The 576,716-nt window shown below is 43.8% G+C and overlaps 6 protein-coding genes and 1 long non-coding RNA gene across 20 annotated transcripts in view; 3 read left to right on the plus strand and 4 right to left on the minus strand.

Annotated features, from left to right (window-relative positions):
- Window positions 1-32,507: 32,507 nt before the first annotated feature.
- On the minus strand, window positions 32,508-271,203 carry DISC1 (DISC1 scaffold protein). Of its 5 annotated transcripts, none has more exons than XM_041128466.1 (15): window positions 270,934-271,194; window positions 250,225-251,213; window positions 246,561-246,630; window positions 209,925-210,075; window positions 206,453-206,582; window positions 202,177-202,412; window positions 185,733-185,787; window positions 181,085-181,187; window positions 169,986-170,174; window positions 112,148-112,208; window positions 89,812-90,055; window positions 83,947-83,991; window positions 73,876-73,993; window positions 65,635-65,799; window positions 32,508-32,547 (listed from the first exon to the last, which is right to left on the minus strand). In XM_041128466.1, the coding sequence occupies exons 1-14, from the start codon at window positions 271,025-271,027 to the stop codon at window positions 65,651-65,653; spliced, it is 2,634 nt and encodes an 877-aa protein (XP_040984400.1). In that variant the 5' UTR covers window positions 271,028-271,194; the 3' UTR covers window positions 32,508-32,547; window positions 65,635-65,650. The 5 variants fall into 5 exon arrangements, 4 of the variants coding, with proteins under 4 accessions (XP_040984400.1, XP_029891425.1, XP_029891424.1 ...); XM_030035565.2 differs by lacking the exon at window positions 32,508-32,547 and adding an exon at window positions 49,639-49,705; XM_030035564.2 differs by lacking the exon at window positions 32,508-32,547 and having other exon boundaries at window positions 64,972-65,799; window positions 270,934-271,193.
- Window positions 271,204-295,499: 24,296 nt separating this feature from the next.
- Window positions 295,500-320,330, minus strand: TSNAX (translin associated factor X). Of its 2 annotated transcripts, none has more exons than XM_030035248.2 (6): window positions 320,234-320,330; window positions 318,484-318,591; window positions 315,364-315,478; window positions 313,566-313,696; window positions 298,977-299,104; window positions 295,500-297,334 (listed from the first exon to the last, which is right to left on the minus strand). In XM_030035248.2, exons 1-6 carry the CDS (start codon window positions 320,247-320,249, stop codon window positions 296,960-296,962), a joined length of 873 nt encoding a protein of 290 aa, XP_029891108.1. In that variant the 5' UTR covers window positions 320,250-320,330; the 3' UTR covers window positions 295,500-296,959. The 2 variants fall into 2 exon arrangements, with proteins under 2 accessions (XP_029891108.1, XP_040984311.1); XM_041128377.1 differs by lacking the exon at window positions 320,234-320,330 and adding an exon at window positions 320,141-320,216.
- Window positions 320,331-352,396: 32,066 nt separating this feature from the next.
- Window positions 352,397-396,647, plus strand: EGLN1 (egl-9 family hypoxia inducible factor 1). Of its 7 annotated transcripts, none has more exons than XR_003926245.2 (6): window positions 352,397-353,569; window positions 380,620-380,739; window positions 383,074-383,210; window positions 384,657-384,724; window positions 386,399-386,822; window positions 388,476-389,177. XR_003926245.2 is itself a non-coding variant. In XM_030034589.2 (5 exons), exons 1-5 carry the CDS (start codon window positions 352,622-352,624, stop codon window positions 386,461-386,463), a joined length of 1,338 nt encoding a protein of 445 aa, XP_029890449.1. In that variant the 5' UTR covers window positions 352,397-352,621; the 3' UTR covers window positions 386,464-389,177. The 7 variants fall into 7 exon arrangements, 4 of the variants coding, with proteins under 4 accessions (XP_029890449.1, XP_040984200.1, XP_040984201.1 ...); XR_005933803.1 differs by having other exon boundaries at window positions 386,399-386,701; XR_005933804.1 differs by having other exon boundaries at window positions 384,625-384,724; window positions 386,399-389,177.
- Window positions 396,648-400,418: 3,771 nt separating this feature from the next.
- On the minus strand, window positions 400,419-409,786 carry SPRTN (SprT-like N-terminal domain). Of its 2 annotated transcripts, none has more exons than XM_030034588.2 (5): window positions 409,468-409,778; window positions 407,972-408,071; window positions 407,056-407,184; window positions 403,161-403,428; window positions 400,419-402,856 (listed from the first exon to the last, which is right to left on the minus strand). In XM_030034588.2, the coding sequence occupies exons 1-5, from the start codon at window positions 409,746-409,748 to the stop codon at window positions 402,126-402,128; spliced, it is 1,509 nt and encodes a 502-aa protein (XP_029890448.1). In that variant the 5' UTR covers window positions 409,749-409,778; the 3' UTR covers window positions 400,419-402,125. The 2 variants fall into 2 exon arrangements, 1 of the variants encoding a protein (XP_029890448.1); XR_003926244.2 differs by lacking the exons at window positions 400,419-402,856; window positions 403,161-403,428 and adding exons at window positions 404,791-404,947; window positions 405,218-405,673 and having other exon boundaries at window positions 409,468-409,786.
- Window positions 409,787-410,071: 285 nt separating this feature from the next.
- Window positions 410,072-416,249, plus strand: EXOC8 (exocyst complex component 8). Its single transcript, XM_030035685.2, has 2 exons — window positions 410,072-411,655; window positions 412,536-416,249. Exons 1-2 carry the CDS (start codon window positions 410,135-410,137, stop codon window positions 413,142-413,144), a joined length of 2,130 nt encoding a protein of 709 aa, XP_029891545.1. The 5' UTR covers window positions 410,072-410,134; the 3' UTR covers window positions 413,145-416,249.
- Window positions 416,250-441,531: 25,282 nt separating this feature from the next.
- RHOU (ras homolog family member U) lies at window positions 441,532-449,235 on the plus strand. 2 transcript variants are annotated; one of them, XM_030035764.1, is made up of 4 exons: window positions 441,639-441,694; window positions 441,741-442,250; window positions 443,050-443,108; window positions 446,211-449,235. In XM_030035764.1, the coding sequence occupies exons 2-4, from the start codon at window positions 441,917-441,919 to the stop codon at window positions 446,664-446,666; spliced, it is 849 nt and encodes a 282-aa protein (XP_029891624.1). In that variant the 5' UTR covers window positions 441,639-441,694; window positions 441,741-441,916; the 3' UTR covers window positions 446,667-449,235. The 2 variants fall into 2 exon arrangements, with proteins under 2 accessions (XP_029891623.1, XP_029891624.1); XM_030035763.1 differs by having other exon boundaries at window positions 441,532-442,250.
- Window positions 449,236-561,956: 112,721 nt separating this feature from the next.
- The window catches only part of LOC115350330, a 16,637-nt gene continuing 1,877 nt past the window's right edge, over window positions 561,957-576,716 (minus strand). Inside the window, exons 2-4 of the long non-coding RNA XR_003926388.1 lie at window positions 574,774-575,022; window positions 574,523-574,621; window positions 561,957-562,143 (exon numbers count right to left, since the gene is read on the minus strand). This is a non-coding gene — a long non-coding RNA (uncharacterized LOC115350330). The remainder of the gene's footprint in view (window positions 562,144-574,522; window positions 574,622-574,773; window positions 575,023-576,716) is intronic.

The following is a 576,716-nucleotide window of genomic DNA, read 5'->3' on the forward strand; positions in this document are numbered from 1 at the left end:
GCTGGAGATGAATCAACCTGGTTTGATAGAAATGGCTGTCAAGATCACACCCAAACTGGCTGTTAAAAACCACTTTTGGCAAACTCCATTCCCTGCCACTGAACTCCAGTCTCCCAGAGGCAATGCTGCTACCCTTTGCTAGGAAAATCGTTTCTTCCTAGCCCACCCCTAAATCTCTGGCCTGGAAGTCTCTAGGTCGACTGCACAAAGGCAGTGGGAGACCATTTCGCCAGGTCACTGCACCATGACCCCTCTCCTGCTCCCACCCCAGCCCCTCTGGGTGCCCCTGGCCCCAGAAAGAGCTGTTCTTCTTCTGACAGTGCCCTTTGCATCCAGGTGAGCAGGGGGAACACCCCTTCAGGCAATATGAAAAAAGTGGCCATGCCTGCACATTGTAAAAAAAAAGGTATTTTCCAGTGTTACCAATGCTGATATTAAGTAATGTGTTCTCTTACAAACTCTTCCCTTTGGTCTTTTTTTTACCTTTGTTTGATGATGTGTTTTATCGCCTGAACCCCGTCCTACCTCAAGAAATTGTTCCTCAGTAATTCTTTCAAGAGTCATCAATGTAATTCACAGATGACCTTCCAGAGGTCAGGAATAAGCCTCAAATACATTCAACGACTGTTTCACCATGAGTCCAGTAATTCATGGTCTTAGTTCCTCCTTGGTTCCCTTCTGTGGTGGGTTGACCCTGGCTGGATGCCAGGTACCCACCAAAGCCACTTTATCACTCCCCTCCTCAGCTGGGCAGGGGAGAGAAAATATAATGAAAGGCTTGTGGGTCGAGATAAGGACAGGGAGAGATCACTCAGCAATACCATCACAGGCAAAACACACTTGACTTGGGTAAAAAAAATAATTTAATTTATTGCCAATCAAATCAGAGTAGGGTAATGAGAAATAAAACCAATTCTTAAAACACCTTCCCCCCACCCCTCCCTTCTTCCCGGGCTTGACTTTACTCCTGATTTTCTCTACCTTCTCCCTGCTAGTGGCACAGGGAGAAGGGGAATGGGGGTTGCGGTCAGTTTGTCACATGTTGTCTCTGCTGCTCCTTCCTCCTCGGGGGGAGAACTCCTCACGCTCTTGCCCTGCTCCAGCGTGGGGTCCCTCCCACGGGAGACAGTCCTCCACAAACTTCTCCAACGTGGGTCCTTCCCACGGGCTGCAGTTCTTCATGAACTGCTCCAGCGTGAGTCCCTTCCACAGCGTGCAGTCCTTCAGGAGCACACTGCTCCAGCGTGGGTCCCCCACGGGGTCACAACTCCTGCCAGAAAACCTGCTCCAGCGTGGGCTCCTCTCTTGATGGGGCCACAAGTCCTGCCAGGAGCCTGCTCCAGCGCGGGCTTCCCACGGGGTCACAGCCTCCTTCGGGAACCCACCTGCTCCGGCGTGGGGTCCTCCCCGGGCTGCAGGTGGATATCTGCTCCACCGTGGGCCTCCATGGACTGCAGGGGGACAGCCTGCCTCACCGTGGTCTTCCCCACGGGCTGCAGGGGAATCTCTGCTCCGGCGCCTGGAGCACCTCCTCCCCCTCCTTCTGCACTGACCTGGGGGTCTGCAGGGTTGTTTCTCTTACACGCTCTCACTCCTCTCTTTGGCTGCCGTTTCTGTGCCCCCTGCAACTTTTTTTCCTTCTTAAATATGTTATCATAGAGGCGCTACCACTATCGCTGATGGGCTTGGCCTTGGCCAGTGGTGGGTCTGTCTTGGAGCTGGCTGGCATGGGCTCTGTTGGACATGGGAAACTTTTGGCATCTTCTCACAGAAGCCACCCCTGTAGCCCCCCAGCTACCAAAACCTTGCCACACAAACCCAATACACCTTCATTACTTCCTCACCACTCCAGTGCAAGGTTGAAATCCAGTTGCTTTGCACATGCACTGCATAGATGTGTTGCCAATGACTGTGAACTGGACCTTAGGGAAGATGGAGATCACAGACCCACAGGATGCACCATCACCAGAGAGGCTCACATGTGGGCCAAGCAGCTCTGACAATGTAATAAATGGCTGAGACAGTCAGACAATGTAATTGTTTGTGCTAAGGAACTGTGTAGACATTGATGAAAAACAATCTGCAAAATTTGTGTTCTGCATATCTCTAGGAGCACTCCTGTCTTTCTGCAGCATTAGAAGCCAGCCCTCCATGTTCAGACAGAAGGAGACCAAGGACGGGATGTTTCTGATGCTGCAATCTCAGACCCACGTCACCCACATTTGATATTTGTTGTGGCCGCTCCCAAAACACATCTGTTTTTCAAGTACATTTCATTCAAGCAGCTTTCTGAAAATTAAAATGTCTATGCAGAGGTTTCAGCTTACCCTAGCAAACTCCCTTTGCACAGAGATGCTTCAGTTCTGTGTCTCTGCATGTCCGTCTGTGCCTCTCCAGTGTAAATGTGTCCCTCTGGCTCTGACCCCAAGGTTTAGCTGCAACAGCACCAGGCAATCTTTTCTGTGCAGTTTCACAAAGAAGCGGTGCTTAAGTATTCCTGTGGGCAGCTGATGAATTTGGGGGTATTGCATGGTAAAAATGTTTGTGTTTTATAAAGAGCACAAAGAAGCCTTAAGGAATATCCTCGCAGGAATTTTTGCTGATGCAGTTTGTTTTGTTGCTTCCTAATTGGAAGGAGGCCTTGTTATCAGCATTTGTGCCCAATTGCACAGATTGTTTACCTGCTGTGAGGGAGCCACAGCTCTCTGTATTTTAAGTCAGAGCTGCTAATACCATTATTTTCTGAGGACACAGCCAACAAAAATATCAAAGCTGCCTGAGGTTAACATGATGCTACCTCCCCTCAGCTTTGGCCTTCAGCTATAAGAAGCTTTGTGGTTACTCAGGGAAAATCTCCCAGTTCTTGAGAGTTTAAACTTTAGTTTAAGTGGATATAGAGGACAGATTTACGCTACTAAGGGTTATTTCAAGAGTGATGATAGTTTCAAGAGCAGAGTCCCATCCTTGCTTCCCAAGCCCTTCTGAGAACCTCTGCTTAAACCCCAGCTGACTTTATCTGAGAAGCAGTTGCGAAGAGCTTGAGACACCAGCCAGTACACACCAGTATCGATAAGTGGGACTGACAAAAATGGGATTCTGTTTCCAGATGTTCCTCAACATCTTCAGCATGGTCCAGCGAGGCCAGGAGCCCTCTGACCTGAGGTTGGGTGGAACGTGGTCAAAGAAAAGAAGTCCCTGCCCTGGAGGACGGGTGGATCTTGGACCACGAGGCAATGAGGAATGAAGGTCAGTGAATCACTGCATTTCCTTGGCACCACTCGGCTTTAATAGGAATGGCCCCTTACAAGGAATGAAAGAAGATATTTTTTGATATAGAAAGACAGGGAAGAAGGAAGCTGATATTGTCAACAATTGAAACTAAGAGAAACTGGAAACTCTCTTGTTTAAAGGGTATCTTCTCAGAAACCTTTGTTTAATTTAACATGAATGCAATAATCAGTCCTTTTTTTAAATGGATTGTTCTCAATAAATTTATGATCTTTTCCCCGAAGCACCCAGGAACATGCCTGTATTTACATATTCAATGCTTATACATAAAATGGGAAATATATGTTTACTAACCCATTACATTACACTTGCAGAGTGAGGTTTTGGGTTGTTTTTTTTTATTTTATCAGGCTGATTGCAGCCTTTTTTGTTTAATTGAGTATATGTGTGTTGTCTACATCTGTGATGGCAGAGCCCCAAAATGGGATGTGAAATAGGGAAGAGGCTGGAATTCACCAAAGACCCCCACTTATTCGCATGCTTCTGTCTGAAACAGGTGGATCTGGAGGGAGTTATTTTGAGCTTAAGTTAATGCTGACCTCAGCTGAAATAATTTGCCCTCTTGCTCTTCCTCCAATACAGAGTCAAGAGGGAGTTGTCTGACTGCTGCGTGTGATTGTACACATCTGTCAACAGAATCAGAGATCCGAATGCAAAATGTAGCACTCAGGAACACCGTGTGGGTTTCCGACACTCCCTGAAGGACGCGAGGACCATAAACCAGTGAATGGATTACAATAAGGCATAAATAGAGCATTTTTATCTGTGACAGATGTAATCCTGCTCCAGCACTGCTTATGTTATTTAAAGGAAAATGGTCTCTGTTTCAGAACACTTCTCTGAATTTCGAATGAGAAAATAAGTTGTAAGTGTTTTTCCATGAGAATAATTTTAAGCCTTGTTTGGAAGTGGCTTGGCAGCATTGTTTTGAAGGGGACTAGCCATTACCTTCCCCATAAGCACAAGACCAGGAAAGGGACCACAGGCTTTCACATAGCTTGCCACCCCAAGCAGGGAAAGGCTTGCTTTGCTGCCCTGGCTTGCCATTCAAAGCCTGCAGCACCGCAAGCCAGCCAGGCTGTAAGAGAGGAATAATGTCCCAAAGCCAAGAAGCAGGTGTGAGACATGCTTCTCGCTTGCGCAGACATATGCTACAAAATGTTGCAACCTTTCCCGCATATCTTAATATATAGTCATTAGGCAGGACAGAGTGGAGAGTGCACATATGGAAAATGTCTCTTATTTGGAGACAGGAGCATGTACTTTCCCTTTGATGCTAGCATGTGCAAGGAAATACTGATACGCCGACTCCAAACTGCCGATCGCAACCTGATAAGGAGACAACCTTGAAGAAGGCAGGAATTTTACCGGGTTTTAGGCTAGAAACATTTTTTAATTAATTATTCCCAGAAGCGGCACAGCAGGATTCTGGATGACCACATCTGGATTTCAGTGCACCAGTGAGTCCTACCAGGGAAATAAATTGAAAGACAAAGACTCGGAGTTAAAGCTGTGCTAAGTTCAGGTAATGTGGGCATACAACATTGAGTCAACTCACTCCTTGGGACAACCTCCGACGTACTCACAGCTTTTGAGTCAGGAATGGAAATGTGCATGTCAAATAGCTGGGCAAGGGAGTGTAGCTGAGTAGAATATTCATATCAATAAATGGCCGGATTCCAACACTTTTGAAGTCCTGGATTATTTTAGTTTTCCCTAAAAGTAGATCCTGATGAACTCCAATGAAATCTAAGATATTCTAGACTCTTTAGCCAGCCAAGAGGCAATCACAGACACTGACTTACCATGGGAAACAAACCCACAGAGTAGATGGTGGCTGGGGTTTAAGGAACTGTTGCGTCGTGTTACCAGGCAAAATCTGGTAGAATTCAGGCAGGACAAAAAAATTCTGTCACTGAAAAGACTAATTAAAAGAACCATATTGGTAAAAGACTGGTTATCTGCAGATTTTTGAAATATTCAGGCATTAAGTGAGATTAAGAATGATGTGTCTATTAGCACTGAGATGAAATTAGGAAGTTTAAAATTTTGACCGAACTTCCAAAAAAAAAAAAAAGCAACCCACAAGTCCAGGCAATGTGGTCTGTGAAGTAGCTTCTCATGGGAAGGGGGGAAGTTTAATTTCTTGGGACATTAAAAAACTAGCCAAAACTAGGAAATGAGTTGCAGAAAATGGATGTACATTGTCGTGGAGATGAATTAGATTAACTGCATGTTACAACAGGCATTTTTTCATCTCTGTCTCTATTCATCTTTAGCTACAGAGACTTATCATACTGGTATAACAATCCAGTGATTTTGTAGACTTGATCTTTTGACACGGACACATAAATATACCTCAACAAATGCCTCTCTTTCTCTCGGCCATTGTAGCTTAGATTGTTATCCAGATCACACCGTGTGCTGCTGTTCTGCTCCCAGCTGGGGAGATGATGGGTGACTTCCAGGTCAAATAAATTCACTGGGGTCCAACAGCAAAAATAACACACTGACGCAAATCCGTGCGCACTTATTCAGCTGCCATTGAGTCCCTGCTCAGGATCAGTCCCATTGCTTGTACTGCCCTTTCTGAATGTGTGCATGCAGGGACAGAGACATGGGCACTGGAGCCACGCAGCCTCTAGCTGTCACGTTTCTCCCCCTATTTTCTTAGCCTTTCACTTCCCCTGCTCAGACCCCAGATGTGAAATCTTGGGCTTTCCCTCAGTGGTGCCCGGAAAAGCAGAGAAGATATTACTGAGGAAGCATGTAGCTCTTCTACTCTCCAAGGGGGCAACGGAGACAGAGGTGTATGGCTCCTTCCGTTTGCATGTTCCAGAGTAAGGACAACTTGCAAAAGAGGGAGTTTTCCTCATGTCTATTTATTAAAGATTAGATTTGTGCAGCATAAGCTATAATTTATGCATCTTCTTGGTGGTGTTACTTAGGTGTTACTGACTGTGAAGCTTTGATACCTAGCGCAATTGTGAAATTTCCACAATGAAACAGGTAAACCTTGCCATACTCGTCAACTGCACAAGCTACTTCCCAGAGTGTATCTTTAGCAAGTGACACGCCAGTGGCTTGTAGGACAAGGAATTTGCTGGAGAAGTTTGTGGATGACTTTGAAAACTGGAGAAATATGAGGGTACAGTTGTTGCTTCAAAGGCAGCTCCCAAGCAAGCAGTAAAGGAAGACGTGTGGCACATACTGGTCATGGAGAACAGTCTCTCCCTGCCACCCATCCAGAGTAAAGTACACTTGCGTGTCTGTCCTTAGAAAGCCAGCCCATACCTGGTTTTCTCCACTGTGAGTCAATGCACTGAACTCATCCCGTAACTCTCTGTTGTTTATAGTACTGGTACATCTTGCCAGTCCTTGCCAGGGAGGAAAGGCTTACCAGACTGGCCACAGTTTGTTAATGGCATGAACCTTTTGATTAGTTCCAAGCATGAGGGCATATTCAGTACAGCCAAGACAAGCTGCAAAATTCTTCTGCTTCTTCTATGACCTGTCATCACCTGCCTTCTAGCCAAGATGTGGCTTGAAAGAATCAGTGGGTAAACAGCATGTGGAACAAATTATATCTGGAAAGAGAAGAAATCTGAAGTAGTACTTTGCTGGCTTTTGTGCAGGGATCTTCTTGCTGGTCTCTGCAGGCAGTTGGTGGACAAGGACTTTTCTTTTATTGATATTGCCCTGTGCTCTTTGTTTTTATCTCCCAACTGTACCTGCTAGTAAGCAAGTGGTGATTTTAGCACACATGGCGTGAAATCAGGTTTTGCAGGGGCAATAAACATTCACCTCTCAGAAGGAAAAATCCAAGCCCGTGCCAAGTTTCCTTTAGTTTGTTTTCTGTTTGTTGCCATGTGGTTATATGTAACCTGTGTATGTAACACAGTTACATGTAACACAGTAGGGATTGAACTGTTTTCAATCCTACGGGTGGAAATAATATGACTGACTTACACTCATATATTTAAGTAAGTAAATTATCTACCCATATTACAAATGACACAAACAAGCTTTTAAAATCAAATCTCTTTTCCTCTGACTGATGTTTCTTTCTTTTATTTTATGAGTGTTGAGAGGGCTTTTTTCAGCTTGGCCAGTTAAGATGGAGTTGTTTTCTTTCCTGCTTTTCTAGTTCCGGTATGCCAGAGAAAAGAGCTGGCTTTGATTTCAAACAATGTAGAAGAACATTTCAGTTCAGAGTTATAGCAACAGAACTTTAACTGGCATAGTTTTGTTAAATGCTATACATTAAGATCATAGCGTAGTCTGTAAAATCCACTTTAAAACCACTTAAACTATTTAGACTGCTCAGCAGTGGCAGTACAATGGGAAAGAGGAAAAGAAAAAAACCAACTGTGTCTGATTTCCCTTGCCCCTCTGTGGAGGGAATGGCAGTCATGAAGTTTCCCATCACTGCCCCACTATCGGGCAACGCTTCCTTCCCCGCTCCAGGCGCAGCATGCCAGGGCAGGGGTCCCTGCCGTCCCCCCGGTGCCCCGCTCCACGGCAGGGAGCACTGCTGAGACCGCAGGTTGTCAGGGACCCAGCGGATGCCGGGGTAGGTAGGAGGGATGGGATGGAGGACCTGCGTAGGCTGGGATGAGGGACTCGGAGGGAAGCGCTGAGCTGCATGCGGCATGTGTTGCTCAGGAGGACAAGGCTGGTGGGCAGAAGGGTGTAGCCCTGGCCCTGCACCCAAAGGGCTGTGGGGGGGGGCTCGAGGGAAGCACGCCTGGTGCAGGAGGAAGGAAGGGGCGAGGGGAGAGGGCTTCCCTCCACCACTGTGCAGGTGCTGCGCCTCCTGCTTCTCATTTTGTCTGCACGGCTGTTTGGGGCCAAATCCTGAGTGGCGGCAGTGGTTTTCCACAGAGCTGGGATGGGAGCTTGGTCCTCTGCGCTTAGCTATCTTTCCCCCTCTCCATGCACTTGCACTGCCCTAGCCACATGCTCATCTACAAAGAAAGTCAATTAAGTTGCTCAAGAAAGGTGAAGATGCTCGGCTAAGATGAAGTGCTGGTCTTCTCGTGATTCAGCTTCTTCCTTGCCTGGTTAGGATCGCAGCAGGAGAGTGACTTGCTCAGCCCCGCTCAGCGGTATGTCTGCAATTGTTCCTTAACCTCCATCTACCTCCAGGACCACGGGACCAACTAATGTTGGATCCCTGGGGAGAACTTGCCCTGTGCAGCTTTGTCCTTTTAACCTTTTAATGCTCTTCCAGTTTAAGCTGTTTGTGGCAAGACCCAGGCTTAAACTGCTGAACGCAGATGTCACAAATTGCCTTTCAATATGCTCTGGTGATGCCTGGAGCTGCTGACAAGGCCTGAAAGGGTGAGTTTTAAAAGCAGGTTTTCGTTTGGACAAGCTTTAAACTGCTTTCTCCTAGTTCAGCATCTGGTCCCCCATGAGTGATGAACCGGCTAGTACAAAGGCAAAATGAAAGTGCTTTTTCCCAAAGGATGGTCTCATGGCCTGTGAAACTCTTTGCCAAAAGATGAAAGTAAATGTTACAAAGAAACAGGGAATTCTGAAGAAGGTGGGAAGTCTCCTTCCACGGCAATTTTCAGAGAGATGAAGAAGAAATGTGGAGCAGGGCAGTTTGTAATTGCCTTCCAGGGGATTACTGCTGTATCCCTCCTAAGCAGTCCATGTAGGGGACTGCCAGATACGGGGACCTGGGCAAGATGGGTGCTCCCTCAAGTTGGTTATGACAGTTCCTGTCTCCTGAGGGACCTGTGATGGCTCAGTCAGGAGAGAGGCAGCCTTCAGAACACCACCTGGAAAAGGCACTGCTCCTGCAGCACTACCCGCACCAAAACCAACAAACCAAAAACACGTTTAGGAAAAAATGTGCCTCTTTGGTGCTCACCACGAGAGTGGCAGAGAACTGAATGGAAAAATCCTCCCTCCAGCACTGCAACACATTCCTCGCAAGGACTGCCACAAAAATTCTCCATCAAATCCTCTGGGCTTTAACGCAATGAAGACATGGGCCAAAAATGCTTGGGGGCAATTACATCTTTATTTGTTTATTATCTTCTTTATAAGTATGTTCATCTGGGTGTTAATGTCCATGATTGGATACTCAGGTTGTATTCCTCTTTTAATTATGGAAATGTCTGAATCTTATTTTACAAATAATGTTTTTCTTTCTTCCTCCCCTTATCGTCCTTTCACCCTAATTTCTGGAGATGCCTGGAGTCACTGGTCTGCAGTTAGTGACTGGAAGATTCTACTGTGCTAAATATATTTGATATTTAATTTTTATATCAATATTGTTATTTGGTATAAATCAGCTAGGCATGATTCTAGTGCAGATGTCTAGTTATTTGCCATTTTTTTTCCCCAAATGCACCAATTTTGTTGATTCCCTCACCATCAATCGCAGACTAGTCCAGACTGGGAACACCTTGGTGGCAGGGCTGGGTTGGAAGGGATAAGTTTTTCCCTGCCTGCTCCTGCTGGTTCACTGAGGCTGTGCCTGTGCCACCAGACCCCAGCTTGGTTCCAAACACGATGGAGAAGTGGGAATGGAGGATACGTCCACCAGCCTGCCACCTTCCAGTGTTGGCATGGCCTGTGCCGACTTGGGAGAAACGACATCACAACACACCTGTGACTCAAGAATTTGGGGCCTGCTGGAGGGATTATACTTAACAATTTGGGGTCATGCAGATCTAGGACTGGGAGTGGGACACAAAGTTATACATCTGTCCATGCCCAGCAGAAAGATGTAAACCCCCTCCGCAGTTACAAATTCCCCAAGATGCTGGGGGGAAGACTTGGCTGCTTGCCTGCTCGGTTTTTGGAAAGGAGACCCTCTACTCGCCCTCTGAGGCAGTGAACCACGAGCCCCCGGGGCAGGGAGAGGGAGGGCACCCCGGCACCCGCACCCTGCACAGCAGCTCACAGCTGCACCCAGGCACCAGAAAGCACTGCAAACTTGAAAGCAAAGAGCTCAGCTACGGAGTTCGGAGCAAAGGAGAAGTTGGGGATAAAAGGAGCTGAACGGAGAATACCTCCACATTTGGGTAGGCTACTGAGCAGAGGAAGGGAGCTGCAGGCTAGCAAAGGCATTGAAGCAAAAGGATGTCAGCGACAAAGTGCATAAATGCATCGGCACAAGCAAGGCAGGTCTCCTTGTCCCTGATGAAACCAGACCTCTATCCTGATCGGACACAGCTCTGTACCTACTTTCTGACGGCTGCTCACGGGCTGCATGTTTATTTATCTTTTAAATTCAAAATCTCTATGATAAACACCGGGTAGCACACAACACTGTTTACCGTCGCTTCTCCTGTGAGCAGATTTCTTAATTGTCTCGAGTGATGACTGTATATTGCACTAACGCTCCCAGTCCCCATGAGACCTCACGCTTGCCTGGCTTTCCTGCAGGGGTTTTCTCAGAGCAGATGGTTTTGCTCTCAGAGGCTGCATTTTTTCTAGCAGGAGGAACTGTTATGGCCCAGCAGCTGAGCAGTCCCCAAGGCAGGTGTGGGACCGTCTCTGGAAAGAGCCTTCTGGCAGGAGCGGGGATGGATCATAGCTGGGGCTGCTGCCTACCAAGAGACCAAAGGCCCACAGGACAGAAACAAAGCACAGCAGGCTGGGCACAACCTGTTCCTGCAACAGCACATCTGAACCTTCAGCTTATTTTAAACAATATTTTGCAATAACAAAAAAACTTGATGAGTTCTCACTCCGTCTGAGCACTTTGCGTTCCTATCTTTAACAACAGTGCTAGCTAATCAGGCAATTTTTATGTATGACAATGAATAACCCTTTCCCGTAATCATTTTCTGCGCTCCTGGGGCACTTTGCTTTGTTATATTGGACAGCACTTAGAGACGCGATTATCCCCAGTCTGCAAATGAGGAAGATGAGGTACAGAAAAGTTATGTGACCAGGTCAAGACCCAATCACATTCACAGAAATAGGTAAGGAAGACCAGAAAATCCAGACAGCTGTATAAGATTGCTTGTTCTCTTTTCATGGCGCCAACACTAGTTCATTCCCTGGCACAGTGCACTGGATAGGGGCATTTATTACTGGTAAGGTTCGTCATCTGTCCTTAATTGTTCCTTATAAACTGAGCACTAACAGAGATCTACCAGTCTTGAGAAGGCACTGTGCAAATAATTATTTAACCTATTACCAATGGTTATGGTCATTTGGGTGCTTACTTACACATTTGTACATCTGACATGAACTCTGCATATGGAAACAGCTTTGTGAACACACAAAGCAGCTGCTTTTGAAGTGTCATATTTTAAAGCATTTTTTTAAAAAGCAAATGTCAAAGGAATGCCCCCTCAAGCCCCTAAAAAATTCAAGTGTACATATTTTGACTAATGTCTTGCCAAAGTTTGTTTTTAATTGGCATTTTTAACATTTAATTACCATATATAAGTGCAGAAATGCAAGTCAAACCACAAAAATCCCCCTATTTTATTTCACACTCATAATAAGTTACAGTAAAATTGTCAAATGCATATATTTTTTAACAAACTTGAAAACCCTCTGTCTTGAGCAGGGACAGTTACATTTTTGCATCAAGGCCACTCTGCAATAATGCCATTTCTCCAAAACCCGCCTATTCTTAGACTAGGGGAAGAACTTAGTAAGATGCTATTTCTCAAAAATAGTAACAATATGGGCTCAGTAAAGCAGCAGGGGTAACCACGAGGGTTTCCAGCAAAAAGATCTGACTTGTATGTGGCAAAGCGTTTCCACCAATGTTTTGGAGACAAAGTTTTGGGAATGAGTTCAACCTCTGAGTTCCACAAACTCCAAACTTGAAATGCCTTTGGGTGCTGACCATTACGATGCTCCTGGGACTCATTTCAGGAGTGCCAAACGCACCTCATCTTTGCTGGCACACTGGGAATTAGAGATGCTTTCTGAAGGTTGGGCTGGCAGCATCTCAAAAATCAGTTGCCTGCTAATGAGTTGCCACCTTTGACAAATTGATCGTGAATTTTTTAAGTCCTTTCAATTATGAAGCTGTCACCCACCTGATCCTGTCGCTGCCTACAACATGCCTTTCCACTAACTTTAATGGCCTTTGGAGTGGGTCCCGAGGGAGTGCGTTCTGGACCTTCATACAAACCTGCCCTCAGGGACGGAAAGGCACAGCCAGTCTGTGCGCACATTAGAGGTTTAACACTTTGGTGACCTGAAGGCAAAGCTTGCTATGGAAGACTCCATCCTGTGGCTCTGTGGTAAAGGGTGTACGGAGTGGAGGGCAGTGGGATGCCATTGAGGGTTAAACCGATATCCTGAGAAACAACAGAGTGAGAAATTGTGAGCCACGGCCTTTAAAGATGCAATGATATATGGTAACCTAAATCCACCTAAGTCAACAGCCACCAAAGATGTTGTGAAGTGGCTTCTCTCTGACTCCTCCATAGCCTCCCACCCTTTCTCTTCAGTGAGCAGAGTGAAAGCTTCACACAAATGTGGGCTTTAAACCAGTTGTGATGAGCGGTGCTCGGCAGCCGCACACGGTTACCCCACCACGAGGAGGAAAAAAACCCTGTTATAGATGGCAGGCGGCACCATGGCTGTAAGCGCGGTGGCATACGGCACGTGCAGATGGGAAGGTAGTAGCCTTGGTGGCATGCTTGCCTTGGAGTGGTGGCTTGGCCTCCTGCCTGAGACAAGGGTATAAAAAGAGGCATCTTTTCCTCAGGGCCTTGCTAGCAGTGGACTAAAACCTGCTCCGAGCACCAGCACATTTATTTTTTTCCCCAAGGCTTTAAATGTTTGTTTATTGTCATGTTATGCTGCATAAGAAGAAGTGTAGTCCTCTGGCAACAGGACAAAAACATCGTGGGTGACAGATAAGGAAGCTTGCCTGCTTCATACCTCCCCATCCTTTCCAGACAGATGAGCGTGTCTCTAACCCTGTCTCACTCTTACCATGCACGCAGGAGACAGGGCCAAGGCAGCTTTGCTGAAAGGCGCTGCACGTAGCCTGCGAGAAGAGAGGATTTTTCCTCTTGCTCTGCAGCGTCCTCGCTGAGACGGGTGAGAAACGGGTTTGAGCCACGGGGTCTGACAGAGGTTGCAGCAATTCCTTCCCCTCGCTTCTGAGATGCAGATGCCCAGCGTGTAACGCAGCACGCCGGACGGTGAGCAGACCCTCCCCAGGGTGGGGGTCCCCGAAGGACTCGCTTGCAGCCACCCTGTCCAGCCTTCCTCTGCCGGCTGTCATTTAGCGTGACACCTCGACATTGCCAGCGCTTGTCTTGCATCCGTAGTCTTGTGATAGCTGATGATTTAATGAGAGCATAGCTGTGGAAACAAATGGTTACCTGAACAGTTGAAGGCTATTTTTTTTTTTTTCCCAACAAACACATTTCTGATTTTCACAGGGGAAAAAAACAACCAAACCACTAACAAACCGAGTTTGAAAAGAATGCAACCTTTTGTTTTGTTTTGTGTTTTTTTAAGCCAGTCTAATTGTTTGGGGGAGAGAAAAGGCTGGGTGCCAAGGCAGTTGTAGGGTCAGGAGGAATGCAGCTAGAGAGAAAAACCCCTCAGGCTTCTGAGGAGAACTTCAGGGATTTTGAGAAACAAGCCCGTTTCTCATTAACTGCCTTTGCACACTGGTTTTATTTATGCTACAGCTATGTTTGTTGATTCATTGGCTATCTTGTCTGGCCAACTGCTTAATCTCAACCTATCAAATGTGGGTTTGTGGAGTTGTAGCAGCAGATGGATACCACTGGTCCAGTAAATCTTTTTTACAGTGTTTCTCTTTGTTTATAGTGTGAAGGAAGGGACTCTGAAGGAATCCAGGAAGCCAGAGATTTCAAAGACTTTGCAGATCACTCATGGAACAGACTCACTACAAATCTGACTGCAGCCAGTGGGTTACCCACCGTAGCTCCCGCGGCGGCTTATCTTGGGAGATGCACCGCAGGCGGAGGGTTGTGCTGCTGAGCTGCTGGACATCTGTGTTGCATCAGGAGGGATGAAAAAGAACAAGCACAGTACAGACAGGTTGTCCAGACTACCTGCTCTGTTTGATTGAGACCTTTGTCATTAGATCAAAACCAGTTTGCTTAGACGTGATTTTTTTTACCTCTAAACCTTTTTAGAGTCTGGCTGGAGGTATTCACTTATTGCCCTGCATCCACCATCCATTTCTTTGAGATTTATGCAAAAAAGGCATCAGTGAATAGATAAAGATATATAGATAGACAAATGAGAGCTGATTGCAATTGCTTTAGTATATTTTTTTCACTCTTCAGACTTTTTAAAAAAGGATTTTAAAAAACAAGGAAAGTAAATCAAGCTCTGCAGGGGAACTGAAATCTCACAGTGGAAGCTAGCAGCATCAGTCTTGACTCGAACAAAATGCACTGTAACAACTCCCAGAACAGCCAGAGGAGACAAGAGCTGGAATACTCCCCTCTTTGCACCCAGGTTCATTCCAGATCCATGACTCCAGCTCCTCAGTCACTGGTGTAGCGTGCCCCTGGGACCATCAGTACAGGAGATGGCTTCATTCTGTATCTGGTCCTGGCCCTAATAGCCAAGAACCTGAGGTACAAAAAGAAGAAATCTTGTGGCTTGGAAATCCCAGTTCTACAAAGATAAACACAATTTCTGGATGAGGTGCATATGATCCTAATTCGAGTTAGGATATGCACAGGGACTGAACTTGTCTCTTTCAATACAAAAGCTGAAGTCAGTATGGCCAAAGCTAAAGGCATTGGTCTTCTCACTTAGAGGCAGTAACAGTCTGTAGACACACTGGGATACCTCCAGCTAATCCCATGCAGACTGGCACATCCACGACACAGACAGCTACGAGGCTGGGTCCCAAAAGCAGAGTAAGCTGTTAGGAGCTCCCCTGGTCAACAGCAACATGAGCACCTTTGCAGGACGTTTCAGCACGTCCCAGCCGCTCGCGGGAGCTGACAAGTTCTCTGCGGCTGCACGGGCTGCGCCTGCCGTGGGCGATGGGCTGGTGGAAGGCGATTGCAAAATGGCAGAAGCTGTTCAGAGGCCAAACACTCTTTCTAAGTCAGTTTTCTGCTTATAAGCAGGTCACACAAATTCCACCTCAACATGCCCTCCCTCCAAGAACCCAGGAGGCTCATTTTAGAGAGATTAATGAGTGCTTTTATAAGTTGCTGAGCTTGTCTTAGTGTGTCCTCGAGCTGGCCACGTCCTTTTATTTTGTTTGAACCGAGGCAGGTTACTTCCTCCACCTGTGCTTGCTGAAAGCAACCTCGAGGTGTCCGACAGTACCACCGTCGGGCTGTGTTCGTCATTCCCCAATGCAGCAGACACTGTGATACATTTTCTGTCAGGTGAAATTTAGAGGCACATTAACCTGCTTGACAGGAACGGTGAGTCACAAACAGCTCCTGAGGAGAAATGTCCACACTGTGGAAAATGTTTCAGGGTTTTTATGGCTGCAGTTTGATACATCTACTAATTATATTTGCAGTCTCACGGATACCCCACCCCCAAAAAACCCAAAGCATAAAAATACATAACCTTCCTAGAAACACAGCTGACTCTCTGCCTGAGTTTTTCTAGACATTTCTGTCTTCTTTAAATAACCACAAGCAAAATCAGCTATGAGACTCTCTCTTCATGCCCACTATTCTGCTACTAATTTCAGAGGTTTTTGATCTACATCATGAGGGCTGGTGGTGGCCAATGCATCTGCTCCAGAGTCAAATGAAGAGTCAAGAAGAAATTACCTTTCCCTGACTGTACTTGCATATGCCCGTTTGTCCCGCAGAGTTTCCAGCGCTGTTGGTGCTAGCCGTGGAGCTCTATGTGTTGTTGTCTGGGGCTGTGCAGGGGACTGGCCTGGAAGCTTTGCTGTGAGCAGCAATGCAGAGCAGGAGGGGAGAGGATGCAGCACCCTGGGGTCCTGGCCGTGGCACAGTGCAAGGACTCCTGTACCGTTTTTCATCGAGGTCCAGCTCTTTCCCAGTTGGTACACAAGTGAGGCATCGGCACTCAAGCAATTTCTGCCGGGCTTCCCTGGAGACAGGCCACTTCCAGTGAGATCTGAGTGAAGCCTGCGAGTGATTTTAGCCCACCAGGCAGCTTGAGAAGAGCAATTGGTACTGGTTATCTCTAGTCATTTGCTTTAGGAAGAGGAGTCATTCCTAGCTGGTGGTGATGGCTATTGTCAGAAATGTTTGAAACCAGGGTTAATAGTGCCGCTGGTATCTTTAACTTGAAAGTGGCCATAGCTGGAAAGAAATCTTTCTGTGAAAATGTTGGTTTTGCTCGTTCAGTTTCATCTTCTAGCTAGCAGCGTAGCCGAGCCACATTAATCACTTCTTCCCTTCTCTCTCTCTCTCTTACTCAATGTACTAGTATGGCTCTCGTCACACTTGTATCTGAGTGCCTCTCCCCCAAAGGAATTTAAGAGTAAAAATAACTCCCTATCTCCTTTCCCAGGCTGGAGAACTGCCTCCAGTTTATAGTTTCCTAAAAGAGTGTTGCTCATACTTTATCCCAAAAGAGCTCTTTTCCTTGGCAGGAGTATGTGATGGGAAAGTTACATCAAACAACAGCTGAAGGTAAACAGAATAGGGAGAAATCCTAGGACCTGGGACTGGTCCTAGACATATAACAGGAATGTGATTTCTGTTATGTTTGTGTAATCTTAAATTACACCACAAAAGGTGCAAAGGAAATAGATATTTACCTGCAGTAGTGTACCTATTTAATTCAAGTGCAGGATGTTTTGGGATGCATTAGTTAATGCTGTAGGCCACTATAAAGATGTAAAATGCTATGTGTGTTCTAAGTATTATTATTATTAAGCTGAATTGAATAATGTAGTAAAGATGCTGCAGAGTAATTAAAAAGAAACAATTTCTTCCAGTTGTTTGGGGGAACAAGCACAAAAAAGATTAATGCCTCTTATAAAGAATTAGCAAACCGTTAACTGCACTTGCTGTAGGGAGATAAGTGTTTTTTTCCTGGCAAAAGACCTTTTTCTAGATAGCCCCATCCATTAGACACTTCCAATTAAATCGAACAACATGTTCCTTTTTACAGATGCTTTATTGCTTGATACTGATGCTAACAATTTATATGAAAAGAATTGTCAATCCTAGGTACTTGAAAGTAGTGCCATTATAAAGGAAGATATTTGGCTATAAAGCCACCTGGTGAGATCTTGAACAGGAAGATTAGAAGGCATTCCCAGCTACACTTCCATTGTAAGGAAGCACACTTAGATCAATTTATATCACCACTTTTCTACCTTTACAGCCCTTTGTGCCTTGTCACCTGGCTTCCCAGGAAGCAATGCAGGTCTTGATGCTAATCCTGTGTATGATCCCATGTATCCCAAAATTACAAGCTTCCATTGGCATCAGTAGTATATGGGGGGGGGGATAGGATAAAAAGCTTAATTTGTCTAGCCAGTATTCTGTACTAGCAATGACACATTCTTCAGAGGAAGCTGCACAGAACTGTATGTTGGGTGTTTGAAACAATATCTTCAGAGTGGCCGAAGAGACAGGCCCCTAGCTTGGATTTTCAGATGCTCCTTGGTGCCTAACTCCATCGACTGCAGCAAGCAGTCAGACCTTAACAGAACAATTAACAAATGCTTTTGATCACCCATGTACAAAAAGGGCCAAAGAACCTTAGAGTGCTTGTTTAGAGCAAAACATAGCTGTGCTATTACATACTATTTTATCTGTAATAGAAATCCTATTTAGAAAAACATTTGCCCTTGCGTATACTCCTACTTGCCAAGAGAAAGCTTACAGCACATGGAAGAAGAATTTTCCTTAGACTTCTCTGATATGTAAATGACTGGTAAGTGGCAACATGCATTGTTTATAAGGCAGCCAAATCCCCAGGTGACTCAAATTTGAAGGATGCATCTGAGCCGACTGATGTGTGTAAGAGTGCATCTGAAATCAAAGAGCTCATCCTGGAGAGCTTTGCAATGTGTCCCTTTCGGGGAAGGCAGGGAGGCCCCCGCATTGTTCTCTGGGAGTTCACAGCAAGCTCGGGAAATTGAATTAAGCCTCTGAAAGCAATCTTTAGCCTGTTATATCTGAGTGGCTGAACTCTCTGTGAGGTCACATACAGAAAGAAGTTATTTTGCATTAGCAAAGCAGATTAGATTTTCATATTTTACTCTTTGTTGTGACCTTGGCTATGCATAAAATGACAGCCAGGTGAGACCTCACTGGGGCTGGCTCCTTAGGGAGAAATGGAAAGAAGTGTGTGATAAAACTCCTGACTCCACCATTATCTGGGAGAAGACGCTCACAACCAGCACTCCCCCATTCCTCCGAGGTGTGGCTGCAGGCCAGAGTTCTCTTAACCCCCTTCCTTGCTTAGATCACTTATAAAATCAGCATAACACAACAGGATTTCAGAGTGGACTTGAGCCTTAATTAATGTTCTTTCAATGTCCTTGATAAAATGAGGTTTTGGTATTTGCTGCTGAACTGGCTTGATGCAATAAATAACAGATACATTCAAGAGTAAAGTATAATCTGGAAACTCTCCTCAGGACTTGTCTACAAAAAAAGCATTAGCATTTTATTGCACCAGCAGAGAAAGCAGAGCAGCCCCAGAGTACAAGGGCGGCTAGACTGGCATGAAATTATTAGTATACCTATTCCTCAACAGCAGCTTTTACTGAGGCTCTTAGCACCATGCATCTCTCTTGGAGAATTTTACCCCTCTGCCAGCTCCAGCCATGTTCTGCATAACCCAGGCCAGTGAAGGGAGCCCTGGCAGCTGGATCAGGCACCAACTCCAATGGTGGGACTTCACTCTGCACTGAACCACTGGGAATTGCTTTTTTTCATATATCTTCATGTCACAAGTATTCCATGCATCTGATCCTGCACCAGCAATTAAGCCAAAATTCCCACTAAGATCAGAAATAATTTTGCTTTAGCAAGAATGCGTGTTTGTCTAGTGTTTCTGTGTATGAGCATTCCTTAAATGCATTACTATTTGACTCCATACAATTAAGCACACTTGCTAGTTAATAAAAACTGACTCCCCAAACCATATACTTCTTTAGTTTAGGAATGCTCTGGTGTCATTAAGTGCTGGGGGACTTGGCTGACATCCAGTGTCCCTCATTTGGGGCAGAGTCTTAAAAAACCACCCCATTTAAAGTGAAGTTGACTGAACTGCTTCAGCATATTTCATTGGACATTCAGGGGGGGGGTTCATCTCACCTAACATTACATAATGAAGAGACACAGGATCCACTAAGCGAAGTGCCTAGGGCACATCAAGAGCCTGAGAGGCCTGTGTCTCTCTATTGACAATAGAAAAAAATCTAAAAGACTAGCTCAGACCAGGGTGTCTGGTTTTTAGACAGCTTAAGTTACCATACTCAGGATGTAAGAAAAATACTGTGTGGTTTCACAGTCTAAACCCCTGCTAGGTTGAAGCAACCTGCCATCTCTCGCTCCCTACCCTGACTGATCCTTCCCCAAAATGAAGAGGAATCCTTACTCTCCCCGCCCCCCCCCCCCTTTTTTTCCTTCATTCTTTACTTGTAAGATTATTTTTAAAGTACCTGATGTGTCTGGATATACAGCCCCCCCAAATGCTACTGCTATCACTAAGGGCAGTGGCAAGATGAATCTAGGGCTGTTTAAGCCTATCATGAAACTGCACCATCTGTTTGAAGCAGTTTCATTTTGCCTAAAGCTTGTTTATGCAGGAAGATTTTATTAGTTACATTGGTAAAAAAAGTAGAGTTAAATAATATAGTTTACATCAGACTGGACTTTTTGTGTGAACATTCTTGTTCAGGAATAATAGTGGTAGTTTTTCATTTATCCTAAATTGATTCTAAGACATTGTTGACTAAACTGCAGGAGAACAAAGAAAGGGAAAAAAAAAACCCCAAGCACCACAAACAAAACATTTTCTTCTCTCCAAAGAAATAAATTCACACTAGGAATTATTCCAGTAAAACTAAATCAGTTTGAATTCATACCTTTGTTTATGCCACTATAAGTTTTCCGCGTAGACAACCCCATATAGGGAAGTTACATTTTACATTATAATGAGGTTACAATGTGCTAATCCCCTTGGACTGAGGCAATTATCACCTGCCTGCTAGGTGTTAAATGCTGCATTACAAGGGGATTATTTTCTCTTTTGTTCTGACTGAGGCCTGGTCTACCCACAAATTCACACTGGTTAAACTAATTCAGGAGGGAGTTTGCATTTTGCCTCCTCTGAATCAGTTATGTATTGCATTAATAAAACTGGACTCAATGACAATTCCCCTGATAAGTTGCAATTCAAAGTAGTAAAATTATTATTTCTGTGCTTCCTGGCCATTTACCATTATTCTCTAGCCTCAGTTATTTGATTTTATTTGTAGCACATTTTATTTTATAGTTGCGCATTTTCTCCTCCACAGCTTAGCTTCAAACCTTACATTGAAGCACAGCTAAATGCCATAAATGAGGTGAATTTAGGACTTTTTCAGTCCCTGGAATGACACACAGCAAATGTAGGTGCCACGAGAAGTAGGTCAGCAATTGCCCTTTTTTTTTGCCTTCTCACTCAGTGCAATAAAATAGTGCCAGGGGACAGTTGGCTGTCAGAGGTGCAGTCTTTTGAACAAGCTATAAACACCTAGCCATTTGTAGAGCTCTTCCAGCTCCCACGTCAATCTTCACAGCAGTGATGAAAGGTTGCTGCCTTGACTGTCCTGGGTGAGTTCCAGTTACATTATTACAGTTTACATGTCTCAGTTTCCTTATAACTTATTTGTATGAAGCACTGATCACAAACCTTTTGTGTAGAGATGCATCCAGTTTAGAGGCATCTGCCTACCACTTCAGAGCAGATTGTGGTTTCGTGATGGTTGAGTGAGCTGTACCGTGCACACATCGCACACAAACACACATCGCTTCTCATCTACAGTCTCACTGAAGACAGACAAGGAGAGAAATACCCACTCCAGTGTGTGCCTCAGATCTTGTATCCCGAGCTGGCCCTTTGCTGCTTACTTCAAAGCTGAAAAATGGGTTTTGGCACGAGCCATTGCTCCCTGTTCTGCTGGGTGTGTTCATAACGCTGCCGGGCACAGCCCAGACCCACTGCTCCGGGACACATCTCCTCCCACCTTTCTCTCTACACTTCCTCATGGGATGCAGGACAGACAATATTTCTGTAGCCAGGCAATTCGTGTCTGTGTACAGTTCTGTTGGACTCGCCCAATGTTTTGAGAACATTGTCTTATTCGGATGAAAGACACCATGTAGTACCAACGTCCCCATCATTTGTTACTTGTAATGTATCAAGAGACTCCTTGGAGACCAATTATATCGTGCCTATTGTTTCAGGAACTTGGAAAAATTTATGCAAATTATCTCAAATAAAAATAGAATTTATTTGGCTGTGTAAATGCTCTTCACGGGTCTGAGTCCTGCAGACACTGTCAAGAAGAAAGTTGATGCCAGAAATCTTTGTAAAACCATCTTGAAACCCACTTCATTTTCTTACTGGTAAGCTCAGTCCCACACTTATGGCAATCCGTGTAAGACCAGCACATTTAAAAACAATGTCTGACCTCATGTAAATCATGACCTCATGACCTCATGTAAAGTATTCAGCATTTACCTCACAGATTCCTACTGATTTCATGGTGCGTACAACCCAGGGATGCTACAGCTGCTGTTTTTCCCCATTGGATAAACGATACGGTAAGACTCACCAAGACTTCCTGATACTGCCGCTCTACGTGATGACACAAAGCAAAGGCCAACCCAACTTAGACAGCAGATTAAGATGAGTTTGCAGTTGGTTTGTACCGTAGGAGTACTGCAAGCCTCCCACACTGGCTTGTCTACCATCCTGAGCTGTGGCACAACAAAATTGGGTACACACAAAACCCCAAACAAGCTCCAATACCTGTGAAGCCCTGAAGGGTGCAGGCCCATTCAGAGGGAATGCAGACAATGTTTTGAACAGGTGTTGTCACTTTTAGCAAAGGTCTAAAAGAAGAGGGAGAAGGGACTCTGGCTGAACTCTCTCAGTCATCTCCTTCCAGTGTAGCTGCATCATGAAATAAGGCAAAAAGTGCGGCCAGGACTGGATGTCACCATAGTAAGTGTTTATCTACAGTAGGTGTCTGTGAGCATGCAGCAAAAAGACTGGCCCCATCTCCTGCTTTGCCCGTGGCAGAGTCCCAGCGAACCACTACTGCTGCTGCTTCTGTGGAGGAGAAGGTGGGAAGCGGGGAGAGGAGTTGCCAGCGCTGAGAAGGGTTACTCAGTTATCTTTGCAAGCCCCCCAAATTCTTATGATGGAAGTCATTCGGCCTTTCCTTCCTAGGAGGGCACAAGTAGTCCATACCCTGCCCCTGGGGAGAAACCTGAGCCACCTCTGGCCCCGGGTGAACAGCAAAGGGAAACGCTCCATCTAAACTAGCTGTTGACTGAGCTGAAGTCAGTGAAGGCATGTGGCTACATACAGCTGAGAATTGCCAATCCATCTGGATGTTTCCTCCACCTGCACACTTCACGATCACTATTATTTAATTAGGAGCTGAGCATCTGCAGGTTTCTCACTTACAAAATAAGAAGGAACGATTATTATTTCTTCAGCAACTGTCTTGTTACTCGAGTCACATCTGGTCTAAATCTAGTAGGAAGCCAAAACTGGAACTGTCAGCACTGCTGAAGGATTTTTCCTTCTGCTGATTGATGATAGCAAATGTAATCCTGATGAGATCCCTGCCTTTTGTCTCACAATAAAACTCAGAGTCCTATATATCATGTGTGGCTTCCCTGAAGTGCTGCCCACTTGTGCCACTTTAATGAGGAATGCATTAGAGATGTTCGTCTTTGGCAACCAAACACTTACCAAAATCCTTAACTCCAATAGATGGGAGGGAAGGGAGAACGTCGAATAGGAAAGTCATAGAGCCAGCTGTGATGGAGGTGGGAGGGAACAGCATCTCTAAGTGATTCACACCCCACTACTTCAGGTCTTTGATGGCTTCCCTCCTGCCTGCTCTACCTGTGCCACCACCCTCGGAAATCAGGCTGGCTCCTGGTGCTCCTGGCGGGAAAAAACGTAAGAGTGTGCTGGGCAGTGGCTATTGCTGGGGCAGCCCTTTGAACAAGGCCAGTCATTGTCCTCATCCTGCCCATTTCCCCAGTGGCAGGAGGAGCAATAAGACTGGTTTTATAGATCCCTACATGCCTGGGGAGCCTTTGGTCAGTGCTGACTCTGCTCCCTCCCTATGTTCCCTGCTTGCCCCAGCCATGCCTTAGAGCTGCTCCTAGACTAACTGGAGAACATCACTGGAGCAAATTCTGCTGACCATGGGCTATAGTTAAGCACTTTTCCCTCTGGTTAAGAGCAAGGCAGCTCATTGGCATACTCCTTTGCTAACAATCCCTTCAGATGGCTGGAATTCCTGGCCAACCATTGATAAATTCATGTCAGTCTGCACATGACTTGATCTCCCCAAAGGTCATCATTTTCAAAATGGTTTTGGTTGCCTCTGAATGCCTGGCTTGTGGCACCCGCGCTCTGATTTGCAGGGACAATCTTTAACTTCAGTTCTTGCAAACTTCGTGCAGACTTTTGAGCCTCCAGCACTACTCAGAGTCAGGCCATCGTGCCTGAAATTGGGACTGCACAGCTGACGGTACCCCAAAGGAAGGAGTAGGCATTCATGGAAATGTGGCTATAAGTGTGCAATGAGCCTTTGTTCAGGCATGTGAGAACAACGCTGCAGAAATCCTTGAATGCACAGGTTCTGCCTCTGCGGTGGAGTCTCAGACACTGAGTGCTGATCATCAGCTCATACCAAAAGGTATTTGAACCTAGTAAGTTTATTTATTGTTCAGGGAAAACTCATCCTTGCCCTTTTTCCTTCAAAACTTGTAATGATTCAGTGTTCTGTGACTGTAAACCTTCATCTTCTCAGGGTCATAACTCTCTGTGCTGCTGCAATATTATTGAAAGAAGCAGTTTTCCTTGCTCATGTCATCTCTTGTGTACTTAGGTCTGGCTGAGGTGGCTTGCAGTTGGACAACAAGGTAAATGATACAGCACTAAAACAAGGAGGTCACATTTAGCTGTTGAGGTAGAAAATGATCTGCTTTCAGACTGAAAATACATTTTTTTTTTCTTCAATATTGGCCATTACAAAACAAGGCACACTGGGGCAGAACCATAACTGCAATTCATATAAATGTCTACAGTGATGAAATTCCCTTCAGTCAGACAGCAAAGAAGAAAGATGAAATCCTAGGCTGCAGGTGCCCCCAAATAGTTGAATGAACAACTGGTTTGCATTAAATTTCGAAGGCCTGTTACATCACAGTAGGTCTGAATTCAGATCTTTTTTCCCATGTTATAATTCCTTCTGAAGTGCCACCCAAATGCCTACATCTCAAGCCCTTTTGCAAGAAGACAGCCCCTAGCCAGGAGGACGTAGATAGTCTCTAAGGACCCAGTTTCTCAGAGGTATTGGTTCTTCTGCAGTTGTCACAGGAGCAATGCCATGGACCCTCTCCAATTTTTGCCACAGAAACTGGGAGCTCCATTGTGGTGGCCAGCCCTGATCTTCTCAGGCTCTGGTTCAACCCTGTCTGTTCTGCACCATTGCACAGCATTTGGATCTGCTCTAGGCTTAAAAACAGAGAAGCCCAGAGAATGAATGGGGAACTGGCAAGAGATATGGCACTGTTATCACCTTCTCTGGGACTCGCAGCATTCAGGAGTGCTCCCCTTCAGACATGCCTGGAGGTTTTCTTTTGTGCCTGCTTTCCAAGAGGTCCTTCTTCCCTGGTGAGCCCTGAGAAAGCAGATCTTGGAGGGGCCAGCGCGGCTTCTGTGAGCCTGATCTTCCTTCTCTTCCTGAAAGGGCTGTGTTGGGAAGCAGGGCGCCCGTACCAGGACCCTTGCTCTGTAGGTCGCTCTGGGTAAGTTTAACTGTTAGATGAAATTTAAGGGAAAACTATTTGCAATAATAGAATAGCTTACAAACAGATAAAGTAATAAAAATCCCACTGTCAAGATTGTACTTACTGGTAAAGATCCTTTGTGGATCTCGGCCATTTTATCTTTTTCTTTTATCTTATGTTAGGCCCCAGAATCTGCCTTTATTGACACAAGATGGAGTTTCTTTGCCAGAGATGGCTGTCGCCACTACTCTCTCCCCTGTCACTCCCCATTTGCACAAGGGAGGGAAGGGTAGAGGGCAAAAGCTAAGACTGGTTTTCTATGCCATCCAAATCTCAAATACCCCAGTTTTCACATAGCTTACTTGAGAAAACTTTCTTCTCAATACCTGTGATCAGTTTCTGGACTCCACATGGCATCATATAAAGAGTTACCTTACTTCTGTCTTCCCTTCTCCTCAAGATCCTTTGATTAACATTTTTGATCTATACCCTAATTAGCAAAATCCTAGCTCTGGAATACTTGTCTTTGTCACTGTCTTCTGAAGACAAACAAAACTCTATGCCTGTGTAACAATGCCCAGGCTTCTCGCTAGACTTATAACCATTGTTTTTCAGTGACTATCTTGTAAAAAAACAATGTGATACTACACATGATGTTGAGCAGTGCCAAACACTACTCCCTACATTTTACAGAGATGCTTTTGACAGACACTGTCACAGATACTATGTGAAAAGCCATCTCAACTTACACCACAGGTAGGAAAGAAGCAGCCATCTCATTGTCTGCAAATGGATTTTTAAACAAGATGTTACCTCTGGCATTGCATTTAGGCAAGAACTGGTTTTCACATGAATAAGAATTACTAACAAGATGGCAGAAATTAAAATCTATTCATACTTTTTCAAGAGTGAGATGTGCAGTCACTGCAGTCCTCCGTTCCACGCTCTGACACCTTCTCTCCTTCTCTTGAATAATCTAATAATAACTGGTTTCCACTCCAAAAAGCCCTCTGCATTAATCATTTGGTCTGTCGAGATCTCAGCTCAATTATTGTCAGCCTGTATCTCTGCAACTAGGAAATTACATTAAAAGTTACTCCAAAGTGATGTCAGAGTGCAGGAGTTGAATGGAGAAGGGGAAGCTGGGCTTCACTGTGTAACAACAAAGCATCCTCTCCAGGACACTGCTGAGCTGGTATACAGTACCGTTTCCAAGGGAAAAAAAAAAATTAATGCAATCAATTTACTTCACGTTTTGCCTTGTCTCAAAAATTATTGAGTCATTAATCTTAGCAATGTCATGGTGTTGTCATTCACTGGATTCAATTAAATAGGAGCTCACCATTAGAAATCTGTGTGTTCTTCACATGCAGTGCTACCCTTCTTGACCATAATGAGTGGAGCTACCCTTGTTGAATTAGGGGGCATTTAAAGGAAAGGAGCTGATGAAGACGAATAGGGTAAACTGCTTCAGTATACTGCATCTTGTACACACCTAACCCTGCTAGTACAGGGCCAAATTCTTCTTGTATAGGCATAGGCATTAAATGGAAATGCAAGTTCACAAGCTTCATTTCAGGGCCCCTAACTCTTGTGCTCTTCCATTCTCTCCTTTCTGTTTTCACTGAGCTAATGCAGAGTTTCTGGACCAAGAGGCCGAGGGCTTTTGTGCAGCAGAGCACCCAGCTGCCTTCCTCGGAAAACTGTGCTGTAAATTGGCTTTGTGCTCTTGTGTTGTAGCAGCCACTGGTGAAACAGCACAGTATTGCAATGCAGAGAAGTGTTCACCAAAGGAGCTGAGTGCTGATGGTCTGAAGGAAAACTGGCAGGTCTGAAGAGAAATTGGAAAAAACAACATGTGTCAAGAGGTTAATTGAGCTGAAGCTAATTTACACTGCATGAGCAAGCAAAAGTTTCTGTGATGCCAGACAGGAGTGGAATTAACATGGGAATATCAATGAAACTGCAGTACATTAGATCAATAGATCGTCAGGAAAAAAAAAAAACAAAACTGATCATGTCTAAGGGAACTGCCAGAATAAAAAGTCACACAGGAGACTTGAGTTTGACCAGCAGGTTGAAATTATGTCGTTGGGAATGCTACAAAAGATGGCACCCAGACTCTGATCTGCGGGGAAAGCATTGCTCCTGACCATGAGGGAACGCTTGGGGGGGATCTTAGGGTTACCTCTATTTCACACGAGAGCCGTGCCAGGAATCCCAGGCTACCATCGACTGGTCTTGGGCCACCTTATGGTACAGGCTGCAGGTTATTAGCAATAACAAAGGTTAGCTTGATTCCCTAAGGATGTATAGCTGGAAGATACCAGGGCTGCACCTAAAGTAATTAGTCTGCCTGTCAGCAGAACTAATCAGCTATAGCAATAGTGATAGCGTAATGATAGACGATAGGACTTCTGGTTTTGGAGCTAGTGTGGATGGGTGTTTGTGCTCTGCCTGCCATTTTGCAGCACTTGTGCCATCTCACACGCACCAAACTTGGCCTTAACTCCTTATGCTTGGAAGTGCTATATACAAAATGTGTGCTGGATACCATATGGGACACTTTCTGACCTGTTTCCTGAAATTACTAATACGAAATAGGGTCACCACATGTATTGGCTGTACTTCTGTAGTGTCATGGGGCTACACAGAGTCAGTGGTAGGCACACATGGTAAAAGAGGGTTCTGGCATTGACTCTGAAGATCTCCCTTCAAAAGAGACAGAAGTGGAGGAAGGGACAGAGCACACAGGTACACGCATGGAGCACACCATGACCATGTAAACATGGGACACAGTCAATGACTACAAAGTGATTCAACTCAATGCGTGATGTTAATGTACCTAAATAACGGGGTGTAGAGTATGTTGAATCCTCAGGTGAGTAGACTCATTCAGATGTGTATTACATTTTCACTGCAGCATAATCCTCTTTAGAGGATGACTTTATTCCCAGATGAAGGCATCTACATAGGAGTTTAATGCACTTTAACTTGTGCTTATTGACTTTGTACCATTAACTGACTTGCTTTCACTATCCCGAATGCACCTGTGACAGACCAGTTTGTAGCACTGCAGCTCTAATCTTCACAAATATCTAAAGACCCACCTGCCTTTGGTGTTACAGACCAAAGGGATGAGGGCAGGTTACTGCTCACACTGTGCTCCTGTGAACAAGCGGTACGACTTCAGAGTCGCAAAGGCAGTGGTGGTCGTGTTGTTACTGATACTGCCCCAGTCCTGTGTTGGGAAAGGAGCACCAGGACTTGACGAGCTTTGTTCTATCCCTGATCAGGTGTAACCATTGGAGCGGTACCCAAGAAGTGATGTAGGTGTCTTCATCTCTGGTCATTTCCCAGCCTCCTAGGCCAGATGCAGCTTCTTTCAGAGGGCACATCAGGTTCTGGTCTAGCCCTGTATCAGTTACTCAGTGCATGCTTTGCATATTCAAAGTGTTTCAACAGGATTTCTAATGACTCAGGGCACTGATTATTGGTCATGAAGTAAACAGTTGTAGTGGCTTAACTCCTTACAATTTCCCATCAGTTGATTAATGACCTTTCTTGTAGATAACTCCTTCATCAGAAGAGAGTAAGTGCCTGCCTTTACAATATCTCGGTTCATGCCTTCTTTCTTAGCACAAGCCAGGCTTCAGTAGAAGCATCACTGAATTTTGACCATCAGAAGGAAGGCTGGTACTCACCAGGAAGAGAGTCTTGCAGGGAGCTCTGTACTCTGAAGTCTTTGCTTTATTAAGAGGAGGAGTGCTTGCCTGGTGAAGCACAAATAAGTTTTAAGAGCATGTGGAGCTAATATTGCTTAACTCGTGCTTCATGAAATTGTTAAGGTGAAATTGGAAAAGTCAGTGAAAATCCTCATGGACTGCTCCCTCAACATATACACTCTTGTACCAACTTCCTTCTCCTTTTTTTCCATGCGCTTGTGGTAATTTCATTACCTTTCTCACTTCTTCTTCTTGGCTATTTATGGGGACTCTTTCAAAACTGGCAACTCTTGCAAAGTCTTCTGCTTATGGGGGTTTTTTTTGCTATGGGGTGATTAATTGTTTGACAGAGGGTTTTTTTCTATTTTAATAGGAGGAAAAAGTATTTACAGTGAGAATAGCAGGGGGAAAAGCATGCAAGCATCAGGGAATGATTCTGAGGCAAAGGCAGAAAAAGAAAAAACAAACACCAAATGTAGTTAAAGGAAAGTGCAGCCATAACTCGCAGTACAAACTGTAGGGAGATGAAAGGACATTTTGCTGAGGGACAAAAGCGGTCTTTATTCACAGAGACGTGTTTATTTGTAGTTCATAATTCTGAGCAGATTTTTCAAGTAATTGAAAATACTAAGTCCTGTATGTTGTTGTTTTTATCACCTTACATATTTTTTCTGCTCTCTGCTCTTTTATCATTGATAAAATACCTTTGACTAGGAGAATAACTAGAAGGAAAAAAGCAACAAATGGCCACAGCTTAAAAATGAACATGTGTTTTAGTTTACATACTTGCACCTTCCCTTGCACTTCCGATAGGTTCTCAGTTCGCAATGCATTTTCCACGGGCAACTTTTACCCTTGTCGAAGTAGCCTTTGTGTTCTCACAGTGTATGGCAGGAAACAGCTGGTATTTCTGTATGTGTAACCATTTCAGTTAGCTAGTTTAGTTTGACTATGAAGGTGCTAACAGCAGTGGGGAGCTACCTCTGTCCTGCCCTGGGCCCACTGCGATACTTCAGGTGACGAAGCCAGCGGTCCGTGCTAAGCGAAGGGTGTCATCCCACCCCAGCGTGCCGTGGACAGGCTCGTCCCACACCGCCTTTACCAGGAGAAGTGGCTGGGGTGATGTTGGCCGCTGCCCCTGACCCCCTCGGGACCCCCTCTGAGGTGCGGAGCTGGGAGATGGAGTGGGCAAGCTGGGGTGGGGAGGAGGAGGAAGGGAGAGCTGGCACCGAGCAAAGACGGGGCCGGCGAGGGGAACCGGAGCAGAGCTGGGGAGGGGAGGGATGGCCCCACAGATGAGGAGGGGGCAGCGGGAAGGAGGGAGGCTTGGCAGGACCTGGGGAGAGGGGAGACTGGGACTGAGGAAAGGCAGCAGCCTGGGCAAAGGCACTGGCACAAGGAGAAGCCCAGGGAGCAGAAACTGGGATAGGATGGAATGGGAGGGAAAGTGGATTTGATGGAGGGGGCAAGACTGGGGAAGAGGAAGAAGCCTCATCTGCTGCAGAAATCGGTGCGTACAGGGTGAATTGGGTGTTGAAGTACAGGAAATTAAAAGCTTATCCCAAGGTTGAAGCAACTGATCACTGCCCTGAAAAATCCAATTTTGTCCTTACAATCATCAAAGAGATCCTATGTCACGCTTGACATGCCACTTAAACCAAATTTGGCATTGGTGATCACTGATACTGTGTTTCTTTTTCTATTTTTTGGTGCCTGACTTGGGATGCTGGAGCTCTCCCAGCTGCGGAGGCTGACAATGGACAATGTTAGTGAGTGTGTTTCGTGCTCTAAACTGCCAAATACGCCCAAATCATCACACCCTATTTGCTTCAAACAAGGTGCTGAAATCAATGCTACCTTTTGACCTCATCCTTTCTACACTGCAGCAGAGGCTGGCACGCTGTCTCAGCCACCGTACGAAGGAATAGGGGTGTTATGGGGCTCGCCAGGAAGGCTGCACTGAGAAAAGCACCTTGGGAATTGTTGGACCAACATTTGAGATGGATTCAAAGATTGTAATGCTCAACTGGAAGACAGCCAGATGAGGAAACACCCAGCTTTCTGAGAAGGGTTTGCATAGTGTGCAGAAAAGTAGGTTTCATTTGCAGAAGGCTGTATTTGAAACAGAAAATATTGAATATCTGCCCATCAAGGGAGCACAATCCACCAGGTATAGTCACTGCAATAGGCTGTGCGATAAGAAAAGAGATGTGGGCAAGGTGATTTCAGACATGATGCATTCCCAATTACCTAATTTTTGAGCATATAATTTCGCAACCTTAATAACGCTTTTCAGTGCTGCTTTTCCCTGTAATGACTGGCATTTGGGAAATTTTCAGCACCTGACTAGGACAAAAGCAGAATATATTCAGCCTCACTCAGCAGGACTCTTGAAAATAGTGAGACTTCAGACAAACAACGCCTCTGTTGACCACAATTAGGCATTTATCACCTTTAGGATGGAATGAGGTTAAAAGCACCAGTATTGCTGAATTCCATGTTAAATAATCTAACCTCCTAAAGAAATTCTTCTTATTAATGACACTCTAACAGGCTTTAAGCTGCAAAGAATGCTGATGGAAAATGAAGTCCAAAGCTGACATCTTTGGGGACAAAGCAAAACCCAATCCAAAGCATCATCTTACGGAAAAGCAAACGTTTCTCTCCAGATCCTTTTCTCCTGTGACCTTTGGCGTTTGGCATTAGACATGGAATTTCTTCAGAAAGCTGTATCTGCCTCACAGCAGGGAGAAAGCAAGCGACTGGTAGGTGGGAAACCTCAGCTATGCAACTAAGGTAACAAATTCTAGTTGGAACACTGTAAATCAGGATAATTTTTTTTTAAAAAGTAGTTGGGTCAGAGAATTTGTGATCTTCTCCAGCCATTTTTTTCTCTGTACAGCATGGGATGGCCAGCTAACTAGATTTTGTGGCATCTATGTACACGATTCCTATTAAGTGCACAAAAAGGAAAAGTGAAGACCCAGCCAATGTGGCAGCAGCATGAATGTGTTTCAAAATACTCATTATAGGCAAAGTCAACAAAAGCTGAAAACCCATTACAAAAAAGTCAAGTCAGGGGAAAAAATTGCCCTGTGCGCTGAGGCCACATACTAAAGTGACAATATTACAACCAGAAAGTAAATAAAACGAAGCCCAGCAGTAAGGTAAAGCAGCCGGTTGTCGTGACTATGGTACGGTACAGACAGGGAGAGAAAACTGGTCTCTCACTGTACATCCCGCAGCAAGAATCACAGTGCCACCTCTACATCAAGCAGCTTCCCAGGAGCCAAGGGGGAGTGTGGTGAGGCATGTATGAGAAGCCCCCAGATTTGTAGGTGACTGGGGTTATTTCTGAGCTCCTCACTGGAGCACGTAGCTGCTGCAGTTGGGCATTTGCCACCCTGTTCCCTCCTGAGCTCCCATTCCAAGAGTGAGCGTTTCAGTTTCAGCCAGTCATAAAATGAGAATGATCCAGCACCGCTTTTAATTTTTTTTATTTTGAACCATTTATATTTATAGTTTGCGAATAACAGGGAAAACCAGGGATGCTACCATGGCAAACAAAGCAATCGAAACACTCTGCTCATCCTTCCAACCTAGAGGAAAATAAATATTATGGCATTTAGTGAAGAAGCAACACAGTTGTAATAATGAAGTACTTGTTTTTAAGGCAATGATTGAAAATAACAGGTTCACAAGCAAAATAGGTGGGACCAAACACATTAGGCACGCAAACCTAGTAACAGTAATTAAGGCTATGTTCCTGGGACAAAGAGTGTGACTAATACAGATGCCATGCAATTTTTTCAAACAATAGCAAATTGTTAAAAGGCCTTTAAGTGGAGTAATACAGCACACCAGTGATCCCGTCTTTTATTTGTTTCCTGGCAAACTGGATTAAGTTTAATAGATATGAAAGACTGCAAGCAGCTACATGATCTTCCTCTACGGTTATGTAAGCAGATTTTGACTTTGCAGTAACCTGTGTGCTTCAGCAGAGAATAAGCAAAACTCAGCTTTGATTCCAGTTAGAAAGAAAGGGAAAAAAACCCTGCAAAACTGGTGATGAATGTTTCCATATTAGCCCCCTTTGAAATGTAGAGGCCTGGGGCCAGATCCTGAGCTCCTACTGAGGGAGGTTGCTGCACTGGCTCCAGCTGAACTCTCAGTTTTCTAAAGGGTGCAGACCTGGCTGGGAGTTTTGCAGCCCATGCCTTTTTTTTTAAACTGCCTTCGAAGCTCTAAAGAAAAGCAAAAGCAACAGCCATACAGCCCTTCTCCCTGCCTTTTTAGGTGCTCCACTTTTAGTATGAGCAGTGCGACATATGAATAGTGAAGGTCAAAGAAATGAATTTCTTTTTTTAAAAGTCGGTGGAAAGCTGCTGGTCGCCCATGTGAGGTCTTGTGTCAGGAAGCGCCACCGTCTCTGAAGCTGGGGCACAGGGGAATATTTTATTTTTGAAGGGCATATTTTTAGTGAGGCTGAGTCAGAGTGTGACTTGCTCTTGAAAAAAAATGAGATGGAAAAATGGAAAGATGCTCCTGTATTAGCTGCTAACACATTTGGTTCCCCTGCTACAGACGTATGACTGCCTAGACAGGCACTTGCATTTGAACAGCACCTACAAGTTGCAGCCAGGAGCAGAAGCTGGCGTTCTGGACATCAGGCCGTGGTCAGTGTCCCAGTGTTCCACTGCCCCTCAAGGAATTGCCAGGGAAGCTCTGTGTTTCCTGAGGGTAAATTTTCCCTCTGCAGATTCTTCAAGAAAACTTCCCCTGTTTATGCTCTCATTCAAATGCATCAGGCTAGAAAGACCTAGGCTTGCTCCATAAATTATCAATCAATCAGGACAATTTAAATTTCTTTCTTAGAGAAACAAAACCAAGAGTCTGTTTCAACCTTAAATGTTTCTGACTCACATATTCTGTATTCAGTGCACTGGCTCTCAAAATATAAACAGCTGTTCCGCGGAGTCATATCAGAGAGAGATTTGACTGTTCCCATTTTTTTCTTAGCTAATTTCTAATAAAATGCCCTAAAGTCATGGGCCATAGAACTTCTGATTAATATGTACAGAATAGTTTGCCTCAGTGCCATAAAGAAACCAAAATAAATTACTGAACAACTAAATTAACACTGTAGCTCTTAGCTAAATAAGTAAATGCAATTCTTGATTAACATGGGAACTTCAACATCTCGTCCCAACTGCCATAACAACCACCAACACCTGCAATGTTGCAATGTAGTGTTGTGCCCAGTTTCTATAGCGGGGGCCCACTCTGTGACCTGGCTAGGGAAAGTCTCCCAGTAGAAAAAAAATCACAATTGACAAATAAAGAAAGGCTTTCTCCCTCCTTAGCAGCCTCGGAGAGGAGAGGGGAAGCTGGCAACAGGCTCGCTACTGTCATGAGTGAGCATAATGTAAATACCTCGACAGGCAGAATCTGAGATTTTGACAGATGTAACGTAGCTGCAAAGCAAGTAATAACCGAGTGTTAAACCCCCGTAGGGAGGGCACAGTGCATCTCTGCTGGCACTCTCCTTATCCTCTCTCCCCCACCCCTCCTTTGTAAGATCTTCTTTGTATTTTTTTAGCTCTTTCTTCCACCTCCTTTCCCCTTTCTTCCTTTTGTGCCCCCCCCCCGCCATTCTCCCCTCTTGGGATCTGGCAGTTTGGGCCCTGCCATTCTTCACGGTTCATTGGTTGTGTTTTGCAGGGCTTCATTCCTCCACCTCAAACAAAGATTGCGAGGAGAGCAGAGGCTATATAGAAAGGAGGTTACATCAGGCACGTTGTAGACAGCGCTGAAATGTGTTTGTAACCTTGCCAGATGGATGGACAGCCCCTGTGCAACAGGGGCTCTCCAAAGCAGATTCAAAGTCATACATACTGGAGGGTGGGGAGGGGAGGGGGACGGAGAGGCGGGATGTCAAATTTCCATATATTTCCATAAGCTTACTGTCATTTCTGCCTAGCATGTCACTAGCAGCGTATTACAAGGCTTTCCTGCGCTAGTCCTGCCTATTAAAAGCTTACCCTGACCTAGATGCTTCATTTCCCCTCCAAAACAAATGCATACTGTGGAATGATTGTAGATGCTGCCTGGAGCTGGTAGGAAGCATCCCTTGTCATGGTTTGCTTGTTTGTGCTTGTTGCAGTTGCTGTTCTACGCCATGCAAAACAATTAAGCAACTATAAACAGGGATATCCGAGTCACCCTTTGAGTGTATTGAGGATTTGATTTAACATCATCCAGGTACAAAGGCGTGTTGTGCAAACGGGCAGATGCTCCTCACACCGGCGAGTCTTACAGGTGTTACAGTCTGCATCACTGCAGTGCCTGCGGCTGCAGCCCGAAACGGAAACCCGCGGGGCCAAGCTCCATCCAGAGGGCAACAGGGAAGAGCCTGGACTGGGGAGCTTACATTGTAAACACATCTGAACAAGTGGCAGCACTAAAAATAGCAAAGAAGAGCATTCAACGCTGCTTATAAGAGGGGTTTACAGCAATGGCCAGTCCTTGATACTCCCCTTCTGTCAAAGCCACAGGGAAAAAGAAGCCTCACAGGTACCTCATCCCAAATGTGGTCTATCTTGGGCACGGCGGGCAGCCCAAGCCCAGCCTTCCATCTCGCCACCACCATCAGCTCTGCTCTATTGAAAACCAAAGTGAGAGATGAGCAGTGCCCTGCCTGCCCCAGCAGCTGAGGCTTGTGAGGGACAGACAGAAATCTCCTTTTCCTCCTGCTGAGTCCATGACACTAGTCGTCCTGGAGAGGACAGGTCTCCTCTGTCCTGAGAAGCCAATGTCAGCAACGCTTCCCATCACCGCAGTGACTCACAGCCCCTCCACTGGCCTTTCAGGATGGAGATTAGGGAACCAGTTTTTCTAATTCTCATCCCCCAGAACAATATAAGGCGTGTCCTAAATCACACCCGCCAACCTTGGACCCTACAGGCTCTTATGTCGACTGAGCCCTTACTGAGTTGTGATGCCCAGAGGGAGGTGGTTTAGCCTGTTAGTTGAAGTTCTCCCTGCAAGTGGAAAGGCTCTGCCAGACTCTCAGACCCCAAATGCCGCCCTTAACTGGAGAGATGCATCGGGAGAATCCAGCCTCACAATGTTTGTGCCCAAGCAGGGCAAGACATTTTTGGAGGAATTCATGGCTTAGAAAGATTTTAGCACTGCTTAACTATCCAAAAATAGTATTATATCATGCCTGCCTAGTATCCACTTTAAAATCAAGTCCTAGTCCAACTCCCTTAATTTAGCTACTTACAAAAGCTAAACTACTTTGGGATAGTTATTCCTATATTTTGTCTTATGCCAGTGACAACTATATGTGAGTGCATGCGTGTGCGTTTTCAGTTTAGCCAACGTCAGCCAATTCTTTATTTTAGAGGGAAATAAATCATTTCTTTCCTCCCCATTCCATTGCCTACCTTTGTGCTCCTACCACTGCTCCCTGATTCAGCAGCTGAAGGCCAGAAAACTTTCACAGAACTCACAGAATCCTCAAAAATTAACAAAAGGAGCCCAAAGACAACGCGTTTGGTGGCTCGAGAGGGTTCAGCTGGGCCTCCAAGCCCAAGTTTTGCTGCTGTGCCTGGCACCACAGACTCCAGCGTGCTCTGGCACGCAGCAAGCTGCTTAGCTGTTAGACCACTTCAAGGAGCTTAAAATAGGGACCTTCCCTTGGAAGCAAAGGCGGTGACTGAGAGTGAGCAAGAGCGTAACCATTTGTCCCCAGTTTTGCTCTGGATTTCCATTGCTTTTCTGAAGGCATTTCTCTTCTCCTTGGCACTCTGTAAAACAGGGAGTATCAGGCCCCTCAAATGTCTTCAGATGCCGCTGAGACATTTGTCACCGAACCTTAAAGCTGTTGTTTAATCACTTCGCTCACAGCCAGATTCCTCCTTTTGCTTATAGAAATTTCTGCAGTCTGGTATGTGTTTTCAGGCAAGATCAAGCTGTTTTCCAGCAAAAAGGTCTTTTCAAATCCACAGTCATGTCTTACTTGAACTCCAGCTGGGCTCCTTTCTGAGTGCAACTTGTCATGGTTTACAACACAGCGTCTCTTTCCGTAGCTGTTGTTTTACTGTTCACATTTGAAGCTGACTCTGAGATTCTGCCATCCTGTGCCCACATCATCTCCTGGTAGGAAGCGCTGGGAAATGAGGGCTGCCACCATGCCATGCTCAGTCTGGTGTAATGCAGGTAATGCATAAAGATGTTATGTTGTATTATATTATGTTATGTTTCGTTATGTTATGTTACGTCATAAGCAGAATGCTGCAGCCATCTGTGCAGAGCTACATCCAGCAATTGTATGATGCCATGCCTGATAGACAGCTGGTTTACCCAAATATATGGTGAACACTTGACAGTCTACTAAGGTAAGTTACTGTGTAACCACTGCTTCCTACCCCCCATTCATTGGTTCCCTGCCAGCAATGAATAAATGTAACATTTCCGGGAATTACCATTTTTGAGAAATTTTTTTACTTCACGGCTCAACATTGTCTGATTTTGCAAGTTAAATGATCGGCCCAGGATCTCTCTTAACCTACTGTCATAAATGTGACATGCCTAATCTTTCTTTCTTGTTTTTGTTTTTTTTTTTCCTCCTGCCACTTAAAATAAGAAAATTCAACCAAAATAACTGCCTAGGAAAGGTTAAGTTAAGAAGCTTTCAAGCATGGTTTAAATGATCTTTTTTTCCTGTTCCTAATTTCTAAATAATAATTAAAAAACCCCTTCACCCTATCTCAGGTGGTATCAAGTGTAGAAGTAGACTGTCATATTAATGCTTACAAGAAATGCTGTCTAGGAAATGACAATTCTTTCTAGGATGGCTCACGTGTGAACATTACAGTGTTCAGAATAAACAAATGTAGACACGATAGCCTAGGTACATCCCAAATATGAATATAGCAGTGTCAGCAACCGATCTAGTATTTAGGGGCTGCGCACAGTCCATTTTCACTGAACACAGAAACAGTCTGCAGAAAACTCTTTGGTCAATTATCTACTATTGCCCCGTTTGGCTGCATGCACAAGGGGGAATAAAACAGAAAAAAAATAATTCTGAATACAAACCGGTTAGATATCAATGCAGTTACAGGACATGTAGGATGACTGCTACCGGTAGCTAATTTCAGAGCTCACAGATAACACAATCTGTTCTTTTACTTATGGCTGCTATCCAGCAATAGTGGTAAGTATGGCTGGATGGAAAAGGATACGATAGCAAAAAAAATCTACAAAGTTTACACTATGTCTGGCAGTGTCAGCCGACAAAAAGGACCCAGTAGAGCGGGCCACAGCCAGGTTAACTGCAGGGTGCTGGGGGAGGGCTGCCCAGCACCCACCCACTGCTACCTCCCACCGCCTGGACCGGTCCGGTCAGCCTGGGGTGACAATGCAAGGAGCAACATCTCCTTCCATCAGCAAGCAGATCCACACCTCATACGAGAGGATTTTTTTTTTTTTTCCCCCAAATGTCAGTGAATCCTGCTTGGAAAAAATCATGGGGTCTACCAATTTGTTCCTTAGGTAAAGATTTAAATCTCACGTTTAGTTATGTGTACAGACAAATGGGTCACTAGAGAGGGAAACTAAATGGGTTACAAAGGCCCATAGTTGGGAGATCTCAGCTGAAATCACTGGGATTTAGGCACCTATTCTCTTTGGAGGTGATGAACCGAAGTACATCCCGCATCTCCCACAGTTAAAAGAATTCCAAAACAGGAACAGGGCTAGAAAGCTTAATTTCTAAAACCAGCAGTGTACCCCGTTAAAAATCTCGTGTTGCATTTCATTCAGTGGCTGCTCCACAAATACTCCCAGCAGCTGTTGCAGCGTCTTGGTTGGGATTCCTCTCACCTAACTTTAGTCTTCCCAAGTGAAGCCTCCAATCTGAATTTGATCCCTTGGCCTCCCCCGCAGCCGGGCAGCTCCCCCAGATGGCAATTCAGAACTCCAAAAATTTAGTAAGGGGGATTTCTGTGGCTCTGTCGTTGAATTTACTTTAATCAACTGGTTTATAAAGTTCTGCGCTGAGAAAACACCCTTTAACCCATTAAAAATCACTGCATTCTGTTACACGGAACATAAGGCACAGGGAAACCTAGATGTAAAATAAAACAATTGTGTTTAATCTTTAAGATTTCAACTGCTCCTGTAAATCAGAAGCTGGAAACCAGCAGGGAGCTGGCTGGGGATGGCCCCTGAGAGCAGAATGCTGAACTCCTGAGAACTCCTGGGGACCCAGAACAGAAATTAATTAATGGCTTTGGCCTCGTTTTTTTCTGCAAGAGGTGGCAGAGCAGGATGCTTTAATTTCAACAGTGTTACTTTTGAATTGAGGGTGACAAAACCTGAGATATCACCCCAGCTAGGGCTGCAGTCTTCAGCGTTACAGTAAAAAGGCCTTTCCTGGGGAAAGGGGAGCAAAGGAGGAGCGAGGGGATTACTCTCTGGAGCTCACCGCAGCCCCCCAGCACGCAGAAGCTGCTCTGGGACAGCCATGAGAGCTGACACAGCTTCCAGGGAGGCTGTAAGGCAATGCAGCCACTTCCCCAAGGAGCGGTGGCGAAGTCCTCGCTGCTACAGCTTTCTCGCATTAGCAGACTCTACTTAAAAGCAGCTCATCCCTCCAGGTAAAATACAGACCTTCCCAAAACAGCGAGCTCCTTCAGCTCTAGGTAAAAAGCAGTATCTAGAACATGCAGAATTGAATCCTTGGTTAGTCAGAGGCATAAAAAAAAAAATGGGATTAAGACAAGCACCAAGACTTTTGGTAGAGTGATAAACTGAGCTACTAACCTGGGCTGCTACTGTTGTCCTCTTTCTAGAATGTTTTTGGGGGGTTTTGTTGGTTGGTTTTTTTTGTTTTTTTTTTTAATTCCCTGTGCATAGGGGGTGGGGGCATTTCTGCTCATTCAGGCCACCTGAAGGAGGTAATTTAATTTGCCGGTGTGGTAGCCAAAGCTGTAATTAATCTCATGACTTGCCAGCACTGGAGCCTCCATTGGTGATGAGTGCTCAACAGCTGTAGCTAATGATGAGGTGCCTCTGCAAGGGTCCTTTGGCCACAAAGCCCAGAGTCAGGAGGTCAGTCCTGCTGAGCAGTGGGGTGGGTTCTCATTGCCTTTGGGTGGCTGATGGTGAAGCTGTGTCTGCTGTAGTTGCTGAGAGCAACAGAAGCAATTTTCTGGAGTGAGCTTCATAGACCTCTGCTAAAAATTACTGGTGAGTGTTGATTTCTACCTGCTAAGCCCTCATGCGGCAGCTTGGCTATAATTAGCAGAAAAGAACATGGTAGGAGCTGACTGCTGAAAGTGTGTCTCCTTTTTGATTACATCTGAGCATCCCTTTAGCTGTCTGATTGGCAGGGTCCTTTCAAAAGTGTTGTTTTCAGAGGAGTTAATTGTATCTTTGCATGTTGAAGCTCTGATGCTCTGATATTTGAAGTTGGCAGTAGAGTTAAATCTGAGAGTCATCTTTCATGGTCAGGCTTTTCTTGACCCTGCTGAGGTCTGAGCACCCATCGCCTTTGCTAGGAGGGGCTGGTCCCAGCCATGCTGAAATGCATCTGTGGGAAGAGCTGTTCTTGCTTTGGCCTGAGGTGACTTCTTTCTCCTCTGAAAAGAGAACTGCTCCTTTTGATCTGTTTTTTAATCTCAGCTTTTAGATCTGTTTCATGTGAAGAGCCTGTGTCCTCGTGGGACACGGTATTTCCCTTTCCTCAAACCCTGGTTCTTAAGGACTCTCCAGCTGGTGCTTCTTCCAGAAACCAGCTTTGTCCCTGTTGGCATGGAGGGGGTCTCAATCCATTTCTCAGAAAGTGAAATTGTTCCCTCATACCTGGGGGTCTGCCCACGTAAATCATGTGAGCCCCCACGGGTTGGCCCAGGGCCGTGCGGCAGAAGGATATTTCCAGAAAGGCTTTAATTTGGGGAAGAGGAGGCATCGAGCTGCTGGTGTGTGACCGCTGCCGCAGCTGTGCTGTGCGTATCTTGGCTTTGTGCTGTGGCTTCTACTCTGTTGGTAATTGAATTGAAATCAAAACATAACTGTATTGCTCTGATGCTCTGGCTGCTAAATAGCAGTATTGTGAATAAATCAGAGTTACTTCAGAGAATCGCTTTAATGTGGGGAAAATTGCAGCAATCAGGGGATAAAGTTAGATTTGAGAGTATCTGGTAAAGGAGCTGATTGGCATTCAAAGGAAAACTGCTTTTGTTCAGTCTTTCTGTAAGTGGGGGTAAGCATCGTCCAGAGGAATTAGTAGTGCTTGAGGGCCTGGGTAACTCCTCGTTCCTGCTTTGCCCCTGATTTTTACCCTGTCGCTTTATGTAGACAATTTTGCTTTCTGCCATTTTTTTCCTAGTTTTAAGAGCACTCACTTCCTTGGTTCTTAGTGCTGTGTGAGGCTGCTCGTTTCACTGTATAAAGAGCTACATGAGCAATAAAGTGCCTCCCTCTCCCTGACACCAAACTAGCCAGGCTGAAGGACAGGGAACAGGATGGGTCGACAGCCAAAACTGCAGGGCAATGGTTGGAAGGACCTGGTGGGATTTCAAACAATTAAACCCTTGAGATAAGGTTATGTCTTGCCTTCTACAGTGACAAATGATGCCACGGTTCAGTATCGCTGCTATTCAGTGCTCCTTCGTGTTGATCTCGTGTGCATCCCGTTGTCTTTGCTGTCATTCCCATAGTGCATCTTTGCCATCTGCCGCAGCCTTTAAAGAGACCATGTTCTACAAGCCTTGAACAAAGGAATTAGCCTACCGGGAGAAGGGGTAAGGGGGGGGGGGGGGGGGGGGGGAAGATAGACCAATCTCAAAAATAAAAACCACAAGGAAACTTGTGCTACAGGCATGATAGGTTGGGCTGGGCAGGGAGGGGTGTTGGCTCTCCAGGTTTCCAGCAACGATGATGGGCAACTGATGAGCATTTAATGATGAAGCCTGAGTGTCAAGGGGCTCATGTACCAAACTTTCTGGCTTCAGGCTGCCACAGCCATGCAAATGGTGAACAGGAAGGCTGATTGGAGAGGTACCTGACCTGGGCTTTTAAAACCAGATTATCTTCTAGGTATTCTGTTTAAGATGTTAGTTTTTCAGGGAAGTTGAGTGTCTGTGACTTTAACATAATTGAATTTGTCAGGTTTTAGAACCTCTGGAAACTTTCACTCTAAGTCCATGGGTCAATGATTTTTTTTTTTTAATTTATTAAACCCATGGATATTTTTCTTTCTCCCCAGTTTGAAATGGGCACAAAGACTTTCCACGTAGCATGAATTGGCACAGGGAAAGAAGTCAAGGCTCAGTCATGCCATCGCGGGCTTTCACATTTTAATGAGCTGTAGTAAATGGCCCCGTGAACAGATAATAAAAATACAATCTGTTTTTCTAACCGCTTTCATGATGGCAGAAAAAACAACCTTCAACTTGCCCATTTGAAAATGTTTTTTCTCAGCTGAGCATATGCAAATTAGGATTTTGCAGATTTTATCAAGAATTATTCTAGTTTTACCTGGAACTGCCTTTGACTACTCTATAGTCACATTAGCATTGCAAGTCAAAAATAAGGTCTGTGACTAGATATTCCCCCCGCCAAAAATCATACAATGTCACTTTTTTTTTAAAGTAGAGATAATAGATATCTGAGACAACTTGATTTATGCATTCATTAACAAACATACGCATGAACTAATATTTGGTTTAATTTCTGATGCAGTCTTAGTTGGCTCTATGCAAGTTGTCCAAAAGAACCTTTCCATGTGTGCATGTGCAAGTTTATTTCAGTTTTGTGATGGAAAGGATGGCCTGTAGTTTGAGTTCCTGCTGTGGTATGCTGGCACTAATCTGATTCAATCTAGATCAGGACAAATGAATCTATTGTTTCTGATCTGTAGGTCAAATCTATTACCTCTTATAATTGCCTGTATGACAACTTCTGTGTAAAAGGCCTTTATGCTTCACAGGCTGGTTAAAGACACTTAGAATAGATTTTTATTTATTTATTTTATTTATTTTTCTTTCTTAAACCAAGAACTTCAATCTGTTCTTGGGATCTGGCTATCCATGACACTAAGGCATTTCTTTATCTGCCTGTAGATATTAACCTCTTTGTACTGGAGCATTATATGCTTTGAAATATGCAACATTGTCCTCAGTGCTAGTCTTCGAGATATAAGGCAAAGGTCTAAGGCAAAAGCAGCAATTACTCGAGCGCTATATGGGACCACCTACAGAATTCCTTTCTCCAGGATATTCTTAGCATTCCCCTCGTGTGAGTAAAGGGGGGTGTGGGGGGGAAGCATATAGGGAAGTTCTGCCTTATCAGATTTCCTGTACAACTACAAAGTAATGTGACAAGTAATTTCCAGCACTCTTCTTCTAGATCAGCAGTTTCAGAAGTCTTTCCAAAACACCTTGGTTATAATAGTAGCTGTACAGCTTGGGTGTCTGCCTCTGCTGTTTCAAAATCTCCTGCCTATCAATACAGCCGTTTCCCTATGCAAAGCTGCCAAACTGGTTTCATCCTGCCTGCGGAGTTCACTTATTTCAATTTACAAAGCCAGGCGTGAGCTGGAAGAATCTCTGAATTTGTGTGGTGTGAAACTCCCTCTCGAGTTTCATAAGCAAGATGAATACGTTTGGACTGAAATACAGTGGGAATAACAGGCTGGGGCACTTTCTTGCCTGTCTATGATAAGTTATTTCCTCATGAGATGCAAGGTATTTTGCATAAATCTGGTGATCTCTCACACTTTGTTACCCAGGACATGGTTTACAAGCAATCTGGAATTGTCTTGTCAGCACCACAGAAGGCTCTTTGGTTTTTGTTTTGGCAGTTTCCATGGCTCCGAGTTACTCACAAGAGGTTCTCTGTGAACTTCTACATCCCAACTCAATGGTGTGCGTCAGGTTCCAGGCGGGTTGCCATCCTGCAGGGTATTTCAGGTTGTCCAAAACCCCTGAAAAACATTGAAGTGTATCAACAGCCTAGAGACCCATGTGATTTTCAGGGGTGTAGAAAGAGCAAGACTAAAGTCTCTCTGATTTGGGGACCTCCTGAATTTGAACCTGATTCTCCGCTACTCCAAGGAAGTGCACAATCGCTTGTCTACTAGCTATGGTGGGAAGCACAGGTGGTTTCTTAATTGCTGGGGTGTTTTGTTGTTTTGTTTTGCTTTCCTTTCCTTGAGTAAGACTAACAAAGCATGATTTTCTCAAGAGGGATACAAAAGGAAGGTGTCTTTTCATAGGATAGGAAAAATATTTCCTGCCCAGCTCCAATAGCAATGTTCTGTTAGTTCGGACAGTATTTCAGGTAAGCAGCGTCTCTGCGTGGTTAGGAAACTTCTAGGAAAAAATATTTCCCCTTGAAAACATCTGTTTCCAGTATTTTCTGGCTCCTGTTCAAGTCCAGAACTAGTCAAAGATGGTCTCTCATCTATGTCCACCCCCTACTCTCGCAGGACCCAGGGGGAGGCAGAAGGTGCACAGCACAGGAAGGGAAGGCTTTGTCGTTCATATTTGTGGTTAACCAAGCTTGAAAGGCGGCTCAGCCTCAGTCTGAGCTGAACTTTGTTTTGGCCAGTGGCTCTTGTTCTGTCAACTCTAATTCCCTCATCCAAATTCATCAAAGCGATTTATAGGAGCGCATACCTAGGTGCTCTTGTCGGTGGAGAAGAGAAAGCTATCAACTCTCTCAAAGATGATAGGAACTTGGCTTTTGCCTCTGGGTGAGAGCAGCAAGTACCAGCAAAGCAGAAAGCTCTCTGAAAGGGCAATGAGTAACAGGGAGGAGCAGGGATGACTTGGCACTTGGAGCGTGTCATTGCCTCTGTCCCAGCCTCCTCTGTAGCTTCTCAACATGCTGGTTTGCTGCTCGATGCTCCTGCGCCGCTACGGGGACAGCGTGCTGCAGCACAGGCTGGCCGGGGGGTGCTCTGGCTCGGCTGGATCGCTCCAGCCAGGTGGGGAAGTTTTTGTAGATGTTCATGTATGCAGGCTGGTTCAAGCAGGTGTTGGCATCCTATAAACCTGCAAACAAATCCTGTGCCTTGGTGCTTAGCTGCTGGGGAGCCTCCTTAATAGAAAGCCCTGTTGCTCACAGCATTACCCCAAGGAAACATATTTTTGTTGCTGATTTATTCCCCCCCTACTTGGAGCTTAGCCGTGCTAGCTTTCCCCCAGATAGCAATTCCTAGTGTACAGCAAAGATGAATATGGAACACAATAAATGTCATTAAAAAGAAGTTGGAGCCTTTGCTGATCTAAGCTGAAGCATTAGATGACAGATGAAAGCCATTAAAGCTAGGCCAGCTTACATCTGTATTACCAGTGAAATTCAAAATGCTACCTGCTGCCCCTCATTCTGTATAAATTGTCATATGCATGTACCTTGTAAATGGCAATACTACTGGTGGTGTACCTTTTGGTCTTGTTTTTTGTTGTTTGTTCTTAATTGTTCACTGCAAGCTTCTCTGCAGTCGTCAGAGCACAGACATCTGCACAGAGTTACCTCTTTGCCTGCTGGTCCTGGCAAAGAAGGATGAAGCCTCTCTCCTCCTCACCTAGCAAAGTTTTCTACCTAAGCTGCACTGTGAAGTACGGGGTGAGCAGGAAGCCCCAGGTTATGCCAGGTTGTGCTGGAGAAACAGCTGGGAAGGGCAAGTGCGTGGGGGAAGTGTTTAGATAGCAGAGATGGTTTTAGCTATGGGAGCTGAGACTCTGCATGTGCTGAAGTGGCAGTGTGATCCTCGGGTTTGTTAGAGGAAAACCCGTGATAGATATCCCAGACTCTTTGCTTAATGTTTGGGCTTTCCTGTCCAGGCTTCTTTATTTCAGGCTAAAGTAAATGAAAAAAGCGAGCATAAGTGCCACTGGGGTCCTATAACCACAACCCTGAGCAAATTGTGATGCTCCAGAGCAGAAATGCCCAATGGTGAAAAGTGAACCTGTGGACAGAAGCAGAGGGAAGAGCATGTCCAGTGGCCTGTCCCAGCAGCCTGTGCTGAGTGCTGGGCCCATACCCAGGTGGGGGGACAGGACCACAACAAGAACTTCCTAACAGGTGGGTTATCAAAGCCCAAGAACATCAGTTGGATTGGCTCACAGCCCTGGCCTCCAGAGGGCTGCTGTGTGCCATCATGGCCTTTTGGCAAGGGAGCACTCTGGTTTCAGTTTTTGTTCCTCTTCCCCTGTCCTTCTTCGCTAGCTGCTCTCCTGCCTTCAGGACTCCACAGCCACCTCCCAGTGACGATGGCACGGCGATGTGCAGAACAGTGTCCCCTCTCCTAGAAAGGGAAATCTCATCCCTCTGGCACGTAGTGCTGGATGAGTTAATTCCTGGGTGGAGCATGTTTGCGGGGTGTACTTGAGTGTTCCTCTGAGCTGGTGACAAAGGAAACCAAACAGGAGGTGCTAACAAAGGAGGGAGGGTTTGTCTGCAGCAGGAAACTTTGAGAACTAAGAATTTGGGAGATGAAAAGTCATCTCTGGCTGACTTGCTTGCTGTAACTCACATCAATCTCTGGCAGTTGTGTGTTTATAGATCTTATGTCCCCTTCCTGTTTATATCAGGTTCACCTGAGCTTTGCACCTTGCATGTGAAAGGATCTTCCAAGGTTGATGCCCTCTGAAATTCAAGCTTTAAGCTACTCTGTTTGTTTGGGTTTTTTCACGAGAAAAAAAGTATTTACACAACAGTGTCTTTTGGTGGGTTTCTAGTGTGCAATTTCAAAACCATGCCTTTGTTACTCATAGCTGCTGCTCTACGGTAGCAAAAACATGTAGTACATTGAAATTGTGTACATACTACCTCAGGTTTGAAGTGGTAGAGAGAGGTATGTTCAATGAAATAGTGTTCCACAGGAGGGACTTAACCATCCAACCTCCTTAGGAAGATATAATGCTATGGCTTTTGAAGGGATGTGGGTCCTCTCAAGTTTTGTACCTAGCTTTTCCTGTAAGAACAGCCAGGTTCAACTTCTCATCTGGACAATGTATGAAAATTAACATATTGGTCTCATCTTGACTTTGGGTTTGAAGATCTGTCTTGTATCCAGTTGTAAAAGCCTTTGAAAGCCTGCAGTTGTAGGTGCTGTGACGACTGGCTGAAAGCATGCCACAAACTTGTGAGGAAAGGCAGCAGATGCTGAGCGTGCGGTTTGTGTGCAGCCAAGGGGGCTGCAATGCACCAAGGGAAATTAATTTGTTGCAGATGCTCTATCTGTGACTGAGCCAATGGAGGAAGGGGGAGAGGGCCATATTGCCTCTGACCTGCGTGCCACAAATGCACTTTTTTTTTCTCCCCACCAGCTGCATTTGCTGTGTATGGTTGGGGTGGATGGGAGTGCTCGCTTGAAACCTACTACTATTCTGTATAGTAAAGAATTAGGCATCCCCTGCATCCTTTCTGCTATCCCCCCTCTATCTGCCCCGATATCTATAGGAGCAATACAGACTACTCAGAGTTGAATGTAGAGCTGAATAAGGGAGAATCTTGCTGGAGTCCTTGAGGCCATATAGCAAGCATGTACTTTGCTAATCTTGGATGGGCTTTGATGTCAGCATTTCAAAAAAGCTCCAAAGGATCCCTTTCCACCGTAACTATAATAAAAGAGAAAATATAGGAGATGACTCTTAAGACGTAACAAAAGCCTGTAATTGAAGTTCTTTTCCAGGTGTTGCATGCAAGTGCAACAATACCTGGAAATCCAAACCAAAGGGACTCGAAGTCAGAGGAAAAGGTTGCAGGCACTTACAGGATTTTGCCATCATTAATTCATTGAGTATCTTCTATGAAATAGTTCCTTAAAAATGGAAATGTTTTCAGCGTGACACTGGATGGTCAAAAATGGAAGCTTGCACTCCACTTGACTCTGCTCTTTCCCAGTCTTTCTGGGGCATGACTTTTCCTGGGACTGCCAAGCCTTTTTCTGCCCCCCAGTCATTTTGTTCCTCCCTGCACTGTTGATCTCCTGAGCCCTGATCCAGGCTGTTGCTAAATTGAACAAACTTGATTCAAAGTATGTATGTAAGCACTTGACCTGAAGGATTCTGATCTTCACAGGTCATAGCACCTGCAGCTTCCACAGAAACTGGTGGGAAGCTGGAGCACTCCTTGGAAAACTGGCACAGCCTCTTTGGTCCCTTGAAGCTAAACAGAAGGAGACAATAGAGGAGAACCATAGCTATTGTCCATTTAAGGGACAGAATCTCAGATGCTAGTGAGATGTAGCTGAGAAAAATCTAATCACGGGTTTTTACTCCTGTTTGGAGGAGGGGGGAGCGCTTTTCCTATTCTCTTCTATTTTGTCTGTGCAATCCCACTTCCATGAATAAAAGATAAGCAGTCTTTACTCCAGCCCCCTGAGCATGCTGTTATGTTTGGCAGCCAGGGGTGTGGAGGGTAAGGGGCTGCCATGCAGGACAAAGGAGGTCCTGCTCTTTCACTTGAAATACCACTGTCTGAGTGGGGTTTGTTCTGTGGGTTTCTGTTGTTGTCTGTGCAGAATTTGGGAGGTGGTAGCAGCCCAGACATTGGTGCGCTCTCTGGTGCTCCTAGGTCTATAAATGCTACCTGCTTCACCGTGCTGTCGGGCAGAAGTGTTAAGCTCGTCATCATGGGAAAAACTACGCTGTTCTGGTTTAAATGGAGCTATATGATTGTCCCCACCTAGCTACCTGGAAAATTGGCATCTGACACCTGCTTTTCAAAACAGCAAAGCCCTGTCTCAAAGGGGAAAGCAAACATTTTTCAGGTGTTGGAAGACAGCGAATAGATGCGAGTCTTGAACTGGAAAAGGAGCAGCTCTTCAGAGACCAGAAGCATTTTCTGTTTGGTTTGCCCTGAATGGCTTGGAGGAATGGTAACTAATGAGCCAGTACTCAGATGTGGTCCTCGCTGATAATGCAGCATCAGCTGTTTGGGACCTGGCTGCTCAGTGAAGTAAGGCAGGCTGTTTGGTTTCTGTCCCAAATGCACGTGTTCACATCGGGAAGCAAAATCAGAACTCGTGCTAATTAGCGTGGCAGTTGGCCATCTGCGTGCAAAAGGAGGGCGAGCAGGTCCTGAGCACGTGGGCTGGGAGAGGATAGACCCCGAGCCGGGGACGCTGCCTCTGCTGCTGACTGGACTGAAAGCAGTGGAGAAGTCAGGCTGGCACTGAATTTGCTTTAAAGGCCATTGAGGCTTGCTGGAGATATGATTCATCAAGTGAGAAGTGAAGCCCTGACTCCAGACTGGGGAGGCCAGTAGAGACTGGGAAGGGGTAAACTCTCCCCAGCTGGGAGCGTATGTTGTAGCTTGTTGAAACTAAGACCTTTCTGCCTGCAGAAAATGCCAGGGGTTCAGAAAAAGTTTTGTTCCTGTCCGGCATGCCTCGAGAGCTCTTTTCTGAGTTGAGGTTTTAGGGCTACTGGTATCTGTGCAACAGGGCTGCAGCTCTGCTACCCCTACCTCCGAGTTGTGAGTCTGTGCTAAAGAAACAGGGAATAAGGCCAGTCGTTACTGGCTCCATGCCTTTATTTTGGGTGAAGCTCACTGCAAGTGAGGTGTTTATTAGCTGGAGGGGAAGGTGGGAACACTATCTGCAACTACATCCATTGGAGAATGGAGAGGAGCTTTAGAGCTGAGCAAGTAACATTTGTGGTTTACCTATTTCCAGTGAATGTATGGTGTTCCTTCCATAGGTGCAACTCTGCCTCTTCTCCTAAAATCCATCTGGGAAAATAAGTGAATCATTTCTCATCAGGCTACAAGAATTTCAAAACTCCTCTCCAGGGTTCCTTCAACACTCTTCTGTGTACATCTTAATTTCCTATAACAGTCTTAATCTGCTTCCCATGGGAGCCTTGTTATCGACTTCAACTGGAAAAAGGATTGTTTCTCTCCCTCATTATAATTGCTATTAACTGGCATAGTTCTTGTCTGTCTCCATCACAGGAGCCATTAACATAATAGGTCAGAGAAAGCGAGCTCTGCCTGTGCCCCTCGAAGGCGTCCCCGCAGCGTGTTGGCTGTGCGAGAGGGAGCTGGCCTAGCTCCCCATCCGCTCCGGGACCACCACGACCTGGGGCTGTCAGAAAGGGCATCCTTCGCCAGCATTTAAACCCCCACGCGCGTGCCTGGGAGAGTGATACAGGTGACAGGCTGGAAACTTCCCCTGACTGCTGTTCTTTAATTGCCTGATCCTGAAGCAGCCTCTGGGGTGAACCGGCGTTCGGTAGCTTGTTACCTGCATGGCCTCTGTAGGCTTCTTGCAGAGCCAGTGGGTAAAAGAGATGCTGAATTGCCCTTGGAGTTTGCCTTTCTCATCTGCCTTCCTAGAGTAACTAGGCACTGGAGCTAGGGCGAGCTGCTAATTTAAACAATGCTCTCCCTCCTGCAGTGGCCTGACAGAGCACGCTGAAGTCTCATTTTCCTCTCCAGCACTAGGAATGCCCAAATACCAGACCAGGGCTCAAGCGGAGGGACTGGAAACAGATTTGGTGGAGAAAATACAAGGATAGTGGAGTCCCATGTGCTTGTGCTAGGAGCAAGTTGCAGGTCCTACAAGGAAGATCCTGGGCTATCTGTGGCACCTGAAAACCCTGCAGGGGTTTTACCTACTTAAACTAGATGCACGTAGGGCGGGAGGCAGGTGTAGCACAGGCTTGTCCAGGTCTTGGACTGGCGTGTGGAAGGTGTTTCAGATGATGGTGCCCTCCAGGGAGATCCGTTCCTTCTGGAAAAGCAGCCCCTTTCCTCTCTCTCTGTAGAAGAGGAGGGGGATGCTCATTCTTCTGTGCCCATGCTCTCGTGTTTGCAGTGCCTCTAGCTAGCCCTTGCACAAGACATTTGAGATGGGAGGGCAGGGCAGGACAAACAGACGGTCCTTCTGTCCTGTACAGCCTGCTGGCATGGGCCAGCTACAACCCCTTTTGTGATCGTAGCAGTCCCAAGGTCTAGGTCTTGCCAGGTATATCCACACATGGCACTTAGCCTGAGAGGAGCACGGTCTCTGTGCTAGGTCTGGGACAGGCCCGTAGTTAAAATCTGACTGGTGTTACAGACCTCACTGCCTGACGCCTGCCCTGAATGTTTTCTTGTGGCCATACAGACTAAAAGGGATGTGGAAGAAGAGATAAGAAAAATAAGCTTCTGTGCTGGGCAGCATACAGTCTTCAATCCTGACAGATCAAAAGCATCAAACTTCAGTCTGGATAAAGGATGACTTGGTGATGTGCTTTTGGGAGAAAAAAAAAATCAGAAAATGAGATTAGAGAAGTACTTGTAGTTTTGCACATGGCCAGTATGCAGAGCTTGCTAAAAGCCATAAAGATCTGTAATTACATTTGTATGGATTATACTAATCCATGAATTTGTAACCCATGGGACCTGGCCATGTTGGGCTAGAGAAACACAGAATTATCAGACGCTGCTTTGTGATGTGCTAGTACACGTCTTGTGGCTTTTTTTCTTAACCCCCACAGGACCTTTCTAGTAAGGTGCTGCTGCCCTCCCACAGTTTGGGTTCTGGTTGATAGTGACAATTTTTCTCTGCCCTTTTGGGAGCATACCTCAATTGTACATTTAGAAGGCAGGAAAACCTCACCACCTTTTAAACTTGCCTTAAGGGACAGCATAATCAGGGGTTTATTTAAATATAATCCAGGAATTTACCTTTGTGTTCTTATTTTCTTACTGTGGTGGTGGTTATGCAAATGCAGGCAATCTTAAAATCACAGATCACAGTTTACATTGCTCACCTTTGAGAATAAACTCATCCTAGCTTCATCTATTTGACTTCTAATGTTTCTCGTTCTCTGGCTTAACACTGCAATTTCAGGGTCCCAGTCCCCACGGGGGATGGCTCAGCTCAGGCTACTTGCTGGCATTTCACCGTTTGAATCCTAGCTGTCCCTCTTAGCTTTGGCAATTTGGCAATTGCTCGGATATCCCTCAAGGTACCATTTTAAAAAATATTTTATCTGACATAACTTGTTCATGCCTCTGCTGGGACAGAGGGAATGCTATTTCATATGCTCATCCAAGCCTTCAAAAACTACAGAAGCTATTGAGGAATGTGACTACTTCAATACTCACCTGCAACCTGTACTCAAAGGAGTTTTTGGCCAAGTTGGAACACCTTACATGTCATTAAATGGGACTGAAAAATATCACATTCCCGTGGGTTCTGCAACCATAACTTGTTGGACCCTAGACCTATTCACTGTGTTTTCTTTAAATATGTACAAAAACAGGCAAGGCAAACAAGTTGTGCTGTGGAGTAGCCCAACCTGCAGAGTCTTTATGAAAAGTTACATGTTTGTAGGAATCCATGTTAGGGGAGAAAACACATAAAATGCATCATCTTCCAGCTACTGGGGGCAGGGAAATAAGCAATATAGTCATGGAGGGGCAGCAGGGCTCACAAGTGCCATTTTGGGAAGTGTTGGAACAGCAGTAAATGAATTTCTGAACTCTAGTGTGCTTGTGAACTGCTAACCTGATGTGACTGCTTCCTGGCACATAAAGCACTTTAAAAAATGCTTCAACATGTGATGCTGCCATCTGCTATGAGACGGAGGCAACTTCATAGTGGCTAATAACAGGGTTTCTCTCGGCAAGCTTCGTGTGTTCCTCTGCAAATGTGGATGGGCCCTCAATACCCTCCCCAGGCTCCCCAAAGGTCCTTTGTCAGGAGACCAGAAGTCAGGAGCTGATTCAGAGCATGGCCAGCCTTTGTCCCAGACGCTAGCTGTGGTAAATTGCCATTAATTTTGGTGCCACTGGGATGCAGTAGGTCTAGTGACAGGTACGGGAGGAGGGGAGAGACAGATGTACCCCCACTGGCTCACCCATCGGCCACCCAGCACAGGGGTGCAGGCAGACAACTCTGCCTGCTTGGCTTAGCAGAACCATGGCTGGACCTGTCTGGTGCTTAACGGCCTCCTAACAACCACGCTTCCTAATTCAGGGTATGTGGACTGAGGGGTGTTAGAGTGGACACTGGTCTTTTGGTCCTGGCTTGCTCCAAGGTAGTTAATATTCTTTATCCTGACAAAGTTTAGAAGTACCTTCTCAAAATAAAACATTCCCTCTCTTTTTGTTACACAGTACTGGGCAGAAGGTTGTGTCTCAATATTATCTCTCCGCTGCTGACCAAGAGTTAGGAGAAGTACTGAAACTTCATTAAGAAGTCTGCAAGCTGGAAATAGAGAGGTGGGCAATATGGCCTTGAGGGTGGGGAATGGGGAGAAGGTGAGGAGAAATATCATGTTCATGTAGAGCATTTGATATTTAAAACTGAGTAGCAATTGCAGAGTAAACCGATATCTGTTGTTCAAAATGGCGAGTGAAATGCTGCTTTGCCAGCACTCCTGGGGATGTGCATCCTGCTCCCTGGTTCAGCGGGGCTCGATGGAGCTGTTACTCCTTGTCTGCAGACTATTTGGCATCACCACCCGTGACATGGCTACTGAGTCAAAACAGGCTCATAGGGTCTGTGACTCTCTCAGAGCTACTTTTAAACTGATTAAGCCCCATCTGACACAGATACGGACATGCCAGAGCTCTCGTACGAAACATGTCTGATGTGTTAAAGCGTGACCTGGCTCAATAAGATGTCTGGGATACACCGGTGAGTGATTTCTGAGGCAGATACAGACTTTCCCTTGGTTCTGCCCTGTCCCTTTGCATCTCCCGACACAGAGCACCCTGTCACCACACGCACAGCAGCTCTTCAGCATCAGGGTGATGCGGAACGGGGTGAGCTGCGGTGCAGCAGGCGGCGTGGCCATCCAGCGTGTGCCCGGCTGCTGCCTGAAGCTTCCCTGGTGCAAGAACCACAGCATTTAGGTGTTAAATAAGAAAATGTAGACCGACTTTTACTAGCTAATTAGTGTCAGAATTGGTTAATTAGCCTGTGTCACGATGAAAGCAGGGTCTTGTATGTGCAGGTAGGAATAAGTAGTACTAAAGGGCTGAAAGGTGGGGAAGGAGGAAACGACCCTGTGGATTAACTGGGGATATTGTGCCCTCTAAGGAGGGAAGTGCAGGGTCTGCCAGCCGGTCCCGATTATCTTGCCCTTACCTAGATAATCTCTGCCCCGATTGCTGCATGAAACGTGGTACATCGGTCTGTGAGCTGACGTTTGCTAATCTCTGCATTTGCTTCTCTGTCTCGGTGGGTCAGTGGTGGGACAATCCCTCCCTTCCCCTCTCGGTGTGAAGGTGATGAGAGCCAGCGGTGGGAATGGCCAGCTCCATACTCCTGCCCCCGAGCGGGTGGCACGGAGGGTTTCTTTGCTGCCTTGGTCTGGGCTGCTGCTTGGCAAGCGCACGTTATTAATTATATCAACTGGGCTAGAGGATATGGAGGGAGTGAGAAAAGTGTCTCCAATGTGGCGTGCAGAATAGAAATGAGCGGTAGGTGGAAGAAACCCTTTCAGCAGGAGCTCCCTGTGCCCGTGCAGACCAGGCAAATGGTGGGGAACCATTGTTTCTTTGGATTAGCTCCACACTTGGGCACAGGTTTTTATGTCTTGGTCGGTGAACCTGGGTGAAGGAGGCTGTTTGGCTATTTTATGCTAGGTTTGCAGGACTGCAAATCCTGTGAGGGAGAAAGAAGTTACTGTCCTTGGTTTGGCATAAAGCACAAAATTTGTTCCACAAAAAATAGTCTGGCATGAATAATACTGCTAACTCCAGGTGTGTGAGGAGATGGTGGTTGAACTCCTTACATCATCTTCTCTTTCCACTAAAGCAGCTGGGGTTTTGTTCTTTTTTAAAATGTTTTATTTTAATTATTATTAATCCACATAACACAAGGAATGGGACATATACCATCTTCTGCACTGACTTGCTGTTGACATAGTGATGCTAGTGACTTATGCTGTGGACCAGTATGGGCAGGCATTACATGTGAATACGTAACCACCTCTGTCATGATCAGGCTGCTGAGAAGATGGGTCTGTACCACCCCTTTGTGGCTGTCCATACTTACTTAGAGAGATGGCTAAAGACAGATCCTGGTTTTGGAAAAATAAATACCTTGTTCTTCCCAAATGATCTTTAGCATTGCTGACTTACTTACATTTTATTCCCTAATTGTGGCTAAAAATGAGGACTATGTCCTTCCTTTTCCTTTTTAACCAGTTGTGCAGCGTCATTATGTTAGAATGACTCCCACGCCCTTTACAAAAGGGACTTTGTTTCAGCTGGGGGAAAATGTTCACAACATTTTTTGTATGAGAGGTAAAATAAAAAAAAAAAGGTAGTATTTTCCTTAGCGAAGCCAATGATGGCAGTGCTGCCATCTTGAAACGCATGATGGACTCTGAGGTCTCACAAGCCCTTACATAGAGGGACCCATGAAATAAGCTATGTTAAATTGTGCCCTTTGAAAGGACCTGCCTCGCATCTCTGGCCTCACTGGATGAAAAGTGTCAGACTTGTGGGTAATTTGTAGAAATTCTGCAGAGCCTGGCCTGAGTCTATTTTCTGTTTATTGCAAGAAGAGCAAGTTCCTATCACCCTCTGAAAGTTTCACATCTGTCCCTGAGCTGGAGAAGCCAGGCTTGTCCTTTACTTCCGCAATGTCTACCTTCTGGTGCAAAGTTTCAGTGACCAATGTTGTCATTCCTGTTATTTTATGAGCAAGAAACAGATGAACAAAGAGAGGACTGTCTTATATTGGTTTCAAAGGGGAGAGACACACAAGGAGCCCAAGCAGGGTTCAGACACTGGGGGGATGTGGTTGCAGACATCAGAGCTCTTTATCTTGTTGTCACCTTAGGTCAAGCGTTCCTTAAGCAGTTCAGTTGTTACTCCAAAAGGGCCAGTAAATTGTTGCCTGTGCTTAAATCTTATGTTTGGGTCAGTGCTGCTTGTAAAGATGCAATTCAGAAATGAAATGCACTTACTGGCTGCCATTACAAGAATCCTGTGTGAATATCTATCTAATCTCAGGTTTCCCAAATGTTTTAAGAGCAGAATTTGGGAGCCATGTCAGTGGCATGCCTCTTGCCTCAGTTTTGCCTCTTGCCTGGTATCACTTTGTGACTCTCCTTGGAGAACTCTGCATGATCCTGCACACTGTAATGCTCCTTCCAGCAAAACCTCTTAAAGGATTACTTTGAGTTGTGATTAAAAGTGGCAGGGAACACTTGGCAGATTTGAAACTCTCAACAAAGCAGTGCAGTTTGTTTCCTGGGCTTTTTTTGGCTCTTATTTATGTTTGAAAGCTGTCAGTTGCCTATGGTGCCTGGAAGGGCACGTGGGGTTTGGTTCAAGACTCAATGTTTAGCCTAGGAGAGGCTGGGCTGGGAATGTGTGTATTGAGATGCAGGAGAAGCTTTCCCTTTGACAGCCATTGATATAAATTCTTGTACAGTGTCCCCTGCTAGAGAGGCTGTACATCTGCAAGGGGAAACTGAAGAAGGAGGCAAGGTCTCCAGAGAGCATCAGCAGGTGGAAAGAGCAGCTGAAAATCAGCATCAGGCTCTTGGGGAGTGGCAGAGGCTGTGGGAAGTGGAGCTGCTTGCTGGACTCACCCGTGAGCGGTGCCTGCTGACACTCAATCCAGGTCCCTCCCAGACACAGAGCAATGTTGTTCCTCCACGTGAGCAATAGTAGTTGTCAAGTCCTTCTTTTACCCCAAAATAGCATGGGGGAAGTTGTTGCACCTCTTGGTGAGACTTGATGCTAGCACCGTAACCTCTTGGCTGATGGCTGGGGTTTGAAGTACTGGCGTTTGATGTTGTACTTGAGGCTCCTGCTGGGGCAACTTGTTCAACTCTGGGTGAGAATTAAGCTGCAGAAGGACTTGACCTCTAATGGGTGCTGAATTTTGCAGTTTGTGTAATCACACAGAGTGTCTTTTCCTACATCATGTGCTTGATGGAGGATGTCTTATGAGCTTAATTTCCTCTTCATCAACCCAGGGTTACATAAATCCCTACCTAACTACAGGTGACCATGATGCTTTTTCAATTACTTCAAACCTCGTTGAAGCACTGTAGATGTTTTCAAAATCAAACTGGTGTCCAAAGTCAGAAGAGATGTAGAACAAAAAAAGGGCCTGATGAACATCCTGTGCCAGGTGCACAGTGTGCCCTTGTGTAGGGGGTTCCCACAGACTGACCAGGAGACCTGACTGCCAACCGGTGAGTGTTGAGTTTGGCAAGAATAGAGAGGCACGTGGATTTCATCCTAGCATTAGAAAAGCAAGACTGACTACAAGTCTCGGCTTGGACAGCCTTGATAGCATGCAATGGTTTTTATAGTAAGGGCATTGGTAAAATCTACTAGGGACTCAGGTTTACATCCTCAAAATCATCGATGTGCTCAAAAGCCCTGAAGGGCAGGGACCTCTGCCCTTTCATCTCCATTCAGTGAGGGCAGCACTACTGATTATTAGGGGATAGCTTAGAGTTGCCTGTCAGGTATGAGAGGTTCACTTCTCCTGTTTCTCTGAAGACTTTCACAACTAGTAACAGCTACGCAGTAGCCACACAGGATTGATACATTAACTCTAGCGGAGGCTGGCACAGTGAGGTGCAGAAAGCCTGTGATCACACAGCCAAGCTTCAGTAGGGTCAGGTGGAGAACCAGACTATCCTTGACTCTTGAATTTGGTTTTGCTGTATCTCCAGGCAGATGAGTTTGCTTTGCCCTTGCAAAGATGGGGAAAGAAGGTTTGTGAATGTATTACTGCAGCTGATAAACACCCGTGAGAGCCTGAGCTCAGTAGCTCAGTGTTTTAGCAGGGATGGGGAGATTTGTAGATGCTTCAGGTGTTTGGTTAGAGACAAGCGGCTCTGCTCTGTGCCTGGCTGGCCTCAACCTCTGAAGAGGCAGATGTGTGCGAGACTCGGCTGAAAGCACCTTTCTCCGGGCTGACCGCCGAGGATCGTTAATCCCTGATGGTGATGCCTGCCTCCCCTAAGCATCAGCCTCTCGGCAGGCTTGAACCCAAAGGAGTCAGGGTGAAGCACTGGGGCTCCGTTTATTCCCTCGGACCGAGCGTGTGTGCGAGGAAGCGTGTGTGTGCCGGTGCAGGGGTGAGGACTGCCACAACCACCCGTGTCTTGGAGCTGAGGTGCCAGCCCACGGCAGAGGCAGGATGCTGTGCAGGGAGATCAAAGAGGAGACCTGAAATGAAAAGATGACTAGCAGCGGGGCAGGGCGGTGGGGGGAAATCCTTGAATTCCAGTTTGAAGTTTGCTCCTTTCTTTTAAATCTGTGCACAGTTTAGGACACGCGCGAGCCATATGTTAAAGGGATGAATGTGGAACACGTGTCTGCCTGAGCCTTTACCCAGGAGTGGACTGACAGGAGGGGAAGGATAAGCACCCTGGGAGCTCCTGAGCATGAGACATCAGCCACTTTGCTTAGGTTGCTGTAGAGGACTGTCTGTACACAGGAGTTGGGATTATTTTCTCCTATTGATTCAACTGCTAGGGTTAATGCCACCTCCCATAATAAATGGTCCAGTAACAATTAACAGTTTTAGAGGCAAAAGCTGAAGCTTACCAGTATCTTTTCTGAAAGATAAGCAGGCTCTGTTACCAATTTATAGGGAAAGTGAATAAAGAAATCCCTGAATGACTGTCCCCCTGGCCTCAATATACCTTCTGGGAAGAACTTTCTAAAGCCTGAGAACTAAGGCTGCAGAAAGAGAGACATTAACCAGGCCTGGTGATTTATTTATCTTTCAGGAGACAACATTGCTGCTTCATTTTATTTTTTTTTTCCACCACAGATCTTCTTTATTTTAATAGGATTATTAAGCATTGACATTCAAGTAGACCCAATCAATACATTTCCAATTCAGGATAATAAAAACTACACACAGTAGAAAGAAGGAAATAAAGATGGCGATGCCTTACTGTTCCCATGTCATAACCAGGGAGTATTACTGTGCTGGGAGAGCTGCTGTGTGTTGCTGCCTTCTGTTCATGATGCTAGGGAGAAGTTTCAAGGAGAGTTGGGGGTTTGGTACAGCTGTAGCACGTATTCACTCAAAGAATTTGGGGCACTTGATGGGAAGACAAAGAAGAAATGTTTCCCGTCAGAATTAATGGAGAGAGACTGGCTTCACTTGCTACAGCTCATTATAGAAAATTACCAATGACAAATCATGTATGGCTGTGAGAGGCAGGATGCTCTTTTCACCTTCTCCTTCTCATTTAATGACAAGTGGCAATAGGTTGATCAAATGCCAGCACCATGAGCCAAGACAAGCAGTGCCTGATGGCTACAGTGCTGGTTGGGTTTCTTTGGGTTTTCTTCTTTTGCAGAGGATGATGTGCAGCGCTGCGAATGGCTGCGCTACCTCTTAGGCTGGAGCGCGGCCTGAGCCCCTCGGCCACCGAGTCCGGTGCCGGCATTGCCCCGTCCTGCCTGGTGCTGCGCTGTGAAACGTGTCCCCAACCCCGTTTAACCTGCCTGCCCCTGGCAGGGAGGAAATTTGGCTCGAAACCCTAGGCTCCTGTTACAATTTTGTAATAGCTTCAGTCTTGGCATCCCAGGAAAGATTTACAATAAGCCCTTCCTTAACGTTTGGTTTCACTTGGCCTTTTGAGCTAAGGTCAAGATCAGAGAGTAGGTAAATAGGCTTTTCCAGCTTGCAGACACCCAGCTGCCCTGTCCTCCAACTCTACCTCTGCAGCTAAACAACAGTTTATCAAATAATTTCTTCTTTCTGTGCCTTTTTTTTTTTTTTTAAGCCATTAAGGAAAATTCCTATATTTAAGGTAAAGCACTGTGACTATTCCGCAGTGCCATGTGTGTCATGCAGGCTATACGAACCTGCATTGTGGTGTTTTTTGAATCAAGTGCATTACATCTGGGATGCAGGAGGGCTTTCTTTATAATTTCTGACAAAAAAATCCCAAGCTTGCTTTAACTTTGAGAGACAGTTTCTTGCTCCACTGGTCAATTACTCTCCTTGCTAGAAAGTCTTTTTGTTTGTTTGGTTGGTTGGTTTTTTGTTTTTGTTGTGGAGGGTTCTGCTAGATGAAACAGCCAGTAGGCATTGGAAATCTTTCCCCATGTAAATACTAAAGGGTGTGAGCACTCACCAAAAGGTCTCGGTCTTTATCTGGCGAAGTTATTTGTCCCGAGCTTTGCTGGTCTTCTGTTGTAAGGAAGTTAGTTTTTCCTAATCTCCAACTGTTCTTGCACCTCTTTTCCTGAAACCTTGTCCGCTTTTACTTTGTGGGGACAGCAGAGCTCATGTTATTGAAAGTAAAGGAGTAAACTGTGATCCAAACTCATCGGGCAATAGCTAAGAACAAATAGTTCTCATTGCTTGACCTTACTGTATTTGCACCAGGAGAAATTAAAAAAACCTGGTCCTTTTAAATTTCAAGTCATGGGGGATGCATGAGGAACTTTCTGAAAATAAAAAAAAAAAACAAACAAACAACAATAAAAAATAAAGCAAAAACAATAGGAAAAGAAAATTTTTACGTTTCTGAAAGAGCACAGAAATAGTAAGATGGCTGCGTCCCTATCACCAGCTCAGCCCCGAAGGAGTGGAACAGGTTGACCCTGGTATCTCTAACTCAATCCCTGTGATGCGGACTCCCAGCAGAGTCCCGGAGGACCTCCTGTGTGCAGAGCTGTGCCTGCCTCCAGGCTGCTGCTTCCGAGTCTTGCACTGGGGCTGCTCCTACAGGGAAGCCTGAGAGCGGGCACAAAGCTCTAGGTTTTGGGATTGAGCTGATACACTTAAAATCTTGAGCCTACTTGGCAAGTAAACCCAGAGGGGCTTCCTTTGGTGTTTCATAGTCTCGTTGCCAGAAAAGTAATAAAGTTGCGGTTGTTTTCTTCCCCTTGTAAATTGGATTGTCAGTGTGGAAAGGTCTCTTAATTTTCCATTTCTCCAGTGAGATCTATCATGTGTCTCCTAGCTGTGACTCTGCTTATTTTAATATTCTCCCTCTTTCTCCACTTAGTATTCCTGTACGGCTGCTTATTATTATAAACTATTTGTTCAGCTTTCCAGGCGATTATAAGAACAAATAGCCTAGTGATGTATTGACTTTGTGTGCGTCTTTGACAATGCCCCGACACCCCCTTCCCTAAGACACTGTTCTTCCAGACAAGAAAACAAGGAGAGAGCGGCTGAATGCCATGCATGTGAAGAACTTGGATATTTCCTTAGTCACTCAACCCCAGATGTTCTTTTCCCAGGCCTCATATTCAAGCCTTCATTAGGAATTTGAGAGAAATGCTTTACTGTGGCTGCTGGCTTGGCTGCTTTTCAGGTTCAGAAAGAATCTCCTATATTCACAGGCCCTTTTTTCTTTTTCTTTTTTTTAATATCTCTGTAGAAGCTTGTATTATCTTCCTCAACAGTGCAGAAAAATATCCACATGTGCATAATATTTTAGAGCTTCTTTGTAGCATGTTAATCTCTGAGACTAAAAAAAATCTCTTGGTCCCAGTCTCATTTTTAATAGGATAGCAAACTAAGAGGATACATGAGGATTATTCTAATCTCACCCTGGAGCTCCCTCCAGCACTACTGCCTATCTGGGACCCATTATTGAACTGCCTTCTCCAGTGCTCTAGAAAAGATGTGCTTATCTTGATTTAACAAGTAATGATAGCAAAAGCAAAAGCCTGAGCTGTCATGCTTTAGAAAGAACGGATTAGCTAATTGATTGCAAAAAGAAATATTAGACTGGAGCTAAACACCCTTTGGGGTGCCGTCCCCTCCTCGCTTTCTTCTTTAGTCCCTCAAGAATATGGCTATACACTGGGGGATATGTGTGCATTAAACACAACCAACTACTCCTCCAAAGCACATGCAACGGACTGCTCGAGGTGAGCTGCTGCCTCATTTTGCAGCTCTCCTTGTGTAGTCCATTGCATGTGCTTTGGAAGAGCAGTGAAGCTGGTGAAGGGTCTAGAGCACAAGTCTCATGAGGAGCGGCTGAGGGAACTGGGGTTGTTTAGCCTGGAGAGAAGGAGGCTGAGGGGAGACCTCATCCCTCTCTACAACTACCTGAAAGGAGGTTGTAGTGAGGTGGGGGTTGGTCTCTTCTCCCAAGTAACGAGCGATAGGACAAGAGGACATGGCCTTAAGTTGCACCAGGGGAGATTTAGACTAGATATTAGGAAAAATTTCTTCACCAAAAGGGTTATTGAGCATTGGAACGGGCTGCCCACAGAAGAGGTTGAGTCACCATCCCTGGAGGTATTTAAAAGACGTGTGCACGTGCTGCTTAAGGACATGGTTTAGTGGTGGACTTGGCAGGGTTAGATTAACAGTTGGACTTGATCTTAAAGGTCTTTTCCAACCTAAATGATTCTACAATTCTATTGCTGTGGCAGAAGTTTCTGCACACGCAGCCTGTATGCCTCTCTATGTACTGTTCAAACCTTTGAGGGCTGGGGTCTTAAGGAGAGCACATGTCCCAGGCAGGAAAGGGGCTTATTTCTGGTGAGATTAATGTTTGCAGGTGGTGGGAGACCAGTCCACCTGGAAGTGACACAGTCCTAGCAAGCATGTGTGAAACTGGTCCTTGGGACACCACAGGCCCTCTCCTACCTCTTACCATGGCAATGACAGTGTGTGAGAGCATGACTTTGACCTCAGATATTGCTGTAGCCAGTGCACAGTCATACTTCCCATCCCTCCATCCTTCTCCATGGGTGAGGAACTGAGGGAGGGCAGGCAGGGAGGATTGGGTTGCACAGCAAGACTGGCTGAGTCAAGCCAAGACTCAAGCACAGGTTTTACTTGTCTGTATAGCTCACTGCATGGTGTTTTTCTCTCTTTCACACTGAAAATAGCTACATTTTGCTGTGAGACATTAATCTTGAATGCATCTTTAGACTGTTTCCAGAAGGCATCACAGAATTTCCCAAGCAGAGGAATCACAGCAAAGTAATAGTCACACACCTGGTTTCTCCTTTCCTTCCCTCCCCATCCACCCCCTGCCCCAGGATGAAATTCATAAAATCTTGTACACTGCACAGAATGCAAACAGACATACTTTTCTTTATTTGAAAGTTTTCTATCCGCAGATAAAAGGCAGCTGATACATTGCATAGTACACTCTCTTTTTTTTTTTTTTTTTTTCAGTATATTCGTTATTCAGCATGTCTGAGAAAAGGAATGATTACTGGCTGTAACTTCCCACAACAAACAGTGAAGTTAATGGAATAATAAATTAAAGTAGTAGTAGTCCACATTATGTATAGAATAAATGCTAACAGATACAAATATGACATGAATGATGACTGATTCAGTTTCCCTTCTCCTCAGGAGTTCAGTGTCTTTATTAGAGTGGTTGCATAAGCTGAGTTTTTATTAAAATGCAGCAGGGCTCTGAAGCTGTGAAATACAAAAGCCGCACAGGTTTTTTTAATTGAATGGGAACATCTTCAAGAACTCTTGCTATCTTCAAGAACTCTTGCTAGTGAGAATGAGGGTGCTGGTCGCCTGTCCCTGCAATGGTTGGTTACCATCCCTGTTGTTAAGCCCTTGCTGCTGCACAGTGGCAGGCTTCATGCTTCAGCTGTGGCTGATCCTGGCTCTAAGGCACTTATAGGGCTCACCAACTATTTACGTTGCAGGGACTATTTATTCAAAGGACAAAATTCCACCCAGCCCTCAGTGTGTGGGAGAAAGGGGTCATGCAACCTTAGTGTACTGGCCATCATCTCTGGGAGTGTCCTCATCATCCTCTATAAATGCTCATTCCTGGAACCTCAGTGGTGTGTTAACTCACAAGGAGCTTCTACAGGTCTTGAGGAAACAGCTGGAAGAGATCTACCTTGTCAGTGTGCTTTCTCTGCTGTTTACCTGACCTCACGTGCGTTTCCGTGAGTGCTTTCTGGCAGCCAGGCTACGTGTGCCCAGCCGGGGTTTCCCAGGGCAGCCAGTCCTGTGCATGGGGGCAACGTCAGGGTGCTGCAGGCTGCCGTCCGTGCTCGTCGGGCCGCCTTGAGCTGGAGACGAATGCCTTGCTCAGCCGTCCAGAGGAGTTTCAGAAAGTGCCAGGGCTACTATGGGGAGGTAGGTATTGAACAGGGATGATCCAGAAAAGCTTGGAGAAAGAAACTTGTCAAACAGAGCAGCAAGGGATCTCCATTGGAGACTGGGGATGGGAACAGAGTAGTGGAGGTCATGCAAGGTGAAGATCCAAGAGTCTTTACTGCAATATGGCCCACGTATTGCACAATGAGAAGAGTCAATCATGTTCAGAATTACAGGGTTGTAATTCCACCCTGAGGATTTGATGACTACAGAAACCACCTGAGCTCTGCTCCCCTGGTTTGACAACCGTATACTCCTGGATGCAATTATTATCCTGTTCCATGTCTCAGCTGCCTGGCACTTTTTTTTTCCTCCCTCCTTATGGACTTAACATTGAGGTAGAAGCATTTAAAGAAGTATTAAAACACGCAAAGAAAATGAACACAATCGTAGTGGGCTAGTAGTCCAATGACCTTCAAAATTTGTGAAATTTTTGCAATGTGGCTATAAAATGAGTAATTGAAGTAGCAGAAAAAAAGTAATTCTAAAAATGTCAGAAAAATAGTATAAAAAAGTACAGTACCAAGTTGCAAGACATTTTCTTTATCAAGAAAAATCAAATTTTTTTTTTTTAAATTTTCCCTCTGCAACAAATGGCAGAAGCACAATTTTTTGTGACATCAGCAATATAGTGGTATCCAAGTAAGAGTACAGAATGAATTCCTAAAGGCATTAACTGTTTTGAACAATGATCTAAATATAGGTCATTTGTATTAGTTGGCTTCAGTTAAGCATTGCTTTTATTTCCTATAAAAATACATGTTTAAGTATGTGTATATACACATATGTGTCTATTGCAAAGAAATCTGCATTCCTTCTGAAGTTTATAAGGAAGATCAAAGCAATATAATAGTAGTAATAAACTTTACAAGGAGACTTAAATGACTTATTGTTCATACAATATTTAAATATAAGGAACACAAATCACCAACAGTAAATTTTTTTGTGCTTTACAACCCCTGTAACACTAAAGCAAGTTTATATTAATACCTAAATGAAGCAAGTTAAACTACTGCTATAGGGGCTGCTGTTAGTTACCTCCACTGTATTCAATACCACAGAGTAAATGAGGTCCAAATTTCAGTTGAAAGAGCTTGGTTAGCTTGAATGTCATCCTATTGATTTAATTATTGGCAGGAATGTGAAAGTACATTCAGTGTAAGAAAGCTGTTAAAGCCAGAGAAAAAAAAAAGAGTTCTTATTACTCTTACAGCTATTTTTCAAGAAATACTAGATGTTCCAGCTTTAACGCTACATTTTTAAATCAGGGGGAAAAAAAATAATCCAGGAGTAAAGAAGACAGATACTGTTTACCAGTCTTCAAGGAGAACATTTCACTGACATTAAAGGCAACTTTGCGGACTCACTTGAAATGTATCAATTTGTAATCTACACACTTACAGGGGCTGCTCTGCTCTGAAAGCTGTTTCCCAATCTGTGCCAAAACATGTGAGGCTGTGTAGAATGCTTCTGATGATAGACCTCCAGGCTCTGGTTCTCCATAATTGATTTAGTTATTAGTTATGCAGGGGGAGAAGAGATCCCTGAGGCTTGGTAAAACAGTATTCAGTTACTAAAAGCAGCCCTTAGTGAATTAATGTCATCCTACCAGCTCTTTCTGCTCATTATTCCTTCAAGTCTTGTTTTCCGGGACACCAGCTGTCACAGAGGAAGTCTCCAGCCTTTTCTTCTCCTGCCTCCCCGGCTGGCTGAAGTTGCACCAGCACGGTCTGGAGTGTCTCCTTCACCACCTGGATCTCCCTCTGCAGAGACTGTGCAAGCTTTATTAAGGAATAAATCTATAGGTGATTGGCAGTCCCTTTTCTCTTTCCAAGTTATTAAATAAATTCTTGTTCTGCTGCTCACAACAGATGGCCATGGCTATTTAATTGTAGCTTCAAGTTCTTCCAAATTGTTTGGATTAAATATTAATACATTTCTCACACTTGCTTTCAAAAAAAAAAAAAAAAAAAAAATCCAGGCAAACTGAAGTTCTCAAGTAGCATTATTTAGCACTTTCAAAAAGGGAGGGGATGGGCAATGCTTGGATACTGTTCTCATGGGAGGAAAGGAGATGAAGAAATTGTACCGTGGAGGCAGCAGCACTAGCTGTGAGTTCCTGGCTGGCTGGAGGGTGGATTTTTAAGCCAGAGACACAGGCCTGGGTAGATCAGACCCTGGGTGAAGGCAGCAGGAGCAGTCAGACATAAGCCAAGAGACCACAGCTTGTGCGGCATTAGCGAGCTCAGGAACGTGTGCTATGCAAGGCGGGGTGGGAATCCAGGTAAGTAGCAAAATTAGCTTACAGCAGAGAAAGTGTTTCTGCTCTACTTACCTCCAGAAGGCTTTAATCTTAGCTGAATTCTCAGTATAATTATAGCGCAGAAGACACAAATATAAAGCTGTACCTGGCTCCACAGCAAATGCTTTGAACACATTGAAAAGCAAAGAAATTAGCAGTAGCAAGGTTGTGCTGTCGTGCATTAAAAGGAAAAAGGCCACCTGAAAAGCCATCAGTAAAAATACTTCATTTGGTTGAGAAAGGAGAGTTTTCCACCTTTTATTTGCCATTATCTAGTTCAGATTTCCTCCAAGGCACCGAGGAAGAAAATGATGGCTAACAGCTCAGTCTCTTAAAAGAAAGACCTTCCACTTCCCAGCCCCACACAGAGAGAGGGAAGGTGTCAGGTGGGGGCAACAAGAACACGAGGGGTGCAGCAGCGAACAGACTGGCAGGTGGAGGGAGGTAGGACATGCATGGAGATAGCGGCAACTGCCGCCGAGATGTGCACAGGTTTTTAAGCAGCTGGGCATCCTAAGCAGTACAGCTTTTTGTTCTGATGACTAGTCTCTCCCGGGAATAAGTACAGTTTATACTATCAATACATTGGCCTTTCTCCTGATAATCTTACGGCAGTGAGGCTATCTGTTGTTGCATCAAGCGCAAAGACTAGGTGTAGCTCAATGAGACACCCAACCTTATCTTTTCTTCCACAGCTTGCACTACATAGAGAGGAAAGCAAGCACAAGACAAGCCAAAGCCTGCTGAAGCTCTAAACCAATGACCAAGTCTATGTGACCAAGCCCTAGAGCCCACCCCATCCCCACTGAGGCCTCCTGTACAGGTATGGCTGGAGGGCAAGGACCCCAAAAGGGTCAAGGGAGAGAGAAGTAAGTTCATCTCTAGCAGTAAGTCAGTCATCAAATGATGCCTGAGAGCCAGAAACTCACTTCAAGGGAAATGAAATAGGCTGACACTGAAACAACTCAATTTCGAAAATACAGCGCATAGGAAGGATAACACACAAGGACAGGCTTTATTCTTTATAGAGCTCATCCATTATGAAATGTTGTTTTACTCAACCCCAATGTCAATGCAATGTCAAGGAACAAAGACATCCTCAGGTTATGTGACTGTAAAAAGTGAGCTGCTACTTTTGAAAAATCGTGACTAGAGAGGACCATGGGAAAGCTATACAAATCACCGCTATTTCAGGCAGCCACAGTAATGCCTTTGAAAAGCCTTTTGGCTGCTTTTTATGCTGTTATTAGTTCCTCAAAATTTCATCTTTGTGTATTTACGTACGTTTACTATGACGTTTTAATATGTTCACTGGGAGTATTCACGTATGCTTCCAATGTCTGGACAGCTCTATTAATCTAAAGGGGTTCTGTCTCTGATTACAAGTAATAGCAGTACACACAAAACTTCTCCAATCCTAGGATCTCAAAGCACTGTACAAGGACAAATTAATTATGCTTTGCATCCTCTCTGAAGTAAGAAACATTATTATCGTCTTATAAACAGTCCTGGACTGTCCACTACTCTGCAATTTAATTATGATGCTCTGCTGAAAACCTAACTGGTCAAAGAAAAATTCTTCAGTTTATGAACACCATGAAGCTTCTAAAATTTAATTACTTCTGATGCACAGTCTCTGACTACATGCTGTTATTTGTAATATCCTAAGCGATTACAAAATTCTTTTCAGGTAGAGAGAAAAAGCAAAATTGAAATGTTTTGCTGCCAGTGGATCAGAAATCTTGAAGGATGGACGAAATTGAAAGAGACAGGGAAAGAAACTCTTAACCAACAGAAAGACGGAGCAACAAGAAAGATAACAGCATAATCTACCTACATTGAGTTTCAATAACCTCATAAATAATACCACAACCAGCTATAGACCAGTAACTGTCAAACAAGCCTTTATGACTAGGCAAAATATATGGTATAAGGCTGAGCATGGACTCTCTATCCATATACAGAGGTTATGTCCTGATAAACAGCTTCACCCTTTTTAAAAAATACAATAACTTAGTTTTGCATGGGTCCACAGGCAAATGTGTCCTTCATGCTTAAATTCTCTATCCAGTGCTGCAAATACTGAGCCAGTATCAAAGGCAGGAGCCAAAACAAGTTTCAACTAGGAACATTTTCTGGTCCTGCTGTCTTCCTGTGAAAAACTGGCAAAATCTCTCCACTGTCTCATAAGCAGTAAATTAAAGTACTTGGGAACAGCTTCACACAAACACAATCCATATTCTGCAACAATGCTGCAGCTCTAATGTTGTCTTGGTTGAAGCGTTTCACCTATTTGACTTCCTCTCTTTAAAAAACTTGAGCATCGTGAGTCCCTGATCTACAAGCAGATAAAAAGCAGACCTAACTACTGTAGGCTTACTTAATTTTTGGAAAAAATGGGCCCGTCAGTGTATCTTCTGTTCTCTCAGCACAGATGTTTAAGGAAAAGAGACAAAAGATATTGATAGATATTACAGATATTACATTGTAATGTAATTGTATGTAATTACATAATATTGTAGATATTACAAACCAGTTGCCTTCCTATAGGAAAGGTTAGAAACTAAGAGTATATGGTAGAGACAAAAGGCCTTGGAAGGACAGTCAAGGACTACTGCAGAGCTGAGGTAAGGGCCCATGGGATTTTGGAGAATAACAGCACTTTTGGACATCTGAAGAGGAAATTAAGCCTTGAAGAACAGAAATAATCAGAAAGAGAGTTTTTTTAACCTGGTTAACTATTCTGCTTGTTTCTAACAGCTGAACATTACAGTGGCTGGAGACAGAAGCTCAGCTAGATGTTCCATCACGTTACTGCACGTCTCCTAACCCCAGGCACCAGTACACACGGGGGGCCAGCCAGCTGGAAGGCAGCTCTGCAGAGAAGAGATCATGGTGGACAGCAAGCTGAACACGAGCCAGCAATGCATCTTGTGGCAAAGGTGGCCAACAGCTTCCCGGGCTGGATTAAGAAAAGCACTGCCAGTATGTGAAGGGAGCTGACCCTTCCACTCTACTCGGCACTGGTGAGGTCCCATCTGGAGCGCAGGGTCCAGTTCTGGGCCGCCCAGTACAAGATAGATATGAACTTACTGGAGCCAGTCCAGCACAGGGCTGGTTTAATGGACTGGAGCATCCATCATATGAGGAGATGCTGAGAGAACTAGGACTGTTCAACCTGGAGAAGAGAAGGCTCAAGGGATCTTACCAATATGTATAAATAGCTGAAGGGTAGGAATGAAGAAGGAGCCAGACTCTTCTCACTAGCATCCACTGACAGAACAAGAAGCAACAGGCAAAAATTCCGAAATAATAGGAAATTGAATCTGAACAGAAGAAAACTTTTTTTTTTTACTGTGAGGGTGGTCAAACACTGGAACATGTTGCACAGAGACATTGTGGAGTCTCCATCCTTGCAGATATTCAAAGCCTGACTGGACATGATCCTGGACAACCTGCTCTAGGTGCCCCTGCTTGAGCAGGGAGTTGAACCAACTAAACGATTCTGTTACTGTGTGTGCTATGTACCAAAGGACCGGTGAAGAGGCAAGACAATTCAATGTTTATTTGGAATGACCTAGCTTTTGGCCTTTTAGAAGTGCACTTTTGGGAGTGAAGGAAAGACACTGAGCAAGTCCCTACTGCTCCTGTATGAGGCCTGTGTGGTCTCACAGAGCAAAATGGCCTTTGGAAGTCCATCACTTACTTCTCCTTACAAAATACAGGGGTGCTTGTGGTACTGAAACCAGATTAGAAATTTCCCATTTCTCCCCTCCATTACTGTCTCCCTCCTTCACATCCATGAATGTGTTTCTACAAACTAACATAATACTCCTCCCATGTAAAAACCAAAATACTCCCCCCAAAACCCAAAAAACCCCAACAGAATGACTGCAACATTTTGAAAAATGGATTACTTTAGTGGCCTGGATAGTAGCTGTCTCCAAATCACTTGTTCCAGCAGAAAATGGAAGGCAAAGAACCTGCAGCACGTGGGTGGAAATACACCGACCTACCTCAATCACGGCACGAACAATGTAAGTGAAACCATGTTCTGGGAAGGGCTCAACCTCCTGTCACCCAAAATCAAATCACCATTGCCACCTCTCTCTCTTGTGGGATCCCAAAAGTTTCTTACACGTTCACCCATGGTGAGATTCCCCACTGAGGTACAGTCGGGGCTAAATTCTACACTCCTGATTCTGTTGAAAACCTATACTGGTATAAAGCAAAACTTGTATGAGAGCCTGCCATATGATAAAGGTGAAGGATTAGCAAAGTGACCTGCAATGCCTAATGAATGTTTAGACACAAAATTCTATTTCCATAATAACTGTTTAAAATGCCCATTTTAGGGCAAGGAACGGAGATTGCTTTTATAATAATAGTCCAGCCAGGTTTTCTTCCAACAAAAGCGTTTTCACCAGGAGGAACTATTACATGCATTCAACTTGTCTATCAAAATGTAAATGCTAATTAAGAATAAAAATGACTGTGAAATTGCAATATAGGCTCCACTTAATTTTACTGGGAATTCCAGGCCTTTACTGTCAGGAAAGTAACACCTCTCATCAGCTCTGCAGACATCAGAATGAGTCACCTCTCATCCTTTGGTTTCCCCAATTAATGATGTGGACTGTTTTCATACACTTGCCAATGATTAACCATAATTTAATGTTTTGTGGGTTTATTTGGTTATACTACCTAGAATTTTGCAAATATGTCATAGTGCTACAGAGGAGCTCTTCCCCTCCCCCTATTGTTTGATGCATTTTATACAAAAGTACTGTTTAGTATTTTCTGTGAAAGGCTTCAATAATAAATGAGAATCCCAGGTGGGTCTGTGCCTCTACTCAGGACCAAGAAATATCATTGGATTTCTCCTTTTTTCAGGTCGTGCTGGCAATTACAACAAGCAGCATTTAAGTGTGCTATACCGTCAAAACATAGAATGAAAAACAATGACATCTGGGGTTTTTCTTCTAATACAAACTTAATTATTAATCAAAGCTATGACACACACTAAACATTGGCAAATGGTTTGAGAGCATCAGGAATTTATTTTTCTCAGTGGAGTCTTTAAAAGTCTTTTAATATCGCAAGACAGGACTAATTTACATCTGTGCAGCCCCTAGTTACATTGTTGACCTAATACAGTTTGTAACACTTGTGTAAGGCCATTTTGGGGGGGATGAGGGGAGTTTGAAAGATTTATCCTGCTTTTATTACAATTCCAGATCTGTAAGCTCCTGCTCTCAGAGATCTACAGATTTTTAATGAAGACTGCATAATTGTCCAATATTTGGGATATTGGGAAAAGAAACTGTTTTATTTAAAACCAAACTTCTGTGCAAATAGACTGATCATAAATTCTTCTACTGAGGCTAATTATTGGCACCAATCTCACTGCTAGTTCCTGCAATATAGGCAAGTTACCAATGAGTGAAAGTTTATTTTACAGGCACTGAGCAGTTTTTATTTAAAAAAAAAAAACAATCTACAGGTCTGTAGCACTGTGATAGCTATTTTTCTTATTCCTTTTTGAAGTATAGCACAGCGATTATACATGTACCAGATGGTAACATTTTATGCACATTGATCCGGACTACCTCTGAAATAGCAACTGAATGTTAATGAGGGGTAGCTGAATTGCTGAACTGCTTCTCTGTATGTCCCTATGTTTTAAACATGGTTTCTTATTTTGTGACTGATGGTCTTGCTAGGACCAGGATATCACACAGTGTGCATTGCTGTATTTAGATAACGTGAGCTGAATTTCACCGATAGAGGAAATCAGATCTATATCAGACAATGGTGGCTTAGAACGAGACTAATCTACAACTCTTCTCAAACTTTCAATGATTAGATTTTATTTTTTCAACTAACTCTTCCAGTTTCAACAGCTACAAAGAAAAACGCATGCTCCGTAGAAAATACAAATACTACTATTTTACATACTTGTAGTGTATTTTCTTCAGGAATCAAAAAAGCAGGTTTTGGGCTTATTTCACCTTACCTAGTAAACTGTAATTATGATCAGATCTGACTGTTTCGTTTGAATATGAACTTAAGTCCACTGCAAAGAACCCTTAACTCCAACCCTCAGCGCTCTTCGATTAGGGTCAATGAGAAAAGCTCATTTGAGAGCAGATATACATAAGGGAGGAAGGAACTGGATGCTCTGCACACACACAAGACACACACATCCATATAGCTCTGAAAAGAATGCTTACAAACAGCATCGGGGAGCACAACTGCAACTGAGCACTCACGCTGTAAATATAATGAAGAGAATATTGCAAACTGGCCTGCAGTAAATACAAGAAAATAATCTTTCTGTACACTGAAATGCTTAGGAAAGAAAGATTTGAAGTAGTAACAAATTAGTGACTGGATTCCTTCCCTCTGATGCAACCCGCCCCAGCACCTTCCCTCCCACCCCCCCTTAAAGTTTATCATTCTTTAAAGAAACCAAGTTTCTAGAATAGGAATTTTGCAATAAGCTGGCAGTAGATGCCCATTTACCTAAAACACTGTGGTATTTCCACACACTCCATTTATTATGCTTCCTCTAAACCCTCTCCTGCAGCACTGCCTGCCTCAGCTTAGGAGGGAACTGAATCTCACCAACACCACCATCACCTCAACTCACCTTCAGGTGTCTGTAAGGGCTCCTCTGCTAATCTCTCCAACCTGAATTTATTCATTTTTCTTCATTATCCCCTTGCCTGCCACCTCTTCTCCACTAAAACCTAACCAGCTAAGTACTCTCACCTTCCTTAGCCTCACTGGTTTTTATTCTCTTTTCCCTTTCTTAGAAGAACAAAAATCTCTTTTACGGTAAGTTTTTCTATGAAAGTTACAAATGAAACAATACTTTGTGCTCTTAAATTTTGAAAAATGTCCACAGATGTAGGCCTAACGAATGCCTCATAAAGGTTAAGCAATCTTCAATCAGATACTGAATGACAGATGAAGCACAGAAAGAGATAAGGGTGATGTAAGACATCATCTCATCTGGTCACTTGCACTGGAGTGTTAGAGGCAGATTAAATTGCATAGGATGCCACACGATGCATCTGCGGCCCATTTTTTTAAAAGGGAAAAAAAACCAAACTACATGTGACAATATACACAGCCTGAGTCAACGATGTAGCTTTTAATTTAGCTAAATCATGTCGGGAAATGCAGGTGCATGGATGCTTGTATCCATGCAGCTTTTGGTGCACTAGGTATTTACTTATATGAGCATTACAAACAAAAGGATTTTAACAGGAGAATAAAGGCTTTTCAGTGCCTAATCTCAATTTACAAAGAACTAACTTCTGTTTAAATCAATTAAAGCTGGATCAGACGACAGTGAAAATGCACTGTAGGAAAACTTGCTACAACAAAAACGCCCACTTCAGCAAGACAATCAATTCTCCCCTTCTTAGTGTACTTAATCTACATTAAGAACTAGCACTCCATGTGAATCTGAAAGGCGAGTATTTCACATACGTACTTACATAGATTGATACATATCTATAGCTATATCAAAAAGGATATGAATAACTCCTTCATCAACTCTGCAGGCGGAAGTTTGCAATTGATCTTCCAGATGCACCAATTTCTCACTTATGGCTTCGCATTTTTCTCCCAACTCTGCAGAAAATATGAAGAACTCCTACAGGAAGTTGAAAAAGGAAAGAAAGCATGTTTGCTTCTGACTGCACTTTTCTACATCAAATTTGCATCAAATTAAGGGGAAAATAAAATATTAGTAAGGGGATATGATACTTTGCAGTGCTAAGACATTGCCTGAAGACAAATTCCCGTTAGAGAGAGAAAAAAAAATTGTTACTATACAATAAATCGGTGATTTATATGAAATGGAATGAACCTGTGGTCTCAGTCTATTTCCCAGCAGAAAAAAAGTCATGATCTCACTTTCAGCAGAGGATTAAAGGGGTGTGGAGACTGAACTGCTTTCCCTCTTCCCTGTTGTCTCACCACAGCAGGGGAGGGAAATCTCACTCTGACTACACCATTTAGGTTCCTAAATTTCAAGCTGTTCATGTAAATATGATTTACGCTTTTAGGCCATTTAAATATTTCAAGCAACATCACTTTTGGTATCTCTTATAAACACAAAATGTACTTACTTTTTTGAGGAAAAATCTGGCCAGAAAGGGACTTTGCTCAACTGGTCAGAGAACATGCATCAAAGTCTTCAAGATTACAAGATGAAACTACACTTTTTTACTGTGTTATCCTGAAACAAGACTAAATTTTCAAAAATAATGCTTCTCTACTTAGAGCTTATACAGACACTTTTTCTATTTTAAACTGAGTATTTTAAACTAGTTGCAAGGTCTTTCCGTCTGCTTTCAGATATACTGCACGAGAGTAATTTGTATCTTTTACATTTTGTGTTGAGTATTTATTTGAGAAACGACCCAAATTAGCAGCAAATACAAGACGGGGAGGGCAAAAAAAAATCAACTATTTTGTGCAGCACTGGGACAAGCCTCTTGTCTCCCTCCCAAGGCATCATAGTGCTGTCTACAGTGAATGACAGGGGTTATCTGTAAGGAAAAGATTATGGTGCCAAGATGAAGTTCTGCTGGAGCCACGTTGAAAAAAACTGGACTTCATCAGCTGGAATCCAGAAAACTAGATTTTCTCTACATCTAGTCTAAGCACTCATCCATAAAGCCAGCTGCACATGTGGCCATATACAATCTTCAGAAAGTTTTTCTCCTTTAAAAACGTACTCGGAGTCCTCTGCACTGATCTGTTGCTATAATAGCAGCCATCAGTGGCCGCTCAAGAGAAATCAAGCCTTCAATCAAAGGCCTTGCAAAGAAATCGTGCTAATACTTGTTGGAGCGTTGCCCATTGTGAAACAATCTGATTTTTTGGTAAACACATCTACCAGACCTCAGTTCTGTCCCATCGTCACCCTTTGGATCACACAGCGAATACACAGAGTCAAATGTCAGAAGAGCTCTGCTGGCTGGCACATCCTCTGTTACAGCGCAGAGCTTTGACCTTTCTGCTTTCCTAGGTCTTCTGCCAGACGTGGCTATCCAGCAGATCGCTCGGGTACGCGACCAGCTGCAGCTCGAACGCGGGACAGGCGAGTTGGGTAAGAGAGGTTACGCTGCGAACACCCGCAGCTTAGACACAGAGAAGCACAACCCGAGAACCAGCTGGCTGAGTCCCTGGCTCTGTGCGCGAGAGCTGAGCTGCCATCTTCGGAGTCATTACCAAACATCAGAATCTACAGCAGCACTCCACACGATTTATAGACGTAAAGATGACCCATTGTTTTTCAAATGAGAACAGGGGAGGAGAAGGTACACGTTCTCCCTACGGCTACTAGGAATATCCTTTTCTCAAGACCAGGGACAGAAGATGAGGAACAAATCTTCCATCCAGCTGCTAAATCATCATTCAGTACACCAGCAGGACTCCATATGCTGTTAGGGAGTGGGATAACCCAGGCAATTTATATCAATAGAAAGCTTTTAGGGAATCATTCTGTGACACGCATGCAAGAACAGATGACAGTTGTCTAAAAGAACTTAGGTCTCAGGCTAGAAGAGTCAGTTAATTGCAAAAACCTAGTACTCTGAAAGCACATCCACAATTATGACCATTTAGAAAAAGCTCCACCTCAGAACACTGGTTTTTCTCTAAGAGTTAATTACACATAAGACCATCAGATCTTCACGTAACCATCATCTCAAACGCAAGAAAAACAAGACAAAAACCAATCATTGCTATACAATTGTTGAACAGTTAATTTAGGAAAAACAGCTTTTAATTAATTCACAAACTCCTAACTATTGCTCTGACAGACAAAAGCTGTAAGTGGAGTTTTCAAACCAGACTCTTTCTACAGACTGCCTTTGACAAAATGAATAGTCCTATACAGATCCTGAAGAACTAGTATTTTATAGTGACACATAAAAAACACATTCTTGCTCTTATAACATCAAGCTATTGAATACTTTAGTCTGATCCAGTCACTGCTTTTATCAAGAACTAGTACTATATAAGATTTTGGATCACATTCATGCTGTCAAGAAGGATGACACTTCTAGTCCTGATTTGAAACCATCAGCTACTACAGGCAGCAAATGAAAAAAAGTACATGTTACAGTACACTCCTGAATACCTGTGCCATTAAGTATATTTAAATCTAAGAAGTGTTATAAAGATACACATTACAGTAGCCTATCCCTTTCTTTTTTAGGGTAATGTTGATGACAGGAACATTTATCCAGATAATCAGTCACCCAATTAGCACTATCATCAGTTGCTGTAAGAGATCCGTTTCCTCCACTTTAAAACTGCCCTCACCTTTCCTGTCTCGTATACACAAATACAGGGAATTCACTGGACAGCTAATCTAAACGAGAAGCACACTGGCTGGGTTTGTCTAGCCCTGCTGTGAAAATCCACAGTGGAAAATTTTTCCCTCTTCACTGTGTCGGTGAACGTACAGGGCAAAACAGGCCTTTTAGACCCACCCCCTCGCTCAGCTTCGGGTGGGTTGAAAGATGCTGGAGACAGCATTTAGATACCCAGTTGGCAAAACAGGCTCCAAGTTGCAAGTGTGGCTTAGCTCTAACATGCACAGATCGTGAAAACCCAAGAGAAAATATAACTATAGCCTGAAATCCACTGTCGCAGTGCAGCTGGATGACTACACTTATTGGGGTACTGCTACATAATCTGATTTCATGTTTGACATTTTCTTTTCCCTTTTAAAATAAAACTTTACAGCCAAGTAAAGTCAAGTCCCAGGAAGGGTGGAAGGAAGGAACCCAGAGAACAAGTCCCCGAGACCCTAGGACTTCAGGTGAATGAATGCTCATTCTGTAGCAAAGGCATCTCACGGTGCTTTGCATCAGCACCAATCTGTATTTTGGGGTTCTAAGCTTTGGCTAGTAGCTTCCACGCCACTGCAATTCCAGGCAAGGACTTCGTTGGTGTATTGGTCTCGCACTAAACTTGCTTAGAAACAAGGGACTATCGTTTTTAACTCACTGGCTTTAGTTCTTCTGTCAACTGAATGCTTAGATTCTTGCTTAAAGTAAAATGTCCATTCTATCTCATGTGAAAAAATACAGTGTATTCTTCCCGAATGAACACATTTTGAGCACATAATGAATTGTCTAAAAACGTGACAAAAATCCCGTTTACTTTGGAAATTAAGATAAATGAGCAATGAGTACTAGGAAAATGTGCTCAATGCAGAATTATTACAACAATATGGGAAGGCAAGGAAATCTGAGTAAGTAAAAATTGGATCAAACTTGTTTAGGTCTTTAAACACTTGAAACCCATTTAATCATGGTTGCACTATGGTAAGTAAAATAGCTCCATAAGGTAGAACTTATATTCTATTAATTTTAAACTCCTAATAGGTATTTTGCAGCTTAATTCCTCTTTAACACAGCAATAATAGCTTATGGAAAAACTATTTTTGCACCTGCATGACACAGCTGCATCTTTAGTTGAAAGGAGAATTTCCTCCATAGTTTAGACAAGCATCATCTCTCAGGAACTTACTTGGAGGAGTCACGTGAAAAATGCAGGAGGGTCATCACATAAATTATGATTTTCCAGAACATATGTATATATGGCCTTTCTTATTTTGGATTGGAAAGATGTGGCCATGCAGAGAACTCTAACTTTAGTTTAACATCAAGAAGAGTTATAAATGAAATAGAAAAAAATATACTGCTCTCAAAAATATACAAGAATAATTCCAAATATTCAACCAATTCCACAGCTTCTGCCCTTAGGACCTCATTTGAAAAAAGTTCGATAACCCAGAGAAGTACATAAGAAAGATTTCTCTCTGTGCCTTTCATGCCTAGTAACGTCACTGGTAACATTTTTATTTGACATTTGTCTATGTAGGCAGGGAAACCGCTGTCAGTGACACACAAACTATTCATAACAGCTCCCAGTTGGAAAGTGGCACTTTACACTGATCAACAGCATCTCTGAGAGAAGAGTGGACTCTGCCTCCAGCTCAACATATTAATAAAATACAACTCATCCGAGCTTGTAGGTTATGTCAATGCTACAAGCTACTGTAAGTCTTAAGACTTCTTTGGTTATTTTTGCACTAACAGCACTTTTAGGAAGCAGCTAGGAGAGATTGCAGGAGTCAGGAAAGAGCTGAGATGCAATATTGCTTTATGGATTTTTCTGTGAACAGGGGATGTAGCTGGCTGGGATTTTTTTTTTCCCTCTAAATCCTTAAGCAGGTGAAAACAGCACAAATGTGGGTGTGATTTGCTATTTTTTTAAGGTGAAATTCTTCTGCCTTCTCAGGCAAAGTAGAAATTGTCATTCTCTCCCAGAGATGTGAGAGTCTGAGGCAAGAAACAGGAAGAACAGACAACGTTTCAGCTGATACACAGCTGGAGCATCAGCATATTGAATTAAGAGCAGAGGGAATGGCTTCCACTTTAGTCTTCTGCATTTCATTTTACCCTTTTACAAGTCATTTTAGTCACCTATGAGCAACAGCTCTTCGACAGCATTACTCAAGGAAAATGTTTGATCAGCTTTTCCAGTGCAAACACCTTCTGTGCTCTCTTGGATCTAGTTCAGCAATTTTATATAGAAGAATCAGTATTGTAGTAGCTAGATTAATCTAAGTCTATTAGGGATTAGAGTCTCTATTAGAGTCTTTGGTGGCTGTGCTGAGAAGCAGGATTCCCAGATATATCCTTAAAATTCATTCTTCCTACAGAGGAACTTCTGTAAAAAGGCGTTGCCTTACTTCCAACTAGCAATATCATAACCCCAACAAGATAAAAGCCTTAGAAGACCTTCTGCTGAACATCAAAGCCAGATTTCTTTCACTGGTACTAAATCCTCTCTCCTATAATAGTTAAAATAATTTAAAATAACATAAATAACAACCACGATGCAGACAGATACTTCACATTATGGTACAAGGTTTAGAACAGCGACTTATTGTTGGCTGAAGTGCTGCACGCTTACCCTCACCCCTTGCAGAAGTTAATGGAAACTGTGAGCACTTGAAACTCCAGAATGTCAGGCCAGGGCACCTCTTAAATCATTTCTAGAAACAAAATGCAACCATCCATCTATTTCTCCTGCTTGAGCAGATGCTTCAGTCACATGCAGGCTAAGCGCACATGCCCTCAGATAATGAGCTACACGGCCACAAAGTGTCCAAAGTGGAGGTGGAGGAAGCATTTGTCCCCGCTCTGCATCCCAGATTTCCTGCCCCGTGTGCATCATCCTGGGCAGGTGCTGTAGACGAGGAAGGCAAAGTGGCCACTGCGAACAGGCCTGATCTCTTACTCTGAAAATAATGCCTGTTACTCATGACCAACACCATCCCAGCATCATGGCAAGGCTGACCAGGAACCAACCAGGGACCACCAAAGCCCGCTCTGTGACTTGCAGTGCGATCAAGCCCACTGTGACTGCCCTACGCAGCTCTTAGCAGCTGACAGGGATTTTGTGGTTCTGGTTGCAGGGCAGAGCCTGCTTCCAGGGCTAAACTGCCCTTGCAGTGAGCAAGTTTTCCTGCTGCAAACTTCCCTTCCTACAAACCGGGATGGTTACATTTCTTTTTACCCTTATATAGCACACAATGATAACTAATAGTTGTCATCTTTGTCATTATTTTTTATGTGATTGAAGACTTTGATTTTCAACCAGACCAGGATTTCTAAATCTTTTGTTTCTATTCTTTTCCTTCTTTTCCTTCAGCGCATTCCTGTCTTCTACAGAGTGAGGTGCCCACACCAGTGCCGTAGTCCTCTGGAGGCTTTGACATTCTCAGCTAAGCACAGTAATTATTTCTGTCTTACAACTGACATTCTCATTAATGAGGCTGCAAATGACATTTGCCCTTTCTTGCAAGAGGATGAAGGTAATGAATCCCACTCTATTTGTAGTCCACTATAACCCTAGATTCTGGTTCTGCAGTATTGTCATCTTAGCTGCTATTTACCAGCTGTATACATAAATTCGACTTTTTTTCTTCCTCAAATGTAATTTGCACCTGTCTTTTAACATATCCCATCTTATTGATTTCAGGCTATTCTTTCAATCTATCAAGAGCATTTGGAATTCTAATCCTAATTGAAATTATGTTGACTGGCACATAAACTCCTGGCCTACCTCCTTTTTAAAGGCAAATACCAAGTCTGCCTTTTACTGATCCCCTGGGACTTCAAGCTTCCTCTAGGAGTTTTCAAAGAAGCTTGTTAATGGTTTGGAGATTGTTTTTCTTGGCTCCTATGCACTCAGAAGAAATTTCATCAGTCTAGCCTGACTTGAGTATATCTTACTTGCCTTAGGATCCTTTACTGTGTTTGTCTCTTGCTACCTTGTAGTGAATACTAAGAGCACTACATATATAGACATAGTTTATCATTCTTAGAAAAACCAAAAGCAAAGAAAATAAGGAAGAAAAAAAAAAATTTCTGCCCTCTGCTCTCATTTCATTATTTTCTTGTTCACCTTTCTTATTAGAAGACACACCCGCTTTCTTTCACCTGTCCCTTACGTACAGCTTATCCCTGAACTCCCTTGCCATTTTACATATCTTTTGTTTACAACAGCTTAGTGCATTCAGTGGTCTTGCTGGTTCACTCTTCCACTGTACAGTACCCTTTTAGGCTCATCCTTAGGAATATTTTTGTCATTTCCTTTTCAAAATTCTTTTGGGCCACTGAAGAGCTGCTGGCAGATATGTAGTCTGTTACTGTGTTTGCTCTTTTCTGCACCAAAAGAAGATGATGCTGTACGATCAACATGATGTCTTCTGGAGGGTACCAAAGATCTTCCGCTGATTCCTCCTCCTAAACAGTTTGTCCCACAGAAACTCACCTGTTGCTTCCCTGGTTTTGTTAAGGTGAGCTCTTCTTTCACAGAGGTGGTTATCTGCCTTTTGTCAGAAAAGGGATTAAGGTTGTTTCCCAATTACTTTTGCCCTTATCGCCTTCCACTTACAGATTGCTAGCTTGTTCCATCAGCCTGTTCATGTATATTTAGGAGACTGCAGCACTACAACACGCTCCTCAGTTTCTCATATGCAATAATTCAGGCATAAAGCTTTCCAGACAGCTGTTTTGCAACTGTGACCTACCTCCTCCCCACCATCACACGCTTTCCCCACATTCCCTTTGCTTGCACTGATCCCCCTCCCTCCTCCGCAGGGATACACCACCACATGGGAGCGTTAAATGACTCATCAAAATTACAGCCCGATGTTGGCAATTCTTCCCCTCATGTATCTTCCATTACAGCTATGGAGGAGTGTCCTTGGAAAAGCATCTACACAGGAATAGAGCTTTCCATTGCCTTCCAGCACCCTGCTGTGGTCTGGGTGGCAGCAGTCTTCCCATTCGCATCTCTAGTAGTAGACTGAAGACCTTCCCTGAGTGCAGACTTCCTAAAATGAGTGCACACTACTGCACTGGCTCATTTAATTAAACTGGGACAATTCCAGTTCCTGCTGTGGGAGGATGAGGCTATTTACTGACTTACCAATAAAAATTCACAGTGGGCCAGGACTTGGAAAAGAAACAAAAGCACCAAACTGTTTTCTAGTGTCCACACCCTGCTGTGCGAGGAGTCAGCATAGCTGGGTATCATTTATAGGTGGTTCCGAGTATTGTTCACTCCCATCTCTGCTCCCGAGTCACTAAGATGCAGCAATCTGGAATGACTAACAGGCAGCGGGGAGACTGACAAGAGTGGATTAGGGGACCAGTGCGTCAAAGGAACATTTAGGCAAAGCCTTGACGTGGTACAGGGTGCTGACAGTTTCATAGAGCTCTTATAGAGCTGTCTACAAGTCAACATCAATCCAGCTGTGGCAGCGTGGTAGAGCCTGGCTTTCTAGCAAATTTCCATTTCCTCTATTTGTATTGTTGCTCTCTATTCTCTTTATGCACTTTTTTCCCTCAAAACTTCAAAAGGGCCAAGTTCCTCTGGTTGTGAGGACTCTAAGATAGTAAGCTCTTGGTGAATACTTCTAGAGCGGTAGCCCTCTATGCCTGTGAGCTCTGGTGCATTTGTAAACCCAGCACACACATCACACTCACGTGCTCTGGGCACATCTCCTGTTAAGCAAAAGAGCAACTTCTTCAGTCAAGGGCTGGGCTGTACGACAGCTTTCAGTGCAGGTCACTGCTGGACACAAGCATGCAGATGTACTCTCATCTGCTTTGGTTCAGACCACCCGCAATTTTTAGTTTCCAGCAAACATTCTGCTGTCTTGGCAGCTATCACTACCAACGTGCCCTCAGTATTTTGCCCTACTGGCAGCAGGGCTTTTTGCTACTTTTATCCCGTGGGACTACCTGCCCCTATTTCATGTCATCTGTGGACACAAGCACCTGCGTTTTTGCTTTAATTCACAACAAAGTTCACTGATAAAGGCTATTTGCATTTTCTGCAAAGTTCACCTTCACTCTCAAGGCTTCCTCTTTTTATTTATGCTGAACTCACACACAGCCAAGCAGTCCACCCTAGGCGTGCTCTCATGTCACCGTCTCCTTGTACACAAGGTCAACTATCTTGAGTTTGGTCTTGCAGGTAGACTATCTTTCCTGGAGCATTCCAGCTGCTCCACAGTCTTTGAATTCATTGGTGAGAATCCAAAGAAATGCCTCATCTGAATAGTTATCCCAAATTGCAATTTTTTAAAATTTATTTATTCAATATTTGCTTGGCTGAGCACTTGTCATTTGTACTTGACAGGTGGCATGTATGCTATTATGGAAGGTGAACTGGCGGTTACTTACCCGTGTAATTAATTTGCTTGCTGGACACAATGCCTGGATGCTAAATTTCCTCAATATGTAAGTTGCAACCCAAGGCATACCCATATAAAAATGGACCAGACTGAATTAGTACAGCTCTTAGAACCAGTATAACTTTCCTTACACATATATTACCTAAACTCTTAGTTTGTATGTAGACAGATTATTGTATGTAAGCAGGTTTTTCTCATCATTTACTCTCATAGGAAATGCATCTCATGTTACTCAATTATCCTAGACTTTCTTAATTATATAGACTAGAATCCAACATCTTTTTATTTATGAAAATAGTGTAAAATGACAAACACCCAGTATTTTTAGTCAGGTGAAATTCCTACTACCCTGTATTCTGCTGCAATATGCTTTTATACTTCAAAAGTAAATTCAAAGGTATTTTTAGTGGTACACAAGGAAACAAGTAAAGCATCGTGATTTTATTCCATTCCTAAGCATCACTACAGTGCTACAGTGAGGTTGGCTAAGTATTATTGGTCCTACTTTTCCCTAACATATTCATCCTGTTGTTGGTATGTATTAAAAGCACTACCACAGGATTTAGCTATAAACTCCCTGAAATACACAGCAATTTTGCCATTATCTTCAATGGGGAAAAAGAAAAAAAAAAAAGAACAGGCCCACTCCAGTTGTGCCTTTGTGGCTTTTCTAAGTGCTCACACACTCTCTAGCAATTTTTACCCAAAGGTAATACTATAAAAACAAGTGTCATTAGTTCTAATGGAGACCCAGAAAAGTCTGTACCGTATCACCACTTTAATATTGCCTAGAAAACACTTACCTCAGATAAATGACCCTCCGCTCCAAATGAAATGTCTTCCATAACCTGTTAGAGATAAATTATTAAGTATACAGTAGATACATGCTATATAAACAGTAAGATTTCAATGGAACTTATAAAAACCATATAGCACATAAAAAAGTTATACAAGCTGAACTATTACATCATTTTGTTTCACATGCATGAAACATTTCAATTGCATTTATATTGAAGCAGTGGCAGCCACCCAATATTTAAAGCTAAATTTGAATACATTTTATTAAAGCCTGTCTTTGGCTTCCCAGTTAAAACCCACAAGGAGTACTGCCTCTGAAACTGAAGGACTAAGTATAGATTGAAAGAAACTTTTCTATTAAGTTCTTATGGATCTATACACCATTCAAGAGTCTACAGAAGTTTTTTTGGCACAAACCCTGGAAGTGATTTTGGGCAAGAGAAATGAGAAACCCCACTGATGTTTTGTATTGGTAACACGTGCTAACTATAGTCGGTTCCTCTTTCAAAACTTGCTTCATCTGTAAAGCCTATAAGAAATTAGCCAGCATTTCATTGATTAGCTGAGGAGCAAAGAAATTTAATGTTAATATTATTAGAAAATCATTAATACTTATCACACATAACAGTATTGATAATCTTTAATAAACTGAGATAGGGATATTGCTTTGGTAGGGCAATACTTAGTATCACAGGTATGTACATATATATGTAATAAAGTGCAAAATCATTACTCTGCCATAAGATCATTATTATTACTGGGTACTATTTTCAGTAATCTATCTGAAAAGAGGTTGCTCAGATTTCTTTTAACTGTAATATTAGTCTTCTGATTAGATTTTTACTGCAAAATACATGTTAGCATTGAGCTTACTGAGATGCTACGATCTCCAGCTAAAGAGTTAGCATTTTTATCAGTAGATACTACACAACAATATCACACGCAGCTAAGGGGCATCTTACTGCACAACAACGTGTGTGACTGTATGACGATGATCTGATCATTACATATAAGCCAGCTGCCTGTTGCTGCAGAAATCCTTTCCAGCTTGGATTAATACAAAAACCACTCAAACACTGACTTTCACTGACGCTTAATGCTGACATTTAAAACAAAGATTAAATTTAAAGTTTCCAAATTATTTTTGAAGCTCTACAAATACAATGTTTAATTAAAACTCAAATGAATGCACAGTTTATTTAGCTTTCTAAAGGCTTTGTCCTTTACCCATTGCACATTTGCTCCCTGGACCGCAGGCTATCTCAATGCACAGTAATGAGTTACAGTCTGCTGACAGAGGCTTTCTTGGTGCTTGCTACCACTAAATTCTGAAAAATGTTGTGTCATATCCTGTGATGACTTCTTTTTAATGACAGACACCACATTAAATATTAATTATTTTTTTTTCATGATTGTCCACTTAGTATCACTTAGAACATTCAGTATCTTAAAAAAAGTGAATCAAATGAAGGCTTTGCAATTATAGAACATCTACCCAACACCAGAGTGCTCTACCGAAGACCCCGAAACATCATCCCAGATGGCAAAACTGAAGTATGCAGAGGTGAGGAAAAGACAGCAGTCCTTACACTTTCCCCCCGCTCTCTGCTTCTTTTATGGTGAAAAAGTGAGAAATGATCTACAAAGAATTCTGATGGGCTAACTACCAAAAACGCTGACTTACAAAAGATAACACTACTGAATTTTGGTTTTTACCTTGTAACTTTAATCACCTCAATTTTCTTGAAATCTAGTAGGTGTTTCTTTCCTTCATAGTGATTAAGAGGGAGCACTGCACAGCATGCCAGATAGCAGAAGAAGAAGAAAAAAGGATAGGTCAGGAACTCAAGCCTGCAGGTGCACACATACTCATGTTCATCAAGATACTTGGTGTTAGGGAGGTCCCAGCACACACACACACCTCTGTTTATTAGTTATCATCGGTGTTTCTGGTGTTATAAAAAGGTTTTGCTTACACATACATTACCAACAAGCAAAAAATAAAGCAAGATATCATAAGGAGTGGAACAAGCAGGCGTTAATGTCTGAAGAGAAATGAAATGTTACTATTGTGTATTTTAGCAATCACCCAGATATGTATCTAACTATGCAATAATGATCGTAGCACCTTCCACCTCACTCATATGTCACTTGGGCAAAAAACTTGCAGTCAGTTTAAAAGTATGGAACATTTCTGGGATGAAAACTAGAACCCATCTTTAATTCCTCAGAGACCTGGGAGAAAATCAAGCTTAGTTAGTCACAAAAAGACAAACTGTAACTGCAATGATGGGGCACCCTAATTTCACCACAATAGCTACCAGCTGGAGAGTACAGGCTTACATGAAAATTCAAGAATCTATATTAAATACATTAGACAACAAGCTGACCTTCACATGACTGAGGCTAGTAATACTGTCTATAATTTTGCTTCAGCATTTTTGTAAAATACTATAATCTAATGAGTTATCTGTAATTGAAAGGAGTACATCTTAAATTTTAAGTAACTCAGTGTTCCACAGGATGATTTTTGCTGGCCTCACTTTATTTAGTTACGTCCACAAAATTGGTAATGATGTTTCAACAAGCTGAGCTGCCAAAGCATGCGATTGTCTTCCCTGGTTAACAGTCAGTGTTATAAAGGAAACCTGATTTACCAGATTATTTTGGGATGCCACAGTCGACCACATAGACAAACCAGGGGGGGGAAAAAAAATCTGTACTGTCTTAGAAAACACAGTTATGAAGACTATAAAATAACTGTTGACAGTTAATAAACCTGTGCTCACACACAATGGTAAAATATCTGAACTTTCAAAGAATTTATACCTGACATATTTTATACCGGAACATGTCATATTTTATGATCTAGTGAGGATATTTAATTAAAAATGAAAAACAGCCCCTCTGCAAAGCAGTATCTGAGGATCTAAGTGAAGGGTTCTTTCCATTTGTCTATTTTGCTCTTCGTATTATTGTTATGTTTCTTATTTGTTTCTTTGTTTTCTAATGAAACCTATACAGTAAGACACAGTTATATGCAAGAAAGCCGTATTTATAGTATACATCAACAAAACCAATATCCACTCCACAGTAATACTTAGCCAGATATGACATGATAAATAACTGGAGAGCTTCATTTATAGCATTTCACCATAAAGTAAATCAATCACGTGGGAATGAAATGTACCTTCCAAGGCATATATGCACATATGCTGTTATTACCCTTTGCTATCCTGTTTTGAAGCAAATAATTCAGTAACCTCTAAACACAAAGAATACCACTCTTTCCTTCTGCTTCAGTGACCAACAGCACGCTCTTGAAATTCCCCAATGGGGAACAGAGGTGACACAGTTGAAGAGAATAGTCATCCTAGAAACACAGCAACCACATCAAGCTACTCCTCTCACAGGGACACCACAGCCTTGTTAAATAATATCAAACCAAGTATTTTGACAAATACCTAATAGAGAAGCATGTATCCCCACTTGCTGATAAATGGCTACAAAAAGGTTCACTACTAATGGACAACAGTAAGTTTTTCCATGAAAGGCATACGAATGGCTAAATTTAGAGACTAAAAGCCACACCACTATTATTTTTTTTTTTTTGCCACAAACATTAAATCATTTTTAAATAAAAAAAATACAATGGTATATAACAGAGCACTTAAATGCTACAGAAGTGGTTTGTCTTTCAACTAAGTCCATTTACAAATCAAGACATTCTCCCTTGCACTTCAACATGTTCAAAACTGGAAGTTAGCATGATTTCTAAGTGATGTGTCAGGTTTTTTGTTTGGTTTTATATTCTGCCTTGTGATGAACTGCTAGGAGATGTTAGGGAATGTTATGCTATAGCTCTTCTCTAAAAGTTGAGATACTGCCTGTCACTCCTACTGAGATCCTACTGGCTTCACTACCTAAAATGTACTTGTTTGGGTAAAACTTCTATGCCCCACAACAAGGGAAAAAATATCCCAGCTTCCAAAATAATAAAAGCAAGCAGAACCAGAACAGATTCTATATGTTGGGGTTTTTTATGGTTGCTATGGGTTGAGGTCATCACCGATGTGTAATTTTGCCCGAATGGTCAAAGCGGCAGGCAGCACTGAAGCAGAAGGCGGCTTGTCGAGTAAGCCGTGATAAAACGTCGCTGTGTTGCTCAGCTCCTAAAAGTTGGAAAATGAATGAACGTTCTTATTCTAACAAAACTGCTTCTTTTTTTCTTTCAAGTTTGTCAGTCCTAGGAGCTGTGTGGGAATTGATGCAGGAATACATCCCTCCACAGGTCCTTCACTGATGTGTATTTTCACGTTGATATTTACACATCAGCTTCTGAATTGATTTTGGCACATTCTCAAAATGGAGTTTATTCAGGATACCAGGATAGGCCAGGTCCCAGGCAAAGGCATTTATACCACAAAGTTTAAGCACCTGGATGAAGAGCTGAAGTTAGGGGGTTAGTCTCCTTAAGTTCCCACTATGGTTGATGGAAACAGAGAGGAAATTATCAAAAAGCAAGTTCAAAAGGAGGAGCTTAATGGAAGCCCTGCAAATATGCTTTCCTCTTCCATTAAACATACAGGGAACCTGTCCCTCTCCAGTCCTGTTCCTCTCCGCAGAACTAGAGGTCACCTCACTTCAGCTGCCTACATGTCAGTCCAGGATAGCAATGCTGATCTCCAGGGAAACGATCTGGACTTCCAGGGGTGAAATAGGTGATCATCTACAGCACAAATCTCAAGAGTGCTACAGAAACAGTCACAAAACCCCAAACCTTCAACTGCACTTTTAAAAGGGGAGCATAGCTTTCCATAACCAACAGAACCCCTTGTATTACTTCAGTGGACTCATCAGGAATACGGTAAGGCGGCGGGGGGGTGTCAAAGCCACAGCTGACCATTGGCAATAAAAATGCTCTCTATGTGGAGTCAGTTTGTAAATCGTTTTCCCTAGGAAAGGCTGCAAGTACCATTGGAGCCCAACTTAAAACCAGAATTTTACTAACAAAGAGGAGATTTTACAGCAAGGTAAGGGCCTGCTTTCCACTAAGTCTCAGCCTGTATAAATGCAGAATTAGGCATCAGCTTTCAAGGTAACGCACAGTTCAATGGCTCTTAACATCAGGTGCAATTAGGCACACTTTTAATTTTTGTCAACCAAATTCCAAGGTAATAGAACTGACAACTCATGTTGGAGGGTCTTTTTGTCACAGTAGTGCTGTTGGGTGATGAAGCTTTTTAACAGCTTGTTTACCTTGGCAGCACAGTTAAAGGATTATTAGGTAGCTGTACACTTTTCAAGCAAGGATGGCATTCCAGAGCAGAACATGAAAACTTAAAAGAAATTTGTCAAACCTTTCAAGGCTCATGAATTTTTTCCTCATTTTAATATTTGTTGGATGCTGGAAGCCTACCGGCATCTGAGCTAGGAAGCCTTTGACCATTTCACTAGGGGAGGAAAAGTTACTCTCTCCCCACTTCAGCTAAAGCTGATCAGCTGGATCCAGACAGATCCAGGCTAAAAAGTCAGCACAACTAACTCAGAGTGAAACTCATCAGTGACATGAGGAACAGCTGATAAATTGTGTTAAATACTTACTAATTTTCCCTTTAAATCCTGATGTACATTCTGTATTTATTGCTTGACTAATTTCCACATTTTAAAAAGACTGATGGTGAAAGGAAAAAGGGTTGAAGGGCTTCTGAGAAGCTAATAAGCGATTTTATTCCTGTCCCGGATTGGAGGCCAGATGTTAAGTTCATACTTAACCTGCCCTGCTGACCCATCACCCAGATTCAACTCCTCCTCTCAAAAGGAAAACCGGCAGTATCGCTTGAGATGCAGCTGTAGAATATTCCAGATACCTCTTTTAGCTCGCTGTGTTTGGAGCAGGGAACAGTGCTCCGCTCTGTGCCCTTTGGAAAGTGACCTTCTCTTCTTTTTTCAGAATCAGATGGGCCATCAGCAGTCATCTCCAGCTCATCCATTTGGTTCTCCTCTTCCTCAAAAACACAGCAACTGGTTTCTTTCAGTTGAAACCCTCGGATCAACAGCTGACAGGCTTCCAAGTCAGCTTCCCACACTCTTTGGAGCAGCTGGCTCCCACAGCTGAAATAAAAGCCAAAAGAAAAAAAACTTGCATTTCAGAGAGAATAGTTGCTATTTCAAGTAACTTTTGGGGTGACCGATTATTATTAGATAGGAAAATCAGAACAACGGAAAAACAGCAGCAGCTCAAATACTTCCACAGAGATAACACAAGCTATTTCAAATTGAAAAGCAGTAAAATTATGGCCGTATTACAAAGCTGATGCCATAAAAAAACCCCTTTGTGCTAAGATGTTGCTTCCAACTGTATGGCGTACACTGGCTACACATGACCTTCTGATCAGACGCAAGTCCAGGAGTCTTGCAATCACAACCAGACTTTCCTTCATGCTATTGAATATACATGCCTGTCACCCTAAAAGCAGTCATGTGGTTTTCCTGAATTTGATGTAGAAGATCATGTATGAACACACTATTTACTGCATTAAATCAGCTCTAATTTTTGGAAAATAGGTACACTAAATTTCTTGTTACACTGAAACGTGCTTGCTTCAAGTCTGGCGAATCAGATTAAACTATAATACTCTTCCTTTCCTTTGGTCTTATACTTTTGAGGGTTGTCCTTATCTCTCACTAATGTGCTTTGGTTTTTTTCTACTTTGTTATCCAACAAAAAAAAAACAACCCCAAAGTATCAGGAAATTCAAAATATCAAACTTCTTCATAGTTTTAATCCACTGATCATCTCTCAGAGATGTCCATGTACGTTACAAATACTGCTCCTGAGATCCATCCAATAGATATTTTCACCTGAAGTAAATAGGAATTCTAGGCATAGACAGTTTTTCAGAACAAGACACTGAATACTAACATCACACTGCTTGTAAGAGATGCGGTCACATCTCCATTTAATACATGTTGTCCCTAAGGAATCAAAAGATTAGGTTGCCTGCTAGAATATAGCAGATCAGTGGCAGAGCCTGGGATGGGACTCAGAAGTGCCGATTCCCATGACAATACACACTTCCAGATTTGAATGCTAATATCTATAACCGCAATATTTTTTTCACAATGCTTTTCAAATTATATCATTTACTATATAATCAGAAGCAATTATAAATGACTAAAAGAAGGAAAATAACTGATTTTAACTTTTCTGACTAAATTAAATACCAGCTTATCTTTTATTCTAAACGAAGGATAAAGGAGCTGCTCTGCTCACAATGAATTCATTAATCTAACAAAGGTACGTTTTTAACTCTACAAGATGCCAAGCTGTAAAATTCACACAGCAGTATTTTGAGACTGAGAGCAAAATTAAGCTCCAGAAGGTGAGCTATTTCATCTGTGCTTAGAGTCAGTATATGTGTTTACTGAAGCCAGAATGCAGCATGAGGTCCACAAATTGGTCTCCCCCAAGAAGTTCAGATTATCACTAATTAGAAAGGGAAAAAATCTTCACTGGATTACACTTCTGTGTTCCATCAAGGTAGTATTGCACTTACCAAGCCAGAAAAATAAAATAACCCCCACTGTTTCTCTGCTTGTCAGTCACATCATCATGGTCAAAACACTTCCCTGCAGATATACATAAGCCCATTTGCTTGCTTTTTGAAAAGGTTTGTTTGCAGCTATATACAGCTTATTATTAAAGGCTCAGAAAATACACTAGAGACCTAAATCATAATTTCCAGTGGATAGCTTGTTTTGGCTATTCAATTTAATGAAGAGCTCTATTGACAAAACTACAGCAGATATAGTGATGTATGTAGCATTCACAGTGGAGATGATGAACAGCATATATAAAAATACAGCGTAATGGTGCCTGGGCTGCAGTTATTTGGCCACAACTCAGCACATCAGTCAACATGCTTTTGATTGTGTCTAACTTTTACACCCATTTTAGTAATGAGCAATTACTGAACATACTGCTAATAGCTTACTTTTATTTTAAGGATGTCTTTGTTTTATCATTATATCTGTAAAACTCTGATACAGCTTGAACTAAGATACTAAGATGTTACGCTGAACTTTTCAACTGAAATCAGTGAACGCACGTATACTTGGGTACTCTGAACATACCTAAGCCCAAGGGCTTTACCTCTTTTAGTCTGTATTTTGAAATTTAGTGCCTAGAAGCATTTTTCAAACACACTTTTTGAATGAAAATTACTTGAAAGCTGCAAATATCTGACACAGAAGCAGATACCAAATTATTATTAAAAACTATCTTGTCCCCAACATGCAAAAATCTTTAGCTTTTCTATCAGGTGTAAAATCAAGCTCAACTGAATTTCAGAGTTTGGTTTAATCATGTTCAATCCACACTAAAAGTGCATTTGCAGTCTCCATGAAGCCAAAAGTATGTGGATCCCTGTACTGAACACAGTGAGTGTTTTCAGGTATGCAACTTTTCAAAATGATGGATCGAGATTGGATCAGATTTTCTATTATTCCTATACTTATAAACATTTTATGATGTATCAACTTCCAGGTGTCACACACCTGTTTGTACATTACTATCAAAGTGGCATATGTGGCAAGTTCAATGGAGGTGCTAGGAACAATTTGCTGGAATCCACAACAAATCACAACCCATCAACCATTTATATAGAACCAGCAACAACAAAGCATACCTTAATCACCTACTGATTGTGAACTTCCAAGCGCCAGAGTGCTCACAGTCCAAAGTGCCAGGCTTTGTACAAACACCAAACGGATTACAACAATGGCCCTTTTCTCAGAAAGACTTTTTAAGTTTAAAACAAGCAACAAGAGCTAGGATACAGACAAGGATGTTCGAAGAAACACTGAGACAACAGTGGACTGAAGATGGCATGTTAGATACAGTAGAATAGTTTAATTAGTTACATCAGTAACTTATTAGTCTAATCACTGTCAAGCACACTGAGGTATCACAGTGACTGAGCATTTTAAGGACTTGCAGGAGGCCAATGAAACAGGTCAGTGGATATCCAAGATCTCCCTGTCTCCATAAAGGAATCATTTAAGAAAGGCAAAAGATGCTCGTATAAAAACACACTAGGCAAGTGATTGATACCAATGTAGTTTAACATCTGCAGATGGAAGTCAGTCTTTTGATGTTTTAAAAAAAAAAGAAAAAAAAGAAGAAAAAAAAAAGGCTGAGTAGGTGGTAAAAGATTGTGAGCAGCCTTGACACTGTAGTAGTAGTTATGTAGTAGTTACTTTTGATGTGACAGGACAGAGGGAACCAATGGAGAAAAGCAAACAAAGTTAAATGATCAGAAACACAGAATTAAAAATAAAAAAAAAAAAAAAAAAAGAAGAAGAAGAAGAGAGAGAGAAAGAACAGTCATCGCAGTGGCAACAGCACTTTGAATGGATGAGAGTAGGGCAAGACTGCTTTTGTCAAGTCACGGCCAGGGAAATGGATGTTGAAGTAAGTGAGATGTAAGACTCAACTCAAGTAATTTTTTAGCTGGATGGATAGCTGGGACAGGTCTTATCTCAAGGATACTACGCAGAAAGAGCCTACAAGAGCAGACCTAATTTGACTTGAAGAATGGCTCAGACATCCACAGCAACACAAAGGACGCACCAGGGAGAATTCTGGATTAGGTCAAGTTGATTATGATGAAAGAGCTGTCAGAGAAACGGACCTGTTTATGGACAGGAAGAAATGAATGTGGAACAGAGAGGTTTATCCTTGAGTTCTCTTCATAAAGTGGCAATTGAAATTGTAATTGCAGATGCCTTTACCAAGTCTTAAGTAATTTTCTAGGAAACAACACCAGAGACCAGAGGGTACAAGGAAACTAGAGGATAGCTTCAATCTACACATAACATTGGGTGAAATGCATGTTGAGAGTCATATCCAGCAAGGATTCTCTCTCTCTTCCTTGAAGTCCAAAGAACTTTGCTCCTCTGTCTTTTCACAAGATTCCCAGAGTTACCAATGGCGACTCTCTATGTGGCTCTCAGCACAACATTATTCTAAAGCTATTTATAGTGCTAACTGGAACTACGAGAACATGACTTTCCTATTGAGGGCTCTGCATACATACAAAAAAAGGCACATTCAGTTCCTGAACACTATAGCCTAAATGAAAACATGCCCGTGTAAAAATAGCCAAAAGATTTTATATTAAACCCTATTTAAAAAAAAACAAAACAAAACAAAGTCCCCCAAAATCTCCTCAAAAGCAAATCAAATCAACACAGGGAGATGTCACTACTTGTAAATCTCATCATCTCTAGTTTTTAGGAATGCCGCTTAGTAAATGAATTGTTAAAAGTGGTTTATAACACCCTGAGGTCAACACTGTGTTGATAGATGTTGCTTATTTTAAGGGAAATCCTTGTAAGAAGCCACATCTTGAAAGCCAAGAGAGTGAGACTGAAGCTAAAAGGCTACATAGTAAGACATTTATTTAGAAACTGCATAAACAAAAGCTAATTTATGAGGAGACATTAACCATCACTAAGAAGAAATACTCTAGACAACTTCCTTCTACTAGGTGAGCCACACTAAGGTGCAGATTCAGGAAAGCGTGTACTTACCTTTTCCCAGTACCTGGCACATATGTTAACACTGCATTCACTAACCCTAACAGCAGTTTTCTCTGACACGAAAGCAAATGAAATGCAAAATAGTCTGGCAGAGACAACAGAGATTTTCATTACAACAATTAAAATGATTGGAAAGTTTTGAGGCTTGCAGAAAAAGGCAATGTGAATCAAAAGACTTTGCTGTATATCCCCATTCTTTGTTGATCTATTGTACAATCTAGGGAAAGTTTCTCTGTATTTTGGTCACTCACTTCTATTTATATTTTGCACCCCAGGGAAGGAACTTGCTCTTCTTACTCTACATTTAGTTACTTCTTTGTTGTCTTTTCTTAAGGCAACAGCCATGCAGTGAACAAAGGAGACAAGTAAAAGAAAGTATTCAGTAACAATACCTAGAGGAAGGCAGGCAACCATATTGCTTTACTGTTAGCAGAAATTCACCCCTCTGGTTTGGTTTATCATATTAATTCACAGTCATGCATTAATAACCCTTCTTATATTTAAGAAGTATTTACTACTTCAGGAATATGTTTTGCTTCTCTCCTTTATAAACAAAGGTCTCCAGCCTGATCAGTTCTTGATCTTTAACCATAGCTGTTATATTTTAAGATGCCTACAACCAATCTGTTGAACAAACCAAGGACTACAATGTTCCTATCAGTGGGTCACATGAGGCTCTAAGGAGAGGGAGGCACATAAATAACCCTGTTTTCCCCGTCTGGCTGGTGTGCAAGAGCAGACTAATAATGGAGAAGATACAGCTGGGGCTCATCAGATCATGGCTCTCAGCTGATGAACACAAAAGAGAGAAGAAAGAAGGTGCAGGAAAAGGGACTCTGCCCAAACAGCAAAACTTTTTCTTTTCCTTGGCATGCGCATTAGAAAGTCACCTTTTCTAAACATCTGAAATCAAAACCTTTTGGCTTTTTCTTGCAAGTCTCCCTAATCCTATAAACCCCTTCATACAACCTCAATTTCACAATTCAATTCCTTGCATTGTGTCTCTTCTCTACAATCTCCTCGGGAGCTCAAAATCTCATGAATTGACTTCATATTGTTCCAATCACGTGGTTGTCCCCCAGTGCGTGAGACATTCTTCCTACTCCCTTCAAAGCTCACCGACAACACTTGTTGGCTGATCCGCACTGTTATTGCACTTCTCCATGTAAAAACAAGACTCACTCCCAGAGGGTCAGGAGAGTCCACACTCCCCTGTCAGATGACGACCTGGTCCAACACCTACCTTGGAGACTAGCCAGAACTCCTAGGCAAAGTCTGAAGCTTGCAGTACTTTTCTCTGGCACAAGCAATTTACTTCTCTGACCTTGCCTTCTCCCTTACAAAACATACAATAATATCTAGAAAACAACAAGTAGTTGACCATCTTTAAATGTGATGTTTGACCTACTGGAGAATACTCTGGACCAGAACACAAGAGCCCAAGAAAGCAATCCTCACAATCCCCATCTAACTCCTAGACTCCTACATCTTCAACACCAAAAAATTTTGCTCTGGGCTGACTTTTCTAATATCTAAACCTTATGAGCCACAGATGAGTCCTCTGCACAACAGTCCTATCCAAAAGACATCCAGCACACCCAGACAGGACACAATAGTGCAACACAGAGATGTGGATGCTACTTTCACACAGCTGGAAGAATGGGTGGTAGCAGTGGCTCTACTGTCTACAGCACCTCAGTAGCAGAAATGAATGTGCAGAAAGGGACAGATTTGAGGGGACAGGTGAGCAGAGCCCCCAGCCCAGCCCTCAGTGTGGTGGCTATGGCATCATCCTCTCCTCTACCCAGGGACGTAGCAGGGCAGAGTATACCTAGAGGTGCAGTAGGCAGAGTACCCGGAGCCAGGTCTCCTGTGTCTTTGTTGAGTGATCTAACCTCTATGATATTGCTAGGGAACACCCACCGTAGTCTTTTCAATTGTGTTGGGATTAGAAGCTAGCACTTCTTGGTTTTGCGAGCAAAAAGAAGAGCAAGAGTTCAAGCCCCTCCTTGCCCACATCTGCCAAATTTCAGACGAGTCCTAGTGGAGAACCCCAAATAGCTCATCTGAGATACTTAACACTGTAGACGCCCTAGGCACAGTATAAAAGAAATATTTACAGAATGGAACTGAAGTCTAACAAAACCACTTTGGAAGGAAAAATGCCACGCTGAAATGCAACCACTCAAACACTGCACAACCTCCTTCAGACTGCTGCTGCCTTGCTTCTTTCACACCTCTCCTTGCCCGTCTGAACTTTCACTCCAGGGACAGTGTATTTCTGCAGCTCTGGCTGCAGGGACAACCTCCACAGGTCTTTATACTCCTTTCAGCTGAAAACTTAACTCTTTTCTTTCTGCCTCTATTTTCTCCCCCCTCTCTGTGCTATTACCTAGCAGGTAACACTGCCATTTTATTACTTGCAGTAGCTCCAGGTAGCGTCTTTAGACAAAGATCCTATGAAAGACCGTACACAGAATAAGCATATGCTGCACTATAGAATTAACTAGCTGAGAACATCTAAATTACACGTTATGTTTATATGTATTATTGTCGTGGTTTAACCCCAGTCAGCAACTAAGGACCACGCAGCCGCTCACTCACAATTATGTTCTATTTGTAAACAATTCTAATTGTATTGTTTTATCCTTGTGTGGAGAACTTTATAGTACATGAAGATGGATGTGAAGATATACTTATATGAAGGAAATAAGCCTTTTTAACTCGTATAAATACTTCCCTTTTAACATAATGGGAGTGACATTGAAGCAAAATCAACGTACCATGTAACTACTACATATTTCACAGTGCTACAAAATGAGGGACAGAGTTTTCAAATGTGCATACCAAATTGTCAAAGCAGGGTAAACAAAGGGGAGCTGCGAGTGTAGGCAGTTCCCTGCTTTGGATTTATAGCTGAATGATTTCTATCAGGAGCTGAGATACATTACTGAGAATACAGCCTTTAGTGCAGAAGGCAAGACAAACCGTGCATTAGGAGGGAGGGCTGGAAGCAAACCACTGCCCAGGACCAACTGCAAGCGGGACCAGCATATCTGATCTCCTTCCAGAATTTCATTTTTCTCTCTAGTTTCATAAGTTTTGCTTTAATGAAGCATTATGTTTTACAGCAATAACTGTATGTTAACAAAGTGATGAACCAGACATAAGTTGTACCCTCTCCCATAAATTCCACTCTCCCCCACCGCAAAGAAAAACCAAAATATTTCTCACATGAAGAGTCATTACATTCTCACATTAATATTTTAAATCAGTTTGGGGCCTTTTGTACATATGCATAATGAGGTTACACCACCAATTCTATAAATTGTATAATTAAGAAAAAATGGATAAACGCATTCTATTACGATGGATGGATTTTTAAGATTCCTAAGGAATTTTCTCAGACCTTTCAAATGCTATTAATTTGAACTGACTTCACAAAACATTTCTTAAAAAACCTCCTTCCCATTAAGACATTCAGAATTTTTCACAGAAAGGGGCTCCTAACAAGAAGTAAGAAATAATATTCATGTAAAAATACATGGCCACTCACAGTCATTTCAGCAAACAGAAGAACATAAACACCTGACAGTATTTTCTGCTAAATGTTTTAAAAAAATTAAGCCTATCAGCTACACTCATTATCCCCAAATTCTTCCTCCACTTAGTAAAACATTATCTACGGCATCCTGGATACTGAAGGATTAGAATCTAAACAGAAATCTAAAAACAATCTGCTAAGAATCATGGTATCTTTCCCTTGCCATAGGAAAAAAACCCCTGATATCAGCATCTTAAGGACAGAACTACCACCTTGTATTTTAGGTGAAACACATGTATTTTATGTCTGCTTTTTCCTTCCTGAAAGGCCTGTTCAAAACAAGGAAGAACAACAATTTTTCTAGTGCTTAAAACCAATAATGGACATTTGATTAGTGTTATTAAAAAACAAGATACCACACAATACCGAACAATATTTTTGTCATTTTCTTTTCAATCCTCCAGCCATTTATTTTACCCAGCACAAAACTTTAATCACGGCCTGTCATCTTTCTATCAATATTCAATGTCACTGTGTTATACTTAAATTATCTCCACTGGAAACACAAAATGATAGACTGCTGCAGCTGATGGTTTTCACTTTGATTCTTAACGCACGGTGGATGCGGGAATGGGAGCGACATGTCGAATGCAGGAAATTAAGTAATTTACAAGCGAAGAAGGAAGGCACCTTGTAGTAAGAATTTACTACTCAATTTTGTCTCTACATTTACTGTACAGTTTATTTTTACTATATTACCTAATCTATAATGTAAAAATTTACTACCTGCTTTCAGGGCTATTTATTTCTCTTTAAATAAAGGAATAGAGTAATGGTCCTCTGCCCCTACCTCCACTGAAACATCTATTATAAATAATCTATTCTAAGAGTAAAAAAACCTTAACTTTGATAGATGAGGAGAAAGCTACCAGGGAATTCTTCTTATTAAGCAGTCCACATAAAGCCAGCTTCTCAACCCTAGCTTATCATTCACCTTATTCATAATCTGATAAAGCACCTTCAAGTTTGGTACTAACTCTGATAACTCTGTCTGCCTCCTGCTTGTCTTTGGCTCCTGCAATAACAGCGAAGGCCCACAACATCATTAAACAGTTGGGTTGGGGTGGGGTTTTTTGACTGGATGGGAATTGCTGGAATGAGATTTTTTTTCCTGCACTACTTAATATTTTATCCCAAATCAGATTTAAAGGAGAGGCATGAATTAGGCCCTGATTTGGAAAGCATGCCTCTCAGGATCTATGTAGTCATCTAAGCTCTGTTCAAATAGTTAAGCTGCTGCACAAGCCTCAATACTTTCATGAGCTTGAACCCCACAAAGGATTTAACTTCTAGTGAATTCCACTGAAACTGAAGCAGTTCAGCAGCTTTCAAAGTCACAACCAGTTCTAATCCAAGAAAATACATTTGTTTCCAAAAGTATGTCACAGGAGGAAAGCACAGCGTTTGCATTGAGGCTGCATTCTCAGCTGCCACAAATCCGCACTGCTGCAACAGCAGCAATGGCTATTTATATGAAGAGAAGAATGCATTCTTATCGCAAAGCAATTAGAATAATGAGCCTGATCTCTTATTGTCTCTGATCACGAGTGTTAGGAAGCATATAGAAGGAATTTACAATTCTCCTATCATTTTTATTCACCTCTGTTCTCCGATACAAAAGTCAACGGTTTATAATATATTCCCTTCTCTGAAAGGATAACAGATTTAGACTCTCAGAGTCAAGTGAGTTTGGGAATGTGAATCATCCTGTGTACTACTGACCGAGCAGGAATTAAGCATACATAACGATTAAAAACAGCAGGACAAAGAAATGCCCTTTTAGAAGAGATACAATTAGGAGAGATGATATATTGTCATCATGTGGGAACGTACCTTGAAATTCAACCTTTGTAACCAGGAAGACACACCTGGAAAAATGTGAGTGTTGGCCAAATAATGATGTCAATAGACGTGTGCTTACGGAGTTCCTCTGAAACGTCCAAGGGCATGATACGAGCTGCTGTAGCTGCAGGGTCAAATAAGGTCAGGAGCCAAATCCCGTTCTGGCTCAAAAAGAGCAAGAGAGAAAGGGCAGGGTCTACAAATCCACTCTGGTTGGACCTTGTTAGCTACAACAAACCCTGTGCTGCTGCTGACAGCACACTAAATTGCTGGGGCCTGCGTGTCTTCCCAAACTGGCAGAGTACGTTCCCAGCAGTAACTACATTAAGTAACGAATGCATCCAAATGCTAGTGGGAAAGACTGTCCCAGTTGCAGGCAAGATAGAGCTATCCTACGTCTTCATAGTCATGGTATGCATGTGGTGATACTTCATTTATTTTCTACTTGTTTAATTATCATGATGCTTGTATCTAATCAGCCAGTCAGGACTTTGTGCAAAGTATCGTCCAAACCCAGGACAGGAGGATTTAGCAGCACTGCTGGATGGCAGGCAGATGACATCAGATGCCCATCCTCATCTTCCTTGATTGCTCTACATCCACTACTACTGTTGAAGGCAATCCTGCTCAAGAGACCCGACAAAGCTTCAGAGAAATGCACAAACTGGTTTCAAGTCGTGTCTTCAGGGACGCACTCAAAAACAGTAGCAGTAGGAAAACACACATCCACCTCTGAACAATTTTCTTGGCAAGTTCAGAAGGGATCAGGTCTTTCTCACTACGTTAATTCACTTACATGCAGCCACCAAGGGGACCTGGTAAGAGAGCAAAAGCTTAACGCCACAGACGGAGAGGTGACAAACAGCTTTGTGCATCCCTCTTCCTCTCACATAGTCACATCTCCGCAACTGAGATCGGGTGAGGTTTGCATAACATCAGCTCACAGAGAAGACAACAGCAGGGCAGAGCCGGGCAAGGCACAGATAATGCTGATGAGCAAAGAGAAGCACTTTGAAGGTTTTACAGCCATGATGCACTCACCTTTTTCTCAGTAAAAACAAAAGATTGGGAAAAGTCCCACAAAATTACTGGAAACAGACTTCTGCATAAGCGGACATCTTTTTATCAATTTTTCAAACTCAGTCCCTAGCTTCTAAAGTGCCTCTCACCTGACACAATGCTCTTGCTAAACACCTGCAAATAATGCTACCACCTCCTGTTGCACATTTTCTCCATTATCTGGATGGGATAATGAAACCACTGTCCTTTAGCTTGACAGAGTATCCAAAGGTAACTCCTCAGCAGCTATAGCACACTGCAAATGCATCCTTAAGTTAACAGTCTTGGACCTTATCTTCAAACACCCTATGAAAATCCTAGGATGAGGTCAGCGGCTGAACACTCTTTCTGAAGTACAACGGAGCTGTGAAATAGAAGTATCTCACAGCCAAAGCATTTTTGCATAGGAAATGGAAAACTATTAAAAGCAAATCACCAAAGCTCATTGTATCAACCTTCCCTTCATTAATGCAACCATACATTAGCATAGATATCTACAAGAAAAATTGTGCAGACTTCCAGGTCAAAAAGCAACGCAACCTACTCCCGGGGAAGAGGAAGCCAGTGTGACTGGTGTCAATCACGTTAGACATTCGCCATTAACAAAATGGGATCCTCTCTGCATTCACAAGTATCACTGATTAACAAACAAAAGAGTTGATGAATATGAATTTCAAACTCCTAATAAAATTCATGTAATCCCATCACTTAGAGAGAGATAAGAAAACAGGGAAGAGCACAAGTGATTGGAAAAAAAAAATTATAAGGAAAACATTACTTCTGCTCCAAAACAGGGAAATCTCAGCACACAAAAGAAGCAGAGTGATGTAGAATTACTTATTCTTGATGAGGCAAGAGTTCGCAGTGGAGAGGACTACCGTGACATTAATGAGTTTCAGCGAAGTGTTGAACTCGAGCTTTGCAGGCATGACTGACCAGCACCAGAACAATGCAGCGTAAGAAAAAGGCATACAGAATAAGAAAAGATCCTAACAAAATACACAATTACTAACCAGCTAGAGAGGCTGTGAACTTTCAGCACATTTTCTTTTTAAGCAAGGGCAATACTTTCTGTTTTTAGAAGGGGAGACCCAGCCTTGCCCTCTTGATGATTTTTGCTATGCTAAGTATAAAATGAATGGAAGACAAAGAGCCTGGAGGGAAGGGGGAGGCGGGCAAGCTTTTCCATGAATGAGCAGCAAAATCCCCTGTCACCTTGTCTTTGCCAATGCTGCGCACTAACTACTGAAGTTAGTTCAGTAACTCTGAAAAAGCCCTAGCCTGGATGAAACCTGAGTTAATACGGACAGCGAGTTGCTAAAGGCTGTGTGACCATGTGCTTTGCTTTTTCTAAAGCTTTAAGAGACACTGGAAACTGGTTCCAAATCTGACCTTTTTTCTTTTTCTAAAAAGATCCAGTTTCAATGCTGAGATTAGATTTAAAAAGAAAAGAGCTTTCCCCTACTTCTCATAAAACAGTACAGTTGTGTGCCACAGTTCCCTCACCTCCCAATTAAAAAGGAAAAAAAAAAGAAATCAATATTTGTGACCTAGCATCCCTGAACAGGCAAAATGCCAAAAAAGAAAAATAGACAACAACAATTGCTAAGCTTGTAATTCTTGTGCCCTTCTTCACTTCTTACTGTCTCATATAGAAGCCAAACAGTCATTAAAAAATGTTCAGGGCACAATATATACCAAATATATATTGGTGCAATACTAACTCTCTACTAGGACTTAAAATGGAAAAGTAAATTTTGTGTTATGTCCCCTTCCACCAGACAACATCCCTCCCTTGACACAGAAATCTCCCTCCATGCCTTCAGCCAGCTGATGGTCCCTCAGCAATTAAAACAAAGTCCTCCTCTTGCAGCAAGCATTCATTTTATCACTGAGGACTCAGAAGATCCTTGCTACTGTCACAAAAGACATGGTGGGTTCCATCAGTGCAATTATCTCCTATCTTGTGGAGGCCACTGACAGAAGCAATAGGGGTTTTTTGTTTGGGAATTTTTTTTTTTTAACATTTTCTCCCTTGGTGGAAGAAGCAGATTGCATTCTTTGCACTCCTCCATTTTTACTGCTCATGCAATGTGCATTTCATCTATAGGTGGGTATAAATCTTAGTTCTGCCAGTGCTGAAAGACACAAGTTACAGGTTAGGAACCAAGAGTTGCATCCTGACACAAGACGTGAGTTTGTCTATCAAAGGATCTCCACTAGCACATGGCACCAGATTACCCTGAAGATGGAAATGCACATTATGCTGCAGCGACATGACTACAAACTCTTATCTGCTGCACTTCCAGAGAGATTATTTCAGTTTCCACCCCCTGTGGGCATTAGCTACACTTCCCACATCCAGAAACAAAAGGAACAGCAAAGATTCTCACCTTTCCTCCAGACCCAGTTAATCTAGGCTAATCCATTTCCATGAAGCAATACCATCAAACTTCTTGTGAGATTATTTAAATTTACTAAGAGCTTCCAAGATACTATACTCTGTCAGGACATTGCAGACATTTTCAAATATATTGCAAGTGATCGTGAAGACAATAAAAACACTTAATGAGAGCCTGCACTGTGGTCACGCAGTCTAAGATATCTTGAAAAATAATCTGCTGTGTTTTAAAGGTGAGAATAGGTTTTCTGTGAATCAAGTGCTTTCTTATATTCCTACTATCCAACTTTCCCCCCCATGATATACAGAGAGGAGATACACAAAAAAAGGTGTGCTAAGGAATAAAGTTGGAAAAAAAAGAAAGAAGGTAAGAATAAAATTTAAGAAGTGGAAATGTGACAAGTGGAAAGGAGACAGAGAAGCCACAATAAAGACCAGGAGGAGAATCAGAAATAGCCTTTCCACAGCAAAGTAAGCGCTATGACATAAGTTGCTGTTCTCAGGCTGGAAAGGAGTATCAGCAAAACATGAGCCTTTAAGAAACAATAATCCTGTTTTCATGACAGTCTGTCATGTAGACTGAAGAATAAGGTAACTGCAACAAAGCAAATGTATTGTCCACAAGGAGAATTGATTCTCCAAAGTCAAGCCTTTGATTGTCCCCATGTGGGTTTGGTGACACTACAATGCTTTTTCAATGTTACCGAACCCAGACAAGTTTTTTGTTGGCAGTGGTGGTTGAAAGCTTTTTGGGAACCCCTCAGTATGGTAAAACTACACAATATGTTCAAAAGAGACTGTTTTACTCTCAAGAACAGCAAACCACAGTTGAGACAGAATGCCTTCAGATGTCACAGAAGCGTGCAAAAATTTCTTCCAGCTTTGTGAATCTGCTAAGTTATTTACCATATTCACTCTCAGTGGCATCAACTTCTAACCACATTCCCAATTTTTAGTATTTAAGGTAATGACACCAGGCCTAGTCCCGCAGCCCTTTGTTGCAAGGGCAGGCAACGCAAGTGATTACGCTGACATCCAAAGGCACTTTTTCAGGGAGATAAGGATTACTCATAAGCAACAGCTTCAAGTCACAGGCAAACACCACATTTTGGGAAACTACAGAATCATGTCATATTTAAAAAAAAAAAAAAAAGAAAATAAATATCCCATACAGATAGGAACAGAAGTCATAACCAGATCAGAAAGGGACCTACACATCCACAAGGACGCTCAGCCCTTTTGATGTGCTCTAAGACCATCTTAGACCAGCTTTAAGACCATCCCTTCGGTGCGCTGTGCTATTGAGAGCATTCATACCCAGCTCTGCTCCCAAAAACATTTCTGAAACAGTATGCTATAAAGGAGACCCAAGACACGTGGTATGTAAACTAACAGGAAAAATAATAGGGAAGAGTATAACTGTTTTAAGACTATTCATTTTCAAGTAAACTGGAATGTGATGTGCTGGCAATTAATCCTGACTTGTCCTATGGCATGGAACTCTCAGGAAATTGGAGGTCTCGTCTGAAGGAATGGAGCTCAGTGAAGACTACATATTCAAATGCATTGAAACCACTGCCTGCATGAGAAAACCACAAATTTCCGATGCAGGATGCACACATGCACTAGCAGCCTGAGCAACCAGGTTGCAGCCACATTTGTTCTGAACTAGTCAAGTGACATTTGATTGAATCCCTTAAGAAAAAAAAAAAAAAATCACAGATGTATGAAAACAGGTAAAACATGCCTTGGGCTCGACTTCTGCTTCTTCTGTAAATACAAGTTGTCCTGAACACGCACAATCCCCTTCACACTTCAGAGAACAAGGAGCTGCGCAGATGAGCACACCTTACATGAGGGGAAGACTCCACTACGCTTCCTGCACTATGCATCCATGAGTTGAAAAAAAGCCACCATTAACATGAAAACAACCATTGTTGAACAGAAAATGAACCAAGACAAATACCGAAAGAGAGCCAATTAAAGAAGAAAGGTTTTGCATACATTTGCAAAGCTACCAGGTGCTGTAACATTCAACAATGGCAAAGCACAATCATTGCAATATTATGTCTTACTAGCAGGCATATTTATTTGTTTCCCCATTCTTGCAGAATAACACAGAAAATAGCTCAATAAAACACTTTTGTGTAATTGTCACCAGTTATTCTTGAACAATATTATTCCCCCCAAATAATTTCATGATTCCTATCTGGGAATTAGAAAAAGCAACTAAAAAGCCCCAGTTTTGTGATGAATGGAAGTCACAGCATAATCTTTTGAGGCCTGGAGAACAGTACAATCACATTAAATTCCCTCAGCTCAAGAAATGTCATCTTTACATCGGCTGGTACAAAAAAAATTGTTTCCAGCCTGAGGCAGTTATGATAAGGGATTTAGAAGCCATCACCATGTGGGCCATGAGATATAAAGGAATGCATCACCGCATATAAAGTGTCTGCTGCTCACAATTTTGGAGCTAATGTTCTCACAGCTGTGTATGACTTAGACCAGCTGGGAAGAAGAAAGGGACTAAATGAGTCACTAGAAGGATCTAGTATTTTGTCTAACCTGCATTTAACACTCCTGCAGCAGAACTGTTAGTAAGCAAAATGAGATCAGATCATTATCCAGCAAGGGACAGGGCTGCGTGCTCTCTTGGAAGCGCAACAGAAAGCACATACTCTTGGGGGGAGGTAGGCAAAGATGGCATTTCAGTCCTATCCGTGCACTCCTAAGATAGCACCGGCAGCTGAAACAGCCCTCAGGGCAACTGAGGCGGGTCGCAGGTTACACAAAATTACCGCAGGCCATCTGGCACTTCCAAGCATGCCTGCGCTGCCGGGTGTAGGAGAGGGAAAAAGCTTTTGGAAAGCCTTGCTCAGCAGCGTTAGCACAGCAGTTCTCCTCTAGCAGACATCAGGCTTTCTACGCAATGACATACAGGACACTAACAGCCCGAGATGAAATCTCACCCTTGCAGAAGGTAAGGGTCTGTAGACGGCCGGAGATGGGCTTTGTCATTAAAATGCTTGATATTTTTGCAAGCTTGTACTTGTACGCTTGGATACCACCGGCTGCGCTTCAACAGCCCAGCATCAGACTTCAAACAGGGCTCTGGGTGGGTGCAGGAGGCTAAAAAGCTCCAGCTGGACACAGGGACCTCACCTCACTGCAGAAAATCATTACAGTCTTGAAAAACATTTAAATGCCTAATTGTTTAATTAGCGATGAAGGCAGCTCCTTCTGGGGTTTCTGCTGCCTCAGGGTTCAATTCTCCACGACAGGTCTGGCTCTCACATTCTGAGTGCGTGCAGAAAGATGAGCAATGGTCCCAAGATCTTTGGTTTCTCCTGATGTTTTATTTGCTCTCTGCCTCCTTCCCCCTCAAAGATGTATTCTCACTTGTGAGATGCTCCTTCATTGAATATCGTATCTATCATTAATTGCTCAGGCTATGGTTCCAGGCATAACTTTCATGTTAACATGCAATGCCACTCAGGAAATACTTGGGATGCCAAAAAACCCAGTTCTTAGGGCAAATGTCAAATCATTCACAGCATACAAAAAGGAAATCTTCAGATGACACACTCTTCTAACAATTCCGCCACATTTACTCCATCTGCTTAAGAGTGCAAACTTTCACAGATTATCAGTTTCTAATAAGTTTCACAGGGGCAATGTATTCCAAATACGTTTCTATGGATATCTAGCAGATGGACACTTGAAAAATGAAAGCATTGTTATTTCATCCTGAATCTCATGAAGCTGATTTGCACCATTAATTTAATCTTAGTTTTCTTTGGTATAAAGAAATTAAAAAAAAGAAAAAGTATAGAAAGAAAGTTGTGGGTTTTTGTTTTGGTTTTGTTTTGTTTTTTTTAAATAAAATGGCTTATTTCCTTCTACTACTGCAAGAATAGCACAGCAGTGTCTCCAAAGATAAGGCTGAGCTGAAAGAACCAAAGCCTTTTGCTGCATGTTTCAGTGATGTAACCGAATTCTTGTTTTTGCACAGCACTTTATAAGATAACTGTATTTACTGTGGAACATTTACTAGCTTCTGCAAGGGCAATGGTCTGAAAAATAATTTTTTATTTTTTCTAAATTTTACCTTGTTACACACATTTGTTTTCGTTTCTCCAGCTATCAAATACAGTTCTCACACAGATCAATCTTTCTATGCACACGCATTCTCACAACCCTTTGTGCAATGGAAGGGAAACAGACTGAAGCTAGGACAGAGATTTAATGAGATACAGGGCGCATGTAAAATGTGACAGACACCTAATTGGTCACATCACATGACTTTCACTGAGTTACGTAAGAGCTAGCAAATAACTCTGAAGATGATGAGTTTTCATGCAGAAATACATATCAAAGGCTTCTTACCCATTTAAAAGGCAGGTGATTTTTTTTGGTATCTTCAAAAACCAGTGAATATTTACAAATCCCAAGTCTAGACTTGAATTCCCACACCTAAGTACCTAAACAAACGTAACTTGGTACTCTCCATCTCCATTGATTGCAAAGGTGTTTATTGGTACCCCACACATTTTGCAAAATCTGTTCACTTTTAAGTATTGATTTAGGAGACAGCTTTTAAGCACAAAATCCCAACCCAAATCTTCTGCTCTTATGGCTTTATAGAGCACTCTTTCCTGGGCTCAATTCATGACCCTCAACCATTTACATGACTTAAGCTCACTTATGGCAGAACTTGGTGGTTCTTGAAGAGTTGGATTGGCGAAGCCTGCTTTAGTCATGGTAATGATATAAAGCCCCAGCAAAGCCTTCACTTGGAGTGGAAAGTAGTAAGATGAAGAAATACACTTTCTCTGGAAAAACAAGGGTCCCACAAGAAGATGCTCAGCTGACTTTCAATGACCTAGATCAGACAACTGGAGTAAACTTCTCCTGTACGATCCCTCTTAAATGGCTCAAGCGATGAGCTGAAGTTATCTAAGCAAAACTTCTTGCACTTCAGATATTCATACAGACAGATGTCTTCACTGAACACAGTTTCAGTATCCTAACTCTGACCACCTTTGCACATCTCCTGTTCACTAACAAAAGGTAAGCAATTTGCAAGGTCTACCATGGAAGCGATGGCAATGGTATTTACACTCTCAAAAGAGCAGCTAGTGATTTAATGTATGAACTGTAGGAGTGGCTCGATGTATATTGGTGACTGGAAAAGAGACAGCCTGGAGGATTATTAAACAAGCTATTTATTTATTCTTTTCTTGAAGGATACTGTCCTCAACAACTGTCAATCCGCTGCTCAGAATACCAGCTGTATTTTAAAAGGAAAAACCAATGTCAAGTAATCTGTATACTTAATGGGTGGTTAGCCCTCTTGGGGGTGAAATTATTACATACTGAACACATTTGCGTTTTTGTCAGTGCATATTTTCACTTTTTTTTCTGTAGGTGCAAGGCTATTAAAAAAGTACTTAGTTCTTAATCGAACAGATTAACATTCTATTAAGCTACTTGAGAACAGATGCATTCTGTAGGCTGCAGTCAAAAGTACTGCATTTGTTTAAAATAACAAACAGAAAGACACTCCAGTGAATAAGTGAGGGTCCCCCCCCCAAAAAAAGGAACAAAAACAAACAAACAAAAAAATACTAGAGGAATATATTCCAAACATTTCTTAAGAAAATAAAGAAAAGAGAAAAGGAGAGGGGAATTTTTTTTTTAATTGATAAAATTGATACTTGTTTAACTTTAATCTTCATTAAAGCTGTTTTGGTCTGAGTTTTCATTAATTCTCTTCTATTATAGAAGTGGTCAAAAATTACATTTCTAATAGTTCTACCTTATTTTGAAGCTATATCTTAAATTGAAGGGCGTTGAATCTAGGCTGTTTCTATTTGAAACATTACCAAGCAAAATGATATGTTTCATCTGGAGAAAAACTTTAGAAGCTTATTTGAATTCATGCTGCACAGACTTGATCCTCTATTGGTTTCAAAGGCATCCAAAAAAGTGCACCCATGAGCCAAATGCAAATTTTACCTCTGTCTACAATGCAAACTTAAAACAGTCTTTAAACTTTCCTTAGAGAGCCTTTCTTTAGGTTATGATATATCAGGTGTAATGTGAGCATCTATATGAAGACCCAAAAAAAGAGAAACAGTCTCTCAAGTTATTTTTTTTTTTTTTCTTCCCTCTGAAGGAAAAGTCTCTTGGGCTCTTGCTTACTTTTTTAATTACTCAAGCTGTAAAGCAGGTGGAGTTAATTACTTGAAGACTAAAGAACCTTTAAAAAACAAGTATCTATAACCACTTTATTAGCATACGTACAAAAGAATTTTGAAGATGTAGTATCTTAAGGACTTCTTTCTGGTAAAACCATTAGAGATTTTCTCTTCCCACCAATATTAAAAGAAATTCTTGGACCTTAATTACTTGGAATAAGCTATTTTTAGAATAATACCATTTGTACATATTGCAAAACTGTTACTGTTTCAGGACTGAATCTTTGCCATCTGGGGGCTTGGCCAGCACTGTGGGGGAGGAGGTTTTTGTTGGGTTTATTTGGTGAGTTTTAGGGGGTTTTGTTGTTGTCGGAGTATTCGGCGGGGGGGGGGGGGGGAATTGGTTGGTTGGTTGGTTTTGGGAGTTTGTTTGTTGGTGGGGGTTGTTTGGGGTTTTTTGCTTGTTTTAATTCTTAAGGGCAGGAAGGGAAATTCTAGAAGCTTGGCAACACCGCCACAGTCTGTGAGAGACAGAGAGGCTGATGGCAAGCTCTGAAGTGCATGTTAAATGCACCAGTACGGCTGCAGTGATATTACTTGAACTTCATGAATTTGTGTCCTCAGCATAGGCTGGGAAGAACACTTACCTCAACAGCAAAACTTTGAAGCTTGTAGCCTGGTTGCAATAGAGAAGCCAGACTGAAACAGGCCCAGATCTATGTGGTACTGAGGAAGGCAATCCTTGCATACAAAAGCAACAAATTATATTATAATATTCGATAACTCGTAAATTTGCTAAGGGAAATTTGAAATGGTCAACTACTATTCATAAAAAAATGCTTCTAAAATATAAAGCAGTGCCAAAAAGAGGGTTTAACTTCTAATCCCTCCCCTGGAATGATACTCCCCACAGAATCAGGATGAATACCAGCAGTTCAGCATAGAAATTTCTCCCACAAATAGAAGGAAGAGGGGAAAAAAGCACGCTGCAAGCTCATTAACAACACATATCAAGACACATAAAAATGTGTTGCAATTTAAGATACTGATGCAGAAAAGTCCAGGGAGACAACCCAAAAATTATACAAAAAGGCATAAATAAATTAAAACAAGCCACAACTGCAAATTCTATCTGATAAATTCTCAGAAGGAGAAAAAAAGTCTATACAGTTTTTCGAATTATTTAATTGTTAAAGACAAATTTACTTCTTTCTGGGAGCCTGATATGTGAGTTAAATCCATACAGCCTAGAAGCATCAATACATGTTGTTATACTTTATATTTTATTTTTAATAAAGAGTATGGTTTTCAAAAAGACAACCCACAGAAAGTTCTTAAGACTTGTCTTACACTTAGAGATTGGAGTATATGTAGTATAAATGTTATTAAGGGCGGGGTTAGGCAGGACACAGACACACAGCTTGATCTTTGAGGCCTGTTTCCATCATTTTTCACTCGGCTCTCGAAATTATTTTTAAATTTAAGAGTTATGCAAAATAAATGCTTCTGTATTCAAAAGTATGAGTGAGCAAATCTAAAGATCTAGAACCTTCTCCTTATCAATACAGCAAAAAATAACGGCAACAAGTTCATTAATTATACCTGCTCAATAATAGAAAAGGAAGTGGCGCTAATTTGGTGGGTTGCATTTTATTAAGACACAAACTCCAGTTACTTCCTATGAAATCTTTTTCCAGTACACATATACTTGTTCAAGGTAAAGTCCACTATAATCGAAGATTCCAATACAACAACGGAGCAACATTTACTAACCATATTTCAAGGAACAGCCTAAAACTTGAGGGTGATCTAGAGCCCCCTTCACAGAGCAAGAGAAGGAAATATAATGCTAGCATTTGGTTAAAAAAAGAAAAAAAAGGACACAAAAATAAGTATATTCTGCATTAGGATTCAGTTCTTAAAATATCTCCATTGTTGTCTCGGTTTCTATTTGCTTTCCACAAAGCCCCAAAATGGCATTCTTTTAAAACTGTTATATAAACAGTCATTACTTGTTAAAGATGCCTAGAATTCTGGTAAGGGATCCCCTGGCTCTGCTCAGCGTTGGGTTTTGCATAGGAACAGAGGGGTGATTTTCAACCAGCTGTCACATCCCCAATACTTCAGGGCTTCTAGGTGTTCAAGAGCTCACACCACCACAGGCGGAGCGGGAGCAACGCACACACCAAGCGCACGTGTGCTCCCTTTTCTCTGACCATACCACCACTGCTCCACCAGAGCAGTCCTATACCCTAGAGAATGTACCAATTCTTTCTTTTACCTGCATCCATTGGCAGGCTGGTGGCAAAGCTGCTGAAAATAGCCGTGAACAGAAGTCTTAACAGTAACACTTAAGGGATTTCCAACTCTGAACTATTTTTTATATTATTCTAATGCAAGTTCCAAAACATTCCCTAACACTTTTGTGCACGTCAATCCTTCATTAACAAGCATTTTTAAGCTTTCAAAGGTTTCCATGATATCATCCTTACCTATGTAGTTTATCCTCCAGCATCTCCATGTACTTTTCAGCATTTTCTTTTACACTGGTCACTGCAAAATAAAATTCAAAGTTAGGTAATGGTGTAACTGTACAGTTTTGTATTATTTTTTTTAAAACTCATCTCTTACCTACAGATTTTGCATCTATCGGGTAGAAACAAGAATTCCATTAATCTTTTCCACATTCACATTACAGTGTGGGTGTCTTCTCCCTTTTCTTCTTGAAAGTCTATTGTATCTGTATTACATTAATATGTCTAGTAATTAATGCATTAACCTCTTGCTTGTGCCAGAAAAATGGTGAGAGTAACAAAGGCACAGTTTGTAGGTTTCCTCTTGACAAAAACAAACAAAAAAACCAACAAAACCCAAAAACCCCCACAAAACCCCCAACCAAAACAAAACGCAAAACACAACAAAAAAAAAAACACAGAAAAAAAAAAAAAAAAAAAAGAAAACCCACACAGCTAGGTCCTCCCCTTTATCTTCAGGAGAAGCAAGCAAGCCTAACTAAATCAGTCCACACATAAGAGTCTTTTAAAACATTATGAATCTTGTATCAAATATCTTCTGATAGAACTGAAACACCACAAACCAAAAAGAATCACCACTCAAGATTGTTATGAGATTTGGGTTTGGGGGTTTTTTTGGTAGTTTGATGTTTTGGGGTTTTTTGTTTGTTTTTAAACTTGGGACCTAGATATTGCCTGCATATGAGTCCCCACAACTTGTTCACTCAGAAGAAACTCCAATAAACTACTTACCATAACACACAATAATAAAGCAATTATTTTGGATGACCCCTGGTACTCCATCATGAGTATGAATGGGGGAAAAGGTAAATTCCCTCCAGGAAAATGAAGGCTTTTAGACAATAATATTTTTCACATTATGAGAACTCTTTTTTTCCCCTCCCTAACAGCTGCATGCCAACACCAAGTCTAGTAGGACTGTAAATCAGTTGGTCATTTTTAAACTCTTAACTCATTGAACATCAATTAAATATATATTTTATAGGAAGATGCATTCTACAGAGCATCACTGTTTTTATGGGCAAAGCTTTACTACGTGGATCAGGTACCCTGTGAATTTACCCATCCACCTTCCCCTATCTGCCCTACAATACAATGCCTCCAAGCACAGCTTACACATATCAAGTGCTTCACATATTTCTCACCTTCCCCTGTTATTTTTTGTATTCTTTTTTCTTCACAAAGTAGAATGTAACACGCTAAAGCCTAATCTGAAAACTCAGTGTTAACCAAATCAGCTGAAGTTGTGTTCACACACACATACACACACACAGGAGTTCACCAACTGAAACCACTTAGGTAACACCATTAGCAGCAAGCATCAGGGTCAATGTAACATCGACTGTCTGCTGAAGGTGGTGTTCACCTGGTCATACAGCAGTCACGCATCACTGAAGCAGTCTGCATCCCAATAGCAAATATAGGACGCATTTTGCAAAGTTGATGTACTTCTGGGGGTTTTTTTTAATTTTTATTTTATAAGAATGTTTATCGGATTAGCAAAAAAACCCCCCAAAACCAAGAAAAAAAACCACCCACCAAAAAAAAAGTCAAATCCAAACCAAAAAAAACCCCAAACCCACCACAACCCTGGTACTCTGGAAAGCACCACAAATTTGTTCATAACATCTTTAATCCAGTCTCACTGTAAGAACAGGTTCCGCAACACAACATCTTGAGCCAGCAGGATTCTGGAAGATTATATTGTACATAGACAACTGCATTTGTTTGTACATTCACTGACCCATCTCGCCATTAGAAGAGTGCTGGTGAATGTTATGCAAAAGGTTATATAAGGATTTTTGCAATGGTACTGGAGATTAAATAAGTTTCCTTAGCTTGTAGCAGTTTTATAGCAACTACAGGGCTTAGGAGAAGTTCCCGGTTTCCTTACCATGCTTTTATTCCTACACTTCCTGCGGAACTGCGGAGAGCCTGCAAGACTGCAAGTCTTCCTTTAATGACACACTACAGCTTTATATAAACTACCACCACTTTTTCCAAACTCCCTATCCGTCAATTCCCAATGCACTGACCTGAGGTTCAGCACACACTTTGATAGCAGACAGTTTAAAGGTGTATGGCTGCCGTACTTCCCCTTCTCTTGCCATTGTCGTAACATCCTTCAACGTGAGCTGTTACAACTCAGGGGGGCTTATTCTTTTGGATAATGAAGTCAGCAGATATTATTAATTTTTGGAGAGGGATGAGAAGAGGTGGAGAATCTGTTTCACACTCACTTTGTTTCTAACCGATATAGTGACTTCTTATGTTACATGAAAGATAAACCTTGCTTTCAATTTCTCCTGCTGTGCTTGTCACTTTTTAATTGGGTATGATCTGATAGAGTAATTCGCACTTTCACAGTTCAGTCCTGCCCCTACATGCAATTTTACAATGCCCTTGAAGCACACAGCTTAATATATCAGCATTATTCAATGACAAAACGTAATGGACAAGAATACACCACTAGTCAAAAGTAGGTCAGTAAAAAGCTAACACTCATTTGGAAATCACCTCACATCACTAAACCCTACTCTCTCCTGTCAAATGTTTTAACTACATTAAAAGAAATGCAAACTTTGCTGCTGAAAAAGAAAGCTCCCCAGACTAGCTTTGTCTCCTTGCCTTCTTCTGCATGTAATTGGAAGAGCTGTGACCTGCAGATTTTGCTGGAAGGAAAACACCGCTTAGAAATCCGACGGAGGTTACTTCCCTCCTAACAAACTGCAAGCAGCACTGCAACAAACACAGAAATACTTTCAGCCTTTTAGATCACCCATTTGAAATAGAAGACAAGCAACAAATTAGCAGATTTTTTGTTCTAATTTAATGAACCTATTCACCATCACTTCAAAGAAAAAAAATGCAAACAGGAAGCTGTGCGTGCCTTCAATCTAGCTAAGAAAGTACCAGATGACAGAGGAAAAAAAAGTAATAGTAATTTATGAGATTCTTTTTTGCATAAACATGCCGAATGGTTTATTTTTACATTTAAGTGAATGGGATTGCTTTTTTCATCAGTTCTCTGGGGATTTACATGCTTAGCTCATATTGGCCTTGAGGGGAGTTATTAAAATAAAGAAGTATAAATACTCACAGAAGATCAGACACCAGGGTATTTGCTAAGATTAAAAATAGACTTTTCTTGTGAAGCCTTAATTGAAGAAAAGTGATTCAGCATTTCTTTCGCTTATTTTATCATACATTTTTCTTCCTCCCTACAGCAGCAGACAAAGTCCAGTCTTGGAATCAGTCCTGGTGAGATGGAGCTGAGGGGCAGCGGTGAGCTCCTGTAGTGGCCTTTTAGTCATTACAGAGCGCAGATCTGCCATTTTAGAAGCTGCATAAATATCTCCCAATAATTAACGTACATAGTGTTCTTTTAAAATAACATCACGTCTTGTTTCTCATCTGAAAGCAGCCCCACTGGGGTAATGCTATTCCTATTACTTACAAATATTATTTGAGCCTGCACATGCAGGCATATCATCATTTTTATCCTTCAGTCTTGGTCCCCACAAATTGAGCTTACAGAGACCTACTGACCATGACATACACTTTGGATTCTATGATCAATATTTTCAAAAATTTTCTAAAACTGAGTATCTGACTGGAGACACCTTGAACCCGGTGTCCATATGTAAGCTCCAGATGCAGATGCTTGGCACCTCAGAAGAATAAGTCTTTAAAATTTAATTAGGTGCCTCAAAAAATTGGTAGCCAATATCACAGCACTTTTTAAGTGCTAGCCTACAGGTCTGTAGCTCTCTACCAGACAACTGATCCACACCTTGAGTCTCAGAAATACAAAGTCCAAAGTTAATTTTTTGCCTTCCATTCTAAAAGGCATTATTTCTTTGTTTTTCCTGGGTTGGGTTTGGTTGGGGTTTTTTTTGGGGGGGGGGCAGTGTGCAGGGAGAGTGGGGGTGAATAGTGACACACATTTTTACACCAAATTAAAGGTTGGAACAGACACAATGGCTGCTAGCAGATCTAGACCCAGCATGAAAAGAACTGCCAGACATCACCTGCCTGCACGACAAACCTGAAGCCTACACAATTAGCCTTTCCAATCCACAAGCATTACATTCCTTCTCAAATACTTTATTCGTCAGGTAGAGCAAAACTCCCACTAGCTTCAATGAGATTTTTGCCCGACTTAAGGATCTAGGATGAGATTTGGCTCTTAAAGATATAAAAATAGAAGTGACTGCATGGACATGCATTGATCCTCCTGGGGTAAACTCTGCGGGCAGAATTCAGTGTGAACAAGGTTGACAGGTTGCTTGTCTTGTCACTATTCTACTTTTTAAATGTAGAAATTATTATTAATGCAATGAGAAAAGCAAAAGCAGAACATGATTAGTTGAAAATATCTGATTTTTTCTGTCGTGGAAGATGCGCTGCATTAATGTGTGAAGCTGGGGTCTGAAAAAAATGCAGAATGGCTTCAATATATTTAAAGGTTAACTTGAAAAGCCAGTCAAACTTCAGAGATGACATCGCAGCTGCTCAGCTACATGTCAGGATGATGTATCAAGCCCCAGTAACAAGATATTGAATCACAGAATGGTAAAGAATTTTGCATCTTGCAGACAGACAGGGCAAAATCCCGAAGAACAAGCTCTGCGTAAAGAACAACAGCCTCTCTCCAGTGCATTATTCCCAGTGAACTCAAGTAGAAAGAACAGAAAAGGCCAGCATTAAAGAGAGGAAAACAGGTGCCTTGATGAAAACATGCAAATACTCCAAAAAAGCTAAGATTCTGGGTTAAGTCAATCAACCAAATTCTATGCTGGTTCACTGACTGTCTTCCAGTAACCAAGTAAATACTGAGATACGTAGTTACTACTACCTGTTTCTTCCAGCAGTTGCAGTTTGTTCTACGGAATGTGCTAATCCTCTAAATATCATTGCACAACAGCACAAAATTAGCCTGAGGAAATTACTGCCACCAGCAATAAGGTGGCCAAACTTTAGGAGAGGTCTAAATGGATTGGCTATTCCGTGACTAGGAAGACTACATAAAGGTGAACTGGCAAGACAAAAATTGGTACCGAACATCTATGAAACAAAAGCCACACATTGAAAGACATAACCCAATCTTACTCGATGGAGTTGAAGATACTATCTCTGCCTGATTAGAGATGATTCCACAACTCAGCCACAAGGTTTTTTCCTCCTTCTGAAAACAGCTGGCCTGGAGAATAGGATAGTGTCCCACCACACAAACGAAAGCTGTGCTCTGCGGTGACACGCCACCAACGGGTAGTTCAAGCACAGCAGTTCTGCTGGGACCGAGTTGTGTGAATGCAGCAGGGCTGCACTATGCAGGGCTGCTGGACAGCCTCAATCCCTCTTGATGGAAGAGAATCTGCAGCGACTGCTGGGTGATTTGGTAATGTTGATCTTATAATCCCATCCCACAAGAAGACAGGGGCCTTTTGGGGGTCTATTGTCAAAAGCCATTCCACTGCTTTCACAGGTCTCAGATGGATACAGTATGTTGCATCTTGTCCACATGAAGATTTCCACCATCAGCTTCCATTGCGTCTCCAGCACTAGATGGTCAACTGCTTTGATACTGTAGGGCAACCCTTCTGATATATAGAAACAAACAATTAAAGGTTCTAGCTTGAGCACCACCACCTTAAAATACTTTGCTCACTCTTACATTTAAAATCTTATCGTATACTGCCACTTCATACCCTCAACCTTTGTAAAAATATGGGAAGCAATAAACATATATGAAGAGCAATAAAGAAATACAAAATTGGCAGAACATAGGACAGCATAGCATTTTCCCACTTATGCTGCACAGAAACAGGAAAAGAGAAAAAGTACAGAGCGAACAACTCATCTTCCTCAGGAAGTTCCCTTTGGGGTTGTTGATGCAGAAGGTCTACTGTTAACTTTCTCTCAAACCTGTGGGTACATCCTGAACAGGAGGAAGCATACAGACTAACCTCTAGACATGCTGGGAGTGGGTTGGGTACCGCAACACCCAAGACAACCAGCTTCCTCTCCTTACGAGACCCAGAAAGGCCAAGTACCAGCTCATTTGGCGAGATGGCAGCGTTTTACACATAGCAGAAGCAGGCAAAGAACATGCTCCATCTGCTTGTGTGTCTGCCTACAAGGCTCTCAACATATTTACAGCTGGCTTAATTTGTAGGCCTTGATACAACAATGAATTTGAGCCTGCAATGAGTCAAGTGAGACCTTGCCTTTGATGTAAAAAATTACAGCTAAACATATATAGTATACAGAAAATAGCTATTTTAACAGAGAAGCCACATCCTGCCCTCAAGTTAGATGTCAGGGCAGATACAAGGTATAGAAAATCTCAGCATGAACAGAAGTTTGACAAAGAAATAAAAACCAGAAAACTGGATCTTATAAAGAGAAATTCTAGGAGGTGCCAGCAGCTCTGCCTATAACAACTTACAATTCTGTCTCTCTGGGTATGGCATAAAAGCTTTGCAGAGCAGAAAGGGAGGCAAGGAGGGGGGAACCACCCTGCATAAAAAGGTACATTTGAAAACCAGACATTCCCAGAATTCATCTCCTGAACCTTCTTCATTGTATGTGGTACTTTTCATCCAAAGAGACAGGTGACCCTTCAAGTTCTGTGATGATTAAATTGCCTAAATTGAAGAGAATTACCATACTTTCACAGGGTTTCTAAGCTTCTTTCAGATTTCTGTAAAATCTGGCAAGCCTGACACACAGTGGTTCCTCCCGTTCTACATGCGGGAGACAGCAGGGGGAAGGAGGCAAATTACTTTCTGAATACTTTCAGTAAATACTCTACCTTTTAAAAAAATCAGCTAAAAATTTACAAATTGTTTTATTATGCAGTATCAAAGCAAGGGTACTGCTTCTAAATTAAAGGGGCGGTAGGCAAAATGTTGGCCCAGCAGTGACCAGAGCACTGAAGTTGCATGACAACAGACCTGCCTTGATACCTTAAGAGGCTATATAAAGCGTAGGGAGGGTTATAAAGTGATTAGTGCAAGACCACCCACCTGTCCAGCCACAGGTCGGGGAACAGCCTCCAGGCCTTCCAACTTAAACTTCTCTCCTGCACGTACCAACTCTGTACCAACTCTATTCTAACCACAGACCAGGTGCAGACCCCCTATCACAGGCTTTGGTTACTTTTCCACAAAGAATTCAAAAGCTACAAATGTTTGGGGTGCACCAAATGGAGCTTTAAATTAGCTGCAGACCTGGAGAAAACCATTCCTACCTCTTCACACGCTCGGTACTGGATGGCAACATTCTCACTGCAAGGAAATCTGAATTTAAACTCTCTCCGCTTTACACTGCTGAGATAAATAAGCCAACTTCCCCCAGAAAGATTTTCTTCATTACAGACAGGTTTTACTTTATTTAAAATGAGTTATGATGTGGAACCACGCACAATTTTTTAGCTCCAGAGTGACTGCCTAGCACCACTTCTGGAGAGGTGCTGGAGATCCGCACCGAGAACATCCTCCAGGGATGGAGGCTCCTGAATTCTCCTACAGGCAAGGCACAGGCTGAGTTTTACTCTCCCATCCCATCACATGGATGGGACCCTCCTGCTTTGCTAGCTTCTCTGCAGCCACCCAAGTCACTGTTTATGTAGAACATTGCACAATAATTTATCAATGTACCTTAGCATTGAAAGCATCATATCCTTTCCAAAAACCATGAGGAAAGTTTCCTTTCACTTTCCATTCCTATTTCCCTTCCATTGTTCACTGAGCAACTGGGGAGAAATGAAGGGGAAGGTGGAGGGAGAGAGAGCGAGCAAGCTGCTTACATTTTCTTCACATTTCCTCTTACCTGGTTTTCTCCTCTGCCTGTTCACAACCTATTACTTCAATCCTCTGTTGACCATCTGTTCAGCACCCCCACCCTCCAAAAAAAAAATTTTCTTTTTTCTCATTTCTCCCCTCAAAGCAAAGCCTGAACATCAAGGAGAGCCATGTGTCCAGCTTGCCTTCTGTGGATTGTCAGCAGTCACAAGAGATCATCTGGAAACCATTACACAAACTAACAAGGCAACCAGACTCGACATGTGCATAGGCACCAAAAGAGTTCAAACTTGTTATTCGAATTGCCACAAGTTTTTCCTGAAGTAAGATTTATTTTAACACTGTTAGATAAAACAAAAAGACTCAGAATGAGCCATTTATATAGCTATCCAAGCCAAACAACAGAGAACAATCAGGCTTTATATAGGGGCTAAGCTCCTTGACAATAACTGACAACACCTAATGCCTATATTATGAAAAGGAGGAACAGTTCAAAATTTTTTTTGTCTGAGCAGACAAACTCTAAGACAAGTGAAATCGCATTTCAGTTTTTGGCTTAACAAGATACCTTATGGCTAACAGGGATGATCCACAGACCATCAGACATATGTCACAGCCGTTCAGCAACATCAAGGCTTCTAAAATATACAGTAGCTGGTTTAAGTTCTCCCACATGGGCTGTTCTGCTGAACTTTCAATTACTCAGTATTAAACTGAGTGGTTTAGTCCCTGAATTGCAACCAAAAAATTATATTAAATGAGTAACCCACTTTGGCTTTTTAATTTAAGGTCACAAAGGAAAGACAGTCAAAGATTTCTTTGAATGACTCTAACCCGTTCAGAATTTTTTTTCCAAAAGAACTCTGCAAAATTTCATGCTAGTCTTAATATTGCTAATTATCTTTTCTCCAGCTCAACATGTTGGCTAGTCAGGCTATACAAATTACCAAGAACCCAGGCACTCACAGAAAGTCAGCCCTCAGCCGGAGGATAAAATATATTTTGCTCCCAAATGCTGCCATAGAATCTGGCTACTAAAAGAGATGAAAGGGAGAGCCGAGTACAAGCATAAGAGCTTTGAAAAGCAACAACAACAACAACAAGTGTTAAAAAAAGGCCAATGTTACCACTGACAAAGGAAAATGACAAACACTTATCTTCCCTCCAGTAGAACAAATGGCTGCTAAGACATCAGTCCTTCAGAGTATTTTAAAAAAAAAAAAAAAAAAAGCAAAGCAGAGCTCAAAGGTATATACTGAAGGTTAGAAGTAATCAAATTGCAATAGCAACGAGAAAGAGGAATATTCAGCACTGCAAGCTATTTTTTAACAACCTTGAAATGACATCAAATAAAGCAGTGACTTCCTGTACCAATGCTTACAAATGATAACTGCAAATAGCACTAACTTGCGTTTTTTGCACTGCTGCTCTCTCCAAGGATCTAGAACAGGTCTTCAAACTACAGAGAAGCAGCAATTTCTTTTTTGAAAAATAGCTGACAATGAGCAGCGATACAGAGAAGCAAAGTGTCCCACATAGTCCGATACACTGCTGTTTTCAGAAACCCTTTGTAAAGTACTTGGCCGCTGTTGGCTATACCAGGCAGCTTTTCTGCAATGCAATTACAGGGCTTCTAAACGAGAAAAAATGTGAAGCTGCCCAGCAGAGAGTCTGAGCAGACCCTGTTCTGTAGCCATTCCAGGCACAAGGAGTAAAGCAGACAGCCTTAATATATCACTTTCCTTGATCCCTAATAATCTTTGCCCTGGCCACCGCCTCCTCCTCCTCCTGGCATTATGCAAGCTGCACACAACTGCTTATGAGTTTCATTAAACCCATGAGTAATATTTCGCTATACCAGACATATCAATGTAAACGTGATGCTTCTGACCATAAACATGCAGTGACGCCTTAAAAGCCTCTCCGTTACTAACACACAAAGCTGGAGCAGAGATTTACAAAATGTAATTGGGAAAATTACAGCAGCTGAGCAAAACAGATGTAGCTCCAAGAATGTATGTGCACTAAGTGCTCACACTAATCCTAAGCACCCAAAAGGGCAGTCACAGACACAAGTGCACACTGTTGAGTGGGCAGACATTTTCTGAACCACTTTCAAGACAGGACCATTAATTTAATTGGCTGACTTAAAAATATTGCTTATACTAGAAAATCTTTGTTAGCTTTCTTATTAACTTTCTAGTGCAAAACTCTACTACACTAAAGCTATTGAAAGCGACAGCTTTAATCTCTCTAAGTTAAGGTGGTCCCAATGAAGGCATAAGATTTCCCATAAGATGATAAAGTACATTTTATGAGTTGCACACACCACTTTCAACTGCACAATAATCAAGGGATTCCAATGACATTCCAATGGAAAACAAAACCTACTACGGTGCAGATTACCATGTGATTTCCACCTATGCTACTCTATATTTCATATAATTTTTTCCTTGATACTCTCTTCTGTCACCAGAGCCAGATATAAATCTGCATCTTCCCCTTATCTGGATAAACTATAAAATATTTGAGCTCCCTGTAACCTTTTTTTTGGCAAAAAGAGACTTAATTCATACTTTGCTTAGAGAGATGATGAAAAAAGCAGCCTTATTACTAGTTCAAAATCTCTTTCTAGATTGAAGCAGACAGTTTCAGCATCAATAGAAAATCTTTTATTTGAATTAAACCCTAAGACCTCTGTTTGAGTAACGTCCATAAAAGAAGGGAATTAAAGACCTTGCCCTTCGCATGAAGTCTCAGCATTGCTACACTCTAAGTAGGATGAGTGGATTCATTCTTCAAAGCAGCACAATGCTTTAACGCAGTGGCTTTTTTTTTATCTCTCCCCACTGGAAATAACCATTTCTGGTGGAGCTGACACTTTTTCTTGACTTTTGACTATGATTTTCTTTTTTGTACATTTTGTTTGCCATATTACCCTAGCTGTCTCCCTCCCTGACTCTTAAGTCTACATTGTGTGTGTCTCATTTTCTCCTCCATTCTTCTTTTTTTCCTTCCCACTCCTCTGTCTTTCAAATTCCTCTTTTTCAGTTCTTGTCAGCTTTGCTCTTTCACTTAAGCTGTAAATCATTCATTACCACAGGGAATTTTACTTCTAGTTTTGTTCTCCATACCAAACTTGCAGTGCTTAAGTTACTGCCAGAAAAGAAAACTTTTAGCACAATCTAATAAGGACTCCCAAGTTGGTAGTTTGTGGACGCTTTACCGGTCATTCTGGTGATGTTGAAATAACTTCCCAATGGCTGATGTAGACTCTTTCTACAGTAGCTTAATTTACCATTTTCTAATAGCAAATGTTCTTTAGGTATGAATTTACATGTTTACTTGATCTAATCTTCATGACCCAAATTATTTTTCAAGTGGCACCTTGAAAGTTTTAATTTCTTACATTTTGAAGACATGAGCCAGAAGGCCAACTCTGGTAAAAGTCAAGGTCCAAATCTTCAGGACATCCCCAAACCCATAGCAACAGCACCAACAGTATTAAAAGGCTGCTCCAAAATGTACAAGATTAGGATTTTATGCCTCCTCTCTCAACCTTCTCTTCTCACTAAGGTGCAAGAGCAGCAACAACTCTTACTTCTTTGGCCACTCTCAGGAGAAACTAATCAGCCCTTCAGACAACATCCACCCATTTCTCATCATTCCTTCATGGAAAAGGTGGCCAGGTAGATGGAATTGTCTCCAAGCCACCAGCTGGACCACACCAAATTTGGGCTGTGATGCCTAGGGAATGAAATTTTCCACCAGTACCACAGCCTGAACATAGAGAGGATGACTTGGGTTTCCTGCTCAGATATCCAGTCTAATTATCAGGCAGTTAACAGTATAAGACAGACAGGCTGCCCAGGAACAGACTGGAGTAGTGCCAGAAAGAGAAGTGGATGGAGTTAAAGAGAGGGGAAAAAAAAAAAGTCATAATGAAGAACAGGTTGGAAAGTGCTGCTGGAAGAACTAGGCCCAAGGGGAACTCCGTTGGTCTGAGCTGGTCTGCAGCTGATGACCACCTTACAGCCCACTCTGTTTAAGTTTGAATAGAGCCAAGTGCTACAGAGCACCAGATTGGACAATATTTTTTTTAATTGAGCTGCTGCCTCTCTGCTTGGCTGACTGACCGATATATCAGTTAACAGAGAGGTTTGCCTATCTTCCCCTTGCCTCCCCCCGCCAATTTAATTTTAAAGGTTTGGCCAAAATCCCCACAGTCTAATAGAAGTGGACTTGTACCAGCCTGTATGTTTATGCAAAGTTGAGGAATATTCAACAGTTTTCTGAACTTTAAGGTCTCCCATAGATTTTGCTGCTCACACCAGGTCAAGCTGTAGAAATGAGAAATGCTCACACAGCAATAGTTCCACAGTGTTGGACTGCAAGAGGCATTTTCAAAGTGCTGTTTGTGCATTTCAGCCATGAAACTTCCAGTGGTATCAGTAGGAGTCACACAGCTAAATCCCCAAGCAACGCTTTTGGAAGATGACTTCTATTTAAAGGAGGATTAGAAGAAAATACTTCTTACACCATTTTCCATGTAACATTATCAGTCTTAAATTCAGAGAAATATGGAATCATTTGGGGGAAATACATGATTCACTGGGTATCAATTTTTCCATCCAATTAGGTTGGGCAGCTATGCTGAGTGTTTAACATATACCCATGCTTCCCCCTCCCTTTCCACAGAGTGTCTATATTAAACACAAGTTAAGACTTCTGGGTTTTCAACTTTGTTGATTTTACATTCCTTTTGGGATTTAAAGTACTATTTTGTTTAATTATTTTTCCTCTACTCATCCACAGTATTGAATGACAGTAATAATGAGCTCAGAATCATCGTACAAATCCCAGTAGGAACCATTCATAGTTTGCTAATAGGACATTATATTTGCATTACCAAGTTCAGTTCAAAGCACGTTGTGTAAATTAGCTCTGAGGGTTACTACCACGAATCTAAAACCAGAACATCAGGTCAATTAGCACAGCTCTAAAGCACATTAGTTTGGGTGAAAACATAAGGGGTATGATTAAAATTCTAGGAAATCCTCTCCCTCCTTGGGCTAAGTGCCTCTCAAAAGAAGTCTGGTTTCACTTCTGGGAGAAACCAGAATGCCTCAGCTCACAGCAGTGTGCTCTGATGCCAATGATCCCGATACCCGATAAGCAATACTGGCCTGTTCTAAAGAAGGGGCAAAATTAACTTGCGAGAGGTGTGGAAATTCTCAGAACCCCATAGAGACACTTTCTTCCCCATCCAAATTAAAAGAACAGGTGAGTATGAGGAAGACTTGGAGGATCTGGGAATTTAACATAGAATATATTGCTTACATGAAAATGCAACTAACACAGAAAAGCTATTTAGTTTCTACCACAGAGATAAACTTAGCACCACCAAGCCCACAGCCACAGACCAAGAAGTCACAGTTTAGTAACGATGAGAGGAGGCCCACAACAAATTAAGGCAGGGAGTTCCCAGTAACAAGTACTGTAGGACTACTTACCTTTTGGGCAAACAGCATACATATATATATATACACACACACAGAGCTATGGAAGTAGTTAGTGAACTTAATGAACTTCAGAGACCGCATACAGCATCTTTGGATCAAACTGCTGGAACAGAAGCATACAGACGTAACAGGAGAAGGGGTATCCTAGTGAAGTTCTGCCTCAGGACTACAACTCTGATGAAGCCAAAGGATGTCACAGAAAAATAAAAGAGAGGGCCAAAGCATATTCTTTTGGTCAAGTCAGTTGATTGGTCTAAACCCTCTAGTCAATTCAGGTCAGTCTTATCAAGCCATCGAGTCAGCACAATACATGGGCTATACCTCTGCCCAGCCAAAGATGATCTTAAGATTCATTCCTTGGATCATTTTGTAGTTAGCTTCTGAAATTTTAGCTAAACAACTGCCTTATAAAGCTGCTTATTCTGTAAATGCTAATCCATAATACATCACTATCCTCTGCAGAAACATACTTGAAATAACAGCTAGGTGACTTCAAAAATGATGTATTCTTAAACCAAATTATGGGATTTCAGATGACACAAAAGAAATCAGTCAATGGACAGGTTTCATAGTCAACTACATAAAAATGGTCATTCCTCATACACTAAGATAGATATAGCTGTGACACAGAGAAGGATTTCATCATTAATATTTATAATTCCTTTCTCTGTACCACACACACACATGTTTGGCAACTGCCTAATGGATCTACAGGGGCTGAACTCACCAAAACTTCTGACAAGCCCTGGAAGAAATGACTGTGATCTATGCAGATCCAGGTAGAAAGGTATTTAAAAAAAAAAAAAAAAAAAAAAAAGAAAAAAAAAAGAGAGAGATACTGGAAAATTAATTTGGATGTTTGAGCCAAGCACCTCTGTGAAATGCTTCCAGGTCCATTGTCCTAGTTTCAGCTGGGATAGAGTTAACTGTCTTCCTAGTAGCTGGTACGGTGTTATGTTTTGAGTTCAGTATGTGAAGAATGTTGATAACACTGATGTTTTCAGTTGCTGCTAGTAGTGTTTAGACTAATGTCAAGGATTTTTCAGCTTCTCATGCCCAGCCAGCGAGAAAGCTGGAGGGGCACAAGAAGTTGGCACAGGACACAGCCAGGGCAGCTGACCCCAAACTGGCCAACAGGGTATTCCATACCGTGTGACGTCCCATCCAGTATAGGAACTGGGAAGTAGGGGGGGGAATCGCCGCTCGGGGACTAGCTGGGTGCCGGTCGGCAGGTGGTGAGCAATTGCACTGCGCATCATTTGTACATTCCAATCCTTTTATTATTGCTGTTGTCATTTTATTAGTGTCATCATTATCATTATTCGTTTCTTCTTTTCTGTTCTATTAAACTGTTCTTATCTCAACCCGTGGGTTTTGCTTCTTTTTTCCCGATTTTCTCCCCCATCCCACTGGGTGGGGGGGAGTGAGTGAGCGGCTGCGTGGTGCTTAGCTGCTGGCTGGGGTTAAACCACGACATCCATGAACGTGACAGCTTAATAGCTGTAGCCTCCTGGTGGATGAAGTGGTGAGAATGAAAGGATTTGCCTGTATGAGACACTGGGCCTGCTTTCTGGGAAAAAAAGCAGCACACAGATACATAACAGATTCCACCCTACCTGCAACGCAAACTGATGTGTGAAACAGAAAATAGGCTTTTAGTGAATTATAAATAGCTGGCAAGCACTTATGAATACTCAGCTGGGTGAAAAATGCTTTATATGGAAGACAGTAACACATGAAAGATCAGAAGCCATACGTAAATTGAAAGAAAATGAATGTATTGTCAGAATACAAACAAACAAAAGGTGTATTTCAGAAAGTAAGCACTATAAGATGCTTAGTATTGCATGAAAACTCAGCAGCAAAAAACAGATGAGCTAGAGTGCCCACTGAAGTAAAAGCTATTTGGTATAATAAGTGCTTCTGAAACCAGGTAGAGTAACACAAATCAATAGACTGCTTATTGCATCTACCTATTTAGTAGCACAGGAAGGCTTAGATTAGCCTTAGAAGGATTAGATTTCAAGCACAAATGAATTTGCAGAGGCTGGGAAGCAACATATTACTGCAAGATTCAATAGGATCTACCGTAAGAAAATTCTGTCTTTAAAGGATTATTCAGCTGAATTTGAATTCTCCAAATTTTTTGAAATCAACTCATGAATTTTTTCTTTCCTTGTTTCAATTACAGCTGTTCATTTCAATTTGCTGTTCTTTTCCATCAGGTTCTTGATGGCTAGTGTTTCTTCCATCACATTTTATATCCATTAAAGAGGCAGAGAAACTGCCAAATATTTGGGGGGGGGGGAGGGGGGGAGGGAGAGATTTTCTGTCATTCTGCATTTCTATATCCCCACAGAAACATCAGCTAGAAGTTTCTCTTTAACATATACAGATGCACAAATGTATGGGAATTTGTGTCAGAGTTTTCTTCAAGATGCATCCCCTCAGGGTCAGGGCAAACACAGAGGGGGAACACAGCTTCTCTGCTTTCTCTGTGTTTCACATGAGACTGTCAGTCTGCTATCACTTTCCTAATGAGTGGTGTAACTATTGTTCTTAATTGTGTATTATTCCAATTTTCAGAATTTTTAAATTACCCAAAGAGAAAGGAGATGTCCAAAGGGGAACCATTCCCTAAGAAAATGCATTTGAGTAGCAGCAATTAAATACTCACTTTCTAAAAAGCTGTGAGGGAGAGTTGCTTAATAATGATTCATTTCAAATGATCCCAGAGAACCTCAGATTTTTTTTAATAGCTTCATTTTCCTTGGTCTTCCCCAGAAGATATTTAAACAGGGCAAAACACTGCAATCAGCAGCAGGAAGCGAGCACTGTTTCACTAAAACAAAGTGGAGCATGTCAGCAAAGGAAAATACAGCTGCCTAACCTTGATATCAGGCATTGCATGTTTGCTCAAAATATATTCTTGTGGGAAGTTCTGTGACATTTGGACAGCTACGATTCTCGGAAAAGCATCAACATATTGATGTTTTCATAAACCTTTTTAACAGAGTTTTGAACACTTGTTCTCCCACCAAATCAGACGATCTGTGAGTTATTGGCCAGCTGAACCAGTCAAATAGACAACAGGGGGCCAGGTACGGTCATTTCAGAAAAATCTGACACTTCAACTCCTGCTACCCGAAGTTACCACCTCTTCCTCCTGGGCTTCTTAACAATTTCTTAAAATCCACTCTCTACGGTTTGAGGAGCTCTCCTCAAAACTTCTTCCATCTTGCCTTCAGTTACTACTGTAGTCATCCATTTTCTACCTGGAAAACAGGAATTTCTCGTTCATGAAGGTTCAGGACCGGGAGCACACATACTGTGTAGCAGCCAGCCCAGGGGATGGTCTCCAGCTCCGAGCACCCTGGCAGGACTTGAGCCCTACAGAGAGTGAACAGTGCCACCTTCTGACCCACTGCCCTGAGCTCCAGGGCCATGCCAGCCTTCTCCTGCAGGCAGCCAGGATTCATCTCCTGCCTCCCTTAGCTAAGAAATTAGCAACAAAGGCATTAAGTGACATTGGATTTCTTGTATTTGATTTGTACCGGTTTGAGACTTCATCAGTTCTGAAAGGTGTTAATGTAATCTGCTTTCTACCAGGCCATGAGCAATACAACACAGATAAAACTCATCCCATTTATAACAAAAATAAAAGCCATTATCCTACTTTGTCAATTATTTGAAGAATATTTGTTGTTTTGACCTAAGCCGTCCAAGAAACAGACGCTGCAGTTTCAGCGTTTACCTATAGTGCATCTTTTATTTACAGTGATTTCTAGGAAAGGAATGCTACTCTCAAGTACATTTTTGATGGACTTCAGTTTGCCCTGAGGGCAATTTCATCCTTAGAAACAACACAATATTGCAAAGGTTCTTTAGACAGGGAAAAAACATACAGGCAACCTAATAGGCTATAAATCCTTTCCACAAACTTCTACTGGTTTTTTAAGACTCTTAAATTATCTCTGGTGCTGTGGATTGGGTAATCATGGCATTGCAGATGTGGAGGAAGGGACCAGATGGACAGCAGAGGGAAAAAAAAAAAAAAATCCTTCACTGTTCAAAAAAGTCTATTTCAGGAAAAAACTTCTTACAAAAAGCACAGAGGCAGCAATGTACTTTGGCTACCGCGATGGGAATTTTAGCTGATGGGAACCACAACTATTTCAGATCAAGGAGCTTCAGAGTAAAGTGACAGCTTGTATGTCTGGACTGTATTTAAGGGCAAATCTCAGCCTCTTGTAAATGTGCTTTGTCCAATGCAACTGCTGAAACAAAGCGAGGATTCTCATTTTTGCCTAACACAGTGAGTAAATGAAACATCTCCTGGACTGGCCAAGATAGTTAATAGAAGACCTCTTTGGGAATTATCTCCTGGAAAAAGAGAGCAGCTCTGAGGCTACTCAGGCTTCTACCCAGGATAAGATGATCCCTACCCAGCAGCCTTCAGATGACGGCTGCATGTTACCTCCTCCACGAGGAAGTTCCTGTACCAAGGAACTGCTCAACATCCTACCTTTAAATGAACACCATTTGCTGCTGGATCCCCAAAACTGAGTGATGTTCTTCAACGGAGAGAAGAACAGTTTCACCATTTCATGGTTACATGAACAGACCCAGAAGACATGGGTACTGTGTCAGCATCAGCTGAGAGAATCTGAGGCGGAGACAGGAGCTGAATCCAAGCATCCAACCGCTCAGTTTGTTGCTCCAAAGTGCACGCTGCTTCAACAGACCCACAGCCTAAGTCTATTAACGCATAACCAAAATTAAGGGTATTTCTGGTGTTTCATTTCTAAAAGCATTACCGAGGTGAAACCAAATCCCACCCCATAGCTGTCAAAGAGGATAAGCTGCATCCTGCCAATGCACATTTCACCGCAGGTGATGGGCCGGAACATGGTGTCACCTGAAGGACCAGAATGATTCAGAATCTCAGGGGGGATATCCTCAATACCAGAAATAGTCGGCATTCAGGGAGATTGCTTTCCAGCTTCCTGCACAGGGATACACCACCCCTCACCAAAGGAGACCCGAGACATGCCGACAGTTCGTGGAGGGCAGGGCACCCTTGGTGGCAGATCTGTCGACCGACCGTGATTGACAATGCCTATCAAGGGGGCCCTCAAACTCTCCTCAGAGGGAGACTGTAACTTGCAGAGGTCAAAGCAAAAAGTTAATCGGCTGGTACATGCCACAGAAACAAACTCTCACTCCTCTCATCCTCTCAGCAGGGCTCTGCTTTCTGACCTGCTTTTTTTCCTCATTTTCCACTTCTATTCACCCTTCTTCAAAAGACTGTTAACAAAGGTATTTCATCTATCTGCAGTCACAGCTTTAAGTATCTGCATCAACTGCCTGTGTTCCTATAGTGTTAGTGTCAGCATTCACCTTCACCCAAAAACCACACGCAGAACAGTTGCAGCTAAGGTGGGCTCGTAGGGAAGGCAGCCCTTGGGGAAGGAGGCATGTCAAGGCATATCATAGCTGAGAAACTGCTGCAGAGAGAGGGGTTAGGAGGTACCAGGGTGCTTCATTTTCAATCTGATAGATAGCTGTTGGAAGAGAAGGGGGAAGACAGCAAAACAGAAATCGGAAGATCTCCTGGCACAAAACAAACTTCCCTGTCTGTTCTGCATGGACATTAAGGTATCCGTGTCTTTGAAAGAACAGCCGATATAAATAATTTCAGCAATATCCTGGTTTAGCTGCATTACTTAATATACTTCCAGCTCAACACTACTACCCCCTCACATACTTAAATGGCCGACACATATAAAGGCCAATCTCAGCGTGAGCAGCTATTTCTAGTGCTGCATCAGCACAACTCATCACAGGCAAGTTGTTTTCCATAGGGCATAACAGAGAACACCTAATCCAAGCACAAGTCAAATGATATTTCAATTCAACACTTTTGTTTAGATTTCTTCCTATTGTTATCATTTTTCACATTTCCCTTTATAATTTTAATGGAAATTCTTCCGCCCCCCAAGAACAATGTTTTCAGACTTTTTAGTAGAACTAGTCAAAAAGTTAAAAGAAAACCCTCAAAAAGCCCCTTGAAAAACTTATTTTTGTTCTGATCCGCTTTAGCTAAGTTGAAATATTTATTGATTTATCAGTGGAATGAAGAGATAAAAACAGGATGTCCTCAAGAATCAACACAAAACACAAAGAGCAAGGGGGACCCACCTTAGCAGAAGCAAGTGTCTTCACAACTGAGTTATTTTAAAAACACCAAAATCTTTCAAAAAACCCACAAACCAAGTTTGAGATACAAGTTTCAAGCACTTCTATGTTATCTAGGTGTGATATTCCTTATAAGAGACAGAAAGCTCCCTCTTTCCAGAGAAGGCATGTGCACACTTGGAGAAATGAAGAAAAAAAAATCACCTATCCCATTACTCACCCTGACATTCATTTTTAGGAAGTTCAGTTACGAATTCCCTCATTGACAGTGTTCCACTTTGAATCACTTTTCCTGGTCATCTGCTGAGATCAGTACCTCTCAGCACTTCCAGCTCTTGGAGGGCAAAACTACAACTCCAAAACCTCCATTTAATTGCTCTTCCTGAGCAATTAAATCTTTTCTCCAATAATAACAGATTTTGAGTTCAACAACCTCCCATAGCATTCAGTGATGTTACTAAAGCTCTGCTTCAAAACAGCCCCAAAATATCAGCCTACTGCATAAAAATAATGACAATTAAAGACAGCATCCTTTTCAAATTGTTGTCAGAACAAGGAGCAAAACTCTGAATTTCTAAAGAAACAAAATCTTTTCATTCCAGGATTTAAAAAGACTCTCTCATCTCTTCCATGAAGATTGTATCAGATTTGACATTGAGAACACCAGAACAAATTACCGATGGTGTGAGGCATTGCAGGTTGAATCAAAGAGTTCAAATAGATAGTGCTCACAGCACTGCCACTGGAAAAAAGCAGCAAAAAATCTCTTTGCCTCAATCACAGCTCCTTTGTCCACCTGCATAAAACTCCCAGACAGAGTCTGGAACCCTACTGCTTCAACTCCTGATGAGCATTCATGGTTCACAGTAGGTAAATGGCACAAGAAGATATAACAAGGATAGAGCAAGGGGTCAGAGGGTTGAACTCCTCCTAACGACAACCTGTATGGAAGGGGAAGTCAAATGCAAAATGTAGTGGTTCTGGGGCTCAACTGGGATACACGGACTTGGCTCAAATGAGATAGCAAAGCTATGGCAATAGTTCTCTTGTGTAATACCCTTCACACTACTCTCATACAAGTAATCATAGATGGATTTATTTTTATAATAATTTTAAGTAGGAAGTCACTGTTTTCTTTACTGAATAACACTGTTCTCTGATGAAACTTAAAAATGTATGTCTCAGTAGCATTAATCTGTTTTTTTTGAAAGAACAGCACTGTTGTATTAATACTACCTTTATTTCTTACAGATTTGTTATATATTAAGCAATAAAACACAAAACGTGAAGATAAAATTATGCTAGTGCAGTTCAAATATAAATTATTTTTCCATTTAAATGTCTTAGAAGCATCCAGAAAAAGCACAAAACAGAAAAAATTTCAGGTCAAGTGAGGATAACTATCCTTCTTGCTGATAAACAAGCCTTTGCACATATTGCCTCAGAACGCATTTTATCTAGTTAACACAAACAGCTTTGATATGGGAATTAGGGACAAAAATCATTGCTTGCTAATCTCTTGATTGTTTTCAACTGAGATAAACTAAAAACTGTGACTGGCAGTTTCAAAACACTACCATTTACTTGCAGAAAACATCCATTTCCATCTATAAATACTCCTGAAGTTGCACTTAAGCAAAGAAGTATTTGATAAAACTTCTAAGAGACCACATTTTAAAGAAAAAAAATAGTTTTTGGGGTACAGACACGCACACAAATAATATCACGGTAATGATTCAAAAGCAACGCTACTTCAAAGAAGCCAGATTATTCTTCAAGAAAATAAGCAGTTTATCAATCAGATTTTCTCTTCCTAATCAAGTCATTCACTGTTCTGGGCACTATTAACAGATCAAGTTAGCTCAGCAGTAGAGGTACCTCAGTCTGAATTAAATATTTTTGTGAGTTCAAGTCACCTGGTCTGGACTCAGGCTACTCTAGCCCATTGGAACACGGGAAAGAGCTTCCAGAAAAGAAACTTCATCAATCCTAAAACAGCACTTCAGGGATTTCAGGTTGTAAGGAAACGGCAGCTTCCTCTGCATAGTCCTAGAGCCACGAGATTGGGATAAGCACGGTGCTAACCCATGTGCTTTCTGACACCATATGCAATGTTGACCTTGTTCGGCCTCAAGGTTTCTGGCTGGAGATGGGGAGGCCAGAAAATGGAATTTGCATCTTTGTAACCAACTGACCATGATAACAAGACAGTGTGAAGGACAGCATACATCTCCCACCGGGATGAACTATTTCAGTAGCCTGCAGTCAGACGCCAAGGTGAGCTGGTTGGTTTTGCTAATCTCAGACACACCAACTGCTCTGAGCACTGCCAGTAGCTACTGTCCTCAGTCCGTCACCAGCGTAAGGCTAACGGATCACCATGGTACCTTCACATCTAGGGCACAGGAAAAAGAAAAGGAGAGGCCTGACTTATGTACCTCTGGAAGGCAAAGAAAGTGAATGAAATGTGACCATACCTGCTACACCTGGTGAGGAGCCACCTGACTTCACACAGGCTTTTATAACATGTCAGTGATTGCCCCTGGGCTGCTGGACAACATCCACCACCCCACCAGGCACCAGCCCAGCTGCATCTCTTTGGATTTTTTCCCTTTTTTCCCCTTCCCTGCCCCTCTCCCCCCTTTCTTTTTTTAAAGCCAACACTGGTATTAGAACAAACCTAAGACACAAGAACACGTTCTGGGACACATGGGTGACCAACTCCTACTGTTTGTCCAACCACACCTTCACAAGGAGCTCACGCTGTAAGAGAGGACTGCAGCTGAGTTGCAGAGAGAGCCCGGTCCATCCTTACAGGTCAGGGGGGATTTTGGGGATGGGGGTGAACGTCAGCAACTTTCCCTGTCTGCCAACTTCTCCCAGGAGCTGACTGTACTGTCACATCCAACAAAGCCACCCAGGGTCAGACCAGAAAAACAGGGAGACACGCAAGCGGTGCTACATCAGGAGGCAGAGAACAGCTGAAATTGCTCTAGGGACCATTTTCTGGAGAAATGTAATCAGATCAATGAAGCCGTAGGAAGTTTGTGAGTTTACCAGTAGCAAATGTTAGGGGAAAACCAGAGCAGAAAGTACCCTGACAGAAAGGGAACCAGCCTGGCTGTGAGATGAGGCCAAGCAGCACGAACCGACCACCCGAGGGAGCAGAAGGAGAAAGAAAACCAAAGAGAAGAATAACGAGAGCTTTATTTCTGCAGTCACAGTTGTGACTGCAAATGATTAGGCCAGCCCAGTGCTTCGAAGCACAAGCATAATATTGCGACCAAGCGTTCTCCAATCACACCATTTGGAAATGAAACAGGGTTTGCTTTAATGCCACCATTTAGTACCGGCACAAAAATGCTACACTTTTACAAAGTAAAAAATGGGTCCTGACAGAAGAAAAGATGGAAGAAACCAAGACGGGCAGCATATAGATGAAGTCATTTTGTTGTAAAACATTGACTGCCTGGAAATCTGTACAACTGTATTTTTGAAATATAAAGTCAAAGTCAGTATTGAAAGAAAATGAGAATTTCCAATTCACTGTTTTAGAGCCCTCAGAATCCTCTAGTCCAAGTGAAGATACAAAATGTGAACTCATTCTAGCTATGTTACAGAAAAATCAATGAATGCATTTTGGACCATTCACTGTATAGTATAAGAATCTAAGTAGAAAGTAAAACTGAACAAAAGAAATAAACCCACCAACATCAGCATGCAACATCTCAGAGTTAAGCAAAGACCTTCCTGCTGCAACTGAAATTTAACAATCTCTCTCCCCTCTACTGGTGATCCTCATACTAAAAAAGAACTGCCTCAGTTTATCGATGTATAAGGATGCTTGGGAGGTTTTTACCTACACCCTACACTTCTCAGTTACTCAGTTCTTCTGAATCCTAATATTGGCTGAAGGAGATCCAATTACTATAAAATTCAAATTTATTTCTTTGTAATTATACAGGCCATAAAATCCATTGCTTTAAGGCACACTTTTACACATGCACGAGTGAAGTGCCATCAGTTCACCTTCTTTATAGTTCTTTTTCCTTAGTTACAGTTGTGGTGTCGCTGGCCAAGCTACAAAAGCTGAATTTTCACTAAATTCTAAGACAATTCTCATTTCTTCTGGAAAAGAGCTCTATAGCTCTATAGTTTTAGTCCAGTTATAGTGATTATTATGCAAATCCCTCAACTCCGCATGGTTACCCAGCCTTAGAACTCATTACAGATTCATTAGAAACACAGTTGCTCCATCTTCTCTTTCAGATACTTTGAAATTTAATAATTACTATGAACTAGGGGATAATGCTGCAATATGAACATTATACTCATCACAAAGCTTTTGTGCTGGTGCACAGGATTCCTTCATGATTAATTTGTTATTAATCATACTTTAGATTATAGTCACTGTTGTGTTTTTTAAAAAAAAAAAACACTGAAAAAATTCCTTATTTGAAAAAACAGCCTGCATCATCTTCCAAGTATTTCCCACTCTGCTCACACATTTTACCAAAAATATTAAGAGACAAGCAGGGACAGACAGCTTGAAATGGGGCAACATCAGCAGCTGTGGTAGTTACTTCTCTCGGGGGTACAGATGCTGAGGTGAAGGAAGCAACCAGGATTACAGGACTGACAGGATGAAATGCAATACTAGAACATCATCCCTTGATTTACAGAGGTAAGAATTATGTACTAGCCTAAACAAACAGGAAGTACCTCCAAGATATTTAAGCACAAAAACAAACTGCAAAGACATCTCAAAAGTATAAAAAGTTATAATTCAGGTGCTTTGATGATGTTTAAACCTGAAGAAGTTCCAAGTTTCATTATTTGTTAGGTTATTACTGACTATTAACCTTACTGCATGCAGCAATAGTTAAATCTCAAAAGTAAATAAGGAGTGGGTGATTCAAACGTTCACAGTACAACTGGTGACTTGATATAGTCTCTAAAAAGGGAGGGGATTTTAATTAGGCAAAATTGACAGTGATGAACAACAAAGATGAAAAACAGATTCCTGCTGTGGATATGAATTCTGCTTAACTAATCAATGTAATCAAATGCTTAAAAAGTCTTCACACTGGAGATGCATGCAGCAATTTCCCAGGAGAGCAGCAGGGAAATTTCCCCTTAACATAAGTGAAACACCAAAAGGTTTAAAAAAAAAAAAAAAAAAAAAAAAAAAAGTAGTGTGTTACTATTCTTTACTTCACTGTCACCAGGGCAGGCAAATACAATGATGGGCTTCACCTACCACATAGTCTGAACCCCCACAACAGCTTCATCTGTTACAATCCCTTTTGTTGTTCCAGATAAATGAAGAAGATATCACAAAAGGTACCGAAAACCATTATCACAGCAAACTGGAGAAGAATAAAAGCAACCATGGCAAGTTCACTGCAGAATGCTGACGGCAACCCAGGCTTGGAGATTATATAATGAACTTCTGCAAAACTTCACAGCAAGGCTGTTTTTCAGGCAATACAAATATGCTGAAGGCTGGGGAAAAAAGGAAGAGGGAGGAAAGCAGGATGATTCATTCAGCGCTTTTTGAGAGAGAGAAGTAGCCTGTACTTGCTCGCTGAAGGATAATTCAAAACCCATCTATCCCAAGCTGTGCAATGAGGGAGTGAAAGCAAAAAAAAAAAAAACCAAACAAAAAACAAAAAACCAAAACCCTACCATTGCTAAGAGTGAGAGAACTAAGGATGAAAATAAAGCATTTAAAAAGAAAACCAAGATATACATACATACAAATAGCTATTCTTTTTTTTCTCTTGTGGAAAAAACAAGGGAGGGTCTGCAAAAAATTGCTTGGTGCATGGTCAATGCATTCATATCCATACATGCTGCAGCAATAAGCACCCCAAAAGTAGTTCTCTCGGTAACTTGGCGAAGCATGTTTTTGCATTAACAGTTCAATTCTAATCTCCTCCTCCTCTAATTTCCCCAAAGAGATGCAATAAAGCAACTTCATCTGAAATATGCCATCTAGAACAACAACTAAAAAGGGTACACTAAAACCAAACTAAAATCACAGTGAGGAGGCTGATCTGACCATTAAATGTAAAGCATGAGAAGATAATTGATACATCCATTTTGAAGTGATAACAAAGCAGTCACCAGGGTATTAGAAGTCACTTGACTGCCCAACTACTATAACAGTAAAAGACCTATCAGATGTGAAACAAACATTTCAGTGAGATCTCCCTGATGTTGTTTCTCTTTGGGAGTGATTGGTCCGAACACATTTCCCTAAGCCATATACTGAGTAGCTAAAACTAGCAGCACAAGTCTTCAAGTTATAGTTGGGGGAAAAAAAAAAAAGCACGTGAAAAAATTTAAGTATGAATCCCTCTTCCATAAAATCTAATACAGACTTCAAAGTTTAACAGGAAGCTTGACCTATTTAGAAACAATCTCCTACAGATCATGACAACAAGAGATGACAAGAGATCATTTTATAAGTTCCGATTTTTAATTTCTTATGGAATTAACTGACTGCAATTGGTCATTTACCTTCTGAAGTTGCCATCCTTCACTTATAATGGTATTGATATTTCTACCACACCACTCTTCAGTATCACAGACTGGAATGCAACAAAGGAATAAGCAACAGAGATCAGCAAACTTCAATAGAACCATAAGATCCATTTTGCCACAAATCTCATTTCAGTTATCAAAAATAAAAGAATTATACAGTTTGCCTCTTCTGGAACACTAAAAAATCATTATATGACAATTCAAATGGTACAATAATAAAGGAGGAAGAAAAAAAAAATTACACGCTGATTTTTGATACAACGCTAACAACCTTTTCAGACTTGGAAAGCTTCTGAAGTATCAGTTGTCATCATCCCGAAAAGTGATGTTGTAATTATCCCAAATCCCCAAAGTCCCTATTTCTTAATTATAAGAACTGCCTGCTTGCCCGGAGGAACAAATGAGAAAGCAGGGAGAGAAGGGACTGATACTGGAAGGGAGCCTCAAAGTCATTCCAACCGAGTGTTTAAAAAAGTTATTTAAAAGGGACAGGACTGAAGCGTAACAATTAAAGGCATGAAAACCAAAGTTAGGATTTTCCACAGGATGCCTTATTCTCATTTCAAGTGACATAGGTACTAGGGAGTCTAACCTCCACCAACATCCAAATAGATACTCAGAAGTGCCAAAATTGTTCAGCATATATGACTTCAGCTTCCAAACCATACTGGACCTTTTGAAAGCCATGACCTCTTTACTCAGTCACTAAGATATGCTTTTGTAAGATCTCCCTAACCAGAACAAAACTCTCCTCAGTATAGGAGATAATGTGGTTGTGGTTAAGACAAACCTCCACCTCCACCATTACAGCTAAGTTTTTTTGCCATGTAGTTTAACTGGGTTTATTGAGAACACAGTAACTTTAATTCCCAAGAGAGGTAAAGACAAGCCTTGTGCAGTATGTCCTGATATCAAAGTCCTGTGTCTTATGTTAAAAGTGTCCTCTTTACAGGGGATGTTTTTCTACATTATAATTTTAATTTATTCCATAATTTCTGCAGTAATTTGTAGATAGGACATTAGAGTAGTCACATAAGAAATACAATGCTATCTCAGCAAAAATGACAGCACTGACTCACAGTTGGCAAGAATGGAATAGATTCAAAAGTAATTTACTGGTCCTTTGTACCGTAAGTTTTGGTGATGTTTCAGTAGAGATTAATGGGTGAAGGTTTTGCTTTAAAAATGAATTCAAAAAATATTTTCAAGAAAAAGTCTAGGGGAAACTGAATTTTTGCAAATGTATTCTCTATGTTATTACTTTTCCTTTCTAGTATTTGTTTGATGTTTTACAAACATTTAAGTGTTAAACTAGAAGTAATTAAGGACTTAGGAAACCTGTAGCACTGAAACTTTGCAGAAAGCCTTCTATGCAAGTGATTTGACACAGTACGCTGTTAGGTCTTTCTAACCAAGAGGAGTCAGTTCATAGCAAAATATAAAAAGGACTCATTTTAAACATTTTCCTCTCCGCTAAAATGTAACCTACTCCAGAAGCTCTCTGAGGACACTGAATATATCATTCTGGTAATTTGTTGGTGGTCTAAACCACTCAACATGCCTCCGAGTTCACTAACCTTTGAGTTCCACCATCAGCTAAAGCCTCCTGGGTTTAGTATCCCTGTTTTGGCAAGAGCACAATGCTTGACTTCTATCTCAGGTATCAGTCTAGTCAAAATGTTCCACTGCTCATTAGAAAGGAAAAAGACATCACCAGGAAATATTACTGTCTTTCCTCTTGGCTAGAGACAAAGAGGACTGCCAGTAAACCTGGGCTCCCTTTCCTTCCCTGGCAGTCTGGATATTCTCCGAAAAAGTGAAAATCTGTCAGTCTCTATCCCTCCAGGTGATAAGAGAAAGGAAATACTGCTTATACTTTAAAGGACAACCAGCCTTGCTTGGGGTTTTGGAAAAAATTAAAAAACAAACAAACAAACAAACAAAAAAACCCCAAAAAACCCCAAAATCACTTTGTCCTGACTCCAGGAGAGGGCTGCAGGCTATGAACTCAAATGGAAAGAAACATCTCCCTGAAGGTCTGGGTTAAATACCTAAGAGACACGAGGCTGGGTACTCATCTCTCTCCTTAGCCTTTCTTACTGGCTAGCTCTAAGCAGTTGCTGCAGATCCCTATCCAAGGCACTGATTCTTCCCAAGCACTGTATAGGATGTCCATATGCATGACAGTCTGCTGCACCACACGCCGGAGGGTCTAGCATCTAGAAGCAAGCAATCAGCCTTGCAGCATCCAGTTTTTTCAGATCGAGTCCTCAATAGCTTACTAAAGACCAGTAGGAAAAGCCCCGTTAGGTTGTCTGTGAGAGACATTAAGAGTGCGTTTGCCTGGCACACACTAAGGGCAAAGTCAAACTAAATGATCTAACAGTCTCTCCTGGCCTCAGCCCTGTGTAAAAGGATCTTTATCTCAGAGGGGCTGAGAGACTAATTAATTTGTGCTTTAAAAAACCCTTCAGAAACTTGGAAGAATGATGCTACTCTGCTTGCAAAGCATTCATTCTTCTTTGGTTAATTTAATTCAGACTCCTTTTCCCTTAGCATATATCAGTGTATCCCCCAGTAAGATACACTGAATAAAGCACAGAAGTAGAAGACGCTTTGCAGTTCAAGACTGATGACTGCATATATTGCTTCAACATGTTGTTTTTATATTCTGTATATGCTAGGCAGACTGAAAAGCTAAGGAATAAATTAAAACTTTAGACTGTAACAAGGCAAGCAGTTTTGCCCTTTGTTCCTCTCTGTTGTCCTCAACATGCCAGAAGGTTGGGAACAATACGTGCCTACTCATCTGTGGCAGATTATGATCACCTACAACAAAAAAAGATCTAGGTACAGCTGGGAGGCTTAATTTCCTTTTGTATTATCAGGAGAACCAGGCTTGCTCCAAATCAGGGTAAAATAAAACATTGGGAGCATCCTACCATGCCTCCTGCTCAAAACCAGGATCTGCCTCCAACTAGGTACTCGAGGGAGAGTACTAAACACTGAAGAACAACTCTCCAGATACTGGGATACTAACCCAGACACTGGGAACAAACTATCCCAAAGCAGTGCTAACAAGGACCATGGCTTGCCAGTCTGGGGACCCGTCAGACACTCTCCACCAACACTTACGTGCTGAAGTGAATGGTACGAGGACAGTTTATCCTGCCAGTCACCCAAGACCACAGCCCTTGCACAAGAATGCAGGGACCAAAGATACAAATCCCACTGCAGCATATACACAACTGGAGAGCAAGCAAAACTACCACGTTTTTTCTCTGGGACAGTTTTAATCTTGGATTATAACTAGAACAAAGCCTTGCTTTAAATCAGTCTTAATCCACACTTCTTTTTAGCTAATCTTCAAAAGACATGATTCTCTTTGGATAGCAGTCATTAAAACAGGTTCATCCACAACTAAATCATGCCGTATGTCAGAATATATACTGTATGTTCTGAGAGCACGACATAAACACTATTTAAACAGTTATAACCTACCAGTTGTATCTTTACATTTATTATCTTCATATTTATTTAATTAGAAAATAGTAAGCTAAGTTTCTGTAGTGATTTTAATATATTTATGCCAAGCTCAGCTTGAATGAAAGTGAGCTCTTTTTAAAAGGCACAAAAAGAACACAGCAAAATGGTATTAATTCACTAAATAAATTACTTTCAATGACTTGTGTACATATGAAGGAAGCTAGGTTTATCCAAAATTGTATTTTAGATTGATCAAAAGGAAACATTGCCTCAAATTAGGGCATGAACACAACCAGTTCTGGGTACCAAATTCTTACACGATTATGGCCCTGGCAGACCTGTGTGTCCAAACACAGCTTTTATTCGCAGATTAGAAGAGGGGAAACAAGTTTCTTACTAGTTTAACACAGTCAGTTTCTCGGTGTTCAATAAACCAGCCACTAAAGTGAATCAGTCAAACAAACTGATCTCACAGCTCCTGCAGGAGAGGCAAGAAAGATATGGTGATGTCAAAGCTTCAAACAAACTGGGATCCCAGGTGCTTGGAGTCCAAACTCCCCTTCAGATCAGCGGCTGCATTTCCCTGTTAAAATTTTAACTGGACATAGTTCTGTTCTGTGCACGAGCAGCTAAATATGAAAAAGGTATTTAACATGTCATAGCAAGCTTAGTCCTTTACCGCTTCATAATAATATCAAATCCAATTTCAGACTATTTGTTTCCACCTTCAGTTCTAAATCCACCCTGATTTATTTGTCGGGGGTCTGTAGCTGGCGGCTGGGATCAGCAGCCTGATGTAGCGCTGCGCTGCACGGGGCACTGGCCTGGAGCACACAGCCAGGACAGCCTGCACTTCCCGGCCTCTGCTCCCTCCCCATCGCCCTTCTGTCCTCTGCTATCTTCTGCTACACAGACGATACGAACCACAGCTGCAAATCCCTCAATGCACCTCCAAATCATGAGGGTTTATTGCAGGAGCACTCTTTCTTTATCCCTCCCAAGGCCTCATATCCTGATTGCAACCCGCCCCCCCCCCCCTTCCCAGTGTAAGGATTTTTTTATTTTAATCACAAGCAAATAAGGCACACCTACAGAGCACTGGTTCTTCTAGCTGCCACTTCCCCAGGGACATCTCCACTGCCAATATATTCCATTTAGTGTTAATAAACCATAATGAGTCAGCAGAAATCACTCCTATCCCAACCATTCCCCCCTCCGCGAGGGTGCCAGCAGATGTTCAAAGGAGAGATCAGCAGCAGGGCACTGCCAATCACCACAGTGTTATTTTAACCTCACTTGTCTGTTCAGCTTTTAACTGTCTACGTTATAGAGGGGATAAAAGAAACAAATCTTTTTGGTGAATATAGTTCACTCCTGCAGAGATAAAAATCTAGCCGATCGCATTCACACTTGCATGGAAAAAACATAAATAATACCACTTTACCACCTGAAATGATACAAAGCCATTGTCATTTGAATCAATTGGTCTCCTGTTTGCTACACAATATAGCACAATAAAGCTCAAGGGGTTTTGTCCACATTTGCAGATGCATCAATTCCCGGAGCAGAGAGCTGAAAGTCCCCCTCCGTAGAGCTCTGGTGCAGGCACGTATGAAATAGTGCATTCAGCTCTGGACACCTCATTACCAGAAAGATAACACATTAGACAGAGTTATTAGAGAAGCAACAAAAATGGTAAGTGGAGATTGAAGAGATTGATTACATCAAGACATTAAAAGTTAACCGCATAAAGGTTGGCTAAGGAACAACTTTCCAGGGGACACAGTAACAGCTGGTAAATATTTGAAGGATACGTATGCCAATAAGGAAAACAGATTATTTAGGATGGCAAAAACTAGATACAATTAGGAATAACAAGATGAAATTAAGAAAGGTCTGACTCTCGAGGAAAAAAAGAAGGGTAATAGAAGGCAGGCTTTGAGAAGTCGATCGCCTGGATGACTTAATAGTTCTTTTGTATCTCTACCTCCTGTAACTCCATGATAATAATGATGGAGCGAAAGAAAGGACTCAAAGTATGAAATCCAATTAATTCTTTGCCAGTAGGCAAACCATCTTTATCAGATATTTTGGCTTAGCAATAAGCTTAAGCTTGGCATGATAGATCCTACCTGTCAGTTATTCAGATGTAGCTTTTTGTAAAGTCTTCGGGGAAGCCAAGAGTATTTTTATACTTTCATTAAAACACAGACTACATCCATCAAAAGAGGAAGTTATATTAAAAAGATCTGTGGCATTTTCAGACTAATCTGTGCATTTGACCAGTGCCGTATTTAGCATTATCTAATCTGTTTTGTGCATCTAACAGACTGCAAACCCTTTGGGGCAGAAATCCCATCCTCCTCTTTCTTTACATTACACAGCACTGAGTGTGTTGACAGCGCTCAACAAATAATAGCCAGTTCCAAGGGAGGGAAGAAGTCTGTGCTAGTACACACTGTGCAGTGTTATTTTCTAGGAGTGAACCCTTACATCAGTAACGGAGCTGGGAGTCTTCATGTACATTCCAGTAGAAAAATAACTCCTACTTCTCTCAGGAAGAAAAAGAACTTTACAAACACAGAAAATGCCTCAGAACACTCAAAAAAAAAAAAAAAATCTATCATTTGGATAGGTACAGAAATTGGCGGGAAGCAGTGACAGAGAGGATACAAATTATTTAGAAAAGGAAGAAAAATTAAATCATGAGACTAAAATTTAGCACTGGTGAAGAAGGACCCTCTTTAGAGACACATACAAACAGCTTGTATGCATCGTGATACCATCTTTAAAAGCATGGTCAGACATCACTTCTCAAATAACAATCCATCTCTAGGGGTACATTTAAAACACCCCGTGTCAGTGTACTTCTCTATTTCCCAAGCAAATGTTTCATCCAGAGCTCACACTGTTTATTGACACTACTTTGGCTCATGCGAAACTCTTGTAGAAGCAGGTCCCGTCTGAGGAGCCAACGAGTCTGCTTTCCATTTTAGTATCTGCCAAAGTTAATTTTTGAAAGAGCATATAGGGACATACATAGTTATATATTGACATGTTGCCCTTTAAGGTGTTCTGAATTAAAACATAACAAGCCACAGACTATTTATAAGATCAGTGGGAGCAAGTTATTGCTGGCAGCCTGCATGGCACACCTGGATACTCCTCCAACAAACTCCTCCATTTAATATTTAATATTTTATCTGCATATTAATATACTACAGACTCCTCATGGTTATAAACTCTAGCTTGGAATCATGTACCACTAACAATTCTACTCTCCATCATCTTGAACATTTGTTTTTGGGCAGAGATGCTGCCTGTGCTGCTCTTAGATGAACTTTCTTCTGAGAAGCAATGCCAGTGCCAAACGAAATAGTGATGGCCAAGGAAGGGACAGGTTTTACAGAGATGCTTTGTTTTTTTAAATGATCCTAGTTAAGCGTATGAAGCATCTGTTGTATACTGCTCCCTGCATGCAAAATGGATATTCAGGAAAGTAATTTACATTAAAGTAGTACAGTGAGGGAGATGAACACTCCCTACCTCGTTTGCCACAGCCTTCAAATGCTGTGTGCATTTACAGAGTTGCTAACTTCAGAAACATTTGCACTGTAGCTTCTCTTTCCAAGGATAACATTAGCTAGAAGAATTTAAAATACATATTCAGAAAATTGCATTTCACTGGCTCAGTTTCGTAATCCTTAATACTTGATCAAATGAAACCCAGGTTTTGATGGAAAACTTGGGACTTTTTCAGTTCACAGAAATGTATTTTTCCTGTCAAATTTTCATTTAGTATGAGAACTACACTTTTAAAAAAAAATATTGCAAGACTTTACTGAGATGGAAAAATACATCTTTTACTCACTTTTCATTAAACAATTAATGATCCAAGATTAAAAAAAAAAAAGAACTGCCTAAAAAGATATTGGAAGCAACATATAGAAAATAAGATGTAAATCTTATTTTTATAATCACTTATGTCATTAAACAGCCTAAATTCTAGGCCAAGTCAATGGGACTTCAGCACTTGGGATAATTTACTCCACCGGACAAGCCAAGCGAAGGGAGACTCTCGAGACACACAACAGCATCCCAAGCTAGCTTGCTGCCAGCTTCACCACCTCAGCTGTCAAGTAGCACTTGCAGGCAGATAAATTTTTTGGAACTCCTAGAAGTCAGGGCAAAAAGAACCGCGATGACAGATAGATTTTGTAATACTGGTGAGAAACAAGCTCTAAATAAAGGAGGATAAGAGAATTTTTGTAATCTCAAGTGACTTTAAGTATTTTTAATAGTATTTGTCCAATATTAGCTAGAAATTCCATCTACAGTGGTTACGTGGCTGCCAGAAAAATGAGAAACCGAGCTGAAGATGAACAACTTCTGACCTTACATTCAGTTTTGTCAAACCTAATTGAACCTTTCACATTGCCCTGCAACTGACTTGGACATTTGTGGTAACAACCACTCAGAAAGCTACAGACTAGCTGATCTTCTAAATAATTTAGACTAAAAAGGGAACTTAAAGCCACCCTTCCAACATCATTTTAAATATTTACCTACACTGCTGTCATCTTTTGGGAGGTTTTGGGGGGCATTTCTTTCCCTAGCTTTTTAAAATACTTTTTTAGGGTGCCTTAAACACATGCCAATTGCGCTGAAACCAAAAATTTTTAGCATACTGCTACCACAGAGACAAGTAAGGGCATAACAGCAACAAACCCCATCAAACAAATCCAAGATTGGGATTGCATTGGAAAGCCTATCCTTGCAAGATTCCCAAAGCAATTTTTTTGTTTCTTTCTTTAGAAATCAGTTAAAGACCCAAAAAGGATCATCAGTGTCTGAATGATGATTATCAGGGGAAAGAAGGGACAAAAAAATGCAGGGAGGGAAGATGGGTGAAGGAAAAGAGAAGTGACAGCAATTGCATAAGGTGTTAGATACTACAGACAACATACAACTGAAAAGTTCTCCCTATGAAGGCCATTATTATGTTGTTGCTTTCAATTCATGACCTTTAGAATTAAACAGTGCTCGGGGCGCTCTGGTTTGGAGCTCAAAGGACAGCCCTGCGCCCACCACACTGGAATGGTCTGAAAACCAATGTGCAGCAGCTGCATTTAACACAAACTCAATTTTAGCACGAGGGAACCTATGCCAAAACCTACTCATCGTAGAAGGATGTAGTGACCAGCAGCGTGGAAAAAAGAGATGCTCTCTCTTCTGCTGTTGGTATATACATGTTCTTGCAAAAATTAGAAGACAATTCAGAGAGAGGGAAAGCAATGAGCCCTACACAGTGCCTGCAAAACCTCCACTAACACTACTGTTTTGACAGCCCCACAGACCCTCTGCACACAATTTAGCTCTTCCAAGTTCTGAGCTATCACACCACCTTCACAATTAAAGTGCCAAAAAGCCAAAAATTACTTAAGGTTTCAGTGGACTCCTCTGGGCAAAACTAGTGAATACTAATAAGCTTTTTCAACAAGATTTTGCAGCTCTTCAAACTTATCATGAAGATCAAACCATCATTTTTAGCTTGACTATATCTTTACAATTTAATGTCTTGTATGCACATATTACATTACATGCCAAGATAGTTTATAAGACACATTAGTTATTGGGCATAAGCTCTAGACACTCCATAAACTCCTCCCCAAAAGCATTTTTGTCATAAAATCTTTCAAGAGGAGAAGTTTAATTATATTCTGAATTCCAGAGATCTCTGTAAATTGTTTCACGGCTTTAATCTCATCCATATCTGACAGCAAAAGCAGTAACACAACTCTTGGAATGACTTTTATAAATCTTTACACAAAACTAACCATTTGGGCAAACTATGAAAGAGTGCCATCTTCACAGCAGCTTCCACAGGAAATTTTGCTTTGCATCATGGTCCTGAGGAATCAAACCCAGCTGAAATGGGGACCGTAACACAGTAACCTGCTTACTAAGGGTTTTCACAAGAGACTACCAACCTCTTTTTGCATCACCCTCTAATGTTTCCATCCCATTCATACCCAACTCCCTCATTTCACCCTGACACTAGAAGTTCCCATCATCTCCACACAAATCCATAGTCAAGTGTTTCAGGGGGTCACACTGTAATTGAGGGTTAATTTTTTTCCTAAACTGATCTTCACAAATTGTTCTCAGTTTTGCTCACAGCACAACATTCAAAATTGAAATACAGAAGGACAAATCATCATTTCTTTGATCCTGGTAGAAATCTTGCCGTTTGTCACAGGTCCATAAGCACACCTACACAACCTCCCCCCACCAAAGCGCCTGTTTCCCTTGGGAAAGGGAAGTTAGAAACAGCCAAATCTGTAGAATTAGGTTCTGGGGAAAACACACCCAAACAACCAAACAGTTTTGCATGCTATTGCTGCATCAACAATTGGACTCTGAACAGACAAAACTACTTGCATATATACAGGCAGGGATGTGGATGTACACTTTCCAGTAGCCACACATAACACCACAAATTTGGCTTCATATTCCTACCCTTGTCCAGTCTCAGCGTGAACTGGAGATGCTAGGGCACAGCAGGGTAGGCATTTTGGACACGCTAGATTAACTGTATGCATGCACGCACATCAAACAAGTACACTTATAGCGGCCTTTTAAGGACAATCGCCCAAATCTATTTCTTTCCACCTAGATAACCTTTCTGGATGGAAGAAGACAAAGATGTGTCCCAGCATACATAGACCAAACAAATTGTACTGAGCAAAACAGAGCTGTACTCAAAATTCAACAACAAAAAGGCTTGATGAGAAGTCCTTTATAGAAGAGACTTAAATAACTCATGACATGTCACACAAACCCATGAGAAGAGAAATTGCAGACTGCAAGGCTTTGGGCTTAAAAAACACAGGGGCTCCAGATCCTGCCCACCATTTTGAAATTCTCTGACACGGTATTTCCAGGATAGTTGGGTGATGATGACTTAACTTTCAAGAGCTATTTTCATTCTTTCCTTAGCTGTCATTTTAATTGTGCATAAAAGGGGTTCAGAAACCTGCATTCATTAAAGTGCCCACATTTCATCTTAGAGCAGGTGTACTTCTCCAAAGAACAAGAGAGAAGTCCAGAGAGAAATGCAATCCAACTGCAAGTCCAATGGCAGGTTTTCCTGTCTTCCATACAGTAGAATTAGTAAAGTGAACTCATAAAAAAATAAAAGGAAAAAACCTCACCTCAGTCTGGTCAACTATGAAATTCACTTTTTCCTCTTCTTGGTAAACAAATGGCTAAACTCTAGCACTGAAAGGAAAATAGCTGCATACCTCAACATAACAAATCATATTCTGAAACAGTAATTCACCTGCAACATTTGTATTGATTCTCACAGATAATAATATCTTCCTCTAAAACATATTTCATGTTGTCTTCACTCCATTGATCAGGAATGTTTTATAAATGTTTCCATCAGTCTGATAAGGCTTTTAGCTACACATGTGCATCCTGCAATTTTGTTGAGCTCCAAAAAAACACAAAGGTAGTGCATGCTAAGTAAAAAGAATCCATTTTTTTTTACAGGCTGTTTCCTTCTATATGTCCACTACATTGCTAAGAACATGCTACACTAGATTTACCAGCAACAATCAGCTGTTTGTGTCTTCTACAAGAGAGTAACTGTATCGAAAAGGAAGGTTTTTCCCAATGCATATTTTATATGTTTGGCACATTACTGATATTTTTAGGTTCCCTGTTGATACAGATCCAGATATTTTTTCATCCTAGCACACTGTGGCTGAGTTCTAGTTCAGACTGACAGATAATTCATTAACTTTTACTGACATAGTAAGTCTGACACTGTATCAGCACGGTGTGTTGCATGGGCATATCAAGATACAGGTGAGCAATAACACTCATGAAAATTGGAACTGCATTTATAACACAGATCCTAAAATCAAAAGTTTGCGTTAAGGTAAGTAATCAAGAGACAGACGCTTGAGGGCTATTAAAATCATTAACAACGTATGTCGTCTTAATGGATTACAAAGATGTTAAGTCTGACACTCTAAAGTCAGCATACATACACACCACAACATAAGCATTAGTACTCACAGTTACAGCATCTCCCTGATCCCATTTCGCTATTCCAATGAACCTAAATCCTGACTTGCAGGGAACAAGCCTAAGAGAGAATTCAAGTACCATGCTTATAATGCAGTGCTAGCTCTCACATCCAATTCCCATCAAGGTATAAAATACCACGACAGGTTGAGCTGTAGCTGTAGGAAAGTGGACTACGACCAACAACTCATTTTACCTAGACTACCAACAACTCAGAAATCTGCCGTGAACAGATCCATCCTGAAGATGGAAATAAAGACATAGAAGGACCTGCCTTTCACTAGGAATTACCTGAAGCATTCAGCTGGCCTTCTGAAACGAAGCATGGTTGTTACAAACCAAATAAACTCTCTTAGCAAGCTCAAATCCCACAAGCAACAAAGGAAAAGGCTGCTTTACTTCTGTCAGTAAAAATTATCATGGACAGGAAGCTAATTTTATGCATGCAGTGGTTACACAGAAACAAATCTACAGCAGTGTCAATGCACCTGCCTTGTTTCCTCCCTGCACTGATGTTTGAGGAGATTCATCCTTTATGAAAAAGCACTTTATGCAGCTCAATCACTCATCACTATACAGAGATTTTAAAATTTGGCTTCACTACATGTCGCAGCATCACCAGCACTGACCAACGATAATAATTCAGTTTCAAAGCGGCATTCTGGTATTTTGAAGTTAGGTCAGGCAATGCCCAGACTCATCTGGTCACTGTCTCAAGAAACATTAATTTTCTCAAAGTGTCTGTTTACAAGCGAGAAGATGAATCCACCACCCCCAGGAAATCTGGTGCAGAGACAAGGAGGGCTAGAGGCTCAGCATGACCTCTCTACTCCATCTCCTCACTCTGTGAAGAAATCAGTATCCAAGATTGCTCTGAATCAAGCCATGCATGGACCTGAACATGGATATCCCATTTCCCGGACAACTGTCTTTAGTATCTGTTTTGCATCCTTTGCTTGAGGAAGTTTTAGTCAGAAGTCTCAGCAAAATATTCTGCCATGCTCCAACAAATCAAAAAAGTTAGCAAAGTTTTTACAACAAGTCTTCTCACCAGTTCTACTTATTACACAGCCTGTACCATGCACTTTTCTGTTCAGCATCTAAAAGAAAAAATGCCTCGCACTTCTCAGTACTCTGTTTTTGAATAGGTATATAGGAAATGTAGAATATCATTATCCCATTCACAGCAGCAGCAGTAGCACAAAATACATGTGGTATGCTCCCTCTGTGCTCCTGTGATAATTTTAAGAGTCTATTATTAGTGTGATTAACAAGGTTCAGCTCAGTTGTATCACTTTAGCAGCACACACAAGGTCTGTGAGCATACCTGTTTGTGACACTTGCCCACCGACTATGTAAGTTGGTCTTTTCCTCTTTCAGAATTAACTCTTCGCCTGTAAGTGCTACTTGAACAAAATTTTGAGTTTGCGAGGCATCCTCCTCCATGTGAAACAGCTCCAGCTCTTCCCTACTACACTAGTGCTTTAAAAATTTACCATCAGGAAAGGTGCCGACATAATATCCTAATTTAAATGGTTATTTTCCCCCTTGTTAAATCCTCAAGCATTTTGAATACAGCACCAGGGTATAATAGAATGTGAATAAGTAATGAAAGATAAAGAAGTGGATTTAAATAAAATATCCCCTATTACCATTCTTAATTCTTATCTATTGTTAAGACGACAGCCATCTGGAATATTACAGCAAGGTGTGCATTCAAGAAGACCCCAGACAGAACAAAATGCATTTCAAAAACCCAGAATAACAATCGTAAATCAGGTTTTTAAGAGGACATCTCGCTACCAAGAAATCCTGCAACTGTGTCAATTTATCTTATTCCAGCCTGCATTTTGCTGGACGCAAGGCTGGCGATCCGAAGGTGAGGGTAGGATTCTGCGGGACGCTGCTGTGGAGGGGTGTCCGGTAAGAGGGGTTCCCCTCCCGCAGCCCACTCGCAACCGTGCGGGACGCGTCTCTCGCAGCAATGCCGCCCTCTCGTGCTGCCAGGACGGCAGAGGAGACGCTCGGCCTCCGAAAAGCTATCATTACTTTAATTGCAGATTAATTACAGCCTTTCACCAAGGTCAAAAGGAACATTTGGAGGCAGCATAAATGGTATTATGTGGAAAATACATAATGTTAAAAAGCTCTTTTTTTTTTTTTTTTTTTTCAAATGTACAATTTGACATTTGGTGCCTTAATGAGTACAGAGCTTGCCTCTCAGTGTAAAACCCTGCAGTAAGGCACATCTCTCGTGTACAAAAACAGTGGCCCTTTTACCCACACACCAGATAAAATTCAGCAAATGTAAGGCTTTTCTCTAAATTAAATAATTCTTGAAAATACTTTCTATTGAAATTAATTCTTTCCCAAATGATACTGGCCAATAACGTTATGCTACCTGTAATTATATTTATGTGGTATTTGTAAGAACATCAAACTTTTAAATGGATCCAATTCAGAAGTAATGGAAACAGCAGTGCAGAGTGGCTGTTGAGTGCAAGCAATAAATCATATAAATTGCATAATTACAACTTCCCATGGCTCCAGAGACAGTTTGCACTAGGAAAAGCAATGAACGATAAAGCAGGATGAGTTTTCTAAGCCCTAAAAGGAGAAAGCTCTAGCATGGCAGTCAGGACACAGAGGTTATAGCACAGTCACTCCTCCAGAGTACGTTCAGCTACTGGGGACCCACCACCCCCCTCCAGCCTTGCCCTGTCCTGCGGGTCAGGGGAGCCGGAGAGGTGGATTCAAATCCTAGACACAGGAGAAACTGAATCCAGATACTGCACACTGAGATCGCAACCTAACCATTGGGCCACTGATCTCCCACCTCTTCTTTAAGGGAAAAAAAAAAAAAAAAAAAAAAAAAAAAAGGAATTCACCTGATTCTGGAGGTTTGCAAGGGGAGGAGACTTAAGCTTTGCTTTAGGCTGAAGGAAACATTTCATGCATTATTAAATCAAGAGCTTCTTCCAATCTACAATACATTCTCTTCAAACATATCCTCGGTTTTCGTGCCTCCTCCCAGCCCCTGCTTAAATTCTTCCACTGAAGCTTTTTTTTTCTCCCCTCCCTCAATTTTCCAGTTCATTAGACAAAATGAAAAATAAATTATTTGCAGTATCCAAATCACAGCTACCCCCTCAGGACAATGGGGGAAGAGCCCCTTCCCTTTTTCTTCTTCATTGTAGCTGATTTACTACCAGTCACAACTGAGGGGAGCCAGTACTATACCCTGCCAGGCAGGGAAGTGCCTTCTCACTGCTCTCTGATAACGCAGGCACAGCGTAAGTGGCAAAATAAGAACTGGCATAAAGCTTCTCGTAATACTTAGTTAAACTGGCGTAGCTGATGATACAAGACTCCAGTGTATGCTACAACAGTTTAACTTAATGTTACTCTCTCTCTGCTAGCAAATTGCTCCCGTTTTCCAACCAATTTACGGCCCACATACCTACTCTGCTGTTATAACTGTTTACAGTAAATCAGATTTGCCTGTGATTGTTGAAGCAGTAACTCTCAGCAAAGGGGACAGCAAGAACATATTACAATCTAATAAAATAAATGATGGCAGACTAAGCTCTCTTTTAAAGAATGCCTTATCAAAACCTACAGAGATTGTCATTTCATGGAGGCGGGGGGGGGTGGTTGCCGAAGCTGGGAAGAGTTAAAGAGCTTTCTGTCACTCACACATAGTGTGCTAAAAATAACAAAAATAATGTGTGAAGAAAGCTATCACCTACAGTAGGAATGGGGAACAAAAGCTAAATGAGTTTTGCTCGTGCTAGTGACCTTTGACTGTTAGACAGTCAGATAACTTTTCCTACCTAACCTCTTATTTCAGAGTTATTCTTGGACAGCAACTCCTCTATTACTACGCTTTTTACCTATTTTATAACATTAAAAGCTCACAACACTCAGACTCAAACTATTCCCTGAAGAATACCCTATGTACTGAAGCAGAATTCTTCATTAAACAATAATTTTAAGTAGGTTGTTTCCAGAAATATATCTTTTTGCCTTTTTAAACTTTACAGCTAATGTAATTTCCAGAAATATCCTGGGTATACAACTTTATCACCAGTTCTACCGTTCAGCAGCAAAACACCATGGAGGAAAAGAAAGAAAGAAATAATAATTCCAAAGCCAAGTCATCTTGGGCTCCCCAGTGCTTAACGTAGCAGAACTACCCCTCTGTGGGGACATCACACTCTGCCTTGAGAGCTTAGTACTTCATCACAGCTCAACGTGGTCCTTTTTCTAAAGGGGAACTGAAAGAACAGATGGAAACCTGGAAAACACTGCTGAAGGAAACACATACTTGTGATGTGCAGTGGCACAACTAAGCCAGGGTTACCCAGCCACAAACCCTTCAAGCACCACACTGAATGGGGATAACGGGCAGGGTAAGAAAAATAGCAGGTTTGTGATACGGAAAGTGCACAACAGCGTACATCCACCCCAGAGCTGCGCAGAGTGTTGTCTCTAGCCTGGTTATCATTAGCAAGAGCAGACCACCTTATAGCAAGGGAGAGCAGTATTTTGAGTGAAGGCATTTCATCCCAGCATCCACCTGTTCTGGGACAGGAAAAGGACCTGGCAGTATCGAGCACTACTTAACTAAACAGAGATGGGTCTTCTTCTGCTTTGAGGATTTCAGATACATTGCTGCTGGGAGCGGGGAGTGAAATACTGTCAGTTAGTCCCTGCTGGTTTACACTGCACAAATAGTAAAATGCAGCCCTGTCCTGGTTTTGGCTGGGATAGAGTTAATTTTCTTTCTAGTAGCTGGTATAGCGTTATGTTTTGGGTTCAGTACCAGAAGAATGTTGATAACACACTGATGTTTTCAGTTGTTGCTCAGTAGTGTTTAGACTAAGTCAAGGATTTTTCAAGCAAGAAGGCTGGAGGGGCACAAGGAGTTGGAAGGGGACACAGCCAGGACAGCTGACCCAAACTGGCCAAAGGGGTATTCCATACCATGGGATGTCATGTCCAGAATATAAACTGGGGGTAGTTGGCCAGGGGGGCAGATCACTGCTCAGGAACTAACTGGGCATCAGTCAGTGAGTAGTGAGCAATTGCGTTGTGCATCACCTGCTTTGTATATTCCAATTCTTTTATTATTATTATTATTGTCATTTTATTATTGTTATCATCACCATCATTATTTTCTCCCTTTCTGTCCTACTAAACTGACTTTATCTCGACCCACAAGTTTTACTTTTTTTCCCCAATTCTCTCCCCCATCCCACTGGGTGGGGGAAGTGAGTGAGCAGCTGCATGGTGCTTAGTTATCAGCTGGGGTTAAACCATGACAAGCCTAAAGAAATTTCTTGGGATAACGAGAAGAAGGTATGTACACAGGCAAAAGCAGCAGAAATAGCTTCCCATTTGGCTTATTCTCTTCCACTAAACTTCTAGGCTGGAAAAATACTTGTCAGCAAGTATTGGCAATTTTTAGAGCAACCATCGAACTACCAAGTCCATGAATCATGCAAGTAGAATGAAGAATCTTTCTATAATTCATGTTTGCTACATGTGGACTGAAACAAGGAATGAGCCTGACGTGTTTTTTAAAAAGAAGTAATGTTAAGCATCAAATGTGGAAAGCCTGGTTAAACTGGGGAAAAATAAAGATAACAACAAAAATAATTTACAGAACAGAAAATGAAATTAACAGCAAAGTCTGTCCATGCAGCTTACTTCAGGAACCATTTGCATCAGAAAAACCTATTAGAAATGAGAGATTAGCCTAATAAATTAAATGAAATTATTTTGCACATACATGGATACAAATTAAAAGACTACAGAAAATGCAGAAAGTTTGAACAGAGATGAGGAAAGATAAAAGATAAATAAAAGAAAAATACATGTCAACTGGACTTAGGAAGGTGAAGGCTTACAAAGAAAGTCAACCTGTAACAAAAGTAGGAAGAACAATTAAGGAAAAAAAAAAGGAAAAGTTGTCAACAACTTAATGCCCAGATTTTAGAGCTAAAAACTTTTTTTCTGCTGCAGAGATGCATAGCATTTATCAGAGATGGAGAAGTATTAAAGCACATGCTTTGCAGAATACTTAATGCTAGAAAGAGGGTACAAAATATACACAGAAATGCCAAAGACTACAAACTCTGGGGGTTCAGAACTTTTAACATAACTCCCAAAACCCAAGAGAATTTTAAAAGATACAGATTTGCTTACTACTTTATATTTCTTTGAAAGGCACAAAAGGATGCCTGGTACCCTACACCTAGGGGGATGCCACAGAAGCAGAACTAATAAATGTATACCCTGACGGTTCTCAGCTGCAGTTCAGCATTTTAGCACTGTGACAAAGTATTCTAACACAGGAAAAGATCCTGGTGCCCTAGTACTTTATCCTGCAAAACTGTGAATATGTCTTCCATTTATACCAGTGAATATTGGTTTTCAAGGTCAGGCAGACAGCTTGTAAAATACTCTACGCTTTTAGAGTGTTCTGTGTTTTCCTGCAGTCTCCATTTCCCTAACCAATCCACTCATACGCTACATAAGTAACCTCAGCAGGGGTCACCATGAGAGGCAAAATGCAAGCAGCATAAGAATGAGGTAACACCTACATACTGTGCCTTTGAGGAATTAAACAAGTCAGGGAAGACTTGGACATGGCAGCTTCTTTTAAGAATAAATAAATCAGGTAGAGAGAGTGGTCTTGGTGAATTGTGCACTGCCCTGGAAAAGGTGTGAAATTGTGCTCCATGTGATTAGGAGCTCAAATGAACAGAACTTCAATGCATTATTGAATTGTAAGAAAACAATTTCATATAGTGTAAAGTGGACAAGAAAATAAAGCATGCAGAGATTGAAAGAAGTATTGGGAGCTGGTAAATTAAAAATGAAAGAAAAAAGGGGGAAGGAAGAGAACCAGGAGCTACTGCAGAACCCAGTGAATTGTAACACCAATAGAAATCGTTAATAACATTCTGCATTGGGCTTCATTCGTCTAAAACAATAACAAAATAGAAATAGCTTCTCTAGTTATCATTACATTGATAAAACAACAGTTCCAGAATGCAAGCTTAACAGAGATTATTGCATTCACTGATCCTGGGCATCTGCAAAACACAGGCAGTAAGATTTCTCTGAATTCATTCCAGCTGGAACTAGGTATAAAAAACCCAAACAGTTACTGGGAATTTACAACAATCTTCACTGAACTCTGGCAAAAGCTAATTGTCCTGTCAGCTAAAAGGTGAATGACTCATTTTTTAATCTAAAGTTGTCAAGCTTCAATTGCTAGCCATTAGAAGTGATCACTTCTGCTTTTGTCTATCTACCATAATGATCTTTCCACTATGAAGTTCTGGTCTCTGAGCAGGCAGTTACAGGCTGTCACCAAATGATCTCAGACTTCTGTTCATTAAGCTGAGCAGACGCACTAAGCACCTTGAGCCTTCCATGACTACACCTGTCTCCCAAACCTTTAATCTCCCACAAGTGCTCTACAAATTCTCTTCAATTTTTGAAAGTAGTGACTTCATTCCATCATTAAGCACCATCTATGACATTCCGAGAGACACGAAACAGAAATGTTAAAAAAAATTACAAGTCCTATCTTTTGTCGACATTAGGGAAACAGCTACTTGCAATGCAAAAAAAAAAAAAAAAAAAAAAACCAAAAAAAACCAAACAGTTTTTCTGTAATTAAAAAAAAAAATGAGAAAGACTAGTTCAAACGACAAACTAAAATGTCTCTTTTTCTTCCAACTGCTGTCCAAACCAATTCTGTGATCAGTGCAAATATACTCACATTTCACTCAAGACAAACTCCAGGCAGTGGAGAATGCTCTTACCTAGCAGAACAAGAATACAATACTGTCTCAGGCTGCTTGCAACAGCACAACAAAGAGAGCTCATACCTGCAACTGGTTTTAACCAGCCTCACTGGTAAAAACTATTCAGATACATAGGCTTTATTTTTCAGTTTCCTCTGGTCTATGACCCATACTGCAGACAGGTTGTAGGCAAAATGGTTTTGAGTATTAGCCAATTCACTCATGAAGCATCTTCAGGCTACGACACTGACACACCATACGTGCTTTTTTGGGCTGGCGAAAGACTAAGCCAAACACTTGCAGAAACTGTCAAAAGCTCTGTTCAGCACCAGAAAGTTGCAAGAATAGTTGCATCCCTCTCTAGAGTTTTGTTATATTCAAGTTTTCCCAAGACTGTCATTGCTTAGCACGTAACCAGAAAGCACATGGAGAAACAAAGAGCTAAGCTAACAAAGATTCACATCCACACCTTTGTCAATGCGATCTAAGGTGCCAAAAAGGACAATACCATTTTGTACATTTCAGCCGGTGTCTAAGGCTTATTTAGAGAGCATCTCTCCCACTGGAATAATATTCTCCCACCTAAGAATGTGGCTGACCACTTCATGAGCTAATGAATAACGGTATGTTACACTGGTACTTACACAGCTTTTTTCACAGGTACTGAATAGAAGGAATAAACTCTATACCGGGGTTTTAACGTTTTTCTCCTGGGACATGCAAATTTTTATTTTGATCACTAGATGAGAATTAACAAGAACATTTATATACCTGAAAATACAAGAGCAGTACATTTCATTCAGGTCATTCTTGTACTGCAGTAACAAGAATAAATGCTACAGATGATTCTGTTGGAAATGCCACATTGCAAATGCTCCAACTTGTAAAAAAATTATTTTTCTCCTAACTACAGAGAAACATGGTCCTAAAATAAAAAATTCATTGCAAAAGTCAAAGGGTTGTAAGTTCACTGAACTAAAATCAAAGCAATTAGCTTTTAGCTTAAAAACTACAGAATAAAATACCTGTTTCTTCTGTAACAAGAGAGGCTTACCAACTGCAAAACGTATCAGTTCGTGATAAAACTGAAGGATTTCCTAGTTAAAAGAATTTCTGACCAAATTCTGCTCGCTCTTATGTGGACAGCACTTCCATCAAAGTAAGAGGACCTGCATGCAAGCAGCTCAGATCAGAAATGGATGCTGCAGCTTCAACATAGCAGAACATCAGAGCCTGAACTTGGTTGAAACTGGAGGCAAAACTCTAACTGATAGAAATGGATCACAACTTCTGCCCCTGTATGTTTTCAAAATTCTCTCTCAAACAAAACATACAAAATCAAGAATACAAGAGATCTGCAATTCCTGCTGTTTTCTGCAGGATTTAACAAATTCGAAAGGTTCTTAAAGTCAAGCCCACAGGAGACACGGCTCATGCTTATTTCCTTTTCTCTGGCACAGAGCACAGATAATTTTTTGCTGCACAGTGTTTTAGAATACAGGAACTGGGAAAAAAATTAGTAGAGAAAATATTACTATGACTTCTGATCTAGATGTAGGATTGTTTATCTGCACAAAAATACACATAGTTTCAGCCTGTCATTTCCAGCTCGCATTGCTAATTATATTTCAATGCACCTCACTAGATAAGAGGTATAATCCAGCCAAAAGCGTATAAAGGTTGTAGCCCAAATTATGCAATGTGTCTTCCAGCTGATAATTCCAACAGGTAATGAACTGTTTAATCTTATGCAGCTTGGCAAACACTGCCTGTTTATCTTTACTCAAGCCTTCAACATGCACATCAAATCAAACATATCTTCTGCAAATACGATGACTGAATCTTCTTTTCAGTTAGCATCATTCAAAGTTTTATATGACAATATTTTTGTATAAAGAAATAAACCAGGGTTCAAACACAACAACAACAAAAATAATAGTCTTTCAAATAGCCAGTTTGATGTATTTCTTACATTGCTTACATGATCTCAACCTATCGGTTGATATCTGGCAGGTAATCAGAAATACTACTAATCACTAGCACCTGCCACACATGGACCACAGATTCTGTGCAATTATAGGTGACAAAATCCCTGGTCTTATACTATTGCCTGCTACTACCATCTCCGGTGCTCGAGCATTCAGTCCGCGCACCACGGACCTCACAACATGATTGTAACAGAAGCAGTTGTTGCCTCCACTCCTCACACAAGGAAACCGTGGCACAAATCAACTGAAACATGGCAAACTCCCTGTTCCTGCTCCAGTGACAAGAGAAATCAAACTGAAGGATACAGAGTTCCAGCTCCTGACTCCAGGCATTAGCAGTTCCTTGGTTTTCTGCCTTTTACTCCGGTTTATGTCTCCAAGGTCAGAGGGAAGATGACACTTCTTGGATCAAAACTTTCAATTCCTGAACAGGAGATACAAGGTACTTAACTCTGCTCTAAATAATAAGATTTCCATTGCCTCAGAGTAATCAGTTGGGATTTAATGGAAGTACAGAAAAAGACAAAAAGCTTAGACAAAAAACTCAAGAATTGTAAATACATTTTCTCTGGGGAATCATAGTCAGAACAAATAATCTCTCTTCCTTCCATTTAAATTCTCTGTATTTCCACTTTTGTATCTTAGTAAAAGGTGCAAATTGGAAGAGGTTTTCTATTGTAGAGCCTTCTTTAGGATAATGCATGCAGCATTAACATAATTTGGGGGACATTATTTCTAGCTATTCTAGAAAGGATTACAATTTCAGTGTTTTTATTCTGTTTTCATTATCAGGTATTATACCTTCCCCCATCTTTCGATAAATATTTTCCATTACTCCAGATTTGGTTATATTTCTGCATATCTGTGGGTATAAAGCCTACAGCATGCTTGGAACCCTGTGGTGAATCAAGCAACAAACTATATAGCAGATAGTCATTTCATTTATTTTAGTATATAATTATTAAGTGAAAAGTCAGTCGTCCCTATTTCACAACATCTTAATTACAGAAACCTTCATTTAGCTTTTATCTTTACTACTGTATTTGCGAACACCTCAAAGAAAACCTTAAACCAATAACAACAAGAAAGAATGAGGCAGAAAGATCTAACTACTCTATCTGACAACCAACAGGAACAAAAACTAGAAAAAAAAAAAAACAAACCTGTATTTCATGAGGCACATCTTGTATTCCAAATGGAATGGTATCCCAGGGGTTTCTTTTGCTTAGATGTTTGTACCCCTAGATGCTGTATCTGAAAACTGCCAGTCAATACCAAAGTAAAGATGAAAGGTAATGCCTCAGAAAATTACCTGACTTTTCATTCAGTCACTGAGGTGAATTCACCATCAATGTAAGGAGGTACAATTCTTTACAAATTGCACGCATTTATGCAAGCACAGAATTAGTCTTGTAAGCTGTAACTTGACAACACTACCAAAACTCTTGAATGAAAACTTTTGGGTGGAAATGTATTAATGTGCTAAGATTTTGAAACAAAATACATACATCTGAAAAAATACCTGTAACTAAAAAGTCAAACAGTATCTTTACTCTCTGGTTCTGCTGCAGTATAGTCCTGTCCCAGGACACCATTTTTACATCAGTGATCCCAGATGACCCAAAACAATATTTTCTTGCTTACAGATAAAAAAATAAATAAATAAAATCCAAACCATTAACTGAATGTAAAATGCTGTAGTATTTTTATCTTCAATCTGCAGAAAGTCTGAATCTCTGGAAGGATAACTGCCTGAGATTGGTTTCACTGAAGTGCTACTTGAAAACAAACTGATGCTATTTCTCAAATATCCTATCCATCTCTACCCTCATCCTCAAAAGAAAGTAAATGAGGCAAAGCATCCTAAATAGCCCTTTGCACATTTTTGGGACCTGAAAAATATCATGCCACATTAACGTAACTTGAACAACATACAAAAAAAAATCAAGAAAACAAAGCAAAACCCTGCTGTATGACACTGAGAATAAAAACCAAACCAAATATAATGTAAAGAAACCTGTGAATGCTAGGCCAACTGTTTACTGACTTTTTCAATAAAACTTCAGGTTTTTAAGAGGCCAAACACTGTCTTCATACTTCCAACCTGTTAATGTTTCAGGATCAAGTTGTCAAATACATGCTGTAATCCTATCCAACAAGTCCAGACCAAATACATACAGGCAGTACCTCTGTGAAATGGCAAAACAAACAGAACCACAAAACCAATTACCTGAGTGTCTCGGTTACCTTATCTGTGAGACAAGGACAGCAGTATTTACCTTTCTTTGAAAAATAATTCGATCCTATCTGTTAAGTGTAACTAGGTATGTCAGCAGTTTTCCTGGTCTTCTCCTGAGCACCCCACTGTCCTCAGACAGGCTCCACCTTTCTGCCTGCCTCTGAGCAGCTCCAGTCAGGTCAGACACAACTTTATCTTTCTGCCAAAACTGGATTTATCTTAATACAACATGTAGAAATGGCAGCTGTACACCATCAGGAAAAAGACAGCTTCACAAAGAAATAAAACAGAAAGTTCAGTAGCATGACAAGTACTATCTGGTCAAACTCTAGAAGTGGCAAACCTTAAAGAATGTTTGTTGGTTATCACCAGGGCTAGTATTGTGGTAACACAGTTAGAATTGCATAAGGGAACCTGTTCCATCTGTCCGATGAACAGAAGACACTATTTTTTCTTTCTTTTTTAATCCTAGCTTTCTGGCATCTTAGCATCTCATTCCTTCTGAAACTAGCTACACTCATCAAAAAAAAAAAAAAAATTGTGAAAGTTCAATCTGAGCCCGGTATCTCAGAAGATGCAGCTGCAGAATTAGAATCTAATGATTAAAATTGGTGGTATACACTTCCAAATTTATTCCAAATTCACTCATCTGTGTTGCTTCATATTTATCCTGTTGCAGCTGAACTAAAAAGCAGAGTACTGCAGAAACCTCGAGCAGAGATGGCAAACCAAGAATAATTCGATATTACACACACCCCAAAAGTTTCAGGCATGTGTATATAGCTGGCAATAGCATTTCAGATGTAAAGGAAGAAGTTTGCAGGCATACCATCAGAACTTTCCACTTGCTTGTTTATATGTGCACCTGCACATTTACGGGGTTGAGGTTGCCCATTTCTCATTGCAGCAGAAGGCTGTTCAGTAAACACTTTTCACCATTGGATTGCACTTCCACGATTCCAACAGAGCCACTCTATGTTTCTGTGGCACTACAACTTAGGAAACCTTGATGTCTTTACTGCTTATCCTAGTTAAAGGTGAGATCATTTTCCCTGAAGAGAGCCAGCATAAAACCAAGCTCTATTTCTTGCACCTAGTACATAACCACCTCTATGACTGCAAAACCAGTACCTGGTCATTTCAGGAGTTACTATTCTGTGTGTAATTAGGTCATACTGCTGTCTAAAAGGAAAGAGTATTACACAGGTATATAAAACATATCAATAAAGTTAATAGTATCAGATCTCAGAAGAAAGAGAGAGAAGAGAAGCTCACCTTTGAGCATCAACAGAGAAATGGCCTGATCAAAAGACACCCATAGATATCACTGGGCTTTGAACCAAGCTGCTGTGTCAGTTCAAGTTGCCTGAACACGTATTTCATATTTCTGGCATTACAGATATTTGCATCTAATTATACAGAATGGCCAGATTAAATTTAATACCTCCATTGCATTTATATAAACTAAACCTCTATCCTTGAAGTGAAAACCATAAAGTATTTTACATATTTAAATGAACACCACCAGACAAGATGACCTTTATAATCACCATTATAAGAAACACAATTACAAGTGAGTCAAAACATACGGCAAACTTAATTATGCTAAAACAGACTGGTTTCCAATTTTTTCAATCCTGACAAAAATTGATGTCTAAAAAAATGTATTACATGTTTTAGTTATAGGAAATGCTTAGCAGAACTTACTCTTCATATGTTACTAAATTATACAGATATTTATCAAAAAAGGCAATTCCATAACACAAAAAAACCCTTAACTACTCACAATTAAAGATTATTTAAGGGAAATGATGTTACTAAAAAAAAGGTTTTACTTATTTTATATAGATTTTGTGGAAGCATGACACAGAAAGAAAACCATTAGTCTGAATTTGATCCTCAAAGGTTGATAACAATCCAAAATGCAGTGACTACCATTACAGAATTATAAGACCAAAAGATGTATATGGGTATACTTAACCTGAAAGATCCCAAGTGCTTTAAAAAATGACCCAAGAAAATGAGAATCATGCTCACAATCAATGAAATGCAGACAAGCACACAATATGCATAACAGTACAAGTCCAAGCAAATGCAGAAATACCAATTTTTCAAACGAAACAGCGGAGAGAATACTGATGAGCAGAGTGCAATTACTCATGCTGTATTTGGCCATGACAACACAAAAGAAGCTCTGAAAGGTTGGGCTTCTTGGGGTTTTTGTTGTTGTTTTGTCCTTTTCTTTTCTTACGTTGACCTGGCTTTTATATGCTGCCTGACGGAAGGCTGCTGAGTGCTACTTTGGAGCATCAGTTGAATGTCAGCTCAGGATAAAGGCTGCTACCAGCTGCAGTGCCAGTCCCGTTCCTGCATCACCACTGAGGGTTTTATACTTTCTGTGAAAACTAAACAGAGTGAACGCTGGCTAAATCTGACAAGATCACTGTTTAAATAGAGATGGCCATAGACATAGGCGATAAGCCATTCCATTTCACCACTCACTTGAATGACAACAAGCATTTCATATCGCTATGACATGCAGAACGTAATGACCTTGCACAAATTAGAAGTGGACATACAATGAGACTCAGAACAGCTTCTTCCTCATGGAAGCCCATCTGTTACACGCTATGTGGTTCTCCTTTAATGATTTATTTAAACAGAAGCAATCAAAAGGTTCAGCTTTTCAGTTTAGAATCAGATAATCACTCAGACACAGGATGAACTGTGGAAACAATATGGAAAGCCCATTTGGTGCAGAAAAACCGGCACTGAGGAAAAAAATTAAAACCACCATCCGAAAAATCAGTAAAGCAAAACGTGCAGTTGCTTTTGTCGTGTCATACACAGATATTGAATTGATATTTTTTGAAATAATTAGAAGTGGTATAAAGTTTTTAATGATCTTTAAACATTTTCAAAAAGCATTACAAAAATCAGTTAGGAAGAGAAATAGAGAAGCTTTTGTATAACAGCTATTATTAAAAACAAATATTTAAACTAAAAAAAAAGAAAGGTTTCCTAGTGGGAAGCACACTGCATGTACTTCTATTATAAGACTTTCAGTGTTGAGTCTGTCAGAATAAAAATGTGTCTTTAAAAGAGAACAAAAATGCTTTGCAGTAAATGGTCATTAACAGTTTGGTAAATCACATCCTATACAATTCTATATGAAGCACAGAACCTGTTTTTCATAAATATTTCAGTATGCAAAGCCAGTATTACTTTAAGCAGCACCAGTAGTGGTTTCTGCTGTCCACATGACACTAAGCTTCAGACTAATTAATTGCATCCTCCATAACGGCCAAAAATGCAGCTTTTTGAGCAATGGCTGTAAAAAGCCTAGGAGAATTTTTGTTACTCTTTGAAGCACATTCTGAACACATTTTATTCTTAAGTAGCTAAATCAAAACATACATTTTTAACAAAAGCAAATTAAAAAATGGACTTGGATAGGCTTCGCTTCTGTTAGAGGACAAAAAGCTACGAGATTCTGTGAAAGCGTGCAGAATATGTGCATTGAACAAGAGGAAGAAAAACTGAGTGTGAAAGAAAATTCCAGCTTCCTGAAAACCCCCTTTACTACATCTAATTCATTATTTAATAAATATATCTGTTCAGTTCCAGAAAGCCTCACTCTGCAAGAAGGCTGGTAAGAGTTTCAGGACTTACAGAAGCAATTTCTAAGACAATAAAACTCAGTGATGTCAATCAGAGTTGAGCAGTAGAGACTGAAGTATCAGCCTCCAAACAATAGTTTTTTAAAAAAGGGTTAAAAAGCTATTTTGATGTGCATGATAGCCTTTATTTTATATTTCCTCTAGAAATTAATTCAGTATAGAAATTCTACTTAAGATGACTTGGCAAGCACAACCCAGCAATTAGATCGCAAAATACAGTCCCCCTAGTTTTGTGCATACATGCATTATTTACCAGGACATGCTTTCCCAAAAGTGTAATAGGGGCAGAAAATGGCTGAGTGCAGCCACAAGAGGAATTCAGCAAATGAGGCAGGAAAACCTGCCCGTCAGTACTGGTAATGAGGAAACCAAGACAAGAGGGTAGGTTTCATTTCCAGCCCTGGGTTTCAAATGCCAATCAACCCAAGCCGGGATTTATAAGCGCAATCCAGCAGTTTGGCAGACAGGCGAGTAATTAAGCTTCACTTGTCTGGAACACGGGTTTGGTTGTTGTGGGCTGCAAAGCAGTTCTCTTCCTTGCCATAACAGGACCTTCTGACTTTATAAGGCAGATCCACTCAACAGTAAAGCACAAAACCTTCAGCGATTTTCCCAGAACCATTACGTCTTAGGCTATAGCAATACCTGCAGTCTAGAAGAATGTAAAGCTCACACAGAGCATCACTTGATTTCCAATCTGTTTATTGCAAGTGATTAATTCAATCATGATTGATGCTACAGCAATCAGGAAACTTGGTTTCAGCACCATTTCAGGTAAAATTACATGACCTCTGTGTCCCTGACTTTCCTATCTGTAAAATGGCAATAACAGTTGATCACTTTTATAGAAGTGTTTTGATGCCCTCAGAAGAAAGATACTGTTTAAAGGGCAAATCAGTACTATTCATCCTAAAATGCTAATAAATAGCATTACTTGTCGATGCTTCTATTATCCAATGGGAAAAACATTTTTGAGCATCTCTAAAAATACGAAAGGATTTTTGTCAAATCTCCTTTACAGGGAGCACTGACAGCTCTCAGCACAGTAAGCCAAGCCTGATTTTTGCACTACATCTGCAATATCTTTTATACTTGGGCAGCTGGCACAAAGTGAGAAAATTCATTAACATGCTAATGACGTGTCCTATTTAAAATTCCAGCTCTGATTATTGTGTGATTAAGTCTCTTCCCTTGACGTCTGCTTCCTTATATTCTGCATTACTGTGAGAAATCAACAATTATTAATGAAGTAAAGAATAGGTGATCAATTTATACACAAGAGAAAGACAAACATACACACGTATTTTAGCATTTCCATTTCTTTGTTCAATGTTTTCCAGACAAAGCGGTATTATCTTCAGTTAAAAAAAAAAAAAAAAAAAATCAAACTAAATTTTCGGGAAGTTCACAGGCACAAAAGATAACAGTTCAAGTGCCAGATGATGTAGAAATAGCCATGTGTAGGAATACCTGCACAGAAGGCTTAAAGGTGATATATTAAAAAAAGAGGGAGGGCTCCTGATGCAGAGAAAGAAGAAGATTATTCCTTGGAAACAAACATGAAAGCAAGAATGAGGAGACAACAGCTCCAGTCAATATAGTTACCTTTCCTGGAGAAAAATGATGCATCTCCTTTCTACACTGAAAGACATATAAACCCACTAACATTTAAACTAGCATAAACTTCAAAGATGAGAAGACTACGGGACCTCTTTCTCTACGTTACTTTTGATAATCTACGTTTAGTTTATGGATGGATGCCTATTTCATAAAGAGTTGAGCCAAAGTGTAGCACAACCACGCCGCAAGGAGGAATCACAGGTACATCCCTACCGCACACCGGGACACGGATCAGCCAGCCTAGACCAGATCATTTTTGCTGTTTAAGTTAGCATGGCTAATTTGCCCTGAAGGGCTCCCTAATGAACTCTGGGTAGACAGATAGTAAAAAAAGCTGGAAGACAGTAACATCCTCAGTTAGTAGAGTTAGATGGAGAAAGGAGTTCTCTCCCTGGCTTGTAGCTGTAGAGGGAGAAGTCAAACTAACCAGGAATGGGCTCCACCAACCAATGGGACCAACCACTCACACAAATTTAACCCACAGCACAGAGCAGCTGAGCCCAAGCTGCACTACTAGCTCAAGCAGCAGAAGCATTTTAGGAGCCATTTTCCTGCCAGACTACCCTCTCCCAGAATCACAGTGTCACCACCAGCAGCAGGTCAACACGTTCCCCATCACGAGCCCCACACTGTGCTGCATCATCCCTTATGCCAATGCTGGCACTCCCACCATGATCTGGTGAGTCTCACGGGTGTGCTAACACCCTGCTCACATCAGGTTTCTGGTCAGCACTGGGCTGGCATATGGGATGGGGCAAGTACAGAAGGAAAAGGCAAAACTACTCATCTCAGCAGCAACATGGATTTTACTGGCTTAAATGAACCACACAGCCTGAGGCCGTGCAGTAAGTCAGGTCGGCTACCCCGACACAAATCGCACCCATCACAGCGCAGACAAAGCCAACACAATTATCTCCAGTTCTTTTGAACAACAGCAAAAACAAATGGTATCAAAATTGCATTCCAATTGTTTATGCTTTATTCCCCAAACATGAAAGTACTGTACAAAATAACAACTGGTTCATAAAAGCAGATGCCATCTTAAAGATACAATCTATTTACTATTTTCCATAGAGTATCAGAGGGCTTTTACTCAATTAAACCCATTGGTATCATCTAACTAAGAGCTAGTGTTCTCAAACCTAAATGAGTTTCCATTTGTTAAAGGAGAAAATGGTGTAGCTTACATGCCAAGGGGGCAGCAACAAAGAAGAGGGAAGATCTCAGACTTCAGTTTACGTATATCTGACTAGTATGTGCTTGATAGAGTTTTATTTTATACACGGGTAAATTTCTCCCTGCGCCTACAGAATCACAATAAATTAGAAGAACAACCCACATAGTAAACACCCAGTATTTTGCAATTTATTGTCGTAAATTGTAGGACAGGAGAGGTCAGACCAAGAAGATGCCTCGTTACAGCTACCTAAATGCAAAGGGGACAAAAAGAATCCATGAACTACAACCAATTCTGTTGCTTCAGCAAGACTCTTGCACAGCTTTTGTTTGAAACCCTCCTGAAGAAAAATACAAATGAAAAGTGCATGTGTATTATAGGAAGTTTAATTGTCCTAGAAACAAAAGGAACAACAAAATGGACAGATGGGAAAGTCAGAACCCCCTTCAATTCACTTGCAAATCCAAGCAATGAGGAAGCATGGCATGATGTGGGGTTGAATCACACAGCTTAGGTAACAATGCACTACTTTGAGGAAATAATTTTTTAAATTTTTAACCATCCAGTTTCTAAGAAAGTTCTTATCTAGTAGAGTGTGTGTGTATGTACATTCATCTATGCATCTTTAAAATATTCTCTTAGACGTATTCCATTAGCCTACAAAACTTTTTGTTTCTACAATAGCTCTTGCCTGTCCACTTGCCTATGAGGAAACTTCATATACTTTTAAAACAGAGGCACTTTCCTCTCTTCAACCAACCTACTGCTCATAAGATCCTGAAAAAGGAAAGACATTTCAAACCCCTAGAGCTTTAAAGTAGCTCTCAGATTTATACTTAGCTGTTTAGAGGTAACTATAGTAACTGTACATTGTAGTCAATTAAATGTTATTCAGCCTTTTCATTTAATCAGGCAGTAGGGCCACTTTATCTGCTTAACTTCAGGAGAGGGTACAGCAGATAAGAGGATAAGCCAAGTCTCAGAATCAGTAGCTTCCCCAGTAATTGCATAGAACTTCCCCAATTCCACTGTAACACTACAACCCAAGCACGCTACTTAACAGTTCTATGTGAGCTGTTTGGCAAGCTGTTTAACCCCCATCTCAAGCAGAAATTTACAAAGAGAACTCTTGCCTTCAGAACCAGGCACCCCTTGTACCTCATGCGTTCAGACTCATCACGAAATATGTTATATATATACACTAAATATTTAGTTATATATACTAATATGGTTCTACTGTCACAGCCAAGTGCATCTACTGCTTCCACATAAAAGTCTACATATGTTTCTCTGTATTTGAATAACTGCACAGTATCATCATCATTATTATTACAAAAATAGGCCTAGAAAAGAAAGTTTTTGAGAAGTGGGCTAAGATAGATCTCCAAAAGCTGTATATTGCTGGGATAACCATTCTCTCCGTCAACTTCCCCCACCTCCAGTGGAAACAGCCGAGAGCATATTCAGCATGTTGTTTATCTAGGTCCTGGCCAAACTTTCCTCAGAAAAATTGGTATGTTTTGTGAAATGCAGGAAGGTTCATCAAACCCAGTAGACTTCTAGGTGCTCACGACTGAGCAAAAGCTGTAACAGCCTGTGAACTACTTACCAAAAGCAGTCTCTCCTTGTTCAAGTTCTTCTTTCAGTCTGGTGTAATCATCTTTAATTCTCTCTAATTTTCGGACATTTCTGGCACTCAGAACCAACAGTTCTTTGAGAAGTCCTTCCAGCCCCTCCTTCTCAGATGTTAATGATCTTATTTCTTCTGTCAGATCCTTCGCAGTACTGAAATTACTTCCTGCATGTTTTGTGGGAGCAGGGGGAAGAGGGAGGAAAGAGACAATGAAGCAGACACTTGCAACATCAGTAGGTTACACAGCAAACAAGGGAAATTAAGCAACTGTACTTCCCAACATCAACTGAAAGACCAATTTTGGAGGGGGCGGGGGGAGAAACTGCTTTGCAAGCATCCGTTTTATTAACACACTACGAAAAGAATCATAACTGTAGCACATTTAAACTTACACACACAGAAATAGTTTTTTTATTATTGATAAAATTTACATTTTTTGAGAAAACCTTTTCCTGAGTCCACACTTCAGAAAACACCATACTGTAATTCACTGATCATTGCCAAGTCTGTCAGACCATTTTCGTGTTTTGGAGGATACTTCGACTCACAGTATTTTTGAGATAGATACTATCAATCTGCTAGACCCTGAAGTATTTCCTCCTGCAACAAAGCAGCACTATGCCGTTGTTCATAACAAGCACCAGAAGGCTGTTTATAAATGACTTGTTGCATTTCTTAAGTTACATGCACCCTGTGCAAAGACCATCAGGAGATGTTCTTCTGAGACAACATATTTAAAAGTCAAAACTCTCCAGTTCTGGCTCTCCCTGAAGCATGAAACCTGAGACCGGCAGAATACCTCAGTATCACCAGCTCACACTGCTCTGGAATTTTTAAAAATGTTTGGCTCCTTTGGACAGGGATCCAGAGTCAAAAGTTCAATTCCCAATCCGTTTACAGCGTAGCCTAGTAACATTTGCCCGCTTAACCTTTCTGAAAACCATTTTTATAAGGACTTGGAGAGGAACGTTTCCTTACTTCACAGAGAAGTCTTAAATACAAATACATGATGACAGTGAGATGCTCACCTATTAAATGATTTTTAAATAGCAGCAGAGTAACTATTACAATGCTACATTTATACAGCTGTACCTGTATCTCTTCAATGATTCAGCTACTTGGCTGGGGGAAAAAAACAAAACAAAACAAAACAAGCAAAACAGAATCCCACAAACACCTACAAAACCCCCCACTGTAATCTAAAGAATACTTGACAAAAATAATTTCCATGTAGATTTGCAATACAAGACAAAAGATCTCTAGCACAAGATTTAAACTCTAGCATCATCCTAACTTAAGAAAAATGTGGTGGTATGACCTAATAAGTAAAGGCATCTAGTAAGTAAAGGCACTTAGAAAATTTAGCTTTGAAGCAAATATTAATGTAAAGCACATCCAGTCACACATATAAGATGTCTCATCAGCTTCTGAAGTATATGCAATGACTTTAGACTCCTGAAATAATTTTATAATACCACCAGCATTATTCAGATATAAAGGTGTCCTTTGGCTCTTCTTTCAGGAATATAATAAACTGTTGCTTATTCACAACAGATCAATTAAAAAGTTTATTTTAGAAATTTTGGTGTCTTTCATTTAGTCCTAAGGCTACGGTAGTTTCAGTCAACCCCTCTTCCTTGCTTAAAGCTGACTTTGTTTTGTTTTGGTTTTAGAAGTTTAAAACTCCCCTATTTCTAATTCTCAGCTAAAACTCTGTTTGCCAGTTCTATCTCACAAAGAATTATTCAATTAAATAACTATAAACATGCTTTACAAATAGCAAGATCTTACGGCTTACCAGTGCATTTATTAGGAAACAACAGCACAAATTTTATTATCTTAACCTGTCACGTGTTTCCAAATGGGGAAAACACGGCAGCAAGATAAGCTAGACAAAATCACCGGAAAAATGGCAGACATTCAGATGCTTCTAAGGCAACAAGACTTAAAATTAAACTGTGCACCTTTACTTCACCTGAACTCATCCCAAGCATCAACGCACAAGAACCTTAATAAAACATAAAAGCAAGAGATTCTTCATTAGAATCTGGAGCCTGCTCTTACATTTCAGAAGACAGCAAGGAAAAAGGTATGATATTACATATGAAAGTTTTATATATATTGAATGGATCTTAATCCCCAGAGGGGAAGTTCATATCAAAACTGAAGCTATGAGGAAATGGCATCAGATATACATACCCAAAAGCCAAAACTGCCTCACGCAGCTCCCCGACAGCAGAAATGTCTGGAAGTCTGCAGTGAAAATTCAGAAGAGCATATACAAACTCGTGCACCACAAGTGCCATCAGTGACCTCAATCATAGCAACCAAAATAGCTGCTTTCAAAATGCCATAAGAAGGTTGATTTAAAAATTAATATATAATCCCTAGCTGCCAGCATTAAAAAACATGCCCTCCTGGGTTTTTTTGTTTGTTAAGAGACAAAGTCACACTGGATGCTGTAGAAACATTCTGAAGACATGTGTCAAAATATTTTATTCTACTAATATCCTGAAAATGTTAAATTTCCTCTTTTTGATGATAAAATAATTATTTTGCCTAAGTAAACACAATAACTGTTACTTTGTCAACCAGTCAGAGCTATGTTTTATATAGCCATACAGCTGGGAGAGTTCTAGTTGGGTGACACTAGATAAATAAAGTCAGTCCTGACTCTTCCCAGGAAACTCAAAAAATCGCTGAAGCTAATAGGACTGCTCACTCAGTAAATCTGTACAGAGACATCAAAACTAAAGAATTAATACTCTAAGACCAAAGCTGAGCTTCTGGTCTAAACCAAGAAACAAGACAGGGATTCTGTGGGAGGGACTGAAGGGTGAAATGCCACTTTTCCCATCCTTCCTGCTGTCTCGCAGTGACACTTACTAGCGATGTGCAGTTTAACCACTGCATACATGTTCATATAAACACACTGGGCACAAACTGGCACACCAAATGGGGAAACCCACAAGTTCAGAAAACTGTATATAAATGCCCAGGCTAGAAAGTCTGTTGCTCTATCAGAGCTTAAATCTATTCCATTTTAACTTGAATAAATACATGGAACCAACAGTGCTTGGATAAAATGGGGGGGGGGGGGGGGGGGAATAACCACATGAAGTAAAGTTGGGATTATAATAAAATCTGAAATCATTTCACATGAACTTGGCTGAACTCATTATACTTCTGCAAGTACAACACCGGAAAGTCATATTTTCACTTTCCAGCTAATTCAAAGTATCCAGTGCTTTGAACAGATTGAATAACATGCTTGCAGTACACTATCATAAGGAGATGAGTATGTACACTTAACTTTGAGAGGCTGAACCTTACCGTTATCTCAAAAGACAGCAACAAAAACCTAGTTTAAACTTCCTCCTTAATCTTGCCCTCTGGGGCACTCTCCTCACATACATCCTTCATCCCCCGCTCTCTACAGATAGTGACATCAGGTAAGCTCCAACAGCTTGATGTGAAGGCCAAAAATACCAGCCAAATCAAGCAAAACAACCCCAATTGTAAAAATGAAAAAAAAAAAAAAATAACCCCAGGCACAAAGTAATTCTATAATTGCTTTTACGTACTGTAAACACAAATATTAACTTTACCTTATTTTCCTCTCCTCCCAAAATTTTACTTTTATGGCTATATACTACAGCTAAATAGTGCTCTGCATATCAAGTATATTTTCTCTATACATAGCTACACGCCACAAACTCATGTCCATTATAACAGCTCATTGTCAGATTTTACTATATTGGGCAGATTGTTATCCATTTAGTAGCCTCAAAGTAACATATCGTTATTTTGATACAATTTGCCAGCAACAAATTGACTAAAAATATGGTTTGAAATCTGTCCCATTTTGTAAAAACCAACAAATGTGTTATTATTTAAGCTTTGTTAAATATTTCCCCTTCAAAAGACAAGACAAAGTTAATGGCCCACAACTTTTTTACTCCCACTTTTTCTCACATTTATGCCAGAAATTACATACACTCATAGTTTCCATTATTCATGCTTGAAGGAGAGAGGTACATCCCATCCCTACTGAAACTATGTTCATTGCAGTACGAGCAAAGGAGCAATTTTTGCATAACAGTAAAGCAGACATACTGGACATTGGCTTGAATATAGGAAATAATGGACTGGTCATTATTTATCATTATCTATAAAGCTAATTCTTCATAGACTAACACTACCTTAATAATACATAAGAAAGTGAAAATTTACATTTTAGCTTAGGGTATTTGCCACCATGGTATTTATCAATAGCACTGGAATTCAAGGCTAAAAATCCTCTACCTTGTCATTAATGAGACTACAAACTGATTCCAACACCAGAAAAGACATTGAAGAAAATAAATATCATTCAGCTGCTCACAAAGAAAAGAGAAAAAGCTAAAAACATGACAGAAATGTAAGATTTTGGAAGCACTGCCAGTGTGTTTGCACCTCTGAAAAAACAAATAGCAAATGAGGGACAGTCTACCATCTCCTGAAACATTTTACAGAATTCCAGCATATTTGAATCACAATTACTTTTTAAGCATTAACATGTGCCAACACTTTTATCAAGCATCATGCAACTGAATGATTGATGTGATCCTGAAAGATGAAGTAAGAAAATCCACCTAGAAGCAGGCGAAAGACTCCACAGACATACATTTGGAGGAGGAATTCTCTGCCACAGAAAGCGTCTTGCACCCGGACTGAATCAGTCACCACAGAGCAACCCAGGAATCAAAAAAAAAAAAAGGGGGGGGGGGGGGGGGCAAAAAACACAACAAGAATAAAATTTTAAATCAGTAATAACAATTCAGAGGCTCAAGTGAATATTATCAATGAGTAAAGGCACAAGAACCCTGAAGAAAAAGGCAGAGGTTTGGAAGATAGCGATACTGAGACAGAACCTGTTCCAAGGGGCAATAGCTATTGCTGACTGCCGGGCCACCAGATGCTCTCAAGTGCCTGCACTGGCGGTGTGACAAGTCTAGCCCAGGAGCACATTAGTCCCAGCAATTTACTATATGCATTAGCCAATAAATGGTTGCTGCAAGTCACATATCATTCTCTTTCAGCATGGTAAAGGATGCCCAACTGAAAGCGACTCCAAGGCTGAAGAGTCACCCGATAGCACAGACATGTACACGCAGGCTTCCCTACATAATCAGTTCCCCCTCCCTCATAGCTCCCATTCACCTTATGCCTTTCAATCTCTGGTTCTTTTAGATCTCCCCTCTCTCCTGCCTTTGCCTTCACTCACTACCGCTACCAGGGGAGCAGAAGGGACATGCCAAGAATAGGGAAACAGCCCAGACCTATTCTCCATGATCTTGAGGGCTACATCAACCCCCTTTTTACCAAGCAGGCCAGGAAAGAAAACCAGAGAAGGCTCAGCGAGAGAAACTTTCGTGCCACCTCGGTTTAGGCACCAAAAGTGCAAGGACCGAGGTTCAGAGGTTTGTCACCGTGGCTCCCTGGACAGTCAGTGGAAAGAGGGACATCACTGCGCCCTTCCACAGACGGCACAGGGGTTTTCTCGCGTCCCCTCCAGACCACAGCACAGCCTTTCCGTGGGGCAAGAGCACCTTCCCTTCATAGTTCTCCCCATCTAACATTTCTCCTTTGAGCACAAAACCCCAGAAAAAGAACTGCCAAAGAGATTACTAGACCTTCTCTCCCACTCCAGGGGTAGCAGCTTAGGTAACAGGAGAGAAAAAGAGTAAGTTGTTACATGACTGACTGACTTCCGCAACAGAAGCAATGATTTTCTGCTGTCTGATCACATATCAATGCTGGAATTTCAGCTACAACAAATTATCCTTGAAGTTCACTGAAAGCCAGTAACATCCAGCAGTCTCATTTGGAAATGAGATAAAAGACAAATAGCATAGCTGTCCAAGGTCTGCGTGACTGTTTGAGAGTTGCTTTGGGGGGCTCACTGGCATTATTTTTTAAATGAGTTAATAGGCTTGCCAAAAAGTACATCACTTGCACAGATACACGGTGGCAAATTTTACTTCATGGAGCATACAGTGACTGTTGTGGGAAGACATGCTAATACACAGCATTGTATGCTGGAGCCAGACACTGCGATACAGGCACAAAGAAGGATTAATCTCAATATGCCTCTGAGCCATCAACCCAGACCGCTGCTGGAAGCAAAAAATCTGAAAGCGGGGAACCAGCTATGTCATCTGACAAGACACAGACCTCTATCAGACTCCAATTCATCAAAAAACTAAGCCTTCATGAGAAGGCACAAAGAGGCATTGGTATTTTTGCCTCTACGACTAGTCGAGTTCTCCAGCTGTTACCAAACAACGGTTCTCAGAAACAGGGAAGGTAAAAAAAAACAGAAGCACCATTGCCTTCCAGTGAAAGACAAATTAAGAGCTGTATGCAGCGTGTCTGGTGAAAATCTCAACATCACGTCAAGAACTTTACGCTCATACTTATTTCTGCATGAAATGACAGAATACAGCACAGGCATGAAAACAGGACACCCACATTACCAAAACACAGAGGTGTATGGCTGAAACGTCCTTCGGCCTGCACTGGCATCTTCCAGCCTGACCGCTCTGTCCCCTCTCCAACATACTCATTCCCAACAGGAATGCTCAGCACCAAAGCTGGAAGGGTGGGGGCTTTTTTCTTACAGTTGCTTTCTGAGCCATGCAGAACTTGTCCTAAATGAGCATGGAAGAGCAGGCAAAGAGGCAACGGTCCTAGCATTAAGTTTTGTGAAAATATGGTAGCTAGTATTTATGCCATACTATTTATAAACTATACTTCTACATTGACATAAGGAAAAAGCCTTTTTCTTTGTACTGCTGGAAATCATCCCACAACAGTATTTCCAAGCAGCCCCCACTTGCAGGTATTTAATGAAATAGAGATAGTGCTAATTATAGGGTGATGACACATGATCTCTCACTGGTATAGACAGTTTTAAGATCAGAATTTTTTTTTAACTACTTTAAAGTGACCTCATTCTAATTTCTGTGTTTGGATCTAATTTGTATTTGCAAAGACATAAGGAAAACTAATGACATGCATCTCATAGATAACTACATAATGAAGTCAGTATTTCATTCACATCTGCTTAGCTCCCTGCTAGCCACTTTCTGGCTACCTACTCCCACGTTATTATGCATTCTCAAGGGGGGGGGGGGGGGGGGGATGGATCACATAGAGTCTATGAAGACATTGTAAAATATATCAAACTTCTTTTATTCAAATACAGGAAACAGATGAAACGATGACTAAAAATTCATTTTCGTTTAACATCCTCCCTCCGATTCCCAAATTATTTTCTCACTAGAGGAAAAAGGAGAAACACCATATATCACATATGATTTGCTCTCCTGCAAAACAACCCAAAGTAGGAAAATAAATTTTAATAATATTTCTACAGTTAGATTCACACTTGCTTACACATCGTCCTATTTGAATTTTCTCACTGGTTTAGGATTATTTCATCTGCAATTTATTCCCCCCAAAAATTTCATGCTAAATAGACACACAATGCTAACAGAAACAACAGAGTATCATGTATTGCAACAGTCTTTCCATAACTGATGGCAAAATTTTTATAAGAATGTTAAGAGCTATTGTAAGAAGCAACTGTTAACAATAATCACATGCAGGCTTCTAAGCACTGACATTAAGGTGTTTTGTTTTAATAAACAAAAAAAAACCTACCAGATGCTAAACCAAAAAATTTCATTGGTAAGTATTTACAAATGCATATGTCAACAGTAACATCTCATGCAATCAGGAGTACTTGTTAGCTGTAATTAGCTAAAGCTACTGACTTAAAAACCATGAACAATATAATAAGATTCTACTAATTAAGTCTGGAGAAAAATTCTGGACTAGCATCTCAGGAGTATTAACTGCAAGTTATTTATCACAACAGGCAAATGCCAATCAGAAGTAAGGGAGTTGTTGATATAAAGGATCTGGATTGTAACTGTTGACAGAAATACTTCTTGAACATTTAAGTAAGGGCTTTAATTAAATCTACTGTATTTATTCTATGGCCTTCAATAATCTAAAGATTCACAAACCTTCTTTTTTTTCTCCTCCAAGTTTAATTTTACACTTCTTCCAAGGACAAAATAATAGGGAGGAGAGACATTTACATATGTAGCATCGTCTCTTTACAGTATCATTTATTATACAGTCTTAAAATCCAAGGTATTGTACTAACAGAACTAATAGAATTGTTATGCTTGCATTGCATTTATTGTGGTATTTTCCTCTCAAAACAAAATCAGCTACATTCTTACATTTTCTGGTGTAAATACACCAATACTGTAAATCAATGTGTTTGTAACAGAAAGTACAGTTCACGTGGAAGATCAATGTTGTCTGAAGCTATCAAGGTAGTCATTAAAGACTGAGGTATATATCATGCTTTCAAAGTCATCACATCATTAAGTCATCACATGTAAGCTCTGAAAATTAATGTATCCCTTAGTAACTATATTCTTAAGCTCACCTAACTTAACTTTTGGGATACATGAATCCATATGTGTACAACTGCATTCAGTTACATTTTTGCCTTGACACTGTTCCCAAATCACTTAACTCTGCTTCCTCAAGGAAAATGCTATGTTAAATGAAAATGATGAACACCTGTTTAGAGAAAAACAGTTGTTCTCAGTGTCCATTAGTACTGTTGGTTGAGGAAATTGTTTGAATGAATGATAAAACTGCTACAGTAAAAAAGCAGAAATAACAGACATTTATCCCTGCCTGATGCTTCCAGACTAAGTGAAAACCTCTAACTATGACCACCAAACTTTATTATTACTGCATATTTATATATAGACTATAATTCCCTCTGAATTTCATGTTGTTCACTAACATTCTGTTAGCTGCCTGACAGTTCAGAGGATATGTACATACAGTATCTCGCTTAAATCTTAACCAGTGTTTAAAAGGTTAAGACCTAGTTCTTAACTATGCCTTATTTAAGAGATGTCATTCATTTATGCCTAACACAGGAATATACAGAAACTGAATAATTCAGCCTTCTCTATATTAGCCACTGCTCACTGTTTTCGCCTTGTTAAGGAAAAAAAAAAAAAAAAAAAGGCAGCTATTTTTATCTCTTTCTTCCTCTTTCCTCTTCTGCATTTACCAAATCCTTTCTTTCTGACTTGCTTCTCTGCTAGCTGCAATTCATTCTGCATCCTGGCTTTTCCAATTTTATTACTTCATGCTCTAAAACTAAAATATTTCCATTTTTTTCAGAATTTTTTTTTTACTTTCAGGTCTTCAGAGCGCTAATTTTTTTGCTTCCTTTATTTCCGCTGTATCCTCTGCATACTGCTCTGCATTTAACATAAACAAGTGCCATCACATCAACTAAATGTATGCATATCTTATAATGAGGTAAAGAAATTACAGTATCTACTGTCACCAAATTACCTTTCATCCTTGATTTTCAACCAGTTCCCTCCAGAATTTTGCCTTAGTAACAACTTAGGATTGTACCATTCACAGTCATTAAAATTCCCTGAAGTAAGAGTTTTTCAGAGTAAGCATAAAAAAAGAAACAGTGCTTCTCGTTAGTACTAAGAAATAGCACCGATACTTCTTAAAAAGCATAGAAAGGCAATCATAGTCGCAATACTGTGAAAACAGTTTACAGGAACATCAGCATTAAATTGTCTTTTGAATTCATTCCTGAAACAAGCAACCTCTTAAGAGCTAACAAGTATAAAATATTGTTATGAATGTTTTGGAAATCATCCTCAAGTTGTCATTTACTCTTTCAAACTGTCAGACTGAGATACATCTTTTCTGGCCAACTGCTTCCTGCTAGCAGCATGAAGCAGTTGCATGTCCAGTTTACGGGCTATTTTGTTCAAGAAAGTCATAAAATGGCTGGGGAAAACTTTGACCCCATTTCTGAAAGCGAGAAAATTACCTGCATTCAAACAGCCCGCGGGCAGAGAAGAATGATTGCTCAGCTTACCTCTTGCAGGTAGACACAGAGAAATAGAGAGGGTTTCCATTTCAAAAAGGTGTTATGAGAAGCAATGAAATCGAGCATGCTCAGCACCAACACAAGATCTTCATTTCCTTTAGGATTCTGGTCAAGCCTGATGCTACCCACTTCTGGCAAACAAACCATGTGACACTGCACAAGGTTTCATTTTAAAATAATTCGTGTGTGCCGGTACTAGATTCTTGTATCTAATTGACAAGGTAAATCACCAACAGATAGCCACAACATGTCACCTTGACACGTATTAAAAACCCTCTAGCCTTCCCTTACACAGTGTAACACTGGAAAACTCCTGACACCTAAGTCTACATTCCCTCCCATTCAGCTTCCTCTCTGAGGCAGGTGTCTAGCAAAGAGACATCTACTTACACATCAGCAAACAATCTGCTGAATTAGAAAGCTCACCTCTTCAAACTTAAGAGACAGAACTGTGCTTTGCCTTTTTTCCTGAGTGAACAGTGCAGTAATCCCAAGTAAGTGGCACATAAAGCTGTTATGTATCAGACTCTGTAATCACATTCCAATGTTTTACTGGTTGTAAATAACATGCATGAGTGCTCCAAGGACCAAATTGCTCTTTTGCTGCCAACATTAGTTGTTTAATGATCTGAACAGCAGAAGCTGCCAATTATTGTATTCCATTTTAAAGTGTCATTTAAAGCCACACTTGTAATTATTATACCTTTGTTGTAAATTTATGCTCTTAGCTACAGAGCTCTAGGCATATAACTTGTAAGGTCCAGGAACAGCTATTGATAATTATTTTTCAATTTCACCTATGGAAAAATATCATGTTCTTTGCAAGTTTACATACTGCCTACCACACAGCATCCACTTCGCCAGTAGTTCCCAACCGTGGAGAGGGGCCTGAAGTACCTTACACAGGGGCATGACACAGCCTGGTTCTGCCAGACTTGCCATTACTTCAAGAGATCTAGACAAGTGCACATCAATGACTTTTCCTAAGAAGTCGCACCTATGAAAAGGTCAACAAGTGCTCTAACACATCACTCACCAATGTTAGTCCTTCCCATCACTTAAAACTTACCTGAAACAGCTAGCATTTTGGCTTCAAGTAGAGCTGGTAGTTGAGTCTCAATATCACTCACTTTCCTCCTCAAAGTACTGCAGAGTTTCTGACTCGTACAAACCTAGATTGAGGCAGACAGCCATGATATATATTTCATTCATGTAAAAGTATAAGGCAATTTAAATGGGGCTTCAAATGTTCTTGGTTTACAGACACGACATAACATCCTACAGCAAGGTGAAGAGGCTTAATAAAAAGTGATGTCTTTACAGAAACACCCAATGTGAATCAAAATTTCCAGGCTTTGCTGCACATTCTATTATAAAAATAGGGACTGGTATTGGTATTAGCATTAGCTACCTGCATGAGAGAGGGCAAGTCTCACTACTAGATACTGAGGCTGCACATAGGTCATCTTATGAATTCTGTACAATTTCAGCATTAACAGTGATGCCTGGAGTGGAACGTAAATAAGCCGATAAGTGTGGAGTTTAAGATGTCATAACACAGAATGTACAGCAATTTTTATACAAAATATACTGTGCTGCACATCTTAACTGAAAAAAGGCAAAGCAGCCATCATTAATTCTCTGCACAGGTAACAAATGAGGCTACACCAGCTCAATACTGCACTTTGTTTCACAATCAGGGGACACAGCTGATAGGGGTTCAGGTTTCTGACTTCTCCTCTCTCTCTGTTTTTATCTTTTTAACTGGAAGTTCCTTCAGCAATGAACCAGGACTAGTATTAAAAACAAGGAGAGAGACTGGAAAAAAAAGAAAGTTCAACTGTTTCTGTATTTAAGGGTACGTTACCACCTCAAAAGGACCTTATGCAGCATACGCAATTCATACAACTCCCACATATTCAAAAATATTGGTTCTTACTCCATATTGCATCATTCGTGAAGGAAAGCAAAATGAACAAACAGAAATATCCCTCGTTGAGCTAAGGCAAATGTCTTGTTCTGAAGGCAGACACCAAACACTTGCTTAAAATTGTAACTGACACTTGAGAAAACATTGCATTCATTGGAATCAAGGATAAAGCAATAGTCAAGAGAGGCACAGGCCAGTTGTGAAGAGATGAGATGTGAAATGAAATCTCCAGAGTTTCCCTGCCCTCCTTGACTTCCACCCCCCCCCTCAAAAACAAGTGTATATACCATGCTTATTAACAGAAGCACAGCTATCACTTCACTTTTTAAAAGCAAAAGCCTTACAGCTCTAACAACTTATCTGTTTGTACAGTTAAAGTATAATAATTCAGATATGACACTAACTGTAAATCCTTTTAAATGGATAATACCATCTTGCTTTAGCTGAGAGCATCTGTTAACCATAAATGGGTCATATTTTTTCTTGAGTCAACAGAACTATCCTCCAAGCAGTAACTGTTGCTATCTAAAGACTTCAGAGTCTTCCTTTTAATTTAAAAACACATATATCTCATCACTTCTGCACCTATTATATTTTTTCAATTCCCAGATATCTCACTTTGTTTCAATACCCCCTTCTAAGTGACTTGCCTACTAATTCACTTAAAATGTTTTAAAAAACCCAAACCTGTCAGAGGTGAATAAACGTGCCCAAAGAACCCAAAGGCCATTTCTGTCTCACATCTCCAAAATAAATCTGAAAGTTTTTAATGACTTCTTTCTAAGCAGCACTCTCTCTTTAGGGGTACTGAATGGCTCAGTGAATTGCAATTAGATGGGGAATCTTTCAGCTCCAGGAAAACTGCACGAATATATCCCATGCTGGTAGTAACTTAAAGTCATTACCAGTAGACAGCTGTTTGGCAATTATGCAAAATAAGCTGGGAGGTTTAATCAGTTTCTAGTGAACACTGTCCACTTTGTAAGCACTACTGTCAGAACGAAGCTCACTGGCACTCTTTATTAATGGACCAAATGCAGGGACCAGAGGCTGAAAGGCAGTTCCTCTAACTCACAGAGACGATTATTCTGGAACATACTGGTAAGTATATTACCAAGCTTCTGCTTGTATCTATGTCACGTGTATTCTATAGATAAATGAACAACATTAATCTTCAGAGCTATCATATGGCATAGCGCGACAGAACCAAATGAGCAACTGGGAGAGGCAAAATAATATAACATCCTCTAAACTAATAGCACTGCTTCTACGTTACATCAGTTCTACCCTGCAAGCTCCAATTCTTTTCATTTTTCCTAATTATTTTATCTTAACAACAGCTACCATTACTCATTACAGTAGCTTATTCAGCCACTGAGGAAAGGTTATTTCTTAACTGACAAAGATTATGAACATTCACAAAGCCTGCGTCCTTCTTTGCTCCTGGGGAACGCACCATCCTCCCCTAACCAGTTTGACGGCAAGCACCTGTGGCCCCAGCAATGCCCTTTCCCTATTTGCAGTGACCAGCTCTGCTGCAGCCCATGGACCGGAGTCTTAAAAAAAAAAAAACAAACCTCCCTTTCATTTGGCTGTAAAGAACTTCCCTGAAACTATTACTGTATCTATCTAAAAATCCTCTTCAGTGGTTTGTGGGAGTTTTTAAAGCAGACTTTCAAAAAAAAAAAAAAAACAAAACCAAACCGACTCTTGCTTAGGAATATACCTTACAAATCTCTGTTCAGACACATAAACACTACTCAAAAAAGCAGTCTATCTGAAACCAGTAGGATGCTGGTTAGCAAAGATGTGGAATCAAGATGAAAAGCAGCAAAACATCAAAAGCAAATTTGCCCATTGTCATCCTCTTCCATCTTGCCAGCGTATGATGTTAATCTAAAGCAGCAGAAACAGGCACAAGGACACTGACTAAAACACTGAAATTTACTCTTCCTCCAACCATCTCAAAAAAAAAAAAGTTTTGAGTAACCTTCACATTTCTTTACAACAGCACCTTGGAAAGGATAGAGAAATTCTCTTTACACTGCCTGAAGAAAAGGACAGCCCACCTGGATCTCCCATACAGCACAATCTTGCCATTAGCAAAAGCAGATATTAATTTCTGAAGGAAGGTGGTGGATAAGGGAGATTGTTCCCTTCATTAAGGGGCTAATCTTAGCTTTTGCAGCCTCAGCTGAAAACAACATAGATGAGACAGAAAAGGCCGTATAAACACTATGGGCACAGGGGGAAAGAAAAGACCTTTGACAAAGTAGTGTTTTCCCCATACAATGAAAAGGTTTAAAAGACCAGCTCTATTCAGTTTGAGGAGAAAATAATAGGATGAGTCAATCTGAATAAATAAAATAATAAATGATTTGGAGGAGTCTCATTACGTGCTTCTTATTTATCTTCTCTAATAAATAAAAGCCATCACATATAAATGGAATGAAATTAAAATAATATTTTATCTATTGAATTTTTAAAGAAACGAACAGACTGTGGATTTCTACCTCACAGACTTCTCAATTGTTACCCAATGTTTCAGCTCTTATTGAAAAAGTCTCTAGATAATATGGTTATAAAATGAAACTCCAAAAGGCACACATTTTCAGGGGAGAAGGCAAAAATCTGTAACCTACGTTTTTGGCTTGCAGATAGCTTGAAACAACACATCACTCTGAGGTACCGAATGTCTCATTCACTTTAGTAGCTGAGCTGTAGGTCAGTTACAATCTTTTCCTTGATACTTTATTCATAATCATTTAAAAAATACAGGGGGGGGGAGCATCATGTTATAATGGTCTATACTAATTTTTCCCAAGATGTGTGCATAAGCAAGGAATAGATCAGAATGAGCTCAAAAATAAAGTAGGAGAGAAGGAGGGAGCGGTATTGAGATGCAGTCTTTAAATGGTCTTTTTAACAGTGCATGCTAAAAGTGTTGGTCAAGATAACTAGGAAGAATAGATTACAAAGGATAAAGTTTTCACTAATTTTGCTGAGTGATATTAGAGAAAAAACATGAAAAATAAACTTATTTCAGAGTAAAAATTCATTACTGATCAAAACCCAGAAATATTTTCCACTCCCTGTTCTATATAAACCTATATGAATTGGCTACAATAAGTAGACCTTTTCTTCTAGAGCAAAGATGCTCCGTGGCTCACTGAGCCATTCTGAAATAAAAAGAAAACTTTAGTATTCTCTTTCTTGGAAGGAGGCCATAAGAAATTATAAAATTAAAGGAAAAGTATTAACATCTCTGGTTAGAAACAAAAGGTATGCTAAATATGCCACATCACTTCTCTTTGCATTTTTCAAGGGGGATGAGAATTAGATTGCTAGTTTATTATTAGTGAAAGGACAGAGAAAAGAAGTACTTCATTTATGCCCTTCCTTCACACCAACAAAACCAGTCAGCTAGGAAAGTAAGAGGCTCTGTATTAAGAGTGGAAACATTCATCTGTGACCAGAGGTCACTTTCATCTCAAGAAGCTGGAGTCTGTTCCTAAATGGAGACCAGGAGAAGACTGATCACTAGTAAACATAAGCCAAGAAACAATAGATTACTCCATCTGCTTCCTTAAGCATAATCTCTGTGGCCTGTCCAAATATAAGTTAGGGGGTTTTTTTTGGAGTGTATGGTTAAAAATATTTACACGCAAAATCTGTTTTGAAGAAACACCACAAAACCAACATTCTAAAATACAGACAATTTATTAAGATGCAAGCTATTACTGCTTCTCTAAATATTCTGAAGAACTGAAAACTGACGTGTACTTACTTTGGCAGTAGTTTCTTTAATGGACATGCTGAATGATTGTTCTTTTTCCTGAAGGCTAGAAGGGATTAAAATAAAATAAAATAAAGTTGACCTTCTCTGCTCATCACGGTCTGCTACACAAGACATGTTTTCATATGGAAGCACATAGGCTTTAAAATGACTCATACTAACACAAAAGAGCCCATACCAAGATAAAATCTGTATATTTGGTTTCAGTGTTGCTAGTGACTAACCAACATTTTTTCCACCCAATTTCTACCCACTTAATCCAGTTTGTTTGCAAAACAGTTCGTATGCTAGCTTTACAGTTCTTAATTAATGAGTTTACACACATTTTACTTACCATCTGAAACACAATTATTATTATTTGTGTAACCATATTATCTTAGAAGTTCCCAGCAGCATCCAGGACTGGTGCTTTGCTAGGCTACCATCCAAACACCTAACACAAAGGCATTTCTGACACAAAGAGTTTGCAGTTAACTATCCTCTTATAACCCAGTTTCCAACTCTGCCAGGAAAACCTCACCTGCAGTCTCCTGTTCTCATGGTAATTTTATATGAAATATCACTATTCGGTTTGTTTAGTTTAATAAAAACCTACAAAATATTTGTACCAAATTGATTCAACAGTGGGCTGAAATTAAGGCATTGTCCATGCTTACATGAACAAATTCAAGGTTTCCTTCCACATATAAAACCAGGTAGGGTTACGACTTTGATATTACGGAACATAACATAAACCTGTGCCTTTGGTGCTTGTGAATAAATTCACAAGTTACATTTTTAACATAAAGTTCAAAAATCCAAGTCAAATCAAACATTAGGAGTTCACATAGAGATTATTTTTGCAACTTTAATACTTCCCTCCCTCCTACTTAGCAGGCGTACACTTTTATACAGTGTTCAACTACTTTATCACACGCTATTTTCTTTTCCATCAGACACCTCAATTCAGTGTACATGACAGTCAGCACTCCCCACAAGCAGCATTTCAATTCTTCCTTTTAGCTGCATTATAAAAATTGTACTTCTTTCATGACCTACTGCTGATATTCTTCCCAAATAAAGAGCTATTAATTTATTTCTGAGCTTTTCTTTAGTGTTCAGCACTGAAGTATCCAAACATTTTAGAAACATCACTGGATTTATTTCGATGATAATCTCACAAGATAAGGCAGCATTGTATTCATTTTACAGGTGGAAGAAACACAAGTCACTGTTATTCAGAAAGCATGTTAAGACTGAGTGCCCATTTCAACACTCACACAGTCCCTGCCGCCTACCTCTAGGCATTTCAGTTTTCTTTTGAGAACTTGCTCCTTCGTATTTTCCAAGCACAGCACTTCCTGAGTTCTGTTTCGAAAGTCCACATTTATGTAAATCCGACCCCAAAGCACAGGACGAAATTGGACTTGCGCTCAGTTACTGACCACCTACAGAAAGGCTGGCTGGACCAGCTCACCCAGCTGCACAAAGGAGTGAGACAGTCTCAGAGGCAGAATTCAGCTGTCCAGCGTATCATTTAATCGTGTTAATGAGACAGCTATTTGCATTGCTTTCCCTAATACCCTGCTTCAGGGAGCACACACCTTTTCAATCTACAGCCCAGCAAAGCCAGTCACCTCATTACCACCACATCACACAGGGGTCCCTCCAGCTCCAGATGAGGCAGTCCTCTCAGAAATAGCTCATGACAGTGTAAGTCAACACCTGTGTAAGGCAATAAACAGAAATGCAGCTGGCTAGCTACGTAGAAGTGGTTTAACAACATTTACCACATAGCAGTCTCCAATTTCTCCCTTTTCTACAGTGATATATGGGCAAAACACGAAATACTACATGTGTAATGATGCCGTTATCAGCCTGTGGGCATACCAGAGGGAATGAACTATTTAGTCATTTCTCTTCTCAGGCTTTGGATCTCCCAGTGACTTTCAGCATCTCCCACAATCGGCATCTGAGCTGGTCAGGTTATGTAAAAAGGAGCTGGGCTTTGTGTACAGATGTCAACAGGGAGCAGCAAGGCTGCGGTGTGTAATTGAATGAATAATGGGTGACTGACCCAATTGTTCTGAAACTGCCTTATAAAATTCAACTCTAAAGACCCAGGCAATAATAAAATGTAAAGTGCAGTTATAGCCAGAAGAACAACAGTATAAAGATGGCACCTCTATTTAACAAATCTGTTCCATGTGCCTTTCCTCTTATCTGTTTACTTTCCTTGCAGAAAGCCCCCCCAGGTTCATGTTTCACTCCTCTGCAGAACTCACACAGCTAACAGAGATCAATTTTTAATTTCTTTTTAAACCATACATCCAAACCAGCATTACAAACTAAGACCCAGTTGTAGACTCCGTATTGCTAACAAGGATGCAGAAGCCCATGTGGACTTTCAGGTCCAGGTGCTGAGTGGGAAAAAAACACCCTCTCTTTATACCCAGATTTCTTTTTTATGAGTATCTATCAAGTCACTGAAAAATAAGTAAGGAATCACACACTGCCATTTCAATGACAGCGGAACTATAGTTTTAAGAGAATCTTACATTAATCTGACACATATCAATAAAGAATATCATTAGTAAATCATCATTTTGATTCAAGCTAGTGATAGCCGCATTAACCACAGACTTGAATCTAAAGAATCCTTTTGTTACAGTTGCAGCATTCCTGCAGACTCTTATAAGTGTATTTGTATTATTTATGGTATGAATTTCACAGGAGTACCCTGTTTTGAATCCTTGTTAGCCTTCAGAGGGATACCATAGGAATCCCTTATCCCTTTTAGAGATTAGCCCATCATACAATTCACATGCAGCAATCAAAACCATGTACAAACCAGCCATAGTTACCAACTACGAACAGCTTTTAACTAAGTTTATTCCTGGGTTGTTTTCTTCTACCACAAAACACCATCACAAGCTTTCCAATTAACTGACAAGCTAATGACCCGCAAGAGAAACCAGGCAGTCAATACCGATTCATTCTACCAACAAAGGGCTTTAACAGCCATGATCTGTTACATGTGACTTGAACCAGAAAGAGTATTTTCTTTTACCACCATCCCTGGAGCATCATATTTCATTTTAAGAGGGGTATTCTGTCTGCTTAAAAGTTGCTTTACTTATTACTACCAGGAAAAATGACTTTTAAAAGACCTCCTTGGAATAACACTGAATTCTTACCTGGGAAGACGTCCATAGTTTTGACTCATTGCTATTCTTCTCTGGCAGAACAGCTAATCAAGAATTTGACTGCTTGTCCTCACAGTCTCTGCAATCTATTATAGGGACCATTTAGAAGTTACTTCTCAAATTCAGTATAAGCTAACTCCATCACAGAGAAAGCAAAGTTCTTGACCCAGCTGATGGAAGAACTAGAATAAGACAGGAATTCAATTAACTCAAATTTAACTGACTGAATGCAGGAAAAGAAAGGTTTTTAACACTTGAAGAACTGACAGCAATCTATACATCATGTGTAATTTCTTCATGCACACAGATGGCCACGTAGGCCTATCATTTAAATAGCTTGCAATGGATTTACACACATTAGGATCCATAACAAGGAGAGAAGAAAAGGAATGTAGACTTGCTACACCCTAGGGCCTCATTGTATACACACTAGACTAGAACAGGAAAGCAGGAGCTGAGGATTTACCCTTTCTGGATGATGAACGAAGTAATACTTTGGCAAAACACGGACTTCAGCTAGAGAACTGCAGGAGGATGTGGGAATGCCGCTATTCAGTAGCTGAGGCTGACGTGGCATGTAATAACAGACTAAGGGAAAAATTTTAAGATCCAAATACTTCAAGCAATCCAGTGCCTTTTAAATATCTCATTTTAGTGACCTTAAAGAAAAACAGGTACTGAGTATGTTGAATTGTAATAACACAGTTGGAACCTGCTGAGACGATGATGTTCATAATCAGGAATGGTGTGCTGGCAAAATAAAGAAAGCCAATTTAACGCAATAGGGGACAGAAGGAAGACTGGGAATTGAGTGGTCTGGTTCACACATTCCTCGCTCTATCCCAGGCTTCCCACATGACCACAGAGGACATTAAAAGTCATGATATAAACAGATAATGTTTAAAAAGCCTTTTAAAGAATATTCTGAGAAGTTACAATTTACATGCAGGAATTACAGATACTATGGAAGTGGCTTTGTTCAGAGGAAGGCTGACTAGCACAATACTGGGAAGAATGGCTTTCTACTAAAGGAAGGCATGTTTCTGAATGTCTTTCCTTCCACTTTGCTAGTATACTTCCCTTTGCATACCAGGCTATTGTGTATTTGTTTTGGTTCCTAAGAAAAAATTCGAAGAATGAGAATGGGCAAAAGGCAAGTCATGCTGTTCTCTACATTCAAGATATATAAATATACATACCGCTTAAACAGAAACAGTTCCTGTATTAATGACAATATATATATACAGTGAGAAAAAAACCGTAGTGAGAATGCAGTTTCTGTAACTGCACAACAGAACATACTGCACACATGGTACCAGTTTAAAATAAATAAATAAATCCTGTACTGGAAATTCTTATTTTCATACAGAAACTAAGCAGCCATCTCTGATCTCTGCCTGAAGAGACTGAAAGACAAAAGGATGCCCTTTAACAGCAAATATTCTTCCTTACATTACTGTTACCGAAAAGACCGTTCTAGATCCTGTTATTTCACTATTGCCACACCACAATACAGCGCTTAAGCAAAAAGCACTTTCATTTCTTTAAAACTAAGCACAAGTCAGAACAATTTAAAATTACCCGTATTTGAATTTCTAATTCAAGAGCAACAGCCTAGAAGCCTATACTCAGATTGTATGCATATGAGAAAGCACGATGGGCTGAACCCTCAATTCACATGAATATGTATTCCCTCCTAGATAAAATTATTATTAAAGAGTATTTTCTTGACTATCAGCAAATTTAAACAGTTCACACTATGTCTGAATTTGGCCCAGAGTAATGAGAGTGCCTGCAAAGGATAACCTCATTCTAACGGTCACAGCCTGCAGAGAGCATGACTTTTCCAACTTCAAGTCTTCTAACACGATTCCTTCTCTGATTCTGAAGTCACAAGAAGCTGTACTCTCTTAGAAGATGAAAATATATAAACCAAGCCCTACACTTGTAATCTTGCATTTAACAGCAAACAGAAGCTGACCTTCCAAAAAAGCCTTTGTCCAGTCCTTTGCAAAAGAAATCGGAAGTGCTACTCGGGGAACATTCGGTGGAAACATCTGCTACAGTCTACATCAAGGCAAAAACCCAACAAAAATCCACCAAAAATCTTAAGTCTAGGGACTTGACTGGGCCTTTAAGGAAGAAATCCACAATACAAAATCAAATCAAACAATCAATAACTTTCCTGTACTTTTACAGTTCCCTTGATGTGCATATCCCAGAAATCTTTGAAGACAAATCAGAAAAAAAAGCTTTTGAACAAAACTATACTTAACAAGAGGCAACTTTAAGCTATATACGTACAACTAGGTCTAAAAGAAAAAATATGAAAACATACCTGTACCCAAAGTTTTCTTGAGTAAAATCAACAGATTCATTATTACAGATACCACATGCAGTTTTTTACCAGGACAAGACCTACAAGTGCATTGGTTGTCCTACACTTCTGCTCAATTAAGAACACTCAGAGCTAGATTGCATTAAATGCACTAAGGTGAAACAGCACTTTGTTTTCTTTTTGAACTCTCCACCATAAAGTCTGATTCTACCTAATCAAGGAAGACACTGGATAACAAGATTTTCATTGTGTGTGATCTGTTCATAAGGCTGGCTGGGCTACATATCTGGGTATTACCATACCAGGAAAGAAATTTTTCAGTCAAGCACGTAAGTTCCTTTTCATCTTCGTGCAATGATCCATGGGATTTTAAACAATGAGATTTTCCACAGTAGCATATCTCCGTGTTGGGAAGCAAAATCATCCTTTAAACATAAGTCAGGGTTTTCCAGACAAACTCTGATTTTTCCTTAGATAATGCAGCCCACAGAAAAATAAAAGACAACAGAGCTGGTTAAACAATGATAAAAACCACAAAATTTCTGCTGAATTGATGTGGTGAAAATCCAATTTCTCTATCTAAACCTATCAGTGCTCTTGAGGCATGGACTTTGACAGTAAATAGAAGGAGAAAAAAGTTGTGTTTAATTCATACTGAAAATTAAATTTGTGACACTTGCAAGGACTAGTCACCTGAATTAGAAGTAAAATGCAGCGTCACCTTGGAAAGCTTCCAATCTCAAAAATTAATCTGATCTAAGACAAAAATTATCAAGAGATGTACTTTAAGGTACAGGAGCATTGGACCTTCTGCACATTTCAATCTGCAGAGTTCTCCAAGGAAAATGAATGAGAAGCCAAAATTATGCACCTAGCTCTGAACCATAAGAGAGCTGATTTTGCTCCAGCAATTTGCTCTTCTTCTAGCTATCATTTGCAGAGCAGTATTTCTTCATTGTTGCTTTACATCAAGGATTGCTTCAACACATGTGCTCCTCCACTCAGAATTTATCAAGAGACAGAACTAGAAGTATACTTTCCCAGTATCTCAGCTTACCAATAAGGTTTCCCATTGACTCATGGGTTGCTGGGTGACTGCACTTTTCTTTGTCAGCTCTCGAAGAGTTACACCTATACAAAGTGGACTATAACAACACATCATCCTGCCCAGAAGCTCTTACATAGCTCACAAGAACTCTAAACTGAGATGACCCTTATTTGCTACAGTGCTGCCAGACACCAGCCCCAATTATGGGAGGCTTGCAGAAAAATCAGGGCATTAGATGACACTTCACAATTTTTTGTAAGAATTATTAATAAGATTTTTTTTTTTTTTTAATGCTTGTAATAGGAGGACAGAGTCAGCACCTCAGCCTGCATAGCATGGTAGCTGGTTTTTTTAGATAAAATCATTCCAACAGAAACAACCAGCTCACAGTCACTTGAAGATGCCGCTGGCATCTTTAATGATGATTCCAAGCTGAATTTGCATTGCCATGTATTGAGAAATCTTCTGGTCCTGTAACACACCGTTCAGACAGCCAAACCAGCCGTCTGTTCCAACCAACCATTCGCGTGGTGCTGTATTTCCCACCACTCTTCACTCAGCTGCTGCCGCAGAGCAGTTGCGGCAGTTGTTGCTCCAGCTGCTACCTGAAACAGGAGCATCAGACTGAAAACAAAGGCACAAACAGCTATCTGCAGCAGCAGTTCATCACATCCAAACACTTTCCCCAGATTTTCCGATGTGTCAAGAGATCCCCATTCTTCTGCTGCCTCTGTCTGGAGTGCACAAAAACTAGAGCTTGCCTACAGCAGCTGCAATTATTCTCTTAAGAATAACATCCATTGTACTTCACTGACTGAAAGGGTCTGTCCCTGGATATTGTTAGCTGTTTCTCTTTATTATATACAAACGAATTCAGTATCATACATTGATTGGGACAGCTGGTCATTTTTTCCCTAAAGAGAAATAAATCCCATCATATGCATACCCAGAGGAATCGGCACATATGTGGCCTGGATTTATAGGCTGCTACATCCCACTGAATGCTGTTCAAACAAGCAGGGGGAACCAGATGCTCAGCAAGGAAAACCAGATTCCTCATTACACTGCACATGTGAGGGTACTCAGGCGGGTGGTACTCATCTTTCTGCTGGGACTTTTTCCTTCTATAATGCTGCCTGGAAGGACAAAAAACTGCCTCCAAGATTGCTCAAAAATACTTCAGGTTGCTAGCAGTGACTCCATCCTCCAAGTTGGAAGACTTGCTCTCTGCCTTCCCTGCCGTGTTTCCAACTCCTCCTGTTCTTCCCAAGGAAGGCCAGTGCCTATGGTGTGGGAGCAGACTTTGCAGAAGCCCTTTTTCCTCCCTACAGCTGGGGTCCCCACTGGCCCCCATGGGATCAGAGTCACTACAAACTGCTGAGCCACAGAACAAAGGACTCTGCTTGGACACAGGCAACTCAATGAAGAAGTCCTCTGCCACAATTTCAAACTCTGGCAGCTCTTGTCCGATGACTTTTGTTTGCACCTTTGCAGGAAGCAAATTCACTTCATGTGCTGAAGCACTGACGTTGTATGGCATGCCAGGCTTTCAGTACACAGTTTCTTCTAGAGTTGCTCCCACAAGTGAGAAAAAAAAAGAAACAAAGCCACTTGCCCAAGGAGTCTACCCTTCAATCCTAGGCAGAGAACAAAGGAATGAAATTAATCCTAGGTAGACAAAATGGAGAGGAAAACACCTATCTATCCACAAAAGGAAAGCTGAGCCTCCTAATCAGTCAGACCACAAAGGAAGAGGCAGACCTTCCTTCACCTATGACTTGTCTTGGCCTCTCACAAAAGCCTGCAGCCAACTTCTCTGAGAAAGCCGAGGTGATGGCCTCCTCAAAACACAAACCCAGCCATGGGACTAGCTGAAAATGAGACGATCCTATTATCAAAGCTCGGGTTGGGTTTTGACACTTGACACGAAATTTAGAGTTTCCCCTCAAAAAGCCCCTTGTGGCAGAGGAAGCTGGCTGTGTGTCCAGTCGCTCCTAGGGCAGGAGGTCTGGGGAATTTCCAGGGCAGAGTCCTCCCCAGGTGCTGAAGAACATCCTCTCTGGCTCTGCTCCTCTGCCACAAGCCTGCTGCTGCAGGTTTTATGAAGCTGTAGCACACAGAATAAAATGGATCAATGGATCATTACACAAAAGAACCACAATTTAAAAAACAGGGCACCATACCATCTTCATTATACCTAGCTATAGTAGCAGCAGTGGCATTGGCTATATTTTAAGAACCCCATAATTGTATTTTGGTTCACCTCATGTAGCATAGACAGAGACATGTTTCCTACCACAGAAAACAGTTTTAAAATTCTGTGTTAAGCTTTAAAAAAAAATAAAATCATAACAGCATGAAAGCACCCTAAGTGAAGGCAGTAAGGCAAATACTCAAAGTGACCTGTGCATCGTCCTCGTGTCATGGAAGATGATTTATCACTGACTGAAATTAAGTCAACATGAACAGGCCTGGGGGATAACTGAAGCTGTCAGAAGGCTTGAAGACTCCCATGCCCAGAGCTTATGACTGGGACAGAACTGAACAACAGGGAGAGCAGTTTCTGGGGCTGTGTAGCACTTCTTCACCTGGTATATTTCATATGCAAACACTATTTTTCAATTCCTGCACACCTGCAAAGCTAGAATAACTGAACTAGTGAGGTGAATGAGAGCTCTCCCTTTTTTACTCCTATTACTTGGTGATGAAGCCCTAGCTGTGGTGGCCACTACACAAGTTACCTGGTTTTCTCTATGCATCTGACAGCTCAAGGCACTCATTTCATCATGCATATTTATAAGAGGGAAACAAAGGGAGAAAAGCTCTCTTCTCTCACCTATTTTACGTACTTGCATTCCTTTTTAATATCATGCTTTCCCTGGACTTTTGATATTTTACAGCAATACCACGTGGACAGATAGTGTGGTGTGGGTGTGAGAGAGAGAGAGATTTTTAAGAAGGGGAAAAAGAAGAAAGATTGCTATACAAAGCAAGGAACAGTGCAGAGGAAGGAGCCCAGAAGCTTTATCCTCTCACACAGCACAGGAGCAAGAATCTTACACAGATCAGACACACACTCAAATGCACATGCTTACACCCCCATCGGTGAAATGTAACTGTATCTGGGAAGGCAAGCGGCTATCAGGTAATGACAACTGATGGCAGGAGGGGGAAAGTCTGGTCAGAACGGCAGAAAGCCTTTCTGCCAAGGGAGCACCACGGGGTTGCCGACATCCTCCCAGGGCAGAGACATTATGATGCACCACCTGAAAAATCACGCAAGTGAAAGACTCAGAAGTAAATTAAGTTGCATGAGAAGGTGAAAGCAACAGCGACTTGCTGAAAATAGCTCTGTGTATTAGCTGGTCCTGGGACTGGCTAAACTGCCCCAGCACCAAATGAGGCCAGAAGTTACATAATGATGCAATGTGCCTAGAGGTCTACTAAACAGTTGGGGTCTTCATGGTCCAACTCATAACACAGCATAGGAGTCTCTCCTGAAAATATTCAGGAAGATCTTTAAAACAAAAAAAAGTTTACAGTGCTTTGCCTCTAACCTACTGTCTCGGTTTCAGCTGGGATAGAGTTAATTTTCTTTCTAGTAGCTGGTATAGTGTTATGTTTTGGGTTCAGTACCAGAAGAATGTTGATAACACACTGATGTTTTCAGTTGTTGCTCAGTAGTGTTTAGACTAAGTCAAGGATTTTTCAAGCAAGAAGGCTGGAGGGGCACAAGGAGTTGGGAGGGGACACAGCCAGGACAGCTGACCCAAACTGGCCAAAGGGGTATTCCATACCATGGGATGTCATGCCCAGAATATAAACTGGAGGGAGTGGGGCTGGGGGGTGGAAAATCACTGCTCAGGAACTAACTGGGCATCGGTTGGCAAGTGGTGAGCAATTGCATTGTGCATTGTTTGTTTTGTATATTCCAATTAATTTTATTATTATTATTGCCTGTTTATTATTATTATCATAATTATTATTTTCTTCCTTTCTGTCCTATTAAACTGTCTTTATCTCAACCCATGACTTTGACTTCCCCCCCGATTCTCTCCCCCATCCCACTGGGTGGGGGGAAGTGAGTGAGCGGCTGCGTGGTGCTTAGCTGCTGGCTGGGGTTAAACCACGACACCTACCTATCAACATCACTTTCTACTTGTAACTAAGCACTACTAAAGTTGTGAAATCAGGAAGAAGTGCAGACAACAGAAAAAGCTCCAAACCACCCAAAAACCCAAGAAGTAAACCCAGAAGTAAAGACTCTGAGAGTATCTGGCATTAAAAGTACAATTCAGTTCTCTGCTGTCCCACACACAGGCCCAGCAGTCAGGACTATTAGCAGCCTGTGTGTGCACTGTAGTAGAAACTTTTTGATGCTATAAAGCCATTTCATCCCTCTGCTCTTTGTGTTTGTGCTACCCTTCTATTCCCAGAGGATATTTTTGATATGTATGCATTTTCACAGAAACAGCCAAAGAAAACCTCAAACCACATATTCAAAAAGGACCTTCCTGGATAGACTGCATGTTATCTAGCAAACAACAGATGATATCTTTTTGAAAGGATAGGGTGCAATTCGTTTTGCTTCTTCTAAATGCAATTCTTTAAAGCTAAGATTTTTGTTGAAAGGCTGATGTGAATAAACGTGGCTGCATTCAGACTTCCTCAGTAATTTCATGTAGCTTGCTAAGTGCTGATTTGACTAGAAATTTCATGTGGACATATACTTTGAAGAACAACAAAACATGTACAAAGCAGCCTCTCCTAATGACAGAACATGACAGCCCATCCAAAATGCCACTTTTCCCAAGTTAATATGTGACACTATGTATAAGTCTTTTTTTTCCAACTTTTCCTAAGTAAACCAACTTCTCTAAAAATACCCACCTTTTTTGCCTTTATCAGGCTTTAGCCTCAACTGAAGTTGCTGAATGCTTTGAGTATATTCCAACTAATAAGGTTTTCAACCCCCTGAGCATTTGTATTTCACTTTGAATTAATCTTTATCAGATGAGCTCCAGGCATCACTAAAGCAGAGTGAACTGATTGCATAAAACTTCAAGCTCGGTTCCTTGCACCACTGGCCATGACAGTACTATAATAACTAATATACAGAATAGAGAATTTCCCTATCTTCAGAAGATCCCACACACCCACTGTGGAAAAATTCCTACTAATTAAAAATTGTTCCATGGGAAGGGTGGAAGAAGAGGTGAAATATTAAAATATTTTGAAAGATATTTAATTGAATTTCTTTCTTTCAACCAGCATTCAGTGCCCAGACAATAGTCCAGATGGAACTGTGCAATTTATTTTAATGATGACATGCTGTACAGTCACATGCATCTGTAGATATGGATAAAACCAAAAGAGAAAATGCTAAATGAAACGACATATGAACAGAAGTGTAACAGACTTCTCCAGTTTTCATTGTGAAATGAAAAGAAACAAAAAAGGAAACAACAGGTACTAAAGAGAGTAAGTCAAATAATTAACATGGTCTTCTTTTATAATTAGAAGATTCAAGTTACACTAGTTAAAAAGATGTATTTCTGAAACAGTGTCCTCTTCAGTAGAGGATACAGAAATTATATATTTTGTCACCTTTTGCAGTCTCCAGGAGAAAGTACTTCACATTGAAACACTCAGACCTACTTAACTCCAATTTTAATATGTTGTCTTTATTTAAAACACAGACATGTCGTGGTGCACACAACACCAGCTGCTCCCACCTTTTAAACACATCTCCTCACAACCCCACGCAAGCAAACTGAGCTTTTGCACTGCGATTTCCTCGTTTTGTAATAATGATTACACCCTTTAGTTTACCAAGAGCAATTAGGCATGTTTGAGCAAAACGGCCACATTCTGTGGTCTCAACCTCGATGAGAATCCCTGTCAAAACACAAGCTAACATATTTGTTTGCACATTAACTGGCCAGGTTTTAACCTCTGCTTCCAACAGCCTGCAAGAAAGGGCCCAGGGTAACGTGTCTAACATTTCTTAATTCTTCAAACTCAAAGCATGCTATAGTTACTGACAAAGGCTTTTTGTTTTCAAAAAGTCCACCACATACCAAAGATAAACAAGACAAAACAAAGGATTATTAATCTTCCTGAAAATAACAACGTTTGACAAGAAAAATAAGCTTAGAAACAATGCTCAGCCCAATGTTACATTGACTTGCTCTCTTGCTTCTGCACACTTCTATCTGGGCAATTTTTCTTCATTTAGGACGTTCTCTCATGTTCCCTGAAGTTTGCTTTAATAAGTTGCTATTTAATAGCATTTAGACCAAGAAAAGCAAAATAATTTGTATTCTATAGTGAGCTGCAAGCCACTCAATATGATTCATTATAGCACAGATTGTCTTAAGAGATGCTTCACATCAGCCCTGTGTTATTCCAGTGCTGAATGCAATTCATGTATCCAACAAATAATTATGCAAAAGCACATTATAGCAGTACTTTACTGACTAGCACAATGCAGTTAGAATAAATACATAGTATCTTCCAACTCAATAGCCAGGAGCTTGTAATTTACAGCCCATCGATACTGAACAACTTTCTACATACACACTGATCTTTAGTATATGTGCATGAGTAATAGCTTTATTTCTCACACAGATAGCCCTAACTTTAGAAGACTTTTTTTGTCTGCAATGATTCATAAAATAAAATGTACATTTCCAGAAAAATCTCTTTCACATTACATATCCCAAGACTTTGGAATTTAAAACTAATATGCTGAACTGGCTTCATCAAGTATTTTAACCTGTAACCTACTATACAATTGCCTTTCACAAGAAGTACTAATTTAGGATAAGCCAATGCAAGTTGCAATGATGGAAGTTCTGGCTAGATATGAGATGAAAAAAAGAGTTCACAGCAAGGGTGGTGAAATGTAGGATGCCTAGCAAGGCTGCAAAATCTCCATCCCTGGAGACAGGCAAAACTCGGACAGATGGGGCCCTGAGTGACCTGATGTCACTTGGAAATTGTGGCCCTGCTTCAAGCAGGAATTTGAGAAGATGACTTCCTAAATTATTCTATAATTGTATGAAAATGTGGGGGATGCCCATAGGCACACAGGAGGTATATCCACACCAGATACCTCACTATTTGCTTGCTGCTTTTTCATCTTACAGAAAGACAGAACAGAACACAACTGGATGCAGACATAAGATCACTGTACCTGAGGTATGATGGACGGCACAGCTTTAAAAGGAAGACACCCATCACTTTGTTCAGTTAAACAGTGAGCTTAACTCTCACTGTTAGATAACTGCAACCATTGCAGGAGCATTTTCTTTCCCTCAGCCCTTCTGGATATATAGCCTGCCCTGAAAGCAAGAAGCAGCAGAGAACCCATGCTGTAAATGTACCTGCTGACCATCACGCAAGCGCAGCTCTGGGATGCTTTCAGCTACCTAAAGTAGCAAGTGGTTTGGGGGAAAGAGATTCAAGAATCAAAGGCAAGGATGAGGCCACATGATAAAGTCAAGTGGTTGAGTCACACAGCTGGACTGGAGATTTCCGCCTGTGCTCCCAAGACAGCTTGTGCATTTTTCAATAGAGCAGCAGGCACAGCATACACAACACTTGGGCAGATTTTGAATGGGATGTACTAGACCAAGAAGCCACATCATGTAGAAAAAACACCTACAAGACATTTTTAATTCAGAGAGAGCCACCATCTCCTGCAGAGAGGACAGAAGCTGCTGAATAGACAGTGAGTGGTACCTTGCTTCTTTGAAAGACTGCACCAGCCAGGTTGTGACACGTTCCTACCAGCTCATTTTGCTTTTAAGTTGGGAAGAAGAGGAGGAAAAAAAAAAAATCTAGCACTTCATTGATAGACAGTTGCCAACTCCCTCAACAGCTATGACCACCAGGTTTGTGTCTCACCTCAGCTGAATGCTATAACCATTAATCCTCTCCACTTTCACCCTCCCAGAGTCAGGTCTCCTCTTGCCTGTTAGTCTTCTGGCCTTTTGCCAGATTTCTGATTTTGCATTCCTGGCTACATTAAGGCTTAGCTTAAGAACTGTGATGGATCACACTCCCTGCCAGGACACTGAAATCCTTAGCAGGTAAGAGCTTGCTCTGAAGCTGTAGGTTCAGATCCAGTCAGGCTGCAGAGGACCTAAATGGAGAGCTTCCACATTCTGAACCAAGGATCCTAAGCTTCCACATGACCATGCCATAGGTGGGCATCTACATCATTGCCATTAGTTCTGGTCAGTAAAGGCTTTGGGGTTTGACAAGAGCACCCAACTGTAACCTGATATAGGAGATTTAAACCATTCCTTATGGCTGTCACAGATGCCTGCCTAAGCGTGCTTACTTGCACAGCCCAAACCAGCATTTATCTGTTCCCACTTGCAATAGGGGAACTTCAGCTATGGTAAAGAGAGCAGAAGCACCTGATCATTGGCCCTGGTGACACAAAGTTGATCAACAAACAAAAATAAACCAGAAAAGTTCCATTCAAGGCATCTTTTAAAAATGAACAGAAAGGAAAGAAATTAATTCTAAATCTTCATTAAAGTTCTGAACCCACTTCAAATAATGAATGCCTGTTTTCCCTGACATGACTGTGTTATTCATGGTGCTAGTGAGCAAAGAACTCAGAGCAAGTTCCTCCTGAACCAGTACTGTTTTAACTCATCTTTAAATAATTTCCAAAGAGTTAAGTGCAACTCAAATGTCACATCAGCAGTGTGAGAGAAAAAAAAAAAAATCTAAATATTCTTTCGTAAGCAAATCCAAAACTAAGAGAAAATTCAAATCAAAGCACAGGTTCTCAGACAGACTGCTTGAGACCTTTTATTCCTCAGTCTCAGAAACACAGGTATAAGATACCATTAAAACAAACTAAACTTAATTCAAGATACTATTTCCCATAACCTAATTTAAAATTTTAAACAAACCTCAAAAGAGAGGAATATGTCCTCTACAAAATGTTCTGCTGACTTTAAAAAAAAAAATCTGTATAAATTAGCACACATGAGCAGCAATTTCTCATGAATGTTAATATAACCAAACTAAATCCAATAAACATGAAGGGAGAAAAAAAAATTTGCAAGCAACATAGTTATTGCTTATCTGGAAGAAATGCAAGTTAGGATAAACAGGAATTTTATTTTGTCCTGGTGACACAGCAACAGTAATACTTTCAAAGTTCCATCATCAACGTCCCACTGACTGCCAGTACAGTTCAGGCCCTCAGCACTTCTATTGCTTTTGTAAATAAAGATGAGGTTATTTCCAAAATGTTACCAAGAGTAGCTACTTTTCCATTTAAAGGAATCATATGCTGCGCATTTAACTGTAGGTGTCCCAAAAGTCTTCACGCTGCATCCCTTCCCCCACTACCTTGAGTCCACTATCTGAGCCTCACACTCATCACATCAGAATTTATTATGACTGGAAGTTCACTGAAGCAAGAAGCATCTCAAATATTTATTTGGATGGTGCCTAGTACACATTTTCAGGCTGTGAGAAATATGTTGTAATTACTGCATTAGCAAGCTGGGGAAAAAATTCCACCAGTTAACAAGAAACAGTTTAAAGTGATGATTGGTATTAACAGTTGATGGATACATGTGCTTTCTGTAGGTGGCACTTTACCATAAAAAATATTGAGTGCAAGACGTTCAAATAACTACAAAGTCTTCCTTCTTGAGGAAGTATATTAATATTAGACCTTCAACATCTGTTCTTAGAAAATTTTCAAGTGTCTGAATCCAGCTAATTAGCTGGCACAATTATGAAGAAAACAACTGACAGCCAATTCAACAGTACATTGGGGAAGATACAAGACTCTACATCACTGACAACATATTGAAATTTAAATACCTCTTTATTGTCCCTGGAAGATCCAGACTGAATGGAATTTGATAGGAAGATGCTAAAGTGTCATCCACAGCCTTGCTTATTTCCTCTAGTTCTTTCAAAGAAATGCAGCTAAGTAAAGCAGTCAGTTCACAGTCCTGTGACTGAATAACCCTATCTTGTTCTTCAATTTCTCTTCTTAGCTGTTGATCTTTTGCTTCTAATATGGCCAGTCTTGCTCGGAGGTCTTCAATTTCTTTCTGCACAGAACAGAAACCTGAATTTACTATGAACCCTGTCAAAGAAACCCCTCTGCCCCTAGAAAAATGCAGTACAAGCCTCAGAAGCAGCATGAATTAAGGTTGTCCAGTTTAGCACATTAAATGACAAGACATTCTTTTGTTGACACACAAAAATTCTTAGGTCCGTTGTATTTAGAAACTCTAGTGCTTACACAGTCTGAAGCTTCCCACCTCCATTTCAACACCAAATTTCAGGTTCCTCTTCCAACACCAACCATCAGTCACCTTTTACCTTCAAAATACACGGGTACTTCCCAAGTTAAAAACTTTCCCAAAAAACCCAAAATCTCAGTTCAACCATGACAACAGAATCTTGCTACAGACTGGCACCTAAAGTCATCAGTCATCTATCTGTCTGCCTGCAGAATATCCCTGCAATGGTTCCTCTAGGCTTCCAATCCAACATCAGGCACAGAATGCAAGTGGTGAATCACTGACTGTCTGGCCAGTCCTTTTGATTATTAATATTTAATTAAAAGCACAAAATCCCTCCCTCGACTGAAAATGACCAGAGCTTCAACCTCAGTTGAACTCATCTTGCCAGAAGTTTAAACCCTGTGCACTATGATACTGAAGTTTCTTGCAAGAGTACGTTCTAATTTTTCCTTGAAAACCCAACAGATACTTGCACCCAAGGAAGGAGCACTTCATGAAGGAGTCTGGGTTGCTCAGTTAAGAGTTATTTAATATATGACCCTTGGCTCATTTGTCCCAGAAATTGAAAAGTGAGTAAAAAAACCAAATAAAACAAAAAAACCCCAACAAAACCAAACAAACAAACAACACCCCCCCCCCCCCCCAAAAAAACCAAAAGACCACCACCCCCAAAATCAAAGGAAAACTACTCGCTATCAAAGTAGCTGAATGCCATACTGGAGAACTTGATTCTATTCCTACATTTCTTACAGTCTCTGTGAAACTTTGCAAGCCACTTAAACTATTATCTCCACACAGAGCCACAGACTGAATGTTCACTATTTTCCATACAACCAACAAGAGGGGTCTCTGAAGTGCTATCTATAGACTCTCAACAGAAATCAAGGTTCACAATTCCATGCTCTGACCATATTCAGTCCAGGTACAAAGAAAAATGAAACAAACAAACAAACAAAAAAAAAACCCCAAAAAACCAACCAACCAACCAAAAAAAAGCCACCAAACCAAACAAAAACCAAAACAAAACCACCACACCAAACCACCAACCCTTTTTCAGGTAAATAACTAGGCATTACAAAACTGATGTTAGATACGACCATATAGCTTTTTATGGCAATTCACTTCTTCATTTCTATCTGTAAAATCACAATAAGAATAACTCTTCACCAAAGCGATGAAACAGAGATGAAATTAAGTGGTTTTGAATCACTCAGATGCCATGTTGATTAATGCTGTAAAAAGAGCCCATTCACAAATTAATAAATCTGAATCCAAAAGAGGATTTGAGTGGCATACAGTAAAAACGTTCTGGGACCAAATACTGAGTAATGGAGATAAAATGGTATTCTGAGTACCTGAACAAGCACTTTCCATCTTCAGCTATCTTTCAGGACAAAAAAGGCATGCTCATATAATTAAAGACACTCATAAAACATACATACTATGCACAGATAACTGACTTTGGCATTTCTTTGCTTTTTGAGTGCTTCACGTTGAAACCTGAACATTCTTTTAATGTTTCCATGTAATTTAAGTGTTTAGTTCACTAATACTCATTTTGCCAACAAACATACTTTCAGGTTTGCTGCACTGCAACAAGCTCCCTGAGTATCACTTAAAACAAGAAGAAACAGTCCTTGCATGTTAAAAGGTTGACTGGCTCAAAAAAAAATCAACTTATATCAGCATTGCACTCTAGATTCATCAATTATTTTCCTCCTTTTTTGGTTTTAGATTTAGCGACAAGAGAACAGAATGGCCCATGTTTCAACCCACAGGCATTTGTCAAGGACAGAAAGGTCAGCAGGCCAAAAACATCAGTTTTGTTTCTTTCAGTCTCAAATTAGGCTTTTAGTGCATACAAAGGACAATTATGTCTCTGTGTTACTGGTTTGGGAATACTGCCAAAATCTTAATAGGCTCTACTTAATACAAAGACCTTCATATTCTGTGAAAACGTAGTAATTGCAATCACTGCAATAAGCAACCTACAAGGGAACAGAAAGGGAGATGAACAGAATTTCGTTTTACAAACACACTTTTAGTACTGAAATGTTTTTACAACATAAATAGATACCAGAAGCACACAATCTGCATTCACAGAGAGAAAGCTGTTCTGCTCGGGAATAGTTCACAGGCATTCTTGGGAGAATGGCAAATTTAGCCAGTAAACTGGAATTCTCCCGCGTTCTTTTCCAGAAATGCCAAGAAGCCTTTAATATGCTCTTGGTCAGCCTCCAGGGACAGATAAAAAGGCCTTAAAGTCTCAGCATGGAGCAGCAGATGATATTCGGCTCACTAAACATAAGTTGGAGTTTTACTTTGTGGATCTGAGTTTGAACTGAGATTTCTAACGCAACAGCTAATCAGTACTAACTGTAAACTTCCAGCTTCACTTATGGGCTGGTGTTCTCCATGAAGTACAGATTGCAGTAGAAACATTAAAATGTAAATTTTAGATACTGTCACAGGCTCTCAAAACCCTGAAGACAAATGCAGAACCAACAGGAGAGAGGGTAGAAGGAAAAGGAAAGTAAAGTAGGGCTGAGGAAAAAACCAACCAACCAAAGAAATCCACCTGATTTCAGACCAGGTGAGATTTTGGGCAGGAGCAATCCTTAAGGGATGCTGGGAGCCACCAAACACCACACATGTCAGCATTCTCCAGAACCTCGAATTCACAATAATTTTGACTAAATGGTTATAAATAGCATGCCTGTACAACAATGTGGCTCATTTGTCCCTAGTATAACTACATACGAATAAAGATTCACCTGGAGCAAGTATAAAAACATTAGCTGGCATGGAGTCTTAAGTACAGCAGTTTTCAGCTGAATATCTTGAGGTGGCTGGCTGGATGTCTAGATTATCAAAAATAGTTTTCTGGACACTGATAATGTTGAACTACACTATGTCTCCTCTTATATGTTGATGAAATAAATCTAAACAATACAAAGGTGATTACTAGATGAAGAAATGTCTTTTCTATCCTAAGTGTGGTTTTGCAATGGCCATCTAAGATGCTTTTCTCTTTCTTTCTGGGTTTTATATATATATATATATTTGTGTGTACACAAACACACAGATGATTAAACTATCAGATCCAAAGGAAGAAAAGTATCAAAAATAATGAGATTCCAAGACAAGACCAAAAAAAAAAAAAAAAAGAAAACTAGACCTACTAGCTAAGATGTCATATTGCCAAGTGTGATCACCAAGGTTTAGACTGAGGTGGAACAAAGACTTGTACTAGACAGTAAACTTAGATTTTTGAAGGACAGTGAAAAGAAAGAGCTAAATTTTGCTTAAAAGGCTTGCAGATTTAAAATTGCACAAAAGCCATCTTAAAAACATTCTATTTGCCAAATTACCACGTTGTGACATCACAAGTCAGTGTAAAGTTACTGTTGGCAAATGCTGACTGCTCCATGATGATTCCTTCACCCTTATGAAATGCATCAATCATCTTTCAGGAACAAAAGCTGGTATATCACATATTTATAGTCAGTTCTAACCATAAGCAGATGAAAACCTTTTGTCTTCAAATAAAAATTTCTGAAGATCAGTGAAATATTAAAAAGGCAAATCAGAACATAAAGAGCACACTTAAAAAGATAACGAGGAAAGTTAAAGCATGCACACAAACCACAGCGCCTTCCAATTCTGCTTCTCCATAATGAGATTAACACAAGTCCTGTGGCTGCCATCTCCAATCATCACTTAGATTATCAACTGGACTACAGCCAAGGCTCTAATTGCTGCACAGAAGCAAAGTCACTATTACAATAAATTTATTTAATTGTGTGACAGCTTACAAGCTCTTCCCCATGCAGCACTGTTACCTGTAACCATTTCTTTTCTTGAAAAAGTTGGTTTCGTTTTGTGGCCGAAACCTGCATCCTCTCCTGGTAAGTGGATCTCAAAAGCTTATATTCATTTTCATGCCACAACTGGGTTTCTTCACATCTAACCCTTTGAAAAAAAAATGACAAAAGCTAAAAATTAGCATTATTGCTGAGTATTGACATCTCAAAGATTAAATAGATCAGAATGCTATGCGTTACCTTCAGAGTCATAACACTCCATCACCAGAATGATTACATCTTAAACGGATACAGTTAGAGAACAAGAGATTTTTCCTTGGCATATCTTCCTTTATTATCTCAAACATTTACACTGTTTTTACAACACGCTGAAGAAGGAAAAAGGAAAACTTGTATAGCTTCAGGCTTCCCCCAGCTTTTTCATATTGCAGAAATTTATCCATCACTGCCTTGAAAGAGACAAAACTAAAGCATGTAATTTCTATCAATACAGAGAAAAATCTCTCCGAGACAGAAGTTTAGAAACTTGCCAAAGCCATTTTTGCAGCTTCTGTCAGCTTTTGGAGACTACATTAGAGATCATCTGGAGTGTTTGCTCCACGATGCCAAATTTTACTTCTCTTGCACAGCAAGTTCTTTCAAAATTGCAGTCAGTGGGATTCCTCACAGTGGTCAGTACGACCCTCGGCTGTAAATCTTTGCCTGACTGGACCCCAATGTAATCAGTGCATTACATTAAGCGTCAGCACTATAATCAGCCTCTCAAAACGCATCTGCAAACCTATTTTGTCTTGCATGTTCCTGCATAAGGGCATGCGCACTTGCAAGGCCAATTGCATTTCTGTGTCCATCTCTAGAGACAAGTGCGTGCATTTCCACATGAAAGGTACAGATACGTTTCAGTATCTTGTTTAAAAAAATACTCTGTCTCAAACAAAGAATGTTTTTGAAGCATTGTTTCCCATCATAATCCTGCAAAGCAAATACATCCATGCCACATACCAAACATGCATCACAAGTCTGTTTTAAGCATAATTAATCACGCAATTATGATCTCCATGCACAGCTGTTTAACAAGTGTGTAGAACAAGAGGTTTCTGTCTCTTCTGCAGAACCATCAGAAGACACATGCTTTACTACCTCTCTATGGGCTGCAGAATGTACTGAAAAAGCAAAATAAAACCCTGGCACTAAAAAAAACCGGCATTGATACTTATACAAAATAGACATAATGACAGTATAACTGTATTTCTGTAATAACAAAAGAGATCAAAGAGACACCCATATTATAAACTGCTAGGCCATCACTGTGTATGTGCCCTATGATCATTATAGATTGCTGTGGCTACAGCCGACCACACCTCCCAGCAGCTCTGAAGCCGCCTTCTTTTAGTAAGAGCTCCATCTTTCCAAGAGCTGTATGCAATAGAAATTTCTGAGTGGATGGTCAAAATTTAGGAAACATTCCACGATGAACATAGGTTATTCCCAGAACCTCCCTAGAAATCCCATGTACATCTGCCTACTTGGTAGTGAGGAAACAGAAACAAGATCTCTCTGATCTCACCAAACCTGGGTGATTGCACAAACATGGTATTGTTCCCAAGCTAAACATAACCAAACCTGGCTCCTACCACCTGCCCCCAATATCCTATGTCAACACTGAATGCATTCACCTAAAAACTCATCTCATAATTTAATCAAGTAAAACAAAAACGGGGCATGAATTTCAGTCTCATGTATTAAACAAATAACCTGCCATACACACTTTTAATTTAAAGAGTTCTTTATTTGCAAAAAGATGAGACTGGCTTAACTACAGTAAAACTGCAATGATCTGGTCTTCTGGGGCTAGTCTGATAATCTGTTTAATTTTCCAGGTGAAAAAAGAAATCTTGGGTATATTGGTTTTGTTCCGATTCAAAAGGAAAATAAAAAGTGAAGCTTACAAATTTTCCTTGGAGAAGTGGTCATGTTTTCCACCCTGTTCTATCTAAAAATACTGTTGGAACAGAAAAAATTTTAAAACACCCCTATTAAAGACAAAGGGTACACTTCTGCATCAACAAGAGAGTTGGACCACAGACAAAGCAGTATGAAAGGCTACAAGAATCAAGCGAGAAGAAGAAAGGGTGTCACAACAACAGTCAAACTCAAGCTCAAAGAAAGCATTGTGCACAAGACAGAAAAGTGAAGAGGATATTCATCTGACCCTGAAGAGTGGCACTGCTCTCAGACCTGTGCAAAGAGAAGAGTTACAAATATAATCATCCAAAGAACAGGAACACTTTCATAGTGTATATATTATATATAAATGATATATATTTTATATACAAAAATATATCATATATACATTATATAGGAAAAAAAATAAGCAGACTATGTATTTCAAGGATGCTTTAGTGACTGAATTTCTATAACACCAAAGACAATACCACCTCTAAAGCCAAAATCATTATTACAAATTAATGCATAGAGCAAACATCTCTTAATGATAAAATACAGAATGTTGTATCCTAATCTTTAAGGAACAGTAAAACAGCTTCTTAGGGCCTCAGAAGGTAGGAGGAAACAGCTCTGAGGGAGTGCAGTTTGTTTTAAACCTGCCTCATTACTAAATACTAGGAACAGAGGCTAAAAATACCCTTAAAAGTTTCAAATTTCACAGTAAAATCCTATTATCTGTACTGATTTTCTCTAGTTTTCATGTATATCAAAAATTACATCCAAACATATTGACTAGCACACTGCAGCCTTTATACGTACAAGCTCCCAGAAAAACGAAAGGTTTTTTCTTCTTTCATTTGTGCTACTGTATTTGAGAACAGCTCTCAATACCTATGAAGAATCCTCTTCTAACAACAGTAACCAGCAGCATAGCTGAAGAAAGACCTAGAAACAGAGACAACTTTTTCCTCCTAAGCTAACTACCTCCCTTGGGTCATCCAACGCATCTTGCATTCCCCCAATCTTTGAAGTCGTTATCCCTTCAAGAGAAGGCTGAGAATTTATTTTTGCAACTTTGTACAGTGCTGAGCACATTACTGCCACCTAACAAGTGATGCATAAAAGGAAGCTCCCAAAGATCTATTCATACCAAAAAAGAATCTGTTTTTACTTTACATTTAAATATCCTTTCATTGCCTATAAAGGAGCATCAGAATTAACTCTGTGGGGAACCGTTGCTCAAGCTGCCTTGCTGTTGTATGCTCAAGCTGCCATGTCAAGGATTCGATCCCATTCCCACTCAACGTCAGTGAGAAAAGTTCCATTTAATTCACCAGTTCATCATGATCAATGTTTTTCAGGGCAATTCTGAGAGTTGTAGAAAGAAAAAAAAGGGGGGCGGGGGTGGATTTTCATAAACAAGCTCCAGATTGATATGTTAGAAGGTCCTTAAAACTCTTTAATAAAAAGTTATTCATAAATTTTATTCCACATTTTGAGAAAAACAGAAGCATCGTTTTACATAAAGAATCAACAAACTTACCGATGATCGGCAGCCCAGCGCAATGCTGCTTGAACTTGCATAATAAATCTATCCAAAAAACTGCTAACTGAAGGATGCCTTGAAGGAAGCTGAAATTTTAAAGAATTTTTCTCTTTCTCCAGTTCTTCCAGTTTCCGTCTAAATTTATCAGCTAGAAATTAAATTTAAAAAAAAAAAAAAAAAGTTACTTAACAGTGATAAAGAGGTTCCACTTTACCTGAAGAAGAAAAAAGGTCAACCAACAGGAAGTAGAATGCACCTCACAAACGGTTCTTCTCCTTTTGATAAAATACATCGCTCTGTTTTGCTCAAGGATTAATTACTACAACGGAAAACATGAGATGACCAGGACACTAAGCTACTTTCTTCTACAACAAGAACAAAACTGCAGGCTTCCCAGCACTTTCACAGAGTTTTAATTTGGTAAGGCTCCAAAGAATTGGTTCAAAGTTATCAGTGCTCTTTTCCTACAGTAACAACTCAGAATTAGATTCTAAGAAAACTCCTACTCTTCACTGCTCCAATTTTAAAACAACCTTACATGGCAGTTACGCATTTAAAATCTGACCTTTTAAAAAACTGCATTGTTATTAGGTCAAGACCTGAAGAATCACATATGATACCTCAGCAATATATTTCAGCAGAAAATGCACATGCAATTAGAGCAATTAAACAATTATCACATTCTGGGCTCTCCTGAATTATGCTTACTTTATCATCCAGCAGAAAGTTTTACTTTCAACTTTAAATAAAAATAACAGTGGTCCTTAAGAGATTGCTTTGTCTCTACCATAACTCTATAAATTTCTTAGACTAAACACTTCTCTATATAAGTTAGTTCTTATTTGTTTTCTGTCTCTGCGTGAAAAACAAAGCAACATAGTTCCAATTACAAATTATTATTTCTGGTACATGTATTTTCTACAGTGCCAGTACACTAGCAAAATCACGTACATGACAGATAACAAGCCAGAACAGCTTTGATTAGTCAAATCAGAGGGTTTTGAGCTAGGCCACAAATGGAAAACCTTTACAGTTCAGTACTTTCCTCATGACCTCACTGCCTACAATTTTGTGTGATTAGTGTTCCTTCCCTTCTAACATTTTCAATGCATGTTACTATCAGAGTAACATCCATCTGTGCATGCTTTTTACTGCTTATTCTCTTTCTTTACCCTCAAAGGGGTTTTAAGAAGAGGGGTTGTTTACGTTTGCTGGTTTAGTGAAATGATCCATTTTTACAACAATCTATCATTAGTACTGATCTCCCTTCTGTGCCGATGGGGTGGAATGAAGACACAGAACGTACTAATGAGACTAGATCTCCCTGGGCCAGCAGACTGTTCTGGGGTAAACTCATGTTGTTGTTATTATTAGGGTGCAAAACGCTGCCAGAAAGCTCTAGCTGAAATGACCACCACCCAAGTTACCACAGGGTCCAGGCCTTGCCCCCAACAACCACGTGCACATGTGTGCATACTCTTCCTGCAAAGCAGAAACACCTTTTCAGCAGTGGAGGTGAACCACATCTGTGGTGTGTTCCTCAGGGACCACACCTGAGTAGGTTTGTCCTATCCCTATCACCACAAGGAAATTAGAATTTGGGCCCAGATGAGACTCCCCAGCCCATACTGTGACCAGAAAAACGGATCAGCATTTGCATGTCGCATGGAATTTCAAACACAGACATCAAAAATATCACTGTTACAAACAGAAAAGTAAGGGTTGGATTGTGACCAATGACCGCCGAACACCAAAACATGTGGAAATACCTCCTTTTACTCAAACCGTTCACCATTGGGCTTCCTGTGTTACCCGAGCAGGAGTCGTGGCAACCCTCTACAGCCATTTTAACGATGTTGTCCTTGTTCTTTGACATCATTATGCTCACACTATGTTTGTGTGTCCAGTTGTTTCATTGTTCTACTCCTACCCATCCTGGCCCTAGAAACAGGCTATTTTGGGAAGGAAAACAGATGAGGGCATCCACATGCCAATTCATTCTCTCTCTCTATTAATTCTTGGCTGCATCCTGCTTTATATATTCCAGCCTACACAGTATTCAATTAGTTTCTACTAACAGACGTTTCTAAATAATTTGTTCCACTGGCATTTTATAAGTACTATTCCTGGCTATATCTGCTTGTTATCTCTCAGCACTAAATGATTTTTTATCCTTTCAGCATTGCAGTTAGGGGTTACATCTCAAGAGACTCCAACACCACCGAGCTAAACTCTGCATCACTCGGCTTTTAGGCTCCTCTCCTGGAAAGGAGACCCCGTGGTTTGACCTGGCTGATGTCTTCAGTGCATGGAGAGACTAAGGAACCTCAGTGCCAGCTACAGAGCGGGCAACCACACAAACAAGGCTCATCTCAGTCCGGCTTTCAGCACTGCAGCTCAAGAGAGATCTGGATCAAGCAGAAGTAATGGGAATGATCAGAAGTCTAGCAAATAGGACATGTGAAAAAGAGGGCAATAAGCAGGGTTCCTCAATCTAGTGGAGATAAAGACCAAAAGGAGTAGCTTCCAGTACCATTACATACCAGGCAGCTGCAAAGAAAGCAGTAATACAGTGGTATTCACCTCTCCTCAGAACTTGAGTCCTCAGTAACAAACCTGAGCTGCAGTAAAGGAGATGAGGAAAGACATTAGATATAGTAAAGCACTAAAACAATCTGCTTGGGACAGGCAGGAAATCTCCACCAGTGCTGGTTTTCAGGTCAGACAAACATCTCTCAGGAATAGCTCTGGCATAGTTTTTAAGGTCAAGGCCAGCAAGATCAAATGTGTTCTCCTGAGATCACTTCCCACCATATTTCCTAGGATTTTTCAGCCAAGAAGCAGACACAGAAGGCCTTTGCTATTTGTAAGCCATCAGACTCAAGGACACCACTTTCTTTTACCCTCATTTTAGTCTTTTAAATACGTTTTTCTAACACAGAAAAGACCTTCACAGAATCCCAGAGCTCACCAACGGACTAAGACACCAAAAGAAACCACACACACTCAGATACCTACATCACACACAAAGGCTTAACACTTCATTGCTCTGTCCGATACTTCGCCTCAAAATAAGTCATTTAAACACACAGCTTACACGAAAAAGAAAACCCCATTTGATGAACTTCTGAAATGAAGGAACTTTCATGCATTCAACACATACTGTTTCACAGACAAGCACTTGGAATAAGGCTTAATTCTCTTTACCAGCCTTTTATCTTACTGTATTCTGATGCTAGCTTGCTGCCTTGCGGCAGTCCTACAGATACCCTAGATGAAGCTTCTACTTCAGTGCAAACAGCAAAAGTTAACCCTTAAATTACCCTCCCTCCCAATCTGCTACTGCCTAGTGCACTTCAGACATCCCACTCAATTTATAGCCAACCCAGAGTAAAGGCCTGGAAGATGCTAGCTGCTGTTCTCAATTAAACAGAACACAGTCAGAGAAGTACATTGTCTCCAAAGATTGTATTTTGTAACAGCTTTGAGCAAACAAAGCAATTTTCATATTTTTAATTGACCATATGAGAACATCTGGCTACCTCTCTACTTTTTACATATTCTGATATTGGTTTTATTCCCTTGAGCACAAGGTTCACTTTATCAGAACTATTTATCATCATTTAAAAAACATTTAAGAAAATCATCACAGTAAGGGTAGAACCTTATTTGCTACATAGTGCATATATTTATGTTTATTTCTATCTGTTCTTTGCCAATAGGTGGGAAGATGAGCAATCACGCTATTCTACAAATTGCTGGACACTATGAAAGTGTTTCTTCAGCTAGTTCAACTAGAGAAGGCTAGTCAATCCTGCCCCACAGTCCTGTAAACAACCCCCTCCCCTCTTTCCCTCACTTCCCCCAAAATCTGAAGGACCTAAAACAGGATTTGTGTACGGTTTACAGGCGTAAATCATACACTGCAGCCCTAAAATCTTTTTCATACCTGCTAGATACTTCCAGAGCCAGATAACCTCCCCAGCATTCACTTTCTTAAAAACTTAAAGCTTCCAAGATGACTGAAGTGGTTTTGTATACTCAGCATCAAAGACATTGTTACCTATTTTGTAAGAACTAAAGTCCCAGGTTCAGATCCAAAGACCCCTCTAGCAGCCTGTCTCCAACCATGCACAGCAGCAGGCCTTTATAGAGAGGAGACTAAGAACCAAGGTGCAAAGTGTCCCTTTACCTTGATACTGTTCCTAAACCTCTAATGTCTGTCAGCTGAAAGACTTCCTGAGCAAGTCAATACTCCTAGATCACTTCACTGCTTTGAGGGGAAAAGGAGGAGAGGGAAAAAAAAAAAAAAAAAAAAAAAAAAAAAAAAAATCTACATCTATCCACCAGAAACTTCTTTTCTCAGGCTATCTATGGTTTTGGTCTCCAAAATATACTATAACAGAGAATTTCAAAATGGAATTATGAATTATTTAAACACGTACCCCTTTTGGTAATTTTAAACCTAAAGTCTGATGATCTTACTAGGCGTTTCCTTTCTTTTTTTTTTTTTTTTAATTGTAAATAAAACATTCCTTCTTCTCCTTCCCTGCACATTAATAACTTAGGCATTGTCATGTTAAAACTGCACCACTCATTTTCCAGGACCAAGAGACTTATATTAGCTAAAGCAATGCTACAAAGGCTAGAAAGCGAGAAGTCTAATACAGAGCTTGAATACGTGACTGAAATGCAGCTGGAGAACAGACTAGTAAGCAAGGTGTCTATGGCCCAATTACTAGCATTAGCCTCCTGCAAAATTACTTGCAGGAGAACATGCAGACCAATTAATATCCAAATATGACACATAAAGACACATACTGTCATAAGAACTGAAGGCATTACAAGCAACTGGAGTATGCATGTGCTCTTAAGTTAAGGATAAAATAATTAACCATTTAACAGTACCAAAAAGATACACAGTAGAAGACATTCAATTCCTTGCAAGTCCTAACACACTGGATATGCATGAAAGGGAGCTTCAGATTACATTTGGATAGTTGAGCAGCTAGCCCTTACCATGTGCTGTCTGGTCACTGGTAGAGAGCAAACCCTTTTCTACCTTCTATTCAGACCTGCATATGGAAACCAGTAAAATAAACCCAGTGCAGAGTCAAACTGTACACCCGGGCAAGGCTGGCTGCAAGAAGGCATGGAGCTGGGACAGACACTGGAAGAGCCCACAGAAGCGACAGGAGCAGCAGCTGTACCCCAGAGCTACACCTACCCTACTGACTATGTGGACTAAAAGGAGCACATCTGCAGAGCAAAACAGTTCAGTACTAAGGCCCCAACATCAGCAGTTCAGAGGTTCTTTCTTCAGACTAGGTTTAGTGTAGTCCCATGGATCAAAGGCCAGTTAGTAGTTGGAAGCCCTCAGGCACATCTTCAGACTTTGTTCCACCTGAAAGAAGACCAGTCCATGCACTCCAAGACTGCTCCACAATGCAAAACAAAGCATTGTAAATGGGACAATTGGGAGATTCCCTTCAAAGGCTCACACACCTACACTGAACTAAAACGCTACTTGGGCCAGGGTCCTTGGAATACTTCCAGCAGTCGGTGGAAAAAGTAGCTCCTGGAAAGACCAGTAAACAGAGGCTAAAGCTTTCCAGACAAGGCTATAACCCCCTGGGTACCACAGCCAAATGTTTCTGTTCAGTTCGTAAAAGACTAGAGCATAATGGCTGCTAGAGCAACACATAAATGAAATTACCCTGCTTACCCACCACTACATTTTTTCCATTCCAACCAAAAAGGCAACTTTGTGAAATTCAGCACTCCAGCTGTGCTTCTGAACTATCAAGACTACCTTGAGGAACAGCTGAGCAAACCAAACTCCTGGCTGTTGAGCACACCCTTCGGAGTTGGAAGCAACTGCTACAGAATTCACCCCAAAGCAGGAGGACCAAAATCTGTAGAGTGCTACAACTCCATAATTCTTTGTTTTGTGTGTATTCCTCAGTTATTGACACTCTTAGTCCAGGTGAAAAAACCTTTCTAATTCCTGCTTTACCCTACTGAGATGCTAGATTGACATTTGCCTCCAATTCTGCTGCTATTTAAAGTTAAAAGACTAGTAACCTGAAGAGTACAAGAGAATAGGTTTCCTGCATTCCCAGCCAGACTCATGGCATCAGAGCAGCCAAAAGCACAGCAATGACCTGATGTCACATTTGATGCCACAAGCTTCTCCTGCTGCAGGTAAAATCAGCTGTCTACCATCTCTCCACTCCTTTTTCCTTCCCAGCAACGAGACACTAGTATACATAAATCGGGTCAGGGAGGAAAGGGAAGGAAACCTGGTACTTGAAGTAGTCCCTGCGAGAAAAGCAATGGAGAACAGCATCTAAAGGATTTCTTACAAGGACTGCTCAAGCAGGCTCTCTGCCTCCCAGCAACCTCTGCATTTCCCCCCATCAGTCCATAACAGTTACAAGCCAGGAAATTGCTGCCTCCTTAAAACATATATAACACATCAGAGTTTAATGTACTGAATATCAGTGTTGCAGCAGAGTTGGGAAGTCTGAAACCTTTAAAAAATACCAGAACAGACACATTTCAGCTGTTCTACTTCTTATAAAAAGAAGCTCGACACATTAGCAGATATTGATTTCCCCTCTCTAATTCATATTGAATTTAAGAGCATTCATTTAGGCTTTGAACAAAATGCTAAGTTCTCAGAAGTTTCACAGATGCTTCTCCCAAAGCTCAACACCAAGTTTCCCACTTACAGTTTACATCTTAACACTGTCTATGCTGTATGTAAAACTTCTTCCCAGAAAGGTGCTAGTGCAAGCCTAGTGTAGACTTTCAGCATAAATTTTGACCAGTGCCCCTATTTCACAGAACATCCATAGCAGCAACACCGCTCACAGATTGTGACTTAGATCTGTAACGTGTTCTCTGTCTCTTAGTAATAACGGTTAAAAGGAGCGGTGACTTACGGGCACAAGCCGTAGGACTCAGTGGGATTTGTGAGGATGTAGGTACAGTTACTTTTAACGTCAGCAGGAAGATGAGCAAGCAGCCACAAAGCCAGAAAGGTTCTTCCAGCACGACTCTGGGAAAGGAGGGGGAGAGCCCAGCGGGAAATGTCAGAGTCCTGACTTGGGTGATTAATCTCTTAAGTTACTTGGCCAGTGTTAGAAAAATTTTGCTTGTCCATGCTTCTTTCTCGTTATCACCTGAAATGATATAGGCTGAACTATCCTCATGGCTGTTCTTTCCGAGCTGAGTTTAAGGCACAACAGGACTATCTGGATAAAGCTACATCACAATTTCCTGTAACATGACTATCCTGCAAGCAAAGTAGTTATTATTTGCCACTATCCTCTCACAGAGGAGCTTCCAATGGAGGCCAGAACCCAATTGTTTTAGACTCCGACAACAGGGAAAAAAAAAAAAAAATCCTTCTCCAATAAATTTCCAATCAACAAAACAAATGACAGCCAAAAAGACAAATGGAGAGGACAAAGCATCAGACACACAGTATGGGTGAAAATGATGCACGATACTTTCAGTGTATCAGAAGCAGTTTAATCACCACTGCCTTCATCTGATACTTCTGAAAAACACTAAGTTTTTATAGTATTTTGAACAGCAACATTTTTAATAAGAGCTTTGTAAGTATTTCACATTGCAGCATAAACTAGCCACTTCCATAATTTTCTAAATGCTGGAGTAATTACATTTGTTAAAGTGCCTGACACTCATAACAGCTGCTGAAATAGTGGATGGTTTTCTGTTTGTGACAACCCCTTATTCATCTTTGTAATTGAACTAAAACAAAGGTACAGTTCTATACAGTGTCTATCCCAAATAGTCCTTATCTTCAGATTTGCTGCATTTGTAAATTCTTTCAAACGGCACAAGAGTTTTAATGCATAGGCATTTTTGGAGACATCATTTCTGTTTTAGTCAAGTCACAATACAAAATAAACTGTGCCCTGTTGACTGTTTTCTTTTCATATTCTTTTGTAAACATCAAGTTTCCAATGAAACCACTGAGATAGCTTCATTTCCAATATGACTTTACAGTAAAAATAATTTACAATAACATCGAAAGATACATTAAAGGAAAAAACAAGCTGATTGCTGGTGCACTTTATATATCAACGTTATTTTGTAAGCAGTGCTGACAGTACTGTCACTACATATGAAATTGTACAGAAATAAAGAAAAACATGTACCACTGATTCCAGGCTGAATCTGCATTTTTTAAAAAGTAAGGCTATGCAGCACAATGGCACAGATCCCTATTCTGAATTAAATTCTACTCTTAAAAAGATCCCTCAAGACAAGGAAGCTAGCAGAAATCAATGCAAAGCTCCTCAGCTTGCAATACAGCTCCTTCTTTTATTGGAGATGGTAAAGGAAGAGCTTTGGTAAAGGTTTCCAATCAGCACAGTCCACATACATGAACAACTGTCGGCTATATATTAATGTTGACTGAGGATGATTCAATCCCAGTTCACTATGTCCCTTTCCTTGCTCCAGGAATCTCTAAGCCAACATCTGCCTTTCTTCACTACCTCTGAATAAATGCCACAGGTTGATTAGAAGACAGGCCAGTCAATTAACAGTGAAACAACGCAATACTCTACAACTAATTGCATCATATTGTGAGAAACCAGTCATTTTTATAAAGCAAGTTCTAAATACTCTAACAAGAAATTTAAAAATCTGATAGACTATATCTGGGCTTTTACATCAAGGATTTTATGACTAGAGACACAGTCGGATTATGTTGAGATTTTTTTGTACCAGGCTCTACTTAAGCACATATTGTGAATCTAAAGTGTTTTGTTCCAGCTGTCAAACAAAGAAAAGGCTCCTTTGTTATTGCCTAACCTGAATATATTGAGAATACCATCCTAAAGCACACCGTTTTTTGTTGTTGTGATAGAAGTCCAAACTAGTATAGACAATATAAGAAATGCTGCACAAAGGTGGTTCTTCATACTTTTAAAAGCCATGCTGTAAAAATGCACAGCAAAGCAGCACAAAGTCTAGGCTAAGAAACACCAATGAGTAGGTGTGGAGTTGCTTTAAGTTGAAGTTTGAAAGACAATAGCACAGATTTTAAAATATGGCGTATATTAAATTGTGCAATGTTCCCCAAGGACTATAATACATGAAGAAATCAGCTTGCAGTCCTGCTTAAGCCACCACCTACAGATCATCACCACCAAAATGCAATTAGACAATATTATCTTCCTTCTGTGGCAAGGCACACTGATGAAAAGGTATCAAATATTCTTTCTTACAGAATGGATATTATACACAGAGAACTACAAAGAGAGTACAAATATGTGCACATAACCCCAAACCGATTGCTCTGAAAACTGCAGTGGGGAACTCTACAAGGAAACTTGAAGCTTTGCTCTAGAAACAAAAGGTGAGAAAGAAGATAAAGGAAGTCTTTGTGGTAGCTGAACTGAAAACAGTACATCCATTCATTATGAATGAGTACCTGAATGCCAGAATTATGCTTTTGGTTAAAGAAAACCTTTTTTCTTCCTGCATTCCCTCTCCTGAGTTCCCACAATAGTGCTCAATGTGTTCTTGTATTCCAGGTCTCCGCTCTCACACGTAGTAGCCTACATAATCTCAAATATATACATCTAATTTGGTCTTTCACTGTTCCTTCTTTATCCCTCTTCAAGAGTTAAAACTTAACCCTTGAATTAATCTGATACCTTTCCCAAGCACTCTGGATCAGTAGATGCAAAACCAAAAACAGTTTAAAAACTACTAAAGATACTAGCTTAGTTCAGCCTAGCCATGTTTCCAATTTCCACCATCCACCACTGTTCTAGCACCCAGAAGTTACGCTGTTCTACTTCATCCAGAAAAAGCCATATTCTAAGCAAGCAAGCAATAAGAGAGAACAGTTTACAACATTTGTAATTCATTCTTAGACTATTTTGCCTGCCGTAAGTCAAAAATCAATTCACAAACTTTAAAATTTCATAGAATCATAGAATGGTTTCGGTTGGAAGGGACCTTTAAAGGTCATCTAGTCCAAGCCCCCCTGCAGTGAGCAGGGACATCTTCAACTAGATCAGGTTGCTCAGAGCCTCATCCAGCCTGAGCTTGAATGTTTCCAGGGATGGAGCATCCACCACCTCTCTGGGCAACCTGTGCCAGTATTTCACCACACTCATCATAAAAAATTTCTTCCTTATATCTGCCAGATCCAATAATTTCCACCAGCTCAAGGAAACTGAATTCAATGGCAAAGGAAATCGCTTAAACACAGAATAGTTGCTGACTGTTAATATCTGGTGACTTATTTCCTGCCCTTCCCTTTGAACTTGGCTCACGAACCAATTCCCTCTCCTCAGCAACTCACAGGCACCTTTACACCCCAGTTTCTCCCCACTCTGTTTCTCTGCCCCTTCATCCTCTTCCCTTCCTACGCCTTCCATTTCAGCTAGCATCTGCTTCTTCTGTCTCCTTTCTTTCCTGAAATTGATTTGGGTTCCTGGATTTCTGCTGGACTTCAGATTACACTGCCAGATTTACACGGAGGCCTCCATCAAAACTCCTTTTTCCCCCACCATACTCCAGACTATGAACAAAGGTTAGAATAAAGTTAACTTTTGGTGGGGCACAGAGATACAAAACCAGACAAAATAAAGCTTTCTAACTATTTGACCTACACATGCTGTTTATTTGGCTTATATATACAAACACAGAGCTCTTGCCTGTTTCTTAACCACCATCTTCAACATTGCTTTCCCAAGACTGCTTTTGATACCAAAGCATACACAGGGTAAACAGAAAACAATTTAAATAATTTTGGGCAGTCACAACTGTAGTTGGATCCTGCAACTGAGGGCGAGGGGGGGAAGACTATCAAATGAAAAAGCTGTAAACCCCCCCCCCCCCTTTTTTTTCCCCTGGAAACTGTATCTCAAGCATACTTTGTCCAATTGATCCCCAATTTCAAAACATTCAATATTTCGTGACATTCCCAAAATGGCACCAAATTCTGTAAAAAATTCAGAAAGTTTGCAGGGTTCAGAGCACCGTGCAAAGTAAAACTCTCTACAGAAACGGGCTGTCACGCTGAGCTGGAACAAAGCTGCATCTCACTGCAATAACCTCAGAGGAGGCACTTCCCCTGCTATCAAGTCATACTTCGTGTCAGCAGCTTCGCAGCAGTGTAATGTATTACACTGCAAGTCACCACCTTCTGCCAAAGCACTGCCTTGAAACAAAGACTACTCCTGCTCCCTATGCGCATGTTACAGCCCTTGCACTACCTACTTACTGCCACGAACTGTTCCGCTGCATGAAAATGAGAAGACCTTCCCTTAACTGGCACAGAAACCCAAGGAAGACAAACTACCCCAAGCAGTCTTTACCTTTAACTATTTTCTAAGTCTTCCAAAACAGATACTTAGCCATTACGTTGCTGAGTGGTTATGTTTTCACAATGTCCTACAAACACAGTGTTCTAAGAGTATCTCAAAATTCTGTTCCCCCACCCCCACCCATCCATCAGCATTTGTACAGAATTTCTTGTGGAATCATCAACAGCTTAAGAGTATTATAGGAAGAAAAAACAACAATGAAGAGTTGTTTGATTTCCCTATAGGGAGCTCACAAAACAATCTATCAGTCTGCTCTGCATTGGAAAGACTGAAATGAACACATGAAAGGAATTAACATACAATACCTCACCAACATAGGTATATTTTTATTGCTGGTTCCCATAAGGCTCTCAAATCACTGAATGCTAACCAAAACATCACAGGACCTGTAAATTTTAAGCATAATGTTAGGGGAAAAAAAAAAAACAAAACAATAGGAGTAGTTACAGGCATAATCAAGACAACCCATCTAGAAAGAGTAACTTTTCTTAGTCCACACTTTCTTTTTATGCATCTACACAAACCTACATTTTCAGGCAAAAAAAAAGCAGTAGGAATATACAGCATGGTTTCATGGAAAGGGTTCTGCCCATGGCTGTGCCAGGTGGCTTCAAGTCAAGCTTTGCCTAGTCTCTCATGAGCACCAATTCTACAGGGCTGCATAACACAATCTTAAATGAATAACCCCATTTCTTTCAGCTTCTAGGTCCTCTGTCTGTAAAAATGTAGATAGTAACAATTGCTCCATAGGGGCCTCGTTAGGCATAATTAACACCTGTGTGAGATCTTCAGATAAAAGAACTGCTGTAATTACACAACCTGAACTGCTTCTTGCATAAGAAACCTTGTATTATCCCTTTCATAATTTGACCTTTTCTTAAAAGTTAGTGCCCTTTTGTTCTTTTACAGGACTCCGTTCCCTATAAAAGATTATTACCTCCTGGAGTCACCTTTTTATTTTCTAATTTCAAAAGCAGATAAAGCCCAGCCCCACCTTCCTATTTGAACAAAAGGGATCTTGGAGTTTTGCTTTGGGGTTTTTTTTGTTGTTTTTTTTTTTTTTAAATCATTGTCCCCCTACCTTCTTCCCTTACACACACACACACACTTTATTTTTTTCATGTTTATGATATTCTTTTGATCCTGCCTCTGCAGCTGTCCCCACTGTCCCAGCACAGAGCTCCTGGAAGTGCTTCAGGCGTAAGTATTACCTCCGGAGCACACAAGGCAGCAGACAGGGCTGCACACGGGAGGATGCTGACAAAGATCGGTGGGGAGAAGACGACCAAAAGGCTCTTTAGACAAATCCCATAACCCTTTAACTCCACTTGGGTCCCCATTCAGCAAAGCAGTTACAAATGAGACAACATCCCATTGAGCACCAACCACAGCCAGAGGCCCAGCTGGACTGCATTCACACAGGAACAGCAGAGCCCACCCAACGACAGCCACCGCAAAGCAGCTTGACCACCTCCAGCTTGCAACTCCACAGAAGAGCCTCTCGCATGTCTAACCTGAGTGGAGCACAGCAGTGCCAAGGCACCTTCGCTGGTCTCCATGCTTCACACTACTAGACTTTAAAATTTTACATGCAGGCTCACTGCATTGTTCCAGCCTGAGCCCATGAAGTTTCACTGCCTCCAGCAGCCTCTCCACCTGCTCATCAGAGCTCCTCAGGCTGGAAATTAAAGCTGCCAGACCAGTATCTGCGCTGACTGAGAGCCAGGTGAGAATGGGAGCCAGGAGGGAAGGGGAAAGAGGAGCAGAGTAGAACCCTGATGGGACTTGGCCTGCAAAGGCAAGGGCAGGAACACCGGCTAGAATCCAAGCTCAGGGAGAGAGGTTTGGCTATTGCCATGCTCTCCAGAAGGGGTTCAGAAAAGCTGGTGCTCCAGAAAGGACGAGGGATTTGCCATTTTAATATAAACCCTCATACAAAAGACAGGACGTCTTTCAAGTGTGATCCTGTTCTAGGCCCCAGAATTGTAGCTCATCAGACACAGGTTCTGCTTCCAGCCCTGCATCTGAGCTTTCTACACATCCGCAAGCATATAAAATAAACACATTAAAGCCTACTATCTTCTGCAGCGTGTGTTAGCTACAAATGAAAACACTGCAAGAAATAAGTTTTTATTAACATACAGCTTCACAATAACTAATCTCCACTTTCTTCATGAGTTACAATTAAATAGTATTGCTACAGCAGTGAATCTTGCTATGAATTTCACTCTATGCCAGTACACCTACAACACCTGTTTTACCATAGCAAAATAAACATTTCTATCCAGCCTCCCACCTTGACTCTGTCCAGCAGCATCCCCCTCTATTGAAATTGTTAGAGCAGATTGTCTTTGAAATAACAAGTAAGGATTATAGTAACATTAACAGCAACCTCTATAAACATCTTTTTTTTTTTTTCCTTCCAAAATACCTCTTGCAAATGCACAAAAGATAGCTGAGCTGCTTTCCCCTCCCACACCCATTCAGCTCCTCTTTACCTCAACTGGACAGCTTGAGAAGAACTGTGGTAAAATACATAGATCAGACAGATGGTATTTGCTGCTCTTTTATCAATGCTGCTGCTCAGTAGTTTTAAAAAGCCATGATAATTCATTACTTGAATAGTCTCAGATAGATCCCAGGTTCCACTACAAATTTGTCTTATCCATTTTGTAAGTGGAATTATTTTATTTACAGGAAGTATCAGAACCTTCAGTGAGGGCAGAAAGAGATACTGGATTATACAAGACACCTGAAATAACTGACTATTGTTCTTTGGTTTTAAATTTCTCCTCAAAAAGCACAGTCCTCTCCCTGCTTTATTTCGACAGATCTGGAGAGCAGCTGACCTCTGCGCTTCCTGGCTGGAGCAGTGGGGCAGGGACAGTTTGGCCTGCCTTTACAGTTCTCTTTACGCTATCCACCCTCACCTTAACATGTGCTCATAGCTCCCCATTCCTCCCCACAACCAGAACTTCTCTCTTCCCAGAATTATATCTGACCATTATTTCTTTAATATATTAATAAATAACCAAAGAAGCTATATATCAATCTCTGGGTGGAGTGTGTATATATAATACACACACACACACACACACACACACACACACACACATCCTCCCACCCTCTTGGGAGACGTCTTCCTTGTCGTATACTGAAAACTGTTTATCTGACTTTTATTCCTCTTCCTTTTATGGACAGAGGTGTTAAGACAACGGGCAAGGTTAAAACATAGAAAACCACTGTTATTTGGTTACAGAACAACAAAGAGAGGAAAAAGAGTTAAAACAATAGATTTTACTCTGAAATACCACTTTGATGACTGTTTTGCTAGAATCTCAGTTAACCAGTGTTCAAACTGCTATTTAGGCAGCAGTCATTTCTAAGCAAGTTGTTCCTTAGTGATAGAAGATATACAAATAACTTTTATCATGTTATTTACTAGAGGCTCCACATTTCAACACATACCTTCTTCCAAACAATAAGTTCCTGTCAAGTTAGTGTTCCATCAAATCTGTCAGTTGCAACTCATTTGGTGCTACAGGACAAGCCGACACATTGCATAAAGGTCAAGTGGAAAAATGTCCCTTCCACTACATCAATATCATAAATTGGTAAAGGTCACTCCATCCAATAATTGCTACTACAGAAAATAACTTTGTTGTAATCTACATGATGGGGGAGGGGGGGAGGAGTTCAAGTCCTTCATTTTTTTCCAAGACATGACAAACTAACATTACTGACATTTTCTTGCAGCCTATACAGTCTAATGAGAACAGCTTAACCTACAGGCTCTGTAGGTTTCACAAGTACATCAATTATAATATACAAAGTTACATGAGGACAACTTTTCTGTAAAAACATGAAAATTAAAATGTCAGCATTTATTAATAGTAACACCTTACAACTCTGAGGTTCCAATCATGATAGGAACTCAGTGGGCTTCACAGTCTTTAATTAAATCTCCAAAGACTGTAGTATGGCAAGTGATGATATGCCCATTTTATGGACAGTTCATCTGAAGCAGACTGAATTATCTGGCCTACAGTTAAAATAGCAAAAAGCAAATGTAGTCTAAAACAAAAAGCCAAACTAAAACAAAAAAAACCATAACACACACCACAACACCCAAAAAACCACAAAAAACCCAAAAGGAAATCTGTTGTGGGTTGGTTTTTTTTTTTTTTTTTTTTTCTCCTTTTAGCTCCCTATTCCTGTATAATAATTCAATCTCTCTCACCAAAACTTTTTTTTGCTTCTCCAGAAAGCATCACTCTATTGTTTGGAACATCAGTGTGTTGTAAAATGTAAAATTAATGTATACAAATACAGAAGTTAGCATTAGGCCACTTCAATGCTGGAGCTGAAATCCTAAGGCTAAGTAAGCAACAGCCCGACTTACACAGACACATGACCCTCGGTCACCCAAGGAACTCTGGGTTGTGTTGTGCAGTGATGGAAAAGAAGGGGAAGGAAGATGTTTGGGTTCACCTCATCTCACTACGTCAATCCAAAACCAATTCATATACAACTAAGTGTACTCTCAGTTTCCATTATTAATGAAAGATTAAAAATTGAACACTAGCGCATAAGATTCAGATCCTGTATCATCAAGACAAGTTTGGAAGAAATTCTGCAGTTACTGGGAACAGTAGTAGAAATATTTTACACACTAGACTCTAAAAGAAAAAAAAAGAATAAAAAGCAATGACCTTTCTCACCATAGCGTGCAATCAATGCTCTCTGATTGTAAGCACTGGGCTTCTGGATTTGCTGCAAAGCTGCTTAGGTCTTACTAGACTTCCCAGATGCCAGCTGAATATAACCAAAAACTGTGTGCATCCTAAGCAAGCTTTAGATTAAATCAAGAAGAAACAACCTTTCGTTAAGGAAAGTTAACCAGAGATGGCTGCAACTCTGTCCCTAAGATACAAAATAAACATTAGCTACCTGAATGTCTCCAGAATGAGGCTAATAGAAATCATAACATCATAGACATTAATAACAGAATCAGGCCATCCTGTCAATAAGTACCATAAGAAATACAGGACAGGTATCTGAAGCCACATACCTCTCTTTCAAAGCATTATTGCTGCATTAAAAAAAAAAGATCTGACATAGCATAGTAACATATAGCTCCTTTCATAGGTTTTCCTTTCCACACGGAAGGGGAGGCTGGAAGCTGGCCAAGGGACAGGGTGGCATTCTTCACAGACCTCTTCACTGCCACTTCAGCTGCCACATGCAAGAATGGGAGTGATGTTTGTTTTACCGTCTGGCACGTTTCCTACGTGTGTCAAATTCAACTAGTTATTCAAAGATACTCAATAACATCACTACCAAGTCCTCAGAAAGCCAGAATGGAATTGTAGATTTCTTCAGTGACGAGCACTATGAATGATGGCAGCATCACAATGTTAGGTTGCAAACAGTGAAGCATATCCAGAAGGAAACTAAATTAATCTCAAAGATCTTCGTTATCTAGCTGTTCAGTAACAAGCAGGAAATACCATTTTGAAGTCTTTTCCTTTTAGGTTACAAAGCACTGTGTTTGACAAATGCACCTTGAGATGTGGATGCTTTAAAAATACAATATAACCCCCTCCCCAATCCTGGAGAACGTTATTTACGTTTACTTGGAAACTTAATCAAATCAATGCATTACTGTGCAAATAAAATTTGCCCTTGGCCAGTTGTCTGCTACCTGAGGAGGTGAAAGCTTAAAAATCCATATTTAATAATCTAAAGAACCTGATATCCACTGAAGTCAGCAGGATTCTCACGTGTGTAACCTGTTTGCAGGCTGGAGTAGTTGTACGAGCCTAAATTGCAGAAGAAAAACGTTTGGGTTTTTGTTGTTGTTGGTTTTTTTTATTTTTTTTTATTTTTTTTTTTTTATAAAGGACTGGAAAGAAAAGTTTACAGACGATACCTTACACCTTTCCAAGCACAATCCAGCAGCCCGTAAGTACATACCACAAACCATGGGCATATTACACCAGCAGAAGAAACAAAGAGTCTTAAGTGACAAGAATTGCCAGACTAGATCAAGACTCGGGTCCATCCAGCACAGGATCGTGCCTGCAGCAGTGATGACTGGATGTTTCAACATTTCAAAGGATGGAGAGAAAGGCCTACAGGGGCAGCCTGCCAGCTTCTGCAACGCTGCACACGCTTCTGGTGCCGGGAAATCCTACGGGTTTCTTCAGGAGGCTCCAGGAATTACCAGGCTGCAATATCCTATACTTAACACAATTATGCTAAGAACAACATTAAGAAATAAGCCCTCAAAATTCTATTGTGCTAAGTTTCCAAAACATTTTCCAGAAATACTTTTTTAAACAGATTAAGCAGAACATGCAATCAGGTACAATGTGTCAAATACATGAAATGGTATAATAAAAAAAATGCAACAAAGTATTTGCTTAAAGTTTTAAAGAAAGTAAAAGTCTGATTGTTATTCTTTCAGAAAACTCCTATAGAATATTTCCCTCTGTACAACTACCTTGTCTCCTACATTACATCCCTGTGACTGAGCTTCACTGATGATCAAAAGCCTTTTTTACTTTTTCAAATAAATTCTACAGAAGTCCTCCCTGACGCTGCTAAATTTGCACTATCATCATTCTAATTTATATTCTCTTTCTTCCTCCACTGTTATTAGGCAAGAGAATTAACATGAAACTACCAAAAAGTTAGCAATAAAATCTTTTATAAGTAGCAAAAATATCTCTTGTCCAATTCAGACATTCGTGGTCACTCCATCCAGTTTCACAAATCTTCCTTTGGGAACCAAACAAACCATTATTTGTCCTTATACTTAACCTGATCCTTGAAATTACTTGTTTTCTAAGGAAAGGATTAAGATATTTAGATGTTAAGATATACTCTAGCACTGCAGCTTCTTCCCCTTTCCTTGCTTGGCTTTATTTTCTTCACATATAAACAAGACTTTGGCTTATTTACCTAAATCCGTTAACAATGAGCCCGAGCTGTGAAACGAGTACAGATCTCCTCAAATTCTGGTGAAAAGGATTGGAACGGGATTAAAATCTTGTTGGTGGTTGGCCATGAGGCTCTTATCAGGGCAGAGTGTGAAGCTCACCCAATATGGTTAGAGCAAGGGGCGATTCCAGCTGAACTCCAGACCTGCAGGCTGCCAGCACACCTGCAGTCACATCAGGACTATGGAAGCAATCAGACCACCAGCAGCTTTAGCTCCAGGCAGTGACTTGGAAAGGAAGAAACAAAGATATGTGTGAGCTTTAGGAGCCAGGTCAGCAGCGATGTCCCATGATGGCTCAATACAGGTGCTCCACTCCCAATACTAAAGGTAGCCTGGGAATTTCCTGGAGATACTGGGGGCAGGAAGAGTGACTGCACAGGACTAATAGAAACAGAGAAGGAAGAAGGAAAGAACAGAACAGTGATGCAAATGATTAAGAAGGTGCAAATGTTGCCAGCTGCAGTAGAAAGTATGACAGAAAGCATAAAAGACAATGACTTCGCCCAGGCAGTGGGCAGAGAGGTTTCAAGGAATGCGCTCTGAGGTGAGAGGTTAGGCTGGGAAATAACAGAAAGCAGCAAGAAAGCTAGAAGAAAACTAGAAGAAAAGTAGAGTATTTGAGGCCATCCTCCACCACCTCTTGGGAAAAAGAAAAATCAAAAAGTATACCATTCAATGTAAATATTTGCTTTAAAAAAAAAAACAAAAAAAAACAAAAAAACAAAAAAACACCCACAACAACAACAAAAAAAACCCAATCCCACTGTTCTTCCAAAATGAGAACCTCTGACAAGACCAAGCACAAAAGGTATAGGCAAAGAGCAAGCCAGAAGTACAATCCTGTTCTCTCACTTCCAACAGACCAGGACAGCAAAGGGTAAGTTTAACCCAACCTCTTCGCATTACACCTTCCTGTCAGAATTCTCCTGTGATCACACATAGAAGCCTGAAGCCTCAGGAAGGGACAAGGAACTTCATTAGGAGCCGAAGATGGCCTTGCAAAATCTGACCCAAACCATTCACAGCCAGCAGAAAAACAATACACAGAAACACACACTGGCACCACCCAAATCCTTTTTACTAGTTTCCAGAGGGCACAGATTCAAACCACCAGCATCTAGTTTCAATGCAAGTAGATATACTGCGTGAGGCTCCCTTCCATACTAAAAGCACAGTGGCTTGACCTCCAGCTCCTTTCATACATGCACTGTTGTTCCTCAGGTTCCTGGGGGCTGCTGCAAATAAAGGAATGCAGGGAAACACCACCTGCTAAGAAAAGGTCAATAGCTTTCCAGTCTAGTGAAAGAAAATTAACTCACTGAGAGAAAGCAACAAGGAAGATGCACCTCATCATCATGCCCCTAATCTTGACTTGATTACAGGGAGGCAGCAAAGTAACTATTTTGCACCAGCTCGGAGCCTGCAGCCCAGAGAACAGCTACAACCACAGAAACGCAGTACAGCAGCAGGCTGATAATATCCACTACCACTCCCAGGAGACTACAATTAGCAGGTGAGGAGCAAATTCAAGCCCTGCTCACCAGGTGACAAGCAGGAACAGCAGCAGCAGAGGCTAACAAAGCCTGCTGGCTGAATAAATACATAAGAAGGGCACAGGGGAGGAAGAACCTGTAACTCAGGGGAGGAGACAAAGAGACACTTGGCAAGCACCTTCCTAAAACACAAAGTGGAGGGGAGAAAAGTTACTGCTAGGAGTTACCCTAATGTTTTAAGATGAGGGCTTGGGAACAGAGGACATCAGAGTGGGAGACATAGGAAAGCAAGCTTGCCTTACAGTCACCAAAGTTCCTCATATTGTCCTGTGCACGCAGGATGCACTCTTCTTCGTGCACAATTCCCATGCCTGAAAGACCTAAAATCTTCATTTTTAAAATAGCGTCTGCTGGGGCGGAATTTGCATAGTAGGAGCCCTGGCAGCTCCTCATGGCCAAAGTTAAGGAGGTAAAGAAATAGCCATTTGTTAGCCCTTTCGCCAGAAAGGAACCCCAAGCAGTGTATTTCTGAATGAACAAGTGCAAAATCCCAGAGTACAGAATCCACCCCGGGACAGCAGTTCTGATGGATCCATATTTCCCACTGGGGCTACCGTGGTAATTAACACTCCCTTTTTCATTATGGTCATTCCCACAGATTTCAGTAGCAAGCAGCTGCCTATGCTTGGAAGCAGCCAAGCAATAAGGAAGAAAGAGGCCATTTAAATCTCAATTGAAAAACAAGCACGGCAAGAGCATCACCTGCACAAAGACCATGCACAGGCAGTACTGCACTGAACACATCATAATACTGCTAAACATATCCCGAATGTACAAGATGTTTCTCAAACAGGTATTCGAGGCCAAATGGGCCTCCTCACTGACAGGAGGAAGCAGGACAGTCATGAATTTTGTGAGAGTTGGCAGTGACGAAATACTCATTCAATGTTTTGACCTTACCCTGAGCTCCCAAGAACATTCTGACTAGAAATAAGCATTGCCACAGCTTCATCCTAACCTTCAAAAGAAATCTACAGCAGTTAGATAATCTTAGCTGAGCAGAATATTAACATCAAGAAAGATCCAGCCTCTCTGTATCTCTCTTCTGCAAGTTGGTTTGGGTTGTTGCTTTAAACCCCTTTGCATAGAAAGGGCAACTGGGATTTCTTGTGACCTTTAGCCGGCCCTGGTATCTTCTGTCTACTCGCTTGGAAGCTGAGATGATAGGTTTGTGTGCTATCCATCGCTTCAAAAAGACCTCCAACTGTCAAAAGTCAATTGGCCTGCAGATGAGAATTGAAAAAAAAAAAAAAAAATCTAGTATTTCACACTGTTTTCTTGATTTTTCCAAAGGTTATCCAGTGTACTTTGGTATAGGTAGCCTTTCTAGTTGCCTACCAGGGCTGTATAAACGCTTTCTTTGCTTTTCTGAGGGTACTTCAAGAAATTCTGCACCACAGGTAACATTTAGCAATATTTCTTTTAGGCAGGCATTAGAGATATTAGGAACAATGTGTACTGTTGCATTACATGACAGATAAATCTTGAATATTAAAAATGGACTTTGGTAATTTTAGGCAGACAGACAGTGTATCTTTGTAATGGATGGGGGAAAAGAAATTAAGATCATATAAAAAGCATGAGACAGAACACGTTCCTTAAAACTAATAGGCATCAACTATACATACCTGAACAACCAACCATCCAAACAACAACTCTTTAGATCTTACTACAAACAAAGAAATATGAGCCCCACAAGCATCTGCCTTACATGAGAAATTAAAAAACCCACATCTATCTTGGCTAAGAACACCACAGCTTCTAGGATCCCTGCTGCAGCAGTGGGGAAGGTACACAAGCCACCAACCTGCCCACATCTGTTATAGAAAGAAATAACTTGGGTAAGCATAGAGAAGGCTAGGCAGCACACTGAACTCTGGAGTGGGGAATTGGGACCACAAAAGTTCACTTTTCTAACAGAAATAGACAAAAGGCTGCCTCTCAGGAAAGCTTTTAGGAGCAAGAAGGGTAAGCTTCTCTGAAGAACTAATTTTCCATCCCTCCTAACTTCTGAAATAAAAATTGATTTTGTAGGCAACCATTCAGTTCGTTATTAGTTGCTCTTAACAGCATTCACTCTGAACGACAATTAAAGGCACTTCGCAAGGAAGCTTCTATTAAGCAATTACACCCTATAAAATTAAAGCAGTGAAAAAAGGGCTTCTAGACAAATTAAAGCAGACTCAGCACGTGAGGCAGACTTGGCCTCTACCTCCAGAGAGACAGGAGACACAATGCTGTTGCTTGCACACAAGGGAGGCCGGGAAACGTGGCTGACACCACTAATAGCACTGTCCCTACAGGAGCATACATGGAGGTACAAGAAACCTCTTGCCACAGGCTTGTTGAAGTCAAAGTCCAAGTTTGCTTCCTTAAAGCTACAACCCAGGGGATACTTGTCCAGCAGAACCAGGCCTGCTCCATTATCCCCCCAAATGACTCCAGCTCTTACATGACCTACGCCTTCTGCAGCCATCACGTAACTGAGCTCTGGCTTGGGTAGGAACCAAATTCATTTTTTTTCCTCATCTGAGCAAAAGCAGCATTTTTCAGGACACTTCAGCAAGCTGAAAAACCTCCCTTTCACGTTTTTTGACATAACAAATAATTTTTTCCTGCATTCAACAAAGAAGTGTGCCACAAGACAAGAAAGTAAGTCAAAAACAGCTCAGCTGCTTTGCTGCCCACACTGCTTCTGAGTAACTCCCGTCTGTTTATGCTGTGGAGGCATTAGCTATTCACACACAGACATGCAGCCTTGCCTTCTCCTTGCTTGATTTAAAAGGAAAGGGCTTTTTTCCTTTTTTTTTTTTTTTTTTGCCAAGAGAAGTAAATAGCAATGAAATAGTTTTGCTGAGCATATAAGGCTGCCCCTAAATATTCAGACCGAATGGGTCAGTCAATACAACACCTATAGGTAAGCAGAACCTAAGTATTTTGAAAGCAGGAGGAGGGAAGAGAGAAACACCTCTCGTATACAGTAACAGGCAGGTTCAACCAACAAGCAAAGCAGCACATAAGTGAAAAAAATTAACACATTTGATAATAGCACAAATACAGTGCGTGGCATGAGGAATGAAGATTATTTGATCCTCTGCCAGATTTCTCTCCTCCTTCTTATTTGGAACTGCATGATTATTTTTTAAAGTGTCAAAAAGAAGAAATATAAGAGTCATGTAAATGAAAAAACAGCATCCTACTAGATCCTGTGTATTCCTCATTACAAGTCCTGGGAGTTACAGGTGGAAAAGAAGCACTCGAGACAGGAAACATAAAACTGCATAAAACTCAGAAGACTTATCTACGGGGAGACATGAACAGACTTGTGATGGCAGAACAATTAATATCAGAAAGCTATTCTAGTAGCAATGCTTCTGCAGGCACAGTGCTCTGAAACAGAATTATATTTTAATTCTGGAATAATTCTACTTCAGATTTTCCCCCCGCCCCCCAAAGATTTCTCATTCTTTCTCCTTCTCAGCATCTTCAGCGTTTCTTTCCCTGGAAGACCTTATCATTTTATACAACATTATGAAAAAATTTAAATTTTTTTTTTTTTTTTTTTTTTTTTTTTTAAAACACTCATACATCTTGACTCTTCTTGCCCACGCTGCAAGGCAGGTGACATAGCATGACTGGAACCTCTTGATTCAGAACGCCTCGCTATTTTCATTCTTGTTATTAGTTAGATGGCACCAGAATAACCAGCTGTTGAAGCCTGCCTGTGACTGGGGCGATTTCAGCTCTTGCTCGCAAGTGTTGTTTTCCAACAAGGAAAGGTCATAATTAAAATATTTCAAACCAACACCTCCTGCACTTCAGTGTGAATTTGGGTTTGATTTTAATTACTGCTGTGCACTTAAAATAGCTGAGATTTTTGTTTTGTTCCTTTTGTTTGTTCTTTGAAAGGAGAGGACAGCAGATTCCCTATGAACTTGTGCAACAAAGCATGACATTTGGCCTATGAATATAGAGTAGCAGATACTGCTTGTACATGTTTGGAGAAGGTCAGGATCAGTGTAGCACCCTTAAGTCACTAGCACTACTTTCATAAACCTGTAAATACAAGACTTCAGTAGAATTACTAATGCGCTATTTAGCTTTCTGCTTCCAGTTCCCCAGTTTGACTCTTGTTCAGATTGAGGATTGAGAAATTGTTCCCCTTGAATGGTGTTTGATAGATGAGGATTTTTCAGCAATAAACCCCACTAGTAGGCTTTGCACTACATTACAGCGTACAGCAGGAACCTTTTCCCTCTGCATTCCTATATGCCCATCGTTAAGAGAGTCATTTAATTTCAGATGACTCCCACTGAGCAAGTTCTCGCTGTCACTCAGGATTCATACTGAAAAGAGCAGAGCTTCAGCCCATCGCACAGCAGCAGCCAAAAGTCATTCCATTATACCACCAGCGTATCTGACAGTACTAGGAGTCACCCATACCCTTGAGACTGAGCAGGTGAAGGTCAAAACATGAAAAAAAAAAAAAACCCACCCAAACCACTTTCTTTAGTAAAACATTTGAATGTCATTTTGGGGGCAGAACCACACCCTCAGCTATTTCAGCTCTAACAAATAGGAAGTCACATACATCCCAGTGTGCAGGCCTGATTCATTGCAGTCTTCAAGCTTCTTGAACTCTTCTTCACCTCCACAAAATCCAACTGTACTGATTATTTCCTACAACTCAACATCATCCCTTCCCTTCCTGAAGCCTAGCTGTGACATCTCCTTGTAATTTAGACCTCATTTAGAGATGGAAATAAGTTGCCACCCCCATCCAGTGGTAAGCTATATATAGGACTTCACTCCATCCATAGATTTAATGTTAAACCATGCTTCCTGGCTAAAGAATTTCCTCCCCTCCCATAATCTTGAGACACTCAAATCCTGCCATCTCCTCCAGTGCACACATGTCCACAGACATATAACTCTCATCCAGACGCTCTCTCCTCTCTTTTTTAACGAGGGCATTAATACTCAAATCTACCCCAAGTTTGCTCAACGCCAGGCCCAACCAAAGCATGAGCAAACCACTCAATGCAGTGCCATAGCCAACAAATATAGATTGAGAAGACCGTGCATTGATAGACAGTTTGTAAGATTATTCAGAAGAAACCAAACATGGTTTAAGTTGTATTGCAAGACCCTACTGCCTCTGCCACTTCTCTCCATTACTTTAGCATTCCATCAGCAATCGTTTAATATCCTGCTCCGCAAGCTGCCATCAATCTCAGATGAAATGGCTCTGGTGAGCAGACAACAAAACAATTTTTTCTCCTAAGAACTGATGTAATGAAGGGGGAAGCATGCATGGAGCTGAACACATACAATTCAAGTTCACTGGAACTGTATATATGATATGGAAGATGGAGATGCATAATGGGAACATCAGTATGGTCAGCTGAAAGAAATGCTGGCTTTTTGGAAAAGATTGCCATTCTTAAAGCTCTCATCTGCTTCACCTGAGACTGAAGGCTTTATGCAAGTCTTCTACTGGAAACATTCTTGTTCCCTCCTCCTGAACAGTTACATTTTCATGACCTTTCTGAAATGATTCAGAATAAAGCCAATTAAGGGTGAAGGACAGAAAAGTGCAATGCTGGGTACGCTGTCTCGCAGTTGAAGCAGAAGAGAACTCTCAGAACAGCAATCCATTCCAGAAAGCAAGCATCTCCTCTACCCAATGAGGCTGATGGTCCTCTTTCTGCAACTCTATCTGCCATATCACCTACAGTGACCCTGTGAATTTATACTGTATGTCAAAAGCCCCCCTTATATTAATTTTTATGGGGGAAAAAAAAAAAATGTTTTGCTATCCATCACATTGCTAAATGACAAACTGTTTGGGAATACATCCTCAGTGGATAACACAGTACTGTCTGTACATATTTAGAGGGTTGCCTTGCATTTTTCCTGAAAAATTAATTACCTATTACTGAAATTTTTATATCAAGCCATAAACACAGGAGAACCAGACATGGAGAGGAAGGTTTCATTGGTAAAATACAAAAATAGTGAACCACCTTTAACATTTCCTTTACTAAAAAAAAAAACCACCACAGCATTTCATATGCATTTGACAACACAAGAAAAATTCACTTGAAGGTTGTATTGTCCGGGGGTTCTTTAACCATACTTTACTTTAAAACTGTAAAACTCTTAGGACTAAAAATAATTTACTCCATAGATGAAATAGAATTAAGTTCAAAAATGAGGCTGATATTCACACCCCTAATCGTATGCTTTTTTCTGATGCCACGATTCATTTCAAAAGATGTACAATTCTAAAAGTGACAGATCATTGGTGTGACTGCATGGCTGATCCTCACCTCTGTAAGAAAAACTAAAGATGAAAAAGTCACACCATTGAGTGATACCACCTTTTCCACTTGTGCTTTCAGAAGAAATCCAGCAGCCAAATCATGTACTCTTAATCTACAAATGTTTTCATTTTAGTTTTTCAAATTTAAACAGTCTTACTACTAAACAATTAACTTTATCTTTAAAAAGTGTTTTCCAAGACACCTGCTAGCGGAAAACAATAGTTTCCCCAATACTTGCTATACCCAAGAACTTTGCTAATGATAATTCATGTAGAAGTCTCAAAATATTTTTAATTCCAGCAACATTTCTTTTACTGGTTTTGGTATGCATAATGGGAAATTCAAAACTGCTTGCTTTTGAATTTCCAGTTTTCTAATACATAATCAGTGTTTCTCTTTCATAAAAAGAAACCCTTCCTAGTTAGTGATTTTAGTTATCTACACGTTGTCTTGGTTATTCAGATGTAATGAAGCAGGTAAAACTTGTACCTTACTTGATATTATTGACTACTGCAAAGTACCAAGCTGACATTTTTAGAGAAGCAACTGTCATATTCTCACTGTGAAGTTCCAAGGATAAGCATGGAGACTACCATTTTGTAAAGCAAAGCTAGAACTGGCTTTTCCCCCTCACATACATCACAATACCACACCATTGCTTATAATGCATTTTACCACAATACCATGAAATAGGTAGCACAAGGCTTGTCCTGCTAACTACTCAGCCAGGGCAACTAGTTAAGTTGGAACAATACAAAAAACTTTCAGGTATACAAGCCCTTCCTCAAGCTGGTGTGTCCAAAAGCTTGTCTGATTATGGTCAGACTCCTAAAGATATTTCCCCATGACAAACCTTGTCTGGAAGTCACAATGGCCCTGCAAAATACCACCCTGAGAAATCAGTGTATTTAACTCCAGAAAGTCAACACCTGTGCCTATAGTTCAAAACTAATCTTATCTGACTGCCTCACAAAAGGAAAAAACAAAGAAAAACTTCCCACATCTTTTGCACAACTGAAATCCTACAGGTAGACAAAAATGTTGTAAGACACATTTTTTCAAGAGTGCTTATTAACTACTGAAGTTGTACTGTTATGCACTTCAAATTCAAGCCTCTGTCTCCTGAGTGCTTTCACTGAGTATGCCTCAGGTACACCGGCTTTTCAGTTAGTACCTCCTTGCAATGTGCCTTTTGAAAGTTTCTTCAGGCTGAAGCAGAAACTTGTTTCCAACAAGACTGTCTGAAATTTAGATATTGCAATTCTAGACCTTAGGTCAGCTGCACCTATTCCAAGTTTAGGGTTGGATATCAGGACAGCATAGAAATATTTCAAGTACAGCACATCATGGAAAAAAATAAAACTGATAGAGACCCACTCACTTAGAAGCAGGTCTTATTATTGAGATTATTATCCAAGGCACTCCAGTCTGCAACACTGTCCCTGACACTTTGGTGCGATGCAACAGATGCTTCGTATGGTGCCATGGCACTTATAAAACCAAACTGGTTTTGCTCTTTGCTTCCACTGACACAGCTTCTCAAGAAGTTGAATGAACCCTGGAGAGCTTCTAGCAACGCAAACATTAAAGCCTTTTCTCCAAGATGCTACTTCTCCAGTAAGCTATCATTAGAAGGGAGACATACAGAGGCACTTGGGAATGCCAGAGGCGTGCATGAATGAACACCCACAAATAAGTCAGATGAACAGTACATTCTGCAATGACCTAATCAAAAAGGCTGTACATCTTTATTTGTGTTTGGTTCCAACATCATGTCTGAATTATGCCTCTGATTCGCAGCACCTCGCTTTGCTTTTTTTCAACTTTACCATACATCAAACCAATCCAACTCATTAATTTTGTCTACTTTTCCATGCTTTAAAATCTCAGTGAGCATGGAGATGACCCAATCACTTCCCACTCCTCAAATTAAAACCTACCAGGAATCCTGACTAGTATTAGACTGGTAGGATGGTGTCACAGCATTAGTTTAAAACTCACATTACCTGGCATCACTTTGGATGCTTCCACTGTCAGCATTTCCTACAGACTCAGTAACTGTCTCTCCAAAGCATGTTATTGTATAAGAGTGCTAGGTATTTGAAATTTCCCTTCTTCACCTTTTTGATTAAGGCACATTGCCACAACCCTATCACTGTCCTAAGAGGACTAAAGTTGTCCATAAAACAGCACATTTGCTACTTTTACCTTCCATGGGCTAAGGATAAGAAAAGAACGCACAAAAGTTTGCATAGGCCAAAAGCAAGGCACGGAAGCATCAGGGAGGGCAGACGTGCCTGCAGAGCTATGAACACATGCCAGCATGGGCAGTGGGGTCTGGGCACGTGGACAAGGAGGACATGAGGGAAACCTCAGGAGAAAGGAGAAGTTAATTGACTTGAGGCAATCCCACTTTGCAGAGGAGTTTGGCAAACGATGGAAAGTCTGCAGGGATCTCCAATAAAAGCATCCGATTAAGGAATTCGACCAGACACCACCCAGCAATCAGCAAGGAGCATTAGCAGTTCCCTACAGAGGACTCACACTGGAAGACTTTCATGTTCGCTTTCAAATGGTAGTCACAGTCATTCACCATCTTTTTAATCCCCAATTACACAGAAGTTACATTACCATGCCATCTAGAAGTTTCTGTCCATGTCCAGTCATTTATTAAGCAGACAATAATTAAAAAGAGCAGGTGTCCCCCCAATCCCTTAAAATGTTTATATCCTAAGTGTAAGGCAAGGGCAGCAAAATTAATTTCTAGTTGTTGGTTGAATTAATAGTCATACTGTCTCCAGTGGTCACATTGCAAATGAAAGAATTTTCTTATCTGGAGTTAATACTTCTAAAGAGCAAGGGAAAGATAAGCCTGTCTGAATATAACATTGGGCTGCATGATTTTGCAAGTGCAAAGTAAGCAGATGGGCTGAGTAGCAGGAGAGCCGTGTCACTCACTCAGTGGGTACTGTCCAGATAGCACATCAACACTTCTCCCAAGTTACACCCATCAGAGCTCTATGCTTCAAACTGCAATTCAGCATGTAAGCTCTTAAATTATCCATAATTGCTTATTTTGTTCGGATTTTTTCATGGCTTGTTTGTTTGTAAAAGACTAGCCAGGCTGTCTGGGAACAGCTTGGCTGCATCATGGACTGAGAAATAGAGCCCAACTACCATAGGAGGAGTAGCCCGCAGTGTCAGTTTTAGACAGCAGATGGCCGGGAGTAGAGAAAGCTTCCAAGCACATGGTATGCCAAAACTTCAGCAATTTTCTTTTTGTCAGGCAGCTTTCAGAAACACAAGATGTAGCTGAACCTCTTCATGCCGGCCAAGATTAAAATAAGAGAGCATAGCAGAATCCCACAAAATACTACCACTTCCTAAAAATATTTAGGCTGCACAGTCTAAGCGAGATACTGCATGACTACAGCAGCTTCCTCTCCAATATTGGCTAAGGAATTAAAGATACAGAAAACATGACTGCTTTGCAATGTGTGGGCATAAGCAGACCAACAGCAAGATCCTGTTCTACCTCAAAAGACATACCTTGAAGTGATGGAAACTGAACAACTGGGCTAAAATGAGGATTCACATCAGAAGCGTTTCAAGAAGTTGCTGAAGATGTAATGCTGCTACACATGTAATAAGTAAACACAACAAGCAAAAGTAGCCAGAAATGTATACCAGACCTCCCTCTGATAAACATTAGCCATTACTATATTCTTTCACTATTAAAAAAAAAAAGCCTGACAGTTTTCCAGCTGTCTACCTGACAGTGAGATAAGGAGTTTCATACCTTTAAATTGTGACTGGCTCAACTCCGGTCCCAATTTTGTGATAACAAAAAAAAGAAAAATAAAATAAAATCAATAGCAACTGGATAAGCCCAACATCAACCACATAAAAAGGAACAGTGACATCATTACTGCTGCTAGTAGACAGAATCCAAGACTAAGCATTTGAACAGCAGCATCTTGGCCCACAGTTTCAGCTAGCAGCAAACAATAAATGGATATGGACAAAAAGAGTTCTATCTTTTCATTTCAGACTTCTGTCTTGGAGAAACACAGATGAGGTGAAAGAGTTGCAAGGCTTGTGCCTTTCTTGTGTCCTTTCTTGTTTTGTTGCAAGGAAAATTAAGTCTAATTCATACTTCACATAAGCACTGACTTCCTTAACCACCCAAACCCTTTCGTGGAGGTATTTGAGTTTGTCAGAGAAAGACAAGATTAACAAGATCCATGCAAGGAAGAGCTGGTTTTGAGAATTTATGCAAGCCCTTCCCCCTGTCGTCTTAATAGCTTTACTGGAAAGTTATAAAAATGACAAATGAAACCCAAAGAGACTTACCCACGCATTTCAGAAAGCTTCTACAAGCTTGTGATGGAACAAGGGTCTGACAGTACAGCATAACAGAAAGCCCTATTTGTCCCATCCACCCCAAAACCATTTCCAACTTAATGGCCTGCAACTGCAAGTTACAAGCTCACAGTAAGTCTGCTGCATTACAGAAGCTCTGCTCTTCCAGCATCCACCGCCTTTTATTTAATCGGTAGCCTCAGATATAGAGCTTCACTCAATATACAGCTAGGTTGAAGGATTTTACTTCCACAGGTATGTGCCATCCTGAAACAAGTACAATCCAAAGTAACATGTTCTTTGAGAGTTATTTCCAGATATAGCTTCTCTCAAATTCACTGTCCTTCCTCAGAAAGAAGCTAACTTGCCTTCATTTCTGCGTCCTGTTATGACAACCATCTGTCAAGCAAGCATTTTAGTTCAAGATAATAGAAGTACAGTAAAGCAGGGATTCTATCCAACCCTCACCTGCAAATAGCTCTTCCAGAAAAGAAAAAACAAAAAACCAAAAAACCCAAAACACACCACCCACCTGCTTGAAGATCAGATTGGTTCAAATGTTTAAGAGCTATGACTAGAAATAACACTTTAAACTGGAAAAATATTTTTCCAGTTTAAACTACAAAAAGAAATTTGCGAGGACCAAACAACTATACATCTGGCCAGGAGTTTGGGGTTATTGCATAATTCAGCATTTGCAAGTACCACCATAAGAAGTGGGCAAGACCTCCCTCTGAATACCATTTAACAAATTACATTTTCAACCCAGACATTACTTAACATTATACTCTATTGTTTTCCCTCTCTGCTGTTGCCTTAAAACAAATAGCTGGTTCAAGTCAGCAACAGCACCTCTTCTAGTGTAAACGTATGGGAGGCTAACTGCTGCAAAGTCTTCCCTTTCCCTCCCTACACTTTTTCCACTGATCGCATGTGTGAAATGAGACTCCAAATCCTACACAGCACAGGGTTCTGTCCTTGATGCCCTGCAGATCCTGAGACATGGAAAGGACAGTTGGTACGAGGAGGTCTCTAAGAGCACAAACAGAAAAAAGAAAACAACATACAAACACTTTTTCTGCAGAGCACACAGTGCGCAAGTCCATGGCAGCTCACCAATTTATATAGCTCAAACTTTGAGACCTCAACTAAAATAACTGAAGGCTCACATGATGAGGCTCATAAATGTATCTACAGCATGAATTTTCATTGCCGAGATAGGATAGGTTTTGCCACAACAAGAGGAAATGTTTCTGTATTCTAACTGCCATATTGGACTGATGAGGAGTCGCTCTGATCTACTCAATGACCTTCACTGGAGAACCCTAACTCTGAATATAGTTTGATTGCACAGGGAAGTTACCATTCCCTACCAGTTGCCAGCAGTGAATCCGTACACTCACATTCCTGCATACAAGAATTAAAAAAAAAAAAAAAAAAAAAAAAAAAAAAAAAAAAAAAAAAATTAAAAAAACCCACCAAACCAGTAGTTACTCAGAAGTAAGTTTCTGCAGAGCAAGACTGCATTTGAACCAGTAGTGGAGTTCAGCAGCAAGACTCAGTGCTGACACTTAGTTACCAATCCATTTGCCCCCTGCACCAGGCAAGGTTGAGGAGTTCGAGAAACAAAGAACAGGAGAAGGGTTTTTAAATGTTTGGGCAACAAATCTGTACTGAGCAAAATACACTTGCTTCCACTGCAAGCACAACTCCCACAGATGCAAAACTATGCTTTTGGGGGTTTTTTTGGGTTGTTTTTTTTGGTTTTTTTTTGTTTTTTTTTTACCTCCTGCATTCAGCAGTGTGTTTAACCTTGGAGCTGTCAAGCTCCATCATGAATAATGAGCCATGACAACACTCCAAGTGATCCTTGGAGAACAGACCAATTTTTACTATATGCTATGCAAGGCAAAACACTGTTAGCATATTCCCATGGTACTGTACCTGCTTTGAAAATATACAGTAATGTGGCCATCAAGAGGAAACCACAAGTAAATACAGAAAAAAATAAGCTACTTGCTGATATTTCATCACCTACAAACACAGAACAAGCAATAAAACCTCCTAATGATTCCTATTTAAAAATAAACCAGGACGGAGAAGGAGATTTGTCTCGCTGAATATGCATTTCACACAAATGTTTCACAGCAGAGGAACATCTGCATTTGAAACAACCCGTGGTGGCTATAGTATGAAAAGAGACCAGCCTGCAGGTCTCGCGGCACCGTGCTTGGTGACCTCTAGCAGACGAGCACGAACGTGGGACAGGAGGGCAGCCTCTGCCCCAAGCAGCCCCCCGACACTCTCGGAACATATCTCCCCCCCATACACATAGCACTGCCAGAAAGTGTAGGAAGAAACCGAGTTGCTTGAATGATCAGCTGAAGCTCTTCTACACCGACACCCTAACCATGCCAAGGCAGGTCATTAAGAAGAAACAGCACAGGTAAACAAGCAATGGCAAGAGCCATTTCTGCTGTGCACCTCCCAAGCTCAAGGGGAGAAAGGGAGCAAATAGATTCATCTAAAGAAAGGAAAAACTAGGACGAAACAATCTGAAGATTTAAACAGGCATTCACTTCTCTCCAAAACAACAATGGAGGGTTGTGGTTTCAAATATCCCTTTAAAAAAAAAAAAAGTCACAACCTGTTCAGGAAATAAATGCTAATTCATTAACATGAACCTGGAAAACACACGTTCTCTAACAGACCCAAGCAACAAGCATCTGTTCTGTGTTTCTGCAAAGGGGGAAAAATAAATACATCCTTATTCCTGACCTGTTTGCAACAAGGTATTTGTTCATGGCTTTGTAGTTGGAAAAACTTGCCTTATTTCTGTGCCATTTCTTAGTCTTGTTGCCACGACCAAAACTACAGTGCATCACTTTCCCTGCTCTGTAGGGGCACCACTGTACTTACGGTTCTGTTTCAAAAGTTACTATAAGCTATGGGAGCTTTCAAAAAGCTCTGGAGAGCAGGAAAGAAGCCATGTCAGTAGATGCTTGCCTTTCCTTAAGTTGCTAAGTTTGCAGTGCCAGACAGCAGAAACCAGTCCTGAGCACTTTGAGGAGTTTTAAGTGCTAACACATCTCCCTCCCACTGAACTGCTGTTAAAAACTGAGCCCTCTCCTGCAAGATTGGATGGCTCTTGAGAGCCGAAGTCAGAAAATCTCTTGAGTTCTTGTCTACAGTTGAAGCTGGAGCAGAGCCTCCACCACTGAAGCGATAACATAGTTACACACAAGAATGTATTTAATGACAATTTAGTTTTCCATTTGGGGGTATAGCCACCCATATCCCTCTTCCACCTGGTGTCCTTTCCCCCTACTCACCTCTTCCACGCACAGGGCATTTTGCAGCTACTCACATCATACTAGATCTCCCCTACCCCTGCAGCACTCCCAAATCAGCAAGACCTGTGCTATCACCACACACAGCACTACCACAATCTCCATTTCAAAACAGTTCTCTTAACAGAGGACTCGCTATACTCAAAGAAGTCCCCCAAATTACAGGGACAGTAATTGTCTTTTAGCATTATAGTTAAAATGTCCTCAGCCCTCTGCATACATCATGTCAGTTTCTCCCACTCCCTGATAATCCATTTCCATTTATGCCCTACATTACAGCTCTGCACATTTAGCAATTCCATTCCCTGCTAGCAATATTTGGCAATAAGATCCCTTTAAAGAAGGCTAATTACAGATTTCACTTGAACAGAAATTGGTACCGGGCCAATCTGTAAGCTCTTTAATAAGCTTTCAAACTTCACTTCACGCCAGGCAAGACTTTGTTCTCCACCAGGAGCAGCGACGTAGCTCTAAAAGCAAAGGCGGAAAGCTTGCCACTACAAGAGGAGGAGGGAAGGTCACAGCTCTAACTCTTCTTGCAGCACTGCACCTTCTCCATGCGAGTCTTTCCCCGGAGATACGCTGCCCATGTTTCACAAAAAAACTAAGGAAGCCAGTTCGGCTACCATGAAAATAATGAGAAGTAGTCACAAAAAAACCCCAGCTGACAGTTGTATTAGAAGAGGAGCAAAAACCAGTATGACAGAAAGTGGGTCAAGGACTCAGAAATTAGGAATTAATAAAATTAAGGATGCATGGTCATGTGCATGCATGGAGCATAGCATTTTCTGAAAACACGTGTTCGAAGATGGAGTTCCAGTTTTCAAAGGGATGGAGGAACCCAAGGCAAAGTGTCTCAAGCACCTCAGCGTCTAGTCCCATATCAGGGCAAATGTTTTCTGCCTGTATATGCCAGACTTAGCACAGAAAACAGAAATCTCACCTGTGGATGCTCCTCTCCACCTTTGTACCGCTGCCACTTTTGCTCTCTGTAAGCTGTGCCCACAACACCTGGTGAAATTACATTTCAGCCAGACCATTTTTCTGAGGGGAATTAACGCAAGACTCTGCAAACCACCCTCTGTGCTACCTGCCTGATACCCTTTTCGGTTTCCACCCTAGTTAATTGATAAAATGATGGTCAACAGAAAAATGGTCCTGTTTTGAAGATACAAGACTAGCACCCAGGAAAACTACACAAGAGCTTTCTGTGCAAGGTTAGACGAGTCATCATTTTCCACTGTGGTCAACAACTACGTGGCATCACATGCAGATGTCACACCTGATATACTAAAGTACTGCTGTTGGAATGGCTGACTGCCCAGAGAATCCCAGCTGGAATCTGTGGGAACCACACACACTGAGTACACAGCTGTCAGAAGTCTCTAACTGGGAACTCAACACACAGGCACTTAAAAAAGACGACTTATGAGTGTTACACATGTAAAGCATACACATCAATAATGTCTATCTGACAGAGATTAAACCCATGAATATCTACAACATCCTCAGCTTTTAACATACCTAAAGGGTTCCCCCACTGGGAGATGCCACCCTAAAAGAATGACTTGTGACAGTAGCAGACTTCTCCTATATATAGACAAGCCTATAAGAGGCCAACAGAACCACTCTTGCAAAAGGGCTACATACCTACTCCCCAGACACTATTAAAACACATTTTAATCGTCTTCTGGGGACACCTTTGGGGGCACAGAAACAGAGCCACAGTACAACTGCAAAGCTTCACACATTAACTTTGAAAGGGAAACCACAAGTCTGACGTTCCCCGACCCGTAAAAGCTGTGAATAAAAACGTGGCAGGAAAGGAACTATCTTTTTCCAGCCTTATTCTCTGAAGTACCCATGCAGATTTTCCTGAAACGTTTGCAGGGCTTCCCGACTGAAGACAGATCTAGTGGGAAGAATTTAATCTAGAACCTCAAGACTATCAAAATATGAGTACCTGAACACAGACTACCATCACAGGAAACAATAAGAAACCAGAGATGTGTGTTAATAGATGCTCTAATCATTAACACGCACACACACAGAGCTTATCAGAAGTGCCAAGGCATTTCAAAGGAAAAGCATTATTCAAATACAGATATTTGGCAGCAGCTGTATCATTACCATATTCTCTAGCTGGTTTTGATTAAACTCAGTGGACATCAAGTTAATCCCACAGGACAGTATCATTCACTTTTATAATAGCTACTGAGCTCATTTCTGTGTTTGAGCCCTGCTGTAGTGTCATGACTAAATGTGGCAAGCAACAAATCACACCCTCTCAGCAGCCAGTGCCTGTCCTTTCTCCTTTCAAAGCTTTCATTCATTTCTGCATTTTTTAAAGTCATGCTGCTCAAAACAGCTGATCCAGATGGTGGATATTTGGATTTCAACTTTCCCACATGGTGATGTGGCTCAAGAAAATAAAAACTGTTGCTACCTGCTGCTGACCTACTTCTTTCTCTAATTTGTTTCCTGCCATACAACAGAATAAACAATGCAGTTCATTGAACTAGTCTTCCACACCTACCCACCACTATGTAGTGAATAAAAAATAAAATTAATAGAGGAAGGAGGGGGAAGAAAGGGGGGGGGGGGGGGGGAAGCAGTATGATCCAGCAGGGGGTAGGGGGGAGCAACTCTCACCTCTATCATAGTCATCTTCTTCTATTGCTTTTTCCTGAAGCCTCTGAAGCCGTAAGATCAAGGATTTTATCTATGCAAAGAGAAAAAAGTTAATTATGAAGAAGTTGCATTTAAAAATATTTAGACTATTAACCTCCACATAATAAAAATTTAATAGATTATTACATTGCTAGAATGGTCTGATTTTGAGAGTGAAACCAAATATTAATTAAGTGGACAGACCTATTTGGAACCCAGCTGAACTGCAGCTACTTGAACGACACTCGGCTTTAGTCCAAACACATACAAACAAACTATTTCTTGAAAAGCAAAAGAGATCACGTGATCATAGGATATTTTTCACCCTTTGAATAAATCAAAGTAAGGATTATTAGAGGATTCTGTCAGCATGACATCTATTTCTGATCACATTGTACTCAACAGGGTGTTCTTGAGCCCATTCTAACAATTTTTTGCCTACATGAGTTTTGCACAGAACAAATCCAGAATTTCCATATGCAAACCACATTTTCTTCTGTAAGTAAAAAGAGAAATACAGTATGAATATTTTGGAACAGGTATACTTATGTTATGGCATAGAAAATTGTGTTCATATGCAGTCAATGAAGGTTCATTAAAATATAATTTAGGCTTATCTGCATAATGTTGACGTTTGCATTTTCAGAAATGTTCACACTGCAAATGCTAGATGGGGAAAAAAAGAAAAACACCAATACCTATTCTACATACAGAGTGCCTTTTCACACCAAAAAAGAAACTCTTACCGTAATAAAGTTTTATTTCTAAAGTTACTGCTTCTCTTTCTTAACATGAAGGGTCTGGACCAAAGTTCTAAATTTACTAAAAAATTGTAAGGCTAGGTGTGCATTCAAAGGCTATTACAAGTTTTTACTGTTAGAAGAATTTGGTTAGAAGGTAGGCAGTCCCCTCCTCATTGCCATGCCAGCCACAGCCTAACATGGCTACAGTTACAAGACTGAAAAGTGTTTTCTTCTTATTAAATTTATACATGACCTGTACCAAACAAGCTGTTATCAGCACTGAAAAAGGTAAGCCTGAAAAAAGCAGCAGCATGTATTCTCATAGCCCAAAGCCTGAAAGTGCTTGACAAAGCATTTTCTAACACAAGAAAATGCATACTTTAGACATCCTGCATTTATAAAAGATCTTGCTCCTCCCTGAAACTCTTTCATATTTAAATCCCTACATTTAAATTCTAAATTGCATAGAGAAAAATAGGTACAGCCAGTCAACAACTTAATAGAAACACTCAGTTATCATGACTATACAATCAACACACGTATTAGGCAAGACATCTAAATTAATGGCATCCCTTCTAAACATGGTATGTGAAAGCAGACTAGTCAGAAAAGAACTAAAAAAAATAAAGCCAGAAAAGAATAAAAAAAATGCTTGATTAATAGTAGGCTATAGGATGCCCCAGAGGGGAAAAAAAAAAAAAAACACAAACCAAAACCACACCCAAACAACATTGTGTATACTCCCTTTTCCTCAAGGTTTTATTTTATTTTGTTTTTCACATCCTGAAACTCCAATCTTTTTTCTCTGAGGCTGGTAAGGAATGTGTAACATATTGAAGGGAGGAGCTCTGAATCCTCACCATAAATTATTTTCTGTATTTTATGCCATACTTTTGATAGAGTTTTAAAGAAGCCTGCAGTAGGAATGATTCAAATGACACTTTTTTCATATATATGATGTATAACAACCATCTATACTGAGAATACAGCTTTGCTGCTGTTTGCAGTGTTTACTCCATCATGCGGCCACAGTGGCAGGTCATTTAAAGTCTGCTTGGGTACCACAGCCGAGGCATGCCCACGGCAAACTGACTGATGCTGTCACAGTAAAGTGCTTTCTATTTGCAGGCTGGTAAGATGCTTGGAGCTCAACTAATCAAAGAGCTGCTTCAGCGTGGCATGTCCTACATCTGTACCATGTGATGACCACTTTTTTTTTTTTAATAAGTACAGAAAAAGCATAATTTTAACAACTTTGGTATTGTCTCCTGTTGTTGACTACAGTTGCCTTTGTTCCCTCCTGAAAAGTTTGAGACTTGCTCATTATCATTACAATAGGAAGGTGCTTCAAATTAAACATCCACACTGGCTAACCAAGGGCAAAGACATCTGAGAGCACAAATTCCCAATTCTCCATTCAATGAATTAATGAATACAGAAATTAAAGATAGCAATTTTTCTTCTGTGCCTATCAAATAAGCATACTGAAAAGACAGAAAAATAATTTCTTATTTTGATTATGTTATATATTCCCAAATTTGCAGCAAATTAATTTCCCAAACCATCCCAGACCATCGGCACATTGTCATTCCAGGCATGAAGCCAAATAAACTGCTCCATGTCATTGTGTGTCAAGTCTGTAAATTAGAAAACCTAGTTTGAGTCCTACATGCATCCTCTATGAAAAGTAAGTATTAGAGAGCACCGTAAGCCCAGGTCAGATGTCATGGAAAGTAAAGTAAGAATAAAAGTTTCTCAACCTTCTGTCTTACCCAGACAGCAGGTTGTGCAAAGTCTCCCCAGAGCAGGTTGCTTCAGCAGGCCTAAAGACAGTACAGTGCATCTCAGCAGGTACGTCTGAGCTGAGAAGTCACAAGAACCTGGGTTTCTGAAAGGCATCCCAGAAACTCAGGGCACTAGTGAGACACTAAAAAAAAAAACAAACCAAAAAACCAACACAAAACCAAAAACCAACCCACACCAAAAACACCCCACCACCACACCAGAAAAACCCCACCAGCCACTTAGTACACCTTGAACAAATTTGTGAAATCCATCATGTCGACATTAATCTCTGGATTACTGCTTCCTGCATGCACAATAAAGCCAGTATTTGGCTCCTTATTGCAGGTAAGCTCAAAATGGTTTCCCTCCGATGCCCACCCCACCATCCCAAAAACTGTATAACAAAACGTAGCTGATCCTTCTTAAAGTTTCCCCATCCCTTTCCCATGAAGAACACAGTGAATGAGAATGCCTGTATATGTAGTAGGTATACATAGTGCAAAAAGAAAGACTCCTGACTCAACAGCCCACTACTCCTCTGGGGTGGAAGTAAAAAAAAAAGTTCAATTCCCAGTTGGAGTCAGAGCAGGGACTTGACCCCCATTTTTCTTCATGCAGGGAAAGTACCCATCTATTAGATTACAGACTACTCTCATACAGGTGCCTCACTCCAAGAAATTTTTGGCTAAACTTATACATTTCCAATTACAAAGTTTAGCGTTGTTAAATCATGGTGCTTCAAGAAAAAGAGTTCTTACCACCCCCAAATTTTGTACTACATATACTCCAAACTGCAGACAAAACAGCCACCTGTGAAAGAAAATGGTATTTATTGAATTCAGAAACTGTATGATGTATTAGAAATCAGAGGATCACAGATTCAGCAGAACATAGGAATAGGGTACTGCAACAACATCACCTTTTTTTAAAGAACCAAAAAGAAAATGAAACTGGTTTTCTCACTTTTATCATGCAGAGTGCTACTGTAAACCTCTATGAACAAATGCTGCAAAAGCCATTAATATCCCAATTCCTACATCAACTTTGACTTAGGCACTATAAATGCAAATGATGTGAGGGCCAGGGGGAGGAATCAAAGATGAAGTGAGATTACTAACCTTTAATGTACTGCGGTTGCCAAGCAGGCAGTCCTGTAGCACTGGTTCATATTTTTTCATCAAAGTATCCCAGTTATGGTCACTAACAGTAAAGCTACTTTCATAGCCTGAGGTGACAGAAGAGCCAGCAGATGCTGCATCCGAGGAATCTGTAGAATATGAAAATGTTGCATCTGTATCCGAGAGAGAGACGGTCTCACAGTCCTGTAGTTTATCATTTGCTGTGGTCTCATTTTCGTACTCCAAATCCTCACTGGGCCTGGAGAAGCAATGCAAAGCTCCCAAGTGCTCACAAGTTCGTGCCATCTCTTCTGGCTTATGCAGATTTCCTGTGGTGCTGGGATGCAGAACATACTCAGCTTCCTTGACAGTTGACTTGCCTTCAGCATCACTTACTCCAGAGGCCGAGTTCAGGGAAAGCTGTATGAAGCTGAAACTTGAACTGAAGCTATCGTGTGCACCAACAGAACGAGAAACAACATCTCTGTTCTGATATTCACAGTTGTTATTCACTTCTGTCTGATCCAAAGCATACATGTTCAGGGGCTTGCTCACTTTAGCATTGTGGCTTTTCTGCCGTGTACAGCACACAGCAGAAACACCTCCTTTGCTTGTTGCTGCAGCAGGGTAAACAGCTATCACTGCGTTTTCTGACCGTGGACTCTTGCAACATGAAAGATTTTTGCAGCATCCTGACATTTTTCCAGTAGTGGCCAATGTTGTTACCCCATTAGCAGGAGCTATGGCACTACTCGCTGCACTACAGCGTAAGAATTCAAAGTTACTTTGGCATGGTCTGCGTAGAGAGCAGTTCTCAAAGTCTCCCCAGTGCTGCCTGCCATTTTTGAGCTCCTCTGGGCTGAAGGATTTGCAGGCACCCAGGGACTGAAACTCTATCTGTCGCTGAGCTTCTGGCCTCATGTATCCAGGTCTTTTTGCCACCTTCTTTTTACGAAGAGAGCCTGCAGGCATTAAGTGCTCCTGACCATCTGGGGGAGGGGAAAAAAAAGTCATTACAGTGTTTCTGCAGTTTTCTAGGCTTAACATATTGTAGCATCTGAAAATAATTGTTTCAGGAATTTCAAACAGCACATTGCTTTCCATTTCAACAAAAGACAGACACTGACCATACTGCAGACAGAGAAGAAAAGGTGTTGCTGGAGAAGGCTGTGTGTATTCAGTCACTTTCTAAAGAGTTTGCACCTGCTTTTAAGTGAACTCGCTAACATAATCACATCCGCCAGGACAGAAACCTGGGTAGGATGAATCACATCATCTTCCCTATTCATAGCACCACTCTGTGCTGCTTCGTTCTCAATTTGCTTAGCAGCATGCTAAAGCACAGACCTTGTTTAAGTCTCTCTGATCCAGAATGATTTTCACTTACAAGCATGTCTAGAATAGGACTGAATCTGCATCGAAAAGATGAGAACTATACTCGCAAAGAAATTTCGTGCATGATCTGTTGTTGCTCACGTCCAGTTTCTTGTGTTCATATCCATGTTTTATTAGTATGAGCAAGTGATTCAGACTCTGCTTCCAGAACAGACGTGACTCTGTAACACTCTGTGGCTGCAGATGTCAGTCTAATGAGATATTTTATAAGTTGTCATTTAGATTTGCTGTACTACCTATTGTCCAAAATGTAAAGTGAAAGGAAAAGTTTTGCATGCAGGACCATCAGTCCCAGAAAACTATTGCCACCATATGCTTGGTATCGTTACAGCAGTATTAATACCATTAAGAAAGGGCCTCTGCTCAATAGCTCAATTTCCCCACATATACCTTACTTACATAGATGAAAAGATAAATTTGCTGTTTGCAGAGCAGAATAGAAAGAACAAAGATATAAACCTCAACGAACATTAAAAGTGACAGATAAGAATGTGGTATCTTGCCTGTTTTCTGTACATTTCTATAAAAAACATATATGGGTGAAAGATTACATGGTGACTACTTTCAGTTTCTTATGGATTTACTGCTAGTCAAAACGTATTCCATTCGTCTGTCCTGCACACAATCAGTGGGAATACAAGCTCTGCGCCATCATCCATTTTGTAACACAAAAACATATTGACCAGACCTATTTGCCAGAATCACGCTTCAAAGGGATCTAGTGACTAGCTGAATTATGCCCTCAATTAGCTGCCCTCTACTCACTGAAACAGAATCAATTGCCAGAATCTCAGGTGTTACAAATATTGTCATCACCCACACAGAGCTCTTCCAAAAACACAAGTTTGAGATTTTTTTTTTCTTTACATGCAATATATTTAACATTCATCTCTAATCACAACCCTTTGTCAATTTTTACACTGACAGATGCGCACATAATCTAAACTCCTCAGCAACTCCTAACACAGGTCTCATACACACCTTACTACAATGACATCCTATACAAAAATTTAAGCATTAGACCTGAAACTTCCCAGGAGACGTTTCCCAACATTCACTACACTCTCTCCAAATAACCTTCAACAAAAGCAATTTATACTTTTTCCACATACTAGAATAGTGGCACATGTCACCATGGGACTACAGTTAAGCTTCTGTATTCTGCTTCCTATCACCATAAATTAGAATACCCCGGCTGTCTCTTACATTCTCTTTTGTCAGAGGAAAAAGCATCACTCAAATCAGAAATAAAAAAGGTCACCGAGTCCATCAGCCTGTCTACTATAAAAAGACAGAGAAATGCTGTATTGGGAGTAATTTAATAGAAGTCTTAACAAATAGGAACCGCTCTTGGAGTAAGGGAACAAAAATTGAACAAAATGTTCTTTAGAATTTAATTCTTTTAGTTTATATACAAAATAACAGCCTAAATTTGCCTTCAGCAGAAGAAATCAGTCATGCAGAAAAAAGTCATTCTACGACTGGATATACTTATCGCCGTTTACAAAGGCTAGTCACAGGCCTCATCTGTGAAAATGGAAAAGGTTCTTTGGTTTAATTAAAATCAGTTTAAAATTGATCTTACTAAATCACTATGAATTTCTAAAGCAGACAGATAATTACAGCCCTTTAAACACCAAATTTAAACTAAGCTAATATAAGCAAGGTTTCAATCAGCCAAAGTGTTAGATATTTGCACCAAATGAACTGGATACAATTCTAAAAATTGTTGGAGCCAAAGTGGTACAATTCCAGTATCCTGAACTAGCCCACACAAAACCCACGCATCTCTGCGCTCCTCCCAACATTTGCAGGTAACCTTCTAGACAGGTTTACCATTCAGCTCCTTTATGGACTCCAGGTCTGCCTCCTGGTGAGGCCAGCAGCAAAAGTCCCTCACCTGGCTACCAGAGCAGCACCACTGCCTGAATTAGACTAAAAATTATAGTCCAACAGCCACGAGCCATTCAGAGGATGCTACAAGGAAAGGGCTGCAGGTCCTTAGTCCCAGCGTAGCTGCACCTGAGCAGAAGGCAGAGGAGGAGTGCACGGACACAGAGCTGGGACAGCACCTCAACGTGAACATCCATGCCTGCCTTCCCCAAAGGACAAGGGAGGGAGGCGGCCACAGCTTGTCCTCCAGCTCCAGCTAGAGAGCAGTCACAGTGCCCTCAGCCATCACAAAATCCAGCCAGGATGTTACCATGGCTTTGGGTATACTGTTTGTGCACTGTTTACCCTTCTGCCATGTCCCTTTTCTGAAGATTAGAACGTTTTCAGTTGTTTGTCATCACATATCTGAAATTTAGCTACAAACACTTTGTTTGTCTGCATAGCTTTCCAACCATAGCTTGCTTTGTCGGCACATCAGATACAGAAACTACATCGAACCAATTCAGCTAGATTGTTAAAAAAAGACAGGCCTCAAATTTTTCTTACAATTCCCTCAGTTTCAAGCACATCAAATAACTGATGGCAATTAACTACAAGACTATCAAAACGGTACCTTGGAATACTGTGAAACAGCTGAAGGTAATTAAAAAAACCCTACATTAAAGTGTGTCATGCATTGTATGAGACATGCACTTATAAAAAGAGAAAAGTCACAAATGGAAGAAGGGCCTTTCAATTGTAATATTACAAATCAACATTTAAAAAATACGTTACAATCCTAGAAGACAATGCAACGTATATTCTAACGTCAGATTATGTGCAAATTGCTTCAAATCCAAATTATGAAAGCCCAGAAATAACTTAATTATAACAGCTCTTTCACCGCAACAATCTTTCCTGATGACCAGCATTTCATAAAAACTAACTGCTCAGAGCCAGAACACGGGTGGGGGGAAGAGTCTGTTGCTGTAAGCAAGGCATGACCATAAATGCTGTTCACATCCCAGGTGCACCAGTAAGATGAACAAGTAAAGGAGAGGTGAAGCCAAAGAGCATTTCCCATTGATGGAAAGAGCACATTCTCTTGTACCAGTCTGATGCTAAAGGACAGCAGAACAGTCATCAAATTTATTTTAGATAATCAGTCTTTGTTTTCAGCCACAAAAGTGGCAGCTCAATTTTTTGATCAAATGCTCTAGTAGCCTCTGTGGACAGACAGGTGTAACTACCTTACACTTTTGTAAAGTCCACTAGGATTTTATAGATAGGTTACAGAAACTCTGAAGCAATTACCTACCCACCCCTGCTTTAAACACATAACACAAAGTGCTTGCAAGCTCATTAAGTTCTCCCTGAAAGTAACTGAGAAATTATATATGCAGTTTTAAAGAGAGCATGACTATCCAAATATGCCTATATTACACACAGTTGATTTTTATTAGAATAACAAATTCACCTTCAGAGCATTTGTGGGTGGTAACTGTGGAGCAGAGGAAAAGATACTTGGTCATATTCAAAGCCAACTATCAAAGCACTTCTCTAAGCAATTTCTGTAGTGCTGCTTCTATTAAGGAAACCTTAAACACCCGCCTTAAACTGTATGCAAACAAAGTGAGATGAAAATACTTATTATTTACAGACACACACAAATGTTTAACCTATCAGTAACAAAAATGAACCATTCTCAGGGATTAACCAATCTGACAGGATAATAACCATTCCTGTTCAGCTCCTAGGTCATAAAAATATGTAAAATGTTGCAGCTTCCTAATCAGTTATATTTTGACTCATTTGCTGAATTTCAAAGATACCACTGAATATTCAAAATAAGATGACACTGATCTCAATACAGCCTATGTTAAAACAAACCAGCACTTTCAAAGAAAGTTACTTTTGAATAAAGATTTTTATAACTCTCAAAATGCAAAGGTCTCATTTAGCTTTTTCATCTTACTTATTGAATGTTAACTATACTTTGATTTACCTAGCATTTTATAAAGTATATCTATAGAAGACAAGCAATGGCTGAGCTACATTATATTTGATACCATTTACAAATTATTTCCTCGCCAAGGGTTCCTGTGATTTCTAAGGTCACAGGCTGGGTTCAGTTATTCAACTGTTAAATTTTCAAGACATCACGTATAAAATATTCCCTGAAGTCATTAAATGCATATTAGTTTCTATTCTTCATTAAAAAAACACTTCAAAGAGTTGTGCATTTTAGAAATTCAAGTGGTCTTCCTTAGCCAGTGTTTAAATAATTGTATTTTTATTGACACACTCCCATAATGCATGTCATTGAATTGTTACATTTGAGCCACTTACCTTCTTAATGCAATTGCTCATTTTAAGCCATCTGATGAAATTCCAGCACCTCTCTCTACAGTAGGAATCACATTAGCTGATACCAGTTTCAATACACCCATCAACTTTCCCCCCCCTCAAGGAAAAAAAAAAAAAAAAAAAAGTGTTTTAAACCTGGTTTTGCCTTAACACTAAGAAAGAAAAAAAAAATCTGTTAAAAAGCTGGTAAATATCAAACACTTCCCATGTCAGTAACAATCACCTATTTAGTCAGGGGAAATAAGAGAAGCACCCCTTTCCTTAATTACATACTATAATTGTGTTCAATACTACTAACACTTTAAAAACACATCTGCATCCATCAGTATTCAGCAGTGCAGTGACCATGCACAAAAGCAGGGTTTTTTCTCAAGCAAGTGCCTTGATGAATCAGGGCCTAAGCGCCTTGCTGTGACAAAAAGAACAGAAATATGCCTTTCTGATCTGATCAAATTTTAAAATATAGTTAAGTATCCAGCTTGCAAAAGCATGCAGTTGCACCGTGAGGGCCTATTCAATAACGAATCAACACCCTATGGCTAGCAACCCGAGACCCAAGGCTTGGCTATTATAGAAAACTGCATTCCTCCAAGCTGAATGAAAATTATACCACCCAACTTCTCCACTGCAGCATTACAAGGAAACTCATTGTGTTGGCCAGAAAAGCAAGTGGTCAAATTCACTCTAGAACAGCTAGGTGACTCTGTGCTGTCTCAATAAAACAGGACCACTTACATAGCATAATACTGTCAAAAAAATGACATTTCTGCTCTTTTCATACTTGTTTTCATGCAGGCAGCTACCGCTACAGAAGTTCCAAGCAAAAACAAAGCCAGGGAAGCCCAAGACCTTTGCAATAAACTTCAGCATAATCCTGTTACAGACACTCCTCACACATCTCGCTCTCCGGCTGTTACTACATCTCACATTCAGAATTCATCTCTGGTTGACAAGCCTTAACCCAATCAGTCTCCAAACCTCCTTATACAGCTCACTCATATATTTCTCCTAACTCACTGCAATCAGCCTAGGCTAGCTGGAACTGCCAAACTCACTTAATCAACTGCCTAACATAACAGTTACCTTTACGGGGCCCCCAGTCATCACTTACCCTACACCCAGCTCTGCGATCCATCCCATGGACCGACCACCTGATGGACAGTAAAACACCCTGGGGGAGAACACAAGCAGGTCTGGGAAAACAAGCCAGTAGCAGCACTGGGCACCTTCAGCACAGTCAATAACAGAAGACAAATAACTTCCCCAGAAATATCCAGCCCTATTTTTTTTAAAACCTGTGAGTATAATTCTTTTTAACATACAATCAAATAATTGAGAATAATTTATCCACTTTCCAAAGAGGCAGGAGTACACACAAGTTGCAAGTCTGCAGAGAACACTCACAATAGAGAGCCAATGCTTATTTCGGGAGTTTTGTTTTTAAGGTTTGTTGTTTTTCTTCCTGAGGGAAAAAACTTTTGTTCCCCATTTCAGTGCAAAAGTCTGTAGAAGCAGTCCGTGCAAATGTCTCAAGTGGAGAGAACGCTCTGGTTCTTTCAGTCAAAATCTGAAAACAGTTTTAAATATTACACAGAAATAGGGAAGCAAGGATTTTTTTTATAGAAACTGTGAAGTTTGGTTAGGTCCTAAATTAATTTGCAAACAACACTTAATGGGTTTGCAGTCAAATCCCATAAAAGTATTTTACCAAACATGCATGTAACTATGAAATTAGTACACAGCAGTCCTTTTCAAGAATGGTCTATTTAACACACCACACTTCTCTTTCATCACTCTGTCTATGGAGTGACAGTGTGGATTCCCACTACTTCTGCTCAGTCAGATCATCTACAGCAACACTCTAATATAAAAACTCATCGGGGGGGAGGGGAGGGAGGAATAAAGAAAAAAGAAAAAAAAGAAAGAGTGAAGTGTGAGAGCACATTGACAGCAGTCAATTTCTAATTCAAGCACAGTTTGAGTGCTCCAGCTTGGAGATTTGAATTTTTAATTTCACCAAGGGAGTGGGTTCCAAATTAAGCATCTGATGCACAGTCAGTCTGAAACCAAAATCGAGTTTACTGAAATAGAAAGTAATTTTCTCTTAACAGCTCAGTAGTGATCACATATAATGAAAATAAAACAACGTGGCAGTTCCTATATTGCCAAGGGTGAGAAGTCAGAATGCTTTTAGCTTTACAATTTAATATCAAAGTCCCAGGACAAATGCTCCTCCTTTGCCTGCTGAAGGAAGTTTACCTTACAGCCCCAGTCAGGCTGTCAGGAGGCGATGTCAGTGCTGTCTATACAACAATGGAGATGAAATGGAGCTCCAGACATCAGGAAAGCTGAGCAGTAGCTTCCCACAGAAAGCACAGGACCTAAGGATACAACTTAAATACAAGATACTGCAAAAGCCAGGCACGTACACAAACTGCAGTTACGGCAATGCATGGGACACTGAGCCCCCACCTGTAGCAAGGAGGCAGGCAAGCGAGCAGCACGGGTCCCTCACCCTGCTCCCCCGAAAAGAAAATCTCAGAGCTTTGCATGAACCCCTGCAATTCCTTCTGCTCCCACAAAATTTCTGTACTCGGGCATCCTCTGCTCTTTGCAGCAGCAATTGCATAGATTGTGCTTTTGCTGGCTGACAGTAAATCACCGCTCCGAGTGGCAAGATGAAGATCTTCAGCTGAACCCACAAGGCAGACTGCAGCACTACTCTCCTATCCTCAACAGTTACACAGCCAACTTCAGTTAATGCGAGTCCTTGCTAAAGGCCAGCAGATTACTCAGCACCATCAGTCTGTAGATGTTACAACTTTTGAGTGGTCAACAACCCTTTGTGCTCCAGCAAGCCAAGTGCAGTTCCTTTAGAGACCTACACTGGTAAGCAGGAAAGATGCAAATTATATCCCTTTTGAGATCTTGGGCAAGACTATGGCTCGACCTTTACAACCCTTACCCAAAGCTGTAGACAGACAAAACAGAAGTCGGAAGCTTATTTTATTGGGCCTGAGAACACAAAAGTGAAGACATCAGCTATATACTTTTCCTCTAGCATGGAGGAAAAAAGTAGATGGTTCAGGTGAAATTCTGAGATTATCTGATGAACAAGCTATGGATGAAGTACTATAGCAGGTATTGCTGAAACTGCAGCAGAATACTAACCACGGGCAAGAACACTTCTCTTCTAGCAGTAAGCACAGCTCCTTCTAAATAAGGCGGGACACAGGTCACTGCCTAGAGCAAGTTAGATATCTAAAAAAAAAAAAAACCCAACAGCAAAAAAATTAACATTCCAGGAAAGAATATAGTTTATCTCTAGAAGGTAACTGCATTGAATTACAGAATTTAGCAGATGTGCCAGCACAGAGCAACGATGGCAATCGACACGGAGGATGAGAAGACCTCAAGAAAGGGCCGGAGAGCACTCAAAGGCAGCACCCACCAGCGCTAGACAGCTAGAAGCCCATACCTCCCCAGATAAGAGCCCTGGCATTAGAGGCCAAACTTGGTATTTCCTACCCACGTCACCAGGTATTGCAGGAACACTGCCTCCATAGCCAGACTCCCAGAGTGACAACTCATATGAGATCTAAGCGACTGCCTACTCAGCTGCAGGCAGGAGCTGAGAGTTACCCCATGCACCTCACACCCACCACGTCTGGAGACTAAAAACTCAACAGGACCAAAGCCCTGTCTTCATGCACATTGGAAAGCCCACTAGCAGCAGACAAGGATGAGGGGATACAGTCAAGCAGCAGCCAGTCAGAACCCAGGCTGAGGGAGGACATCATCAACACCAACAGATCTACTTTGATTGGCATTCACTCATTTTTGTCTCCATCCCAACTCTGCTGATACCAATGCTCCGCATGTTTTCCAGCACTCCCATCAAAGCCTGCCTTCTTTTCCAGCAACTTCCATTGCATTTCTCTTCTTGGACCCCAATTAGTTCTCACAAACCAATTGCTCATATCTCTTCAAGTAAGTGAGAAAGACAGTTGAACCAGAAATCTTTCCAATTGCTGCTCTGGACCTTTGACCAAACTCTGCATGGGTCACAGTGAATGCTACACAGTCCTGAGCGATAACCACCCACAAAGCTCCCAAACAATGTTCAAAGCCATACAGAGATACTCTCTTTCCCAATATCACTCCTCCAAACCACCTCTTTGGTCCTTTTCAGTTTATCCTTTTTGTCACAACCGCGACACGCACAAGCCTCCCCCAGCCCCCTAACAGCACTCCCCTCACAAGAGCAAACAGGCATGTCTCAACTTACTTACCTCCAAAAATCCTCCTCACATGAGCTTCCAGGCCCTCCAGCTCCCCAGTCCCCCCAGACCACCCCATCGCTTCCCAGGCGGAGAGCCTTCCTGCCTCACACTCCCCATCAGCAGGGCTCAGAAATTTCTAGGCTTCTCCAGGTGCATTTAAAGGGAGCCCAATCCCACTTCAGCTGTGTCCACCAATTTCATCCCTTGCCTCCAGGTGCTCAGCCTTTTGGCTACCAGGACTTCAACCAGTTCTCAGGGCTCCTGTTACCTCTTTCACAGCACACACATAGTTTGTATGAGCATCTAAACCAAACCCCACTGTAACAGCACACTGGCTCCATTCATCCCCTTTGAGATCATCTCAATGAAAACACTCTTGTAAGAGCTTCTTTCCCGCGACTGTAAATCACTGCTATTCACGTCTAGGAAACCAAGACAATTACCTGCCACAATTTACTCTGACAGTCTCCCTGGGCTAACATATATTAGCTAATAATACAGGTTACGCTTATTAACATATGCCTATGATGCTCGACAAAAGCACAGATTTTTGCCAGAGGTTTTTTTAACTTATTTCTGTCACATGCTATTTGTAATTCAGTTAAGTATTCCTACCTAAGTACAAGGCCATAGGATCTGCCACCTTTCATTGAACCTTACCTGTCTGCTTTTATTACCCAAGTAAATTAAAGCACAGTATTAATCTTCAAAGAAATCGTACCCTTACATGAGATAGCTTGCAGATGTTTCTTGGGTACCAAGGACTCTGTGTGATACTGTAATGAAACAAGTCTTAAGCAAAATACTTCAAGTTAAAAAATAATGAGAAGTAAACTCAAAAATCAGACTGACCTTTCAAAAATATTCTCTATATTAAAAGAAGATTGTCTTGAACAAGCCGATGAAGCAGTTTCTCAGGTCAACATATTTTGCATTCAGCTTAGCATTTTAAACGGATAAAAAAGGTGCAGATTGTACCATATGGTGTTAAACATGCATACCTGAAAAGATCCGCTTCGGTAACAAAAAGCTTGGCAGAGAAAAACTTTGAGCATCATTCAAATTGTTTTCCAGAATATATATATAGATCATTAACTCATTATTTCCAATACTTTTTTTTTTCCTAATTTATTACTTGCTTTAGAAAACCTGAATTCAGAATCCAGGATTAGCAGGGTCCTGTGCAAGGTAGCTCATATTTGCCTATCCCTTTCAGTTGTATGGGACAGGCCCCTAGGCAGTACTAGTGTAGTAGCAGCAGGGGATTTCTTCTCCTGCTTCTTTCAGGTTTACGCACAACACTCCTGACAAGTATTATTATTAAAAAGCAGCAGACAGAACTGCTGTAGCTCCCTTTCAAGGAAAGCAATGCATTTTCAGAGACATTTGATCTCATCAGTCCTGAGGTACAGCAGTAATCTGACACATTAGTTTATAGTTAAACCAGACCACGGGAAAAGCTACTCAACTTACCCAAGTTGCAAAGCACACCCAAGACAGAACTAAGGACTTACACAGGACTCCTGAAAGACAGCTAGAAAAAAAAAGCATTTTCACTATAAGAATACACCTAAGGCATTGTACCTTTAGAACTCCTGTCTTCATTGAAAAGATTGGAGATTTTAAAAGCAGCATTTAGATAGAATTTTATCTTAATATTCTCAAAACTATCAAACCTTGGAGTCACAGGTCCCCGAGGCAGATCCTGCAATAATGCTATTCCATGTGGGATTCTGTACAGTGAAGTTTCATTGGAAAATTCAGGTTTAGCTTACATTATCACCAAAAATTTGAAGCAAACACAAACACTATATTTAGACGACAACTTATCTATAACATGACTTGTGTCTGCCTATGTTTTTGTACTCCAAATCTAAACAAGTCTATACTAATCCACAGATCTGATACAGTAAAGTATATTTTTCAAATATCTGTGTCAAGGAAGTCTACTAGGATAGTCCATAAACGGAACTAGTTCATTGACAGGCTCGTTTAATTCCCAAGTGAAACAGTGCTACATTTAAGCTGGAAGCCTTTTAAATCCTCTCCCGACTAGGGGGAAAGGAAAACTCACAGTATTTTGAAGGTACTTGCAAAAGTTTCAGAACCTAAAAAGCATCCTCTCCCTCTAACCATCAGTGAGCAGGAACATCTTGCATGAATAGCCTTACAGAAACAAAGAGGTGCCAATAAAACTGAGAGAGATACTCAGAATACACATGGATTTTCATTACTGTACAATAAAAGCATCATAGTGCTTTACTGAACAAAAACATATGAAATGTCTTAAATTTAAATTACCTTAAAGTCTGAGTCATAAGCCAGGACTTCTGTACCACAGAAAGCCACGAAGGCAGAACTAAGGACATCTTTAAGGTTAGAATGCCCTCTTTGGGTATAAAGATATACTTGCAGCAACAGTAAATTTCAGCAAATACAGTGCTATTTTATGCTACAGGAAGGAAAGTAAATCAAAGAATGCCAAGTGTGCTACTCTAAAACCCTTAAAGATGTTATAAATGGCATCTGATTACCCTCTACTAGCAACAACATTGCCAAGATGCTACATACCAATAGTGAGGATAACAGCAATCTATACATAGCAGCGCACAGGGGTAGGACAAGAAAGAGATGGGCATAACTTAAAACAAGAGGGGTTCAGACTGGGTACAGAGAAAAACTTTTTCACCCTGAGGGCAGTCAAGCAGTGGAGCAGGCTGCCCAGAGAGGTTGTGCAGTCCTTGGAGGTTTTCAGGACCCAACAGGATAAAGCCCTGAGCAACCTGGTACAACCTCAGTCAGCCCTGCTTTGAGCAGGGAGTTGGACCAGAGACCTCTTGAGGTGCCCTCCAACCCGAACTATCCTATCATACCTCTAAGCTTCAAATATATGTCTCAGGATTTGCAGTATTCCACTAGTTATCTATACACACAACAAAAGTTCAAGAGTTTCACCTGTGAAGATGCAGCCAACTTTGCAAGAAAGCAATTTATCCAATTTAACTCTGCAAAGGAGTCACAGGGAAGTTAGTAAACAATAGTTTCATCACATCCTGGAAGCTGGAAGCTGCTGACTTTCTATGAACAAAATTAAGAATAAAGTTCAGCACTTGAAATAAATAGGTTCTCAACCAGCATCCACACGCACACAGAAAAATCACAAGTTTCAATGATGGTCAGTGCCTTAAGCAAGACACACACACAATCAGGCATAACAACAGAGGAACTCCTATTGTTCCGCAGCAGCAGACCTTTAGTAGTTAGCTGGTGATTAAATGATGCTCATGAGCATCACTTAAATGTCACTTTGATCTACTGCAGTTATTTCACAAAATGTTTATTACTGAGGCTTTTTTATTGGCTGTACAAACATTGGAGAGCATTTCTCTCAAGGCATTATTCAGTTTGCCATATTAAAAATTATTTTGATACCTTTTCCTAGGCTGCTTGCCAATTGGAGGACAAGATGGAGCCATCTGCGAGACTATAACTGTCTGAAGACACTTGCTTTTCAAAAACATAATCCCTTAAATGGTGCCAAGGGCATTACAAACACACACACACACACAAAAAAAAATGTAACATCACCTCTGAACAGCTGCAACAAAACCTGCCTCTCACACAAATTTCCTGGCAAAGGAACAAGGAAGACCACCTCTGCCCAGAGAATACTACCTCTACCCTATCCAGTCCATGAAGTCCAACTATAACATGGGCGTGGAAAAAGGCAAACCTGAATACTCTGCCACACAGCTGTATCAGGCAGTCATAACCACGCCATGGATGTCTATGTTCTATATAACTGAGTGCACAAATACAGTTATTTCTATATCTCCTCTTCTCAGTTTTATTTAGAATTTGAGGGATTTCTGGGGCTGGTCTCCTTCTTCCACTACTTTGCAATGTTAGTGCTTAAAATACATACACAGGCTGCTACAAAGAATTCCTTAGAATAGCCTTAAGCTGTCCTCTGCATTGTGTTTACCCGCTCTGTTTGGGGTTTTATTATTATTACTACTATTATTATTCCCTACTTAGCTCCCTGCATTGTAATCCTCCTTTTAAAAACTTCTCTTATATTTTACATCATGATTTTCAAGTCATTAGAGAAGCTAACATATAGAACAATTGCTTCTAAGAAGAGACCTGGAAGAAAGACAGCAACCCCATGTACTTCTCATATGGCTTGCACTGAACAGTCATACTGGCCTTTCAATATTAAAACCACAGCCAATCTAAACCTGCTAGGGCCACACTTAATGCCTAGGCAAAGCACACAGAGTTTCACTAAGACCTGGAAGCCCAGAAAGCAGTAACATAAGAAGTGTGTGTCCAGATCCAGCAGAAAGGTCTGGACCCTCATTAAAAAATTCAGTGCCACACCAAGCTCACCAAAAACACAGCAAAAGTGTTGCTACAAACCATTATCGCTAGTTATAACAAAGCTACATTATTTTAAAATTATATGAAATTAATATATGAATTTATATACACAGTCTATTCAACCCAAAGATTAAAAACCTTACCAACTGCACTCTAAGGGATAAACAGAAGGCCCTGAAGAACACCAGGGCAAGCCAGCAGATTTCACAAAGGGCAATGAGAAGTCCTATGGATTGTTCTTCCCAAAACGGCAACACTGGTTATTAGTTCCCAGTCCTACCTCATACAGAAAAAGACAGTAACAAATGTACTTCTGAAAAACTAAGCATCATAACTATACTTAAGGCAGGCAGAGAAAACCTCCTTGGCTAACATGAAACAGTTCCTAATTTGACCCTGGAGCAGATGATCCCATGGAAAATTCTGTCATTGGCAAAAGCTGGCGCCCTAGCAGGAAAATTCTCAATCTGCTAAAAGAACAAATACTCTACTGCTAGTGCTTCCTGCATACAAAGGAAGAGGCGGGAGCTGGTCTTTTTTTACCTTACAGCATCCTGAGACCCCCTGACAAAGCAGGATTTTTCCTCCGTCCCGTCCCATCTTCATTCTCACAGGAAGCAGCCAGCCAGCACTGATGCACCGCTCAGAGGGAACCATTAACTGGAGCAGCTCTTCTCACGACCAAGTCTGTACAAGACCCTGGCTGACCACAAGCATGGGAACACTACAGCAGCTGTCTCACCACGACCACGTTCAGGTTTCCCAGGGAAAGGGGAAACGCAATACCTGTTGATTATTAACTAGTTTGGGAGCAAAACCTCACAGAGCATCAGCTGTGCTGCTGCTGCACTCCAGGAAATGGCAACCAGGCCCTTCTCACACAATTTCAATGAGGGTCTCCTCAAGATTTTCACTGCTCTAAGCAACTAAAAATGTACTGCTCTCCTAAACGAGGGCTCCAGCAGGACAGGAGCAAAGTTTCGTCACGATGCCCTACCAAAACAGTGCTGCCCCACCACAGTGGCAGCATAGCCTGGGACCATCCAGGGTGTCTGAGAGCATCTCATGCCCCTGAGACCCCACGACACTGCTGATGCACAGATGTTGGCAGCCCTTCTGTGTCACAGCAACCACAAAGACGTTAAAATCAAGGAAATTTTGCTACAGCAATGTAAAACACCACCAAACTCAGCAGTTTTCTGTCCCTCTCTCCCAAGACTGGTGTGCCTATTGCTCTCCAAGAGCAGAGCTGGGAACGCAACAAATGCACAGCTCAGCTCCCGCTGATCACAGCCTAAGCTGTTAGTGCAAATACTGACAGGTTAATGCACTGCTCAATAAATGGGAATAGCCAAGCCCCAGCAAACAGCTGTGCTGCCCATTGCCCCCATCACCTGGGTCCCCATGGGCCATTAGCAACAGGAAGCACCTGGACCTTAGCCCAGCACATGAAATTCAACCTCCTCCCCACCTCACTAACCATCCCTGGCCAAAACCCTAACAGAGAAGGGAAGGCTATTGTCCCCAAAGCCATGCTCTCCAACAACAGGGGAAAACAAGCCCTTCCTGATATGACCAGCTTAGCCCTCACAACAAAAAGTCAGATATTTTACAGGGCTGAGGCTGCCTGGATTTACCACACTGAACAGGCTCAGTGATGCTCCTTCCCTGGAACCTCAGGGTATTTCCCTGAAGTAAAATATTTGTGTGTGTGGGAAGGGGAACAACCAGAACCACAAGAATTAGATAGCCATAACATAAGAAAAAAAGCCTGTGGCTATAAGCATTTGGCCTTGCAAGTAGTCTCCACCAGCACCATTCCAGGTGCTTGTGTATCTGCAGTAGTGATAATCCATAAAACTAAGCTGACACGTCAGTGGAAAGGATGCTTACCATCTTATCATTAAAGACAGGAAACAAAATACTTTCAGTATCCCGCTAAAACAGCAAGAAAGCAGTTTACTAGCAGGAAAAAAACTGTCCTTCCACTTCCCAAGCTCTCCGGAGACTTTATGGCTTTCCAAAAACAAAACAAAAAGACCCTAAGAATGGTTTCCTTCAATGCTCAAAACATACTTTTCACACCCAAAGGCCTGACTGCCAATTTAAACTCAAAGTGCTGCCAGATAGATGAGCTGAGCTAGGGACTACACTGCTTACCCCATCAATCAGCAAAGTCATCAAGCCACTGTCAAACTTCATTATCTACAGGCACATTGAAATCATCACTATAATTTGATTTTAATTTTCCATTATTATTGTTATTATGCAGAATTTAGCAAGGTCTTGAAAAGCTATACCAATGCCGCGTGCCTCACCTTACACAGATCTGAAGAGCTGCAAAATAATTCAGAAAAATCTAATGATAGTAACTCCCAGTTCCTGCCTCTCTCACAGATACTAACCCTTTCATTCTTACTCAATTTTACAATACTCACTATCAACCTCTTGACTTTTTGCTCCACAGGTAGCCTCAAAGTCACTCTACCAAGAGGTTTTCCTATGTAATGGTTTCCTGCTCCACTGACCTCTCAGCCCAGCAAAAGAAACCAGAGAAAAGGTTGAAAACCTTTCAACCAGAGCCCACTAAACCCTGCCGAACAACCAACTCTTCTGCCATTGCAGAGAACAGGGAAAGTTCACACACTTCACATTCATTCTGCTCTTAGTTTCAAGCAGCCACTTCTCCCGCACAGCTCTTTTCCAAGGAGATTTTATCACCTGAGCATACATACACTGCATTTAGCAAATTACTGTTACATTTGCAGTTCTGACTGGGGTGCTGTTTGAGCTGATCTATAAATACAGGTAATGCATACTCCTTTGAAATGAAAGGAGCTAGCTAAGCACTATTAAGAAAATGCATTTTCCACTTTACATCCCTAATTCTGAGTACACAGCTGTTTATGTAGTAAATATTTACCTTTCAAGGTAAAATCTATTTTTTATTTTTTACACTTCTTGTTGTTACAAATAAACATATTGACAGAAGGCAAAAAGAGCTGAATAACTAGACAATTTACTCTGAACTAACACACCTATTTGTAAGGCAGCAAGAGAGGAAGGAAAGGGAGGAGGGGGGCTGAGAGAGAACAGAAAGTGCCACCGATCGTACTCATTAGGCAGCAGGGTCCCAATTAGTAATTTTTCACACAGAGATAATAAGGGATGTGCTGGAAGGAAGCGTGGCTATAAGATGAAGGAGGGTCTGAAACTGAGAAAGCAGCATGGTACAGTATGTACAAAGGGGAGGCAGAATCCAAATTCTGCGTGCCCCAAAGGAATCACACTGAACAAAGAAACCCTACTTCAGGCAAGCACATGATCTCACCCCTCTGCCTGCAGACTTCAGATTAGTCATTAAGCCACTTTACATTCTCGGCATCAATAAATAAGGAAGTAACTCCATGTCAATAGCTAATTCAATTTCCATACAGAAAACTCATGTTTAACAAACAAAGTATGTCGATAGCGGATCTCAGCTTCCACTGCAGCAGTACCTAGGAGACTCAATACAGAAATGTTTCTCCCTGAAAGCATTTTTCAGGTGAACAGTTAATGGAATCTGTGCCTATATGCTAAAAGGAAAGAAAAAAAGAGAATCAAATGTAGTGTTAAATAGTTAACATTACACAGAATTAAGTAAACACCTCCAAATAACGATACTACCGTGCTTAACACGGGCACAGTAGCCTTTGTTCAGTGCCAGAGGGCCAAGTTTTTCCTCGTGTGACTGCTGATTTACAAAGGGCACATTCATCCCAAATACATAAAGGTTTTGCAGCAGTTTTCCTTCAAGAATATTGAGTAGTATTACAACATACCCTGGGCTCAATCCTAATCTAAGTGACACAGCATGAAAGGGCTGCTCTCTGGAAAAAGACACAAGATGCTAAGGATGAACTTGGAAATCACTATGGCAACTCTGCAGGTTCCTTTCTGTTCACCTTCAAGGCCGATACTCCAGTGGAGGTAAGAAAACCCCTTTCCACAGGAGTAGTTAATATGCATTATGGCCAAAACCAGAAAAGGTCGCAGTCTGTCTGCTGCTCAATTAGAAAGAAGGTTTGCTCAAGGAAACCCAATGCTAAAATGAAAAAAATCATAACTCCCAAGGAGTGCTCAGGAGGTGTTACACACTCCAGTAAATCTCATTTGAAAGGTCAGGTGGTTCAGTAGCTGTCGGAGGCCCAAGTTATGGTGAGCAAAAAAAGCCTAACCAAGTGTGCCTAATTTGTGAACAAAGTCAGAATTAACCTTTAGGGTTTTTGCTTTTGTGAGTACAAAACATTGTTTGCAGTGCTTTCTGTCTTCCTGTTCGTCACAATTAATTTATCCTGGTGCTAATAAATCCTCTTTTCTTACATGGCCCCACTACAATTCCAGCAGCAGCAGCTTAGGCCCAAACTTTTGACTTCACTTTACTAAAGAGAACAAAGGCTGATTTATCTAAATTTAAAGAGGGAGGAAGCCAGCGGCAACACAATACTTGCCTCTGACCGCTCTTCAGAGTGTTGCTGCACTGTAATCATCAGTATCATGTATGGGAACATGTTATTTCCACTGCCCAATCTCAAAGAACTATACAGAAAACTGGTAACTTTGATAGTATAAGCACTGTGAAGTAAGAAAAAAGACATAGTTGGACATGGTCTTAGTCTCAACCGTACAAAATACTGTTCATAAGCATTTGGGGGTTCATTTACATTCCCTCGACCCACTGTGACCACAACATTTTAAGTAACCACAAACCTCTAAACTCAGCTTTTTTCTTATTAAATTGAATATTTATTTTAAACATCCCTACTTTTCAGTTTCAGAAGTGCCTAAAAGCCCTATCAATAGTAAAAATCTACTGTAGCTTCAAGTGGAAGACCAGTGTCAGTGCCTTCCTAGAAAGAACCACAACAACTTTAACTTCAGCAATGAGATGTGGGAATACCCGTACAACATAATTAAATGGACTTTAGTATTTAAACAACAAGAAAACTTTAATAAAGTAGAACTTCTCCCCTTTTCATGAGTTGCTGTAAGGCCAATTGCAAATTAGCAAGTAAATGAACAAATACGAAAGGACGAAACCAGAGATAATGCGTGCCAGTGTACTTTGTTCATTTCTTTAAAAACTCTCATTTACTTTTAATTACAAGTAGCGCTTGCTGGTGTATGTTCTGCAGCATATTTTGTAAAAGCCTTTATGATAAAAGTACTTCACTGCAGAGCTCTTAAATCATTATTCAGAAGCATAGCAAAAAGTTAGTCAAGCACTTGTACACAAAGATTAGCGTGGATTACCAAAAAATGAATGAGCTGTTTTCTATTACACCGTTGGCAAGGACAACTGAAGTGTTTGCAAAAAGTCTTGCTGGACTAACGGAGCTTGATGAACTGCATATCCCAAACAACCCAAAAGGCACTGGACGCACCCAGTGAGCAACATGCCTTGCTTGCCCAGCTCGCCTAGGAAAGGTGAAATATTTTTTTCCCAAATTTCCCCACAGCTCCAGCCTTTCACCAGCACCAGTGTCAGTAATGTCAGCAGCCCTAGCTCGGGCCAGCTGATAGCTGCTGCTCTGAGGGAGGAGAAGGAGGGCAGGTCATCCACACTAGAGATCACGGTCTTATAAAACTCAGTTATTCATAAAAGTATAAATGCACGGCTTCTCCGTTAAGATGGCAGTTTCCTTTTTCTTCCTTTAAGCCAAGTATGGAGATACTCTATGGGTGACTTTTCTAAGTCTTTTCTAAGACTTTTCTTCCCTCTTTGCAGTTGGTTATTTTTAAAAAAATAAACAAATTATACATCTTTGTATCATAATAACTGCTTTCACGCTGGCTGAAGTGAAATTAAAGGATGTTTTGAGTTAAAAAAAAATAACAGTGATGTTACTTCAATGTTGTAACATCGTTTCTTTAGACTACATTTACTGTGAAATAAATGCTAACATCACTGGGGACTTAAAAAAAAAAAAAAATTTAAAAATCTTAAAACTTTCAGACTGCGAAATGAGAGATGGCTACTTTTCCACCTAAAAAACCCCTACGTTCCCCCGTACTCAACACGGCTCCCCCCATCAAGAGCTGCCGGCCCTCCCAGCCCAAAGGCAGCGCCCAGCCGAGCCGCCCGCCCCCCTCCAACGGGAGAAGCGCTACCGGCCCCGGCCCCGTCAGGGCTCAGCTTCGTTCCCCCACGCCCCCTGCTCGTTCCCGGGCTTCGCTCGGCGCCTCGCACCCGTTCCGGCTCTCCAGCCGGGCACCTGCACCGGCGGCGTGAGGAGGGGAGAGGGAAGGGGGGTAACGGCGGGTGAAACCCGCCGTTACCCCCCTTCCCTCTCCCCTCCTCACGCCGCCGGACCGGCCCGCCCTCCCCCTCAGCAGCCGCTGGGCCCTCAGGCCGCCCCCCGCTCACCTGAGCTCGGCGCCGCCACCGCCGCCGCCGCCTCCCCCCCGCCGCCGCGGCGCCGCCTCTCGGTACCGCCCGGCCGGGGCTGCGGTCGCCACATCCCGTCCTTGCCCCCCCCCCCCCGCCCTCGTTCTTTTCGACCCCTTACCGGGGCGGAAAGCGGCGGTGGCGCCGGCCACTCCCAGCCGGGGGCGGGCCGCAGACGGCTCCGCCGCCCTGGGGAAGGAGAGGGCCGCGGGCGGGCCCGGCGTTGGAGGGAGTTGTTCAGGGCCGTTCTCAACGCGGAGGCCCCGGGCGTGGAGCCGTGCACGGCGCCCAGAGAGCAAGGGTCCTTCAGGTCAAGGCGCGTCCCTGCCCGTGCAGCGGTCTCGGGCTGTCCGGTCTCCGTTCCCCCGGCTCCGCAGGATAGAGGCGTTGAGTTAGGAGGGAAGAGGAGGCCGCTACGGTCCCGCTCTCCATCTGCATCAGCCTGAAGGGACCAGCGCCCCAGAGGAGCCGCCTCTGCCACACGTACAGAGGCCTACGGCCTCCATTTCGCACGTCTTGGGGAGCTGCAGTCCCAGCATCACAGGGATATGGCTTATACCAAACATACATACCGAATCCACTGTTGGGAAACGATCTGTTTTCAAATTTAGCCGTACAGTGCGTTGCTTGGGTCTTACAGCCACCGTGTGACTGTTCACGGGCCCTACTCTGGCACTGTGTTGTGTGTCAGATACTCAATGAATTCAGCAAGGCACGCGTACGATTAGAAAGTATGGTATTCATTGGCTTTAAGCAGCCAATGCTCTGCATGTATTTTCATTACTTTTGTACGGCTTCAAATCTCTTGATGTCAAACACAGAGCTTTTTCATTTTGTTGCAAGGTGCTATCATTTATATGTATGTACGGGGTTTTGGCTGGGATAGAGCCAATTTTCGTAGCAGCTCGTATAGAGCTCTGGTTTGGATTTGTGACCAGTGTTGATAACACAGGGATGTTTTCGTTACTGCTGAGCAACGCTCACACAGAGTCGAGGCCTTTTCTGCTTCTCACCCCACCCCACCAGCGAGGAGGCTGGGGGGGCACAACAAGCTGGGACAGGACACAGCTGGGACAGCTGACCCCAACTGACCCAAGGGATATTCCAGACTGTATGTTCATATGACATCATACCCAGCAGTAAAGGTTGGGGGAAAGAAAGAGGAAGGGGAGGACATTCAGAGCGATGGCGTTTGTCTTCCCAAGTAACCGTTATACGTGACGGAGCCCTGCTTTCCTGGGAATGGCTGAACACCTGCCTGCCAATGGGAAGTAGCAAATGAATTCCATATTTTGCTTTGCTTGCGCACGCAGTTTTTGCTTTACCTATTAAACTGTCTATAGCTCAATCCATGAGTTTTCTCACTTTTACCTTTCTGATTCTCTCCCCCATCCCACGAGAGGCAGGGAGTGAGCGAGCAGCTGCGTGGGGATTAGCTGCCTACTGGCGTTAACCCACAACAATATACAGCAAATAATTTCAGGTCCTTTTTCTAAGATCACTGTACCTTTCCTGAGGCCGTCCCCTTGAACTTACATGTCATTGCAACAACATGAATTTCTGCTAAAATCCCCTCCCCTGTTTTGTGTTTTAGATAATTTTAGTCCTCCATTATTTCCCGTGTATCTTCCCATCCCTAGTTAACACATGCATCACCTTTTGCTATCCCTAGTATTTCTCTACTGACAGTCAATTTTATTTCTATTGATACCCATAATTACGAGCCTTATACAAGCTTATGACTGTCCACTGACTACAGCTTTTTATTAACTTTGCTAAAGTAGTACCTGCTTCAATCATGGATCGTCATATCCACTGTATTAGCCATGTACATGAAATCAGCATTTTTTCAAAATTACCTACATCCATCCTAGTCTTCAAGAATGCTTCTGCCTTCTCAGATGCAGCAAACGCTATTATAAGTCAAAAATACCATCCTGGGCACGGGGAAGTTCTCATAACATTGAGAAAAGTTGCTAAAAATAAGCCCAGGTTTATCTAACAACTGACAGCTTACCAATATTCTCTGGTTTCAGTCCATTTATTAAGAAATACAGGACATGCTAAGGGAGTTTTGACCTCCTATTCCAGTCTGTGCCCTTCCTGACTTGTGAGGGAAGACAGTGAGCAGCTGTGCCTCACATGCCAAAAATAGCCATGCATCCTTCTTCCTTCAGCCTTGCTGTAGGGCGTCTGATTCAGATGATGTCAGTGCTAGCTCCCATCAGTCAGAGAGAAATTTGTTGTAAAAGGGCAGCTGTACTGGTGCAGACAAAGGGCCCATCTAGCGCAGCCTTGCCTCCAACTCAAACCCAGGGCAGTTGCCTCAGCAAGAGTAGGAACGAGGCAGCACGCAACACTTCCCCTTCGGACTGTCCCACCAATGTCTGCTCAGGGCTTTCCTCAGCTCGGTTCAGTTTGTCGCGCCGGTAACCTGCAGCGGCTCTCACGCTCTCCAGGCGCTCGCCCAGCCTCTCCTTGAGCCCGCTTCAGCCTTTGCCCCACGCAGCACCCACGGGTGAGGGGTTCCCCGGGTCTCACCCACTGCGGGAGGCACCAGCCTCTGGTGCTCGCTCTGAGCCTGGCTACGGCCAGCTGCCTTTGAAAGCTGCCAGATTTTTTGTGCTTGAAGAAACTGAGATTTTCCAAACGTGTCCGTGCCTCTGATGATTTCCGTATGCGTTATCACATGATGTGATCCTTTTTCCAAACTGCGCGGTGCTAAGCTACTCAGACTGACCGTGTGCAGAAGCTGCTCCAAACCTTTGATTATCTTTGTTGTCCCTCTCTGAATTTTTTCTATTGCTGCTTTTTGGGATGAGGCGGCTAAGGAAGGGTGCAGCTTAGCTATGAATTTCTACAGTGGCATTTTCATGTTTCCCGTTGTGTTCTGTGTTCCTCTACCAATAGTCTGCAACATCTGATTGTGGTTTTCTGACTGCTGCCACACACACTTAGCTGGTATTTTCTGATACGTAACTAATCCCACAGTTTCCTTCTCAGTGGCAGTGATCATCTCAGAGCTTTTCATCTTATATGAGAGGCTGGGATTGTTCTTACTGGTAGGTGTCGATTCAATTTATACACAGTGAATTTCATCTGTTCTTTGATTGTTCAGTCATTCAGCCTCATAAGGTCCTTCTGCAGCTCTTTGCAGCCAGCCCTTGTTCATGCTACCTCAAATAACTTAGTGTCAGCAGCAGACTTTTTTCAGCTGCTATATATGTTGAACAGCAGAGGTTCCAGAGATGCTAATCAGTCCAAAGCTACCAAAAGGTAACTATTCTCTAAACTAATATTCAAAAGAAGCACAGCATGATCTGTACTCGGAAAGAAGCCCTGTTAATGGATTCTTTGCACTTGCTCTGAGTCTGTTCGAAGAGTTAAAGTTTATCCCAAATTTCAACACTTCTCCTTCAGGTGACTTTGCCTTACCTCATGTGTACTCACATCAATGTGTATATTTAACAAAAAAGTCCCACCACAACAGAATACTCAGCAGACTGTAATTCATTACCTCAGTAGATAATCAGCAGTGTGTGTGTGAATATCTGTATGTGTGTATATACATAGAGAGAGAGAGAGAGAGAGAATGTGGCAATCTGTTCCTTTATCAAGAGAGGAGCTCCTTTTGGACAATCACCCTCATTCAAATGTCAGACCATTGGGAAGGAGTTGGAGGGAGATGGCAGATAGTTTCTAAAGAGGACTTTAAGCTTACCTGGAGAAAAGGTAGACTTCTGAAGCAAATACTAGTGGGTGAGAATAGTATTCTTGGGTTTTAATGCTGTTTGAATTGTGCCCTTCATGGAAGGTCCGATCCAAATGACATGGTGAGACATCCAGAGCTTACAAAGAAATCTAACCACCTACAGTTTGCCCTAATGCACTTTTGAGCAGTACTGAGGTGTTTAGTGACATGGATGGTGGAAGGAATTACACAGAAGAGCATACGTAGCAGCAGATACTGTATGGCTATCTTCTATTTTAGATTAGACAGGAGGGAGCTGGAGTGTTTTACTAGTTCTTAATTTCCAATTTTCATTAGGATGGCATATACAGGCACAGCTGCCAAAAGAAATGGTCCTGCCTGCTCCCTCCACTGCTTCTCCAGTTGTGCCTTCTTTCCCTTCCCCCATGCTACTGCCCACTTTGTGCTGGCAAGAGCATTTCTCTGGCTCTGCAGTAAACTGGGAACAGATGTGGATTTAAACCTTTTTTTTTTTTCCCACCAAAAACTTTTCTCCAGTTGAAAGCGACTGTGAAACTACAGCATTACATGCTGCATCAGAAATCCCACCAAATTTTAACAATCCCTCCTGTGTACTGAAGGCAGTGCTGCTGCCTCTTTCCTTCTCAAACAACTTCCTGGACCCTTGTGCCAGCTCAGAATTGCTCCCTCTGTTTTCCACTCCTCGTCTTGGCCTCTCTGCTTCTCATTGTCTACACATAGCTGCTTCTTTGTGTGGTACCTTCGCTTCCAATTGACATCAGTGTATGAGAGCTCTCCCCCCTGCACCTGCTGCCGTAGTGAACAGATTTCCTGTAGCTCTGTCCCTTACGACCTCTGGTTCGTCTCATAGCTCAGCTGCAAACTCTGCTTTTCTTCTTCTTGCATTCATCTTTGTTTTTTACTCTCTACCCCATCACTGCTACACCAGAGACCTTTTCTATTTCAGTAGTAAATAACGTATTCACCAAAACATGCCGCTGAAGGGAAGCCAACCCTACTTGCAAATTCAAGTCAAACTCAGAAAAAAAAAAAAGGCTTTGCCTAGCATAAAAATGAGGAAAGCCCAGACATGTTAGACTTACTCATTTTGATCTCTCCAGGATCAAGACCTTGATCTTTTTAAGCTAGGCTCACATGTGGCATTGCAGCATCTATCACAGAGCGGAAGAGTAAATAACCATCATGCTCATGTCCTCATGTTCTAATACGGATTTTCTCAAGCTATTCTTCTCATCATCTCTCCTTCATTTTGAAAACCATTTACATGGCACCTTTTGAAGCATGGCTTCAGCATGGAGTAGGGAAGCTGCAATGAGGTGGGAGGCCAGGAAGGGGTGGCCAGGGCAGAGCAGCAGCATGGGCTGGCACAGACCAGAGTGAGATGGAGGCTGCGCCCATGGGGAGGTAGGGCACCCAGCCAAGCTGCCATATCTCACCAGAAGGCTCCGGACAAGGGACGACGATCACCATGGCTGGCCAGGAGGCTGGGAGATGGCAGCTCAGCTCCGTGGTTTGCTGTGGCCACAGGCTCCCGCTCCCCGCATTGCTGCCCTCTGCAGAAGCCAGAACCTGGCTGATACTTTTCTATTGCCTGGTCCTGCTGGAGCCACAACCTCTGAGCTGCTTCCTTTTCACCTGCACACCCTCACAGCTCCACTCACCACCTTTTCTTTCCCCTCGGTAACATCTTTTGCAGGGAAAACTAACACGTTCTTCCACTTTTCCTTCATTTTCATTTTTAATGTCCAAAACCAGAAGAACTCCTTTCACTTTCAGTGGTGAAGTTCATCCCCAAAGGATTGTTTTCCATCAAAAAACAGTAAAAGTAAGAGCATTTTGGGTTAATCTGCAAAGAACTTTTAAGTATATATATTTTTTAGCTCATCCACAGAACTGAAGCAAAATTTTTTTGCACAGCTTTAATCAGTGCTTAGTTTAGATATACTAATGCCGTATCCAAAATGAGATGTTCTAAATTTGATTGTGCTTTAGTTAACTCTGTGGGTACTTACAATAACTCTGGAACATGCTTTGTGATGTGATTAGCGTAAAGGTAATCTTCATAATAGATAAATAAATAAAAAAAATCAGAGTGCATAATGCAAAAGGTAAAAGGCCCAGTCCCAGTTATTAAACCACAGAACTCGTAGAGACTTCAGCTAAGTCAGGATTTTGTTAAAAAAAAATTAAACAACTTTTTAAAACAAATTCGTGCAAATCTGAAAGAAACCGATGAGACTTTAATGTGATTGTTGTTACAGGGGAATACATTTCACTTTCTGGAATTATCTTTTTCATTGCTCATCTGCAGCTGTAATGGAGCAGCTAGTTGACTTTACTGGCATCATTTTTCAGTCCTGTTCCAAAGACTGTGACTCAACTGGTGTCAGGGTAGACTTCAAAACAAGAGTAAAGCTGATAGCTCATTACCACTCAGTTCAAAATATTTATGGGATTAAGAATCTTACATTATAGATAAATCAAAAATGTTTGAAGTCCTAATCCAGTGGATATACAAATCAAAAGAGTTAAGCCTTTGGATGTTTATTTTGACTGAATGCCTTCCTATAAACTTGAATTAGCCCAAGAAAAGAGTTAATTTCCCTAGAGACACCTGATCACTAGCAAACAAGATGAGGGTTCATATTGCTGATCTCCAGGCTTTAAAAAATGGATTTTAGGGACCTTTACTGATAGTAGTGTGGACCAGCTGTAATTCTATGTCAGTAGATCAACTAAGAACGAAACCGGGAGAAATGGAAGCAGGAGCACTGGTGGTTTAAAAAGCAGAACAAGCATATTTTTCTCAGCAACTGTCCTTTTGACCATACTAACCCCCCCAAATCCCAAACTGCCTCAAATTTATTTGTCTCACACTCTTCAGTATCTACTGCTTGTCACAAATTGGGATTTAAACATTACAGAACAGCCACTAAGTAAACAACCTTTCCTGCATTCACCTTTTTACATCTGGATACAGAATTATTTTCTACTGAACTATCATTATTACGGGGGGGAGGGGAGTTTCACAGCACAAGTGTAGTTGGATTTGAACTTGTCATTATTTGGCTGTAGCATTCATTTTAACAGACCTTACCGCTTTAACACGTCATCTTACCCATAAGATGCATAAGATGATCATTGTATACGTCCATTGTATACATCCGTTTTCCTGTGTGCATCACACAGAGGGGAAGGGCTGCGGTCTGGGTAGTCACAGTGACCCTGGCACAGGGTCCCTCACAAACACCTCTTGCCTTCACGGAGCTGTGGCAATAGCTCGTCCCATCCTGCAGCAGTGGGACACGGCTGCTCTTGCTGGCTTTCCCACACTCCTCTCAGTCCCCGGTGAACCGCACCAGTGCTATGGAATGACCTGCTGGTGCCGTCACGCAGACAAAAAGGCTGGCTGAGGAATGATCCTGTGACTTGCCCGCAGCTGGTCAACCTGGTGCTGGCATGCCCCGCCAGCGAACATGTTAGCTTTGGCAACGAGTTCCTGACGCCTTTATTTTTCCCCACTTTCAAGCCAATATACCTTATATGTGTAGGAGCATTTAAATGATGTACTAAGCAGAAATACAAGATATCGAAAGTGCAAATATGTAAAGCTTGCTCCCTGCATGCCAGAAATCTAAGGGGGGCTAGAACAGGACTGCAGTCCGGGGATTGAAAGCCCAGTGCATTGGAGGATGAGGTCTGGCTTCAAATTCAACTTGATCCACGTACGTCTGTGCCGAGACTGTCCTTGGAGTTTAAATCAGGAACTGCAGTTTATTCCCTGATTACGTGAGACTATTGCAGGGTTTTTTTCCTGCTCTGTTAAAACAACTCCTCTGTTACCTGCGCAGCTTGCAGAGCAGCTGGGGGAACTCGCTGGCATGGGAAGACTGAAGGGCTTAGTGCAGGGAGTGCACACCGTGCCTAACTCTGAGCTTGTGGCATATCCAGCAGACTCTCTGACATAGGACTGAGCAGGGCCTCGAGAGTTTATCTCATCCTTCCCTCTGCCCAAAGGAGGAGTCACACATCTGGCATCGAACATGCTGTAAGTGACCGTGTTTAGGTGATTGAATCCCACCCTGGGGTTTTACCCCGATAGAAGTGTTTATACCCTAGGTGATGAAGGCTGATACCTTCTCCCTTTGAAAAAACTAAATAAAGTGACCTCTCCAGCAGTTGATGAAAGGCCATTTTTTCCCATTCTTGAATTATTTCTGTGACTCTTTGATGTGCCAGCAGAAAATCCTTCAGTGCTCTTTTTCAGTGGGAACACTCCAGCAGGACACATATTCCAGCAATGGTTTCATGTGGGGCTTTTTATCGCTACCCACTTCTCACCAACTGTGTATCCAAAGACAGTCAACACCTTTTCTCCCGTCACAGTGGGAGCTCCTACTGAGTTGCTTCTCTATTCTGACCTCTCCAAAGTATTTCAGTCACTGCTCACCCTCTGAAACTCAACTCCTGTAAGTACAGCCTCTACTCCTGCTTTTTAGATATCTAATTTAGCTAGGTATCGTAGGACTCTACTGAGACATCACTTGCTTGGATGGCCTCTCTACTGAGCCATCCTGGCCACTCTAGGTGACTCTTCATCATTATTTGCCACCTGGCCAGTGTTTGCACTATCCAATTTCTCAGCAGAAATGTTATGTTTACTCTCAGATCTTGATAAAAACGTTGAACAGCAATACAACTTACACTGCTCTGGGCAGACTTCACTACAGTAACTCCCATTCCTTAAGAGTTCTCCTTGGACGACTGTACCTTTTCAATCCACCAGGTCTCGTACCATCGAATATTTTGATCTTACATAGTTCTACCTTTTCTTTTTTTAAAAATCAGGCTGTTGTGTGATACTTGTTCAAACAACTGACAGAAAACTCTTACATGTATGATGGTCCATATCCACTAAACTTGTGCTGTCATCAATAATGAATGCTGAGGCCTGACAAGGCTTGTTTTCATTAATGCCTTCCACACTTACTACATCAGCGTCTTCAGTTCACAACAGATTGGGTTTTTACCAGTAATTAAATTATTTTTAGTGAGTTTTCCCAGGGCAGAGGTTAAGGCAACCTGCCTAGAGTTCCCTGAGGCTAGTGTCCCTTACGGAGAAGGAGCCTGTCATTTAGCACAGCCTGACCTTCTGGGGTTGTGCATGGACCCAATAGTCACCTAACCCCAACACTGGCAGAGACTTCCTTGGCCAAGACGTGTGACTGGGGATGGAGCAGGCAGCTCAGGCCAACCCGTTTCTTAATATTCATGACATCCTCCCAAGTTACCGAAGGACTGGAAAGCACCTGAGATATCTTCGTAAATCCCGAGTACCGTCCTCTTGCTTTCTCATTCTTTGTCGTCATGGGCAGATGGAACAGCTACGTTGAGTAGCGGGCCTGACCCATCACTAAGATTTGTCTCTGCCTAGGATTTCTAAAACACACCCTTATTAATCTTCCTAATCGCTGGCTTCACATCCTCACTACGGCAGTGCTTGCCTGAGAATGTGCGGATGGGCAATGTAGCAGGCATCCAGGCATTTCTGAGCCAACAGGAAAAAACATGCTGTCTTCTGTGACCTTGACGCACCTTGCTTGTTCACAGGTATTTTTTTGACTGTGCTAAGCCAAGAGCCTGTCCTGCTAGTGGTACTGTTGTTTCTGCCTGATTAGAATCATAAAGGAAATATTTCTCTGGTCAGTGATACAAACTACACGTAACAGTTCTGGGAAACCTGGTTGTCAAAAATAGATTTACTTTTTAAGAAATAAACTATATGAATTAAAAATCCTCCTCATTTTATTCTCCAATGCAGGAAATGCCATGGGATGACACAAAGATTTTCATTTGTTAATGCCTGGAAAGAGGAAAGCTGGTTCCATTTCAGACACCATCAGATAATACCTTTGCCAGAGGATGTTATTACAGTTTTAAGCTAAATATATAATACAAATAACCTGTCTTCTGCTGTACAAAAAATATCTCCTGGCTGGAAGCAATTATTGTGAGATAATACATGGAAGTGTGCCAGCTGGGCTTGTTAGGTTTTCTAACTCTACATTTATAATTTACGTTAGTGCATAGGACTACCTCCTAGCACAGCGAAGGCTCTATTGCTCTATTTATGAACCTACTTTAGGTATCAGTGGTAAAATTATAGGGCTGAAGTAAACCATGCAGTGAACTAATCTGAACCAAATCCTTAGAAGAGCTTAATTTCCATTCAGGAAATAAGCACCACCTTTGAGTGGACCACATTCAATACAAGTGAATTATTATTCCAATTATTTGGCCAGCTTTACAACTTGCCAGTGGCTCAATGCCAGCATTTTACTTAATAGGCTAATAAAAATTTGATTGTCAAAGCCACCAGGTCAGCTGCACACAGAATGGCAGTCGGGGGGGCAGAGAGCGAGCTGTAGCAGCCACCACCACAACGGCCACCTTGGTCAGACACAAGGCCAAGGAATTACACTTTTCTATTACGTTATGTTCTGCAGTCAGTAATAAAATTAACCAAAAATACTCCCAAGAGCTCTCTGGGCCAAAGAAAGTGTGGACGTGGACCCCGTTTTCCCTCCGCCAGTGACCCGCAGGGAAGGGTCAAGTGTGGGAAAGAGTGTCCCACCGAGACTGCCCTGGGGACAAGGGACCTTCGTGGGAAGAGCGGTCATCCCTCCTGCACCCACAAGTATTTTAAAGAGAAGGGAGGGCAGAGATGCACAGGGAAGAGGAGGGAGCATGCAACTTCGATAAATTTTTGCATTCCTGGATCAGCAAGCAATAAAAGCCATGATCCAAGCTGGAGGTAAAATGCTAGGAAAGCCACTGGCAAAATCTCACAGGCGGATTGTAGGACCAGATTTCTACATGATAAATAGAACTTTACTATATAGCAGCAACCTCAGTGTACAACGGAGTATGCCTATGGAGAAACACTGGGAGGGTTGTTATAATGTTGCCTGTATTTTCTTGGTCTGATCACAGAGAACTGGAAAAATCTCTTTGGGAACAAATGTCTGGATGGAGATAAGTGCATTTGCAGTTCATGGTTCCTGTGTGATTTGTTATGGAAAAGGCTAAACATGGCTCCATTCAAAATGTTGAAGTTAGCCCCTGGGAGACATTCTCCCAGCAAAACAAAAGCCATGGGAACTGTGCAGATGCCTGCATTTAAATGGTTGGGTGAGAATGAAAGTTTTGCTTCCCTTTTCACTTTTATTTCCTTATTCCTTACATGATACTTATTTTTAGAGTGAAAAAGGAACAGGAGCAAAAATGCATACTTGGCTTATTGAAGTCAGACCAAATGCGTTGTCTGTAGCACAGAGATGGGACTTTGGGGTGGGGGAAAGCTGTTGCAAGGCTCTGCCAGCAAGTCTGCTGCTGTGCTGCAGGCACGACTTGTGCTGACCGTCGGGGTTCTGGGCAAAAGTCTGGCACCTGGGAGGGCAACATCAGTTAGAGGGAAGATGCTCTGATTTGTGCTCCTCATCCATCTGGCACGTGCCAAAAGACTGTGCGAAAGCAGGATTTGTACTAAGTAACTTTTGGCCGCCGATTCAAAGCTCGCAAGTTAGGATATTCTTCTGTCTTACTGGCAGGCCATGGCAGGAGATTGGTCTTCGCAAGGTCTTTCAACAGCCTTTAAAACTGAGTCACCTTCTGGAGGCTTCCGTCTCTCCCCATTGACTACAGAGGGAGCCAAGGAAGGTCACCTTCCCAAGCTGGGGGAGGTCGCTCTGGGCCGTACAAATGGCCACGCAAACAGAGCTGCTGTGATTCAGCCCCCGGGAAAAAGATCAGAAAGGGAGAAAGCGGCACATATGGCTTGGCAGAAAGCAAGAGGGAAAGGCAAGAGAAATAGGGAAGCTAAAAGGAGAAAAGGGCAAGAAGTGGAAAGAAATGAAGATGAGTGGTAAGAGGGAAAGCAACCGCCAAAGGGAAATAACAAAGAGACTATGGGGGGAAAAGTGTCTGAGAGATCAAGCAGAGGGAAGTCAAAAGCAGACAAGTGAGAAGCCTGAGCATCACGTGGAGAAGCCCTCGTCCCCAGACCCCGACAAAGGAGCAGCTGCTGCCGGAGTCACCGGCTCGGCCACCCCCGGGGGCTGGAGGGAGCCCTGCGTGAAGGACACTGCGGCTTGCTCCATCCCAGCCGCTCCACCAACGGCCCCTTCTGCCATTCCTCTTAACAGCAGAAATTTAGCACTTGGTAGTCAGCAGCCAGAGGATAAAATAGTCTTTTCCTCATGACAGATGTACAGCACTCTTTAATGGACACAGGGCAGGGTTTCTGGTGTGTCGTACCAGCTGGAGGAATTTTTCAGTTTTCTGTTCTCATTCTCTTTTAGGTGTGAAAAAGTTGGCAAATTATTCAGGGCTTTTTCCTTGCTCTGCTGCCAAAATTGTCACAGCATGACCAAGGCAAGGTAAGCACAGAGAAGCCTCCAAACATATTCTGTGGGTGCTGGGAAACTCTGGGAACACTTTTGCTTTAATTGTTAAATGTCTTTTGTATCTACCGTGTACTTGGAAAGTTACACAAATGTGTATGTTATGCAAATCCGGTGATTAAAAAATCACTCACTAGTTCGTAACAGTGAATATACTGCTGACTGGTAAAATTAAATATGGTTAATAGAAAAGAATGTGGGAGACATTAGCCAGTGTAATTGCTTTAATAGCCTCTATTATCTTTAATGGAGTTTTTACAAATAAGCACACATGTACATACACAGAAGATACCAAATTAAGAATAAAACTCTAGTAGCGCCAAGCCACAACTTAACTATTAAAACCATTGATAAAAGGACTGCACTTGCAGCTGGATTACAAAGTACCGTAAAACATGATGAGATGCATTTTTCTCTTTGAGAAGCCTTCCTGATCATCGTTTAATACTGCGAGGAAGTGTTGCCTGAAGGGTGAGCCAGCACATCTGGGATGCGAGCATACGGACTGCGGTCGCATGGCTCTGCAGTGTAACGTGCCACAGAGCTACGATGAGCGGCCGAGGGAGGGAGAGAGGAAATTCTCACAATTGCCTATTTCCCCACACCGCATTAAGCGGCTGAGTGATCACAGGCCACAACTGAAATCCAGGAGTGAGTCACAGAGTTCAAAACAAGAGCATCCACTAATTGTTTCATGGAAGAGGCTCGGGGAAGTCTGAGGAAGGATTTTTGTAGGATATTCTTTTACTCATTGTGAGCTTTGTAGTCTTTTGTAGCAAAGCCAGCCGTTCTGATCTGAGAGTTTATTCTACGACTCATAGCCCAGGGAAGGCTGTGTTGTTCCAGGGCAGGGCAGCCCTCACGGGCAGCGTTTTCTCCTGTGAGCCTGGAATAGCTTTGAAGCTGTCCAGAAGGAGCTCTCAGACACCATCTGATGGCAAACGGGAGGAGGGGATAAATGGCTTTATTCCCAGTCTGGCTGTCCCATCAGCTCTGTGCAAATGTTTTGGTCAGTTTGGTTAAGATTTGTTCACCTACATTTCAGGTGTTCAGGAAGATGATACTGTAATTATCACTTGACGAATATCTCTACCCCCAAGCCTCCGGACTTGGGTAAGATGTCTCAGTGATCAGCCCCCGAGCCTTGCTCGGTGGGTCTGGGGAGCCAGTTACAAGATGGGGAAGAGCTCCTGGATTCTAGTGGAGGTTTTCTTTATGGGGGCTGGATGTTACACCCTGGGTGATGAAAGGGAATGAGCGCGGGTCTGGGAGGCACATGGATCCAGGGTCCTGCTTTGCCGTGGTCTGTATCCTTATCCTACGTGCACAGCGAAGAGTCAGCTCCCTTTCCTTCACATAAGGACAATTCATCAGTGCTGCCGTGATGCTGATACACCCCACTCACGGGCACTGAGGGTGTACGTGAGTGCAGTCGCAGGCTCGGGGGTTGCACGAGCACCTGGGGACACGCTGCAGCTTAGAAGGAGGGACCAAAGGGCAATCGTCCACTGGCAGATCACTCTGGCGAGGGGGGCAGTGAAAATGGGGGTGACTTCCACGGTGCTTATTGCCACAGGCTTACAAGCAGACTGCAAGTTTATGGCTGTGGGACTGCCCTGTGGCTGTGCTTTCGCCCTTCCCTACCCCTGGCTGACCACCACCCCCAGCAAGCTGCTGTGGTTGGGTCACACATAACCCATTGCTTTTACAGTGCTGATTCCCTTGATCTCTTTGGCCTATGTCTTGGACAGAGAATCAGTTTGTTACTCCTTCTGGGTAACCCAGCTCCTCCAGAAATGCTCTAACCCCTGATTTGCCTGATTTGTGTCTTGTCCATCTCCTGCACCTTCACCTCTACATGTGCTCCAGGTTATTGGGATCCAATTTCCAGGATCCAGGAATGCAGAAAACAGTCCAGGACATGTGCTAGCGGTATAGAAACCTCTTTGCCAAAAATTCATCTTGGTGCACACTGGGTTACCATGTACTCATTTCTCTAGGTAATTCAGATTCTTGGTCTCCAGTCGCTGTCCTGCTGGTAGCCCTGAGATTTTCCTTCCTCCTGTTCTCTCTGTCCACTGAGTCATGAAGTCTCCTCTCATTCCTGGCACCAACTTTCTGCTTCTGGTTCCATAAACCTGCCTGAGACAGAAAGGGATCACAGCCTACCTACTGGACTGTTGTTTTCTGAGCTAAGGCTTGTTCACAAGCTGGGTGCTGGTCTCTTCTGTCAGGTGGCTGGAGATAGGACGAGAGGAAATGGCCTCAAATTGTGGCAAGGGAGGTTTAGGTTGGATATTAGGAAAAATTTCTTTACTGACAGGGTTGTCAGGTATTGCAACAGGCTGCCCAGGGAAGTGGTTGAATCACCATCCCTGGAGGTATTCAAAAAGCACATAGACAAGGCACTTCAGAACATGGTTTAGTGGGCATGGATGATGGTTGGACTTGATGACCTTGAAGGTCTTTTCCAACCTAAATGATTCTATGATTCAGTATCTCAGTAGGCTTCTTTGCAAATCAAAGGTAACCAAAGCTCAGTGACTCATTGGTCTGGAGTCATGTTCTTTTCAAATTTCAGACCCAACCTGGAGACAACGGAGAAAGCAGATGAATAAAAATGGGATTTGCCAGGTGCCCACCAAAGCTGTTCTATCACTCTCCCCCTCCTCAGCTGGACAGGGGAGAGAAAATATAACGAAGGGCTTGTGGGTTGAGATAAGGACAGGAGAGATCACTCAACCAATTACCGTCATGGGCAAAACAGACTCAACTTAGGGAAAATTACCTCAATTTATTACCAATCAACCAGAGTGGGGTAATGAGAAATAAACCCAAATCTCAAAACACCTTCCCTCCACCCCTCCCTTCTTCCTGGGCACAACTTTACTCCTGGATTCTCTACCTAGCACCCCCCAGCAGCACAGGGGGACGGGGAATGGGGGTTACGGTCAGTTCATCACACGTTATTTCTGCTGTTTCATCCTCTTCAGGGGCAGGACTCCTCACACTCTTCCCCTGCTCCAGCGTGGGGTCCCTCCCACGGGAGACAGTCCTCCACGAACTTCTCCAACATGGGTCCTTCCCACGCGCTGCAGTTCTTCATGAACTGCTCCAGCGTGGGTCCCTTCCACAGCGTGCAGTCCTCCAGGCACAGACTGCTCCAGCGTGGGTCCCCCACGGGGTCACAAGTCCTGCCAGAAAACCTGCTCCATGGGCTCCTCTCTCCAGAGATCTGCAGGTCCTGCCAGGAGCCTGCTCCAGCGCGGGCTTCCCACGGGGTCACAGCCTCCTTCAGGAACCCACCTGCTCCGGCGTGGGGTCCTCCCCGGGCTGCAGGTGGATATCTGCTCCACCGTGGACCTCCCTGGACTGCAGGGGGACAGCCTGCCTCACCGTGGTCTTCCCCACGGGCTGCAGGGGAATCTCTGCTCCGGCGCCTGGAGCACCTCCTCCCCCTCCTTCTGCACTGACCTGGGGGTCTGCAGGGCTGTTTCACACCTTCTCACTCCTCTCCGGCTGCAATTGCAGTTGTGCAGCAACTTTTCCCCCTTTTTAAATCTGTTCTCCCAGAGGTGTTACCACCGTCACTGATGGGTTTGGTCTTGGCCAGCAGCAGGTCCCTCCTGGAGCCGGCTGGTATTGGCTCTGTCGGACATGGGGGAAGCTTCCAGCAGCTTCTCACAGAAGCCACCCCTGTAGCCCAACCCCCCCCCAAAACCTTGCCACGCAAAGCCAATACATTAGGGAAAAGACCTGTGAAGGCAGATTCACTTGGCAGAAGCTCAGCTGGCTGGTTCAGAGGCAGGCAGGAAAGACTTTATGCAGATACAGTGGTTTCTTCCCATTGACATGATAAGGGCACAAAAGATTCAATAACCAAGGGCTAATCTCGCCCTTGCTCTTATCTGAATGAAGGAATTCAACAGTGGCTGCTTCTGGACCTGTCCTCCACTCAGGTCTCACTTGTGGGGGCAGGTCCCTGCTGTTGGCAGGAGCTGGGCTTATTTGCATTTTTCTTCTATCTGGATTTTTATAAAAAATGAAGACAAACTTTTTTCCATTGCCAAAAATGTGGAAAATTTAGCAGGCTGGGAAGTGAACAAAAATTAGAAAATCTTGCCAAAAAATGGAAATTTTCCAGGTTTTACACTTGGATTTAATCCAAAATCCATTTGGAGTAAAAGTACTTGCCAAATTATTATCAGAAAAGAGAGAGTTAGCAAAGAGATCTACCAGGATTCAGAAGGAGCCCAAGTTAGTGGAAAATTATCACATTTGGGGACCATTTACTAGAATAGTAACACTTACGATCTTTCATTTAAAACAACAGCTTGGTCTCAGCTGTCTAAAAAAGCTCATTGCATTACTGCCAAGTCATTAGCTTACAAAGCTCCAGGCCCTGTCTACACACAAGCCTGCCATCAGTTTAACTAAAATCACTATTTAATCCATTTAGAGCAATCAGCACAACCCTTTTTGGGGGGGTAACCAAATTAACCTAAATCAATACAAGCCTGTTACAGAGACAAACAATTTAAGGACATCGACATCAAAACCTGCGTTAGCTCAAGCGGTGCGAGTTTTGTGGCGAGGCGAGAGCTCGGGGCGAGCCCGGGGGATGCTGCGACGGTCCCGTTTGCGCCACAGAGCTGTGCCCGAAGCACGTCCAGCAGTAGCTTTGCGTCGAGGTGCCCGAGTGATCTCTCCTGCGCGTTGCTACACGCGTAGGCTGGATCCCCGCCGCTTCCCGGGGCCGTGCTCTGCGCGAGAAACCCAACCGGTTTGCTGGGGGAGCTTGAGGTGAAAGGCGTTAAGACATAGCTGGCTCTGGTAGAAAGCATTTGGCTTCGATGACCCAGGAAACCTTGTTTAAACTCTGTTCTCCTGTGCTGAAACGCACGAGAGCCTAAGGATGGCCACAGCAGTCTATGCCAGCATCCTCCCTCCCCGTGTTTGTGGGTGCCTCCGCACCAGGGAGACCTCCTGCGTCACCCCCCCGGGAAGGAGAAGGCAAACGCCAGCGGCAGGAGCTGGCCCAGAGCGCGGGCTCTTTTCCCCTGGGGTGTTGCACGGTCCCGGTTGCCGTGGCCGTGCTCAGCTGCTGCGGGGGCTGCCCGAAGCCGTGCAGCGCTCGCCCACGGTGGGACAGGGGGGCAAAGCTCCCAGAAAGGTGAATCTCCAGCCCAATGCAGCGCTCGCCTGAAAGGAGCCTGGGCCCAAAAGGGGCTCAGGGGCTTCCTCAGCTCGGTTCAGTTTGTCGCGCCGGTAACCTGCAGCGGCTCTCACGCTCTCCAGGCGCTCGCCCAGCCTCTCCTTGAGCCCGCTTCAGCCTTTGCCCCACGCAGCACCCACGGGTGAGGGGTTCCCCGGGTCTCACCCACTGCGGGAGGCACCAGCCTCTGGTGCTCGCTCTGAGCCTGGCTACGGCCAGCTGCAGCCGATGGTCTCTAATTCTTCTCTTGGCAGAGACAGTGAACGGTTGCTCCAAACCCACCTTCTTTATGTCACACGTAACTCTGTAGACCTCTGTTATACCCTCCCTAATGTCATTTTTTTCCAGGCTGAAGGATTCCAGCCCACTGGACTTCCATAGTTTCCTTTCACAGAGAAACAATTCCCTACTTTTGGTCATCCTTTCTGCCCTTCTCCGGACCTTTCCCTGTTCTGCTATATCCTTTTTGAGATAAGGGATCAGAGTCACACTCAAAAGCAGGTGACCCAGAGATTCATATAGTGACATCTATACAGCATATCCTCGTCTTTATTTCTAGTCCTTTCCTAATAATTCCTAACATTTGACTGGCTTTTTTGCTTGCTGACAAGCATTGAGTTGATATTTTCATGGAAAAAATCCCAATATTTTGATCTCAAAGGGGCTACACAGAGATTATTTTTCCCTATGTGTATGGCACCACATCTATCTACACTCAATCTGTTTCCCCATACTGTCACTCTGCAGTCTCGTAATGCTCCTCTGCATTTTTTCAGTCAACTGTTGTCTTTACTACAGCAGATATCTCATCGTGAGAAAACTCTCAGCTCCTTTTCCGTGTCTTTACAGGTATGCTCCGTGTGTGCGCACAGGGCAGCGGGGAGGAAAGTGCACGGGAAATAAGGCAGAAACACAAGTATGTACTTATATACCAGTTGTCCTATTTTCAGGTGCTGCATCAGCAAACCCCCATGGTAACACCCTACAGCAAAATGCGATTCCCAAAAGCAAAGGAGTCCAGAATCAGAAAAGCAGCAGGGCCACAGGCAGGCCAGGGAAGTTCTGCTGAAGTGCAGAGACACCTTCACCCGTCTCCGGGTTTTCCTGCTGCATCGCGTTCAGCTCAGAGCTCCTGATGACTTCAGGGAGAGCTCTGACCTGAGGCAGAGCTGCGGGATGTAGCTGCTGAGTTTCGGCAGGTGAGGGATGCCACTAACTTCCCTGCCAGAGCTAGGGATATCAAAGTGTTTTTTCTGAAGACACCAGCTGGAATCTCAGCTGAGTTTATCCAAAAGACTGAGAGGACTCCAACTCTCTCCGACTTTTATACACGGTGCAAGTTGGGTCCTATACATTCAGAGGTTCGTACGAAATCTCAGACTTCGTTAAGCTGTGGTGGAAAAAAGACGGAAATCCCCCTGAAACCTATGATCTTCCACTGGCGAAGGAACTGTTCTAAAACAAACTAGCATCTCCTTCCTCCTGTGGCTGTCATCCAGCAAGCAGTTCATGTTAATGGGGTATCTGGCCCCCAGCTAAGCTACAAAAAGCCAAAGATCCTCAGATACGACTGACAATATAACGTAAAACAGGGCTAATTTTGTATTGCAGAGTGCCTGGGTAGCAATAGATGTCTGCAGCCCTGTGTCCAGACACACCAGCCTTGCCCGACCGTTTCCAGTGTGCCAGCCCACCACCCCGGAGCTGGGTGTAGGACAAGCAGGAACCGTGGGTGTAAGAACAGGAGATGTGCGCTGTTCAATGGCTTTCAGTCCCAGGGCAGGTATCGTGCGGAAGGTACTCAGTAAGGAATGGGCCCTGTAGGAGAAGGACCCTTAAATTACCCTTGAACGACCTTTAGAAGAACAAATAAATCTCCATAGTGGCAGTGCCACCATTTCTAAGTCTATTGATGCAATTTTATGACTGTTACCGGTGCCTTTCCGCTGAGGCAATCCAAGTAACAGCTCCGGTTGTGTTATCCCCCTTAAAAGCCCACTGCGGTGTTCCGTCATCCCTCTGCTGTGGTGCATGCCAGGTCTCCCCCAGCCCGGGGCAGCCCGGAGCAGCACAGGGCAAGGGAGAGCTGACGGACCAGGACGAGGAGAGGGACCGACTCACCTTTCGCGTCAACTGGGCAACGTGCCGGGGCTCAAACACCAACCCCAGCCCCGTTCCGTTCACAGAGCGCGGCAGAGCTGCTACGGACACAAAGTCTCGTGGGTTTGAAGGCACTTGTGCTTTCTACCTGAGGGTTTTCTGCGGCAACCACGGTCACGGCAGGGAAGTACACAGGCACATTCACACATGCAGAAGCATTTGATTTTATACCAGGAGTTCAAGAGCTGAAAAAGACTTGCATTTTCTTGTACGGGTAGCATGATTATAATATAAATTAAGGAATTTAGGACTGCAGTCTACGAATCCTTATTAGCACTGGTACTCCTTAAAAGTGCTAGTTCAAATAAGAGTATTTGTATAATCCACAAGTCTGCGAGAACACGTCTAGTCAAAGTTTCTCATGGCTTTTTATTTGTCTTCAAAACACCGTACACACATATGATGAGATATAAAATCGACATATGCTATTCCCCGGTGCTCCCAAAATTTCCAAATAGTAGAAGGAGCCGAGTATCATTTACTACTATCAGAGGCCTACCTAAGTCTAAAAATGAAGCTTACACCGCACCGCTAATTGTGTTTATAAGAACTTACAGAGAAAACAAGAAGTAACTTGTAACTCAAAAACCCTAAAAAGCTTGTTTTGAGTATTTCTAGAGCTGGACACTAGGTGGCAGAACAAATATATGTTCTCTAATAATTGACAAATATGCATCCTTTTAGTAAGAAGGCAGGCCCAGAAAAGTTAAAGTATAGCATATATCTAAAATAAATTGAAAGCTTATAGCTGCCCTGCTTTTCCTGATCAGTTCTTGTAGAGCACAGGCCCTCTAAAGGTTGTGTTTAAACCTTTTATGTTCTTTACAACAAGCGTTACAATTTAGTCACAAACTCCGATCTCTCGCCACAAATGCCCATGGCCCTCCTTTCCCCATACAACATATTTTCAAAGTAGGACCCAGGCAAACTCTACCCCAACATTTAATAGACAACAGAAGTTTTTACAGAGGTAAGAATCTCAAACAAGCTCAAGTGATTTAGGAACATTGGTGTAACTGCAAGTTGGTAGGACACTGCAGAGGTAGCTCAAATGAAGACATAAGAATCTAAATTATTTGCTAATTATCACTTTGCTCCTGCAAAGCAACATTTCCTCAACAGCCTATCAACTAGGAGCCACCGTGAGTAAAGGCTGAGCTGAAAAGGCTGGAAAAAAGGTCTGGGAAGAAGGGAAAGGAAATATTTTGTACCACGAGGTGTCAGCACGCAGCCGACCCGGCTGCCTGCACCCTGCCGGCACTCAGTAAATGGGGAAAGGATTAGAAAAACTGGTACTCTTACATTTGCTATTTGATCTTGCACTGCTCCATCTGACTCATTTTCCTTCACAGCCCTGGCATCTCCTGTCTGTCACCTCTCCCTTTAGGGGTGATGTACGCAAAGCAAAACATACCTACCAACAGTCCTTGCTGCAAGGAGAGAAACGACCCCCACTCCCTCCTAAAATGAGACTGCCAGTGCTTAATAATATTCCTGTGATATCGAAACACCCAGGACTGCCTCTTCAAGTGCATCCTTCGCCCATCTGGCTCCTGTCCCCAAGCATGCAAAAGCTCATTTTAACAAAAACCTGGGCTACTTCCAGATGAGTTTTGTCAGCTCTTCTTGGTTGGGCCTTCAGAGGAGAGGACCTTGAGGACGAATTAAATAGAAGGACCCTTCTGGATTAAAAGGGACTTGCAAGCCTGCAAGGAAGCACAGGGCTGTGGGAGAAGTGCCCGAAGAAAGATGATGTCCTATGAAACCTGCACTGCACCAGTAGCCAAGAAAGAGTTTACGATGGGCTCAAGAAGTCATCTGACCTGTCGTGGCAGCGGAGGAGCAGAGCATATACAACAGCTTCTTTCTCTGGGAGGAACAAACATCTGCGTGACAGGAAAACACCACCACTAGGGGAAAAAAGAAAAAAAAAAAGAGGATGAACGCCCATGTCACTGGTCTGCAAAATCCAATAGTGGAGGCTCAGAGTTCAGCCGCCCTGGGTGGCCGGAGGGACACCCGAGCCAGCCGGCCCGGCCTGTGGGAGGAGCTGAGAAAGGAGCCATCACATCGCTCTTGGCCAGCGTTCAGGGAGGCACCGACTGGCTCCAGAAGAAGTCATAGGCAAGTCTCTTCTGCTACAGTTCTGCAAACAGGCCTTTCACAGGGATAACGGGTCAGGTAAACAGAGGTAGAGTTGGTGGGCGCTAATACTCCTGAAAGACAAACTTCCTCAGAACCGGAGAAGAAACTTCTTTCATGTTTGTAGGCAATTTACCTTGGCTCGTGATGATTGCAAACCACAGAATAACTAAGGTTTGCACACCTGCGAAAGCGACACGAGATGTGCCCGCCCATCCATCCCGACACACGGCACCACGGCTGCCGTGGGACGCACGCACCGGACCTCTCCCCTCACAGCCAGAGCACTGTTTCCCCACGTGGAGGTGCAAGTAGACAAAACTACCTAAGAAACCAATTCCTCTTCCTGCACGGAGACGTTTTACACCAGGATTCCAGCTAAACACGGAAAGGACCGAACCACCGGATGGACACGGGCAATGGCTCAAAAGAACGGTGCAGCCTAAGAACGGATAAGTAAAGAAAGGGAAGAAACTGAGAGGGGGTTGAAGCAGCAGTGACAGCGAAACGGGCACGTAAACAGCACACAAGGGGAAAACAGTGGTCACCGTAAGCATTCCTTTACGTTAAAAACTGTATCTAACCATGTCTCTAACAGCTGCAAATGGTGGTAGTTCACACATCGAGGTTTGTGGCTACCAATACGGGAGTGACGGGAACGTGCAGGGGAAGTCGGGCGGTATGGGAACCGAGGGCTTGTTGATTTGTGCCAGCACGGCTGGAAGCCCGCAAACCCTGCTCAGTCCAGGGCCCGCAGGTTCTCAGCTGCTCAGAAAATCAAGTTCCCCTGATTTACGACCCAAGGACAGAGAGATGCTTTGGGGACCTTGTGGTCCTTTTAAATTCAGTTCCTACGACCAGCTCCAAGTCTTTTTTATAGCTGAGTCACCTGGTTTCGAAGTGTTGTTTCCAGCTCCTGGCAGGGCTGTCTTCCTGTCCCACGTCCTCCCCAGTCCCACCCTACTCACATGCGCACCCGCTGTCCCGCTCTTCCTCCATGCCGTCCCGCTCCTCGCCACTCTTCCCCTCTTTGTCTCTACCTCACTTCCTTCCATTTTGCCTCTCCACTGCCTTCGCCCTTGCCAACTAACCCTTTACTGTCACAGTCCGGACTTTCTGAGGTTTTGACAAGTTTCTTTTCCGAAATGGGAAGTGGTAAACCAACCTACTACCACACACAGCCTTCTGGTAAAAATCCTGTCATTTCACATCCCTCCCTTTCTACCACCTTCCCTGTGTTTGTCTTGGCTGCTCTTTTGCCTACTCTTAACTTGCAAACTCTTTGAGGGCAGTGCCAGAATCCGGTCCGTAGAATTCCACAAGGCACCTAATATGCTAAATATTATAAAAGGCCCTATTTTAATTTTCATGCTTTTTATTTTCAATAAACTCACTGAAAATCCAAGTAAGCAGGACTCTAAGTAGACAGACATACGTGTCCTGTCAACAGGAAGTTTCTCTTGCATAACTTCTCTGGCAGTTCTGGAAAGCTAAATGCGGTTGGGTTTATTTTCCTCACTGCAAATTAACAGTCAGGACAAAAGTGAACCCGTAAAGAAAAATCATTTCTGAGAAAAGAGATTCTAGAAAGGCAGATGATTTTTAGCACGCAGAGCTGACCTCGTGAAACATCTGCTATGACGTAGTCCTGTTCTGGCCGTAGACCAAGCGTATCAATAGCTCCACAGAGTAATGGGATAAGAAATGGGAAAATTGCCATTGCTTGTTTAGCAGCTTGTTTTGCTGATAAATGTCTGTCACTTTTCAAATAGCTACAGTGTAATTGTTTTTTGGGGAAAATATTTCCTTGAGCAGGAGGTTTGCAGGCCATTAGCTATTTCCCATATGTGCTGGTGTTTTAATACACCACACATACACTTTGCTCCCTATTAGAAATTATTCACAGCTTTTGATTATGGGCAGGCAGCCTGAAGTTTAGAAATCACATCTGTCATTAAAAAGTTTTCTCTTGCCTTACAGAAAATTTGAATCTCAAAATCATTAGAACCAGTATGTATTTTTTCAAAGAACCTCTACTTACAAAGATCGCCAGAAAAAAAGTACTCTTTTTAGACACCTGTCATCTTAAAATAATGAATGACTGTACAAAAGCAGGAGCTGTTTGACTAAAGCAGTGGCCACTGTGTGCTCGTTCCATGGCTAGAGGCAGAACATCCCTCGGCCAAGCACTGCCATGTGCTGGAGTTCATCTCATTCCTTTTCAAACTATGCCACGAAAATTTTTAAATTCCACCTGATAACTGCTAGGTCAGACAAGAGACAGACCTCTGTTTAGTATCACACAATACCTCTAATAATATCTGCTTTCGCTTCACACACAAACACTCAACAAGCAATTACTTGCAGTAAATTTAGCTGTGTCAAAAGACACAGAACTATACTCTTACCTGCATCAACTGAAATACTAGATGCATTCATTTGGGGGGGAACCATTCCTTATTAATAAGTATCCTTCTCCTTTCTTTCCCCTCCTCCCATCAGAAAAAAAGCAGAGAAAAAACAAGGAGATATGTAAAAATGCAGGTATCATTGCCGATTTATTCCAGCGATAAACTTGTTTTGTCATCTGAATGCATTGCATTTTTTTAATTCACGAGGATCACATGAAGTTTCTCTCCTAACTAGTTTTTCAACTTCACATAATAAAGTTAAGGGAGAAAGAGAAGAGAGATTCAAGATTAGAAAGTGCCCCTCGAAGTATGAATATAGGAATGGAACAAAACTTCCAAGTCAAGTCCTGCACAGTGGGAAACTCGCACCATTATTTACCGCTGGGACCGACAGGCAAAAGGACCAATGCACAGGCAGTGACTGTTTTTCAGAATTTATTGTAAAAAATAGCATTAAACAATAGGAAAAAAGCCACTCCTTGTTCAACCGACCACATATCGCTTTATGTGGAAACAATGGAAAAATGTGACAGAAATGTATTTACCCATTCCTATCCATATATCAGATTATCCCGGCTACTCAGGACATGCTCATGGGAAAAATATTGGCAGTATCACAGCATATGGAAGTGGAAATAAAAAACATGCAGTATTTTCAATTGCAGTTGGGAGGCCTATTTCCTGGAGTCTAAAGATCATGTTGTTTTATCTGTTTTCCTTTAGCATAATGAACATTATCAGACTTTCATAACTTCAGACACCGGCAGAAAGCCCTGATTTTTTGCCAATGGTGACATACCCACCTCAAAGATAAATGTGGAAGTCAGAATGTCTGCCTTACTTCTGTTTGCAGTTTCCTTTCCATAGGAACATGCAGATGATATAGTTCCTGCTAACAGATATTCAAAGCTTGGCTAGCCCTTTTTCACTTCTACCAGTTCAACCCCACTGGAGGTCCTCAGGGCAGCACAAACAACGGAGAACAGACTTCCAACACCACGCTGCATTTGTTTTGGCCAAAACCTGCTTATCCTAACACCAAATTATTCATGTTAAACACACTCGGTAGGTCTTCTGCTTTTGTCTACAAACAGAAAGATATCAGATTCTGCATTAAACTGCATTACAAAAAATGTAAACCAATACATTCCACAATTTTTTTTGGTGTGGATTTTCTAGCTCATGTCAGAACTGTGAAGTACCAGTGTTAACTTGAACAGAGCTCAATTTAAACAGGGCCCCAAAATAACAAGTGCACAGTAGTATTTACCTGGTGCAATTAGCTTCATTATCAATTGGCAAAAAAGTTGACTTAGCTTCAGTTTCATGCTCAAAAGCATGATCAGAGAAAACTTAAGTTACATGGCACCTTTGAGACCACCTCAGTTTCAAGTCAAGGGAAGAACTTACCTAAAACAATGCACTTATGTATGTGTATGACATGAGTATAGAACCCAAATACTCAGAAAATGGGTCAGCAGAAACCTATGGATAATGCTAAATAACCGTACCTAACCAATTTTTTTCCAGTGCTGTGCTTGCCGAAAACTGGTAACAGCAACCACAACAGTTTGAGGTGACTCACACAACTGACAGACACTGGTGTAGGATGCAGTGGAAATTTTGGTCATTCTGAAAGAAGATACAATGGAGCAATACAGGAAATTCCATACCGAGAGGACAAAGTCAAACATTTGTTCTCTTGCACATCATACAAAGTATTTCTGGTTACAAATTACCACTGCAAAACAATCTTCTCATAGATAAAACTAAAAATGTCTCTACCTAAAAAGTTTTGAGAAGGGTCAAAACCCCACAAACCATAACTAAAAATCTTTCTCTTAAGTCCTCTTCCCTTCCGAGTTGCAACAGTCTCCTTATTTTAAGAAAGGCCCTCCTCTTGGTCAATCAGTTCCGTTTTGGTGGAGAACACATCAGCCAGCATGTGCTTTGGGATTTCAGACCCCCGAACTTTTAACGTGTAACAGGCATTCTCTACTTTTGCCAGACTCTGTTTCAAGGTATACAGCTTCTTAGATACTTCGTAAGGTCCAGTGTTGCCAATGAAAGTAAAACCATCATAAATCTGACGTAAGAACTGGCTCAGTTCGAAAGGCGTGTCTATGTCACCATTTCCAACGCTGCTGATGCACAACCGCATCAGCTCTCCAGTTAGATCAGCCACTCCCAGCAGGTAATCTACAGGTGTTACCTTCAGGCTCCAAGTGTGTGGTTGTTTATCGTGGGAATTGGAGGTCTGAGGATAGAACAGAACAAAGTCCAGTAGAATGAACTATGAAAAACGGTTCAAATACACACTAACTTATCTAACATAACTGGTAATTAAAAACATTCTGGAAAATTAAATTGCATGGCTCTTCTACACAGTCTGATTTCAGAAGTACTAATCTCTTTCCAGCATACCAGAAGGTATGAAAGCATCATTTCGACTTGAGATGTGATTTCCATTCTAGCATGCATGATAAACATACCCTGCTTCTAGCATCTCTATGTGCAAACAGAATTATCATGTCTTTGTACCAACTTTTATTTGCAGTTGCTTTTTTTTTTTGCCTGACAGATCTCAGCCTAATAGATTTAAATTTTCCCTAAAAAGTCTGTCCAAAGCTACCAAAGCAATCAAGAATCAAAAAGAGTCTGCATTATGAAAACAAATCGTATCATTTTGTATTAGTATCTTGAATTTCAAAATATATTTTCTACAAGAAGCTGATAGGTAGAGTTCTCAGATCCATTTTATATCAACTGAACTCATAAAAATAGCTAAAAAAATACTTCATGAAGAAAACTCATCACAAAGTTACAAGTTTCCTCCTATATCCAAGTTTCTAATACTTTTTATTGCCAAAATACCGGTAATGTGAGAGACAACACAGGTTTCTGTTCCCTTGTTCCCATAACATGCTATCCACCCAAATTCACAAATCTGGTCAGAGGTGTGTATGCAGGAGTTAACAACTTCACAATTTGTTAAAACAAGTGTGCCACAATGGGTTTGCCTCTGGTAAGAACAAACAAACTTATGCTAAAAACTTGGCTTCTTTGCAAATACCTTACCAAGAGGATGAAGAAAGAATAAAAAGTGCTTTACAGCAGCATCTCTTCAACAGAAGCAGACTCAGGAATTCATCTGAAGCAGTAGTGCTGTGCATTACTGGACATTACTACAAAATCGCCTTTTGTCCCATCAACAATCAAACTGTAGCCAGTTTACTGTGGCTGGTGGCAGTAGTTTGTCCCTATGCAAATAGGTCTATGTAGCGCAGGGTAGGAGTATGGGCAAGTCAAGAAACAGCAGGTATGGTATTAGGGCTAAGGTATGATGGGACACAAGCTTGTCCTCTGAGGGGAAGCACCAAGATCAATCCCAGGAAAGTTACAAATGATCAAGCTAAGACATAGGCAGAGTGCATTTTAACAGAAGGTGAATACAGTACCTCCTGTGACTGGTTCAGTGCCAGCAGTAAGATTTCATTCATGGTGTTCATCCTGCCTTGGATTCATTTGTCTCCCCCAACTTTTGCTACATCACTGTACACCAGTAGGCCTTGCAGGCAGTCCCAGCCATTAAAAACCCCTCCTCTACATTTGTTTGCTAGTATTTCACTATCCTGGATCCTTCCCCCTACCAGAAGGAGTTCAGTTTGCTCTGAATAAAAAGAATGTGAAATATGTAAACTTGTATTCCACAGATTCGGTTTACCACTTGTCAGAATAAAAAGCATTTTTTGAACAAGTCAGTCAAAGCCCACATGTATATCTAATACCATACCACTAACTGGCCTTATTTAATCAGATTCCAAAAATGTAACTAAGCCTACTCATTGCATTTCCATCCCAGAAAGATGTTTGTCACATGAGAAAAGAAAAACTTTTACCATGTTTGTTGTTTCTTCTCTGTCTTCTGCTGTAAATATTAGTTGTTTGTTGATCTCTTCAACACTAATCAAAGATCGTGTTCTGATAAAATACTGAAATGAGACTGCCTCAACATATTCTTGAAGTCCTGCAAAAATAGCAGAAGAATTAACCTAATGATTCAAACTTTCCAGCAATGATCCATGCTCACAATTATTTATTTTTTTAGAAATCTTTTAAGTGAGACTATTTTAAGGTTACTAGCAAAAAGTGCAAACTAAGATAATCCTGAAATAACACTGAAACATAATCTAACAGGACGCTTTGAAGTATGAAAACCAGACCAAGAACACAGCAGATAAACATTTTCAAGTTCTTACTCCAACTGCGTTTTTCATTCAGAACCTTCTCTAACATCAGTATAAAGCATCATGTTACTCTCAGAAACACACTGAACAGCAGCTCCCCATCATGTCCCTCAGGGGTCTGTACTGGGACCAGTACTGTTTAATATCTTTATCAATGACGTAGACAGTGGGATCAAGTACACCCTCAGCAAATTTGCAGATGACACCAAGCTGAGTGGTGCAGTTGACATGCCTGAGGGACGGGATGCCATCCAGAAAGACCTGGACAAGCTTGAGAAGTGGGCCCACGTGAGCCTCATGACATGCGACAAGGCCAAGTGCAAGGTCTTGCACCTGGGTCAGGACAACCCCCAGTATCAGTACAGGCTGGGGGATGAAGGGATTGAGAGCAGCCCTGCGGAGAACGGCTTGGGGGTACTGGTGGATGAAAAGCCAGACATGAGCCAGCAATGTGCGTTTGCAGCCCAGAAGGCCAACCGTATCCTGGGCTGCATCAAAAGGAGGGTGGCCAGCAGGTCAAGGGAGAGGATTCTCCCCCTCTACTATGCTCTGCTGAGACCCCACCTGCAGTACTGCCTTCAGCTCTGGGGTCCTCAGCACAGGAAAGACATGGACCTCCTCCAGTGCGTCCAGAGGAGGGCCACAAAGATGATCAGGGGCTGGAGCACCTCTCCTGTGAGGACAGGCTGAGAGAGTTGGGCTTGTTCAGCCTGGAGAAGGCTCCAGGGAGACCTTATTGCGGTCTTTCAATATTTAAAGGAGGCTTATAAGAAAGATGGGGACAAACTTTTTAGTAGGACCTGTTGCAATAGGACAAGGCATAATGGTTTTAAACTAAAAGAGGGTAGATTTAGACTAGATGTAAGGAAGAAATTTTTTACAATGAGGGTGGTGAAACACTGGCACAGGCTGCCCAGAGAGGTAGTCAATGCCCCATCCCTGGAAACATTCAAGGTCAGGTTAGACGGGGCTCTGAGCAACCTGATCTAGTTGAAGATGTCCCTGCTCATTGCAGGGGGGTTGGACTAGATGACCTTTAAAGGTCCCTTCCAACCCAAACCATTCTATGATAAAGGAGCTTTTAAAATAAGGCATTTGTATGATACAGAGTTCAGATTACTATTTCACAAGTTCACAAAGACACAGGACACAATGAAGAGAAAAAGACTGCAAATAAATCAAAAGCAAGGTGGCTCTCCTACAAAAAAAAAAGAAGTTTCCTTTGTTTCATCTTATTAGCAACAGTAGATACTTCTTTAAGACTGAATTTCCCACTACTCTATTTTGTGGGAATTAGTGAACAGGGTCCTTAAAACATGCAGGTTAGGTGAAATTCACGTTCAGGACAAAGCATCTGCTGTTACAGATCACTCCAGTCCCATCCCGTCCCCCCCCCCCGCAAATCAACCAGAAAGGGCTGTGACGTCCAATAAGAGGAATATACTGAACAACAGCTCTGTCCAAAAGAACTTATATTCTAAAAACAAGGCATGCAGGAGGACAAAAGGAGGTGGCATGTTGGCAAGGAAATAAAAGACGGGATAACAAATGTAGCTTGTACCAGATTTGTATGCCACCTGCCGCCACCTGCCACAATTTCCTCTTGCTACCTACTTAGCAGATGGTGATTTTCTGTATGCATTATAGCAAAGGTGAGATCTAAAAAAGAGCTTGAATGTCCAGACAGTGATTTCACAGGTTCTGTCAGTTTTTCCTTATGTGCAGAGAGCAGATTTGAGGAAAGCATGTGGGAAAACTTCATAAGCAGAAAGTTGAAGTTGGCAGTGTCAGTGGAAAAAAAGCAGAAACAAACCTAGAACAAATAGCCATGGCAGGACCAAGCTAAAAAAAGTTTTGAAGACAAAATCAATGCATGTGTGTATCTGACCTATGGACAGAGAAAGCGCCAAAGGATGACATTAAAGGAAGAGACTGTAACATAACAGAGATGGCTCTAGCAGAACCATTCTGAGCCATTTTAAGGGGATGATTTCACTTCAAAGAGAAGCAAAGAGGTGACACTGCTGTATCACACTGCAAGGGGGCCAGGATTAGACAATAGTTTTGCCAGTGCGTAAAGTGAGAGAATGTGGAGGTACCCAAGGGTACCAGAAGTAGAATCCCGGTTCCATTAGAATAATCTTAAAATCCTCAACTGACCTCTTCAGGGCCAGGACCTCAGCCTACAGAGATATGCAGGAAGCGGCAAATTTAGACTTCATCTGGATCAAAGAAAAAGTCTAAATCAAAAAGAAGAGAACATAGATTTGAATAACAGATGAGAGTGGAAATACCCCCCCAAAAACTAGGAGTAACCTCAAGGGAAAATTCACTTGTAGAAGGCTTTCCACATTACAATCACAAAAGCGTGATGAGTGACCTACATTTTTTTTCCTTTTAAATATGTATTTGCAAGATCAGTGGAGGCAATTCAGAATGGCAATTCAACCTGCACCCTTTATGCTTCTGTACAGCAGCAGTGGGAAAGGCAGAAGAACCATGCAGCAACCAAAGCCACACTCAGCGCTGCTGTTCACAAATCAGAACACACACAGGGAGCTGCAAGGCCAATTAAATACAATAATTTCATCAACTGAATTCAGGTAAAGCATTCTGGGCACAAGCAATAGAAGAATACTAGATAAAAGCTACTCAGGATCTTCTAAGATAACTTCAGAAGTTGCAGAGAGGTAGATTTCATCACCCATTCTTTTCCTGACTTACCCTCTGATGTAACATGGCCAGTAATCCATTACGAAATTTGGGCTTTTTCTGTGGATAAGCTGTAAGCTACCAGATATAGCAGCACTCAACATGACAACATCTGTGAGAATCGTTCTCTGCTATCTGTGGAGAAGACTATCACATAGGAAGAATCAACTTGGCATTTTCTCCGAGTTCTCGGAGATCAAATCAGCTCTCAGACTTTCTGGTAAACAGTCTTCTTGATCAACCGTAACTTCCAGTTTCAGCTCACTCCACCTTACTACTTCTCCACACGTTTTGTCCTTTTCCAGGATAAGTGTTTAGCTCCTCAGTTCATTTATTTTTATGTATTTTTTTTTATATAGGCATACTTATATGTAGGTATACACACACACATTTTTGCTTCCTCTCATCCCACAATAGCTGACATGTTCCACTCTTCTCCTCGCTCCTTCTGTTTAACACCACCGTGCGAACGTTGCACAAACTGTCTGGTTTGTCATTTACTGTCACCCTTTCACAATTCAGGAATCTATCTCCCACTATTTACAAGTAAGCCTTACAAAACCTCATTTAAAGTTGTTACCATTACAAATAGACTGGTAACAAATCCTGGTAACAACTACTTTGCAAAAAATAGTAATGTTTGACTTTTTTTTTTCTTTTTAAAGTCCTTCTTCCAAAAGTGGCTACAACATGACACTTCAATGACCCAAGACCTTGAAATAAGGTGTTTCCATGTGCAGGTAGAAGGATGTTTAAACATGTTATGTTTTAGCTTAACGGTAGGACATCCGCTATTTTCAGCAAATAATCCCCAAGGTGAAAAACCCCATCCCATTTCATTACACCATCCAACAATACCTTTCCCCTTATGCTCTTGTTTTGGATTTATTCCAAAATTGGCTTATTTACAGACTGAGCTGCCAGTAATGGAATAGTTTGTAAGACTGCCTTTTATGTAATTTTTTTTTTCTAGTACACAGACAGAAAATCCCAATTAAAAGCACTGTATTATTTCTACTAGCACTTCTTCAAATTACCAAAGGTAACAAAATACTTAAGTATTTTGATATTTTATTACATTTACTCAATATAAATAGCTTGTACTAGTAACAAGTTACAGTGACCCAGTATAACAGCTTCCTCCTATATTTTGAAAATTTATTTTCTACATAAGAACTAGAAAGTTACACTGAGATATCTTCTGAGCACATATTATCTATAAAGGAGGAGATTTTGTGCCTGAAAGTTTGTGCACTTTTTTTTGCCAGCTGTATCAGCTGGTATTCAAGACATTTATCCTTATCTACACAGGCAAACTCTGAGAAAGAACTGTTAAGCAGTTTCTCTAAGAAACTTAGCAAGAAATCAGGTTTCTTCAAAAAACCAAGTCACTGGAGCACTCGATCCAAGTGTCAAAAGAATGCATAAGGGCTAGGAAAAGATAGTGCTATTTAAAAAATGAGTAAAGAATAGAAATTCCTTAATTGCAGGAGTCAGGTTAGGGTAAACAGAATCTAATTCCACCCGAGATGTACATGCATGCATGGACAGAAGTTTTAACCCAGAATGACAGATCAAACAAGAGGTGAAGGTTTCCTCCTAAAATTTTGTTTACTTCATTTCCTCCTTTAAATATCTGTTCAACAGTTAAAAAATGGGTTAAAATGGATTTCATGCCTCTCAGTTCTTAAGGTTAGCAATGCCAGTGCTCCCTGCCATCTTCCCGAATAAGCTTCTTCTCTCCCTATTTCTTCTCAAACTCATTTTCCTTCTATCCCTTTGTCCTCTTTCTTTCCTCTTACCCTGTATCTTTTTGTTCACAGAGCAGCCTGAGCTGATGGTTGGGACACAAGCAGATGACAGCCTGTCTTCTCTGACCCAGCTCCTCCCCTAAACTGTGCAGCAGCAATCACAGGCCAATAGCAGCCACTAGAAAGATGGTAGGAAAATACACACAGCAAGTTTCTTCCAGGATCACTATATGAAGGGTGGGGCACATTATTTACAGGGCGAGTCATGTGAAACTACCCACTTGCAAATTCATTACAAAATCAAAACAGCAGAGCCACAGCTGTATCTTAACATCATGTTTAGGCTGGCAAGTTACATCCTCATTAAAAAACAAAACAAAACAAACCCAAACAAACAAAAAAACACCAAAACCCACACAACCCAGAAAAAAAATGGAGTCATATTCTTGTGGAAATCCCAAACAGAGAAAAAACAAAGTTAAATTGGAGAATCCTTATTACTAAGCTCTGCCAAATATGGGGAGGATGGAGAACTGGTAAAATAAGCAAATAATTAACCAGGCACATCAACTGAAACAAGTACAAGCAATAAATTTAAAAGTATTAATACACAAATTAAACCATTTTGCTTCAGAGTCAGCATCCTATTGAGGTGAAACTGACAATTCACAGCTCAGTCTTTTCCATTGAAGTGCTTTCCAGACTTGGCAATGATTCCTTAGATTCACAGGTCTCTTTGCATGCACAAGTGATAAAAACTTAAGTAATAAAACCAAAACAGGCTGTGAAACAATCCAACTGCTTTGTTGATTGTAAGCGTGAAGTCAAAGGTTAATTTTATAACAGTACACTGAAAGAGCATAAAGCCAGCTATCCTCTGAGACTGGCATGCTCTGGACATCCTGTTGTGAAAATGGCTTAAAAGAATAATTCCACTCAGGGATGGATTTTATAAAATAGGACCAACTAACAAATACAAATAAAAGCACTAGAACAAATGTCCATAAAATCTTACAAATGTGGGGGGAAAAAAAAATAAATCTGTTTCTATTCACTGAGCAATACTTCAAAAGCTGCGTCATTATGGCAGGTAGGGCTACAAGGAGTCTGAATTTTTAAGGGAACCGGGGAGAGAAAAAACATAGCTAAGTCCACATCCTGCTAAGTCCACAAACTGCTCCATTTTATCAGTCCAGTTTTGAAATTATTTTAGTAATCAGTACAAACCCAGATGTGAATATTTGTCAGAAAAACTTATTTTAAATAACCTTGAACTGACTACTAATGGAATATAAATAATGTATATTACATCTAGCAGTGATTTGTCTAAACTGATTTACTGTTATATCAATAATTAAATTGATGCAAATTTCTCCTATTAAGTACTGAATGCTTTGTTGATTAGCCAATTGCTACTTGACACATCTATGATCACCAAGAAGTTCTGTTCCCTTCTAGCTGCATGTGTTGAAGTGATGTATTTCAGCTACTGAAGTGTTAATATTGTTTGCACTTTCATTTAAAGTTGAATACACACCAACTGTAGGGAAAACGTAATCCCAAGATTAGTCTGTTTTCCCAATAACTACAGAAACAAATACAGGTTCCCTATTTAATAGGCACAGGTGCCTGTGAGAGTTAAATTATTTCCCCAAACAGGCACAAAAACCCCGCAGAGAACTGCAAAGAGTATTTTAATCTCTCATTGCAGAGAACGGTTTAATCAAGCCTTTTTGTTATCGTTATTAGAAACACGTGTACATATGACAAATGCTAGGTTTTTTGCAGATGACTCATCATGGATGAGAAATTCACAAGCTTTCATTTTGCTCCTACTTGAAGACCTGAGGAATGCACTGTGGTTACTTTTGTAACCAAGTTTTTTGTTCTGAAGGGTTGGAGTTTTTTTGTTTAATTCCGCCTCCCCCAAATGTAGTAATTCTGAAGAGCAGCCAAAGTTCTACATGAGTTCTTAAAAAACAAACAAAAAAAGCCCAAACTATTCCTGTGACAAGTAGTCTTCCTGATCTTTTTAACTACCTCCAATTGCTTTGATAACTGATACATAGTTTTAAAAGTCATTCAGTTGGATGGCAAATTCTATACTACTAACAGCCCTGAGGGCAAGTGTTCAAGATACCAAGGAAGGGAAGCTCTGACTCAGTCAGGATGTTCAATGATCAAAGAAGGAAGAGCACCTAACACAACACAGCTTCTTCAGTTCAAACCCCAGTGAAAGTTCTCAAGGTGATGTTGTTTCCACGCAACAGCCCCAACTCACTACCATGTCAGAAGCACCAATGGTGCCCGTCTATCCTCATAAATACAGAATAGTAAAAAAGGTACATCACCACTCACCAACCCCTCTTTCTCACCACATGACTGCAAACCAAAAAACTAATCATGATGCGCTATACTAGTTGTTTCCTGGAATGGAGTTCCTCTATGACACATTCTCCTGTGTGATTTTAAACAAACAAACAAAAAAGGTTCATAGATCTTTCTTGGTCTTCTCTCATGTTCCACCTGCACTTGGTTCCTGTAAAGGCTGGAGAGCTCTGGTCTGTGAATGACTGATGTTAACAGCTGCAGGGTCAAAAAAAATTGCTGAGCCAGAGCACAAGGTCTCCTCCATTTGCTAGCTATAAACTGAATTAAAAGTCAAACAACATCACTAGTTTCAGATTGTCATGTAAATAACCGCAGTATTTGCCACTGCAGGACTTTTGGACAGTTAGGTCCTAAGTTAGAACTAGGAAAGGACAATCTTTATTTGGCCTGATCCACAGCACACATCTTTAAAAGACCGTATAGAGCTTCTCTTAGACTTACGCTGCCCTCAACAGCTCCTGCTGAATTTACAGCTTATGCTGAACTTAACGGCTCATTCAGGGATCAGCTTATAATCAATGCTCACATACTGCATGCCCTGTTTGGTCACGTCTGAATTCACATTCATTTTCCAGGGTTTGTTTTCAGTTTTTGTGTATGGACATACAAACCCTGCAGCAGAAAGTAAAAAAGTGAGAAGCTTTGCAGTTGCTGATTTTTCACTTTCCCTGGAAGAACCTAGGAAAAAGGCACGAACAAGAAATAATCAAAGGGTAGTAAAACACAACAAACTGAAGGTATCAAGTTTCAAATAAGCAACTTGCAGGGTGAAAAAAATCAGTTTGACAAACTTTGTTGGCATACTTGGTGATGTGAGAACATCAGAGAAACAGAGAAAATAACAAAACAGAGAAACAAATTAACAAAAGTAGATCTGATAAATATTAGCTTATTCACTGTGAATTCTGCTAATTTTCCAGTATAATCAGGAAACTTTGTTTCCATTTCTGGCCTTTTACCTCTCACCCACAACAGCAAAGACATTAACTTTAATTCTTCAGTTACATCCTGTTCCTGTGTTATTATGTTTTCCTACCATCTTGCAGAAACCTGATTGCTTCCTTCATGGATAGCTTTTCTTTCAAGTTTTAGGTGTATTCAAGCCTCTTCCTGGGTGAGACATTTACAATTCATGATATCTTCCTCATGCAGTAAAAAGCTTTTCCTTTGTATTGCCAACCTACAATTACAATTTTATTACAGTTTTTAAACTTTCTTAAGAAGAAAAAAATGTCCTATTTCTACTGTTCCTGATGCGCAGAATAGTTCTTTACGTTGCTATTATTTCAGAAATGCCTAGGTGTCTACAAATACAAAGGTAGCTAGCACAGCTCAGGTATGAGTTGTTCTTTCCATATTATGAATGAAAAAGTTATGAACAAAAAAACAGGTAACACAGAATTAATTACGTGGACAGTTCCTTTAGTGCATGTTCTAATCCAAATCCTTCATACAATACCAAAAAAATCCAGTATTACTTAAATAATCAGTAATCTAAATCTGGCCTGCTTGGATGGACCTCACTCAACTCCATAGCATTTCTTACAGCATCATGTCTGGTGGTCCTACATACTGCAGTTAAAAACCAGTATTTTAGCACCATTAAAAGTATTTCCTTTTCATCCACGCAGACTTAACTGACTTTGTCCAATCCAGCAATGCAGCTTGTTGCAGTACGATTACACACCTAAGTGACTCTAAACAGCATAAGGCAGGAGACAGAAATAAGTTCCATTATATCATTCTCTCAGAACACAAATAGTGCCTGCACAAGATAAATTATGCGTTAGACTGCGTCAATGCTGAACTTTTACACAGAATTTCCCACACCACCATCAGCAGAAGCAGTCACAGAGCAATAGTTTTGACAAGGTGCTGACATTTTACAGCCTCGTCATCTAATCCTATTGAGAGCAAGTGCAGACATGATAAAGAGCTAATGAGCTTCTCTGTGCACACCACTCCACTCACCACTGCTGCTAGCAGAAGCACACTGCAAAGAGGAAGGTCAGCCAACAACGCTCTAGTTGCATCCATCATCATCGCTCTACGCCACACTACTGAAGAAGGGCCAGAAGAATTATGGGCTCCTCATTCCATATTTTGTCTTATGTACGGCTATCAGCTGTGAAGATAATACCACACCTATACTGGCTCCTAGCAGAATCTAATGACCTCATTCTAAAAACATCAACACGTAGTTAAAACTATCACTCCAAGAGGTTTTTCAGTCAAGCTGCCCTACAGAAAATAATTTAACACCTCAAAAGCCTTACAATTCTCTCACACGCTCTTATTGTTAAGGGACAAAAAATTGAGTAAGTCTTCAAATAGCTAGGTATTTCATTTAACAAAATCACATTAAAAAGGTCATCAATTCAATCCCACACAATGCCAACCTATCGAGCAACTCAGTTTCCCTCTGCATTACACAAGTTTTGCATTTATGCAGAGTACATTTCGAACATGCTTAGAATAATTCCATAAATCCTAACGTGTTGCAGAGCACCCTCTTTCTTGTCTTTAAGGCTTGTACAGGTCTTTCTTGTATACTATTGAAATTGTCTTTAGTATTTTAGAGTTAAATATATATATATAAATACCCAAACACACATATATACACACAGAAAGTCCTGAAAAATTTCTTCCTCCCCTTCATAAATTCATACAATCTTTTTCAGTCCTTTTCTTGCACAGTGTCTCACAATTATTTTAAAGAAACAGTACACATTTCCTCACAGGATATATAAGGTATACACTGCAAAGTGGGGCAAAGGAGCAGGAATTCTATATTACAAATAGTAAAGCTTTAAAAATATCAACAAAGCAGAACATTCTAACATAACAAATGAAGACCTCTACATTAAAAAAAGACTTCATTATTTCAGTATCTCTCTGTTTGCTTATTTAATTATCCCCTGGGACAATCTGTACTGTTAAGAAACGTGTAGAAAACAGTCATCAGTTTTTGTTGTTGTTCAATTAGTGCTATACTCAGTGCTTGAGCTCATGCAAGTGTCCTTTGGGGAAACGTCCTGCGTGCCATTAGCACTATTCTTAATGAGGGAAAGCATGAAACTCCTTTAGTGCTCTGCCAGAATTGTTTTATCTTCAAGTCAAAAGAACAACTGCTTGGAGTAACCCCAAAAAAAGCATCTAACAATTACAAGTGGCAAACAATATTCCCAAGCATTATACTCATAGCACTCTTCTATTTATAGGCTAACAGTTATTATACTGAATAAAATATGTATTAGGCAGCTTTATTATGCAGACAGTCATGATTCCCCAGTTAAGGCTGCTACGAAGGTTTCCATTATAAGCCCAGTTTTGATCCCTTCTACTTTTTCTGTGAGAGGTAGGGTGGGGAACAGGAGGATGTTTCATGTTTGGTTTCAAGACAAAGGAGAATATTTTTAGGAAGTTTGAGGTTAATTGGACACGCTGCTTTTGAGATACGGGACAGAGGCGTTTCTTTATTCTTTTTTGAAGAAAAAAGCAGTTTAATGGTAATGTTTTTGTTCATAAAAAGCTTTTTAACTAGTTCTCCAGAATTTCTTTAAAATACAAAATCAGAACTGAAAATTACATGAAAGGAAGGTCAAGACTTACAGCTCTAGGAAATACTTAAAGACAAAAGATTTAGCACTTTTCCTAGCCACATTTATTTTCAAAAAGGCATGCAAGCTGTTTCCACTTTGAAAAAAAGCAAAGCAACAATTAAAGAACACTAGACTTAAAAATAAAAATAAAAGCAACATTCTTAACTCTTAGCACTGTTTCCCTCCCAATTACAGTTCTTCATAAACAGCAGGAGGCAGGGGGAATGAAGCATTCCCTCTCACACTTGCTCTTTATCTAACTGTCCCCTCATTCTTCATGTCTCCAGGTTTTCTATCTCAGCTTCATAATCCTAGCATCAAGCATCTTCACATCTCTGACACCTCCTTAATCCTAGCTTCAGCACGATCAAGATCTACAAGTCTTTAAGCCTGCATATTCCTTTTTTTGCCATCCCAATGACTAACTGGAGAGTGGAGGATTTAATGAACAAGGTAAGAGTAAAGCTCTGGCTAAAAGTCTGCATTTCATACGTGTCATACAAATGAGCTCATTTAAACAATGCCTAAAAGCATTCCCTGTCTTCTCAGTGACATATTCTAACATGCACCCTTACAAAACATGCACAGTGGACACCAGCTGGCACAAACTCCCCTCACAGAGAAGCATCATGTAGAAGAGCTAGAATTTAAGTAGACGCTGTGGATGACCTACAGAAATGGAATGAAGGCAACTTATTTCAGTTGGATTTTATATATAGTCTTCTTAATGAGGCAAGAACTGCCTAATTACAGAAACTGTTCTAACGGTTTCCCAGTCCTAACTCCAGATATGCAGTGGGAGGCTGTGTGTTTCTGTCTTTTAGTTCTGTCCACAAAACCATGAAGTTCAGGCATTTCAGAGACTGCACACCTGATTGCTGGAAAGATGGACAGCAGAGTCTACTTCTTCTCCCCCCAATTATTTAGTGTACTAATACCTCTTTGCCATCCTTTCTTTTTACCTAGAGAGGTCAGTAAGATTCATTCTCTTAAGTTGTCTCAAGACTGTAGTAAGAAAATTCCTTAATTCCAGGACAATTCACCCAAGTCCCATGTAAGTGTTAGGGATCTGCTTTTGCATATATAACTGTGTGCAGTTCTGGGCACCACAATTTAAGAAGGATGTCAACGTCCTTGAATGCATCCAGAGGAGGGCAACAAAGCTGGTGATGGGGCTGGAAAGAATGTCCTATGAGGAGGGCTAAGGACTTTGAGCTTGTCTAGTTTGGAGAAAAGGAGGCTGAGGGGTGACCTCATGGCTCTCTACAGCTTCCTGAGGAGAGGACGTGGAGAGGGAAGTGCTGAGCTCTTCTCCCTGGGATCCAGCGATAGGACGCGTGGGAATGGTTCAAAGCTGCGCCAAGGGAGGTTCAGACTGGACATTAGGAAGCATTTCTTTACCAAGAGGTTAGTCAAACACTGGAACAGCTTACTAGAGAGGCGGTCAATGCCCCAAGCCTGTCAGTGTTTAAGAGGCATTTAGGCAATGCTCTTAACAACACGCTTTAACTTTTGGTCAGCCCTGAAGTGGTCAGGCAGTTGGACTCAGATGATCTTGTACATCCCTTCCAACTGAAATATTCTATGCTATTCTAAAAGCTTTGCAGCTGTGGACACGTTTGAGTCATCATACACATGCAGCAGGCCTCTAACTTCCTCTACTAGAGGTCTAATTTGGCCTGCTCTACAACGAACAAATACATCTTAGTCATTTTAAGAGGCTGAGATTTAAAACACTGGGGAAAAGTTTTAGAAATGCCGACTTGTTTCTGATAGCATATTTTCAGTTGTTTTCTAAAGAGTTTATTCAGGTCCATTTTGATATTAACAGATATCTTTATGCAAGTCAGAAATTGATTATGCAGGAGTATCAACATAGCTGACTGTATGTGAGTATTTACCAAATATACAAAGCAAACCTGAAATTAATTTTTTGCATTAATTTCTTTTATTTCAGGTTGCTATGGCTAGCTTAAGTTTACATATCTTTCATATAAAAAAATCTAACTTTTCAGGTTGGAAAATATGTATTTTTTAAAAACCAAAACCAGTAATATTTTTTTACTCAGAAGAGAGAATCTGGAAGTAGAAACCTAGCGTCAGGTTTGCTCACTTGCTTTGTAAGACATGGGTACACACAGAACTTACCACATTATAAGTTTCCGTATGTCTGCTATGTAGGCGTACTGTATTATGTCTGAGGTGAATGCAAGCTAATTCCAGGCAAGCTGCCCCTCAGTAAAAATAGAGGTAGGTATGCCTCTTTGAAATTACCCACACAAAGCCAGATACTAAGAAAATGGAGACAAATCAGGTGAAGCAGCTGATGCAGGTTAACTGGTTACTCCATAACAATTTTACTCACATGGCAAGGCTGATAGCTTTTATCATGAGGTCTCCAAAATTGACGAGGTAGCAGACCTCAAATGCTGTCGTTCTATAGATAGCATTCTATGACTTACACAGGACTACAAACTTCAGGGGTTATTCAGACAAGGTTTACAAGTCTCAATGAAGCTTTCATAAATCTTTGTTCATAAAACTGAATGCAAGGATTTTCAGCTTTTTTAAGCAGTAGTTAAAATTAAAATCTAAACACATTTTCAGCATGTCAAGATACTCTGACTAGTATTGTTCACAGTTAGAGGTCATCTGCAGTGTCAGAGTTTTGAATTATCTCTTTCTTTTCATTGCCTCATTACAGTATGAAGCTATAAACAGCAGCAAGACGCACACAGATTAATTGGCTCTTTAAGAATAACTACTTATATTTAATTGGAACAACCCAATGCACCACAGGTAAGAGGACTGTGGAATTGAATTAGAGCCATTGAAGATTAGCAAGGCAAGCTCCTTCTGGTTCAAAAGTGCCAAACTGAGCTTTCACTGAAGAGCTGGCTCACTCTTAACAAGCTTAAGTTAAATCATTCAGGGCAAAACTTCAGCTCTCCTCAGCTGATGAAGTCTTACCTGAACAAGGAAAGATATACAGGATTACAGGGTTCCAATGTGTTTAAAACAAGATTGATAAACACAAGACACTTTTATGCCATGACCAAGATGTCAAAGAAGCAGTTACATATTTTACTCATGTGTTGCCACAAACAAGGTGTAACAATTTTAGGTAAGATTCAGATTGTCAGCAAAGATTCAGCAAAGAAATACGATTTGACAGCAAGAGTCATGAAAGCACTGGGACTTAGTATCTCAAGGATGTTAGTAAAGACTGCTATTTACAGAAAGGAGCAGAAAAAGATCCAATTGAAACAGATATAAATGCTGATTTAATGCTTGTAACACAGAGGCAGAAGCACATTCTGAGTCTTTGGAAGAAAGAAAATGCTAATCTAAGGGTTTTAATTTATTAACTTTATCAACTCAAAATGGGATCATTTCACAAGACAGTCACTCCATCTCTCCTCCCAGAAATTATAACCCTTCAGGTGGAGTAAATGAGCGTGTTGCACATACTCCTCTCAGTCACAGAAGACTAGTCAGTACATTTGTTAGACTACTCCCAACTTCAGTTTAGGTCAGGGTCCAAATTCTTCCAGTTGTAAATTTAAATCTTTGTTTAACTGCAATGATAAGAATACTGTAGGGCAATAGCCCCTCTAATACCAGAGCTAACTTTGCCAACAACAAAGATTAATCTGAGTCCTGATTTATAACAATAGAAATATGACAAAATTCAGACCTGCAGCATGAAGAGGAACCACTGCTACATAAAGACAAACTGAGCTTAGTGCAAAACAGCATACTTTCCCTATTTTAAAATAATTTACCTGGAGATATAGCTCTGTGGAACTGATACATGTCTTCTCCAATCAGTTCTTGTGCAACCTGCTTAATCTTCCGTCGGACAGCATCTAGCTTGACTTCAGATTCATTTAGTATTTCGTCCCCATTGGGAGCACTGCAATCATAAAACAGAAACTGAAAGAGCAGCTTTCAGAACATGAGCAAACAATTCAAAAAACATTACACATTTTCTTTTACTAACCGATATATTTTCAATGGCTTCAGGAAAAAGCAAAGATGATACTGGAATGAGAAACAGTTTAACTTTCATTGACACCTACTGTAGATTCTGAAATTCTGTAGATTCTTATCATGAAAATAATCAACCGGCCAAACACAGTTCTGGTAGCATGATGTTTATGCCAGACTAGAATTTTAATTATTGCTTAAGTAAGAACAATGAGAAACACATGCAAAGGCTTCAAAAAAAGTATTCTGGAAAACTAGCAGTATTTACAGAAGTCCTTCAACTTCTTAAAAAAAAAAAAAAAAAAAAATCAATATTTTGCAATACATTACAGTATTGCAAAATACAATACATGATCTACTTCTATGTGTGATTTTTTTTTTTAGGAAGTAATTATGCTATTCAGGAACAGCTGAAATATCTGATTCACAACCACAATATATACTTGGCATTTAAAGTTTAGTTTATCTAATTTCCTTCAAACTTCCCCCTCCCCCACCCCCAAATAATCTATATGCTGTATTAGTTTACAGTCTATTTAAGGAACTACTGATAGGCTGGTCTTGAGAAAACATTTAAAAGCAAACAGATTTCTGAAAGTAAAGCCACAATAATAGTGAAAAAGCAAAGGAGAAGGAAATAAAAATACAGCATGGAAAGCTTCCACTCTCACAAAAACAGGAATGTCTTACAAAACAGGAATCTAAAAATTCGGAGTAAAGAGGAGTTTTTTGTTGTTCTTTCCTCTACCAGTTCCCGGCTATCTAGCCCCTGCAGTGGGAGTAGCTATTTACAGTCAAGGCTGTAGCGGTTACTAGAATTATCACAATGCCTCTCTGCAGAAGACGACCAAGTTAAAAAGAGCAACTTCATAATTCCTATTTATAACTGTTACTGTGGTAACTACAAATAGTTACTACTACAGCAGAAATGCACTGATAAGTAACAAAAAATAAATTAAATTAAAAATAAAAAGAACAGAGAGGTCTTATAACCATAACACACAAGACCACTGTTTGACACGTACAGTAGACATTTTATACAACAGGCTATGCAAAGCTTCAAATTTTCCCGTTATTCTTCTAGTTCAACTGTGGCTTCCAAACATTGCTTGAAGACTCATAAGAACACAAAACATGTAGAAGCTCAAAAGTTCACACAAAAGCCTCTTAGGTTGCAGTATGTATTGAAGCAAACAGAACCCAGGCCACCTCCTCTTTGCATTGATGACCTAGGGTAGGGCTGTAAAAACCAAAATGGTGAAGTAACTGCAGAGGCAACTAACCTGAAGGAAGGGTGCATGCTCTTCTCTCCCAGCTTGCTGAAAGCTGGAAAACTCTCATCTGCTGTTATACTCTACTACTCTGATCCTGTTTAATACATCAGTAAAACCAACTGAGAAACCTGAACCAGCACCTTTTAATTCTCTAACTCGAGTGTGCATTCATTAGCTCACATCCACCCTAAAGGATGTTTATGCAAAGTTAATTAAATTCCTCTCAACAGAACATTGCAGCTATTAATCACAAATACAGGGAACACTGCAAGGCAGCTTCTAGGTTTCTATGAACACTTCCACGCTCAATGTGACTCACCTGGTAAACCTGTGGAGCAGAAATATTGTTCTTTTGCTTTCGATAGTTATATCACGACTGAGCTTCACAAGCCGTTCATATTTATCATGCCTGGTGTCAAGCTCCAGCTGAAACGCTGCAGAGTCAATCATTACAATAACAAGCATGGTCATCACATGTACAGAGCGTAGGGGAAGAGCAGAGAGCCTGTGCTACAGTAACTGCTTATGGGCCCCAGCCCCACCAGCCTTTTCCCTGGGGTGCCTTTTCCCAAGGTGGGCCCTGCATGGGGCACGGTTGCGGAGGCCACCACTGCCTACCACCTGCCAGAGCTGCAAAATTCATCATTAATACTACTTTTGTTTATTGAGTCAGGTTTAAATATAGATCAACCCTGATGATGCTTTAAGGCAGTCCAAACAATTTTAAGGTAAAATACATGTTTTAACCAGTAAAATCTATTCTGCAATACCGCTGTTCAGGAAGCTGACTTATAATTTCACACAAATTCAGCAAGATAAATTAAAAAAATAAAACCCTACAATCATTAGTAAGTAAGATTCACCAGTCTCTGAAACAAAACAAACAAAATTGACTAAGGCACATCTACTGTTAAAAATGCAACATTTAGCAAAAAGAACGGTTGCATTTCACATCCCAACTAGACTTGGCCGAACGTCAAGTATTTTAATATCCCTAAGAACTAGAAGTACTAAAGCAAAGTGAGATCAATTACTTAAAATAAGATTTCTGACCTACTGATGTAAATTGTCTTTGTTTAACTACAATGAACACAAAGAAGAGAGGATGTGTATCCGGTTATCACAGTCAAACATTATGAATGTTTCACAGATACCATTAACATTTTATAGACCATTATTCCACTAAATAAACCATTAATAGGTACTTATAAGAAATCTAACACATTTCCTGCATAACTGTCTGAGGTGTTAAAGTGTCCGTGTGAGAAGATGGTGAAAATAAGCTAAGAGGCTACAGTTTTAAAGGGTCTGAGAAGTGAATATCCTTTAGAAAAGCATAGCAGAAAGGTCAGATGAAGCTACAAAAATAACTGTATTTCTCATCACCTTGATAAAAACTTGGTTGCTCCTATTTTGTTCTGTTTTCCCCAATCTTCTTCTGAAACTCAAAGATAAGTCACAAATGCTCCTACTCATCTTTTAAATCTTTCATATGTCCGATCGGTGTGTCTCTTCCAAATTTTGAGAGTCAAGTCCACCACTGAATTTTCATCAAGAAGACATTTTCCCTCAGATCATAGCGCCAGGAACTTGAGGGAGGCTGACTGGTACCTTCCTTCGTAGGATGCCATATATGACATTTCCAATGACCATTTACAAATTTCATCTACCAGGAAATTCACTATTCGGAAGATATTAGCAATGCCCCAAATCTCCTCCGGACGGTTGTGGCTTTTAGACTTTTACGTTAGATTTTAGACCTGTTAGGGACTACTGAGAAGTGTTTTGTGACCTGAAGTAAAACATGGACAAATACAGTAATCTTTAGCCTAGAAGGATGCAAGAAAACCTACTGTACTGTTGCCTAAAATTGCAAAGGATTAGAACTCAGGGGATTCTCCAGGCTAACGCATCGAGACCACACAGCCATTTCCTCCACACATTCCACGTTAATGTCCAATCTATCACTGAAAGCAAAGACTCAAACTATTGATTTTGGTGGTGTAGAATCAGACCATTAATAATGACACTTAATAAATCTCAACCTTACAAACCAAGATACTACCCACACTCTGTATCACTGAGCTGTCATATTTAAAATGTATTAAGCAAAAAAAGGTGTAACTGAATACTCCTTGGTTTTTGATTAATTATTATTATAGAAGACAATTTCTCATCAATTTTTTAGAAATCTTTGGTGTCAACCAGATAACGATGTCAATTCAAGTACAACATTCTTCCAAAAGACATGAAAAAGAGCAAAATGTGTACAGCCGTTTAATTTCACACATAAAGTTGTTTGGATACAGGCAACATACACAGAAACAGCGCACCACTCCGTTTCACCTTACACAGCTTGCTCAGTTATAAGCTACCCGGAGCACACCTTTTCTTAATGCTTGTGTCTGACATGGGAGACAAACACCACCAGTGTCTCCATCTGGGGCTTATAAGCACTAGTGCAGCACAAAGAGGGAATCTTCAATAAACCATGTCGCTTACATCCTTTCTGAAATTAACCAAACACTGCTGACTGGATCTCATGGGAAAGGAGGGAAACAAGTGTTGTTTTGAATTTGAATTAATGGCAACCTTACCATAAACTGATATGCTTAAGGGTGAAAAATTAAAGTTGAAAGTACAGCTGCACTACTCCTGTCACAGCTTCTCATTTCTGAAGCTCAACTTTGCCTTGTTAGGGCTTGTCTAATGAAAAAGTTCAACTAAATTTACTAAAGTTTAAATCTGGTTTTGTGCAAAATCCTATAAAAACAATCTGGTTGGAGAGAAGTTTACACTTGCTTATTTAAAGAAACAAAAATATAAGCTAATTTTAAAAAAGCACTGAAACTGAAATAAGTGTCTACATACAGGCCTATATTAGTTAGCTAAACTCTTATTTTTAAAAAGTGCATGTATAAGCAGCTACCAACTCACAAATCAATGCATCCAGATTTACACTGAAATAGCTTAGTCATCTATGCACCAGAGCTAAGGTCAACAGCTAAGAGCCTTCTCAGTCTCCCCAAAGGTAGCCATCTCCTCCTCTTATCCCCATGGCTCAGATTCTGCATTACACCTCTGAAGATCTTGCAGTTTTCTGCCACCAAAGGGCTTGCTCACCTTTTGTCTGGCTGAACACTTAGGCAGTTTGCTTCGCATCAGGTTCAGCACAAGCAGGGTGGGGACGGAAAACAGCAGGTAGGATGAAGAAGGAAGCAAGTCATGAGTCAGGTGGAGCTATGTGAAATCCCACTCTCAGGACTTTATTGCACAGAAAGCAAAACACCAGGCTCTAAATGTATGAAGCATGAGTCCAACTAGTTTCAAGTTTCTCCCCCAGAGAAAGCTGTTTTAGTCCATCACTAAATACTAGTAATTTCCTAGCAATTTCTACACTACATGTTTTCATAATCTGGCTTTCCAAATGCTTACTTACATTTAAAAGACGTCATCAAAGCTGAAGATGGATTAACATTCTCTTTTTCCTCTCTTCTTTGACCATGTGGAAAATTGTCATGCTTCCGTTTTCTGAACCCACCCGATCCTATTAATAGAAGATACACATGAAAAAATACATTTCAAAATAAAGTAGTTTTGCCAGATCATGAGCAGCGTCAGGATGCTGTCTTCAGAGCATTCTTGACTGTAGCCATATTTTACAGGATAGAGTAAGGTAACTGGATGCAACTTATTACCAGCTGACATCATCTTCATGTTAGCATGCCACTTTTTCCACCACATTCCTAGTGAAAATTAGAAAAAAATCCTAGAAAAAAATTTCAATGGATGAGTGTGGTAGGAACCTAAGTCCTTTTTTTTTTTTTTTCTTGTAAGGTTTTATTTATGTATCCTTTCTGTAAGGGAATGGCTGCGTGGAAATTCTTGTGTGAGCAATGGCCTACAGGATTAGACCTTCCTCCCCCCCTCCTTTTTTTTTTTAAATTATTTTAAATATTCAGCTTGACAGGAGTCATTAAAACTACAAGTTTTTCATTACTGTAATTATTTGTCATGGGTCTTCAGTAATCAGAAAAAGAAGCAAGGCATAATTTAAGTAGACTACCATTATCCAGGTATGCAGGTTTAGCTCCTGCAGCATAGCATCTTAGGTCCTTACACTCTGCCCATTAACCAGTTTCTTTTTTCACCCAATATAGCTGTTGCCTTCAACTGGCCTTATATGTCTCTTCCTTAGCCTCCCTTTTCAAACCCTCACCCAGAACTTATCTCTCTTGGACTGTGTTTTACTACTGATTTACACTTTGTACTGTTTCTTCCTTTTGTCCTTCCTTCACCTAGGACTGACTCATTGTGTCATTCATGTTTTAACCATTCCTCCCTCTCACTACCTCCTTTTTGTAACAGCTGTACATTTTGTGTTCCTAACAGAGGCCAAAATTTGGCACACTCTTACATACAAGCATACATTTTTGAATATGTGGACTTCTCTCAATTTCCTTCAAAGAAGAACAATAGGAAGCTACTTAAAAGTTACAGAAGAACACTGGATTTTAAAATGTTTCCGTTTAATTGTTTATTATCCCAAACCAAAACCAGAAGTGGGCGTAGTTACTTTCTAAAAGAGGAAACTGAAAATCATTTTTTTCTTCTTTTCTGTTAGGACACGAGTTCAGGGTTTTGTTTTTCCTGTAGCAGCTGAAAACATTACAAACACAACCCCTGAAATAGTGCAGAGAATTAAACTCTCTACAATATTCCAAAAGTTGGGAACACTATAACGACCTACCGGAAAAAACAGGCCCTCCTGAAGTGGGGGGGAGGGGGGGCGTAGAGAGAGAATTATAGAGAAAAAAGGTTCCACTGAATAACCAACAATTTGAATCCCAGATGACCACAGACTGCAATAACAGTAACTTAGCCTTAATTTTAAATAAAAATAAAAAAGCCAGCTTCCTTGTCGTAGAGCCGACTTTCTGGCTGAAGGGAGGTCTGTGTGACAGCCTAGGCTAAACCCCCCGACCCACAGGCCTCAAAGCAAGTGCTGCGTTATTGAAAGTTGAGTTTTACCCCTACGAGCCCTTTACAGGCCTAACACACACTCAGCGTTTGGCTGCAGCAACTCCTTTTTTTACCACCAAGGACGAAGATTTCTAAAACTACATTCACAGACATATCTGTAAAGCCCAAAGGAGAGGAGGTACGCGCCCCGCCACCGTCACCATCACCTTCCTTGCCGCTCATCTCGGTGCCGCCGCCGAGCCAGGCCGCGTCCCCCCGGCAACCCGCTCCCGAGGCCCACCCGCCCCCGCCCCAACGGCGCCGCGGCCGGGCGCCCGCGCCGGTGCCTGACGGCAAGAAGCCACACAGGCGGAGGGCGCCGGCTCGTCGCCCGCGGCGTGGGAGGCGGGGTGCGGAGCTGTGCCGGCGCGCAGGGTGATATCGGGCCTTGCTGCAGCCAAATTGGGGGAGGGCCGAGGGCGGATCGGCGCTTTCGAGCAGGCGGCTCCCAGGGCAGCTAGTCTGCGATCCCGCCGCGGGGGCCTCCCGCGCCCGAGGCACGACGGGACATGTAGTGCTGGGGCGGGGATGGCGGCGTTGTCAGGCCGGGGCCGGCTGGCAGGGCTGCGGCCGGCGGGGATGTCCCGGTGTTATCGGCCCGCCGTCCCCGCTGACAGCCGGCGTGTTCCGCCACCGCCCTGCCCGACCAGCTGAGCGGGGGGCGTTGGTCCCATCGACTTTCCTCAGCCTGGACCCGCAGAAAGTGGCTGTCATGTGGCCTTCCCCTCGCCCCCCTCCCTTCCCTCTCAGGCCCTCTCCCCACTCCCTGTCTCCTTACTGCCCTTTTCTTCCCTGGCGTATCAGGGCCACGGTGCTTTCCTTCCACGCGAGGTGAATTGGAGCGCGTCAACAGCCCAGCATAGCCAGTGCCCAGCGGGGAGAGGGGCCCCCAGCACCCAGCCACGAGGTGTACTGGGTGAAGGAGGCCAAAGAGGATGATCAGTGACAGTGGGACGGGACCTGGAAACTGGAGACACTAACTGTACACCGAAAAGATCTGATAGTGAAGCCACCTGATACCTGGAAAAGAAATCCAAGAAGCAGCAGACGTAGCTGGCAGGTGCTGCCACAGGGGAGGCAGTGGCCATAGCAGGAGAATAGAGGTCCCTGGCCTGCAGGGAGGGAGACAGGGGCATAAGGGGACTGTGGTTTGCTAATCTGACCTGGTTTGGGACCGCTAATTCCTGAACCCTGGTTATTTGCATCCTATGTTTTGTCAGGCCCGGTAAAAATAGTGTTTCCTCTGCTAGGGATTTAGTGTGAGTGTGCATAGGAGACATCACAGGATTGAGCAGAAGGGAGATCAATGCACACAGTAAATATCTCCCTGCACAGAGGGCACTTGATACTTCAGTTCTTATGGCTACGGGCTACAAAAAGTCTGCTTGCCCCGCTGGATTGTTGATGCTTTTCTTTCCTACACACGCATCCTCATGTGTTCCCCCAACATGTTTAAAAAAGGGATGGGTCTTGCAAATCCCAAAACCAAAAGGCTTGCGAATCATCAGTCTTGTTGCTCTGCCACTAGATTTCATTTCTTGTCACAGCTGTTGCCTGTTTTAGTAGCTGGATTCCCAAGGAAACAAAGTCCATATGAGCACAAAGGCGGAGTGCTCGCAGCCTTTGTGTGTGGGTGTGCGTGTGTGTCTGTCCTTCCTCCCCACCCTTAATAATTTTTTAATCTGTTGGTCAATTGGTCAATCCGATTTGACAGAGGGAAAGAGCCTCCAGGAGTGATTATAAACATCCTGACCAGGGAAAAAATTTTGGGTGGAACTTGCACCTTGCTAGAACCCAGATAAGCCCAGCTGTGAGATGCGAATGCTTCAGAATCTAACTGTTAGCAGAGCCCAGCCTTTGGGAGTTCTCACAGAGCAGGGACACCAGCGCTGGCTCAGGCCTTTGTGTTTAACAAATAAACAAATACAGCTATTAGCAAACTTGAATACCAGGTGAATCTGTCAACAGATTCAGGAGGACAATAAATCCCCTAAGTCAGATAGTAGAGGAGTAAAGCTTTGACGATGAGCTTTTATACAGTCTCTAGGCAGCCAAGCAGGAGTTGCTAAAACCTGGTATTTCCAAATATCTAGAACACATGACTCTGTCATGCAGTGTTCAAAATTACTCAGAAGCATAATATAAAACCTCTCTCCAATTTCCTAATCTAAGAAAACAGATGTTAATCACACTTGAAAAAACAGAGTACAAAGAGGATCCCGGCAGAACTTCCTCAGGCCTGATCTGCAAATTGAGTTGTGCAACAGCTTGTATGCTGCCCTACCAGCTGCGCAGGAGCTTTCTATGTAGCAAAATCAGAACGTGAAATGATTTGCATCAGTGTTATCATTGCACAAATTTAAGCACAGCCTTTTGTTTTAGAAGATGTACAAAACTGCTCCTAGCAGTGGAGAATTTTCAGCCAGTTGTGGGGAGTGGAGGTTTGGTCTTCCACTGATTTCTGTTGGACTCAGTGACACTTTGCACATGCTCAGAGGTAACTCAACAGCTTGCTTGACATCCCTGAGATGTTGTCGTGAATAAGAACTGGGGTTTTTTTCTGAGACAATCCATTTAAATGTGGCAGTGTTAAACTTCTTCGGCAACGGGTTATTTGCAGTATCTTTGCCTTTCTTCTAGCTGATAAAGGTACAACCTTTCCCTCTCCCCTTCTGGTAATGTTTCCTTTATGCCTGAAGAGAATGACACCTGCAACTGCACAAGTGTGAAGGAGGAATAGCAACATTTTGAAGGAGTAAATGGTAACAGAAAGGAGGTGCAAGGACTTACGGTAGAGAAAAAAACCCAAACAAACTAACAACCCAAACAAAAGACCAAAGAGATTTTCTCAGAGACTTAAGGTCACTCGGAGATGTTGCATATGGGTTGCATATGACTGTGCTCCAGATCCTAAGACAAGGTCAGTAACTCTGCTTTCATACGGAAAAAAAGTGGGTTTTAAGACTCACAGTTGTGAGGACAGAGCATGAGTAGGCGGACCAGATATGATCTGTGCCTTTCTGAGTGGGCAAACCAACTGAAAACAACCACTGCAGGAGGTAGGAACTTCTTCATTCATTATATGCCTGAAGTCTGCCGCTTTGGGCAATGACCTACTTTAATAACACTCCTGCAGAATATTTTTCAGCGAGGCTTTTGCTCTGCTGCAGTATTGTCAGCAGAGACCACCTTGAAATGATGCTCAAGGGAGTGGAGAATGAATATTTCCTTCTCTGGAAAAGCCCAAGTCTTAATGTCGACTCAGCTGAACACTGTGAAGGGTAGGCACAGGAGTGGTGGCAGGTTCAACTCAAGGACCACACTAGTGAAGCTGCTTCAACACCTGCAGCTTCAAGCAGTGGAGTTGTACAGAGGTAGGGCCCAAGCGATTTGGCAGACAGATAAAATCACCGTATCTTTATGCCTGCAATCATTTCAGTGTAGCTCTTTGGAAACTGTTTAAGATCCCTGGATTTACTGGTAGAGCTCACAGTGGACTCTTCATGGACCCGTATGGCTGGTATAGCTTTAGAGACAAATACTATCTTTGTGATGCCCTCCCATGTTTAAATAACCAGCCTGGGAATGTCTCCTGAAGCCTTTGCTAAAGCAATAGCACTATGGAGAGTTAGAAGTTAGAGCTGGAATTATTTCCGTGTATCCTTTTGATTTTTGTTTTATCTCATGACATGATGTACTCTTAGAGCAAGGTTGTGAGGTTGCCTTGGAGATGGAGGGCTTAACCATAGGGCTATCTGTCATACTGAAACGTTCACATTAGCCAATGTAACTGTGAATGCTTTCAACAAACAATTGAGTGAAGTGACAAAAAGCTTACGAAACGGTCACAGGGGAATTGCATAAACTGGGGTCAGATGTTCAATTTGAGACTGTTACATGACCGAGGAGTTTTGCAGCTGGTTGACAAAAGGAAGCTGGAGGTCAGCTGGTCTCTAGTTGTTATAACAACAACCTGTTATGTTTCTCAGGCAACAGAGATGCCCATAGTCTTTTGGCAGGATGGATCAGGAGGATGATTTCCTCTTTTCCTGGAATAATGTTTGAAAGCTGCGAATGTTTTTCAGCCGGTTGAATTTGGGATTTCTCTTGGAAGTGGCAGGATCCTCCCAAGTGCTAATACACCATGGTGCAGCCTTTGAGTGGATCAGCAGGAAGACTTTGGGAATGCACCATCGATTTAGCCGACTTGTAAATGAGTGAGTGGAAAAGAGGAGGACAGAGAGAACCTACAGTTTTGCTGCAACATCCAGCTGGGGAAAAAAAAGAGACCCAAATGTGCATTGCCTTTATCCCTAATGTTCAGTTTACATCTTCCAAGGGAAAACTGGCAAGTGACCGGCTATGAATAATGTACCCATGGGGAAAGTTTGTTTCTAAACATGAACAGTTAGTGCCTGGCTTATGTCTGGGTGGGTGTGCTGGCTATTTCATAAAGATTTCATTCTACTGAGGCAACCACATGAAAGAATTGCTTTGGAGGAATTCAAGGTGAGAATATCTTTATTCTGCATCTACATCAACACCAACACCCTTAATGCAGCAGAAGCAAAGTGCAGAGATTAGCCTTTCTCCCTCATCTCTCCCATGCCCCTCTCTGTGCCTGAGCCCCTTGCAAATTATAACTGAAGTGGTATGATCCTTTATATTTCTAGCTGCTTCAGTTTGGCCCACTCAATGAAATGCTGGGCTTTTCTGCCATAGTCACAGGACAAAGAAATGGTATGGACTCATGTTATAGTTTGTTGTAGTTTAGGAAAAGATGCTGGTGGAGTAAGAGCTGCAAACAAAGCAAAACCAAAACATTTCCTTCAGCTATGGGAGTCACAAAAGTGAGGGAGCCTGAAGGTGCAGTTCTCATCAGAAATGGTAAATCCGGTGGCATAACAGCAGAATTTGCTTTGTTTTTTTTTTACACATACCTATGTCTCTCATCTGAACCCTATCAACCTTGAGGAGTCTCAGATGCTCTTCAGTACCTGTGGTCCTCAGTCCCCCCTGGATTAGCAATGCCAAATACATATTCTCCTTCGCCCTCTTGGTCCTCTTCAATGCTGCAGTTTGAAGGTAATGGCTCTTAGCAAAAGACTTAATCTGATTCATCTGCAGTTAGCCTTCACTAAGGAGTCTGAGAATGGTGTTTGTGTCTACATGTGAGAGAGGCAAAATATTACATTATATATGGAAAACCCTCATTCATGCCAATGTAAATCAGGAATAACTCTGTTTAAATTGGGTGCCATTGAGATGACTATCAGGTCTTGAGAATTCCCAATGTACGGAATATTTTATGCTGCGGTATAGGTAGGGCCAAAAAAACACAGCAAGGCTCAAGTAGTTAGAGAAACGCTTTCCTAACAATTCCCACCAAAAAGTTCTGTTAAAAAGCAGTTAAGGTTGCTCCAGGGCAAAACACACCCACACAAGAAATGACAGGTTAGGGGAACCTTCTTCCCATAAGCTATCGTGCACGCCTCATACTAACCACTCCCAGTGACAGACTCCAAACCCCAACAAGAAGCTTCCCTTGTTCTGCGGGATAAAGAAACAAACTAAATACCCATCCCTCCTACACAATTCAGTGCAAAACCTTCTGGCTTCTGTAACACTAACATTAGCAGCTGGTGCATGCATAGAGGCTATGGTGATTATGGGAAAAAAATGGAGATTAACAAGTGCCCCCCTGAGCATGCACTCTGCTGGTACTGCTGGTCTCAGGGACCTTCTCTGACTTGGTCAGATTCTGTTTTCTCTGTGGTTGACCACTCCACTCAGTAGACCCCTTCCACAATGCAGAGCTGAAGAGCCGCCTGTTGCTTTTTATTAGATTGGAGAATGAGCTATTTGTTATATTTACACCAGAGTAAATCTGGTTCCCTTGCTGCAAAAATACCTATACCTGCACCAGATATTTGTATGGGACTTCTTCTAGATGATTTATTCCCAGCTGGCCCGGGAGAGATTTTACGTGAAAAGGGTTTTGTCACCCAACGCTACGGGGATCCTGGGCAGAATGATGATGCCACTAAGTTGTAGTTAAAATTAAAGCTTTATTTTTTTAACAGAATTTTATGATCACCACAGCATACAATTTTATGACCAGAAGAGCACAAGACTTTTCTCATCAGAATCAGAGTACCACAATTTTATAAGCAGCATAGCACATTTGTAGCACAGGTTAGCTTACGGTTCCTATTCACCTGGACCCTCTGCAGATCAGGTCAAATCTTGATACTTGGCTTGCAGTATCAATATAACAATCATAATATAGACTCGAAACATGTAAAAGAATACGAGTCACTCAGTCCTTGGAGGAAGCAGATGGTGGAGGCATCCCTGACCACAGGGTGATCATGGGTTTTGCTGTCCAGCAGCAGTTGTGGTCCAAGTCCCCCTCAGGACTTGTAACTGCTTGATTTTACAGACAGTGCTCTGTGTGCTGCTACGCTTCCCTGTTCTCTGATGGGGTCATCACAACCTGGTTGGCCGGGTGCCTGGGACCTTCAAGGCTGGTAAGGAGGGGAGTAGTCAGCCCGGTGCCCAGGAACATGGAGGCTGATGGGGACAGGGAGAAGAAATCTGCCTGGTGTGCAGGACCTTCCAGGCCTGATGAGAAGGGGAAAGGGAACTGGTACACAACCAGCTTGGTCACAGAGAATGGCCATCTGCCTTATAAAATGGCATTAGTTATGCTAACCATATTACAAGGGGTCAGGAGCAGGGAGTACCGGTTACAGATTTGCGTTGAAGAAGCCTTTGCTTCAAAGTGTGTTGGTGGTCTTCCATCTACCTTCCCACATAGCTTTATACCTTCCCACACATAGCTGCTACTTTCATCGAAGTTTCTTCTGCTCCACAGGGTCATGGTGACCAGTACTGACCAGGTTTCATGTTGTTGTTTAAATGCTAATACAGAGTTAGTTCTGCCTTTTTGTACCCAGGTGCTCTAGGAACAATGTCTTGGCATCACACTAACAGACTTTACCCGCTGCCTCTGTGCTACTGGGGGCTCAAGAGCCTTCTCATACTCTGCAGAAAGATAAAGATGTGTTGGACCAGGCACAGAAGCCAGGTTTATGTTGGGCCTCAGGGGAGGGTTTTGATGCAGCTCCTATACAAAGCTGTATCAAAACAAAGAATTAAAGACAAGTAGATGAAGTACAGTAGTGCTACAGACCTTTGTCCATTGAAAATGAGCTGGAGAAGACTTTGTGAAGATGTATTAGTCTAAGAATGTAATTTTGTGTCATGGGTGATGACCTTGGAAGATGCTGAGGACGGTAAGACTGAAAACCTCCTCGCCGAAGCTACCGTACATATGCCAATGCTGTGACCTGGTCATAGTCTGTTACTTGATCAGGTGTCTCCAAAATTCTGGCCCGGCTCTCCCTGACTGCTGTGCTGTGTGATCAGCTCTGATCTGGAAAACTGAAATCATAATAAAACTCTGCTCCTTATGGACTGAACATTTTATAGTTTTGTCACAGTGCAAAGATCCCAGAGAGCAAACTAATAAAGGTTTGATATGCATTTATAACCTCACCTTTAAAAAGTCAGCATGAAGTTTTTATTTTCCTGTCCCCCAGGAAAATCTATTTATATCAACAAATCCCAGAGAATCAATAATCATTTAGAAAACTGTAATAACCGAAACATTAATCCTAATGCCTTTTTAGTGTTAAATGCCTTTATTAATGGTTTCTAACTTTACCATGGTCTATGTAAGGGTAATACCCAACATAAACTAAGCTTGGAGCAGGGGGCTTTTGAGGATACCTATACATGACACGCACGTCTCTATTCACTCGTCTAAGAATATGATATCAAAACGGGTGGAATCTTTTCTTTGTTTCCATGACAAGAATACATCCCATATGGAAGTCATCAGCATCAATGCTAAGCTTCCCTGTAAGCTCTTTTGAGCCACCGTTATTAAAAATACATTACACATACACCTGTACAAGTTGAAGTCTTGGAAGAACATGTCTATTCCCCAGAAATCAAAGTGCTTTCAGTGCGGATGCCTGCAGGGGACAGTGATCATAAAGCAGCCAGAGAGCAAAAGGAATGCTGAGATTTCAGAGCCTGCGTGATTACCCACAGCTGTACAAACAGTACAGTGGAGAAAACAGATTGACCTTGGCCATGTTTTGAGAGTGCCAGATAACCAGGTCCTTCAACAAGCCCTGTTTCAACATGAAGAGGAAAGAAGAGACGGTGACCCTGAGGAACACAAGGAAACACAATAATGACTAAAGCAGCAACATCGCAAGTCAGCAACTTGAACATCTTCAAGGGACTGGTCTGGGATAGAACTGGTGGGTGATGACAGACATCTGCCTTATGTACCTGGCAGTGTGAGAAGTGGATTAGACTATATAATATATGACAGCAATATCTCAAGTACAAGTAGACAGCACCCTTCAAAACATGAATTATTGTGGCTTAACCATCCCATAAATATCCATGGCAGTGAAATTTTAGCCTGTTTGCAGGGAATTTGAAATAGAATTTAAAAGGCAGACAGTGTTTTGATGTATTTCTAAATCCACAGGGTGACAGCTATCTTTTCCCAGCTTAGCGGTGCCTGTATCCTCCTCTATAGAGGGAACATGGGGGGGGCCCATACTAACAAATAATTGCAATGCTCATCTCACTGACCTCCCCTTCACCTTTGCAAATAAGTATTTTCTTTGCTGTTTCCTCACATGACTGGGGAACACACCCTCCAACACCAGGATCACTTGCAAAAGTGCAAACACTACCACTAGGCTGGCCATCAGCATCCCCTCTAACTCTTATCTTGGGCTGTGCCCCGCTAAGGTTGTTAAGTTAGATGCTTAACCTCAGGGAATCTCTCCCCCTGCTCGCTGTGGTGGATGAAACGCAGTGGATCAGCTAACTGGTAGAAAGCTCACTAGATGTTAGGCCCGTGAACCATGGAGGCTTGTTGCAGGATGAAAGCTAGAAATGAACTTCCTCCAGAATCTCCCATAACTCAGAGCAGGCTGTGGAGATGATCCTCAGAATGGTTGTGGGAAACAGCTTGAGGATTGAAGGAAACCTTATCTTTGCTGTGCTGGAAAACTGAGTGTTACACAATACTTGTTTTTCTCACCTTGTGAATTCTGCCCTTGCAATGTGCAAATCCTCAGGCATACATGTGTTCACTGCCATCCAGTGTCTTGGTAACTAACTAGAGAATAAAGAAGAGATGTTTGGAGAGCTTGTGAAGATCACTGCAAAGAACGTTACTGTAGTTCTGAAATGACAAGAGTTCCCTAAGAAAAGGGAGGAAAAAAAAAAAAAAAGATGGCAGAAAGGAGGTGGAAAGGGATCAGAAGGTGAAGGTCACTATTCTGTCAGTCAGTCACTGGTGGAGGGCTCCCCTCTTAGCACAGGGACTATGAAAGTGCTTCCCTGTTAAGGCTGCAGCTATAGCTGCTGCCAGCTTGGCAGGGAAAGCATCTCTCTGATGAAAACAAATTCCTATGCTCCCCTGACATTGAGTTGCTCCTGCAACACTGCAGCTTTCAGAGAACCTGAGTGACTCCAAGGAGAAACACTGCATTTACCCTGGCTGTTTTGCTGTCCCCTTTCAAACACTAACTTTATATTCTACAGTCAGCCAAGCAACTCTTTGCAAATTTTACAACCCGTTCTCTGTAGAGCCTGAAGGCATTCATGCAGTGCACAACCTGAGAACTAAAGTATAAAATACATGAAAACACATAAAGCCTATACGGAAGGTCCTGAATAAGATCAGTGAATCTGCCTACACCTTCAGGAGCAAGCACTCACCTGACTGATAAATAAAGAGTTAAAAATAGACCATGGTAAAAGCTGATGAAAGCACAAGTAAGCATAGAATATTATTCAGAACTGTCACACAAAAATCCTGTATCTGATTTATGAGAAAGTGTATGGAATCTGTCCTCACCAGATATCTGCCAACTGCATATTGAGACCTTTAGAACAAATTTAGAGGAATGAATAATTACAAATTGCATGTAATGAGTCGCTGGGAAACAGGATAAGATGCAGAATGGTTTCTTTCAAAACCAGATCATGCCAAACTAAGCAATTACCTTTCTTAGATGTGATAACTCAATCACTTTGGCAGAGGAAGCATGGTAGGTCTCACCTACTGGGCTTCAGTAAAGCGTTTGATTCAGTGCCACTACTTAGGTGATTAAAAGGCAAACCGGAGAAGATGGAGGTTAGTCGGCAAATTGTAAAGGGGTGAGGAACTGCCTGAAGGGAAGGAGATAAGAAACATTGGAAAGGTGCCATGCTGGAATGAGGGGGTTCCACAAAGACCAGTCTTAGGGCTTTCAATATTTTTACTGACAGTTTAGATATTAAAAAAACAGGAGTGTTGTGAAATATGACTAATGTGTGATGAAATCTGTCAACAGCAGAAAGCTGGAGGGTGTTGCTGGTACTCAAGAAGTTATGGATATCACAGGCAGAGATCCCCAAGAGATGAAATTATACAAGTAGAGTCAAACACTGTAGTAAAAATTGGATGGAAAAGTGGTGGAAATAATGCTAATAGCATTGTAAAAAAGGCACTGAAGAAACTTCATCTGGAATACTGTATACAATTCCAGTTAGCTCTATTTTCAGAAAGCCCTCAAACTGGAACAGGTGCTGTGAAGAGATGTCCAGGAAAATTATGGGGAACGGACAGCCTGTCCTGTAAGACACGGGAAGAATTTCAGCAAAGCAAAGGATGAGAGAGCTTACGATTTCTCTCTATAAACACCGTGGGGGGACAGGAGGGAAAAAGACAAACTATTCAACTTGACGGACAATCTGACCCAAAAATATCTGAGTGCAAGCTGGCCATCAACAGACCGAGTCCTGAAATTAGAGGAAAGTTCCTAGTTACCACAGGCATGACCAAACAGGCTTCCCACAGAGGAAGACAGCAGCAAATGTTGCCGATTTTTGGTATGAGGTGTATTTTGTTTCCAAAGAGCCTGTACCACATGGCTGCCTGCAGCGACCCGGGCCAGGCTCAGTGCCCCAAGGGATCAATTCCCATCTCTGTCCCCGCTCCTGTCCTCAGAGCAGCTGCCGGTGATGTCCCGGGAAGGCGTTCCTGGAGTCTGGTCTTACACAAGCGGGTGTCTCACCAGTTGCACAGACTGGGAGGCAAATCTTTGAACCTCTGTCTCCCAGCCCTCAAGGAAGGTCGCTCCCTTTTCTCACAGTGCTGCGCAAAACACAAAATCCTCTTCTATTTCTCCAGCTGCCCCGGGCATTGCTTAATACTTGCCAGTTTTCCAAAAGTGCTCTTCATTTTGATCTTAGGCAGTAGTACAATGGCTCATTTCTCCAGCCCAGGTGCTTCCCCCACCAAGGCAACAGGGAACAAGCAGGCTCTGCGGCAGGCAGGTTGCTGAGCCCCTGTGCGGCGTTTCTGCCCCTGCTGCTTCACGGCTCTTTGCCCCGGGGCCGCAGCGTGCCGTGCTCTCGGCTGTGGCAGTGCAAGTGTCTGTGGGGACCTACCAGAGCAAGAACCAGGTCTGGCCAAAACACACGTGCCAGTGCGGTTGCCAGGAAGGTGGACGCAGGCTCATGGGGAGAGGAGGAGGAAGGGGAGGCACGCAGCTACTGCTGATTATCCATGTTATGGCTACGCGTCCATAGCGGGCCAGCCGCCTTTCTCGCTGGGGGAAAGAAATGTGTATTTTGAAAAGTTTAACATTATCTTTTCCGGACCCGGCTACTTTAAAAACAGTATGTTGACCATGGTGGATGGCCAGGTGCTAAAACACATCACAGAAGCGCTCTTTCGTATTTATGAATTCCAAAGCCTGGTTCTTGAAGAAGGGGCAGAGAGTGTGGCTCAGGCAATAGGACTGTGATCTCTGACAATTGCACCAACACATCTGGAGCACCTCTGACCTCCAAAGCCATTGATCATCTCCCAGGGACTGGCTTTCTACCTGTGTTCATAGTGATGCACACTTTCATCTCCACTGCTTTGACATGCAGCTGCACCCCCCACCCTCCGCAACCTCGAGGATGACCACCAGGAAAATGCCCTTTGTCACCTTGGCACTGCTGGCCACACCAGGTTTACTGAACCACCCACCTTTTTTCTTCAGCGTGGTACTGGCCTTGCAATAACTGGAACTTTTCAAAATCCTCTTGAAGCTCTCCCCTCTCTGCTCTCCCTCCTACTTGCTGGCAGCGGCTTTCTGTGGCCAGAGGAAGGAGTGGGTACCTGCAGGGTGTCCCCCCGGCAAAGCAGCGTCTGCTGGGAAAGTGAAAGCTGACTTTTCCTTTGCACGCTGTATTGGTTTTGCTGGCAAGGTTTTGGTAGCGGGGGGGGTTACAGGGGTGGCTTCTGTAAGAAGTTGCTGGAAGTTTCCCCTGTGTTCGAGAGAGAGCCAATCGCTGATTGGCTCGGCCTTGGCCGGCAGCAGGTCCATCTTAGAGCCGGCTGGTATTGGCTCTCTCTCGAACACAGGGGAAACTTCCAGCAACTTCTTACAGAAGCCACCCCTGTAACCCCCCCCGCTACCAAAACCTTGCCAGCAAAACCAATACACACGCATTGGCATCAAGGAGGTGCACTGGACTTGTCCATCTGTGCCACTCACGTGGGTGTAAGATCTGCTGGCACCGAGGAGTCCCGTGGGATTTGAGAAGGGGATCTGGCCAGTTTTCATAGAAAGTGTTAACGGAGAACATACTGTGAGCAAGCTCGTGGAAGGCAGGGGATATGGGACAGGGCTATATTTTAAATTCTCTGTTAGCACAGTACAATCCTGGCCTGAGCCCAGGGCTCCTCAAAACCATCCAATACCTATTCGAATGGTGACAGCATTCAGAGGTAAACCTGTTCCTAGGCAGAGGGGACACACAATTGTCCCAATAAATAGTTCAGGAGTCTATCTTTAGAATAGAGCTCCAGCACATAGGGAGAAAAGTTGCTATTTCTTCCACTCCTTTATATATTGGCCCTGATGTCCCAGTCTGGCTGACCTTTCACTAGTGTAAAACCTCTGAGGGCTATTTTCATCCTAGTGTAAATCAGCGTAGCTTTGGGGTTGGCATCACAGGAGGTTCTTATCTCATGGGGACTGTCCCAGCACAACCTTCCTCCCGAGCACACCTCTGGGCTGGAGATAACAGGATCCGCTGTACACGCTGACTGCTGCTGGCTGTGGCTGTCATCCCCCCGCAGCGGAATCCTGAGCCAATCATTTAGGATTTCCCCCTTCCCTTCCTTAAGAGTGGCCCCAAACAACTACCAGTATCTTCCCTTTAGGTGGTGTTTCTGCCACCCTGCTCCCTCGCTGGAGCTGGACTCCTCCCAGGTAAGGAGCGTAGCTCATCTTCTGTGGTCGAGAGAGAGGGAGGTGCCTGCAGAAAGCAATTTATCCCTCCTAAAATCTGAACTGCGTCTCTCTCTGAGGGAGCGCCCAGGACGACTGTGCTCCTGACATCGATGCTTCATTTAGACACCTAAAACGAGGTGGGGGTAAATCCACACCTTCTGCTTCTCAGGCACGATGTTTAACAAGCAGAAGCATTGTAATTCTCCTCCTGCTTGTTGCTCTCAGCCGCTACGCATTAGGTAGGATGTTAGATAACGTACGTCCTCCCACGTTCTGGTAGAGCTCTTTCACCCAACTGGCATAAATGATGACTTTCATCTTGCTACACTAGATATTCAACATTGCTTAGTGTAAAGGATGCGTATTTTCATATCTGGCTGTGATCAATAAACAGTTCCTATCTATGGCAACAACTGCCTGCAACATCAAGTGTTTAGATTTTGTTATGTCATGGCTGTCAAAATGGCTATCATTTGTAATCAATAGCCTGAGAGTCTTTCTCGGGAAGATTTGCGTTGCATGATCAACAGCAACAGTAGTCTAAGCCAACTTGATGAAAGGGACAGTTAATCCCAAAGAGCCAAGTAACTGGAATGTGCACTGCTCTGGGCGGGCATCACGCAGCTACGTGCGTGCAGCTGGGTATGGCTGGTGTAGCTGAAGCTGGTAGTTAGCCAGAGGTTTGGGGGTTGGTTGGTGTTTGTTTTTTTTTTTTTTTTTAAGTAAGAAAAACATCCACAGTTGTTGCACAGGAAAAGAACAAGTAATCTACCCACGTGGAATATACGCAGTTGTCCTTGTTTCCTCCTTGCTTACTTTCACCTTCTGCTAATGTAATTTGGGTGACAAGATTTTTCCAAATGCCGAATTAGGATAAACAGCAGTTGGGTGCAACAGATGAAGGGGAATAACCGGCAGGCTTTTAACAAATGAGTAACACGTGCATAGGGCAGATACTGAAATGCATAAACCTTGCAGTATTTTAGAGAAGTGGGCAAAGGCATTTAACTCATCCACAGAGGTAGAGTCCTATAGCTGGAGGGTCTCTGTGCTTCACTGCCCACTCTCCCCTTCCCCTGGAGGCAGCTGCTGCTGAGACGGAACAGCTGAGCTGCACGTGAAGCAACTCCTAACCCACTGAAGTTTGCAACCTGACATGTTAAAACAAACTCCCCCTCACCCAAGCAGAGGAGTGAAAAGAAGCCCAAGGCGTGATTCTCCATGAAGGTAAAACACCCCAGGTGACACAGCCCCTGATACATGAGCAGGGCCATTTCCACATATGAACAGCAGTGGTTTGCACCTGCTTTGCACAGATGCACGTGCCTATGCAGTGCCCGGTGTGGTGAGGGACACGCTTTGAGTCACGTTCAGTGCAAAGTCAGGTCCGAGCTGACCACGTGTGAAACACCTGCCAGAAGCCAGCCTGTGAAGCAGGCTGTCCTCGTGGTTGATCCTGTGGAGCTGCACACACCCTGGCAATGGAGCAACAACTCTAAAAAGCATCCCAAACCTAAGAGGAAAGAGCAATGACAGTCAAAGCTAGAGCCACGTGAAACTGCATAGGTAGGCAATATTGCCTATGCTGTCTGAGCGCCACTCAGCTGCATGCAAAACATCTGACTGACAAGTGGAAAGGCCTAAATTAAATGAGTTTTAATATGTTACCATCCTCTTAGGTGAGGTCCAGTCACTGACTGTACACACTTTCCTAGGCTGCTGCGGTATGAAGTAAAATGGGTTGGCATTAATTGTAAGCGAAGGTACTAAAACATGGCAAGCCCATGCCTGGTGCTTGGTGGAGCGGACCCAGGGAACGCTGCATTTAAGGGCACCTGGTTGGGTCTGTCTGGCCAAAGCCATTTCTCTGGGCTCCCCAGCTCAGCTGGCAAAGCTGACTTTTGCCACCCCAAGGATAAAAGGCCAGGACTGGGACTGGCTGACATCACTCACAGGAAGATGGGAATGGCCAAGCTGGAACAGGGAGCTGGCAGAAGACCTTGGACAGTTGGGTATGCTGTCCTACTACCATCGCAGAAAGGGGAAATAGCAGAGGTGGGAGCAGGGACAGTAGTTTGTACCCTCCCATTCCAGCTTCTCAAGCTCTGCTGTAGCTCAAATACGTAGCAAAGCCACCACCATTCCAGCTGCTTACTTTGCCAATGGTGAGAGCCAAACTCAACTCACGTTAGCATTCCCTGTGTCTTGCTGCCTCAATGCCCAGAAGCAGCTCCGTTTCTCCTGACGAAAGGAAGACGGTGCTTTTATTTCTCTGGCAGGCCTCGAAAAGCCACAACACAGCAGAGGAGATGGAAGGAGAGTTCAGATAAGCCTCACAAAGGGGGGAAGAGCCCAGGCTGCCTGTGGGACCAGGTGCCCAGGATGTCCCCACGCCATCCATTTGCAGGTAACCTAGCATGCCCCTCACGAGGCCACCTGAGCGCCGGTGGAAACCAAAGAGTGGGGCTGGGCAGTAGCGTAGCCGAGAGGGATTAACACTGCTGTGCCCTACGTGCTGTAAGTTTCCACTGCTTACGTGCTGGGAGGGAACAAGTTCCTCCTGCCTGGCATGCGGCTGCCTCAGCCCTGGGCTGCTCGCTGCCTAGCCCGCACCTCGGCCCCGCTTGGATTCACAGGCGCCACGCAATACCTTCAACGTAGATATATTTATCAAGCTAAAAAAAAAAAGTTCTGGTTAACTGGTGTGTTGACTGTGAGGGCTATGCACTATCTAGGGGGAAAAAGAGGCCACTTGGAGCTGCAAAGATCTCATGAGCCTGCAAAATAAGGAGGGCAGCACACTGGTGGGAGGTTGGATACTTACTGAAGTGGCAGAATTCCTGCAGCAATACAGAAATGACTCATTTTCACCCCACAGTCCTTCCCTCAACCATAAAAAAAATTAAAAATTTTACTTTTTACATATTTCCTGGAATATGTGATTTTACTAGAAGTGCACTTTACACTCTTGTTATGAAAGGGAATCCAGTCCAGTGGGACAAAGTCATTCTTGGAATAACTTTCAATGAAATCAAGAGTTACAACTGGACTGGCTTTGGCATAACAAGTCCTCAGGATGTTGGTGGCTGCTGCAGTCATGTTTTTGTAGGCAGTCTGGATCTACTAGTTTTCCTAGTATAATAATTGCAGTAAGAACTGTGATGTTTTGTAACCGAACTAGTTTATACTGGCAAAAGCCCTACTTTGGATGATAGAGAGGTGACTTATACCGCTAAATTTCTTCCAGTTCTTATTTGGGAATTGCTATTCTATTATAAAACATCTTTATGCTGTCTCCAGAATAGGTGGGGATGATTACTTCTGCATTGTTACAACAGTACCATTTTGTAGCACAGACAAGCTAAAATTTCTAAACTTTCATATTTTGTAAAATACTAACATTAGAATATGGTTTGGGGAAGAAAGAAACTACTATCTTAAAATAAAGTAGACTGATGCCCTAGATTAGCCTGCAGGGCAAATTCTGTGTGACGATAAGAGAACAGAATTCACAAAAATATCTAGAATATTTTCTTTCATTATTTCTATCAGGCTTGGGATCTTTATTTCCTAAGCTCTCTGTATAACTATCTGCCTGAACCCAGAGCCTATATGTATCTATTTTAATTTCTAAGATCCGAGTTACTCTTTTTTGCAGCATGCAGAGAAATTGAGCAGTATTCTGTATGTGATACCACTTAGCGTCATACCCATTTAGAAATGCAGTAGCACTGTGGTATCACTGCCTGGCCAGCCCAAGGGGCAGTGGCACACCAGCCGCCTTGCCATTGCCAGTTTGGCTGTGGACGGGTCTAACGAGCTTTTGGGAAGCAGATGTTCACTCGGAGCATCTCCTGAAAGGGAAAGGCAGCATGATAGAGAGCACAAAGTTGCAGGGATAAAATCTAAGTATGGGGCAGTATGGGGCATCTCCTTGAAGGTGGGATTTCACCTTGTATTTTGTCACAGGGAGAATGGAGATAGGCTTGGAAGGCTTTGAGAGCAAAGGCAAGCAGCTGTGTGTGATGGTTTAAAATTAGGCGAAATTCAATCTGTGCTCGTTGAGAGCAGCTTCACGGTATTTCCATATGTATAGCATGTACCTTAGAAAAACTGCAGATCAGTGCCGTACCGTTCCTTAAAATAAGCCCCCAGATAACTTGCACAACATCTCAGCAGAGGCAGGAGAGCTGGTGAAGGAGAAAGAGTCTATGTAGTGTCCTAGCAGGCGATCTGCTGGGCAAGAAGGGGCTCTGGGCTACTTGAACATGCAGATTGCTTCTGAGTGGCCCATCGTGGACGATCCTAATAAAAATCGGGTCGTTTGGCCTAGAGCCTACCTTTGACAACCCGTTTCTTGAGGCAACTTGGAGCTCACAGCAATTAGGCTGCTGGCCAGAAGGAATTTGCTCTGGGGGTGGCAGGGCTATACTGGCATCCTGCAGCTATCTGTCCCCAGGTCTCCTCGCTCTCTTGCCCATCACAGGAGTGGTGCATATCCTTGATGCGACAGCGATGGGGCCTTGGGACACCAGGAAAGGTGGTGCTGGAAACAAATAGCCGCCTGCGGCTCATTTGGAGCGAGCCCCGAGGGGTGTGCGGTGCCCCGGGGGTGTCGCAGCAGCAGGGTGCCTCCGGCGGAGCTCCTTCTTGCAGCAACGTGGGGTGCAGCAAAATCTGCTCCACCCGCTGTGCATGTGCAAATAAGTCGATCTGCATGGATAGGGTCATACCGTCAGCAACAATATAAATGGGCTTGTATAAATTGGGTTGAGTACTTCTCCTCCTGAGATAAGCGTGTCAGTGGAAATGGCTGACAAAACGGCAAGCAAAGAGAACAACTTTTGCAGCAGCCCTGTGAATAAATATCCGCAGGGCAAACGTGTATGCGTCTCACAACCAGAGAAAGGATGTTGCAGCAATCAAGGTATAAGAGGAGAGTCTGGCACAGTTTTGGCTGTGAGGCTGGCTAAAAAAGACTGTATCTTGTAGATATTATCCAAAAATACTCTGCAAGACTAAAAATAGCATGGATATATCAAGGTTTAAAAAGAAATCAGAACTGAAGCCTGTGAAGATCGAGAAAGTCATATGAGAGAGAGAAAATCAGCATGAACTTCACAGCTTCTAAAAGACAGAGAAATAGAAATTAAATTATACTAACTCACACTACCTAGTCTCAGTCTCCAGTCACCTGAGCCAAAACAAGCAGACAGTTTTATTTACTGGTTTTTCATTTTTCCTGGGATGCACAAACTGAAGGTGCTGTATGCCAGACCTCCCATGCTTCTCGTGTACGGACCATGTTTCTTGCTTGCACAGGCCTCGCTCTTCTGCCAGCACCTGAAGCATGTGCTTTGGTGACTACCTCAAAAATTGCCTGAAGGACTGAAAAGGGGAGAAGCAAGAAACTGGCTGTGGCTGGAGGAGCGGGCTGTGTGTGAATCCCACTGCTTTCTGCAGGTCAGACACCTGCCTCAGGTTTGCAGGGTTTTGCTAGGTATTTCGTGTGCCACTTTCTTCTGCCGGTGGGTTAGGATGCCCACCGCACGAGGCTGGTGTCCTGGTCTTGAACAGGCAGGTGCCAAGCTGCCCGGAGAGCAGCAGCTCTGGCTATGAACAGGGACGGGCAGCTCCCACGGGCAGCTGCCTACCAAGTCTTGGCACCACGAGGGGTGTAGCCAGTTGCCTGGGGGCATTTGGGACTTTAGTTTTAGGCTCGGGACCCTTAGTTAAGCATATATCCTGCTCAGGTACTCCAGTCTTTCATCTGATTTAACCCTCCATCCCTGCTCAGGGGTATTAAGGGTTTAATTCGGCATTTGCAAGGGGACCCAGATAGATGAAGAGCTTAAGGTGAAAGGACAAGGTAAGCAGAGGGGCTGCAGCAGAGGCTGATCCTTGTCCCGTCTGGGGGACAGCACAGAGCCCCGTCATTCCTGCTGCGTGTTGCTGCAAGCGCTGGACACGAGCCAGCTCAGCACGGTGTGGCCAGCCCCTGCGTGAGGACGCAGTGCTCGGTCCTGGGAGAGACAAGGGCAGCCACGGGAGGAGCAGGCAGGCTGCCGGGGCAGCGGCAGCACCTCCTGGGGTGGCACCGGGAGAGGACGGGGGAGTCCGCTTGCTTGGGCAGTCATAGCCTGTATGCAGCCGTACGGCCACAACCAGTCTGCAGACCCAAGTCTTCTTCCAGCTGTAGTTGAAGGGTTAATGCCCCAGTCTGCCCCAGTCTACCCCACCCCGGCTGGTCACCATTCTCCTGCTAACCACAACTACCCTCATGGGTTTGTCAGCAAAACTGCTCGTACGTGCTTCCCTCGGCCCTCTGGAGTCGAAGCGAGCCGTGCTAGCTCAAGCAGTTGAAACGCAAGGTCTGCCTGCATCTATTTCATTGCTAGTAAATAGGTCAAGGAAAGCTGGCGGGGCGGGGGGGGGCACGGTGTGCCTGAGTGTTGGGCGAGTGGTAATCTCTTCAGCCGACAGACCCGGAGTTTAAATATTGGCTTATACACCTCTGTGGTGATTTGCCCCATGCACTCAGAAGCTAAGGCAGCTGACATTCGCTTTCCGTGGCTCGTTGTGTTTGGCGCGAGCTACACCGAGAGGGCGAGTCTGGTCAGAGGAACTGCTTTTCTCCCCCCCGCAGGCTCCTTGACTGCCTTTTCCCCACCTTGGCACTTATCTACAGCGAGCATATAGGTCCACCCGGGGGGGGCAAGCAAAGCCACGCTGCCCCGTGCACATTGCCGGTGTGAAAGCAGGGGGGTGCAGACGGTCCTGGCGATGCACGGCGTGATGCACGGCGTGCATTCCTCTGCCGCGGTGGGGGAAGAGAGCGGTGCCGCTGAGCTGCCTTCTCGCACCAGTGATTGTCATGCACCTAGCTGCTTGCAGCTACGAAGAAACTGTTTCGGTGCTGCTTTAGATGCTGGGATCTTCACTGCCGAGCCCTGGCAACACAAAGGAGAAGGACATGCTCTCCTCATACGTGTAATACATGTCCTGTGGTGTAGATGGGGTTGGGGTTGAGCCTATGAGAGCACAGAATTTGCAAGTTCTCACCTCTTCCTTCCTTCTCAAGCACTCTCAAACCAGTATGCCGCACGCTCAAAACCAACCACTTCCTTGCAAGCATCTGTACTACCAAGTTTTATGTAATTCAGAACTGCAAAATCACTTTCTCCGGGTACCTTAGTGAGCATCAGTGTGAGATACTCTGACAAGGGATCCGAGGAGACGTGGCATTCACTTCTCTGGACAAGCGAGAACCTTATTCTCTCTAAATAAGATGATTATCAAGGGGGTGTTTGTGCCCATTCTTGTTTTTGGGGACTCTCCTTTCCCTTTGCTGCCATGACTCATAAAACTCGTTAAACCAGAGTATGCCTAGCAGGAGAACATTTAATTACATAGCAGTTGCAGGGTAGTGATGGAATTTATGTTTGACAGGCTGACGGCAAGATGGCTTTATCTACAAAGCTGTTTAGATGTCAGTAGAGCCAATTCTGTCCATAAGGCTGGGCAAGCCATACCAGGCACCAAACCAGCAAGGAGGAAGGTAAAATACGTGCCAGGAGCAGGCTCGGGACACTGGTGGTTTGCATAAACAGCCTGAAAACGTGCCTGTCATCACCGCGTCTGGGTCAACGTGTGGAAACATTATCTGGTAAACCAACAGCCTCGCACTGCACAGTGACCTAGATAGGAAATACGATGCAGGGAGGGAGAAGGTGAGACTGTGCACTGTTGTAACACATGGATCAGGTTATTTGCTGCTGCTTTTATCTGGCTATAAGAGTTTAATAGTCAATAAACCACTTGGAAACAGGTTCTGGCCTCCTCCTTCCTTCTCAGGCACTCTCACACGAACACAGCGTGCAGCCAAACCAATCGATGAACAACGTATTTCAGTACTTAGCAAAATATTAACAAAATATTCTGAAAACCACTGTACACATCTCAGCTACGTGTGCACCACTTCAAGAGTACAGCCTTCAGGTTTCTGTGAAGCTGCTCAGAGGGATTACACCAACAGTGGAGAGACTACTCTTCCCTCATGTGTGTAAACAGATTTGTTTACATGAAAAAACTCTTTCCACTCTGGCCTTTGAGATTGCAGTAGACAATTCAGTTGAAGCAGGCTAGGATAGGCTAGGATGATTTTGCTCACTGGAATTAAAAAGCAAAGGGAAGTGTTTGGGAGCTAACGCATACTACTGTTTGAAATCCCTTCCCATTTGTACATGTTTTGTCACGGCATACTTGAAAGCCATATGTATGACCAAGTAATTTGACATTAGTTTTGGGTTGGGTTTTTTTTTCCTTGTAATTTACCTTATAATTAGCACATTGTATCATACATTCTAGCCCATCTAAGATCAGATTGTTCTGATTTTAAAACTCTACCATAAAACCTTAGCACGCTGAAAGAAGTAAGTACTGTTCTGGCACGGAAAGCACATCTCCCTCACCTTTAAAGAAATTGTATCTGGATGACGCTTTCAGGAAGGCAGAGGGATGATGATAATCTTGTAGGGCAATGGCTCAGTGTTCCTATATTATCATTTCCATATTATTTTTATATCAACAAAATAAAGATCTCTCTTAACTCTGAAACTCTGCTGGCAGGAAGAAAAACATTTCAAGATTGCATATCAAAGGTCTTTGAGATCAAATAGTAACTTATCTATAGCGCACTGTGTTCAATATGCAGTCTGTGAGCAGGAAAATGCTTTCATTTTTCATTCTTCTGTAGACAGAATGTTGTCACCCAAATTAGCTTTGTTGGCTCCAAATTACTGTGCTTAGTCAGAATTAAGCCTCTTTTTTATATTTTCAGATTTTTCCCCGAAAATAATCAAACAGGTAATGGAGTATTCCTCTTTCAAATGTATAGTAACCAAGATTTTGATACTGCCATGAGGCTGAGCTATCAGAAGTCAAAGTGAAATTTTTCTTTTTCAATTGCATTTTTTAAGTTATTTATTTTGAAAAAAAATACATGAAGCTTGACCCCAACAAAATTTTTGCCCCACATTTAAACTGTAGATAAATCTTGGAAAATACACTGTAGCTAAATTTTGGAAGACAACGCTTTTCAATCTGCTCTCACAATCAAGGGACCTACGTTAATGAAAATGGAGAGTGTTAGGACAGATTTTTCTAGCTTCTGTAGCAATCAGCTGATTTTCCTCTATATTTACATATTTTTTAGAAACAAAGTTCCAAGTGTTTTGCTCTTGGGTCTTACTCCAGAGTTATGTTTGTGATTACTCTGTCGCATATTATCTCACTCGTGACAGTCCATCAGAGCAATTAAAAAACTTCTACGTGGTAAACTACAGTAATTCTTACGGCATTTATTGCTGTTTTCACTGATCCCAGCGAAAGCATTTTCCCGTTTGTTCCAGAGAGCAAAAGATCTCTTCAGCAGTGTTTCTTGACCGATTGAGGGAATATCAGGTATCTTTCTTTGTCATTTGCAGCTGACGGTCACTGTGGCTGCATTTTCCACTCTCCTGGCAGTAGTTTCTGTGTAGGATCTAAGGGAATTTCTCCCTGCACGCCCATTTTTGGGAAGAGCCTTCCATCTTAATTAGCCTCCTCTCGACCTGTCCGCAGACCTGATCTCACATTCAAGGAGATCCTGGTCCCCTTCCCGGTCCCACCATGCTGCTCCGTAACTCTCCTGCTGCTGCCTCCCTTGCAGTTCGGCACTCCCCTGCAGAACGGCATTGCAAAACCTCCTCGGGGATGAAGACCTCCTCTATTTATAGAGCGCTGAGGCTAGATGAAAGTTTCCAGAGAGCTTTCTGGAAGGGCTCCCATCTAGCTGCTCTGAAGGCTTACAAAGTAAAATGAGCTTGCTACCTTGCTTCATAGCTTTGCCCTGCATATAGCATTCACTAAACCTTTGCAGTAAAATATATCGTGCACCAGGCAAGCATTTGGGGTTATACATTGGCATTTATGAACCTCTGAAGTTTTCTTCCTGACATGTCTCGTCCATATCTGGATTACAAATGCAGAATCAGAGGCGTGGGGCAGATTCTCTGACATGAACCCACATTCTCAATTGATTTTTATCCTGGGTCTGCAATTCAGTGCTATCTTAAGATAACAGAGAGGGAGAACTGTGTTTAGCTTTGCGCTGTAGTTTTTTCTGAAAAGATTCAGTCTCTTGAGGCCGATATTTTTAAATCGAAAATATGGTTCCATTAACAAATGCACTGCTGAGTGTTGCTCCACAAAGATATGATTCAGCATTTCTTTTCCTCACGTCACAAATGAAATACGGAATATTTCTTAAAATAGGGGAGAAATGGTCACCCTAGCTAAAATAAGGCAGGAGCCAGGCTGGGTACACAGAGTAGGCATATCCACAAACACACGAGCCTTTGTGTGTATATGAGCTATTTGGCCTCTCACATTGATAAGTTGCTGTTTATTTAAAAAAAAAAAAAAAAGGCAGCAAGCCCTTAACTACTTTTGCCCACAGCACATGGCTTTTATTGGAGGATATGTTTGCACATGGGAGGAGCGTTGCCTCCCACCCAAATTTCAACAACATTTGGTAAATAGGTGAGGATTGAGTCTTTATCTATTCTCTGCCTATCCCCTCCAGTTCAGACTCTATCTATATCACAAGTGAGGAAACTGTAATCTGAGGAACCCTTTTAGGAATCTGTTTTTTAATGAAAACTCCTGAACATGGTCCTAGCATTAGACACAGTCTGAGGTTAACCCCCCCCCTCCAAAACCAACCAACCAACAACAAAAAAACCCCAACTGACAACAACGAAAAAAAGAGAGAATATTGCCAGGGAGAAAATGTAAGCCTAATGAAACAGTAAGGAAAAAAAGTGAAATCCGTCTCCTGACAAGATAAGCATTATCATCTTCCACTGCACTGTAGGTGGATGAAGAATGTGTAAATTGCTTGCTGACCTGTTTTTTGCTTCTGCATAAAAATGAAAGGCCATTTCTTCTAGTACCAATAAATGCCACCTTATCTCTAGGTCACTAATTAGCTAGCTGGGTGAGCAAGGAACAGGTTCAGGGGTAGCAATTCTAATAGTGACAAACTGACACAGCACGATAGCAAGACTCAGACACAACCCAGCCCTAATTACAGCTCTGTAGCATGTACTATCACTCCAAGAACAAACCAAAGATGTTAATAATTCATATTCAGCTGTGTGCTTGCACAAACTCCTCGTAAGTTTAATTTTCTGGGACCTAATATTTAGGTACTGCTTTGTAAAAGCTCTCCAGCATACAATTCCGGCATTATGTTTTACTGGATCCATTAACAGCATTGTACCATCTGAATGTCCATTGAAAGAGATAAAATGAATGGTGTCAATTTAGATCATGCAGGGGGAAGAAAACAATTTTTCATATTAATATAGGAATTTAAATTACTGTATATCCACTACTAGCATTCCTGGTTTAGTAAATATCTGTCCTTGGTATAAGTTGCTTGGGAAGAGCTTTAAGACATGCTGAAATACCTTACTCCGGTATTAGACTAAGAGTATTTGCACAAGGGTTGTTCTTCTTAGCATAGGAAACAAGAAGACACAGAACAACATCATAATGAGTGTGCATCGATACCACTATTTTTAAGACCACATTTGTTCAGTTTTAAAATCTCAAGAAGTATTTTAATCAACAGACAGAACCTTTCAACTACTAAAACCTGAAAAGAAAAAAAAAAACCAAACCCCTTACAAAATGTGAGTCCCTGGCATGCTGTTCACAGCATCAATAGCCTAAAACACCTCTCCCTGCATCCTCAGACAGCAGAACCAGCTGATGCTAGCCATTATCCTGTCTTGGTATAGAATATCCTGCATTTTGGATCTGCTGATTCTCTCAATTCAGTTTCAAAAGGAAAAGCTTCTCTCTCAGTCTCAGAGAAAGTAGAAATGGGTCAAGTTATATAATATGAAGTAAATAAGGGTGAAATTACATGACGTGACTGAGTCAGCTTACCGTTCTGACTTGGGTGGTCCTGCTTTTCTCTCTCTGACTCCTGGCCCTGCTGGTCCACACCCTCTCTTGCACCACATCAAACCACTTGGTACGCCGATCCAACTCGTTAATCCAACAGAAAACTATTCTCTTGAACTGACTCACCAAAGGGCTTGACAAGCGTGGTGCTAAGGAGCATGCTGCTGGAGGGAGCAGAACCACCCCTTTTGGTGGGCAGCAACTCAACACCGTGACTTAAATGTACCACAGCCGAAGAAAGCGTTGCAGAAGGGCACAAGAAGAGCACTGATGGCAAACAGAAGGGCACGGAGTAAAAGCCTGCATCTTCGGGAAGGATTGAATGCAAGAAAAGGCATCACCAAGCCCTGGGGATGGGGCAGACACTGAGGCGGGCAATGGCAGGAGAGCAACGGGACATTGCATCTTGATATGCATCAGAGGGCTGCATGGGAACACACCGGCACTCTCCTGGCAGAAGGGGGAACGGGGAGTGCAGGAGAACACGGTGCTGAGCTGTACTGAGTCCATCTGGAACACGACAGCTCTTCAGGGTTCAGGCTCAGAATGCTTGTGTGCGTGTCTGCAGCCAGCCCTGGCAAAGGTGAGCTCTTCAGGACACATGTGCTCTCTTGATAGTTTAACAAAACATGAGCTATAATATTGTATCCCCATTGTTCAAGAAAAGGGGGAGGACACCATTGTTCACTTGGCAAACAAACAAAAATGAAGCCTGTCCCCATTCTTCTCGAGAAATTGCCTCATCAAAAAAAAAATCAAACCCCTAAGTCTTTTTGAGGAATAACACCTAGTCGGTCTTATCAGCTCAAAAATTCCCTATTATCTTTTCCTTCCTCTCTTAAATTACTGCGACAGGTTTCTTCTTTCATAGCAGCAAACGTTTTAAGCTTGCTGTTGTCTTAGAATCTCTCTTACTGGTACAACTACCTCAACAAGAAACAGAATTTAGAGATACCAGAAATTGTGCTAGCCAGCTGGAGAAAGGGAAAAGAAACTGCATCTTCACCCAAAGATAAAATGTCCCGTCTTTTAACAAATACATCTTTATGGCATCAGGAACAGTTCGAGTTCCTCCCTTGAGCTCTGGGTAATAGTTACTAGGGAATCAGGAAAAAAAAAGCGGAGACTGTAACTCATTAAATAGCAGGATATATTGTAATGCATGAGCTGAGGCGCTCTCAAGCTTCCCAAACCAAGGGGCACAGAGCAAACTGTCCTTCTTGCCCACACCCCAGGGCATCCCTGTTCTCTTTTCCAAATACGAGGCCAGGCACTGGCAGTAGAGAGAACTACGTGCCTGGCAGCTGAAAGATGAGGGAAGAGAAAATATGATGTGCAATAAATCAGGTACGTGCAAAATAATCATAGCAGGCCACATCATTCTAACACTGCTCGGCATTGTTTCCACCTTGATGATCTTTCAGCATGTCACGATGCTGAATCATGATGACACAGGGGCAGGAAGCACATATCAGATGCAAAGTGAAAAGGTCATGTTATGCTTGTGGCCCTACGAAGCACTGGAGAGACTTTCTTTACGTTGGAGTCCCTTGTTCTCACGCTGGGAAGACTTCTCTCCACCAAAATAGAGAAAAGCTTCCGGAGCAGTCCAGATAAATTTGACCTACATACAGATAAAACAGGAATCTTTTCTTTTTTCTCGCCCCCCCCCCCCCAACTTCTTATCATTGTATCAGTGCATGGATTTCAAATAGTGTTTAAAAAATGTTCTTTAAATGTAACTTTCTGTCCATAACTGGACTTTAAGCACCCTGAGGGCCTGCTGGCTTGCTTAAGTTGAGGCCAAAAATGTACATAATTGTCAATCTTTAGCAAGACAGGGAGTTTTTTTCTAACCAAAGCCAGAAATACTCCCTCTGGAGAAACCTCACAAACAATGTGGAACAAGCTTTTGAACTTTCCATGGTACAAAGTTTAAAATGAGGACAAAACTGGAGTGAGTCAGTCTTGAGCATTTTCTAAGCTCAACTGCATTTCCATAGCTTTACAGATACAGACATCTGGTAGCAGCATTTTCATTTAAAAAAAATAAAAAGGACATTGTCTTGTTCTTCACTAGTGTAATTAATCTCTCTTTAAATATGAAAAAAATTAATAAAGTAGTCAAATATTTTAATATGTATAAATCTCTCTGGATCAACCCTAACCATATTTTTGGTGTAATAAAAATAGGCTATATTCCCAGAGAAGCAAATGCATATCATTTCAGACAGATTCAGGGACAGCAAAAACAATTTTAGTTGAAGAGCCCGGAGGAATCCCGCAATATTAAACACAATATTAAACACAAGTTTACACAAAGTAATTGAGAATACTTCTCCTTATAATTTAGCCCAACCCTTATAATCTCAGATTATAATGCAAGGTTTTTCCTTTAAACATTACACCATTATGCTATTCAGTGATAAACAACCAAATTATTCTGTTACTTTAATTTCAGCAGAAACTTTTAGGGAAACTCTACAATGGCATCAACAAGCACTAAGCGGGATGGGAGGTGGTCCAGGGTTTATTTTCAGGGCTCTGAGCCCGATTCTCCATTGCCCCAAGGGCTGTGTGCCACTTCATACTGTGACAGGAGAATATCAAGCTCTTGGTGTATCAGAGAGCTGAAGCCTGGATCTTGAAAACTGCTGAGACCCCTTAGCTTGTGCTGGCCACAGAGTGACTTGACGGGACCCTGCGGTCGGTCGTGTGCTTCTCCGTAACGGTCGGCGCTAGCACAGCCAGTCAATAACCCCACACCTTCCTCATCACCTCTAACGGGTGACCCTTTCCTCGCTTTGCAGAAACAGGGGGGCAGGGGAGGTATCGGGGAGATGAATAAACCACGCCGAGAGCATGCATTCGACAAAGGAGTACTTCCACAGCCTTGTGGATGTACTTTGTACAGTTTGTCCTGTTTAGAAAGGAAGTGAGTTTAACAGAGAACCCAACTCAGACAAACAGTACTCTAGTTTTATTTGGAAAAGCTGCAAACCTGTTACAGTTCACTTGCTAGTATGAAAAGCAAGCTTGAAAAATGCCACTGTTGAGATCAGTGAATAACGGTTTAAGTGGAGTAAGAGCAGTCAGGCTGAATAACACAGTGGAGTGGTGTGGGGGGAAAGAGAGCAAATGCTACAGGCCCCCAAGTTCTGAATTTTAATCGTGACGCTGTCGTGGGCACACATGTGTCTGACTGACACCTTGCACTACCAGCTCAGGAGCATGTATAGCTTCCAAGTGGCCTTCTGGCAGCAGTGAAAAACTTAGCCTGGAGTTCCAGGGACTTTTTTCCTGTTCACAGTGAAACTATCTGAAGATGAGATTACTTTTTTATTTAAACTTTATTCCTAAGCTGATTTTATTCTGTGAATTAAAATTCCCTAATCTTGTTATTCTGTATTCCCCCCTCGCCCTGGGCTTCAAAGATTCCTTTTTGGTTGCTTATACAACCTTACTGCTGCAGTACTCAAAATATATAAAGCATGGTATAAATGCAGCTATTATTACTACTTAATGAAAACAGAAAAGTTATTCATTGACCAACCTTTTTTTTTTTTTTTTTTTTTTTGCATTTCTAATAAACATATCAGATCCATATCTAAGTGGTGACAAAAAACTACGACCTTGCATCCTCATCATGACTGGTATTAAAGACTTTTCATCTACATTCTCTGCAAAGCAGTATGTCTCATCATTACCTAGTCACCCGTCAAGTTCTTTTCCAACATTCACTGACACAGACAAGAAATCAGCTATCTTGGAAATGCCACGTTAGGGAGCAAGTGAAGAGTAACCAGCAGAAAAGAAAGAGGAGGAAGTCCCTTCGCCCTCAGTTTTGGCAACCATCATGTTGGTCATTTTGCTTTGTATACCGTATGCTGGCTTTTCATCGTGCTTTGTCCTTACGCTGTCTTTTAAGGAACAAGCTCTTTGGCAATGAATAGAGTCTTTATATGCTTGGAAAACATTTCTAGCATGTTGTAGACACTATTGTAATATAAATACTCATTGTCTTCCAGAATTTCCTTACCACCACCACCACTCTTTCTGCAGCTTTGTCACTGGACAACAACCTTCAATAAACTGTTTTGTGCCTCTGGTGAAGTGCTGTAATCATAAAATATGGCAAATGCTTCATATACCCGAAGGTGGATTTTATTGAACTTGGTATTTCTGTTGACCATGCCAGGGAACAGTATGTCAAGACAACCTGAAGTAGCTCAGCACATTAGCAAATGTAAAAACCAAGACCAAGACCTTTAATTGCATCCCAAAAGACAGGTGGGAAGGAACAAAAGACTTTTGAAGCCAAATTAGCCCATGAATTAGTAACTATCATTAGGTTTTAGCCAGGCACCATATTTGTACCTTGGTCCTTTTCTTATTTGTTTCATAGTTGGACTATTGAGTTTAGGGTCTGTGACTTTCATCTCCATTATGTTTGCTGAAGGAGTATGCAACAAATGCAAAAGGTTTTTAACTCTTCAGTTTCTTTCTGGCAGAACGTCATTGTTTGCATTTCTCAAGTTTTTGAAAATAACAGCCTTGACTCTCTTCTCATTTAGCTCGGTTTAACAATGCTGCAAGTCCAAGGAATTCAGCTGCGTTAATCTCAGTTTAAAGCAAGCCAGAGGAATGCCTAGCCTAATATTTCCAACATACCTCATATACCTGTAGTTAAAGAACAACTCTCATTAAACCTAGATTAAAAATCTGTCCACTTTATGTTCTGAACTTAAAACTTGTTTTTGACCCACTTCCTTCTGCCTCTACCGCTGTATTTTCCTCCCTTTATGGGCAATGAACAAAGAAATTACTAATCTGCAACTCTCTCTGTTTTTATTTCCCAGCTTTTCCAGTTCATTCGGTTTACTTTTATTTTTTTTTAATTCAGCCTTGGAGCTCGCTGATCACACTCTCCTTGAAATCTCATCCTTTGGGCTTTCATGACCTTGTCCTCTCAGGATTCCTTCTGTCTTTCTAATAATTCACCCTGTTTTTCCTCCTCATTTTCTGTGTATGTACCACAGGCGTTTGTAGCCTTGGCACACTCTGTTTCTCCTTTTACATCCTCACGTAGTACACGCAGTGCCCAACATTCCTCCAAGTCCTATTGCTATGTCAGTTAATTTTGAATCCAGTTCCATATTGAGAGATGATAAGAACCAAACCATTTTAATTGTGTACATAAAGCCATCTCACTGTAATACAAGTATATTACAGTCTTAAGCTTCACAACAGCCTGCGAGGAGCAAAAGCATTACTATTCCTCTTCTGCAGTGGTGAAGAAAAACCGACTTGTCAAAATCACACGGAAGTCTGCGGCAGCCTATGGGTTACCAACCAGAGGATCCATTTCACCCTTCTACCTCCAGATCTGTATATTGGCTCACGCACTTGACACTTTGTGGACTTTAGAACGGATTCGCTTAACTTACAGGCTGTGCACACCAACCGTAGGCGCTGCCTCACCAGCCCAGCCTATGCAGCACACACTTGCTGCCTGTTCACCAAATGGTTCTCCGGTGGGGTGGGCAGGAGAATCCCCCAGCCCGGGAGGAGTCCTTGCTCCGGCTTACCACGAGGCTCTGAGGCACCGACCACCATGTTGGGCTGTATCGCAGGAAATTGTAGAATACACTCCGCCTTCCTACCATCTACCACAAGCAAGCAAAGCCACGGTTAAGCCGGATCGATCGGAGCTTACGCATCGCCTCAGAGGAGTCCCGGTCCTCATGTGGCTTCTGACAGCCGACGTGACTGCGTCGGGCCCTTCGTCCTTCCACCGGCGCGGCTCTGCCAAACCAACTTCCTTTTTCCTGTCAGGGGCTTTGCCATGTTGATCACAGCACTGGCCCCAGCTCCTGGCCTCTCCTCCTTTCAGAGGCCGCATCACCTGCTCCTTCTTCCTGCTTTTTGCTTTTTTAACCGGTCTGACTCCGGCCTTTGTTACCGCCGAGTTAGGTGGGACAGAAGCCACAGGTTACTTAGGAGGGAGCCCGCGCACGTCCCCCTCTGCCAGCTATCTGGCGGGGATATTTTGGGGCCTACGGGAGTGACAAAACCTGGCCCTCCACTGTGGCCGGGTGCCGCCGCCACCCTCCCTGTCACTCATGGCGCCACAGCGCACGGCTTCCGTGTCAGCCCGGCTCCCCTCCCGCTCCTCGGTGCCCCCGCCTCACCCCCGGCGGGACCGCAACCCCCTCCGCCCAACCCCGAGGGGCAGCTCGCCACCGGCGACAGGGACAAGGGCACCCACCGATTACCGACCCATCGACCGCCCGGGGACGGCGGGGGCGTCCCGGGCAGCCCAGATCGGTGACACCCCCCCCCAAAGCCGGGTCTCCCCCCCGCCTCTGGGGGCGTGGGTCCGCGGCGGAGGCCGCGCTCCTCAGGGGGCCGCTGCCGCCCGCCCTCCCGCCGCCGCGGGGGCGCCCCGGCCGAGGACCGCCCGGCCACGGCCCGCAGCCCGTCCGTGCGCTCGACGCCGGGGCTGGGCTCCGCGGCAGCGGCCGCCGATCGGCCCCTCCGCGCCGTGCGGTTCGGTGCGCTGCGGGCCGGCCTTCCCCGGCCCGGCCCCGCCCGGCCCCGCCCGCCCAGCGGCGCGGCGCGGCCCCGCCCGCCTGACGCGCCGCCGGCGCTGGCGGGCTGGAAGTGGCGTACGTGCAAAGCGGGCCGCGAGAGTGGCGCCTCCTCCTCGCCCCGACACAGCGGCGGAGAGAGGCGGCGGCCGCTCCGGCCCGCGCACTGGGCAGAGAGGCCGGGCGGGGAGCGGAAGGCAGCTCCCCCCCCGCCGCCATCCCCCCTCCTCCCGCCCCACCGCCGCTCTTCCCCCCCCCCCCCCCCCCCGCATCCCCTCGGCCGCGCACGCCGCCGGCGGGGCGGCGATGAGGCGGCGCTAGCGGCGTTAGCGGCGCAAGGGAGGGCGGCGCGGGCCCCCGCGGCAGCCCCGCGCCCGGCCGCCCCGAAGGAGGCCGCGGGCCGGCGGAGGGCGGAGGGCGGCGGGGGCCGCGGCGGAGCCGGGCGGCCATGATGCAGTGAGCGCTCCCTCCCCGCGCGGCCGGGTGGGGGCCCGCGTTAGCGCCGCTCCCGCCCGCCTCCTTACATAACCCCTCGGCCGCGGAGCGGGGCTGCGGCGGCACCTCCACCAGCGCCATGGCGAATGACAGCGGCGGCGGAGCCGGCCAGGGCGGCGGCGAGAGTAGCGGCGGCGGCGGCAGCAGCGAGCGGGACCGGCAGTACTGCGAGCTGTGCGGGAAGATGGAGAACCTGCTGCGGTGCGGGCGCTGCCGCAGCTCCTTCTACTGCAGCAAGGAGCACCAGCGCCAGGACTGGAAGAAGCACAAGCTCATCTGCCGCGGCGGAGGCGCGGCGGCGGCGGCGGTAGCGACGGCCGCAGCAGGGGGCGCTGCCGAGCCCCGCGGCGGGCACCCCCCGCCGCCGACCCGCGCCCACAGCGGCGGGGCCGCGGCGGGAGGCGGCAGCCGGGCGGCCGGAGCCGGAGCGGCGGCGGGCAAGGGCGCAGCGCCGCCGCCCCCGGAGTCCCCCGGCGAGGCCGCCCCGCTGACCAACAACCACGTCGCCGCCGCCGCCGCAGGAGCGGCCGGCGGCGGTGAGGCGGAGGCCGCGGCCGCGGCCCCGGCCCCGGCCCAGTCCCCGTCGCCCTCCGGGGAGGCGGTGCTGCTGTACCGGGACAAGTCGAACCTGTACCCGGGCGGCGTGCAGGCGGGGCCCGGCGGGGCCGCGCTGCGCCCCAACGGGCAGACGAAGTCGCTGGTGCCGCAGCGGCTGGCGCTGGAGTACATCGTGCCCTGCATGAACAAGCACGGCATCTGCGTGGTGGACGACTTCCTCGGCAAGGAGCTGGGCGGGCTGGTGGCCCAGGAGGTGCGGGCCCTCCACCACACCGGCCGCTTCACCGACGGGCAGCTCGTCAGCCAGAAGAGCGACTCCTCCAAGGACATCCGCGGCGACAAGATCACCTGGGTGGAGGGCAAGGAGCCGGGCTGCCAGACCATCCGGCTCCTCATGAACAGCATGGACGATCTCATCCGACACTGCAACGGCAAGCTGGGCAACTACAAAATCAACGGCAGGACGAAAGTGAGTGCGGGGACCGGGGACACCCCCCCCCCCTTCCCTTCCCTTCCTCCTGCAGCCGGGGGGGGCGGCGGGGCCGGCGCTTCCCCGGGCAGGGGCGTGTGTGCGCGCACGTGTGCGCCTGTCTGCGGGTGTGCGTGCGTGTGCGCACGTCCGTCCGTCCGTCTGTCTGGGTCGGTCGGTCTGTCTGTGTGCGTGCCCGCTGCGCACACCACACACACACACACACACACACACACGCACGCACCCCGCTCCCTCCCCGCAGCCCCGTCCCCGGGGCCGGGTCGCGTCGGCCGCAGCCTCGGGGACGGGCGCGGGTGTTGTCCGCGGTCAGCGCCGCGGGGGCGGGGGGGGAATCGCTTTCGACCCAGAAGGTGTGAAAGGGTTGGTTTGCCTCTCTGCTTTTCCAGAGCAGGGGGGAGGAGGAAAAAAAAAAAAAAAAAAAAAGGGGGGGAAAAAAAACCCAAACAAAAGCTATCTCGTTGATATCCCACCGTTTTGTTAAAAACTTGACTTGGAAGCTTACCCGCTAGGTGATGAATTATTAAAATGCAAGTTTTGCCGAGGTCTCCCGAAAAAATTGAAAGCAATATACTCATTGGCTTCTGAACGCGGGGCGGTAGCGTGGGCTAGACACCGGCTGTAATGCCTTCTCGGCAGCCACGGCTGCGCGCACCTTACCCGGAACGGAGCTTCCCGGGGAGTACGAAAAATTCTGTGCCTAACTTTTGCAGGCTCGCATGAATAGGTCGGGTTTTGGTAAGTCCTGGCTCAGAATGCGGCCTGCCAAGTATTAGACTTAAAAATGTGGAGAGGAGACCCCGGGCAGCAGAGTCACAGCTGTGAGGAGCAGGGTGGCTTTGGGGAGAGGTTGGGGTTTTTTTTTTTTTTTTTTTACTCTCATCAAGTCTCTTTTCTGCAAATCCTTACTCTTTAGCTGTATTTCGAGACCAGAGAACCGAGTCAAAATCTCCCATTGTATTAGCCTAATTTGCAATTCCCTTCCAGTCGTTTAAATAAAATTCACGCCCTTGGTAAAGGACTAGTAATGAATATTCATCAGTATCTTTTCAGTTTAAAAAAAAAAAAAAAGAGGGGGGGAAGCCCCTTCACAATGTGCTACCTCTATTAAAACATAAGGAAGCTAGTGAATTGGTAGGAACCATCCCGCCGCGGTGGTTGCACTGTCACAGACAGACTGTTGTTGCTGCAGCTGCAGAATCTCAGCTGGTAGGAAGCTGCAGGAGGGAGGAGGGGAGAAACTGTAAGGCAAAAAAAACAGCCTTGGATTTGTTTGGGGCACGGGAAACTCCCGTGATAAAGAGAAGTGAGTGGGAATTTTTTTTTTTTTTTTTTTTAAATGCGGTCTTTGTGTACCTTTAGTTGAACCAGTACTGTGCTAAAACTTTTTAACAGGAACGTGGTCTAGATTCCTCATAGATCCCTGTTAGCTTGGACTTTTCTAAGCCAACTCATCTTTCAGACACTCCTAAATCTCTTCAAGGCTCCCATGCTTCAAACTTGCACTCTAAAAATATCAGTGGCTTTGCTGGGTTTCAGTTTTATGCAGCAAAGAGGAATACCGCTTCTGTGTTTATGCGCAGAGGTATGCTTCCATAAATAATACGTGCCAGGGCTTTAGAGAAGGACTTTCAGAATTATAATCCTGAACCATGCATGCGATTCCTGGACTACTGTACCTTATTTTTCTAAGTAGTCGATACCTTTGCTAGTTGTGAAAGAGAGGGGAAAATTTCTTCATGCTGCACGCTTTTGTGGAGCAACGGCAAAGCAATGAAGATTGTTGGTTTTCAGTCACTGCTGAAATTCCTCTGTGTTTGGGGGATCAGAACAGATGCAGGGGGCAGGTCAGTGAAGGTGCAGTGCTTTACTCCTTGGTGGTACAGAAGTGCATGACTTTGTCTTCTTACCTTCCCTTGCTTATCTCCCCACAAAAGTCAGTGCTTGTTGTGCTGCAGGAAAGCTCAGTTCCCTAAAGTTTCAGCAAGAGCAGAATGAAAACTGTCAGTTGCTCTCACAGATTCGCCCGAGCTGAAGAAACAGAAGCCGTTGGTGAGAAGAGATGGACAAGTCAGTGGAAGAGTGTGATCTGTCGAAACGTAGGGTTTGTCAGCATTTGGGAATGCTCATTTGTAAAGTCAGCAGGGATGAGAGTGGTGTGACTTTGCCCTTCTCTCTTCTTTTGCATCCGTGGAGAACTGTACCTTTCCTCTGCCCTTAATGCCACAGTAAGTTGAGTGGGGGGGGGGGGGGGAGCAATCCGGCAGTGGAGACATCTGTACATCCCTTCGGGGCTCCTGGCTGTTTAGAGGGCAAAAAGGAAGATGTAAAATAAACAGAGACGCCTCTTGGTTATCTGACGTAATTTTTTCTTCACTTCTTGCCCGTGCTGTTTCTGAATCAAGGTTTGATTGCGTTGCTGCCAGAGTCCCGGTATACTTTTTATTCTTGGCAGTATAGAAGGGTGTGCAGTGGAGATACTTGAATAGCTGCAACAGGTTACTCTGGAGCTTTTCTGTCGGTGCACTTTGTGTGGTGCACTGTGCGTGGTGACAGCTGCTTAGTTCATTTAGTCAAATACAGTCTGCTTTCAAATCTTGATGGGTACGTTGCATTTGTTTTCACAGCAGACTTTTTAAAAGGAACGATGCACGTGTAGTATTTATTCTCACTGGTTTCATTTCAAGTAATAGGACCAAAATGCACGGAAGGGTAGCACACCTTGGCCGACTGAGCTCTTACGGAATAATTTTACTACTCCTGTGTGCGTATGTTGCAATACTGTGGTTTGCATAGTTGGTGTGTGGAGAACTTAGCGTACCATTTTACTGAAGGTGCTAAATAAACCAATTTGCAGTGTCACTGGTGAGATTTGTAGTTCCCCGGCATCTGAACCAGCAAAAGAATGCCAGCCCTTGGGGATCCCCCTGCCCTCTCTAAAACACTACCAGTGCTAGCTGCACAAGCTGATGGGTTGGCATGTATTAAATGATTGCAGTTTGGTACAGCACCTCATGCAACAGGGGACCTGCTAGCATTGGACTGTGCTCATAAATGTCAGGGATGTACCTGTGCTGAGGAGATCTGGGGTGGTGAAGTCTAGGAGTTTGTGTTTCCTCAAAAAGCCATTTAGTGAGAAATCAGATGTGCAGTGTTGTAGCTTTGAGGAGAAGATGATTTTTGTATTAACAGTTCTAAAGGTGTGTTGTCTTGTGGTTTTTTTAAGCCTAACTTTAATATTTTTTTTATTAGACCTTTAAATGAAAAACAAGCAAAAAACCCAAACCACTTGCAGCCAGTTACTGAAAATATTGTTGTTGGATTCACTGCAGTGTCGTCTTAGAAAACTGGCTTTGTTTTTGAATGTTGTGCAAGGGTTGGCATTATGTCACAGGAGTCACAGGAGCTTTTATTGAATCTTTAACCTTTACCAGATCTAGTTCAAGCTCTGTAAACAAGCATATCCTATTAAGGGGAATGAATCATAAATAAATCCGCTCCACAGTGTGCTGAAATACCTACCCTCTTTCTATTACTGAGTCTTCAAAAATGTTTTGTTAACTAAATATACCTATAAAATCTTAAGAGTTTTATTCTCTGTGCTTTAACTAGCAGCTGGGTACTTCTACAGAATTGAATGGATTATTGATCAAAGGTTTTAATGATGCTCTTGATCAAGGCTAATTGTTTTTGGTGTTGGGGAAAAAGAGCTGTAGGTAAAATGGAAGACATGATGCCTGGATTATCACTTCAAATTTAGCAAAGGCTTAACTTGCATACCTGTTGGCATTGTTGTTGTTGAACTTGCCATCACTTCTACAAAGTGTCTAGAAAGCAGTACATGAAAAGGGGGAAAGAAATGGGTCTTGAGATGTATACCCTACATCTCTTAGCCTGTAAAACTTTGTATCAGGGAGAAAGCTACGTTGTTTTAATGGAATCTGTTTTAAACTGATTTACATTCATCAGGGCAAGTCTCTTAAGGTAAAGGACATGAAATAAGGAAAAACATTAGGTGTGAGAAACCTGAGATTTAACATTTGAAAGCCTCTGTTGGGATTTTTCTCTAGATTAACTGGGCTACCTAGAACTGATCTGCTTAAACCGATGTGGTTCTACTTAGACCTGACCGTCAGTAGATTACTCTCCAGCCTGAAAGTTATCCATATAGCAGTAGGTGCAAACTAGGCAACTACCTCTCAGGTGTGTGGACAGTACAGCAGCAGGTATAAGAGAACGGCTAACTATTTACTCATCTCAGAAGTCCTGACTTACTGCATTCCTTGCTTTTGTTCTCTTAGTCTCTTTCTTTCCAGAGTCTGCTTCCTTCTTTTCTCTAGCAGATGGTGGCACATACTTGCATACGGGAGCTGTAGCGTCTTTCTCCTACTTCCTGTTATTTTCTAGGTTTTTCTTCTTCCATCTCTTCCCAAAATATTAATCCTCTTTTTTTTTTCTTTTCTCTTATCAGTTACCACACTTGTATGTGCGCATATTTCTGTTTCCTGCCTGTCCTGTCTTAGATAGCCAGTGGAGGTATAAACCTGCTCATCAAAGTCAGGGAATGAAATCCTTTTGAATCTCACCCAGGTGAGAAGGTTTTTTTCCTCCTTGCCCGCACAGAGGCTGAGAAGGGGTTAAGGGAGGGGGCAGCTTTATCATTTCTTTGCTAGGTTTCTCTTTCGTTGTCGTCTGTTGTCGTCTCTGTTGATCATCTAAAACTTTATATAAAGCTGAAGTTTGCATCCTTTACTGGTATTGCAGTAATATTGGGGCATCCCAGTTGTGGGCTGGATTCCTAATAATCACTGTATGAACAGACATCTGATCTATTAGCTGTTCCTGCTTCTGCTCCCATCACACCCAGTGCCATCCATCTCCTAAGCCTACCCTGGGCCTTTTATTAGTAGGAGATTGAATAGACAGTTTGACAGTCCCTGATTACATCCCTTTAGTTTTTGCTTCATTCCCACTCCTTGTAACCTGTCAGAAGACCTATAGTTCAAATTGCTGCATTTTAATGCTCTCCTGTTTCTACCAGTAGGCCAGTGGTACCTGCCGCTTCTCAGCCGTCAGTGGCTTAAAAATTTGCTTTATTAGCTACACATTGTGCAAGCCTGCTTTTTTGCTTTTTCTTGAAATTGTTGAATTGCAGAATTGCTCATCTCTTACTCTCCCCGCCTCCAATCTCAAAATAAACTGACCTGATTGTAAGTACTTTAACTGCTGCTTATAATTCCCTGGATGCTCATCAGTTTTCAATATGATGCTGCACACTAGAGCATCCTGGAGTTTTCTGAAGACCTAGAGGGCTCCGGATTCAGACTAGTCTGACTGTGCCCTGTTAAATTAGCTTCTTTCAAAGTTAGTAATGCTCCTTTAGAAAATAATCCTCTAAGAGTGAGTGGATTTCTCATACCCTGCTGTTAGCTTTTCTGTAAGCTGGAAGGAAGAGGCTCTCTGCTCTGGCCATTTATTTATGTTGCAGCTTTCCTACAAACATGTTGGATTAATGTTACCAAGGAAAGAGAAATGTAATGAAGGAGCAGTCATCAGCTGGTAGAGCTGAAGCTGTCAGCAGCTGTGTAGCACTGAGGGGGGGCAGGGGGAACGTGGGAGGAGGATAGGTTAAATCTGAGTTTTGCAGATGCTGTTTAAAATAGCATACAGGAGACCCGAGCAAGATTTCTGGATGTTCTTTCCGCTATATCTGATTCTGCAAAATACAACCATGAGTGTGCGTGGCAATAAGAAGACAGGGGAAAATAAGAGGTAGAGAATAAGGACTCAGCAAGCAAGCAGGTACTGGGAAGTGATGATGGTGGTGAAACGCCGATAGAAGGAAAGTGAGCCCAGAGGCGGGTGCAGGGCTCTGCTGCAGCTCGGGTGAGTCCCGCTCTGATCAGAGGACCCAAGAGCTGCGGCTGGGGATCCGGGCTGAGGAGCATCTGTAAAGTGGGGGGCTTCCCCTCAATTTGCTTGTGGCATGTCCAATTAGAGATTCTTCTGTATCATTCTGGGGATTTATTTCACTATCACGCCTTGAATTTATTTCTTGGTAGAAAGCCTACTGATTTAATTGGTTCGTAATGGAGGGTTTGACTTTGTCACCGAGTTGCGGGAAAGTGTAGCTAGGTCTCTCTGTCTCCCAATAATCACTTGAGATGCTTGATCGTGATACAGAATATGACTGATGCTCATCCTTACTGATTCTTTTCCTGACAGTGATGTGTTTGTTGGCAATGGTCTTTTCTTCTAGATGAGAGTGCTGGTTAGTGAAGGGTTGTATAATGGTTCATGGATACTCAGCAGCCCACAGTTCTTAAATCCCTATTGGGCTAGAGCCCTGACATGTGATGAGTACAGTTTCGTTTGTTGTTCCTCATGTACAAGCATTTTGGGTCCCAAAATGAATAGATGATCAAAAGGCTCTCTCTCGTCTCTAATGCAAATGATCTTTTGATCAAGAAGCACAGCATCCAGAAAAGACACTTGTTCATGGCCAGTGAAAATGAAAACGTGAACATTGCTGAGATTCCGGCAGGTTCTCCTACTAGAAAAAATTACAAAGATATACTAGTTTCTGAGGGGCAACTGTGTGGTGATTGTAATTTTGAAGTGTGGTATGAATATAGCATGTCTGAGGGTGGGGAGCACCGCCTGTGACTGCTAGGAACTTCTCCATACCCCTGTGTCTTAGGCTGTAGTTCAGTGAACGCTTGTGGCTGGCGCTGCTGGAGAAGCAGTCCCTCTTCTTTGCCAGCACAAGTATTTACATGGCCATCCTGTGAACTGGTTTGGGGAACTGATCCATCTGAAAAATAAACTGGCAAAAGAAGTGCTCCTGGTTCAATGTTCGGATGTTTGTGCTGGCACAGGGGACTGGCAGATGGTGAGACTTTCTTTCAGCAGCAATGCAAATTTATGCCAGCTTAAAGTGTTTGCCAAACTGCAGCCTTGGTTTAACACTTAGGGACTGATTATCCCAAAATTTGCCCATGAAAATTCGAACACGGTTTAAGAAATCTTTGCTAGCTGTGTATTTTTTTTTTTTCTTTCTTAACCTTTCTTTTCTTTGTTCTTCTATGTTCAGTGTGAGACTCAATTCTTGCCATCAGAAATGCATTCTGTCCTCCAAGGATCTTCCTTGTGACAGTTTGATACAGAAGCTTTGCAGGCCTACCCACCATGTGATCCCATCTAACATCCACAGGGAAAAAAGTATTTTCTTTAAATGAAAACTGATTTTTTTTCCCTCATCTCTGCCCACCCCCCTCAAGACATTCTTGGTTTCTCTGTTGCAAGACAGAGCTGGACTGACATCCTCTGCGATGAACACTGTGCTGCAGCTTGCTACTGTTTGCTGCTGTCTGCTGCTGGTAAGGAAGGTCCCTGCTCGGCCACATCCCCTTGTACAAGGTCCAGCACTCATTCTGCTTCAGGGGCTCTGTCTGAAATGGGCAATTTCAGTACTATTTCACTTTTCTTGTCCTGTTTCCTCGCTGTTCCCTGGTGCATTAGGATAGCTCTATGAAATTCTGGGTTGGTTTGTTGCTTGCTTTTTCCCAGTCATTTTTGACTGAGAAACTGCAGTTAGTTTTTGAGTTCTTGCTGTTCTGGAGATTAGGAACCCATAGCCTTGTGGTTTGTGCACATGAGTGATTTCAGTACGCTGTGGGTAATTAATTTCATTTTTTTCCTGTCAGTGGTATCAGTGATTTTCTGACCATGTTACTGTGATGTGCTATGCTGTCTCTCCTGCGCAGAATGGGCTTGATTCAATACTGCCCAAAAATCAAGCAGGATGCTTCTCATCATAGCTGTACAGCTCGAGAAGAAGAGCTGTCTTCCCTTGCCGGTGGCCTCTTGGACTGAAATTCCTTGGAAGTGATGTCCTGCCAAGTCATAGGACTGTCTGAACAGCAGTTCTCCTCAAATCTCTGTGTTAGTTGTATCAGTAACCTTGACTGGCTGTTTGAGAGATGTTTTCCCTTTTTCTAGATGATGCTTAATTTCTGAATAGGTTGCCAGCTATTTCCTGCAAATGAATCGGCAGCATATTATTCTCTATTGTGATACTTATCTGTGTTCATGATGTTTGTAATTCAGTTGTGGTGTTTAGTCCGTCCTGGTTTATATCTGACAGCTTTTGGCTTGGAACAGGCTAGGTTGCTATGGGAATTTTGCAAAATGCTGTCTTTCTAGTTGCTACCATGTTGTCCTGTACTGACTGCTAGTATGTATGTATGTACCTGTAGGTATGTACACAGTATACTTGTAGCTAGTAAGCTATGTTTCACCTTGTCACTTAAATGAAGGCTTTCTGCTGCAGCAGAAAGGAAACTTGTTTTATAAAAGGGAAACCGGATGCTCTGTATAGAGCAAAAGTTTCCGGATGGGCAAGAAGAAACTAAATTGGTTTTCTTTAGGCTCCTTGGAGAGCTCTTGTACAAAGACAGGACTTTTTTCAGCTCAAAATTCAGTTTGGGACTGTTGTGAATGGGTTGGTTAGTTAATTCTTCAGTGGGACACTCGTGGGGCTCCCTGTCTCTTGTGCTGCTGTATTTTACTTTACAGTAAGGGAATGACTGTGGACAATCCAAGGACTGTGCAGGTGTTTCTTAGAAACAAACTTACTTGGAATATATCAATACAAGATCTTTAATCATTGGCATGTGTTTTACACTGTACTAAGGAAATAATATTTTGAAAGCAGTATTTTCAGTGAACAGAACAGTAAAGTTATTTGACTTTGCAGCTAATCGTCATTTATGATACCCTTCTTGTCTTCCACATTTGTGACTTACTACTTATACCCTTCAAAAGGAGGACTAACATGGGTCTTTGTGGCCTTTTGAAAAAGTCATTTGGTGCTCATTTAAATTTTTGTAAAAATTAAATTTTTGTAAGTTTCTGAAGATTGTTGGTTAAAAATAGCTGATCAAGCATATTTTCAGTACAGGCTTGTGCTAGAATTATCTGGTAAGCGGCAGTCGTAAGCTTCAGGTCGAAAGTGAATTCACTTGCTGTTCCAGGGCAGTGTCTGTCAAAAATAGAGAAATGCTTTTATGCACGTAACAGCTGCTTGCACTTGAAGACTTTCTTGTTCTTTGGTATTTAACTTAAAACTACTCGAGAGTATTTTCATTAGCATATGTTATGAATAGGAATCGGGTAGAAATGTGTGTGCCTGCACGTCGGTATGGACATTGTGTGTGAAGGTAGGGTGGTTACGTATACATTGTGTGCATCGTGCTCTAACAAAGAAATGAAAGCCATACCTGCATGGTAATTAATGGCACCAAACGAAAAAGACTATTTTATACCTGGGGATTAATTTTACACATTAATTTAGGGTCAGACCAGCTCAGAGCACATAGTTTGACCATGAAGGCGTTCTGGACTGTACAAATGATGTACAACTTTGAAGAGATGCTGCTATGTGGCCCCAGCATGCTGCTGTGAGAGCAGAGCCTGAGACTGCCTCATCTTGTTTCAGCAAAAACGAGCATTATGTTGAAAATGATAGAAAGTTGAACGCAGTGAGGGAGTTCAGGAACCTGTTCTCCCTTTTGGTCCTAACAGGGTGGAGGAACTGTTGCATTGGTTGTCAGATGACTGTAAGAAGTTTTAAAATGCAATAAACTGGCTGAAGGGTTGAGGGGCTTATATGTATTTGCTTGGTTTGGTTTTGGGTTTTTTTTAATATGAAGATATTTTAAATCTATTTACAGGAGGAGCTTGTATTGTCAATTCACATCACTTTGTTCTGTTGATAGCTTGAAATGGCAGAGGCTGTAGGTTTCTCTACTGGGCATACTTTTGCTGTGGCTTGCTGACCTTCTGGTGTGGCAGTCTGTTATCTTCCTGCTTGCGTAGTTCAGAAGGCTGCAGCTATATAGTTAGAACAGTCCTGAAGTTACTAGTCAGATTAAACTGAAAAGCTACAATAGGCTAGCTTGACTGTTGTGGTAATGTGGAATTTAAATTGCTATAGATGAAAACTTGGTCCGTACTATTTTTGAGGCAGAAATCCTCATATGTTTAAGTTCTCTGCACTGTGAAATAGTCCAGGGATGCCACGTGTGAAAGACTTCCAAACCAGTTTATAGCTGGTTAATAACCTATCTTTCTTGTTGCTGCTCTGTGTCCCGGTCAAGCATCTGTTCAAGCAGCTAACGCTTGCCGTGGACACCAAGCTCCCTCAACAGCTTCTGCTGTATTCAAACAGCCTGTGGTCTGTTCTCGGCTGAAGGCATCGCGTCCTTCCAGTTCCAGTGGTTGCTGCATTGTTGTTGAGGCAGCTGGCACGCAGCCTTGCTGCTGTGAGAAAGGAAACTGTGGCTGGTTGATAAGGGCATCTTAAACTGACTCAGTTTCAGCTGGCATATTGTATGATGCCCAGTGAAATAGATGTTGGCTAATCGTACCTCTGTTTGGCTTAACCTTATTTGTGTCTCCTTTAGCCCCTATATGACACAGCATCAGCCAGTCAGTAGCTCTCTTCGTAATAGTGGATTTGCTTTTTCAGGTCATAAGGAGAGAGGCTGAGAGAGCTGGGGCTGTTTATGCTGGAGAGGAGAAGGTGCAGGGGGACCGTACCGGTGTGTACAGATACCTGATGGGGGGAGTGAAGAAGAGGGAGCCAGGCTCTTCTCAGCGGCACCCAGAGACCAGGCAGTGGGCGTGCTGAAATGCAAGAAATTCCATTTAAACGTAAGGAATGTTTTTTCCACTGTGAGGGTGATCAAACAGAGAAGCAGGTTGTGGAATCTCCATCCTTGGAGACATTCGAAACCCCACTGCTGGTCACCCAACCTGTTGTGGGTGACGCAGCTCTGAGCAGGGCGCTGGACCAGATGAACTCTGGAGGTGCCTGCCAACTTCAGCCCTCCTGTGGAAAAAAAAATACTGCAGTTTGGAGTGGAGGAGGTGCAAAACCAGCCAATTTTTGCAGTCTGTTAAAATAGCTTTTTTCCAGCAATGGCACAGTCAGTAGTAAGTCCTGCTTATTGCATCTCTGAGTGAAGTGACCAGAAGTCTGTCTTCCTACTAGTAGTCCTTTGCTTCTTAAAGGAAGATGGTGGTTGGATAGGTAAGTAATGTAACAGTTTCAAATATTCCTGGTTTGGATCCCTTTTGGTCATCCAGGTGGTCACTTGTACTACAGTCTGTGCTGCTGCCTCTTCACTGTTTTCTCCCATGTTGCCTGTTCTAGAGTTCACATGCGCATATGTCCATTACGCAGTCCTGTCCTAGGGTAGCTTGCTGATGTAAATCATGTGTACACTTCACAAGACTGATTTAAGCAAAAGTTTAAGAAATTAAAATCAATTATTTATCTATAGGGGGGCTCATACTTTCTCTCCAAAACTGTTTTGAAGTTATGTGTGATTTTGGGACCTCTTCTATAGTGAGAGGGCATAGTGCACCAGGGATAGCTACCCTTTCTTTGCTAGACAGGCAGAAAAGTGAAATGTGCTGTTTCAAAGCCCCGAACTACCAAAAAGTGCTTGACTTTAATATTTCCCATATTTTTACTTTATGTAGCAAATTTGTAACAAACATCTGGACAAGATTATTTTCAGTACATTTTCTTTTACTTAAGAAAAATGCCACCCACTTAACATTAAAAACAGTTTCAGAGACGTGTGAGGAGGGAACCTTTGAACAGGTAAGAGTCAGGCTCATTTATTTTGTCAGGCTGTTGTATAAATCAAACCCCTGCAGCTCTCAAGTTACAATCCTCACCCCCCATTTAACTTCCAGCCATTTTTTTTTCATCTGTATTCCCTGTACATACTTGCTGCTCCTGCCCACTTCCCTCCTGCCTGTGCTTGCTCCCCTGGAGACCTCGGTCTGCGGTGGTGGGTTCCTTTGCTGTTGAGGGAGAGGAGAAGGGAGAAGGAGCCGGTCCAGAGAGAGGTGGGCTACCCCTGGCAGGGGTGCAGAGGACTAGGCTTGCCTCAGTTGCTGCTCTCTGCCAGGTAGTCAGCAGTTGCAGGCACCCTGTCAATGGGCTATCCTCTGCAAGGACTGCCTTTGAAAGATAAGGGCCACATGCCTCTCGGGAGATGCCAGTTTGACCATCCGTGCCCTATATCTAGTCACAAATTGAAGCCAGATGGAGTTGTGCTCATCTGAAGTGACCTTCTGTATGAACTAGATGCTAGACCATCCCTGAATTGTAGGTTAAAGCTATGTGTTTTTGAAGAGTATCCAGTCTTACTGTAAAAAAAAAAAAAAAAAAATTCAGAAATGCAGTGAAACAAAGTATAAACCAGCCATTGTTACTGTTCAAATGCTGATGACCCACTCTGCTCAAAACTTAGACCATTTTTGCACTCTGGCTAATGAGTTTCAGATTCTAGCAAGTTGCCTTCTCATGGTTGCTAGATGGGAGTTCTTCCTTATCGGATGTCTCCGTTTCACACAAGTGTTTGTTATCTGTATTCATACCATTATGTACTTGTAAATAATGAATAAGTGGTACGTATATGAAGCTTCAAAATCTATATAGACTGATGCTCTTATATACCATCCACCTTCTGGCAATTCAGGAACGCTCTGAGCCAGAGGTTGCATCTGGACCACTGCTCGTAATACACACAGATGAATGGACATACTTGCCATTAATTTATGTAATCTTGTTTTAAAAGCCATTTGTACTTTTGGCCTCTGCAACATCCTGTAGCAACGAGTCCCGCAGTTTGACTAGGTGGAAAAGGAACTTCCTTTTGTTTAAAACCTACTGCCTGGTGATTTCAGTGTCTCCTAGAGTCTGTATTGTAAAAACTCATTTCCCGGTAGTTTTACTTTTCATGGTTTTAAAAGTCAGGCATTTGCTTCCATACATTTTTCAGCTGACACTCTTTCCTTCCTAAACTGAAGAATTGTAGTCTTAGTATTTCTTCAGATGGCTACTGTTCCACGTTTCTGGTCATTCCTGCTGTCCTTCAGTGCAGCTTTTCTGGCTATACTAATCCCTCCTTAAGGAAAGGCAACTGGAATTACAGTAGTTAACATACAAGTACATCACGAATTTGTATGCTGGCATAGTGATGTATTCTGTGTCATCTTTCCCTGTCTAGTGATTTATGACACTTCAGTTGCTTCTGTTACTGTGCTGAGATGATGTTCTTAGGAGAATGGCCTGTATTTACTACAGTTTTTGGTAAAGTCATGCTATCCAGTTTAGATGACATCGCTGTGTATGAGGAGGCTTTTTTTTTTTCTCCCCCCCGAGGGTATTCCTTTGCACTTACTGTTTCCTGAATTTCACCTACTATTTTGTTGTCCGGGCACTTGGTATCGTTTTGCCCTTCTGTGCACCTTTCTGCAGTCAGGGCTAGGGTGGATTACGCAATGTATTTCAGTATTGCATGTAAACACTGTCACTCTGCTGCTCACCCCCTTTTCCCAGGTCATGTATGAAAAGTACAGGTCCTGTGAGGATCCTGCTGGTAACTCCTCATTTTTCACTGAAAGGGGGTTAGTTTGCAGTAGTGAAATTCCTATTGCAATTTACTATTTTATTGCTCTTTGCTTTGCCTGTTCCAGTACTTTGGAATGCATTGGAAGTAAGATCCATGCTTAAAGCTTTCTAATTTTTGCATTAAAATTAATGCCTTGAGTAAATTTTTATTAAATCTCCGTTATAGCTTGGAGAAAATGACTTGTAGTGACTCCCCAAGGCTTCCTAACAGCTGGCACAGACTCAAGAAAAACACAGGAGTTCCTAGACTGGAGTCCTGACTTTGTCATTTTCCTTAGTGAAAATAGAAAACAGGAGTGGTCTCTCTCATGAGCCAAAGGCTATGCCAAAATTATATTGTAAGCTATATAGGTAATAAGATGAACATATATTATTTTTACCTATTTAGGCCTATAAGTTTATAAAGAGCCTTGTAAACATGGAAAATAATATTCCTCTGCAGGACAGGAAACGTAAAAGAAGATACTATCAACTAGCTTTATTTTCAGTTTAGTCTTCTCATATAGCAACATGAATGTTGCAGAGGTGTTGTTTCTGACTTTTTACTCTGCCTTTTACCCTTTCTACACTCACATCCTGCTACTTTGAAGGTACACACCCATTGAAAGACAAAGCTAGTAACAAGTGATCCTTCCTCACCGTTGAGGCTTCAGCTTCTACAGTTCAACTAGTAATAGCTCCATAGTAAAACCCCAGAGAAAAATTGCCTTTGAGTGAATGAAAATTCCAAAGCACTTTGGTTTTTTTTCTTTCTCCTCCCCGTTCTCCTCCCCCCCCCCCCCCCCGCCCCGCTTTGGGTACAGCTTTCTAGAGGGAGTGATGGAATTCTTCAGGGTCTCAGTGGGGAACAGAATTTGCCAGTGATGGGAAAATGGACTCCCTTTGAGATTTCTCCCTTTGAAAAATCTCTTCTACTTTTTTCATCATCTGTCCTTCATTTGGAAGGAAGGGTTATCTTGGCTTGGGAACCCTTAATTAAGGTTGCCCTTACAGAGGAAGTAAATTCTGGAGTAACTTTCAGTCGGCTTGCTGGTAGCTGCATAGCATCATTGCTTGTATTGATCCTGGGAATAAAATATATTACAGTCTTTTTACTGGCACTTTAGGGCACTGGTATGTGCCAAGCTGGGGGACCAGTCGATACGCTTGAGGGCAGAGCTGCCATTCAGAGAGATACAGACAGGCTGGAGGTAGTTAGCTTTTTGCAAGGCCACTCCGTGTGAACATTTTATCTGGGAGACAGATTATGCGAGCAGCCTTCTGCATGCAGTGGGTGGATATGAGCACGATAGTACTCTGCTGTGCATGGAGCAGTGGCTTTTTTCTTGTTTTCAGTTGCAGTGCTGTGGGCTCACAGTAACCTCCGATGTCCAAGATGTTTCGTAGTGTGGTTGATTAAGAGACCGGAGGACACATAAAAGCAATTATAGCTGAGGCCTGATGGGGTATCTCAGTTAGTGCTTGCAGCTTGATGTCACGGGGTTAGCAGCAGGGCAGTCGCAATTAAAACCTGTGCCGTGGAACTTGCTCCATTTGTTATCGCAGCACATGGTTGGCAAGCACCTCTGCTGTCCACGGGTCCTTACCCACTCCTCCTCGTCCTCTTCATCCCTTCAGCTGTTCTCTGGGTTCAGAATTGGTTTTCTTCTTCTTTGGTTGCTCACCTCAGATCAGGTGAAGACTTAGAGAGGATATAGAGTGAGTTCTGGGATCTGTAGTATCTTTAGCGTAAAGATACAGGGCCATCTACTACGTGTAATAGGAGTTAGTAAATCAGTTGGCTGCCCACAAGTAATTTCCTGAAATGCTGTTTCCTATTCAGAACTACTATCCACTGTTAGTGTACAATAATAGATACGTGTTTTAGAACACCTGTTGTTTATTTTCAGTAATGATGTAGGAATTTCATTTTAAAATAGGGTCTGTGGCTGAAAAATACACTTCTGCCAACCCTAAAATCTGAAGTGATTGCCTGCTGACTTGAAGGGGAAGTTGATTTCTTGTATAGAAATCTAATCTCATAGTATTTTGCAGAATTGACTGTTCCACTTGTTCCTGAGTTCTCATGGCACTCAGCATTATTTTCCCCCTTCCGGTAATACAGACTTTTGTCAGTGCTGCTATTCCTTCTGGTGTCTGCTTCTCTTTCTTCATCTTCGTTTTGTTTCACTGTACATTGTCCATCAGTAATTTCCACTGCTGCTGCTTAAGATGATGAGGAGTTCATATCCTTGAGTTGTTTCAGGGTGTTTACAGACAGAGGCAAACAGTTTTATTATGTTCTTGCATGTATTGTTTTTATTTATCTTTTGTTGTTGTTGGGGTTTCGGGTTTTTTGGTTTTTTTTTTTTTTTTTTTTTGGTTACAACTTAAAGCTGGGAAGAGGCTTTGGAAAAAAAAAAAAAAAACCCAAACAAAAAACTTAAGCTCTGCAGATCTTGAGTGTAGGCTGCATAAATATGTCCTATGGATCAGTTGTCATGGTCTGACGTGACACCTCTGTAGGCTACTATTGCTAATCCTAACAGTCTCTCCCTAGTGAGTATGGTAGATTGTAAAGCCCTAACTGTCCTTTGGTTTACCAGAAAAGTTCCTGCTCACTGGGTTTTTAGGGACATACAGAAAAGCCTTTCTGCAGAAACGTGAGAGAATGAGATGTGCATGTCCTGTCTTGAAATCCATCATTTCTGGGTGGGATGTGGAACAGTGTGCTTCCCTTTTTTATTAAACACGGTGTGTTTAAGAGTGTGTAAGTACTGGCTGTACTGCTTGCATGCTGACTCAGCCGGTGTTAGGATTTCTAACTTCCCGTGTGAGTATGTGGGGAGAGAAGTCCTGGTTCTGTACTTTTCTGAATGCCTTGAAAGAGGAAAAAAATCTCAGTGACAAGTTGTTTCAGAGAGGCTTTCTTCTTGTTCCCGTCAGGTTTTGTACGCTATGGCTTTTCTGCTTACATCATCACGTTGTGTGGAGTTTGGGTTCTGCCACCTTCTGACTTTTAGATTGGAAAATTCAGAGTTTGAGGTTAGCAGCCTACTTCTAACCACGATACTTGTTTGAATTACAGATAGTCATAGCAATGTTGATTGACAGGAGCCTTGACAGATAGCATCAACAGGTGTTTTAGTTGTTCACAGAAAGGGGCCCATCTGTGGAGAAGCCTACTTACCTTTTAGGAAGGGTGAGTAATTTGATGAATATATAAAATATTGGTTTTGTCACTGAAATAGTGACAAGGACAAAAGTAGGTAATCTTTTTGCCTGGATTGGTTGTTTTCATAGCATTTTCCTAATGCAAAGTATAAATGGACTTGGAATAAACCAGATGGGTTCCTTTTAATCAATTGATAGTTGGTACTGCAGCATGTTTTATTCTTCTGAAGGTATGAGGGTGTTGAGTTTTTCCATCACGCTGGTCTCTTGGGCCGTAAGTGGTTGTGATTGATGGGGAGAGTGGGAGAAAGCCTGTTGGAGCAGCACCAGGGAGCTCTGCTCTCTGCAGGAGGTCCTAACCTAAAGATGATCTTGTTTCTGCCACGAGCATAAATTTGCTGTAGAGTCAGCTGAATTGGTGTTTAAGACGACGGTGGGGCTTTTGTGTCAGCTACGTGAGAACGGGCAGTTTCCTCAGGTGTTTCTTTATCGTGCTCTTGTGGCCACGTACTCCTAGAGCAAACACATCGCGTTCCTGAGCCGCCCTGTCGCAGCAGAATGCCTCCTTAACGTGAAATAACGTGGCTGGCTCTGCTGGGACGTACGTGGAAGCAGTGGGTTTTGGAATCGCTTTTCTGACTCACACGCCAACGTCAGCAGTCCTGCTCCTGGCGTTTATGGTCAGCTTTTAGCTCTGCCTGGCCACAGCTGTTCCCCAAGGCTTTCCCCAAGCACCGGTGGGAGCCTGACACAGCTGGAACACCAGTGGGTTTGTATAATGCCTGCTTACATTTGAACTGGATACGCTGGGTGATTTGGTTAAAACCAAAAAAACCCCAAATGTTGTTTATACCAGCTGGCAGAGAGGCCCTATTACAGTGCAATGGTGGGATTGTAAAGAAGGGCTTGGATGGAGACAGTTTATGTGTGAAAGCCCATAAAAAGCAGTATGGGCAGAGTCAGCATTTCTTGGATTTAAATTGTAGGTGACTTGAAAGCGTATTACAGGCTGTTCATTGCTATTTGGCTTTAAACCTTAGTCAGACTTTTGTGCAGTATGAATATAAATTAAAGCAGCACTTTGTCTATTAGTGTTTCAGTGCAGAGTTATTTGGTTTTTTAATTTATAGATAATTTCAAAGAATTGTCTGGACTCTTAATAGTAGGAGTGAATGCTATAGTGTATGGTGTCAAGTTTGGAATGCTGTAGGCATGTTGAATCATGTATGTCCCCTTGCAAATATCATTAAAAACGATTTTAAAAATAATTTTCTTCAATGTACCGTTTATGGCAGTAAATCTTTCTGTGGTTAAAATCTAGAGGTGGTGGCTGAGACCTGGACTTTGACACTTCAGTAAATGTTCATGTAGATGCAGTAAACTTAAGATACTTATAGTACACGAGTACCTTCAAGTATCTGGCTTACCATGGTATTAAACATGCAATTCTATTACCATGCAGTTGCACAACATTCAGATTTACATAAAGATATCTTTCCTGCAAGCTAGATTTCAGTTATATGGTTATTTTGCTCCTTAAAGCAGAAACAAAATTACAGTTTTAAGTAAGAAGTGAAATAACTGAAATTGGTCCTTTATGTGTGTGTGTGTGTGTATATATATATCCTAGTATTTAGCAAAATTATCATGTACAGTTTCGTTTCTTCTATAGGGAAGAAGTTCTCAGTATGTATAGTTTTGGGAGGAGAATGGTAGTGATGATGAGTGATATTCTTTAAATGGCAAATCTCTCAGCCATTCACTTTCACAGATATTACAGTGAGGTTTTGTTTAAAAACAAAAACCAACCACCCCTTGCCTGCCCTTAATCCTTATGGTTTCTTCCTCCCCAGCCTCTGCTGGTATTAAGAAGTATTAAAAGTCTCCAGCTTTGAAGTTTGGGCTAGTGTGCATGCTTTATTTTTAAGCTAATGTAAGTTCAGCTTATCCAGTAGATCTCTCCCAACTAAACAAATTCACTGATTGTGTGTAATAATCTTAAAATAGGTAACCACGCTTTTTCACGTGTCATCCATCAGTGTGCCTGCTGATGTCATGTGGTTGGCTCTGGAAATCTGGTGTGCGCAAACTCCTGTCAGAATATATTTTAAGTGATGTAGCTGAATGAGACTTAACTTCTTACTATTTTAGTGCACTGCTGTAATTTGGTTTAGTGTTGTGTTATTTTTAGTTCTTAAAGATGTTGCTTCTCTGTGCTCTTTCTGAATGGTTAGTGATGAAACTAGAAGTTGACTAGTCTCATGTGAGAGCAGAACATTGTGCCCCATCTTGGGGGAAGAAACTTTCAAAGTACTTATTTTCTAAATGGTATCATTCATTTCAAAGCATTTATGAGGTTAAATTAAAAACAGACTCTTAAAATTTGTGTTGATTGACTTACTTCTCTGTCAAATTTTTGTACAGTGCCAAAACACTGAGTCACCAGTCTGCTTCTCTTGGAGGGAATGGGGAGTTATCCATGGAGGCCAGCCAATTCTACAAACACATCTTACATTATACAACAGTTGTTTGAACCTGAAGTGTATTGGTCAACTTATTTAATAATAATGTAGACAGATTTAGGCTGGCACAAATCAAAGTATGCTTTAAACCCTTCTCAGCTGCAAAGTCGAGTGTTGTGTTTGCTCGTAGGCTTTTAAGAGAAAACTTTCTGCCCCTGGTGACGGTGCTTTTCATCTACCTTCTTTGGGAAGCCTCGATTAGGTATATCTGTTTTGGGTTGGGTTTTTTTTCCATTTGTTCTAGTTTGTTAACTTTTTTTCTAAGTTTGTAGTAGACTTTGGTATCAAAACTATCAGAATGTGTCATGTTGAACCTTAGGGGAGCTATTAGCGCTTTGAAGCACTAACATAGCTTGGATGTGCTAATATTAAATGTTAGGGGTTTTTTTAAGGGAATGCAGGTGTTTTAGGCTTGAAGACATTGTTTATATTCAGAGATGCATTAGATAAACTTCACTTTTTTTTTTTTTTAATACTGTGTTTAAACCAGTGCACAACTCTGTATACTTTTTTGTATTTGAACCCAGTTTTATTTTCCTAATTTATTTTCCTGATAAGCAGTTAGATTAAGTTAATGGAAGCTAGGCCTTCGTAAGATTGAAGGGTGGCTGCGAGGATATTTGTGTCCATTTCACTGATTCAGTTTTAAACCGGCACCTTTTGGTTAAAATGGCACAATTTTGAGAATACGCATGTCCTGCCTAACTCGGCTAGCAGGCTGGAAAATGCCAATGTGTTAACTATTAAGGAAGATAGAATCTTTATTTTTTCCCCTGAAGCTTTTAAGCTAACTCAGCGATCTCTTGTCTTTGCCTTTGGAGATTTGAGACTTGCAACTTTACAAGCTCAGGTACAGGAGAGCAGAGAGAACCTCGTTAATGTTTAAATGTTGTTATCTCAGTTTAGTAGCGGTGGGGGCTGCAGGACTTCAGCTGGGAGTTAGGAAGTGTATTTTTTAGGTCTTCCTGTTATGTCTGTCTGTAACACTGGTTTCAGTTGCTCATCGGTTCACTTTTTGAGATGCGTTTCTCCGATTGCCCTGCTTTCCTCAGGGCTCAGTCCAAGCCTCCGTGCAGGGGATGTGCCTTCTGTCCCCGCGCGAGAATCTCCACCATCTCCCCCAGGGTGGTGGCTCTTGATAGTTTCATGGGAGCTTCTCTATCCTATGTAAGTTTTTTATTTATTAGATGTATTCATCAAAGTGTCAGCACATCCCACATTCACAGTTATTTCCTGAATATCAGACTTAAGCAACTGCAGTTCTGGGGTTTTTTTCCTGTGCCATTTGGAAGAACTGATGTATTATTCGAACTTGTATGCACATTTCTTCAGCGATTCAAGAGCTCGTGAACATTTCTTAGAGCCTACGCGCATGCATGAATGAAAGGAATGCTATTTAGAAATCAACTTTGTGTGATCTTGCTGTTGAGTGCAATTAGAATTGAACAGTAAAGGGGGAGTACCAAACTTTATGTAGCTACAGCGTAAAATACCTAAGCTTGTTTGCTGAGGAGCACCCTGGTTACATTCAAGGTGTTTGGATCCAAACTCCATGTGGGTCTTCTGGCCCTAGAGTGCTGGGCTGAGCACGGCCACTGAACCAGCATGAAAGTTTCTGCCTTCTGATTTGCGTCAGTTTATTAGGATGTGTGCAGTGAATGTTGTAAGCAGGTCAACGTCACATAAAACTGAAGAGCAAAGCAGTGACTTAATTTGAAGAGAAGTTGAAGAGCCTGCCACTGAACTGCTAGGTTGGCAAAGCTTTCTCTGAACTTCAGTCTGAGAAATCAACATCTGATTGGCAAGTTAGAAATAAGCAACGCTATTGTGCCAAACTTTTGATGGTATGTTGCTTGATTTTGTATGCTTACGAAATGTGGTTCTATCAAAGCAGGTAGAAATCTTGTATTCGCCATTGCATTGAAAGGCCTGGTAAGGAGTGAGGTAGGTCAGGTTACCATTAGTTTCTGAGCTCCCTAGAAGCTCATGGAAGATATAATCCATGTACATAGCCGTGTGCTGATTCTATTTATAGTGTAAGCAGCTATGTCAACTCTCATTTTTTCCTCTCTCCCTTCCTATCTGAGTTAATTTTTCATCGCTGTTCCCAGTTCAGCTTGCCTCCCCTTTCCCAGCTCAAGAGCTGGTAACTTTGCCGAGCCTACTGTCGTGGTAAAACTTCTGCTGCTGCCTTCAGCAGCCAGAGGAGAGGGGTGACCTGTGCTTGTCGTTCTTGCCTTCAGTTTTTTCCTAGAGGAGCAGCTTACTCTGTGCTTGCCAGAAGATGACCCAAATAGCGGGTATTTGAAGTAGTTGGGGTTTTTTTGGGTTGTTTGTTTTTTCTTAATCTGCAGCTAGGTGTTTTACCATACCTGCAGAGAAAAATGCAACAGAAAATAATAGCTCATACTCCTTTGCTAATAGGTGAATTCAATGTCTGTAGTGGTAATTTAGGAGAGAGGGCTTAAAGATAAATGATTCCAAGTGCTGCAGTGTGTCAGTCTTCTTTATGTTAGCTTCTAACTCAAATTTCCAGATTCCCGTTCTCTCCTGGGGACGTGTGAACTACTGCATTGTTTAATTTTTAAGCCCATAAGTAGTAGTTTGCTTTCTTCCTGCAGGTTCTCCAGTTGATGATGATTGCAAGGCATGGATTTTTAATGAGGGAATCTTTGCAGGGGCTGATAATTCTCTCCAGCTTTTCTAGTTTCACAGTATTGACTCATGTGACAACTTGGTTCTCTAGCCTTGCTTACTGGATAATGGAGGATATCAGCATAAAGTTTTACTCAGATGAAAGTTAGTATGGAAATACTTGGATTAGCTGTGTCTCAAAGAGTTCATTTTACCCCTTTCAGCTTCCTCTGTTTTGGGTAAAGGCTGACAGCAGTTTTCTCCCCGTTTATACTTTCTTTCTGTTGCAAGTTTCTGTCTCCGCTTGTGAAGAATTTGCAGAAGAGTTACAAATCCAAGCCAAGTTGTACCATGTTAGTATGTTTTAAGTCAGTAACCTTGACACTGCTCACACAAGGTAGTACCGATACAGTCTTTTTTCCCTTCAATTTGATTGTTATTTTGTACACCTTGTGAAAAATCTTAAAATGACATGTACTTCGGCTGAAATGTATTCCCTCAGGACTGTTGTTTGTCAGGGATGAACAAATTCTTGAACTAGAAATACATCTCAGATGGACCAAACAGGGACAGATCAGATTTTTTTTTTTTAAATTATTTTATTTGGTTCTCCATTGCAGTGGTGTGTCATTTGTGGTTTGTTTTTTTTTTCTTCTTTCTTTGAATAATCTGTCAGATGACCCATGCCAAGGATTTGCAGTGAAGTCTTTGTGAGAGCATCTGATAAATTTTGGTAGGAAGTCATTGGTCTTGCATTTAGACATCTTGTTTTGCTCACTGGGATTTGCAGTTCCTTCAGCAAACAGCAAAAGTGACATCTCCTTGACTGATGCAGCTTTCTTTAATCCGAGCTGAACAATAAAGTTCTTTTACATTAATAGATTAGTATGACAGAACATGTCCTCTCTCCATTTTATGTTTGTGGTTTGGGTTTTGTTTTTTTTCCCCTTAAGGAATTTTACGTTGTCATGTAACTGGTATTTTCCGCTCTTCCCTAAGAGTTTGCTTTTATTGCTTCCTTTTTTTAAGGAACAATACCTAAACTTGCAGGTATGTAGCTTTGAGAAGAATGGAGAGGATAGAGGAAAAAGCTTCAGTCTGTTTACCTGCAAGTCTTCCTTCTTTATATATGGGTGTGGCTGTCATACTTCCCTGTGAAAGGAGGTCGAGGCTACTCCCAAATGAAATCACGTTTTCAGCTGCACTGATGCCTCTTTACATAGTGAACAAACCCGTATGCACTAGGGATTATTCCCCCTGATGTTACCTTCGTGCATTTAATTGTTAAGGGGAGTAATGGCTGACACACTAAGGATGCCAATGCTTAGCAGAAAATCTGTGGTTTCAATTAGTTCTTCTGTTAACAACTCAATGTTGCTCGTTTGGGCTGATGGCCTAAAGTTAATTTTCCAGAGTTAAACATTTGCACGTAGAACATCTGTATGCGAATGAGGATCAGCAGCTTCTGAAGTGCATGAGTACTTTGGTTTGATAGACACAAGTTGGGGCGGATTAAGGAGTGGCGAGGGTGCTTTCATGCTTTCTCCATTACTCATGAATTCCAGAGGGTATCTTAGGACAGCACTCGTGCTAGGCATGAGAGCTCAGACTAAAAGAGAACGCTGTTGGGTTAAAGAAGGTTAATATTAAAAGTGTTGGCAAAGGAATCCAGTGGGTGAACAAATCCAGGGTGTAATTTAAATATATTCTTTGCAGAAATTAAGATTACTGAATGCTTAAAAATTGTAATGCCCAAGAAGCATGAAAGGGGAGACCTTGAGATGCAAGTAATGCCTTGAATTGAATTCATAGATTACTTTTATGGGAGAACTAATGAGACAGGTAGCTTTTTGTTTTGAAGAGCTAACAATTTTATTGTTCATAGTCTAAAATGTTAAGGAATCTTGGACATTCTGGTCTCAAATGCCAGGCTCTCCTGACTGCCATTAACAGTGTTTAAAAAAAGAAAAGTCACAAACCCCAAATTTTCTCTCTGCTTAGCATACATGTATTTGCTTGCTTATTTTTTACAGTAAAATATTACAACAACAACAACAAAAGTGTGTGACTTCATTATTTACCTGGGTCACTTTTTTGTCCTTTCCATATGGGTAATCTTGCAGTACATGACAGTTTGACACGAACTCACTTCATATTGTTTCACAAAGCAATATATTTCCCATGTCCCGTAAATTGTGAAGTTTTATGACTTTCCTTATCGTAGTTCAATTGGGGAGAGGGAATTGTCACACTAACTGGCAAAAGCAATGTATATTATGCCACACCGGTCGATTCACGAATTTGTTTGCTTTCCAATTTGCCGCTAAAGGCTGAGTCATTCTTACTGTTATAACAAATACATATTAGATAAGTTATCACAGCAAAACTGTTTCTCGTCTCTTGCAGTTAGTGATAGCAGAAGTTTCAGACTCTAAAGTGAAAAACAAGGGCTTTTTTTAAACATTGACAGTATTTTAGACTCAAGTGATTGTATGAAACACTTCTGACATTGAATATGGCTGCTCGGTGTGTGAAGTAGATGAAAATTGGTGTCTCCCCAAACTTTCCAGAAAGTGCTGCTGGTTCTCTTTTTCTTCAGGAACACTGATGTTAAAAGATTCCTTTCTTGATTTACCTTCAGCAAAGAGAACAAGTACCCATTTCAGTACCTTATGAAAGAAACTATAGGGTGCGAATTTATGCTTCTCTAACTGCAAAGTTATCTTTTCCAGGAACAGATGGCAACCAAGTATGCCCTTGAAAACAAACCTGTATTGGCCAGAGAGACCTGGGAACTGTCCTAAACTTTTAACACTAGGTTTTTTAGCTCACTGTCAGATACTTAGGTTATTTATGTGCCTGAAGACCTTTTCATATCTGAGTCTAAGTCCTTGTGATTTCAGTGATAATCGACATTGCGGTAGCTACTCGGTCTCAATGTTCTCTTCATTCTGAATGAGTTTCAGTAGCTGTTTCACACAGATGTTGAACAACAACTAATGTCGGGATTTAATTTACATGATGCTTCTCAGCAAAACCCCTTAAATTAAAACTTTCCTGTCATTAGGAATGCTGTTACAGGATTGGACCTGGATCTGCTTTCACTGCTGCTCGTGCTCCATGAGAGCTTGGTAGGGTTTATGTGGTACGTGGGACTTTTTTCAAGAGGGTTGGCTTTCAGTAGAAACCAAATATCTTCCTCTGCCAGCCCGGCTTTGCTTTTGTTTTGTTCCTTTTTTCTCCATAAGAAAGGAAATTACAGAACCCTTATTACATTATTTGGTATCTTTAACTCACTGTTTTGATTTTTGTGGGTTTATCTTCCTGCAGCAAAACTGTTAAATAAAGACTTTGCCAAATATTAGGTCACATTACTTGATACATGCAGTATGGTCATATAACGTGAGACCCGTAATGATGACTACACTATGGTTACAGTAAAGGGATTGAGGAGCTGAAGTGCCTAATCTCAGAGTTACAAGTATATTTGAATTCTGTAGTTTTGAGTACTTTCATGCAGTGTAGTCACTTCTATCTCATGTGAATGAAGTTTGGCTTAATTTTTAGGTGTGTTATAACCACGGTGCTACTGCTTGGCAGATACTATGTTCTGATTTCTGCTTAGAAGGAGCTGCCAAAAAATTGCTTCTTCCCTAAGTAGGGGTATATGTGGAAATAAAGAGTTTAAAATGTTTGCTGCTATGGTGAAATCCATTCTGCTTACATGTGATATACAAATATTTAACTGATTGAACCGCAGGTACTTTAAACTATTTCTCAGCTGGCTCGAAGCACAGTTTTTTGCAATTAATGCAAACTGTGGAAAGCTTTATTTGTTAACATTTAAGGGGGGAGGGGAATTAAAATTATCGGCAAAAAGCAAAAAATGCACTCAAACAGTTGATTTGAAACACTTTTAATCTGGTGGGTTACATTTTCACAGTTAACACTTTATTGGGAAAACTGTTTTTGATATTTTATGTAAGAGAGGTGAAAGAGTTTGCAGTCCAGAGGTCTGACTTTAAATTCTAACTTAACCAGGCTAAATCTAGACAGGAGTGGTTGCATTTAAAAGTTTTTAGGTTTTTTGTTTTTGTTTTTTTTTTTTAGACAGCAGACATTCATTGAGGTTAGTAGTGTATTGGACTGTTGGTAGAAACTTACTTTTTTGCTTTTCTTTTAAATTCATGGTACAACCTTTTGCAGATAGGATATTGTCACTGCAGACACCTGAGTACTGTGGTGGCAGTGGATGACTCGGCCTGGAGAACTTTCTTCTGATCTCTTTCAAAAACCTGAAATGATTACTACTTCCGCAAATGCATGAAGATACAGGGATGTGCCGCGCAACAAACCGGCCATGTGAACCGATAGCTAATCAAGCTAATCGGGCCGTCCGTTAGCAAGGTGGCCAGTTTGTTTCATGCGCACATCTGCGTGTCTGAAGACTCAGAAACCAAACCACCTTCGAGGGGTCTTTCAAGTCAGCTGCGCTAAGTGCAGCATGGGAAGTTAAATATGTGACTGTACTGGGAATCGTTTGATGTCAGAAGGTTATTGCAGATTACTGTTCGGTGTCTGTTTTCAGTTTCTCACTTCTTGAGTAAAGAGGATGTTTTTGTTGCACATGTAGTCTTCTTTCGACAAAGGTTCAAAGACCTCCTATGTACAAGACAGAATACAAGCCCAAGAATGCACTTGGAGTGATTGAGTAAGATGGGCTAATGGTCTTGTCTAAAAAGTCTCCTAAAAATAAAGTTTGACACTACTTTTTGAGGAGGAATTCTTTGCATTGGAAACACAGAAGAAAAAAAAAAAGACAAAAAGATAGCTGTCTGTGAACTTGAGTCTGGAAAATGAGTATTCTTATCACAAGGAGAAGCACATGCTACTTAATTATACATATGACATTTTTCCTCTCTTGTAGTTCATTCAAGGGAGGAAGGTCTGAAGGATTAGTCACAACTTGGGAGCAGCCCCACCTTCTATACCTTAATTAACAGTGTTCCTCTTAATGTGTTTCATGCCTTTGTTGTAGACATCTCTGTTCAAAACCAGTTTTTAACTAGAAAGAAAACACAGATAAACAAATTCTTTTCCCATTATTTCTAACTTAATTTTTCTGTTGCTTATGTATGAATTACTTAGGAATTAATACAGATAAAATGTAGACTTTTTCCCACATACACAGATAAAATTAATTATTGTGTTTGATTCTTTGACTCTAGGCTATGGTGGCTTGTTATCCAGGCAATGGAACGGGATACGTGCGCCATGTTGATAATCCAAATGGAGACGGAAGATGCGTTACATGTATATATTATCTTAATAAAGACTGGGATGCTAAGGTATGTAATAATTTCTTTCTTATAACTTTTTTTTTACATACGTCTGCTAATGCACCTTTGTTACAGGTCTTTGTTCATGTCCTTTATTTCTGTGCCTTACTTGTGTTCTTACATTATGTTAACTGTAGGTATCCTTTGTCCCCCTGATTCTGCTGTTAGTGAGAGCAGGTAGAGATGAGGTGTTTATTTTCAAGGTTTTGAATGATGCCAGCAGGATCTCCTTGACAGTGAGACTGAAGGGATGTTGCAGGTTTTTCATGAATGTTTCTTAATTATACATATAAGTATCTGCTAGTATCCAAGTTTCATAAATATCTAATTATGCAACTTACTGTACATTACTTGTATGGTACACCCCCCCCCCCCCCCCCCCCCCAATGCACAAAGAGTAAATAAAGAACATTTGAAAGATAATGGCTTTTAGTTTATTTCTCCTTATATTCCTGTTGAGACTTGAGTTTACTGTTTGTGCAACTAGATTACTTAATTGAGTATGCTTATAAAAAGAAAGATGCTGTAGCTTGGGAGCAGTTTCAAATAAGCCAAGTGTGATGGTTATTGCTACATCAGTATAGTTCAAAGCAGCACAAGTCTTTGTACCATTGTAGATACAGAGTGTAGAATAGATAAGGGTTTAGAACACAGTTCGAGTGGTCTAAGAATTTACTACGAGTGACTTGAAACTCTCCATAGATGTAGTGACTATGATAAAATAACTTTTTAATACAGATTTTCCTAGCAATTCAGTGGAATTAGGTAGATTTGAAGAAAGGATGTATCTAACTGGCTGTATTGAAAGCATGAGAGAGTAATGCAGAGATAGCTTTGTTTATTCCTTGATGGCTATGCAGTTAACTATGGAGAATTTTATTCTCATTGTATATGGAAAAAAAAAGATAAAACTACTGATACTTCTGTCGTACTTAGGAAGTAGCATGTGGAAGAGCACGTAAGCAGTAAGTTTCTGTGAATTGGGTGCACCAGATACGGATAACACAGGTTGCAGCTGAGAGGGGTTTTTTTCCTTTCTTCTCCTTTCTTCTCCTGAGTGCTGTACTTTTCTTATAAGAACATACAATGAGACTGATAACATAATTGCATAAAACTGGTAGATCGGAAAGCTGAGTCAGAAATGGATGCGCTTCAAACTTTCTCTTTCTGACTTGCTCTTTGAAATGTCAAATTTAATCCTTCAATTAGAAAATAAATTACTAGCCTTTTTTTGCCATGATAGCATCTTTGCATATAAGTGCACTGGTTGGACTGAACATCTTAAAATGCAGCTTTGGGGCATTTTTAGTTGATTTACGGTTTCTCTCCTGGAAGAAAATGAATACATACCAGAGTGTAGAAGTCAAGCAAATTGCATTTTCACAATAACTGTGAAAAATTTACTAGCTGGATATTTAATTTATGAACAAAGGTATTTCATTTCCTGCAGAAGCTATTTTAAATTACAAATTAATATATTATCAAGAACATTCATTAGCAAAGAAAGAAGCTCAAACTTTCTTTAGGAGAACAAATTCTTCTAAATTGTCACTTCTTGTTCACTGATTTAGATCACAATTATAAAACAGTCATTTATATCAATTTACCTTGTTAGTACTTGCACTGTTATGACTTAACCATGAAGGCCTATAGTGGCTATCTGTAGTTAGATTTCATCCATAACATCAGTAGGAAAAGTTAATGTGACTTAAAAATAATTAACCCCACCTAGTGACTTAAAAATAATTAACCCCACCTACTTGTGCTGTTTTCTAGGCATGCATAGGTAGGTCCAACTGTTTTTTGAAGCCTGGAAGAGTTCTAAATTCACCAGGGGTAACAGAGATTCAAGCTTTAGTTTGAAGTTTCCTAGTCTTTCCCCATCTTAATTACAGAAATGTAACATAAACTTGTGCTGCTGTTAAATGAAACAGTCTCTTTAATGGGAAAGGGTGAAACTTGCATGTGAAATACGGTGTTTCTCTCATCTGTATTGGCATATTTTTAGCCACCTGTGTAATATCAGTCAGTCTTGTCCATTTTTTGCGAGTAGGTAATGCAGCTAATAAACAACCAGTCTAAACCCACAGCTTTTTACTTAAACATGAATAGAGGTTTAATATTTGCAAGCATTCTGAAATTACTCAGTGAAAAATGTGCAAAACGTTTTGTTAAATGAAAGGTATCAACAGAAAAGCCAGAGATTCATAATTTCTGTAGCATCTGATAAAAGCTTTTATTTCAGTTCCAAGTGTCTGAAATATTTTCAAATGTGATATTTGGTACTTCTAAATACAATGAGGCATTGTTTTCAAGCACTGGTTTTAAATATTGAATTTGCAGGTAAGTGGAGGCATCCTTCGGATATTTCCAGAAGGTAAAGCCCAATTCGCTGATATTGAACCCAAATTCGATAGACTGCTATTCTTCTGGTCTGATCGCCGCAACCCTCATGAAGTACAGCCAGCATTTGCTACAAGGTAGGACTAATGGACTCTGTGTATTGCATGATACCTCTCTCTTATCAAGAAATGAGCAAATCCTAATGAGAAATGAGTGACACTATGAATTATGACCTGATCCCAGGTCTTTTCATGTACAGTTCCAGTTGCACTGTGATGAGAAGGGGTTTTTTCCTACTGATTGATCAGTCTTCTGCTGTGCTGCTGAGTTTGTATCGATGTCTGATCTCTTATTTTGGAGAAAACATCCTCTTGGGTGGGTAGGAGGGAGGACTGGAAACACCAGAAGTTTCTGAGCATGTACTTGGCAGAACTGGGTAGGAGCATGCAGAGCCATAAGCAGACCCCACCTTGGCCAAGGGGTGTTGTCTTTATTATTTCTCCATAATGGCTTTATGGCTTCTCCCTTCCCTTTGTCCTTAGCACCTTACTGTGTTACTGGAAGATTAAGTACTCAGTTTTATGTCCCATCTTGTTGCGAGGGAGTCATTAGAAAATCGTAATTTTCAAACTAAGCCACAACATTCTAGTTTTGGGAATTGGGAGAGGGCTGTGGGGCAGAAACGACCATTGATACACAAATCTTTTCTTTCTTTGGAGTATTAGAGTTGCTGCTCCCAGTCTGAGTCACAGGGGGAACTTGATATCTCCTTTGTCCCTCAGTGTAGGACAGTGGATGATGCTAAAGGTACCTGCATTCAATGCCCCCACATCTTGAGTGGCGTTTCCAGATAATGTTAATAGGTGAATCATTGGAGTTGTTGATCCAGGCTTCCTGTTGCCCATGTCGCAACACGTTTGGATGGCCAGAGCGCTGAACGTGTACTGGTGTTATCTCGCAGCTCCAGTCACTTTGCAAGAAGTAACTTGAATTGCCATCGGCGTGTCCTCTTGCAGCCTTTCAGGAGGCTGTACTGCTCTGCCCTCCCCTTTTGTGCTCCGAGCAGAGTCAGAGGGTGAAATGCCATTTACTAAAGCTCCTTAAAGTCTTTTCTCAATAGCTGGCATTTCATATTTAAATCCTCTGTGGGCAGTGGAAAAGCAGAGGAGCTGTGTAAGAAGGGGTAGTTAATTATCCCTTACGGCGAATGTCCGAAAAAAGAGATTCTTGCAGTGTGACTCAGTGCTGGACTTGACCGAGTAAAGTAAAAGATGAGGTCACAGGGCAAGGTGATACGGACGGAGACTATATTACAGGTTCTGGGTGAGACCGGTAATAGCAACTCATCAGGAAAAAGAAGTGTAAACTTACAGCATCAGTGTCACCCTTTCAATGACTGTTCAAACGATACCTACTGATAGAAAAAAAAAAAACAAAAACCTGCTTGCTTTGTGTTTTATGAAATCTTTCTTCTGTCAGACTGCAGAGGTATCATCTCATTTAGGCTGTGTTTTATCTCAAGTGCTTCACTGTTTGTTTTTTTCTTCATAGTTCAGGAGTTCTTTTTCCATCCGTTTCCCTAGGTACGCAATAACAGTGTGGTATTTTGATGCAGATGAAAGAGCACGAGCTAAAGTAAAATATCTAACAGGTAATCTTGTTAATATCTTCTGTGTTCTTTTTTGCTGGAAGAATAGCTAGGTAGTGCAGCCTCATCTCCTTGGCCCACCCTGTGCACAAAAAGGGGGAGAAAAACAGCGTAACTCGGAGTCGGGTTTTACAGGGAAAGGTGACCCAGTGGTTGAGCTGCTAGACAGTGACTTGGGAACTCCAGGTCAGTGCCTTGTCCTGCTCATGCTTCCTCTGAGACCTGAGGCTGCGCAGTATTTTTATATGGGGGATACAGCTTCTCCCTCGTCTTGCCTCCCTAATAGCTGTGGAGGATAAATACACCAGAGACTGCGAGGCACTGCAGAACTGAGAGCCCTGGAAACAGTTTTGATCGAATATAGCGATTCAGCAAGTGAATGCAACTTAACTTGACTAGAATCTGTATTGGAAAAACAAAAGCCTAAAATTAAAATCTGGAATCAAAGAATGGAGTTACTTCCTCTATTTCCAATTCCACATATCTAGCATCTGTTTTCCTTTTCTGGCTTCTCCCTCAAGAGGAAGTTGATCTAATTTTCCTGTTCAAATTAGCATTATAAGGAGAAACGGCCTAGGACTTCTGTCATGTTTGTAATTGCCATCACGATTTTGTGTTTGTTACAGTAGTTTGAAAAATAAACCAAAATCAGGCGTACCGCAAGGGCACGCATGCACACGGCCAGTTTCTCCGTGGTTTTGTTGAGAGCTCTGAAACCAATGATGTCGAAGACATGTGCCAGTCGTTTCCGAATGAGATTTCCATTCCTTGCTGTTAGGCGACTGGAGCAGGAAGCCTGTCTGTCTGTCCATTAGCTGGGCTTCGTGTCCAGATCGGAGCTGTTGGGGTTATTTCCACGCAGCTTCAGCTGATGCTGTTTCAGAGAGAGTGCAGGGAAGCGGTTTGGGTGGGCTTGTGTCTGCAGGGGAGGTGTCCGTCCGTGTCCCCCGTCCCTCCCCCCGCCTTTCCAGGATCCCCCTAAACTGCAGGCGCTTAAGGAGGGAAGGCTGAGTTGGAGGGCGTATTTAAATCTCGGTATTGGTTTGCCCTGTAATTGATTTATATGATCATATTGTTGTGATTTCCATTTTCGTTTGCAATTAAAATGGCATTCTTTGCTCTGTATCTGCAGCAAGAATTGTGCAAGATGCTTTTTATTTTCTACTGACAATAAAATAAAAAAGTAGATATAATATAAATTGTATATGTATAATTTATATTATATTTTTATATAAATATAATATACTATATAAGTTATAGATATACAACTATTCATTTTTGGCTTAGCATCAAACTAAAGCCATGCAGAATATGTGTGATTTTTTCTTGAATATGGGATACTGTGTCTGTTAATGTTTTGACAGTCAAACTTTTATTTGGGGGTATCTGAAGTTATCTAGGTCATTTTTTAGAAAAAAAGGACAGAAGAGGTGTGGGTTGGTTGGTGATTGGTTTTGTTTATTTTTTAGCAGCAAGTCAAATGGAATGCTGCATTTTAAAAATCCCTCAGAGTTTCTTTACAAAGGTGAATACCCAGAAACTCTGGATATTCTGATGTACTAGACAGTCTTTGAAGTACTCTCTTAAAACTAATCTGGAAATTGATGTAGCAATTCTGTAGACTGTACTTTGATAAATGTTGAAAATAATACCAATTTCCTTTTCATATTTCTGCAGGTGAAAAAGGTGTGAGGGTTGAACTTAATAAACCTTCAGACTCAGTTGGGAAAGACGTTTTATAAGCCTTTGATTTAGCAACTCCCCTTGCTATTCTCCCTGATAAATCTTGATGCTATCTATTAACTTTTGAATGTGAATAACAAGATAAAGGAAAATCAACAACAAACCAACATTTTAATAAAGAAGCAAACAGTGTTTCAATGTTGCATCAAATAGAAGGTTCTTTGACTGCTGAAGCATTGTACTATGTGATTGTGACTCCAGGCCTGTGACTGCTTATGTGAAGAAGATAAGCAATCAGTAAGAAACAGCATATGCATCTGGACATAAATAAGTGCCCTACATAGAATTTGTCCATCCTTATATTTTGCCAGACCTGTCATCCAGCTGAATCCAATTCATCTCTCCCTTTTTTTATATGGTAAAAGTTTGAATTTTGGGTAATTTTTGTATGACCAGGTACAGTTTATCAAAATTGAGTCTTAAAAAAAAAAAAAAAAAAAAAAAAGAAAAACTGAAAAAAAAAAAAAAGAGAAAAAAATTACAGTATTCTCCAAAATAACATGGATCTATTTTTGTAAAACTGTTCATACTGTTCTCCTCTGCCATGAAAGACCTAATTTAATGTAAGGGTTGCCAGTAACTGATAATCACTTTAATTTTCTTTACACCTTAAGTCAGAAAAGGAGCACTTTAATTACCAGCTAAAAACCTGATTGTTTTATATCATATCTCACACTAATCTTAACTTTTAAAGATTGCTGCTGTATTGTTTTTTTGACTATGTCCTCTTGAACCTTATTAACAGAAGCAAATCAGTATCTTGCTATTAGTAACATTCAGTTTGTGGTTTTGTATGTTGAATCCACAGAGGGGAAGTTTCTGTCTCTTCTTTGTTTTTTTGGTTTGGTTTTTTTTTTTGTTTTGTTTTGGGTTTTTTTCTTGTTTGTTTTGTTTTGTGGGGGTTTTTTTTAAGTGACTGGCACTAAGTGAACTTGACACTATCGGTTGCTGTCATTGGCTTTGGGGACCTGGTAAATACCATCAAGTTACAAGAATATACAAGGGCTTTCCTAGGCTATTAGAGGTACCCAGAACCTCCTTACGTACTTGACAGAAAATTTTGAGCTTTCTCCCTTTTCTAAAGAATACTTGCCACCGCCCTTTCCTTTGTATATAAGTTAATAGAATATCTAAAATTCACTTTTTTTTTTTTATTTCCTTTTCAAATGTTGATGTCCCATGCAGTCTGTAAGTTGACACCTTGATCTATTATATAGTATCAAGGAGATGGTCAGCACACTGAAGCTGAAGTGCATCACTGTAGGCTCCTTGTGCAATACATCTTTAGGTTTTCGCTGTGCTGAAGGATTTCAAAAGGCAATGGCCTTTGATCAGTACTGAGGAATATATTTAGTAAGAAAACATTTACTTTCTTTTACATTGTTTTCATTTTATCAAGGAGAGGGGACATCACAGAATAGAAGTGAGATGTGCAGAAACTTTGATACTCTTATTTTTAAGAAATGAATGTTTTGGACGCTGATTTTTTTTTTTTTTTTTTTTTTCCCCTCCTCTTCTTTCTTTTTTTTCCTGAGCTTTAAAAGCTTGAGAAAACAAAAGCAAACCTATGAAAGACAGCATTCATATTTATAGGAGTTTGGGGGTTGATCAACTTATCCACTGCAGTTTTCTATCTGTCCCTTATTTCCTTACTTAGCCAAAACAATGTGAGTGTACAGAAATATTTCTGTATATATTACAACTTGTGACAATTTTAGCATCTGTATAGTTTGTATTCAATTAGAGACCTTTTCTATGGAAAGCTCAGTAATTTTTTATTAAAAAGATTACTATTGTTCATGTAAAACATGAAAAAGCTAATTGTTTAGTAACAAACTGACAGAAGGGGGAAAAAAAATCAGTATTCGTATATCATTTAGGAGAACCAACAGAAATCCCAGGGGTTTTTTTACTTTGCTTTTCCTTTTTTTTTTTTTTTTTTTTTTTTTTTTTTTTTTTTTTTTTAAGTAAGTTCTTGCCCTTTACAGTTCTCTTCCTCTTTTCTTCCCAGAAAAACAGACAGGATACCTTTACTGTAAGTGCCTCTGCCAACCTGGCCAAGGAGTGCAAATCTTCATTACTGTCTGGTCTGCAGTGCATTTAGGCTACTAATGAAACAAGCAAAAAAAGCCACCTCTTCTACTTCATCTTCTTTAGTGCTACTTTATCGGAGGTTTGGTTGGTTTTGTTTTAGAAATGTAAGCATAAGCCTTTAAACTCATTTCACTCCCTCCGTAATTCAAACTTCTGCAGTTACATGGCGTATCAAATTCTAATCACACTGTAGGTTTGTGCTTGCCAGACAGGTTTAAAAAGTGCTTAATTTTTCACTCCATATAAGTCATTACAATAGGGTCAACCAATCAGGTCAGCCATTTCTTCCGTGTCCTTTAGAAACTGTTCATTTCATGTCGGTTGAACATTCAGTCTTGAGCATCACCAAGCAGGTCCTTGTTTTAAAACTATTTTTTAAACTGTCTTATGATCTGTATGTGTCTAGTCCTGGTTAAAGATAAAGCTTCATAATGTTATTTTTATTCATGATGTTAGCTGGCTGTGAAATATGAGACCTTTATCTATAGCAGGCGAAGAAATTCAGGATTCATTTACAGGTTGCCTATAAAGTTGTGTAATTTGAAAAGCAGTGTTCATTATGAAAGAGCTCTCAAGTTGCTTGTAAAGCTAATCTAATTAAAAAAAGATGATGTATAAAGGTTCTTGAAAACTATGTGGTTATTTGTAATCTTTGTAACTTTTAAAACTACTCCGTAGCAACTAATTTATAAATGCCCCCATAAAGGGGACATGTGGATTTTTGGCGGGTTTGTGGGGGGTGTTTTGTTTTGTTTTGTTGTGGGTTTTTTGTTTTTAAATCAGAGCTATTTCTGCTCTGGAGAAGGATCTGGGGTTTGGGGGTATTTTTAGACTGCCTGCAGTTACCTGGGTGTGGTGATCATTTTCCTGATTATTTTCTCCCTCAAAAACAGCACCAAGTTTAGGCTGGCTGGAGAGCAATGAAGGACATAGAGGCAGCTCTAGTTAATTCACCACTTTGTTGACAGGTACGTGGGGTGCAAAATGAAAGTCCTCTTCAAACAGGATTTGTAAGGTTTAATGGGAGCTCTTCAGTTGTACGTGGCTCCCAATGAATTATCAGCCCTTTGAAGACGGCAGAAAAATGGGTAGAGTCTACAGATGCCAGCCCGTACTGAGATGCCACACAATTTCCCTAAGCTTTTTGATGAGCTTCATAATGACTGTAATCAAGGAAACATCTGGCTGGCTGCACTTCTGCTGTTTTTCTAACTCTTGTGAAGCCCCCCTGCGTGTGCTTGTCTCGCTTGTGATGGTTCAGGAAGAGTTACCTGGATCTCCAGATGAGTCTGCCAGCCTTAGTGCACCTTTCGTGGCACTTGGGTACCTGTTGTGCCCAGTTCTGCTCTAAGGGGTTGGTTCTTGCCAGTGTGTTAGGCTGAAACCTAAGTGCAGCAGCACTGAGCTGATCCCAAAGTGCTTTCAGGCTTTTTCCATTCTTCAGTGCTGTATAACTTCTTACATGTTCTCTTGAAATAGCCTCTTCCCCATCTTTGTTTTACATTGAACAAGGAAGAATCCTTTCTAGCACTTGCAACCATCCTGAGTAGACCTGATTTTTTTTTTTTTTTTTTTTTTTTAAATTATCGCATTGTTGAGCACAATATGCAGGGGGATCATTTTGCATAGTGAAGTCAAACACTGCACCAGGGAAAGAGGGAGTCTCTCTTGGGGGTTTCTCAAAAGAAGCACACTTGCAAACCTGAGAGGAAGCAGCTGACAGCCTGTATCTTCCGTAAAACATCTGGCTGTGCTGACCACTTTAAGGTCAGGAGTGGGAAGATCACATCTCTAAGTCATACTGATAAGTATAATCAGGCTGGAAAGTACCATTTTTGTGCTTGCTGAATGCTTTGAAGAAGAGGGGACAGTGCTAAGTGACAATAGCAAGCTCAAAGTCTCCAAACCCCACAAGTCCAGTGTGTGTGCCTTGCTGGCCGGTGTACAGATACACAGCTGCATGCACTTGCAGATATATAGTGGGAATTCAGTAGTACTGAGCAGCAAAGACTTTGAAGAAATTAATGGGACTTACTGGATTGGATGTCATCTGCTTTCTTTGGGGTGGGGGGGTATGGATCTGCAGAAACTTGGGTCTCCCATCGTCAGCTTTCATATAAAATACTCCCTTTAGATATTTTTTTTTTGTGGATGTTAAGTAAAGCTCGAATGTAAGTAATTACTTCAAATGTGTTGAAGTCTGTTTGTGTGTTACACTGCTGCAGGAGCTGTGTTCACCCTGGAGCATCTGCTGAATCCGAGTTGCCTGACCCTGTCTGGTGGGGGTGGGTGGCAGCTGACAGAAGCAGGTTCAAGGTCCTCTGTCCTACCAGACAAAACCAGTTCCAGAGAATTTGCTCTGTTGACTTTTGCTACCACCTACTCAGTTCCACAAGTGTTTCCCCATAGCTTTGAAGTTGAGTGAATATACAGCACATTTATCCCTTTCCTGAAATAATTTAAAAAAAAAAAAAAAAAAAAAAAAAAAAAAGCCCATGGGTCCCAAATGGACGAGCCAGGTACTAAGAGTTGGCTATTAAAGTGGAAGGGGCAGATGAGATGCAAATCACCAACCCACTGGGGATAGACTCAAGTCCTCAGCAGGACAGGGAGGAAGGAATGAGTTGAACAGGAATGGGAAGAGACTGATGCATGAGACCAAGATAAAACAATATGGAACATGCCAAGTAAAAAATATGCTATAGGTGTTTGCTTTGGGGAGGAATGAAGTGGGAAGAGAAAGAATACACAATATGTTTGCCTCAGGAAAGAGTTCTTGATGCATCCCATCCATCCTTTCTTTTCACGGATGTGTGTTGCAAAATAGCTTATTTTTATCTCTGCAGATGAGAGGTGGGTAACTTTTGGCTTGAACCAGGAGTTGGTTTCCTTGTCTGTCTTCCAGTTGTAAGTTCTTGGGCTTTGCGAATTTTTTTTCCCCTCTTATTAAATGTGCAGCTCAGGATTGAACTTCTATTGGTAATAGTTTATGGGTTCTTCTGGAGAATTTACTATAACCACCTTGTATATAATACGGTGATAAATGTTGGAAAAGGTGACCAGCTCATTTAGCCTATAAGCCCAGTACCAGCGTCTTCACGTGGCTAAAAGTTTGCAGGACATGCCTCGCACCTGTGTGAGGGGGGGATGTAAAAAACACAGATGAACTGACAGCTTGCAGGTATCACACACAGGTGCCTCACTGCTTCAGGGCAGTGTCTAAACTGGAAAGCCATGATTTCTTTCAAATGCAGTTGGAGGTGGGAAGTAAAATGTCATCTCTGAATATTCACCATGTGGATCCAATGCTGCTTGTGGGACTGTGTGTGGGTCAGTGTGGTTTGCTGGGGTGGAACCAGTTCTTCTGGGCTCATTTCAAGGGCTGTTATGGTTCAATTTTATTTTTTGCTTTTAAATAAAAGATGAATCCACAATAACTAAAATGGAGGGATTTGACTCCTACTCACAAACAGAAAGCCTAATACCTGAATATTGTATTGAGTTGTGAGCTGGTATTTCACTACCTAAAGAAAGCAGGTGTCAAACAAAAAGCCAAGCAAAAAAAAAAAAAAAGACCAGAACTATCTTGAGGCAGATCACTTGGGTTGTAAATGTATCTTGCTTACATTACTGTATGTAAGCAAGCTTTGTAAAGCTATTAATAAAGATTACATTATAGCAGAGGACGTGGTGGTAGCTTTAAGAAACATAAGGAAACTAGAATTTTGGAGCTTGATTAGTTGCCGTTGCAATCCTGAGAAGTTTTTCCATACAGTGAAGACAGAAGTGAATGTGTCAAAAAGCCCCAACGAACTGCTAGTCAGCAACAAACTAAACGCCATCTCCCCTGAACCTGACAAGTGCAGTCTTGGCTGTTGGTGAGGGCAGTACCTTGGGTTACTGGAACAGAAAGACATTTGAGAAGAACCGTTTTTATTTGAGCACTTGGCAACATCCTTGGGCATCAAGGTGGAAATATTTTTCCAAGGAAAATGATTGTGGACAGCGCTAACATTTGGCAAAGGGAATCGAGGCCATAGGTATTAACAGAATCTGTTTTCTGCGATTAGAGTCCAGTTGATGGTGTTCCCAACAGCAAAGAGCAAGGTTTGAGCTGTCAGATTGGGCATATTTATTTTCCCTTCACTCCCCCTTCCCCAGCCACAACGTAACACTAAGTAATGCGGTGCTGGGTGCATGTTCTGCATTTTAATGAACAAGCGAAAGCTGTAGTAAGCTAACTCTCTCCAGTCTTAAATTTTTGTTGTATGTAGAACACTTTAAGGGGATGTAGGTAGCAATTTCTGAACTTCTTTGATTACTTTTCTTTTTCCCCACTTACACTCTGAGAACATTTTAGTCTTTAAGAAACCCCTTTAAAATAGCACAAGCAGGAAACAACTGTATATAGTTAAGAGTTGCTGCAACTTCATAACTGTGCAATGTCACGCAGTGACATAACCTGGGAAGGCATGCATTTTATGGTAAAAATTAGGCTTGTACAAGTCCAGGAGAACACAGAGGGGAGGTTTTGTGTGATCCTTGTTGTGTGTGGCTCAGGGAAGGTGCCCACGGCCGCGGCTGTTACTGGGGATGGAGGGATGCGGGGATGGAGGGATGCTTTGGGAACCGGCTCCCAGGGACAGCTGGAAGCAAGAGCGAGGGACTGGGTCCCCCTGGTGTCCTCACCGGGACAAGGCTGCTCCGTAAGAGCAGAAAAAGGCGTTTTTAGTGTCCTAGAGAGGACAAAGACAAGTTGCTCTATTTTAGGTGGAGGATGTCGTGCTGCACAAACAAAAGTTAAAATAACTCGTAGCAATCAAAGGATGTGTATTTTGGTTGGGAGGCTGTTTTTGTTGTTGATTACAATGGCGTAAGCTCTCGTCGAGGTACTCACGAGGCAGCTTTATCTACAACTAAAAACATCCACAGGCGCAGGGATGAAGGAGTAGGGGAAGCGGTTGGTTACACCTCCAGTGCTTACAGTAGGTTTGCAAATTTGCTCTAGTTTCCTCAGGCGAGAGTGCACAGAGAACAACAGCTCTGCTTCCGACCTCCCCGGCACGTTCCCTTGCTATTTCTGCTCCCGCAGGCGTTGGGGCCTCTCCTGCCCCTTGCTAACCCAGCACTTCTGCATCCTTCCAGGCTGCCTTAGCTCCCCAGGTGTCGTCCCACGAGCTGCCGGCTTTTGTGCTACACCCCTTGTGCGGGTGTCGGATTAGATTAGAAAATACTTGGCTGGGGAAAATGTTTGCGTTTAATTTTTTTACTCTGAAATGAGGGCTGGCAGCAGCCTGGTGCCTGCCTTTCCAAGGTGGTCAGGTGCTACCTAAGCCCTTGGCTGAGAGTTGCAAAAAATGCCTAGAGAGTGGCTACCAAGTCATGGCCAGCAGCGTAGCCTCTGGCCGCTGCTCTTACCTGCCCTGAGCTGGTGCTGCTCCACAAAAGCTCGGTGTTGCAAGCTGCTGACCGTCTCGGGGAAGCAAACTAATCATGAATTGCTGAGGGTGCTTCTCTTTTGGCAGAGGTGGGGGGATTATACATGACGCAGCTGAACCCTGGCAGTTCATGCGCCGTACCCTTCAGCTGGCACTGAATTCAGTGTATCTAACCATGCTAGCATCACCCAGGAGCAGTTTCACACCAAGCTTGGGAAGGCTTTCTATTGAAGAAGGAAAGGGAGAGACACAAGGAGACTGGAAACTGGTGCAGGATTCACAAACAGGACATGTACTTGTCAATCTCCTGAAAATAGTGTCACTTTGACACAAATCCACAGCCACATGTGAAAATACGCTCGGGGCTGGCATCAACCCATCATATAACAACTCAAAGCTGAGTGAGGATGCTCACCCAACAGCGGAGACCTGCAGTCCCTCTCCTCTTCCTGAAGAAGTTAAAAGGCAGCGTTTCCCTCAGTACCTGCTGCAGGGCGGGCATGGACTGACGCCGACCCTATGCCGTGGCTCAGCGCCTGTGCTGCTAAGGGTGCAAAGCCGCAGAAGAGTCTTGGGGGAAGGTAACACTTCTGGAGTCTGTAAAGCGACTAAGAGAAAGGCTGCATTGAGGCAATTTTTCTGTTTTCCTCCAAACTGAGGTCTCCTCATTCCTTCAGGGGATGCTTGTGTCTGTAAAGCCTTGCAAACAGCTCCAAAGTCATGGCATCACTTACCACTTGGGACGTCTGTCTGCTTTGACAAAACTGCATTTCAAGGCTCAAGTACATTAGCAGTAAGACCTCTTAGGTGGTGTCCTCTTTACCAAATGCCTGGGAAATGTTGCCAGCTAGCTTGAATAGTCTTTTTAAGGTTTTGCAGTGCCTGAAATACATCCCATCTCCTGTCATCTGATGCTTTTCCTGCCTTCTAAATCTCTTACAGGTACATTCAGAGTTAATTACATCTGAGCTTTAATTCACGCCAACTGCAGGGCTGATAATCCTCCCCCCCAACTCCCAGTGTGGCTTGGCGAGGAAGCAGCAATTAAAATCTGCCTTTCCAGGGCAGGCTGTGAGCCGTGGCGATCCAGCTTGGCAGGGCAGAGCTTTCTCATACCCGTCTTTGTGTCCTGACGAATGCCTGGCTCCTGCCTGAAGTCATCCAGTCTCTGATGCATGGTGGGCGGACTTCTCCCTCGTGGACATGATCTGGGTGGTGGCGGTGACAAGAGCTGCCCATGGCAAACCTTGCAGGGAGAGGAAGAAATGGTGCAGCTGGAAATAAACTGATGGTTGGAGATGATGTGAGCACTCCTGTGCCAGCCCAAAGGCAAGCAGGTGGATGCTAACTGCCTTCAGCTGTAATTTCACTCTGTCCTGAAGTGCTCGTGGGGTTGTTAGGCAGAAACCCAGGACTGTGGAGGTGGGAAGGGGCTCCTGGAGATGGTCTGGTCCAGCTCCCCTGCCCTTGAGCTGGCTGCCCAGGACCACGTCCCGTTGGGGTTTGAGTATCTTCAAGGATCAAGACTCCACAACATCTCCAGGCAACCTGTTCCCGTGTTTGACCACCCTCACTGTAATAAAGCTGTTTCTTGTGTTTAAATCACATTTCCTATATAGGCACTGCTAAATGCAAACCAAAGGAATAACCCAAATAATTCTTAGCAGCATGTCCTGCAGAAGACAGCAGATTTAAGACTGAAGTCCCTTACTCCCAGCTTTCCATACCCCACCTGGTACACGTGCCATCCTCTCTGAAGCCCCTGGGGTGTTTTATCCTGAGGACGACTCTTCCCTTCGGACGTGTTTCCATTCGCCATCTTCCAGACCAGCCCAGACTTCGTACCGTAGCCTTCCACCGCCGCCTTATCTGGAGCAGCCCGTGCCAAGTTTTGTGGTCCTGTCACACACCAGGGAGTTTGTCTTGCTGTTGGCTGAAAACCAGCTGTGCACTGTAAATACCACGGCCCCTAAGACTCTTGGGAGTAATGCCTGTAAAAGAGCAAGTGTGTGCTGGGTTACACCTGGAACAGGCCAAAACCATTGGACTTGGTAGGCTGCGCTCAAAATGAAGGGGCGTTAAAAAAATAAACCGCTCCGGTTGAATTATTTCTGGCTTCTGAGAAGTGCTGCCCTCGAGTTGACCAAAATGGCCAGTGCTTCCTCAAGCCACGTGTGGGTGCTGCGGGCAGGCTGCGTCCCACAGGGCACCGGCTGCAAGCAAGTGCACCCTCCAAGCAAGCGTTTTGTACAGCTTTTTTGCTTTGTGCCTCTCCCAAAACACAACCCACACCCTCCTGGCGAATCACACATGGGTGGCAGCACACCCACCGAGCGGATCCTTCTGGGAAGAATGCGGATAATTGCTGGGATGCTTCTGGGAAGGGACCAGGGTGGTCAGTGGGAAGGCAAAGGCAGGGGAGCGAAGCAGTGGAGAAAGAGCAGAGAGGCCCCATGGCTGTTCCTCCCATTAGTAAGTAAGTTGCTGAATGAAGCTACCAGAAGAATTAAAAACCCCAGCCGAACCATATTCCTATAGGTAAGATACTGTACCAGGACTTCACTGAGCTCGAGTCCACATCTCACCCCAGACTTTCTATCTGACTAGTGACAGATGTCTGAAGAGAAGGTACTTGCAGTGAACACAGAAATTATGGTCCAGAGGTTGATGTCATTTAAAGAAAAATAAAGTATTATTTACTGCTTCTAAATTAAGCAATGGGGGAGCCAAATATTTGTTGGGTTTTGCTCCTTCAAACATTCTTTCTTATGCAGTTTATGAAATGACAGGTCTAAGGCTTACTTATTAGGACAAAAAAGCAGATGAAACGATGTGAATGAAAGGGGGATGGATGGGACAGAGACAGGGTGAACTATTCAGGCCAAGCTCCTGCACCTTCTTAGAAACTTAATCTAGTCTTAAAGCAGCCTGGCCTGGCAGAAGCTAAAACGGAACAGAGGGATTAAGGCCATGGCCATCTCCCTTTTTTAGCTTTCACACCTACAGTACACTACACTACCCTTTCCTCAGCCTGTCACACCCCTCCAGCTCCCCGGCTTAGCTGAAGCGTGGGAGTTAAGTTTTGTGGTTTATAAACCCCTCTGAGTTCCTACAACTCTGTCCTGCCTCTCTTGCAGAGCTGGGTTGATACCAAATGGTGCTGAAAATTAGATTTTTCGCTGCAGTGAATGCAAGTGGTGCAGTATATGCAGACCACAAAAGGATGCCTTTTGGGTTATTCACTGAGCCCTGAACTAGAAAAAGGAGCTACTGTCTCATCTTCCAAGTCCCTCTTGCAGCAAAGCTGAAAGAAACAGTCACAGAAAACCCAGTTAGTTGTAAATTTACTTCTTGACTCCCAGCTAGTTGCAGACCTCCCCCCACACCCACCCATTCCTCCTCCTTTAACTTCTTCATGGTCCAGTCAGGGTTTCTGCTAATCCATCTTCAGCCCGGAGCACAGGTGTAGGTGAAATACAAGCCTGCTAATTCTGCACTTTCTGTTCTTTCCCTGTAAAGGCTGGAGTAGAAGAAATAAGTATTCCTTAAGTGCAAGGAGTGCCGCCTAATGGCCTGTTGAAGAATCCCAAAGCTCCACACAGCCTAGTGTCTTGCACTTTTTTCCATATTACAGCCATCTCTGAAAACACGCACAGCGTTACTTTCACACGCACACTGAAATGTGAGTCTCTTTCACGGCCTGTCTACCCACAAACTATGCTTTAAGGGTAATAAAGGTAGAGTCTTTACGTTCATAAGCAAACAGTTGTTTCTTTAAGCTCAAGACTTCAAAACAGCTGTAATAATCCACATGCAAGTAAGAACTTGGGTAGCGTAGTTTGGAGTGTAAAATTCATGAATGCTGCTGGAGAGCAGCTGTTTCACGGCCGGCATTGCTGTGTCAGGCAGCAACAATCATACGCTCCTAGTGTAGGTCAGATGTAACCTCAGGAGGTCACCCAGTCCAACCTTTTAGTGGCCTTGCAATTTAAGGTGGCAAAATGCGACAGCTGATGCATGGACACCGTGTTCAAGGACGAGCAGATCCAGCAGTGATGAAGCAAACAGCTGTGGTAGCAGTTTCTTAACATTCCTCAGCCAGAGCAGTCCGCATCATCCCTCATCACCATGAATTCCTCCAACCACTTGAGAAGAGACGTCCACCTCGCTTTTTCTCAGAAACTCACCGTTTGTTCTTTCCTGCTGTCACCCTTCAGTACAGTGTAACTTGCTTTACTTCAAGGATGTGCAGTGAAGCTGCATGTATGGAAAATACAACAGAACCGAGGGGCTCCAGAACACAGGAGAAAGAAGAAAATCCTTACAAGCCATTTACTCTATTGCACATCCTGCTGCTGCAGCAAGAGAAGCTTGGAGTTTGAATAGCTACTTTGTATTTCAGGAATTATTCACTAGTTGTCCAGTTACAACTAAGCCCTCTCTAGCCTTTGATTTTGTAAAATACTATTACCCAGTATCCTTTATTACTAACACTGGAGCAGGGGCAGGTAGCACAGCCTGTTCTAAATGAACAACATGTAGTTGTTCTCTTGAAAAACGTTCCTAGAAAGGAGGGTCAGGTAACCAATTCCTACACAGTTTGAGCAGCAGCACCTGCCCTGCCTGAGAAGTGTACTTCCACCTAGACGTAAATAGCCTGCTCATCAGCTTATGCACAGGCATTAGGATTGAACTTGCTGTAAGAATACACTTCCCATGCAACCTAGATATCCCAAGTGAAAACAAGTAGCAGTTGGACTACTGGAGATGGTAAAGTATAGAGGAATGCAAATTATCACCTTTAAAACATGTTATAAAGCAGACTATTTCTATTGCATCTCTTCTTGCAAGATACTAATTCATTTTTATTAGTCCAGAGAAAAATTCTACCTCCTCCTCCTCCTTCAGACCTCATCAAGTATTAGGAAAACTTCCTAGGTAACATTTCCATAAAGTAAAAAATACTTGAGCATATTTGGTCTTCAAGATTTCTTTCCTGATAAGCAGTTTCAAGGCAATGTAAGAGCAGCCTCTTATTATAATAATGAAATAGCTAAATAACCCTCACTTAGGTAGTTTAACCTCAGGAAATGTTATCTGAATCGTTCTGAGCAATTCCAGTAGATCACCACAGAACGCGATTGCTTTTGCCTTTAGTTTGCAGAAACATTTGTTGACAAATAGCACGCACGCGTTTGACCTCTCATACCTGATTTGTCTCAGAAATCAAGTACATTAACTCATTTCTCAGATTTCCAGTCAGGCAACTTATTTTGCAGTTCAGTGAAGCATGTTCGTTCAAGATTCATTACTAGTTTGTGTTGTTATAGACAGTATCTAAACTCACTCAGGACAAACTCAACTGATGCAGAAGATGCAATTTCTCACCTTTGACCCAAATTTACCAGAATATTTGAAAAACATACTGGTAGTCATTGTTGTCATTGTAGGAAGGACACTGTATTCAAAAACAAAATCTTACAGAAACAGCATTCACAGTAACATATCCAAAAAACCAAGGCCATGACTCATTAATAATAGCCTGCGATAGCTAGCAACTGCAAAGCCTATCCACCCAGCTCTTTGTCACCTTTGTCTCTGTCTAAGAGAGATCTTGGCATCATAATACTGCATTGTAAAAGCATGCATGGGCAGAGGTGATGTTTTTCCACAGCTGGTCCAAAATTGCTCAATTGTTTTGAAAACAGATCTATTTCAGGACATTTGTATATTTGAGACAGGACTTGCCTAAAGCTTAAGTTCCCCCCTGCCCCAACAGGCTATACTACTCACTGAATTCTACAGGTCAATTCCCACATTTGTTTTCTACTTGTTGTTCAGATGAACACCATTGATGTAAAAGACGACACTAGAAAAAAAAAATCCATTTAACAATACCCACAATCCTCCCTTCTTTACTCTTCTCAGTTGCAGTGGGAAAAGACAAACCAGGAAACTGATGAGAACAATAGTAAGGGAAATCTCTCAAAAACTGCTTCATGGTGTGAGAGACCATTCATGATATGAATCTAGTCCTCATCTTAAAAACGTATGATAGTACAAATACTTCTGAGTAGTATTGTCCTTGTAAAAGTCAAGTTTCACTGCGAACACTGACAGATACTGCAGTTTTAAGAAGGAAGTATGGAACATTAACATGTCAAATCAAGTTTTAGAATCAGTATTTGTAAAAGTTTCCACAGAGATGCAACAAAAGTGAAACTGTACTAAAAATATGATGGAGAAGGCAGAGGTTGATGCAGTCTATATTCACCAATACCTGTTTTTACAAGGAAATTTAAGAAAGAAAAATGTTAATACAGAAAGGATCTATTAAACCAAGACTGTTATTAGATATACAGGTAACGACACTGGTGAGTAAAGCAAGATGGCCACAACTGCCATGTGAAACCCAGGCTTAATGAAAATTTAAAATGCAGTACCAATTTATTCAGAATATGCAAAAACCAATCCAGTTCACATTAAACATCTGTAGCATCAGTATTTAAAAAAAATACACCAATTTTTAAAAGGAGTTAAGGTATCATTTGCCAAATTCCATTGCACATCAGTTTATTTCCGAATTTCAAAAGGGAGCAGCAAGTAATTGATTATATAAAGGCAAACATATATGCATCCAAGGCTAATACAGCCATTTGAAGTTGTAGCAACACTATGTGTAACAGCATAATTATTTTTTCTTTTTTTAAACAAAAATATTTATCATCAGTTTTACAAGTAAGGAATCAAGCTGTTAACTGTTTAACCAGTTAAATACTTTCAGTGCAGCAAGAGAACTATTAACATTTCAGAAAATTTATATTAAAAAGACCACATCTGCTCAGCATTCATAACTTTTCACAGCACAGTGGTTTTAGTACTCAACCAACTGTTGGCTTGTTGGATACTAACCACCAAGCTGGCTGGCTTCCAGAAGAAGCAAAACAACAACTGTCAGCTAATCTCAATTTAATGCCATTTTGACCTGTAAAGCACTGGAAGTTTAACTGAAAAATCATGAAGGCTTTTATGACATGGCCAAGAACAGTCTTTACCAGTATTGCTATCAATATTCCTCACAACTTTTATTTACTAATGTCAGGATATGGGGGTCAGTTGCTCATGCACATAACACCTATATCCTAAAAAACTAGTGAACTTTCAACACAGAGTTTGTGCAAACCATCATAAAAAGTGGGTGGAGAATCTAGCTGGGATCCTGGACCAAAAGACAGACATAAGACTGAGATTCATTAGCTTCCATTTGACCACTCCAACTTTTAACAGCATAGCTGATTTTTAAATCCTTTTGGAAAACAAGCTCCTCAAAGCCTTTTTTTTTTTTTTTTTTTTTTTTTTTTTTTTAAATTCAGCCCTTATGTGTAGGGCCTTCTCATCTACCAAGTATCTTGTGCTTGTTTCCTAGCACCTTCATCACCCTTCTGGATTTTCTCTTTTCCTGCTACAATGCACCCATTAAACCTAAATGGATGCTTTGCTATGTTTTTTATGCCTATGCCTCTCCCATCTTTGACAAAAGCCTGTATTTGAGATTCTCACTCTCATCTATCTTTTCAAAGAGGTCACAGGTGAGAAGGACCACCTCAGAGTGTAATTGTGGCTTATGCAAAATATTTAGTGTTCTAAAAATACATGCCACTTAATTACATTGCAGTAAACACAAGAATTTTTATCTATTAGGTGGTTAACTTTAAGAATGGCCAAAAACACATTAAAAAAACCAACCAACCAACACAAAGGGATCTTAAGAACAAAGATTAATTAGCAGGACTAAAAATGTTTTTATTTTTAAAACTGCCTTGAAGTTCGGCAAGTATCCACCTTCTCTTGTATTACCCAGATTCTGCAGCAAGAACAGTGGCACAAACATCCACCTACTAAAACTGGAGTATTCAATTCTTTGGAACAGAAGTAGCAGCTAGCTTCGTAGTCAGTGCTGATGTCCAACTCCACAAGACTTGTTGTTCAGCATGCTGACAGTAGTTTAAATTCCAGTTCAGAACAGGCACAAGGGAAGTAACCACAGCTAAGCAAACCCTGAGCAAAGTAGTTTTCAAGCAACGTTTTCAGCCCTGGTCCATCTTTTTGAGACAGCTTTCTGAAAGGTTTTATGCAAGACAAGAATCAAGGTGTTCGTTTATTTTAGATTCCAAAACCTCAGTCTGGCAAACAGGACAACTGACTTTTTCATCCTGCCTTACAGCAGTGCTGGAACTTGCAGAGGACACTGTAGATTCAGCTTTGGTTTTCATAGGTGTATTTATACTCAAAGCGGTACTCTCTTTTTTAATGAAATAGTTTTCAAAGGCAGTTTTGTCTTCCATTTTTGGCCATCGCTGCAGTGTATTAGTAGATTCTGAACTTTTTTTCTCAGATGCAACCTGAGCTGCTGTTGTCTGCTCAAAACAAATTTGTTTCAGTGGCCTGTTGTGAAGTGGTATAACCCTCTTGCCATTTGCAGAACCTTGGTTTGATTTTTCTTCCATAACACGAGCAATTTTAACAGGCGATCCACTGACATTCTTGTAAGCTTTTGTATCAGCAACAGAGAGTTTAGGAAACTCACGCTTTGAAGCCAAGTTGATTTTCTCACTGGCATCATCAGTATAAAGTGGAAAGAAGATGCCACTACGGGGTGATTTTTCAAATTTTATCTCATTTTTAGGGATTGGTATTGTCCTTACTGCTGAACGATGCTGTGAACCAGGTGTTTCACTGTTTCTAACACTGCTGCTGGAATTTGTGTTTTTTTCTGAGAGTCCACTCTCTCCTCCTCCAAGTTGATATCCCTTTCCACTAAAAGGCATCAGATTTTGCGTATCACGCATTTGTGCCTTGCCTGCAAAATAAGAAGAGCAGAAAATAAGAAAAGTTAGTAACTTTTTCCATATATAAATCATGGGCTTAGTATTTGACATGCTTCACCTGAAAAATCTGCTGCTTGAAAATAGTGTAGCAAACTAAATCTTTTGCAAACAATTAAGTTGAGAAGGAGCCTAGAAATGCACAAATAAAATGCGCCCTGTTTTTTGCTACATAACAGCAATATCTAAACAAACCTCATGTAGTGGTTGATCTGCATTTGTTCAAGGAACTGTTTGGACAAAAACAGTTTGGAAAAGAAAAAAAATTATTTTAAATACCTTTATTAGTTGCCTCAGAATTTGGAAGTTTTGCTGGCTGAGTTTTCTCCTTGGACTTCTTAGAGAAGTTCTCTGGCTCCTTCACTTTTGTGAATGTACCTCCACACGTCTCTTGATGCTCAACCCACCAAAAGTCTCGTGCAGAAGGTGCTCTATTCATCGAACGTTTCACATATCCGAAGTAAGGTTTTCTATTTTGACAGGGGCCATTGCATCGCCACCAGTGCTGGCGGTACAAATCCACCTCATCATGAAAAGTATGGTAGATCTAGGTTTAAAAAAAAAAAAAAAAAAAAGCAAAAAAAAAAGCAGTCATTCTATAGCACTACAGTATTTTAAATTTAATTTAATTTTAATTTAACTTAAATGCCTCTATGCAAACGCACGTAGCATGGGGAATAAACAAGAGGAGTTAAGAGACATGCACACACTTGCAGGGCTATGATCTTATTGGCATCACGGAGACGTGGTGGGATGGCTCCTGTGACTGGGGTGTTGGAATGGAAGGATACAGGCTCTTTAGGAAGGACAGACTAGGGAGACAAGGAGGGGGTGTTGCCCAAAGCTGGAGTGGATGGAGCTCTGCTTGGGGATGGATGAGGAACCGACCAAGAGCTTATGGGTCAGGACTAAAGGGAGGGCAGGGACAGGTGACATTATAGTGGGGGTCTGCTACAGGCCATCCGACCAGGATGACCGAGCGGATGAGCCCCTCTATAGACAGACAGGAGCAGCCTCATGTTCACAAGCCCTGATCCTCATGGGGGACTACAACCACCCCGATACCTGTTGGAAGGACAACACAGCAGGGCATAAGCAATCCAGGAGGTTCCTGGAATACGTTGATGACAACTTCCTTCTCCAGGTGACAAAGGAGCCAACGAGGAGAGGTGCTATGCTGGACCTTGTTCTCACCAACAAGGAGGGGCTGGTGGGGAACGTGAAGCTTAAGGGCAGCCTTGGCTGCAGTGACCATGAGATTGTGGAGTTCCAAGATCCTTAGGGCAGTGAGGAGGGTGCACAGCAAGCTCACTACCCTGGACTTCAGGAGAGCAGACTTTGGCCTCTTCAGGGATCTGCTTGGTAGAGTACCAAGGGATACAGCCCTGGAGGGAAGAGGGGTCCAAGAAAGCTGGTTAGTATTCAAGGATCACCTCCTCCAAGCTCAGGAGCGATGAATCCCAACAGAGAGGAAGTCAGGCAAAAACGCCAGGAGGCCCACATGGATGAATGAGGAGTTCATGGACAAACTCAAACACAAAAAGGAAGCCTACAGAGGGTGGAAGCAAGGACAGGTAGCCTGGGAGGAATACAGAGAAACTGTCCGAGAAGCCAGAGGTCAGGTTAGGAAAGCTAAAGCCCTGATACAATTAAATCTGGCCAGGGACATCAAGTGCATAAAGAAAAGCTTCTATAAGCACGTCGGTGATAAAAGGAAGACTAGGGAAAATGTGGGCCCTCTCTGGAAGGAAACAGGAGACCTGGTTACCCAGGATATGGAGAAGGCTGAGGTACTCAATGACTTTTTTGCTTCAGTCTTCACTGACAAGTGCTCCAGCCACACCACCCAAAGTTGCAGAAGGCAAAGGCAGGGACTGGGAGAAGGAAGAACTGCCCACTGTAGCAGAAGATCAGGCTCGAGACCATCTAAGGAACCTGAAGGTGCACAAGTCCATGGGACCTGATGAGATGCATCCATGGGTCCTGATGCAACTGGTGGATGAACTGGCTAAGCCAGTGTCCATCATATTTGAGAAGTTGTGGTAGTCTGGGGAAGTTCCCACTGGCTGGAAAAGGGGAAACATAACCCCCATTTTTAAAAAGGGAAAAAAGAAAGACTTGGGGAACTACAGGCCAGTCTTCTCAACTCTGTACTCGGCAAGATCAAGGAGCAGATCCTCCTGGAAATTATGCTAGGGCACATGAAAAATAAAGAGGTGACTGGTGACAGCCAACATGGCTTCACTAAGGGCAAATCATGCCTGACAAATTTGGTGGCCTTCTACAACAGGGTTACAGCACTGCTGGATAAGGGAAGAGCAACAGACATCATCTACCTGGACTTGTGCAAAACGTGACATTCTTCCACACGACATCTTCATCTCTAAATTGGAGAGACATGGATTTGATGGATGGACCACTTGGCGGATAAGGAATTGGTCACACTCAAAAAGTTGCAGTCAACGGCTCAATATCCAAGTGGAGAGCAGTGATGAGTGGCATTCCTCAGGGGTCGGTATTGGGACCACCGCTGTTTAACATCTTTGTCAACAACACGGGCAGTTGGATTGAGCACACCCTCAGCAAGTGTGCCGAGGACACCAAGCTGTGTGGTGCGGTCAACACGCTGGAGGGAAGAGATGTCATCCAGAGGGACCTTGACAGGCTTGAGGCATGGTGGGCCCGTGCCAACATCATGAAGTGCAACAAGGCCACGTGCAAGGTCCTGCACATGGGTCGGGGCAATCCCAAGCACAAATACAGACTGGGCGATGAGCGGATTGAGAGCAGCCCTGAGGAGAAGGACTTGGGGGTATTAGTGGATGAAAAACTGAGTATGAGCCAGCAATGTGCACTCGCAGGCCGGAAAGCCAACCACATCCTGGGCTGCATCAAAAGAAGCCTGACCAGCAAGTCGAGGGAGCGGATTCTGCCCCTCTGCTTTGCTCTGGTGAGACCCCAGCTGCAGTACTGTGTTCAGCTCTGGGGCCCACAGCATAAGAAAGACATGGATCTGCTCCAGCAGGTCCAGAGGAGGGCCACAAAGATGATCAGGGGGCTGGAGCACCTCCCCTATGAGGACAGGCTGAGAGAGTTGGGCTTGTTCAGCCTGGAGAAGAGAAGGCTCTGGGGAGATCTTATAGCAGCCTTCCAGTACCTCAAGGGGACCTACAGGAAAGATGAGGAGGGACTCTTTTATCAGGGAGTGTAGTGACAGGACAAGGTAATGGTTTTAAACTGAAAGAGAGTAGATTTAGATTAGATATTAGGAAGAAATTCTTTACTGTGAGTGTGGTGGGACACTGGAACAGGTTGCCCAGAGAGGTTGTGGATGCCCTATCCCCGGCAGTCTTCAAGGCCAGGTTGGATGGGGCTTTGAGCAACCTGCTCTAGTGGAAGGTGTCCCTGCCCATGGCAGGGGGGTTGGAACTAGATGATCTTTAAGGTCCCTTCCAACCCAAAACATCCTGTGGTTCTATGATACTACCGTTTCATTCCTTCCATTACTGATGTGATTTTTACATTATCAGTTAAAAGAGCTGAACCTGGGTAAAATTTGATCAACATTTACCTACCATTAAAACAAAGCTTTAAAAAAAAAAGACAGGATGTGTAGGAATAGGTCCTGGCTGTCTTGTTTGAACTGCAATAAAATCACTTTGACAATCTATCTACAATTTCACCCTAAATGATGTACTGTTTAGAACGCATTGTAAACAATATCAGTATTGTATTCTCCCTCCAGCTATTATCTTAATTGATCTTATCAGACACATTATTTTTAAATATCATCAACCCATTAGCCTCTACTGATATAAGTCTTAACTAAAACAGACTGCTCTTCCCCAAGTATTATTCTGAACATGGAGCTATTCTGTCCCTGGTATCATTAAGTTGTTTCAAGTTTAAAACAAGTTTAAAGAAAAATACTTACAGAGGGTATACTGGAAAATTATATGACTAACAGCTCACCACTTCTTCCTCAACCTGTTCCCACCATCATCCCCAACAAAATAACTATGGAACTGGCATACACTTGGAAGCAAGTTTATATTGGTACCAACTGTGGAGCGTCTAACAAGAACAAGTATATTACTTATACCACACCAGGCATACTAAAAAGCCAAATAAGGAAGAAACCTCTATTAAATTAGGTTAAGTGGATTATGCTTACTGTGACATTGGCTCCAGTCAAGCGATTAATACGACGCATGTGTTTGCGGAACTCTGGTCCATGAGATTCACGATCTTTGTCATTATTAGTAACAAAAAGCAGGGCATGGATCATTTCATGCAACAGTGTCTGAAACAATGGAAATCATTAGCTATTTGCTGAAAAACATTACATATAGTTTCAAAATTAAGCTGGAAGTATTTTACTCCTCTACATTTATCTCGGTACTGATCTTATTTTCATGCATTCACACATGTTCAATCTGGGTCATAAAAACATAATACTTATTCTACCTGTCAAATCCAATTACCTCTATTCCCATACCACCAAAACATGCTGGAGAATATTACTACAATATGTGACATTCGAAAAATGAGAAATAATTCTCAAACTTAAGTTAAATCTTTAAAGAGATGATCCCCTCTACAACCCAAAAAGAGACACTTGTAAGAAAGTTGAAACTCTACAGCATTTCTGTTCATTAAGCAAATGTGAATGTTGAGCCAACTCAAAGCAGCAGCCCTGACAGAGGCACAAGAAGCAACACAAAGTTATGTTTACAATCATATCCTATATCCTTATTTTCTGCTGTTGGCCTTTTGTAGATGAAACTACAGCTATTTTCTGATCGTGCTTTCAGTCCATGTTTGGTTTTAATATTAAAGGATAATTTAGGAGTAAAAAAGTTGGGTTTTTTCTCTTTATAAAGTCAGTAACATAAACAAGCGACTTTAGACTCCTACTCAGAGTTGCCCATTTAGAAACATAAAACTGAAAAATTACCACGATATTGCAACACAAACGTAACAATAAAGTCTGTATATAAGAATCCCACTATGAAATGTAAAATGTTTGTATGGAGTCAGGGGAGGCACAATACGTTTTATGTGCAGATTCATGAGCAATCTTCAAATACCTCAACGAGATCCTTCCTTGGTCTTAACTTTAGAAGTGGCTCACTTAGACGAATGGAACACATTCCACCTTTTCCTTCGTATCTACATACTCCAGCACAGCTGAGAGAGACACAGAAAGAAAATATGAAAAGCTACTTGTTTCTGTAGTACATGAAGAAAATTGAGAATTGGAGTTAAAACGCTGTCCCTTTCCAATGCATGCTAGGTAACTCTGAACAAGAAAAAACACTTTTAGTAGTTACTTGAGAAACGCCACATCACTAAGAAAAAAAAAAAAAAGCCCACAAGTTCCTTACAATAAGCTGTGACTGAAATAGCAAAAGTGAAACTGTAATTTATTAGATCACTTGCAATCAATTAATACAAAGCTAGCAATCCTGGGAAAAAAAAAGATTCAAAATCACAATGGACTGTTCCAAGCTAACCTGTTTAGGAGGCAGAGGACTGTTTTCATCAGAACTCCTGATGGAGTGAAATACATAAAACAGAGGCTGGAGATTCACAGCAGCCAAAACCAATTTAACTGCTGCTTGCTGCAATTTCACCCCTCACCCTCCCTCAACTTTTGACTCTTACTGAACCTTCACTTCCATGTGCTAATTCAGCAGAAAACACTTTTTTTTTTTTTTTTAACCGAGTTAGTCCTCTACCAGTTCAGCATCCAAATATTTTCAAGTGTCCAAAGAGTACTGCAACCAGCAGAGCACAAGAGGGGGCAGGACTCCAGCAGCTAGCAACTGCATCAGCTGATCTGCTGCAGAACTGCAGCCTCCACTTCAAAGCTTTTTTTTGTTTTCATCTCAGATTGCCTACGTATTCCCCTTCCTGGTCTACTCTAAGTCTTGTTAATATGCTATTATCAAGTCATATTTGCCCTTCTGCCATGCTGTAAAACTATCATAAAAACTGAGAACAAGAAAAATGACAGCAATACAGGCATGTTAAGTTTTGTCACACACAGTTTAAGACCAAGTTATTTATTCCGCTTTAACATCTCTCCAGTTTTGCCTGCACCAGAGGAAAAGCCACTTATGGCTGCTAAGGACGACAAACGAAGGACCAAACAGACAACGACAGTGACCAACCCATGTCCTGGGGTACAAACTATGTTAGAAAAGCAGGACGTTCGAATATCTGGAAGAGAAGCTGTGGCACTCGCCCACGGTGCCTACAAAGCCCCAGTTAGGAGCAGCACATAGCAACATACAGCTTTTCCTCCCCGAAACCCGCAGCTATACGACGAGAGGAGCTGCTGCCCCTCTGAAGGGCCGCAGCCTCCTCCCACAGCTCTGGCCCAGCACCAGCACGATGCTGGGGCCCTGCAGAGGCACGGCAGCTTCTGAGCCCTAACGCCGGTGAACGCCACCGGGCAGCGCTGCTCGGGAAAGGCCCTACCGGGCCCCCACACCCCCGGCCCCCCCCCACGCAGGGCTGCCCTGCGAGCCGAGCCCGAACACCCCCCCCCCCGTCCCGTCCCCCGCCTCGGATGGCGTACAGGGTCATGCGTGGGCTCCACGACACCTCCACAGCCGCCAGCCGCCCCCAGAAGAGCGTCTGGTTGAACTGCACGAAGAGGCCGTGCACATCGGGGCTGGGGTCCAGCAGCTCCCAGGCCTCGTCCACCACCGACAGCGAGCGGAGCTGTGAGGGGTCCGGCGAGGCCTCGGAGCACGCCGCCGCCTTCTTCTTCTCCTCCTCCTCCTCCTCTGCCTCCTTATCCTCCGCTTCCCACAGCTCCTGCAGCTGCAGGGCCAGCACGAAGTCCTCCTCCTCCATTCCGCGCAGCGCGGCCGCCGCCACGGCCGCAACGCCCCGACGCCAGACGCCGCCGGCGCATGCGCGGCGCTCTAACACCGCCACAAGGGCCGCCACCTCCTTCCTAGGACGCATGCGCCGAGCGCCCTCCAACGGCGCTCCGCCTTCGGCGCACGAAGCTCCTCCCCCGCCCCGCCCCACCCGAGGCCGGCGCTACCCCCGCCTCGCTCCGGGCAGTTGCGTTGCGGCCGTGCGTCCGCGCATGCGCGATCGGTGCGGCGATGCTGGCGCAGGGGGCGTACGTCCCGCTGTGCGCAGGCGCAGCGGCGGTCTCCCCGCTGGCGGCGGCCGTGGCTGTGGCGGCGGCGGCGGCGGCCGGGCGGGAGGCGGCGGCCGGAGGCGCGGCGATGGCGTTGTCGCTGGGCGAAGGTGGCGGGAGCCGGCTCCGGCGGCAGCTGGAGTCGGGGGGCTTCGCGGCGGGGGAGTACGTGAAACAACTGTCGCAGCAGTCGGACGGAGACCGGGACCTGCAGGAGCACCGGCAGCGTATCCAGGCGCTGAGCGAGGAGACGGCCCAGAGCCTGAAGCGCAACGTTTACCAGAACTACCGGCAGTTCATCGAGACGGCGCGGGAGATCAGCTACCTGGAGAGCGAGATGTACCAGCTCAGCCACATCCTCACCGAGCAGAAGGGCATCATGGAGGCCGTCACCCAGGCCCTGCTCCTCCAGGCCGACCGCGACGACCCCGCCCTGGGCGCCCGCCGTGCCGCCGCCGACCCCTTCCTACCGCTGTCGGCCAAGGAGGCGGCGGCCAGCGAAGAGGGCCGGCAGCGCACGCTCACCACCCTCCTGGAGAAGGTGGAGGGTTGCCGCGACCTCCTGCCCGAGAGCCCCGGCAAGTACCTGGTCTACAACGGCGACCTGGTGGAGTACGATGCCGACCACATGGCGCAGATCCAGCGGGTGCACGCCTTCCTCATGAACGACTGCCTGCTCGTGGCCACCGCCCTGCCCAACCGCCGCGGCGCCTACCGCTACGATGCCCTCTACCCCCTCGACGGGCTGGCTGTGGTCAACGTCAAGGACAACCCGCCCATGAAGGACATGTTCAAGCTGCTCATGTTCCCCGAGAGCCGCATCTTCCAGGCCGAGAACGCCAAGATCAAGAAGGAGTGGCTGGAGGTGCTGGAGGAGACCAAACGCAACCGGGCCCTCAGCGAGAAGCGACGCCTGGAGCAGGAGGCCCTGCCCCGGCCTGCCCCGACGCCCCCCGAATCCACCAACCCCTTCGAGGAGGATGACGATGAGGAGGAGGAAGAGGAAGAGCCCTCTGCTGAGGAGGAGGTGGTCGACCTCTCACTTGAGTGGATCCAGGAGCTGCCTGAGGACCTGGACGTCTGCATCGCTCAGCGGGACTTCGAGGGGGCGGTGGACCTCTTGGATAAACTCAACGAGTACCTTGGGGACAAGCCTGTGAGCCAGCCTGTGAAAGAGCTGCGGGCCAAGGTGGATGAGCGGGTCCGGCAGCTTACAGATGTGCTGGTGTTTGAGCTGTCTCCAGACCGCTCGCTGCGGGGAGGGCCGCGGGCCACCCGCCGAGCCGTGTCCCAGCTCATTCGCTTGGGCCAGTCCACCAAGGCGTGTGAGCTCTTCCTGAAGAACCGGGCGGCCGCGGTGCAGACGGCCATCCGACAGCTGCGCATCGAGGGTGCCACGCTGCTCTACATCCACAAGCTCTGCCACGTCTTCTTCACCAGCCTTCTAGAGACAGCGAGAGAGTTTGAGACGGACTTCGCTGGCAACAACGGCTGCTACTCGGCCTTCGTTGTTTGGGCCCGCTCTTCCATGAGGATGTTTGTAGACGCCTTCAGTAAGCAAGTATTTGATAGTAAAGAGAGCTTGTCAACTGCAGCAGAGTGCGTCAAGGTAAGAGGGCCCAAAGAGGGTGGTGCGACATGATAGCCAAAACAAAGGCTGCAAAGCTTGTAAATCCTCTTTTCTAGCCCTAGTTTAGTTGTTGACTCTTGAGTGGGTCTCCAGAGAGGTTTCCTGCATTGAAAGGTTAATATTCATTTGGGGTTGGGTTTTTTTTTTTTTTTTCAGTTTAACAGAGGGAAGCATTAAGATCATAGAACCACAGGATGGTTTGGGTTGGAAGGGACCTTAAAGATCACCTAGTTCCAATCCCCCTGCCATGGACGGGGACACCTTCCACTAGAGCAGGTTGCTCAAAGGCCCATCCAACCTGGCCTTGAACACTGCCAGGGATGGGGCATCCACAGCTTCTCTGGGCAACCTGTTCCAGTGTCTCACAGTGCAAGAATGAAAGATGAAAATATACAGCAAGAAAAACCCTGCCTTTATCAGAAATGCAAAATGTGTTTATTCTTAATTTGCCTTTAACCAGTAGGAGGTCCTAAAATTTACATAAGCTGTATCTGAACAATGAGTATTTGAAGACTTGTTGTTTGTTTTCCAAGCCTGTCCTGGACTACATTTCCATAATTTTTTGCAAGACTAAATTTCCGAGGTTATGGTTTCTTTCAGCTGCTAACAGAGAGAGAAAAAAAAAAAGAAAAAAAAAGCATGTGAGTTATAATGTAATTGTCCAGAGTATTTTTGACAAGCAGGGTTTTTCTTTCAGTTATTAATTTCTCATTAATAAGGAATTTCTTAAAGCAGGAGAAACAAGTGAAGTATGACTAACGCTTCCCCGTTTTCTGAGAGTGATGAGTTTGGTCAATGTGTAAGATGTGAAGGGAACCTGCACACTAGTAACACCCTTCGCTTTTCGTTAATACCCAAGGTAGCTAAAGAGCACTGCAAGCAGCTTAGCGAGATTGGACTGGATCTCACCTTCATCATTCATGCCCTTCTGGTAAAGGATATCAAAGGTGCTTTACAGAGCTACAAGGATATCATCATCGAGGCCACCAAGCACCGCAATTCTGAGGAGATGTGGAGAAGGATGAACCTAATGACTCCAGAGGCGCTGGGGAAACTCAGGGAGGAGATGAGGAGCTGCGGGGTAGGCAATTTTGACCAATACACGGGTGATGACTGCTGGGTGAACCTTAGCTATACTGTAGTAGCTTTCACTAAGCAGACTATGGCCTTCTTGGAGGAAGCATTAAAGCTTTACTTTCCAGAGCTGCATATGGTTCTTTTGGAGAGTCTTGTGGAAATCATCCTGGTGGCTGTCCAGCATGTTGATTACAGTTTACGATGTGAACAGGACCCTGAGAAAAAAGCATTCATTAGGCAGAATGCATCCTTCCTGTATGAAACTGTCCTTCCTGTTGTGGAAAAAAGGTTTGAGGAAGGAGTTGGAAAGCCAGCCAAGCAGCTACAGGATCTGAGAAATGCCTCAAGATTGATGCGTGTAAATCCGGAAAGTACCACTTCGGTGGTGTGAAGTGACCTAACTGTTCTTATGAACAGAGTGTGAAAGCACTTACTGAAAATGTTGTACATTGAATATATGAACTAAATGTTTTTTCTGAGTCCCTGAAAAATGCAGAAGTCTAACTGCTGCATTCCAGAAGCTGAAGACTTAGAATCAAAGCCTGCAAGGATGGAACGCTTTTCTTGGTGGATGGGGGGTAAGGGAGCGAGAAGTAAGGTCGCGGTCACGTGTGCTTGGACAGCATATCTTGTAAGAATGGCTTGTGTAGTGTTTGAGACTTGAGAAATACTGTAACGTACAATTTTTGGCCAAATGTTTGTGAAAGTCTTAAATATACGTACACCGTATGGCAGGAAAAGATCACTTCTCATCACGCCACGGTAGGAATTCTTTTTTTAAGGCAGCGTTCTGGTAGGAGGGGAAGTGCTGAAATGCTCCCAGGGTGTGGTATTCGGTAAGGCATGTCTACCGTCCAGATGTGACTCAGCACTGCAGATAAACAACATGGATTTGCACAGTCTGATTTGTCTGGTAGCAATGCAGACTCTTAAGTTTCTCCAACATTCAAATTCTCTTTATTCATTTCAGAGGCAGATCTAAATTTAAAATGTGTTTTGTATAGTTTTTTGTGTTTGGGTGAAGCAGCTTCTTCTGTTTAATAAGCTGGCCTGTCGGCTTATATTACAGCTCTCTGAAAACAAACCTTCTGCTGTCAGAAACATTTATTCCCTTCAGAGGAGAAGTGAGAATAACTCTTCCCTTCCCCTTTGTGTTCCCCTTCCTTGTTTTCTCGTGGACTTCATTGGGGTCAAGTCTATTTGATGAAGCGTGCACTCTTGCTTGAGGTGCTGTCATAAATGCATTACAGGCCATTACCTACTGGTAGAAACCATAGCGAAGAGGCATAAATGCTCTTGAGATGTGCAGGGCAGGGAGAGGGTCTGAAGGTACTGTTTCATTTGGAAGAAACAGAATGCTAGGTTTGCTGTACAGAAGCAGCACAGGATGAAGAGACTGGGTGTGAGGCTTTTCGTAAATTATGTGATCTTCAAAATTCACACTCTGTCTCTCCTGCAAATATTGGTATCTTTTCCTGTAACACAGCAATAACCAAGAAGAACTATATTTTTTGCAGAAAGCACAAGGACTGTATTTGGTTGGGAATGCTAATGTAGATGGGAGAAGTTTATGCAAATGTCTGTATGTTTGGATTGAATGGTGATGGCTATCTCGTTCAGTATGTGTCTCTGAAAGTAAAATAAGCAGAGTCTTGTGTAAAGGCTGGCTTTAGAACGCTGTCAGCATCACCTTCTAAGCTGTGTAAACTTCTCCCCCTTTAGTGCAGACTTCTTAGTTGTGAGAAAATCATGTTATGGCTAAGTCACCATGTATTAGACTCTGAATAAGTGTTCTTAACTGGAATAATTGAGTATCCTATTTCTCTTGCACTTTAAAATGAAAGCTTTTGCAATTTGTATCATGGTAATGAATGCCTTGTGGCTGCCTGAACAAAGAAAAGATATCGCTAGTAAAACACTGCATAACTGCTTATACTTGAGCTTCTTTGTTTCTCCCTATTTTCACAGTGCTAGTTCAATGCAGTTTTCACTTTAGTGGCTAGTTTCCGTTCTCTTGCTCTTTGGATGCCTTTTGAACTGTCAGATTTTGCAAAGCATCCTACTGTCTCTGCTCACTTGCTTTCCAGTGTTTGGGTCTTTTGCTAGCAAATCATGGAAAAAAACCGTACAAAATGGTTTTAAAGGGTAACTCATTGCTCTTAGCTAAAACTGATTGAAAACCACTGAAATAGCTAGAGTTTTATTTTAAGGGACAGGGAGAGTTAGAGCTTCTGTGAATATGTTACATCCAAGAGAGAGCCACACAGGCGTTATTTCACTAGTGAACTATTTTTGATACCAGAACCTAGTGAAGTATATCAAAGGAATATATTCTGTATCACCTGTTTAAAGTGGGCAAAGGTGATAACCTGGCCTTACTTCATCTGAGAAATACTTTCAAGGGGATTATAAGTGAGAGCTGTCCATGAGAATGGGTGTTTTGGAGGAGAGGGAGAAGGGAGGGCTTTTTTTTCCTCTGAAGACAGGTATATTTTATTGTTTTCTTTACAGCAGAAGAAAGCAGAATAAATACAGATGAGCCTTATGTAATTTTTTTCTTTTTTTTTCTGTGCAAGAGCAGGGTAAACTGTAGGACTGTAGCTCGAGGCTCTGATTATTGTGATGCTTGAGGATTTTGTGTAAGAAGCTGAGTTGTAGTTTCCCAATTCCCAGCTCTGGCAGAAGATTGAATAGGGGGAGAGCCCTGTTCGTGCTTCTGTTGCAAGCTGGTGTAGCTCATCTTCATCCTCGTCAGAGGATGAAATGTAGAATGTAATTCTGCCATGTGCTCTGCTATGCCTCTGTCACCGCTCCCTTCATCAATCTATTTACGGCACGCGGTGCCTACTGGTTTTGGCTCTGCCGTCATCCATGGAGCAGCAGGCTTACGTGGATGGCGGTTTTAATGGATCGGGGAATCTGGCCTTTCGTTTGGGTGATCAAATATCACGTTCATGTGCCCATCACCATTCAAACAGGTGTGGATTTGTATAAACTGCTGCAGGTAGCATTGATATTTTGTAACTGGTGAATCTATTCAAGTCATAATAAAAGACAAACAGTAACTTAAGGAAAATGATGTGCAATTAAATTAAACACGCTTTGTGTGTTAATTCAGTTAACAGAAAAAGTCAACATGTGCTGAGAGTCATGGTTTAATAAATTTCAGATTTGCAGACAGTAATTTGGAATGGCACTTTTCTTTTCCTGAGCTGTACACTTGTGGGGATAGCGTTGTTCAAGTTGGAATTTGCAGTAACTACTGAATAATATGATAGCAGTTTTGTTGATTTGGGGAAGAATTAGTCGTATTTTTTTTTTGTTTTGAGACAATTGCATATAAAATCTGGTTTCCTTTAGCTGCTATGACAAAATTGTGATGTGTAAATTGAAGATTTTTTTTTTTTAAATTCAGATGAATTTCTGTATTAGAATTTAATGCAATAAATTTTCTGAACAGTGAGGATCATGTATTAAAACTTTTGGACATACAACACTAATGGTGTATTTCTGTTTTTATTACATCATCATCAGAAAGAAGATGTTGGTTCAAATTTCAAGTCCACTGATGAATTTCCAGTGAAGTCGAAGAGCTTTAGGTCAGTTGTTTGTGAGGGAGACGTAAGAGGCAGCCAGGCAATGAAAGCCAAGTGATGTCACTTCAGTTACGTTCTTACAAAGTCAGCGTGTGGATTAATAAGGTGAAGTTGGAAGAAAATGTTTGTCAGCATTGTACCCGATTCAGATCGAGGAGAGGCTGTACTCTAGGCTAATAGGACTTTGGGTGAGTAGGTATGTGAGATACTATCAACACCAGGGTAACCAGCGTAATGCTATAGGGTTTGTTACCTTCCAGAGATTATTTTGTCACTGGAGTCCATTCATACTTGAATGCTGAATGTGCAGTACAGTCCATCTCCTCACTAGGTGGAGTTCTGTCCATTGAAACCTCCGTATGCTGTGGGCAGGCACAGGCGTTAAAGCTGTGCTACCCAGCAGCGTGGCTTGGGATGTTTTTGTAGCACGTTGAGGAATGAAGATGCTGCACCAAACAATTTGGATGTTAGGGCCAACTCTTTTTCTGTCCTTGGTAGTGCTTTTCTTCTGCATTTTCTAATTTTTGTACTGTTAATTTCTTAATTCTCCGTGTTTTCCTTTCCTGCTGTGTTTCTGTACCATCGGCAGGCATCCTGCAGAAGATCTCAGCTTTCTACTTTTTCTAAAGGTATGTACCAACATGTGCCTTTTGTTCTGCCCGAGACACTCTGCTAGACTGCAAGACCTTGCAGAATGTGGAAAGTCACTTGTCCCAGCTTCAGCTGTCTCATGTAAGATGTTCAGCTTAATGACTTCTCAAAGCCAAGCTGTGTGACCTCTTGTCATTTTACTTCAATATTGGGCTGAAATTCCACTGAGAGCTCGTGCTCATAATGCAGCTTTGCACTCCAGCTCAATAATGCAGAAGATCCCCACCACCAATCTTTGTAACTTAGACACTCTTTACATTCCCTTTGCTGCACAACTCTTATGTTTTAATTGGATTACCTTTTACTTAAAAATATTAGTAGTTCTGCAAACTCCCTGTGTGTTTTCTCTGAAGAAAACCAAATCCAGAATGGGGCTTATCTGTCGGGGAGCTTTGTAAGCATGGCCTGTAGACACATCTTTTTCCTCAGAGGTTCAAGAGCTGTGTGTATTGGGTTTGTGTGGCAAGGTTTTGGTAGCGGGGGGGGGGGGGGGGTGGTTATAGGGGTGGCTTCTGTGAGAAGCTGCTGGAAGCTTCCCCTGTGTCCGACAGAGCCAATACCAGCCAGCTCTAAGACAGACCTGCCGCTGGCCAAGGCTGAGCCCATCAGTGATAGCGGTAGCGCCTCTGGGATAACACATTTAAGAAGGAAAAAAAGTTGCAGGGCACACAGAAACGGCAGCCGGAGAGAGGAGTGAGAGCGTGTAAGAGAAACAACCCTGCAGACCCCCAGGTCAGTGCAGAAGGAGGGGGAGGAGGTGCTCCAGGCGCCAGAGCAGAGATTCCCCTGCAGCCCGTGGGGAAGACCACGGTGAGGCAGGCTGTCCCCCTGCAGTCCATGGAGGTCCACGGTGGAGCAGATCTCCACCTGCAGCCCGGGGAGGACCCCACGCCGGAGCAGGTGGGTTCCCGAAGGAGGCTGTGACCCCGTGGGAAGCCCGCGCTGGAGCAGGCTCCTGGCAGGACCTGCAGATCTGTGGAGAGAAGAGCCCACGGAGCAGGTTTTCCGGCAGAACTTGTGACCCCGCGGGGGACCCACGCTGGAGCAGTGTGCTCCTGAAGGACTGCACGCTGTGGAAGGGACCCACACTGGAGCAGTTCATGAAGAACTGCAGCCCGTGGGAAGGACCCACGTTGGAGAAGTTCGTGGAGGACTGTGTCCCGTGGGAGGGACCCCACGCTGGAGCATGGGAAGAGTGTGAGGAGTCCTGCCCCTGAAGAGGATGAAGCAGCAGAAATAACGTGTGATGAACTGACCGTAACCCCCATTCCCCGTCCCCCTGTGCTGCTGGGGGGTGCTAGGTAGAGAATCCAGGAGTGAAGCTGTGCCCAGGAAGAAGGGAGGGGTGGAGGGAAGGTGTTCTGAGATTTGGTTTTATTTCTCACTACCCTACTCTGGTTGATTGGTAATAAACTGAGTTAATTTTCCCTAAGTTGAGTCTGTTTTGCCCATGACGGTAATTGGTTGAGTGATCTCTCCCTGTCCTTATCTCGACCCGCAAGCCCTTTGTTATATTTTCTCTCCCCTGTCCAGCTGGGGGGGTGGGGGGGGCAGTGATAGAATGGCTTTGGTGGGCACCTGGCACCCAGCCAGGGTTAACCCACCACACTGTGGTACGCATTCAATCCTCACAAACTCTGAAAAGTAGTGGAGAGAGAAACACTGCAAACCGTGGAAAGAATGTGTCCCAGTCTTATGCAGTATACTGTTTTTGTGAAAATAGATTTACGCCCTTTATAATTACAAAGGATGCTGACTAGAGTAATAGATCAGAATTTGATTGAGCCACCTTGGACACAGAGTAATTACCTCTTGAGTATTTAGGAAACTTTGCTAATACCACTTCAGTGGCTTCAACGTGCCCTGTAACACAGTTCTCAATTTCAGGGTTACAGGCTGAACTAGATTCTCTGCTGCAGGTGTGCTCTGTTTGACACATCAGAGCGAAAGTACTAGCAAGAGGCCTGCCGTGTGCTGACTGCTGAGCAGTGTTCCCCTTCCCAGTGGTTTATGTGACTGATCAGGACAGCTTTAAGGCAATTTTAGATCACCCTTCTGCAACCCTGTGGTATTTATCCTCTCTTGCTCGCCATGCAGTAGCTGGATCACGGCTGCATTCCTTTCGATGGCCTGAGCATCCCAGTTCTCATCCAAGCAGAAGATTATATGGGAGGATGGAGAGAATCTGCTCCCCAAATTACTTGAAGAGAGCTGTGATGGCACATGGTTACCAGCGGGGGTCCTACAAGAGCTCTGCATTGGTGAGCATCACCTCGGTGCAGGGAAAACAGGCGTCCTCTGTGCATGCAAGCAGATACGATTGCATTCAATTTGTTCTCATAGAGCAGTACAAGAGCTAAAAGCAGGTATGAAAGCTGAGATATTAATCTCTTCATGTCATGGCAGGAGCTGAACTCTGAGGCATCAGCTTAGATCACCCAAAATATAATTTGGCCCTGCAGCTGTTGGGAATCTTCTTCAGATGTGCTAATGTGTTGGTATGTGATTATTGAATGTATTGCACTAGGGAGGTGGACCAGGGAGAAGAGCAGGTAGCATTAACTTCACTGCCGCTTGGGAAGTCCTTGGAGATGCTTGGATTAATAATGATTTCAAGTTATTTACAAAAAATAAATCATGCAGCTCTTCAGCTAGTTGCACCAACACACGCAGTCCTTTCTCTGTCCTCCCTGAAAGCTGATCCAGTGAAATTGAAATTCTCATGAAGGTGAGAGAGAGTTAGCCAAATCCTTTGCGATACATGTGAATCTAAACACCTGCAAACTTGGGCAAAATTGAGATCGGAACTCTGGGCCGAGGGAAAACTTTGCCTCAAACACTTCCAGACTTCAAGTTCTCTGGGCTTTGAGTCATTCCTACTGTTTCTAAAATCCCAATTCCCAGACAACCGTCTGTGCCAGTCAGATTTATTAAGACTAGCATGGTTGGATTTTTATTACAGCTTTACAGCACTGCTGCAGTCTGGGGACTCCTGTTGTTATGTTCATTTTCAGTTCTCCAGACCCAGTTTTCACAATAGGAAGGGGCCCAGCTCCCTGCCCGAGCCCCTGCAGGATGGGATTGTCAGAAGAGTACTTGAAGCTCTGCAGAGAATCCTTCCTTCCTCAGGATTCAGTAAATTTTCCTCTCAAAATGTGGGTCTCTGATAAGCAGCTGCTGTTCTGCTTTTTTTTCCCAGCACTAACATTGGCAGGATTGTTTGTTTTCCCACTCTGCAATGTAACTTCTCCAGCAGAGGTGCCAGATTGGCTTTGTGGAGGAAGGAGGCCAAACTGCACGTTAAATTACAGCCTGTGCATCTGTCTTAACATCATTTGGGCCATATACCTCCCTGCCTGCTGTCGCTAATGACAACGTACGTGGGGAGGAGGGGGACTGGGAGGGTTGCAAGGAAAGATCTGTAAACTTTGTCCCTCTGACTTCCATCCAGCATGGTGCTTAAGCACACACTGAAGAGCATAGTATGTCCCCCTGAATTTCAGAGGCTGACTCCTATACTCAGACCTAATTAGATGTTGAAGTCCTTTTCGTGCGTGGAGCATCAGTAAATTTCTGTTGAATCTTGCAAAAACAACTGGCAAAGAACCGATAGGGGGGTGATACTAGAGCAACAGCAGCACATGAGCAAACACAGCGTGTGTTTCTGTAACACCTCAGCTCTAGTGCGACCAGCTGTGCTCCCAAACAAAGCTTTCCCCTTCTTCAGTGGGAGCGGTAGGCTCCATCCATCACCAGCGTTGCAGCTTCCCAGGACGCAGCAATAATACAGTTGGACAGGCTAAAATAAAGTTGCTTCATCCCACCAGGCGCGATACGTGGCACACGGCGTTAGGGTGGAGGAAATGCCCTGGGGAAAACGACGACGCTTAACGAAGGGTGCGCAGTGAGGGTGGATCAGCCGCTCTTCTGGGATGTGGCTCCACCTGAGCCGGACACCAGTGCTGGCTGGCACCGGGGAGGGTGGTCCCAGCCTCCCACCACACTCCATCCTCCCTTGTTCTACCCAAACCCAGCACCTCCCGCCATCAGCGCTTCCCTCCTGCCGTCCACCCGGCCCGAAATAGGTCTCCTCTCTCCCGGTGGGATTAAACCCCATCTTGTTTGCTCGGCGAGGAGGCAGAAGGGGCCTGTGCCACTGCCTGGCATCTTCACACCAAATAGCCCCGCTCCTGGTGTGCCTGTAATCGGTCGCCATTTTTTGTTTTCCCCTGAAGTTTATTATCATTTAAATAGCCTTCCAACCTGAGACATCCTGGGGGGGTTCTGGCTCTGCTGCCTCACACTCTGTGAAATTAATTCCCCTAAGATCGTGTCCTTGCAGGAAGATGGTACGGGTTCAACTAAACTGGTTTAGAAACTGTTTTAAACCCACGCGAGACCTTCTCTGGCCCTTTAGTTTTGACTGGAGCACTTTCTACGTACTTGGCTTGGAGTATGATACGCTTAAACAGGAAAGTGTTTATTCCCAACCAAAATTACAGCACCGAACCCTGCTGTCTGGGGCAATGTTTTTGACTACTGTGGGCCAATTCCGTATTTAACTCAGCTTGTGTTTTTAGGCCTTGAAGATTCAAGGGCCAGACTGCAAATGCCTTTAATCAGGAAGCAATTAATTGCACAAATTTCCTCCTCGCAGTCAGGATAGCGCTCATCCAGGTAATACTCCCTGTGAGGTGGTGGCTCATGCCTGCCTGTGCACTACTTTTATTACTGTATATCTCTGCTAATTAGTTCCTGTCGGATGGGAGGCCAGGTTGCTACAGGGGTTTCAGATAAAAGGTACCATCGGTTAAGACAATCTAAAGATAGCTTTAAGAAGAAAAACAAATGGTTTGTTTTCCTGCTGAGCTCTTTTTTTTATTATTTCTGAAGAAAACTCGCAAGCAGGATTCATGCTTTTGACAGAAGTCAGGACCGGGTTTGCAAGGGTTGTTCCAGTACCTCGATGTCGAGCACGCTCGACTGGAGCTTTTTCTAGAGCCCCCTGGTTCCCACCCAAAACCAGTCCCAAGCGGGAATCACCTAGTTTGTCTCTTTTGCACCCACCTCCGTGCAAAGGATCACAGTCCTGGTTCTCCCCCAGAAACGACGCTCAGCTTCACTTTGAGAGAGGTGTACGTGTACCAGGGCAGGGGGAGCTGGGGGGACGTTTAGCCCTCCTCGACAGTCCCTGGGGCAGCGCATACACAATGTCTCACAAAACAGGAGGGTAAGGCTTCAGCTGCCCCTCCGCCCCACATCCACGTCTGGGCCATTCCCCCCCACTCCCCTGCTAGCCCTGACACCAACCTTGGCTGCTTTTCCAAACAGAAGCCACACATCCTTCCTGTCCTACATGCTGCCTAGAAATGACAAACTCCTTCATTATGCTATTATTGTAATTTAGTAGCAGAAACCTTCCTCTCTGCACACACAACTCTTCATGTTTGACTATTATAATTGTATTTTCAAAGTTATAAATAACACATTAGCCTGGTTTATGTGTTCATGCAAGTCAAGCTATAAACTGGCAGATGAATGAAATTAACTGTCTCCAGAATTCACATTCCTGTCACTTATTCAATTATTTGATCAACATAATTGCTCAGAGCAAAAGCTAATTGGAAAATGACATGCATTTACCCTCTCTATAGAGGAGGAGAGGCTTATCGGGTATTTTACTGCAGGCACTTTCATTACTTCCAATATTCTGGAAGAAACAAGGTTTTTAAACGAGCCAGGCGCAAACACACAAAGCTTGTTTGCTAGCCAGATGCTTTCCCACCCTTAAAATAGTTCCAGTATTTTGCAGCATGAGGGTTTCAACATGTCTATACTGCAGTGCATACAAGTACCTTGGCACACATGTATGGAAGCCGCAAGCCAAGCTTGCCTCCAGGAGTCTACAGCACTAAATGTGTCCTTGCTTCTGTGTATCTGTACTCAAGCTGGTGCTGCAGCTATACGTGTTTGGTTCTGCCTATGACCGGCTCCCATCCCTGGGAGCTGATATGGAGAATATCGGTCGGCTGAGGCAGAAGAGCCTCTCAGGAGTAGGAAAGGCAGAAAGTGATTTTTTTTCTTGTTGCTGTTGTAGAAAAGACTGTAATTCCCCACCTTGCCAGCTCAAACCCCGCATCAAGGTCACAGTTTGAAACACTGATACCTTTGGAATTATTTTTTTGTCCCTCGCCTCACTCAGAGGTTCTGCTTAACTTACATCCACACATCTGTGCACATAGTTATTAAATGAAAAATCCAAGAAGCGGGTGCCAGAGCAGAGGGGTGGGGATGGAAAGAATCAGGAGGTAGGAGACTCAAATCCTAAACTGGTCCCTGTGTCCATTACTAGCTCTAGCATTGTTTGGGGTTGGAATATTTAATTTGTTTAAGTAAGAGACAAGCAAGCACTTTTCCAGGCTGTGTGAAGGGGAGGAAGCTCATCTATCAACACCAACAGTTTGCAACCTATTGTCTGCAGGCCCTGAGGGGATCTGTGGGTTATCTGTAGGGGAAAAGGAGCTAAGAAAATCAACCCTGTTGTCAGTTGCCTTAAATTCATGACAGATGGTCTGCACCTCTGCTGGAAGATATTGGGGTTTGCAAATTAAAACTGGGTAAAACCCATTTCCCTCCTGCTGTCCGTGAGCAGTTCAAACATCAGTTTTTGGCTGCTTGAAAAGACTCCAGAAGTGGTTCACGGAGCGATGGGAGGGCTGAGAAACACGCTGTCCTGGATCTTGCCCCCTGAGCTCTAGCTGTGCTACTAACGCTGCACAAGTGGTACAGGACAGCTCTGGGAAACTCACTGTACTGCATGCAGTGTCCTAGAGGCTGGTACTGTCTATATTTGATGAGAAGTAGTTAACCAGGTGTGTAATTATTTAGTTCATCCAAAAGCAGATTAAGAAATGAGTGCAGCACAGCCTATTTGTACTTCTACCAGGACATTTCTGAAAGGTTTTTTTAGGGTAGAAAGCAAAAGTATATAACAAGAGAATAAAAAAGTAGACTTGCCATGGGTGGCCAGGGAGCTTGTAGAGGTCCGCGGGGGGAAGGAACTACCTGTAAGCCCAAGTTTGTTGTGCTGCTTAATGGGGATGCCCCGCAGTTTGGAAAAAGAGGGGTGCTGAGGACGCCGGGTGCTGCTCCCGCTCGCAGTTCTGCCAAGCACATGGCCACAGCAGGCTGCAAACGAGGACGATGCCAAGGTTTGGTGTCCTGTGAGTGACTCCAGCTAGTGGACAAATAGCCCCTGAGCGCGACGCTGTGATCTCTAAGCTGTGACTAATGGTATAAATCAGTAACCTAACGGCACCACAGGACATCTCACGTGGAAAATGCAGGCTCCTTTGTTGCCAGCTCAAGGCACAAAGGAAAAAAGAGAGGAAAAAAAAAAAAAAAAAACAAAAAGAGAAAAAAAAACCCAACCCAAACCCCCACGATGTGTCAGGATCTTGCAAATCCAGGCCGCTGCTACGGCCAAAGCAGGGGACAGGCGTGCAGGGCAGGGGCTGAGAGAGGAGGCAGCCCTGGAGATGCTCCCCTGGGGGCCAGGCTGGCACCCCGCCGCCCTCAAACCCCCGCCACCCCGGCACCGCCACCGCCACCGGCACCGCCCCCGTCCCGCCCCCCGCCCGCCGCCGGGCGCCGCGGCGGTACCGACAGCAGAGGGCGGCCGCCGCCGCCGCCGCCGCAACCCGCCGCCAGCCCCGCAGCCGGCCCCGCGTCCCGGCGCCTCCACCGCCCCGCAGCCGGCCCAGCAGCTCGGCGTCCCCACCGCCGGCCCCGCAGCCTCCCGGCCCCGCAGCCAGCCCCGCAGGCCGCCGCGCAGTCCTGCAGCCCCTCCACCCAGCCGCCCCGCAGCCTCCCAGCCAGGCCGCGGCCCTCCGGCCCCGCATTTCCATGTGCCCGCCGCCCAGCAGCCTCCCATTCCCCCAGCTCGGCGTCCCGGCCGTCCCACAGCCAAGCACACCGGCAGACCTGCGTCCGGATGGCCAGTTCTGTAGCCCCGCGGCCTAGCATCCAGCCCCAAATCCCTGAATCCCGGCATCCCCACAGCCCACCGTCCAGCACAACATCCAAGCTGTAGAGCAGCCCCAGAGCTCTGCAGCTCTGCAACCCCGCAGCCTAGCATCCAGCCCCAAATCCCTGAATCCCAGCATCCCCACAGCCCAGCATCCCCACAGCCCACCGTCCAGCACAACATCCAAGCTGCATAGCATCCCCACAGCTCTGCAGCTCTGCAACCCCACAGACTAGCATCCAGCCCCAAATCCCCGAATCCCAGCATCCCCACAGCCCAGCATCCCTGCAGCCCCACAGCCTAGCATCCAGCCCCACATCCCAGCATCCCTGCAGCCCAGCATCCCTGCAGCCCTACAGCCCAGCATCCCCACAGCCCACCGTCCAGCACAACATCCAAGCTGTAGAACAGTCCCAAAGCCCCGCAGCTCAGCATCCCCGCAGCCCCACACCCAGCAGCTCAGCAACCCAAGCATCTCAGCATCCCAGCCCAGGGCATGCAGCAAGCCCGGCTGGCACAGTGCTGCTGCTCATGGGTCTGGGGTTTATTGTGGGTTCTGCCCTCAGGGGCAATGACAACTGTGACTGCCGAGGTGGCTGTAGTGATACTGGGGCTTTTTTGCCTGAGGCCCTGTTATAAACTGTACTGGCAGAGGTGCTATTTCATTCCTGGGAGGTGGAAAAATCTTTCTAGCGCAGGCTTGCCACAGCCTGAGGGAGCAGCTTTACAAACGTGCAGGACGCAGCCAGAGCTCCTGGTGCACTCCTGGTCCCACCGCTGTGCAGGGCTGGAGGCAGGCATGCAACGTGGGTAAAGGCAGGCAGCAGCTGCCTCTGCAACTTCTTGGCTCCAGTGCTACAGCCTGGTAGTTCACTGTAAGCTTTGTCCTCATCAGGAACAGTCCCTCCCTAACCACAGTAACAGATTTTTCTGCGGGGTTTTAGCATTAGAAATGAATACTGGAAACCTGGTGCTTTTCTTACACCGGGTACATTCATCCTGCTGACTGTGAATCGACATGACTGCATTTCTGCAACTGGAAAATTCAATAAATATATGCAGAAAAATGATTCTCCCCCAGTTTTTTGTCAATTCCTGTCCGCTTTCTTGTCCTGCTCAGCCTCAGGCAGGCAACTTCTTGCAGGAGGCGGGTAGCATGTTTGGTCTGACGGAGGATCCTCTCCTGCCTGACTTAGAGCAGAGCCTTGCTCTATACCCGAAGCGATGGCACAGGTGTGCTGCTCCTCTGTGAACATATTCCAAAGGCACATGTGGGCTGTCTTAGCTGGAACTTCATCCTATTTTTTAATTTAGGCACAAAATATCTGGTTACTATTTTCAGCAGAGAGAAGGTACTTGAAATGGAAGAAGTGCCTCAAGTCACAAAATGGGATAGAAAATCAAGCCGTGGAAAATACTTGCAGGCAAACAATAAAAATGCAGTTTGAGTCAATGGGAATATTTCATTTCAGTACTTTCCAGCTGATTTTTTTGGATCACTTAAAAGTAAAGTTATTTAAATTGTAGAAGACGTTTGAGTAAAGAAAATGCTATTCTAAATGTCAACAATGGAAAAACGTGATGCTTTGATATTCGTATTTTTTTTCCCTTATTCCTTCTATTTGAGAAATGTATTGGGCATGTTTTCTTTTGTAGCTCCCACAAGAAAAACAGTAGTTTTAAGGAATGAGTATTTTTCAATTAGAAAATATTTTCCTGAAAAATCCTATCTGGAAAGAAGCTGGAAATAGTTAGTGTGAAAAGTCTAACAGGAAGCTTTTAGTTCCAGATGTGTTGTTCTACTTCCCCTGGTACAACAGAGGTACTTACAATTAAAGTTCAAAGATGCAGCGCCGGTGGAGCTAACTACATATTTCCTGACGTTTGTGCCTGTCAGCGCAGGGGTAGTTAGACCGCTATTTACAAATCCGAGCTTAATTCAGTCTCATACCAAAGGGAGCAATCAGAACCCCAGCGATTCCCAGAGAGAAATCAGAGTCAGTGTACCCAAGGCTTTCTCCCATCTGATTTCTGGCTGTGTTGTGTTCGGAAGAAAGATGCACATAGCAGATACAGTCCAATCCCAGCCCTCCCCCGGTGAGTCAGAGTCAGCTTCTTAGGTCTTACGGATCTTAAGTCAGGAGGGAAGGATGGTCTTGTGGCTTAGGATGAGGACTGTGAGTCAGAAGAGTTTATTCGTGAAAAAAAAAAAATTGCTCCTTTCATTTATTAGCAGATGTCTCTAACCAGCCTAAGCAAGTTGCCGCTGGAAAATTTCAGCTGTAGGCATTTTAAAGCTGGAGGGGGTAAAAAAAAAGAAGTCCAATTGACATTTGATCATTTCTGCAGCAACGTACATTTATCCATAACCAGTTGTCCTGATAGGAAAAGGACAAGCACCAGGGTAAATACCAGAAATATCCCGATTTGGCTTTCAGGCTAGCTGAACTCCTGTTGATTAAGCTGGGAATGTTGATTAAAGACCTCAAGCTGTGACCCACAACAATTCAGTCAGGTTACTCCTGCCGCTTAGCCAGGCTTGAGCTAAATTGGAAAGCAGGATGGAGCCTCAGTGAGTTTATCAGCTCTGAGCAGTGTGTTTCTAGGCTGATAATCTGCAAGTACCTCCCTGCTCAGCCCCAGAGTATTATGGGGGATTCAATAGGTTGTCTGTGTGCTGGTGGGAGATATTAAAGTCCTTCAGAAAAAAAAACTAAAAACCAACCCAGCTTTGGACCAATCCTCTGGAAATCAGTCATTCAGTCTGTATAGTTAATGATCAGTTGGTGGGTTAATAGCCAAACATGAAGTCATGGGTGATTAAAGCTTAAAAAAAATTAACTGCTCAGTGACTGTATGTAGTCAAAGACAATATTTGGTTATTTTTTGATGGTTACTTTTCTGTCTAGGCTCCCTCAGAGCTTGTCAAGGCAATGGCACCATAGCAACAAAACCCTAAGAAGCCTGTCAGTTTGGTACACAGGACCTGTTTTGCATAGCAGGCCTTTGATCTTAAAGTATATTTAGTGTTGCCATTTTTTTGTGAGTGTGATGAAAAGGTGAAATAGGTCCCTAGTTTAAGTAGGACAATTTATTATTGTCATTTAGCTTTTGAAGGACAAGCCATGCAGAAGAGCTCCAGTCGGGGGAGAGAGGCCTTGAATGCAAGAACATTTATGCTTGGGTTAACAGGGAAGCAAGTTGCACGAGGGTTTGCAGAATCCAGTCCTTATTGCATTGGAAAAACATAGATATTTTCATTTGTTCATCTTCAATTCATGTTTCCTCAGTTTACTGACACAAGAAATTTTAATTATTTGAACTACAAATGATAATGCAGTAAAGGTAAAGATAGGGCTTCTCCCTTCTGCTTCGTGCCACAGCAAGAAGACTGTTGGGCAAACTTTGGCTGAATAACCTATGATGCCACTAGCTGCTGTGAAAAGTAGAAGGAATTCAGACCGATCTTGAGGCCACCAGCTGAGTCTGTCAATCCAGCAGGGAAGGAAAGCGGAATCACTGAGAACCAAATGGAGACCATACAGGGATGGTATGATATGGGTAAAAGATACAATATAGGTAAGAACGACTGCTGCTTCCAAACACTAACCTGTAAGAGGCAAGTGTCATTTCTTGTTTCTGTCATCTTTCTCTGATAGAGAGCAATCTGAAATCCAGGCCAGACAGCATTTAGCAGGATCTAGCTGTACCTCTGACAGCTCTTGACTATGTCTTCTCGCAGGTTCTCGGGCAGCGGCCGGCAGCGTGAGCGTGGCAGGGCTCTGCTCGGCACCCAGCACCCATCTGTGCCTCACCCGCAGAGACGAGCAGTCCCCTGGCCGCAGACAGCGCCCGGCGCTGGGCAGCTGGCCGCAATCACACGGGGAAAGGACCCAAAAGGGCTCCCATGAGGATGTCCAGTCCAGTGGTTTTCAGGCTGCGCTTCAGGGACACACCGGTGATCCACAGGACAAGAGGAGGTGGTTGGTGAAGTGGATGGAGAAAAAGTGAATGGAATAGGCGCTTGTACTTCCACACATGCAAACAAATATTACGGTGAGGGAGCAAGAGCACTGAAATGTATCCTAGGCTTTGTCTGGTTTCCTTTCTGTTGTCAGCGAAAATCACCACGGAGCCATTGCACTTGACAGTCCTTGGACTGTTTTCTAAAAGTATGGTTGGAAGAGCCTAGAAATAAAATCAGCTGTCCCTAACCATTCCTGACAGCCCTGGGTGTCTCACCTTGCTGGAGATGCCTCAGGTCCTAGAGGCAACTGCAATATGCAACTGTCCAGACCATAAAATTTTGTCCTGCTGTCTGTATTGAGCTTTCTGTGTTGCAGTTTGAGCCCATCACATCTTGCCTTATTTACCTCCACGTGCTCTGGAGAATATTCCCTTTCTCTTCAATGTGGCAAAGCCGAATTGTGTTCAGCTCCCTGTTGTTCCTATGGCCCTTTCGCGGGGGCAACCCGTCCTTCCTTCAGCTCGCTGCATGCCGATGAGCCAGCGATGACCAATTTACCCCAGAGCAGCCCTGGAACGGCACTCTCGGCACTCTCCACAGCTTTCCTTTTCTCTTGCCTTGGTTTTATTCAGTGCGGTCTTCCCAACTTTAACCACCTGATGGATTTGCCTCTAGCTTTAAGTTCTTTTCAAGCGCTCATTCCTACCCCTGAGCTGTATTTCCCAGGAGCAACCAAAGCACATTCCTGTTTCCTCTGCAGCCGCCTTGCTCCTTTGCTTCCCATTAGGAGCGTTGCCCTTCACAAAAGGCAGCTCCCAAACCCACGGGGACTGCACCACACACACACATGCAACCAGTTCCACATGAACCAAGACCTAAGATAACCCAAAGCACGAGAAAAAAAAAAAAAAGAGCTTTGTGTATAGTCAGTACCTGGAGCCAAACAGAGATATTCTACCCCTCATATTTTTTTGTTAATTGTTGCTCTGGACATTTTTGCTTTATCAGATGGGGAATGACACTCGAGACCTAACTAATTTGTGCCTCTTGTCAATGGCTCTTTGTTTTCTATTAAGTTTTTTTTTTTCTTATTTTTTCCCTGACCCTATAATCATTTCTTTGTTCCTTTCGGTAAGCTGGCCACTCGGAGCATTACCTCCCTTGCAAGGCAGGCCTGTCTTAAACCTGGCTGTATTATTATTTGTAACAGCAGCAGCATCTGCTGGGATGGCAGCGACACAGGGCTCCCTCTGCTAGGCACCGTGCAAAAAATCACGCTACCTGCCCTCAACCAAACCCTGCTCCACAGCGACCAGGAGAGATTGAACCCTGTACGAGAAAGCACCTTTTTCTTATAAAACCCAATGAAACACTTTGGACTTTTCCCTCATAGGCACTTTGTTGCCCTTGTTAATGGCAAGCTCTCTGTCTATACCAGTGTAGGCTAGCAGCAAGGTACTAATAAACTAATAAACAAAGTGGAGGCAGGGCGCCGGCCCAGGTGGTTGCCTGTACAGTTAAATGGTTGGCATTGTCCTTGCATGAGTTTGTCCCAGACCAAGCAAATATTCCCGCAGCCGATGCCCAGGCATGTTTCAGAAGCTGGGGTGGGCCAGGGAGGGTTCCTGGCAGGCGGTTTGGGCACAGCTCTCCTGCTCCGGGGGGACAAGAGCTCGTCCCTCTGGGGATGGCTGGGCACGCCAATGGGTCTCGAGGGTGGAAAACATTCCCTGGCCTGTCTTATTAATTTGGTGTCTCGGCACTGCACAGCTTTTAATGGATTTACTCATCCCAGCAGCCCTGCGGGGTGGGGAAGTGCTGCTCAGCCGCTGGGTCTGAGGGGAAAAACAGACCCATGGGGACACTGAAAGGGCAACGTGGCTCCAGAGAAGCCTTCAGGTCCCGCAGCCCACTTGTTTCCCAATCTCCTGCCCCAGCCCTGGGGCTTGAAGCCCCTTGGGCTGGTGAGGACGAGACAGCCAAGGAGATGTGCTCCAGGTCTGGCGGGGATGCTGAGCTGCCCGGGACCACACGGGGCGAGACGGGGCCACCTCCTCTGAGCTCTGCGGCTGAGACGAAACCCAGGCTGGGCGGCTTAAAGCATGTGCCGGGCAAGTCTGGTCCCGAGAACAGGGTCAGGCTTGCACTTAACTTGACCCTTTGGGACTTGCAGAAGCTTAGGCAGGGACCTGGCTCCTCCACCCCCTACGCTTTGCCTTACTGGGACATACGAGGCCTCAGGGCTTCTCAGAGACCCCGTATCAAATCCATATGGATAGTTTGTGCAGAGGAAATTGGTGGGGTCGGGAAGAGCGGAGGGTGCTCAGCGCCTTACAGCCACATTGCCTGCAGTTCCTCTGCTGAGAAAAACAGAAAGCAGTTCAGCATCATGAATTTTCTGTGTTCATTTTCCCCATGCCTGTGTTAACAGGGAAATGATCAGTCTTAGCTACTGGGTCATCTGTCTCCACTCTTGGATCATGTCCATCACCATGGTGTCAGGGACTACGAATCCAGAAAATCTGTTTTCATTAATTAAGGCATTATATGAAAATCCACTATTTTACCTACAATCCTATTTTAAGATTTTTTTTTTATAAGCAATGTCATTATTTTGATACCTGAACAGTCACAACTGGACCTTTTGACAGAGCACCTTCAGGTTTCCAGGGCCAGCTCCCAGGCACCAATTTAACGTCCCTCAGAGCCCTGCGCACCTGGGGTGAGGATTTGCGGCAGGAGGAGGGAGGTGTCGGGAGTCGCAGCTCCCCGTGACGGGTGGCCCTGCCCCAAGCCACCCAGCTGCAGCGAGCCCACCCCTGGCCATAACCCAGCGATGAGCTTTGCTCTACCCAGCGGCCAGCCCAAGGCTCCGCGGGGCAGGGATGGATCCGGGGGGGCCATACGGATCCAGGCTGTGAGGCTTCAGCTGTATTTATCCCAGGCTTTTGTTCTTCCCGGCTCACCTCTTACGGACACCTGCACACCTCCTGCATGGTGGGAATATTCGTGCCTTTCCCTGCTCCAGGGCGCTGACAGCAGAGGTGCAGCGAGGGGCCATTACCCACACAGGGTGGGGCTGCAAAATTGGACCCCACCGAGGAGGTGAAACCTGCTCATGGCCTTTCCCTAGTTATTTTTCTCCTCACTGAGTATTCTCCTTGCTTGGTACTGCCTCTGGTAGGACAGATTTTTTTCTTGCATTATCAACGCAGCTTAAAAGCAAACAGAAAACTCAGCAAAATGAAAACTATCACCACCACCAACAACAAAAAAATCCATGCAAGAAATCTGGGTCTCATCCACTCTTCTGTTAATTAGCTTTAAAGAAAACAATAAAACCAGAAAGCAAAGCAAAAGCTGATGGAGGTAATTGGGCTGGGCTGCTGGGGAAGCAGGAGCTGTGGGAAATGGGGAGACAGCTGCGGAAAGCATCACCTTGCAGGCAGCCCCAGATTTCTGAGGTCTGCCTCTCCCCCGAGCCCCATTTCGTAGCAAATCAGAGTAGATGGGGTAATTATCGCAGCTGTGTTTTGGGCTGGTTTAAGAGGTTGTACTTTCCCAGCTGCCTTTGGAGCGCAATAGCAGTGGCAGGCAGCATTCCTGCCAGCACAGCCCGGCTAAATCCACCAAAACAAGGCACCAGCCAGCCTTCTGGAAGAACTTGCTGGGTGATTTTTGCCTGTTCATTTTCAGTGACAAGTTTCCGAGGAAAACAGTAGCATTTTAAAACCCACATGTACAGCCAAAAAGGCTTGTGGACTTTTCCCCCCTCCTCTCTAGCAAATACTTTGCTGCCTCTTTTACAATGCCATTTCTATTGACGTAAAGCGAAGATAAGAAATGTTTGCCCGCGCTGCCTCGCTCAGTTTTCCATGTGTGGCTTCTGGCTGATCTGTCATGTGTCCCTGCTGAGGTCTCAATCCACTTTCGACTGAAAGCGCCTGGGTCCTTGCCTTATCATGCCGACACAGCTGGCAACCTATTAATCTCCTGCTCCCGATGCCTTTACTTCAGTGGGAAAGCTCTGGGTGCCTTTCAGTGGTTTGTATTTGTAGCTAACAGAGGCTGGTGCTCCAAGTCCCTCAGTCACCTGTCCGTGAAAAGCTCTCTCCTTAACCGTTGGAGCGGGGGGATGTTCGGCATTTTTGTCCCTCTTGCTCTGGCACTCTCTTTCAAAGGTACGGAGAACCGTAAAGCAGCAGAAGTAGGTCTGAAGCCAGGATCACATTATCTACCAGTAATGCTTTGCCCTTGTTCACATCTTTAATTTGAGGACTTCAGGACATCCATGTATCTTCTCATACATTGATAAACTGACGCTCAGTTTTCACTCTACAGAAGTTTCCCTGTAGAGCTATGTTTCTAGGCACACAAATTCTGCCTTCTCCCTCCCTCCCCAGCTAACAGAGGACACTAGTCTGGCAAGATTATCCAGCAAAGGACTCCTCCGAATCTCATTCTGTTCAGAAAACTGTTTTAAACTAGGCTGGCTGGTGAAAGTAAATCATCCTGGAAGGGTTTGCCTTATAGACCCATGTTGGTAGTACTGTTCCAGCAACTTTTTCTCTCTAAATCCAGCTAAATCCTCAGGCAGAGGGAGGTTTGTGAGCAGGAAAGCTGGGACTAGAATGGCAATTTCCTGAGCCCGGCCTTGTACACTGGCCAGGCGACACTCTGGCTGCTAACAAAATAGTTAGCGAGGGACTCACAGGTAGAGACAGGACGCTCGAAAAGGAAAAAATAACTTACATTGTGGCTGGCTTCTACATCTGGTTATGTATACCTATTATGGCTGAACAGTTCTGGCCTGAAAACCTGGAAATTGAAGGTTTTCATCCCTTCCCTGAAAAAGAAGAGAAACATAATGCCTGGCTAACTGCTCTCCAGTATCCCAGACCTGCTTACAGTTCCTCCCTCAAAGCAGATTTCTGGTGGGGCGAAGCACAGCGTGCTGAGAAGTACCTGCTCCTCCCCAGCTGTGGCTGCCAGCACCGGGGAGCTGGGCTAGACTCAGCGCTGAGCTGGCTCAGCTAAGCTGGGGATCAGGGAGGCACCTGGGAGCCTCCACGTACAAACACCTGAGCCAGAACAGTGCAGATTTGGACGGCGGGGTTTGCTCTGCACCAAGTGAATCATGTTCTTTGCTTTCCTGCCTTTGTATTACCATGCGGTGCAGAAAAAGTTGTGGCTTTTCCCCCTCTGCTAAGCTGCCCCGGAGTCATCTGTGGCTGCTGTCCTGCAATGCCTGTCCTCGAAGTCGGGCAGCTATCAGGGAAGCACAGCCTGCTCACTTTCAATAAAACTGACACTTGGGCTGGCTTGTTACAAGCCTTTTAATCCCCACCAAAAGGATCCTAGCAACTGCTTTCAGAAAAGATCTTTAAACAGGGAAAGGGAAAAGGTTTTTCAGCAGTGGCCATGGGGTTCTTCCAAGTTTGATACCAAGAGGAAGCAGCCGGCTCCAAAAGCGATAACACTAGGGCCAATCGTTGTTTTTCAGACTTTAAGAGTAACCAACTAAAAATGCATGGGCCAAACTGTCCACGGAGGCAGGTCAGCACAGATCAACCAACTAAAAATGCATGGGCCAAACCATCCACGGAGGCAGGTCAGCACAGATCCATTGGCTGAGGCAAGCTTCACTGGGGAAGGTGGGTGCAGAAGTGAGCGCGGGAGCGTCCCAGCAGAGCAGACGGATCTCTCTGCCCCCCTCACCTCCCAGCACCGCTGACAGAAGATAAGTTCCTCGTTAGGAAGTTCCCCCCCCCCCCATGAAACGTGGGCTCATGCAAGGACATGTATGGCCCAGCGAGAGATGCCCCCAGGGACATCCCACGGTGGTGGAGTTCTCCAGGGATTACTGATCTCTGTTCACCCTGGCTAGTGACCATTTCAGCCCAATTTAGGCATATTTTACAAGCACAGTAAGATGTCGCTCAGCGTTATAAGGCTGTTCAGTGTCCTGGTTCTCTATGCCTAGGGGAGACAAGGACCCTCCACTCCCTTGCATTCCCTTTCCTCTTGCAATGTTTGCATTTGGGTTCAAGATGTGCAAAACCTGCCTCCTTCCACCCGCCTCATTGCTGACTGTCTCCCTCTGTGTTCGCTGCTCTGCCCCATCAGCCTGGGCTCCGGCTGCCTCTTCCTGGTCCTCCAGCCAGGTCTGATCACATTAGCCTCTGTCACAACCCATTTGCAAACTGGGACCTTATTCTTAAATACAGCCCCGCATCCAAAATGCAAAGAGATATCCTTGCATTTTCTGTATCAGTATGTATGGGGAGGAAACCCCAGGTCTGGCAGGCTGCTTTGGAACTTGGCTCACCTTTGAAGCAGCCCCGAGGCCCGAAACTCTGGCAAAGTGAGGGGTTCGGGCACGGCGTGCAGGTGGGGTGCATGGAGAGGGGTGATGAATTTTGGTGCACGTGCACTGCTGGGGTTCATCCGCATTCAGAGAGACTCTGGGTGTCTAACCAGGGTGAAAACAAAACAGATGCCTGGCATAACCCTGAGAGGAAAACCGATAAAGGTCTTTCAGCTTGTCTAGGAAAGAAAATGTCTGCTGTACAGAAAATGCCTCTGAGAGACAGACAACTTCAGGAACACAGAGTACAACACTGAAGATTGGGGTAGGTGTGTACATGGGAGATGGTGGATTGGGCATGAAAGCCACGGAGATCTACCTGTGGGGTCACGTGAAGATGCCTATAAATACAGGTCACCTCAGCTCAAGCATGGGTGAAGGGTGAAGAGAGTGCTCACAGCACTAGGACTTTGACAGCTGCTTTGAGAGTCCACCTGGGGAACTGGTGGGGTTGTGGCAGCTCAGAAAAACTAGTAAGGGGATTCACATATGGGCTGATGGGCAGTGTGGCAAAGAGCATCCGTGCTGCAGACACCATGCCTGTTTTGAGTGCTAGCTGCTCTGCCCTGGCTCCTCAGAGACATGTGTCCAAACTGAGCTGTCATTTCTCTGCTCAGCTCTCTCTTCTGCCACTCTCACCAGCCCCACCAATGTGCAGCACATTGCCCAAGCATGTTTTCTTCTCCTCCAGCTTAGTCTGCGGATTTACCTCTATCCCTCCAGATTGTCTCTGTAAACTGGGGCTCCTGGGGCAGAAATAGCATGGCAGGTTATAAATCCCAGTGAGCAGGAGGGCAATGAAATGCAGGATGCCACAGGGCAGGGGCAGTTCCTTCATTCAGATGTTTGGCAAAACTGATATCTTTGTTATTTTTCTTACCGAGACATTTATCTGCCACCACCTCGATCTTACCCAGTGTGTCCCCAGCAGTGTCCAGGCGACCTGCTGGGGCCACTGCTCCGTTCCTGCTCAGACCCAGCAGGCAGAGCCCTGGGAAGAGTGGCCGATCCGGAGCAGAGCTCCCACCTCTGGTGCACCCGGAGGGGTCTGGGGCAGCCCTAGGGCAGTGAGAGGCTTACAGGACAAGCAGGCAAATTGGTGACCTTCACACAAAATACAGGACATGCAACACTTTTCAGCAGCTGTGACCGCAGATCAGCTGAAAAGGATTTTGAAAGTGAGATAAAGGGCTCACCTCCCACCGTGGTCCCCCTGCAGAGGCACTGCAGATAGGAGGTTAGGGTTAATTTGTTTTCTGAATTAACCAGGAATTTGGGAGGCTTGAAGCAACTGTGCTTTGTTTTGGGGTTTTCTTTTCAGGTTTATCTCAACAATCCTTTTTGCCTGCGAGTTTTTGGTAGCCTCTTCTCAATCAAAACTTAGCTGGAGGGGTGGTGAGAGTTTATTGTGTTAATAACGTGTGCCGCTTACTGATCCCTTTCCCCAGGTAGTGAAAACTTCCCTGAGATCGATATCTTGGGCAGTGAAAATGTTCTTTAAAAAAAGCCCTGACATATTTTTTTTAAAATTTTTTTTAATTACAAATCAAATATATAATAAAAGCAGCAATATCTTGTACTTTTCTAGCCCTTTTCTCTCCTAGTTCTCAAAGAACAGCCTCAAAAGCACTTCTCTGGAGTCAGAGCAGGTCAGAGCCATCCTTTATACAAGCTGCCTTTTCTTTCCTAGGTTGTTGCCCTTTCTTTGCTCCCTCATACTTCCCCTTTCTTTTCTCCCCACCTCCCCTGCCACCGGCCAGCTCAGCTGCGTCACTGTGATCCTGCTCTTTGGAAAATGAAGGGCTGCATCACAGATGGTTTTTTTCCAGACCTTGGAGTTGCTCTTCTCAACAAAGAACAGGATCTTGGTGACAGCCCTGCAGAGCAGGCTGTACTCTTCCCTTGAACAAGGAGCAGTGCATCACGTCACGTTTGGAGCGTGCCGCCTCACTCCCTCGCCTCTCTCCGTGTCAGGCTTTTCAAGTTTCTACAAGAAAAAAAAAAGAAAGTTTTCATTCTACAAGGCCAGCCTCCAGTTCATATTTTTTATATCACAGGGAAAATGATAAGCCAGGATATAACAATGACCTACTTCACGTCTTGATAAAATAATTTCCTCTCTCTGTCATTTTTCTCAAAGAATAATATTTGACTAATGCAAGCATGTAAGATAGAGCAAGAGCTTTTCTGTGAACTGGCTGATAATGTGCCAAATTCAGCCCTGAGACAGACAACTGCCACCCTGTTGACCTACGTGGAGTTAAGCCTGTTTATCCCCCAGCTCAGAGCTCTGAAAACAATTGGGTTCAAACCTGTAAGATGTGTGTGTGTGATAGGGTTGAGGCCAAAAGCTTCAGAGACAGCGGCTATCTGTTACAGCATCCCTCCATCGATGCACCCTCAGCCCACTGCCAGCACGCCTGCCCGGGAGCTGCTCCGACTTGCTGCTGTGGTGCAAACGGCCCCCCCCCCGCAAAACAACCGGTTAGCTCATCCTTTTACACAAAAGGCTACTGTATTTGGTAGGGTACATTACACTATAGGGCAACCATGCAGCTCTGAATCCACTCACACCCCCCTCCCTGAGCACAGAAACAATGCAGACCGTTATAGCTATCTCGCTGGAGCCTACTTAGCTCAATGCATTGACTGTATTTGTCTACTGAAGGTGTTTAAAAATGTGCATGTGGCATTTTTTGCTCGCAGCATTTGCATGAAGAGCTTTCTCACATCATCTTTCAATGCTGTTCAAACGGATTGTCACCCAGTGCCTATCGCCCACCCTCTCATCTCCCACCTACAGGAGTTTTCCTTGCGGTTGTGCATCTTTTCTCTTAACGAATTCTCATCGCAGCATTGATATGGTCTATGGATTCACCATTCGTCACTGCAGATAAGAAGTGACATTGCTCAGGCATCCTTGTGCCCTCAGGTGGGTCATGTTCCGTCCTGGCATCAGAGATCACAGTACATCCGCTCATCTTCACTTGGCACACTGTCCAAAATGGACAGAAATTTATCTGCTGTCATGACACACTTACCAAGATGGCCAAAGCCGACCAGCGTAGAGTGTTTACTGTATTTACCGTCAGCATATTTACCGTATGCTGACTTCCCGCATCACATGCCATTCCACAGTACTAACAAGGTACATGATTTATGGGATGCTGCTGAGAGCAAAATATAGTTAAAATTTAATTATAGTACTCCTTTTACTTCTTTCCTTGCATAAATGTGGTATGAACCCAGTCTGGTCTATTGATTTTTCTCCAACTTCTTGTTCCCCGAGGTGGAAAGTTGCTCTGGATTTCTAGAGATGGAAAACTACCGACTGCTGGGCTCTGGCAGGAGAAGGGTAACAAGCATCTGGGCATGGAGATGGAGACTCCTCTTGACAGCTCTGCTCCTCAGGCACAACGGGCCTTTCTATCAAAGCTCATGTGTGTGGGAGACAACTTTCTTGGATGCTGCTCAGAGCCTGAAGAATAAACTCTCAGAGGGAACTAGAGCCCTGAAAGCCATACCTTTTCCTATTGTACGTGCCTTTTGTTAGCATTGCCTTGTGTGAAGATGCAGGTATGTATACCCTCAGAACCATGCAGAATAAAAATGAGACACTGGGCTGCAAATGTGCCTCTGCCCCCTGCACAGAGCAGTAGGGAGCAAATGCATCAGACATAACAGCATCTAATCTCCATGCTCCATGCAGTCCTTCAGAAATGACTGAAGATGTTATTCCTTGTCTTGCGTAGATCCTGACTACCTTCAAAGCTGCACTGAAGCAATTTGTTTCCAATTCAGAAGAAGGGACACAAGTCTCTCTGCTATTCACCCGTTTTCCTCTTGGCTCAGTTGAAGGAAAAGAAGGACCTATACCTATTTTTGGTACTGGGACTGGTACCTGATTTTGATCAGGGATGTGATTTGTCACCTGTATCACTCCTACCCCAAGCTATGTGATTCAATGTTGAAACAGCATCGGTGCTCGAGATATTACCACACTACAGGTAGCTCGGAGCCCCCTCAACCATTACAGCAGAGCAGCCATGCAAAGGCTTCTCACTCCTTTCAGGGAAACATCTGCTGGGCTGAAGCTGCCTAATACTGAATTAAACGCCGTGACTTTGCAGGCAGGTGGCTGGGGAGCACGTAGGCTTTAGGGCTCTGCTGTGGAGGGAGCAACCCCAGGAACAAGTGTGGCAACAGGCTGCCGTGGTGGTAACCTTTCAAACAGCTGCAGCTGTTTGCAAAGTGAGCCTGCACCTACACACGTAATGTTTTTCCCTTTCCTGACAAGAATAAGCCATATTAGCATTATCCCAGCACAACTGCATCCATACTCTGGGGAGTTAGCTGCAACAGTATTGTTAAAGCAATCCAGCTTTTCGAGGTAGACTGGCTATAGTTACACTAAATTAAAATAGAATGCTTTTGTTCTAACCTAGGCATCCCTACAAGGACTTGCACCAAAATAACCAAAGGTACGAATTAAGGCATTTCTGTTATTTTAGTACATGCCTGAGCGCAAGCAGGCTCCCACTCCAATCCTTCTGGCTGTCGATCCTGGCAAAGCTCACCTGCCTGCGTGATCTCCTCTTCTCAGGCTTCATCACAGTGGGGATCAATATATGAAAGCACCCAATGGGGAAACGCTTCTTGGTTGTAGCCGGGTGCCCTGTGACGTCTGTCTCTGACACTAACTCCAGTACTTGACAGCACCGTCTTTGTTCATTTAGGGGAAGGTAATTCTGTAGGACTGGGGAGTCCCGCAGGAGGGTCGGTGGCCCCTATGGATCTTGAGCACGAGGGTCACACTGAGCCCCTGTGCTCCGCTGGCTGCTGCGCTCCCTGCAGGGAGTGGGTGGGTGCTGCCGCCCCGGTGCAGGGCTCCAGGCAGCCGTTTCTTCCCTACCCCTCCAACTGCAGGCACAGGGCATTCAACCCGGGGTCTTCCCAGCTGCCTTCAGCCAGGGAGGACCTTGGCTCCGGCCCTGCTTTGGAGTGCCCAAAATGTTGTCTAAGTGCACAAGCACCACGACCCCACGGAGAGCCGCAGCGCCTGTTCCCATGGGAGAGGCCAGGGCACACAGGAAAGCGATTTCAGCTGTACCGAGTGCTTATTCTCACGAGGCACGAGCCTCGGCAGGGCCTTGGGTGGTCGGACCACACAGGCCCAGGGTTTAGAGAAGCAGGAAGACGACAGCCCCATAGGCCCGACATTTCCAGCTCCTCCAGCGAGCAAGGGACGGGCAGCTGGAGCACGCGCTGCGCTACGAAACCGGCTGCATCACGTGGGTTTCCATTTCAGTGAGGGGAATGGGGAAACAGCACTCCAGGTCGCACCGGGAACTCGATGATGCTGAAAACGGTAAACTGGAATCCCGGCTCTGCCATAGACGTATCAGCACTGATTTGGGTAAATAATTTAAGATACCCGTACTTGCTGTCTGCAAAATGAGGACACTGACATCTGTATCCCGGATTCTCCAGGTGGCACCGTTCATGTTTGTACCGTGCTGTTAAGATCCCCAGAAGAAACGCGTTAATGATGTTCCCAATTTAGGGCAGGGCCAAACTTTGCAGCAGCCTTTCGTTTTCTGTGCTCAACCACAAAACTTTCCACGGCCAACTTACTGCTAAAAACTTAGTGTGTCCCCCTTTCCCACGGCACATGGCCCAGTTTATCCCTCCCCAGGCCCGCAGGTGGGAGCTGCCCACTGCTTCCACGGCGAACGCCCGAGACCACCTGTCGCGACTATCGGCTTCACTATCCCGGGGCGGGCTAGGGGCGCAGCCCCCCCCCCAGCGCCCCGCAGCCAGTGGGGGGGGGGGGGCGGCTCGCTTCGGAGCTCCGCCGCTGCCCACACCTGCACGGGGGAAGCCTTTGGCCCCGCCGGCGAGCCCCGCTCCCCCCGGCTCCTCGGACGGAGCAGCCGGGGAGGCCCGGCTCCCTCAGGGCGGCGGCGGGCAGGGGCGAGAAGGGCGGAGCGCCCCCGCCGCGCCAGCCAATGGCGGAGGGCGGTTCGTCGCCGCGCTGTTGCGGGCGGGGCGAGCTGGCCAATGAGGGGCGCGCCCGCGCGGCGGCGGCGGAGGCGGCAACGGCGGCGCGCCCCCTGCCCGCTCTGCCCGCGGCCGTCGGGGCGGGCGGGCGGCGCGGAGCACTGTGGCGCCCCCTGCTGGGCCGGGCCGTGCCGTGCCGTGCCGTGCGGCGCCGGCTCCTCCCCGCGCGGCGCTATGTCACGCGGAGGCGCGGTGCCGGCGGTCGGGACTCGGTAGCGCGGGGCGAGGCGAGCGCAGCGCAGCCGGGATCCCGCCGCCGCCGCCGCCGCCGCCGCCTGCTCCGGGAGCCACCGCCACCACCACCACCGCCGCCGCCGCCCGGGAAGAGCCAGCAGCGCCGGGGCTGGCTTCGCGGCGGTCGCGTCGCGCCTGCCGGCCCGCCGGGGCCCCGCACCGTCCACCCGCCGCCGCCGCGCCCCGCCGCCCCCCGGCCGGCGGCCCCGGGCCGCGCGCCGCCCCCCTGCCCCGGCCGGCGGGGCTCTGCGTCGCCGCGCGGATGCCGCCGCAGCAGGAGGGCGAGGCGGGCTACATCAGCAAGCCGGTACCGGGCGGCTGCGAGGTGCCGCCGGTGCCCCCGCGTAGGGTGCGCAGCGGGCGGGCGGCGGCGGCTCTTGGGGCGGCGCTGGGCGGCCGCTGCCGGGCGGCGGGGACCGGGGCCGGGGCCTCGGCGGGGACCGGAGCCGGGACCGGAGCGGGGGCCGAGCCGCGGCGGAGCATCAAGTGCGTGCTGGTGGGGGACGGCGCCGTGGGGAAGACCAGCCTGGTGGTGAGCTACACCACCAACGGGTACCCCACCGAGTACATCCCCACCGCCTTCGACAACTTCTCCGGTAAGGGCCGGGGGGACCGGGGCGGCGGGAGGGGGTGCTGCCGCCGCGGGGAGCGGGGCGTCCCGCCTGTGCCTCTCCCCGGGGCCGTGGCGGGGCTGCTCGGGGAGCGGCGGGCGGAGTGGGGGTGTCCAGCTTCGGTTATTTCGTTACTCGTTTCTCTGGGGGCAGGACCGGAGCTTGTTAGAGTTCCCTCGCGGCCGGCGGCACCGGCTGATGTACCGTGTGACGGAGCCGGGCTGGCAGCTGGTGTCGCGGCCGGCCGTGCGGGCAAAGCCGGGCTTTAACTGGGAACTCCCCGGTGTAAAACTTGCAGCTCTCGGCCGGGTAGGAAGCGCCTAAAAGGAAAGCTTAAATACTTGCCTTGTGTCACCATTGCGAAGGGCGGGGGGAGGTTCGGGGGTTTCTCCTTGGTTCAGCGGGGGGGCTGTTTGTGTCCCGGGCGTGTTGGAGATGTGCAAGAGGATGATAAACTAAACCCTTTGGAGCAGAAAAAGGACCCGGACCGCTTGGCTGGCTCTCCCCGCTGCCAGCCGAGGGTTATTGCAGTCACTGCCTACCTCATCCCTTGCGGTGAAATGAGTCGGAAAGCCCTGAAGGGCTTGTGTGTGCCCAAGTGTTAGCGATAGACTCCCTTCCAGCTCTGCTAAGTTGTTAAATCTAACCTAACTGAAGACTATAAGAGCTGAGGGATGGTAAATCTTTCTTCCTTCCTTCCTTTTTTTTTTTTTTCTTTAATGGAAAACGTGTAAAGTTGGACTCACCACACTTTTCCCCCCTCCCTCCTCCTTTCTCTCCAAAGCTGTCGTGTCTGTCGATGGCAAGCCGGTGAGACTTCAGCTCTGCGACACAGCTGGTCAGGTCAGTGAAGCCACTCATTTGATTTAAGTGACAGCGGGAGGGGAGAAGTTGTTGCGCAAAGTAGTCCTGCTAATGACTTCATGGATTTGAAAGGATTCCCGGTGTTTGATCTTCTTATTAAACTGCTATCATTTTCACTGTTGCTTAACCCACTGCTTTGCCCCGTGTCTGGTGAAGGGTGAGGGACGTACTGTGCCTTCGTATCGGGGCTGGGCACCGGCTGCTGCTCTGCTGGCTCAAGCTGCTGCTCTGCTTAGCTTGACTAGAAAGGCTGAACATATTGGGCATTCAAGGGCCACCTGGTTTTCTCTTTGAGCGGTTGTCACTGTCTTTATTTTTGCTAAGTAACTGCGGGCTTAAGAATTATGGTGTTTGGGATGTACGCATGCAAAGCATCCCCAGCTGTATGTGTCCGGAGATAGTGTGGTTTTGAAGGGGCAGGAGCTTAAGGGAGAAAAAAGTCCTATAGGGAGCTGTCTGTAGACATTTCGTATTTGCCATTCCCGCCCCCTAAAAAAGTGCTGCCGCCCCAAAGCTGAGGCTTGCCGTAATCCGAGTCCTGAAGAGTTGAGGGTGGCCGATGCCTCTAAGCTCCTAGTTTGCCTGATACATAAAAAGAGCCCATTTCTTACCGCCTTACATTTTCTGCAAGTCCCTGGCTTGTACCACCCTGAGCAGCATGCAGCACTGCTTGCCAGAGGCTGAGTCTGAATAGCCAAAAGTAGCGAAAAGTATTTTGCTACCTAGCTGGCGTTTGAAGGCAGGGAGTTAGGTTCCTGTGCAGCTTTGCGGATCTGGGTCTACGCCTTGACCAAAACCACGCTGAAAAATCTCAGTGGCCTTAACATACAAACCTATTTAGATGAGTTGTAACTGGGCGCCCTACTTAGGAAAGGGCTTTGAAGGGCTGTGCAGTCCTAGACAGCAGTGTAGGACTCCCGTGAGCCCTACAAACCAAAGCTAAAATCCTACAAGCAGCCTTCTGCGGGTAATGATACGAAGTAAAAGAGCAGAACCGTCCCCTGATTTCGTGTCCTGCTGAAGAGACGGGGTGGTACCGCAACAGCCTTGGCTGTGCATGTTCATAAGCAGAGCGTGGCAGGTGAAATTGCCATCGGGTGACAGCCTGTGGACAGGCAGTGCCTGTGGAAACGCAGCCGCAAGCTGCAGGAGGGACGGGCAGGCCCAGTCACCTCTTGCCTTCGCTGCCGTTTAATGATCAAGATGTTTGCTCTGGCTGCCCAGGAGTCACTGCCTTCAAAATGAAGGGGTTATCTAAACCAACAGAAGTCGTCCTGAATAAAAGATCCCTAGCTGGATACTTTGGTAAAACTGCTGCCATGAGATGGCTGCTGAAATCTGCAGCTAAAAAAGCACTCCAGGCAGAGGGAAATTGTATTTCAGCATCACCAGCCCGAAGAGGTGTAGAGTCCCCGCAGGTCACGTACCTACCACTGCAACTGCGGGAGTGTACTTGGGTTATAAAGGGCACTATTTCATCTCGGTAGAAACCCTTAAGATCGGGGTTTGGCTTTCAAACCCATTGAATCGAGCCCTTCTGAGGTTTCTCACATAGCGAGAAGAGGCAATTACATGGTAAGGTACCTTTCTGTAAACGGTCCTGTCGTTCAGAGCAGCATCTCTCAGTAAATGCGGGGATTTCTCTCGAGCCAAGTGGTGAGAGCCTGGTTTCCTCTGAGGCTTAATCTGAGAATCAAGAGAGCTAATGAAGCTTGCTTTCTTGACTCGTGTTTTATAAATCGCTGTCTCTCTCGGAGATACTGCTGGAAGAAATTCATTCGAGCAGAACAAGACTTCTGAGGCTTCCAGGGGGCTTTAAACTGCATATCCTGGGCCTCCAGAGGCTTTAAAGCAAAATTTCATGTCTCGAAAATTAACATGGAACTTGCAATTCAGCAGTAAACTGCTGGTACCAGAGAGATGTTTTCAGCTGTGTGTGTTCTTTGCACTTTCAATTCAGAGCTTTTGAGAACAGGGTCCGTTTTAATTAAAATGTCACTGCTGCTGAGGCAAATCCTACCTGTTCAGGCTGCTAGTGTTACCCTGCTTTTATCCTGCTGTCAGCATAAAAGCAGCCTGCCTGGAGTTAACCCTTACTTCTTGCTGCATTCTTCGCTGAGGATCAGCTTGCCTTTGTTGCCAGAAGGTGTTTGGCTTTCTTGTGGCTAGCTCCTGAAGCTGAAAAAGGGCCTTGCTTTGCTGGAGTTTGCACTAAAAGAAAAGAAAAGGAAAAAAAAAAAAAAGAAAGGTAGCGCTGGGAGGCCTGTTTGCAGTTTGTTTGATGTGGCATGGGTGGGAGGGAAAGGTAAAGCTCTTACTCTATGCCATTGGCATGTTAAGCCTGCACATTGTGAGTCATTATTGCTGCCATCAGATTTAAATCCCTGGGCACAATGGCAGGGAAATTATTCCCATATCCTGTAGGATGTTGTTAAGTAGTCACCAGTTCAAAAGCCTATTCCAGGAAAGGTACGCTTGCAGTCGCATATCTTGCTCTTGCTCCGCTCTTGCCCGTATCTGGAGGTCTGGCAGTAGGGGTGTCTGTTGGCAGAGCAGCTTTGAGGTACGCGGGTGCTCCTCATCGCAGCAGCTCACCGACTCACCCCTGTCAGAGCTGGACCTGTAGAAAGTACCTTTGCCCTCCCTACTTTGATTTTTGGCTTCATCGCTCGTGAGCCGTAACCTGCTTCCCGCAGCGTTGCTCCTTTGCTGAAATAGGGCAGAGGGCCTGTGTACAAAGAGCGAAAGAAATATTTAAGCACTTGAAACAAGCTGCGGTGTTAGAAAATCTCAGCTACGTGGGGAAGCCACCACCTTTGTCCTGTGTGCCCGACGGTGGCAGAGTGCCTGACGGCTCGCAGCCATGCTGGGTGAGACCTCAGGCTGGGTCCGGGCGACTTCTGCTCCTGACTTCGGGTGGTCTGGGTGCCGATATCAGGGTGCCTCTCAAGAGGGCAGCGGCAGGTGATCCTTAGTCCCTCCAAACATCAGCGGCAGGCTAGAGCCGGGGGCGTTTCGGGGCGTCCTCCGGGGCTGACGTGCTCTTGCTGTTGGGTGCTAACGCGATTTTGTTCCGTGCAGGATGAATTCGACAAGCTCAGGCCTCTGTGCTACACCAACACGGACATCTTCTTGCTGTGCTTCAGTGTGGTGAGTCCGTCGTCCTTCCAGAACGTGAGTGAGAAGTGGGTTCCCGAAATCCGATGCCACTGCCCCAAGGCGCCCATTATCCTGGTTGGGACGCAGTCGGACCTCCGGGAGGATGTCAAAGTTCTCATCGAGCTGGACAAGTGCAAAGAAAAGCCAGTCTCGGAGGAGGCTGCGAAGCTCTGTGCCGAGGAAATAAAAGCCGCGTCCTACATCGAGTGCTCTGCTTTGACTCAGAAAAACCTCAAGGAGGTCTTTGATGCGGCCATCGTGGCAGGTATTCAGTACTCGGATACCCAGCAGCAACCAAAGAAATCCAAGTGTAGGACTCCAGACAAGATGAAAAACCTCTCCAAATCCTGGTGGAAAAAATACTGCTGTTTTGTATAGGGGTTGCAAGGACCTGAGTGCTGCTCTGAGGAAATCGAATAGAGGCTATATTAGCTGAAATCTCATTCTGTGTCGTCCCGAGTGTATAGTGTAGATCTGTATGTATGTGTATATGTTGCTACTGGATATCTCAGTTGCCCTTTCGAGGGTGGCAGAAGGATTCTTAGTTAAATAATTGCTATAAATCAGGTCTGGCATCCAGTTTCGTGACTAAAGCCTCTCATTAAGGAAGAAGAGCACCACGTGTCTGTGAGGGTAGAAGGATTTGTCCAAAGGATTCGACTGCTTGTAAGGTGTATGCGACGGGGAGGAGCACACAAGAGGCCTTTGCTGCCCGGGCTTCGCAGGAGGAACGCGCGAGCCACGGTGGAAACGTAGAGCTCTGCATGTGGACGATCAAAGGGAAAAATAACACTGTGCCTCCTAACTGACATTTGTAGCTTTAAAACCCCCCTCCTGCTCTCTTCTCCGTGTCTTCCCAAGCCAACGCTCTTAGGGATCGCTTTAAAAAGTGTATGCGAGAGGTGTAATCTATACACAAATGCCACGGTTGGAAAGGTCATGAATATACCTTCAGCATGCGGTGAGGGAACCTGATCCCTTACGGAGCTGGCATCTCGTTTGTCACCTCCTGACTTTGTGAAAGTCCTTTCTGTCCTCCTTCCCCTGCCCTTCCCAGGCAGTCGAGTGGAAGCCCGAGAACGCGACCAAGCTTTAACTCGCTACCTCGAGCAGTGGCGATTTCCTCTGTATTTTTGCAGACATGACGACAGTTCATCTATTTCAGCTGAAAGGAATGTAAATGCTGTTGTGTTGGGGGTTTATTTTATTATCTTTTTTTTTTAAAGAGATGTAACAAATATCCATGCAGCACCATGTAAACCACATCTGGTTTTAAGTCTACAGCCAAGAATTTCAGGATGCCCCTCCTTACCTTTTAAGGCTGCTAAACAAATAACAAATCAGGCAGATTAAGATCTGTAACAAACCGGACTCTAGAAACTGAGGCTTCTGTGTCCTCTTCACGATGCTTTTTTCAACCAAGTTAATGTTTCCCTTCTAAAGGCAGCAGTCGCTTGTGGTTGAATCTTGTCCAAGCTCGTAGTCGTGAAATTGGCTGAGGCCACCCCAGAAATTTAACTGATAATTTTTTTTCCCAGATCAGTACAACAGATTAACTGAAATGTGCCTAAAATGTAGCTGTGTGGTCAACGTAGTGCAGAGTTGAGTGTGACCTGTTCTCTGACTAAATCTGATTCCTACTAAACTAAGCCCAATTCCAGCCCTGGCGAGTTTGAAAGGCCTGAGGGATAACATAGACTCTCTGCAAGAATCAGTATTTTAACTTATTCTGCAGAGGACATTTCATTTGTGCTGTCTGTCTGTCTGCCTTTTTATGGCCCTACCTACTTTTTTTTTTCCCTAGATATTTCAAGATCAGATTATATTCTTTTTTTTTTTTTCCCTTTGGCCATAGCCTTGAAGTGACCTTTTTCATAGTCTTAAACTAAACTGCAGTGACAGAAAACCGGAACCTTTTTTTCATCAGAAATGAATCAATGCCTGATATAAAGAAGAACTGTGGAAGCCATTTGAGTTGATAAAGATGACCACAGTTTACCTCCTGGCCCATTAAAGAAAATGACACTATGTAAATGGATTCTGGGCTGTATTGGCATAGGGTCCACAGGCAGTATTTTTTCCTCCTCTACAGCGAAATGAGTGCAGAATGGGTAATGTTCCATTGCTGAAAACTTGAAAATGGGATGGAAATCTTTACCTAGGGCCTGATTCAATAAAAATGTGTTGGCTTCTGCACTGGAACAGCCTGGAAAAACAGTTTCCATAGCACAGAAGCTGGATGCATTTAACTTGGTTGCATCTGGTTGGTAATGGTTTAATGTTTACTGGTCATGAAGTTAGCATCTGAGCCTTTATATTTCTTACTCGAATGCTTTGACAGGATCTCAGATATGCAGTCATACCGTCATCTTGGAGAAAAACATAAAGCCAGATTTCTCTTGGGTGCTTTGCTCCTCTGAAAAACGGTCTCAGTTGATCAAAAATGTGGGTTTGGGGAGGAGACAGGCTTGAATCTGAGCAGCTTCCATTTGCAAAAATAACAAAATTTCTTCTGCAAGATCATACTGCTTTATATCATGCTGTACTGGAAGCAGTAGGTTATATTTTATAAGCAGCCTGTTTCATAGTCTGGAGTAGCATTACTTTTAAATGTAGCCAGCTGTGACTGTTTCTGAAAATGTGATGTATATACAACTTGTTATAGCCCTTTACTAGGTGTGTGTAAACTGAGGTCTAATAACTTTATGAATACTGCTCTACACGGGGCTACACAGGGTCTAGGTTTTAGAAATATTACTTTGAAAATCAGCAGTATTTTATGAGCGCAAGTGAGGGGGAGATGTCTCTATGTAGTCTATAATCTGATGTGCCTTATTAAAAAAAACACCTCTCTTCTGTTTTCTAAGTGTAGGCTATATTCCGAAAGAAATATTTCATGTGAGAATGATATAAATGAGGGATTTGGAAATAAATTCTGACCTGTGTACGCGTCTGCCTCTGCTGCCCGCTCGGGGAGGCTGGAGGGCAGTCTCTGGCCGTGCACCGTGCCGATACCCGGCAGGGAGGGGGCAGCTCCCGGTGCCCCAGCAAAAAGCCTCTCGTTAAAAAATACAGACTTTTTCCCGCGCTGCCCCGTCCCCAGGGAGCTGGGCTGGGTGGGAAGGGTGCGATGGCGGGCTTTCTGCCTCCCCGGGAGGGGAGGAGGCCTCTTGCTGGGGCCCTGCGAAGCGCGGGCGGGCTTGTTGTCCCTGGCTCCCAAAAAAAGGGCGAGCAGCAGGAGGAGCACAGTCCGGCCAGGGCGACACCGAGACCGGTGCCATGCATGCCTCGGGGGTGCCAGAGGGCATTTTTGGAAAAGCGGAGCCCATTGCCTCTTGGCACCAAGGGTCTTGTCACCCCCTCCCTGGGTCCTGTCCCTCATGCTAGGGCTGAGGCATGCGAGGCTTGAGGTTGTTCGTGGCCATGGCACAGGGGCCTCTTCCACCCTTTACGAAACTGCTCCGGAGAATCATTTAGGTTGGAAAAGACCTTTAAGATCATTGAGTCCAACAGTCAACCCAACACCACTATGCCCACTAAACCATGTCCTGAAGTGCCTCGTCTACAGGTTTTTTGAACACCTTCAGGGATGGTGACACCACCACTTCCCTGGGCAGCCTGTTCCAATGCCTGACAACCCTTTCAGTAAAGCAATTTTTTTCTAATATCCAATCTAAACCTCCCCTGGCGCAACTTGAGGCCATTTCCTCTCATCCTATCACTAGTTGATAGAAGAGACCAGAACCCACCTCACTACAACCTTCTTTCAGGAGGAGCTTAGCTCTGGACCAAGGTTTGTAAGCTGTGACTGTTGCGTTTGGTTTTTCTGTGAGCAGAGTGGAGCAGGCACATGGGGGTGGAATACCGGGATGCCCTCCCGTGTTGCCTGTCTCCCAAGTCCTAAGGCCAATGTCTTTTCAACCATCGAAACGCGTGCGACCCGCACAAAGTAGAGGAAGGAGATTGATGTGCTGTTCTTTTTGCCCATGGTCGGTTCCTCGCTTCTTTTCTGCCTTGTTAACCGGCATGCTGGGGGCTGCTGGGAAGCTTGTTCACCTGGTCATGCCTGCAGCACAGCGACCCTGCCCGAGTGCCCGACCCGCCAGCGAGCTCCTTGCTGGTGAGTACGTGGTGTTGAATCACCGCTGCCGTTGCTGATGCCTTTGAAGAATCACTTCCACTGGCTTCGTGCGCTGGGTGGCGTGAAGTCGGGGTGTGCTCGCTGGAGACCGAGTCACCCCACCTTTGCACGCTGACTTTGCAGGAAAAGGGGCTGCGCTAGCTGAAGAGCCCAGAACCCGCCGTTGCCAAATCCTGGTGCGAAAATCTTTCGGCTACTTGTGGGGCGGTGCTTTTCTGCTGAGGCGGGCTGCTGTCTTACGCATCCCGACATCTGGACGGGGCTAAGGCAGTTCAGGTCGTCCTTTACGGCAGGGTAACTTTGTGCATGTGTGTGCTGCTGTGATCAAAAGGCTCCTTCAGCTGCCCCGCTTCAGATACAGGATGGGCTGGCAGCTGAGCCTGATAAGAGCGTTCCGAAGTGAGCTGGCTCTACATAAGGTTTTCCAGGAATGCTGAAATCGCTGCCGCTTTGTGATGGATGGAAGTTCCCAAGAGAGGATTTTGTTTTCTTTCATATCAAAGCGCTCCAGGAAAAAAGTGATCTTTTTTTTTTTCCCCGTGGAAAAAATTGTCACCTTTACCATTTTTCCCCAGGTATTTTGTGCATTGGACATACCTCTAGGGTATGATTGAGGGTTGCCTAGAGCTGAGACACTGTCAAATGTGGCAGTTTTGGGAGAGGGTGTCTCTAAGGAAACTTCCCCCCACTTTTACTTTGCTTTTTATTTTCTGCCTAGGCAGCAGTTACTGACCACAGGGAGGGAGAGACTGCTGCAGGAGGTGGCCTTTTTTATGACCGCATGCAGCTGACGTAATATTGTCATACGTATTATGTTTAAACACTGAACCTCACCAAAGCATGTGAGTGCCCTTACAATTGAGCAACCTTTCTGAGCTCTAGTAGATAATCGATGTGCTCAGAGGTTCGTCCAGAAGAGACCTCTGTCAACTTCTGCCTTGAGTGTTGCCCTGGCATGCAGCAAGGTGGGGAGAGGGCAAAAAACAGCTACTCAGGGTAGAGTGAGACACTATAAACCTCAGAAGAACTGGCAAAGGGACTCCTGGGCAATGGGGATTGGTAGAAACTACCTACTTTAGGCATAAGCAGATTAAAAGCCCAATTACAGAAATGCATGGGGAAATGAACAGCCCCGAGGAGGGCTGTTAGGTACAAAAATACAGCCTTTTCTTTAGGAAGTCTCAAAGCTGCGGATAGCTGGAAGCTGGGAGGAAATATCCCTGCACGCTATAGGGAAAAATCACTCTGCGTTTGCTTGGTTCTTACACTCTCTCCCCAAGCACCTCTGCTGGCTAGGGACAGGATGTGGGATGAGGTGGACTTTTGGCATCAACCAGTACGGCCGTCCTAACGTACTTAATGTTTTTGAAAGAGCGGGATGGGTTTCAGGCGAACAGCAGGGCCCCAAGATCCAATAGGACCTTCTGGAGCTTTAGCTTCCCGCATTGCTGGCAGCCAGTGGGAAGATGTAATGGGATGAGGGTTGTTCATTACCCATTTAGTGCAGTCCTCTGTGGTATAACCTGGGGAACAAACAGTTGTATAATTCAATGAATTTTACCATCTGAGGCAGAGTATTCTTCAGTGTGACCGACTTAATTCCCCACACTGCTTTAACAGGATGGATAAATCAGTGAAGTGTATAAAAAAGGCGTAAAGCCCCAACTCAGACCAGCGTTTTTACTTCAGCCCCAATTTTTTTAATTCAGCCAGGGAAATGTGTCTAGAGGAGGAAGCATGAGGAGCAGCCCTGCTGCTGTGCAGGGGACTGCACCGATCCCCTGAGGAGCACAGAGCAAGGAGACCTGCAGCAAACACCGATTCAGGTGCTAGTGGTGGGTGCAAGAGTGTCCCCAGGTGTCTGTTGTTCTTTAGGTCTGTGCATTTAGGTCGGATCCCGATCTTATTATTTGGAGGCAAAGGAGGAATCATTTCACCACGGTCAAGCAGAGTTGTAGGCCTGTAAAGCTTTATGTGGCCTGAAAAAAACTCAAGCAGGGATCCCTGTTAGGCTTCTGGAGTTGCAGGTGTGCTGGTAATGACATTGCCTCTACATGGCTCTCTCCCCCAAACTTCGCTGGGAGGGATGAATATTGCTCCGCTACTGCTGCTCAGAGTTTTGCTGCTTTTGGTGGTCCCCTGGGTCTAGCCCACCCACTTCAAGTCCTCTGTAAGTTTTAGCCTGCCATTTCTGTGCATAAGCATTAATTAAGGAGCTAGTTTCGGTGTCTGCCTCGCAGACTCACATAGGAGTCCTTTGGTTATTGCTCATCAGAGGACAGCCTTAATCACTTGGCTTATACAATCCCAACCCAACACCTCTTGCAAATCATTTTGCTCACCCTTTCTAAAAAGTGTGTTGTCATCACCGATCTCCCCATGTACCTATCTGATTTTCCTGACTCCTGGTCCACAATTTATTCAGTTAACTCCAAACATCTTTTTAAAATCCTTCTCTCTGGGATGGCAATTTTAGCAGCAGTGGCCTGATGGGGTTAATACGGATGGGATAAATATGACATGGGATAAAGCAGGCTCCTTGTCCAGACAGCTGCTACTTTTCCTGTGACGGTGGGATGTCCCTGGCCATGTGTGTGTGCTGTGGGCCCTCTGTGGCCACCTCGCCTGTGTCCCTGATGCCGGCCCCTGTGGCGGTGCTACTTGTTAACAACAGCAGAAAACTGGTTCTAAGCGGAAATGTGACTTTTATGTTTCGCGTTTCCATTTTGAAATTGCTGATGGAGTGAGAGCTGCATGCACGGAGTCCTGCCTTTTGTCCTGGCAGGCACTTGCTCTTCCATGGTTCAGCGGGGGTAATAACACCGTGAAACAGCTGCACCGCTTTCCTCCGCCTCACTACACCTCGTCGTCTTTTGGTGGAGGAACGCCGAACAGGATTTATCTGAGGGCAGTGCTCGAACAATAGCCCCCCCCCCAGTCATCCTCTCTTTCCGCGGCTGCCTCTCCCCCCCTCTCTATAGGCAATTTTCTCATTTATTTTTAATTCAAAACGGCGCGTTGCCCGAAGCCTGGTGCTTAGCATTTTTCTGCTCCCTGTATCCCATTCTTCCATCTTTTGAGCTCTGTCGTGGCCTTTCCACATTTTAATTACAAGCTCAGCAGGCTTCAGGCTTCCCTGTTGCTCAGGGCTGAGCAAAACCACTCCGTTTTCTTTCCCCTCATTTTTGTGATCTGTCACAACCCACCTGGATGAATCCGGGGAGAAGACGGGCAGCGTATCGCAAAGCAAAGACTGAAGATTGGGAGGTGATAGCAAGGGGGTAAAGTCTCTCCTGCTGCTCGTTGTTGGGGTGGTGATAAGGCAGCACGTCACGGGGTGAGGGTGCCTATATCTGCTGGGCTACAGGCAGAGCCCTGGCCATTTTCAAAGGGCTTTGAAGTACCCTCTGACAATCTCCTCTGGGAGATAAGAGATTGCAGGGAGAGGAAGGCGTTCCTGGAAACAGTTTCAGCAGCACGTATGTTTATCTAGGCTGGGTAACCCAGAAGGAGGCCAAAACCTGGGCTGCTGACACCCAAGAAGATACGCAGGGATTCAAGCAGAAAATGCAAAGTAATGTGAAACCTTGGGTTTTTAAAGTTTAAATCAATCATTTTTCTGGCATTTGACTCACGCCTGCAGTTGTACGAGGCAGACATTGGTGGGTACATCCCTGCCTGGTCCTTTCAGTATCTGCACGGAGCTGTTATTTGTGAATTTGCCTTCTCCCCGGCCGATGCCATCTGCCCACGCAGCTGCCCAGGACAGCCAGCCCCAGAGGTCCCACACCCACTGCGTAAAGAAGTATTTGTTTTTCTTTGTTTTAAACTGAGTTCCCGTTCATTCCATCACGTGCCCCATAGCTCCAGCATTGTAGGAGGTGGTGAAGAGAAGTTTACAGGTAAATAGGTGTCCACGCGAGCAGGTAAATGACGGTGTGACTTGATCTACTGCCTTTTCTGTTTTGTAAACTACTGACACGCGGATCAAACTTTACAACTCGGAGAGTGAGTTACAAAGCAGGCATGTTTATTTCGGTGCCGGGTGCAAGGGGATTTCTCCTCAAAGCTTGCACACCATCTCAGCAAGCAGCCAGATATTTATTACACCAAAACATACATATTCATAGGGTTACGCAATACAAAATATACATATGTATAAGTTGGGGCGGGGTTAGTTCAAAAGCTTGTCAGCAGTTCTAAAATGTTTATGTCATCTTGGGCAGGCTCAGATCTGTCTCTGGTGGTCATTTACTTCTTCAGGGGTCTTATCTTCCTCTTCTTTTTCTGTCCTCTAAATGAATTTTAGTTATTTCCCTGTATCACTACCATCGTATTTGCTTTTTTTCCTCCCCAGCTGCACAATCCCAGCTTTTTTTAGTGTCTCCTCATAGGACAGTCGCTCCATCCCCTCAATCATTTCAGTTGCCATCCCTCTGGGTCTCCCCTAGCCCCACCGTCCCACTCCCAAGGGCTGGAGAGCAGACGGGCAAAGTCTATGTCCCACGTTCTCTTCTTCAGCACTCTTCCTGGTAATGCCCAGCATATTATTGGTGGTGTTTCAACAAGCTTTGGTGTTGAACCTTGTCAAAAACTTTCTGGAAATCTAGCCATATCATGGCCCTGGGACCCCCATTACCCCCCCCCAGCTTGCCTTCATCTCGTAGAACTGCAGCAGCTTTCCAGAAGGATTTCCCTTCAGAGAAGGCAGACTGGCACTTTCCCAACAGACTGTGTTGTGCATGTGGCCCATTATATTACTCGTTATTGTAGCATTTACCCTCCACGTGAACATATGGGAAATAGTCTTTGTTGTGAGAGCAGTACAGCACTGGGAAGGAGAAAGTGCCCAGGGGTTCCTCTGATCCAAATTCTTCTATGGATCTGTGATCTTACCAAGGATGAAAGTCAAGCGACTGCTTTCTGCATCATCATCTCCATCTGGAGGACACGGATAGTGAAAATTTCCTGTTGCACCAGAGTACTATAAGGCTCCAGTATGCTAGGCCAGGATTTTCAGGTGCAACACAAGTCTTTGGCCACTTTGGTGGGTAGCTCACCAGGTTTGCTGATCACCGACCCAGTGGAAAGCAAGTCCCTTTATCATTATTCCAGGTCTGACTGCACAAATCCCCAGTTGCATTTTTCCCTTAGGAGGGCACAAATGCTTGAGGTGTCTGAGATGGGAGGCAGAGCAGCAGTGCAGAATAATATTCTCCTGCCAAAGTGCTTTGAGAAAGGAGTCTCCATGTCCTTCTTTAAAGTAGAACTTAAAACTGATTTTGACTCACTGGACAAATATTTTGTGCTGAATGTGTCATTTGCCCAGTTAGAGTGGAAACTCAGTAAATTTTGTCAAAATGACATTGAAAATGTTCCCATAATAAACTTCGTTGTGAAAGGCACTTGTGAGAATGTAATGTTTGTAGTGGGGTCACAGAGAGCAGATTTGGCCTAGTAGTTTTAAAATATTCCTAATTTTGTGGCAGATTGTGATCCCAGGCTTTCAGCGATATACATCTGCTGTTGCTTGACATCAGGCAATGGGGACGCTTGATAAACTGTTACTCCAGGCTAGGAAAAAATGGAGTATTTGGATAATATTGGATATTATTATAACTGCTACCTTTCACAGGAAAATACAAAAGAAGGAAGCATGTTGGACTCTAGCCTAATTTTTAAAGAGGTGAATCTCCCCCTTGTTACATTGGGAGCTTAACTGTCAGGATGCAAGGTGCAGCCTGTAGAGATGATCAGGCATTTTACCCCTGAGAATCTAGAGAAGCAACTGTTACATTCAATGCTTTTGGGAGCAGCAACATCAAAATAATGATGAGAAATGGACAGGAGGGACTTGGCAAGCCTGATGACAGAAGGATGCCTTGATAAGCACCGCTATTTTTTGGGATCCAGTCCAGATTTTTGGAGTTCTTCATCTGAAGCGTCAGTTAAAGCAGTCACTAAACCCTTTTAAGTGCCCCAGATCGGTCCTAATTGGGACCAGGTTGCTCTGATGAGAGGCTGCGTTCAGTGGTAAAGCTTTCTGGTGTGAACCAGGGCTGGCTGACCAGCAAGCAGCCCCAGATCCTCATTGATCTACCACAGTTCAAAGTGAATCGACATGTCACAGCAACTTTCTTATGGGTTCTTTGCATCACTTTACAGCTGAGAGTCTTAACATTTATGAGTCTGGAAATTTTGACCTAGGCTTTGGATGCAGAAGACCATGGAGGAGAGAGGGATGTAGGGAGAGAAATGGCAGCAGGCAGGGTCAGGGCTGCAACCGAGCAGTGCCCTGGGGCTGCCGGGGCTCTTCGTGGTCCTGACAGTTGTCGTTTCTATAATAAACAGAATAAAAAGGTGTTTGGGGCTGGGGAGTGCTAGATCCTCGGTCCCGGTTTAACGCAAGCCCCCATTTGCTTTGTAGTCCAGTCTATTGGCTCCAGAGGGGTGTTTCCACAGTCAGGACAGCAGTTGCCGTGCAGGTTCCCATTCATTTTCCCCTGACACTTTGTATTTCTCACCCAGGCACTTCTGTTTCTGATCAATTAGCAATCAAGGTGGCAAAAAGATAGCACAATCTGGTGTTTACAAATAGCTTCGTCTCAGTGGGTGGAGCACAGTGGAGGTTCTCAGGACACGTGGCCCATAAAATGCCTGTGATGGAAGGGCTTGGGGTTGCTTTTTTTTCCCCCCTTCTCCTTTTCTCAGCCTGGTAGGCAGCATTACTCCCAAGAGCAGTGTTGCCGATTGATCATTTCCCCGGGTGCTGCAAGCAGGCTGGGACTTCTGCTTCAAAGACTAGTGCATTGGATCACCCGCAGCAAACACGCGTTGCCTTTCAAAAGCGAACCCTTGAGTGGGAAAATGTGTAATAAATGGAATAGCAGCATTGATGGTGCTCATTTGGAAAAGGAGATAATCTCCTTTGTTTGCACTACCACATGTTAACGGGTGAAGCATCTGCGACGTTTGCTCAATAAAGCTGGTGCTGGATTTGTCTCCATTGCCTGGAAAATCCCCTTTAATCTTGTGAAACGCTATCGCTGTAATAAGAAGTGTATCGTGACTTGCATCACTTTGCTTATTCCCCTCTATTGTCTCGATCCGATGTGGTGCCAATTTGCAAATATTTAGCTAGATTAAAGCATTAGGCTTGTGTGAGGGGGAGAAGCATCATGTAACAGGAAGAGAAAGAGAAGAGACAGAATTTATCGTATAAATGTGATTCCAGACACCTTTACTCAACACTTAAGTCTTTTGGTTTTACTTCTCCTCCAGTAAGCTTTGCACCCAGGCAATTCAAACCTTTCCCCTCCACCTTTTATAGCTGCTGATAAAAATTAGATGCTGTTTGGTCCTTTTGGGCTGCACGCTGCCACATTAGTTAAATAAAAAACTCATTTATCTGTGATCCATTTGGCTGTGCTTGAAGGTGGGAGTGCTCTGGCTAGGTAGCTTAGGAAGGCCTTAGCTTTGTGTGCTTTTCTAGGCAGGCAGATGGGGCTGCTTACGCGACGAGCCGGAGAGTTTAGGTGAAACGAAGAGGGAGAGAGGTGGGATTGTGGTCTGGTTCTTTGGCCTGCAGACTCAGGTCCCAAATTTGCTCCCGGTTACACTGTGTAACTCTAAAGTAACTTGATTTACAACAGCCCACTCTGGATTTAACTCCACGTAATTGATGGCAGAGTCTGGTCCTTATTATTCGTTCTGCACCCAGCCAGTTTAAAGGGTCAGGGAAAATATCTGAGGAACAGAACTGCCTTTGATCTTTGGTTTAATATCTCTGCTACATTTTACATACACAAAGAGTTATCGTGGCCTTTTGCTAAGAATTGTTCAGCAGGGAGTGGCATAAGAGTGGTCTCTGGGATGGTGAGGAAGCCGCTGGGACATGTGAAGTTTAAAGTAGAAATGGGTGAAGGCACAAGATGCATTTCTCCCCCTGTTATTCTGACTAATAAGGCTATATGCAGGTAGAGGAAAATAGTTAGTGAATACACATCCTCTTTATTAGATCTTTTCATTTGAAATTGTTGGTTTGCAGTGTCACAGAGAATGACACTGCAAACACCAACACTGTCACTGTAATACATAGTGGGGTAGTTGCACCCAAGAATTCACATTTGCCAACACATACCCTACACCTGCGCTACCTAGTCGTTAGAATATTCTAAGTATAGTGGTAAAAAAAAGATAAGACATCTCAGTTCACTGTTTGCACATGCTGGCTTTTGTGACATCGGCGCTAATATTTAATTTCACCGCTGTCCCTGAATGTCACAGGAAGTGTCAAGAGGGTTTCGGAGAGGTGAGATGTATATCTGTAACATCTGTTCCAGGTACTCACCAGGGCCCAGTTACTAAGTTGTATTTGACGCTATCTGAGCATAACTTGCTTTTCTTCTTTGCTTTGCAAATCACCTGTAGCAAAACAACGGGATGGAGACTTGAGAGGCGCTTTTCAACACCACTCATTACGAGAAGCAATGCAGCGTGGCTTCCCCGGCGCGTCAACAGCTCAGGTTTTCCTTTGGAGACCCATCCTCTCCAAATCAAGTTATCAGCCATGCAGAGCAACCAGTGAGTGGTTGGAAGGTCAGGATTAGCCCACGGAGACCGTTTAACTGGCTTCCAGACATGCCAGCAGGTCTCCAGGCCAGCCAGACTGTGGTGACTGCAATGTGTTTTGGGGGATCAAAGACCTCTGCTAGAGCTGTCGGAGTTTGTTAAGTCAGGTGCAGATTGCGCAAATGAATTTCTAATGGTCCAGGGACCCAGCCCTTGACCAGCAAGGTGATAGCGAACGCGAGGTGGGAAGGAAGACGGCACATAAGCGCACAGGGTCTGCTACAGGGAGAGAAAGCCTTAGGTAGTGGAAAGGATTGGCTTGGACTTCAGAAATGTTTTACTTTTAAATCCCTACTCCTGCTTAGAGAAAAATAATTTCCATTCTATGCTGAGATATCTGTGGGGGACCTGTCTGCAAAATGGTAGTGTCTAGAAAAAAATATCACATGAGCATACATTCTCAACAAATTCCTTGTATTGTGATACTTACTGATCAGAAAAGGAATCTGTCTTTACAGGCTGATCCAGACTTTTAGTTGAATACATGCAGGGAATGAAGAGCACTTCAGATCTATATTGACATTTTTATCCAGCGGCATATAAAGCACTGCTGCCCCATAAAAATTCAGTATATCTGCTGTCTGTGTGCAAATTTTGTCTGCTTTTTGCATATTCCTTCCATGACTTGTTGATGTTCAAGCTGACGCTGTGGAAAATTGGCTGTTTTCACTTCACACAGGGAATTAATTATACTTTTGCCATTCTGACTTGCAGAACTCATGCCAGATAATTTTCACAAAAGATTAGGGGACTGAGCAAACCTATGAAAAGCCAAACAGCATCAGCCCCGCGCCCCCCGCCATATTGAGGGACAGGCAATAAGAAGCCAATTAATGTCCCCAGGAAGGTTTATACACTTTGGCTTGCATCCAGGCGCAAACATGATAATGACTGGAAAGAAGACATTTGTCCGCAGCCTGTGCCAACTTTTTAGCTTGAAGTCCATTAATTATTCCATGTGCCATGGGATGCTAGGACGTCCCCGCAGACAGACCGGCGGGTCTGCGCTGGGCGAGCAGCAGCAGCCCTGCCAGGTGAGCGAGGTGCCTGCAGCCCTGCCCTGCCCGCTCACGTGTCCTGCAAAAAGACCCCCCCGTCCTGCTCAGTTCAGGAGGGGCTGTGGATATTTAGCTGTCAGCGGGATGTGCCCAGCCTAAATTGCCTGCAGCCCTGGGTTAAGGCTACAGGAGGGGATGCGGATGAGTTTCCAAGCACACAGCCTGCCCACGCAGCCCACGAGAAGACGACTGCGTTGCCTCACCTGGAAATACCTGAAATACCTGTAGGCCACACGTGCTCCCTCGCTACGGGCTTACCCGAGCACCCCCAATGACCTTCCCTCCCTGCGCTCCAGTTTTTTCGGTCTCTGCCTCCTCACTTTTGGGCTTGCCTAACCTTGGCAGCGCAGGGGCTTGGCCCTGTCCTCCCCTCCCAGGGAAAGCACGTCCTCTCCTGGACCGTGCAAAAGTTTGGGTTTGGATTGAAACTTTGCCTTGCGGGGCCATTCCTATAGTTTTGGAGTGGATTTTCCTTTCCCAGAATCTGCTCTCCAGTACAGGCGTAGCGCAGATATTTCCTCTTGCAATTAGTCCTTGAGCTTTAGAAAAAATGCAGCTTTTTAAAGGGGAAGGATTTTAAAACCCTCGCTGAAGCGGAGCGTCCAAGCTGACCCACATTGTGGTTTTACTGTCTCAGCAGGGTCAAATCCTGCTTCCAACGGACCGTAACACAAGATTTGGTTTATACCTACATGCCTAGAAAATGTAACCCAGGCCTTCCCCCCACCAAACAAGACAAAGTGTTAAAAACCTCTCTTTCCTTCAGTGGGTGAAATGGTCTCTCTCCATCCTTGGGCAGCAGGCCCGTTCTCAGAGATGGGAGCTTAAATCAAAGATGAATCTGGGGTGTAACCTTGACGTGCTGTCCAGCAGAAAGACCAGTCGTATGAGCAACGTGTGAATTTTCCCTTTCAGCGACAGGCAGCCCCGTGCCCACGGCAGCCCCTAACTCATCCCGCTGAGCCCACGAGTACGGTTGGTGATAACACGGCTTCGGTTTCCACAGGGAGAGGGATTTGGCAGGGAGGCAGGAGCCGGGGGAAGCCCTATGTCCCAGCAGTGTTGCAGAGGGAGCCCTGACCTTGCCTGGGGTGCCCAGGCAGGCAGGAGCTTGCCACAGCTCTGCCCCGGGGATGGGTCTTGCCGTGGTGCAACCATCACAGGGTGGCTCAGAGCAGAGGGTGGCATGCAGGCAGGGAGGGCTCTGGGACACCCGGGCTGCCCGGCCCTGTCCAGCTCCGAGCTGTGCAGCTGACAAGAGCCCGTACTCCCATGCACACCCAACTGCTTGCTGGGGAACGGACGCTGTGCATCTGGGGACAGCCCTTGGTATGAAGCAGCTGAACTTCATTCTCATACCTTGGTAGGAAAGCAATTGCTTGGCATGTTTATGCAGCGCAAGGCACTCATGAAATGTATTTTGCAGGAGCTGTGTCCTACCGTTGCGATGGCTGAGGCAGTGTGCATGCCCTATACCCAGCACCTGGGATTCCCCGAGGGAAAGCTGATGGGTGCTGCTTTGTTAAGACTGCCTTGAGCCTTCCAGCTAGCAGCAGAAGACTCCTCCAGCATGACCAAATCTTTGCAAGAAGGTAGTGCAGCACTTGGACTCTTGTGCTGATGTTGCACTGTAAGGTTCAAGCCTGGGATAAAGTCTGTAGGAGCATCTCCTCCGAGTTTCTAAAACACAGAGGAAAAACCTGCCTTTCTTTGAAAATGGCAGGTTTCATTCTGTAAGTTTTTTATTCCTCCTATCCTACAGACACTTTTTTTTAACATGAGGAGCAATGTGGGTTTTATGTCAGCTCTAAGAAACCATCATTCACCCTTTAAAGAACTTTCATTTATCTTCCAAAGACCTACCTTATAGTTGAACCTGGAGGGCTGAGCAGGATTCCCCTTCCAGAATTCCCAAAAAACATGCTTCCACATTTCTCACATGGATTTTGAACACCCCCCCAAAGAGGGGTCACAGTTTGCAATAAATGCATTACACAGGATGTCGTGTCCTGAGACTCTGCCTGCAATGCAGACCAGCCCTATAATCCCGAGGTTTCCGTTTTCCTTTGTTTAATCTCGATGTCTGGCTGCTTGGGGCACACCAGCCTCCTGGCTAGCAATGCCACTTGGCCAGAGCATCAGCGTGGAGATTTTACAGCTCTTTTTTCTTTGCAGCTGAGTTATCTGTGTGATCATCCAGTCCCTGCATCACCTGCAGAGTGCTCACAGCCCTTGCAGAGCCAAGCACTCAAACAATAAGCAGATGTCCCCAGGCATTTTGGCCTTTATTTTACTGAGCAAGGAGAAAACAGAAAAAGCTAAAGTCTCCCTGAGCATGCACAGGGAAACGCACACAAGTCACAAGTGAGTGACCTGTCTCCCGGCCCTCGCAGGCAGAAGTGGCCTGCAGTGATTTAAAGCTGCTGTCTGCAGAAAACAAGGGGATGATGGCTCCATTGCTCTGCACACAGCAGGGAGCAAGGGAACAGATATCGGGCTCAAGCAGGCCTTGCTTTGTGTCAGCAATAACCGCAGGGTCACAGGAGGATTCTGTTATTAAAGAAAATAAATTTGGGTAAGTTGGGCAGTTATTCTCCAGTGGGCTGTTTGAGACTGATTGATTGGACCACAACTGGTACCAGGAACACGAGGGCTCTCTGACCGACTGCTGCTTTTACAGCCATATTTCTCCTTCTCTCTCCTCTCCACTTTGTTTTCTTTAATAGATGAGGAGACTAAAATGCAGGTGAACTCTGTGAACTGCAAACAATGGGAGCTCAAAGCTTCCTGAATCGAGACATTCGGGGACAGGCCAGTATGTACTTTGTGCTGGGGGGGCTTTAGTTCCTCTGGAGTAAAGTCACTTGTTTGGAGACTTCGAGCTTGCAGAGCATGAAAGAGAATAAAAGAATTGAATCTGAGAGAAAGAAGGAAAGGAGGAAAAGAAGAGGGAAAGAAGGAAAAAAGAAGGAAAAAGAAGAGGGAAGGAAATAAACGAAAAGAAGAAAGAAGGAAAGAAAGACAAGAAGAAAGACAGTCCGAAAAAGAGAAAAAAGGGAAAGAAGAAAAGGAAGGAAAGAAGGGAGAAAGAGGGGGACAGAAGGCCCGAAAAGTCCTTCCTTCCAGGAACGGAGAAAGAAAGAAGGCAAGACAACGTCCTCTGAGGAGGAAAGAAAGAGGGAAGCAAGACGAAAGAAGAAAGAAAGAAAGAAAGAGAAAGAAAGAAGCAAAGGAGCCAAGGTGTTGCAGGGGGTCCTGAGCACTGAGATGCTGAGGGGACCGGCCCCCAGGGTCAGGACGGATGGCCTTCAGTGTCCAGGAGGTGTCTGTGAGCTCTGGCCATGAGCAGGGAAGGGAAATCACCCCCTCCCAGACTTTGCTCAGCAACTGCAGCGTGGCACAGCTTGGAAGGAGATAACAGCTGAGGAGCTGCGAAGGGGGAGGCATGTGAGGGCTGAGGAGAGAAATAGTATTTGAATGCACAAGAAAGAAAAAGCAGGGCAATAGGGAGAGGGTGTCTTCAGGAGCTGGTGTGCTGGAAGGGATCTGATGAAGAGGACAAAAGTGAGGAAGACCTATAGAAGAAGTAAGCAGAAGTTTACTGGGCCTCTCGGTGTGAATACAAGGGCAAAAAACATGCTAGTGCCAAACTGGGTAACTGGGAAGTGGTGGGTTTCTGGACAGAGACCACAGGACTCAGTAGTGTATGTAAGTGGGGAGGTGGACAGTGCTGCCCATGCGAGAGACAGCTTGGAGAGCCTGGAGAGACCGAGATGCAGCAGCAGAGTTCTGCACCAGGAAAAAAAGGAGTAAAAGGAAACAAAGTACTTAGGAATTTGTGTCCTACCTGACAGAGAGAGCAAGAGGGATGCAAAACAACGGAGAACAAATGCAGGTGGGAGGGAAGAGGTTACAGGCACTTCTGTCTCACAGGATACCGCCTTCTGCCCCGTGTGAGCCTGGCCCAGGGCACAAAGGTGAACTTTCAACAGGATGGAGCCTGCATTAATAGCAGGAACTGTTTGGACTCCAGTTTCCAGGCACAAACCCCAGCAATCCAGCATGAAGAACAGCTCAGATGGCTTGGCACCTGCTGAGGACTGAGAACAGTGTCTCTATGTACAAAACGTCAAGGAGAAGGAAATATATTCTATCTATTGTTCCCCTGACTTAGAAAGGACATTTTTATGGGGCTGGAGATTGCCTGGAGTCTGTGGAAACTTGGGGAAAGGCACAACCACTTCCATCGCCTCCGGATGACGGGGAATTTTGTCGCTGGGAAGGGTCTGCCCTGCCTGGGCATGGGGCTGCGGAGGGCATTGACCCCTGCAGCACTGGTCCCTTAACGTCAGCAGTAACTACCCATAGCGTGGGATCTCTGAGTTGGTAAAAACCCATTTTACCATTGCAGCCTTCAAAACGTATTTCAGCAAAAACAGACATATGTTCACACTACCTTGGGTATTACCACAGGATAGCTCATTTTGGTGAGGCACGGGGAATATTTCTTCATGTAAGACAAAGGGCCGCTCTGCAGACAACAGGGATGCTGCCTGGGGTGTGTTTAGCAGATAACATTTATCGCTTTCTATGGGCATAGCGTGTGTGGTGAACATCCAACGTCCAGCAGAAATCCACTAGTGAGGTGGAGGATAAAAAGTCCCCAGTCACACAGCGGATATGGTAGACAGCTGTCACTGCAAAGTAACACCGTTTATGACTTGAGTGAAAGACAAAAATGGAAAGTAGGAGAACGATGATTCATTTTAGGCAAACAAGGCGGAAGAAATACTGGTAAAATCTAGTGGTCTGCACCACATAGGAAAGAGTTAATTCCTATAAGACTGCTCTCTGCACAGAAGCTGGGAACACTGACATCCCCCTCCAGCGAGGATCAGCCATTGAGATTTTTTCCTGATGATGTAACACTTGTAACGTGACATCTTGCATACATTTCCTGGTTGGGGTAGTTATCTGCAGAACCGGAATGATACCCCCTGTGCATTGCTCTGGCAGTTGCCACGATGCGATGAAACTCAGTTGATTTATTTTCTCTTTAATAACATCAATTATTATTTCACTAATCATTACTTTGTTGTGTAGCACTGTGGGCCAAATTATTGGTTTTCAGCTGTACCGGCAGGAACCGTTTATTCTTAAGGTATAGGATATAAATGTGGGGGTGCAATGGAGGGAAATTATTCCAGCTGCCCCAAAAAAAAGCACTAGGCAACTGAATCCTCCAACACATGTCAAGGGCTGAGCTGCTTTTCCAGATTAAATTTACAGTTTATGGAGGAAAGCAATCTTTTTGTGATTGCTGTGGGCTATTTTAGGTATCTACCATAGGAGAAGATGAATTGTTTCCTGTAAATGCCTGTTTATCTCTGTTAACTGAGCCCAGGGTGTCTGGCTCACGTGTAGATGTCACTCACATGTAAAGACATTTCAGACAAATCTACTGCAAAATCTGGGAAGAGACCGCAGGGAAATTTCCCAAGAGTGCCCAAGCCCCATTTTACAAAGAGCTAAGCAAATAGGTTCTTAGATTTCATGGAAACCACTGAAAACAGGGCTCCTAAGGCTCCTGCAATACTTCGCCTACGTTAACTAGAGGCCCATGGAAGTCTTCATCTCCGTCTTCCCTTTGGGACGTGGAGCGTTGGTAGCTGAGCTCAAAGGGCAGCGCTGGTAACAGCACGAGCACTTTTGAGAGTGCTGGCTGTAGCACAGCCCCAGCCTGTCTGCCAGGCTTCTGCTCCCGGAGGCAGAAAGGCCAGGACATTTAGGCAGTTAAGTGCTAAGTATTCCCCAAAGTTTCTGAAAGAGTGTCTAGTGGAAAAAAAAAAAAAATAAAGGCTAGCAGGGGTCCTGCGTGTAGGTCAGGGGAAGAAGACGGCCGGGCGTAACGGCTGGCTGGGGCTGCCTTTGGAGTAGGTGTGCAGGTCTGGCTGCTAGGGAAAGGAGACAACTGAAGTGGAAAAAAATACAGCAGAGCACAGCCAGAGTGCTGCAGGGGATGGAGGAAACATAACTAGGCAGGAAGTTTAGTAATGCTGAATTTGTTCTCTCAGGGGAAGAGGAGGTAAGGAGATGGGGCCGTTATAATGCATGGAGTGCTTTGCTCTTCTCTTGCACCTTCCAGCTAAGGGCACGCAGATGTTCACATCCTCATGTCACCATGGGTTGCTACTTGTTTCCACCTTTTACAGAGGGAAGCAGTGAGAAGGACTGTTGTCTGACACAAAGCAAGGCAATGGCAATATTGGGAACAGAGCTATAGCTTCCAAGCCCTCATCCTCTACCCAGTTTGCAGGTAGAGACTGCAGAAGACTGAGGCTTTCCGACTACCTACATAACATCACGCACAGCAAGATAGATAAAATTTAAGGAAGACATGAGGGTCAAAAATTTGAAAGAAACATTTTAAAACATTGCTTGTCCAGGGCAGCAGGAAGATTGCTGTGGTGATCAGCAATTCTGAGGACAAGTGGGCCGTGCACCAGGGTTTGCAGTCACAATGTGAAAGTGTCCTTTTGAACAGAAATCTCTGTTCGATTTCAATTAAGATATGGCAAAGGCCACCCACAGTACTGATCACACTAGAGAGAGTCATCATGAGCCTTGCAATGATCTGTTAACTCTGACTTTTTTTTACTTCGTCAGTGAGAGCCATCTTATGGCACCTGAGTGTGCCTTGGTTTCCTTTCTAGGATGGAGAGGTCAATACTGCCTGCCGGTGGGAAAGTGAGAGGAGGAAAAACCAACGTCTTTGATATAGTCACACCTTTAGTTTCTGATACTGAGGTAGAAAATGCTCAGAGTACAAAGTCTTGTGCTTGGTGTTGGGACAGAGATGGACAGAGCCCTTCAAGAAGTCAAGAAGGGCATCTCTGGGCTAGGATCATGGGATCACAGAAAAATTCTGGTCGGGAGGGACACCTCAGGGGTCTTTAGACCAACCCCTGCTCAAAGTTGGGCCAGCTTTGAGGTCAGGTCAGGTTGCTCAGGGCTTGATCCAGCTGGGGCTTGAAAGCCTCCAGGGATGGGGACAGCACAGCCTCTGCTTGTCTGGGTTGACTGGCGGGTGAACGTGGAGGCAGAGAGAGAGCCGGCAGACGTGGCTCCATTTCAGAAAGGCATTAATAAGCTGTGAGGCTGAAGGATTTCCTGTAGCCAAACTTCCAGGCCCAGTAAAGCCCACTTGTCCCCAGTTCTACTGCAAGACCTGTGGTGCAGTGCAGTGCAGCTTTAGGGTGGCTGGCGCAGCACAGAGCAATGGCTGGAAGATATTCCCAGCAGATGTTGCAGGCTACCCTGACCTCACACTGTAACTATTAGACCTTGGGTTTATTAGCCTGCTATTAGAGCCTGGATGTATTAGACGTATTAGATCAAAAGTAAGGTGGGTATGTCTACAACACAAATCAGTGTGGTGACTGCACTGCAGACATGCCCTTAGAAAGAAAGTAGGTAAATATTTAGAGAAGATATGCCCCTGGTTTCTGAGAGAAAATAAACAGTACGTTGTGGTGTATGATGAAAGCAATGAAATCAGATATTCTTTTTGGCTTCTTCCCTGCTTAGAGTTTTTTTTCTCTTCCTAAGCAAAAGCCCAAAATATTAAGGATTTATTCTGTAGGAGACTGACATTCTCTGCTTAAAGCCCTGAAGGCTTAAAAAAGTTCAAAACCAGACATTTGTCAAGTGAAGCGTTACGATCAGTTTGAAACTCAGCTTAAACGCTGTCTGTGTTATCCCGTTAGCGAGGCTTCCCTAAATCCCATTTGCACATCAGAGCTGCACATTGCCTTACAGATTATTATGGTTACTTACAGTGGCCACTGACAACAGCCCTAGTTTAAGAGAGAGAGTCTTGTTCCTGTGAAAGGGATGCTTTGAGACAGGATTGAGGGAAGGAAAAAGAAGACTGGAAGTAGCAGCACACTTTGGGTGCATCCTCTGCATCCTCAGCAGAGACTGGCACCTTCATTTGGGGCCAAAAGTAAGTCTTAAAACCATTGTCCGCAGAAGACTCCCCACGGTACCAGCCTCCCACTGCCCACCCCAGCCAGCTCCTGCCTTCTCCACCATGCTTGCTCGCCTTGCTGTGACCTAAATTAGCACTAGGTACAGGTTTGAACCTATGAACTCCGTGTCCAAACAACCCCAGGCTTTTGAAGGGTTCAGCTCCAGGTAGACGGAAATCCGCCTTCACAGCTTGCTGCCTGCTCTCTATAAAGAGCAGGGATGAGGCCATCTTGCGTGCTTCCAGCATGCCCCGGAGCAAGAAGGACAAGCAATCTCCAGGCACAGCTTATTCCTGTAATAGTGCAGCGTGGTTTTGAACATCTGAGCATCTGGCAGCCGAGCACGTGCAACTCTACATGCGCCCAGGACCTCTGTCTTCCCATGGCTGGAAGCAGCTCTGTGGGGCATGTGGGGAGGACCACCCTGTCCCTCTTAGTGACGATGAGGAGCACAGCAAAGGCCCTGGCTCTCTGAGCAATGTGAGGCCAGGGGTACTTGTGGTTGCAGACAGCCTGCCAGGGTGGGGTTTAGAATAGAGTAGAATAGAATCATTAAGTTTGGAAAAGACCTCTAAGATTATCAAGTCCAACTGCCAACCCAACACCATCATGCCCACTAAACTGTGTCCTGAAGTGCCACGTCTACACGTTTTTTGAACACCTCCAGGGCTGGTGACTCAACCACTTCCCTGGGCAGCCTGTTCCAATGCCTGACAACCCTTTCAGTAAAGAAGTTTTTTCTAATATCCAATCTAAACCTCCCCTGGTGCAGCCTGAGGCCATTTCCTCTCGTCCTATCACTAGTTACTTGATAGAAGAGACCAGTACCCACCTCACTACAACCCCCTTTCAGGTAGTTGTAGAGAGTGATAAGGTCTCCCCTCAGCCTCCTTTTCTCCAGACTAAACAACCCCAGTTCCCTCAGCCGCTCCTCATAAGACTTGTGCTCCAGGTGCTTCACCAGCTTTGTTGCCCTTCCTCCCGTGATATTCAGATTGTCACCGTTCAGCCCCCTCCCCGGTTAGAGATGGAGTATGCCTTGGAAGACATTTGATAGCCTTCAGGGTTTTGAGGAGGGAAGGTAGAAGGGAGAAAAGGGTTTAAACTTGTCCTCGTGGCTCAGACAGCCTTTGCTCCATTTTGTCCTTTCACCCAAAAGGCACTGGCCTGGCCCCCTCGCACTGTCCATGGTCACGGCTGGCAAACCCAGCTTTCCCTTGTGGTGAACCCAGTGCTGCGTGCATGCACAGTACAAGCTCACCTTCTTCACAAAGTCAAAGCAATAACCTTTTCAAGGTGTTTCAAGGTCTTCACAGAACATCAAGTCAGCCAGGGCCAGATCCCGCGCTTTGCAATTTCCACGCAGTTGCTCTCAGTTACAGTTGTCTTTCTTGGATGTGAGTTGCCAATAATATCTGCAGAAAATATGTGCGCCTCAGATCAGTCCTTGGTCAAGGTGGGAGTGGAGAGTGGAGGCATCACATTCTCCCTGGGCTATAATACCTCTATAGCCATGATGAGATTTAAATGAAGGCAGAGTTTCATCTAAGGGTTCAAATTCCTAGCCGAGCTGACCTGACCTACCATTTCTCCTGGAACGCTGGGCATATAAGTAATACCAGTTTAGGATCATTAGAGTCCCTTAGATCCTATTTGCGTGATCTTAAGCTCTGAGCTTCCTACACTTCACATCTAGCTTTGTCTCTCCACTGGATAGATGCTTGGAGGAGAACCAGGGGACTGTCAAGAGGGACCGCGGCAGGAAATGGTTTCATGAGCCAAAGAGAAATTGGAGAAAGTTAAAAATTAGCTGTCTGTATTCTCTGCTGATATCAGTTGGCCTAACATAATGGAGCTGCATTAATTTACTCTAGGAAACCATCTGACACCACTCCTTGTGCAGGACTATGCTGACAGAATAGTAACCTGTCTGGGAGAGACAGGGAGGATGTCCGTGTCCCGTTTGGCACGGACCTGTTGGTGCAGGCTGTTGCACACACATTTGTTACTGCACAAGCGACCAAGCAAGAGATGGTGAGTTTTGCATATGTGAAAAATATTAAGTCTGGACGTAGGAAAGCCTTTGCAAGCGCTAAGTCACACCAAGTTTTCTTTAGTCTCCTCTGAATCTGGCCCAGCGTTACTAAATAACTTAATGCTCTGTAGAGTTACAGTGTTTGCTGAAAACAGTTTGTATGAAACCTGACCAGCTGAAAGAGTCTGAGAATATCTCCAGCTTGCAGAGATTAAACATTAACAGCAAGCAGCTGGGTCTCCCGTGGATAACGCAGGCTTGCACTCCTGTCACTGCTAGCGCGAGCAAGCTTTGTAAGGAGCGGGAAGAAAACACACCCTGGCATGTACAACCCTAACCGTGAGTCAGAGGAGCAACAGGTTTAGACTAGGACTACCTATCTTTGCCTCTGAGGCTGAAGTGGGAGGCACGTGTCCGCAGGACAAGCGGCTGGGTTAGACAGGGATGGAGCTGCCTCAGATGCAGCTGTTCACGCTGCTTTACTTCGGTGTTCGCATTGCTTACTGTCCAGCTCAGCATCGCAGCATCGTTAGGGGAAGCAGAGACTTTGGCAGAGAGGGCATTTCACAGGGGCTCAGGTCCGACATCAGGCAGCAGAAAGCAAAATAAAAAAGAGGGGTCTCACCGATGACACTTGCGACAGGAGCCATGTGGCAGCCCTGTGCTGTGCTAGCTGCTCCAAGCAGATTCGGGCTGGTGCAGACATCTTCCCTTGGCTGGGCCAGCGCAGGAGCTGGCCACCGCCAGCCTGGTACCTCCCAGGCTGCCATTCACAGCAGCTAACACTGCCTTGCCCTGCAGACCTCATTGCTGTGGCACAGGCGGGTGATGGCATTTGCCTCCACTCGCACAGGACCAGCACCGGCTCTCCTGCCACCAGTCCTAGCAACAGTTCAGCAGAGAGCTCTGCTAACTCCACGGAAATCCCTCGGAAAAGAATTAGTGGGGAAAGGAGATGAAGACAGACAGAGGCTTAGGGGCTGAGAACACGAGTGTCCTGAGTTAGATTTGCCATGTTGTGCGTTATTCTGTGGTGAACACCCACGGGCACCCACTTGCTGATGGGGCAAGTACCGAGCCTCCCATCTGCCTGTGCTATGATACAACCCGTGAAGGTAGGCAGTTACCGCAGGTAGCCATGGCGCAGTGCCCGTGGCTTTCACCTTGCCTTGGGTGTGCAACCATACCTCTGGGCTTGCCTTTGAAGATCCCTTTGCAATCAATACATCAGGGATCAAAATCTGGGGTAGCGACCCTGCAGACCACCACACTAACCAGTCCAGAGCCGTGACCACCATCTTCCTCCTGGCCTCTTCCCTGTGCGGCACGGCACAAGCGCCGGGTGCAGGCTGCGGGCTGGTGGCTGCAAACTGCGGGGCTTCACCCCTGTCTAGTTATGGGGAGGGGGGGCCTTGCCCCAAGCCTCAAAAAAGACACACACACCCAGCCAGGGAGGAGAGCTGCAGTTAGTCTAAATATCTTCTGATTATCCCATGTTCAGCACCACTCTTAGCTGAGGTGGAGCCTGTTGATCCAGTGAAGTCTGGCCAGTGACTGATTTTCTATGGTTCAGCCAAAGGAAAGAAACTCCTGGGTCTGGATTAGTAGATGGATTTAAGCTGAATTCTCCTCTCCAAGCGGGACCCGCTAGATACTTGCGTCACATCCTTATTCATTTAAAATACATATGATTAGCCCGTGTGTGTGCAGGAGTCACTTGGGGTAGCACCACTCAACTCCATGGAATCAAAACGAGCGAAGCTCAGGATACGCAAGCTCTGCATCAATCCCAGCCCCTGTGTCTACACAGGGACTTGTCGACTCTGTCCAAAAGGCACCTCTTTCAGAGCGGATTTGCAGAGCGCAGTGCCACAGCTGCACAGGTAGACAGGCAATTTCAACTGAAGTTAATAAGAGACACGGAGCTAAGAACCACTACCCCCACAACCCAGCATGGCTTTGAAAATGTGCCCCATAACTTTTTCTTTTTTTTTTTTCTAATTTACTGGAGGTTTCATGGAATGGAAACCACATTTTTTATAGACAAATGTGTGTTTCATGGGTAACAGAGGTGGTGTGTTTCCAACCTAGGCTCAGCAGCAATTGGCATCAGAGCGTACAGGGGAAGACAGTGAAACAATACACAGGAAGTCTTTAAAATACAGTACAAGAGCACTTGGGCTGATGAAATAATAATTGGAAGCCGTATTCAGTAGAGTATTTAAGCATCTGCCTGATTCTGCCCAGAAACAGTTCCACTTGCTTCAGTAGGATTAATCACGAGACTACAAATGAATACTTTAAGACATCCTGCAGAATCATAGCTTGAGCAAACAAAGCACATTCATTTGATTTTTTTCACATGTACTTGTTTCAGGGCTCTTGCTTTGCTTGCTGGAGACTCTTGCAAGAGCTTGTTTTACTGGGAAACCTAGAGTACATTTCAAAATCCTGCACGAGGAGTCATGGAAAACAGATTTTAAATGCCCGTCCTCAGGCAGTCGCGCCAGGAGAGTTGGTGCCAGTAGGGGAAGAGCCCCAGTGTCATATGATTTATTTGTCTGGACAACGTGGCTTGGATTTCATGTATCTGCAATCCAATATTTCATGGAATAAATATCCAAACCTAGTTGTTTTAGATACCTGATACATACTAGATGTTTGAATAATGAATAAATCTGAAGAAATCCCAGTATCCTCCAGGCTATTCCACCCACGGGGAAAAAGAAGTGAAATGCTTCCCTACCCTGCGAGCCACTCACTCAGTTGCAGTCATAATACCTCAGTTTTCCAAATGCATCTTCCATTTCAAAGCACTTTTCAAATGCTAATTAACTCTGACCACAGCCTTGCCAGAAAGGGAAATATTATCCCATGCGACGCAGGTGAGGAAGACAAAGACGTAAAGAAGTTCCCTTCCTTGCCCCAAATCTCATAGGAATCGGTGGCGGACAGAGCTGGGGCTAAAACAGAGCTCTTCTTTTTTTTTTTTTGGTTTTTCGGTTTCTGGTCTTGTGCTTTAGCTGTTTGTCTAATCTGTGTCTAGACATTGCTTCCTTGTCAGAGCAGGACTGCTGTGGGGGCTGCTTGCCTTTGAGCAAGGGTGAGGAGCGGGAGGTACGTACCTCCACAGCACCACGCTCACGCTGGGCTTCACCCATGGGTGAGGAAAGGCGGCGACGACTAAAAGGGCTTCAGCCTCCGCCTGAGACCAGGAGGATGGGTGGGATGTGGAGCAGGGGGATGCTGCCCAGAGGAGCGCAGACCCACTTCTCTGCACCTCCAGCAAGTCGGCCGAGGTTCCCCAAACCACGTTGCCCGCCTCGGCCCGGGGTGCCCCGGCAGCAGCGCCTGGGTTGGCTCCTTCTCCCCCAGAACAAGTCGGGGGACACAACCGGGCACTCACTGCGTGGGTCTCCAAGCCCCTCTGGGAAGGGGGCTGCAGCCTGGATGGGCACAGCCGGCGGGGCTGCAGCAGGTCGGGCTGCCCGCCAAGGCTGGGTGATCTCCAAGCCTCCCCGAAGGGCAACCCTTGGAGAAAGGAGCATTGAGAGCCAGCAAGGCCACGGTAAAAGGGTGCAAAAACCTAACTCTCAGATGGAGAAGGGAAAGTCTTTAACCTCAGACTGGGTCCTTGGTGCTGGAAACGGTTCACAGCCCCCTTCTTTCCCGTCCCCCTCCCCGCAGCGCGGCCTCGCACACGAGGAAGGGAGAGGATGTGTGTTGAGGCTATTCACCATTACAAGGTGAGAGCCAGCAGCTCGAGGGCTTGTCTGTGGTGGAAAGGGCTTGCTGGGCTATTCCAGTGAAAATACAGCCCCATCCTGGCGAATAAAATCCAGATTGTCCTGCTGGTATAGTCTAAACCCGTTCCTTGATGGGGATAAGCTGTATTAGCAGCAAGGCGTCATTGCCTGCATAGCTACACGAACACTAGGAAGAGCGGAGGCTAGGGATGTAATATGTTTTTCTCTTACTCCCATAAGAGTAAGATGATGTAGCTATACTGACCTGCCTTTTAATTCCAGTGCTAGCACCGCCCCTGCTGCAGCATACCTTATATTTTCCCATTTCTCTGCCTGGCAGGTTGTGAACCACTTCAGGTGTGGTTAAAGCATCCCAGGGCTTTTTTTGCCGAGGTTATAATGAAAGGCATTTAGTCAGCAGGAGGCCTCGGTGACACTTAAATCCCCACAGATGGGCTGCCCCCGACCCCGAGCCCTATGCTAGCCCTCAGCACAGTGCGAGCTCACCCGGGGAAGGACTTCAGGAGGATGCTCCCGGGAGGAACCGTCCCTGTTTCACGGATGAGCAAACCGAAACCCAGGAAGATTAAGGACTTCTATTCCCTCCAGCCACCACCGGTGTGGAGGTTACTCGACTGTGATTAAAAATGCAGGTGGACCGAGCTATCAGGGATTACGCAGTGGGAAGGAGCCCTCTCTCCATCACATTAAGGCAAGGGGAACTGTGCTAGGGGCTGGGTTGTTAGAGGTGGACACCTGCCTGCTTACAGCCCTTGGTCTCGGGACCCAAATACTCCCATAATTAAGTGTACAGCTCTAGGGGAATAAGGCACCAGGGTAAGACCATAAGAGAGGGGATCTGCACCAGGGTGGAGGTGTGAGGTGGGCATATGGGAGCCTTGTCAGGATGGGGCCACCCATGCTGACAGTCTTGCCCCAGAGGGTAAGGTGAAACCAGTATAACTCACAGAGCAAGTTTGCATTTGGTGAGGGTGTGCGGGTGCCACAACGGGACCTAGAAGCGGGGAAATTAGAGCGTGGAAATCAGTGCGTGCATCTGTTTTAATTCCCATTTGTGCGATAGGAAGAGACATTGAAAAAAAGAATGGTAGAGCATGTGCGTGATGGAAACATACTTTTTTATATTCCTGTAATTCATGCTTTACGTAGCTAAATAAATGTTAGTGAGCTCATAGGAGAGGGTGAAGATGACAGCCTGTGCTCATCATAGACAGACAGAGGAAGCAAATTCTCTGGATCCAGCCACAAAATGAGGATATTCCTGATTTTTTTTTCCCTTGACATTTACACAAGGTTTGTTCTCACTAGAAAACTCCAGAACTATTTGGCAGGTGTGTCTTAAAATGTTTATGGCCATACTCATGACTTCACATCTGTGAAACGCTGTCTGTGCAGGAGCCCGAGGGATAACTGCAGGCATCTTTCCTGGCCGTTCCTCTACAGTCCTCTCAGCAGATTTTGGCATCTCCAGTTTTTACATGAAAAAGCAGATGGGAGAGAGAGCACTTCTGAGAGGGCCTAACACCTTAACCCAGAGACATTTAAAGCATAAATCTGCTAAGACACCTCACGAGGTTCCAGGCTCCAAACTCTCCCAGGGTAGCGGACTCAGCTCTGGTGTCCCGTGCTGTGCAAATGCAGAAGCAGTCGGGAAGGAGGTCCAGAGGCAGCGGGACCACTCCAGCCATAGCGGAGTCACACCAGATGAAGCCAACGTGGAAATTTACTGGGCAGAGGGGGAGAGCCAAATCCTCCACGCCAGAGAAAGTACCAAGTCGCCTTGAACTGATAACGCATTCACCAGTACAGAAGTGGCCAGATGAGCCTCCGTGGCTGGCCTGAACAAATGTCAGGAAAAGCAATCATGGGATAATGCCAGTTTTTGGAGCTGGATGCCTGCCTCTGCCGTCGCACAGCTTTGTTTCGGTACCGGCGGGAGCAGGGTGACCTGGTGAGAGGAAGGCGGCGTGCAAAGAAGGCATTGTGGCACAGCAAGGAACTGCCGCCGAGCCATCGGGACAGGCTGTACCTGTGCTCCTGACTTGTTCCAGCTGGGCGGTGAAGGTGCTTCAGCTTAGACCTTGGCTAGAAGAAAGTTATTTGTTGAGGGAGGAAAAGCACCAGCAGCTGTTGGTTAAAAGAAGCAGGGGCAATGATTTGACCACTGATTTGAATGCGCTTTCTTAAGAACGCTACTCAAACCTGCCACACCGCTCGCTTCTCCTTCCCTGTTAATAATTACAGTCACAGTGCCGTTGGTGTCAAATCGCTGTAGAGGCACTGGCTAAGCTTCTTTGCGAGCTGTTTGATAAATAGAAAAAAGATCTTTCCCAAGTGCTCTGAACAGCCAGCTGCAGAGCAGCCCGACTCCTCGCTGCCTCCCAGCTCCCTGACCCAACAGCCGCCTCGGCTCCGCACCCTGGTCCCCTCCGAGCGCCCTGCCCCGACTGCGGGGCCAGGAAACCTGCTTTCCTTGACAAAGTCCCTGCTGACTGCTGTTTAACTCAAGTGCCTCTTCAAGTGGAGGAGGTGGGGTGTTGCTTGGCCGGTGTCAATACGTTGCCCCTCGGGACTGGCACCAATTACTGATGTGCTCCCATGTGCCTCTGCCATACGGTGATGGGGATTGCGCCTCACCCTACTGGTGTCAACTCGTAGACCAAATGCTTAAACAAGCGTTAACCCTTAATTTCAAGGTGAGGTTGTTTTTAAACGTCACATATCTCCACAGTCCATGACACAGTGCTTACCCTCTCTATCTTCAGGTTTCAGCCTTCCTCTAACTGAGTTGCAAGCAGCGGTATCCCAGCATGACTGCTGTTTCCTATTCCATCACTGGCTGTAATCAATGGCTGCTAAAGCAAGACTGGGACTGCCTTTTATATACATTTCCCCACCCAGCACTCCCTCAAGCTCTCCGTTAGCCCACTGGAGCCGCGCTGATTTATTAGCGCTCAGGCAGACCTATAGTCATAACAGGCTGGGGAATATTTTCTGTACAGGCTCAAGATTGACACAGGGGTTCAGACCTTACTCAGAGAAATGATTACAGCGTGGGTAAGTGGACCCCTGGTAGATATATCTAATGACACCAAAAAGCAGTGGCTGGGGATATGATGGAAGAGCCCAGGCCATAGGGTCACTGCTGCCAGAGCTGCAAGCCGCTCTCTGGGCATGCAGCATGTCATATCGTGTCATGGGCATGGGCACTGCCACCACCCTCACAGGCTCACCCTTCCCTCCCTTGACTACATTCATCATCCACCAAAGCCACAAGCCATTTTGCTGTCCCTTCAGGAGGCAGAAAATGGGGTGCACCATTTCACAGGGGCATTTTCTGCTCTGTAGAAGAGCACATTCATATGCCCCTGTGATCATTGGACACATTCATGCCATGAATGGTTCCAGTCAAGCCCATAACATCCTCTGAGGAGCAAGGTACCATCCAGGAGGGGTGACCCATGGTTTGCTGCCCTGGGTACTTACTGCTAACTTACTGCAAACTGTCCTCACAAAACCACCACCCTGTGCTGCGTTACATCATATCATGGTGTAATGCCTTTAAATCATTAATCTGTCTTACTTTCTGGACTAGGGCCAGAAAACCTGATGAAGGCCAGGCTGAGTTCAGATCAAACCAGAGGACATTGTGGTTACGTTTATGGTTTTTCAGAGGATCTCTCACCTGCAGCCACAAATCTGCCTTTATTTGGCTTGAGCATGATCCAAAATTACCTCAGAGGTCAGCAGTGCATGTCTTGCGGATTAGTGAAAACTACTGACTAACCTGACGTAATGCATTATTATTATTCTGGGAAAAAAGGGTGGCTGTAGTCTGTTGTTTTGTAATAAAAGCCTAACATTGATTTTTCCCTTTTGCGAAAAAAAAAAAAAAAAAAAAGGGGGAAAGGGAAAAAAAAAAAGGCACAGGAGTGTTTTGCACCCTGCGTCTTGCTGAATGCTGTAGCTCTTGCTACAAAGAATTCATTGTAGGCAGCGCTCTAAATCCGCTTTGCAAATGCGAATTCATGAAACTTCCTAAGGTGTAAGTCAGAGGGTCTGAAGTCAGCCTCCGTAGGAGCCGTGTCGGGGAGAGGAACCATGACTCAGGCCGGCGGTGGCCGAGCCTCCGAGGGAGGACGGTGGCACTCCCCGGGTGCCCGGTGATGCAGCCAGGGAGCTTGGCTCCTGCCTGCAGCCAGGCTGGCTCTGGCTGTTTACTCCGGCTGCTCCTGTCCAAAGTCCCTCGGACTCGGTGGTAAAAGCACCGCTGACTTTCCCCAGCTTGAGATTAAGTCACCTTTGCCCCAGTCGTGTATCTGTAAAATGGGAGTAATAATATTTCCCTGCTGCTCCATGGCCGGGGAGGATCTGTCATTGTTCCCATGGGTGAGAAGAGTGCAGAAAAGGGAAAGGAGAATAAATATTTACCCCAAATCAGATACAGATAAATCCATCTGTGCGATCATCCCCTCCTCCAACCATGTTCCCTTCCTATGGGAGAGGGAAACTCCTGCCTCTATTTGGTTAAATCATTTACGTACATTAACGAACAATTAGGGAGGGAAGAGGGGGAACCAGCCCAGAAAGCCTTCCACAAAAGAGCTGCCCTTGGTTCGGCTTGTTTGATTTAGGATAGGAGGGGAGCAACCTGACTGTGATAGATGAGGACTCTGTCACGACCCCGAGCGTCTGTAAAATCAAGTCTGGGTGGAAGATTTAAGACAAAGGGCCAGACACAGTGTTGATTTAAACTATTGTAGTTTCTCCGGAGTCACTGGGGCGATAAGAGTCATATTGGGAAGGTCTGGTCCCATGGGTGCCAAAAAAGAAGGGCAGGGTTGGAGCAGCCCCGCACTCTTGGCAGGGTTCTGGCTCCATCAGAGGAGTTGTGGGTTTTGCTCTTGGTTATTTAATTCACACAGCTCAGCCTTGTGATGGTCCCTGGGGCCCAGCTGCTATTGAGAGCTTTCAGCTTTTCACGTGCGATCTATTGGATATGACAAGGTACACATGGGTCATATGCGCCTCTCTAAGTAAGCCACATTTAAGTCCAGCATCACAGTAAGAATGGTAAAACCCCAAACCCATCCTATTCACCCCAGTGCAATCCACTCCACATCCTGGCTTTGTTTCTGGACTCTTTTCTGGCAGTGTTCCCTGCTGGAAGCTGGGCAAGAAGTCCCCCCGCTGATCCTCTGCGCATCCTGGGGGTCTCTCCACGCAAGGAGAGCGTTGAGAGCAGAGTACGGAGCTGGTGAGTTGGCATGCTCTCCTAGTACAGAATGGCCAGAAGAGGCTAAAGCCCAGAAGGCATGTCCCTGTTTTATGATCATTTGGGCTGAGTAAACAGATCTCTGTGAGCTGGAGCTTTGGTTGCTAGTTCTGACCGAAGTTCATCAAAGCTGGAGAGATGGGGGTGAGGAGCGTGGAAAAAACTAGATTGGCTTTGTGCTGAAGCAGAGAAATATAGATCAAAGAAATGCAAATTCAAGGACAATCCTTGTACCCTAGAAATCTTTGTTTAAAAACACCTTTTTTCCTCAAAAACCAAAGCATGAGAAAAGCAAATATAATACTTCTATCCCCAAGTCCTTTCTGCTCTGAGCAACACTGCCTAGCACTTTGCAGACTTCCCTATGTAGTTCTGCTAATTCCTACCTTTGGGGGATACAGCTGAACCATTATTTCAAACCACCTCCTCCGACCAGAGAAAACCAATAGGTTAGAAATAGGGCACTGAAGCAGGACCTCTGGGACACCCGGCTCACTCCCAGCATTGCTGGATCTGCCCCTTTCGCACATGTTGGGGTTAATTCACTTGCACTTTCTCTGTCACAGCAGCCCTGGGACAATCTGCCATTTTTGGGGACAAGGACTGTGAGGTCACCAGGGACACGGTGCCCTCTGCAAGCCAGGTGGGGATGGCTAGTGAGACTGCCAACGTGACTGAAGTCTGCTCGGCTGTGTAGAAGTCCTTTGACGTGGCAAATGGCCATAACAGATCAGAATTGACTCAAATCCCATCGGGTGTTTGAAGTTAAATCGCCAGAGGTTCAAATATTAGCCTACTCCATCACCTGTCCATCAAACATTAACTCACTCCACCAAGAGCTCACTTACCCAGTCCCTCAGCTCACTGCTTCCCGTACCAGTAATTTTTCTTGAGGCGAATGCAAACCACTGCATCGTGGATGCTGCTACTCTTGCAGAAGGAGATAAGCTCAAGCCCAATTATGGGAGAACATTAAGTACCATTGATTCACGGCTGGGGATTTATATCTGGCTGGGAACTGAGGGTCAGGGTAAAGAAAAATAGTTTCAGTGCATCTGTGAGTTAATCTGTACATTAAATCTGCCTTCCTCTTGGTAATGAAACCTGGATTGCCAATGCCATGTATTTAAAAAAACATAAGTCATGCTCTTAAACAATCACAAGACTAGCTTGAAAATCATACAGCGATGTGTCCTTTTAATGGGCTTCCTGATCCTGGAAGTACTAGGAGTGTGTGATTTCCACCCTTCTTATTTCGCAAGGTGAGTTAGATCTGTGCTGCTGTTCCTAGGAGTGGGGAGAGTCTGGGATAACCTGGTCCCTGGGGAAAGCAGGGCTTGGAGGAAAATGGTCTGCGACTCGTGATGAGAGCTGGCAGCGCTGCGCTGGCAATGCAATCTGTCCTGTCCTCTTTGCCTCCACACATTAGCTGAAATCTTCTGGGAGTCAGAAAGTCTCAAAGGAGCTTGGGCCATGCAGCCCCCAGGGCTCCCCACCTCCGCCCGGCCAAGCAGGCATGGAGGCAGGAGGGGAGCAATAGGGCAAGTCACTGTGACTCGCTGGAGGAGGTCTGTGGTTAAAAAACTCTGCTCTCTCCCAAAATTCAGCTGGTGCCTGAAAGGTTATAAGGGAAGTAAGTTTTCCCTAATTCTTCTGAGATGCTTACGCAGCTTCCGTCCTGTTGCTTTTGAGAGGTGGGAAACAGTGAGGTTGCAGGAGGCAGCCTTGCGCTTGTTTGAACATTGGGTCTGTGCCCAGCAGTGAACAAGATTATTTCTACGGGTATTATCAAGATCATGTATTATATTAAAAAACATTATTTTTAACCTCTATATATTCTGTACTCCAAACTCATTAATGATTAACTGAGAGGGTGTATTCCCGGCCCTACCTCTCAGCTGCCTTAGGAAGCTTAATCAAGCGCTTTCAAATTCTGGGATGAGAAATACTGCCAAAGTGCTGTGTGTTATAATTATTACATATTTAGGAGACAAGTGATGACCATACAGTAATCTGATGAATGAATGGGGATTTTACTTGCTAGTCCCTCAATCATAAACATTCTCAATGAACAGAGATCGCGGTATGAGAACCTGCTTAATACCATAAACTTCGACATAAATGTGTAAAGCTGGGTTGACGGTCTCACGTTCGTCCGTCTCCCTGAAGGAATGCGCTTTGGACTCATTTCCCTGTGCCGGGATTTAGCACCCACAGCTTCCATTCTCTGGGAGATTAAACTCTGCCGCCAATGTTATCACACTATAATATTTGAAATGGTTTTACACAAGGACCGCACAAGGCAGCTCTGGCTGGGGCAGCGGAGGCAAAGTCGTCTGGCTGCCAACCAGGGGGGACAGGCTGCTTTCTCAGGCAAATTGCTCGGCGATATTTTTAGCCGCAAATGTACTGTCTGATGCGTTTAGTATTCGGTTTGCAGGGCCGCAGGACACATCACAGCAGCTCCTGCTAGCAGAAGTGACAGACGTGCGTAGGGTGCTTGCCAAGTGTGAGCTCCCCGCTCGGGTGGCTGGCCGGGAGCCGACGAGGAGCCCGGCATCACCGGGAACGCTGCTCTCAGCTCCAGGAGAGAAGAGCCGTGCCAGGCAGGCTGGCAGCACTAGTCCCCACGTAGGAGCTGGTTATGTGTGTGTTACAGGACAAATCATTAGTTCCTTTGCTGGTAATAACATAATCATGGAAATGACGTCAGCTGCTGTTAATTATAGAACAAACCTTTCCAACCCCAAACCAAAACCAGGAGTGGGTCGGGCTCCTCGCAGAGCTGAGCTGCCCCAGCTTTTCCTTGCAGGCACAGGTGACCATGATGGGGTACAGCCCATCTCCCTCCCATGGGGTGTCCAGGCTAACGCTGTGACTTCAGCTACAGTGAGGGGAACACGGACAATTCACCCAGTGACGTGGTGACCGAGGGAGCAGGAAGGTGGCCTCTGGCCTTGGGAGGTACCAGGCTATCCCGTCAGGGAAAGATGCAAAACCGCTTGCTCCATCCCTCTCGCCCCAGGCAGAACCAAAACCTGCACTTCTGCATGCTCTGGTCTCAGAGCATGGGGATTTTTTTCCGCATAAGTAACAGCAGGTTTCCCTGAACCTGTTTTTCTGGAGGAGTATCTCCAAATGGATAATCACGCCTCCTCGTGCACGTGGTACCAGGCTGGAGCTGAAGTCAGGTGGGAGTTTGCAGGATCTCAGGCCCTCCTTCTATGGGACTGTGGTGAGAACAGAACACCTTTTCTAAAGAGGCATTTATGGGTAGCGGTTATTTCTTGTACTCAGCCTTTGGGCAGACTGCAGCTTCCCTCCCAGCAGGAACAAACTCACTGCAGGAGGTGACAGAGCGCACGAACAAGACTTTAAATACATTTCAAGTAGGTCGCGGTATTTCTTGCACCTTTAACAGAGCAGGCAGCCAGAAAGCAGGTGCTAATAGACTAGGTGATAAGATGCCAACACCTGAATTACTCCTCACTGTATTTCTGGTACCTTACAGCAATAGAGTCAAGATCTTAAAGCCCAGGAGAGACTATCAGAATGACCTAGTCAGTCCATCTGCATAGCACAGCCCAGGAATTTCACTTCAGTTTTTACTCCACCAGCTTGAGTAATGTGTGGCTGAATTTTAGCGATGATTTAGAAGATCTACTCTTGAATTATACAGGCTTCAAGTGGTGGCAACTTCACGCCATCCTTCAGTGAATGCTTTCAGCAGCCATTTATCCCAGCTGTTAAAAACTTGCACCTCGCTTCTTGTTCCTGCTTTGCAATTTCAGCTTACAACTTCTGGCGTGCCAAGTGTTCTGTAACCTGCTGGGGAATTAAAAGTGGCGGAGAAGACCCAAACGCTTGCCTCTGACCACTCCAGAAGCCATCGGGAGCCACAGCAGTAGCCGCTGCACCTGGGGAGCGAGCTGGGATGCAGCCCTGCAGAGACCTGCCACGTTGGCTGCGGTGGGTTCTGCAGGGCTGCACCGGCTGGAAACCGCTTCCCGCTCCGTGTCCGGGCTTCTTTTGGTGTGGATCGGTACAGCTTAGCTCTCCTGCAGGAAAAAAAAGCTGTTTTAGTAACCTGAGCAACCCGATAAAGATTTCCATGATCCTCAGCAAATATTTTAGAGGTGAGGTGGCAGATTGCTTCTTACTGCTGTGCACATACCTACGTATATAAATATACACATATATTTATATGAGATGTAGTCTTTCTGCCACTCCTCTAAAAGATTTAAAAATCCTTTGCCCAGGGTGTATGTGGAAGCTGTCATATTTTTAACATGTTGCAAATCTGCATTTCCTATTGATCTTATCTCCTCTGCTGTGCTGCAGCAGTCTCTCTTTCACATCGCAGCCCTTGGGCCTCCATCCTCATTAGGAATCCTTTCCCAGGAGACTGGAGATGCACCAGCTGATCACGGATGCAGTAGTAACAGCCGGTGACCAAACTCTCTGAGCCCCTGAAATAAAAGCAAGAAAAAGTATGTGAAACACAAGGTACCTTACAAGCAGGTTTCCTAACTCCCCGGTCCTGTTTGGCAGCCACGACAGTCACCAGGCTCTGCCTTGAGGTTTCACACCCTCCCACGGTACCACCAAAACCTCACCAGCCCATGCTGCTCCTTGCTGCCTCTGTGCCGCTTACACCCAGGAGCACACGCAGCTCAGACTTTGTTTTTGTTTTAAATCTGGGCATTAGGGAGCGTGCCTGCCTCTCATATAGCCCAAACAGCGGCGTTATCCCACTTCATTTCTCACCGTGCTTGTGGGCAAACCCCGCTGTCCTGGCAGCACAGCCCTCGCAGCTCCCGATGCCCCGAAGCCCGCGGGGCAGTGAGCATCCAAAGGGTCCGAGCTTGTGAGAGCAGGTGAACTGTCTCTACAATTACTGGAGCAAGAGCATGGTTTATGGGAGCTAAAAATGCCGGCGCCTCAGGAGTTTAACGGATCTGACCGGACTTTTTCAGCCCGTCTTTGCCCCAGAACTGCTTGCCAAGCACTGCCTGAAGTTGCTGCTTTTCTTTGACATGCCACCTTCTGAAAACATTGTGGAAAACAACTCCTGGACTGCATCAGACTCTCTCTCCTTTTTGGTGGGTTAAGCTTCACGTATATGGTTTTCCCAGCTACAAATCTTAACTGTGCTCCTTAGCAGGGCATTAAAACCCGTGCTGAAATCAAAGTGGTATCCTTCATTCATTCCTCTTATGGTGGCAAGAAGCTCTTGAGCCCTGTGCTTGTACCATGCCTAACGCAACAGGACCCTGGCTGAAAATGGGGGATCCGCCAAGTCCAATAAAAATAATACATAAAAATTTCATTTTATATCAGGAACGAGAAAGCATCGAACTAGTATCCTTTTTAATATACAACACATGTGAAAATCAGCTACAGGAGCAGAAAAAGCTTTCCTGAGTCATGCTTTTCTAAGCAGAGTTACTGCCTACCCCTCTTCTCACAGCAGGCAGAGGAACCTCAAAGAAGCAGGTGTTTTTCATGGATGAGACAAGTCCCCAGACAGTGCTTGTAGTCCGCTTGAAACACACCACTAATCTTCAATGGGGTCTCTGCTCAGCTGTGCAAACATGCTTTTTTTTTGAGGATTAGGTTCAAATTCACATGAAGTTTGGTGGCTGTGTTTTAAAAAGAAAGATGAATCCAAAAAAACAATAGCATGGATTACCCTCCGTTTGGAGAAACAGATTGCAAGCTTTCCTGCAATCTAGGGCTAGACCGACCTCAAAATTATACATCCCTAGCAGCTTCCATTTGTAGATTTCATGGCTTTTTATTAGAGGGAACGTGGTAAAAAAATGCAGCTTCCATGGGTTAGAGATGGGAGAAAGAGGCCTGGCCAGCTTAAAGGATTTCCTAAAGTTGTGGAGAAAGTACTGGACACAGCCAGGATCTGAACTGACTCCCAGCTTTAGCAGGTCTGCTTATGAGCAAAGCTGTCCGTCTCCCAGTACTCATGAAAACAGAGTGGGAAGAGTTGTTAAGAAGCTCATTAGAGAAGCTATTTTATATTTCCTAGTGTCTGTCTGCCTATTTAGCCCCGTAAGAGGTGCAGGAGAGGTAAAGTGCAAGCACAAGCTGTATAAAAAGGAGAGGTGGAATCAAACCCGATACCAGGGATGAGTTTAGAGCAAAGGTTCAGGGCGGCTCTTGTTTACCCCCTTCCACTGCACCCCAGTCACTCTGAATAAATTGCCTTGAATGAAGCCATTCTGGGGCTGTCCCCTGCACGCAACATTTTTACATCGACATTTTCTCCTTGCAGGACAGCGAGGGCTGTGACTGGCACCATGGGGAGTAAGTGGCTGGAAGGCTAACGATGCGACCTGCTGATAGCTCCATTTTTACTACATCCAATTAAGCAATAAATGATTCTGGTGGAAGTGTGGAGGCACACAGATTATTATGCAAATCAGGTAGCTTTGCTACCAGCGGGCTCCTGCATTGCCCGAAATAGCACCGGTAGGATATTAGTGCAAATGTCACCTTTCTCCTCTGTTAGTTATTGCCTCCCATCTCAGCCACCGTGCAGCTTCCCGGAGGTCAAGAGCCATGATTTCTCACAGGCTCAGGAGTGCAAATGGGTTTTAAAGGGGATTTTTAACAAAGCTCCAGTCACCTTCCACGAACATGCTAACACATTCGGCGCCGGTGGCCAGGGAGCCTGCTGCACTGGCAAAGCCACCTGAAGAAGCCCTCTTGACTTCTTCACCAAGAAATTTGTGTGGAGCCAAGATATGAACTGGTTTATGGATATGCTCCAGACTAGACAAGACACCTACTTTTGGGGAGGTGGCGGACTGAGGTGCCTGGAAGCAACAAGCTGAGGGTTCTGGTGGAAATCTAGGGCTTTACCGTCAGTTTACTTATACCATTAAAACATAGAATGAAGGAGTGACACCGAGAATTTTGAATCATTTTATTTCCCAAGTTATTTTGTCCTCCCTGCTTCCCTGAAAAAGGTCTCTTTTGCTCCATGTCCCTAAAATGTGAGTGAGACAAGAAGTGTGAGCTGCTTGCTCCCATCCCTGTCACTAACTGTTGTTAGCAGACAAAAGCTATTGTTTGCTGCCACTGGTTATTGTTCCAGTGGTGGCAGCAGCCCCCAGCTCCAGCCCTCAGCTCTGGGCCCTTTTTGTACTCGGCATGGCACAAACAATTGCAGTCCCTTTCTGTAGAAGGCTGCAATTTAAAGAGAGAAATACTTTTCTCTGCATTTTCCCACAGGCCCCAGCGACACAGAAATTTGCAGGCTGGCTGCAGTCAGCCTGGAGATGGGGGTCGGGGAGGGAGCAATCGTCACCCATTGCTATAGCGCGTTGCCCAGACCAAGCACACCGCAACCCCTCAAGTGAAAAACAGTATCGCTCCGTTGGCTGCACCGGAGTAGATCTGTCCCTCAATCTCCAGACCAAAACCTCTGAGTTCATATAACACAGTTCAGTGGGGTTTACTGTCCCCACTCTGTCCCCAGTGCAAAACGAAACTGAACTGAACTCGTCCAAATTTTGCAAAAAAGAAATGTAACTGTCCATGGCCAGTGATGCCGAGACCTGATGCTGGGCACAAGACTGATAGAAAAGATGAATGCAAACAAACCCAGCTATATAAAATGTGCAAGGGACCCTGATAACAAGGCAGTCTGGGTCATTTAGTGATTTCTTTGAACATCCGCAGCACAAGTCCAAGAGGCATGATGAAACCTGATCAAACTGTGCGGATTTGTTTGAATGTGTCTTGGAGTTTTGGGGGTTTATTCGGACTTGGGACTCAGGAGACAGTGAGGCATGTAGTCTGAAACAGAGCCAGGAATGCCACGTGTCTCTGCAAACCGAAGGTCCCGCTGCTCAATATCTCCAGGGATAAATGATGTTCACAACCATAAATAAATCTGCTTTAGCCTCTGACCATAATTTGCTTTGCACCAGAGTAAATCCAAAACTGCCTAACCCACCTCAGAATAAAAAAAAAAAAGAGAGAGAGAAAGAGACAAATCTTTCTTTTCCTTCTGCAGTCAACAAGGCAGAATTCAATATTTTCTTCCTATGCCTAGATTGGAGAGAAAGGGATATTTGTCTTTTCAGATTGCAAATTGAATTGATTTTTGCTTGTCCCTTTGGGAGAAAAGGAGTGCAGTGACTTTTTAAAATGTCAGGAGACTGGTACAGATGGGCAAATCCCTTTGTCACCAGGCCATGATGCAGATCTGATGAGTGGCCATCACCCCCTGAAATCCCCGGCTTTCTGTGATTGCTCCAGAGTTTTGAGATAGGAGAGAAAATCAAGAAGGAAATATGCAGGTTTTAGAGGTTCCTCGCTGCTCTGACAAGTGGTTCATCAAACAGCAGCAAAGCAGTTTCAGGGTTTCCTTTGCCTTCTCCTATTAATGGGCTTTGCCCCCAGCAAGCAGGAGTACAGTCCTCAAGCTCCGTGCTACTATTTTTATACAGTGTATATAAAACATATTCATATTACATATAATAAAACATTTGATACATACATTTATATGAATATTTGTTTATTCATTCATTCATTTTAATGCCCTCATTCTCCAGAAGAGCCAGCTTATATCCCAAAAGAAGTCAGTGTTCAGCACAGGCAGAAAATCAGAACTTATTTTAAGTCACCTCAAGTTGGCCACACAGCAGAGGCTTCCCCATTCCCCAGGGACTGACAAAAATCCCCACTGAGCTGATAGCCTAGAAGGTTCTCGACCAAGGAGGAGGAGTGCAAATAATGTAGTGTGAAGCTACCCGCTGTCTTGCTTATTACAAGTTTATTTTGTCATTTTTCCAAGTTACACTAATCATCTCATCATCACGCAGCCCTTTTGCTCTTCCTCTGCACTAACTCCTAGGTTTAGCCAAGCAGTCCCAACAGCAATGCTCTGATCACACTTTGTTTTTTGAAGCAATGCTATAAAGAGCTTAAAAAGGAAAAACAAGCCTTGAACGAAACAGAGGAACCTCTTGATGGCGTTTCCGGTAATACTTTTACATCACCAGTAGTGAAATACCATAAAGCATCTCAAACGCTTTTCACAGTTGTTGTCTTTTTTAATCTTCTCTTGCTTTTCCCACCTCTCAGTCTTGCCAGTGTCATTGCCGGGCAGTTTCACATTTGCTTGTGGTCCCACCCCCCCGTGGAGGTGACCGTGTCCCCGGTGGTATGACACCCACACCCAACGCGGTCACCAACCCTGAGGTCCTGGCTACACCTCTGGCTCCACAAAAGTAACTCCCCGGTTTCCCTAAAGCTGCTGCTGGGCACGGTGGGGCTGGCGAGGCCATGGCACCGCGACCCTACGTTGGCGATGACCATCTTCCCCACCATCCCCGGGTGCCGTGCTGCTGGCCAGCTTGCTGAGCGGAACAGACACTTGGTCTTCCAGCAGCAGACCCCACTGCATGGCACTGTGCCCATCACCCACATTCAGGTGCCTCAAAATGTTATTTTCCAGTTTGGATTTCGACCAGCCTAGCAGGTCCCCTGACGCAGACCTTCCCCCGTTGCAGACAGGGCCTGGCCTGAAGACGTAGGCCCGGCCTCCGCGGCTTGCTGGTCCTCTGGGACACGGACCGGTTTTAGTGAGAAAGAGAGCACATTTTTGTTAGTTCAGTCACTGAGGTCTCCAACACTTCATTCAGGTCTCGTTAGTATTTACCATCTGGGTCCAGTGACTCACAGTACTTAATTTATTAATTTGTTTCAGCACCTCCTCTTTCAACACCTCAGGTTCTTGTGGTGCCTTATTTTTATTACCTGAGTGTAGGAAGCCTCTCCAGCACCCTCTGTGGAGAAGACTTGCATTTAAAGGCACCAAATATCTGTTCTGGCATAAGATTACTGCTTTGTTTCATTGCTCTGCTTCCTAGTGATCCAGTGGGCAAATTTGTTTTCCCATGTATTTCAAGGAATAAGTACATTTGTATTTTTTGATGAGCTTAGTATTTGCTCTTCCAATTAGCCTTCCTAATTTACTTCTTATATTTTAATGATGCAAGATTTTTTTTTTAAAGAATTAAGAAAAGATAAGTTCTTTTCTAAAAGTTCTAAATTTAATCTAAAAATTCTGAATTCTTTTCATGCTGCAGGAGCCTGATGCTAAAATTGAAGCTTATGCCTTAATCACCATACCTCTTGTACCTCCCCAGGCAATAAATCTTCCTCACCTAGTGACTCTTCGGGCAATCGATCCAGCCCCTGCCACCCCCCAGGACTCCCAAAGCTACCTGTGACCCCCCCATGGCTGCCCAGGGACCCTGGGGCACACTGTGCAATCCGGGTACTGAGTCTAATGGTCATTTCTGGCGAGCTACTGCATACATACATGTGTGTGTGTGTATATATATCTGTATGTATGTAAAATCCAGTCAACATAAAACTGGTTAATTATTTGTGTGGAGTGGCTTTAAAAGAGCCAGGGGTCAAACCGAAACCAGCTGTCAACCTTCAGTCAATCCCAAATTAATAATACAACGCAAGGCGGGCCTCTAAAGGTTTTTTAATGTGTTTATATCTAGACTTGATAAACACAGTCAAGAGAGAGAAGATGGAAGAGGCAGGAAGCTTAGCAGGGTTACTTTTCTGTAAAAAACAACTTGTGAAAACATCTGCGCAGCCCGCAACTTCCCAGATGTTCTCTTTAACAGAGCACTTAACTTGTTTATATTTTGCCTAACACTGGAATCGTGGCAGATTATTTTTGTTGCGGGGTCCTTGCAACATTTTGTAGGTGGTCTCGTAAAAGAGAGCAGATATTTAACCCCACCACCACCTCCTTCTCCTCTGCCCTGGTTGTTTACACAGCGGAGCTTGGTACCAGTTCCCTCTGATAGCGTGTGCGTGGGGGGCCTGGGGGCTCAGCTATCGCTCTGCTTCTGCACCAGAGTCACTCCGTTGGCTCTGCCACGAGGGCTGGAGGCTGACGAGGGTGAAAACGTGAGATGAGATGATTCAGGCATTCACTTCAGCCTGGGATGTCTGAAAGGTGGCTTGAAATCATTATTTGCTGCCTTCGACTTGTTCGCACCAGCAGCGATGGGGCACCATCTCAAACCTGAATGACTTGTCCCTCTGAAGCCTGTGTAAAATAAACGTGCCCACAGAAAAAGGATCTGATGATCAGAGTCCATATATATAGTAAACATCAGCGGGTTTCCTATTTGCATGGGCTGGAGAACCATATAGATGTATCTTTTACTATATGCAGATACAGCTTTCAATTGGGGGTGTTTTCTTTTCCTTAATCCTGGCTATTTTGCCACATTTGCAGAAGATGCATGAAGCACCTGTGATCTTGTCAGGTCCAAAGCTTCTTGGAATCTGAAGGGCTTTACGACCCACCCGCCCCCCCAAAAAATCCCTCCTCACAATCCCATGTTATATGGCACAGTTGGAGCTCCACAGGGTTGCAGATGGGGCTGTGTCTCCTGCTCCTGGCCAGACTTCTCCACCTGAGCAAGTTTGGGCTGATTCATGATTGGATCAGTTTTTGGATGGCAGGTTCTCGAAGGAAAACCCAGGGGCTGGAGGAAATGGTGTGGGCTGTTTTTTTATGCTCAGCTTGTAGCTCTGACTGGAGTTGATGCTCTTTGCATCCTGCCCTAAAGGGCTATTTCTACAGCAGGAATATATTTATGAAAAGCTGTTAGACCGTGGCCCAAAGTGATGGGCAAAGCGAGGCTGGATATGTCTCCTGGGGAAGACTTGCACAGCTGTAGCTGGGAGCTAGGTACGTTGCCCCCAGAAAGGTCAAACAGGATTTACTATAGATGTCTTACTGACATTAGTGCCTTAGAAAATCTTTTTGAACATGTCTATATGATTGACAGACAGAGTTAGGTCACATAGGCTGAGGACTTGGGGAAGTCTTATATTTCTTTAATCCATTTGTTTTCTGTTTATTTTTTTTGTCAATTTAAAATGAATTAATCCTGACTGCACTGGGTGGATTTAAATGAAAGATGCTGTAGAAATACCCCACGTTTTCCAGTAATGATATTTGCAAGCTGTGCTGACAATATTCCATCCCTCTGACAAAACACAGACAGTTATAAAAAGTCGTTTCTCCAGAGCCCTCTGTAGTTAAGTGCCTGAATGCTGGAGTGCAAGCTGACAGTAGTATATATGGCTGGGATAAAACCTAGCATATTGTCTAATGTACTCTTCATTCGTGCTTTAAATTCACAGTATACACTGACGAGTGTGCAGCCAGCTTTTTACACCGGTGTGCACAATGTTGTCTAAGTCTACTTACTCTCTCTCTGGGTTGGTTTTTCAGGCCGGTTTTCTTTGATTCATTGGTTGTTGTTTTGTTCTTCCTTATTCCCTTTTATAGCCACTCCGTTTGGTTTTCCCATGTGTGGGAAAAACATTGACTTTCAGCGCAAGAAGCCGCTCTGCGGGGAATGGTGCCTAACGCACCATATGGTGCGGGCGAAACATCTGTGAATCTCTGACGCTGCAGTTCTGCTTCGTGGGCCCAGGGTGCATTTCACACGTGTGCTAGGGAGAAACGAATATGACACGAGTATTTTTCAGGAACCTTGACATATGAGAAACAGAATGAATTTGCTAGAGGAGACTGTAAAAAAATCAGAACAGTACATTGTGCTAAACCCATTTCCCTAATGGAACTGTATCGCCCCCATTACGCTCCCTTTCCCATTAAATTGCAGTATCTCTTTTCTATTGCCATCATGTAGTGCTGAAAATAAATCTCGTGGTGAACGGAGATGGCTCATCTTACAACTTGCAGAAAGGTTAATTAAATGGTGCGTGGTGCTGGCACTTGTTCGCTGCAGCCCGAACCCGGGGATGACAGACTGCCGGGGGCGTGCGAGCAGCCTCCTCCTTCACCCTCACACAACCCACACATCAGAGAGCTGCACGGGGGGCCGTGTCCTAAGAATATGTCCACTCAGCAATAATTCCCCTTCTACAGGTAAAGTTATTCACGTGCATGTGGGCTCTCTGGAAAAGAAAGTTCAGATGTGCCTCTGTGTTTCAGATAACATTTTCGTGGTCTTTTTCTGACTTTTTAGGAGCGTCATTGGCCTGCTTACAAGTGACATTTTTGGGGGGGGGAATTGTCCTGAGCACCTTTTGCTTGCAATGGTCCTGGTGGTCTGCAGTGCTAGTGATGTGGATGAGTGCTCAAGTAGAGACCGCTGCACACTTTTCGCATGATCTCTCCTCTTGATTTTGCTGCTGTAGCTGGGCACAGCTCCATCCTGAGTGCCACTAGTAACATCGAGCACCCAGACGCTGCCAAGGAATGACAATGCTAAGGATGACCTAGCACTTAAAGCACTTCACAGGGACTGCTGGGGCTCAAATTCAGCTGCTGGCTCTGCCACAGCGCGCACGTGCCATTCTGTGTGCAAACTTTGTGTGCCAGACTTTGTGCAAGTTGCCAAGGCGCAGGTCCTGCTGAGTGACTGACATCAGTGATCGCTGGGGACCACAGAGTTTGTGAAATGCTCGTGATGCTTCCTTACCTCCCAGGGCCATTTGGATCTGGCAGAGGAAAGGTGGTGAGGCGCTTTGGGATAGGGGTGACTGGATTTCTGGAAGGACCCTTATGCGGGGAGTAAACAGTAGCTGCATAGGAAAGATCAGCTTTTTCTGCTCACGTACGGCATGGAAGGTTGCTGTCTGCACGGGCTTGGCTGAGGAAGAGAGGTATGTGTCTGCTTATTGAGCACCATCACAGCAGAAACGTCATTCCTGGGACAGAAGCTTTTAGACATGGTGATGCTGGCTGCTCTGGAAAAGCAACCAGCTGTGCAGCTCTTCCAGAAGGTTGCAACCCCACTGGGAAATGACCACTGGGGTAAATCCCTAAAACTTTCATACAAGATCCAGGTGTTCTCAGGCTGGTTAGATATTGAGGACTCTTGCTGAATTTTGCATCCAGGCACAAGTCAAAAGCACCAGCACTAGCAAAGCATCCAGAGGCAGAATCCTTCCCTTGAAGTGTACAGGGAAGGCCTTTCCTCTTCCCAACAACGGTGAAGAGAAGGGTCTTCTGGAAGGGCTCCACAGTGATCGCTTTCCCCAAAAATCAAGATGCTACAAACAAGGAACCCCATTTTTGAACTGACAGCCTTCCCTGTGGCTGTGCTGTGAAGCGGCTTGTGACCAACCGCTGAACACTGTGCTGGAAAGATGCAATACACAACAGTGCGGAGTCAGAAAGAAAATCCAGGCATTTCTTAGCCAAAAAGTACAACCATAACCTTTAACTGTGAGGACAGCAAATACAGCAGCAGAAAAAAGTCATTGCTGCTACTTAGGACTGTAGTCCAGTGCGTGGAGTGCCTTGCTGAGCCTCCTGCACTTGTGGCTTCCTCGCCCCTTCTTTATTGCTCTGCTTAGCCCTGTTAAACAGGGAATAAATGTGGGAGTGCCTTGGGATCATTACGGAGATTTAGGAGTAAAACCCTAGTCAAGGCTGTGAGAAAAACTCTGTTAAATGGCACCAGCCAAAGGCCCCATTCCCACACATACTTATGCACATGAGCAACTGCACCCGCAGGAATAATCACCCCGGAGCCCGGTAGGATCAAGGACAGATTCCTGCGTCAGCATCAGCAGCAATGGGCATCTCAGTGTGAGACTTGTTGCATGGCTTTTCTCAGTGTATCTACCCATAGCAAGCTCAAATGCTGTCCCTGGGTCTTTGATCAGGATACACTTCAGTGGCATTTGAATGTTGCACGGGCCTTGACCTGCAGAGAGAGGAATTTTACCCTTCCATAAATATGCTGTGCCCTGGCAGGTCCTGCTCTCTGGGGCTGGCCGGAGCTTGGGAAAAACTATCCAGCCACGGCATTTCTAATGTGGGTGCGTGGGGTTTGCTCACGCCTGGCTTGCTGGTGCACGTGGGCCACCCTGCGCATAACTTCTCCAATAATTTCCAGAGAGGCAGCAGATCAAAAAGCACCGCATGTGTTTCCTGAGCTCCCACCCAGGGCTGTTGCCTTTACTGGTCCAGCCTCAACGGGCAGGCAGCAATGGTGCCAGGAGCGAGGATGGTTGTAGGGCCCGTGAACACCTGCTCTACGTGACCAGGCTGAGACCACGGTCTGATTTTGCAGAGTTCACTCCATAAGGATTTTCAGGCCCCCCGGACCCCAGCTGTACTAAACCCCACGATGCTAATGTGAGGGGCACCAAGTCGCTGCCCTCCCGGGCACGTGCATCATGAGCCACTGTGCACCCGGCGTCAGCTTTCCTCTCCCCTGGAGAAGAGGCTGAGCCTTGTATGAGAGATGCTGACAGCCCAGGGGTGTAGATGTGCCAGCGTACAGTTCGTATTTTCTGGACTGGGGATGCAGAGTGTGTTTACCTTGACTTAATGACGAGCACATTTAGAGAAGGTTTCCATCACGGAAGGCTGAGGAGACTGATAAAACCAAGGTCTGGTTCCTCCTGGACTGTAACACAAATGTTTCCTTTGGCTTTCTGTTTTATTGGCTCCATTCACGGTGGTCTCTAAGGAGCCCATCAGAGGCCTCTGTGCTCGTTGCATTCAGAGCAAGCGTGGTTTCTACAGACAATTGCCTGCAGCTTGCAAAAGCAGATTTGCCAAACCACACATAATAAATCAAAACACAATTTCCAAGTGCTAGAATGGGCAAAAGCTACATCTTATTACAATGCACTCTTTCCACGAGAATTGCTTGGCCTTGCTTTTTCAGGAACATATAAGGAGGGGGAAGAAAACAGGTGGGTAGTAGAGAGAAACAAGATGGCACAGGTAGGTGGCTCATTGACTTTACCTGGTTATTCTCAAAAGCAATCATTTTACAACTGTCAGAGTTACAGTCTTTAGGAGCTGCTTCATATTCCCATGTGCTAGGAGCTCCCACAAGCAGCCAAGCAAGTTCCGTTACGATTCTCCATCACCCTTCAGAAGTAAACTTCCTTCAGAAACAACTCTCTTCTTTCTAGATACAAACCTCCAAAAAAGTCAAAGATAAGGTTGTACATAGTTTTTGTAAAGTTATAATAATGATGTTTTTCTGCCTCCTAGATATTCATAGGTCTCTTTTTGTATAATAACAAAACTTCTCATAGTCTGAAACTGGTTCAGCACCGTCTTAATGTTTTTAATATCAGATTGCATTGTATCAGAATGTACTTACTGAAAAGATCTGAAAGCAAAGAAACTGTAGATGTGATTAAAAAAACCCCAAACATAAAAGCTGGGCCTATTGAATTAAGTTCCTAGCACAAGCCTCTATTTCTTACTTTCAGTTCTTTTTTTTTAACTGGCATCTGAAAGTAACCTGAGTTTCTCTCTCTATTTCCATCAGAGATCGCAACAGGCAGCTTTTGCCTGTCACTGCCTGTAACTGTCTCTAGGGTTAGTATTTTCAATAGGTGATGCAAAGGTATACCGTCCTGCAGCATTAATTCTTAAAAACTATCTTGGATGGGATATTTCTCACAGCTCTACAGCCAGACTTTTTGTTTGCATCTCACAGTTGTCCCTTTCCAGAGAGCAGGCTTTTAGAAATCCACGTGACACCTCCAGTTATGATCCGCAAAGCACAGGTCTGGCAGCTGATTTGTAGAGGAATGCGTGTGAACTAGAAGGGGCCCTGAACTACTTTTTAAAGTGGGCCTATCTGGTTACCATCTTTCATTAAATAAATGCTAATAGGCTGAAATTGCCTCCCCTCTCCCCTGCCATTAGGGGCAAGGTTTGTAATGCAGACCCGTGCCTTTGTTTCTTTGTTTCATAAAGGATCCTCGGTTAAACCCATGTCACCTCTGCCTATCAGCAGCATCCCTTTGGCTTGGATCCTTGGGAACCATCGTCATCTGAATTTTGCAGGTTGCATTTCCCAGTCCCAAACCCTGCTGCAGTATCACCCTTCTTTCATTTGGGAGGCCCACACACACATATCAAAGTTAAGTACACGGGTGGGGGAGGAATATTCCTCCCTAATTTTCCAAAGTGGTTTTCAGGGATTCTCACACTTGTGGTGGGAATGAAGCACACGGCGAACTCCCTTTAACTTTTGAGTTTTAACTTATCCGTTAGCTAAAGCTTAATGAATTATTGTGGAATCAATGCAAATTACATATCAGATACCTTACTCATGACTGTTAATTTTCTGCAGTCTCGAAAACATTTAGTATTCCTTCAGATGACAAATGTCCTGCAGGGGCTATGCTAATACACTTAGCATCTGTAAATGGGTCCATAAAAAGGGGCAGGTTCCCAGTCACTGAAGTGGGAGACGAAGGATGCTCTAGGGTCACTGTGCCTGCATCCTCCCCTGCAGCACACCTTCAGGCGTAGTCCTCTCCAGGGCTTTGGTGTGACTAATTGCAAATGGCAGAGGAGATGGGGAATACCTTCTGTAAGAGGAGGGAGTTTTGAAGCATTTCCCTCCACAAGTGCCCTCCTTTGTTCAGAATTTGCAACCAAGTCAGGAAAAGCAAGTTTTTGCATGATGCAGTGACTAGCACCAAAGATAACCTGGGTTGTGCTCTCTGTCTCAGACAAGAATTAGTGTGCAAGGAAAGTGAGGAGGCAGCAAGGTTTGCCAGCACCTCAGAGCTGGCAGGAGCTGAGTGAGCCTGGGGGGTGGTGGGCTCACCTCTCCCCCAGCCTTTCCCTCTCCTTCCCCAGCCGAGGGGCTGAAAGGGGGTTTCCAGATAAGACCCCTTCAAACAGCCCTGCTGGGAAATCTGCGTCTCTCCCAGCAGATTTCAAGGCTTATTGTATTTTCTTTCCCTTTCTCTGTCTCTCTCTTGGTGCCTTTTCCCCACCACCAGAGTATCCAACGTCTTCCATTTAAAGTAATTAACAATAATGAGGTCCCTGGTGAACTTCATAGACTTGAGTGTAATTTCTGCCTTTTCCAAGTGAAATTCTGCCTGCGATGGGGCAAGCTGCCTCCCCGTAGGGACAGTGAGACCTGGCGACGTTACCCTCCCACAGCCTGACTGTGGGTCTTTCAGTCCCCTCCTGGTATTCTTGAAACCATTGACCAGGGGAGGAGTTAATCTATGTTCCTTTAATAGCTTTTTTTAATTGCCAGCTGGGTAGAAGAGGGGTGATGCGGCAGAGGGAAGTCAGGGGACCACCACCGTTGCAAGTTTGGCTTGTGGCTGCCACCTGACCCCCATGGGACCAGCTCTGCCATCCCCTGCCCGTGGGTGCTCCTGGTACCCTTGGAGGAGCTGGGGGCAATATGGCATGGGGGATGCAAGCCAGAAAATAGTCCCTCTGCCTAATAAACGATGTCTTTCTTTGCTTTTATTGTTTTCAAAAAGCCATGATTTCTGGAGTCATCAAAGGACACGAGGAACGCCCAGTTGTGGCAGAAAAGCCTGAAACCATGAATTCTTGAGGCTCAGCCTCTCCTCTTTCCCCCTCCGACCTCTAAAAAGGGAGACAAGGCAGGAGGCTGGGGAAGACCCCCACATTTGGGTCTTACAGGGCTCCCAGGTCCCAGGCACTACCAGTGCGGCTGCCTGACAGGGGATGCCCTCACCAACATGGGATGCTCATGCCCTGGGCTCGCAGGGTTTCTAGCCGTGCATTGCTTCCCCTGCAGCCTTGTTACTACCCCTTCCCTGAGGGTGACATGCAGGTCAGAAGGGGAGAAGGAGGAGAAATGGGGGGACTTTTGGCTGGGCACTCCTTTTCCAGATTTCTCTCCGGGGTGTCGGAGGAGCAGTTTCCCTCTGCCTCCCCCAGCCCTGCGCTCAGCCGGCTCTGGGTTAACCCAGCACCCTCTGGAGCTGCGGTGTGGCTGCCCCCCATGGTCCGTGTACCCCAAAGTGCCAGGGCAGCCCCCGCGGCCCTCAGCCCCCGTGGCAGGCCTCCTCTCCACAGCTAATTGCTAGCATCTGTTGGGACGACCATTTCAGCAGTTTGCAAAATCCAGGGTGGGGATCTTTAGGTTTTCCATAAGAAACCACTTTCTTTCAGGATGGGATTATACACTTCCTTGAGCCGTAAGAACATGCAGATGTCGCAGGGCCAGACAGCCCCGCCGCTCACCAGGGTGAGAGGAAATTACCCTCTTCTCTCACTTATTTTTTACAGGAGGTGGGAGTCTGTGTTTCCACTCCCTCCTTGCATTCACACACAGGATTCACAAGCAGCAGAAGCTTAGCCCACTTACACCAGGCTTCTGCTCTATGAAACTAGGCATTTTCTGAGCCAAAGGCGGGTGCAAACCTCTACCCGCAGATATTAAAGCAGAAGCTCCCATTCTTACTGCTGCTCTTTGCAGCACTGTTACGGCACTGATGTCTGGAGGTGGTGACAAAACTTACCCCGCTGGGTTATTCTGTAGCCCTTCACCTGTGCCACCTGAATCATGGAAAGAGAGTGTCGTTGCTGCCTCCGTGGGCAGGGGGAAGCAGGCACAGAGAGGGGGGCAGCTGCCCCCGGTGAAGGCAGCAACAGGATTCCCTTGCCCTGGCTCTCAGTCCGGTACAGACTCCCTTTCCCTTCCCACTCACCTCTGCCAAACCATCAGACTGGGACATCCTCTGTTACCTTCCCAGTTATTGCTTTCCTTGCTCCAGAGGCTTGCAGAGCTCTGTGGGCAGGGCTGGACGTGATGTAAGCCAGCTCGTAAAATACAAATGGCAGCAAAGCAGACATCCCGGAGTACGGCACCATTCGCAGAGCGTTGCGAAAGGGAGCGATGCTTCACTTCGCCTTGGGTTCGGGACTTCAGCATTTCCTTTTGTTCCAGATAGGAATGAGCAAACCCCCCCAACCCCCAAATCCCCACAGTTGTCCATGAAAGATACCAAAAAAGATTTTAGTTTGACTGAAGCATTTTGTGTCAATTTTGGCTTTTTAGTTAATAACATGTTACAGTAGAGATAATAACCCTTTAAAAGCAGTCACATTAAAAGGCTGTTCCTGAGAAATCAAAACACTTAACTCTGTGACAATATTGAAACCTTCCACTTCCCTGCTTTCAATCTTCTTCATTGCTCCCATTTTTCACAAAACACAGAGCGGTTTTTGTTCAAAAGGGAGCTGTGTTCCCAGCGGCTCAGCCACAGTTGTCACGGCTGGCTCTGACTGCATCCTCATAAAATAAAGAGGATGATTTAAAGGCTCATGTGATGTGATGGTCTGGATAGCTGATCTGGGTTAAAAATCTGTCCCATCCTAACTCCTCCTGTCTCTCAGAGCCTTCCTACCTTGTTGGTTGTTATTACACCAGAACTGCTTCTGTACGTGTATCTGTACCCATATTTATATCCTCTATATGCATGTTGCTTCCTGAACTTCATCTAGTCAAAAATACTCAGGAGCAACCCGTTCTGGCAGAGCAGCAGTTGACTGTGCCCTCAGCCTTCCCTGGTTATTGACAAAGCAGAGAGGACATCTTTTCCTCCATCCCATATAACTCAGCTAAGAGCTGGACCTGTGCATCACCTATGGTGATGGTCTGAGCCAAGCAGAAATATAGCTGAGCTTCAAGGCAGGCAAGAATTTTTCTGGCTTGTCAGTTAGTCCTTGGCCTCTCATCAGAGGGCAAAAATTAGTGCTAATTAGAGGAAGTTAGTATCTTTGGAAATTTCTCAGCCTGGACTTTACATAACTGTGCATGCTAAATTCAGAACAATAAATCAAATATCGGGAACTGGTTTCAGATGCCAGGCCATTGCTGCTGGGGCTTTTCTCTGCCTGCTGCCCAACATACACATGAATGGTGTGTTAGAAGTGGTTTCTCTGACCATCAGTAGTTTACCTCCAGGATAGGTGTGCTCCATCCTGAAGAGCCCAGCGCCGTGCTGCTGTGCGCCTTGCTCCACCTCGCTCTGCAGGGACAGATTTTCCCCCTTGTGTCCCCATTGGTTTTTGCTCTAAAGCCAACATATGCCCCATGTGGGAAGCTCTGATGAATTGAGCAGCAGTGCAACCTGCCAACAGCAGGTTAAACCGCGCTGGATGCATTTCCAGCAGTGGAGGTCGAGGAGCCCAGGGCTCGGCTGCTCCGGCGGCTGGTGCGGACACCCCGGCCCAGCACTGGGTTACCCCGTAGTGGGGCTAGTCTTCCTCAGGCCAAACTGGGAGGCTTCACATCAGGACGTAAAATACCTGAGCTAACACTGAGCAGAAGACAAGGTTGTTAAAAAAAAAAGGGGGAAAATTGTCTATTTTGTCTAGGGCTGATAACTAATCTACATGTATAATTAACTCTCTTCTCCCCTAAGCAGGTTGTGGCACTGCATAAAAGTGATGTGGGTAACATGCTGGTACCAGCCACATTATTAAGGAACATTTTAGATGAGAAATGGTCAGGCTTTCAAAGGTAATTGCCTTCCTCCTACTCCCCATGGGAGTTATGCTGTTGGCTGCCGTTGGTTCCTTCATAAAGCTTCATGCAAAATTTTGTTATATCAAAACCCCAAAGTCTGGGTCCCCTTCTAGAGGCTTAGTGTGGGCAGTTTGTACCAGACTCCCTCGACTCCTAAGTGTTGGAAGATGATGGACTTGTCAGTGGGTCTTTACACGGCTTCTCTGCTTGTCTGTGGAGCTGCGGGAACCCCAGGGCCTCTGTCCAGAAGGATATTCTGGACTATCCTAAGCACAGAGATATTGCAATGCTGCAAAAACTGTGGGAAAGAGACTCTTGTTAGACTTTAATCTTCCCTCGACATGTGGCTGGTGTGTTCACCGTTGCCCAGGCCTTTCCCTCTGAAAGGATTACTTTATCACGGAGCTCTTTTCCTCATTAAATAAAAAAATCAAACCAAACTAACCAAGACCATAGTTTATTTTGTTTCATGCTATGGGTTTATTTTAAATGTATTAGATTTCCTTTCAAAAAAAAAATGCAATAACTGATAACGAGCGCATATGGATCTTTTCAGTTTAATGCTTTGTTTACACTGAACACTGGTTTGCCTGCAAAGTGTGTGTTTTAAATTACTCTGCTTTATTTTAAACCAAATATTAACCTCTTTGTGCGTGCGTGAGAGAGAGAGAAGGAGAAAGGGAGACAAGAGGGAGCTGGGTGACAAGGACCATGTTGTGTGCTGCACTGTTGGCGGGTGCCTCCTCCCCTCCTGCTCCTGCGTCAGTCCCGCCGCTCCGCTCCACCACCCTTAAGACGAGAGTCTGAATTTGGTGCAACGTAATATGAGGTTTGTGCCACAAAATGCACCGCCTCCCCCCGTGGAGGAGCTCATTTCAGAAGAACACAGAGGTATGTTAAAACCACCGCCGCAGCCCCATCCCCATGGGCTGGCTTTCCCCCGAGCCCCCGCTGGTCCTCCTCCCGCAGACCCCCACGGCGCGTGTCCCCCACCAGCCCCGCGCCTGGGCTTGCTCTTGGCAGCAGTAACCGGAGCAAACGTCCATACAGTCGCTGAAGCACCGTGCATGTCGGTGCGGTGCTCCACTTCTCAGAATATTATTTGTCACCAAGTTGTGACTCCAGCTATGAATGTGCTGTCCATATCTGCGAGGGGAACAGGTTAAAAGGTGCTTTTTCACCCTTGGGGTTGCAGAAGGGGAGGGAGCAGAGGCAGTGCCGCAGGTCTCAGCCCAGGAGCAGAGTTTACAGGGATTGTCAGACCCTTGTTGAACTGGGTCTCCATGAGGAGGCAAATCCAAATTTCTCCTACAGTTACAGAAGTGTGGGTGCCTGGTGAGGACCTTTTCAGAGCCAAAGCCCCCTTGAAGCAGCCTGTCGCATTGAGGAGGTGCTGTTCCTGGGCTTCCCTTAAACCCATGACAGTAATACAAAGTCCCGAAATGGCTTTCCAGCTTGCGTTCAAAGTTTTTTGGCTCAAGCTGATTCGACTTCAAAGGCAGGCAAATCCACGACATTTCTAAATCTCCTCAGCCTATTTCTAAACACAGACCCGACATGTTACAGAGTGCTTCCTGTCTGTTGGACACATACCCCCAGTATTAAGTGAGCGCTAATACCACAAATTGAATCCCCTGGAATATCTCCAGACTGCCTAGAAAACATGACCCAGACTTGAATTAAATCCTTTAAAATCAGAAACAATGCTTCTTGCAAGCACAAATCATGTGGGTTTTAGTGCCTTCCAAAATGAATCTCGGCTCTAGGCTGGAGCTGGCCTTACACATCATTCCCATTCCACAGCCCAAATTTCTCTGGATGTCACTGCCTCACTGCCTGGCTGTAAATTCAACCTTATAAGCTGCATGTTGTCCATCTGTGGAAACTCTCGTGAAGTTAAGTGACTTCTGAAGGGAAGGATAGGAGCAGGATAGAGCCCATGTGTACAGGTCTGGGCAGATCTTGATATAAAATAACCCCCATTTTTCCTAATGCTGCCACACAGACCCTAGTCCATATCTTAGTCCTTTTCTTCTTCTGTTTGCCATCTCCGTGTCAACTGAATTTAGCATCTCTGTATTCTTTATTATCGTCATAATACCTAATCCCGACCGCAGCTCCATTGTGCCGGGCGCAGCCTAAGAGGGTTGTCTCTGCCCCGGGGAGCCTCGTTATTCAGACGCAAGACACGAGGCAGCAGACGGCCGTAGGCAGGTGGACATGAGCAAACACTGGCTTGGGGTCTCTGCACATCAGACATGCCATTTTCCAGCCCACTGTCTGGTAGTGGTGCTCTGGTCAAACTTTTTCACAGCAGTGGGTGAAAATACACCGCCTTCTAGTTTTTAGCAACAGAAACTAATGCTGGAAAGGAGGGACAGAGCATAGAGGAGTTTTGTGTTCCCTGTTTCCATCAAGTGTGTAAGGCCAGTGCTGAGGTGCCCTTATCCGCACCAGCGTCCCAGTGGTGCTGCTGGAGAGGGTGCTCGCATGCCTGCTGACCCGCATGTCCTGCAATGGTGGGAAAGGCATGAGAAGGAATAAAGGCTTCAACGAGGAGGGAAACTGAATTATCTCCTTTGCTGGGGCACTGAGCAGAGCTGGGGGAAAATGACCGGTCTGCAGCTCCCCGTATTTGACATCACTGCATGTTTGCCTTTCCTCTGTACGGTGACCAAAGCGGTGGGGTGAGCGGAGGACTGGGGTCTCACCACTCTCCTCGTGGGACAGCCACGACTAGCAGGGAAATGCCCCAAAAGAAAAAGAAATCTCTCCGAGACTTTGGAACAAGCTGAATCTTGCAGTTCCTTTAAAGCGTCCCCATACAGCTTTCTTCCCCAACAGACCCTATATCACAACAGGGCCGTTATGATCATGGTGGGGCACTCTGGCTGGCCAGGGACAAGTGCCCCAGGGCTGCTTCGCACTGCCCAACCATGGAGTTTTAGGGAAGCTCCGCTCCCCCCACGGGGTGAACCCTCCAGAGTGCTCGGCATCCAGTGGCTCCTGGGATGCTGCTTCTGGCACATTTTTTAGGCAATGTGGGTGCTCTTTCAAAAACCTAGCCACTAGTTTTGGGCTTGTGGTGGGAAGAGATGAATTTTTTTGCAAATCATTTCTTGCAGAGGCGAGTCAGAAGGGAAGGTGTTTGAAGCAGTACAGGGAGCAATCACAGTGCAGTTGTCTGCTTCACAGCCTCTTTCATCCTCTCCTTTCCATCTTTCTTAGCGCAGTTATCTGATGTCTATTAGAGCTGAGTTTATCAACCTTTCACCTGGGGGAACACTGGCAGGATTTTTTTCCATTGCTACCTAGTTTATTTTCACAACCTGGCAGAAAAATAACAGCTTTTAGACCTCCACTGTCTTGTCAAAATGGTTGAAACTGGCCAATAAGTTGAAAAGCTATTGGCAGCAGATAGTTGCAGATTAACTCACAAAGCCTGATCCTATAAGTCTTGTTTTCTTAGGGAAACAGGCTAAACCCAGCTGTAGTCTGAAGGTCATGGTATTTCCACCCAAGACAAGCCTTTTCACTCTGGACAGCAACCAATTCATCCACCTAACACTCAAAGTAACACCTCCCTGCTCCACCTGTAGCAATTAGGAGGCAAGATGCGTTCACACAGTTTTCAGGGCAGTTTCAAAGCTGCTGAAGTGGACCCCACACCGACAAGACCATCTCTCACCACCCTGCAGCCCACTGTGCAAGCAGTGACAGGCGTTTGCAGGAGTCTGCTGGGTGGATCTGCCTGGAAGGGCGGGCATGTTTTGTGGGGAGATGGAAAAAGAAATGGGCTGGATGATCTGGAAGAGGGGAGGCTTCCTTTGTAAGGGAGAGTGGCTACAGGTGCAGAGGCGCTTGTGACTTAAGAACCAGTATACATTATTATTTATAATTAAATGTCCATCTGTCAAATTAAAATGCCTTCTTTTGAAGTTACACATCGCAAAAGAATAAGAGCGAAGCCACAGACATCTCTGTATAATGTTTTTTGTCCATCATTTTCTGAAGCCTATTGAAGCAGAAAACATATTTGCATTACAAAGGATGCAGTGTCTTTGTGTCTCTGTGCAGTGTCTCAGACCTGAGCAATCTTCCTTTCTAATGATGGTCAAGTAAAAACTCTGGTCCAAATTAATCTGTGGTGTGACTGCTGTTACTTCAGAGGAGTTACAGCCAGAATAGAGGCACCCCACTAATCTCTTCTTCCAGACAGGGCTCTTCCCTTTGAGTGCAGCCTGTTGCATCAAGTCAGTTAGCTACAGGGGGGACACTGGCAAAGAGTCCCCAAGGACCTGGTTCTTCTCTTCCTCCCAGTGCATATCAGGCTTGACATGAATCAGCTGAATTAAGATAAAGTAAGAATGGCAAAATCACGGAATTTCTACTTATCAAGCCCACCTCCAGCATATTGATTTGGAGGCTCGAACATGTTCATCAACTGTCCCAGTATTCAAAAACTAAAGAAATGTGACAACTCCAGCCCACCTGTTTCTAAAGAAAAAGTTTTCAAAGGATCAGATGTTTTCCAAACCTTTGTGTGACCCCTCCAAAGGCCTGGGTCACTCTAAGTCAGGGATTTGTAACACGGGTTAGGTTTTCTTGCTTTCACATTCATTCTCTAAGGCCACGTAGCGTAGGCAAGGCTGCCCTGCCCTGCTCACTCTTGTTGTGCCGATGGGATCTTGCCTCTTCCCCATTAAGAAGTGCTCTCTCCTCCCCTGCCTCCTATGGCACAGACCCCAGTGAAAAGCCTTCCCTGCAAGGGGAGCACAAAGGTACAAGCGTCTGCATTGATGCCACCAAGTGAGCAAGCAATTAAAGCGCTCCTCACCAGAAAAGAGCTTCTGCAGGCTGTTGCTGACTGCAGACCCGGTTTCTGACAGCAGCAGCTGATGCACAATGCTCCCATTCAGCCGCTGACAGGTCCTTGGAGCTCACAGGACGTGCTGGCCCTCGGCTTAATTCGGTGTGTAATGGATAAATCACATAGAGGCTTTGCTCTCTGCACTTACCCCCACTGGGAAGCACAGCACTGGGGGAGCCTCAGCGGCCTTTGCCATGTTTTCACCCCCAGGCTTTAAAGGAGGCTATTTCACCGGCCATAGTTCGTAGCTGACTTTCCTTGAAGTCTTGAGTCTCTTTCCTACTGGTTTGATCAGGTTTCCTTGTTTTCAGTTTCCCCCTTTGCTCATTGCAGGGTGGCTCCCGCTGCCCGCAGCTACTGCTCCTGAGCAGTGCTCCCTCCATGTGGCATCGCTGCCACCGATCCTCAGTGGTACCCGAGCATCACCACCAGCACCGTACGGCACGGCGGGCAGCAGGGAGGGCACTGGGGACAGGCTCGCTCTGTTCCTTCACCCCACAATGTGGGCTGGAGGTTGGGGGCTTGATTTGGATTTAATCAGGTGTGATTTCTGTTTAGAAGATAAGAAGGGGTGGAAAAATAGGTGAGACAGTGAAAGTGGGGGGTTACGGTTTAAAAGGGCATAGTGTGTGACTCGGAGGCAGAGGATAGTTTGGAGGCAGACAGAACAGAAAGCAGGAGGATGATGGCTAAATACTTCTTGCTCCCTCCAAAATTTTCTGAGCCAGTTTGATCAGGAATGCACTAAGAAAATCCCACCTTGTTTCTGTTCCCATGTTGCATTTTGACTGACCCCAGCAAGGAAAGCCCTATCCATACCGTACACCGCGGGCAAACCTCTGGCACATTCGGAGCAGAAGGGACGTCTACAAGCTCCGGCTTAAGCTGTGTGAGACCGTGAGCGTGGTGCTCGGCCAAGCCAGCACATGCTGCCCCTCAGCAGGGCTTGTGCAGCGCACGCGATGCCGTCTCTGCTCCGTGCAAGTGAGTACCATCCCTGTCCTCTCCGTCTACAGTGGGAAGGAAGCCTTTGCCAGCATGGGAGCCAACCTGCAGCTGATGAAGCTGCTCAAAGCAGGGCCAACGAGACCAGGTCACCTAGGTCCATGTCCAGTTGGGTTTTGAATATCTCTGAGGATGGAGATTGCCCAGCCACCCTGGCAGCCTGCTCCTGTGCTTGGCCACAAGCATAGTGAAGAAGTTTTTCCTAATATCCATTGACTCATAGAATAACTCAGGACAGGATGACTAATATTATCTTATGACAGGAAGGGCACCTTTTCTTTCCTTGACGTGCATGCCCTTGTACCTGCGGCAATATCGGCTTAACTGCTGTGTGTGCACAGAAGGGAAAGTTGAGCTCTCAATACGTGATGCAGGGCTCCCTGAAAAATGCAGGCAAAGGTGGTTCTGTGGGGAATAAAAACCATGCTTGAAAAGCTCTTAAAAGGCCTTGTAGCTCCAGCTTGGCTCAGGAAGTTTGAAATCTCATCAATGAATGAGGCTTAGTTTATGGGTTTAGATAGAAATCAAATAAATGTGTAGAGTTCTGGCTAAGAAACATGTTTGGGATTAGTAGCTTGTAGGATTTAAAAATAGCTGTATCATTTTAATTAGTTTGGGAGTCCTTTGGTGGTCCTACGTGGTGAAAGCTGCCAGGAACTGCTACAAGCAGCAGAACATATGAATATCTTTTTCATAGAGGATTATGTGGGATCCGGTTCTGCCCATGAGGTCTCTTCATATCAGTCAGCTGAGTAAGAGCAAATAACTCTCTAAGGAAAGGTGGGTGCCTGCCCTTGGGTTTCATCTGGGTTTGGATTTTGTTGCTCTGACGTTGTCACCTCAAGTCCTGCTGTTTGGTGGCTGCTGGGGAGCCCCGGTGATGCATTTGTGGGAGAAGCCGAGGCAGCTGTAGGTCTACCCCACACCTGGAGCAGCCCACAACGCTGTCAGGCAAGTGGTGAAGGTCTGACTCAGGCTTTGCAGTCAACATCTCCTGCGTGAACATGAGCCGTGGTTTGGATTGATCTTCTCGCCATTCAACCAGGAGCTGAAGAAACACCCATAACTGGCTCCCGGTAGGATCTCCCCAGCTGTGGACAAGCCCATACCAGAAGCTGCTCTGTTTATTTTGGAGGGTGAAGATTTCTGCGTTCTCCTGCTACTGCTCAGTGAAAAAGCCTGCAGGTCTGGAAATTAATTCCCTACAAGCTCTGCCAACCATGCCAAAAAATAGCATTTCAGCAGTTAAATCACATCCTACCCAACCCCGCCCTGCCCAAGAAAGCGAGAAGTCCGGATTTGCTGCCATTAAGCCCTCTCCACCATCAAACCTAAAGCAACTTCTCCAAGAGCTGTTGCTGGGGTTTTTTTTCTGCCGAGCCTAATTACCAAGACGCTGCTTAGTGGCCCAGGTCACTCTGGCTCTCTGCGCTGCAGTGTTGCACAATTCATGTGTAAATGTCAAGTTTTAGCAGATCCCAGCCCCGGCCCTCGTGCCACAAAAAAAGGCGAGCAAGCGGGAGGGCGAGGGGTGGAGGGTGGGGAGCGGGCTGCTGCGGTACAGTGGGGAGGAAACAATAGCTGCTGCATATGGGACAGGTCAATAGGCTGCCATATGCTGGCTCCCTCAGCGCTCTGCTGCTTAATCCCCACTTTCAATATTGTTATCAGTGCTGGTTGCTCCCCCCCTCTGCAGAAAGGTGGTTTATACTCTGCCGTTTAATGTGTTCTTGTTTTTAAGTCTGAGAGTACTTTCGCTTTGTTGTACCCTTATTAAGATGGGGGACAGATTAACAGGGAAAGGTTAGCTCTCTGACAGCCCCAAGAATGAGTCCACAGCCAGCCTGGGAAAAGCATGAAATTCATCTTTTCTTAGCCAAAGGCTTCCGTCATGAAGTTTAGTTTGTGGCATTCACTCCGCGAAGCAGCGGGGCTGTTGGGAAGGAGTACAGAAAGGGCTTTGTTCATGCTTCCTTGGCTTGATTTATACGATGAAGGGGTTCTTGCTCCGCATAATATTTCATCTCTGCGCGAAGTTGTGGCACCGCTGGAGCATGAGATTCCCCAGTGATCAGAAATGAACTCTCCACTCAGCGGCTTTTTATTCCACATCCTCCCCAGATCCTTATTCTTCATCCATCCCCAGCAGCGCACAGCGCCTGGCACCCCCCCAGCCAGCAAAGTAAGCAGGGGGTGCTTATGCGAACCCTGACGGGTCCTCATGCTTCGTTCAGCTTGGCACAGGCGAGCATATGTCTTTTTGATTATAAATGAGCGGTGAGGGTAAATAGGTCTCCTGACAGCAGGCTGTGTTTGCAGCAGGATTTCAGGGCACCTACACAAAGGGGGGCGCGACGGGGAGAGTATCCCGATCCTGGGGAGCATCCCAATCCCAACCCACTCATGATGGGGCTAATCCCCTGTGTGCAGGATGCCCACCAGCCTGCCTCCCCCGCATCGCAGTGATGGCAGATACCCCCCGGGAGGGACAGCCTGCCTGGCAGCAGCTGCGCAGGGCAGTGGGCTCGCTGTGGGAGCACATGGGGGCACGTGGTTGCAGGAGAAGAGGGCTGGGAACCCATGGGACAGCACTGGCTCGGTTGGGAGGCCACCCCGGACCAGGCAGGGGACCAAGCTGTCATGCTTCGGCAGTGCAACCACGGCAGGGGTGTTTGCTGCTCCGGCACAGCAGAGCTGGAGGGTTTCCCCAGCATCACGGCTGGCACGGCAGAGCGGTGGGGTGCTCCTGGTTTTCCCCTGCTGACCAGCCCCAGGAGGTCCCCGTGGCCACCCCTGCTGCTCTTGCCACCACCGTCCCCTGCAGCAGGGCACGGCGGGTTCCTCCTCCTGCCCCTCCAGATGACTCCTGCTCCTCGCCACGGCACCATGCTTTCCCCCAAGCTCTCCCGCAGCACCTCTAGCAACAATTCCATCTTCTCCAGCGCAACGTGCTACAGTCCTCCATTGCTCAGCACTCCCCAGTTACTTTCCTACAGACAACTGTGCTGTGGACATCTTGGGGCGAGTTTTGTTGTCCCTGGTTTTGGCTCCAGGGCTGAAGAGAGATGGTGATGCTTGGTTGTCTTCTTGCCTTCTGGACAGAAAGGCAGCCAGGAATAGGGATCTAACACAATCAAACTCTCCAAACCTTTAACTCTGAAGACCGTTTTGGGAATACAGCTGAGGTTACTGGTTCATATATCCCCAACTGAAGATTCTTGTGTTGGTGGGTCTGAAAAATGCTTTGTCAGGTTAGATTGCTCCTCAGGGACATATAACAAAAAGGCAGAAAAACTGGCAGCCTTTTTCTGAAAGTGAGACTCCAAGCGAGAGCTCTGCGGTGGATTAATTAGTAGGTGATGGCTGGGAATCTGATGAGCTGCTGCTTAAAATTACAGCCTGCCTCTCTGCTTGTGGGACAGCTGAGCAATGCTTTTCAAAAATATGAGTGCGCTTGGGTGTCTTAAATTATCAAATAGATTTTATATCAGAGAATGGGGCTCCACTATAACCCTGGATGGATATTTCATTTCAGACAGGAGCAAACCACCCATATAACCACAGATCCTCCCAAACTTAGTAGTTACAGTCTGCAGCCAGATACGGCAGTTGTCAAAACCTGAGGCACTCAGACTTGACCAGGGAGAGAGAGAGATTTGAACTGCAGGCTTGAAATGGGTTTTGAGCTGAAATTTTACTTTCATCCACCTCTAATCCTTAGTAATCCTTAACGTCTTCTTTTTCTCCCTTAACATATGAATTGATGTCACTGGTTAATGGAGCAAGGAACCTGGGAACAGGGAGCCTCAGTATTACATATGTGCATGCCTAACATCATGCTGCGCTTGACAATAAAATTATATAAGCAAAGCACAAATGGCTTGTGGTAGCATCAGATGCCCTGGGACAACCTGACTCATCTGATTCTTCATTCCCTTTGGTTATAGATTTTGTTAGACCACAAAAAAACCTAACCACAAAACATCTCCTTAAAGATCACTGTCATTCTCTCTTCCTTTTGTTTTTTTGCCATCTGTATCACCGCAGCTGCTGCCCACGACTGTAGGCTGAAAGGGCTCCCCATCACACAGAACTTGCACACTGTGTACAAGGCGACAGAAGACAGTGAAACAACCATAATGCCATCATTAGAGGAATCACAGGGCTCCTGTTGCTCACCCGCAGCTATGGTACACTCACATTTCTAAAACATTGCCATTTGATGTCTTCATAATGATCCCCAGGCCTGATACCTCCCTCAAGAGAGCTGCTCTTAGGTTGCTCTTTCCCAGCAGGACTTTTTGTCTGACATTATGAGCCAAGGCACAGGAAAGGAAGCTCCCTAGCCAAGAGCTAGAGGCAATGGGGATGCTTGTACCATTCCTGGGCAAAATATGCCCAGGGGCATTGGGGGCTGTCCCAGGGATGGGGTGAGCACAAGGCTCTTAGCCCAGGGACTTGCACGACTTGCACACGTTGCACACACACTTCTCTGTGCTGAAAGGTTGCACCAGCGCTGCGAGGGTCACGGGGCAGGGAAATTTCCTCTTATCAGTCAGATTTTTCTCTAACTGTTGCCTTCTGAGGTACACATTTCATGTGTTTGGTTGAAGTCCAGAAAAAAAGTTTAATAAAATCCATTCCACCTTTTTTTTTCATACAAAAGCAGTGCCTGTGTGCTCCAACGATGAGGTCTGGCAGAGGTGCCATGGGGAGAGGAAGATTACCACTTGCCATGAAAAGACCTATTACAATTTAAGTGCCAAGTGGCTGGATGGGTGGATGTTGCTGTAGGAACCTTCCTATCAGTTTCTTAAGCTTGTATGATAAAAATCTCAGGCTTACCTAGGGATTAACATAGAGGGTTTGTTAAGCAGTTAGGACAATGTCATATATATTCTGGTGTTTATCTTCTGTGAATTAAAACTGTCATTAAGGGAGTATAGAAAGTGAGTATAGTGCACAGCAGCCACAGCACTGGTCTTTCAAACATTTAATTGAAACCTTACGTGCCTGCTTATTCTGATCCTCATTATTTATTAAAATAAAAAATAATCCAGGTGGGTAAGTGACTGAAGAGTCACTGTGGGGTGATGTAAGAAAAGAGTGGAAGGGCTATAGTATTCTTTCAGGTGGAAAAGGCAAGCTCAGAGGGGCTGAGTGACTGATTAGGGCTAGTCTGTCCCATACAAGCTTAACCCATCTGCCACAGTCACTGGCAAAACTCATCTGGTGAGTGTCTGCCCACTGGCTAGAGAAGTATTTTGACCAATTTTGTTAAATTTTAGCCTCAAACAATGTGAACTGAAAGGCAAAAGGGTGCTTTTAGCCTTGGAAATTACATCTGTACTAAAATAGCCAGAGGTTTTTTGTTTCATAATCAGCAATCTTATTTTGGAAATGAAGACTGTCAATTATCTTCCTCTTTTTTAGCTCCCAGATAAATACTTCTGTTTGTATTTCTTCTTTCTACATGCCAAATTGGTTGCTGCCTTAATTTTTTATTGCTTTGCTTTTTTCTTGTTTTGAGTTTATTTGATTCACAAATAAACTTCTTCGAAAGAAGCCTTACCTGGTGGTATTTTTAGCAACATTAGGAAAAAACTCCAAACCGTATGAAAAATGTGTGCTGCAAGCAATCAAAATGATCCTTCTTCAACATAAATTGTCTTTCTTTGTGTTTGTAGAACTGGCTGTCTAAATGCATGGGTCAAACTATGGTTTTGCTTGGTTTTACTAGCATGATTGGCAAGACTTGAGCCAGGGTCCTGCTGTTCCTCTTGGCTAAAAAAAAGAGTTTGGTGTTATCAGGCCGTCCTGGGAGAGCAGGAGAAGATGCATGGCTTCTTCTGAAGAGATCTGAGGTTTACTGCACAGCTAGCAAACTGGAAATTTCTGCTTCTGGGGTGAGTTTGTGAAGCACAAGGGGTGTGTGAGAGGGTGGAAGGGAGAGACCATTGCAACTGCCCACCCGGTGCCATAGCCGGTACCTCGGTAGAAGGCTTCAGCCTTTCCCAACTGTCTTCAAAGTCAGCACCATTTTCAGTGGTGGATGGAAAGGAATATGCTCTCTGTCTAGCTGTGGACAGCATAAGTGAGAAATGCTACAGAAGGATTTCTTTAATTCATGCCTGGTTAATTCACCCCAAATCAAGAGGTTAGCCCAAACGAGAACTCCATAAACCATTGTCCTTTTACAATAGATGTACAAGGAGCTGTGGGTAAATCATCTAAAAATACTAGCAGCCTAATGCCAGACCCTGGGAAAGAATGGTCCTGGAAACAGCACCTACACAGCACTTCCTTGGTCTCCTCTTGCATGCCCACATTCACTGATTTGAGTGATGGCACTGATTTGAGTGACGGCACTGATTTGAGTGACGGTAGACTCATTTTCCAGGAAAAAAATCAGCAAAGCTGTGGTTTTGCAACCAAAACCTGTAAAATTAGCAGCGTGGCTTTGTAACAGAGTAAGGCTAGGTTGTATTTTTCTTGAGAACTTTCAAGCAAAAATTCTTGTTTGTTGTTTTGGTTTGAATCTGAAACTCCAAGTGGCAAGTAAGAATGTGACTACCAGTATGACCCACTTTCAAAGTAAGGGGAACTTCCATGAGAAGCCCTGGAAGTGAGGACAAGCAAGTCTTACGGAGTCTTACAGACCTCAGAGCAAGGGTAAAATGGTGACAAATTCAGTTAATAGTGTTCTTCCTCTATGAATCTACTGTGACAGAGAAGACCTTCATGAGCTGGATGAAACGTCTCAAAATAAAAGTGAAATAAAATATCTCCTCTTCGTGAAGTATTTCACAGAAATCATCATCTTAAAAAAAGTTTTCAAGAAAAAAGCTGTTACTATCTATAACATTCCTTCAGACGTTTGCTTGTATTTTTACAAATAGGAAATATTAATAATCAAAGGACAACCAAAGAGCGGTATTAAACCAGTCCATTTCAAAATTTATGATTTTGGTTTTTTTTTAAGTGAACTTTCATTCATTTTGAAAGCGGAAGAATGAAGCAACTTTCCCAATTACATTTCTGGGTGATTGAAACGAAAAAAATTAACCCTCAGTAGTAATGCCCAGGCTCAGGCACTTTACCTTATGCCTTATTTGTATGAGACTGCTGCAACCGCATTAGTCTGTGCTGTTCTATTAGCTGAGAAATCAGGAGGTATTATTTGCAGGTTTTCTCATGCTCCCAGCTGTAGGGTGGTTTTGCGTAGCCGTGGCAGGGTGCCAGCTTGTTGTCAGTGAGGCCTATTAGATCATTATCCGGCATCATAGCGTATCACAGAGCTGTGCAGTGCTCCTAAAGTGATAAAATCCTGGTTCCCTGGTGAATTTTGGAGAAATGTTTATAGTGGCACTTGTTAAAGTTAAATGTCTATTAATGGTCCTACTAAAATCCCTCTTTTTTGTGGAAAGCACACTGTATTCAGTCATTTAAACTCTTTCTGGGTAGAAAGGTGGGGTGTGGGAAAAGCCTGTATGTTTGTAATTATTGATTTCTTTATTTTGACATAAAATGCCTTGGCTTTGTATTTTCCAAAAGAAGTGGGAACAGGAAAAGCTACAAGGATTAGTTTTTAACATTTGCTTTAAGTTCTTTTAAAAGCTGCAGATTTTACAAAACATTTCTCTGCCCTGTAAACTAATGAATTTCTGTATTTATATGGAACCACAACAAATAATCACAAATGACTGGAAAAATAAGTCTTAATCAGGTTTTTCTCAAGCAGAGCAATTGGTAGCTGCAAAAGTGCTGGAGGGAGGGGTGAAATGGGGAGGTTTGGGGTTTTTTTTCTCTCCTGTCAGCTCTAAGTTGTTAAAGTTAAAGGATTTTCATACTCCATTGCTTGTGTCTTTCTTACCATTAACTCTGCGTTTTACTTTTTGGGGCTCTAGTCTTGTCAACACTAAAGCAGACGCTTAATGTAACAGTGCAGTAATTGCCATGGCTTTTCACTGAATCCTCCCCAATTTTTCAGCATCCTTCCTGATTTGCAGACCCCAGGAGAGAGCACGGTGCTCCAGCAGTGATTCCCTCTGACTTGGTAGTTCCCCAGTCTGCAACCCAGAGCAGCGCTGACCTCCCCAGCTGCAGCATAACCCTCAGATCTGCCTTTCTGCTGACCACACGGCTGGACCTCCTCCTGCTTTCCTGCAGTTTTGGAAAGGACCTGATCCCCCCCCCACATGCCTGCACTCTCTGAGCCCACTGTAAAACCCATGCCTTGTTTGCTGGGCTTGCTTTCCCAGGGAACCAAATCGCTCCGGATCACTAACACACCTAATTTAATGTTTATCGCTATCTTTTGATCATCTGCAGGTTTTGCCAGTGGTGTATCTTCCAGCTCATTCATAGAAATATTAAATAAGCCCTCTGCCACTCTTTCCAAGGAAACTTGCCAGAAGCGCACCACTTTGTAATGCCGTGCACGCTTGCACTTCCCCATCCACTATTTCATTTCAAGATCTCTCATTTACCTCGCTTCCAAGTCAGTCAGTACGTGTCACACCGATTTTCTTCACTGCTCACATTTCTTAACCAAAATGTTGTGTATCAAGTGGGAAGCCATGCAGGTGCTGAAGTATACGGTAGCAAATTAAGCTGCTGCCTCTACCAGTCACACCAGCAATCCCATTGAAAAAAGATATCTGATTTGTTTAGCAAACTTCTTTACCTTAATTTGTAAAAATCGTAGGAAATGTTGTCAGAAGATCATGTAGTCCAGCCTCCTGCTCAAAGAAGGACTTCACCAATGCCAGGTCAGTCAGGCACGGCTTTGTCACCAAGGCTTGAAGACCTCCGAGGACAGCAATTCAGCAGCCTCCCCGGGCACCTCTTCAAGGGCTGCCCTACCCCTTCTCCAGTGAAGAGATTTTTCCTAATGTCCAACCCATTTTGTGTCCATTGCCCCTGGCAGTACTACCTGTGTAACCATCCTTTAGATAGTTACAGGCAGCTATTAGATTAGCCCCCACACCGCACTAACCAAGCCGGGCCCCCCCAGGCTCTCCTTGCAGGGCATGTTCCCTCAGCCCTGACCGTCTCCGTGCCCCTCCACCAGACTCGCCCCAGTTTCTTCACATCCCTGTTGAACTGGGAGACCCCAAATGGGATGCAGTATTCAAGACCTGACCGCACCAGTGTTGGACACAAGGGAATAGTGACTGGCCATACACCTCCAAATGCAGCCCAGAGCAATGAGAGCACACTGTTGGCTCTTAAGTGGGTTGGCATCCAACGCAACCCTGAGGTGTCTTTCAGCAGGGCTGCTACTAAATCGTACCACTACTCCTCTTTAATTATTTCCTAAGCGTTTCCTGTCCCAGCCAGCTCTTGCTACCCATTGTTATGAGCTGAAATGTTGTAAGTGCGTGCCCTGCTTGCCTAGTGTAGCACTCTGCAAGTCTAATAGAGTACTAATTTTCTCCTAGTCCTATGGAAATGTCCCCATAAAGATCCATAAGACATAGCATAGCCACCATAGTTTCTTAGCTTCAAGTAGTTCCTATCTGCTGGTTCAAAAATAACTGGTTTTTCAGAATATATTTGTTAACATTTGCTTGTTGCTGGGCCATAAGAAGTATTTTACAGTCATCCTTCCCCTCACGCCTAGTATCATGAAAAAACTATTGACCATACCTATCTTCCCAGAGTGCTACTGCGAAGTAGTGCTTACAAAGTGCTAGGACCTTTTGCTCCTAATGTAAACCCTCCCCTCTTTCATGCTCTTCAGTTCTACCGTGAACACAGGATAAATTTTCTTTGGTTTTTATGATAATTTTTCTTAACTTCTAATTCATATTTGCATTCATCACTGTTTTGTTTCTCTTAATCTAACATTTATTTTGTATACCTGCCTTCATGGCTCTTCTCAGCCAGGCTTTTTCTTTTTTAAAATCTGTGCATGTGTCTTGTCTTGATCATAGGACAGGGACTAAAAAAGGTGTTGCAGTACCCTGCCAGTGCCAATCGCACAGAAGGGTTATGTGCAGATAGAATATTGTTTCTGTTTTAACACTCACATACTTACTATTCTCAGGATTTCTCAATGTGCAAGTTACATGGAAACCAACTACGGTTTGGCACTGAAAATATCTGGCAATAGGCTCCATCCTGCTCCCCATGCTAAGCTATAAAGCAAGAGTAATTTTGAGTCTTGCTGGAGTGACGCAAGACTGAGGCTGAACTCTCCTTCAGAGAGCTGTAAGAAGCTGCCTGCAAGGCTGATGGACATTTCTGTTTTATATCCCACCTTAAACTGATGTAGAGGTTCCCTCACGTGCCTAGACCAGCCGATCCGCACCGAAGGCCTCAGCATGGCAGAAGCACTGCCGTCGGGTATCCCTTGCCCAAAGTCCTGCTGATCCATTGGTTTGCAAAGTGCCCTTGGCCAGGACGGTGGTGCAGGGCACAGGCAGGTGCCCCACTCAGACACCCATCCCTGCCGTCCCTGAGGACTTTCTATCACCACCATCAGGATAACTTTTCCAGCTGTTGCTCCCCTCCCCTGTTTTTCTGTTACTAGATAAAAATGGGGGGGAGAGGAGGCTGACACTGCAGAAATACCCATTTGTCACGGGCTGCATCTTTACCAAGATCACGCACCTCACGGGGGATGCCCAAAGAGCGTATTGCCCACAGCAGTGCAGGGTTGCTGCCGTCCCTTGCTTGCCATTGCTGTGCTTGCCTATTTTAGTGGTGCCTGCTGGCATTTCAGTACTCACAAAGTACTCTGGGTGCAGGTCTAATCTGGGACCAGCTCAGCCATTTTGGGCCTTTTTTTTACCGGTCTCGGAGCACCAGCAGAACTGGTTGGACACAGATGTGTCACCTGCTTGCTGGCACAGTTTTACTGGGGTGGCCATGGGGCTTTTGCTGGAGCCTAAGTCTTCCCTTGGTCCTTCCCACGCAGGTGCAGCCAGGTAGGCACCATCCCTTCGATGCTGGATCCTAAAAGAGATATGAGTCCCATTGGAGCCAGCCAGCGCTGGACCTGGCCCCCGGGAAGGATCCTTGCTGCTCCAGCTCATCTTCAGCGCATGTATTTACAGCTGAGTCATGAACACTTGAAAACCTAGGCTCCTGGCAAAGAGGAAAGCAGGACATTAGCCTGAGCAGTGTGAGCCACAATGCAGCAGCTCCAGCTATAAAAATACCCATTTGCAAAAAGAAGCCCAGAACAAACAGACAGCAAACACATATTTGATAGAGAGGTCCTTATTACCTCACGCTCTGTCTGTGGGGACAGCCATGTTTTATTCACCAAAACCACAGACGATTATGTTTCTGGTCTTGCCTCTTCATGCGCCTCCTCCCCTGCTTCTCCAAGCGGCAGCTCTTGCTAGGATCTGGCATGCCGGCGGGCTTTGCCGGTTTGGGGGGCAGCTTCCCTTCCCTGCTCCAGGTCTTCTCAGCCAGCCTTCTGCATTGCTGCGAGGAGAGCAGCCAGGCAAACTGGGATTGCCAAACTTTGTATTCTTTTTATTTATTTATTTATTTATTTATTTTCTTTTATTGTCCCAACCTGCTGAGAGGGAGCGCCAGGCCCCAGAAGTCCCATCCAAGAGCAATGCAGGGGGCGATGGGGGTTTTTACTGTCTTGAGCCATGAGATCCTGATCTGCCCTCCACCAGCCCAAATCTGGAGTAACCCCACTGCTATCCGAGAAGCCCTGCAGGAATAACGCTCCTGGCAAGCTGGCAGCCCTTCAGGACTGTAGCTCACCGAACAGACTAAAGCAGATGACACCAAAAGCTGGACCAGACATTAAACTGAATCCAGGACCAAGCAGAGCAAACCCATAGGAAGGGTAAGAGAAACATCCTTTGCACTTGGGACTGTGAGATCCTGAAGCACTTGGCTTCAGCCGGGGAAGAAGCACATCATCCGGGCGTTAAGTGATGTTCTTCACGACAGGGAGAGTCAGTGTACACAGTTTGCTGACCTCCCTCCTTTAGACCGGATCTATGACCTGCTGAAATCCAGGGAGTATCCTCCTGTCCCTTGACAGGCTTTGCGGCTGACCCTGTGTGTTGCACTCTGCTAACCTGCCAGCAACTGAGTTTAACCCAGCTGAAGGTCTGTGGAAAGCAAATTTCAAAACCCATGGTGGCATCCCTCTATGAAAGCGGGCTGAGTATCTCAGCAGAGGAAGAACCTGTGCCGGGTGTGACTCTGCTGTCACCTGGCCTGGGGACAGTGAACTATGAACAGCACTATCCTGTGAGCTCTGGAAAACTGCGTTTAAGGAACACAGCATCAAAATTTGAGCACTGCGAGCAGGGCGGGGGGAAGATTTGCAGCGATGATGGGACTTAGCAGCAGCAAGAGCAATAGAACCTGGGATTTTGTAGCATTAGTCTTATGCTCTCTGGAGCTATGGCAAGCAGAATGAAGGGTCCATAATCACAACTTGTCGTTATGAACGTACAGCACCACCCTGCTCTTGCCTGAAGAAGGGGGAGATGCCATGGCATTGCTTGTCTGTTGTGATGGTCTCAGTGTGTTACTTGCCGGTTATTTCTTTCCTACTGGAAACAAATTGGATCTGTACCACTTTTGTTGTCTTTGAAATATTAAGTGGTTTATGTCCAACAGAGCTGAGCACTTAACTTCAGGGGGTTCTACTTGGCTTGCTGCCCAGCCTGGTGAATCCCCAGGGAAGATCTTTAAAGGCCGCCTGAAAGAAAACAACTTTAATGACATAATAAATAAGTACACCCACACCATGAGGAAATGGCACTGCTCTTGGAAAGGTGACATCCATAAGGAGTTCACCAGATGGATTATTTCCAGGGATGACCTCTTCAGGCTTCTACCGATTGCTGGTGGTTTAAAAACACTTGAGGTATTAAATGTTTGCTTTTAACTTCTCTCCTCCCACTTCAAGGATGTGGTGACTATAATGTGGAAGGAAAAAACAAAGGCAAGAAGGAAAGGAAGAAAAGAAAGGCAACAAGAAAAAGAGAGTGCATAAAAAGCAATAGCAAGAATTTTTCATGTAGCCAAGATCAACTTCAATCAAGTCCCAAGCTGCTGGAAAGCAGCACCCTAAAATGTGAAGTCTGCCAGCAACAGCGGGGACCATTACCATGGGTCCCCAGCACCATTTTTCTGCAAGCCTGTCTCTCTGCCAGGCTGGCTGACCAAAGCAGGAGAAGACCCTCACCTGAACACAAGGCTTTCTAACCCTGGTGGCAGGAGGGCTGAGGAAGGTAAGTAGACTTCACTGGTTACAGCTGATGTGATCTGTGCCTTTCCCCTTCAATCCCCTCCCAAATGTTTAAAGGAAGGAGTAATTCCTTTTTAGTGTTGCCACCAGCTGCAGAAAGGGATGTGCAGGGCAAAAATCCTCAGCCACAGGAACCAACAGTGAGGAACACAAATCGACAGCCTGTTTTTTGCGGGTGCTGGGTACTAAGCACATCACCTTTAACACATGCTGGTACCCAGAGCCAAATTTTCCCCAAGTTTTGGAATAAAGTCAGATTTGGCATTTTTACTTACATCACTTCTATAGCTTCAGCTGAGAGCTGAAGTAGAAGGACCAGACCCACAGCAGTGATGTAGAAGCCTAGTCACCTAGATTTTGAATCTAAGCCGTGGGGACATAGATGCCTGAATCTGTTCTGAAAAATGGGATAATGGGCCTCAGGTAGTGCACTTCTTCACCCCTTTCCCTGGAAGGAGGAGTGCTGGAGGGCACAGCCTTCCATACCGCCCGTGGAAGCCCAGCCACCCTTATGTCAAAGCACAGGTAACATCTAATTAGCCTCAGACAGGAGTTTTGTACACCAGCTCCAGCTGTAAGCCAATTCCTGCAAGTATACAAATACCCCGAAGGACATTTTTCCATCGTGCTCTGACTTTTTTAGATAGCAACTGCTCCTTTTTATTATTTATAGGGACAAGCTCTGTTCTCGAGTGTTGTGGGTTGGTTTCGCCTCTTACAAGCTTGCCAAATGCTTCCCATTCCAGGAGCCTGATTTGAGGTATTTATCAGCGTTGCCAACACTTCACCTTGCGGGCTGAACATTTACATTCCTGGGGGTTGCCCAGACTGAATTTTTGGTGAAACAGGTTAGCCATGGCTGAGAAGACTAGAGACTAATGGCTGTGTTGACAAAATCTGATGGCATATTCTTCTAGAAGTCCAAGTGCTCTTGCGGTTTGGAGCAAGGACTTGAAAGCACTCAAAAAATGAGGAAGCAAAGCAGCGACTGTCTGCGAAACATTTGGCCAGAGTGATGTGTTTAACATCTCCGAGGTGCTGAGCAGGAAGGACTCCATTATCCAGGGCAGTACTCAGCCACTCAGCACCACGACCTCTCTTCTCTTCACTAGATCTCCTCCTGCCTCCATCCTTGCTTATCATGTTAAGTAACATGGGAGAAAAAACACTGATGAAGGAGTTGTGAAGGCTAGAAGAGACTCCAAGAGAGTCACACAAGCCTTACGGCTTGTGTAAGTTGGAAAAGCATTTTGTTTGGAGCAAATCCAACATAAGCCCTTCTTCCCTAGCCTTCACTCTCATCCTCACCCTTGTACCACCCCTCCAGGCTTGGCACAGAATTGATCTGGGCTAGAAATAATCATTAGCTCCGGCTGAGATATTTTCCATCCATTGGCTCCTCAACCCCATTGGCCTGGTGGCCATCCAGCATCATGCTCCTGCAGCTGCAGGGCAGAAAAGAGGGACACGGTGATACCTCCAACACATTTGGTCAGCCCTGCGTGACAGCTTTGCCGTGGGAGCGTGCGATGCCGCCTGTGTTTGAGTTCCTGCAGGAGCAGCAGGGAATTACCGAGGACACCCAAAAAACTTGTCCCTGGGTTCTCCCACTCACAGCAAACAGGCTGCGCAGAAACTGCAGCCGCTGCTGAGGGAAGTCTGCACTCTTCATGTATTAAAGTACAGAGGCAATATTAATTCTAATGTTTCCTAACTTTCGAGTACTTGGCTTTTCAACCTTAATATTGTGTCTGGGTATAATTATAGTTTGGATGGTAATCCCGTGAGAGTCCCCCTCTGAGCACTGTTTAGATATTAAAAAAGACAGTTCAAAGAGGTTAGAGGGCAAATGGAGAACACAGACAGAAATCACAAAGCATAGGACATATGAGGCAGACCAGAGGGTATATCCACTAGTGGCTGTGCACCCAGGACCTCTGTCTCTGCTGAGTTCAGGCTGTCTCGCTCAGAGCAGGGGCTCGCGCAGCCACCACGGGGCCCCTGCTCAACTGCCCCCGCTCCCATGGCAGGAGGTTTCTTCCTGCGTGTTTGGGACACGCAGGGCTATCCCTTCGCCCCGGTAGCCTCCACACAACCCGAGAGAGGCAAGGAAGGTGGTCAGAAACCCAGGAGTCCTTCCATCCCTAGCTTCATACAGGAACCACCTGCGTCTGACACCGACCTCAGCACCTTGTAGAGGAATTGTGTTAGGTTTAGTGAAGTGAGGCCATGATGGAGATGGGGAAAGCTCACAGCCGAGTCCCTGGCTTCATTGTGACCAGTGCCTGCAGGACCCAAGGGCAGCATTTTTTAATAAAGCAAATCCCACCAGTGGGTCTTTCCCCGTTGGGTTTGCCGTTTTGCTCACCGCTGTTTGCCGCAGAGCTGTGAGGAAGTCTGGAAGCGGTGCCCCTGTTGTTGGCTTCCCTCGGCTAAGGATGCTCCCACTGGCTTGTTAGCCCAGGCTTCTTCTGCTCTGGTTTTCTTACGGGGGAAAAAAACAAACAAACAACAACAACAAAAAACCCCAAAGAGGGTTGTTTTGAGAACAAAGAGCTACGCAGGCTTTGCAGGCAGAGACGATGGAACAGGTAGGTCGTGAGAAGAAAGTCTGTGAGCCACAGTGGCATCCCCTGAAGCATGCAGCAAAGCAAGCTTTTCTTTGGCCCAGAAAAAAACCTAGCCAGTCACTGTTCCAGATCACTGCCCCAGTGAGGACAAAGACCTTGAAGTGAAGAGGACTAAGAGCCCAGAATGCTACCTGCTGTAGCAGCTGTATTATTAACAAAAGCAATGTAACAGAAGGCTGCACGTTCAGCTCACACACCTCAATGTGGCTCCCTTGGCATCAATGGAGGAAAGGTGGTGCTGCCTGCCGAGGCCCCCTCTTGCCATGGCCCGAGGGACACTCTGAAGGGCTCCGTCCGTGAGGTGTGTGCAGCCCTGATCCACTCACACCAGCCGTTCTTCCACCCGGCTGCCTCTTTTCCCTGCTCGCACGCTGTTATTGCCATTAAAGAGAGAGCCTCTGTCTCAGGTGGATGTAAGTCATAAGGCACTTGAGTGAACCCACGATCGTTTTAGATTGATCGGAGATGGTCCTTTGGGGGCAGTGGTTTTGCCAGTAACGCTATCCGCTAAGCACTCAGCTCTAGCTCAGCAATATGTGGTATACAGGCATGCCCAGGTACAAGAGACAGCTTTATTGATGGAAGCAGTGATGTTCAGGATGTGCATCTCTTGCTTCCGTTTTATTCCCAGCTGCTTTCTCTTGATTCCTTTTTTTCCTGGGTAGCAGCTAACAACTCATCTGAAGAATACAGCTTATCCCAATGACTGCATGGCCATGTCAAAAGGCTGCCCCACCCCACCTTTGGTGTGAAGTTTGAATTTACAGTCATCTTCCTTGGAAAGGAAAATGAGGTTTTACAGCAAAGGGATCTTAAGAATAAAAAAACTGATGCACAGTTTCAGGTTGGATATACCCAGCTCAGCATTCTGTTTCTGCCAATGGCCAGTAGTGGGTACCTAAAAAAAAAAAGGAACAAGACAAAGGAAGAAGGATCCTCCCCTCAGCCTGACTTTCTGGTTTCAGGCTTGAATCCACAGAATGTCGGAAAGTCTGGGTTGGGTGTCTGCTCCTGGGGACCATCTGGTCTATGGAGAGCAGGGTCTAGACTGGGCTATCCAGGGCCCTGTCAAATCCAGTCATGATTATTTCCAGCAAAGGAGAGTCCAATTCCTCATGCCGCCCTAGTTGGCCAAACATTCCAGCCCACCCAGCGCTCTCTGTGTGCTGACTCTTTCTTCTGGCCATCTGTACTGTCCTTTTCAACCACTGCTCATGGGCCAGTCTTTCCCAAGTTCAGCTGATCTCTTATGCTGAGCCTCCTTTAACATTTGCCTTTGCAGCTTCCTCTGGCAGCGAGTTCCACAGTTTAAACTAAGTGTTGTGCAAAAGAAGTACCTCCTTTAGTTCAAATTCTGGTACCCAATCCTTTCATCAGAGGTCATCATCCCTGTACTGTGAGAAGCGGTGGATAATTGGATAACTCCTGTGTGCTAGGTTTTAACAACAGTTCTGATGCCAGCATATAACTCAATATAAAGATTTATCAACTTAAAAATAAATTACAGCCCAAAGATTGAATGTCTCCATAACTCAGCCTGCTATCTCAGTGGACCTGAGGTCTGCAAGGAGACCTCTGTATTTTCACTCTTGAAGCTCGTACTCAATCCATTTGAGAATTCATACGCTTGCTGCCAGGCTTCTGGTTTACAAGCAGTCAGAGGAGTGCAAATTAATGCAAGGAAAAGCAAGGATGGTTAGGTGGGATGAAGAAAAGGGGCTATGCAGTCCAATACCCAGTGAGTCCTGTTAGGCATAAAAAACATCCTCAACTCCACAAGCTCTTCAATGCAGGGTGGAGAAAGAGCAGATCCCATTGGTTTTGTAAGGAAGCAGATGAGATTATAAAGCCATGGCTGCTAGGATCCTATTTCTAGCAATGCCTCCCTGCTTGTATGGTGGGGTTTGGTTTTGAATTTAATTGTGCTTTTCCAGAGGTTGCTTTAATGAGAGGGGAATAGTAGTGGCACATGAGTAAAACCAAACCAAAGGAATTCACAAAGAGCCTATTGAATTATCAACTCTTGGATGGCTTTGCCAAGCCAGAGGCACTTGCTCACTAATTCTTTCATCTGCTTTTCTCCTTAACCAGCTCATCCTCAGGGAAATCATCAGATGGCTTACTGAAGACCTCAACTGTAACAGCTGAGGTGACCCTCTGTCTTCTTCTTCCTCCTCCCCAGCACGTAAGAAAAGGCATTTCCATAGGAATGTCATGGGTAAGATCCTGCTCCCGCTGTTTGCCGTGGGTCACAGCGCTGCTTTCTCCAGGCAAAAGCAAGCGTGTGGGATTAGTGCCTTTGAAGGTGAGCACAGCTGAGTGCTGTACCTTTTCTTCAAACCACCTCCAGCTTAGCTGGTCATCTCTCTGTCACTGTATGACAGAGTACCTCAATGCTGGTGCATGATGACATTATACATTCAGCCCTGAGCAAAGGCTGTAGCCTGGGCTTTTTCCAGGGCTCTGGCAGAGGGCTAAACAAAGATGCAGAAGGCAAACATGAAATGTGCCTTCATGGAGTTGTAGGCTAGTTTTGATCCCCATTGTTGATGAATATCAAAAGCAGGGGGTGATTTTGCAAGGAGGGGGAAAGTCGGTCATATAAAGCATAGCTGAGTACTATGTGTGGGATTAGAGTCTCAAAATGAGAAAAAGATTGGGATGCATAAATCCCATTGATTTTCAGAAGAGGTATATGCCTAGCTATTTTCATTTTTTTAACTGAATTTCCTCCTTGGGAGGATATGAACTGTATTTGGCATTCTCGCTTGAGCAGCAGAAGGCTCAGGCTACATATGAGGTACACAAAGGAAAAACTCCTTGTTAACTTTTCTTTTTTCTAGATAAGGGTTTGGTCTCACTATGGATAGCAGTATCTTTACCCCATATGAACACAGTGACTGATGTGGCCCTTTCTGTCTCACCTACGGTCAGCATCTCTGCTGTGGAAAGCTTTGCATGCAAGACTGCCTAACTCCCTCAGGCTCACAGTAATCAGCCTCTCACTGGGCTTCAGACAGATGCTTCAGCAGAAAGCATGACCAGTAAATCCCAGCTCACATCCCATCTACCTCCATGTGTTGCCTAACACTAGCTTTGAGTGTCAAAGCCAGTCTCTTCATACAGATTCACTAAAAATGATACTTTTGCAGGTACCAACTCCATGGTGTTGTAGACAATGGCAGCCCCATACGCAGTATAAAGGCTCTGGAGAAAATCGCTGGTCCAATTAGCTTAGCTTCCTTACCTGAGCTGTTCAGAGACCACTAAGCACAGAAGACCCACATGGATCAATACTGATGTTTGCTTCGGTCCTGTTTATTCTCAACATGGCACAGGCACTCTGAATGCTAAGCTCCAAAGTCAGTTAGGTTTTACCCAGAGTCACTAAAACAAACAGCACCAAAAGATGCATAGGGTTTCTGCTAGACGAGAGCGTGAGGTCATCCTGCGAGACCTCTTGCATATCATAGGGTATGGAGTTTCACACAGCTACCCCAGTATTGCACCCAATAAACAGGATTTGATCACCCATCTCCATGTGATAGTTGGGATTCCCATGCTCCTCAGCCCTCAATCCTCCTAGTCTCCAGCATAATAGGAGTTCATTACCAACACCCCACAGATGGACCCCAGATGAGCAAGCATAACAGTGCGACTGTGAGGGGGAATGATGACATTTCGGTGTGCGTATTGCATCCATGCCAACAAGCGTGGGTAGGAAGGGAAAAGTTAAATTAGCCACATGGGGTGGGGGAGGAAAGCCGCATCAGAGGAGCAGGGTCTTACCGCAGAAAGAAATGATTTGCCCAAGAAAAGAGTTGAGGCTCCATTGCTCGAGTTTTCTGAGAGGAAATTAGACGAGACATATAGACAAATACGTCTGAATGGCTCCTGCCTGATTGCAAAGTGGCTAGAGTAGATGGCCCCTTTTTGTTCATCGGTTGTTTTAAGAGTTTTACTGCTACTGTAGTTAAGCAGGTGAACATCTGTTGTCCACCTGACCCACCATAAAACCACAACTGTCAGGAGCAGGACACACTGTGCTGTGATCAAGGGGTGAAGTTTGCTGTCGTGAAGCCTGAGGGCTTTCTTTTGCATCTCTCCATCCCATTAACAAGCAGTTGAGCACGCGTTAAGAACAGGCTCACCAGAACCAAACAGCATGTGAGTGCCTGCCAAAACAACTGGCATTGATTCTTGGACATATATGGGATAAATTATACTTTCTGTTATTATTAAGTAACTGCACTGAGTTCTCACTTAGGGGTGTGGATATGACACAGCTTTTGGTGGGTTTGTATGTAGTCCCAGTGACTGCCACCGATCTGCTGTGTAACTGTGGGCAAGGCACGTTGCTTCATTGCACTTCAGCTTTTTCACCCCTTAAATGGCAATAACAATGTTCCTCTTTCTTTGTAAAGTGCTCTGAGCACCACAGGGAAAAAGCAATCTATTATTACAACTGCAGAACACTAATGCAGAATAGCACTGGTTGTTTCAGCTTTTCTCTTCTCTAGTTAATGATTAGACATCAGCTGGGAGATTCTCTACAGGATACAGGACAACTCTTCAAGGTGTAAACAATTAAGAAACCAGGATGTGATGTTGGTTATGACAGCATGAGCCAGAGGCTGACTCCCCTTTGACAGGAAGCAGTAAATAAATGGCTGTAGGTGACGGTAAAAGGGGTAGTGTGACACTATCTAGTGATATTCATAATATGATGAAGCATGGCTCTCCCACAGCGTTATTAGCGTGTAATATTTCTGTTGCAATGGTGCCAAAGAGTCTTGACCCAGGTAGGGCTTGCCGTGCTGGGCCTTGTACAAATGTGTAGCAAATGGCTATTGCTTCCCCAAAGAGCGTCCCGTAGCAAAGAGGTGGTGAATTGGTGAAAGGGAGAAAAAAGCAGAAAAGGGGGAGAGGATGCAAGGAGGAGGGTGTGCACAGTTCCTAGTACGCCCTGCAAGGAAACACGGGATGAAGAGAGAGCGTCCCGTGCTGCTCAGAGGGAGGCCAGGGAGGTCACGTCATCACTGGATAAAAGCTGGTGGCAGCTCCCGAGCTGTAACGACTTAGTGCTGAGTGCTGGATCGCTGAGGACTGAGGCACACAATGGAAAATAAAATTCCCTCACTGCTTCCAATTAGCAAGGAGCTTCAGTCGATTTCCTGAAAACAGTCATGTTTAGTTAAAAGCATAAATCCGTGCACGTGAAGCAATCTTGGCTCTGGTAGGATGCAGGCTACCAAGGACTCCTTCTCCCGCTCACCAGGGCTTGCTGGGAGTGCTGGTGGGCTGCAGCTGCCCACTATCCATTAGACCTGGGTGAGGTTTGTTCGCTGACGGCTCCTGAGGACCCGCTGCCTGGGGACGGCTCCTGGCTGAGCCCCGCGCAGAGCCCTCCCTCTTCCCGTGCGGTTTTCGGGCAGATGCCAAAAGCTGAGGCAAAAGCTCATAACATGCCAATTACCCTGGCCTCAAAACCACAAATGATTGTATACAGCTGTTGGCAAATGAAACCTTGTTCCAAACATTTAATACCTAATTGAATAAACTTGTGGAGCCCGGCTCTGGGTTCGCCTGTTCCCCTGCCCTCGTGTCATCTCTCCAGCCCACTACCAGACCCTCTGTGTTCCAGTGAGAGGGGAAGGAGGCTTGCCTTACAGCTTTCCGTCATTCATAAAAAAAAAAAAAAGTCTGCCGCGGCATAAGTTTCAGATCTATCAATTTTCTGTCGGAGCACTAAAAGGGTTAATTATAAAGCCCATTTCCTCTGTTTTCCCTGCACCAGCTTTCTGCTAATGGACAAATAAACCGACTCATAGTGGCTTTCGGTTCTCCAGCAAAGATGCAACAAGCGCTTCATTTAGATGTGGTGAATGGTAATTACCTTTGATGGGAAAAGTGGGCAATTTTTCCTTTCTTTGTCAAATGCCTTGGATAAATTGTTTTTGTGACCTTATCTAGAACACAAAGGTCTAGTCACCACTTAAAATTATAAGGCAATTCATGAAATACATTCCTGGATCAGACAAAGAGACCAAAAGTGACTTTGCCAACAATAACGTACACCGCAAAGAAGGTCAAAAAAGGTTAGCACTGTCTTTTTTAGAATAACAATATCCTAAATTAAATGTACCATGTTTAATTTAAAAAAATCCAGAGATTATATGGTTTACTTCTAAAGAAAGAGTACCATTCTGAAACATGTGTAATGTTTCAAAGGTTATGAGAAACAGATGCCACTACCCCATCCTTTTTGAATGACATCTGAAGTTATATGTAATTTTCTCCAAATTGCCTTTTAACATGTGATTGCCTCAAACCCAACTAACTGAGCTGCACTGTGCGATATGCAAATGGAAAGCCTACTGCTGCAATCAACATCTCCCAGGGAGGGAAATATTTCTGATCCAGCAAATCATTTTGACTCGTCAGTAATGAACTGTGCTGCAAGATGTTGCTCTCTTCTTCAAAATCTGTGCAAAATGAACGGCTTCTAGTCTTTTTCTTTGCTTTAGGTTGCTAGTGTTACTAAAATAATTTTAAAGGATTTTCTGGCTTAGGGAGAAAAAGGGGTTGTATTAAATCTCCCAAAGGGAATTTGTTTTTTCAGTGCTAGCCTGATCTCTCTGGGCCAGAGAGTCAGTATTCTGATAGAAAGTAGTTCAGATTATAATCCAAATAATGGATCCCAAGAGAAGCTTCCACTCTTTAGTGAAGATGTCAAGAGAAAAAAAAAAAGTACTGCATTATACTGCCTTCTAAACTCACTTTCTGCTTCTCCAGTGGAATTGTTGCCTAACAGACAGCTCTGTTAACACTCTATATAACTCTCCATTGGAAAGACATTAAAGACTTTGTACTCAACGTAAAAATGTACAAATCAAATAGTGATGTTGGTTCTTGGATTAATTGAAAATAATTCATTATCCACACCAAAAAAAAGGAAAAGTGCAATCCTCTTTGTTCAGTTCCTTGCATACAGGATGCTGTAATGTCCAGGGGCGTGCCCGGGTGTAGCAGGGGGCAGGATTTTGTCCTGGTGGGCTTCTGCTCTAATTCTAATGCAATGTGAGGAATTTGTCCAAAGACCCGTTTGGTGAGGCCCGTGGCAGCTCGATGTGCAGTGTGTCAAGCCCCTGAACCCACCAAATCTCTCAGTAAACTGTAACTCGTTTGTTCCCCCATCTCCTCTTCGCGTGGGTGCCCGGGACACAGCAGAGCGGGGTTCACTTGGTCACGCAACCCCGTCGTGGCACCTAACCTCGGGGTCCGCGTCACCTTGAAGGGGGCTATTGTCAGCACAGGGAGGCGACCGGGGCTGCACAAAAGCCCTTTACATGGTCAGCTTGGGATGGAGACCAGCCAAAAGTCACAAATGGCCTCTGCCCACCACCCCAGGGTGGCCAACGCTGTCAACCCCAGGTGCCACGCAGAGCCCGGGTGCCCACAGGGGCATGAAGTGAAACCAGGCTTCTCCTCGCCAGCGCAGGGACTTGTGGAGGTGGCAGGTCGGACTGGGTGCAACTGGGTGTCTGCTAGGACAGGGGCAAGAGGAGCCTGGGTTTGTGTGCGGGCGAGGAGATGGGCCTGAATACAACAGCAATGGTCAGGATAAAGTCAGTTGGGGAATGAAAATCAATTAATGCTTGAGCTTCTGTTCTGGGCAGGCACATAAACCCATGGTTCTTAACACCCCAGTTACTTCACCGGTTTTAGTGGGAGAGCTCACATGTTAAAGAAATGCACATCTTTAAGTACTTAGCCTGAATTAAAGGTTTAGCCTAGTGCCATTGAAAAGGAAAGAGGCAACGTGGAGCTCTACTGGTTTGGTAGCTGCACAGGCAGGACGGAGAGGTTGTATCTTGGAAGAGAAACAAGAACGATCCAGGAAAAGCTCTTCATCCTGAAAAACTCTAGAGATTGCAGAGAGAGTAAAATGGGGGATGTGGGCAAAAGCGGGGGGTGGGATGCAGAAGGGAGGGAGGAGAGGAAACAGAAAAGAGCACAACTGTGGAAGTGGGGAGTGAAAAGGCAATGGGAAGTTTGAAAGGGAAAGCTGGAGAAACAGTCTGCAGTCCTTCCCTCTGGGGGTTACAGTCAGTGATGTGGGCTTTTTATAAGTTAGGATAACTTTTTTCTCTCCTGTTTATTCCCCCTTTTAAGATCTGTACCATGTTTGCATTTCCCCCCCTCCTCTCCCTTTGCCATGGCTGTTCAAATCTAATTACCAGAGGTTCACTATATTCATTAGCTTCGTTCCCTCAAAACCCTGGGCTGCATGTCATCTGGATCTGATTATGTATGGTGCATTTCATTTTCCCAGCTATTCCCCTACCTGCTTTTAATCAGCATGAGATTTTTCATTTAAATGCCATTAGACTTTTGAATAAATACGTAAAGAACATTACATAAATATAAAAGCTTCATGCAAGTCAGGCACAACGAAAGCTATGCCTGAGACCACCCATTGCAGTGTCCTTCTCTGAGGAGGCTATACCAGATATGCCCAGAGGTGCTAATACAGCCTGCCCCGTTTTGTTAGAAGAGCACTTTGTTAAGCAGCAGACTTTTACTAGCCCCTTGAACGCTCCTCTGAGGTTGTATATGAGGTACGTATGAAGCTCAACACTCGGCGTTGCATATGTGACTTTCATTTCTGTGTGAGTTCAGTAACATTTCCACAAGTGATTTGCCTTGTGGCTTGCAAGGCGGCTAACCAGACACGCTCACCTGATGGTGTCTGCCAGCTCGTGGCCTTCAGCGCCTTTCCACACAAGTGAGGATTTATTGTGCATGGAGAGGGGATCTAATTAACAGAAATAATTGAGCTATACTCTTTGTAGTGAAGTTAAGCATTGTTACATGCCTAATTCTCCTTCCATGACTTGTTCGGCTTTGCTTGCCTCGGTAATGTTAAGTATTAGCTGAGTTCTCCACAGAGCGAAGGTTTCACGGTAGGATTCTAATGGACCAGAAGTACAAATAAAGTACATATAACCTTTGGGATGGGTTAAAAGGAGGATTCAGCATCTTTGGGAGAGATTCCTCCAACACAGGTTTGTCGAAGTCTCTGTGGTTGTACTTCCTGACCCTCTAAAGAAGCAGCTCACTGTTTCAGTCAGGTTTAATTCTCATAGAATTTTTTCCTTCCCCTGTTTGTTCTAGCACTTTGGTTTCCCCAGTATCTGTAAAGCCTGATCTTATTTTCTTAACCCTTTCCAAAAGATTTTTTTGCTCTACCCATCCTTTTGTCTTCTACAGAGTGCCTGGTATCTTCAGTTGCTCCTCTGAACAAGTATAGCGCACAGTTCCTTAGCCATTAGACCCCAGTTTGAGGCTAGTATCGCTTAGCTTGATTTGGACTTCTGCTCTGATTCACTCCGAAGTTGACTTTACCTCTCTCTTTTCCTTGAGTAGCCCATCTAGCCTTCCATGCCTAAAGTCCTCATGCAGGACACGCTCCCCCGGATTTGGCTACTCCTATTTGTACTGCAGAAGAGCTGAGAGAAGGCACATGTTTGAGTGAGCAGTTAAGCAAGCTTGCCTGCTTATTATATTGACACACACAACACCATGCTTGGCAATTCCCTAGAAAGATGCTGCGTACCAGACAGAGCTCATAGCTCTCTCCTTTCCCATGTGGCACTGCGGCTATGCCTATATTTAGAGGTAGATCTAAGTTTAGACCTCATATGGGGCACTCATCTGTAAATAAGCTAAAACGAACCTAATTAATGGCAGAAAAAAAAATTCCAAAAAGTGCATTTTAAGCAACTCTTAAGGAATATTTTCAGAAAAAAAAAGATTACATCTCTGCTGATATGGGTTTAAACACTGCTTCTGTGGCATTACATTCACTGCATCAAGGAACAACAATGCACAATTATCTGAGTTATGTAGCCAGTGACATTGCTTTGAGTATCAGTTTATTTCAGTGACTTATTGTTGAATACTGGTTTGGTTTAGTTGCTCAAATTATTTAGCAAGTGGTCTGAGGTAGCAAACTGATTTTTAAAAGATTGCAACCTCTTTGAGGACAATTTATGACATAACATGAATGAAGCATAAACATGAAGAATGAATGACATGATTTTCTTGCCTGGCCTGTGCACTTTCACTCTCCAACCCCTTTGTAGGGTTGTGTCCTCCCAGAACTGTTTATTAGTTTAGATAGGCCAAATTCAAGAAAGCCGTGGTCAGTATTACAAACTCTCCTATTGTCTTCAAACTTTTAGTCCTCTCCTCCTTCTGGATCATTTGACCTAGAATATTTTCACTTTTTTTGATTTATTATCTATCCTTTCCATGTCATAAAGTGGTCCTATCTGGAATAAAAGAATGATTTTGGCTTAAGATTGAGGAACATCATACCCAGCAGATGTCTAGGTAATTAAAGTCCCCATGAGCACAGTATCCTGATCTCCTGAGCTCCTGTATAAACGGTTCAGGAATGTTTCCTTCTTCCTTTTTTCGAGATCGGTAACAGATGCCCTCAGTAGTGATCCTTTCGTCTTTCATGACATGACTCCTTACCCAAAGCATCTGTGAGCTGGCTTCCTGCCAGTCAAACTCTGTCTTTGTCGGCAGCTGTATTTCACAGGTAGGAAGCTTTGTTGGGAAATGCATAGCCATTTTCCACTGACTTTTACAGATGGACTGATTCATCGGGAAGAGGATGAGGGAAATCAGATCAATGGCACCATACTATTTATTCCTGGCTTGCAAGTAGCCTAGGAATCTCTCAGAGTCTCTCTCTCTCTTTTTTTTTTTTTGGGGGGGGGGTGGCCAAAATGTTAATAAAATTGGGTTCTACTTGAGAAAATTCAATCCAGTATGTGCTTAAATGCTTGCTAAATCAGGAGCAGGGCAGACAGTTTGCAAAATGCATTATGAGGCTCGTAAGCAAAGAGAACAGACCCCTAAAGTATCTGTATTCACTGCTGCCTTGTAAAAAAAGAAATAAATTTGGTAGGAAGCAAATGATTATGAGTCTTCAGTCAATGAAATACTCACCAGCCAGGTGTTCAGCAATCTTATATCATCACAAAGTCCATGCATTTAAATGTAAAATTGCTTCAGCTGAATGCCACCTTCACTTTTCCTACTTGATTTGTGTCCAGTTCCTCCCTCCACATTTCACGATTTCCTCCTTGCAACCGCTCTGTCATGGTAGAGCCTCACCTAGGTCTGAATCCTGACTTTCTGAGAGAAAATTCAGATTCAGATCTAAATCCAAGCCCAAACCAGGGTAACTCATGTGTATCCTCAGTGCTTGACATCAAAGCAGAAAGATAATGACTGTCCTGACCCTACCATGACCCAACACAGGAGCATGAGTGCCACCAGTCACTGGCCATCCAGGCCTGCTTTTAATCTCCATGACACTGACATAGATTGGGAACCAGCCCATGGAGTCAGTGAAAACCAGGTCCACACAATTTAGTGAAATACCTTTGATTTTACAACAAGTAAATGACTGAGGAGAAAATCCAGCCCACTATTTTCAGAGCGTTAAGTGATACGTGAAAAGGTGGCCTTCTTCAGGTTGAGCTCCCCATGTCTGCGTTACCTAGTCCTTCCACTACTCTCTAGGAAAGACGGGACTAAGGCCTGCAAGGAAAGAAGGAAGCCACAACATGGAGCACAGGTCTCATGAGGTGCGGCTGAGGGAACTGGGGTTGTTTAGCCTGGAGAAAAGGAGGCTGAGGGGAGACCTTATCACTCTCTACAACTACCTGAAAGGAGGTTGTAGTGAGGTGGGGGTTGGTGTCTTCTCCCAAGTAACGAGCGATAGGACAAGAGGAAATGGCCTCAAATTGTACCAGGGGAGGTTTAGATTGGATATTAGGAAAAATTTCTTTACTGAAAGGGTTGTCAGGCATTGGAACACGCTGCCCAGGGAAGTGGTTGAGTCACCAGCCCTGGAGGTGTTCAAAAAGCTTGTAGATAGGGCACTTCAGAACATGGTTTAGTGGGCATGGTTGATGGTTGGACTCGATGATCTTGAAGGTCTTTTCCAACCTAAATGATTCTATGATTCTAACATGAAAGTGCTCGCCTCCACAGAAATTTGTGCAGCAACGGGGAAGTCAAAAGAGGCGGGTTTACTGTGCCATGAGTTGGTATAGCCCGTGAGTGGAAATGGAGGGGAAGGAGTTACTGACTGTGAGTAGAGAATTACAGAGGTCTTTGCAACCCCAGGGAGTGACCATGGGGGTCAGACCCGGAGGCAAGGAGTTCGGACCCGGGTTCCTTGGACAGTCACCTCAGGTTTTACAGATTCGGGGTGAATTAGCGAGGGGGCTTTTGTGGAGGAAAGGCACCGAAACACTTTGCAAGGAAAGCTGAAACTGAAGCTGAAGCCTCTTCCTTGTAATGAAAAGCTGTAATTCAAAGCAAGGTTTCCAAGGCACAGATATGTGTGTGTGCTCATGAAGACTCACTGCAGTAAAGAGGAAAATGGGAGCACAAAAGAACGCTTTTCCTTGCTTTAATGAAGCTAATGGCCCTTTACTCTCCATGGAGCGCAGGAGGATGCGCCCATTAACTTTTTATTTGCAATTTGTATGCACCTTGCTCCACTTGTTTTTTTTATAGTAGCAAACTCAGTGCAATATTTAGGATGGGAGGAAAAGCAGCATGTAGAGAGAGGGTCCCTGTAGTGGGAAATGATGAACTGCCCGGCCTATCTGCCAAGCTACCCCCTGCTAAGCTGCAGAAGTCGTGTGCCACTGTCAGGTAGCTTGGGCACGGGATGATGTTAGTAATGTCCACTTTTGATGGAGCACTGCGTGAGGTGAGCCCTCAGTCCCTTTTAGAAGTGCCCTTGCAGCCAAGGGCTGAGCAGTTTATCTCGGTGGTAGAGTGAAGAGCACCCCTTTTGTTTGAACTGCTTCATTTAGAGAAGACGTAGCAGATGGCACAGAGGGGAAGGAAAACAAAATGTAGGGAAAAAAGGAGGCAGCACATCGTGTTCCACATGAAGCCTGCCTGCAAGGAAGGAAAACTATAAAAGCAGCATAAGTATATGACATTTCAGCATGTGCAAAAAAAAAAAAAAATGGCTCTGGCTAATATATCCGAGGCTTTGCAATGAGTGACAAGACATTATTATCACGGTACCCTGTGTCTATGTACATATATATGCGTGTGGGATGGGAGAGAGTGTCAAACAAAAGTCTAACTGTCTCCTCAGGCACTGGCAGGTTTTCTTTTCTTTTCTTTGGTGGTAAATCTCAACACAAAGGCCACACTTCTGACTGATCCACTTTTAAAAGTCAGTAACAGCTGTGGGATAGCTTAGTTGAGGACTTGGGGTCATACAGCAAGAAGAGCTCCCTGTTGTTTTTGGAAGAAAGAAAAAGCTCTTCCAAGTTGTGGTGTGAGAAGGCTATGTTCAGTCCAGACCCAAGTGGGGAACTCCAGCCCTTATTAAACTCAGCCATAGGGGGGATTGCCATTTGCCTTGATGTCTCTTGTTAGTAGGGTTGTTGATGATGGTCATAGCTGGAAAATCACTTACCGCCAATATAGCGGTAGGGAAACACAGAGAAACTGCTCCAAATGCAGTGTCAAAAGCAGCCCTTGGGTTCAAGACAGCAGGCCAGGAGGGATAAGCCCACTGGTGAAATACAGGGGTGGGATGTGGGAGACCTGAGTCCTCGTCCCAGCTGTACCACAGGCTCCCAGTGGGAGCTTGTCTGTCAGCAGCCACGGGTTTCCTTTTCTGTGACCCCAGGCAGATCACACCTGCCCACCTGGCAAGGGTAACTCATCAGGGTCTGGAGGACACCCTGAGATGCTTAATTAAAAGGCAGTACTGAAGTTGGGACACAGACAATGGTTGACTTTTTCCAGCAGCCAAAATGAAAATCAAAACACAGAGAAGATCCTACTGATCCCAGAAAAATATTTTTTTCTTGGTGGATCAAAACAAGTGACAAAAATTTGTATTTTACTTGAACAAAATATTTCATGTTGCATCTCTGGCCATAAAAACCCAAGAAAACAAAAGACACCCCATGCCCTCTTCTGAGCCGAGAGCCTGACCTTGTGACAGGGTGAGGAGTTGCTCTGCGTGGCTCATCCACAGGCATCTGCAAGTATGATAAAGACAAGAACAGAATGAAGTTTTGCTGGGTCTTAGGTCTCTCTGCCAAAAGGCTTGCCAGACATCATCTCTTGATTTTCCTCTGGTGTTCTCTTGAAGTGTCTTATGTATCTCCCTGTATGAGCTAGAGCTATTTATAGCACAGCAGCAGGCAGGGAGGAGAATATAGCTAAGGCTACAGATTCACTGGCATTCATCACTAAACCAACGTCCCGTGGCTCTTGCAGGGATGGTGTGGCCATATGCAAAAAAAATTAATTTTTTACCATATATCTTCACTCTTTCCTCCCTAAAACAGCCTCATCCATTTTAATGCTAAATGAATAAATAATAACAAGACACTTAAGGTGTTAATGGAGCATTAATTATTGCTGAGGTTTCCATGGAAGGGCATGTGACATCCACGTGAATACCGAATGACTTTCTTTATGACCAGCATAATTACAGAGAATATTAAATGAAGCAAAGAGTGATGGAGCTCTTAGCAGTAATTGTTAGCGATTGTTCATACAGAACCCGATTTCCGATACCGTATTTACCTAAACTGGCTAGGAAAAGCACACGAGGCATGTAAAGCACAATGAATCACTCCAGTTTACATCTCTAGCTTGAGAAACCGCTTCCTCATTGCCCACAGGAGAATAATAAGCATGGCCATTTGGGTCTGGTTTAAACCTGAGACTGTGGCAAAATGAGTCAGAAAAACAGAGTGCTGCTTTCCATTTCTGTTTGGAAAGTTGGGGTTTTGTTTTTTTCTTATCAGGAGTAACAGCAAACAAGATTTTATGAATAAAAGCGAGGAGGGGAACTTAAATTGACCCGCCCGTTTGCGCATTGCTGGGTAGTCAGAGTTTTACAGCCAGGTAGGGCTCTGGGTGAGCAGCTGATAAGTTTGGGGTCTTTGCTTGTATTTGTGCGGAAGAAGCTGTAGGAAAGTGAGGACAGGGACATGTGAAGAGCCAAGTCCTGGTGCTTGGAGCACTTGGAAGATATTGGGAATGAAGAAAGAGTCTGGCCCTGAACACAACTCCAGCATCCACCAGAGCTGATGGAAAGACTATCCCTGTATTTACCTTTGAAGCTGGAAAGGGATTTAATCCCTAGGAAAACACACAGAGTCCTCACCCCTGGGAGAGAGGGCTGTAGGGTTGGGGGTCCCCTGTGTCCCCTCCCTGCCGAAGGAGGGATGGCAGCCCTGGAGGCAAAGGGGTCCCGGGTCAGTCGAGCCCAGACTGCAGGAACACCCAAAGCAGGGTTGCAGCTCTGGGGCTTTGAATTGGATGCAGGTGGGAGGCTGCGGGGAGAGAGGGGCTCCGGCAGCCTCGCCGAGGTCCTGGGGTGTTTTCCAGGGTGTGCGCTATTGTACAGCCCCTCAGCACCACACTGGGTTTAATTATGTGAGACAAAGATTTGACCTGGGAGCATGAAAGCAGAATAAAGAGGCTTACGGCTACCTGTGAGAAAATATCCTCACTTGTGAACTTTGAATTTACTTGAAACTGAAACTTGAGCCTGGATTTCAGCATCAGGATTGACTGCTGAGTGTTCCCAGTGAATAGGCTTTGATGAGCTGCTGTGCAGACCTCGCTGGCTTTTCTGCATGGCTGATCTCCAAACTCACGCGGCATCAATTCAGCGCATGACTGACTGCCTCGGAAACTGGCCTCCCTCTGCCCAAAGTGACTTGAGCTAACTTGCCAACATGGTTTAACTTTTGGATTAAACAAGTTCTAGATGTGCCTGAAATGTTCCCGCATGTAGAAATCCCTCTGTGAAAGGGCATGTGAAAGGTGAGCAAGATGTGGGGGAAACTTGTATTTCATTCATACTTTCTTCTCTAATTAGAAATGTGAGTTGATGGCTGTGTCCCTTTATTCTATTTCTATAGGCTCTTTGGAAGCCCTATTGTATCTGTGTGCCTGTTAATTTCCTCAGCAGACTAATTCAACTTGCTCTGCTGACATGTAGTTAATTATGTTTCAGTTAACTCATTTTCCTGGATGATGCTCAACTGCTGTCTGTAAATGAAATCGCTGCCCAGCTAATCAAAAGTTTCTGAGATCGATCTCTTCTACGTGTGCACGCACACGCTGGTCTGGCACTCTGCTCGAGATCCTGGCTGGAGTGTTGGGAGACAGACCTGTGCAAGTGAAACGTAAAGAGGAAGAAAGTAAATGGACCCTGAACCTTCCAAAACTCCAAAATCTTTCTGCAATTAAACTAATTAAGTGCCTATGCCTGGGAGCATTTGATTAGAAATGGTTAGCCTATGGCGGCTAAATGAGCTCTTATGGGAGACAGAGACATTTGCACAAGATGCTGTCAGCAAATATGTTCTCTCTGCTGGTGGTCATGTCCTTCCTTCAGCTGCCCATTTGGGTCAAAGCAGGCCCAAATAAGTGCCTGCATCTCACAGAAATGTCCCCCTTTTTCCTGAGTGAACCTAGTCAAATTTTTGAGGATGTTAAGTGTCCTGGGCATGCTATCACACTGGCTATGTACAAGATAGGTTTTCAGTATCACAGCTGCCTCCTCCATCGGCCCACAGAACCGAGCTCTTCCCAAGGGAGGCCACAGCAGGACCCGTCACCACTTAATTAACTGTGAACTCACATGGCAAGAAAGTTTAGAATTAATCAAACTGTGAGAAATGAATGTTAACTGGCCACTTTCATGGAAAGATGGGGCCAGACTTTGGCTTAGATCAACTTCATTGGTAGCTATGGACTTACATCCAGGATGAATTTGCTTGGGGTGTTACAATGGGCATGCAATTCATCTTTGGACGACATGACCGGACTGCAGCTTGCTGCTGGGCAGTGACAGGATGCCTCAGGTGACATTTCCAGAAGCGTGACGATCCCCCAGGGAACGTACTCCTGCTATCATGAAATGGATTTCATGAATAAAGCGGAGGCAAGCACTGTGAGCCGTGCATGCCAGGAACGTCTGAGGTGAGGTGCCTGAGAGGCAAACAGCTTACATGGAGAACAGCTAATAAAACTCACTTGCATGCAGAATTCCAGAGTTATTTCACAATATCCCACATACTCCCCTTCATTTGCTTGTCTGGGACGTGTATAAAGCAGACATGGAAATTTTCTGTTTCAGGAAGCTTGCTTAGGTCTTTGTTTTTAATGGGGGAACTTAAGTAGACACCTGATTCCTCCTAAAACTCGCTGGCACCTGGGCATTTAGCTCTGGTTCCTTCATGTCCATTTTTGGTAACTGATTTATACTTCAGCTTACGGAAGGGGCATAGTTATCGGCTCTTTTCTTTCTTTTTCCTGCTCTCAAACGCTTACTTTTCCTAGGCAAGTCTAGCATGAAAGTCAGTTCCATCTAAAGGTAATCTTAAGTGGCTAAGCATCTAAACTGAAGTGGAAAAAGTACATTTTCCATGCTTTAAAAAATTATTTTTCTCTATCTTAAAGGAGGGGGGAAAGAACATCATTAGGGCTGGATTTCTTCAACACCACTTCACTGTTGAGTATGTCTGAGGGGATGGTGGGTTAAGTTGTTAGAGATCTCTGGAAATCATGAGCACATCCTGGCTGATTTGCAGTAAGCAGTATCCAGCAAAGACTCGCTGTACTGGTCATGCACGAAAAACAAAATTATTGGCAGAAATAACGGGTGGAATGTGCACAAGGGCAAAGGATAAAAAATAGGGTTTTAGTCCCTACTCTGCAATACTACTAACAGTGTTTTACAGGTTACTCAGATATTTTGTAGGACTTCTTGGGATCTTATGTCTGGAGACCCTTACCACGCAGACATTACTGACAACACAGACCTGGCACCTATCTACATCTGTAGCATCATACTGAACTGGATCTTCCCCTAAAGGTATGTCAAGATGCAATCTGTAAGTGTTAATATTTCAGTAGTGCTGATTTAGGCTTGCTAGTCAGTCTGTTGAGTTCACCCATGAGTTACCTTCTGGTTTTGATATAGTTTTGCCCAAAGACCTCATTCTATTTTAAAGCTTCTTTCTTTTGTCTCTGGATTTTGGACACCAGTTCTGTCACCTGTACAAGTTCTTGCCACTGCTATCAGCATCCTAGCTCAGGGCTCCCTCACTGATCCCCAGTAAGCTCTTCAGGACTGGCAGCACTTATGCGTGGAGGACGGTTGCAGGGGGAATGTATTTCTCTACTCTTACTACTAACAGGAGGAATGAACGGATCTGGATGAAGTACTGGCACCATGTTGAAATCTCTGGCAAATATTCCACTGATCTCAGCAGGGATGAGTCAATTTTACTTTCAAAACTTCAACATATCATTGACATAACAGTTCCAAACACAGATTTTTTGAAGAAAAGAGTAGTGGGGCTAAGAGATATAAATAAAAAGAGTGCAAAATAAACTATGCATAAACCACTATGTACTTAACAATGAAATATAGCAGGATGGATTTTTCAGTAAATGAATGCATTAGCTCATGTGCTGCAGCATCTGTGCAAGCAAATTCCTGCTGTATGTAAATTGGATGCCTAACAACTTGTGTGGCTAGGCAAATAAGCCATATGTATGCTTACCTTGTGAATTTGTAATTAATTCATGCTCCTGGGTAAAACTGAGTCCTTCACGAAGTCCAGCACCTGTATAAGTCTCCTCTTTGTCCTGAAAAATCTTAACGGTAGAATAATTCAGACATCTGAAATTCTATATGTAATTAATATTAAATGAAATCTAACATACAAGTTGTAGTCAAGAAATTAGCTAGTAATTAACACTCATTGACTGGCATCTGAAGACTGGAGGGAGGCAAATGTGACTGTAATCACATGTAAAAGGGATGAGGACTGGGGAGGAATCTAGGAAATGACAAGTCTGACATCTGTGCCAGGCAAATTAGCTCAGACTGTGATACAGGATAGAGTTAGTGGACATCTGGACAAAAACAGGCAAGTGATGAAGAGTCAACCTGGCTTCTGAGACAGAAGTTCTGCCTAACAAAGCTCTAGGGGCGTTTTGGTGAGGTCACCTAATATGTAACGCTGATGACACTGTCTCCTTGGTTTTCCAACAGTCTTGTCATAAAGATGGAAACTAAGAAACCAGGGGACAAGAGGTAAGGTCCTAATACACACAAGTAATCGGCTAAATGAAAGAAAACTACAGATGGAAGTAAATGGTCATTTTCCTCATTGGAGGGAGTTGTGCAGGTCTCTTGTCTGTACTAGTAGTCTGTGCCAGGTCTGAGTTGTTTGATGTGTTCATAAATGATCTGGAGAGGGAAGGGAGCCGTGAGTTAATAGTTGTTGGTGATACAGAGTTATTTAAGATATTGAAATGAAGGCAGACTGTTAGGAATTGCAAGAGGACCTAGTGATACTGACTGGCAATAAAAAAGCAAATCAAATTCTTGTAGATAAACGATCTATATTGTGAACCAAACTGTTTACATCACTGTGCGAAGTGGCGCGTGGCGGGGGACGCCCCATTTTGTGTGTACGGTGATGGGCTCTGAGCAGACAGGTCCATGAAAAGAGCAGCTCCATCCACAGTGACAATCAAAAGCCAATTAAATATTGACACTTATTGGGAAAGGAAGAGAATGTGAAACAGGAATCTCAACGCTGCTGCCAGGGTAGGGGTCTGGGCTCACCCCTCTGCAGCTCTGAGCCCTTCTCTGCAAACCGCTCCGGAGGACAGTAACAAGCACAACCAAAGGTATTCATACAAGGAATGACTGAGTTGGTGAGGACTACTAAGCCTCAAAAAGGTAGCATTTAAGAAGGTATAACAGAGATTTAGAAAGTTGTGAGTGTCGTGGGGGAGATGGCTAGGAATCAACAGCTCACTGTCTCTTCTGCTGCAAGTCCTAGGGCCATGCAACCACTGTTGAGTGGAGCCAGTGAGACAAAGGCAACATAGCTGATCGCTTCTCTTTGTCTACTGCTCATTCACATGCAAATACATTGGCTGTCGAGACTCAGTTGTTCAAGTGGACTCTGACAGTTTTACCCATCTGGGTTAAAATACAGCTGTAGGGTCTAGCTTTGGGCTTGCCTGTGGCAGCAGGGCAGAACTTGCAGGGCTGCCCCAGCTCCATCCTGCCTGGAGAATGGAAACAGGAGTGCTTTTTATTAACGGCCTGCTGAAATGACTTCCCAGTGGCAAATAAAGGACCAGACTCGCAAATGAGCTGCTCAGACACCATTAGCTCCTGTCATAGTGGTGCCAAAAGAAAAAAATGGAAGGAGGGAATGTGTTTATCCACGCCAATTGAACAATCTCCAACAACCATTAAAATGCTTTAATCATTTAATTATTGCAATCTTTTTACCACAGAGCAGAATTAAGTACGGTTTGCAAGGCAAAGCTTTATTTTTTCTCTTCACAAGTTTGAATTTCACAAGTGGAAAATAACTCCAAGTCTTCTTCGTGTTGAATGCTGAACAGGTGATTTTACTCTTAAATAACGGATATGCCATCCACTTTGAGTGGATTCTAATGTAGTTTTCCTGCTTTTGAGGGAAGACAGTCCTATAGATTTTGGCACCTTGCCTATATAACCTAGTTAAGCAAAAGTGAGAGGTACATCTCAGCTGCCTGATCTGCAGGTCCATTTATTGCGGTGACTGCTGAGCTTGTACATGGTCCTGGAATGACAACCCTCCTGTTTAGAGCAGGAACATATCTGATGAACGGAGAGCTGTATCTTCTGGACCCTCATGCCCACATGTGTCATCCATAAAGAGCAGAAGTTGAAGTCTGCAAGCGGCAGAGGATCAGCTGAGCTGCTCACACAGCCCGGCTCATGTTGCTAAGGCTGGATGGCAGCTTGGGCTCCCGATGTAGCAGCTCAAGTGCTAACAGCAGCCTCCCACCGAGGCTGCCAGCAACACTCCAGTGCTCGTGGCTGTGAGCATCTCCTCTCTGCTGACTTTGGCACGGGGAGGGGGGTGAGCAGCTCTGTGCCTCCCTCGTGGCTGCTGAAGCCCCGCTGACTGCTGTCCTCCAAAGGATGCTCGTGCCAGAGCTGCCACTCGCCTGGGTGTTCGATGGATTCGCTTTTTGTTCTCTCTTTTTTTTTGCCCGTGCATAAATCTTGTCAGATTCAACCTAATTGCATCCCTTTCCGACAGACTGTCTCAGGAGCAATGCAAATGAGCTTTGAAATGTGGAGATCTGGTTTGTATTTGTCAGTTAATTGCCTGAGTGGCACAGACATGTAGAGCTGGCACCTGCCTCCTTGCGTTAAGATCCACTTTTGATTTCAGACCCGATGATGAGCTCCTGATGGAGGAGGAGGATGAGCTCTTCGGGCCATATCTTGCTGTAGGTGACAGTGACCTAGATTCCTCAGACTGGGTCCCTTTTACACTGCAAGCGCTGATCAGAGGTTGTGTCCCAATGCACAGCAGCGTGGATTGGTTCACTTCTAGGCAAGCTGGCCCAGTCTTCACCCAGTGAAGCCCCAGCCTTCTCATCCATCTGTCTCTGTCCATGTTGTGTGACCATATGCATCCATGGTGCATGCGCGTGCTGACTCGCTGATCCCTGAGATTTGACTCCGGGCTGCTTATGGACATGAACAGGGCAGGAAGAAGCAGCACCTTCCCTAGTAGATTGTCTTACTCTGCATGCAGATGCTGGAAATAACAGGACCTTTAGTTCTTTTTGACTTCTTTAGTTTAAAAAAATTCCCTCACAGTTAAACATTAGGTCCTGAAATTCAGCCTATATTTCTTTTGCACTTCATTTCATCCCCTTGTCCAAATTTCTTCATTCAAATCCATGTCAGCTTTACCCAAACTCCCGGCAGCACACAGATGAAGTTAGTCAAGTACAGAGCTGACGCTCATACCAAATGTCTGAAATCAACCTTGTTTTCTTTCCCACACACTTCTGTCTTTTTCGCTCTCTCTCTCTCTTTTTTTAAACAACAAGATGGCAATCAGATAAACAGCAACACATTTTCTGAGAAACTCTGATGAAGACCATCACAATTACTATCACCCTCTTGGGCTGTGTAAGATCTGGCTTCCCTTCAGATAAGCCTTCCTGCTCCTGCTGCCTCTCTGCCAGCGACTCCTACGGCAGCAGATCAAATTAACTATTGGGTACCCTGCAAAAAGCAGAACTACAAGCAATACATGCTTGCAACTCCACAACAGTCCTAGTCCTAGCTCTGACATTTGCTAGCTCATCCCAACGCAGAACACAGCAGAGACATGTTGGAAAGGTTTGATGTCTTCCGCTGACACAAATATCATGGTACCTCCGTGCTGTGTGACAGCGACATTAGAAATGCAGAGACCAATTTATCTGTGCTACAGAAGGAATCTGGGTGGATGACTTCAAGGCTGGAAGGACTTGCCAGCATAGATCTGCACAGCATAAACTCACTGAGCTGTTCACTGGTTCTCTGGTTAAATTATCCAAACATTGAAGAAACGGTGAAGATGTATCGATTCAACGCAGCTCTGAGGATTTGTCCCAGGTGGTTCATCATCCTTCCCACAGAGGCAACAGGCAAGGGTTGTTAGGACAGAGCAGAAAGATCCTGCAGTCAAATCCATGTACATGTGTGGGATCAAGAGCTTAAATCTCCATGAAACCTGGAGAAGGGATAAAACTGGCATCTTGCATCTGTTGCTAGGGAGCTGGGACCATCAGGCAGGAACCGTAACAGTCTGCAAGGAGAAGGCACTGGAAGTGATGTGCTTTCGTGAAGAGTTTGCTTTTCTTTAAAAATCCGTGGAGGACTATTAAATGCAAGTCTTATCTGGGGAAACTGAACCACAGAGGCACAGGGAGGAGGGAAGTATCACCACGCCTGCCCTGTTCTCATACTCTTCCTGGGCTCCTGCTTGCTCTCATAAGTCCTTATTCTTGTTTTGCAGGTGGGGAAATGTAGCCAGCTAGTGTTAAGGCTGGAAACCACCCCACAGCTGGATTTGGAGCCATGTGGGTCAGCCAGCTGCGGGGAACAGCTTGCACTTTCACATGGAAGAAGCAGAGAGCGTGACTAACTCCTGGGCTGCGGGCTGAGTTAAACCCACCACTGGTAGTGGTATCTGCTCGCTTCTCCCAGGAGCAGTACGCTGATCTCTGCTCTTGGCAGGCGGCTCTGTCTAATGCCTTGGTTTGTTTATCTCTATCGAGACAAACTTATCCCGGCTGTATCTCCACCAGAGTGAGCTCAATAACACCAGGGATGAATGTGGGTCTTGCAGATTTTCACACTGTTGCCTTTGGCAGCACTGCAGTAGGCAAACATGGCTAAGATTCAGTATTGGCAGTTCTTCATACTTTGTTTCTTGTAGAGGATAAATACGTGTTGTGGAAGTCTTTATTTTCCCTATAATTTTTGCATAGCCTGTAATTAACAAAATGCCCTGATTAATCAGAAAGGGGAATTTTTAAAATCCGCCTTCTGATTCTGCACTTCTACTGCTTATTAACAAACCAATACATGCTGCCCCAGGGTATTTCCCATAGAATAACAACCAGATGAGTTATTTTGCTTCAGGCTGTTAACCTGAGCTGGAAAAGGCTTATATACTTTAGCTCTTTAATGATGTCAAAAAGTTGCACAGAATATCTTTCTCATATTCCCCCTGATAGCTTTTCCAGAAGTACAAGGTTGATCAGCTTCTCTTGATAAGGAAACAATTTTTAAACCTTTATTCACATATATCTAAAGTGTTCACTAATGCTGTGGTCTCTGGTTTTGGTGCCTAAATGGAGACTTTCAGGGGCTCATTTCCATTGAAGCTGATCATTTGCAGTGCTCAATATTGAGTTGTGGCATCTCATTTTGTATCCTGCTTCTATCCATGCTAAGTGCCTAATTTTGGGCTGGAGATTATGCCCTGGGAATAGACATTGAAAATTCAGCATTGCAGTGCTGGAGATGGTGACATCTAAGGTCCTTTTTGGATCAGTTCCCGGGAAACTACCCACATAAATTTGTGTTGGTCTGCCTTGTAACATGAAACAACATCTACTCCCTTTGCAGTTCCTGCTACATTGCTGTTGTGTTAGTTACCCCACGCACATTAAAAAAAAAAATAATCCATGTCTGCCTATGACTCTAATAATCATCATGTCAGTTTTATTTGTTGCACAGAGGAGAGGCTATAATAAACATAAAACAAAGAAATAAGGAAATCTCCATTACGGCATGCTTTTACTAGTATCTTGTACTAATAAACACAGTTGTCTATTTGGAAAGATGCCTTCAATCTGTTGATTTATTAGATATTAGCAGTGCCGCAAGGGCCAGCTCCTCTGCTTTTATAAGGCAAGCAGAGGAAAGAGGGCTGCCTCACAGGAGAACTATGTAAAATTAGCTTGGCTTTTTTTGTAAACACTGTTTTATGCCCGTCAGCTGGGAGATTATTCTGAGCAATCGAGAGAGCTCGTTGTCTCAGACTTTCTGTTTGCTCCCACCAGGCCAAATCCTGGTCCTGCTTGAACCAGTGGGGATCTTCTTGCTGACTTCAGTAGCACTAGAGCATGGCCAAAAGCCTTCAGGGGATTAGTTGCCATGGGTCACTGCCGACTTCATGGTCACTGCAGACAAAAATGTGTCCATAAATCTGGGCTTGCTGCGGCAGTGCCCGGGCAAGCTCCGGGGAAGGCCCACAGCGTGCTCCCGTCCTGTTGGGGTGGGAAGCGCAACTGGGCAAAACCCAACCGGCTGCAGTTGTGTTCTCCATACGATAGTGCTCGAACCCGAGGGTTTGCTCAGTGGCACGTGGAAAATCTGAATGTTTCCAATTTTGCTGATTGGTTTTTAAATGTAATCAGATTTTACTCTTGAAATGAGATAATGAGGTAGCTCTGGCAACCACTCCCTGACTCCTTGATCACCAGGGTGTGAGGAACAGGGCAGGGCTGCTTGCTGAGTGCTGCTGTTCACCTCCGAGTGCCTGTCCCCTTCGCTGGGCAGCTCGGAGACCCCTTTCCTCAAAGAAGACGGAGACCTTGCTTCAGTTACAGCACTGTTCAAAGCTCCTTCTTCCTCACAGCTCTCGGCCAGCTTCCTCGGGCTGCTTTCTATGTACTTTTATACTTCTTTGCTTCAGAGGATGTGGGAACAGCTGTGTATGCTGGTGTAGGGTGTAAGCAGCAGCATCCCGGGAAATGTGATTGCCCAGTGAGGACAGAGACTGCTCGAGGTGATGCTCTCAACCTGCGGTAGCTCATATCAGGAAGAACCATGCATTTTTGCTCTCTTACAATTCTATTATAAATCTGAGGAAAATTGCTGTTTTGCCATAAGACCTAGCTCTAGATGTTATGTCATCCCTTTATTGTGTTCACAGTCATTTTTCACAGTCGCAGAGAAAAGCAAAGACACAGTGTCTCTTGAAACTTCAGAAGCCAATTGATAAAGGAAAAAAGCCGATAAAGACAGTTGCATGAACAAATGCATGGAGAAGCGTATGTTTGGGAGGTCCTTGTTCTCCTTGCCGAGGATCATGTTAATTTACACTGATAAGTGGGCTTGGGCACAGAGAGCGCACAGGGGCTTGCTCTGCAGCTGCAGTAGAGCTGCTGCCGGCCTCTGTTTGGTGATGCCTCTAATTGAGCTGCTTTGATGATGCCATCACAGCTTCACCCTGAGACTGCGTTAGTGAGCATTAACGCAGCGGGTGAGAAGCCCAGCTGGATACAGAGTGTTCCGTCTCTCGTATTGACCTGTCAAGTCTCCATTACAATGCAGAAATAAGCAGCATTATTTCCTGCCCCTGTGACTTCTTTTTCTATTACTTGGATCTGGCAAATGTTATTCTTACCTGGAATCAGAGATTTAGCTTGGTGAGTTGGCTAGGTCTGTTTAAGCCATTAGCCACCGTGTGCTACGCAGGGTTGAGACCCATGGTTATAGCCCCCCCCAAACCCTTTTTCCATTGTCCTAAATTTTTATTCAAAAACCCTAAAAACATGGAGGGAGGGCACAGGACTCCCCGCACAATGATACATGACCTCAATTTTTCCATCTGAAGCTTGTGTAATGATTCCTCTGGTGCCACCAACACTGTAGACTCACTCTCTCAACCCACCACACAGGGACGAGGTTCACTTTGGCGTGCCCAGACCCACAGGGGAGTCTGCTCCTGAATACCGCCAGCCAAGGGGAGACTGATGTTTCTGTTCATTGCCTGCTCCACTGCAGCACCTGTTCCTACAGTAATAGAGCTCTTCATAATCTTTTGCTTAAATTGTATTTTTGCGGCTGGATTTTATTATGCTTAATTCTTCTCTCCTTGACGAATATTAATTGATGGAAGTTCTCCTTCGACAATCCCTAATAGCCAGTGGCAGCTAAAAAATCACAACCTTCCTAAGTTTTTCTCATATTCAAACGTTTCTATTATTCATTTCTTCTACCGTGAAAAATTTGCAGAAAGATTACAAGGCCAGCTTTATATACTTGCAATACTTTTAAAAATTTTATTTTTCAAGTATAAATGCAGTGCTTGTGCCCAGAGAGGGAATGAAAATCCTGAGGATCCAATGAAACATCCATATTGCAGCAGTGCCAGACTGCAAAGATCAGGGCCTCCTGTTGCAGATGGAGTGCGAAGACGCTGGGAAGGACAGCATCAGCCCAGAAGACCGCACAGTTTTGACCGGCTAGCTACAGTACAGAAGGTGGAAAAGAGCAGCAAGGAGGAGAAGTGATGTTTTCATGTGCTCAGTGGCAGCACCAGGGATAGACCTAAGTGTCCTGATGTCCTTGTATTATCCCTGCCCGGGAGAGCTCATCACCACAGATTTGTCATGATATCCGCTTCCCCTTGAAAGCTCCCCACTATCCCAGCCAGGCTTCCCAGAAAAAAAGCTGCAATTAAGGCAAAAAGGGCTCCCTTACTCCTCTCTGAGGGAGATTCAGCAGCAACAGATGCATCCCAGCCCAGATGGCTGCTGTAGCAATATGGGGCATAGGGAAGAGGGGCTCTGGAAACAGTTATTTCCTCACTTTGCAGGAGGAAGGGATGCAGTGTGAAATTTAGGTCCCAGCATACAGCTCGCTGGCTGTTTGGGAGCTGATCCCATTGAAGCCTTGCCTGCTCCGCCGTTCCCCTGTGGGCTGTGATGTTAGCTGTGTGCTGACTCCTGGTTTTGTAACACAAAACTGCTCCACCTTAGGCCTTGGTTCTGCTAATCTTACAATTCATTTCAGTAAACAGAGTCAACCCTGGTTTTAACTTTATTGCAGCCTGAGGGATTTCTGAGATAAGAAGCATGGGGCGGTGGGTGAAGGTGGTTAAAGGCATGTTTAAATATAGTTTTTTATACCTGGGCAATCCCCAAAAGACATATAGCAGGTGATAAACTTGGATGCCAAACATTCTGCTCCGCCGATGAAAGCTCCCGGTACATCTGAGTGCCACATACGCTCCTCTCCTCCCCTGACAACTGATCTGCAGAAAAATCGGGGAAGGAAGGAGCACGGTTGTATCCTCAGCCATTTATTTAAGCTGTGATTATCGCTTATAGTGCCATTATATTCATATGCATACATAGCAGGTGACATTTCAGTTTTGTATAGTATCACTAAAGAAAGGGATAGAAGAAAACAAGAACACTGCATGCTGTAATTACATTACACAGGTCAAAGCCATGCACGATGTGACCTACCCCAAACACCCCCGCAGCGTAAGAGGCAATGTGGCCTACAGGAGATGCTGGTCTGAGGTGCCGGGGTGGGTGACAGGATGCCTGGCTTCACTTCCCAAGCCTGTCATTTTATGGCAGGTAACTTGGGGCAAAATACATTAGCATCTTTCTTGCTATGCCACTGAAGAAAGAACTAAACAATAAGCTATCACATTTTGTAGAGATCCAGCAACAAGAGAAAACATTGTGTAAGGGCTCAACATTATTATTGAATAAGGAATTCAGCGTAGTGTATTTAAGTATATAAGTTCATACACTTATGCATTCAGGTATACAACTTTTTTTTGACAACTTGTCAATTGCAAGCAGGAGTGTAAAGCACATCTCCCTTGGGATGATTGTCTGTGCATCACTAATGATAGCTCTACTGGGAGGAGTAATCACATTAAATGTTCAAGTAAGAGAAAGATTTTAAAAAGTCAGGCTATGAGATATGAGAATTATTTCAAATAAACCACCCAAGTACATCTGTTTCCCTCCAAATGTTATCTTAAACTCTAGTGCTGGGTTTTCTGGCAGAGAAATTAAACTTCAGGCGGACTTTGAACACCCAGATATTATTTTCTTTTTGTTTGCTGATCATGACCTTTTCTTATGGCAACCTCAAGGAGTTTGAGGAGCTTGATTTTCCTCTGTTATACCAAAGTAACTCTGTAGATTGCCGCAAGGTGAATGCTACCTTATCTGTTACCTTACCTGCTCGCACGGATGTAGCAGGCTGCCCAAGTGGTCTGTCTGCCACTTCCAGTAAGAGAGTTGTGGACACAGTGTCCCCGGCCCTGCAATTCACTGTGGTGCAAACAGCTGGAACAAGTCGAAATCAAGCAGGAGACAGTATTGTTACCATATGTATTCCTTATCTTGATTTACTTTCACTGAGTAAGTTTTTAAAGGAGTTTTTAAGAACTCAAGTGGCATCAAGGACTCTAGCCACTTCCAGAAAAAACAAAGACTACAGGTAGGAAGTTATATTTTAAAACAACATGTTTCAAATGCTGTTTGTTTTCCCCACAGGCATTCGAACATGATATATTTTTTCCTGACTTTTTTTCCTCCCAATCTGAAAGCCAGGATAAAGTGCTACAGACAAAACTAAAAAGGAATAGAAAGAGTATTCAGGCAAAACCATCTGAAAGTTTTTCTATTTTGCAGACTGCTTCCTTTAGGACTGAGAGATAATGAAGACTTGTGGGAAAAATTTTGTTTAGTGCTTTACTGTCTGATGTGCCTCGTGTCCAACAATTAACACAACTTGACTGCAAATATAGAGATACGCAGTGGAGAGGAGTTGAACACCTTTAGGATCTCTTACATAGGCCTAGATCTATAGATCTGACCAAGAAAATATCTTTCAAAGCAGAAGAGCATCAGGTTATATGAAAGAGACTTCTACCCAAGAGGAAGGGGGCACACAATTTCAGAACCCGTAGTCAGACTTGAAAAACGGGATACGTCTGCATGTCCTTCTGCTGAATGGACAACATGACTCTACTGACTTTGAAGACACATGCCAATTTTGAACTCGTGGGATTTCCCTTTAATGACCCATTCACCAATTTCAGAGGCACTGTGCCTGACCCACCCTCGTGTTAGTGAGAGCAGGACTAGGAGAAAACCTTCATGTGATGCTAACTTAGATGCAAGTTTCCTCTGGCATGTTGGTTGAGGCTTTCCGTGTTATCAGATGCTTGTTCATGAACTCTCCTTTAATTCCCAAAGCCAATGCACATCAACTGGAGCAGTTCCAGTGCTTAATATGAGGACAGCAATACATACAAACAGTTGGCTGGAGTGACTTCAGATTGAACCCTGTTCCCTTTGAGACAACCCGGAGTTTTGGGGCTGATGGAGCCAGGAGCCAGGACCTCAGCTTTCCCCTGCCCCTCACCCTTCACTGCCTCTAGACATGACAGTGCACTGGTTACCAAAGGATTTCACTCAGGGCTACTCACTGTTCTACCTGGTAATGAGTATGCTATGGTTTAACAAGAGGTGGCTGGAGGCTGTCCCATCATTCTAGTTTAGGACTAGAACGACAGATTTGGGAAATTACCATCGCTGAACGAATGCATGCACAGGGCTTTTGGGGACCTGCAGCCCACGGGGTCTCTCCTAAACTTCCTCTGACCTGTTTGGCCTCGAGCAGATCCCACCAGCACTCAGTCCATGGGGCCAGCACTGACACTTTGCCCACCAGGACCCAGTTCTAAAGTGCTCTCAACAGGGAGGAGGCCTGATCCTGCTGCAGGTACATGCTAAGGATGCTGCTGTATGCATTATGGACATATGATGCAGCATTGGACGCATTGTGGAAAGCCCCTTTCCTTCTTCAAACAGGTTGCTTCAGCCCTGCTTCCAGGTCTTCCCATAGCACTTTTCAGGGAAATAATTCTGGCCCGGTGAGTAAGGCAGGGGCTTGGATGGGAATACTCACGCTGCCTGGCTGCAGGCAGTGCCACTTGCTAAGACCCCTCCAGCCCCCTCTGCACGGGTCGATGGGGGAACTCCCCCCAGGCCGTCCCTGTGCTGGACCCTCTAAGTAACTACAGCCAGCAGCGATTCCAACCATCGTCTGCCTGCAGCTCATGCAGTAAGGTGATTTACCGTCCCCTTTTTAGGCTGTTTTGAACAGGTACATAGATCAAAGCAGGATACCACCCGTTTTCATTGTCTTTCTGCAAAGCTGATTTCGGTGGCAAACTACCACTGGCTTCAACATAAATATCGTTTGGTCCACTGTAAATAGAAGTGGTGTCAGTTTTAGAAACAGTCAGAAATGCTTCCTTCCGTCCTTTGCCAACCTTTGTCTCCTATTTTTAAGCTATTTTTCCATTCCAGTCACCATTTTATCTTCCCTTTAATGTCTTTGTACAAAAGCCATTAATCTCCTGTATGGAAAACTGTCAAATGCTTCTGGAAAATCAAAATATTCTGCTACCCACTAAATTGCCCTTATCTGTCATGGCAGTGGTATCTTCAAAGAATTCCTGAGGAGTAGTTAAGCATGACATGATCCTCCTGTGCCTCAGCCTATGCCGGCTTCCTCTAATCAAGCCGGGGTTTGGTCGCCCTTCTCTTACCACATCCCTTGAAATGGGTCCCAAGCCTTTTCCCCAGAACAGATGTCCAGCTTACTGGCCTATTGCTTTCCAGATTGTCTCATTAGTCTATTTTTTAAATTTTCTTAAACAATAGTCATCTTTGCCAATTCCCAGTTCTTGCATAGCATTTCCCCCTCCTTGGACCTTTTACAAATATGACTGCTTCCCTGATTCCTGTGCACACTCTCTCAGATACCATGAGGTGTGTGATATGGGATCACGATGGATTTCTGACACTTGGTAAGTCTTGGGAGCACTTCTGGACAGAGCTTTCTCTTTTACACCTGGAAGTCTGATCTCAGACCTGAGCAGGCTCTTTTCTCCAACAGAGTTTAAAGCCTGCATTTTCCTGACATCAATTCTCTTAATCATTTTGTGTAATAGCTAATCATTGTTTGGACTATTAAAAGAGAACATGTCTTTGGAAACTTAAACCAGCTTCCTTGAACATTGTTTCAACACCCCCACCTCCAACAAGAGGTTTGTCTGGGGGACAGGGAGCAGTAATTGTTGTCCCATCCCTGGGAGGTGGAGACCGTAAGTAATTCTGTATCAGCCAGGGACGTTTCTTTAGATAGCTCTGTCTTGCTGCAAGAGGCCACGCTGGTTCCTGGATGCCCAAGGTCGGACTGTGTTTAACTGCTGCTCTGTGTCAGAAAGTCCATCTGGGCGTATTGAGAGGGGAAAGGTATCAGTGGAGAACACTCACTCCATCTGTACTCATTAAAAGCGGGGGTTTTTTCTAGATGATTAGCTCCAGGCTCCAAATACTGCTGGGTACTGACTAGATTCAGGTGTGATCTTCCCCTCCCACACACACATATTGCTAACATCTGTTAATATTCTTCTGGTTCAGTTTCTCAGCCCAGGAAGCGCTAACCTTGACACACATATTTAATTTCAAGTGCAGCAAGATTGTTGATGGTAAAGCACTTACTGAGCCTGCTTGGATGAATACATAAGTTAATAGCTTTCTGTTGGACTCATGTATATGCATTATGTTAATGACAGCTTTTACATGAATTCCTGTAGGGAAACAGAGCACAGTCTATATTAATATCCCGTCTCCATTTGAGTCTGCAAATTCACATATTAATTGATTAACAGCAGCCAGGAGGAATGAACAACAAGAACACCAGGCCAATTTTGGAAGGGCTGGCCAGCACATAAAGGGCTTAATGGATCTCTGTCTGCAATGGACCCAGCCTTGACCTTACTGAAAGTAATGGTAGCGTTGTGCTTATTTCAACAGGAACTAATAGAGGCTCAATAGCTATACCTCAGCAACAGGAGATCTAAAGAATGCGAATACCACAATCTCTCTGCTTCATAATTAAAAATATTGACATCTACGCCCAGAGCTGCTTGGCCAAAGCCCATCCAGAAGTATGAAGCTACCATTCACAGTAACTGATAGTCACAAATGCAAAAAAAAGAAAAGGTGACCTAAAAGCAAGATAGGAAGTTCCCTCTTTTTAAAACTAGCCTGTACCCTCCCCACGCTCTCAGCACACTGCTTTTGAGCACAAAAGTCACTTCTTGTACTTAGGCTGATCTGTAAGCAGTTCTAGATCTATTTTAATATGTACTTATGTATGAATATTCATATTCTGCAGAAGTTCCCACGTAGGGTCATTTTGACAGCAGCAAGAACTCAGCCCATCCTCAGCACTCCTTTCTCCCTAGGGATTTGTGCCGTGCAAGGATTTGAGCAGTGCAACTTTCCTGGTTAAAATGAGTCAGCAGGACTCTGCAGGTATGTCCAGGGAGGCCCCGGGCTGGCCCAGACTTGCCGTCTCAGAGGGGCAGAGATAGGGAGCAATAAGACCGTGGAGCTCACGAGTGTCCTGACACTTCCTCATTGCCCTTTTTTCCTATTCCTGTGCCCTGCTGGAGCTCCCAGATCTCTTCAGTAATCCCTGAGGGTTGTCTTACATAGCAGGAGTCCCCCTCTGGCTTGTTAGGATGAATTAGGACCACTTTCTCCACCAAAACGCAAGCACAAAGCCTCGTGTGTCAGTGAATCTGGTGTGGGACTTCCATGGGGCTGCCGGCCACTTGCCCTGGTGTCGGTGAGGGCACCTTCCTCCACTTGAGCAAGTTGGAGCATCTCTTCTCTCCACTGGCACGTGCACGCTCGAGAGCTCGAGGGCCATCGACAGCAGGAAAAGGAGTGTCTGCTCCCACCTTTGTTCAGCGTGTCTTTAGCGACCTTTTGCTAGGGATCTAAAATAACAATGTTGAAAGGTTTTTAACTGAGTCAACCTCTCACTCCCCTGGAGTTAAAACCACTTAACGATTCAGATGCTTCTTCCAGCACTGCACAAACGAGGATTGTTTTCTAGAAGAAAGGTTGTGTGTATAAGGATTGTGTTATAAATCATCTTTTTCATTACATGTCTAATAAGCATGAGTAAATCTCAGGCAGAAATGTTCTTAAAAATTTTAAAGCGGTCTGTAGATTATTATGGGCTATTCAGGGCTGGGGATTGGGGTTTTTAATGAGATGCTCTCTTTGTTTCATCTTTTCATTCCCAGCCAAAAATCGTATCAGGCAGAAGATTTAAAGTATTTTCTTCTGAGGTTGGTGAGTTGTTAGTGAACGCATAAGCCAACTCTTTCTTAAATACATAAATCCATCTAAGTGGTCTAGACATTTCCCCAGCTTTTTCGATTATTTAATTTACTTCTTGCTCACAAAATTTGCATTTAGTGTTGGGTAGGCTTCGTTTGGCATAGCTCTTTCAACAGATGGTTTTCAGTAAATTGTGAGCATGGACTTGCCGGATTGCACCGGGGTTAAACACTGGGCTATCATTTAGGTGGGCAGGGAATAAGGCTGCTCTGCTACACAATTCCTCTTTGGTCTGGTTAAATCAGGTTAAAACAGCCTGTCTATGCTTGCAATGTCATGTGGACTAAGACAGGCCGAGGATTTAACATGCAGCAGTGTTTCTGAAGGACCTCATAGTGACCGTCCTGGTGGCAGAAGAAGAGCCTGTGTCCAGTGTAAGCTAAGGAGATGGGTTGAAAGACCTCTGGCTGCTGAAAAAGAGGGACACACGTGAAGTAAATCAGGAACACCTCGCAGTTCCTCTGCCTCTTCAGTTCCCTTGGCCAATAAATAGGATAATAATGAGCCTTTTTTCTCCCGTTCTTTGTGTGTCTTGTCCGTATACACTGCAAATTCTTCTGGGGCAGAGACTGGCCTTGCAAGGCAACTTTGAACTCTGAAGACGTGTTGGCCCTAGGGCCAGAGGAGCAGTGGGCAACTCCAAGAAGCTACTGCTTTGTTTTGATACTGCTTTCAATTTTTTTAAGGAAACGCTACACGTTATGTACTGCTAGTTGCCATATGATCTCAGTGACGGGACAGATGCACTCGTCACACATACAGTAGTACATGGGATTTCCAGACCTGCCTGCACCCACCTCGGGTGCAGGACACACTGGTGCGAGCCACTAGAGATCTGACAAGAAGGCACTGGCTGCAGAAAGGTGATGAGCAAACTCCCCGAGTTTACCAAGCCAATCCCTTCACACACGTCTCCAGCATTTGAAAGGCCCAGCTAAAAGGTTTCTTTTATCAATCAGTTTTCTGACACTATTTCTCTTGATTCACCTTCTCCAATGAGTCAACACAGCCATGCCAAAAGCCTCTCCCCTTTTGCAGTGGCTGAGAGCTAAGTAGCTGCAAGCCAGTTCCCGAGCCTCAGCTGAGTTACCAACTCAGTAGCTGCCCAGTGACCTGCAGGCTTTTTAGGGTACGCACAGCGTAGACGTGTGCGATTCCCCCGGTGTCGGGGCAGGGGAGGTGGGCACTGCCGGCACTGGGGTTGCACAGGGATGGGAAGGGCTGTGCCTGGGTCCCAGCAGGGTTGGTTTAGCTGAGACAGACTCATTCCACGCCATCACTGAGTTCTCAGGTTTGTTTAGGCAGAGCAAAGGAGGAAATGGAGGCTCCTTTGCCAAAGTAACAAAAAAGGGCCGGGGGTGGGGAAACAAGGAAAGGAAACCCAAAAATGCTGATTAATAAACCTCTTTCCAGGCTCTGCTGTAAGGCGATATCCAGTGACAGGGAACACACACACATCTCACCACTTCCACTATCTTGGAAGATGACAGGAAGGACGAGACCATTTTGCTTTGAGGATGAGCTAAGTTAAGCCCTTAAAACAAAACAAAGACAATTTGTAGACCCCTGATAAAAGCCCTGAGTGTGGCATAGAAACTTCTCGCTGCAGTCCAATGGCTTTGTTATAATCTTATCGCCTGCTGCTGACTTATCCAAACAGCTGCCTCCTACCTACTTATCTTTGTAGAGGGGTGGGGAAAATCACAGTATATAACAAAGAGCTGCGGACCACACACGCACGCCCTCAGAACGTCCTGTGTGCACAGGACTCCGAATTTTCAGGGGCAGAAAATATCCATTTATGAAATGCAGGATTTACCTTCAGCTTGTTCCTGCTCCTGCTGCTGCTGCCCTCAGTTATAGCACAAATGGGTGTTTACTCTCCACTAAGGTTTTACCCAAGCAAATTAATAACTCTTCACACAGCTTCTCGTGGCACAGTTCTCACTCTTCCAGCTTCCTGGGAGCAATTTGCTCCATATTAAGCTTTTCCTGGTGCAAGCAACTTTGAAATGGTGCTCCTTATTCTTCTGATGAAGGGGAGCTCACCTGAATGTTGAAAACACAGGTCTGGCTCCTTCATGCATAGAAGGAAATTAAATAATTGCCTCCACTTGGAAGACCTCAAGTCTGAAAAATGGTGAATTACAGTGGCAGCTCCTAGCCATGCTGCTCTGCTGAAACATGGATGCTTTGGGATGAAAGAGGCATCCAAAGAGTTATCTGCTTTGGCCATGTTGGAGCAAGTGCTGACCTCTTACATGGAGAGCTTGTCCAAGATCAAAGTGTGCACAGGGTGTATAACAAGCAGGAAGCCTATTTTATACCACTGATTTGCAGGTTGCCCAGGGAGGTTGTGGAGTTTCCATCCTTGGCGATATTCAAAAGCCATCTGGACATGGTCCTGGGCAACTGGCTCTAGGTGGCCCTGCTTGAGCAGAGGCGTTGGACAAGATGACTTCTACAGGTCTCTTCCAACCTCAACCCTTCTGTGATCGATTCTGTGACACCACTGGCTTCGTGGGACCTGTTGCAAAATTTCCTTGGTGGCAGAACGACTTGATCTCTACTCCAGCAAATCCCCGATGCTTCAATGGCTTGCAGATTTTTTGATGCAACGCATAGTCCCTTTGAGTTGGCATTGCGGCTGTAGGTCATAAGGGAGTGCTGTACACACTTATGGCAAGCTGGGGCCCACAGTGAGCCAGATCAGGTGCCAGCAGCAGTGATATCGTGCCAGTGGGGCTCTCTGTTAGATGCCACTCCTGAGCCCACTCCGACTCCATGGCACTCTTAGTAACTTGCAACTTGCTTGGCTTGATAAGAAAAGTTGTCCTAATATCTAGCTGAAATATCCTCCATCTATTGCTTTTTCTCCAGCTTTTCTTGGTCTCTCGCCTCCTGACATTACGAATTCATGTTCCCTGTCCTCTTTGTGGGGCGATGTTGTCTTTCTCCCATATATTACCTATCAAGCCCAGTCCTGTTCCTCTGCCTTGCCTTCTTTCCCAGTCTTACTCCTGGGGTCCCTCTGGCAAACGGGCTTGAATCCACTGCCCTGACACACAGAGTAAAATAGTTCCCATATTTGAGACCTCATATTTTAAAGCCACAAATCAGTTTCCAAACTCAGCCGTAAGTCTATAAACCCAGTGTGATTTCCCTTGGACCCTCAGGACTTACATGCACCGGGCAGAGGTCAGAAGCGGGGAGCCCCACAGGACTCACTCGTCGAAAGGAAGATTTTCAAGAATGCAGACATGGTCCAGCAAGGTCCAGTGCATCCCGAGATGCTGCTCTCGGTCCTGGGGGTCCAGTCCCCCAGCAGCCTACACAAGGTGTATCCATCTCCGTGGAAGAAGAAGTTGGCCCAGAGCATTGGTTTTGTTGAGACAGCTGTACATAGCTAAGAGATTTTCAGCTCATTATTCCCTTAAACTTCCAAATTGAATTTTGCTCAGGCCAAATAAAATTCACTGCTCAGAATCTGAGCGTCGTGTTATTCCTGAGCAACGCACTTCACTGTCCTCCCTTTTTTTGCCCCTTCCTCTAAATCATCACCATCTTGCTGTCAATAAGGACAATGCTAGAGCTTGTTGGTATTTTTCCACATAGGTCAGTTGTTTGCATCAGCTCAATTTGCTTTACAAGAGACACAGACCTCTACAAAGTGCTGCTGAAATGTCAGTATTTATTGTGTATCTATCTCTGCTCCTTAAAATGACTGAAATCGCATGCTTTTCTTTTGTTTTTGTTAATTTGGGAGCAGCTCCACGTTCAGTTTAATCCAAAGGCAAAAGTCATCCTAAACTCAATGAGAACATTGGACTGGATAGCCACAGCAGTTTCTCAGTATGCAATACATGTATTTTAAATATAAATTGTGAACTATAACAGATAAAGTACAGCTTCTATTAATTTGTACTGTGAACGGGTGAGAAACAAAGCTCAGAGGAGTCAGGGACTCATTTGGTCGTCTGGAGACACAGATGCCAAATCTTGAGCTATTTCGGAAAGACCCGTGGCTTTTTTATTGTTTTCCTAAGGATCTGGCTGTACAACCCTGTGAGTGCTTGAGGATCTCAGCTTTCTCACTCCTGTGCATTGGGAAGAAAAAGGTTGCAAATATAAAACCTGAAGGTTCAAACAGACGAGGGCAAATAAAATGGACCTAAAATCTTGTTATCTTAAAATCTCCTGATTATTGGCCATGACCCACTTGCAATAGGCAGCACTGCAAAGGCTTATTCAAAATCTAGACTCAAACTAATCCTCTGTAGAGGTCTGCCATCTTGGGAGACGCAGCAGGAGAGCCCTGCTAGAAAAGCGATGGTGAACATTACAAGGAAGCCCTTTCTGACTTCATTTCTGCATTTAGATTCAAGGGAGGAATACAGGGGATTTTTGAGTTGAAGGTGCTCTTTGAAATCTTTTGCAAACATTGCATTAAGGTGTTTTTAAGAAACACCTATATACGCCTATAAAATGAGTTAAAAAATTATGCAGGAATGTTCAAACAGATCAGCAGAATTTAGTAGGTTTAAAACTAAGAGTTTTGAAACCACTCTGAAAATCTGCAAAATCTGATGGGAAAGGAGGCTCTTCCCAGCAGGTGTTTTAGCTGTAATGGACAATTCTGTGAAATGGAAGTAACTCCTGGCAATGCCGTGCAAGAGGCAGTTTTCAAAAATAATCGTTTTTCACTAACTGCAGTAGGACTATTTTATAAAGTCAGCCTTGCTCAATTTAAATGCTCTCAGGCAAACACCTTTTTTCTTAACCAAACCCAGTGTTTTCCTGATCACCGCCTTTTTAGTGAAGCTCTACAAAAGGTTTGCAATGAAACGCAAATCCTTCTGAAGCCTGCCTGGTTTCGGATTTCGTTATGAGCTCGAAACTCAACCCAGGTTCGTCCAAAAGTTCAGTAAGGGTTCGTGAACTTTCCTAGCCCAACTGGATTGATTTATGATTTTGTGTCACAGCTACACAAATCACCCGGCTTCGGCATACGGCAAAACTCGGCAAGCCTGAGCACTGAGCCAAGCAAATCAGAACTGCGGCCTCTCCCCTTCCACCCTCTCCTCTTCCCATAAAGGGTGGATGCTGACTGTACATCCCCAGCGGCTTTTTGGGCCGTCATCTAATAAAAGAATCGATCTTTAGAAAGCTTTAAGGCATCTAGTTGTGCTGACCTGTCAGGAAAATGGTCCAATCTCACAGGGACTCGTCCAAAATTAAAAAAAGAACAAAGCAGGAAAACAGATGCTCAAAGTTAAGTATCTTAATTTTTATTTTGTTGACCAAATAGCTGGGCTGATCTCCACACGCGGCTGAGCGTACAACAGCTCCTGGTTTTAATCAGAGCCCTTGTTTAGATGACCAAGTGCAAAGAGGAAGAAAGCTCATACTGGTGCTCCTTGGAAAATCCTGTCCCTCAGCTGCAGGCAGCGTTCCTGGCCAGCCGTGGGTGACGGAGGCAGCCCGAGGCTGCAGGCAGCCGGTGGCTCTGGGGACACGCGGGGACACGCAGGGAACTCGGGAAGTTGCGGGGGTGCAAGGGCGGTTCGGTGCCTTCCCCACCTCCCACCTCCCTGCCTCCCAGCCCCAGGTACCGAAGGGCCTGATCCGGCCAAAACCCGCCGAAGGCCGTGTTTGCGCATCTCTCCACCCCTTACGGTGCTCTGTGACGCGCTCAGCGTCTCAGGAGTACCTCGGCTGAGTCCGGCGGGACTGCGGTGCCTGAACGCCACCGCTCCCACGTTCGCCTGTGGGTTTGGCTTTCCTGATCTTGAAGTCAGGCACGGAAACCCTATTCCACCCCGACTGCTTGGGATCTGGTAGCCGCGCGTGTCGTTAGGACGCGGTGACGGCCCGTCGTCCCGCCACGCGACACCGAGTTACGTGAGACGGTGGCACCAGGCAGCAGTCCCCGGCAGGACCCCGGCTCCCCGGCCCTGTCGCTGTTTGTGCAGCTCTCGATCTAGAAACGGCACTGGGTGATCCCTTGCAGTAACGAGGTGTAAACACAAACAGTTTCGGCTTTCTCTTAGTGGGTAGCTTGTGCCCCTCTCCCAGAGCGCCTGGGCTAACACTGTCCTTGAGGTGGTGGGGTCCGTGCCGGTTGCAGTTGCTTGTCCCCTCGCTGTCAGCTGGTGCATGCCCGTGACAGCCAAGACAAACGCTCTTCGTGAGCTCATTACGTCTTAGCTCACGCCGCTGGTAAGCTATCTCCAGCTCTGTGGCTGCCCTGGGGGCCTTGAAATCAGTTCTGCTGGGCTTTCCAGTGGGAATTTTGGATTGTTTTGTTGTCTTCCTTGGAAAAAAAAAAAAAGCAGAAAATATTGATTCAAAAGAAAATGTTGACTTGAACCACGCTGAGGTCAGGGTGTAATAAAAGCATTGTGTGCGGGGCTCTGTTTATCTGCAACGCGAAGATTTTTACGCAAGTCCTAAGGGAACGAAAGCGGAGAGGATTTCCAGCACTGGCGCACCAGAAAATGCAGCTTGTGCTCCTGCATGTAAAATGCCTGAGCTGTGGGAGAAATCAGTGTGTCCGGTGGGTACCAGGGCACCCTCCTGAGCGTCTGCTTTGTCCTCCTCAGGAGCCTGTCACCCCCACCCGCCGGAGCAGAGCTGGGTGCTGGGCGAAGGGTGGTGGGAAGGCTGCGCGGAGGGGTTGAGCTGGAGGAGCCAGTTTCCCGTGTTGGGAAGCGAGAGCGGAAAGCTCAGTGGAGGCCGGTGCTGCAGCAACAGGCACTGCAAGGGTGATGGATAAGCCACAGCGCCCAGTGAAACCAGCAGTAAAATGGCTATCAACTTCAGGGTCCCTCAGCCACTGCCTGGGCATAAATAAATGAGAAGGAGCAGAGCTTTCAGGCTCCTCCAGAGATGTGCAAACTTGCGTATAAAGAGTTTGCTGGTCTTCTCCCAGGAAGAACCACTGCAGATTTCAGCAGCATCTGCAGAGTTGCTGCAGAGGGCTTCAGGCCCCTGGGCCAAAACTTTTCCCTCCACTGAGAGCTTTGAATCCCCTCTCCCACATTAGATTAATGAGCAGAACGGAATTTTTTAAGTACATCCCTAGCTCAGTTCTGGTTTATCCTCTGGGTTTCCTCTCCTCTGATGGTACCACAATGCAGCATCTGCCGCGCTGCCAAACGTGGAGGAGAGTGGGCTCCAGCGTGCACAAACAGAGAGCGCGGTGTCTTTGGCAGCTGGCGGAGCAGCCGTCTCAGGTTTCCTTTCATTTTAATGGTTCACATACCTCTCTCCACGTCTGTGTCTGATTTTCAGGGCACGACCTTGATTTTACATCAAACATTCTCTATGTCTCTCCTCATCCCACTGCTGTCTGGCTAGATTACCGATGCTAGAGCTGATCTTTCTATTAAAATGTTTGGGTTTTATTATTTTTCTAACCTAAAGCCCATCTAAAATGAAAAGCCTTGTTCATCCTTTCCTCAAGGGCTCCTGCACTTTGATTCCTCCTCCTCCCTGCCACTGACAGACAGCTGCAAAGTGCGGTGCATCTGCAGGGGCCGAAGCTGGAGGCAGCCGCCGTCCTCTGTATACTTCCCAATACCGTAGGTAGCTGCTCTGATCCTCCTCTTGTTCATAAATCAGCTCATAAACACCCAACATCTGGAGTACTTCCTATGTCATTGGCAGCTGTTGCAAAATTAATACTGCTGTTAAAGAAGTCCCACTGACAGCGCAGGTACACCCCTGTTCGTCGGCACCTGAGTGCTGCTTACGAACAGGAACGAGGAACTGCCTGGCCAGCGTTTTTGCAATTGAACATTTGGCGCTTCATGAGGATGAGGATCAGATAATTGGGACATAGATGGTAAATGTGGGTCGTTTTGTTCCTAACATAGTTTTCAGCCTGATCCACACTCTAGAAGGCTAGGTCCTTTCATACTATGCCTAGCACCCCAGCATCCTTCAGAAGTCAGTAGGGATGTGTTACTTTTCCCCTTTTCCAGCTTGGAAAATGACCTCCCTGGGGCTAGCCCACAGCAATATTGGAAAGCCCCATCTCACCCTCTAACCCCAGGCCACCTTCCCCCTCATTAGTTCTCATTTGGGGCTTTACAGCCTAAGCCTATCTCTGCTTCTGCGTGGCTGTTACCAGGCCCTGTAGCAGGGAGAGTTTTGCCCAGGTGCCCACTGCAACAGCATCCCCTTATCCTGTGTGGTGCCTCGGGCTGCCCTTTGCCTCTGCACAGCAGTGGTGTATACGTGTGAGTTGTAAAATGCCCCCAGACCCTCTTGGGTGAAAGCCCTGGGTGCTGCCACACTGTGGGAAACTTTCCTCTAGTTAATTTACCCACTGAGTACCTCCAGCATGGAAGCTGTAAGTAATGAATAGAAGCCACATTTCAAGCCCTGGGATGTGACCAGCCCTCGCAGAGTAAGTTCGGACCGTCCTTGCATTGTAATGACAGCTGGCCCAAAGATCCAAGATTTAGGGAAAATTTTGTACCTAGGGTCAAGTATCAGGGGTGTTCCCCCAGTATTAGTGGGAACCAAGACAGTTTCCTGGACTTGTAGCCTGTAGGGACTCTAAACAGGAACAAGCCTGGTTTTGAGCTCTCCTGAAAGAGGTGGGATATGCTATGAAAGGTGAAACCCTCCCAGACGATACAGAGCATGGCTCAGGAGAAGTCAAGCTGAAACTTTGGTGAGAAGGCATGTTCACAAAACAGCAACAAGCAAAGACAGAAACTTTAAAAAGCCAAGAAGAGCTACATACCTCCATTCCCATTTCATAACTACACGCGAAGCCGCGCAGTTAGGTGCATAGGTGGGGGTGACAGCGGGCACCGTATGTGCCGATGAGCCCCCGCGCGCCGCCACGACCACAGTATAACCCGTGCTGCCCTTTATCCCCCGTACTGCCTATGCGAGCCCTGCCCAAAGAAGCCTCCGCCACCAAAGCCCCGCCGCGAACTCCCCGCGCTCTAACCCACGGGGTGACCTCAATGAAGTTCAACCTGGTGCAGGCAAGATGTTCTGGGAAGATTCCCCACCCTGCCCCTCGGGGCCCTCGCCTGCTGTCACAGGCCCTTACTAATTGGATACATCTGACCTACCGGTGTCTTTGAAAGTCCTCCAAGGATCTGTTTCAAGAAACACATTTGGTTTCACACTGAATTTACAGAGTGAAAGTTTTACCAGCTGGAGCGGTCTGAACCAAAGCTGGTCTTTCCACAAGGAACAAATCACATATTGGATCCAGACCCCTCCCGGTTTCAGCTTTCCTCTCCGCTTACTCTGCTCATTACCTTTCGGGGCGAAGAGAGTGGAAACTGTGAAGGTCTAAACCCCACTCTCTGGGGAGGGAGTTTATTAAAAGATCAACAAGCAACAGTTCTGTTTTCTTGCCCCACAGTCCTTGCTGTGCTTTGGATGGCTTTTCAATAAATTTCAAGCCAAAAGCAAATCACAATTAAATGAGATGCTCCAAGTGTGAATGGCAAGGTGGCACCCAAAGAAGAACGAAATAAAGGCTAATCCTGTCCATCTCAGACTCTTCTAAAGCCCCCTTGATGGCAGAAGGCTTAGCTCAGGGAAGGTGTCCTCCTTCACAGACCCCGAACACTTCCTAGAGGAGGCAAAGCAGCTGCGTGTCCCAGTTACTAGGCAGGAGAGCCGGGGCATGGGCAGGTAAGTAACTTGCACAAGAAGACTAACAGAGCCAGCAACAAAATCTATGTCTCCCAAATCTGAGGATAATCTTTTATCTCTCCGATCAGGCTCCATCCCCCGTCTGTAGGCAGCGTTGTTGTGTGGGGATGGATATTCTCCATTTCAATTAACTTGGACTTAGTAAAGCGAAAAGAGCAGTGTCTCTTGTGCCTTAGCCCTCATCATCAGGGTGAGATGAACGACCCAGGCAAGAAAACTCTGACTTTCATTTGTGTGACTGAGCAACATCCTGAATAATTTGTGTTTTTCAAATTATGTATCTGAATGATGCACCTAAAAGACAACGCTGATTACACATATTCAAACATCGGGAAACATTCAGATAATTGTCATGCCAATAAATAATTCAATGAGTCCCTGTATGGGCCATAAAGATACACATTAAGAAATGAAAAATGAGTCCTTACAATAATATTAGCTCATTTCTAGATGGAGCTGGTGAATGGCTAATGATAATACAGAAGAGTTCGATTGATATTTTTGTTCTGTACTTGAAAAGAAGAAGATGATATGTTGAGATGACATAAAGATGATAAAGTGCTCTCCAGTGCATTGCTGAGAAGAATGACAGACAGCAGCTGTTAGGGATAAACAATTTTAAATTGCAAAGCCCAGATAACTTATACCCTGAAGTCCTTAAAGAGCTGTCTGGGAGATGTTTGCCTGTTGGCATTCATTTTTAATAACCCTGGGGGTGCCAGCGAAGTTCCAGTGGACTGGAAAAGGTCTAAGTGTGTGCCAGTGTTTAAAAAAAGACAGGGTGGAAATATCTGACATCAGTCCCAGACCAAACAACAGAGAAGATGACATGGGATTCAAGCATGACAAAAATAAAAGAGAGAGAGCATCAGTGCCGGTTAACGGCATTTCATGGAAAACAGGTCTCATTTAATTTTCTGGTGAGTTTATCAATGTGACTGATAACAGTAGCTGCCTGGAGGCGATGCCTGAGTGAGGCAACACGAGGCATCACACAACACTTTTGGGGGAGAATGAGCGTATTGCAACAGCTCCAGACAACATGTGAAACGGTTGAGGGGGCCACATGGCTGACAGGCACTAATGGAGGTGACACACACAGGAGCACTTCTGCGGGACTCCGCGGGGACCTCCTCCAGACCTGACACTTTACAGCATCTTCTTCCTCCAGTGATCTGGAAGAAGCGACTATTGCTACCGACAGAATTTGCAGGCGACCGTGGGACTGGTGAGGTGCCGAGGGGGTTTGATGATCCCAGGCAATGAAGACAATTAGGAAGCTGAAGTCATTCAGACAAAACGCTCTTCAGTACAATTAAAAAAAAAACCACCTTGTGCAAGTAGCAAGGAAGACAGCTGTACTTACTGTGTAGGGACCTGTAGCCTGAATTTTACCTTCCTTGTAGAAAAGCAGCACAGCGTGAACCTGCGAGACGATGATACCAGAAAAGGACTAACGGGGCCCTTGGTGAGAGTGCTGGAGGGACAGACATGGTTGTGTCAGGACGCCCAGAAAGCTGATGAACGCCTGCAGCAAACTGCTGGAGGAAAATCGCACTCTCTGCCCTGACAATTGCCTCTCTGAAAGCTTGATTGGTGCCAAGGTGAAAAAGAAGGAGCCGTCGTGTCCCCTGAATCAACAGCATTTCTCAAGGAGGAGTTGCGGGGGGTAAAGTTACTCAACCCCACTGCACTGCTGCAAGGCGTGCAGCTCAGCCACAGCCCTCAGGACCGCCTCGCTTCTCCATGATCCCTCCAAAAACCTGGGCGTGAGCTTTGCCAGGATTCTCCTCTCCTCGGATGCAAAATCAGCTCCTGTGATCTTTCTTCATTTCTGCCAGCCAGGACAGCGCATGTGTCCTTGAAGGGAAATGAACCAGGGGAGCCACAAGGGGACATTGCTGTTGTTACCAGCGATTTGGGTTGAGGCTCAAATATTCTTATTTTCTGCCGTAACCATCCTGTGGCATGCCTGGGGGCTGCTCCTGGGCACATGCCCTCTCTCCAAGTTTTGTCCAGCTTGTAAGGAAGGGACGGAGGAGGAACATATGAGGCCAGACCACATGGCAGTGAGGAAAAGTCGTCGCTACAATTAAACAAACCCCCTCCAAATTTTCTTCAGTTGTACCCAACTGGATTCTCCTTGTATTTTTTTCCCCATGAAGCCAGTCAAAACAAGAAACGAACTGCATCTCATTAACGCCTCATGCAAGTCCTCGCAGTGCACGTCTCGCAGGTGGGGAAGTGGGGAGCAGGGCTGTCGAAAGCAGCAGCGGGGTCCCGCACCGCTCCCCGGGATGGCGCGGGCAGTGCCATCGGTACATAGAGACTCTGCCTCACCCTGCACCCACCGACACGGAGCACACTTTGTAATGTGCTTTGCACCACAAACACCCTGAGGTAAGATGGGTTTTGCCCTTGAGGCTGAAAAGAGACCGCGTTGCTCATCTGCTAGGGCTATTTTTGGTTACCGTGCAGTGTTCAGTTAAGCCCCTTCATCCCAGCAATCCCCACGCAAAGAGGTGTTGCTGGTAGCCATGGGCTGCATCATCCACAGGCTGAGGTTAACATTTGTTTTCATTTAAAAACAAACAAAAAAAAGCCACTGGCTTGAGAAGCTGGAGCGGTGAGGACACCAGGGGCCGACCTGCCAGATGGCAGCTCTGCACGGCAGCGAGGATGCTCGCTCGCCAGGGCCGGGAGCCAGGTTTTCGCCAGGGTTTGCACTCCATGAGCTCGCAGCCAAGCTGTGCATCATCCCAGTCTAATGGCACGCACGGAAATCACGCAGCACTGGCAAGGCTCGAAGCCCCAGCATCTGGAGGAGCTTGGACGGAGGCATCGCTGCCTGGCCCAAGTCCTGCTTGCAGATGATGAAGTATCCTGGAGAAAACCAGGCAGGATTCATGGGGTCAAGCAGTAGGTGATTAATAGGCCATTACCAAAAAGTTGTGGTGCCATGGACTGGAAGCTGGAAGGAAGGGAGGGAGCTTGCCAGGTGCGGGTCAAATAGTCTGATTTTGGGGAATAAACATTCCTGCATGGTTACTTTTGAATACCCCCCCCTCTGCAGTGCTGGTAGCACAGATGTACCACTGCATGGGGAACCAAGAGGAATAAAAGAGCCATGGCCAAAAGGCTCCTGGTCCAGAGGGGAGAAAAGGCTGAGACAAAACTGGCTGCTCAGTTTTGCCTAAGCCGAAAGGCCTGTAAATCACCAGTCCATTCCTCCTCAGCGAAGAGCTGTCCCTTCAGTGACAGCACAGGCTAATGTCTGTTTCCTGGTCCCTTACACTGATCTGATTTTGCTACATCAAAGAGAAGCTTATGAACCCATCTGCAGTTAGTGTATCAGTGCGAAAAGTGAGCTTTTTTGCTACTTAGCTTAGATAATAGAAAGCTCTTTTTTAAATCTTCGAAGAAAACTCCCTTTCATTCCATTTTTGAACATATCGTGTTAATGTTCCTGGGAGCGATGGGAGGGTTTTGTCTGGTGCATTACTGAAATGCTGTCATGTTTATTAATATTTCCAAATCGGCCCAAGCCCCAAGCACATCATTACACAGGCAAACAATAAACAATCATACATTTAGCAAATTCGACATCTACCACGAAGGACTGGTTATTGTATTGCAGGATTAGCTACACACGCCGCCTCTCACTGCGTTCACAGCTCAGCAATATCAAACCCCTACAAAAGCCCTGGAGACTCCCCAGGCCCCGCTCTATTACCCTGCCTGGCAGATAAACGTGTGCACGGGAAATCGGTGTAAAGCACTGCGTGAACATGAAAGGAGAGGGGGAAATGAACTGCTTGTCATGCCCTGAAATAGGAAGGATCCAAGTAATCAGAGCATCCCACCTGCCCCTGACGTCCCACGATGCTCATTGAGATTCAGAGGGAAGCGCAGCACGGTGCCACCGGCCAAGAGCATCCCGGCTCGGGGACGGGCAGCTCCGAGCAAGCACCTGCTTCCTTGGGATCGGATCCAGCCAGCGCCCGCTGCTGCTGCCACGAGGACAGAAAAGCCCCTTCATGACACCAGATGATGTCATCTGCAGGAGAAGAAGGGAACATTCAAGCACAGGGCTCTGCATCAGCAACAAACCTATTAAAAACCTGCCCAGAGCAAAGCCTGGGATTTTAGCATGCCACCCCACTTTCTTATGACCCCTGAGCTGCAGCCAGGGATGAAGGGAAGGGGAAGAATTGCTGCCTGCAGTTTCCAGGAGAAGGTCCTTGAGAGCATAATGAGCAAAAGCTAAAACCAAATGCCCCCTTCAGCTAAGGGGGCCTTGCCTCTGCTTGCACATATTCAATATAATGGGGTATTCCTGATCCACTGGTTGCACCAGTTGAAACCCAGGACAAATGGATCAATGCCATTGCCACCATTGCCCATGGACAGTGCCGCAGTCCTAACACTGTTGGCCAGGGCAAAAGCCATCACGGCACCCCATGAATGACATCTTCATGCTGTCCCCACACTGCCCAGTGAGCCCACAGTGCCGTGAGCCATTCTGGGGAGCAGTTTGTTCCCTGCCACTCTGCTGGCACAAGGCACGGAGGGGCTGTCAGATGCAGGACTGGCTGAAGCCATCGGCGCTAGTGTGACTGTTCCTGTGACTGTTAAATTACATCTCCGTTATGCACATGGTTAAAAGTCTTCTACCAATGGGAAAAATACATGCGTGGGCAGCAAATTTTATTTGGAATCAAGCAGATGAACCAGATCCTTGGAAACAGCTCTTTGGAGTGGCTTTCTGCTCCTCTCAGTAAGAATTAAATATGGTATTATTATCATTTAGCACCTCTAGTAAAGACCAGCATTTCATTCAGCTTTTTTCTGTGTGCATGCCCCTTTGCATTTCCCAGTGAGACATGCAGAAACCAGTTTGAGAGTCTTGAAAAGCAACATATTCCTCAAGCAACTTAACTGGGAGTTTGTTATAAATTTTCACCAATCTAGCAAGTATTGTGCCCTGACTTGGCTGCTTGTGAGAGGGCAGCAAATAGTTTGCAGGCTGTGGGGGAGAAGGAGTTAAGGCACAGCTGGAGTCACAAACAGGGGAGATGGGTGGCACTTGGCACAACTCAAATACCAAACCTGGCCTCCAAGCTGAAGCTCTGAGCTGTGAAGCTGTACCACCCTGTTGTCTCAGAATAAGCAAATATTCCCCGTGAACTCTTCAGGAGATGCCCTTAGATGAGCTTTGAGGGACATTTGAGAGGGGCACAGGACATCAGTTACTATTTAAAACTTTTCTGCTGTTTCCCTGTATGGTCTCTAGCAAGTCATTTGCTACTTTCCTTGCTCCTGTCAAGCACTGTGTGGCAGCGAGGGCATTTGGTGCTCCCCTCTGGAGGCTGTGAGTCTTAATTCAATAGAGGCTGTAACCTGCAGTTTCCCTTTCTGCGGGCAAATAGCATTTACCTGTACAGGAAAGAGTGGAAGGGACAAGTCCTGGTTAGAAAAATGCTTTGCAATAGCATTTCAAAAGTGCTTTGAGATAGCCTAGGGTATGCAAATGAACATTAGCCGATAATCTTTGTTTGTGCTCATGCAGTCCTCTTGAAGGGAAAGAATTTGCATGAAAATCAGATTGTTGCTTTCGCCTTGTTTGTTCATTTGGCGACTTGTTTCCAAGAGAAGGATCCTTAGCTGGTCCATCAACGCTCTTTGTTAAACAGGGCTTTTTACAAATTTTCCCTCCCCTGCCTTTGTCTAAACAAGGGTATTGATTATACACAGCTCAGCGCCAATTAAAACAAAAAGATCTGAGTTAGCACGAGTAGCAAGGCTGGCATAAGATATAGATGTTCTTTTCCGCTCCCTTCCCTTCGGGACCAAACCCTAGAGGCCCATCCCCGGAGAGCTGGCAGTTTTTTAGGAAGCTGATGGTCAGGGGTGACAAAACCAGTCCACGACTCTGTCCCTGGTGGGTGGCATTCAGCGTGAGGATGCTCTTATCGTTCACACCACTGGTTAGGGAGAGAGCAAAGCCCACAAAGATATTTCAAGGAACCTCTTTGAATTAATGTGGCTGGGCCTAACTGTGTATTAGTAGTGCATTAACGTACTAAATTCATCTAACTTACCAAGTTTGGGTTGGTTACTCATCACTCAACTCTTTCTCCGAACCCATCATTGCAGCTCTTGAGGACAAGCGCAGCTGCGAGCCGAAAGGCGTCATTCTCATACAGAAATTCTATTTGCAGAATATCCAGGCTCTTGAAAGTTGCAAACACTGGACAGCCAAGCAGAAAGCCCTTCCATGTGATGAAGAGCCATATTTCTTGACCGAGAGTTTTGAACAGCTCTGAATAAAGGCCCAAGGTAATGTCTTGGCCCCACTGCCTCAACCTCGGAGTTCAGAGAGGTTTCACCCCCCAAACTCTTTGCCCAGCCTCCTGGAAGTCACCCATCCCTGATGTGAACTCTTGGACTCTTTGCTCAGTGTATACTTTGGCAAATCCACCGGTGCAGCTGAGGATGTGGTAGCACCTGCCGCATTGTTCAGAAGCTTAGCTCTTAGCTAACTGGAAGGCCAGGGACTTCCTCATTCTCTCTAGTTTTAGAGCAGAGAACGAGTAGCATAATCCCTGAGCATAAACAGGATAGGGTTTGTTCAAGATCGCCATTGTGTGTATGAAAATAAACGAGCAGCATGACAAATTAACCCACTCGTGGTATTTTGTCTTGCCAGTGCCGGACCCCAGATTTCTCCTGAGGCTCCACAGACACGCCGTTGCAGCAGAGAGACTTTCCCACAGTGAGACGGCGTTGGCTCACGTGCTGCTGCCTGCTCACGTTGGCAGTGCTCGGGCACTCTGGCATGCTCCCTTGGTCCCACACCCCTGCGCAGAGGGTCCTGCAGCAAGTGCACCATCAACTCTACAGCCCGGCCAGAAGTATTGACCTGTCCTACGCATCTGGCCCCAGTTACAAGGTGAGGCTGGGCTTCAGGGCTTTGTTAACACCATTATGCTACGATGTTAGTGTGTTACCTGCCTTCAGCTTCATAGTTATTCCTCGCCCTTGCTCCAACCTCCTCTTCTTTCTCACGTCTACTGCAGTAAACCCAAATCCTGGCTGCCTGTGGCTATTAAAACCCCCTCCCACACAAGACTGACACTTGCAGTTCATTTTTGGAGGAAGAAAGGTGAAAAGGCACCCATATTTTCAGACACGTCCCATGCAAAGCCTTTGTAAATGCATTTTGGAGCACATGAGCAGCTTTCTGCTGATGTCAGTGTCAAGGCATAAGCCCTGCACACCCATCCTCAGCCACAGTTACTGGTTATATTACAGTAGCTTCCTCCAGGATCAGGTTTCCTCCATGTAAACACAGAGATCTGTCTCTGACTTCAGGTCAGCCACCCTAAAGAACTTAAAAATGTGTTTCCCCTCTACAGATGAGGACCACAGTCACATACAACATTGGCAGCTGTGCCAAGAACCATTCTAGCAGCTTCAAAAGCTTTAGCCTGGTCATGCTTTTCCTCTGCAGCTGCCTTCTTCGGTTGCTTTCCTCCCACCCTAGCCCTGCCTTCCAACTTTGAAGGGCAACAGTCTCACCCAGAGTTTGTACAGGAGCTGTTGTCACTAAACACCAGAGGACTTTGTTTCCTTTGTTTTACTAGGTTCTGTTGTTGTTACAACAACAAAAACCAAGACTAGTTTCTATTTTTTTTTTATTTTGTTTGCTTTTAAAAAATCATGCCAGATTTTGTATACCAAGTTCCAGTGAAGAGCAAATGCTTACAGCGGTTGTAAAACCAGCTTGTTTTCAAAACAGCCTTTACCATGGAAGCAGCCCTATGGCTGTACTTAAAGCAGTCTGAAGGCCAGCGCTGCCAAAAGCACAGGAATGTCGTTGCCTTCCCTGCTTGTCCAGCGATGCTCTGACACTTTGCCTGCCTGAGCAGCCCATCCGTACCCCTCCGCTGGGTTTTACACCAATGTAAAATCACTGCAACAGAATCACGCTTGGTTTGCCACCTTTTTTTTCTCCTTAAGAAAGTAAATTAAATTGAAAACTGCTTGTGAGAGGTTCAGTTCCAAGGGCAAGGAGGGCGGGGTAATAAAGATTTCTGTAAAAGCTCATATCCATCATACTCTGAAAGTTGTGGTGCGTATGGTAGCCGTGCCCTTTGCTCTGGGCAGAGTTAAGGCAGAGCACTCATTCATCACTTGCTGAGAGCAATTTCATGCTGGGAAATATCCAGGGGAGTGGTGAATCAGCCAGAACACGAGAGTGCCACTCAGCCAGCAAAGAAGGAAAAAAAAGGGCAGATTTGAAAGACAAGGGAGGTTGTGAATGTCACAGGTTTGTGGTCATCAAAGTCTTCCAGGAAAGACCAGGAATGAAATCACTCACATTTTCAGATTGGCAATGTTATGTCTGAGCCTGACCTCTGGGGTCCCTTCAGAGTCAAGAGAGAGAAGGAGACCCCAGTAAAGCATGATTCACCTGCCTAATGTTAGAGGTGTGTTCTGGTTTGAGGTGACCTGGGCACAGAAATGCCCGTTTCCCTCCACTGACTGTAGCCGACTGTTGGATACTTACATTACGTGTATCTAAAGGTCAATGAATAAATCGCACCAGGGATGTGTTTCTAAAGGAGGACGCCAGCTACCAAGTCATGTCAGCTCTGTGCAGGTGTTGCTTGGTGGCATCCTGTGGCCCGTGTTAAAAGCAGTGGTGCCATACCCTTCCTTTAAAATATGGGAAAACAATGTGTATTTTTTTAAATGTGTAGAAACTATATTTTTTTTTAAATTCATTTTGGTAGTGATCATAATTGCTCCACATGTCTCCCATGAACCAATAAGCCACTGCTTTCTACTGAGTCAAGCTTGCACACAAGAAGAGGTGCTGGTGTGTTTGTCTCAGTCAGGTACAAACGTGCACTGGCTCAAGCTTCTTGTGTGATCAGGAGGCAGAAATTCAAGCCCCTGGCTTGTGCCAGCAGTCACCAGCAAATAACACAACTTACCACTTAATAAGGAGATGACAGACGCCTTGCATGTGCCCAAGGAACACTGGTACGTAAAGTCAAGCAGCAGAGGGAAACAGATGGAAACAGCATTCAGTGCTGCATAATAAGAAAGAGACATTTATTAAAAATAATCCATAAGAGGAAAAGAGATGGCATTCACTGAATAAAACATTCCTTGCAAGCTATCATACCCTGATCTATATTTAAAATCAGAAAGCAAATCATAGAAATAAGTAAGCTCGTCTTACTAAGAGTTGCAGCTACAGGATGGAAGGAAAACTACAGCTCAGCTGAAACCGCCTTCAAACCGCGGTCTCCGCAGCAGCGTCGTGGTACGAGGAATGGCAGGACACTGAACAAAGCGAAGCCGAGGCGGGCGTCAGAGCTATCTCCTGCTGGGGGGAGGCAGCTGGGGCAGCAGGCTGACCAGCACATCCGTGCTGAAGGCGAGCCATGGTGCTGCTGCCACGTAGGCAAAGCCGCTTGTCCTCGAGGAGCTGATGGCCGACCGAAGACACCCCGGGTAGCACCCAGCAGAGCAAGGCAGCCCGGCTGCCGCCCGCGGTGCCGCGAGCGGGGCAGAGGTGCGGGGTCTCTCGGGAGGTGGGGAATCACCCCACGGGGCGTGGGGGTCCTCCTCCCCGCCGGCACCTCGGGGGAGGTGGGTGCCCTGAGCTTCGGGTGAGACGCGGGGGCAGAGCGGCCAAAACCCACACGCCATCGGGCTTGTGTCAGGATGCCAATCTCTGCCCATCTGCCCTCGAGCACGGGCGTGCCAGGGAAGGTGACTTCTCTCTCTTGGGTGAATCAGCCCTGCAAGAGGGTGCTGCGAGCGGGAGGACGTCTGCCGCCGAGCATAAGGGGTCGCGGTGCGTGCTGCCGTTTTTCGTCACGTGCCTCCCCCTGCACCCGGCGTGGCTGTCCCCAGTGCCGCTGAGAGCCTGCCCTGCCCCGGGCTGCGGGGCACACAGGGAGCAGCCCCACGGCACCCCACCGTGCTCCCCTCAGCTCGCCGTGCGTCCCTCCCTGCAGCATCACCGCACCGAGGCCCCCACCCGGCTCCCACCAAAGGCAGCGGGAGATTTTGTCCCTGTCCGGAGCAGAATTGAGCTCAGGCCCTGAGCAACCTGTGTTATTGCTTGGTGGATTTATTTATGCCTGTGGCATAAATAGTTCCTCCTCTCCGCAGGACACGTAACGCCTCTGGAATTCAGCGAGAGGAGATGCAGGCACAGGCACAGGCACAGGCGGTCTCCGGCGTAGCCGGGTGCTCGCATGCAGGTACACGCGTGCACGGCCACCCCTGCACAGCTCCGCGGAGGGTGGCACCCCTCCGTCAGCGAGGTCTGCCATTGCCCACACCTTCCAGCCGCCGGCCCTGCCTGCTGCAAACCACCGGAGGTGCACCGTCCCTATAGCATCGCTTTGGGGAAAAAAAAAAAAAAAGTGGATTTGGTTAGAAAGCAAAAAGAATGGTACGGACAACCGGTTTGCAAATCATGCGTGTTGTCAACATGTTAGGGAGCAAGTTTTTCATTCCACCTGGGGAAAAGAGACTTCAGCAATAGGGCTGTCATGGGAGAAGTGGGAAGTCGCTTTGCCCAAATTGCAGTCCACTTAATTTGTACGTCTGTGCCTTCACTGTTGCGTTTCACACACCTGGCCCCCATGCCCACTGAATCCATGGGAAACAAAACATCCAAAATAAAGCAGCAAGAGGAAAAATAGACACCAAAAGCACAAGTGGCCCAAGAGGAGAATGGGGGATAGGGATACATCGTTGCTCTGGAATGAAATAAATACTCTTTAAACAGAGGGATGACATGAAGTCTGTGTTGTCTGAGTATAAAAAAATTGACTTGGAGGGCACCTGCCCTGGTGCGGAGCTTGTGTAAAGCCCAGCCCCTCGGCTGCCCCACAGCTCAGGGCTCGCAGAGCTCCTGCGCCAGGAACGTACACTGGCCACAGGGGCGAAAGGGCTCTATGCGTTGCAGGGAGGCGAAACAAACCTCCTCGGGAGCTGACGTGCTGAGCGGTTGCCCTCAGAGTGGCCAGAACCGGCACGTGGTTTCCTTGCGTTCCCTCTGCTCAGTGTATCTGATCCTGCTGAGACCCTGCTCTGGGTCTGTTCAGTGCCTAGCGTGGAAGGGCCACAGCCCTTACTTTGGAGACACACCTCAAAACACTCGAG

The sequence above is a fragment of the Aquila chrysaetos genome, chromosome 13 (assembly GCF_900496995.4).
Source record: "Aquila chrysaetos chrysaetos chromosome 13, bAquChr1.4, whole genome shotgun sequence".
Classification (NCBI taxonomy): domain Eukaryota; kingdom Metazoa; phylum Chordata; class Aves; order Accipitriformes; family Accipitridae; genus Aquila; species Aquila chrysaetos.

Coding starts and splice junctions, on each gene's coding strand:
- DISC1 (XM_041128466.1), bottom strand. CDS start 271,027: ATGTGGCGACCGCAGCCCCGGCCGGGCGGTACCGAGAGGCGGCGCCGC. Junction 210,076..246,560: donor AGAAGATGACTATGATAGAG/GTGAGAGTTGCT, acceptor TTTAATTTCTAG/CTGATAAATTTAGACGGAAA. Junction 181,188..185,732: donor TTAAAGAAACTACTGCCAAA/GTAAGTACACGT, acceptor GCCTCAATCTAG/GTTTGTACGAGTCAGAAACT.
- TSNAX (XM_041128377.1), bottom strand. CDS start 320,180: ATGTCTGTGAATGTAGTTTTAGAAATCTTCGTCCTTGGTG. Junction 318,592..320,140: donor AGAAATCTTCGTCCTTGGTG/GTAAAAAAAGGA, acceptor TTCTATTAATAG/GATCGGGTGGGTTCAGAAAA. Junction 315,479..318,483: donor TTTGATGACGTCTTTTAAAT/GTAAGTAAGCAT, acceptor TTGACTCTGCAG/CGTTTCAGCTGGAGCTTGAC.
- EGLN1 (XM_030034589.2), top strand. CDS start 352,622: ATGGCGAATGACAGCGGCGGCGGAGCCGGCCAGGGCGGCGGCGAGAGT. Junction 353,570..380,619: donor AAATCAACGGCAGGACGAAA/GTGAGTGCGGGG, acceptor CTTTGACTCTAG/GCTATGGTGGCTTGTTATCC. Junction 384,725..386,398: donor TAAAGTAAAATATCTAACAG/GTAATCTTGTTA, acceptor ATATTTCTGCAG/GTGAAAAAGGTGTGAGGGTT.
- SPRTN (XM_030034588.2), bottom strand. CDS start 409,748: ATGGAGGAGGAGGACTTCGTGCTGGCCCTGCAGCTGCAGGAGCTGTGG. Junction 407,185..407,971: donor CAAGGAAGGATCTCGTTGAG/GTATTTGAAGAT, acceptor CCATTGTTTCAG/ACACTGTTGCATGAAATGAT. Junction 402,857..403,160: donor TTCTGAGGCAACTAATAAAG/GTATTTAAAATA, acceptor CTTATTTTGCAG/GCAAGGCACAAATGCGTGAT.
- EXOC8 (XM_030035685.2), top strand. CDS start 410,135: ATGGCGTTGTCGCTGGGCGAAGGTGGCGGGAGCCGGCTCCGGCGGCAG. Junction 411,656..412,535: donor CTGCAGCAGAGTGCGTCAAG/GTAAGAGGGCCC, acceptor TTAATACCCAAG/GTAGCTAAAGAGCACTGCAA.
- RHOU (XM_030035763.1), top strand. CDS start 441,917: ATGCCGCCGCAGCAGGAGGGCGAGGCGGGCTACATCAGCAAGCCGGTA. Junction 442,251..443,049: donor CGCCTTCGACAACTTCTCCG/GTAAGGGCCGGG, acceptor TTCTCTCCAAAG/CTGTCGTGTCTGTCGATGGC. Junction 443,109..446,210: donor TCTGCGACACAGCTGGTCAG/GTCAGTGAAGCC, acceptor TGTTCCGTGCAG/GATGAATTCGACAAGCTCAG.